The following is a 576,716-nucleotide window of genomic DNA, read 5'->3' on the forward strand; positions in this document are numbered from 1 at the left end:
AAAAAAACCCCAAAACCCTTTTGAGAACCCAGAAAGGTGCATTTTGGAATTCCTTCCTGTGGGGGGTACCCTTGAGCCCTTTCACGCCCCTCCCCTTCCGGGGACCGGGAAAGACTTGAGAAAGAAAATCAGCTGTTGCCACCAGCTAATTAAATAACATATGCACAAACCTCTTAGGGACACAAAAATCCAATCCTGTTTTTAAAAAAGGTAATTTTTATTAAAAATAAAAAGAAAGAAAATACAGCTGGAACTTAGGCTTTTTGCTAGATCTTAAAAGAAAAAAAATTACAAAAATTAAGCATCAAGGTAGCTCTCCTGAGGTTCAGCTTAAAGGTTACAAGCAAACAAAAGCATCTGGGGTTAGCACAGAGGAGTTCACAAGCCAATAAGAAATAACCCTAATCATGTCTTCCTAGACATTCCCTGATTTACTTACGTATCTGTGGTTTCAGATGAGTAGGGGAGAAGTATGATTTGATGCTTTCTCATACCTGGTTTTAATGCTTTTTACAGCATAGCTCCAGCCCTGTCCTTCTCTGTCCCCTCTCTCCGTAGAACAACAGGCACAAAGGGGAAGTTTTTTCCCAATTTTAAAAAGTTCTAGCTTTCCCATTGGCTCTTTTGGTCAAGTACCCACTCTCTTCCTTTACCTGTGAACTTTTTTTAACCCTTTAGAGGTAAAGCAAGTAGTGGACGGCTACTAAGAGAAATTTTATAGCTAACTGGCTAGCTGGATGTCCATAAAAGGGAACTACTCCTCCCCCTTCATTTATCACAACTTATCTAGTTCTTTTTTGAACCCTGTTATAGTCTTGGCCTTCACAACATCCTCTGGCAAAGAGTTCCACAGGTTGACTGCGCGTTGTGTGAAAAAATACTTCCTTTTGTTTGTTTTAAAGCTGCTGCCTATTAATTTCATTTGATAACCCCTAGTTCCTGTGTTATGAGGAGGAGTAAATAACACTTTCTGATTTACCTTCTTCACACCAGTTATGATTTTATAGACCTCTATCATATCCCCCCTCAGTCGTTTCTTTTTCAAGCTGGAAAGTCCCAGTCTTATTAATCTCTCCTCATACAGAAGCCATTCCATACCCCTAATCATTTTTGTTGCCCTTTTCTGAAACTTTTCCAATTCAAATATATCTTTTTTGAGATAGAGCAACCACATCTGCACGCAGTATTCAAGATGCGGGCGTACCATGGATTTATATAGAGGCAATTTAATATGTTCTGTCTTATTCTCTATCCCTTTCTCAGTGATTCCCAACATCCTGTTAGTTTTTTTGATGAGTGGTGCTGACAGGAGAACTACCAGGCTGGAGCGTGACGATGAGCAGCTCGGTCTCTGTACTGACAAGGCCTCCCAGCTTTGTGTCCTCAGCACATTTCATTAGCGCCCTCCACCCATGTGATGTGGCCCTGAAAAAGGCAAATGTGACCCAAGGATGTATCAGGCAAGGCATTTCTAATAGAGACAGACAAGCTTTGATACTGTAGTACCAGGCACCGGTGAGACCTCATCTGGAACAGCGTGTGCACTTCTGGGCATCCATGGTCCGGAAAGGCAAACTCAAGCTGGAGCAGGTGCAGTGAAGGGCTGCTCGGATGATCCGAGGGATGGAAAACCTGCCTTTTGAGAGGAGACTCAGAAATCTTGGCATGGGCAGCCTAGCAAAATGAAGGCTGAGGGGGGCCTGATCGCTCTCTGTCAGTGTACGAGGGGGGAAAACACCAGGGAGAGAGAAGAACTATTGAAGCTAAAGAGCAATGTTAGCACAAGAACAAATGGGGATAAACTGGTCCTGAGCAATGTCAGGTTGGAAATTAGAAGAAGGTTTCTAACCATCAAAGAAGTGAGGGTCTGGAGCAGCCCCCCAATAGGAGCAGTGGGGCAAACAGCCAAACTAGAGTTAAGCTGGACATTGATCAGTTTATGAACGGGTTTACATGACGGGATTACCTGTGATAGCAGGGGACTGAATCTGACAAGGTACCTTCCAGTCCTATGTTCCTCTGCAGCTCCAGAACCTCAGTCTTAGGACTCTCTGCATTGCTTACCTGTGGTGCCTTCCAAAAAACTGAGTGTACTTTTATGGGTTCTGAAGGAGAATCGTCCAGTCTTCCTTGGGGGAGGTAGGATGGTGCCTCCTATAATTCAGAGGGTTGGGTGTGGGGAGGGGGGAGGTCCTAAGAACTCTATCAGAAATGCAGCTAATCCCTCAGGGACGACTACCCTGTGGGGAACGGACTTGGAGTGGGTTTATACTAGATACTCATAAGTACTTGTGACTCTTGGCCGTCAATTCCTAATGCAGTCCAGCTGTGTGCGGGACCCAGTAGCTACCACCTGCAGCTTTGACCAGGTTCTGCCCCCAGCTACACCAATGCTGCCACATTCAAATGAATGGGTAGCACCAGTATAACTGCTTAAATCTCTCCTTTTTATGTTTAATTGTGGGCATGTTTAGACCCATGTTCTTACTCTTTGGGCGGGGTGGTCTAGAGCTCAGAGTAACTGATTGCTCAGTCTTTTGCCTGTTGTAATAGGACAGACTAAGACAGCAGGCCTGAAAGAGGAAATTTAGCCAAGGAAACACTTCTCTGCAGTTATATATGACAGCAAAAGTCATGGGGAAATGGCCACTTTTCACAACATGCAGCCAAGACAATTTCATCTCAGTTTAGATCAAGTCCTTATTAATGCAGAGGAGCTGCCAGAACAGATCAATTGTCTTGAGCTACAGCAACAAAATGATCAAAGCAGCAGGTATTCGGCAGCTCCGGACCAGAGCAGCACCTATGTTCCTGCATCACAGTTCCCGCATGTAACCCACCGCCACCAAAGAGTAAGAACCTGGATCTAAATGCGTACCCAAGTAAACACAAACGCATAAAACCGCCAAGAACACACCTGATTGTGCAACAAGCCGAGTGTTTTTAAACCTCTGTGGCCTAAATACCCACCTGATAAAGTATCTCAATGAGCAGTCTCCCCTGCCGTGCTGTTAGTGAGATCTGAGTTCTTGGCATGAATCCCAGGCTGGTGGGCATCTATTGGGATCTGGGAGCAGCAATTTTCTTATCACCTGGTTTTATCCTTTTCCAGCTGTTCTGTGGCCCCCTCATTGCAGGGGAAACATCCTGGGATCCAGGTTCCTTACCTCAATTATTGAAATTTGGTGTTGGCTGCTGAATGTGGGGCCAAGGCTGCAATTTCAGGGAGAAGGTGTGAAGCCCCTCAACAGCCGCTGGAGGGTGATGCCTGCCACAATAATCTCACCCCACACTCAGTACCATGCAGTGGCCCCCATCCTAGGAGGACCAGCCGGGGAGAGAAATGGAAGGGAGGTGAACACAGGAGAGAGACGGGCAGGTGGACGGGGTAATGGGGAGAGACAGAGGGCGCTGTGTGTGCTAATGTAACTGTTATTGTCTAATCAATGGCCCTGTACCAGGCACCTGATAGAGCCAAGGCCCTGCCCTCCAAACAGCAGTGACACTACCACACCCTTCACAAACCAGCCTCCACCCTGTCCCACCCCGCCGGAGCGGGCGCTCTAGGCAGCTGAGAAGTGGCCCTAGCCATCAAAGAGCCATGGCAGGTGTAGGAAGGAAACAGCCCTGTGCTCTGCCATGCAACCTCCTGCTCAGAGCCCTCTGAAAACACACCCACGATGCAACTAAGCATTGAAGGGCTCCACCTGGCGGCCGAGTGTCAGTATTACAGTCACTAAGACAACGGCAGCTTGTGGACCAGTGTGGGTCCCTCACATTCCCTTCATTCTGCCCTGGGGCAGGGGGGGCTGAGCCTGGCAGCCGGCACAGAGCGAGGCCCAGGAATCTGGTCTGCAGGCGCAGCTCCGGGTGGTCCCGCGAAGGAGGGAGCGCATTGTGCAGAGGGCTGTTCTGATGCCCCTTGATTCAGATCTGCCGGGAAGCTGGAATAGGGTGTTCTGCAAAGGGCAGCGGGGGAGCTCATGCACAGACACTCTGGGCTCCAAGGGCTGCTTCCCTTCCACCAGCACTAAATTCATACCAGGGAGGCCATCCCGAGGGGACTTTGTCGTGGCCTGGTTTGGCCCTGACGCTGCCCTTCCTCATACCCTTGTGCGGCAAGATTAACAAGCCAAAGAAAGTCAGAAAAGAGCCACCACTACAGGGCGGTTCTGGTCCCCCCGCAGGTAGCCACTCACCTGCCTGACCTTGGCGCTCCCAGCTCCTCACTGGGCTGCTGCTGGGCTGGAGGTGGCAGCGTGTCTGGAGAGGCAGAGGCCAGTGCATACGGGGGCCAGCGTAAGTGGGGGCTCTGCCATGACTTGGGCAGAGAGCCACTGTGGTGCCTGCAGGGAGAGAGGCCGCTCTGCTGGGTTTTTCTGATCTTGAGCTGCTACGGGCCCCTGCACCAGGGCCAGCGTAACCCCCCCCACTGCCCAGCACCCCAACACTCTCAGCCTGCCTCCACCCCCCCCACATACTCCCCATTCCCAGCATCCCAACATACACAGCCTGCCTCCACCCCCCCACATACCCCCAATTCCCACCACCCCAACACACACAGACTGCCTCCACCCCCCCACATACTCCCCATTCCCAGCACGCCAACACTCACAGCCTGCCTCCATCCCAACAGCCCCCCCACTGCCCACCACCCCAACACACACAGACTGCCTCCACCCCCACTGCCCAGCACCCCAACACTCACAGCCTGCCTCTACTCCCCCACATACCCCCCCGTTCCCAGCACCCCAACACTCACAGCCTGCCTCCACCCCTCCACATACCCCCCATTGCCCAGCACCCCAACACACACACAGTGCCTCCATCCCAACAGCCCCCCACCCCAACACTCACAGCCTGCCTGCACCCCCCCACATACTCCCCATTCCCAGCACCCCAACACACACACAGCCTGCCTCCACCCCCCCACATACCCCCCATTCCCAGCACCCCAACATTCACAGCCTGCCTCCATCCCAACATCCCCCAACACTCACAGCCTATCTCCATCCCAACAGCCACCCCACTTCCCAGGACTCTCAGCCTGCCTCCACCCCCCTCCCACATACCCTCCACTGCCCAGCACCCCAAATCGCACAGACTGCCTCCACCCCCACTGCCCCCCCAAACACACACAGCCTGCCTCCACCTCCCACATACCCCCCACTTCCCAGCACCCCAACACACAGACTGCCTCCACCTCCACAGCCCAGCACCCCAACACTCACAGACTGTCTCCATCCCCTCACTTCCCAGCACCCTAAAACACACAATCTGCCCCAACCACTGCCCAGCACCCACCCACAGACCCTCTCAGAGACCCACCTCACCCTTCCCACACACCCCCCGCATCCGCACTCACCAGCCTGCTGGGAGGTGACCGTGTCTGCCAGGCTGAGCTGGCAGCAAGGCTGGGGCCATTCCCGGGGCAGGGATTTGCACTGGCTACTCGGGAACGGCCTGATCAGCCAGGCCAGAGATGAGCGGGACCTGCCCAGGCCGAGCTCCCTCAGGACCCACTTGCCTGGCAGGGCCCAGCCAAGCCCCCTGCACTGTCCCCCACCCCCACTGGCCAAGACCGGCCTCTGCGCTGGTCCCAGGCGGCTTGGCCCCAGGGGAGGCGAGCAGGATTGGGGTCCCACATGTGGTGGGCAGCAGAAACTGCTCAGAGCTGGAGCTGCATTGGGGTGCAGGGAAGACCCTGGGACACGAGCCCCCGAGAACCCACAGGCCTCACAGCCAGCAGCAGCCCTGCCCAGCCTCCATGGCAGAGCCTGGCTGCTAGGCAGCGAGCACCCTACAGGTGAGTGGGACCTGCTGGCTGGCAGCCGCTCACAAAGCAAGGCCTGGATGTGGGACTGCCCCACGCAAGGTGCCAGGTGTGGCTGTGTTGGATGGGTCTGTAATGGGCCCGGTGCCATTGTAAACCTGGTACTGACTGGCACAAATCCTACCCTGCTGGCTTAGCCATAAGACCGGCCTGATGTGATGGCACAGATGCCACCCCATGCAGCTCCCTCCGTGCCTGTGAGCTGGCTCCTCAGTAATGAGCTGAGCAGCCAGGCAGGACACGGACAGCAAGGAGTGGCCAAAGACAGCAGGCGCTGGGGAGAGGTCTCATGGCAGCCAAATATCAGAGGGGTAGCCGTGTTAGTCAGGATCTGTAAAAGCAGCAAAGAATCCTGTGGCATCTTATAGACTAACAGACGTTTTGGAGCATGAGCTTTCGTGGGTGAATACCCACATCTGACGAAGTGGGTATTCACCCACGAAAGCTCATGCTCCAAAACGTCTGTTAGTCTATAAGGTGCCACAGGACTCTTTGCTGCTATGGCAGCCAAAGTCTGTGTCCCTTACCAGCTCAGGCCCTGCTGAATGGAAAGGTGGCATGTGGCGGTTGAGGGGAGGCTTATTGTGCATTATGGCCTGACAAGCTGTTTGCCAGTGCGGGGTTCTAATACCGTCCTCTGCAGCACTGGTGCCAGCCGGACACGGGGTTGGCTGGACCATGGGAGCTGATCCAAGCTGACAACCCTTTTGTATGTAGTGAGACCAATCTATAGTCACACTCAGCCCTTGTCTTGCGCTGTGTGAGTCTTGCTATTGGCTGGGGAATCTCACCTTGAATGTTCGTTCAACGCCCCCCGCCGCCAATCATGCTAAGGGGCTATCAGGCCGGAGATGATGCTGGTGTCGCTCCAATGACTTTAACTGGATTACAACAGGCATCAGTTTGGCCCCCTGTGTTGGCGGAGTAGCTCTGGGAAAGTACCACTCCCCCCCTCCTCACCCCAGAAGGACAGGCTGGTAGGTAGGGCGTGGCCTGGGACACAGCACAGAAGCTCTGGGTTCCAGTCCCTGCTCTGCCACAGATTCCCTGGGTGACCTTGGGCAAATCACCGAGTTGCTCCAAGTAAACCAGGGGTGAGAACACAGCCCTGCCAGGCAGGGAAGTGGTCAGGGTGAAGCTGTGAAGCACTCTACTGGGGCGGGAGAGGAGCATAGCAGTACTGTCCTACGTAGGGCCCCTTGGCAAAGCCAGCCTGCCCCCCAAAAGACCCTTCCATTGGATTGGCCACGAGTCCATCTCTGAGGGGGCCTGGCTACCCAGCGTCCCTTAGCTTTCCCCACTGCCACGGTTACACTCCCAGAGAGGGCTGGCAGGCCACCTCCTGCCTCCAGATGCTGCTCTCTGTGCGACTGGCAATCTCTGCAGCGATGCCCTGGGCAGGATGCACGGGCTGCCCTGCTCTGACCCTGCCCCTGCCCCCGCCAGGGTTGAGGTGCAGCATAAGGGTTGCGGCCCATGCTGTACCCAGAACTAACTGCGGGGGGGGGGGGGGGGAGTTGCTTCAGGACACACAGTCTCAGGCACCTTTCACCCCCCCCTTGGTTTTCATTACGCAGCAAACCCAGCTCTGCTCTGGGGTGGCTCTAGGAGCACATGGCAGCCCGGGAGTTATGGCCCAAGCTGTCTTTGGGGCCTGCAGCCTCCTCCGTTCCAAGGTGAGCCTCACATTTCATGGTGTATGTAATGCTGCCAGCTGGGGCATGATTAGTTCCCAACGTGCTGCCTCTGCAGATGGCCTAGAGGGCGATGACCAGAGCCTCAGTGGGGCGGCCGGGGTGGGGGTGTCGAATGTTCAGGAGCCTATATAGTTTTGTGGCGCTGGTGTCAGGCTAGACATGCTGCTGCAGGACACCATGCTCACACCCCCAGCCCCAAGTGGTCAAAAATCAGGCATCACTCGCCTGCCCCAAATCCTGAGGGTGGCTTAAAAAAAAAAAAGAGTGTTATAAAGCCTGATACATTTTTTTTGTGTCTTTTTCATTGCTGTCAATGGGTCGCACCATCCGGAAGTACGCGGGGGCAGGTGGTTTTAAGTGTGTCCCTGTCCCCACAAGGGCTAGTAACTGATACGTTAGCAAATGACAGTTGAGTGTCGCACATAGTCACATAACGCGGGGGCTTTAAGAAAAACCCCACCAACTAACATGAGCTGTGGGAGCAAAGCGCCAGCATTGACAATGCTGGGAGCTGGAGTCACTGGTGACAGGAGGGGATGGAGGGGAAGCTGTAACTGACAGTGCCTTGCGCCCTGGCATTAATGTTCAGGGGCAGATTGCCAGCAATGAGGAATTCACCGGCTTGGCTGCACTGGTGCAGTGTCTGTGCTGTGACACCCCTCCCTCCCCCCAGTCAGCCGCCTTCCTGCAGGCCTTTCCCTGCAGAACAATGCGGCGCTGATGCCATCGAGTGGCCACAGCAGTGTGCTGCAGGGGAGGGCTTGGTAACAATGCAGCAAGCTGCTTTCCTGCAGGGCCTGTGCTGGCCCCACACCCTTCCAGAGCAAAGCACTTGCCCTGTAAAACACAGAGCAGGCAACTGTACAGCCCCTTCCCCAAAGCATCCGCCAATGGGCCTCACCCTCACATGGCTGAGCCCAGCTGTGTCCACTCACGCCCCTCAACTCCCCAGCAAGACACCCACCTTGGTGCTGCCTGCAAGAGCTCTATAGCATCTCAGACAGCGTGTGCTTTTGGCCCCAGGCCGCAGAGGCGCTGGGTCTGCCCAGGCAGCATGTGCTATGTATAGCTGTGAATTTTTTTTTTGCAGGCCTCACAGCAAAGGAGACTTTGAAGGGGTGATTGAAGTGGCTTTGCAGTTATTTACAGGGCTCTGCTCCAAAACATGAGGGGCAGCATGGGCAAAAACAGGAAAGCAAGGGTTTGAAAACGGAACAAGGGGGCTATGGAAGCTGAAATCGTGGGCTGATGAGCGCTGCGAGCTCCACAGCAAACAAGAGTAGGGCAGGGTGTGATTGTGAAGGGTCCTGAAACTGAAGCCAAGCAGCTTATGTTTGACATGATCATGCAGGGGGAGGTGACATCGTCAAAGGGCCTGGGTAGGAGACTGATCTTTGCAGCAGCTTTCTGCACAGCTACGAACGAGCACGGCACGATTGTGTGCGGCGAGGACGTTGCCGAATTGAGAGGTGAGCTGATGAGAGTCTGGCTGAGAGTTTTAGCCCTGTAGTGGGCTAGGAAAGGCCGTGCTTAGGAGAGGTTAGGCAGGAAGACGCTGCAAGACTTAGACAGAGCCCGGAGGTGAGGCCCTAGAGAGAGATCTGAGTCAAAGATGATGCCCTGAGTGGCAAGCCGCATAGTGGCGCTGTGACCGAGGAGGTTTGGGGTGGGGATGGGGTTGAGGACACAAAGAGTCTGTGGCAGAGCTAGGAATTGAACCAGGCTCCTCTGTCCCAGGCTAGGCCCCAAACCACTGGCCCATCCTTCCCCTTTCCAGCCTCCCCTGCAGCCCGTCCTCAGCTGTGGACCCGCTCTGCCTGGCCAGTGTCCCACATGCAGCAGCCCTCCCTGCCCTTGGGGGTCTTGCCAGCAGGCTGACCTGGTGGCTGGACAGAGAGTGGATGGACCAGAGCCCCTCCCGCACTGACCCCCAGCAGCCTAGCACACCCCCAGCACAGGCAGCTTCTCCCCTGCCCCCGCCCCCACCCGCCAGCGTATGGGTGCAGGAGCTCAGCTGGGGCTGGTCTGCAATGATGGGAGCCACTCCAGCCCTGCCTGGGGGGTACTCCTGCTGATTGGCTGCCTTCCCTACTCACCCCGCCTGCTGGGGTGGAGCAGCCAATCAGGGATGCAGACACAAATAGCCAGAGCTCCACCCACTTCTCCCCAAGAGCTGGAGGCCTGGGGCCAGGGAGGGGGAGTGGAGCAGCCGCCACCTGTCCCACAGGCCAGGGGAGGGAGACGGTACAGAAAGAGCCTGTGAGCAATGAGTCAGTCTGCTCCTTGCTGCCCCCCCTGGAGCTGCCCCCCTCCCCAAGCCTGGGGATAGGGTGTCAAGTGCCCCTGGAGCTGCAGAAGCAGCTTTGAATGTCGGGGGGGGCGCAGAACTGGCCGTGCCACAGCCCAGGAGTGTGCCAGGTGGGGATCAGCCCCCTGCCGCCCCTCAGCTCTCGCTGGGCAGGGTGTAAGAGGCAGACGGACAATGGAGCATGAATCCATGGGGCAGGAGCACCTGAGTTCGGGGAGGGCAGAGGGGCACCGTGGGCTGGAGGAGTGAGCTGAGGGGTTGGGCGTGGGGGAGGAGTGAGGTGAGAGGAGGGGAGTGGGGGAGGTGGAGTAAACAGGAGGGCCGTATCTCTGCGACCCTCTCCCTCAAACCTCCTGACAAGGCCTGAGCCCCTCTCCCCAGTCTATACACCCTCCCCTGGGGGGTGTGGGGGCTGGGCTGGCCTCTCAATCCATCTTTCCCGTGGCTGCAGCCTGCGCTGGAGCTGTGGGTGACACTGGCAGGCATGAGCCCCAGGCTTACCTGTTGGACCACGCAGCAGGGAGCTGGTGCTGTAGCTAGGGAGGAACATAGCCGAGCCCCAAGGGCAGCCCCAGGCTCTTCCCTGCGCTCCCACGAGGCCTGGGCAAGAACTGTCCCAAAACTGCATGGAGGCGGCCAGGCCAAGCTGCTGCTGGCTGCGGCAATGCAGGGCTTTCAGGAGCACAGTGCTGCTGAAAATAAGCCACCTGCCCTAACACACACAGCCCTTTAATGTCCCAGATCCATAGGCGGCAGGTTTGTATAATTTTTGGTGGTGCCCAAAATGGTGGTGCCCGCCCCATTCCCACCCTGTAAGCCGATATAAAATGAAGCTACAACACGTCAGCACCACAAGATTACAAAGGTCAATTAAAAGTGGAAAGTCAGAAGCAGCACTTGCCTGCTTTAATATAGGGTATTTTATTTTGTTGCACCTGTTGTAACAAAGTGGGAACGTTCTTAATGTTTTCTCTGAATACTGTGTGGGTGCCTCAGTTTCCCCTGCAAGATGCCAACTGAAGGTGTTGGGGACAAAGATCAGGTGGCCTCCTTGTCCAGAAGAGACACAAAGGCCGGAGGAGGGAGTGTCAGTTTGGAGCTGGCTGGGGAAATGGGGAGAGGCCCAGAACTTGGGTCTGGGCTCCCACCCCCAAGATGGACCTGACTGAGGGGTCCTGTTTTCTGTACCTACAAGCTCTGTTTTACACTGTGTTCCTGTTGTCTAATAAACCTTCTGTTTTACCGGCTGGCTAAGAGTCACGTCTGACTGTAGAGTTGGGGTGCAGGGATCTCTAGTTGCCCCAGGACCTGCCTGGGCAGACTTGCTGCAGAAAGCACAGTGTGGAAGGGCATGCTGAATGCTCCAAGGTCAGACCCAGGAAGGAGACCAGGCCCTGGAGACAGTATGCTCAGAGAGAGGAGGCTCCCCCGGAGTCCTGACTGGATTTGTATGGAGTAGTTCCAAAGCATCCCAGCATCCCCTTCCACACCATGCGCTTCCCGGGCACTGACACTCCCTCCTCTGGCCTTTGTCTCTTTTCCAGGCATTAGGAGGCCACCTGATCTCTTTGTTCTCCAACACCTTCAGTTTGCACCTTGCAGGAGAGTGGCCCAGGCCATCAGTTGCTTGGAGACAGGGTTTCGGCCATTCTCTGTGCAGACGGCATCACACTGGCCCTCTACGGCTCTACAACAATCACACCCCCTTATCCCACCATCTAGATCCTTGAGAAATGCATAGGGGAAACTGAGGCACCCACACAGTATTCAGAGAAAACACTACCACTTTGTAACACCTGTATACGACTAGTTCTATACTTTAAAGGGTGTAAAACAATCAAGTATTGTGCTAAACACAATGATACTCCAAACTGACCATCAAATTTAAGTTGCACATTTTTCCCCTCAAGTGAGGGCTCTGGGGTGGGGATGGGGATGAGGGGTTCACAGTACAGGAGGATGCTCAGGGTTGGGGTGCTGGGGGCACAGGTTCTGGGGTGGGGCATGGCTGGGGATAAGGAACTTGGGGTGCAGACAGGCTGCCCCAGGGCTAGGACCAAAGAGGACTCCCCCCCAGCAGCAGCAAGCTCCAGGGGAGGGACCCGTGCAGCACACTCACTCTGCACCACAGTCACTGCACATGCTCCTAGGACCTCTCTCAGGTCCAGAAAGCCCAATCGCCTCCCCTATGGTGGGTACCAGGGGAAGGGGGTTGCCATCACGTGTGGCCTCCCCTGCTGCTGCCCCCCGCCATAGCCTCACTGGGGATGGGGGATGGGGCTGCCCCTTGCCCAGCATGGGGCAGGAGTGGGGACTGCAGGATGGTGGCTGGCATGGGGGGGTAGGGTGTCACAAAATTCACCCAAGCCCCAGCTGCTCAGGTCTAGGAAACCCCCCTCCTCCATCTCCCCTGTGGTGGGTGGGTGGGTGCTGGGGGGGGGCGGGACTGCCATCATATGTGGCTTCCTTCCTCCTCTGCTGCAGCCTGCTGCCCCTCACCCTAGCCTCACTGGGGATGGGGCTGCCCCTTGCCCAGCATTGGGCAGGAGTGGTGGCTGCGGGGAGAGGGGGTGGATCACAGGGTCAAATCTCACCGAAGCCCCAGCAGCTGCTCAGGTGAATGAGGTCCACTCCAGATGTCCATCTCCTGGCCGGAAGTCCCCTTGGCGTCTCCTCCAGGTGGATGCTGGGGGAAGGGAGAGAGGGCTCCCAAGCACATGCGTGCCTCCTTCCCCCGCCTCTCTCCCTCCTGAGGTGCTCCAACAGTCTGCCGGCCCCTGCTCTCTATAGCCTTAGGCAAAAGCAGCAGCAGGCAGGGGTAGCACAAGCAAGTGAGAGAGGCACCATATTCCTGGTGCTCGGGCCCCACGAGCCCATATAACCTGCCACCCCTGCCCAGCTCCAATGCAGTCAGCAGGCAGTTGGTCCCCCTCCTCGGCTATTCCTCTGCGTGCTGCCAGGCTCTGAACTCACACGGCTGGGCCAGGCTGCGGGGAGGCAGAGCCAGGCACTGCTGGGTTGGACTCACTGAGCATCAGGCAATGCTGAACTTGCCAGCTGTCATGGAGGAGCCCAGTCTAGTGGCTAAAGCACAGGCCCCCTAGGAGGTCTGGGGCCTGAGCCCAGCTCTGCTACTGACTTGCTGTATGAACCAGGGAAAGTCACTTAGCCTTTCTGTGCCTTGCTTTTTGTAGGCTGCAGGTTTTTCCCAGTCAGTGCATGCTCCAAGATGCAGCATTAGCATCCGCGTACCACAGTGGCTGGTCTCGATGGCCAGACAAACTGAAAATGGATACAGCAAGGCCATCTCATGCAGGACTGCTGTTACCCTGGCTTCATGAGCATTAGCCCCTCCCTAGCTCCAGGGAATCTGGGTTGCTCTGTTCAGAGGCATTGCTTTCCTGGAGTGCTGACTTTTCCTGCATACAACTTAGTGCTGGGAGCATGCTTCTGCCAGTGCTGACAGCTGGGGAGCCCTCCAGGCCTCTAAATTATGCACCTTCATGAAAACCCAAAGCAGGCAGCAGGCCTCTGGGGGAGCTGAGGAGGCTGAGACACTGATCTAATCGCTAGGCATACTTGCAGTATGTGTGTGTACAGTACCCAGCACATTGGCATCCCACTAACAGCTGGCGCCTCCGGGCCCTGCACAGCCACAGCAAGACACCCAAAGACTTTATGCCCAGGACCTCAAAAGGTATTTAGGCATCTAACACTTATTGAAATAAATGGGAAATAGCTGCTGTGACTGGGTCTTGGGGGAGCCAGAGGTCACTCAGTTAGGGTGACCTGCAAAGAATGGGGCAGACAATCCCCAAAGCTGGTGGCTATTCCAATACTTATCTTTACCAAGCCGGCCTAAACGGCTTCTGTTACACCTCTCTGGTTACTCAGAAGTCCAAAACACTGTTCCCTTAAAGTAACCCAGCCTCAGGCTTCCACCTAGAGACCCAAGACAGATATGATGATTAATGAAAATCTTTTTACCATATAAAAGAAAAGGTTCTACCACTCCCAAAGGATCTGACACATTAACCTCCCATTACCTTATCTGAATATTCCAGCTCTTACCCAAATACACACTTACAGCCAATTCTTATTAAACTAAACTACAATTTATTAGAAAAGACAAGCAAGAGTAGGGTTAAAAGAGCAATATCCATATAGATACGAGTCAGTCCTGAGATTCAGATTCAGCACACAGGTGGTAAGCTTTGTAGTTGCAAAGAGTTAGTTTAGAATTTAGTCCATAGATTATAGTCCAATGTTTATCTTCAGGGCGGTCTAGTCAGAACTGGGATCTCAGTCCTGATGGTTGAGATGACAGGATCAGGACCCAAGGATCTTTTTTATACAATTTCAAGCTGTCTTTGACAGGTCGGATTCCCTTGGCTCACAACAGGTAGTCAGGGCGACTTTGAAGTAGGTCCATCACCAGTACTTAGCTACAAGGATTAACATAAGGCAATTGCCTGTTTTTTCACCATTTGCAGATGACCTGCTATACTTTTCAAAGAGAGGAATACTGCAATAGCCCATGTTTACAGTTCATTTAAATACTAGCATCTCTGAATCAATTAAATGCCAGTGATCTCTGAATTAACAGAATGCAGCATAGACAGGGACAGTTAATTACATTGTTGACCAATACCCATATACACCTCTACCTCTAATGCTGTCCTCAGGAGCCAAAAAATCTTACCGCATTATAGGTGGAAATGCATTATATCGAACTTGCTTTGATCCGCCAGAGTGCACAGCCTTGCCCCCCCAGAGCGCTGCTTTACCGTGTTATATCCAAATTCGTGTTTTATCGGGTCACGTTATATTGAGGTAGAGGTGTATATGTAAATACACAAAACCACAAACATCTCTCCATATGTCTTTAAGGATTGAATTTGAGTCATTTATCCTGCAGGATGCTTAACCCTTTCTGGCCATGCATCACAGGTGCCTAAGAGCCTGGTCTTACAGCTTAAATAAAAAGCGACATGAAGGGACTTGCCCAGAAGGGCAGGGAAGAGCCAGGGTAAAAAAAAAAAAAAAAAAAAACCTAAAAGTTTCTTTTGCTTCTGGTTCTGCCCCCCTGTAAGCATAAATCATTTATCTGGCCTGAGGCTCAAATAATTACCAAAGCTAGCACTCAAGTGTGACATCATTAGACTTCAGAATTAACATTCAATTGCAATGACTGTGGGCGGTTCACACCTCCCAGCACTGTCCTTTCAGTACATGTGATTAGTGACCCAGGCAGCCAGTGCTGCATTACTCCTATGTTGGAAGCTTTTCTCTGCAACCAACATAGAAAAAAATTGTGAGGGGAGCAAACACAGAAACTCGCAAATGGCATTTGGGGCTGGGGGGAGCTAACAGGCCAGGCAGGCTGCTCTGTCTCCTACAAGGCCAGACAGTCACTCATGCTTTGCTAAGTCTAGCTTTAGATCTCCTAGTGGAGCCAGAAATAACATACAGCTACAATGAGGCGTCAGCTGCTGGCTAAATCAGAACTAACAAGAGAGAACTATTTACTGTGGCTCAGATTGCATTACTAAGCATCTGTGGTTTGGCTCATGTATTAAATCTGATATTCCTCGCTGGAAACTGTTATTACAGAAAGATAAATGGTGATTGTCCATGACTAAAACAAATCATTTTCTAGTTCCTAAATGTAAAGACTATTTATATTTGAGTCTCTCTCTGTCGCTCTTAGTCATTATATATATATAAATAGCTGAGACTATGAGAGAGAGAGCATGTCATACCATTATGTGTGCGCATATATAATAAATATGCACTGTCCATTAAGGCAACTCGGAGGCTGCCAGTATATACTCAGTGTGTGGGTGGTTTGAACTAAACATGCTTGTGTTTTATTCTTTTCCCTCCCCGCCCTCCCCCGCTTTACACTTCTCCCTTTATCTGCGCAGGCTGGCTGCTTGGCCTCCCACACTGCTGTGCCTGATTGCATTTCCAGGTCATGTTTTAACCTACTTTTTCACACGGTGTCGAGCCTCTCTAAGGCAAGAGTGCTTGCTGCATTCCTCATCCCTACCCCACCTGCTAACCCAAGGAGAACAAAGAGGGCTGCATGCTCCACTGCCAGTCACAAGCACTCCAGTCTTTTTACCAATGAGGCACTGGGCTGCTGCTGCTGCCAGACCCCCTGTTGCATTGCTGACATTGATGCTCTCTGCTAGGATCACACCTTCCTTCAAGGCAAGGGACAAGTCTTGAGAGAAAGGCAGGGTTTTCCCCCCTTGCACAGACAGGTCAACTGAGTTTGGCAGAGCCAGGCCTCAGTTCTAAATAAGCCACAGTCTGAACTCTAGCTCAGGTGTATGAAGGGCTCCATTTGCTCCCTCCATCCATAGCCCTGGGCCAGTGCATGATTGGGCCTTAGTCTTTCCCCTGGGGGCTTTGTCCAGTCTGATTAGGCACTGGTGTCTGGCTCTGGATGACCCAGGCAGAGCGACAAGAACGATGGGCTTGGGCTGGTGTTTTAAACTCTTCTGTGTATCTGAGGATGTAGGTGGGGGCAGAGCTGTTAGAGAAGGAGACTGGCCGGGTGTTCTATTCTCACTCTGGCCTTGCCAATGCCCCTTGAGCACATCACGTACGCTGCCTCTCTGCCTCAGTTTCCCTATCATGAAGCTAGGGATGATATTTAGTACAGGCCCAGGGAGGCCACAAGGCTTAATGTACTAACACTTGGGAGCTTTACTCTCAAGGATTGCCAGCAGCCACCAGAGCTGGGCCCAGAACCGGTCACAGGCAGCTGCTGTGGTGGTTCCATGCAGGATGGAAAAATGTCCCTTCGCTGCTAGTGAATGTCATTAGCTTCCTTGTGAAGCTTTACAATCCTCGTATCCCCACTCAGAAGGAATAAACATGCCCCCCAGCTGCGTTAGGAATGAATGACTCTGGGCCTACTGCACCACTGACAGGTTAGCCATCCAGCACTAGCCCCTTGGCTACCGCTGGGAATTTGCTCAGTGCCAGCCTCTGGACTAGAGAATAGGCCCAGGGCAGCCCCAAGGCAAGCTGTGATTTTTGACCATAGTACACAAGCCCCTAAGACAGAGGTGGGCAAATTTTTGGCCTGGGGGCCACATCTGGATATGGAAATTGTATGGGGGGGCCAGAAATGCTCATGAAATTGGGGTTGGGGTGCAGAAGGCTGTGAGCTCCAGCTAGGGGGTGCTGGCTCTGGGTGGGGCTGAGGTGTTTGGAGTGCAAGGTGCTCTGGGCTCAGGTTGAGGGGTTTGAAGAGCAGAAGGGGAATCATGGCTGGGGCAGGGGGTTGGGGCACAGGAGGTGGTCAGGGGTACAGGCTTTGGGCAATGCTTACCTCAAGCAGCTCCCAGAAGCAGCGGCATGTCCCCCCTCTACCTCCTACGCAGAGGTGCGACCCCAGCCAGGCAGCTCTGCATGCTACCTTGCCTGCAGGCGTCACCCCTGTAGCTCCTATTGGCCACAGTTCCTGGCCAATGGAAGCTGCAGAGCTGGTGCTTGGGGCAGGGGCAGCATGCAGAGCCCCCTGGCTGCCCCTACACATAGGAGCTGGAGGGGAGGGATGTGCTGCTGCTCCTGAGAGCTGCACGGAGGCATGACCCATGTGGAGTAGGGCAAGTCCCTGACCCCGCACACCAGCAGGAGCTTGAGGGACAGGTCTGATGGGCCAGATGCAGCCTGTGGTTTTGTCACCCTTGAGCTAAGGTATTTATCTTCCCACCTGCCTGTGAGCAGAGCAATACTATTAGTCCCATTGTACAGCTGGGCAACTGAGGCAGAAGATCTGACCCTCAAAGGGTCTCTGGTGCACAGTGCAATTCTCAGGCCTGAGCTAGGCCCCCAGGCTCCCTGTACAATGCCTGGGGAGAGCGAGATGCTGGAGCCGTTTCAGAAGTGAGCAAACACCCACCAGGAGTGAAATACCAAGGAAAGCAGGAGGGCTTAGGCCCAGATCTTCAGTTAGTTATGGTTCTCAGCTGGGAACCTCTTCTGGAGAAGGTGCCTCAGCCACATCTGCTTCTTCTTAATCAGGCAGCACAAGGACCAGAGCCCAGGTCTCCCACAATTTAGGGGATTGCCCTAGTGACCTAGGCACACATGCATACACCAACTCACCTGTAGCTGCCTTTTGTAAGTCTCTCAGCATGCCTGGTGAGATGGGTGTGGACTCATCTCCTGTGGGAATCCTGAGGCTTGAGCGACAGCTCCAAGCAGCTCATTAGCTGGAGGGCAGTGTTAGACCTTGAGGTAGCTTTGCACATACCAACCAGTGCAAACGTAGGCACCTCCATGGTTAAGTGGCAGTACATGATGGCTTTGAGAAGGTCAGTGGCATCCGCCCATTGGACTTAAGCACCTACATCCCTTTCTAAGTGACTTGCTGAAGGTCACAGAGGAAGTTTGTGGCAGAGCAGGGACTTGAACATAGGCCTCCCAAGTCCTAAGCTGGTGCCCTAGCCACCAGTCCATCCTTCCTCTCAATGCAAGCAAACGGTGCGGTGCAGGCCTCTGGTGTGGTAGCAGAGCCCATGAGTTCCACCCACCTCCCCAAAGACAGGCTGAGAAGAAAGAGGCTCAACCAACAAACAAACCCCCCAACACCTCACCTTCAGTTGACATTGGGTTTATTTAGTTATTGACTTACACAAATAAACCAGGAGGCTGAAAATAAATCATGGCTTTTAAAAAAACAAAACAAAACAAACACACACATCGTCTTGAATAAATAAAAGGCACGGGCCAAGCCGGGGACGCCACCAGCTGTTGGGGAGGGCTGTACAAACACGGTTAAAAAGCAGATCCCCGCACCGCCCTCATAAATAACAGAGCATATGATGTACAAAACAGAACAATGGACGACACAACTGAGTGACTGACAATACATAGTAGAATTAACCCTACTGTAAACAATGGGATACCACCCCAGAAAGTCTGGGGTGAGGGATGCCAGCCCAGGAGCCACATGCTGGGCTAGGACAGAGATGCTGGCCCCAGATCTTGCACCATGTCTAGCACATGATGGGAGCGCTGCAACATGCATACCGAAGCTTCCCCCCACCCAAGAGGAGGTGGCTCATGGGCCTAGGTTACCTGATCTATTATCACTGAAAAGCCAGAAGGGCTCCCCCTGCCTTGTTTCTGAAGTTCTCAGTCCTGGAGTTTCTGACCTACTGAGAATTATGGGATGGTCTTGTTAATGCAACACTGCAATACGCTAGAGTGATGGGCCAATGTGCCGCACGCCTGGCAGTGATGCTGCAATGTTATCAGGGCCAGGACTAGAAGATGCTGTTGGAGTTTGTGGTCCCGGGGCGGGTTTGCTGGGTAAGCGCCCCCAAGCATTAGTCACTGCTCACAGGATGGGCCCTGCAATAATGCCTGGTCATAGAGGAGAGCTCTGAACGGGAGCTAAGTGAACTGGAGTGAAATGGCAGCAGCCCCCTGGCAGATCCTGCATGATACCATCTCTGACCTGGGGAGCCATTGCCATGTGAGAACAGGCCAAATAGGGTCAGCCCCAAGGTTCTCTGGCCAGGAGGCCCCATGGGCCAGGAGCCCTGAAGATAGTCAAAAGGCTTCACAGGTGCTAAAGCTGACAGGCTCATTAATCTGACCACCAGGCCATCAGAACAAGTGGATGAAATCCTCATCCAGTGGGAAAGGATGGACGGCACTAAAGAGCTGGCTGGGAAAACTCACCCATCTCTTTTTCTAAAGGGGGTGGTGGATTGCCCTAGGGTGGCGTAGGCAGAATGGCCAACACTTTCATGGACGCCAGGGGGTAGCCCGAAAGTCCCGCTCCCTCTCAGTCACCATTAACAGTTTTTGTTTTTCTTTTTTAAATCCGGGAAGTCGTTCTTAACAGCAACCATTTCCCTTCTTTAGAGGGGTTACTGCCCCCAGCAGAACATTGTCTTCAACTGACAGAGCCGCTGCTCTCCCCTGCCGCAGACCAGGCAAACTGGAAAGTAACCCTGAGCTGAGAGTTTGAAGGGGAAGGGGAGGAATTCCTCACACCCTCATGTACAGTGTTAGCATCCAGAGCAGAGACCTGGCTGGAGCCTGAATCAGCTTCCACCACTGCAGTAAACACAAAGTCAGCCACTGACTCGAGTAAGCTGGGGCAGTCCCTTAGCGTTGGGTAGCAGGCAGAACCCAGTCCCAGACACGGACCATCCTGTCACAACCCAGCCGCAGAGCTCTTTCTGCTAATGCCAAAGATCTAAAATTAAACAGCAAAGGAGAGAATCCCTGAGCTTCTGAACCAGTAAATGCAGATTGCTGCTTGAAAAGATGACCCCACAAAAACCAAAAAAAGACTGTCTGAGGCAGGGTTAGGCACCACTCAGCTCATTGGAGCATGGTCCCTGCTTCCCTCGTGGGCAGGAACAATGGAGGAAATATGCTTTGTTTGGATTCCTCCCCTGCAACTTTTGTGCGTCTCTTTAAAGCGCTGTTAGCTACTACAACTCCATGAGCCCTCTTAGGGGGGAGATGGGAGCACCATGGCCAAGTACACATTCAAAAATCACAAGAGTGGCTTAAAAATTATGATTTGGGGGGGTGGAAAATTTGGGTTCATTTCATTTAATTTCTGAGCCATTGGGGTCACATTTTCAAACTTCTCTCTGCAACCATGCGAGCTAGAAATTTAGGGCGAGGCGAGCAAGGGGGGTTGATGAAAGCTGAGAGTGTCCTCTAATCACATGGACCCAGGAGCTGGGGCTTTAAGAAAAAAATACACCAGATGTGGCAAGACATGATAACAATCACACTGCGAGAGCTGTGCCGTTACTGTGCTAGTGCAATCACCACTGGGACGTGAAAGTAGACAGAGCTTTGGTAACATTAGGCTGGGCTGTCTACAGCCAGAGAGTTTCACTGCAAGTCACCCTGGGTTTCTCTTTGTTCATGATGGGGGAAAGAGAGAAAGCCAAACTAGCCCCCAACCCCAGCCTGGTATGTGGAAATGCTACGTTCCTACCCATGGGAGGTAGGAACATGCTCCAAGCCAACAACAAGCTGCCTCTCTATCTACCCCAGCCCCTAGTTTAATAAAACGCTGCCCTCTGCTCTGCTGGAGCAACAGCCCCCATGATCTGAAGAAAGTAGCATGGTTTTTCCAGTTGGGCAGCTAAGAATCCCCCATCCCTCCCATAGGTGCTGGAACTAGGGGTGCTGCCGCACCTGCTGGCTTGAAGCAAGGTTTACAGTTTGGTTCAATGGTTCTCACCCCCCCACTGTATGAATTGTTCCAGCACCCCTGAGCCCTCCGCGTCCCCTTCCCCTCCCCACAAGTCCTTCCCTAAAAGAAAAATGCGTTGAGATGCTGGGCGTGTCCTTCAGCTCCTCCCTGCCGGCCCGGGCCTGCGCCCTGCAGTTCTCCGGGGTGGTGGTGCTCTCCCGAGGGGAAAATTGAGTGTTGCTCTTCGCCTTCAGCATCGCCCAGGGTGTGCGTGTCTTGGGTGGACTGTTCAACCAGAAGCCTCCAAGTGAGTCGCTTCTCAGGTCTCCTGGTGCACAAGGGAGTCAGATGATCACCTGTAGTGGGAGGCAAGAGAAGAGACGTGTTACCAACACGCAGCCTCTGGGGCGGCAGCCAGCACAGAGGACAAGGGTGAGCTTGGCAAAACTGACAGAGCTGGGGCCTTGGAACCCCCGCTCCTCCGCTCATGCAATGGGATTATTGATAACACAGCCCCTCTTGGGGGTGCCTGTCGTGACAAGGGACCGGCCCTGGCCTGAAGAACTTTCAGTCTGAAGCTGTTCTGTTCTCAAAGACATCAGGGTGAATGGAGGTTCAGATAATCAAGGGAACATCTGAGACCACGACCTGCCCTGCTGCTTTAATGGGTTCGGGTTTTTAGGGAAAATGGCTCAAATGGCCTGGTTTGCCTGAGGGTTTCACTTTGGGTCACGGACCAGGCAGGGTCTTCTTTCCCAACACCTGGTTTTCTGCTGCCATAGTTAGGAAGGGTGATTATTTGTGGTAGGGTAGGACCTAGGAATCAAAGAGACCCCAAGTCTACGTAATGCTGAAGGGCAGAGTTGACCAAGTAGGATTTGAACCTCTGATTTCAGGGTAAGACGCCTCAGCTTTTGCCTCTCGCAGCCTGCTGAGTCAGAATGTTTCGCTGTTAGACGGGAGGGTGATGGATGACTTAATGCTCCAAGCCGTCCCCACCCCAAAGAGCTACGCAAGCCCCACAGCTGTGCTCACCACCCACATGAAGAGAAATCCTGGCATCTCATGTGGAAAGATCATCCAATATCAGGGGCAAGGGATTCTTCCTAAAAGTGGGAGGGCCACTTCCCCCGTCATGGCCCTACCCCCTTCATGGTCATCATCCTGCCTCCTTCTTCCTCACCCCCCGGGGCAGGGCCTCGGGGTGGGGAGAAGAGGAGGGGCAGGGGACCAAGGCCATGGTGAGAAGTGGACCAGCCAGGCCCATCCACTTCCAGAAAGCGGGAGGGCCATGGCCCCTTGGCCCCACCGTTCCGGTGCCCCTAATAAGAACCCAGGTTCACAGAGGCCAGTGGGGTTAGGCCCAGAACAGCCACCCAGGGCCAAGTCAGCAGATGCCATCCCCGTGAGAGCACAGACCCTACACGCTCCGCAGCTGTGCTGTGGTGCTATGAGGCGCTGTCTGCACCGTGCCGTTCATCAGGCCGGGCACTATGCTCTAGCGTGGATTGGTCTGGTCTGATGTAGATAAAGAGACACTAGAAATCCCTCTCCAGACTTTCTGCATCACAGAGTAGCCAGACAGGCACAGGGTCTCCTTGCCTCGCCATGGCTGTGCCGGACAAGGGTCACACCCGCCCCTGCATGCCTGGCCATACAGGAGACTTCACAGCCCCATGGAGGAGGACCACTGCAGTCTGAGGGAGGAGACTCAGCGCTCCTGTTTACCCCTCCCTTTGGGCTCTGAGGCAGTGGGATAATTAGTTTGTTGTGTCTGTCGACAGAGGCCTGGCTCCTGCGCTCGGTTCTCAGGGCTAGAGTGGGCAAGCGGCTCAAGGGAGGAACAGAAAGGCAGCCCAGCTCTGCCTTTGGGGGAACAATTTCACTGGCTCCCCTGCTGGAACACAAGCTCTGCCCCATCCTGGGCAGGGGGACTGGCCTTGTTTCCCAGCCCGATGCTGATGCGATAACCAGCTTTGGACTGAGCTATTTGTGCTACTTGTCTGAAATCAATCACAACAAAAAAAAAACAACCAGGCCAAGCCAATTCCCCTCTGCTTGGAAAGAGGGATCCTTAACTGCAGCACATGAATCATAGAATATCAGGGTTGGAAGGGACCTCAGGAGGTCATCTAGTCCAACCCCCTGCTCAAAGCAGGACCAATCCCCAACTAAATCATCCCAGCCAGGGCTTCGTCAAGCCGGGCCTTAAAAACCTCTAAGGATGGAGATTCCACCACCTCCCTAAGCCAACCAAAACCTTCCCCACTGCAACTTGAGACCATTACTCCTTGTTCTGTCATCTGGTACCACTGAGAACAGTCTAGATCCATCCCCTATGGAACCCCCTTTCAGGTAGCTGAAAGCAGCTATCAAATCCCCCCATATTCTTCTCTTCTGTAGACTAAACAATCCCAGTTCCCTCAGCCTCTCCTCGTAAGTCATGTGTTCCAGCCCCCTAATCATTTCTGTTGCCCTCCACTGGACTCTTTCCAATTTTTCCACATCCTTCTTGCAGTGTGGGGCCCAAAACTGGACACAGTACTCTGAGGCCTCACCAATGTTGAACAGAGGGGAATGATCATGTCCCTTGATCTGCTGGCATTGCCCCCACTTATACAGCCCCAAATGCTGTTAGCCTTCTTGGCAACAAGGGCACACTGTGGACTCCTATCCAGCTTCTCATCCAGTGTAACCCCTAAGTCCTTTTCTGCAGAACTGCTGCCTAACCAGTCAGTCCCTAATCTGCAACAGTGCATGGGATTCTTCCATCCTAAGTGCAGGACTCTGCACTTGTCCTTGTTGAACCTCATTAGATTTCTTTTGGCCCAATCCTCTAATTTGTCTAGGTCCCTCTGTATCCTATCTACCACTACTCCCAGTTTAGTGCCATCTGCAAACTTGCTGAGGGTGCAGTCCATGTCATCCTCCAGATCATTAATGAAGATATTGAACAAAACCGGCCCCAGGACCCACCCTTGGGGCACTCTGCTTGATACAGGCTGGCAGCTAGACATGGAGCCATTGATCACTACCCATTGAGCCTGACAATCTAGCCAGCTTTCTATCCACCTTACAGTCCATTCATCCATCCCGTACTTCTCCCACAGTATTCTTGCTGGAAGATTAGCAAAGCTTTTGATACAAAGTCAAGGAATAACACATCCACTGCTTTCCCCTCATCCACAGAGCCAGTTATCTCATCATAGAAGGTGATTAGGTTAGTCAGGCATGACTTGCCCTTGGTGAATCCATGCTGACTGTTCCTGATCACTTTCCTCTCCTCTAAGTGCTTCAGAATTGATTCCTTGAGGACTTGCTCCATGATTTTTCCAGGGACTGAGGTGAGGCTGACTGGCCTGTAGGTCCCCGGATCCTCTTCCTTCCCTTTTTTAAAGATGGGCACTACATTAGCTTTTTTCCAGTCATCCGGGACCTCCCCCAATTGCCATGAGTTTTCAAAGATAATGGCCAATGGCTCTGCAATCATATCCGCCAACTCCTTTAGCACCCTCAGATGCAGCACATCTGGCCCCATGGACTTGTGCTCATCCAGCTTTTCTAAATATTCCTGAATCACTTCTTTCTCCACAGAGGGCTGGTCACCTCCTCCCCATGCTGTGCTGCCCAGTGCAGCACTCTGGGAGCTGACCTTGTTTGTGAAGACAGAGGCAAAAAAACCATTGAGTACATTAGCTTTTTCCACATCCTCTGACACTAGGTTGCCTTCCTCATTCAGTAAGGGGCCCACACTTTCCTTGACTTTCTTCTTGTTGCTAACATACCTGAAGAAACCCTTCTTGTTACTCTTAACATCTCTTGCTAGCTGCAACTCCAAGTGTGATTTGGCCTTCCTGATTTCACTCCTGCATGCCTTGTGCAGTTGTGTAATTCAGCGACTGGCCAGCAGGGAGAACCAGAGACCCAGGCACCTATGTCGCACAAACCAGGCCTGTTCCAACTCGCGCTGTCTCCGTTAAGGGACAAGTTCCAGCAAACGCCCCTGACTTGGCAGCCCATCATGTGCCAGTGGCAGCCCGTCTGCCCCCCAGGAGGCTGTTTCTGCATGTTCAAGCTCCCTAGCTCCTGGGCCACCTCAAGGCAGGCTCCAGGCTGGGGGACTTGGTGGTATGTGGCTGCAAGAATGCCAGCAGCCTGCCATGGCACGGCCACCCTGCTCCCCTCCCCGAGAGCAGCAGGGTCGTGGCCAGGCTGGAGAAGTGGGGCAATGGGGTGGTTTCTCTGGGAGCAGCTGCAGAGGAGCTTACCTGCTCATCTCTGAAGCGTCACCCCGCACTCCACAGCCCTGCGTTAACTTTACATCTCCCGACCCACCTACACGGCTGCCTGCAGTGACCTCGCCTGCCGCCCAGCCCCGTTCTCCAGGGCCCAGAGGAGTATCCCAATGCTGAGGGCGCTTGCTGAACTCCGAATACTTCAGGCTTGCCCCTAGGTGGGCCTATGGGCTCCCAGCCCTCCCTGGGACACAGCCCTGCTCTACTGCTCACCTGGATCCCAGTCACAAACTCCCTAATGCTGTAGGGCTGGGGATAGAATCTGTGCACATATGCAGTCGCCCAGCCCCGCCTCCCCCTAGCCACTGCCTACCACCTGGGGAGAAACATGTGCAGCGAGAGCTTCCACGAGACCACAGCCCCACTGTCAACGGCGCAGCCATTATGAAGGGCAGGAAACACAACATCCTGTAAACAAAACCCGGTCACCCAGCCGCAGGCCCAAGAGACTCCCAGGTACCATCCCTGTGTGGCTTGGGCGTCAGAGCCGGAGCTGATCCCAGCTGTGCACTGCCATAACACCGCAGATCACATCACTGTGCGTCAGGGCACCCCCTGCCTTAGCCAGCGGCTGTTTTGATAACGTAGGAAGCACCACAATAGAAATGTTCCATGAGGCTCCCATACAGACTGGGTGTGATACGCTGTGGTTGCTGATGGTCTATGCTGGAGTAGGGGGCAGGGGAAGGTCTGTTGATTTTCAGATCCTGAATTCAGTGTTCTCAAAATATTCCAACGTGTAGCAGCTGAGAGGCCAGAGGACCTGCTGCAGGCTGGGAAAAGGGGAGTTCATTGATTTGAGATACACTCAGAATCTACCCACAGCTGCTGGATGTTTCTGTGAGGATGATGCAGCAGAGGGATAGTTAGAGGTCAGCATCACAGGCACCGACTTTCTTCTGACCAGGTGGATGCTCTGCCCTGAGGTCCTGCCCCCACTCAGCTCCTTCCCCCAAAGTCCCCCCCCATCCTGCCCCCTCCTCTGTCCCTCACCCTACCTCTTGTTGCCCCTGCTTCCCCGCCCTCCAAAGCGCCTCCTGCCTGCTGCCAAACAGCTGATCAGCTGGTGGCTGGTGAGCACCCGCTAGTTTTTCCTTCTGTGGAGCGCCCACCGTGTCGGCCCCTATAGCGAGCATTAGGCCTCAGGGTTAGCACCCCATTAAGGTGGCTGCAGGCAGTTCCTGGTGCAGAGGTTTCGGACACTGCAGGCTCACTAAAACCGCGCTGCTGTGCTTCACGTTGGGCACGACACCTTTGCAGTCACAGCTAGAAGCTTATGGCCTGGTGCTCAGAGGTATTGAGCACCTGCAGCTCCTATTGACTTGGGTAGGAGCTGGGGGGGAGGGGGGGCAGCACTGTCCAGGGGAGCTGTTGTTTGTACGTACAATGTAGGCGTGAAGTCTGCAGAGAGCGGTGGCTCTCCTAGAGAACGGGCAGCATATGGCAGCCCCATCCAAACCCTCACCGACTGGCTCGGGGGCACGCTGCTGCCTGACAGCTGCTTTACGTGCAGTGAGCCTGGGGACTCATTCCAGGGCCTAGAGGACAGGTGTCCACAGCCCCAAAACACTCTCCTCCACCTTGCATCGTCAGCAGGCTACAGGCTGAGCAGGCCAGAGAGGCAGAAGAGCCGTCTTGCTCCTCCTGACTCAGCAGCATTCTGACCAGGAGGACATGGTTTGGGTCCTCGGGCCTCTGGCTACTGCCCAGCTGGCTTATGCTGGGGATTTAAACAGGATTGTGCAGCGTGTGCGTATAATCCCAGGAGAAGCCTATACATGCACAGCTCTGTAATTCAGCAGCTTGTCCAGGCCATGCTGGGAGACAGATTTCCTTATGTCCGATCCCCAGCCAGCTGGCTGACAATGCATAGCTCCCTGAGACGGGGGCGGAAGGCTAGCTGTGCCTCAGAGCCACCCAGGTGATCACAGAGAGCCCGGCCTGATCACCTCTGGGCAGGGGCAGAGTTCATACATGCCGGGGCATAGTTCCCTCCCTGCCACCGAAACCCAGGTCCAGGTTTTAGCTCATTTCCAGCCTTGCTTTCCAAGCCAAAGCTCTGGGAAGCCTCTGGAGACATGACTGATTCTAGAGGGAAGTAGAGAGGGGAGCCCTCAGCGTGCAGAAGCTGGAACCTCTGTCGTTCAGGATCGCCTCTTTGGCCCACCCCATACATGCTCACCTCTTGTTGGCTATCAGCCGTTTTCAGCCATTTCGACCTGGCTCCATTGCCCACCAGCGATTTCTGCTCAGCAGGGAGGCTGCTGCGGGGGGAGTCGGCCGGCTCAGCCCCACTGCACTCCAAGATGGTTTTCACTTCTGGAGGGCTGGGCTTCTGCTCGGGGATGCAAGCCACTCGGAACCTGCAGACACAGCAGCACATGGCTCAGAGACACTATGGCGGGGCACGGGGACGACCAGCCACCCTGGGGGAGATGAGCAGCCCAGCCAGTGTTACCCCGATATGTGGAACAGTGGGCAGGGCCTGACTTAACACTCAGGACAGATGCAGTTGTCTCTGCATAGTGTATCTCCCTGCCTGGCCTTACAAAGGCCGGTGTATGCTTCATTACACAGATGGGGAAACTGAGGCACACAGAGACTAAGCAGCCTGCTCAAAGTCACACAGCGATGGGTAAGGCTAAGATTTTGTTGTCTATAGTAAAAGTCATGGATAGGTTGCAGCCAAAGAAAAATTCACAGAAGCTGTGACCTGTCCCTGACTTTTACTAAAAATATCCACAACAAAATGTGAAGCCTAGGCAGCTGCTGGCCAGCTGGGAGCTCCGGGGTCCCCACCCCACTGCCCACAGAACCCCCGTCTTCTGGGGCAGCAGGGGTACGCCACAGCTTCCTGCCTCCACAGGTGGCAGGAGACCCTGCAGCTCCCAGCCGGCGCTGGCTGAAATCATAGAGGTCTTTGGAAGTCACGAATTCCGTGACCTCAGTGACTAAATCGCAGTCTTAGTGACAAGCGGCAGAGCTGGAGGCCTGGCTCCTAGCCCAGTCTCTAGTCAGATGATCACACTGCATCATCTGAGTTTAATACAAAGTGTTTGTGCATCTCCGCTAGCCCTCCACATCCAGCCCATGTTAAAGTCCAGCCAGTGGTACATCCCGGAGACGGCTGAACAAGTGACCCCACCTTGGCACCCTGCTGCCTAGGATATTCTCCCTGTGCACCAAGAGGGGGCAGCGTGCCATGCCCAGTCTACGCCTCTGCTTGGGGAGGCCTGTTCTGTATGCAACACTCAAACTCTGAGGCGGTCCAGCCACCAGAGGGGGATGGAGAGCCCCACCAGGTAAGCCCCTGCCCAGCCGTACGGTGAGACCCAGCTATGCGAGAAGCCCTCTTTCCTCCTCGCCATTGGAGCAGAGCCATTCCAGGCCTGGTGGCATCGTGGGCGTGGGCAGGGGCCGCTGCCTCTGGGACTGGCTCTCTGCAGCAGGCTGGGGATCATTAGGGGAAGGCTCCGTTTAACGGGGCCTGCCAGACAGCGGGGTTGAGATGCACAATGGGCTGCACCAAGTGACCCATCCCCTTGCAGTGTCCCCCTGCGCGCTCCTAGAGATGGGCCCGAGCTGTGACGTGGGGCTGCAGGCCCAGGGGCAGGTCCAGCTCCACCTCCGACGGCTCTGCGTCTAGCAGGGAACTACCTCCACCCCCCAGAATCTGCTCCTTCCAGGGCGGGGTCTGGTCCTGCTCACCTGCCCACGGAGAGGATGGTGATCTCCCCCGGCCGGCTGGCCTTGCTGCCCGGCTTTGCCGGCTTGGAGGCAGTGCTGGCAGGACTAGGAATGGTGGCGGCCATGGCAGTGGCGGCAGCTTCCGGAGAGAGCAGCACTTCCGGCCACTTCTTCTGGCAGCAGCGGGTGCAGCTGGGGCCCGAGCAAGTGGCCAGGCCCTGCACTGTGTGCAGGTGGTGCTGGTGCCGGCAGATGTGGGGGAGGTGTGGTAGAAAATGCAGCCTGCTGGGGAGAGAGACAGTCAGTAGGGAAGAAGGGATGAGTGACGCCCTCGTTAAAAAGTCTCCCTGTGAGGGGGGCAGGCCATTACCCGTCACAGGGGAGATACAGGTCATGCACATCACAGCCCCGATTAGCTAGCACCCCCTGGCACTCCCACCACCAGAGCGGCCTGGGACACTGACTAGTCTGTATCCCACCTCCCTGCTGGCGAGCACCAACACCCAGCCGCTCATCAGCAGATTGCCCCAGGGCTGTAGGGTTTAACCGGAGCACAGCTAAGCTGGGTCGGTGGGCAGAGTGACCCGCCTGTATCCTTTCCCCGGCAGCCAGTTCCTGGATGTTTTCTAGAGCTGCCCACCTTGTGCAGCGACCAACGGGTCAGCCCAGCTCACTCCCCCACGCAGCCAGTGCAGTGGCTCCTTTGGGTCACACGGTGGCAGTGCTGGTTTCCCAAGGGTTACGGCACATTTGCATCTCGCGGGACCGATGGGATCAAGTCCCACTGAGTCCTACAGGGATTTGCCTTGGACCAGGGATCAGAGAGTTGGGTTTGGTCTGGGCTGCAAGACGGAGCCATATCGGGGCGTGTACGTTTCCTTGTTGTCCTGGGGTCTTCTTACAGGGAGACCCTTTGGGAAAAGGAGCCGGGCCTGGCCTGGCCCGGCCCTCTGATTCCAGCAGCAGCCCTGGATTTTCCGCGCCCTGAATAGACTCCCAGCCTTCCCCTGCTCAGGCAGGCCCGTCTCCACTGAACAGCCGCAAACAAAGCCAGTATAAGCACAGGGCTGCAGGCCCACAGCCCTTACCTGGTGGCAGGCTTGTGGCTGGTCTGCACCACCTGTTTGCTGTGGTACTCCTTCAGCAGCTCCTCCAGGGCCGCAGCGTTCTCTGTGGGCCACAAACAAGCAAAAAGGGAATTTGCTCATGAAGACAGATGCAAAGGGAGACAAGACCAGCTGTTCAGCCATGGCTCAGCTCGGGGACAGAGTTAGACCGTCACAGGCCTGGCCCTACTTGTTCAAAGGTTGAGCTATGCAGGTTCACCTCTATGGCCTAGTTAGCTGACTGAACGACCTGCACCCTTTGGCGTGCTAGCTGAGGAAACGGGACAACTCTCAGACGCTGGAGTTATACAGAGGAGCCTCTCTAGAAATCAAAGACACTGTCCAGCAATGCTACCAATGAAGAAAACATGTTCATCTCTCCCCTGAGTGTAACATGCAGCCCCAGCTCTCAGTCCAAGGGCAACCATATGGGTCAGAGATCCCCGCCTCCCTTGGTACTGTACTGACCTTTCTTTTCCGTGATCAGCTGCACAAGGACCCCAATGGTATCTTGGTTGGCATCTTCTATTCTGTAGGCTGAGTTATTACCTGGAGGGGGACAGCTGGGTATTAAAAACCTGCTGCTATTCCCCAGGCACAGTATTGCAGTGACTCAGCACCTCACCCACGTCAGCTGATCAAGCCTAGCGATGATACAGACAGGCAAGTGGTGCGCCCATTTTACAGATGGGGAAATGGAAACAAAAGGACTCCCTCAAACTCAGTCAGTGGCCAGAACCCAGGCACCTTGGCTCTCAGTTAAATGCCCTGAGCACTCTTCCCCTGCAGAGCTGTGAAAAAAAAGTTACAATTTTCCCTAATGTGACATTTAGAGCCCTTTCCCCCAAATCAGAGAGTATTTTTAAAGGCTTCTCTGCCATACAAGTCAGCTGGTGTCCGGAATCAGCTGGGAGCCTTCCAGCCCTTTTATTACATAGTAGTTCTATCACAATATGGCCTAGATAATACATAGCTCTGCCATGAGTGCAGGGGACTGGACTACGTGACCTTGCGAGGTCCCTAGATGCCCCAGAGTCGGCTCTTTTACGCTAGGTGCTGTACATACACTCACAGACACCAGCCCGAAGAGCTCACAATCTAAGCAGACAAGACAAAGGGTGCATTGTGGCTGTTTTACAGATGGAAAACTGAAGCACAGAGGAAATAAGGGACTTGGCGAAGATCAATTCCCAGGTTTGTCTGCTTGAACTCGGATCGTCTGCATCCTAGAGCCGGAGCCACGAGCTCAGCTTCCTTTTGGCCGAGGCCAGCCAGCCAAGCTGGCCCATGCCATTGTTCTCCAGCTCGTACTGCTTTAGAGCTGGTGGCCTTTTCGGTACATTTAATGGGTCACTGGGGCAAATGGCCTGACCCAAAATCCCAGATCCAGGCAGGATTCTGAGCCCCAACCTGGCAGCATGAGCTTGGCTCGGATCCGTAGGGCCATACGTTCTGCCTGCTTCGCCCCACTCCTGAGGTGGGCGAGGCACTGCCAAACTCTTTGCTCGCAGGCCCTGTCTATTCTAGAAAGAGACATTCCTCTGAGCAGCCCACTCCTTCCCCACTGCTCATTCTGGCCTTTGCCCAGGACCCTGAGATATTTTGAATACCAAATACCACTCCACCCACCGGCCAGGAGATGGCACTGCTGTGCCAGCATAGTCCATGCACTCTGGGTCTTGCAGCAACAGCAGCACTTTCATTCCCCCTTAGCACAGGGAGCTGAGGTTACAGGCGACTGCTGGCGAATGCAGCTGCAGCCACAGCTCACAAAGCATCGCCTTGGGCCAGCGTCTGATCTCACACCAGAGAGGTGGCAAATCCCAGCGAGGCTTCCCAAAGCCAGTGGCGAGGTCTTAGGAGGGTGACGTCTTGGGCTTCGAGCTGGCGCAGTACATCCTTGTATGGGGCAAAGCAAATAGCGCTGTCTGTCAATACCCCGGATTGGCAACTGCTGGCTCCAGCGACAAACCACCTGTGGTTAGTTACCAGGTTCGTTGCAGACATCCCTGGGAGCAATTCTCTGGCCTGCGTTATGCCAGAGGACAGCCTAGATCAGTGGTCCCCAATCTTTTTCGTCTGGCAGGCACCAGATGATGAGCCACGGAGGACCGTGGCAGTGGACAAGCATCTGTCAAAATGCCACCGACAAGCGGCAACATCAATAGGCGTCACCGCTAAAAAAAAAAAAATCGGTGGTATTTCGGCAGCGACGCCTCTGAATGACACAGCTTATTGGCAGCATTTCGGCGCCTATGCAGGTACTCCCTGGTAACTTGACTGTAGCTAACGCTGATCCAGAAACTAGGTCAGCCTCAGTCCCCTTATCACGCCCGGCTTTTCTGTACAGCAACCACCGGCACTGCAGACACTAGGGACCGTGAGCCCCCGTAGTCATGGCGATGGCAGCTGGGGCTGGGCGCTTCAGGGTTATTTGACTTCCATTCGTCTCAGAAAACAAAACAGGAGAGGCGTGCTGCGGGGCAATCACTGAGAGCTGCAGTGGGCAAGCCAACAGCACGCCAGGCTGCCCTGCAGGGCTCACGCTCGGAGACAGCAGGTGGAGCGCACTGGACAGATGTTAGTTGTCACCATGGTTCTAGAGGGACTTTGTGTTGCCTGGGAGTTTGAGTGAGGAATCAGGGTTTAGAAATGAGTCTTTCTGAGGGATCTGGAGAGGGTGGAACCCAGGTTGGGGTGGGCATGACACACAGCTGAAGGCACAGAAACGAATAGGAGAAGGCAAGCGAAGAGGGTGGTTCTTGCGGTCTGTCAGTGTGTGATGTGTGTGGGGAGGTGGAATGGATGCTGTTGCGCGGTTACTTTGTTCATAAAGTAAGGGAGATGTAGCAGTCGTACAGAAAATCACTCGCGGTGCCCACTCTCACCATGTTAAGCACAAGTCTCACAATATTTGCTGTTTTCTTCTTAAAGCTCCAGCCCCCGGAGTCATGTGATTACAACTGAATCTCAGTTCACATACAGAGTTCATAGGCCTCACTGCTGCAGAACAGAGCTCAAAAACATGACCACATAATGGCTCAAAATCTAGAAACCCAAACAGCCCCCCAGGTATGTTTAAGTCTCATTATAATTTAGCCATCTTCTTGGTTTTTTGGAGCCTGACTCAGGAATTATGAATGCATGGGGGCAGCAGGCTCAGTTTTAATCAACCCCAAGCTTCCCTTGCACCAGTTATGAGCCCCAAACATCTGCATCAGGCAGTTTTATCTGGAGATTCCCCTGCACCTCTGCAGTGCAATTTAAGAGAGATAAACGCAGCCCCTCCCCCCCCATCCTGGGCTCTATACAGAGGGTGGGGACAACGCATGGAACAGGTCAAGAGTCCATTGCCACAAGCTCCACATACACAGTACTGTAGAAATGCAGCCACCCCTGGGATGGAAGGTACCAGCCAACTTGCACACAGCGAAGCATGCCAAAGCAGGGTGGGGCAGGGCAGTATTTTGCCCTGTTGTGTCTTGCCCATGAATGCTGTTATCAAAAGCATCATGGCATTTCTATTGATTGCACCGAAAAAATGTCCTGTTTTAAGGTGTCACTGGAGAATTTCCCACATAGCAAACCTCAGGCACCCGGGAGAGATAAAACACCCACTCATACTTGCAGAGATCTGAACTGTGGACTCCGGGGGTGCCAAATCAGAAGATTAGGGATCTAAGCCATCCCCAGGAGCTACTGACCACACTCCAATTGGGCCTATTGTTTTCAGAGAGCAATGTATCTCAAGGCTCTTCATCTACCCTGGACTTCGTTTCTATTGTCTCCAATGATGAGCGAGGCACCGGGGACAGGCGTCACTAGGTGATGGAAAAGTAACAGCTGGTCCAGGCATCAATGCTGAAGAGATGCAATCCTATTGGCTGAAGTGCCAAGCGCATCTAAGGCAACTGCAAGCCAGTCTAGTCAGCCAAGTGCTATTGGTTAGGAATAGGCTGGCTTCTGGCTGAACTCCTACAAACAGAGAGAGTCTTCTGGGATATTTACAGATAGCCCTCTTCCTACCCAAATTGGCCCCCTCCCATGCCACCACAAACAGAGGTATTAGAGTCTTAGTTACCCCTAGCATTATGGCCTGTATTGAAGATAACAGATAGATCTCAATGTGCTGTACAAAGGGGGACAGTATTTTTATCTCCATTTGACAGATGGGGAAACTGAGGCACGGGGTGAGAAGCAGCTTGCCCAAGGTCATACAGCAGGCCAGTGGCAGAACTAGGAGCTGAACCCAGGTCTCCTGAGTCCTAGTCCAGTGCCTTATCTACAAAGAGGACCAGGCCATCTCTAGCAGAGTTTGGCTAATACCTCAGAAACCACCTAAGCATCCAAGACAATTAGAGAGGAAACTGAGGCTAGAATAGCCCCAGATTCCAGCCATCAGGCATTGGGGACAGAACGTTCCCAGCAAAGGGAACACTCATTCTCATATGCACCCAGAGGGGAACCAGACGAGAGCCTGGCTCCTTAGCTCCAAACACTCGAGACTTCTACCACTTGATCTAAGAGCTCCCTAAGCTACCAGGAGATCCCCTCTCCGGGCTAGTCACTAGAAGGCAACATCTCTCTCACGCACACAGTCCTTAACCAACCCTTGTCCTCACTGAGAAATTTCAGAAGTGCCTCCCACCATTGATCTAGCACCGGTGAAAAGCCTTGTGCGTCCGGGGAGCAGGAGGTTTTATTACTGCGTAACCTGGACCCACAGATAACATCTCTCTAGTGACAGATTTCAGAGTAGCAGCCATGTTAATTTGTATCTGCAAAACGACCAGAAGTACTTGTGGCACCTTAGAGACTAACAGCCCACTTCATCAGATGCACAGAATGGAACATATAACGAGGAGATATATATCTATCTCGCTAGTGTAAACCCAGCTACAGGTTATCTCCCTGCTGGAGGGGAGACTCTGCACAGCTGCAGCCTGCAGGAAAGGAACTGGATTGACTTCAGAGGAAGTGAACTGGCTACTGGCACTGAAATCAAGAGGGGAAAAAAAAAAAGAGCGAGTAGAGAAGAGAAACTGAATTCCATCCACCTCTAGCCTCCGGCCAGCGAGGCAAAGGGTCTGGAAGGAGGGCACAGGAAGGGAGTTAGATTCCTCTCTGGGATCCAGCACTGCACTGGGGTTGAATCAGATGCCAAAAGGATCCAGCAGCTCTCGCTGTAACACTAGAGGACGGGCCCAGGATGGAGTGGAGGAACTAGACATCAGCCTGCATGGCTTCCTGGGCAAACCACACTGCTAGCAGGATCCTTGCCAATGCCTTCCCCACTCAGATCCTCTCACTCACTTCCCTTCCCACTAGCCAAAATCTGACAGTCAGCAGGAAGCTGCCTCATTGCTGTGACTTCCATGCCAAGTCTGACTGCAGGTCCCCCAGGGCAGGATGACCCAGGCACTGGGGCAGAGGCCCCTCTCTCCTGGTGTCACCTCTGGGAGTAGTTAATGCTGCCAGCTGTAGGGAGGCAGCGGTCTACACGGGAGGAGCAGCCACATGCCCCAAGCCTGCAGGATCTCATGAACAATGACAATTTTGCCTGCCTGCACTTGGGCCACTAGAGGCTGCTATGCTACACACTGCAGCCAGCAGCTGCCAGTGATACTGGGTGCAGTGAGCTGCCCCACACTCTGCCCACCCTGAGCTGAGCAGCAGGGGCCTCCACCCTGGTGCAGGAAGTTAATGGAGGAGGCAGCTCAAGGCAGCCCCTCCCTGGTTGTGGCAGGGGCAGCTGCTGGAGCCTGCACAGGGCAGCAGGATGGAGCTGGGCCATTGTCCAGGGACCCCAGGCCTGCATTGGCATGTGCTGGAGGCTGCATTTGCAACCTGTAAATCATCCCACCCCACGTGCACACAGAGGGGGAGAGCAGGGAGAGTTCAAATGACAGACAACTCCTCCCCCCATCAAACATAAGGATTTAGTTTAAACCTCCTGGCGTTTAAGCCAACCTCCCATTTCCGGAGGAGACAGAAGCTCATGAGTCCATCTCACGCTGACCATCGTGGCCCACCCCTCTCCCAAGGATGGCGAGCCCTTGGGCAGCGCTCCTCGCCCGTGTAACTGCAGAGACATCGGGCGGCCTCTCCTGCAGCAGCTCCTGCCCTTGAAATAACCTGCTGAACAGAGCTTTGTTCCCTGCGGCAGCTGAGCAGCTCGCAGGCACCGACGAGGGAGGTCAGGAACTCACAGGCTGGGGGTGACCCCTCTGCTGGGTCCTCCACGTCAGCCCATCCCTCCCCTGCTGCAGTCAGGGGCTCTTCTCAGAGGGAGGGGATCTGCCATCAGTGCTGGGACTGAGGCACCCTTTGGGGGGAACCCCAGACTCCAGGACACATGGGGCATGGAAGGGGTTAGTTGAGGACTGAGAGCGCTGAGGGGTGGTATAGTCAGGGCAAGGCCTACTCCAGAGGTACTGAATTGCTAGAGAGCAGATCCTGCTGGACCACCCAGGAGACGTGCCACCAGGGAGGCAGCATGGACGGGTGGTCAGAGCAGGGGGCAGCGGGTCAGGCAAGCCCGCCGCTGCCACCACTCATACTGCACCGCGCCTCAGCTGTAAGTCGGGGGATAATATCAGCTGCCTGGGAGATGTGAGAATTCACAGCTGTACAACGCTTTGAGATCCTTTGGCGAGAGACACTATGGGCCAGACCCTGGCTGGGATAAACAGGGCTTGGCTCATTGATTGGATTGGTGCTCTCCTGATTCACACCTGCGAGGGCTCTGGCCCATAAAGTGCAGAGCGTTAGCTGCTAGACATGAGGCGATGTAGTCACTCAGCCACTGCCAAGGAGAAGGGCACCCTCGCTAGCCTGCGTCCACAGCGCTCTCCACTGCCCCAGCTTGAGAGAGCTCAGTTGGTGCAACACGGCCAATCCCCCTCCCTCCCATGCACCATCCTGGCTCCATGGCAAGGGAGAGCGCATGCAGACAGAGTAGTTAGATGTCTCTACAGGAGGGGCAAACTGATCAGTCCTATTATGGGCAGGGTGGGACTGACAGGGTGAGCTCCCTTCCCCTCTAGCTACAGGAGAGGGAGTTTGTTTAGAGAGTGAAGAGCCAAAAGCAGACAAACAAACAAATCTGGAGCCCCTACAAGAGGAAGGAGCTGGTGACCAAGATGTGTATCACACAAAATCTTTAAAAAAACTCGACAACTCACTCTGCCCCTCCCCTCTTTGCACCCGGGTGGGCAGGAGCTCCTGGGTCTGAGTGTCTTAGATGCTTGCAGCCTGCCTAGAGACTAGAGCAGGGGTCAGCAACCTTTCAGAAGTGGTGTGCCAAGACTTCATTTATTCACTCTAATTTAAGGTTTCACGTGCCAGTCATACACTTTAACATTTTTAGAAGGTCTCTTTCTATAAGTCTACAACATATAACTAAACTATTGTTGTATGTAAAGTAAATAAGGCTTTAAAATTAAATTAAAATGCAGAGCCCCCCGGATCAGTGGCCAGGACCCGGGCAGTGAGTGCGCCACTGAAAATCAGCTCGTGTGCTGACTTTGGCACACGGGCCATAGGTTGCCTACCCCTGGACTAGAGCAAATGCACTGGTGCAGTCAATGCACCTGGGCTGCCAGGCTTCCGAGGACACATCCAGAGTGCCCACGCTGCCCTCACTCTGCCCGTGGGCTGGAGGACTCTGAGGCCAATCTCTCCCCTCTGCCAGGCTGGGACTGGTCTAATTCTTCCACATCATCACCATCTCAGGTATTTCCAGTGTGCCTGTCATGCCACCCAAAAGGCAGGCACCGAGATGGATGCCACACTCAGATCAGCCAGGGTGAGATGCTAGAGAGACAGTGGAGGTCTGGCATCTGGAGCTGCAGTGCAGCAAGGCAACACAATGCCCTCCTACCGCTGGGATGTCCCCTGCTGCCTCTAGTCAGTGCTAGGCATGAGTGCTCAGATAGGGATGCAGGGAGAGCGTGCAAAGCCCACCCTGGGGCCCTTACCGCCTCTCTCCGCCTTCGCCACCTCCTCGTCGCTCTCCTTGTGTGCCGTGCAGTGGTAGCCCTTCTTCTTCAGGAGGTTGCAGAAGAGGATGCCCAGCAGCCCCATGACACAGAAGACAGGCACGATGGCCAGCACGGCATACTGTGTGGCGCGTTCCTCCCGCTTCCCATCCCGCGTGCCATTGGACGCCGCCCTCTCGTCCCGTCTGTGCAGGGCCTCGACATTCCTCACCAGCCGGGTCAGCCACGGCGTCACACCTGGAGGGAAGAGGGTTAAAAGCACCTGTACTGAAGGTGGCCTAGTGGCTTGCACAGTGGACTGGGCACCAGGAGACCTGGGTTCTAGTCCTGGCTCTGCTGGGTGACCTTGTGGCTCCATCTGTGAAATAGGGATAATGCTACTTGCCTCCTTTGCATAGAGCTAGGTATGTTGGGAGGGAGGGAACACTCCTTTGACATGCAGTTACTGTAGACCCCACTGCCTGATTGTCAGTAAAACATTCATTTTTTGGTTCACATTTCCTGAGTTTCGGTTGAGATTTCTGGAAACATTGTCAGGTATTTGGGGAGTTGGTTTCAGTTTTTTCTTGAAAACTAGAACAAACAACAACCCAATCGGGGGTAACTGAGGGGTCGTTCTGTGAGGGGCCTGTGATGCAGTTTGCACTCTGTGCCGAGCCCCCTGGTGCTGGAGAGCTGTCGCCCTGCAGCAGGGTGCTGAAGTGGCTGGGATTTGGGGAGCCAGGCCCATGCAGTTCAAGCTAAAATGCTGGTTGGCAGCAGGAAGTTGCTCCGGCTTTCAGCTCCTGCCACCACCACCCCCAGGAAAGAGAATCACTGATGGCTCAGAACAGGCTGCAAGGGGCTTGGAGGCACTGAAATAGCAGTCCCCCCTCCAGCCCCCAAAGCACCGGGTTCCCATCCTCTCCTTCACTGCCCCCCCCTTTGCCCCCTCCCACCGGTCTCGCCCCCTGTCCTCCAACCAGACTAGAAGCTGGAGCCTGGCCCAGGCAAGAGCAGCCCAGGCAGCTAGGGGGAGCTGCAGACCTACCACCTGCCTGGGGTGGGGGGTCCTGAGAGCAGCCCCCAGCCCATGTCCCCACCCTGGGCACATGGAGGGTCTGCAGCTCCCCACAGCTGCCTGCATGGCTCTTACCCTAGCTCTGGCTCCAGCTTCCGGCATGGCCTGCGGGCAGTGCCACAGGGGCTGAAGAGCCGCAGCCAGGTCATGGTAAGAGCTCTCCCGCAGACACAGAGTGTGTATTTTCCCACAAAGTGCTAGTATAGTCATAGCCTCACTCAGCTCCTGGGTGATACTGATCCCCAGCCAGGGATTCGATTTCTGATACACCCACAGCTGGAACGAGCTGATGGGGTCACTAGCGGAGGGATGGGAAAGCAGCTCCTGTTAGCTCCATAACAGGACAACGGAGAAGAGATCCCAAACCTCAGGAAGACGTGGGCGGGTTCTCCTCCGAAATGCACACATTCTCCCTCCTGCCTCCCACTTGGAGTGAGCAGAAGGGGGATCCGTTCATGGCTGGGGAACTATTCAGAGACACCTCCACTCCTGTCCTTGGTGTGATCGTTCCAGAGGGACACCAGGATCAGACTGCACAGCTGAACCGGCTGGGCTCTGGCAGGTAGGACGAGGAATCCCCACCAGGCCATCCCCTGACTCTTGCCATCCAGTTCCCTTAGCCAGGGCCTCTCCAAAGCACACACTTGGCAACAGGCTCCCACCCTCAGCCCTCCTATGCATACAACAGCAGTGCCCCAGCTTCACCATCCTCCACGCGCAGGTGGGTGGATACCCTGTAGGGATGAGAAACGTTCAACTAGGTTCTAGACATTGTGGGCAAGGACAAGGGGCCAAGCGCACTATTCTTGTGCCCTGGGACCTTCTGCGGCTGTTCAGGATCTAGGTTGTTACAGACCTAACCCACGACAGGGCTCCTGCTGGGATGCAAACGGGTGCCTCCAGGAGTTTCAGGCTAGCCTGGCCCAGATGAGTCCACACGGGAATCACACTTTACAGACGGGGTTAATTTCCTTCCAGCGAGCCCCACATGACCCCCTGCAATGAACCCTGCATGCCCCCAGACCTGAACTTGGCAGGCTCATCACGGGTGGGGAGGGTCTGCCTCTAAGAGAGGAGCTTGCACTGTAGCAATATCCCCACACCGAGCTAGCTAGCTCACCAACAAGCACCTGGAAGGTGTGGCTCTGGTGTACGTGGGTGACACTCACATGCCTGGGATGCAACTGGGCAGATGTGGCACATGCCAACCTGTCCCTGATTGTACCACCCAAGCTCACGCTGTGTGCACAAACAGGCAATCCATGTAAACAGGCACATGTGGTGTCTGCAGTTATGAGTTTTTACCTTTATTATAGTTACCAGCCCCATTAACTAAATCCCCATCTACATAAATTCCCCGTGCAGGTTCTGTCAGGCATGGTGTTCTCCCCTTTCCGGTCCCCAGCAGTGGCGTTGCTGTGCACCGTGACAATAGCTGAGGTGCTGCACCCTAGAAGTGGCTGCAGTGTAGGGATCTCCTGCTTTAACATGTTGTTTGTATTACAACAGCGCCTAGAGGCCAGGGCTTCACTGACTTAGGCCCTGTGCAACCTCCAAACATGAGAGAATGCCGAGCTTAAGGAGAGCTTTCTCTGTAACTCCAGAGGCGTCGGCAGCGACTCTGCAGGTAGAGATCAGCACATAAAGCGGGACTCCAATCCCGCCCCTTCACGTGTCAATCAGGACAACCTGGCACAAGAGCTCTGCAGAAGAACAATTGGATTTGAGGCCGTTTCTCCTTTAGTGAATTCTGCACTGCACTCGAAGTGCTTTAATGAAGCGTTGGCACAAAGAGTGCTTTATAAATACATTACTGGGGAGGCATAAATCGCCGTGGGACTGAAACAGCTCAAAGAATGTGCAAGTCAAACTGAGCGACCGAGAGCACGCTGGAGCCCTTGCCATCCCCAGCTGCCAGGCACTTCTCAGAGCCAAGGGGTTGGCCTTTTTCTACCGGAGTTGCCAAGAGACAAGCGGCTGGCCATGGCCAGCAGACCACATCCAGGATCGGTGGGGAACTGCACTTGCACTGCTCTGGCTCTTATGGGGGAGGGATAGCTCAGTGGTTTGAGCATTGGCCCACTAAACCCAGGGTTGTGAGCTCAATCCTTGAAGGGGGCCATTTAGGGAACTGGGGTAAAAATCTGTCTGGGGATTGGTCCTGCAAGGGGTGGGACTAGATGACCTCCTGAGTTCCCTTCCAACCCTGTGATTCTATGATCCTATCTCAGTGGTAGTTTAGGTTTCATACGCTCTTTAAAACTCCTCAGCGCTTCCCTTTTCACTGATCATGTGGGGTCACTTTCCTTGTTTTCCAGAGCAGGAGTGGGTGAAATAGCTCCTTAGTCTGTCCGTGTGGCTCTTCTCCCCACCCAAGAATTGTCCCTTCTGCCTGAGAGGGCGGGGAACATGGTCATCTGCCCCTGAGAGAGGCTCCCCACTTCTCTGGGAGATCATGGGCATTTTCCTTTCTTGGCAGCACACCCGGTCTCTGCTAGAGAGGCAGAGAAAGGTATTACAGTCCAGAGAGTACTGATCCCATTTGGATGGGTGCCCCCTTCTCCGACTCCCCTATCTCCAGCTGCGCCTGCTGGCCAACGTTCCCCATGGTAAAGCCGAGCATGACGGCTGTGGTGTCTGTTACCCTCTCACTGTTTACACTAACCTGGGCAGCCCAGCATGCCTTTGGGAGCAGAGGAGCATGGCAGGCATTCGGCTTTTGGGTCCATCTCTCCTTCAGGGATGTAAAATCTGCCAAGAGCAAGAGAGGTTAGCAAAGAACCGAACACAGATTGAGGCCACAGCTGGCAGTTAAACAGCACACAGGCGTTCTTTGGGGGTGGCGGCAACTGCTACAAATTCCAGCTCTGACAAAGCCTGACTACAGTGGAAGCAGGTTACATTCCCTGCATGCCATAAGCCATTCGTTTTCCTTCCTACTCTGCACTGCTAAGCATCTGCCACGTTCCACCCCATAAGCAGCTGCATTTTAGTGGTGGGGCAAAGCCATCTCTAGCTACTTTATACAGTGCTTGGAGAGCATTTTCAGAGCAAAGTGCAAGACAGTTTCCCCCCAACAGGGAAAGGAAGGTGTATGCTCATCACTCATTCTCCAAATCTCTTTGACTCACTGGATTTGCACTGGCCAGACTCACCCGCTCTGGAGCTAGTCAGTAGCCCACAGCAAGAGAGGTGACTAGACTAGTGAGTTTCTCTCCTCCCTCTTGCCTGAAGGATACCAGCTTGGAGGAGTTGAGCCAAGTGCCTTCTAGTGACTCACGTGAACACTCACAGGCAACAACCTTCCTGCTCAGCAGCTTGGGTCTTTGCTCTCCATGGTGCACTGAGGTTGCTGGGCAGCCAGAACCGTTCCCACACGACAGGGCTACACCAGCCCTACTAGCCGGTCTTCGATCTAGTAATACCCTGCAGAAGGGTCCTCAATAATCACCCTTAATGCCCAACAGCTCAGAGCCAGATCCACAAGAGCTGTGGGATTTGGGCCCTGTCCAATGTAGCGTTCTGAAGTCCTTACACACATGGTTACCCCCGGGAGGCTGGCAAGAATCAGCACCCTCAGTTTGCAGATACCACCCAGCTCTGTGCACGGGCCTGACTCCCATCCCCAGGAGAGCCCCAGCTGCCACTGCACTGTCCACATGAGGACAAGCAACAAAGCAAATTTACCCTGGCATGCAGCCTCCACACCGGCTGTCTGCTGCAGCTGTCCCAGGGCTGGCGTGGATCCTCTTTCTGGCCTCACAGGTGGTCTGAGGTAAGCAGGGCGTCGTGCCGTGGCTGGCCGAGAAGGTGCCCGGAGAGCAGGCCTGACAGGTTACGCCTAGGCCTTGCCCAGAGCCGCAATTCTACAGGAGAGCAAATGGAGAGGATCTGGCACCGTCAGCCACCCCTATGGCACGCCAAGCTCCTCTCTGTGCCAATGGGCCTCCTCTCTGAACTGCAGGGAGAGATTAGTCCCCATGGCCCATTCCACCCACAGCCTCTCTGCTTAGGCTGCCAACCAGCATTAGCTGGGACTGAGTTGCTCCAGCAGCCCACCGCAGATGCCACCCATTGCCAAACCCTGGTTTGTACTGGGCTGGGTCTGAATCCGTGAAAGGGCTTTAATCTCCACCCCACCCTCACAGAGGGATCTGCGGAGCCATGCGCTTCCTGACTGCATCAAGGGCTGGGGAGGACAGCCACCCCCATCCCATCCCCAGGCAATATTTCTGCTCAAGCTGCTGCCAGGCAGCCCCTTGCTAAGTAGCAGGTAGGATGGCTTACCCTATCGGGCTCCTCTCCGGGGGGACACTCCACACAGGGGGCACAGTCCCCCTTCACAGTCCAGTATTCCTGCTCCCCACATGCCAGCGCCCATGCCCAGTGCTGGCTCAATAGCTGAAAAGAGACAAGGCAGTGATGGGAATCCGGGAGCGCCGCTGCTTCCCAACGCTTCCCCCCCCCCCCCCCGCTTCTCCCTGGGCTCATGGTCCGTGGGAACCAGCCTCTCACTGGGAGGAGGCACCATCCCCATGGTCCTCTGCTGCTGCTGGACAGCCCCAAAGCCCTCATCCAGACAGTCTCCAAGAGCATTTTCTGCCTGCTAGCAGGAGCTGGCAGCAGCTGGAGAGGGAAGAGTCCAAGCAAGTCATTGCTAGTCCCTTTCCCACCTCCAGACTGGGCAGGGCTTCTCCCTACATGACACCCATGCTTATCGGAAGGGTCTCCAGAGAGGAGGCTCCCACTGCTTCCCTTTGGGAGTGGTTTACATCTCCAGGGCAGCCTGATGCCCATCAGGTACAGATGTGGGCCCCAGGCTGCTTCATCAGAGTCGCTTGCAGAGCGTCTCACTCGCCACAAATAATTTCTGGAGGGGGAGGACAGTTAGCTGGATGACACGGACCCAGGCAGGATCGGTCCCCCTCCAGCCTGTGACCTCCACAGAGCACGTGACTAGATTTGCCTTCAGGGCAGGCAGGTGAGCACAGCACATTGGGAGGGGCTGATGGACCTGTCCCCATGCTGCAGGAGGGCCAGCTTGCCCAGGCCCATCACTCTGGTATCTGAGCACCTCCAGCCTGCCAGCTCAGCCCTCAGCCTCCCGTCTCTCCCTTAAAAAAACAAACAAACCACCAAACAACCACCCCCCAGGAAGTGGGGGGGGGGAAGAAAAGGAGTGTCAGTGGCACTGTCCTGCAGCAAGCCTGCAACAGCAACGCAAGCAGTGCCCCAGATACACAGCCAGCAACCCCTTCCCAGAAGCACAACTGAGAGACAAGAGCCAGCCTGGCACCACTTGCTTCCTTAGCTAAGTGGGGAAATGGTCCCGCTACTGTGTGGCACTTTCCCGGCTTCTGCACTACCCCGGTGGAATTGGCCAGTGAAAGGATCCAAGTCCTCGCTCCCACTTCCTTTACCCAGAGGCCTCCCTGAGCTCCAGGGCTCCTTTTCCTCCCTCCCATGCGTCAGAGTCCTCATAACCCAGACAAGGCTAGGCCCACGATTCCTGGGATGCTTGACCCCCAATCTAGGGCAGGGGCTTGGGTGTCCCCACTCCAGGGCATTCTCCACGCTAGCTACTTCCCTGACCCACTGATCACTACATTAAGCTCAAACCAATTACAATTTATTAAACAGCAACTATAAGCAAGATCGGGGAAAAGGTCAAAGGAACAGGGGCCGTGCCTTGTGGGCACAGGGATCACCACAACCAGCTGTCTCCAGGACTTACAGGAAGTTCACAGCCTGTTCCTCACACGCCTCAAGCAGGGGTCAGCACCACCATGCTGTGCAACGGACACTTGACAAAAATACCGGACGTAGTGACTTAACTCTGCCCTACCCTACTCAGCTCCAGCTCACACAGAGGATGGGCCCTGGGCTCCGGCACTGGCCTGCCTGCCTTGTCAATCGGGCTGACCTGGAGTGTTGGCCTCTCCCCATTGGCCCTGGGGACTGCCAGTCTCAGGATCCCAATTTTCCTTCATCCTTTCCCTTTGCTTTTTGTATTGGGAAAGGGTCAGCCAAAAACCGCAACAGCCCCCTTACACTAAACCACCGCCACACTGCCTCCACAGGGGTGCTCAGGCAGTTTGGCAGCGATAGGACCATGCAACACCCAGAGAGACAAGGCAGGGAGGTGGCATCTTTTATTGGACCAACTTCTGCTGGTGAGAGAGACGAGCTTGCGAGCCACACAGAGCTGATCCCCAGGCTGTACAACAGGACAACAGAAGCTGGTCCAATAAAAGATATAACCGCGCCCACCGTGTCTCTCTAACATTACTCCTGGGGGGATTCTGCATGACTGCGCACCCGCAGAAAACAGCCCCACCCCACAGAATTCCTGTGCTTCCCTGCGGAAAACGGCAGGGAAGCAAAGGGAAGCCACACAAAGGGTGGGGGGAAAATGACCATGGGTGAAGTTTTTAGGGAGCCATTGTCTCCCCCAGAGGTGAGGCATGGCGGGGCACACGGGGTTACATGCTGCTCCCCCCTCCCCCTGCCTAATTTCTGCAAGCGCAGAGCTGCCCAGCTGAATGATGCTGTGTTTCCCTCCTGCTGACTCTGCAGCTGGACAGTGCCTCCTGGGTCCTAGGGGCAGTCGTGTTCCCTTTCTGTGTACTGGGAGCCTTCCTGTTTTCTGTGCAGCAGAGAGTGCCTGTGGTGGGGGATGTGGGAGTGAGGGGAGGGGGGGGATGTGGGAATCAAGCTGGGGGAAGCAGGAGCCTGGCATGCGGCGTCCACTTGCCAGCAGCTAAGACTCCCCTGTTAAGTAGGCTCATTGAACCCTCACCTTGACAAGCCTGACCCCACTACACCCAGACCCCTCTGATGAGCCCCCCTACACCCAGACCCCCCGCTGAGCCCCATTGCCCCTGCGCATCCAGATCTCCCACTGAGCCGCCTGCACCCAGAAACATCACCCCCCACACCTGGATTCCCCCCCTCCCCTCCCCACACACACTAAGCCCCTCCACACTTGGATCCTGCTGGGCTGAGCCTGCCCAACCACACCTGGTGCACCTGGCACAGAGGGGCAGGACTCCAGAGTTTTCTTGGGGCAGGTGCAGCCTCACAGCCGAGTCCCTGTACTGGGGGTGGTGGGGGCTTCAGGGTGATCTCCCACCTCAATGCAGCTAGTGGCCTGTGCTCTCCACTGCCATGCTGGAGCCACATTTATTTATTGACAAATAAAGTTTGGCAGAATTTTAAAATATTGTGCGCATCATTTTTAGGGGCAGAAGTCCCTCAGGAGCAGAACATCCTGGGAATGACATAGCTTCAACTTCACTGCACACCGCCTACATGACACAGCGCTGGGATTGGCTCTTTGCTCCCCTCTGCCCCCAGAGCTGGGCTTGACTCTGCTGGATAGCGGCTGGCGTCATAAGGTTCCAGGAGGAACTTACTAACCCTGGCAGCCACCCACCACCAGCCCCTGGAGCTGAACAGGGAGGGCCTAGCTGCACTGATAGCTCCGATTCTGACTTGGATCCGAGCCCAAGGGCCAAAGCAAGCAGCTCATTAGACCCAAGTGTGTTGGGTTAGGTAGGGTATAAGCAGCCTGTGTCACCCTCTGAGTAAGGAGCCAATCAAGTCAGGGTGAGGGTTACGTGCCTCCCACAGGCTAATCCCTAGGCAAGCTCCTGTCCCACTCCCTGCAGGTGGGATGTGGTAGCTACAGTGCCTCTGGGGAAGCAGAGAGAAGAACTGCAGACAGTTGGCGTTCTACAGCCCTGGGGCAAGGCAGGAACAATCCCTCCACCTGCCAGCTCCCCCTCCCAGCCACCCTACCAGATAAAAGCGCTGCCAGGCAACCCCTGCACACCGTCTGAACAAGCAAACAAAGCACCAGGAGAGCTTTAGGCTACTTATCGGCACAAAAGCGGGGGCAGCAGCTCTTGCCGAGACCGAGCGCGGTGCTGGTCACTTCAGAAACCAACACTCAGCCCTGGACAGAAATAGATCGGAAGGTGGGAGCCGTGTGACACAGCACTCACCTAGCCTGTTCTAGCGGGCCGTTTGCTTGGCCCTGTGTTTCTCCAAGAGGCAGCACTAGTCACCTGCTCCTTTCATGTTCTCCCCCACTAACGCAGATCCAGCCCCCTGAATGCCAGTATTGCTATGCCAAGCTGCAGCACTACAGCTAGGAGCAGGAAACATGAGGCTGGATGGCCCAGTGGCCTGATCTGGGATGGCATAGCCTACAGAAAGGAGACGTCATCCACAAGGGGTGGTCCCCAGTTTAGGCTAGAGCCCCCCCCCAATGTCACTAAACGGAGAGGCACAATGCAGGCTGGTAAGTTTCAGGAATCCCCAGTAAGGGACGTGCAACACTTTCTAGCACAACAGCTAGTGCAGGAGAACAAGGAAGTGAAACTGGATGGGCTAGTGTCACACGCCAAGCTCAGAGAAACACAAAAAGAGTTACATGCAGCATCAGTGGCCAGCCTGAAGAGGTCCTTGCAGTTCTGATCATGGCTGCATGCTTCTGTAGAGAACTCCTGTCCGGTAGGTAAATAGCTCTCTGACAGATGGGTAAGTCGAGGCTCAGAGCACCAGATCCTCAGCTGCTATCAATTCTCAGAGCTTAGGCCTTTGCTCCACTGGCGCTTTACAGCACTGCAACTTTCTCCCTCAAGGGTGTGAAAAAAAACACACCTCTGAGCACAGCAAGTTACAGCGCTGCAAAGCGCCAGTGTAAACGGTGCCCCAGCACTGGGAGCGCGGCTCCCAGCGCTGTAAGCTAATACCTATGGGGAGGTGGAGTACCTGTAGCGCTGGGAGAGCTCTCTCCCAGCACTGGTGCTGCGACCACACTCGCACTTCAAAGCACTGCCACGGGAGCGCTCCCGCGGTACCGCTTTGGAGTTTTGAGTGTTGCCAAGCCCTTAGTCAGCTTACGTCGACTGAGAATCTGCCCCAGAGAATTCCAGCGGCTTGCCCAGTGCTGGGCCAGAAGGAGAATTAGTAGCAGTCCCAGGTTTTGCCTCTCCTGGGACTGTTGGCAGAAGTAGCGAGGCTGGATTCGGTCACAGCCATTCTCCTCCCAGCTATTCAGCACTCCCCTGCCCATCAATGGAGAGTGGGGAGCCCCGGGTGGGTCACATGAATTTTCAGTTGTTTCATTCCCCTCTTTAAGAGGGCCTAAGAGATTCATGAGGAAGCACAGGTTGGGTCCCAGCAGAGTCCAGAGCCCACTGGTGTAGGCGTTGTCCCTGGGCAAATAGCTCACGGTAGGGAGGTGCCCTGGCTCCCCGCCGTGCCTGAGAGGGACGAGCCAGAACAGGTGCCTCTGTGGGCGGAGCCACTGCTGCCTGTCCCCGCCCCCCAGAAGTCAAGGGGCGGGACAGGAAGTATAAAAGCCCAGCCCCAGTGCTCAGTTGGCTGCAGACTGCTGGAGAGGATAGATGCTGGTGCCGGAGCTCCCAGCTTGCCCTGTGCCTGGAGGAGTGCTGGCCTGAGCTTCCCTGTGCCCAGTACCCGGAGGAGCTGCCTGAGCTTCCCTACGCCCGGTACCCGGGGGAACCCATAGTCTGGGACCCGCCGGACGATGCCGGCGAAGGACAGGCACCTAGAAAGGGGGAGGTTGGAAGTGGCCCGGGGAAAGCCGACCCCAGTCAGGCTCCAGGGGACCCTGAACCAATGTCAGTGTGTTGCGGCCAGGATCCCCACTGACTGCAGCGGATCCTTGTCGCTGCTAGGGCCCCGGGCTGGGATGCAGTGGAGTGGGAGGGCCTGTGTCCCCCCCTGCCACCCTTCCAAGGGTGGCAGACTCCCCCTCCCCCTGGCCTGAGGAGGCCTCTTGTGCTGTTTAACTCACAGTTCAGTTCCTGCTTGAGGGTCTGACCCTTACCTGGGTTTGGTGCCCTGCCCTGAGCCAGGGCTTGGGCTTTGCAAACTGCTACTGTTGACTTGTTGCTCAGCCCCTGCTGAAAGGCCTGAGTTTGAACTGCCTGCTGCCTCGCCCTGCCCAAGGGCCTGGGCTATAGACTTCGTATTCGCTCAGCCCTGAGCTGTGAGCTGCTTACTGCCCTTTCCCACCCAAGGGCCGGGCTTATGTACTGTGTTGCTCAGCCCTGCTGAAAGGTCTGAGCCCGAACTGCTTATAGACTCTGTACTTGCTCAGCCCTTGCTGAAGGGCCCTGAGCCTGAACTGCTTGTTGCCCCACCCCTGCTCCAGGGCCGGGCTCATAGACCCTGTGTCAGCTTAGCCCCTGCTGAAGGACTAGGACTCTGAATTGCTTAGACTATTCGGTTGCTCAGCCCCTGCTGACAGGTCTGGGCCCTGCATGGACGGCTGCCTGTAGGGAGGCGCCCGGGCTCCCCGCTGTGCCAGAGAGGGACGAGCACCAGCACCGGACCCTTACACTCACAAGTTGGCAACTCTGCCTTCTCTGGACAGCAGCAGCTTCAGCAGGGGCGCAGGGCACCAAGACAGGCACCGTTCATTAGCATGTTCACTCACTGCATTCGCCAATAGCAGGCTTGATGGGGACAGCTACAAGGGACAGCAAACAGCAGCCCTCCCAGATTGCCATCACCCCACATCGCAAACACACTCAAGTGGCGACCATTTCCCAGGAAATATGTAGAACAAAATGGATTCCCTCCCTCCCTCCCTCTTCCCCAGAAGTTTTGAGTTTTTTTGACCACACAAAAATTGATTCACAGATTTGTTTCAGTTCATTTCTTTGGCTTTCCTTTACCCCTTTTTTCCTTCCCTCACTCCTGTTCCACATTCCCTTTCTTCCACTGAAAAAAGTGAGGGAGGGAAGAAAAGGGAGGAAATCCCCAAACGGAAGTGAAATAAATCTAAGTTAAAAGGGAAAATTTTGTTTGGGGGGCGGGGGAGAAAAGGTGTCAAAGGATCACAGGGAAGTGTTTGCGAAAAACAATGAAAATCTCAAAGTTTTGGTTTTCTTCCAAAAAAGTTGTTTGTCATTTGGAGGGGAGGGGGGAGAAAAAAAAATGGATGAAAAGATTGAGGAACTCCACTCTCTTTGAAGGCTGAATGTTCCACCTGTGATCTATCCACACACTAACAAGTTAGGAACCAGGTTCTAACTGTGATCTCAGAGTGGGGCCTCCGTGCACAGCAGAGCTGAAACGACAAAGCCTGTATGAACTGGGAGAGGCTAAATGAAGTTGAGTTATGGGTGTAATACAAAATGAGCCCAGTCCCATGAAGAGTTGAAAATAGCAACTGGGAGTGTATAAATAAAGTGTCATAAGACTTTACAGTAAAAAGACCGAGGAATGCACATGTTGCGTCATACACAGACTAATTCATGAACTACTAATCTGCCAAAGAAGTGGCATGGCTTTTACAGAGAGGCAGTGTGGTCCAGTGAATACAGCACAGGTCTGGGGCTCAGGCGATCTGGATTTTATTTCTGGCTCTACTACTGGATGACTTTGGGCAAGTCACTCTGCTGCTGTGCCTCAGTTTCCCCATCTGTAAAATGGGTGATGATACTGATGTCCTCTGTAAAGTGTTTTGAGATCTGCTGAGGGGAAAGCATTACATGTGAGCTAGGTATTAAGTATTCAGTTTATACAGTATTACCTTCAGTGTCCAGAAGCTATGATGGGTACTTTACATCAGAAATTAAATTAATGAAAAATACATAATTGACCATTCACAAGGTACTGTCCTACCTGCCTGTAAAATTATCTATTAAGCCTTTCAATAGTGTTATTCAAATGTCCCTTCACCTAAACTTTCCTCGTACCCAAATATCTCTGAAAAGGCTCTCTGGAGAGTTAAAGGTAATACAAAACAGAACAAAATTGGCCCTGAAGCCCTTTTATGGCTTCTTTACAACCTTTGAAGGTGGCCCGAAAGGATTTTCATTCAGTTTCTTTGCCTGTGTTTCTTTGCTTAAAACAAAACCCAAAACCAGGAAATTCGGGTCTTCTCTACCCTAGAAAACTATGGCAAGTGAAAACAATTAAGTTCTAACATCTCATGAGACTGAAAGGGAAGGGAGTTTTAGGGCTTGTCTACATCACAAAGTTGCAGCGCTGGTGAGGGGGTTACAGCGCTGCAACTTAGGAGGTGTACACATCTGCAGGGCATCACCAGCGCTGCAACTCCCTGTTTGCAGCACTGGCCGTACTCCCGTTTTGTCTCGGGTGTAGAGGATCCAGCGCTGGTGATCCAGCGCTGGTAATCAAGTGTAGACACTTACCAGCGCTTTTCTTGACCTCCGTGGAATAAGCAGGTATCCCAGCATACCTGAGGAAGCCTCTCTGGTAATCAAGCAGGTCTCCTTCCCCGGTTTGCTCTCGCGTTCCCCAAACCCCCGAGCAAGCAGGTCTCCTTCCCTGCGGTTTGCTCTCGCGTTCCCCGAACCCCCAAGCAAGCAGGTCTCCTTCCCTGCGGTTTGCAGGGGGGTTCGGGGAACGCGAGAGCAAACCGCGGCGAAGCTGGTCTCCTTCCCCGGTTTGCTCTCGCGTTCCCCGAACCCCCCTTGAAGCCGCCCAACAGCGCTGCAGTGTGGCCACATCTAACACCACTTGCAGCGCTGGTTGCTGTAAGTGTGGCCACTCTGCAGCACTGGCCCTATACAGCTGTACTAATACAGCTGTAACAACCAGTGCTGCAAAATTGTAGATGTAGACATACCCTTAGTTGTGACTGCAGTAAACATGCTGGTGGTTACACCTATCTAATGCCAAATGACTAGTGGAATCTCTGGAGAAAAGAAATTTGTTAAAAATGCACCTCAATTAAAAAGGAGGGTGGTCTAAGCGCTCAGACATTCCAAAAACCTCCAAAAGATCTTCCAACCAAATTAGATATGGTGTTTTTGGTTAAAAATGTATTAACAAGTAAGGGGAAAAAAATTAAGAAAACTAAATACATTAAGGGATAAAAAAAAAGGCCTGACAAAAGCCAAAAAGGATGTAAAGCCATTTTAAAAAATATATACATTAGTGCCCTTTTAAATGAGAGCTCTGGAACACCGAAGATTAGGAGTGAATTTCAGAACTAAGGCGGCTGCAAGGAGCATGGCCCTGCCAGCAACTCCCTTATATAGGTGCTCCAGCTTGAGCATACCATACTGATCACAGCTGCACTGGGAAGAGAAATGGTCTCTTGAATCTTGGGTACTAAGATATAAAAAAGGTCAAAACCGCAGCCTCTGCCTCCACCCAGCAGCTCACGAAGCAGCCAGGGAGTCACCAGTTATTAACTAATTTTGTCAATTTGCAAAGTGCTTGGAGAGCCTCACTAGGAATGCATTGCAGAGAGCCAGGTCAATTTAACGAAGGGCAGCAAGAATGGGGTAAGCTCAGATCCTCTCATCTGGACCCCTGTTCTTGGGTCAGTTCCAAAGCTGGATGGGCCCTACTGGCCTGGTCTGAGCAGAGGTCAGCTGATTTTATAGAATGGCTACTATCTGGGCTGAGTAAATCACACAGCTGACACCAAAATCCCAGCCCTGATCCCTGTTTTAACCTTTCAGAAACTGCCTTCTCCCGCAGCGTAACGGAGGATGGGAATAGCACATTGCAGCAGTGACACAGGGAACCACATCTGTTTTCAAGTGGAGCACCCTGGGCTCTGCTGTCTGCAACACTTCCCAGCGCTGGAGGACAAAGACAGCAAGCCAAGGAGCCACAAAACCATCCGCACCAGCAGGGCAGATTTGGGGAACCTATTCTCTTACCACAGCAGTCAGGACCAGCTACTTATCAGCCAGCGCAGCTCAGCTCTGACTTAACACTTTGCATTTGCCCAGGGCCATCAGTTCCTAGCCAAGGGTAATCAGGGATAGGCAAGGGGCACAGGGCAGTCAGGAATTCCCTTCAGCACTTCAACTTCATCCACAGGATGCACCTTGGGGCAGCAGACCAGCCATAACCACGGTAATAGCCGCCCCCTCCCATCTGTCCCTCAGCAGCGCCTCAGGGCAGATGAGTTTGAGTGGAGAGACAGGCCAATGGGACCCTGCGTCCACAGCTTTTAAAGGGATCGAGCCAGAGCTACCACACTGATTTATAGATATTGCAGCAAACCCAATGCCCAGCTCTGCCACCGTGTCTCTAATGGATGGGGAGAGGAGGTCGGGGATAAGGACCCTTGGGCCAGGACATGGGACCCTTCTGGTGCCCAGCATGGCAGCTCCCTGCTTTTCCAGGCCTCCCCTGCTGTGTATTTCAAGCAGCAAGGCGGGGGAAGAGTGTGTGGGGGGGGGGGGGGAAGGGGATTAACCCTTTGACTTTTGAAGTAAAATGCGTTATTTCCCTCTCAACTAAACACACACCCTTTTCCCACATCACAGCCGCCCTCCTTCTGGCCCATCAGCCTGGGCACAGCACCCACCCACAGCACGGCTCCTGCAGCACCCAGATGGGCTGCGATAGCCAAACAAGGAGCCCCCCCCGCACCAGCGGCTGCCGCACACATCTGCCTCGACCTGGCCTCCTCTCCTGCCCAGCAATGTATTATCGCCTAGGCCAACAAGGCCTAGGCCAGCAAATTTCCAGGGGTGCTCGTGACTCCTCCCCAACTCCGCCCCTTCCCCAAATCCCTGGTCTGCCTCCTCCCCCAGGGGCACCGTGCTTCCCTTTCCCCCCTCCCTCCTAGGCTTGCCGCATGAAAGTGCTGGGAGGGAGGGAAGGAGAAGTGAGTAGTGGTGCAATCGGAGGAGACAGAGCAAAGGTGAGCTGGGGCCGGCAACCGCTCCCTGCCCCAGCTCCCCTCCACTCTGCTGCCATCCCCAGAGCACGCCACAACTCCCCTTCTCCCCCCCGCCCCAGCTTACTGCAGGGGAGCAGAGGTGAGCTGGTGGGTGGGGGGAGGGCAATTCTTTGAAGGCCTAGGGGCGCCAAATTTGTTAATCCACCACTGCTCCTGCCCATGTGGCTAGGTTGCCTAGAGGGAGCCCAGAGGCTGGAAGGTAGCGAAGAGGAGAACTCTGGGTAGGATCAGACTAGTAAGGAGAAGAGCTCCCTGCCCTGAGACTGTACAGTCAGAAGCCCAGAGCCCGCTTTCAGATCGGTACAGCCCAGCTGACTTCAGCAGGACTCTGTGTGGTGGCAGGGTGTAGCTTCAGGCTGGGAAAGCAGACAGCAGAGCATGTGGCGCTGAGGCATGCTGCAGCTTGGTTTTACTGTCACTCTCCCTCTGTTGCCTGCATTTAGTCCCCTCCATTAGCTTATCCCAAGCTCTCTCCTGGCGTTCCCCCCCCCCCCCACACACACACACACATCCTCTAACACCAGCTTCCTCTCTGCCTCTTCATCCAGTCTCACCATAGTCAACACAAGAGCTTTCTCCCTTGCAGCCTGCCTGCCTCTCAGCTACAAAATGACTCCCCCCTCACCCCTGCTCTCCACAGCTTGGGGGGATACATGAGCATTCACAGCCACCACTTTACATCACTGCCCCATGCTTGTGCTCGATGGGGTGCAGCCGGCCTGGGCCTTGCTGACCAGAACAAGTGCAGGATTATACTGTACTCACTGCGAGGAAGACGACGAGCAACCAGCAGACCAGGTTCCTCTTCATCCTGAGGGCCGATGACTGCAACAAGCCACAGAACGAACCTGCTGGACAAGGAACAGGAGGGTCACTGGTGAGTCAGCCTTCCTCCATGGCTAGCTCAGTATCCAGCAGGACGGATGCACCTCAGCACCCTCATTACAAACCCGGATTTACCTTCAGCCAACACACAGGCCTGCTGTCCTGCTTATCCCTGAAAATTACAGGGAGCCGACAAGAAGCCTTAGAAACCTGGGGTTAGTTAAAGGAAAGAAACCCACAATCAGACAAGCTTCCTCCAACAGCACATGCCCCCTCGCCTTTGGATCCGTGCCACGCAGCAGAGCCTGGAAGGGTTGCCAGTGATGTACAGCAGCCCTGGAACCTAAGTGGGAAACTCACCAGTGGCCATAACTAGCAGCAGCACTAGATTTACAGATTGGGCCTATATTTAAAACCTGCCTCTCTTTTCCAACATATCTGGGTAGTTACAGACCCCCATTCTTATCAGGCCTTGTATAACAGAAAACCTCCATCAAAATGGGCAGAGAAGAGAGACAGACAAGGGGGAAAGTTGTTCCATTGGACAGGCATATGCCTGGTTTGCCTTGCCAGTCCAGAAATTTCTCCTACAAAGTCTCCAGCCTCTCCCTGCAGAGCTGCAGCTTTAGAAAGCCATGTAACAGCCTCACATCTAGTTTCCAAAGCCGCAAGCAAGGACTTCCATGCTGACTGATGTGTAAGAAGCTTGATGCAGTTACAGCGAGCCTGGCCTTAGAACGATTTTAAAGAATGATGCATTAGACATTAATTGTGTCTACAGAGCCCGCAATTAAATGCCCAGAGACCTGCACTCGTTTAATGATTGATTCGGTTGTCAGTGAATCCATCTGTCAAACGTTACAGTACAAGGCATTATTTCATTACTAGCAGTGCATCCTGGGAGTGCGTGTTGCTTTAGACAGTTCTCTGGAGCGCCACGGAGATTTTAGGATTGGAGCCAGTGGCAAAGCAGGCACAAGCAGGGGACAGAAGCCAGTTGGCATCATTGCAAGCAGACATAGGCTATAACTACAGGGTGAAATCCTGGTCCTGCTTAAAGTTAGTGGGAGTTTTGCCATTGACTTCAACGGGGCCAAGATTTCACTGCATCTTGACGAGGTTTGCTTCAGAATGCTGAGCGCAGCTGAAGCTTTGTGATTGGCCGCTAGCGAGGTCGCACACTTCCAGTACTTTGTAAAGGATGCCTAAGATGAGCCATTTCCCTTATTTCACCTCTAAATTTCAACCCAGGGAAGTGATTGTGCTGCCTCTCAGTCCCATCTCAGAGCTATAACTGCACTTTCCTGGATGGTTAGAGTCACATGGTGTTCAACCTCTTGCTTTAGAGACTTAGCTCAGCATCTGCTAGTGGCCCCAGAAATTCTACTCACCAGGTATTTACACCTCAATCTTTCTGAATTTGCAGGCAGGCTTGGCAGAGGCTACAGACTCAAAGACAAGAGGGGCCTGGTGGCACAGAAAGGTAGGTGGCACCAGCTAAGGCAAGGACACCCTTCAGCTCTTAGAGGCAAGGTATCCAGGTTGGCTTAGGCTGCATGTGACCAATTCTGATAGTCTCTCGTAAGCCCACCTCACAGAAGGTGGATCTGACTGGCATTTAGCTGTTCCAGGAGTCTGGAGCTCAGTTGTTCGCTCTGACAAAAACTAAGCAAGGGAAACAGAGGTCGGGCAAGGAGCACAGATGGAAAGGTTGATGTGTGTCATTTATAGAAACCCAGGAGTCAGGCAGCACTATCAACAGGGATCTCCGACCCTGGGCAAATGGTCTGCCCTCAGATTTGAGCTTTATTACTGTCACGGCAGTGCCAATAGCAATCATGGCCCTATTGTGTTGTACAGACAATTCATAACTGCAATTGGTGAGTTGCCTGTACTTAGCTGGTGGAAGAATTTGGCTCCTGGGGGTTGTTTCTAGTCATCCCCGTCCCCCACCCAAGACAAGTATTTTCAGCCTCAGCAATTGATTTTAGCTTAGAGGAAAGGTAGGAGTACTAGGACGTCCTTGTGGAAGAGACTTGTTCAAAAGGAAGCACTTGCTAGACAGGCTCAGTGGTCTGACTACCTTAGATGCAGCATACAGAGGGCAGTCTCACATGCACTGCTGTATATGCCACAGCTAGGCACAACCAGGTGAACTACAAATACTGGTCAAATCCATCCCTGGTGTAACACTGGCTCCAATGGAGATTATACCCCCAGGGAGGGATTTTATCTAGTCCAGAATCATAGGACTGGAAGGGATCTCTAGAGGTCATCTAGTCCAGTTCCATGGCAGGACTAAGTATTATCTAGACCATCCCTTACAGATTTGTCTAACCTGCTCTTAAAAATTTGCAGTGACAGATATTCCACAGCCTCCCTAGGCAATTTATTCCACCGTTTAACCATCCTCACAGTTAGGAACTTTTTCCTAATGTCCAACCTAAGCTGCCGTTGCTGCAATTTATGCCTATTGCATCTTGTCCTATCCTCAGAAGTTAAGAACAAATTTCTCCCTCCTCCTTGTAACAACCTTTTATGTACTTGAAAACTTATGTCCCTCCTCAGTCTTCTCTTCTCCACACTAAATAGACCCAGTTTTTTCAATCTTCCCTCATTAATCATGTTTTCTAGATCCCTGATCACTTTTGTTGCTCTTCTCTGGACTTTCATGAATTTGTCCCCATCTTTCCTGAAATGTGGTGCCCAGAACTGGACACAATACTCCAGCTGAGGCCTAATCAACGCAGAGTAGAACAGAAGAATTACTTCTCGTGTCTTGCTTATAACACTCCAGCTAATACATCCCAGAATGTTTTTTTTTATTTTATTATTTTTTGGACTTTAGCTGGTGATCCACTATGACCCCCAGATCCCTTTCTGCAGTACTCTTTCCTAGGCAGTCATTTTCCATTCTGTATGCATGCAACAGATTACTCCACTTAGGAAAGAACCCTTTGCATTTGTCCTTATTGAATTGCATCAGATTTACTTCAGACCATTTCTCTGGATCATTTTGATTTATAATCCTACCCTCCATAGCGCTTGCAACCCCTCCTAGCTTGGTATCATCCACAGACTTTATACATGTATTCTGCATGCCATTATCTGAATCATTGGTGAAGATATTGAACAGAACCGATCCCTGTGGGTCCCCACTCAATATGCGCTTTTAGTATGACTGAAGCACTGACTACTACTCTGAGAACAGTTTTCCTAACCAGTTATGCACTCACCTATAGTAGCTCCATTTAGATTGCATTTCCTTCGCTTGTTTATGGGCCGGTCCCGCAAGACAGTATCGGAAGCTTTACTAAAGTCAAGATTACCATGTCTACCGCTCCCCCCCTATCCACAAGGCTTGTTACCCGGTCAAAGAAAGCTATCAGGTTGATCTGACATGATTTGTTCTTGACAGATCCATGCTGACTGTTACAAACACCTAGAAGATGACAAGGTGATAAGTAAATTGATTGCTTAACTATCTTTCCGTATACTGAAGTTAAGTTCACTGGTCTGTAATAACCCAGGTTGCCCTTAGTTCCCTTTCTATAGAGGAGCACTCTACTTCCCCTTTTCTAGTCCTCTGGTATGTCTCCCATCTTCCATGACTTTTCAAAGATAATCGCTAATGGCTCATCTCTCTTCAGCTAGCTCCTTGAGTATTGTAGGATGTATTTTGTCAGGCCCTGGTCACTTGAAGACATCTAAGTAATTTTTAGACTTGCTCGTGCCCTATTTTAGCCTCTGATCCTACCTCATTTTCACTGAGTTAAGTATCAGAGGGGTAGCCATGTTAGTCTGGATCTGTAAAAGCAGCAAAGAGATGCATCTGACGAAGTGGGTATTCACCCACAAAAGCTCATGCTCCAATACGTCTGTTAGCCTATAAGGTGCCACAGGACTCGTTGCTGCTTTCACTGAGTTAGACCTCCAAGCGCTAACAAAAGAAGTTATTTAACATTTCTGCCACTGTTCTCGTTTTTCCCCCCTCCCTGAGTAATGGGCCCACCCTGTCCTTGGTCTTCCTTTCGAACATATTTATAGAATGTTGTCTTGTTACCCTGTACGTCTCTAGCTAGTTTAATCCCATTTGTACCTTGGCCGTTCTAATTTTGTCCCTACATACTCGTGTTTGTTTGTATTCATCCTTGGAAACTAGGTCAAATTACAATTTTTTGTAGGACTCTTTTGGAGTTTCAGATCATTGAAAAATCACCTGGTTAAGCCAGGGTGGTCTCTTGCTATACTGCCCATCTTTTGTATACAGTGGGATAGTTTGCTCTTGTGCCCTTAACAAGGTCTCTGAAAAACTGCCAACTGTCTTGAATTGTTTTTCCTCTTAGACTTGCTTCCTGTGGGATCTTTCCTACCAATTCCCTGAGTTTGCTGAAGTTTGTATTCTTGAAATCCATTGTCTTTATTGTGCTGTTTTCCCTCCTACCATTCCTTAGGCTCATGAATGCAACCTAGGAGTCAGGCCTAGATTTAAAGTGTCCTGCTTTTGTGACTTTAAATGAAGCCAGGAGCGTTTCTTGGATCCCTGCTTCCTAAGACTGAACAGCATGAGGTTATGGCAAATCTAGCTAAATAGAAAGCTGACTTTATCTGCCACCTAAGCAGTAGTGTAGTCCAAGGTAAACAGTTTCCCCATTTCTCATTGGGGGAATATGGAGTTCAGCTTAGGTTTTTTTTTTTTTTTTTTTTTTTTTTTTTAAAAAACACCGCTATACAGCATGACTCAGGGATTGGCACTCGAAGCAGAATGAAAGCACTTTACTGTACATGATCAGATCACATCAATATTGCAATAGATTTCTTTGCTTTTCCTCATCAGTCCCTTTGGGAAGGGGAAAGGGAGCGAAGGCAGGAGAGTCAGACCCGCACAATACGAGTTGGCCTCAATGGACACATAGCAGGAGTAGCCAAACTTACTGACCCTCTGAACCACCTAAAATAATCTTCGAAAGTTTGAGAGCTGCATAGCACGCACAACTTACCCTGCGGGGCGGTGCCTTCTGTCCCCAATGCCCCTCCCCTCTCTGCTGGGCTAAAGCCCCTAGTCCCACCACCACCTTGCCACAGGGCAGAAGCCCCAAGCCCCCCATTCAGTCTTGTAGGTCGAGAATGGAGAGGGGTGTGGAGGGGGCTCCAGGAGCTGTACTTTTAATTGCAAGAGTTGCATGTGGCTCGCAAGCCACACTTCGGCCACAGTCGCATTATAGGTTGTTCTCAAAGCTCTCAGTTACTTATTGTCACCCTATTTGTTCTTTTTCCTTTAAAGGCAATATAATCCCAGAGAACTGTCCTGACCTACTGTGACAAAGTGGGAATGTTCTTAATGTTTTCTCTGAATACTGTGTGCCTCAGTTTCCCCTCTGTATTACTCAAGCATCTAGGTGGTGGGACAAGGGTGTGTGATTGTTGCAGGGACCCCTAGAGGGCAGGTGTGACTGCTGATTGGCTGCCTGGGGCCAGAGAATGGCAGACACTCTCTAACCTGGTGACTGATGGCCAGGCCCCCTCCTCTGCAAGAAGCAGCCAGAAGAGTTGGAGAACAAAGTGAAAGGTGCAGACCAGGTGATCTGTTTGCCTGGGAAAGAGACAAAAGACAGCGGAGAGGACAACAGGGGGGTGACTGAGGCCAGGCAGTTGGAAGAGTCAGTCTGTTGGTTTGGGACTTGGGGTTAGGGGGCCCAAGGCCCTGAGCTCTGGATTCCCTCTCTCCTTGAAGATGGGCTTTGCTAAGAAATTCCTAATTTCTGTGCTAACAAGATCTGTTCTACACTGGGTTCCTGTTGACTAATAAAAACCTTCTGTTTTACAAAGCTGGCTGAGTCACTGCCACCTGTGAAGTTGGGAGTGCATGGCTCTTTGGGTATGTGCAAGGCTTCCCCAGGTGTCCCATCCAGATGGAGGCACTGTGGGGCACCCACAGTGTGAACAGGGGTGCTGCATGCTCTGGAGGTCAGACCCAGGAAATGCCAAAGCTAAGCAGGCTTCTTGATTGAGTAACCATGTGCCTGGAGGGGGAAAAAAACTGCACCAGAGTCCTGGCAGAGCTTCATTCAGAGCAATTCCAGAGCACCAGACTGACACACCTCATGTCCACAGCAGAATTGTGAAAGGATTGAACAGGAAGAGATTAGGGTTTTTTTGATTGTGAAAGAAAACCCACAAACAAGTTTCACCTCAATCTAGTGATGAGTAAGTTTAGCGAGAGAGCGCTTGAGATGTCTAGAGCATTTTGAGGTATCCATTCACAACTTAACCAGCACAGTTAAGCACAAAAGGCTCGTTTTATTTATGGAAGTGTATCGAGCAGGCACAGCAAGGGCCTGCGAGTAGAAATGCCAGGTTCTATTCCCAGAACTGCCACGGGCTCAGATTAGCTGGTTAAAAAAAACCCTAAACACAAAAACTAAAATTTTCCACAGGAAAATGTTAATGTTTTTCAAAAGTGCTCACAATATGTCTATTCAACTAAAACCAAAACCAGAACCAGATGCGGAAAAATTCAGGTTTTCAAGAACTGTTCATGAAAAAGATTGTATGTTTGAACACAATCTTTTAAAACTGAAAATGAGACTCAACACAAAAAACTTTTTCCACTGATAATGGGGAGGGGGGGGGAGGGAAGGGAAGAGTTTTTCCTCCCAATAAATATTTTTTAAAAAACCCTAAAATGAAAAAGAATTACTAAAATATTTTTCATTAAGTCTGTAAAGCTATTTTTCCATCTACAAAAAGCTATTTCCAAGAAATTTCAACCACCTCTCGAAATCCTACCTCCATATTGTCAGTGTCATTCCTCAAAGTCTGCAAGATGAGGACACCCCACTGGGATTGCAGAATTGGGCCTCTGAAAAAACTTTGTTACGCTCCAATGACAGACACAGAATGCAAGAGCCAAAGAGTAATGAAGAGAAGTGACCAATGATCGGTCTCACAGAACCGGAGTCAGCTAAAGCCTCTGAGTTAAACGCATGCAACAGCTGCTAAAGTGCAGGCATTTGGCCGAAGGCAGAATTTAAACTTTAAGTGCGTCATCAGGCTTCGTGCTTCACCAGGAGTTGCTCATGTGTGGGGTATGGGAAGCAGGTGGGGAGAAGAGGCAGAGGAATGAGTCCATTCCTGCAAAGAACTATGCATCAGCCACTGCCAGCAGCAAGACACTCAATCCAGCTATCCCATTCAGCACACCCCAAAACGGCTTAAAGCAGTTTTACTCATAGGGAAGAGACTAAAGCTCAGACATCTTTGGATTCCAGCTACTCCAGTTCAAACGTGCCCTGTTTGCAAGTAGATTCCTAGACTCCCCAGCCCCCAAAAAAAGGCCTTGTGATCTAGTCTGACCTCCTCTGTAACACAGGCCACAGAACTCATCGCCCCCCCCCCCCATACATTTTTTCTTCTTTCTGATAGCACCACAAACTCAACCTGGGACCTAAGAGCCGGGTTCTGTCCTTTTTCTGCATCAGCACCTGTACCAGAGGCTGAAGGCCTTCTTCAGAAACAGCTGGGCAGCCAGGATTTCATCCAGGGATTGTGCTGTGTCTTTATGAGATTGCTTCAAACGAGTGGCTGCGGGAGAGATCACACACACACACACCCCTCCCATATTTCTTCTATAAATTCCATGCCAGGAAAGCAACCCTGCTACCTCAGTCCTGTCAGGGCAATAATTGCCCTTTGATTTCTTGCTGTAAAGCTCAGCATCTGCTACTATTCCTGAAAATCTGCCTGCCAGATTTGGGGCTTAGTCACTTCCTATATTTGCATGCAAGCTTGCTCAGGCTATAGCTACTCCTGTGTAGTTCTGGTGACCTTACAGGTCTATTGCCTCTATAGAAACAGTGGGGCAGCCCTCTTGCCTTCAGACTTCCCTGCGGGTCCCCACAGTGTTGCCAACTCTTGTGATTTATGGTGAGTCTCACAATACAGTATTTGGGGCTTTCCTTCAAGCCTCGGCTTCTGGAGTTGGATGTTTAAAGTTACAGCTTTCCTTTTAAAAAATAAAAACCAACAAACCCCACACACAGCCAGGAGGCAAAGAAAAACCCAGAGTTTGGGGTTTTGTTTTTTTTTTTTTTAAATATCATTTATTTAACAAACCTGTCTTGGTATTGTCATTCAAAAATCACACCACCACCTATGGAAGCCCCACCTGGAACCTCACAGCACAGCTAGGGATGTACAGGTGGAAACAGCCTCCAGCTGGCTCGGCAGGATTAACAAATATTTTTCTCTTTGAGCTCAGCAAATCTGGCTCTGAAGCAGGAAGCAGATCTGCTGAGTGAACAGGTGCCACTGTTCCATAGTGTCTTATCAAAGCATCCAAGCTCCCCAGATTCTCAATCTGTGCTACCTGGCAGCAGCAGTGGGTTAGGGTTTTTTTTAAGGGTGTATGTGCACAAGGAGCATGGCACTGTATCAGTCATTTCTCTCTGGGGCTGCAGAGTTTCATGGATAGCACTAAGGGGAATGCAATCCCAGGAACAGCACATTTTCCAGTGTATCTCCCCTAAAAATGTGTATGAACAATTCACATTCCGTGGCTGAGCAGCGGACACATTGGGAATAAGGTGGTCTGGGCTTGCTAGCAAACAGCTGGATGTACGAATGCTATTTTTAAATGCAGCATTAATAACCTTCACACCCGCAGAGTGTCCTTTCCCCCCAGAGAACCAAAGCCCTTGGATCATTAAACTTCACAAACTCTACTGCAAGTAATGGATCATCCCACAAAGAAACAGAGGCACACCCACGTTAACTATACCGCCCCGAAGGATGGAGAGCTAAAGTTAGTTGTCTTGTGTAAACATGTATGGCTACATCTTCACTGCCCCAAAAGATGTTTGGGTAACTAGCTAGAACAGGGTAGCTTTCTGTAGGTCTTACTCCTGGTCTACACTTCAAAGTTAGCTACAGCGCTAAACCATAACACTGGGGGTGAGGTTGGCAATGTCAACGAAGACCACTTCCTTTGACGTAGCTATTGTCAGTCGGGGGTGGTGTTACTACAGTGACAGAAAACCCCTTTGTTGCTGCATCTACACGAGGGGGCTATGCTGGTATAGCCACAGCCACCTAGCTAGGCCAGGATAATCTCTGTCCTGTAGACGTAACCCTAGTGGTGACAAGTACATTAGTTTTTGTTGTATATTTGGTTGTCACGGTTTTTGTTCCTATGGCAACTGAGTTAGATTATTAGGGGATAGCCCAGCCAGCTTCGGCCAGTTAGGCGAGCTCTGTGTCTGTAAATAAATGGTAGTTTTGTTAACTGTCTGGCCTCAAGTGATTTCTTCCTAAACCAGCTGCCCCCAAGGATACAACAAGTGGCGACGATGGATGGGATTCCGGTGCTGCTCCAGTAACAGAAGGAAGTAGAAGTCAAGGTAAAGAACAAAACTAACAAAACTGCTTGTTTGCACTGACTGTGAAAGTGAAACTAAAAACCATGGCTACTCTGACCGGGCCACTGGAACCTTTTGATGAGAATATAGTGCAGTGGCCTGTGTATACTGAGCGTTTTGAGCTTTGTTATTGCAAATGACATTACAGAAGTGAAGGAGGTGCCAATATTCTTAAGTGTTGTGGGGGCTAAAACCCTACTCCCTGCTATGCAGCTTACTACATCCTGTTAAGCCCGAGACTAAATCTTGCAGTGACATCGTGGAAATCCTGGGGCCCCATTTTTCCCCCAAAACCACTGGTAATTGCTGAACGATATCGGTTCCACAAAAGAGACCAAAAAGATGATGAAACAGTTGTACAATTTGTAGCAATTTTAAAAAAGCTAGCAGAGCACTGAATTTAAAGAGATGTTAAATGATGCCCTGCGTGACAGGTTAGTGTGTGGCCTCTACCGTGAAGCTATACGGAAGCGCCTACTGACAGAGGCTCAGCATACCTTACAGAAGGCTGTTGATATTGCTGTCTGCATGGAACTGGCTACAAGGGAGGCACAACACATCGGTGCATCCCCTAGGGTGCAAAAAAAGTGTCACAAGAACCCACCCACAAAACTCTGCAGTCAAGAATGTTACCACTGTGGTAAGCCAGGTCACCAGGCATCAGAATGCTGGTGTAAGGACCTGGTGGCAAAAAGGGATACATTGAGTGTGTCTATAAAGAAAAGAAAAAGAGGCCTGTGATCTGGCTGACAAAAAGAGGAACCCTGCATACCCTAGAGCAGACCCAAGATGATCAAGGTGACACCTCATCGCAAGAGGAAGTGCCACTGCATGTTTTGTCTTTGGCAGTGGGCTCACATGAATACTGGGTAACCCCGTTGTTGGATGGCAAACCGATACGCATGGAACTGGACACTGGTGCAGCCATCTCACTGGTCTCAGAGACTGTGTATAAAGAAAAGCTACAGCATCTTCCGCTTAAGGCAACAAAAATGGTTCTGAAGACGTATACGGGAGAAGCTGTTCCCATGTTGGGCACTGTTGATGTTAAGGTGGAGCTCAATGGACAGGCTGCTAAATTGCCACTGTTTGTGGTGAGAGGTAACGACCCAGCCTTAATGGGTAGGTCTTGGCTTGCGAAGATTCAGCTGAACTGGGCAGAAGTGCACCGGATGACTAGAGAAGAAACCAGTCTAAACCCTATACTAAGGGAACATGCTGTTGTTTTTGGAGATGATTTGGGAAGTATGAAGGGAATCACTGTGACATTGAACATTAAACCTGACAGACCACCAAAATATCTGAAAGCCTGAACTGTGCCATATGCCATCAGGCCAAAAGTTGAAGCAGACCTGGAGCGCCTGGACACCAATGGAGTCCTAATACCAGTTACCCATAGCTCATGGGCCACTCCTATTGTTCCAATAGTGAAGAAAGATGGCTCTCTCCGGATTTGCGGTGATTTTAAAGTCACTGTCAACCCAGTGTTGTGTGCAGAGCAATACCCGCTTCCCCGCATCGATGACCTCTTCGCAGGCCTGGCTGGGGGACAAAAAGTTCACTAAGATTGATCTGAGTCAAGCATATTTACAGATGCACGTTGATGAAGTGTCCCAAGAGCTGTCGCCTACCCTTCGGAATAACGTCTGCTCCTGCCCTGTTCCAGAGGGCTATGGACCAGATCTTGTGTGGCTTGTCAGGAGTTCAGTGCTATCTGGATATCCTGGTCACTGGAAGGAATGAAGAGGATCACTTAAAGAATTTAGAGGCTACCCTACAAAGGCTGGAAGAGTATGGCCTACGAGTTCGCAAAGACAAGTGTGAATCCTTCAAGCCCTCTGAATATTTGGGACACTTCATTGATTTTGCAGGTCTTCATAAGGCCCCTGCAAAAGTTAAAGTTATTGTGGAGGCTCCCCCACCTCGAAATGTAAACCATCTGTGCTCGTTTCTAGGACTACTGAACTATTATGGAAAGTTCATCTCACAGTTAGCCACACTGCTAAAACCACTTCACGAGCTCCTTGGGCAGAACAAGGCCTGGAAGTGGACTGAAGCCTGTGATGTTGCATTTAACAAAGCTAAGGATGTACTGCTAAATTCTGAAGTTCTAACGCACTTTGATCCATCCTTACCCCTACAATTGGCCTGTGATGCCTCCCCTTATGGAGTGGGAGCAGTCGTGTCACACATTATGCCTTCGGGAGGAGAGAGACCTATTGCTTGCGCTTCATGCACTCTAAGCAAAGCAGAAACTAACTACGCCCAAACCGAATGTGAGGCATTAGGAATTATTTTTGGAATTCGGAAGTTTCATCAGTACCTGTTTGGGCGGAAGTTTACTCTTCTCACAGACCATCGACCTCTGATGTCAATTTTTGGACCCTACACAGGCATTCCCCCATTAGCTGCTAGTCGTATGCGGTGTTGGGCATTGTTACTTTCAGCACACACATATGAAATCAAATATCGGAAATCCACTCTGCGTGGCAATGCAGATGGCCTCTCAAGGTTGCCTTTGCCAGTCAAACATCAAGATAGTGCCCAAAAGGAAATCTTCTACTTTGAACAGGTAGAGAATACACCCATCACTGCTACTCAGATAAAGAAGGCAACTCGCGTTGACCCAGTATTGTCCCAAGTTATGGACCTGGTGATGCATGGAAAATCTCGACAAACCTTTCCAGTCTCACCCGACCTTGTTACCTGCATGTCCAGGAGGACGGAGTTATTGGTCCAATCCGGTTGTTTGTTGTGGGGGAGACGTGTCATTATTCCACCACCACTGAGATCACAGATGTTAGAACAGCTACATTCCGGTCACTGTGGAATAGTGCGCATGAAGGAAATTGCACGAAGCTATTTTAGGTGGCCTGGATAGGACAGTGCTATTGAAGAGAAGGCAAAAGCTTGTATGTCATGTCAGGGTGTGAGGAATGCACCCCAGTGGGCACTCCTACACCCATGGGACTGGCCTGAAAACCCATGGCAACATATTCACGTTGACTTCGCTGGCCCCCTTGAAGGAAGCATGTTCTTGGTGGCAGTAGATGCCCATTCTAAATGGCCAGAAGTCTCTATAATGCAGTCCACTACTGCAGAGAGTACTATCCAAAAACTACGGGGACTCTTTAGTCGTTTCGGTCTGCCAGAACAACTTGTTAGCGACAGACCGCAGTTAGTCTCTCAGGAGTTTCAAAATTTTATAAAGGCAAACGGGATACACCACATCACGTCAGCACCATATCATCCATCCACCAGTGGATTAGCTGAAAGATTTGTGCAGACAATGAAACAGGCTTTGAAATCAGCAAGAGGACAACACTCCATTCAAAAGCATCTGGATACCTTCTTACTTTCCTACAGAAACACACCTCATTTTACGAGCAAGGCATCCCCGGTCTTTCTAATGATAGGAAAGACAGCTGCGCACTTGCTTTGATCTGCTTAAACCTTCTGAACCCTGACAAATTGTGCAATGTCTGCAGCAATATCAAGTCAGACGGGCACCCAGAGCAAAAGACTGAACCTTTAGCCCAGGACAGGCAGTTTTGGCTCGGAATTATACTTCTGGAGCTAAACGGGTCCCTGCCACGATAAGCACTCAAACAGGACCTGATTCCTACACAGTCCGGACTGCAGAGAATCTTACCTAGCGGCGACATGTAGATCAGCTGTTGCCAGGCCATGCCAGTCCTCAGGACACATCTGCAGTTGAGTGGTCTGACTTCACCTCTTCTGGTGAGGCATCAAATCACGAATCACCTGTTCCTGACTGTTCTCCTCCATTACTGCCGGCGGCTGAGATACCCCTTTGCCCAGCACGAGCTGATACCACCTCCTCACCTGTTCGTGCTGCGGACTCTGAGCCCATGGTACTTTCTGGTGCAACAACACCAGAAGTTCACCGTAATCCACCTAGAGACAGAAGGCCTCCTCATCAGCTGGATCTTTAGCTAGGGCGAACCCACAGTTATGGGGCAAAATAATCCTCAAGGTTTAGCTGGGAATGGAGGCAGTCTACCATCCTTCTCTAGTCTAGAGTGTGTTTTATTTAGGGGATGTTCTTATTAGGGGGGAGGAATATGTTGTGTATTTGGTTGTCATGGTTTTTGTTCCAATGGCAACTGAGTTAGATTAGGGGATAGCCCAGCCAGCTTCGGCCGGTTAGGTGAGCTCTGTGTCTGTAAATGGTAGTTTTGTTAGCTGTCTGCCCTCAAGTGATTTCTTCCTAAACCGGCTGCCCCCAAGGATAACAGTTTTTAACTGTGATGCAGCCAGGTGACTCAACCACAGGTGCAGGAGATAGCACTGACCTCACTTGGCTACATCGTGGTAAAGACTCCTGTGTCTTGTCTCCCCTAGGATTTTACAGCAAGCTAACTAGCCCATGTGCTTTTATAGTGAGATCATCAATGTCTCCTGGCAGTGAAGACAGAGCCTAAGAAAAGGTGGTTTTCCTTTTAATAAGTGTTAGCAAACACTGCTTAGGGCCCATCGTAGATAGGGTTTAGCACCTTGGGTCAACCACAACCAGCTACCCGCCTTTGAAAGCATTAAGTCCTGAGTGCGAAGGACTCATTTGCTAACTTCAGCAAAAAGCCAGCACTTTTCCCTAGTCTAGGCAAGGGACGAGAGCCAGGATTCCTGGGTTCTATTCCTGGCTGTAATGCCCACAGAATGCTGCCTCCAGGGTTACGTGCTGCTTGTGTGGGGTGGTGGTGGTGGTCTTCTCACCTTTCATGGGAGCAGCAGCAGTTTTCCACTCTGCCTATCCTGTCCCAGTGAACGCTGCCCTTTTGAGAGATGTGTGCCAGTAGGAGCAACCCCGCCCCCCCGAGCCAGCCTGTCATAGCTACTCTATGGAGCCCACTGTGCTGTCCCACTAACATACACTTCCTGGGGTGGGTGCATGCAAATCACCAGGCTCCCTTGCCCTCACCTACTGGAGAATAAGAGCCAATTCCACTGTCTTACAAGAGGATGGCAGTAAAGACAGTCAATATACAGTTGCCTCCACTCTTGCCATAGAAGCCAAGCAAGCCACAAATGATCAAAGGCCCCGCACTACTGGTTCACCTCATCTTGTGCCTGCAGGGGTTAAGCACCAGACAGCCTGGCCTCACTGCAGGATGAAAGCTCTGAACCACCCCACAAATCTATTTTTGGCCCTGCAGCTCTCTCTGGCAGAGGCTTCCCTGAGGCAGCCTTTCCTAAATTAGACACCACAGCAGCTATAATTAGGCACCATTCAGCAATCTTTCCACTGAAGTCTCCTTAGAAAAATGGCAAGCATGGGCAGCCCTGGCTTTAGGGGAGAGATTTAGCTTTGCTGAGGCTGCAGCTTCTTCTGCAGAAGGGCAGGAATACACAGGACTGTTGGAGGTGATTTAAGGAAGACCAGGCAATTCCCAGATAGTGTCAGGACTCCTGGGTTCTACCACCAGCATGAGGTGCAATCTTGGACAAATCAGCTCACTGCCTTGTGCCTCAGTTCCTCCACCTGTAAAATGGTGATAGTGATACTTCCCCTGCCTCATAGGGGTGATGGGAGGACCAAGGTTTACAGAGTGCTAGGCGATGCTCTGATAGAAGATGCTGTGCACCAGTAGGCAAGGAGGCTTAATCCCGCTACACACTTGTGCCAATTTAATTCCAGCAGTGCAAATTCCTGTGAGGACATGGACAGCCCAAGGCTGTTTCTAGCACAAGGAAGCCCGACTTAAGCCAATATAAGACCATGTGCACAGTCTTTTGTGCCAGTTCACTCCTGCAGTAAAGCCCGTGCACGTGTCTTGTGTAGAAAAGCCCTGAAGTGGGCAGCAATTGACACGAAGATTTCCATGAAAAGGTTTGGCAGACTCAGTTTCCAGATCTACAGCAGGGGGTTTTCAATCTTTTTTTCATTTGCAGACCCTTAAATTTCAAATGGAGATGCAGATCCCTTTGGAAATCTTAGGCAGACAGTCTGCAGACCTCAGGGGTCCGAGACCATAGGCTGAAAACCATGGATCTGCAGATACCACTTTCCTTTTAATGATAAATCTGCCTATAGGTTTTAAATTAATCCAGCACTTGTTTGAAAGCTTCATCTACTCCCCCACCTTCTCTGGAGCAATCACACTTCATTTGTGATGCAGTCATGTGTCACTCATCCCATTCCCACTCCTCTAATTAAATGTAACTAACTACACACTATTAAAGCCTGACTGAAACGGGAATTTTCCCAGCAGCCAGGCTGTACAACTTTAAAAAGCAACGAAGAGTCCTGTGGCACCTTAAAGACTAACAGATGTATTGGAGCATAAGCTTTCATGGGTGAATACCCACTTTCATACAGCACTTACTTTCCATCCAATGGTATCTCAAAGCACTTTACATATTGGGAGACCAAATTCACCCCTAGAGTGAACATAACTCCACTGACTTCAATGCTTTATGCTAGCTGCAAAATTAAGCCCCACAGCTCATAGGGAAATTAATCCACCACTGAAATGCAGCCAGCTCTGGAGTGAGGTGTGGCAGTCATGATGCACAACATTCCACAGTCCTGAACAGCTTATCCGACAGGACCTAAAGGGAGGATTTATCAACGGTATAGATATTTGTGTCTCCCAAAAATTGAGTGCTTTATGTCAGCCTTTCAAATTTAAAATCAGTGAAACAAGATTGGAAAGAAATGTGTCGGTACATTCTTACTACAATGCAGCAGAACATAAAACAGTCCTGCTAAGGGAACAGAAAAGTCTGTTTTTTTGTAGTAGCAGAAGAAATTCCCCATTGCCTGGCTAGGATTGTAATCAAGATAGTCATTTGCACCTTGTGGGCGGTGTCAGGACTCCTGGGTTCTTACTCTAGTCAATCAAGGTCATGCAGTGAGCTGATGGCAGTCTGGGTGTCAGGAGGCTTAGTTAGCACTTTTAATCATTAAAAAGTATTAATAGTGACAACAGTTCTCTTCTGTAGGGGATTTCACTCTACATTCCCATAGACCCTAAAGAGCCTCCCATGGAGGCTGCAAACTCAGCAGGAGACAATATTTGCTTCGAAGAGTCAGCATTCTAACTGGACAAGACAAACTGTAGCAGGAGAGGCAGAGGCAAAGAGGTGCCCAAGGTCACCCAGAGAATCAGTGGTGCAGCTGGCATAGAATCCAGGCCTCCCAGTCACATCAGGAAGAAGGAAACAGGCCAAGATGTTCTACCCCTTGGCTAATCGAAATCTCACAAGCCTCCTCATTACTTCAGGGGAGGGGGGGCAAAGGAAACGCCCACTAATTTACAGAGTTAATATCCTCCCATGTGGTTTGACTTGCCATACTACAAACTGTACATGACTCCAGAGAACAGTGACGTCTTCAATCTCCCTTTCACAAATGGGAACTTTCAAGTTTTCCCCATTTTGATTTCTCAGAAACGTCTTCCTTGTAGCTGATATTGAACCAGATGTCCTCCTTCCTGCTGAATTGACTAGACTCATTCTTTAGAGGAAGTTCTCATATCTTAATGATCTAATACAAGGCATTAGGCAAGGCGCTGGAGAGACCTCATCTGGAATGCGGTGTGCAATTCTAGTCTCCCATGTATAAGGAAGATGAATCCAAACTGGAACATGCACAGAGAAGGGCTACTAGGATAATCCAAGCAACAGGGAACCTACTTTACAAGAGGAGACTTAGGAGCTTGGCTGGTTTAGCTAATCAAACAGAGGGAAGATATGATCGTTCTCTACAAAATGTACAGGGAGAAGGAGAATAAACACACCAGGGAGGGAGAAGAGTTAAAGTTAAGTGCCAATGTAAACAAGGACAAACAGATACAAACTGGCCATCCATAAGTTTAGCCTTGATTAGAAACCATCTAATTATAAAGGAGTGAAGTTCTGGAACAGCCTTCCATGGAGAATAGTAGGGGTAAAAACCCTCATTTGTTTAAAGACAGAGCGTGTAAGTTTATGGAGAAGATGGTAAAATGAGATGGGCCACAATGTATGTGGCCCCTCCGTGACTGCTATTAGCAAGTATCTTCAACAGAGAGATGGAAGCCTAGCTGGGGAGGGCTCAGTTACTACAGAGAATTCCTTCCTATGTGTCTCTTGTGCATATGCTCTGGATCTAACTGACTGCAATATTTGAAAATGAATTTTGCCCCAGGTCAGATTGGCAAAGACCCGGGGGGGGGGGTTTGCCTTACTCTGCAGCATGGGGTCACCTGGTTTGAACTGGTGTAAATGGTGGATTCTCTGTAACTTGAAGTCTTTAGACCATGACCTGAGAACTTCAGTGACTCAGCCAGCAGTTATGGGCCTATTACAGGAGTGGGTGGATGAGGTTCTGTGGCCTGTGATGTGCAAGAGGTCAGACTAGATGATCATGATGGTCCCTTCTGGGGCTAGAGTCTACAATAAAGATGAAATCTCCAAGCTGTACTCTTACCTAGTACATGCAGCCTTGTGTTGTGGTTATTGTCACCCATATCTCCCCCACCACATAATACCCACCTGTAACGTGTCCCTCTTTGAGGCAGGGGCAGTCTTAGCTTATATGTTAGTACAGCACCCAGTACATAGGGCCCCTGATCTGGACTGGGGCCTCTGATGAGTTTAGGCTGCAGTCTGAAATTCAGGTGTGGGTGTCCAGAGTCAGACAACTAACGCTAGATTTAAGGATCCAAATTAAAAATGGCTGTTTCCCAAGGGGCTGAGAACCCCTGGGGAGAGGCCATAAAACCCAGTTTTCGTTTAGGTGCCTAATTCCCTCCCCTACATTTGAGAAGTTCGGTCTGTCTCCAGCCCAGCCTAAAAGGCCCATGGAATTGGTGCTGCATGATGGCTCTGGCGCATAGTGGGTGGTCCTGCAAGCTCCTACTTCCCCAACACAGCTTTACTGTGAAACCCTCCAGTGCTTTCCCCCCAAAATGGCACCTAAGGAGGCAGCGGAAGACAACTTAGTATGACCACAGGAAGGCAGAAATCTTGTGCTGTACAACTGTGTCTGCATATAGGGGTCATGTTCTACTAAAAGGCAGCCTTACCTTCAGAGACAGCAAAGGGCCAGAAGCACGACTCCAAAGCTCAGGTTTCGCTAGTTTAGGAACATAAAAGGAATTGACTTAAGTGCAGTAAGAGTTACAAAGCAGTGAGATTTCCAGGGATAAAAGCCAAAGGACGAAGAGGTTTGCATCCTGGGGGAAGATTATGATCTCTCTGGGAACTCAAAACTCAATATATGCAAAACTTCACATGCAAATAAGTCAGAAGAAGCATCAGATGCAACCTCAGGGCATGTGCCAACAGGTTGCTTCTGACAGGAGCTATTCTGAATGAAATCCTGGCCCTGTTGAAGTCACTGGGTGTTTTGCCATGGATTTCAATAGGACTCTGAATTCACCCTGGCTCTGTGACCCATGTTTACATACAGTGCAGGATGGGAGAGGGCTCTGGGTCTGGCATTCCTGCTGCCTCCAGAGCAGAGGCAAAAGTGGTCTCTGTTGCTGGAGGAGGCAATTTGAGAGAGACTGGGGAGGATTCCCACCCCCAGCAGCCCTACAAGTGGCCCCTTTGTTGTGCTGGCCTGGCAGTGGGCCCTGTATGGTCATTGAAAGCCCTTTCATTGACCAGCTGGCTGAAAACCAGCATGTTATGCTGGAGCTGCTGGCCTCTGTGTGGCTGGTGGTGCTACATGAGTGGCAGACAGACCAGAGAAAACAGCAGCTGGCCAAGATTTGAAATAGTGGGTTTGACCCCCCAAAAAAAAAACCCTTATGGAAAACCCTAGAGAATTTAACAGGGAAGGATAAACCTTCCTGTAGGGTTGTTTTCGCAACACACTATAGAATTAATTGAGAATTATATCCCTGCTTTGGGACGGTTCAGAAAAGCCACAGAAAGAAGAATGGGGTATTAAATTCTATCAGGTATTAGGAATAATTGCTATAATAATCTGCTGGCTTCCTGCCTCTTACAGTCCATAGGCCCTTTCATAGAGGACAGTCCCTTATAGCATCAAGGACTTCCAGACTTTCTGGCCTGTGCAGTGAACTGGACTGACACCACTCAGAAGGGTGCAGCGTTCGAGCTAGCACCGATGTGAATCAGGTGGAACGTGCGTGTGTACTGGTTGAAAAAATGGACACGTGCCTCTCCTCGTGTGTTGGGGACAGCAGCATAGGTGCTGCAAGTCAGCGCCGGCTGCCCAGAGTCCCATGGTGCAGCTGGAAGTTTGAGACCAAGCTCCCCAGTGGGGGCTTCTTGGAGCGCTACAGTTTGGTGCATTGTTTTGCAAAGAACAGCAGCCCCAGACAGCACGCGGTCCTCTCCGAACACGAGAGGCAAACAATCCCCAGGGTGTGGGTTAAAATGTTGCTGTGCCCTTTACTGGGGGAATTAATTGCATTTCATGGCTTTGTGTAAAGTGTCACAGGGCTTCAGCTGTCAGACAAAGAGAGAAACAGTTTCCCAGGATGCATCAGGGGAATACCTGCCAGGCATTCACTGTGCCTTTTGCAGCAGAGGACAATTGCCATGGAGAGAAACAATGTCTGAAATTCAGCAGAACAGAGACAGACCGACTGTGCCATGCATTCATAGCTCCTGCCACAGCTCCACCCACCTTGTGTGGGTGTCAGGTGAGCAGCATAAGTGGAAGCAATGTACAGATTTGCTATTAAGAAAAAAATATTTGAGTGGGTCTCACAAGAGTGGCCTCAGAGACATATGCTGGACTGAGAGATGCTGCAAAGCACTGAATCACTGAGACCCCAGGCCTGCCTCGGAGAAAACAGGGCAGTTCCTGCTTATTGTGCAGGGACTGCTCCCCTAGGTTAAATAAAATCTCCTGCTGGTTCACAAGCCATCTCCTGCTAACTGCAGCGTCTGATTTAAACAAACATGTCATTTCAGTAGGTAACCTAGATTCAGTTGGAGCAGGAGCCTGGCCCATTTCTTTTGTCATTTTCATGTCCTGTATTAGCAACAAACAGCACATAGAACACAACATAATGGAACATTCAGTAAGAAACATGCTGCTAAAAATACCTTGCAATGGCAGATGGTGGCTAGTAGAAAGTCATTGTCTCAACCTGGAAATATTTGAAATTTGTTGAAGATCTTGTACATTAACCACTGTTGAACACTGCCAGAGATGGCTGGCGATGGGGCAGCAATTCTGGAGAAGCTGTAGGTTTGCATGGGGTTATGAATAAACAGCAATAATTAAATTGTCTGTTTGGGGGCGGAGGGAGGAGTGGAAGCTACAGAAAGGGACATATTATGTACTGAGAAGTAGATTTATCAGTTGATTTGACAGTCCTACTGGCACAGGTTTAGCAAAAACCAAACAAACAACTGATGAATTTTCTATTCCCTTGCCACCTCTGAAGGAGTGCTTTATTAATAGGGCTGGTAAGAGCATTCCACTGCCAGAGGGCAAGGGGTTCACTGGTATCAGGTAGCGAGTTTCACTTGGCCAATTCATGTGTCATAATCTGTATCACAGGAAAAACCAATTCTACATTGATCGTTAGTATTCCCACATGCTGTGTAAATGGCCAAAAAAGACTGTACAAATATAAAGGAAATATGGGACTAAAGTGGGTTTGAACCAGATAAGCCTGGGGGAGTGGGTAAACAGGTTCTCTCCCTGCCCCCTCCCCCCAAAAGGAGACATGGCACCTCCTTACAGGTGCAATCACAGACAATTGGCAATCACAGTCAAGTGGCCATTCACCGGCATTTCTGAGGCTGCAGGGACAGATCAATGTGAGGAGCAGAAAGCACCAGCGGGAAAGAAATCAGCATGGAACCTTCCCCAGACTCCCTGACCCCTTTCCTCACAGCACCTTTAAAGCAGATTAGACTATAAAAGAGGGGCAGAGAACCCCAGAGATCTTTCACTGAAGATGACAAAGGAACCAAGCCCCTTTGGACTTGGTAGGAGCTCCTGACCACAGGGGTGGCAGGTCGACTGGTAAGGAAACTACCTTGAACAAAGCCTGTAGAGTTCAGTGTTAGTCACTAGAAAGCATTCTGCTCTTTTGTTTCTGACTTTATCCCTTTCAAGTTCCACATGGACTCACTGAAAGCCTCTTTTTGATTAAATAAAAAAAAAAAAAGTGTTTTACTTTGTCTAAGTCAGCCCAGTGCAGGGTTTCACCTTAAAGGGTTGGTAACTCCAGCTGAAGCAACCAGCTGTTGTGCTTGTGTCTCTTTAAAGGACAGACAGACTTTCGTAATCCTCTGAATGGTCCAGGGGCGGGCAGCCATTTCAGGGCACAGTCGTGGGAGATTTGGAACCGTTGGTGCATTGGGGTCATTTGGCTAAGAGTAACCAAGGGAGGAGGGATGGCTTAGTGGTTTGAGCATTGGCCTGCTAAACCCAGGGTTGTGAGTTCAATCCTTGATGGGGCCACTTAGGGATCTGAGTAAAATCAGTACTTGGTCCTGTTAGTGAAGGCAGGAGACTGGATTTAATAACCTTCAAGGTCCCTTCCAGCTCTAAGAGATAGGTAGATCTCCAACCAAGGCTGGAGGGGGCTGGAGTCAGAGCTGCTAAACTAGGGCAGCTCAACAGAGAGACACTCAATGCAATGTTCGTATCCTGGCTGGGAGCATCCAGACAGGGAGCTGCAGCAGAGTGTTTTAAGGCACTCAGGGTTACAGGGGACATGGTGACAAGCTGTCACGGATCTGGGTTGAACCTCACACCATGACAGCTATGTGCCTCACTCTTGCTAGTCAGCTATGGTTGATCAAATCATGCAGCCCCATCCTCAGCAGGAGTCTAGGCAGCAGGTGGATTCACTGTTCTAGATCCCCATGATCCCTGACAGCTGCCCCAAACCATAATAGTGGCCCATGCTGGCTACACAAGGTGTCAGCTGTTGCCCCATACAACACTACAGACTTGCATTTGCTAGCACCAACCTCTCCCCTTCTCTCTGGCAGCCATGCATATCCCAGAACATTTGTCTTGCCTGCTGCCTCCCTGCTCTCCTGCTGGGGCTTGGACAGAGAGGGTGTGTGTATGGCACAGGCTGGAGTTTCCTGGTATAATGGAGGATCACAGCAGATCTGGCTCTACTCAGGGGTCTCAGTCTGCCTCAGCTTCCAGTGCCCAGAAACCCTCCCTCCCATCAGCACCCACAGCATAGCTGACACCCTCACTCAAACTCTGGGAGGTTAGCCAGAGTCCCAAGCCTTAATCTACCCCTGAAAACAGCTTCTCCAGCCAGCTTCCCCTGACAACGTCCATTCACTGCCCCATCAGCACACACACAGTCAGCAGTATAGAATTAGCATAATCCCTCACCAACCCACTGCAGCCAGCCACTTCCCTGCACCCCCACCCCGGTACAGTTCCCTGGTGGGGCGATTTACAGATGCTTCCTGGTAACAATTACTATGGCTACACTCAGCTTCCAACAGCAAGTTACTTATTGTAATGGAATCGGAGCAACCAAGAGGACATGGGCAAAAACTTCCTGGTTCAAACTGGTTTTCTTGCTGCCTGGGAAAGGACGACACTTCAATCTTCCTAACACCCCTGGGAGGTCATTACTACAGGCAGTCCCCACTGGGGAAACTGAGGCAGAGAGGTTAAGCAATTTGCTCAAGGTCATGGGGGAGGGGCAGAGCTTGGATTAGACTGTGGGAATTCCTGGCTCCCAGCTGTGTGTTTCATCCCCAGAAAGAGGCTCTGGTTATTTCAATGCTCCTCCCCTGTGGAGTGCTAGTGGCAGTAAATTATCCCAGATTAATTGCACTGAACAGGTTCATGTGCAGACACCCACAGAGAAGGAGGGGGGAAGGGGAGGAAGGAGGGTGGTTGCAGATTTGCCACTAGCCAATGCAAACACCCATTCTGGCTCATGGGCGAGAGGAAGTTCAGATACCAAGCTGCCCTGCTGGAACACTGCTGGGGCAGGAAAGGCACAAGCGAAATCTGGGCTCAGCTGCCAGCATCTCTATAATCGGACAAATGCATCAGCAGCTTCCTAAGATGTTGGTCATGTGTATTAATGCCTGGCAACTTGGTGCCCTGGCCCTGCCCCCTGTTCCCCAAATACACACAACTCAAACCAAGCTACCAATAAGTGTCCTCTTGCTGCTGGACCAGTGCAACCTAGGGAAATGGATTCACAGCTACAAGCCGTATCATCCAGCCAGACTCCAGCTCTGCATGCTGTCAGGGTGAGTGGCTGCATTCCAGAAAAATCTTCTCCAATGTAGCACACCCTCCTCCACCTCAATACAACAATGAGCCTCATTAGCCAGGAGAGTGCAAGCAGGGAAGCGGTAATCAGTGGTTTGTCTGAGGGGCTAGATCAAGACAGAGGAGTGTTTAGACTTGGAGGGCACCTGGCAGCCCAGCAGCTCTGCTCCAGCCTGCCACGTGACAAGCTTCAATCTAGGATGAAACCCTGCAGCTGCAGAGTGCCAGGTATAGCCATCCATCACCTCCACACTGTTCCCAAGGCTCCCGCTAGGTCAGGCGCTGCTGTCACTATCACCAGGGACATACCAGTGTAGACTGATGAGAGATCAGAATCAGCTCTCTCTCTCCCCCTTATGTGCTGGTATTTATTAACCTTCTAACTCCTCTGTCAACCTTTTCCCCAGATCTGGACCTTAGCATCCAAAATATGGGTGTTAGCATGAAAACCTCCAAGCTTAGTTTACCAGGTCCAAGCTGGTAAAGCTGTCACCAGCCAGGAATCTATACAGTGCCTGGTGCACTGTGGTCTCCCCAAAACCTTCCCTGGGGAACCCCCAGACTCAGATTCCTTGAGTCTCACAACAAACGGGAGTAAACCATTTCCCTCTCCCCCCCCCCCCCGCGTGTTCCCTCCCTGGGTTCCTGGAGAGATATACAGAAGCAAGCTCTGTGAATCTAAACAGAGGGACTCCACCCTCCCTATTTCCAGTCCTGGAAAACACAAGTACCAAGAGAGAGCTAATCTCTCCTCTTCCTCCCTCACCCCGAGGGTATGCAAAGTCAGGCTAGTAAATCTAACAAAGATTTTCCCCCCTGACTTCTTCCTCCCACCAATTCCCTGGTGAGCTGCAGACTCAATTCCCTGGAGTCCCCACTAAAGAAAAAAAACTCCAACAAGTCTTAAAAAGAAAGCTTTATATAAAAAAAGAAAGAAAAGGACATAAAAATGGTCTCTCTGTATTAAGGTGACAAATACAGGGTCAATTGCTTAAAAAAAATGAACAAACAGCCTTATTCAAAAAGAATACAATTCAAAACATTCCAGCAACTACACACATGTAAATACAAAAGAAAATATAAACCTTATTGTCTTACTATTTTTGTACTTACAACTTGGAAACAGAAGATTAGAAAGCTGGAGATACAAAAATCACTCTCAGAGCCGAGAGGGTCAGACCCAAGACAGAACAAAGAAATCGCACACAAACTTCCCTCCACCCAGATTTGAAAGAGTCTTGTTTCCTGATTGGTCCTCTGGTCAGGTGTTTCAGGTTACTGGTGTCACCCCTTTACAGGTAAAAGAACAACATTAACCCTTGGCTATCTGTTTATGACATCCTCACATTTATTTCTATTAGAGGGGGACCTAGAGTCCACAACAGAGATCAGAGCCCCTTTGTGCTAGGCAGTCCCAGAGAGCTGGCAGTCTAAACGAGCAGGACAAAGGGTAAGACAAGAAAGACTAAGAGGCACAGAATGAAGGGACTTGCCCAAAGGCAGTAGCAGAACTGGGTACAGAAGGCAGGTCTCCTGACTCCCAGCCCAGTGCTCTAGCCCGTGAAGCAGGGGACCCCTCTGATGCACCATGGACAACTATGGCACTGTATCCAGAGCAGCACCTGCTGCTGTGCTCCCAGGATCACTCACCCAGCCCACCTCGCTGCTGATTAGAACCCTGCTGGGGATGTGAAGAGAACAATTCTCTGGACTCAGCCTGCACCATCCCACTCTGCGTCTGCTCGCTGAGCCGCCCTGAGCGAGAGCTGCTCATTTCACAGACAGGCTCCTTCCCACCCTGCAGGGCCAAGGCAGCAACGCACAAGCGAGCCGCGTTCCATTCCGCCTCGTGCATCGGCAGCTAGGTTATCAGTCGGGCTCAGGCTGCAGATCCCTCTCACTGGTGAGGATTTGAGAGGCTGAGCGAGCAGAGCAGAGCAGATTGCGGGCACCCAGGTGAAGCGTGAGCCGCTGCAGCTGCCAGGGGAAGGCGAGTGGGTCTAGGCTGACTACACAGAACAAGAACTGTTGCCGACAGACAGACCCAGAGTGCGAGGCCCATGATCAGAGCCAGTTTGGCTCTAGCGAGGCTTAGCATGGAGCAGCATTAGTGTCAATCCTCTGCTACTGGCTTCACAAGGCTCAGATCTTTAGAGCAGATATGATGGCAGAGGCTAATTAGGTTCCCTTTGCTTTGAGCCATATCAAAAATGGACTATAATCTCTGAGACATGGGAAGCTTCAAAGAGATCCTGGGAGAGGGAGCTGCAGCACAAGCACTTTAACGCCACTGATTCCAGGTCAGGCTCCTTTTCTGGGGCTACGGCTCCATCACCCTAACATGGCTGCTCTGATGGAGCACATGGCATCTGCCATGGGGCGAGCTCTCCTAGGAGAGGAAGGCCAGCCTAGTGGCTAAAGCACTGGACTGGGATTTCAGAGCGTGGCATTTGAGTCCCAGCTCTGGCAGCCTGGGTACAGTGTTAGGCAGACTGCTTGATCTTTCTGTGCCTCGGTTTGCAACTCCCATCTGTAAAATGGGGAGAGCAGCATTGTCCTGCCTCACGGGGGCTTTGCGAGGATAATTTCATTAGTAGCTAGGAGGTGCTCAGATGACAGGGGCTATATGGCATGTAGCCAGAGACATCACTTTGACAGGCCAGCCCTGGACACATTCCATGCAGAGATATTGCACAAATTGCTCACTCCAAGACTAGTTTTTGAAAGTAGTTTTTGTTTGATAGAGAGCCTACCAAGGAGCTAGGTTACAATAATCTTGGCCATCTCCATTTACTACAGCAGGGGCTGGCAACCTTTCAGAAATGGTATGCCAAGTCTTCATTTATTCACTCTAATTTAAGGTTTCATGTGCCAGTAATACATTAATTTTTTAGAAGGTCTCTTTCTATAAGATTATAATATAGAACTAGACTATTGTTGTATGTAAAGTTTTTTTAATGATTAAGAAGCGTCAATTAAATTAAAATGTAGAGCCCTTTGAACTGGTGGCCAGGACCCAGGCAGTGTGAGTGCCACTGAAAATCAGCTCACGTGCCGCTTTCGGCACCCGTGCCATAGGTTGCCTACCCCTGTACTACAGTAACAGGCAGCCTGGTTAGTGTACAGGCCTGAATTCCCATCACGCGATGCAGTCTTGGGTAAGTCACACTTCCTCCGCTTCTGTTTCACCATCTGTCAGGCACAGGTGTTGTGAGTATTAGTGTATTCTCCACAAGGCACTTTGAGATGCTCTGATGGAAGGTGCTACAGTATTAGCCAAGTCCAGCTAAAAGGCAGCAATACTATTCCAGAGTGTCTCTGATGAAGAGAGATGCAGCATTGATGCTCAGCTTTGGAGTCTTTATTGGCTGTTTGGCATTTGAGGCTTATGGGGTCATGCTTTTAAGTTCTCTGCAACCATGAGTACTAGAAACTTGCCTTTAAAAATAATAATGGAAGCAGAGAGTGTCACAAATTCACCTGACTCCAGGAGCTGGGGCTATCAGGAAAACACCAGCCACTGTCCCAGCTTACCCATGCATTTCACAGTGATTTGTCCAGGGCCATTCAGTGAGTCAGACCTAGGGATTTCCAACTCCTATACCAAGCAGAGGGCAACTTCAATTCCCTGCCCTGTGGGTAGGGGGGGGGGGGTGCTCAAACTGAGCTAAGATGACCCTCCACTATAACAGCTCACATTGATGAAGACATGTCTTCGGTTTTGCTATGTGCAGAGGAATTAACTTGTCAAGTTATTCGATTCCTTCATTGCCTGCTCTTCATCACCCACCTGCTGCCAGACTGTCTGGGGCCAATCAAGCATCCAATGATATGCATCACATTTGCCTAGATGTGCATTGCACACCACTGACAGTGTGTGTGGAATGAGTAGCTACATGCCACAGTGAAAAGCGGGCTGTGTGCCGACTGCAGTGTGGGGCTATACGTGCCCATAAAGGACTCCAGCAGCAGGATTAACAATAGCAATGTAGACAGGAGAGGCACTGCTTGGGTGTGTAGGGTACACACCTTAATGGTTCAGGTGTGTTCATCAGTGCTGACTTTCTAATGTGCCAGGTGCTCTCGCAGCTCTGCCCCCACTCCACCTTTCCCCCAAGTCCACACCCCTATCTCCTGCTCTGCCCCCACTCCTTGCCTCTCCCCAAGGCCTCCTGCACACTGCAGAACAGCTGACCCACGGTAGATGCTGATGGTGGGTGCTCAGCACCCACTGGTAGCCACCCTGTTTTTCTTCTGCGAGTGCTCCAGCCTTGAAGCACCCACACAGAGTCTGTGCCTATGGGTACTCACTTAAGGAGTGTCTCACCATCCACATCACTACTGATGCTGGGGGGCAGGTAGGGTATGTACTCCACACACCATGGTAAGAAGCGTGCAGTGTAAACAGACCCTTGGTAGTTTATGTGGCTGGTGTCATGGAAAACATGGTCCATAAAGTCATAAGAACAATTTAAAGAAGGGACATGCCGAGAGTTTCCATGACGTTTTTATGGAGAGCGACAGCCCTGCTCTCAGGGGGCAGAAGCATCACTCAGCTATGAAGGAAGAGGAAGCTGCTGCAAAGGGGAACATCTGCTGTTCACCACTCCCAGCCCTTTCATGAAGCTCCTAGCACTGTAAGCACCAAGGGAGAGAATATTCCCCAGGCATCAAGGTTAGGGATGGCCACAAAACCACAATTTGATTGTGAAAAAACAAGAGGGGAGGGGTGTGCATGTGCATCATACCCACCAAAATATCCTAGGGGAGTGCCCAGGCTGTAGGAGAACTAGGTTCACGTCCTTGCCAGGCCTGAGTGGCTGGATTAGTTTATCCTGGATGAGCAATCACAGTGCAGAAGCCCTACCTGAGTTACTGTGTCCTCCTGGGTGCTGAGAGTCACTAGGACTTCTGGAGGCTTATCCCATGGCACGCTGGGCTGCCCTAAGCAGAGTCGCTTTTGGGTTCTTTCCCAATGAATCAGCAGAACTGGGCCATCTGGATGCACAGGGAGAATTGTGGGAAGGCACTGGAGGACCATCAGCACTCCAGTGATTATGCCTGTGCCTTCACTGCAAAGTTGGCAGGTTACCAGCCCCAGTGAAAGCAGCACCTGGGCTCTAACACCCTCGCCCCCAGCTAGCTGGGGTCAAAAGCACTGCCAAACTCAGGTGAGAGTGAGTGTGTGTGAGAGTGAGTCAGTCAGGGACAACACCCAGGTAAGAGCCTGGCCCAACTCTGCAGTGAAGACAAAGCCTGATGTTATACCCAGAGTTGCTTTCAGATCTGATCTGCAGGCAGAGGCTTCCAAAGAGGTGGCTAGACCGATGCTAGCAAGACAAGCAGGAGACATTGGGAGCCTGAGACAGCAGCTCATTCCTCAGAGTCAGGTGATGCCCCTGGTCATCAGAAGAGGCAGCTGGAGAAGGAGCCTCTGGAGAAAAAGGTGGAAGTGGCCAGAGCTGCTCTGTGCCAGTCACAATCCATTGGTTTTGCTAGGGTGACTTCAGCTGGCAAACAGGCCAACTCTCTGGGGTGTGTGGCCTGAACCTCACCCCCTCTCAGCACTGGCCTGTTCAGCAGGACATGAGGAGTGCAAGGCCCCATGTAGATGGTGCTCAGATCAACAACCTCACTTCATCGAACCCAGGTGGTGCCATTTCTTTGCTTTCTTGGTGCCTGCCTGAGGTTTGGGCCAGATGAGAGTGACCCAGAAAGAACAGAATGGAGTGGGGGCAGAAGCTGGAAATGGACAGTGGGGACTGTGCCTGTTTTCCAGGGCTGTACTGCTATCCTTTGCCAGTGGATTCACATCATCTCAACTGCTTCTACTGTTAGCAGATGTAAACCTGCCTATGGGCACAGCAAGAGATTCAAGGAGCTGTGGGCCCTTTACCCACAAGCCATGGCAATTCAAAAGTCAAGTCAGCCACATGCTGGGCCTGATTCTTCTTGCAAAGCAGCTTTGCACAGGTGTAACTCCATTGATTTCTCTACAGCAACTCTTGATTTATACCAGCACGAGGGAGGGGGAAATCTCGCCCACAGCCTTGCTGGTGACCAGGAAACTACAACTTCTCTTTCCAGACACAGACCTCTCTTTTCTCACACAGATCTCCTTCCCTTTCACCTCGGGCTGTAATATGGTCTAACAATTCATCACTGCACCAATTTTATATCAGTAAAAAAAGCACTGGGATGGATGCAATTAGCTTGAAAAAAAGCTATTTCACCTTCTACCACTATGCATCACCTGGGATAGGTGGAAATGGCTAGGGAAAAAAAATCTTAAGTGCCTGGGACTCAGTTTCATTAAAAACCCAGTGAAAGTAGGAGCTGCACCAGTTCACCCCAGCTGGGGATCAAAATCTCTCTTTTTCCCTCACTCCCCCTCTGTAGCTTAGGAGTAGCAATTACAACTCATAGGTCACCTGTAGCTCTTGACACACTATTGATTGTTCTTGGCCTGATGAGGGACACAGCTGGTAGTAGCATTTGCTGCATTATGATTGAGGCCAGGGTTAGGCAGCAGCACCTGCAGCAGATCTTTTCTAGACCACATGTTCCTTGAGACTTATTTTCAAAGCTGGTGGCACATGGTTAGGATTTTGATGCTTTTCTTCTCACTTCTACCACCATTATGGGGGATAGGGAGTCCTGGAGCATGCATGGGCTGACCTCATGGAAATCAAATTCCGCCCAGCTCTTAAGAATTTGGCCCACAGACTAAAGGATCCCAGCTACACCTATTGTGTCCCTTATAATTGGTCATCCTGAATACAGTTAGTTTCCTAGGGCTTTCAGGCCACTAGCAGCCTGTGCTGGGAGGAGAAGGATGCCTGAGTCATGGGGGCTTTGATGAGAAGTTGAACTTTGGGAGTTTAATTCAGTGAAAAACAGAGCTGCCAAAAAGTGACAGAACACAGTCAGGGGTCTGGACTGGGAGCTGGGGTCTGTGTGTTCCAATCCTGGCTTCTTCCATAGTCTTCAGCAAGACTCTTAGCTTATCTGCCTCAGTTTCCCCATGCGTCAGTTAGGGATAATGGTTACATACCATACTGTCAGGGTTAGTGTTCATATCACACAGCATTTATATAAAGATTGCCACCATTCAATAAAGCATTAAATACCATTGAGTTCTTACTCACAGCACTTTTCATCCATAGATCTCAAAGCTCTTCACAAAGGAGGTTAGTGTCATCTTCATATGGGGGAAACTGAGGCACAGATACATGTCTTGCCTAAGGTCACCCAGCAACACAGTAGTAGAACAGGGAACAGAACCCAGGTCTCCCAAGTCCTAGTACAATGCCCTGTCTGCTAAGCTACACTGTCTCCACCTGCTGCTCCTCCTCACCCCTTACAGCAGAAGACACAGAACAGGGCTGAGCTTTTACCAGCAGAAAACTCTGCTCTGTCCAGATCTCACTGGGCAGATCACAGAACCTTAAAATAAAAATGTAACCACCACCTGGCAGTGAATGACGGCAGCAGCCGGAGGAAGAGGAGATTTGCTGAGCTTCACATAAAGGGCGGATCTGAAATCAGACTCAGCAGGAAGCAAGGACAGGGGAAGATGGAAGGGAAGCCATTGCACTCAATGCTCTGAGCATCAAGCAGAGATCCCAGAGAGTCTATTGCCTGGTGTTAGCTGGGCAGGCCAGTACAAGGCCTGGAGGACAAACATTCAGGGATGCTGAAGCAGAACCAGGAACAAGTAGCATAAGAACAGTCACACTGGGTCATACCCAAAGGTCCATCTAGCCCAGTATCCTGTCTTCTGACAGTAGCCAGGTGCCCCAGATGGAATGAACAGAACAGGTAATCATCAAATGGTCCATCACCTGTCTCCCATTCCCAGCTTCTAGCAAACAGGCTAGGAACACTTCAGAGATGGTTTTGCATCGCTGCCCATCCTGGCTAGTAGCCATTGATGGACCTGTCCTCTGTGATATTATCTAGTTCTCTTTTTAACTGTTCTAGTCTTGACCTTTACAACATCTCTTGGCAATGAGTTCCACAGGTTGACTGTGTGCTGTGAAGAAGTACTTCCTTTTGTTTGTTTTAAACTCACTGCCTATTCATTTCATTTCGTGATCCCTAGTTCTAGTGTTATGAGAAGGAAGTGTTATTACTTTCTCCACACCAGTCATGGTTTTATAGACCTCTATCATGTCCTCCCTTTTCCAAGCTGAATAGACCCAGTCTTGTTAAGTATCTCCTCACATTCAGTCCAGCCATGTGTATAGGCCCCTATTGCTATGAGCACCCCATTGTGCTAGGTGCGGTACAAACACAGTAGCAGACAGTCCCTGCCCCAGAGAGCTTACAGTCTGGGAGACAAGACAAAGCATTAGTGTAAAAACAGAGGGGAAAGGATTTACCAAAGGTCACCCAGCAGGGCAGTAACAGAACTAGAACCCAGCTCTCCCAAGCCCTGATCCTAGGCACTGGAACACACAGATTCTCTAGGAGACAATTTCTCAGCCTACTCCATCCTTCCCAACTCAAACGATGCCCTGCGTTTTTCACTCCTGGTCAGAGCCGCGAGCTTACAGGAGACGCCAAGACGTCTCTGGCTTCAGGAAGAGCTGCCTGACTGCCAGTTTGAGGGAGTTCTCCTAGCCCTAGTTTCAGGGGTCTGGGTGGCTCATGGGACAAACAGGGAACCCTTAACCCACACGGCACCAATTCAAGGCTGGTCCGAGTTAGTGGCAGTGTGAAGCCACTACACGGCTGCTGGTGGGGGTCTCAGTCCATGTCCAAAGGGGCAGGTATCAGCCATCATGTGTGGTGGTCACTGCACAGAGGCCAGAGACTGAGGAGGCTAGAGACTGAACCAGACCTTTCACCCACAGCCATGTCTCAGCCCGATTCAGATTGATGCACAGTGAGAAGCTTGTGCTGCTGCTGGCGCCTTGTCTCAGAGAGCGGAGGGCCAGGCCCTGCAGGACTGCCTGTCCCATGCAAACTCCCCCCCATTACTGAAATGGCAAGTCCCAGCGTAACAGGGCCTGGATAGTTCTCCCGACACACACATACAGGGCAGTGTGCGTGCTGGGGGGTAGCGCATTGTTTGCGCCATTTTGAGGTCAAACAAGCAGGACTTCTTAAATTCTCTGCTCACTTCCATGTTTGTTTTCTACCTCTTCTATCAACAAACTAGCTTCAAAGTGTGGGCTTTATGCAGCGATCCAGCAGTCATCACAGCTGAGTTCTCACTCACGTGCAAGACAAACCAAGAATGCACGGCTGCCATCTCTTGGCTCTTTGCCACAGTGAGTTTTTATTTGTCTGTTGCTGCTGCAGGCCCCTTGATTGTTTGCAGCCCTGTTTTTCTGAACCATCTTTGTTACAACTGCACAGAGAGGAGCAGCTGATCTGTAAACAAATGCACACAGACCAGTCTCTCCAGCACATTGGTGGCGTTTTAGGCACCACATTTCAGTTGTGTTGTGGAGGAAGAAAACCAGAGAGTTAATTATTTGTATCACTGTAGCATCTAGGAGCCCTAGGCATGGACCAGGGCCCCATTGTGCCAGATGCTGTACAAACGCAGAACAAAACTCCAACCAAAAATAAAATAAACCAGAGAACCAGGTTTTATACACCCCCTCTCCTGAGTAATTGTGTCACCTTGCGAGGGCACAAAAATCTACCCAGGGCAAAACCAACAAGTCTGGTATCACTCTCGAAGCTGAGCAACATCTAGAGTCACAAGGCCTCATCTGAAAGTTAGGTTTTAATGCCCAGGGTTCTGGGTAAAATGCTGGGGCAGATTTTCTTCAGTAGGGTTTTCACAGCATTCCTTTGAAGGTAAGCCCCACTTTCTCCAGCCTTTTACATGCTAGAGAAAGCCTAAAAGTTCTGTTGGAACAGTAGGGTTGTGGTTTTTTTGGCTGCCTTAGTAACCTCAATAATATTAAACCTCAAATCTAGTTTTCCCTGGCAGACTCGAATGGGAGCTCCCAGCACTCCGCTGGAAGGGAAAAAGATGTTACGTTGCCTAGAGAAGAGAGTGTATATAAGGCATATGAAGAGAGCCACGGAGAAGGGAGGGTTGCTCCTGTTTAATTCACTCTTTGTGCCACAATCCAGCTTGTCCGAAGAGTCTGTACGGGAAGTGGGACAAGCTGGAATGTCTAAGGTAAAAACAAGCAGAGAAGTTGCACACAAAGCTTTTCAGATCCTCTTTGTGCACAGTGAATCAGCAAAAAAAAGATACACAACCCCCTTTTCCCCCCACCAAAAAAGGCATTGCCTCATTTACACACACACACACACACAGCAAATCCCCTTTAAATGAAAGGGAACTCTCAGCAAGCGACAGCCTCCTTTTGGGGCTCTCTGGCAACCAGCCAGTACAAAGAGCTGGAGAAGACAACCTCTGTGGCTTGTTGCCACACAAAAGAAGCTAAGCCCCCTGGAAATCAAATGGGGACCTGGGCTCAGTGCCCTGGTGGGTTGCCAGGCCCTGCAGAATGAAGAGGGTTATTATAGAAATACACGGGAGGCAGAAATAGAATGCAGCATTAACAATGAAGCAACCACGAGGCTTGTCCCTTGAGAATGAGCTGCAAGGCAGCCTCCCCCTCCCAGACGAAACATTAGGGCAACGCAAGTCATCCACTGTGATACTGTGACACTGTCACAAGATGCTATGCTGGGGGAGGCAGCTGGGGACTGACAAGAGAGTTACTCAGAGACAGTGGGGGAGGGGAGGAGATGGAGATGAAAAGAAATTAAAGGGATACACAAAACCAGACCCATTTCTCACCCTAGTGACACCCTCAATGGGATTAGAGCTACCAACTGTATCCAGCATCATCTAGTTTACTTTTTACAGCTCACTCTGCCTGGATGGTGATCTACACACGTCCATGCACTAGTACAAGGTGCGGACACACGTGTGTAAGTGCTCTACCAACAGAGACAGGACTGACTCCTACTGACAGCTCAAGCGGTCCTCCTTTAGCTCACGAGATAGAGGGGCTTTGTTTTTGGAACTGATGGGCCAGGGCTGCAGCTCTAGGTCCCCAAGCGTGGGACAACACGGGACATACATCAGGTGTCTTGTCTGCAACATGCAAATCCCCCATCACGAAGGCTGTTGGATTTGGGTTTCTGATCCACAAGGAGAAAGGTTCCAAATTCAAAAGACAACTTGTCTGACTCCAAGACTGCATTGCTTCCTGAGACGCAGGCTGTCTGGTCATAGGTCTGGACAGTGTGTAGCACAATGGGAACCTGCTCCATGAGTGGGATTCCTAGGTGCTACCATAATACAAAACCACCCCCTATTTTCGTGGAGATTCAAGAAGAGGCACAGTCTGAGCAAAGAACCAGCAGCTCTTTAGCCAACTCCCTCACTCGCTTCATGGCCTGGGAGGCGACACAAGACATCTGACCAGCTCGCACTTCAGCAGAGGGAGGCCACTAACAATGGCGAGATTGTTTGGAGGAAGGAGGGGGCAGCCATGAGTAATGCTCAGCAGGTACTTTGAAGATTAGCAGCTGTGCATATTTTATTCTCTGAGCCGCCTCCTGATGAGGAGAGAGAAAAACCAAACTAAGCCTTGGGCCTACACTCCTTAAGAAAGATGCAGCTAATATGCTTGCAAATTCATTCCAGTAAAGGGCCCTACGAGCTGTGAGTAGGCTGACCAGATCACAAGAGTAAAATATCAGGACACATTGGGCAAGTGTGGCATGAGTGTGTGAGAGATGGGACAGACACAAATGCACAGCCCCGACCAGAGCCAGAGACACAGTGGTCTGCCTGGCCCTGTGCTACTAGCATGCCCCTTCCTGTTAAGGGTGGGCCCATGCTGCACCATGCAGCTCCCCTGCCCAGCACCCCCTGGATCCACTATGCCCACAGCCCCCCCCCCACAACTCCTCCACCACAAATGCACAGTGCTGTGCACACACACCCTGCCCAGCACCCCCCTCTCAGCCCCACCACAGCTGCCTAGCATCCCACACAACCCCCCCACTCGCTAGTTTCCCAGTACACACAGATTTTCCCTCCCTCCCAGTGCCCTTCCCCACAGCCCCCACCACCACACAATGCCCCACACAGACCCACACTGCCCAATGCCTTGACACACACAGATCTCCCCCACTGCCCAGTACCCCCAACATGCCCCCCACTGTCCAGCACCCCCAAAGCACACAAACCTCCCCTACTGCCTAGTGCCCTCACAGCTCAGCACCCTCCACACACCTCCCAGAGACACTCACTCCATCACACCCTGCCCCCCTTCCCTGCCTGGAGGTCTCTGGCTCCTAGAGTGAGAGCGGAGAAGGGAGTCTCCAGACTCTCCACATGCTGCGCCTGCCACAAGCATGAGCTCCATGGCCCCCGTTGGCTGGGAAAAGCACCAATGGGAGCTGCCAGAGCCGCAAAGCGGGGCTTGCGGGCACCGGCAGCACGCAGATCCCCCCCACCTTAACAGCCAGAGGGACCTGCCCCAGGGCGAGGTGTGGAGTCCCAGCGGTGCTGACCTGGGGCAGCTCCTGTTGTGGGAAGCATCTGGCAGGCTGGTCCCTCTGGCTCCTAGGATCTTGGGTTGGGTGGAGGGCTCTCTGCCTGCTCCTGGCACCTGCAAGCCCTGCCCCTGCGGCATGTGGTGCTCCTGCTGGCGGGTGCAGGTGCCAGGAGCTGCCCCAGGAAGCGGTGAGCAGCAGAACCATGGTTGCAGTGCTGTGGCCGGATGGTTCCCAATATTGGGATAAAGGGCGTCCTGACCGATGCAAGGTTGGGACACAGGACAAGTCCCCTACAATTGTCCTAATATCAGGACCTCTGGGCTGCTCACAGCAGGGTGACAAGGGTCCCAGTCCTGCAAGGAGTTCAGCATGGTGCACCTGTGCGTGAAGCCAGAGGACTCCACACTTGTGGATCCTACTTGCTGCCTAGGTCAGCTTCCAAACAGCTGCTGGGAGTAATTCTAGGACATGTCTCCCCACCTCTGACAGGGCAGCATTCCCTGGAACATACACACCCTCAGTGTTAGATCTTTCTCCATTTCCTTAGCACCTTTGGGTAGCCCACTAGGGATGGTTCCATCAAGTCTTCCCAAGCCCATGCTGACCCAGTGCAACTCCATTGACTTCAGCGGAGCTACCCCTAGCAGATAGTGCAGAGAGCATCTGAGAGCAGGCTGAAAACTTGACATGGCGCCCCTGGCTGGTGTGATTAGAAAAGGAACTGACAGACTGTGTGTCCAGAACACTGGCAGCAAGACCCCCATTTCCAGCCATCTCTTGTTCATGGCAGGATGAGGTGAGGGAGGGGTTTAAAAAGTCACAGGATGACTAGAAGCCAGTGTCCCTCTCTAAGTGACCTGTGATTGGGCAGAAGAGCATTAAAAGGACAATCTGTGCACTGCCGGGAGCACCTCCCACACCCTCCCCATGGGGAGACAAGCAGAGGGCGATTGCTGTGCCACACCTTAGCATCAGCCTACTGCTCTTCCTTCTGGGGGACCTGCTGCCTACACATGCCAGGGATGGCCCCAAACGCAACGTGGACTTGGCAAAGCTGGTATCCAGCCACACATGCTTTCCATCCTCAGTCTTGTTTGCCTAACTTTGCAGCTAGAACCCAAAGGCCCCATGGCCCAGCTGCATGTAAGGGATCCTCCATTCCTACTGGTGTTTTGCCCAAAGAGCCTCATTCGACAGCACTGCATGAGTGACGGGGTCACTTTCAGGTTCAGGCACCATGAGTGGTCACAACTGATTAGAGTCACAGGGTCTGTTCCCTCAGCTGGCGTTAAGGGTGTAATGCTGACGACAGCAATAGAACTACACTGATTTACAGCAGCTGAGAATCTGGGCCAGTTTCTACAGGAAGTTGTGCGTATGAATGGAGACGGTGGGGCGAGGGGGGAGAAGTAAAATCACGGATGGACTTTGTTTTCTAGAGGTCCTACCCGGGGCAAGGCATGGAAGAAAGGTGATAATGTGAAACCAGATTCATCTTGATTTGCAGCAGATTCTACAAGAAAATAGCACTTAAAAATCTATCAATCCCTGCTCTCTTCTTGGTAATCCTATGTATAGACACCTAGGTTTTTCAATCACAGCACCAGGAGAGCTCAACAAATTATGAGGGCTCACAACACAAAGGAAGGTGAGCGCCGCCATTCTTCCTGTTGGGATGTTAAAACTGGAGGCAAATGGCTTGTTTACAGAGGTGCTGAACATTTGCCCTTCTCATTGACCTCAAGTGCTCAGCACCTTGGATAATCCAGCCATAAGCAACTGGTACAGAGCCACAAAATGAGTCGGGGCAGATCCAGTAATTGAACTGCAGAGTCCCAGCTCACCTCCTGCACACTAATCATTAGACCTCATTACCACCAAAGGAAGAAAAAAATGCCAAACAAGATTGCAGGTGCCAAAACTAAAGAGACAGACCAAACAAACCCACATGCATAATTTGGACAGATTACAATTTCCATGTCTAAGTTAACAGCAAACCAGTATGTAATTGGAGCAGCATGAGCTTGTCAGATGGAAAGAACATGTTTCTGAAATGCAGTGATTCATCTTCAACCCCTTGGGGCGGGGAAGAACATGGTGGGGGGTCCTCCCATCTAAACATGGCCAATTCCCCTTTCTGGCACATATGCCAGAGATTAGATAGACATTCTCCCACTGAAGAAAAGGTTGATTAGCCCTGGCTGCTTGGTGGATTTTCCTGCAAGGGTCTGCCTGGGGGTCATGAGACCATCCCCCACACAACCTGGGAGGGGAGCAAAGTGAAGATTCAGCCATGAAAGCTTCTTTAGAGGCTACCCAACACTTGCAAAGCCAGCCAGGTTTCTCAGGCCACAGCTTGCTAGCAGGGCTGGGAGGGATGTCTGATTCCATTTAAAGCAGTATTTTACAGCACAGGGCTTGCGACCCACAAAAGCAATACTGCAGCACCCAGAGGCGGGGAGCGCAGAATAGGCAGTGGTTTTGTACAGGCTCTTTTGCTAGTTTTCAGAGGACTAAGCCCAACCGTGGGACAGAAGTGAGAAACTGGACAGCATCATTACCATCTTTCACACTGGGCCCCTCCCATCATGATAGACATCAAACCACAGTCAGTTTCTCCATCATGCAGCATCTAAAGCTGCAAACAGGCCCCAGTCTTGTCTCCCCAAGGCTCTGAACCTTGACCCCTCCCACCACACTCAACCTGGCATTTATACAGCAAACCAACACAGTCCAGTCACTGATTGGCCAAGGTCAAGTAGAGTAGCGCAGGCTGCCTATGACAGAGGTACTCCTTGCCAGTCATTCCTTGATTAGTTTTAAAGGAAGAGCCAAGCAGCCCCTGTGCTTAGTTTCCCTTATTTGATTCAGAAACGCCCTGACCTCCAAGCTCTTCCCTTGGGAGGTTGGTTTCCTGAGAAACCAGGGGTGTCTGCCTGAGCCTACCTAGGCACCCAGACCAAGGAAACTCAGGGGTCTTTAGTACTCCACCTCACAGCTTTCTTGGTGGTCACAGGCCGGCAGGAACACTAGCACAGTCATACTAAACGTCCTGAATTAAACATAGGAGGATTAAGGAAAGATAGTGAAAAGCACATTACTGACACGGCTGCTTTGGAAGCCGGCAGCTGACAGCTGTTACTGCAATGCAGATCCCCACGCAGAACCTGGAGGAGATTGCTGTAATCCCATGAGGGGTGAGGAGTTAGGAAGTTCTGTTAAAAGACAACTACCTGCAAAGCTATTCCAAGGCTGGGGAGTACAGTTATTGCTCCAGAGTCAACAGTATACCAAGCTGCTGATCTCTCCAGTCATGCATCTCCAGGCAGAGAGAGTCATTGCACCTTTGATTTGGATCATCATAGCATTTAGGAGCCCTAATTGTGAGCATTGCTCCCCACTTTGCACCCCCTTGTGCTAGCAGCTGTACAAACAAGACAATGACCCCTGCCTAAGGAGCTTACAAGTCTACGTATAACACACGTGTCAGCTAAATGCTGCACTTCAATTTGAAGATGCTGTTATTTCAGAAGGACCATCAGTCCTCCTCCCTCAAATCCTTACTTGAAGGTGTGTGCAAGCCAGGAGGTGACTGTAGAGTTTAATACTGTAGTGAATGGGGTAGTGTTTGTGTGCTGCATTGCCCTTTACTGGACAGACTCAGAACTGCTCTGTGTCATAGGCCCTGTACTGCCACCAGAGATTCTCCTTTTAGTTCAGGCAAGAGGCTATGGCATCCAGCTCTCCTTTATTTCACACCCAAAATTACTAATCCTCACAAATTTGTTGATCACTCTGCCCCTTCCCTTTTATTTTTGACAATTTACATCAGAAATAAAGTTCATAAGAACAGCCGTACTGGGTCAGACCAAAGATCCATCCAGCCCAGTATCCTGTCTTCTGACAGTGGCCAATGCCAGGTGCTTCAGAGGGAATGAACAGAACAGGTAATCATCATCAAGTGATCCATCCCCAGCTTCTGGCAAACAGAGGCTAGGGACATCATTCCTGCCCTACTCAGTTATTAGTCAAGAATCCTGACTGAGGCTGTAGAAAGTTATTTACACCAAAGGAAGGAATCCCACCATGTTTTAAATTCCTGCAAGAGAACAACCGTGTGTCACATGTTGCATCCCATATTTCGGGCTTTGGCAGGTTGAGAGGGATGTAACAGACCAGACTTGTGCTTTTTGGAGGGAGGGGGAGGGACCCAACACCTGGCTCCACTGCCCTGGTGAAATTCCAGGTGTCTGTGGCAAAGTGGCAGCCCTGGAGTCCTGAGTGGCCAAGAATTACTTGCAGTGTATTCACCCCATGATGTGAATCCATGTACACACAGGGTAGGGGGTGGGAAGGGACACAACAAGTGCCCAGTCTACTCCATGTGTAGATGGTGATGGGGTACAGGCAGTTAGAATGGATTGAGACAGACCAGACCAATGATCCGTCTGTTGGATGCAGTGGTCTCCATTTCACAAAAACAGAAAGAAAGAAAGTGCATACCTAGTAACATCAGGTTTGGTCGTGTCCATGCTCAGGGCCGGCTTTAGGCCGACTCGACCGATTCCGGGGAATGGGCCCCACGCCTAAGGCACCTTTTTAATTTTTTATTTTTTTTAAACTTACCCCGGTCCCCGGCTGCGGTCTGCTCCGGGGTCTTTCATGGTCCCGCTCCTTTGAGCGAAGAGCTGGCGGGAGCGTGGCGCAGCCCTGCTCTCCCAGCTAGAGCTCCAGCCGGGGCGGTGGGGCTTGCCGCGCTCCGGCTGGGAGAGTGAGGCCGCGGGACTGCCACGCTCCAGCCGGAGTGCACCAAGCCTGGCGGCTCCGGCCAGAGCGCGGCAAGCCCCACTACCCCGGCTGGAGCTCCGGCCAGAGCACGGCAAGCCCCACGACCCCGGCTGGAGCTCCGGGCCCTTTAAATAGCCCCCAGAGCCCTGGGGCAGTGAGGGGCTCTGGGGGCTATTTAAAGGGCCCAGGGCTCCAGCTACCTTTGCCACCCTGGTCCTTTAAATAGCTGCCAGAACCCAGCCTCCCCCAGTGCTCCCGCAGCTATTTAAAAGGTCCGGGGCGGAGTAGAAGGGGGTTTGGGGGATACTTAAAGGGCTGGGGTTCCAGCTGCCTCTGCTGTACCCCCTGACCTGCCCACACCAGTCCAGCCCCCCTGCCTGCAGCCAGCTCTGCACCTCGTGCCCATAGCCAGCCCCTGCCAAACCCCCTGTCCTGTCTCCAGCTAATCCCTGCCACACACCCCTGTAGCCCTGCCCAAAGCCAGCAAGCCCCACACATACTGCTGCCCACACCAGCCCTGCACACCCTGCCCAGCCTGCACCCTCTGCCCTGTCTCCAGTCAACCCCTGCTGCACCTCACTGCCTGAAGCCAGCCAGTTCCACACTCCGCTGTCTCCAGACCTGCAAACCCCTGCTGCACCCCCCTACGGCCCTGCCTCCAGCCAGCCCCTGCCCTGCCTCCAGCCAGCCCCATGTCCACTGCTGCCCTGCAGTTTCCAGGGCAGTAACCCTGCACACCTGCTTCAATGAGGGGAGCAGGGAGCAGCTGGGACCAACACACGTGCACACCCCCAGGGAGTGGTGGGGACCCACACATGTGAAATGGCGGTCATTAATAGCCAATCAACAGCATATATGATCCAATGTATAATATATAAATTTTTTCATTCATAGTTATGGAAAGTAAATACGTGAAAGAAATGAAAGGCTTTTTTTTCCACTTTTTTTTTTTTTAAGTCATCCCTGCCAGGGCCCCGCCGAAAATGTTCAAATTGGGCCCCGCACTTCCTAAAGCCAGCCCTGTCCATGCTAGTGTGCCCACACGGAAGGGACTTCAATTATACCCACAGGCTAGTTACACTGCTGGGCTTCCTAGCAGCTCTGATTCATCCCCTCTGACGAGAGTGTTACCTGAGAGGATACTTTCTTGTCTGAACCCTGCACAGATTGGCCTTTATTAGTTCCTGTGGGAGATAATGCCACAGCCTAATACAGCGAGCAAGCGAGCTCCCTAGAGCTTTATTTCCCTTAAGCAGCAAAACAGCTTGGTGGTGGCAGAGAACATGTAGTTCCAGGCAGTGCATTGGTTTTCAGCAGCACCAGTGAGCTGCACTGATCACATTTTCCTTTCTGCCCCCATGGGGACACACACACATTTCCAACAGGATCCATGTACAGAGGCCTGTAAGCTACAGCAGAGTGTCCAGTAACAGGCAGCCAAACCACACTTCAGTGGTGCTGGGAAACACAAGGCCATAGAGCCCCTGCACCTCCCATGTGCTTTCTGCCATCTGAGGAAAGAATTCCCAAAACCCCTGGGCTCCACTCCCATCTCTGCCACTGACTCCCTCACTGGCCTTTGGCAAATCACAATGCTGCCTTGATTACCCCATCTGTAAAACTGCAAGGTTAATAATTATCTATGCCACAGGGTTGTTGTGAGTAATTAGCAATTAGGAAGTGCTTTGCTGAGGGGACTACATAAATTCCAAGTATAGTCAGCCTAGTGAGGAAGTGTGACCTAGGGAATTGAGTACTGGACAGGGGCTCAGGAGACCTGGGCTCTATTACTGGCCCATTGGGTGATCCTGGGTCACACTGTGCCTCTCCCCATTTGTAAAGTGGGAATGTTGAGCAGGTAGGATCTGAGTCTGGGATCATAACGATCCCCTCTTCTGGCCTAGTCTATGTTCTGATTATTCTTGTTTCTGCATCAATAAGGAAAAAATCATGTGTGCACATGCACAGAACAGAAAGTTGCTGCAACTTACATAAGCTGGGGGCTCTCCTGCCAGAAGTCAGGCCAAGGTAGGAGTGGTGTTACATCACTTTTCAAAGAGGGGAACAGTTAGGACATCCCAAAGGCTCACAGACTTTGAACAGTCAGATTCAGTTCAGGCCTGGGGAAGGAGGGGCAAACACCCACTTACACCAAGACCGAGGCCTCAGCCTTCGCAGCCCCATTACATTCCAATGCTTCAGCTGCACATAATTAAAGTATCACAGATCCTTTCTAGCATGTCCCACAAGAATCCATGAAGTGATAAGAGCGCAGATCAGCAGAGCAGGATTCAAGCAGCACAACTAAGGGGAGGAGAAATCCCTGCATTTAAAAAGCTATTTTTCCTGCAACAATCCAGCTTTTAGACAGATCCATTATCTTGATGCATACAGTGACAGAGGAGTAAGCTTTAGGGATTTGGGTCTCTCCCGATTGCTGAAGTTAGAGATTTTATTCCCAATAGGGGCACCTTCATGTTATACATTGTTCTCTCCTCACTGGAAATCTCTGTATGAACAGGATTACTTAGTACAACAGAAATATTAAAAAAAGGTGGGACCAAAATGGCTCTTCACTTGCTAATGTGATGGCTGCCATTTTGGCCAACACCAGGGCACTCTAGAGCTAAAATACAAATCCCTGGCTGGGTTTATAACCCAAGATGTAAAGAGCCTGGCTCTTAACACACTTGCATCCTCTGTGGATTGGGTACAGAGGTGGGGACACAATCCAAATTGACCAGTGGATTGCACAGACAGGTTTTGCCAAACCTCCTAGTCCTTGCTAAAGGCAACTATGGGGTTGTCCCAGTCTTGGGTATGAGGGCTACAGGATCCTATGCATCCGAAGAAGTGAGCTGTAAATTTGTTAGTCTCTAAGGTGCCACAAGTACACCTGTTCTTTCTGAGGGTCTTTTTAGTTACCCATGGAACAGGTTTGCCTAACCTCTCTCCATATGGAGAAGGTGCAAAAGACCTAGCCCCTCATCCTGACATGGTTTGAGACACATGATCACTTATTTAAAAAAAAAAAAATAATAGACAGTTCTTGTTAAAAGGATGCTAACCAACATTGAAAATACAGATGAGAGCTAATGAAAATACACAAGCAATCAGTTACCTCTCCTCCTCTTCTCTCTATTCTCCCTGCTGAGCCTCAGCCCACCTTGTGATTTACAAGCTCACAGACTTTGCAGCTGAGTCAAGCTAAACACTTTCCAGAACCGCTGCAAGCAAACTGTGCCCACCAATATCCCTTTTAACAGGGCCTTTTAACCAAAGGACCTCTTTGGTTTAAACACACACAAGCACTTCCCCCCCCACAGAGATCAGGCAGCAGTTCGAAGCGAGGAAAGAAAGCCGGAGGACAGTCGGTAGCAGGCGCTGGGGTTGTTGCTGATCCGAGCAACCTGCAGGAGATACATCTCTGACTTGCAGCCTGTGACAAACAAAGCAGCACTGCACAGCACACTTTGCTGCAGCTGCTTTTTCACAGCGTTACCCAAGCCCTGACTGATCTGCAAGAGAAGCCTTTCCCAGAACGGGATAACGTAAGTTAGGGGCCGGCACTGCAGAACACATTCAAGTTAGTACCTGGAACCAACAGTTCTTTCCTTCCTACAAGATCGGTTTCCTTAACCATTGTTTCAACCCTTGCCTGGTGGGACCTCCCTCGCACCACGCCAAAGGAAACGAGCAATACAGAAGTGCCTGTACTTAGCTGCCGCTCAGGAAAGTGCAAGATCTCAGGGACCACGCAGTTGCTGATAAAACATACCGCATGGGAGGATACAGACTCACAAAGAATCGGAGGGAATTATCCCGCTCATATTCTGCGCATCTCTAGCTACAGCATTTCTGCATCCGATCTTCTAGGTGTCCTCCAGAACCCAGCTGATTAAACTAAACGCGTTCAGGGTATTTTGCTCAGTCACACACCATTGTGAGTCTAGAGTAACAGTCTTTCCCAGGGGGCTTTGCTATGCCACGGTGATCGTTCAAAGCAGAGCTCCCGCACACAAACAAAGGGGGCTGCTGCAGCGGATGTTTGCAAACTCTGCCTGGGGCTCACTTTTCCAGCCCGGCTTCCCACAAAAAACTGGGACTAACCTCAGCGACCGGGATAAAACGACCAGGGGGTTGGTAAACAAGGATCACGACACAGACAGGTCTCCTAAACCAAACAGACTCATCAGCCGCCTGTTTCACGCCAGTCATGAGCAACTCCCCCTCCAAAAGAAGAGCGGACTCTAAACTAGTTCATACTCAACAGATCAACGGGACATAACGCCAGCCCCAGCAACTCCTTCAGGGCGTGTTTAACATCAGAGTTACCCAGCCACGAGATGCCAATGGGGTGAAACGGGGTTATGATTCTTCCTGCATGTAGTTTTCTATCTCGCCATCGCTCAGCTAATGCCAGAGACCGGCAGCGGGAGAGAGTAAATGAAGGGAACCACAATAGATTTTCCTCAACTTGCTTTTCTTACCTTCTGTCCACTCAGTGACCAGAGCAGACCCAGCTCGGGGCTACAAGACGGAGTGTGCCAGGGACTCCCGCTGGCAAAACAGCCCGGGTCGGATCAGATGATAACTGCCCGGAACACACAATCCTTCCCTGGTAGGGGCATGAGCCTTAGGAGAGCGGCGGGCTGAGGACGGGGGCTCACAGCATTAATCACCCTAACGCCAGCACTCTGAACAACGAGCCCCGCGAGTCAGGACCAGCCCCCTAAGCGGACGGAGACAGCGATCCCAGCCCACCCAGCTCCTTACCTGAAGGGTGTTCCCAGGTGTAGCCCGGAGCGGAGCCGCCCTTGCAACAGTCTAGAGACGCGTACAAAAAACCAAGAAATTGAGCCTAACCCGGCGCTGCTGGGCTCTTTTGTGAATGAAAGGCGCCGGCGGGCTGCAAAGTAGCAATTCTGCCGGGAAGCCCCGCCCCTCTTTATTGCGTCACAACCGAACGGGCCACACCCCCAGCTCCCGTGTCTGAGCGTTCCAAGTCTCCCCCGGCAGAAAGCTGCTTCCTCCGCAGCGACGCCTTCTGGCGGACGTGGGGCGGGACGGGGTATTCGAGAGAAAGCGAGTCCGGAGGGTGAAAGCTGGAGTTCTGCCCCTCGCCCATAGGCGGCAGGTTTGTATAATTTTTGGTGGTGCCCCCCAAACCCGGTCTCGCCCTGTAAGCTGATATAAAGTGAAGCTACAATGCATCAGCACCACAAGATTACAAGGGTCAATTAAAAGTGGAAAGTCAGAAGCAGCACTTGCCTGCTTCAATATAGGGTATTATATTTTGTTGCACCTGTTGTGACAAAGTGGGAACGTTCTTAATGTTTTCTCTGAATACTGTATGGGTGCCTCAGTTTCCCCTGCAAGATGCCAACTGAAGGTGTTGGGGACAAAGATCAGGTGGCCTCCTTGTCCAGAAGAGACACAAAGGCAGGAGGGGGGAGTGTCAGTTTGGAGCTGGCTGGGGAAATGGGGAGAGGCCCAGAACTTGGGTCTGGGCTCCCCACCTCCCAAGATGGACCTGGCTGAGGGGTCCTGTTTTCTGAACCTACAAGCTCTGTTTCAGACTGTGTTCCTATCGTCAAATAAACCTTCTGTTTTACCAGCTGGCTGAGAGTCACGTGTGACTGCAGAGTTGGGGTGCAGGGACCTCTGGTTGCCCCAGGACCTGCCTGGGCAGACTCGATGCGGAAAGCACACAGTGTGTCTGAGGTCAGACCCAGGAAGGTGTAAGCTTCTTGCTCTGGAGACAGCTCAGAAAGAGGAGGCTCCCCCAGAGTCCTGACTGGCTTTGAATGGAGTAGTTCCAAAGCATCCCAGCATCCCCTTCCACACCATACGCTTCCCGGAAGTCCGCATAGGCACTGACACTCCCTCCTCTGGCCTTTGTCTCTTTTCCAGGCATTAGGAGGCCACCTGATCTCTTTGTTCTCCAACACCTTCAGTTTGCACCTTGCAGGAGAGTGGCCCAGGCTATCAGTTGCCTGGAGACAGGGTTTCAGCCATTCTCTGTGCAGATGGCATCACACTGGCTCTCTAGGGCTCTACAACAATCACGCCCCCTTATCCCACCATCTAGATCCTTGAGAAATGCATAGGGGAAACTGAGGCACCCACACAGTATTCAGAGAAAACATTAAGAACATTCCCACTTCGTAACACCTGTATACGACTACTTCTAACTTTAAAGGGTGTAAAATAATCAAGTATTGTGCTAAACACAATGATACTCCAAACTGACCATCAAATTTAAGTTGCACATTTTTCCCCTCAGGTGAGGGCTCTGGGGTGGGGCTGGGGATGAGGGGTTCACAGTGCAGGAGTGTGCTCAGGGTTGGAGTGCTGGGGGCGCAGGTTCTGGGGTGGGGCATGGCTGGGGATAAGGAACTTGGGGTGCAGACAGGCTGCCCCAGGGCTAGGGCCAGAAAGGATTGCCCCACCCCCCATTGGCAGCAGCAAGCTCCAGGAGAGAGACCCCTCCTCTTCCCCCCCCCCCGCCCACAGCACACTCACTCTGCACCACGGTCACTGCACATGCTCCTAGGTCTCTCTCAGGTCCAGAAAGCCCACTCGCCTCCCCTATGGTGGATACCAGGGGGAGGGGGTTGCCATCACGTGTGGCCTCCCCTGCTGCTGCCCCCCGCCATAGCCTCACTGGGGATGGGGCTGCCCCTTGCCCAGCATGGGGCAGGAGTGGGGACTGCAGGGTGGTGACTGGGGGGGGGGGAGGGTGTCACAAAATTAATCCAAGCCTCATCTGCTCAGGTCTAGGAAGCCCCCCTCCTCCATCTCCCCTGTGGTGGGTGCTGGAGGGGGGGACTGCCATCACAGTCCCCCCCTCCAGCACCTTCCTCCCCTGCTGCCGCCGGCTGCCCCTCACCCTAGTCTCACTGGGGATGGGGCTGCCCCTTGCCCAGCATTGGGCAGGAGTGGGGGCTGTGGGGGGAGGGGGTGGATCACAGGGTGAAACCTCACCGAAGCCCCAGCAGCTGCTCAGGTGAATGAGGTCCACTCCAGATGTCCATCTCTTGGCCGGAAGTCCCCTTGGCGTCTCCTCCAGGTGGGTGCCGGGGGATGGGAGAGAGGGCTCCCTAGCACATGCGTGCCTCCTCCCCCCTTCTCTCTCCCCCTACCCTCCTCAGGTGCTCCAACAGTCTGCCGGCCCCTGCTCTCTGAGTCGGGGGGAGGTGGAGGGGGAGGGGACAGATGCTCCGGGGCGTGGCGAGGGAGGAGCACTCCATGCAGGGCAAGGGAGAAACCCAGCTCCAAATATTGGTGGAGCTCGGGCACCTCGAGCTGATATAACCTGCTGCCCCTGCAACTTGTCAGGGGATCAGGAATGGCCACTGCTGCCCAATGGACACAGGATCCAACCCCATCACACCAGGGCCAGCTCCAGAGGTTTTGCCGCCCCAAGCAGCCAAAAAAAATTATTAAAAAAAAGCCACGTTTGCGATCTGTGGCAAATCCTTCGCTCCAAGCAGGATTGAGGGACCCTCCACCGAATTGCTGCCAAATAGCTGGACCTGCCGCCCCTCTCCGAAGTGGCTGCCCCAAGCACCTGCTTGCTAAGCTGGTGCCTGGAGCCGGCCCTGCATCCCACACCCAACCCTTTTCTTCCACAGGCCTCTGACAGACACCTGAGGGGTCAGTCTCTGTTTGAGCACTTCAGCAACACTTGGATAGCTGGTCACATCAATGGAGTCTCATTGAACTGAATTGGCTGCACAAGGCACTCGAGGTCAGGGCCTGATTCTCTTCTCACCCACACCTGTTTAAGTAATTCCATGGACTTTGTCTATGTCAGTGGCACCGAGACCAGTTAAAGAGTGAGATAAAAGGAGTCTGCGCTGCTTTTAGCTCATGCGGGAGAGGCTCCTGCACCAAGGTCCCAGGTTCGATCCCGCCCGCCAGACGAGTGGGGTCTGTCAGTGTTACACAAGCAGATGTGCTATTCCTGTGTGGATGCTCTTACTCCAGAACAAAAGCTTCCAGACCTGCAGTTAATTGGGAATAACTCCCCTTGTAGACAAGCCCTAAGTCAGGCAGATGGGCCAGGAGACTCGGCGCCTCCATTTGCTAGCAGGCGGCGAGAATGTCACTTCAGTGCTTGCTGCTCAGACGGAGAGCAGCCAGCATGGGTGGGCCAGGCAGGTACACGTGGCTGCAAAATGTGTCTGGGACCAGTGGACAGCTGACTGAGAAAACGTGAGTGGGACAGAAAAACAGGAGTGCAAGAGGGCCTTGTCCTCCTGAGGGTGAGCTTGCCGGAGGAGCCTGCTTCGTGAGGATAAAAGCCCAGCCCCGCACCCATCCAGCAGAGTAGGATCCTTCACACCCACGGGTATTTGGACGAGTCCTGGTGGTGCACAGGCATGCAGCACTGACGGTAGAAGTCAGGACTGGGTGAGCTAAGGGGAAAGTGCCCCCTAGTGGTAGGGGCTGTCTGTGTTCCAGGGTAGAAGGTAGCGTTACGCAGATACACTAGGGACACACACACACACACTTGGAGCCAGCTGCTTTAGGGACACACACACACACACACACACACACACACACACACTTGGAGCCAGCTGCTTTAGCATCGATTGTGTCTGGTCGCGGGTTTGGGGAACAACATGTGGTGCAGCCAGGGAGCTCATTGTCCAGATTCACCTGGCCATAGAAGCAGATCTATTCTGCTGACCTTGACTAGCCAGGCTGGGGCTCGGTATACTCACTCCCTTGCCTCTCTAGTGTCAGGACTTGGGCTTGCTGCTATGCCTCACCCAGCACTGGGGAATGGAGATCACAGAGCAGAGACACTGGAGGGAGAGAGAAAAAAGCAGCACCGGCTTCTCAGGGACGCACTGGCTATCAACCGGAGGGCTAGCGCCGTCGGGAAAGGCTCCCCGGCTCTCCAAGCCATGCTGTGAGCCATGACACACTCCCCTACCTTCCCTCCACAGGCTAGGCTGCTTGCCAGGGTGCTGCTGCCTCTGGGTAGTGACTCCCTGGCTAGGTGCCCGATGTCAGGGCTGCCTTCTGCTTGCTTGGCTCCGACTTTGCCTGCTGGTCTCCTTGGGCTGGCTGCCGTTCTGCCTGCTGTGCTCTCCCTGGGCCTCGGCTGCTCGCCTCTGCCACGTGGCCCCTCCCTGCAGCGCTGGCCCTAGGTGTATCCAAGGGAAGGGGATTCATTCAATCCCCTCTCTCACCAACTCCCCCTTCCAGGATGCTCCAGCTGCTCTCAAGTCATTGCTGCTGGCAAGGGGATGCCATGTGCCAAGAGGCAGCGTATGGGCTCATGCTATTCAAGTGCCCTTAGTGCCCTCTGCGCTCCCCATCCTTGCCTGCAGCAACAGTCCTTCTCAGGACTTTCAGACGGTGCCCCCTAAATTCTGTTCCCTCCCCACACCAGGCTTATTCCACCACTGCTGGTGGGAAGAACCCATACAGCGATTGCTGGCTTCGGGCAAGGGCTACTCCCGAGTCCTACACCTAGCGCTTGCCTTTTATTGGTCCAGCTGAATAGCTTGGCTTCCAGGGCCCAGCCCACCCCAGCCGGATTATTACTCAGCCATGCAGCCAGGTGTAATCAGTTTTAAAGCAGCGGGCACCCAGGTGGTCCCAGCGTTCCTAGCAGACCGCACCAATGGGAGGGAAAGGCAGCCTGGGTGTGATCTATTTGCAGTGTGGAGCACTTGGAGGCCCCAGCTGAGATCAGGAGCCCCGAGGGGCTGCTCTGTCCAGACCCCGCATGAGGCACAGGCTCTGCTCTGAAGAGCTGTTACTGTAAAATAGACATGCAATGGGGCAAGTGAAATAGAGGCACCGGGGCCAGCCAAAGTGGATCATTTTGACACCCCTGTATTTGCCAAATATGTAAGCAGAGAGGCACAACTTATTTCCATAAACACACCCGAGTCTCTCCCCGTCCTGGCTAGCTGCCAGGGAAGCATTCCTTCAGCCCCTGCTTACAGAGGGAGTGCTCCCCACTGGTGGGACCCGCTTCCTGGCCCATTTGCTTCCCTCTGAGCAACTCACAAGAGTCTCCTTGGCTGTTTGTAGCCAGATCTGGATGGCAGCAGGATGCGAGTGAATGGCTCCAGTCCACTCCGGCCAGCATGCGGACTTTGCAGCTTGTAAAGCCCACATGCACTAAGAGCTAGCGAGAGAGTCCTGGATTTGATGCACAATAGGGGCTGAGCTTAGCAACGGGCAGGACCCACCCTTTCACCTAGCCAGGCTGCTAAGAGAGGCTGCAGCAGATGTTAAGGGAATACTCCATGCCATCATTAATAACACCCCTGCCTCCATCTGAGCAGCTCAGCTTGCTGTAGGACCATGGGAAAGTTCAGCCTTATAATGCACCTGGCCATAGGTTGGTATGAATGTCCTCATCCGCTGGGGGTGGCTTACCTGGTCTGCTGTCAGGTGCAGTTGCTGCCTCAGTTTCCCCACCTCCAGTCAGGTGGGTTCCCTCTCAGAGGCAGATAACTCAGCTCTCCAGCCACAAGGTTGAACACCACACAAGACAGCCCAGCCCTTTGCCTTCCCCAGATCACAGCTTCTTCACTAGGGGCCCCGGCCCATCTCCCCTTAGAAGCAGCCGGTCCCAGGAGTCCTCCGTCCCCTTTTGGCTCCAGGGGTCTGAACTAAACAGCACCCAGCCAGCACGTCCACAGCTCAGCACCAGCCTCCCTGCCAGGACTGGGCCCCATCCCCCCAGCTGACGTGGGACTAGGGGGACTCCTGCCCTCAGTTTTCTGGAAGCCATGACCCAGGCTCCCTAAAAGGAGCAGCTGCTCAGACTAGGATTCCTGTCCGCTCAGCCAAGATCACCCCCACCTGGAGCCTGCTGCCCAGTGCTTAGGCTGGTCCCACCCAAACCACTGACACACACCCACCCGGGTTCCCTGGGAAGCTCCTGCCTTTTCCCAGTCTCCCCGCATGGAGAGGCCCAGAGCCTGATCCTGCCTCACATTCTCAGTGGGGTTGCTAACTTTCTAATCGCACAAAACCGAACACCTCTGCCCTGCCCCTTCTCAGAGACCCTGCCCCCTGCTTGCTCCATCCCACCTCCCTCCATCGCTCACTCTTCCCCACCCTCACTCACCTTCACCGGGTTGGGGCAGGGGGTTGGGGTGTTGGAGGGGGGTGAGGGCTCTGTGGTGGGGCTGAGGGGTTTGGGGTGTGGGAGGGGACTCAGAGCTGGGGCACAGGGTTGTGGGGGGTGTGGGCTCCAGGAGCGAGTTTGATTGTGGGTGCTAGGGCAGGGGGTTGGGCTACAGGAGGGGTTTCAGGATGCGGGGTCCCGTCGGCGGTTACTGCAGCTTCCAGGAAGCGGCCGCCAGGTGCCTGCAGCCCCTAGGCACATGGGAGGCCAGGGATGCTCCACACGCTGTCCTCGCACCCACAGGCACTGCCCCCACAGCTCCCATTGGTCGCAATTCCTTCCTGCCTTAGCGCCAGGTCCCTCCTGCGCAGTCCAACGCACTTTTAACAGCCTTGTCGTCAGTGCTGACCGGAGCCACCAGGGTCCTTTTCACCCGGGTGTTCCAGTAAAAAACCAGACACTTGGCAACCCTAATCCTCAGCCAGAGACCCCCCAACCAGCCCTGCTCCCAGCTCTTTTATTTCCCTGCTTGAGGAGCTGAATGGCCTGTTCAGTGGGGCTGAACATTTTCTATCCACACGGTTTTTGACAAAAAATTGGGTTTTCAACTTTCATAGAAAGTGTCAGCTTTCCATGGACAATTCGGATTTCGGACACAACAGAATGCCTGAAAACAGAAACATTTGAGTCTGAAATGCCACCTCTCCCATTCTCCCCCGTGAACCAGGTTCCCCAGCTGTACTACAACTCCCATGATGCAGCATAGCCATGCAACCGCCAGGATGCCTGCCCTCCTCTCACTAAGAGGGGAGACTATGGTGTATCATGGGAGATGTGCTAGGGCAGGGAGTTGGGCTACAGGAAGGGTTTGAGGGTGCGGGGTCCCAGCGGTCCAATCAGGGAACACAGCCTATAAAGGAAAATGGGGGCAAGAGGCTTCTGAACTACAATTCCCATGAGGCACTACGCTGACATTTCAAAATCCAAATATTTCAATGAAAACTCAACATTTATGACAGAAGGATGCCCCATTTCCTATTGTTCACTGCTTAGATGCGGCAGTGCTGGATACCCTAAGATAGCTGCAACCCACACTAGGAGAGTGGAGGTCTTTGTCCCCCACTACTGACTGCTCTAAAAAGCAGACTTATGAGCCTGCTGCAGATAGTGGCTTGCCAGGTTAGACCTTTAGGGGTGTCGATGTAAGATACGCAACTTCAGCTACGGGAATAGCGTAGCTGAAGTCGATGTATCTTATTTCGACTTACCTCCCGTCCTCAGGGCGCGGGATCAACGGCCGCGGCTCCTCCCCGTCAACTCCACTACCGCTGCTCACCCTGGTCCAGTTCCGGCGTCGATGGGAGCACATTCGGGGATCAATATATCACGTCTAGATGAGACCCAATATATCGATCCCCAATAAATCAGTCGTTACCCGCTGATCCGTTGGGTAGTCTGGACGTACCCTTAGTTTGAGCAATAGTGTTTCCTGCTTTTAGAGCTGAAGGACATTGATTCAAACCCTGCTATCAGTTACAAACTGCCACAACAGGGCGAAGGAAAAGAACACACACAGATTTGGGCTCTGACATCAGTGACCTTTAATGACAAAGCACCCACAGTGACAAAAGAAAAAACAAACAAACCCAGGAATAATGTGATCGTCGTAACACCTCATGGGACTGGTAATACTTCAGGAGTAAAAGCTTTCTGTTTTGTTCTGGTCTTTAATGCACTGTAGTAGTTATAACTTAAGTGTGGTTGGCACCCCTTGCTGTGCCTGTGAAACTTAAACAAGTATATAAAAATATGCCATTAAATTCATATCAACAATAAAAGACTTGAGAACACTATGTACAGAGGAGGCAATATATACCAATATTTACAGTACGTCTCAGTGGGATCTCTCACCAAACAGAGAAATAAAGCCAAGAGAACAGAGTCAAACAGGAAGGGGAGGGAGCATGGGAAATCACGCCTGTCCTGTCCTTTGGTGCTGGAAATGCCAGTCCCTTAGTTCTCTATGGAGTAGCAGCAGCACCCACCTCAAAAAAAAGACACAGGTCTTGGCTGGAGGAGCCAACCTCACCTGCCTGGCATGTGGGTGGTAGCGGCAGTGATGTTGGAACCATTTTTATAGTGGGGACGCTGAGAGCCAATGAACAAAACCGCAAACCCTGAATATGATGGAAACCACTTCAAGTGGGGGGGAGGGGTGACGCCCCCCCTGTTCCAGCACCCCTAGGTAGCAGGGATTGGACCTTTGATGTGTCACATGCAACTCGGCCACCATTGCATCTCTAGACTGTGCAGGGAGCCGGCACGGTCTAGGAGCCTGGCCTTATTCTCTGACGTTGATGGAGTTGCTTTGTGCATCCCTTCTACCTCTCTGGTAGCCGGGAATGGCAGTGGTCTGCCCCAATGTGTCCAAATGGCGCCGCCTAGTGTTTACAAACGGGATGGACTTTGCTTTAAGGGTGAAATGCAAAGAAAATATTTATGGCATCTTCAACAGGATAATGTGATCTGAGTTGCAGATCGGTATTGACATGGCCCACATCACCTTGGGAAAGCCTCACGGTCACTCATGGATTTTACACTCTTTGAGGCAGGTCTCTGGGCCTGCAACTGAACTGGGGGGAGGGGAGGGGAAGTGAGTTTTGGACAGATCTAAGGAACAGCATCCTCTTAGTAGCGGGAAGGGAGCCCCGCTGCACCGCGTGACATTGCCACTCCGGCCTGCCAAAGACCGTGCCAAGGTCCTCCAGCAAAGGGAGGGATGGGAGGAGCTGAGATGTCAAATGGAAAAGAACCAGGAGAAACGTCTCCCTGCATCTTTTTCCAATACAGTTCAGGATGCTGTCGTTGGTCACCAAGGAGCAGGCCGGAGTGAGCTAACATGCCTTTGGTTTTGCTTGTCAGTTCACCTCTAGCTGGCAGAATGAATCCTGCAGTTAGGATCATTAGACACTTTTCTAGGCTTAGCTGAAGCTGAAGGTGGGCTGCAAAACATGTACGGCATATACATTCCTTTAACTGTTTGAGATCCGATAGGAGCGGACGGACACTAGACTGAGAGAGCAAACAATTCCTACAGTGTTTCACACTGGGGGCCAATTGTGTGCTGTGCAGGACGCAGACTCTGACCCCCATGGACCCCTTTGGCCTTGAAATCTAAGAATTTATCTGAAGACAGAGCTGGCTGAAAAGAGGAGGGACATTGCCCTAAATGTCCCAATCCCTCCGACCCCCACCCCCCCGGAAAACATTTCAATCAGCTCATTTCAACTGGCCCTGCCCTTGGCTCACGTGCTGTATCCCAGGCTCAACCTTCTGTACTTCTCTGCAGACATCAATCTCACCACAAATATCTTATCCAGAGGGAGGGATGGCAGTACCTGGCATGTGACCTGGCAGCAACCCCGTCCTGGGGGAAACCTGGAACGCTGAACTTGGGGCCTGATCCTGAACAGGGCCTATTTATTTCCATGGGGGCGAAGGGTACTCAGCTCCTCCCAGGAGACTGAGCCAAAGTCCATTGATGTCAATGGACAGAGTCTAAAGACCCTCTATACACAGCTGAAGAGGGAGGGATTTTCATGCTGATTTTAAGACTGTACTGAGTCTCAGCAGCTGATCTAACAGGCCCATTGGCTATTAAACCTCTGCAGCTCACCCCTAAGAGGGGTTCAGCAAAACCCATTCATCGCTGAGGACCTAGTTGTCTTTAAGGGGAGCATCCAGGTCACTGCATCTCAAGGCCAAGCCCACCTCACCTTCTGTGAAACACCCAACAGGGATTTTGCATGGGTCAAGCGAGCAGGATTCACCCCTCACTGCTGGAAGAGTCTGCTCGGAACATCTGAGAGATTGCGAAGGCTTCAACGAGGTGACCAGGAGATTGTTCCCTCTTTCATCTCCCAGTCAAGTTTGTTGCGTCCAAGCCCTACTGAGCATCCAAACTCCTGCCATGCCAACCAATTCCCTTCCAACCGAATCCTCACCGTGTCTGAGATCCCGGTCTGTTTTCTTCTAATGTTCAGTTGAAATGTGACTAATGTGGCCTAGCAGTTCAAGATCATGATGACCCCACCAGAGAGAAAACAGACAGACCGATGCATGATCTCTTGCAGCCTGCCAGTCACATGGACTGAGATGGTGGTGACGGGGCTTTCAAAAGGAGAAGTCATTGTGTTAGAGTTATTAAAGGGGGCGCATTGCTCCTAAGTGGTGAACACCGAATAGGGATGTGGAATCTGGGGCCAGGTTGGTGGCAAGATGCTGCAGCCAAAGTGACTCTGATTTCTTCCAAAGCACAGACAGAAGGCACGGAATATTCAAGAGTGTTCACCGTACATATGAGCTAGTATGAAATACCAGAGGACAAAGCAAGGTCCCTTTGAGCACGGTGGGGATGACAGGAATGATCATCCTTCCATGGCCAAGGAGCAGTTATGATCCCACACTGGATTTCCTGTGGAAGTTCGTTCCTTGGAGACCTCCAGGATTGGGTGTGACCAAGAAACAAAGGATATGAATAAATGGTCAGTTTTCACAGTGGAGTGAGATAAATAGCAGGGTCCCTGTAGGATCTGTATTGGGACCAATGCTGTTCAACATAGTCATAAATAACATGGAAAAAGGGGTGAACAGTGAGGTGGCAAAATTTGCAGATGATACAAAACTACTCAAGATAGTTAAGTCTCAGGCAGACTACGAAGAGCTACAAAGTGATCTTACAAAACTGGGCGACTGGGCAACAAAATGGCAGATGAAATTCAGTGTTGACAAAAGCAAAGTAATGGACACTGGAAAACATAATCCCAACTATACATATAAAATGATGGGGTCCAAATCTGTTACCACTCAAGGAAGACCTTGGAGTCATTGTGGATAGTTCTTGAAAACATCCATGTGCAGCGGCCGTCAAAACAGCAAACAGCATGATAGGAATCATTAGCAAAGGGATAGATAAGAGGAAATATCATAATGCCACTATATAAATCCATGGTACGCCCACACCTTGAATACTGCTGCAGTTCTTGTAGCTCCATCACAAAAAAGATACATTAGAACTGGAAAAAAGACAGAGAAGAACAACAAAAATGACTAGGGGTATGGAACAGCTTCCGTAGGAGGAGAGATTAAAAAGACTGGGACTGTTCATCTTGGAAAAGAGACGACTAAGGGGGGATATACTAGAGGTCTATAAAATCATGACGGGTGTGGAGAAAGTGAATAGGGAAGTGTTATTTACTCCTTCATATAACACAAGAACTAGGGGTCACCCAAGTAAATTAATAGGCAGCAGGTTTTAAACAAACCCACGGCAGTACTTCTTCACAGAAAGCACAGTCAACCTGTGGAACTCATTGCCAACAGATGCTGTGAAGAGCAAAAGTATAACTGGATTCAAAATAGAATTAAATCAGTTCACGGAGGATAGGTCCATCAGTGGCCATTAGCCAGGATGGTCAGGGACACAACCCTCTGCTCTGGGTGTCCCTAGCCTCTGATTGTTAGACGCTGGGAGTGGATGCCAGGGGATGGATCACTCAATAATTGCCCTGTTCTGTTCACCTGGCATTGGCCACTGTCGGAAGATAGGATACTGGGCTAGTTCCATGCGGGTTTGGCACATGGCAGCTAGTGCTCAGAGTGGGACTCGTGTTGCTGCAGGCTACCCTGTCCTGGGTTGATCAGGGCACTGATTCAGCAAAGCACATAAGCATCTGGCTAGGCCCCACGGACTCCACAGCATGTCCCTAAGTGCTCTGCAGCCTCAGGGTTTAGCTACTTCTAACACAGTGCTAAGTGGAAGAGCTCCATGTAGGGCTTTGCCATATCGGTATTTTCTGACAGGTAAGGACAAGGTGCAGGACAATTTCTCCATTATGCAGGCTGAGGAACTGTCTCTCTATCCCACCTGCGCAAGAAATTCTGCATCTCACCAACCCTCCACCCTCAAAATCAGCACCTTATGCCCCTTTCAGATAGAGACACACCCAGCTGTCAATCAAGAGCCATGCTGACCCTGCCACCTGTTCTCCGGGAGCAGGATCCACTGCCTACCAAAGCCGACTAGAATCTTTAAATTGGATTTGATGTAGGTTGGTTTGCGGCCTAGGAGATCACCCCGTGAGGAAGAGAATGGCCCCAGGGGGAAGCTGCTGTATCTTAACCCACACGTTGCTCAGACACACTTGGCCAATTCCATCCTGACCCCCGCCCTGGGTAAACAGAGATACAGGCAGTTACTGACGTCGGCAGGTGAAGACCCTGCAATTGGTGAACGAACCTCTTGGAAAAACCACTTTGAGCAACACACTGTGCATCCACAAGGAAACCTGCCTCTCTTAAAGGAAGGTCAGCCTCAAGCAGCATCCCCGGTGGTTTGCTAGGCCAGTCCTCGATGCAGTGCTGACACAGAGTAACCAACGGTCCCTGCCCCAAAGAGCTTCACATCTAAATAAGCAAGACAAACAAAGGCTGGGACGGGAAGCAGAAGCACAGAGAGGAAAGTGACTTGCTCAAGGTCACTCAGTCGCAGAGATGGGGATGGAACCCAGGTGTCCTGACCGCCAGCCCAGTGCCCTAGCAACATGACCATGCTTCTGTACAAAATCCCAAACTACTTGATGGAGCTAATCAGCTGAAAGGGGAAAGGGAGGACGGAGAAATTATACGTTTTTAGATGAAACAGGAAAACAGATAGTATGCAGATGAGGGAGAGATATGAAAGAAAGCTGCCCTGGACAACAGGAATTGCAGAGGAGAAGGCTCTTGCATGAAGACTTAAAATATACTTGTATATATTGTTCAGGTCACTGGGGACATAAAATGTTGTTTAAGTTTTTTGTTGAAGTATTTAAAATGCTATAGAATAAAGTATTTTCAAATACCTCAACCGGGCTAGAACTACAGCTACGGTAAGCAGGCTTACCCACGCCGGTTGCAATGGAGCGACATCCATTGACACTAGCTAGGTGTGTGACCCGGAGCTTTTAAGCACATTGTTCGGGCACTCAGCTATTGCACCAGAGCTGCTGTATAACTGGGAGAACCCAATCAAGGTGGTCTTTAAACCTATTGACGTCTGCAGACAGGCCAAGATTTTTAAAAAGCAGGTGCTTAAAGTTAAGTGCCTAAACCCGTATTTAGGCAGCTAAATGAGTGGCTTGATTTTCAGACGCGACGAGGCCCCCAACACGTGGGGAGACGTCTCATCAGGAAGTCATGGGCACGGCTGAACATGCTCAACCCCTTATAAAACATTCAGGCCACACGTTTAGGTGTCTAAATCTTGTTTGTAATTATTTGTATTGTGGAAGGGCCCACTCACGGACCAGGACCCCATGTGGTAGGTGCTATACAGTGCAGAACAGAATGATAGTCCCTGCCCCACACAGCGGACAACCTAAGTAAACATGGGTTGAGAAGTTGGCATCCAGGTCTACTTTTTCAAAATGACGGGCGATTCTGGGCCCATTTCAATGGCCCTCCATTTTTGAAGTCCAACGTGAGACACGTTAAAGATGGTTTTCAGAAAGCATGAGCAGCCAGGAGCAGATTTTCAAAAGAGCCAGGGTTCTGGAGTATCGCCAGTCCAGAGTTCAAAACCCCCCAGACTGTGTTCAAAATCATGAGAGTGTTTAAAAAATCCTTCATCTGGGGTTCATTTTGATTTACCTTACTGAGCGTTCGGGGTGCACTCAGGCCCTGGTTCCCAACTTTTTCTTTGCAACCATGAGGGCTAGAAATTTAATAAAAAAAAAAAAAAAAGCTGAGATTCTCATGAAATAACATGACTCCAGAGGCTGGAGCTTTAACATAAGCACTAAATATCATGAGATCTGTAAGAGCTGGCAACACTGGCGACTTAGCAGCACAAACCCCACTGAGAATCCATAGCACATGAATTCTTGTCATGTCAGGTGCCTTTGAAATTCCCAGTACTGCCCTCTGAAAAAACGGTCCTTAAGGTGTCTCTGGTTGGGCACCCAACCCTCATCACTCACCTTGAGGCCCCATTTTGGCCACATGAACTCTCACAGGCAGCCCTGGGGGCGAGCCTGCCTGTAAAACACTTTCCTTTGGGGATATTTTTGGTGCAAGCTGGCTGACAGTGGATTCATACTCTTTCACTAGGTGAATAAACCCCCATGATTCTCTTTGCTCCCTACCCCCACTCATGATTCGGGATCTGGAAGCTAAGTATATAAATTAAGTGCTGGGGACAAAAAGGTAACAAGTTAAAAAACAACCATAAATACTGTACAATGCAAGACACGTCACCGTTGGACAATGCTCCTCCTGGTTCTGCCCCGGCTATAGGCCACAATAACCAACTTGCTTTGCTCTTAAAGCCAAAGGAGGTTCTCAGAGTGCCCCCTTGTGGCGCTGCATGTTTGCAGGGATCCAGCTAAATATTGCACATTTTTTATTTCCTCCAGCGGCGCCCCTCTTTGCTGGCTGAAAGGAGATCAGCTCTGTGCCATCTCTGCAATCAGAGCTGTTGACTCTCAGCCAAGACGCTCCCACCTCTCCTCTCCCCTCCAGACACTCAGGTAACCCTCTGAGATCAGCGCTCGTGGGTGAATGTGATACTGCTGCCATTGTATGACACTTGCTATATACAGCTCAGCATTGGCTGGGACTGACGGCAGGCTGAGGTGTTGGCACCCTGCCTGCAATTCCCTGGGCACGACACTGCCTCCGCTTCCATGCAAGCTCCATGTCAAATGTCCCCTCCGCCCACAGAAAATAAATAAGGATATTGTATATATATGCAAAACAAACACCAGCACCACAAGCGTTCTTTGGGTGACAACGATGAGTAAGCGGGTTAGCTAGAGACCTGGAGACACTGGAGCAGCTGCGGTGAACGGGGATGCTGGAGCGGCTGCCGCTGACGGGAGGAGCAGGGAGCACGGTGTGCGGGGATCCCAGTGAAGGTGGCGGTGAAGTGAATGTGACGGTTTGCTGATTCTGGCTGGGTGGACAAGAGACAGAGCAAGAGAGCGGGCAGCGCTTGCTTAGACATGGACCTTCTGCTCCCAAGCGCCTGGATTTGGAACCCCAGGCACGTCGAAGCACAAGACACGAAAGAAAGGTCCCTTGCCGACCTCACAAACAATGGATTCTCTCCTCTACTAAGCCCTCCTCTTTCGCCTGGATGCTTCCAAGTAGTGCCACATAAATCTGTCCATCCAGGTGCCCCTGTCCTCACACCCGCACTCGCAGATGGCGTAAGCGCAGGCTGCGCCATAGGATCTGTTTGGCGAGTGTGTTCCTCTCACCACGCTGCAGACGCTGTGTTTGGGAGGAGCTTGTCCCCAGGCACACGCAAATCATCCGGGATGGGAGACGAGACGGGCTCGGGGGCAGTTGGTAACAAGAGGAGGCAGGGGTGGGGCTGGTGCTCCCCCACAGTGGGGTCCCGTGCTGCCACGGATCAGACCCTCCACAGGAGGAGATGGTTTGTGCTGTCATCTCGTCCCACTGTCTCGCTGCTGTTGGTGAGTCTGAAATCCTCATAGCCATCCCCTCCGCTGATCACAAGCATCTTAGACTTGGAGAGGACCATGTTGGAGGACCTGTGTCTTGCCAAATCTCTCTTTTCTGCATCGCTCAGCTTCTCGGTACCTGGGAAATGGAACAAGCCCAGAGAGATCACAGCGGCTGCCTGACGGAACGTGGCGAAAGGGTTCTGAAACCTGGCAGTCTATGTCCCTCCCCAGACATGAGCCGTAACAGCCCCAGGAGCCTTGCCACGCATGGGTCCACCCCATTCTCCTCCTGAGCACCAAAGGCCAGGAGTTTTAAAGGTGATTTTGCAGGCTTATCCTGAGGACCTGATTTTCAGACAGTTTGGAGAACCCAAGCTGCTGAAAATCAGAACCCTTAAGGAGTTTCACACCAGGCATCCCAAATCTCATGCCCCCTTCCTCAATCGCTTTGGAAAGCCTTGGTCAAAAGGAATGGGCTTCTCACCCTTGAAGTCCCCAGCCCACCTTTCCCAAGAGCAGCATGAATTCTGCTCTGTGCTAGCCTCGCCTCCAGGGAGACTGAGGGAAGGGGCAGCTTATTCATAGATTCCAAGGCCAGAAGAGACTATTTTGACCATCTAGTCTGACCTCCTCCGTAACACAGGCCGGAGAACTTCCCCCAAAAAAGTCCAGGTACACTATGCCCACTGGATCATGCTTGTCCACACATTTGTTGACCCCCTCAAAGGATTCTAACAGATTGGTGAGGCATGATTTTCCTTTACAAAAGCCATGTTGACGCTTCCCCAACAAATTGTGTTCATCTATGTGTCTGATAATTCTGTTCTTTACTATAGTTTTAAGCAGTTTGCCTGGTACTGAAGTTAGGCTTACTGGCCTGTAATTGCCAAGATCATCTCTGGAGCCTTTTTAAAAAATCAATGTCATATTAGCTATCCTCCAGTCATCTGGTATAGAGGCTGATTTAAGTAACAAGTAACATAAGACACTTAGTAATTTTGCAATTTCACATCTGAGTTCCTTCAGAACTCTTGGGTGAATTCCATCTGGTCCTGGCGACTGATTACTCTTTAATTTATGGCTTTATTCCAAAACCTCTTCTAATGACACCTCTGTCTGGGACAATTCCTCAGATCTGTCACCTAAAAAGAATGGCTCAAGTGTGGGAATTTCTCTCACATCCTCAGCAGTGAAGACCGATGCAAAGAATTCATTTAGCTTCTCTGCAACAGCCTTGGCTTCCAGTGGCCCACTGACTGTTTGGGAGGCTTCCCACTTCTGATGTACTTAATTGTTTAATTATTTGTTTATTTTGCTGTTAGCTTTTGTGTCTTTTGCTAGCTGCTCTTCAAATTCTTTTTTGGCCTGCCTAATTATACTTTTACAATTGACTTGCCAGAGTTTATGCTCCTTTCTGTTTTCTTCAGGAGGACTTCACTTCCAGTTTTTAAAGGATGCCTTTTTGCCTGTAATCACCTCTTTCACTCTGTTGTTTAGCCATGGTGATATTTTTTTGGTTCTTTTAATGTGTTTTTCATTTGGGGTATACATTTAATTTGAGCCTCTATTATGGTGTTTTTTAAAAGTTTCCATGCAGCTTGCAGGCATTTCACTTTTGTGACTATTCCTTTGAATTTCCATTTAATTAGCCTCCTCATTTTTGTGTATTTCCTCTTTTAGAAGTTAAAGGCTATGGTGGTGGGCTTCTTTGGTATTCCCCCTCCAAACAGAGATGTTAAACTGAGGCTGGGTGTCTGCAGTACCATGCCATGCCATAAGGGGGCACACTCAGCACCTGCACCCTGCTGCACCCAGAGATGTCTCCCAAAAGTAGCAGTGAAGCTGCGTCTCTTGGATGATTGAAAAATAGGCTGGACAAAGAACCAGGGAATGAGAGCGCAGCAGTAGCTCTGCTATAGTGAGGGTTGAGACTCGCTTACTGTTTAAAAGATGATTTTCCCAAATGCGCTAAAATCCACGTGCCAACTCAGACTGTCTTGAAAATTGCTGTGCCTTATGGATGTCTGGGGTAGGGTTAGTGGTCAAAATTTGGAGTTATTTGAGCAAGGGGTTCCTGAGATACAGACCCACTAAAAATCACACGGGACATTTTAATGGTTCTATAACATTATTTTTGTCCACATCTGGTATTAGAGGGGAACAATCCTGCTTGGGCCCCACAGGGGATAGACTAAGTGGGATTTGATATCCTGGATATATGCCCCGTCCCCAACTTTTTACCCCTCCAGTAGGCCCATCCAAAGGGACGACCCTAAGAGTAAGAAACAACTGAACGTGGGAAAATTGGCCCTGGGATTCCATGGTTGGGGGGGCAGCTGTTGGGTGGAAATTTCAGCCCCTGATGATCTCTGGGTTCTGAGTGTGGGTACAAACCCGCCTGCTGGACCCACCTGGATCCCTCGGCAGTGGAAAGATGATATCAAAGCTGTCGGGCAGTTCGATGGAGGTGAGGAAGCGCACGTGCCCAGTGTGCCCCTGGGACAAACCCACCGGCGTCAGGGGCATCTTCAAGGAGGTGGCGTTTGCCGTTATTGAGAGCGTCAGCACCACCCCGGCGCTGGTACCAATCCAGAGCAAGTCCTTGCAAACCAGGAGTGCTGTGATCCGCAAACAGGCAGCCTTGTGCTGGCGGATAATGGCATCCGAACCTGCCAGCGGGACAAGGAGAGGACGAGGAGTTAAAACACAGGTAAGCTGAAGTACTAAAAGGTCCCTTGAACATGTGACCAAAGGAGGTTATTGGTCAAGCTCTCTGCAGCATCTATCTCCCATGGGCAATGCACCTTTCTGCAGGGCATCGAGTAGGGATCATCTGGGCCAGGTGGGCATGCCCCACATGAACTCTGTCACAAGATAGCATAGGATGGGCAGCGCCAGATCTTGGGTCTTCCTAGCTTTTTGAGTCAGGTGTTTTGGGCAGGGGTGAAGTGGGGGGGCCATGAGGACCCATCCCCTCCATGAACCTGCTTCTGCCTTTCCTCTTCCCCCTGAGGCCCTGCCCCCCGGCCAACTTAGAAGCCACAGCCACACCAGGGAGGCTCCCTGGGCAGCTCTCACCTGGGCTGGGTTCCAGCTTCCAGCCTGGCCAGGAGACAGGGCCTCAGGAGAAAGAGGAGGGGAAGGGGGCCAGCCCGTGGTGAAAAGTGGGAGGGCCATGGACCCTAGGCTCCCTCTGTTCCGACAGCCCTGGTTTGCGGGTGCAGTGATTACACGTCGGCCTGTCCTCACTGGGAAATCAACACGTGAGTTCTTCTATGGTCCAAAGGGAAGAGAAACAGGATGGTCCCGTGGTCTTTGATCCCCACGGCTCGCCCCTCAGAACATCGTGCAGTCTCTGCTTGAGACAGGCCTGGCCGGGCCCGGGACAGCATGCGCTGTCGCTCAGGGGGAAGGAGCATGGCTGCTGGCTGAGGCAGCTGGTCCAGTGACTGCCCTTGTTAAGCCTGACTCTAGCCAGCGGAAGCAAATGCCAGCTCCCTGGGTGGCCTGAGGAGGGATGACTGATCAGATCCCAAACACATCCTGCTGGCATCTGCAGACCCCAAAGTAAGCCTTGTTCAGATGCCTCCCCTTGGGCTGCCACTGAACTCTGAACCCCACAACCCGGTCTCTATGGCTCCGACCCAGCAGCTGTGCAGAGGCAGGTCTCCCTTGGTTTCATAGCTCAGTGCCGCAGAAAAACCGTTCGAAGGCAATGCTGGTACCTGCTAACATTTTGTGGACCAGGGGCGTGATATCGACTTCCGCCAGCTGCTCGTAGCTTGTGGCGTGATACAGCCTCACCTGGGCACTGCTCTGGAGTGCGATCCAGATACCTGGGCTGCAGCTCACCATGCAGGTCACGCTGCGGTTGCTGTCCTGCCCAATATGGAACGTGTGCTGGGGATGGAGAGGAGAAGTGCGTCCATCGTACTGCTGCCAAAGGATGGGACCCTCCGCACTGGCAGCAGAGCCAACGGGCCACTCTGGTTCTGTGCCGTGCAGCCCTGTGCTTTAGGGATCCAGACTTGCTGGTGAGGAAGTGACTTCTCCTTGTGGAATGTTCCCCTGGCACTTCTCCCTTATTATTATTTGCAGTGTGGTAGCACCCAGAGGGCCCCACTGAGATCAAGGCCCCATTGGGCAAGGTGCTGTACAGACACGGAGCAAGGAGCTTTCACTCTGCAATCTAAATAGATGAGGCCAAAGGGGAAACCGAGGCACAGGGAGAGGGAGTGATTTGTAGCAGAGCTGGGATTAGCACCCAGGTCTCCTGACGCCCAGGCCAGTCTCCCGGCCATGGGACCATGCTGCCTTTCACGTCTCTCAGTAAGACACTCGAGCCATTCCATCAGCACAACACCACCCGAGCCATTCCATCAGCAACCCCCCTACCCCGGGCTAAGCTAAATATAAGAGGGCCATTGTCCAGGATGCATGAAGAGGAATATACGAATACATTGCATTTCTGTAGCCTTTTCCATACAAGATGGCAGGCGCTTCACAAACTCCTCAGGGAGGGAGGTAAGCAGCTTTTTCCCAGCTGAGGGAGAGAGGGTCAGGACCGCACTGTGAAAATTAGACTCCGTTTTTGAATGCCTTTATTTTGGGTGCCTGCCCGGAGACACTTTGGGGATGGTTTTCAGAGGTGCCAAGCGCCCTCTTGTGGAAGCCAATAAGTGCTGGCCCCTCAGATATTCGGGTTCTAGGTGTCTCACAGTGGGCACTCAAAGGCAGAAGAAATTCAAAAACCTGGAGGGTTGTGACGTGATCCAGAGATGGTGCCAAGAACAGAACCCAGCTCCCATGCCACCTGCTTTAACCACAAGGCCACCCTTTCTTGTCTGCTTCCTCCACCTCTAATCTCTTCTACACAGCATCCATCTCAGTGATGGCTGGTAGGAGGCTGCTGCCCCTGTGCATTCCTACAGCATCTCCCCCATGGTCACCTATACACGGAGCTCTGCTGCTCACAGGGTGACCCTGATCCTACACAAGCTCCAGCATGTCTGAGGCTGCCACGCTTTACAGACGGAAAGCATGACGCAGACCCAGTGGGATCAGTCACTGCTAGGGGCTCAAAGACAATGGGGCTTGGCCATGGACTGTCCCAGGGCAGAATACGACCTTTTGGAAAGTGATGTAGGAACGAACCGAGGGGGGACCCTGGTGGCTAAACACATCTCACTGCGAGGGGCTGGAGTATTTACCTCAGGACAAAGGTGGCTCTCCTGATCAGAGATCCCGGCTCTGTGCTGTGTGCGCCCTGACTGAGGGGCCGATCCAAAGCTCACGGAAATCAAGAGGAGTCTTTCCACAGACTCCCTTAGGCCTCAGGTTGCGCCCCAAAGCTCATGACCAGCCTCCTGATCCCCCCCCATGCCCGCATGTTTGTTTGAGCCCTCCCAGGGGCAAGGAAAGTGAGCGGGTACCTCCTGCAGCAGTGTGGCCGTGTTGAGGATAACGACTCGGTTCTGACACCCACACCACAGCTTGCCAGCCACCGACACCATCTTAGAGACAGGGCTGCCCGGGGAGCCAAGGGACAGGGACTTGGAGTTCTGAGGGTCCCAGAAATGTCCTGTACAGAGAAAGAAGAAATCAACAGTTGGGTTCTCCTTAGCCGCCCCCCATGGGTCTCCACAGCACAGCAGCCACATGGGCCGGTGGACACACATTCTGTTAAACCAGGCATGACATGTGGGTGATGCTTTGAATGCCCTCTAGCTGCCTACTGCCCAGCTGAGACACCTGTATGGCCTCCATGACCACAGCATCTGAGCTCCTCACAGCACCCCTGGGAGGCAGGGCTGTGCTGTTATCGCCATCGTACAGGTGAGAAACCGAGGCGCGGAGAGTTTTGGTGATTTGCCCAATACCCCACAAAAGTCTGTGGCAGAGCAAGAACTTGGGCCCAGGTCTTCCAAGGTCTAGGTTAGTGCACTACCCGCTGGGCTAGAGCGTGTGCAATGTTCTGGGCCATGCAAACCGCCACCAGCTGGCAGAGATGGGATTAAGGATGGTGATGACAGTAACAGTGCACATCTCTGTGCTGGCTTCCAGAGGAAGAGCTCAGAGCCCTGATGAGGCTTTGGAGCTGCGCTGTGAAGCAGGTCCATGCTATTTACTCCATTGCATGGAGGAACGGCGGCAGAGAGGTTAAGTGACTTGCCCCAGGTCACATAGGAAGCCTGTGGCAGAGCCAAGGAAAGGCCCTTCAGACTAAGGCTAGCCGGGCTAACAGCCACAGCCACTCTGCTGCCAAGTTAGCTGGCCAGGCACTTTTAGTGCCCACCGAGTTCAGAACTCCCACCTCCCCCTGGCTGCATCTCAGCCTTCCAGCGACTCCTCACTACAGTGCAAGAGACACAAGGAATCAAGGCCAGGAGCCTGTGGCCATAAACCTGCTCTGCAACCTCAAGGATGTTTCCTTCTCCTCCCACCATCCCCAGGCATTCCTCTGAGATGTGGATTCTACAGGCTATGAATCCTGCCTTCAGTTACAGCAGTGTCATTCCGGAGCGACTCCCCTACAGGCAGCCCGGTCACTCCCGATTCGCGCCAGTACCGCTGGGAGCAGCATCTGACCCTTGGTGTCCAAACCGCGTTAGCTCTGACCCCAGCTCTACAATGGGGGTCCGGGTTATGGTCGACGTGGGCACCGAGTTTACGTGAGGGCAGAGTTTGGCCAGGAATCTCCAATTCCATGAGCCCTAAGCATTGTGAAAAATATACCAAGGCTTCTGTCCCTGCCAAGGCCACACTAAATGGCGAAATGATCACACAAGGCTGGGTTCTTCTCTTCCTTACACCAGTCTAACTGCACGAGCGTCTGTGGAGTTACTCCTGATTTACACCAGGCTAAGAAAGAGGAGAATCGGACCCAGATCAGTTAGTGAAAGGGCAGCCTGGCACTTTAAACATGAAAGGCCAACATTTTCAGAAGTGCCTGCTAACTCTGAGTGCCCAGAGAGAGCCCATTACCTCTGGGTGCCCCAAATTAGCGGATGCTTCTGAAAAAATTGGCTCAAATTGAAGAGCTAATCTAAAGCCACAGAGGACATGATGGCAGCGGTTGGAGAGGGGGATGGGGAATCAGGACTCCTGGGTTCTATGCACCGCTTTGCCACTGCCCTCAGCTCAGTAACCTCTCTTGTTCCGCTCCCCATGGATGGTCTTAATGCTACCTTGTCGCTCAAGGGAGTTGAGAGGCTCAGCCAGCTGCTTGGGAAGCGCTGTGGGACGGCGGCGTGGAAGGCCCTACGTCAGGGCGCAGCGCTGTTGGCATCAGACTCACCTGCCTCTCTCTGGTAGACGATGAGTTCTCCGTTCGCCAGGGACACAAAGACCTGGTTATCCAGGTACCTGCCGAGGCGAGACGCCGGCGCAGTTAGCTTGCAACAGACGTCACCGCAACAGCGCAGCAGCAGCTTCCCTCCCAGCAGGCTGCTCCCAGGGAATCAAGTCTCTCCTGCAAAAGGCTGTTCCCTTGGGGCACTTTAGTCTCTCCTTCCCTCCCCATAGTGCCCCATATCAAGGGCTCTTAACTACCCCCAATCCCAACCTCTAGTTCTTCTTTCAAACATAGCATCCTGCACAGCCCCCGCTCCTCCGCAGCCATCTGCAGCTCCATCTCCCACCCTCCCCACACATCGGCTTCAACTCAGATCCAGGCCTTGATGTACCAGGGACTACACAAGAAAAGGTTCCTGCCCCAAAGGCCATACAATCTGAACAGACAAGCCAACAAAGGAAGGCGTGCTAACCGTGCCGGACAGCTGAGGAAACCGAGGCAAAGAGCAAGGCCGTGACTGTCCGTGGCAGAACCAGGCACTGAAGCCAGGTCCCCTTAAGCACCTTTACCACGAGGCCATCTACGCTCTGTATTAGTTACTATCGAGTAACTACCTAAGACATACCAATTAGACACCTGTGGCTGGCCCATGCCAGCTGATTCGGGCTAAGGGGCTGTTTAGTCGTGGTGTAGATGTTCGGGCTTGGGCTGGAGCCTGGGCCCTAGGACCTTGCAAAGTGGCAGATTCCCAGAGCTTGGGCTGCAGCCCAAGTGTGAATGTCTACACTGCAGTTAAATAGCCCCTTAGCCCAAGTCAGCTGGCACGGGCCAGCTGCAGGTATCTAACTGCATGTAGATGTACCCCTAGAGGTCTAGGCAGGGCCCTGGCAGCAGCCGATGCCACGTGCCGTGTACCACTTACAGGATGCACATGACGGAGGCCGAGTGCTGCATCTTCATGCTGTTCTTCCTGTTGCGGATGTTGTCCGAGGACTGGTACACATGGATGCTAGAAGACAAAAGGGAGGCAGCTGAGATTCCTCTGCCTTGGCTGATGGAACCGATTCTCTGACCTGGCACAGGCAGAGGGAAACCCGAAGCAGCTCCGGTCACATCAAATCCCAATGCTGGGAAACACACTTTGTATGTTTGCTCAGCCTCAGTTTCCCTTCCCTTCTCCACTGGCACCAGTACCAGGGCAGCAAAGCTCACCCACAGGGCAGCTGGGAATGATGTCATTCACAAGCCTCCCTAGCACTGGCTCGCAGCTCTCTGGAGCGTGCAGCACGGGTGACACTGGTATGCCCTGGCTGGTGTGTGAGTTCCACCCGTTATAAGGCTTGCTCACAGGGTTAGAACATTAGAACGGCCATACTGGGTTGGACCAATGGCCCATCTAGCCCAGTATCCTGTATTCCAACAGCAGCCAGTGTCAGATGCCACAGAGGGAATGAACAGAACAGGGTAATTATCAAGTGATCCATCCCCTGTTGACCGGTCCCACCATCACACAGCCAAAGGCTACGGACACCCAGAGCGTGGAGTTGAGCCCCTGACCATCTTGACTGGACTGATCCTCCATGAACTTATCTAGTTCTTTTTTGAACCCAGTTATAGTTTTGGCCTTCACAGCATCCTCTGTCAATGAGCTCCACAGGTTGACTGTGGTGTGTAAAAAGCGACAGAGTGTCCTGTGGCACCTCATAAACTAACAGAAGTAATGGAGCATAAGCTTTTGTGGGTGAATACCCACTTCATCAGATGCGCCTGATGAAGTGGGTATTCACCCACGAAAGCTCATGCTCCAATACTTCTGTTAGTCTATAAGATGCCACAGGACTCTGTTGCTTTTTACAGATCTAGACTAACACGGCTACACCTCTGATGTGTGGTGTGTGTGCTGTACTTAGGTGGCCCTCTAGTGGCCTCCACATCAAGGACCAGCTTTTGGGGCTGGAGGAGCTGGGGTGGGTGGGCAGTGCAGTGTCTATGTACGAACATATGAGGGGCGTGTGCAGGCAGAAGTGTTTGTGTTTATGGGCCAGGACAATGAGCAATGCAGCCTCCAGCTGGCTGGGGAAGACCTTCAGAAAACCAACTCTTGTGTGATCTCAGCTCCTCAGGGCCTACATATGGCCCAGGAAAAGTGTCAGCACAAATCCCTGAGCCACTGACATTAACACAAAAGTGTGAGCCAGCCCCCAGCCCTGGGGTGCGGGGCCATGCTTTGGTGAGAGGGTTTTCAGACATTTCCATTCTTCTTCTTCAGTCTTGTGCGTGCATGGATTGTGTGCACACAAATGTGTGGGGGGTGAGGGTGGGGGAGGACGCTGTGCATGGAGGGGTGGACACACAGTCACAGAGTTTAAAGCCAAAAGAAGCCACCCTACCAGATCCTGTGTGCCTCTGTGTGGGGATGCCGGGCATGTGGGCATGATGCCTTGTCTATGTGTGCGTCCAGAGGCACTTACACGTGCATGCCTATGTGTGCCGTGTGTGGGGTAGGTGGACATTTAACGAGGTGGATTTAAGAGATTCTGCCTCCCTGTTCAGTGCAGAATATGGCTCACCAGGATTTGATGAGATCCTTCCGGTGCCAATGGGTACAATGCCAATTAAATCAATGCAGTTGCACCTGCTTACACCAGGCCGGTGTTTGGCCCAGCGTTTCCACCAGCACTGAGCTCCACCTCCCTCCGTTCTCGGGGTTTACCCCAGACAGTACCTGAATCCCCTCCTTCGTCACACCATCCCCCCATTCCCAGCATGCTAAGTGTCCCCCTGCCAACAACACCCATATTGGCAGCTTCACTCCAGCACAGCCGTCCATTACAGAGGCTACCAAAGGAAGTCGGCTCTGCAGTGTTTGCATGCAGGCCACCAGGATCAGGTGACATCCGCCAAGAAGCCCCCACCCCTTTTCCAATACTCTGCCTGCTCCTAGCTGACCTACCAGCCATCCTCTGTGCCCAGCCACATTGAGCTCTGATAAGCCTCAGGATCTATGCTCAGCAGGTCCTCCAAGCTGCCCCTTGTGAAGGACCCTCGGCTTGACCTCCTCATCGCCCGCCCATCCATGGGGCTCTCGCTATTCCTGTTCTGGCTGAAGGTGCTGGAGATGGGAAGGAAGCCTGGGTCCTGCTCCTCTTCCGAGCTGGTGGTTTCAGCTGCCACATCTTTGGAGCTGGGGATCTCTTCGTCTGGACAAGAAGAGGTGACAAGAACAAACCAGGATGTTTTAGGATCAGATTCTGATCAGTGTGACTCTGGATTAACTCACTCATTTCCACCGAACCCAATCTAGTCGACTCCAGTTTAACCCCATCTATTTTCTTGTACCCACTACCACGGTGTCTAGGCACCAGATGGAGATACTGTGGGCATTACCTAGTGTTGCTGAGGGCAGAGTTTGACCTGGGATATTTCATACTGTAGCTGAATAGCACAGTGGTTAAGTGCTCTCTGATGGGAGCCCAGGCCAAGTTATATAACAAAAGACATTGAGACTTTCAGCTTTTTCTAGTATCTGACATTTCCATGGCACTTTTCATCCTGTAGGAGCAATCCCCAAACCTTCTGCAGAGGGAGACAGATTCTGTTCTCAGATGCACCGACCCAAATTGATCAAAGATCAATTGCCAAATTATCAGCAGGTAAGTATGCCCAGTGGTCTGGGATGGGATGTTAGCTGGGGTGGGATCTGAGTTACTACAGAGAATTCTTTCCTGGGTGCTGGCTGGTGAGTCTTGCTGTGACGTTATTGATATAAACTGGGATCATATAGAACATGGTTTGCAACCAAGGTCCTGTAGTGGCACCAAATCCTATATAAAGGGGGTCATATAAGGTGTCTAAGACCAAGTTATGAGTTACTGGTTATGATTATGCTGTCTATATGTCTGTATCATTTTGTAGTTGAAGTTATAAGTATTGGCTCTATACTGTCTATATTTCAAACTTAGGCTATGTTGCTGGGAAAGATCCCAGACAAGTGGGTGTTAGCTCTGCTTAGCCTGCTTGATGGCCCATTAAGGACCATCAGCTACACAATTAACCCATTGAGAGGAGGCAGATACACCTTGTGACTCAGCAGGGTGTGCAGAAACTGGCCCATGTGACTGCAAACTCCATTTTGCTGTAATTTTCCACAGTAAGAACAAAGAAGTGTTCTTACATCTGGAAGTGTCTATATAAGGCTGATGCCTCATCTCCATCTTGTCTTCAATCCTGCTTCTTACCTCTGGAGGGACTTTGCTACAAACTGAAGCTCTGAACAAAGGACTGAATGACCCATCCCAGCTGGGGATGTACTCCAGAGACTTGATTTGAACCTGCAGTTTACTCCATCACTGATACAAGCCTGAACTAAGAACTTTGCCATTACTGTGTGTAATTGATTCCATTTAACCAATTCTAGGGCTCATCTCTATCTTTTTCCCTTTATGAATAAACCTTTAGATTTTAGATTCTAAAGGATTGGCAACAGTGTGATTTGTGGGTAAGATCTGATGTGTATATTGACTTGGGTCTGGGGCTTGGTCCTTTGGGATCGAGAGAACCTTTTTCTTTTACTGGGGTGTTGGTTTTCATAACCATTCATCCCCAGGACGGGTGGCACTGGTGGTGATACTGGGAGGCTGGAGTGTCTAAGGAAATTGCTTGTGTGACTTGTGGTCACCCAGTGGGGTGAAACCAAAGTCATTTTTGTCTGGCTGGTTTGGTTTGCCTTAGAGGTGGAAAAAACCCAGCCTTGGGCTGTGACTGCCCTGTTTGAGCAATTGGTCCTGAATTGGCACTCTCAGTTGGGTCCCGCCAGAACCGCATCGTCACACTTGCCCACATGCTTGCCCACATGCTTAACTGATCGCCATATTTGGGGTTGGAAAGGAATTTTCCTCCAGGGCAGAGGTCCTGGAGGTTTTTCGCCTTCCTCTGCAGCATGGGGCATGGGTCACTTGCTGGAGGATTCTCTGCAGCTTGAGATCTTCAAACCACAATCTGAGGACTTCAAAAACTCAGACATAGGTTAGGGGTTTGTTATTGAAGTGGATGGGTGAGATTCTGTGGCCTGCATTGTGCAGGAGGTCAGACTAGATGATCATAATGGTCCCTTCTGACCTTAAAGTCTATGTGTCTATGAGTCTAAATCCAGAGTAAATCCATTTACTTAGTGAAGTTACTCTGGATTTATACTGGAAATCAGAATCCAAATCCTGGTCTTACTGCAGTCAGGACACCAAGATTAGTGATATATTAAATATACATGTAAAATATGTCCAATATCTGTATGAGAGACCAGGTGGGTGAGGTAATACCTTTTATTGGGCCAAATTCTGTGGGTGGGAGGGACAAGCTTTCGAGCTCGAGAGAGCTCTTCCTCAGGTCTGGACAAGACATTCTGGTTCTGTATAGCTCAAAAGCCCCTTCCAGGATCAGAAGCTGGTTCAATCAAATATATGACCTCACCTTGTCTCTCTCATATTCTGGAGCCAACATGGCTACAACAGCACTGAAGACATGGATATTTATTACGTATTAAAAACAACATACAAAGAACATTGTTTAGGTTGCAAAGTCAAGCACTTAAAAGTTAGGAAAATGCCAGATACACAGTTGCCAGTGCAGCCTCATTCTGCCCCTGTGCATCCATCCTGTGCACTGAATAAAGCAGGGATTCTATGGAAAAAAATAGTACTTGATCATCTAATTAAAGACTGCTGTGGCACCTTATAGGCTAACAGACGTTTTGGAGCATGAGCTTTCGTGGGTGAATGCCCACTTCGTCAGATGCATGTAGTGAAAATTTCCAGGGGCAGATATATATATGCAGGCAAGCTAGAGATAATGAGGTAGTTCAATCAGGGAGAATGAGGCCCTGTTCTAGCAGTTGAGGTGTGAAAACCAAGGGAGGAGAAACTGGTTTTGTAATTGGCAAGCCATTCACAGTCTTTGTTTAATCCTGAGCTGATGGTGTCAAATTTGCAGATGAACTGAAGCTCAGCAGTTTCTCTTTGAAGCTGGTCCTGAAGTTTTTTTGCTGCAGGATGGCCACCTTAAGGTCTGCTATAGTGTGGCCAGGGAGGTTGAAGTGTTCTCCTACAGGTTTTTGTATATTGCCATTCCTAATATCTGATTTGTGTCCGTTTATCCTTTTCCATAGCGACTGTCCAGTTTGGCTGATGTACATAGCAGAGGGGCATTCCTGGCATATAATGGCATATATTACACTGGTGGACGTGCAGGTGAATGAACTGGTGATGGTATGGCTGATCTGGTTAGGTCCTGTGATGGTGTCGCTGGTGCATTCGATGCCAACTCTGCCCATATATCTACACCAGCGACACCATCACAGGACCTAACCAGATGAGCCATACCATCACCGGTTCATTCACTGCACGTCCACCAGTGTAATATATGTCATTATATGCCAGCAATGCCCCTCTGCTATGTATATCGGCCAAACTGGACAGTCGCTACGGAAAAGGATAAACGGACACAAATCAGATATTAGGAATGGCAATATACAAAAACCTGTAGGAGAACACTTCAACCTCCCTGGCCACACTATAGCAGACCTTAAGGTGGCCATCCTGCAGCAAAAAAACTTCAGGACCAGACTTCAAAGAGAAACTGCTGAGCTTCAGTTCATCTGCAAATTTGACACCATCAGCTCAGGATTAAACAAAGACTGTGAATGGCTTACCAACTACAAAGCCAGTTTCTCCTCCCTTGGTTTTCACACCTCAACTGCTAGAACAGGGCCTCATTCTCCCTGATTGAACTAACCTCATTATCTCTAGCTTGCCTGCATATATATACCTGCCCCTGGAAATTTCCACTACATGCATCTGACAAAGTGGGTATTCACCCACGAAAGCTCATGCTCCAAAACGTCTGTTAGTCTATAAGGTGCCACAGGACTCTTTGCTGCTTTTACAGATCCATACTAACACGGCTACTCCTCTGATACTTAATTAAAGACTGTATCCTAATGCATACACACAAAGTGGCTGAATAATTCTAACATTTCTGAACTAGCCAGTGCTTGATTTTGCAACCTTAATAACAACCTTTGAACATCATTTTCTTGTATGTCATTTCCTAGAGTTTGTTTTTAAAAGAAAAAAGTGAAAACAAATTCTATTATTTGTGACTGCAACAAGATTTCCCTGAGAAACGCAAGCCAGCGAAAGGAAAAGGCGATTTGATGGTTTATATCTCAACCAAAGCTGAATGGATTTTCCTGGGACAAAGAAAAGGCATCCCTCTAGTCTGAGGGCTTTTCCCTTGCTGAATATCAAAGGCCTGATGCAATTAATGATGGTGCGAGAGCTTCTCAAAGAAAAGGTGTCAAGAATCCTTTATAATGGAAAGTGTTAGCGTCACTACCAGCTCCCCCATAATAGCAGGGCTCAGTCATTACTGGCCTAAGAGTTGATGACTCACTTCCAAAGCTGGAGGAGATGGTGGAGTGGCTGGCCTGGCTCTGGAGTGTGCCTGACGGGCTTGGAGAGGACTCATCGTCTGTATCGTCGCTGTCAAAAGGCATCAGCTCCCTATTGGCGCTGTCCATGGGCTCGGAAAGCTCTATCGAGGAGCCGGAGATGGAGATATGTAGGCACTGCTGCGGCCCGGAGTCATCCAGCGCCGAAGGAGCCGGCTCGGAGGTTGGACTCAACAGGGACTCGGGACGCTCCCTGTTATTAGAGTGACACACGGATTTAAAACCAGGAGCACATTCATGTGGGAAAACCCCGCGCCATACAGGATGGGGCATGGCTATAGGAAGGGACCAAACCTGGGGTGACTACATTGCTCACAAGTGGCTAAGCTACCGATGACATATGTAAATGAATGGCTAGTAGTATCAGACCCTGCAGGCCTGGGTTGTAGTCCTAGCTCTGCTACTGACTCATCCTGTGCATTGGGAAAGCCACAGTGCCTCAGTTTACCCACCTTTAAAATGGGTATAAGAAGGCTCACCTGCCTAAGAGGGGGTGCTGTAAGGATTAAATCCCAAATGCTTCTATTATATGCCACATATTGCAGAAAATCTACATTGGCGCTTCAATAACAACCGACGTCTGTGATTCCCCTCTGCCGAGAAAGCAAGATGCCTTATTGCCTTGGGCAGGAGACAACCAGGACTCCCAAAATGTTTCAGATCGCCACAAAAGCTCCCAAGTGGCATGTTCGTAAAGCACAGTGCTGTAGGTTGAAAGGCAAGTCTTGCCAGCCCCTGGGACAGATCTTATGGACCTCTACACCCACGGCCCACCCGGGCTGGCTGACCTGGGCTCGTGGGGCTGCAGGGCTGTAAAGCTGCAGTGGAGATGTTTGGGCTCTGGGACCCTTGAACTATCTGAACCCCTCACAACTGGGATGCATTTATCTTGTGAAGTAGAGCAGTGCGAGTATCACTGGACAGCTGGGGATCCAGGGTGTGGACAGACTAAGGCCCAGGTTTTAACAGACATTCAAATCCCTTTAAAACAAGAAGTCTGAGGCACAGAAGAGCCTGAAAGCTGCTCTTTCGAGTCTCAAGCTAGCACCTGACCACTGGGTCAGCCTGTCTCTCCTCACAGCTATCCTAGGAACCTGCTCTTTGTTTTTGATGCCTCATACACTAACAGGCCTCAGTGGTGTCTCTGACCATTGCCTGGCCTGGACCCCTTCCCCTCCTGGGCAGATACCCAGTGCTCAGCCTGCTCCTGCGGTGCTGGGGCCCTGCGTCCATCCCGCATCAGTCCCTGTTTCCTTCCAGCCCCGGATGCACTGACATCTCGTACCTGAAGCTTCTCTTGAGGCCCGGCACGGCGGCGATGCAGAGGATCCTGGCCGAGCACACAGCTATGCAGGCCTCCACCGTGGGCTCCTGCTTGATGCTGAGGAGGCAGACCTGCCCCACGTAGCCGTCGCTGTTACACACCCACACCTCGTAGGTGTTCTCGGGGCTGCTGTGACTGGGAGAAGCACAAGAGAACTGGAAGGGGGCAAAAGACAAGGAATTTTCAGGTCATTTTTATATTGTACTGAAAGGCCTTCACAACGAATGTCTCAAAGCAGCCAGGCCGGGGGTGGGGGGAAGGGCACAGGACAGAGGAGGCGCTCTGTCTCTTGGTTTGAATAAAACCAGTTTCCTTTTCAATAGTACCGGTCATCCCAAATGATACACAGGTGTCACCGCTGGCATGCAGCCACCTCTGGGGTGGAACATGCCAGCTGTTAGACAGGAGGTGAAGAAGACAGTCCCGAGCCCTGCAGACAGGCATCCACAACACAAAGCAACACAAAACAAATGCAGTTACAGCTGGCACCGCAGAGCAGGACCAGGGGTTTTAAAACAGCTGGCAGGGTAGCGAGGGCAGGCGTGGCCTGCCATCCGCTGTCCTGCATCTGCCCTGTGCAGACAGGGCTGTCGGACCAGCACTAGGGTCCCATGAAGAAAGAACAGTCCCTGCTGCTCTGCACCTGCAGCCAGCGACGCACCCCACCCACCAAGGCAGGGGTGACCTGTGTTACTGAATGGGTGTGGGTTTCTGGCTGAGTAAGAGACATAAGGGCCTGTTCCCGTCTACCTGGAGGAACTGCATGAAGCTGGGGCCTGATGTGACCTTTGAGTTCCCACAGGAACATGCCACTGCAGATCAAGGCCAGTGGGTGGTGGCTTTTGTCTCTGGAAACAACACAGAGCACTAGGGGCTGCACTGGTCCCCACAACAAGCGGCATCTTGCTCTTGGGCATCAGGTGGAGACGGGATGGTGGGGGAAATAGGGATCAGGTATAGTAGAGACTAAGGGTACATCTATGCTACCCGCTGGATCGGCGGGTAGAGATCGATCTATTGGGGATCAATTTGTCGCGTGTAGTTTAGACATGATAAATGGATCCCCGATTGCTCTCCTGTTGACTGCTGAACTCCAGCTCGGCGAGAGGTGGAAGTGGAGTCGACGGGCGAGTGGCGGCAGTTGACCCCGTGCCGTGAGGACACAAGCTAAGTCGAACTCAGATACGTCAAGTTCAGCTATGCTATTCTCATAGCTGAAGTTGCGTATCTTAGGTCGATCCCCTACCCCATCCCAGTATAGACCAGGTCTAACCCGGACCAGGGCTCAGAGCAGTTTGGGATCTGAATCCAGTTTTACAGTTAGCCCTTATGGGCCCAATCTAAAGCTCACTGAAGTCAACTGGAGTCTTTCCATTCACTCCAAGGACCTATGCCCATAACGGGCCACACCAATACACCTGCTCTAAAGAGTCTCAGACTCTGGGGTTTGAAATCCCAATCTGGATTCAGATCCTGGACACCCCAAAGTTCAGATGTGGGGCGTGGTTCAGGCTCATCTCTAATACATGTGTCAATGCTACACCAGAGGTGTTGGAAGGAGCTCGGGGACAAGGGGAAGGGAACTGAGCTAACTCTGTGGGTCTCATTATAAAAGGCCAACATACTTGCATCCCGCTGCGTGTCTTCATAATCGGGATCGCCTTCAGGAATTCCGGGTCCAGGCAGTTCTTGTGAGAAGCTGGAGACAAGAAAAGAAAGACAAGAAAAGCTAGGTTGGTGAGTCTGTGGCTATAGCAGTCAACAGTAGTAACCTCAAACAGCAGCGAATGCCCCAGGCCAGAAGGCTTTGCACATCACAGAGACAGGGACCACGGCACCCACCACTGAAATGCAGCCACCTGCGGGGTGGAACGCCACAGTTACTTAACAGCACACAACACCACTGGGCAATGTGTTAGTGCTGGACGTGGAAAATACTGTGTTCAACTGAAACCGCAGATGGGCCGGACAGCATGTCCGTGATCAAACTGGAATTTGGCTAAATCCTGCATCTTGGCAAGGGGTTAGACTAGATGACACTCGCGATCTCGTCTTACTCTATGGTTCTATGATTCTAAGGCACAAAGGATAACACCCGCTCTCTGGGCAAAACATGTCTTGGGATCTTTCAATGACCGGTCAATTTCATTTAGCACCTCCCCACACCGCAGCAGGGCTTTGATTTCATAGACACAGAAGGGAGGGTGCTACCTGATAGATTATCAGTGGAACTTTCTGCCGCAGCTGGGGTTTTCCTTGGCTGTCTCCCAGCCCAGAAGTGAACCAGCCAGCCCCTCCTAGCCAAGGAAGGACTGATTCTCAGGGATAATACCCTGTCTGGAGCCCTGAGAACAACTCCCGCTGGTATCAATGGGAATCTTCCCTTGGCATTTAGTGGGGATCACATCAGGACCCCGTTTGCAGAGCTAGTTACCCAGTTTCTTCTTGGCATCCTCAAAGGCCTGCTCAAAGCTGTGCCGCGCGTCCGGATTGGGGAACTCAAAGATGAAGGACTCGGTGCCATCAGCTTTGGTGGTGGTAAGCTCCATTTTGTTGGGTGGGAAGGACATGGTGAAGGAGAGGGACTGCTTCTCCGTCAGCTCTCGGTGTATGGCGGCCATCAGGTCTTTGATGACGTCATCCAGGCTCTGGGGACGCACACAGAAACAGGAAGAACATTTTTAATCCGGAGGGGAAGTGTGCTTCAGGGAGGAAGGATGGTCTTGTGGTTAAGGTGGTGGATGGGGATCTGGAAGATGAGGGTTTAACTCCCAGCTCTGCCACAGATTCCCTGTGGGATCTTGAGCACGTCACTTAGCCTTTCTGTGCCTGAAGTCCCCATGTGTAAATGAGGATGACAGAGCTTCTTTCCTGACCCTATAGGTGTCGCTTTTTGGGCAGGGACCGCCACTCACTGCTCATCCACAGCTGATAGGGAGGTTGGGGGCCGATTGTGAAGGGTCTTGGAAGTGAAGACAAGGTGCTTGTGTTCGATGTGACAGAGAAAGGGTAGCCTGTGGAGGGGGCAAAGCGATGGGCAAAGGAAATGCAGCAGCAGCATTCTGAGGGGCTATGAGGGGATGGGAACACATTCCTCCAGCCCAGAGAGAAGGATGCTGTGGTAATCGAGGCGCCAAATTCAGTGTCAGAACCTGGGGACTGCCACACTGCCACTAGCAACACCAGCCCTCCCCAGGAACCAGAGTCTGATTGGCTCTAACGAGGGTGAATATAAAAGGGGGCTAATGTGCTGCAGTGGCTGGCATTCAAGGGGCAGTCACTTGTCATCAGAGTGGTGACGAAGAAGCTGCCTCTGAACAGCTGGAGTGTGGAGCAAAGTTTACAAAAATAAGCAGCTCTAAATGGGCAGAGGATGGCAGATTTGAGTACAATTTGGTTAGGGGGGGCGGGAGTTTAGGTTCCAGGGTCTCAACCAGGGCCAGGAGCAGGTTCTGATCTGATGGGGCAACAATCTCATGAGCTCGTCTCACCAGACTGTGGCCCCAAATGGCAGAAATCACACAGACACAGACACACACACACCCCTTGTTCTTGTGGGATAGGAGCAGTCGCTGGTGGTAGAGATAATATAGCCCTGATCTGGACTGGGATCTCTATGCACGGCTACCGTGATACAGATCATGGACATAGGACTGGAAGGGATCTGAAATTGAGTCCCCTGTTATGGCAGACAACCCCATTGTAATTCTAATCATCATATTCATCCTTAATGGTGACCGAGGAAAAATAAACGGGGCTTGTGGCCTTTATTTGCTTCTCTCTGATGGATAAAGAAAGGGGCTCAAAAGATTTAGGTTTTAATCCGAAAGGGTTTTTTTTTTTTTTTTTCTTGTTTCTTACATTGATGATAGCACCCACCTCAAGTCTTGTCTTTCCCATTTTTGCTGCAAGTCTCCTTGGAGAACCAAGAGAATGGGAGCAGGAATTTTCTAAACCACTAACAGAGGGATGGGGCAGGAGGCGTGTGGTTGGATCATTAAGAACGAGGGCTTTTCTCCCCACTGTTTGTCAGGTGTTCAGGTTAAATGGAGGATAAGCAACCAACAAGCCACAAAAAGGGCCAGATCCCTTGCTGGTGTAAATCAGCGTCGCTCCATCAAAATCAAGGGCACTGCGCTGATTTCTTCCCGCCTCAGCTGCTGAGGTTTCACGTCAGACACTGCTCATTCCCCAGGCAGACAAAGGGAGAATAGAGTAGACAAGACCTTAGTTACTAATCTCATAAAACGAACAAGGGAAAAATATCTATCAGAGAGATTATAAACCCCAATCCCCTGCGGGCCACCGGACTGTCTTAAACAGACCCTCGCAATTAAAGCCATCTAGGCAGCTCTATACAGGCTGGTGTCTAGTTTCTTTCATGGGAGGGTCAGTCTGCTAACACCGTTCAATGAGTTGCTTGTGAGTTGTGTATGTGCCCAGGCACCATAAGCTACAGCCTTTGATCCTCGCTTATGCTGATTTCCCATGCTTTATGAGTATTCCTAATACAATCAAAGGGAACACCCAGGCAGTATGGGTAGAGATCAGACGGGATGATCACAATGGTCCTTGCTGGCTTTTAAATCTATCCTGCAGCAATCCCCCCTCCCCCTGGCATATCAGAATCCCACCTGGCCCCTTTCCTGCACAGCCCATTAACCTTGTCCCTCCTTGGCCTGGGATAGCCCCTGGGCTGCAGGTGCTGGCAGGGTAGAGGGGGTGAGGGACTCTACTCAGATCCCCTTTAACCACAAGTGCTGCCTGCCGAGTGCAGCCGAGGAAGGAGGCTGCAGCACTTGGCAAAGCAGCTGCTGGGAAGGTTTATAGAAATATACGGTGGGATGGGAGCTCAGCACTGCATGGCATGAAGCTGGGGGAGATGGAGAGAGCCCTTGTAGGGGGATCATGTCTGGCTCTTCGCTGAGGACCTCTTTGAAAAATGCTGGGTGCGATCTTGTCCAAGGAGCAGTATTTCCAGGGTGCCCAAGGATGGGTCGTCTCAGGCCCAGCTGGCTCTGCAGTGGCCGGACAGGGCTGCTTCCATCTGAGCTTGAGAGATGATTTAAACCGGAGCCCCCAGCCCCCGGCTGCCCCCACGAGGAGCCCACCCTCACCTGGTGGGGGAAGCTGAGGGTCTCGGAGAGCTTGCTGACTTGACCCAGCGTGCTCAGGTCCTCGTCCAGGCGGCAGATCGTCTTCTGGATGCTCTCACGGTTGGTGGACTGGGAAGCCCCTGTGTGTCAAACAGAGTGACAGGGTGCATCAGGCAGCAGCTGGGCTGAGACAATACTTCCCCCATTTAACATTTCATTTAATATCTTCCCCCCTGGATTCTCTACTGCCAAATACAAACTGAGCCTCACCTGAGTCTTACTCCAGCTCCCCTCCTGTTCTCCAGCTGCTGATACAGTAAGGGTCATATGAGACCCCCTCCCCCACTGACTGCTAGGCTACCAAGAACTTCTGTACAGCTGATCTTGGACCCAGCCTTGTCTGGCCTCAGGGTACAACCCCCTTTCTCTAGTTCCCCTGTTCTCCTGCTGCATCTCTGCCCTCAACCCCATTCTAGGGATCTTCAGGGCTGTCCTGCTCTGCGGGGGCTGGGACTGGGACATGCTCTTCCAGCCCCTCAGAGGTGCCTGCTGTGCTAAGCTGCTGAAATTCATCCCAGTATAAAGGCCCACTTAGACTGTTGGCTTATCCAAGAGCTGGGGGACAGCATGTCTGCATCACGAATAGCAGCTGGAAATGAAGGCCCCAGGGGCTTGTTCAGCCTGTCAGCTGATGGTGCACAAACCCTGTGCTGGCCTGCACATGGGTGAATTTAAGCCAAAGAGGCTAGGTCATTACTGCTCACGGAACTCCTGTGACAGGGCACTCCAGGGTGGTGAAGCCACCCCGGAAGGGCTGCTGTGATGGGCATCAGGCAGCTCGACTCCTCCCCCACGTTCTCCCCCACGCTCAGCGTCCGCAGAACATTGCTGCACACAGCAGCCAGCTGGCTCTGCTCAGTGTGAGGGCTGGGTTCTCACGCATGGAGTGATTCCCACGCGGCAGAGCCCTGACTAGAGTCCTCAGGGCTCGGTGAGTCATCCCCGAGTGAGGCAGCCTCCTCCCAGCTGTCCTGGGCCCTCTTGCAGCACTGGTTCCCAGATGCTGGAGCTTCGGGGCTTCCTGAGGGAAACTGATGCGGGAGCCGATGCCCCCTCTGACGCCAAGGGATTAATGTGTTTGCACCATCGGGAGCCCTGGCCAAGGGAGGGCCGGCCACTCCCCTAATCCTTCCACCCAACCACTCAGGGGAGGAGACAGTCACTAGGGCTGCAGCAGCCACTAAGCAATTACACAGGGGGAAGGCCTGGGGAGCAACTCCGCTCCTACCCCGTGGCCTGGGTTGGGGAGGACTGTCCCCCAACAGCCAGCTGAGTTACTCAGGCTGGGTGCTGACGAGAGGCCTGGGGCTTTGAGGTACAAATAACTGTGATTGTTTTCATGAGGCTCGAAGGGGGATATAGGGCCAGATTCTCGGACACCTCCCCCTGTCTCCCCAGGGCCATGGCAAGGATGGGAGGGGCTGGAGTGCTGTGTGCTCTGGCTATTTGGGGTTGGTGGATAGCTGAGCGTTAGAGCAGCCTCCAGGGTCTGCATAAGCTCCCGGAACGGCTCAGAATGTGGCTGGTGCACAAGTGTCCCCTTCGGCCTCCCGCTGCATGGCCTGGGCCTTCTGGGAGACCCTGGCCCACAGCCTGTTATACAGGCTGGAACACAGTGGTCACTCTGCACCTGCCTGTGCTGGGTTGGAGGACAGAAGCCCTGACACATGCATGAATCGCAGAAATAACCAATGGAAAAGACTTGTTAGGCCACCTGCTCTGTCCTCTGCTGACATTTCTGATACCTAGAGATGCTATAATAGACATTCCCAATAGCATATTTTCTACTGCTTTCTGCAGTTCAATATGAAATGTGCTGAATGGTTCAGTTATTTTGTATGCATCTATTACTAAGGAACAGATATAGTCACATGCCCTGCGTTGCTAGGCTGCAAACCACAGCTACTGGGAGCTTCACAGCAATAGAATTCTGATCATCCTGCCTTGAAAGCACAGGAATTTGGCACTTGAGCTAAAGAAGAATCTCCACTAGCTGCTGGCAGTAGAGGGCTTATGACACACAGTCAAGAAGTTCCGAGTCTAAACAGCCGAGGGCAGTGGTGCACATAGGCATTTAACTCAATAACTGAGTGAGTCATTGTCTGCAAATCCCTATAAGAATACTGAAGTGTGGTACAACTAAGAGCCAAACACTCAAGTAGAAGTAGCATCTCTGGAGCTATATGGGGCTTGGTCCCTATAGTATTGGGGGAGATAAGAGGGCTTGTTTCTCACGTATTTAAATGCTCATGTTATTGAAGATTACTGGAAAACAGCTGAGCGCAGCAGGTGCAAACAAATCTGTCCCTGTAACAATTTTGTTAAACACAGCACTAATACAGCACTGTACATTGGAGAGCTGCTCGCCAGATCTTCACTCAGCATGGACAGAATAGATGGGCAATCCTTTGCTGCTAAGCCAGGATGACAGGCAGCCAAGGTTCCTGAAGGTGTCTTTTCTTCCGTCTGCGCAACACTAAGCATACCAGGGCTTTGATCTTGACTGGGGCTTCTGGGCGCTACTGTAATACAAACGATGGCTAATAATGTCAGTACAGACCTTTCACAATGTCGACATCCTCCAGGGGCAGTTTCCAGAGCAGTTTGTACTTGCTGGCTATGTCTATAACACTGGCGGCCGTGTAACTGGAAAAGAAAATTGACATGCATCAATTCTCAGACTGCAGTCCTGAATGCGACCACTAGGTGGTGAGGGTGGCAAGTTGAAGAGAGCCAGGCTTAACACAGGAACTGATCATGGGCCTAAAACCAGCTCCAGCAGCTGGGCTGTCTTGGCAGGATGAGCCCAGAGCGCGTCACACCAATTTCTTTTCTCATGCTCAGCACTTGGGGAAGTTTGGGTCACATCCCTGCCTGCTCACGGGCGCACAGCGCACAGGCCTGGCATGCTGCTGTGGATAGGCAGGTGTTCGGAGTCTGGTTCCTGGGGTTTATTACCAGGATGGGGAACAAGGCTGGCTTTGGCTTTAGCATTCGGGAGGGGGGGTCCCAGCCGAGTTATTCCTCAGCCCCTATCCCATACCTCCCACAAGTCCCGTCGACCTGTTCCGCCTCAGCGTGATGGGCAGAGCACCCAGGGAGCCAAAACGCCCCCCTTTCTATTGCGGGATGGGCACAGATCCCCATTGAGGCCATGGGGAAGGCTGGGGAATGAAAGGGGGAAGAGAATGGAAGCCAGAGGGAAATAGCGAGGAGGAAGGGAAACTGACATCCCTGTCTGGGCTGCTAGGGACCAGTCCTGCGTGGTACTGAGTGTTCTCAACGCACAATGAAGTCTGTGGGTCTGATCCCCCACCTACAGATGTGTGTATGTGGGTGGGTTGTTGCAACAGCCCTTGGCACCCACAAAGGGGGATTCTCTCTTGGGCTCTGCTGGGGAACTCCAGAGGAATCCCCCGCCCCTAGGGCAGGCTAACCAGAATGCCTGGGTCCCACCCCCTCTCCAGCCACCTGGGCCCACTTTCTGGCCTATGTCAGCCAGATCCAGCCCCTTCAGCACAGTGGTGACTCTCAAAGGCTGGCCCACTGTACCTCTGCCCTGGGCAAGCTTGCCCTCACTGAAGGCCGGGGCGTTGTGATGGAGCTCAGCCCTTTGCAGGATTGGGCCTGTCCAGTATGTTTAAAGACGTTCTGTGCTGGGGAAGGGCACGTGTGCAGTTGACCTGCTCTGCTCCAAATAAATCAGTGGGTGGGGGCTGGAGTGGGCAAGTGGCTCAGATGACTTTGGACAGTACGTGGGGACCAGTTCTTCCCTGCTGCTCCACTGGAGCCAATGGCCAGGCCTGGGTACCCACAGAACACGGCCCCTAGGGCAGTTCTCCATTGGGGTCCTTCAGCCTGGACAGTGTTTTGAGTCTTATAAAGAGACAATCCAAGCTGGATCAGAACCAGCCCAGGGGCTGGCAGAGGAAACACCAGGCACCACAGGTGCTGGTCCCAAACTGCCTGCCACTGAGGGGAGGGTCCTGGGGCTCCCTCGGGGAGGTGCCTGTCTTTTGTATGAGAGGATCGGCAGGATTCCCAAGCTGCGAGAGGGAGGAGAGCAGGGAGATGGAGGTGGTGGTGGTGGGACAGGTTAGTTCCTTTCACCCCATAGCCCTCGTCTCATCTGGTTCTGAGGGTCGTTCGCTTTTGATCACTGACAGTTGGATTCAGAGCCATGTGAAACGGGGCCGTCTGGGTCAGCAGAGGAGTAGCCAGAACCTCCCTGTGTTTGGGCCATGCCCCCGCACTCCTTGGGCTTGGGTCTGGATCGATCCCCCAGAATTCAAAGCAGAAGCTCAAACTGCTCAGGGATGGTTGGGCTGCTGTGAAAGCAGCTGTCTGTGAGTGTGTGCACGTGGCCCCCATCACCGCGGCGGCAAGCAGCGGCACTGGGTGAGCCCTGACCCTCTCTCCAGGCTGACAGCTGTTTTACTCACAGGCTCATGGAGCTGCGGCGCAGAGACCCCGACTTGCGCTTCAGGGTGGTGCAAACCAGCAGGTCCGTGAAGAGGAAGAGCGAGCGGTCCTTCTTCCCACCCACTGCCTTCTGCATGGCAACAAGGGGGGAATTAACCTTTCACTCCCAAAACCCAGGAGATGGCAATACAAAGAAAAAAACAGCAGCACATTTAAAGGTAAAACAGGTTCTGGCTAACAGAGCATAACAGTGAAGGATCTGGAGATGAGAGGACAATTCTAACCCCCCTTACTTGCCCAATGGACACCGGACTGCAGGGATAAAGGCTAGAGACATTTTTTAATGGCTTGTCCATGAACGAGCCAAGCTCAGATTTGTTTGCCCGACAAGACAAGATGGTTGCCCCGATATTGCTTTTTGCGGCCAGGATGACATTTAAAGTTCATTTATTATGGGACGAATCTCAAGCTCACTTTCTGCTCAGCCCTTATTTTAGGCTCAGCCCCCAGTGATGGCAGTGGGAAGTTAGCTGGAGTAAACCTCTGGATCTGGCAAGCCCTAATTAATAAAGGGCCACCTTTTGTAAGCACTGGACTGACGCTGCCAGGCTTGTGTCCTGTGTATATTACATATTCTGAGGGCCAGGATAAGCTGGTGGGCTGATCTGAGTATAAAAGTCCCAGGTGTACTGACTGTTCAGCACATCCTGCCTGAAGCTAAAACCGAATGAGCTGCCTGCCTCAGTTTCCTCACACTTGCTGCTCTCTAGAAGTTGCAACCCACGTGCCACTTTCAGAATCAGCCAGGACAGGGCCCAAATAGTCAGCCTCAGTCTGACCACAGCAGAGTAGCTGGCTAGGCTGGCAAACTGTCCATTTGCAAAGGAACTGGGGCTGGAAGAGGCCAACTTATTTATGCACTTCAGGTCAGACACGCTGCTCTGTTAATCCAGAAATCCTGGCTCTCAGCAATAGCCACTGCACCTTGGTGCCTTACTAGCCTTGCGTGGAAGCCAGCAATACAGGCTCAGAGAATTGAATCAAGGCTGGAAAGACGCCATCACAATACAGTAGCGTGTGATCAGCACATCAGCAGGGCTGTACAGCACAGTCTGCAGGGTTTGCCGAGTGCAGCCTCACAGAGCGGAGGAGAGTGGAGAGGGACAGCCTAATCTAGCATGAAGGACAGGTGGAAGCAAGGACCACTGGTCAGAAGATGGGCAGACCCTGTCTGAATGAGCAGCCTTGCTCGTCATGACCCGAAGCACGTTCGTGGTGCCTTGGAGCCGAGCTGGGTGACAGGACATCACTGCAGGCCCATGACAGATGGGATCCACAGGGCAGCACATGCTGTGTTACTGAGTAAGCGTATGGCTGCAGCTCCTGATCCTTAGGCTGCACATGGCAAGTGCTGCTGACCTGTGGAGAACAGTCTTCTACACCACGCGCCCTAACCACTGCAATAACCTACTGTAAGATGCATCTAAAGTCTGAGGCCATTACTCTCATTGTAAGCTCTTGGGCAGAGGCTGTGTCTTCCCTGTGTTTCTACAGCACCTAGCACAACAGGGCTCCGATCCGAATAGGGGCTCTGAGTGATCCGGAGTAACACAAAGAAATAACCACAGTAGGACCACAGAGTCATCCTAGAGATGGGTGATGGGAAGGACCAATTACTGTAAGTCAGCTAGCCCATCCCACCTCCAATGCATGTTCGTCCTACGGCCTCTTGTTCAGAACTAGTCAAGTGATCAGACACCACTGCAAATTGCATTCAGTTTGCTGGCATCTGTGGGGTCATCGTGAGTCTTTGGATGGTTGCCAGGCATTGCTGAAAACCTTGGCAAATCCTGACAGTTCCTCTGATCGCAGCACAAATTAGTATTGTTGGAAGATTTCACTGAGATATGTGACTTGTTGTTCGACTGCTTAAAAAATGCCAGTTGTTCTGTTGGGGGCAACGCAGATATAATATCATGTGACTTAAACAACTAATAAGACTCTACCAATGGCAGCAACGTATGAAATTAATGGTTCACGTACAACTGAATGGCCAAAATTGGTTTGCAAAATCTACTTGGCATCTGTGATAACAAGAAGCGGAACTGACCTGGGAGCAACTCGTGAAGGGTAAAACGGGGCTGAATCAACGGCTAATATTGTTTGCACTGAGTGATTTGAACTCCCCTCTTGACCATTCTCTCTCTGCTTTTGACCAGTTTCTTATCCCACTTACCCAAGGCAATAAGCCTTTTTCATTATTTTGAATAACCTGTGTCATTCTTGCTTGCCCCACCTATAGTTCCTGCCTGATTTCTGGGGCTGAGCTCCCAGGATGGGGTCTGAGAACCGCGTCGGTATGAACCCCTGTGCTCTCTCTCCTAGGCAAATCCAAGTGACCTTTGGTCCGAGCTGGGCTAGTGTTTCTGGTGAAAATGGGCCTATGTATGTTGATCAGCACTGGCAGGCTGGTGCTGGGTTGCCATGGAAACAGCCCAGGGACTATTTGACTGAGAAATGCAGAAGCAGGCTTGCTTTTCTCTTGTTTGAAACCCCTGGGTTTCATTGCATAAGGGCGAGGAGGAGGCAGCGAACATGCTTGTTCTGAAAGTGGCCGTGTGCGCTAGATGAATGAAGGTTTCTCTCTGTGGGTTTGTAGCACTTTAAACAGACCACACTCCCCCACCACAACTGGAGTCAGAGAATGACAGGAATTGGGGGACAAAACTTCTCTCTAGCTCTTCCAGCCCATCCCTAGGCGCCAACTCCGTTGCTGTGCTGGGGCTGGAGCACTCAAAGGGAAAAATAGGTGGGTGCTCAGCACCCACCAGCAGCTCCCACCCGCCCCCCACACCCAGCTCACCTCCGCCCCGCCTCCTCCCCTGAGTCGCATGCTTTCCCCCTTAGCTCCCAGCACTTGTGCTGCGAAACAGCTGTTTCGCGCAGCTGGGAGGGAGGGGGGAGGAGGGGGAATGCAGCACGCTTGGGGCCGGGATTTGGGGAAGGGGTTGGAATTGGGGCAGGGCAGGGAAAGGGTGGAGTCAGGGCAGGGGTTGGGAGGCGCGAGCACCCACCAGTGCCCGGGAAAGTTGGCGCCTATGAGCCCATCCCCACCTGCGCGGGTCTTTATGGTATAATTTATAGATCCAAAGAGGGTAACGCCAGAAGGGATCGTCAGATCATCTACGTCCAACCTCCTGTATATCACAGGCCGTTACATGTCACCCAGTTTCTCCTACGTTGTCCAATGATTTGTGTTTGGCTGACGCATCTCTTCCAGAATGGTAGCCATTCCTTCAAGTGCCTTGTCCGATTGAACTCCAAGTATCTTAAGTGGTGCAACTTTAACCACTTGCCTTGGGACACCAGTCCATAGTCATAGTGTTCTGGATTATCTTGGAGGGGTTTAAATTAAGACAGAGTGCCCCATGGGGAACTAATCCACAAAAAATCTCTTAAAATTCCATTTATAAGTGGTCTATAAAGGGTTAATAAATGATCAATCAGGGTGCTAAGCATGTGACAGACACCAGTGGTATGCATTATGAATGGCTAGAAGGGGCTATAGATGGCCATGAGCCATGGTTACAAGAACCAAATGACCTATTGATTCATGGATTTGAAAGCCAGAAGAGATCATCTAATCTGACATAACGCCGGCCAGAGAAAGTCACACACTAATTTCTACATCATGCCCACAGCTTCTGTTTAAGCTACAGTAAAAGAGACATCCAGTCTGGATTTAAAGACTTTCCACCCTTCCAAGGGTTAATCATCCAGACTGCTAAAAATCTGCACCAGGTTGGACCCAATAATAATCTAAAACAACTGATTAACCATTTATTAACATGTCTATTAATCCTCTATAAACAGAACTCCCATATAAAGTATGATTTTTTTTGCATGGATGATGTGGTTTTACTTGCTGAGAAGGATGCTGTTAGAAAAATCAGTGCACAATCGAACCCCCATTAAAATCAATGGGAATCTCTTCTCTGACTTGCATGGAATTAGGTCCAGATCCCCAGTGTTCTGCCTTCTAGAAGCTTAGAATGCTTGAATCTTCTTTTCAGATTTCATTCCACCTGCCTGTCCCGTTTCTCACGCTGGGCACTGGCACCTACCTGCCTGAACACCACCCATCGCACAATAAACTGGCACCTGTAAACAGTGCTGCCAGCACCACTTGACAGCAGAGAGGCAGGATGGTGCAGGAGTTAGGGCATTCACCTAGGCCTTGAGAAAGACCTGGGTCCAATTCCCTGCTCTGCCACAGGCTTCCAGGGTGACCTTGGGCAAGTCTCTGCGTCACAGGTGGCTATCTGTAAAATGGGGCCAATTGCACAGCCCTACCTCACAGGGGTCTCCTGATGCTAAATAGATTGTGAGGTGCTTAGCTACTGTGGTGATGGGGCCACAGCTGCACCTTTGATAGATTCAGTCCTCTCCTCTGACCAAAGCAGATTTCCCCTTCCAGAAAGTCACAGGAAAGGCAGCCCCGGGGAGCTGCGCTGCTATTGCCTTTGCTGTACCTGTCCGGCAGCTAAACAGGGTCTCTGCTCTTGTGGAGACTGTCACTACATTCATAGAATCATAGAATATCAGGATTGGAAGGGACCTCAGGAGGTCATCTAGTCCAACCCCCTGCTCAAAGCAGGACCGATCCCCAACTAAATTGCTGAAGGGAATACCCTACATGGCAGAAACAACCTCAGCTACAGTCAAAGCTCAGCAACAGTGGTAGAGCTCCCTCCCCAAACTTCCGGCCTTGCAATTATTATTCACTGTCTGTATAACGTGCCAAGATGCACGTGACTCCAGGGTCTGGTGATTCAGGGGAGATCTATCCTCTGGGAGTCTTGTGTACTGCACTTGGCTCTCCACTCTGCATACATCACTACAAGCACTTAGGGGGAGGAATAGCTCAGTGGTTTGAGCATTGGCCTATTAAACCCAGGGGTGTGAGCTCAATCCTTAAGGGGACCACTTAGGGATCTGGGGCAAAATCAGTACTTGGTCCTGCTAGTGAAGGCAGGGGGCTGGACTTGATGACCTTTTAGGGTCCCTTCCAGTTCCATGAGATAGGTATATCTCCATATATTTTTTTTTTAAGTGCTCAGCAGGCCTGGAAGGTGACCCCATCACCTCTGAGAAGTAACGTCTCTGAGTCACGAGGCCACACGCGCACGGAAGGGGCGGATGAGGATGATGGGCAGTGATGGTAGACAGGGAGGGTAGGAGAGTTAGACAGAGAGGGTGACTCTTACCACTTCCACCACCATCTCTTGGCGCAGGAACCTCCGGAGCGGGGCTTGGAGCTGCAAGGACGGAAAGAAAAAGAGTTGTTGGAGGCGTCACGTGTTCCGTTGGTCTCAGTACTAATATGGGCGTGGGCATGATAATGTGGACAAGGCCCTTGCTGTTAATATGGTAGGCATTCAATCAGGATGTCACAGCAGCAGCAGGGTTTTAAGTACTCCCCTGTGCTCCTGGACCATCTTCCAACAGAGGGGCTCACCTTTATGAACATCAGTGAATTGCTCCTCAAAGCCTCCCTGTAGGCTAGGTGCATGAAGGCCTAGCCACACAGAGGAGAAACCAGGCTAGACTGAGAGAAGCAGTGGTGGGCCAGAGCAAACAGACAGGATCTGTCCTAGGAGAAACCAGACTGGAGAAACAGAGGGGCCAGCTTGGAAGATACCTCTGGGTAAAACCACTGTTGTCAATTACCCCTTCCCCAAAGCTAGTGGTTAGTTGTGAAATTCAGACTCAGAATCAAACTCTAGCAGGGTTCAAAAAAGTTCAGATTTGTGGTTTCGTTTTAGCCCATTGCAGAGTTAGGGAAGTTCTAGTCCAGATCCACAACATCCCAAAGTCTGGGCGTGTTCGGACTGGGGTGCAGTCTGGGCCCCATCTCACGGCAGGGCGAATTAGGGGCTGAAACAATCAGTGCAGGATTGGGAGAAAGAAACTAGATTTGAAGGTGCTTGTGTCCCCTGAAGCAGCGCTAGGCCTGAACTCTCTGCTACCACAGCTCAGCCACTCACCCAACCAAGGCCTAGGACTCTGAGCCAGGCTACATCTTTAACCAGCCTCTAGCTCACGCCCCTGAGAATGCTACCCAGGGCCATTACCCTCTCTGTACAAAGGATGCGGGTAGCCAGTGGTTTGCATGGAGCATTGCATACATACATCCTCCATCCCTTCGATGTGGGACTCAATCTCCTGTACTATCCTGGCATTCCTCTCCACCTCCTCAGCACTCTTCATCCCTTTGTTTATCTTCTCGGCCACTTGCTTGATGTTCCTCTGGGCGTCTATTAGGAAGGGGTGGTCGGGGTGGTCCACGGGCGTGTGCTTCAGAAGGTCCTAGGGGAAGAAATATAGAAAAAAGTTAAGGTACCCAAAATAGTGCACTGAGCAACAAAAATGATTAAAGGTCTAGAAAACATGAGCTAGGAGGGAAGATTGCAAACATGGGTTTTGTTTAGTCTGGAGATGAGAAGACTGAGAGGGGACATGATAACAGTTTTCAAGTACATAAAAAGTTGTTACAAGGAGGAGGGAGGTAAATTGTTCTCAATAACCTCTGAAGATAGGACAAGAAGCAATGGGCTTAAATCGCAGCAAGGGAGGTTTAGGTTAGACATGAGGAAAAACTTCCTGTCAAGGTAGTTAAGCACTGAATAAATTGCCTAAGGAGGTTGTAGAATCTCCATCATTGGAGATTTTTAAGAGCAGGTTAGACAAACACCCCAGGCATGGTCTAGATAATACTCAGTCCTGCCTTGAGTGCAGGGGATGGGACTAGAACACCTCTTGAGGTCCAGTCCTACAATTCTATGATCATTGCCTCCATTTAATAGATGGGGAAACTGAGGCATGGAGTGGTGAGGTGACTTACCTACTTCAACAGAACCCAGGTCTCCTGAAGCCCAGTTCAGTGCTCTATAGCCATCCCACTGTAAAATCCTAGTAGAGACAAGGCTCTGTAGTTTTACCAGGTGGTAAATTAGGGGAAGTCATTAGGGTAGGGGTATAGAGTTGATCTTACATAGCTACAAAAACTAGAATGAGCTTGTCTCTACTAGGATTTTGCAGCAAGATAGCTATGGTGTGTTAGTTAACCCCCACTTTTTTAACAGTGGAGACAAAACCTCAGTGTAGAAGGACTGATTGCCACCCTGCATTTTAAACATCACACTGATTAGATATGCTCTGTGCAGGATTAGATGATATAGCACTTAAAACACTGGAGTGAGCAGTAGGATCCCTCTGGTGTCAGAGATGGGATCCCCTCTGGACTAGGGCTCCCAATGATGCTAACGGCTCAGCCAGTGTTAGCTATGGTGGGAAAGCTTTCAGAACATCCCTAGGGGATTTCAGGCTACTGATGAACCTGGCTGGCTGTGATGGGCCCTTCTGAACCCATGCTGGCAATGATTTATCTGCCAGTGTAGCTAAGGCAGATATTCTAGCACCACTATAGACATGCTGGCACCAAGTCTCAGTCATGCTTCATGTAATGGTACTGAAGATAGTTTTGTGCCATCAGGACAAGTGGGCAAACGATTTCCAATACCAAGTCCAGCAACAGTCAGTGGCAGGCCAGCAGACAGGGCCTCTGAGTGAGCAAACCCACAGTTGCAGCTGGCAGGGTATCACAGGGAATGAGATCAGTTGCCTTTGTGAAAGCCTGTTGCCTTTACACTGCATGGGAACCAAGCAACAAGCTCTCGGAGGAGCATGGGCTGAGGCCCTTCCAAAGGGGACATCCAGTAGCGAGAAAAATTCAAAGGATGATTACAGAGAGGGTTTTGCCAGTCATTTCCTTCAGCCCTTCTCGCAGTTGTGGACAGGTCTGTTCTCCCTCAAAGTCCAGCCCTCCAGCCTCTTGATGCTCACACAATGCCATTATGCTGCATGTACTGCTCCCTACTTTCTGAATATCTTCATCAGTAGCAGACAGAAATATCTCCATGATGATTACATACTTTTAAAAAAGGTACCAGCTTTCCCTTTCTGATGTTCCAGTGGGGAGCTGAAGGCTCCACGGGAAAAAAAAAATCTATTACACATCTCATAAGCCAATCAGGAAGCAAAGATTTGCATATGTTGTATGACTGGATCATCACAGGGCAATTACATTTTCACAGATCTCAGCTGGAATCAATCGCAATACACTCATTTGCAGTTACCTGCTTGCCACCTGGGGTGTTGCATGGGTCAGTTGATGGCAGAACATATAAAGTAATGTTAAATACCACCAGAGTAGATTCACTGCTCTAGACAATCTTCTCAGAAGATAAACAACTTGAAGACTTATTTCGTGACTACTCCTAGCCAGTCATGGGACAGGTGTTTCCGTTCATACGTAACTAACCAATCTGCTTCATTACTAAAGTCAAATGTCCAGCAGCGGACACAGTAGTTAAAATATGATCAACCACTAATTTACAGGGTATGGAACAGGTAATCACCAAGTGATCCATTCCCTATTGCCCATTCCCAGCTTCTGGCAAACAGAGGCTACGGACATTATCCCTGCCCATCCTGGCTAATAGCCATTGATGGACCTATCCTCCATGAATTTATCTAGTTCTTTTTTGAACCCTGTTATAGTTTTGGCCTTCACAACATCCTTTGGCAAAGAGTTTCACAGGTGGACTGTGCGTTGTGTGAATAAATACTTCCTTTTATTTGTTTTAAACCGGCTGCCTATTAATTTCATTTGGTGGCCCCTAGTTCTTATGTTATGAGTAGTAGTAAATAACACTTCCTTATTTACTTTCTCCACATCTGTCATGATTTTACAGATCTCTATCATATCCCCCCACAGCCATCTCACTGAAGCCCTCCTGGAGCCTGAGCCCCGAGAGGAGCTGCTCTCACTCAAACAGGAGATAACACCAACTGGGCGACCATGGCAGTGCCTTGCCCAGCAAGGCTGGCCCAGACCTGCTCTGACATATTTGCCATGGACCAGCCCCACCTTGATTTGTGCCACCTGAGGAACTGCCTGGGGAAAGCTGCTGCAGAATAAAGCAGGTGCTCGCTGAGTGCAGGGTGGAGGAGAAGTGTGATGCTGAGCAGAAGGGGCAACTGGTTTCATTGCTCTGCCAGCTGTCAAGACGTTAGTCATTTAAAGCAAACAAAACCCGCTGGTTAATTGGCCGGATATGAATGAAAACGCTCGGGTAGATGAGTACTTGGAGTTAATTTAGTGCCACCCACAGGCGTCCATCAGGGCAGATGACAGTGGTGGGGATGGCAGCAAGCCTGGCCACTCCTTGGGGATGTGCGCTCTGTAGGGGCGGGAGGCACGCTCCCCCAGGCTGGAGAGAGGCTGTCTGGACAGAGATTGATCTGGCTGCAGTGTGTGCATGTTTTCTGTCGCCGTTCTGCTTCCCCTCTGGCTCCGTCAGCATCTCGGCAGGTTCCCTAACATCCCAGCTTGTGCATCGGGCTCCCAGCCAGGAGCTGCTCTGCCTTTTATCAATGGCTGGCGCTGCTTCCTCCATGCAGCTCTTCCCGCGAACCAGCCATCGAACTGAATGATGCTTCTACCTACTTTAGCTTCCGTCTCCCCCCGCTAACAGGTTTCCAAGGAGCACCAGAGTCTCCAGCGATCAACTGACCCGCCAGACGCTTGGCAAGGAGCAGTAAGGGCTGGCCTGGGCCAATGCGATGCCCGGCACTGGGCTTTCAGAGGGAGTGCGAACCCCTCTAGATGCGGAATTGCTATGGGGGATGTGCCCACCTGGCTTTCAGGCCTCTGCTCTCCTCTGGCTGCTGACCACATCGAAGCAGAATGTACAGATGTATGGACCCGCTCCTAGCTGGTGGCAAGACCCCAGGCACCTTTTACACAGTTAACTTTGCATGGCCCTGTTATAACCTTAGTCCCAGATTTGGACCTTAGCGTCCAAAATATGGGGGTTAGCATGAAAACCTCCAAGCTTAGTTACCAGCTTGGACCTGGTACTTGCTGCCACCACCCAAAAAATTAGAGTGTTTTGGGGCACTCTGGTCCCCCTGAAAAAAACCTTCCCTGGGGACCCCAAGACCCAAATCCCTTGAGTCTCACAACAAAGGGAAATAATCCTTTTTCCCTTCCCCCCTCCAGATGCTCCTGGAGAGATACACAGACACAAGCTCTGTGAATCCAAACAGAGTAACTTGCCCTCTCCGTTTCCAATCCTGGAAACAAAAAGTACTTCCCTATTTCCCCAGAGGGAATGCAAAATCAGGCTAGCCAATACAACCCACACACAGCTCTACCCCCTGATTTCTTCCTCCCACCAATTCCCTGGTGAGTACAGACTTAATTTCCCTGAAGTAAAGAAAACTCCAACAGGTCTTAAAAGAAAGCTTTATATAAAAAGAAAGAAAAATACATACAAATGTTCTCTCTGTATAAGATGATACAACACAGGGCTAATTGCTTAAAAGAATATTGAATAAACAGCCTTATTCAAAAAGAATACAAATCAAAGCACTCCAGCACTTATATTCATGCAAATACCAAAGAAAAGAAACCATATAACTTACTATCTGATCTCTTTGTCCTTACACTTAGAAACAGAAGATTAGAAAACAGAACTACTTCTCCAAAGCTCAGAGACAGCAGGCAGACAGACAAAAGACTCAGACACACAATTCCCTCCACCCAAAGTTGAAAAAATCCGGTTTCCTGATTGGTTCTCTGGTCAGGTGTTTCAGGTGAAAGAGACATTAACCCTTAGCTATCTGTTTATGACAGGCCCTTTAAAGCGGGGATGGCTAGTGGAGGAGATCGGGCCCGATCCTGTCAGGTGCTGAGCGCCCCTGGGGAGGGGCTGCATGCTGTGGATCTATTCTGAGGTCGGTGGGAGTGGAGGGTACTCAGCAATCTGGAAGATCAGCCCCTAAGGGACGAAGGGGAGATTATAAAACCTGACTCTCTTCTTACTTGTTCAGTTTTACACGCGGGTCATTCCAGTGACCAGGAGAGCTATTCCTGGCAGATCAAGCCCTCCAAAGGAGCCCATGAACAGAGCACATATTAAAACAAACCTAGTTCAGGCTGGCTGTTTTACTGGGCTCCCTCGTGCAATGGAAGGGAAGAACAGGGTAAGCTTTATCAATGCCCCTTTAAGAGGAGGGGTGGGGCCAAGGCAGAGTGAATTAAAATTCAGAGGCAAAACCCCGCGGGAGGGCGCTAAGCAAATGAAAACTGGCTGGCTGGGAAGCACAGTTGCAGCATGTAAACAAAATTAAGGAGGGGTTTGGAAGTGGATGGAGAGAGAGAACAGCGAATCCAGAAGCTGGCAGGCAGCTTCACAGTGCGTTTGGGCTCCAGAACAGGCAAACTCCATAGGAAGGGGAAGAAAAGGTAGGTGAACTTCCTGGGAGAAAAGCAGATGGAAACTTTGATTCAGGCCTCCCACAGAAGTGCCCCAAATGGTCCCCTTATTCTCTTAATAGCTCGTGGCAAACAACCCACCAAGCACTTCAGCCGGGAGCGAGCCGGAGGAGTGGAGTGCCAGATCTAGCATGAGAGGCGGAGCCTTGGGTGGCTGACCTGGGGTACGAAGGAGACCCCACGGCCGAGGATGAGAAAAGAGATGGGGAATAAAGTGGGGAATGGTGGGCGCCATTGCAGACACGCTTTGAGAGGGGCTGTGAGGACTGGCACCAGTGAGTGCTCAGAGACAGGTTTAAATGGAGAGGCTAGGCCGGGGGACCAAGCAGAACTGGTGTTCTGAACTAACACACACTGCTCAGACTCGGCTTGCCAACTGACCAACCCCTCCTTTCAAATCCCTAGGCTGGGCTCTCGGGCCTGCAACAGGTATAGATGCAGCTGTGAAGGGGACAGATGTCCCATATAAAGGGGCTGGGAGATTGCAGAGAGGAGCTGCAGGAAAAGAGACTCTCCTGAAGGGAGGAGCCAGGTGGGAAGCCCTGGGAGTTGTGACTGGGTAGAAAGCCCCAGCTGGAAGTTTTGTGAGTTGGCTGGTTGTTTGGACAATATACATGTGTGACTCTGAGCCAGCTAGTGTTAAGCAACCAACAGGCTGTGTCCTAAAATCAACCTTTAAAGGACATATTAGAAAAGTATAGAAGTGATAAACAGGGTCATTTCTTGTAGATCGTTTTCAATGCCATGTTAAATCGACAAGGTATCATAACCTTATTCCCAGATTTGGACCTTAGCGTCCAAAATATGGGGGTTAGCATGAAAACCTCCAAGCTTAGTTACCAGCTTGGACCTGGTACTTGCTGCCACCACCCAAAAAATTAGAGTGTTTTGGGGCACTCTGGTCCCCCTGAAAAACCTTCCCTGGGGACCCCAAGACCCAAATCCCTTGAGTCTCACAACAAAGGGAAATAATCCTTTTTCCCTTCCCCCCTCCAGGTGCTCCTGGAGAGATACACAGACACAAGCTCTGTGAATCCAAACAGAGTGACTCCCCCTCTCCGTTTCCGGTCCTGGAAACAAAAAGGACTTTCCTATTCCCCCAGAGGGAATGCAAAATCAGGCTAGCCAATTCAACACACACCGATCTCCCCTGATTTCTTCCTCCCACCAATTCCCTGGTGAGTACAGACTCAATTTCCCTGAAGTAAAGAAAAACTCCAACAGGTCTTAAAAGAAAGCTTTATATAAAAAAGAAAGAAAAATTACATACAAATGTTCTCTCTGTATTAAGGTGACACAACACAGGGTCGATTGCTTAAAAGAATATTGAATAAACAGCCTTATTCAAAAAGAATACAAATCAAAGCACTCCAGCACTTATATTCATGCAAATACCAAAGAAAAGAAACCATATAACTTACTATCTGATCTCTTTGTCCTTACACTTAGAAACAGAAGATTAGAAAACAGAACTACTTCTCCAAAGCTCAGAGAAAGCAGGCAGCCAGAAAACAAAGACCTCAGACACAAAATTCCCTCCACCCAAAGTTGAAAAAATCGGTTTCCTGATTGGTCCTCTGGTCAGGTGCTTCAGGTGAAAGAGACATTAACCCTTAGCTATCTGTTTATGACACAAGGGTTCTGTAATAGAGAATTAGAAGTGATTACCTACATCTTGTTAGCCGTTAACAGTGTGATCTAATCAGCTGGGAGATGCTAAACTTCTGTTGCTGTCTGTTACCATATTCTATTGATTCAGAGATCAAAAAGGAATATTAACATTTAATAACATCAACGTCTATATTTCTCTTTGAAGTTTGTAGTAAACTGTCTATGAGCGGCTTGGAAGGGTAATTAACTTATGCTAATCAATGCAATTAATTACCTGTGTATACATAGGAAATAGGATGTTTACTTCAAAGCAACAATATATGTTACCTGTTCTTTGTCCAAGGAATGCCTGCTGTGTTATCGGCTGTCAAGAAGCTATCGTAGCCTCACAGAGTTCTATAAAGGAACTCTAGGACCTGATCTTGTCATCTCAGATCTGCTTGAACTGTATCAGGGGAAGTTTAAGTCACATGACTGAGGTCTTCTGGATTACCCTGAAAATTCTCATGGAATATAAGAATGGCCATACTGGGTCAGACCAGAGGTCCATCAAGCCCAGTGTCCTGTCTTCCAACAGTGGCCAATGCCAGGTGCCCCAGAGGGAATGAACAGAACAGGTAATCATCAAGTGATCCATCACTTGATGACTACCTGTTTTGAACAAGAATTTGAATAAACTCTATACATGGACAATAACTTACGAAATTGATTCTGGAAGAACTTTTACAAGTCAGCAGCTCACCATCTCTGCTATGCAACTGACCTAAGAACTGTATTCTTATCTGCAGGTATAATGATCTTTTAGGCACAAGAACTTTTTCTTTTTAATATATCTTAGATTAATGAATAAGAATTGGCTGCAAACATAAATTTGGGTGAGATCTTAAATATTCATTGACCTGGTGGGTATGTGTCCGATTTCTTGGGATTGGTAGAACTTTATATACAGTGAATAAGATGTTAAGTAATCCTCACTAGATTTGACTTGGCTGTCTAGATGGGAGCCTAGGGCTGGACTGTTTTAGTGGAGCTGTATTTTTGGCTTCTGGTAACCTGTAAGGTATTGCAGAAGCTGTTTTGTTGCTGGCTTGTTGAATCTAATTATTAGAATAAACCACCAGTCTTGGGGGTAATCTGCCCCTTCGTTACAGTTTGCCCTGACTGAGCATTCTCATTGTGGCCCCATCCAGCAACCACGGTCACACCATGGAGCCCAGAAATAGGGCTAAAGACTGATTTGGGTGTGGCTGAGAAGTCCCTGTCTGATGAAGAACGTTTCCAGCTACACTGAGTCACTGAGCGACTTGACTATTGCGACCTTTATCCTCCTGCCCCCCTCTTGTCTAGGCCCCTCACTTGTTGTGACAATCTGAATGCAGTGAGTACAATGCTCGGGGAAAGGAGTGCGTCCTGTCTTATGTGTTTTGTGGAGGCATTTCTGGGCACTCAAATAATCAGCAGCAACCCTTTGAACAGCCCCATCAGGGGACTGTGCACCTAAACCAACACTCCTGGAGTGGTTGGAGAGTATGCATAACCCCAGCCTTTAGAAAAGAGAGCAGCAGAAGGGAGTTAAAAAACTAATAGTTGCAAGGCTGGAAAAGAATCCTGTTTCCCACTCAGGTTTCAGACTACCAGAAGCCACCCTTCCCATTATTTTCGCAGAGCACTGACTGAGGGCCTGACTGTTTTGGGATAACAGGGAAGATTTCATAGGCATGTTCATTTGGTCTGGTTATTAATATTCAGAGCTGCAGTCTCTGATTTTTTTGGATATAGTCTGAGATGGTTCAATCAACAGCAGTGACCGAGAGCATATTCTCTGGAAATGGTAACACTTGTGGTTTAGATGTATTAATCTCGTGAAAAACAAAAGCAGCAAACACTTCCCCAATTCATAGACGTTCAGGCTATTATGGTAATCTGTCTATCCAGGGTGTTTACATGCCACCCCCTCATGACTGTAGTATCTCAGTACCTCACAGTTATCTAGTCTGACCTCTTGCATCACCAGGGCCAGAGAATTCCTGTGGCTGGGCTAAGGCGCATTTTTAAGAAAGTCTATCCTGATTTTAAGATATCAGGTGATGGAGAATCTACCACATCCCTAGGTGAATTGTTCCAATGGCTAATTACCCTCACTTTAAAAAGGGGCACTTTATTTCTAGTTTGAAATGATCTGGCTTCAGCTTCCACCATTGGATCTTATTATGCTTTTTGCTTGTGAGATTTAAAAGCCTTTTTCTAGCTGAAATCTTCTCCCCAGGTAGGATGCTATAAACGATGCTCAAGTCCTCCTCCCACCACCCCCAAATAACCTTCGCTTTGCCACGCTAAATAGACCAAGCAACCTAAACTTGTTGCAAACAATCGCTTTACTCTCTAACAACAGCTTGTTTTATTTACAGAACTGAAATACTGAGAATTCAGAGCTCCTGAAATAAAAGCCATTTGTGGTAGCAAGCCCTGTCAACTGCTTTATGTTTTTGCTCAAGTAAATAGAATCTTGTTTCCTAATAGGTAACATTTGATCCTTTCAGTAGAGTTATTTTTAAAACCCCAAAAGGCACTAATCCAGAGCTCAGGATAAAAAATTTGAGGGAGGTCTTTAGCTTTCATGGTCAGGTGGCTAGTGATAAATCCGATTTCACAGCTGGCCTCTAAGAACTTTAAGGATGCTCTAGAAGATTACCTGGTGCTTGACCTGACAACCAATTTAACCACCTGTAGGCACTGGTTAAACATTCTTCCTATTTTGCCTAGAACGCCGTCCCCTCCTGGGTGAATTACACTTCTTCCCTAGTCTGCACAGTGTCTGTGCTCTGACAGCTTTGGCAATGCCCCTTGGCTTAATTCACTGTGGAAACCTCAGATGTCTGGGTCTGTATGCGGCACAAAAGCAGTATTTACTTATTCAGGGACCAGTGAGATCATTCCATTTGCCTGCAAATATTACTGAAACAAAGACAAGGCACGGGAAACTGACTGGCTTGGATCCCTTATTTTCATTAGCAGCCAGCCAGTTAAAACACATCCATAATTAGGTTAGGGTGACCGCAAAACTACTGGCATTGAAGGCTTGAGGATGATACATTATGGGTATGCAAATCATCAAGAAGGGCACTGGCAGACAAACCGAGGGCAGCAGAAACAGGTAATTACTAAGGGTCAAAACAAGTGGCCTACATGTTGCAAGTTAACAAAAATGAGGCTGTGATCTTGTCTAAAAAACCTTACAGACTCAGCAAGGTCAGACTCACCGCAAGTCCCAGGATAGGAGACCAGCAACGGAAACCACAGCTGCTGTAGGAAGTGGCATTGTTACTGCACATGCCAGGGAGATGGCATTGACTCAATGTCGCACGAGGTACATTGTGTCCCTAGCCAGTGTCTTTCAGATGCGCCATACAACAAGAGGCCTTAACTAATTGCAGCCATTTGAGATCCTGCAGCCCTTCTCACATGAGTAGCAGCATTAACCCCGGTGTCCGGCCAAATTCAAGCTCTGCCAGTTACATCAGAACATAAGAATGGCCACATTGGGTCAGACTAAAGGTCCATCTAGCCCAGTATCCTGTCCTCAGACAGTGGCCAATGGCAGGTGCCCCAAACAGAATGAACAGACAGGTTATCATCAAGTGATCCGTGCCCTGCCACCCAATCCCAGCTTCTGACAAACAGAGGCTAGGGACATCACTCCTGCCCATCCTGGCTAATAGCCATCGATGGACCTATCCTCCATGAATCTATCTAGCTCCCTTTTCAACCCTGTTATAGTCTTGGCCTTCACAACACCCTCTGGCAAGAGTTCCAGAGGTTGACAGTGCGTTGCATGAAAAAATACTTCCTTGTGTTTGTTTTAAACCTTCTACTTATTAATTTCATTTGGTGGCCCCTTGTTCTTGTATTATGAGAAGGAGTAACTAACACTTCCTTATTTATTTTCTCTATATCACTCATGATTTTATAGACCTCTATCATATTCCCCCTTAGTCGCCTCTTTTCCAGGCTGAAAAATCCCAGTCTTAATAATCTCTCCTCGTACGGAAGCCATTCTATACACCTAATAATTTTTATTGCAATTTTCTGAACTTTTTCCAATTCCAATATATCTTTTTTGAGATGGGGCGACTGCATCTGCACGTAGTATTCTTTGTTTTTCTTCTTTAAAGCTTCTGCAGTTTTAGCTGGGTACAATGGTTTTCTCCCTACTTCCCATTCTAAACTGTTGCTATATTTTACCCCAGAGGTGGCAGCATTTCAAATTGCGGCTTAAGTGATCTCTGTAATATTGGGATCCTTTTTATACAGTGTGATTGTTTTATGTGTCATTCCAGAAATCCCAGCTCAAACGACGACTATTCCCATGAGGCGTGTGTTTAAAGAGGAGCTATACTGTGTGTGTGGGGTTGGCATCCAGCCGGCTGCAACGCAAAAAGAAAAAAGTTAGCTTCAACTTTCTGAAGCTGAACCTTGGACTCCTGCAGCTGCTCCCCTTATCCAGAGCTTTCTAGAGAAGACTGGAAAAAACAAGATGCAAGTTTCATACCACTGGGAGAGTGACTGGAACAGCAGAGGTGCTGGCAACACCAATATTGCTGTGTGGTGCCCATGGACAATGGGGTCATCAGGAGCGACTGGATGGAATCGGGAGTGATGGCAGGGCTGTGTGAAGAAACTTGAACGCTGAGGGCATGTCTACACTTACCGGCAGACTTACGGGCAGCAAGTGTCAATTTAGCAGGTCTGGTGAAGACACGCTAAATCGATGGGAGAGTACGGTCCCATTGATTTGGGTACTCCACCTCCCCGAGAAGCATAAGAGAAGTTAACGGGAGACACTCTTCCCTCACCACAATGCAGTGTAGCCACCGCGGTAAGTGGATCTGACTATGTCGACCTCAGTTACGTTATTCAGATAACTGAAGTTGTGTAAGTTAGATCGATTTCCTGCAATAGTGTAGACCAGGCCTGACAGCCAGCTCTGAGAGTGGCTACTGGTGGATACACTTTTCTGAGAGCCAGCGTGAAATCTCTCCTGCACAGCCAGTGAGGGAATAAATGATTGTCCCTGAGGAATGAAAGGCCAGTGGACAAATCAGGGGGAAGAAGGATGGAGGGAGTCCTGGTCACGGACAAGGCTTTCAGCTCAACATGGCATCTAAAGCCCTGATACACACAGCTGTGGGGCTGGCAATGCTTTGAATCAGCAGTCACTGAACTGGACGGCTGGTCTGCTGTGAAAAGGGCAGGCTGGAGGACGCAGCTGAAAGGAGTACTGCTGCCTGCCCGCCTGTGGATCTCGTTAGCTGCCTCCGCAGCTGCTTGGGGGGCAACGGCGAGGAATAGGGTACTGCGTGCTTCTCGACAGCTGAACAGCACTTGGGAAAGGCCAGAGAATCCACGGTGGTGGTGGGAAGGCAGCCCTTGCACAAGGCCAGCCTAGTGTCTGGATTTCACTACAAAGGTGAAGCTCAAGGAGGACCTTGCTGACAGGCGGGAGGCTCCTTTGTAGTGAATCCAGGCCCTGTTTTAAACGATCCAGTTTTACATCTTAATCATGTGATGCTAGCAGCTCGGCATGGCTTCAAAATGAAACCAGGTGAACCCCCTTGGTTTGGACCCGGTTTCACACTGAGATCTGGGGTCACTGGAACCAGCAACTCAGAGCCAAGCACAGGGGACATGGATCCTGTGCAAATAAAACCAGAAGGAACTGGTGGTAAAGATCTCTGCAATAAGAAACTGCTGCGAGTCTGTTCATCCGCTAGGGTAGTGAGCACGATATACGGACCTAGACAGGCAGAACTTTACCCAGCTCTATCCAGAAGGAGCTGCTTGGATAACAGTCTCACTGGAAATCCCTTTAATTGCAAAGTCTGCAGATGTTTGATCCAGGGACCTCTATATATCTCCATAAATTCAGGGATTTGGTCTGGCCCCATCTCTGTATTGAGGCATCTGTGTATTTATGCTTGTGGAAGATGCTCATCTCAATTCTATCAGAGTGCTCGTCTCATTAGCATCGTGTCTAGGACCCACGGTCACAGCCCTGGGCTAGGTACTGAGGCTGTACAATCGCAGAAAAAGAGATGGTCCCTGACTCTGTGAGCTTACAATCTACATACCTACCTTTAACCTTTACTCCCTGGCTTCACCCCTTTACACTTCTATACCAGTGTATGGTACCAACTTCATGGCCACATCGACCATCACATCCCACCAGCACCAATCACAAGTTCACAAAGACAGCCAGGAGAGAACTCAGATCCTCCCGCTCCAAACGCACAATCCCCTGATATAAGAAGACTCTCCACTGGCTGTTGGAAGTACAGGGCTTCTGACATACAGTTCAGCCATCCTGACTCCATCCAGCAGAAGGCAGTGGTCGCACAGACACACTAGCCAGTACCTTACAACATGAAGCCCTGGAGGCAGACTGTTCTGCAGCTGCAGTTCTAAGAGCTGCTTTCTCTCCTCCAGCCCTCAGCCAACAAGAGCAGAGATTCAAATTCATAGTCTCTGGATCACCGTTGACATTGAACATGCAGAAAATACCCTGAGTGTGACTGGTTTTAACCGCGCTGCACACACCTGCAGGGCCAAAACGCCACTTGGATCCCAGCTCCTTCAAACCCCATGAGGAGAAACACTTTTACAAATCTCCATTTACTGCACTAAGACCAAAGCTCTATTAAACACCATGGGAAATTGTCAGCCTTGGGAAGCCTGTTCTAGGTACATATTGCTTCCCATTGTAGTGCTGTAATGCTATAGCCACCTGGGGCTCACTGCCCACTTCCTCCCACCTTTCTGCAATGCAAACGCAGCTTTGTGTGCCAGTGGCAATTAGCTCCACAACACCAGAGTCTGCCACCAGCCGGCTAAGCAGGGCTGCAGCACGGTTACCACAGCAATCCATCCGTGTGAGCCCTCCCAGCAGCGGGACAGCAGAGTGTTCTAATATCACTACTTTAAATCCTGGTTACTGACAGCTGTCTCATAGACTCAAAGACTTTAAAGTCAGAAGGGAACATTATGATCTTCTAGTCTGATCTCCTGCACAATGCAGGCCACAGAATCTCACCCACCCACTCCTGTAACAAACCCCTAACCTATGTTTGAGTTATTGAAGTCCTCAAATCGTGGTTTAAAGACCTCAAGGTGCAGAGAATCCTCCAGCAAGTGACCTGTGCCCCACACTGCAGAGCCAAGTAAAAAACCCCAGGACCTCTGCCAATCTGCCCTGGAGGAAAATTCCTTTCCGACCCCAAATATGGATCCCACCCTCTCTAGTGTCCTATCACAGGCCATTGGGCATATTTACCGCTAATAATCAAAGATCAATTAATTGCCTTCTTTTGGTTAGGCTATCTGGCGGCTACTAAAGGGGGCCGATAGGAGAGAATTTGGATGGGTCTCACCGCTGTTCCCAAGGGATAACTGTCCACAGCCCAAAACCACAGTCGGTTGGTGCTAAGAGGCAAGTCTCAAGAGACCCCCTTGTGACGAACTGGGAAAGTTCTTAATGTTTTCTCTGAGTACTGTGTTGGTGCCTCAGTGTCCCCATGGCAGTTCTTAAGTATCTGGCAGAGCAAAGGGCCAGTGCACCTAAATGCCTGATACTCTGACAGCAACTGATGGCCTGGGCCCCTCCCCTGCAAAGGTGCCAGCTGAAGGTGTTGGAGACAAAGGGATCAGGTGACCTCCTGGCCCGGGAAAGGGGCTGAGGAGAAAGGAGGGGCTGGGAGGCGTTGTTAGTCTGGAGCTGGCTGGGGTAAAGGGTGGAGGGCAGACCTGGGGGTCTGGCTCACTGCCCCCCAGAATGGACCCAGCCGAGGGGTCCGATTCGCTGTATCTACAAGCTCTGTTTTAGACCCTGTTCCTGTCATCGAATAAACCTCTGTTTTACTGGCTGGCTAAGAGTCACGTCTGACTGCAAAGTGGGGGTGCAGGACCCGGTGGCTTCCTCAGGGCCCCGCTGGGGTGGACTCGCTGTGGGAAGCACACGGAGGGGCAGAGGATGCTGACTGCTCCAAGGAGAGACCCAGGAGGTGAAGCCGTGTGAGCTTCTTGCCCTGAACAAGTCTGCTCCAAGGGAGAGGAGGCTCCCCAAAGTCCTGCCTGGCTTGGTGGGGAGGAGTTCCAGAGCATCGCCCGGTGACTCCGTGACACCCCTGGACTGGATGGGCCATGTAGACTGACCTGCCCTTTCATGCCCCAAGGTGGCCTTTCCGGGCCAGGGGAGCTGCCCATTGGCGGAGCACTATAGGGGACACTTGCAGAGCTCTGCCCTGTGCTGCACCAGTTCTGCAAATTCTGCTGGGAATTTTGTCTTCCAGACCTGACAGTCCAGCACCCCTCTTTGTATTCTGTACAGTTCTGGGGCTGTGGTTCTTCCCTTCACTGAGGGGGTGGGGCCTTTTGTTACCCACCCTATTCAGGATATAAATAGACCAGCCGCTCCCATCATTGCTGGAAGCTGCTCCTTACAAACAGCTCTCGCTCTAAGGTCTAGATAGATATAATCCTTTCCCAGACCCGTAGGCTCTTCCCAGCTTCCCCCCAGCTTAGCGACTGGCTCGTCTGATCGGCTGCTCGCAGCAATGCCTGAGCTATTAGCACCCAATCTCTTGGTGGGATGCGGGAACAGTGCAGTCAGGGATTTCTCGGCTAACCTTGCCCCTCTTTCCTCTGCAAAAGGACCTTTACCCTGCAAAGATTTACTGAGCCATCCTGGTTTGGTTCCCCTCGGCAGCGCTGGCCCACCCAGGTACCTGTCACACTGCCAGGAGCCCTGTGCTTGCTACTGTTGGATGCCCTGATGATCGTCTGTGGCCCAGCAAGGCACAGGGAGCACGGCAAGGGTGCTCAGCATTCCCAAGAGGCTCCGGGGAGTCTCCTCTTGCACGGACTTCGAGACACGCAGAAAAGCAAAGAGCCCTGTTATGGACGAGTGCAGTGAACTCATCCGTAAACCCTTCCAGCTCAGGGCCCCTGAGCCATCCTACAGACAGAAACGGGCCAGGTCCTGAAGCCCTTGGTTCAGGGTTTATTCATTTGTACTCAAGCAGACTCCCCTTTGGAGATGGGGTAGAGATCTGGGAAGGCCCTCGTGATCCGGCCCCATAACACACGCAGCAACCATGCGAAAAAGAGGCGCAGACAGTTTGTCTACATGGGGAGAAAGAACCTTTCTTCAATGGGTTGATCCCAGTCAGCCGAACGGGACCAGACTCCCTTCTTAACAGCAGTGTAGACATAGTTCAACACCTTCCGAGTCAGGTCAGCTGGCTAGGCTGAGGCCCAAGCTCCCACCCCAGCTAGTACAACTGGAAAGGCATTAAAACACATCTACACAGGCATACAATGGACGGCTCAGCCCTGCTCAGCTGACTCAACTGGAAAAGGCACCTTTTCGCCTGTGTAGACAGGCCAGGGAGGTCAAAGGTCACTTCTCAGCTGGGTGAAGCACCTGTGAGTCCTACTGACATCAATGGACTGTCGAGGATGCGACATTCTTCCAAACCAGCTCGCAAATGCCTGACCCGAAAGCAATGAAAGTGGGACTCGAACTCAGCTCCCTGACTTCACACCAGTGAACCACACCTCCCTCAGCAAGCCCGCACCAAGCCGACTCAGGTACCGTCTACAGAGAGGGAAAAGGCCTATTGGCCTAGTTCAATAAAGAACTAGATACGTTCATGGAGGATAGGTCCGTCAATGGCTATTAGCCAGGATGGGCAGAGATGGTGTCCCTAGCCTGTTTGCCAGAAGCTAGGAATGGGTGACAGGGGATGGATCACTTGACGATTACCTGTTCTGTTCATTCCCTCTTGGGCACCTGGCATTGGCCACTGTCGGATGACAGGATACCGGGTAAGATGGGCCTTTGGTCTGACCCAGTATGGCTGCTCTTATGATCATCCAGCCCTTTTCCCACTAATGCAGGATAGCTCCCTTCGGAGTGTCCCTGGGGGCTCTGTCCAAGCCAAATGTGATCAACCCTACAAACAGAAATTCCATCAGCTCCCCCAGAGTTCACGGGGTGACCGACCTCACGGCATCCAACTTACACCTCTTCCCGACTGCCCAGCCTATCTGCATTGCCTCACAGACGGCGTCACGGCATTCCTCTCAGAGCCTGCAGGCCAGTGGGGACAGTGAGTGCATGGACTGCCCCAGCAGGCTGCTCTGTCGCTCTGGAAATGCGGCCGTGCCGGCCCCGCCACTCCTCACCTTGACAAGCAGCTCGTAGCGCGGGATCCTCTGCACAGGCTTGATCATCAGGTCGGACAGCGCCTGCTTCTCTTTGTTCTCCCGCATGCTTTGCTGCAGAACAGTGGGGAAGGGGAGGAAGAGGGGGTTCTTGTCAGAAATGAGACTAAGCGGCCGCGTGATTTACTCCATGGCTCACGGGGACAGAACACCACATGGGTCATGGCTGAGAACGTAACTTTATTCAGTAAGGCATTCACACAGACATCAAGAGCACCCAGCGTTATCATCACTAGCAGCAACAGTTTTGGAAGGGATATTAAACCTCGTTCTCAGGGCTTCGCCAGCCTTGAGCTAGTATAGACTAGAATGAGAGCTAACACGCGGGGCAGAGGGGGAGATTACCCCATGACTCCCCACTGCAGGGGTCTTATGCTTTCCCCTGAGCATCTGGTTCTGGTCACTGTCACTGGACTGGATGGACCTCAGATCTGATCCCGTTCCTATGGTCTAAGGCTCAGAACGAGCCACAATTAGCCCCAGACCATGCACAAAACCACGCAGACAGCATCAAGATCCAGTACCTTGGGAATTCCCAGGCTAGAAACTCATGCTCATCTCCACCACTGAAGGCTGAACCAAGGAGGCATGGCTAAATGGCTTGGGGGCATGGCCAGCCCCTCTCCCGCACTCCGAGCCTGCTAGCATCCCTGAGCCTGGCCCACAGAAGCATGGTGCCTCAGAGCGGATCTGCTACATGTCCACAAGCCTTGTCTGCAGAGAACAGCAAGGGTATAATCTGGCTCACATGGGGATCTCAGTGAGAATGAGCCTGGTCACTCCCGTGGTGTCAGACTAGTGCCAGCAGCACAGGAGTGGGGCGCTGGAGCAGGAGAAGCCGGACGGGAAGGAAGAAAGTTCTTATTCAGACACAAGAGGCAAGATGCTCAGCTGGTGTTAAAGTGTGTAGTGCCAATTAAGTCAATGGAGTGATACTGATTCACATCAGCTGAGGATCTGGAGTGACACCGATTCACACCAGCTGATGATGTGGAGTGACACCGATTCACACCAGCTGATGATGTGAAGTGACACTGATTCACACCAGCTGAGGAGCTGGCCCAAATATCTGCAATAAAAGAATCAGGAACATGGAAAAATCCTGGCCAGATAAATGCAAATTTGTTCCCTCCAATGTTTTCTTTCCCACTCCCCTCGCCCCTACCAGAGTGCTCCAGCATGATGCCCCTTGAGCCCCAGTCAATGGAGGGACGAGTCTGGATGATCATCTCTAGACATGCGTAAACTGTACCTACTGAGCTGCAGAACCAAATCAGCTGCTCAGCTGCCGCCGGGATAGCAACCTACCTCCAGGAATTTCATAAAGGCTGGCCTGGCTTCCTTGGCTACTCTCACGGCATCCTTGGCGTTGAGGAAGTTATCGATGTATGCAGAATAAATGCTCACCAGGATGTCCTTGGAAAACTGGGGGAGTAAACAGAGAAACCAATGAGGTGGGGGGGGGGCCTTCCAGGACGAGAGAGAGGCTTTCTGTAAGCTCGTCATACAGAGAAAACCAGGGAACAAAACCACATGAGTAACTCTGGGGTTGGGAGGAGGGTCTGGAAAGGGCTGTAGAAGCAGCAGAGTCCCCATCTTTGACCCTGTGCTCTGCTTCACCCAGGCTTCCCATTAATCTGGTGATCTTGTCCTCAGAGTTTGCTTTTGTGCTACAGACAATATGAACGTAAAGCTTAACAGTAAAGCCAAGTATTCACTGCAGCTGTGATCTGGGGGAGTTTCTGCGGGGCTGAGCGAGAGCAGCGGTTCTGAACCAGGGCTCCTTGGGGGGGCTGCAAGCAGGTTTCAGGGGGTCCTCCAAGCAGGGCCAGCGTTAGACTCACTGGGGCCCAGGGCAGAAAGCCAAAGCCACACTGCATGCACCTGAAGCCCAGGGCTCTGAGCCCTGCCACCTGGGACTGAAGCCAAAGACTAAGCAACTTAGCATTGCGGGGGATCCTGTGGCATAGGGCCCCCCAAGCAATTGCCGCTACCCCCTAATGCCGGCCCTGGCTTTTATATGCAGAAAACCAGTTGTGGCACAGGTAGGCTGTGGAGTTTTTATATCATGTTGGCAGGGCCTCAGAAAGTAAAAGGTTGAGAACCCCTGAGCTAAAGCATGTCCTCCGAAGGCCTGGTTTGTTTGTTGTGCGCGCATAGATGCCGACTTCCCCTCTGCCCGGTGGGTGCTCAACCCCCCACGGCCTCTGGCCTCGCCGCTTCCCATCCCCGCACCTCCCTTGCTCCACCCCCATTCCACCCCTTTCCCAAATTCCCCACCCCGACCCTACCTCCTCCCCTGAGCACGCTGCATCCCTGCTCCACTTCCCTCCCAGAAAGTCCTAAGCACTGCCAAACAGCTGTTAGGCAGTGGGGGTGGTGCTGGGAGGGAGGGGGAGGAGCGGGGACACAGCGTGTTCAGTGGGGGGAGAAGGAGGTGAGGGGAGCTTGGCTGCCGGTGCGGAACACCCGCTAATTTTTCCCTGTGGGCACTCCAGCACCCACGGAGTTGGCACCTGTGTGTGTGTGTATGTGTGTGTGTGTCTAGAAACACATTATGGACTAAATCTGGGCAGCCTGTGAGACGGGCTGATCACCTCATCTAACCTCCAGCATTAGTCTTATTGACCTAGGAGCTTCCTGCTGCATTTGCCTGGGCTCGCCTTCAGTGAAGCATGAATGTCAGTTTAAAGACTGCTTGGAAGAAGGGATGAATCGATTCCTAACCGGGGGCGACGGAAGCTCCCTAAAAGCGGGGGGGCCACCGGTGCCCGAAACGTGGCCCTGACCCACACCCATGCCGTTTCTTCCCCAAGGTCCCGCCCCATGTCGCCTCTTCCCCGAGGCCCTGCCCCATGCCGCTTCTTCCCGATGCCCTGCCTCTACGCCGCCTCTTCCCCCGAGACCCCGCCCCTATGCTGCCTCTTCCCTTGAGGCCCTGCCCCCACGCCGCCTCTCTCCTCAGACCCCGCTCCCACGCCGCCTCTCCGCCAGGCCCCACCCCCACCCCAGCTCTTCCCCCTATGCTCCGCCCCCACACTGGTTCTTCCCCTGCTCCCACACCACCTCTTCCCCCCCAGGCCCTGCTCCCACACCACCTCTTCCCCAAGGTCCCGCCCCATGTCGCCTCTTCCCCGAGGCCCCGCCCCATGCCGCTTCTTCCCAATGCCCTGCCTCTACGCCGCCTCTTCCCCCGAGACCCCACTCCTACACCGCCTCTTCCCTTGAGGCCCTGCCCCCACGCCACCTCTCTCCTCAGACCCCGCTCCCACGCCGCCTCTCCCCCCAAGCCCCACCCCCACCCCAGCTCTTCCCCCTATGCTCCGCCCCCAGACTGGCTCTTCCCTCGCTCCCACACCACCTCTTCCCCCCCAGGCCCTGCTCCCACACCACCTCTTCCCCCCAGGCCCTGCTCCCACACCACCTCTTCCCCCCCAGGCCGTGCTCCCACACCATCTCTTCCTCCCAGGACACCCCCCCCCACTCACTCCTCTTTGCTCCCCCTCACTTGCCCGTATGACTGGTATAAAGTGGTGGGGCCATGGCTCCTGGGTCCAACCAACTGTCAGCTGTTTCCAACCTGGCATCTCTTTGTCTTTCAAAACCTCATCGCTTCTATTGCCTAAGCTGGCATGTGTAATCTCAGAATCAACTGTGCTTTAGAAGTTCTGTTTGTACAGAGCCTGGCACAACGGGGTCCTGGTCCGTGAGCGGGGCTGGTAGGCACTGTGATAATATAGATAATTAATAATAATATGGGGTCTGCAGCCCCTGGTCCAGCAGGAAAGGGGGTGGCAGGGCTAGCGGAAGCATTTGGGTTTCTGGCCCAGAAACCTGGGTATCTAGCCGTCCCCAGGAAGGAGGGTCTCATGGTTACGGTGGAGGAATTGGACTCAGAAGACCTGGTTCCTATTTCTGGCTCTGCCATCGGCTTCCTGCGTGACTTGGGTGAGTCACTTAAGACCAACTGCTGCAACCCACAGAAGAAACACAAAGCAGTGGATCAGGCAGCATCATCTCTAGGGCTTTTTCCTCCCTCTTCTTTACTCTGACCCTCCAGCAGGAACAATGGATGACTAGAGGGCTATCGTCCAATAACAGTCTCCTTTCCCACAGGATACAGTGATGAATGTCAGGTAATTCTATGTGGATCAGATGAACACTGAGCATCAGACGCCGCTGCCAATCCCTGAACCAGTGAGCGACAGCTGCCGGTACTCAGCAGTGATGCTAGAGGGGAGCCATTGCCAGAGCTGTGTAGAACTGGACTGGCACAGGGCACTGTGGGTCAGGACTGATGTACATTAGCAGAGCTCTGTGGGAGCTGAGGACTGGAAGATGGACTCAGGAATTAAAGTGATGGGGCCATAACTAGACAGAACAGCAGGTTGCATGTCAAGTTTGAGGTACATTGACAGAGCTGGGGGTGCAAGATGGCACAGGGTAGGATTGGGGTGCAGTGGCAGAGCTGGGGGCAGGGTGGCACAGGGTAGGATTGGGGTGCAGTGGCAGAGCTGGGGGCAGGATGGCACAGGGTAGGATTGGGGTGCAGTGGCAGAGTTGGGGGGCAGGGTGGCACAGGGTAAGATTGGGGTGCAGTGGCAGAGTTGGGGGGCAGGATGACACAGGGTAGGATTGAGGTGCACTGGCAGAGTTGGGGGCCAGGGTGGCACAAGGTAGGATTGAAGTATGGTGGCAGAATTGGGGGGTGGGGTGGCACCGGGTAGGATTGGGGCGCAGCAGCCGAGTTGGGTGTTTTCCAGCCCCTCCACGCTGAAGATGCTGCATCTGTTAGGTACATTTCCAAGGAAATTGCATGCGGGGGAACAGCTGCCTCTTGGAGTTGGCTCCTTCACAAGGGATGGGAATGCAGCTATTCCACAAGCCCAGCACTCCGGATGCAGGGTTCTGGATCAAACCCAGACTGCTTGGTCCTCTAGAACCGAAGAGGAAATCCCACCAACCGCTCAGTTCCCCATTCCATTGCCGCATTGTGATACAACAGAGGGTGTGAGTCAGAGATATTAAGGTCAGAAGGGACCACTCAAACATCTAATCTGAGCTCCTGCATAATACAGGCCACAGGATTTCCCTGAACTGATTCATGCATCATGTCCAATACTGGTAGCTGAACATACATTTTAAGAAACATTCAACTTTGATTTGAAGATTTTCAGTGACGGAGAAGCCACCATGACCCTTGATAAATTGTACCAGGAGTTAATTACCCTCAGTGTTCAAAATTAGCATTTGATTTCCAGTCTGAATTTAGCTAGATTCAAAGGCCAGCCAATGAATTGTGTTTGTCTCCTAGATTGAAAAGGCCAGTATAAACCTGGAAGGCAGAACATCAACGCATACACTCTGTCTAGATTGCCTCTAGAAGAGGAATCAGAAGAGGGCAAAGATCTGGAAAAAGACTTCCTGGTCACTCCTGCAGATGTTGTGTGGACCTGTTTGTGATTCGAGAATCCAAAGCCCAAGGACAAAGTGATGGTAAAGGTTGCAGTACAAAACCTGGTAAAAGGGCACAGCGTGGGAGGAGATTCCAACTCTGCAACAAGAAGGTGATGTTGGGCCTGTCTAAGTGGCAGTCATGAGCCGAACGAGGCCAAACTGGACTTTTGGGGCCAGATACCCCCAGACTAAGAAGCTGTCCAGAGAGTGAGAAGGACTGTGATTACACCGCGGAGAGCTGTCTAGGTAACATATCATCCTTGAGATGGCAAAAAAGTGTGGCAGTTAGTGGTGCCCGTGTCACAACACTGGCAAGTTTATGAAGCCAGGCATGATCACAGGTGGCATTCTGGAGGAAGGAGCACTCTGGAGGTGATGAGGTGAAACTGTTACTGGCCCATGATGGGTAACAATGTGCAATCGTAGATCCATCAGTGCAAATGGTATGCCCTAACCAAGGATGTGTTTCCACTCACCCAAGCCCTTTTGACCTGTACTAATGTAACTGCTCCAATGGAGATCCTAGCGATGGACTACACACGGCTAGGGAGATCTTCAGAGGGGTATGAGAGCGTACTGATTCTCACAGACGTTTACCCAATTCACCGTCGCTGTTCCAATTAGAAACCAGACAGCATGGACAATGGCCAAAGCCCTCATAAAAAACTGGTTCATGTACTATGGTTGACTGGTATGGTTACACTCAGATCAGGGGAGGAATTTTGAGTCAGAGGCGATATCTAAATTGTGCAAACTGTACGGCGTAGCCAAAAGCTGAACAACACCCTGTTACCTGCAAGGAAGCGCTCCATGTGAGAGGTTTAACCGGACAATGCATGACATGCTAAGAACACTCCCAGGTGAAATGAAGTGTGCCTGGCTGGAACATCTCCCTGAGTTGGTGTTGGCTTATAACAGCCATGTCCATTCATCGACAGGTTACGCTCCTTTTATCTCCTGTTTGGGAGAGATCCCAGGTTGCCATTAGATATTCTGGACAGAGAGCGCCCTGAGGAGGATGAGGTGACTAATTCTGATGACTGGATAAAAGGTCACCATGACAGGCTGAAGACAGCCTGTGAAGTTGCTCTCTGTACAACTAAAGACACAGCCCAACGTAGGAAAAGGACTTATGATCGCAAGTCCAGTGAGGCTCTCATCAGGCCTGGTGACCGTGTACTAGTTCATAACGATAGACACAGAGGGTGCAATAAAGTACAGAACAAGTGGGAATTGAATCCCCACATTACAGTCACTCACAACAACCCCAAGCTGCCAGTTTACACCATCCAGCCTGAATGAGGTGCTCCTGAGAGAGTAGTACACAGGGACTAGCTAAAACATTGCACTCTTAGCACGGCCGGCCCACAACATTTTGACACCTGAGGCAGGGAGCTCAAATGATGCCCCCATGCCTCCTTGCTTGGGCCAAAACTTTGAAAGGTCTCAATTCTGCCTTCTTCCTGTTCTACTCCTCTCATGGTACTGCTCTGCTACCTACCCCAATAAAGGAGAACCAACAATTTTAAATGCCTTGTTCAAAAATTTTAAGTAATGGTTAACTTTCAAATGCCTGAACAGCAAATGTAACTTTTCTTGTCTGCTTAGTAAACACTGGCATTTTTATCTGTTTGAATAATGAAAGTGGTGCTTTCTGTGCCTTCTTGGTTGCAAAGATTTGAATTGTTTTCTGCTGTAGGTCCACAGTCTGGGCCAGCTCATGCTCTATTGAGATGGTTGCAAGGCCGACCAGCCTCTCTTGTGTCATTGTGGAGCGTACATGTGTTTTTATTAACTTCAGCTTGGAGAAGCTGCGTTCTCCATGGCAACTGTTATAGGAAGCGTTAGAAGTATGCGCAGAGCAACAAAAGGGTTTGAAAAGAGGGTGGTCATCTTATTTGTGTTGATCCTGCTGAAATGTATCTTGAGAGGGCTTTCAGTTCATCACCTAAATCACTCGCATCAATATCGTGCATGTCATCATGTGTCAACACTGTCTCTATGCCCTGCATTGCTGGTGTAGGTCTTCTTCAGGTATAGTGAGGAGTTTTGGAATATCATACAACATCCCAAATATACTGCTGGGATCCTTCAGCTGCATGAAACGTTCTTCAACTGACTGTATTGCACAATCTAGCGCCTGGTTAAAAAATTGAACTTTGAATTGTTGTTTGGGGTCTCTTATGGGATTATCCTGTGCCTCGTAATCAAAATGTCATCTTCTTCAGTGACTCTTGTATTCTTGACTGGGCGGGAAAATACCTTCAGTGTGAAGTTCCTTTGCTAACTTCTGTGCACTCTTCAGAATGTTCTGAAATCCCTCATCTGACCAGTAAGACTGTAGATATGATTTTGCTTAGTCCAGTTGTTCCATTGATCCAGGTGTATCAAGGTCAACACCTTGAAGTCTCTTGCTTACAACATTTATTTCAAACAGTATGTCATGCCACAACACTAAGGCACACAGAAAATTTGAAATTATCTATGTTTCTGGTGATTCCATTTCCCTCTGCCACTGTTCTTCCATGAACAGTTCCTGTCATACCATAATCCTTCATCATGGCAAGTATGGTATCATCTATCTTCCATTCAGGCACTGCAGATGTTTGATAGGTTTTATTGTCCGCACTTGACTTTCCCATCATGTGGCACTCAATGGTTTCAGTGTCAGGGAGGATGTTCCCAGATGTTGCTTCAAAATTTGCCGTTGATGAGTTGATGCAGAGAAAAATACATAGATGCTTTGAATTACATTAAAAAATTCAGCAGCCTCACTAGAAGCTGATGCTGCATCACTGACCACCAAGTTCAATGAATGAGAACTGCATGGGACAAAAAAAGCTCGAGGGTTTAACTCTCAGATCTGTGTCTGCACTCCTCTGTTCTTTCCTCTCATGCTGGCACCATTATCGTAGCCCTGACCTCTCATGTCAGCTATTGCAATTCCCGTATCTTTCTTGCTGACTTCAGATCTGCCACAATCTTCTGTTTGACTTTTGTTGCCAGTAACTGTATGATCTCATTTTGAGTTGTTTTTCCAAGGTAGTGATGTGCGTACATTTCTTGAGTGGTGACTCTTCTTAGATGCTTCTGGAGTACAGCATCAAACTCAGCCATGAGCTCCACAATTTTAAGGAAGTTTCCATTGTTTGGCACATACAGCTGATCTGAAGTACCACGCAGTGCTAGGTTTTGGGTAGCAAGCATTCTCACAATGGCAATGAGCCTTTTCAGAACATTCTGCCAATAAAGAGACTCTGATGCAATCTATGGTGGCCTTTAACTTTAGTCTCATCTCAAGCTCTTTCCACCTATGGAATGCTCTCTGGTGATTTGCTGCCTTCTCATGGCATGCCAGATTTCTAGCCAGATTTTTCCAGCCCTCTGTTCCTGTAGAACGCAATGTGGCTGGATCATTAGACTGGAAGAGTTTGCAACAAAAACAGTATGCAGCATTCTGGGTTTTTGAGGACATAAGTCATGGCCTCTCCACTTTGTCACCATTGGGGATTTCACGCCAGTAATGTGCTGGATGGAAACTTCTATTTTCATTGTCTTGGGGAACATGAAGTTTTTTACTTGCTGTGGCCCATGCAGTACAAGGAAGTCCCTCAGGCTACTGCTCAAGTGAGTCCACAGTCCTGGATCATCTAGACTTAAGGAACTAAACTCAGCAGCAGCTGTTTCTTGCGCCTCCTCCACACTCTTCTCTGATCTACACTTTTCTTCAGGAATGTGCATGGCTACATCCATTTGAGATGGAGATATGGATGCTGCAGTAGCCGCCAGGTCACCTGCACTCTGACTAATGGGAAGATCAGACATCTCCTCACCATTCTCATCCTCACTGGGGCCGGAAGGCTCACCGTGAATATTTGAGTCTATGTATCTCAGGAGAGCTCCTTCCTGCTTGGATAGAAAAGCCTCCTTTGCTTTCTTTCTTTTTCTAAATGCTGCCCAGAGGGGCGTTTTCTTCTTTCACTCATGACTGCTGTTCTGTGCCAGCTATAGTGGCTCTCAACACTCAGTTGAAGGGGACAAATAAGCAGGCTGGTAGAAGGGCCTGAGTGAGGGAAGATATCAGCGTCTTAAGGGCCTAACTGGCTCCTACTACTTCAGCTGACTGCCTGGTCTCCTCACGTGGGTTCAGGGAAGCAGCAGGAAACACCTGAGAAGCAGGTGTTAATCAGTCCAGGCTCCTGAGGGTGCTAGCGAGGTACATAAGAGGCTCCTCCTCCTCTCTCTCCCTGCAGCGCCTGCTGCTTTCTGTTATTCCCTCTCACCTTTTCTCCTGCCTGCCTGTTATGTCTCTTGTCTCCTCCTTACTCCAGCACAGCACTCCACCATCTCTGTGCATCTAGAGCAGAGAGAATACAGATGCACCAGCAGCAGACACAATTTTCTACACTCTGGGTCCTAGTGGCCCCTCTGGCACCTGAGGCGCCCACCTCAGTTTGCCTCACGGTAAGGCCAGCCCTGACTCTTAGTCCGATCAGGGACTGTAGGGGGCACAGATCAGCATATTTTGAGGAGACTGAAACCAATGCGGGGGATGGGTTCTAGTCCCACAAACCAAAAATGGAGGGGACCAAAGTGGGGGAATGGCCAGATCCCTCAAACTGACCCAGTGTTACCCGAGGGCAGGAGAATAGAAAATATAAGTGATGAACCACCAGTCTGAAGAAGGTCCCGGAGGGCTCGTAAGGGTGTACCGCCTGTCAAACTTAGAGGTGCTCGTTACCGGTTCTATGTAGTGTTTTAATGAATATTAGCATGTATCGTATAAAGAAGTGGATATCGAACGTTAAATGTGTTCAATGTTCTTTCGTTAATTGTTAATGTTTTTTATATAACATGATGCTGGTGACTATTGTTGCTATGGGACCTGGATGTACTGGTGTGAACATTCTGGTTGTGACAGAATTTTAGCAAGGGGGAATGTAAGGGGACTGTTGGTCCCTTGGTGAAACTTTGTGGGTTTTTCTGGTTAGCTAGCTCCCAGTACCAAAAGAAAGGGGAAGGGCCAATGAGAAATCAAGACCCTGAGACTGATAGTGCCCAGGGCCAATGGGGAGAGGCCAATGCACCAGGTCAGCCTGATTGACAGAGCAGACAGGCCAGTGAGGGAGTCAAGAGCACGGGGTCCCTCCCTCTGTGTGAGCTGGGCAGAGCTAAGGAGACAGCAGGAGCCAGAGCCAGAAGGGCCAGAGGAGCAGCAGCAGCAGCAGCAGCGCTGAGGCAGAATGGAGCTGGAGCTGAGGCAGAGTGGTGGAGCTGGAGCTGGGGCTGGAGCAGTCCGAAGCCGAGTGCTGTGAGCAGCTGGGGAGAGCGAGGTGGGACCCTGGGCAACAGGCTCAGTGCAGGGAGATGCTCCCAGCCAAGCGGTATGGCAGGCTGGACTCGAAGGGGGATTGTAACCTGACGGGGCGGGGCTGATGCTGGAAAGAAGGGTCCTGCCACCTAGAGCCTGAGGGCATGTGGCCACTGCCAGAGCAAGTGTCCGACCCGCGGTGTCCCTGCAGCACAGCCAAGCCTGGGCAGGAGGCCTGGAACGTGTGAGGAACAGACTGTGAACTGTCCTTACAGAGACGCTGGTTATGATGTGCCCACGCCACAGAGCAAGGTGACGTGTTTTCCTTTAACCTTTCCCATTTTTTAAAATTGGTTGTTGTTTAATAAATTGTATTTGCTTTGAACTATATGCAATGATCAGTGGGGTCAGGGAAGCATCTGGTGCGGAGAGAGCACCATGGAGTGGGGACACCCTAGCCCCTGTCCTAGTGACCACGACAAGGTTGGGTGTTGAGCCCCTCAGGAATCCTGGGCCCAGCCTTGTTGGGGTTATGAAGACTCTGACACACAGGAGAGCGCAAGGAAAGTCCTCGAGGTCAGGCAGACCTCTGCATAAAGGGAGAGGGAGTGAGGACTCAGATCCTTTTGCTAGCCAGGAAAAGTTCCTCACAATAGCAGGATCCACATCTCCTAGACCTGACCCTTAATCACAAGTTCATCCTTCCCTGCCCTGCAGTATCATTCCCATCTGAAAAAGCAACACTACAAATGTGTGATCTCCTTTAAATACCCCAGCTCTTTGCCTCTGGACCTGCTTACCCTGGGCAACGACCCTGCACTCTGATAACACAAAATACGGTGGTAGTAGCTCCAGTAAATTACACACACATACATCTTGGGCTCTGGAGTACTACAGCCGAGTGGGAACATCTGTCGCGCAGCTGGCCTGCTTCTGCTTCCGCTCCCTGGAGCAAGAGCTACCTCCTGGCAAGAAGCCGTGCAGTGTTTCTCTCCTCCCTGGCTCAGATGCAGCTTGATTTTAAACAGCATCAGAGCAGGTGGCCAGGAGATGTTCCGAAGTCTAGCATTAGCCCGAACGAGGCAACCCTTAACACTGTGTGGATTCCATCTGGCCCAAGCAGCGTGGCGTTAAACAGCCCACAGCGGCCACAAGCTCAATTGGCTCCTGGCTCCAGCATGGTCCTGCCCCTGCCAAAATCAAGGAAAAGGCTGAAAAAGGGATTGAGTTTGGGATGAAGCATTAGGCCTGGCTTGCCTCTTGTGTGTGCCATCCCATTACCGCTCCTCCCCAGCACTGGCATCGCTTCCTCGAGGCAGGGCTTGGAGCAAGAGCCTTTATACAGCTCCCTTCATCCAAACACACACCCGCCTCCCCTGGCACTTTGCTTCTTCATTTCAACTGCAGGGGGAATTCAGAGAACGTCTTCAGTAAAAGCTGGATCTTGGCCAGGATACCTGGGTTAATATCCCCACAAAGCATCAGGAGCTGGGGTTCTAGGTCTTATTGCAAATACCAGCCCCCGTTTTGTCCCATGTCATCAGTCACACCTGATCAGAGTGAGTATAGAACAGTACCAGACCATAGCGACAGGACCAGAACCTCAGCCCAGCTCCACGGCCTTCAATTCAATGATCCTGTTATGGGTCAAATCTTCAGTCGGAAGTCGAGCCAGTGCCACTGGCTTCAGTTCAGCTGTAGCAAGGGACACTGGCTGCAGAATGGGACATGGAGTGTTTTGCACCCATTCTGCACAGATGTAAGTGGCAGTACAGGGTGCAGGGCGGTGGAAAAAGCAGCCCAGCTCATGCAGTAACACAGCTCCCTGGACGCTGGTTTACTATTAACATTCTGCAGCACTTGGCTTTCCGCTTAAAGGTTCCCCACCCTAGCCCTTGAACAGAGCCTGCTTAGCTTAGGAAAGATGGGAAGAGAAACCAAAGTCCCATGTGGACTGTGACAGCAGGTAAGCATAGACAAACCTGAATGCTCCCTTGTGTGTACACACACTGGCAGCTGCTTCATGCCCTGGGCTCCCTCTAACCCAGAGAACAGCTCATCAGCCCCCTCCCAATGATACTCCAGCCTGACAGATTGTACACCACCATCACTGTGATTCATGCCGTCGCTGAGATCGAGAAGGGAATGAGCCATAAATCCACGCGGTATCTTCGCTCCCTTTCTAGTGATGCTGTGATCACCTATTCAGGCCTTGCGGATGCTTCCTAGATGCTTTCTCCAACGCCTGCTCGAAAACAGTTTTGGGGACTTTGTAACATTCCTGCCCGAGGCTGGTGCTGAGCAGCAGCCAGACCGCTCCAAGGCCATAGATTGATATCTGCTGTTGGTTTTAGCTTGTGCAAAATGAAAGATCAGGAACCGAGAATCCTTCAAAATAGAGACGAGGCACAAAGCAGAGTCTGATGGCACCAATGCCTTAGTGGCAAGGGCACCAGGGCCAGGAACTATGTTTCTAAAGCTGCTGGTCTTTGCTTTATGAGCAGCCTCTCACTTTTTCTGGGCTGGGAGGTAATCAATATGCTTAAGGGGCTGGTTATTATGATGAAAGACCTTGTTTGACGTCGGCATTAAAATATGTATTTAAAAGACAATTCCCCTTTCAGAATCACAATCCCCACAAGAATCCTTAGCACACTTTAAAATGCTGTACAAACACCAACTAATTAATCCGAACAAATATGGGATGGAGGCATTCAGCACCCCAGCGCCCACACACGCGCACCTCCAAAATGCCAACACTACACACACACATCCCAGGGCAGATTCTCAGCTGGAGTGAAGCGGGACAGCTCCACTGTCTACAATGGCATTATGCCTGTTGACACCAGTTGAGGTTGCAGATTAAAGCCACCAACCCACCAAACCCTGATATGTACCTAGGAACACAGTCTCATTCACATAAGCAACCACAAGGTTTCAGGTCAGAAGGGACCACCAGATCATTCGTCTGTTCTCCTAACCCAGGCCACTAAACACCACCCAACAGACACACACCAAGCCCTGCAACCGAATTAGACCAAAGTATTACAGCCCTCAGGAGACTGAAGTATTGTATGCCACAGGCAGTGAACAGGAGGGACCAAGCTGCATCAATGCCTGAGGCCCCTTTGTGACAGGGTGCCCCCATTTTAGGCTCCGTTGTCTTGGTGCACTGTCCTTTTGGAAGAGAAGACCAATCCATTTGGACCTCCATGGGTTGCCTTGAGAGATCTTCTAGGATCTGCTGGTGGAACCAGCGAGACTTGGTCCTCCAGCAGCTAGAAAAGCCGGGACCAGGCGGAGGCCAGTCAAATGCATGCCCTGCCTCAGGTGTGTCTGGGACATTTTCCAACACACCTGTGAATGCACATCCACTGCTGCTTAGAACGTCTGCAGTGCTAACACTGTCATGCCTCCAAGTCACTACTGTCTGGCCCTGTGGTGAACTGAGCCTCCTGCTCTTAGGCTAAACTCCCCACTCCCACCTGTCTGTTTCATCCACCTCTTGTGTGCTGTCTGATGTCTTCTTCTTTCCACTGTTTATACAGCACCTAGCACAAGTGGAGCCTGATCCTTCCTTAGAGCTCGTAGGCACTGTGGGGATATAAATACTAGCAAAGAAAAGGCTCCACACTTGTGGAGTAGACACACACCACACTCCAACTTGTTCACATCTTCGCATAAGCACTACCATGTGCATGCCAACAGCTCTGAACACACACGGCACTGCCCTTGAACACACACCTACACGCAAAACACAACTCTTCTGCTACACAAACACGAGCAAAATCAGACTCCCCCCAAACACCCACTGGCACATATGCCTCACCTAATCTGGAACACCTGCGCAGCACCACAACTCACAGGGCAGAATTATAAGCAGTGAAGGTCACCTTGGACTTCCCACCTCAACTGTGCTACATTCACTGCAGCGACTAGCCATGTGCTGGGAGGAGATGGTGAAAAATGAACACCCCAAGCCTTCCTGTTATGATTGCCATTAGCGTTCCTGTCTTGAGAGCCACAGGCAATCTCACCAGCCACTGCATCACCTGTATCACACTAATCAAGGCATCCATCATCCCGGCCATGTTTATTACGGAGGTGACACCGCCACAGGGCCCCAGCAGGGCCGCCCAGAGGGGGGAGCAAGTGAGGCAATTTGCCTCAGGGCCGGGGCCCTGCAGGGGCCCCCATGAGAGTTTTCAGGGGCCCCCATGAGAGTTTTCAGCGGGTCTTCGGCGGCAGATCCTTCACTGCCATCGAACACACCTGGATCGAGTGAAGGACCCGCTGCCGAAGACCCGGGGCTTCTTCTGCTCCGGGTCTTCGGCAGTAATTTGGCAGCGGGGTCTCCTTCCACTCTAGGGTCTTTGGTGGCAATTCGGCGGCGGGTCCTTCACTTGCTCCGAGACCTGTCACCGAAGTGCCCTGAAGACCTGGAGCAGAAGGAGCCCCACCGCTGAAGACCCCAGGCCCCCTGAATCCTCTGGGTGACCCTGCCCCAGCTGAGCCAGCTTGTTCTGCCTTGAACTTGTCTCGTTCTCCTTTATTACTGAGTGGTGTCTCTCCCGTCCTGTGCTGCACAATCCTCCACCATCATCTCCAGCTAAACAGCAGAGCTCTGTGAAAGCCCCGTGGCATCGTGCAGTTCATTAGGTGAGAGGCTAGGATGCCAGCATCAGCCTGGTTTCCATTTTAATTGCCAGGGCCAGAGTGTGCATTAAACCCAGCTTGATTGAATCATTAGATTCTGCTTGTCCCTGCTCATTTATCAGAGAGGCAGCTGCTGTGGGAGTCAGGCAGGGGCTGCACAGGTCCCTGTGCACCAGCCGTGGGGCTAGTGGGAAGGGAACGCCGCGTGAAGAGTCTGACTTGGAAATTTTCGGGATGGTACAGGGCTGTGTGTAACCCATGCTGGGATTGTGCAGAGACCCCCCCCGTCCCCTTGTCCAGCCTGCTGCTTCATTCTTGCTCCGTGCTGGGCTCCCTTTGGAAGAACAGCGCTCATGAACTCCAGTCACAGCTGCTCGGTTCACAGCATCCCTTCCCGAAACAATGGTAACTCTCTGGTGCAGAGGTTTTGCGTTCTCCCTTCCAGACTTAAGGCTCGCCGAGTTACCGGTATTTGTTATCTGTACTGCGGCAGCGCTGAAAGGGCCCACATGGAGATCAGGGCCCACTGTGCTAGGAGCTGTACATCCACATCACGAGAAGAGAGACAGACCCTGCCCCAAAGACCTTGCAGTCTAGCCAGACAGGTCGCCCACTCGTAGTGAGGCGTGCCAGCAGGGTCTGTCACTGCCAAATCCTTATGGGAGGCCGCACCGCTGCTCCAGCAGCACTACCTTTGGGGTGAGGCACTAGTGCCCAGCCTACCCAGATGGCACCAGGATTGGCAATAAGCCCCTGGTGGCCTGCACACTTCTCTGCTGCCAGGCAGCAGTTGCCATGCAAAGAGGCTTCTGTGGGAATGATCCGTCTCACCAGCCTGCATGTGGAAGCAGCAGTGCAGTGTGCTGCACTCAGGAAGATCAGGATTCAGGACCAGGGCTCGGTACCGTCCTCCTCAGGTTGGCACAGAGTCACAGATTCCAAGGCAGAAGGGAACCCTGCAATCTTTTGGTCTGACCTCCGGCAGAACACAGGCCACAGAACTCTAGAAGCCATGGAAGCCCTGTGGTGGAGAGCGCCTCCTGCTGATTTGTAGCAAGCCCTGCAGGGTGACCCTTATTGGGACTCTGGAGCAGTGGTTCTCAAACTTATTTTACTCCGCCCCTCCTTCTTTATGTCTGCAGCTGTTTACGCCCCTGCAGTACATATACCGCTGCTCAGCTGTGAAGGCAGACTTCCGTCAGCAGGGAGTCTATCACCAGGAGGCAGGGCGAGTACCTCAGGCCTGCCTGGACTAGAGTTCATTGGCAAAGAATGTCCCACCGCTGGTGACCCTGATGCAGCGTGACCGGTGCTAGCAGTAGCAGGAGTCCTGTCTACACAAGGGCTTGCATTGTTTCCTCCCCTGGAGGAGCTTGTCTGGGTTAGCCAGGGTGGGGAAGTTTTGCCACTAAATACAAGTGTAGATTACGGTGACCAGATAGCAAGTGTGAAAAACTGGGACGAGGATAGAAATTGGGATGGGAGTGGGGGTTAATAGGCACCTATATAAGACAAAGCCTTGAAGATTGGGACTGTCCCTATAAAACTGGGACATCTGAAGCTCTCAGGACTCTCCTGGAGAAACCACTAAACCTTGCGCGCATTGCATCCGTGATCTCAGATGCTGTCCCTTTTATTTCTAACGAGGCTTGGCATTTCTGGGGCGCTGCACAATGCACATCACAAAAACTAAGTAAGCCTGACCACCCTCTGAGAACTGGGAGTTATCCTCCCCAGCTTACAGAGGAGACACCAGGAAGGTAAGTAGCTTTCTCACGGCCAAATGGCTGGCCAGTGGCAGAGCTGGGATTAGAACTGGGAGTCCTAACTTCCCCTGCCCCATGTCGTTTTCTGAGACTAGAGAAGAAGCAGGAGCAAGACTTTCTAGAAAAGGCACCTTCAAACTCATTGGACCTGCTCTCGGGGGCATGGATGTGTGTGTGTCCTTGAGACCTGCCTGCTCATGGCCAAGACAAACTGGATTCTGTTCTGCCTAGCACCTTGCCAACCACACTGTCAGCTAACTTCTGATGGGGGCTCTTCATTCCAGGGGGTGAGATCAGAGGTAGCCTGGCTGGATTTTTCATATCTAAAGTGGGCTGGTAGGGCTCAGAAAAAACATTTTTGGTTTTTGGCCCGGGGAACGGAGGCATCTTGATCTGGAGTCAGCGGGCCAGATCTTGATCTCAGTTCAACCAGTGTAAGCCTGGAGCCGCGGCAGGGAAGGCTAGCAGGATCTGGCCCATTAAAAGAGAATGCAAAGTTTCAGCCTCCTAATGTCAATTCTAAAGAGGTGCCAGATTGTGCAACTGTTACTCGTGATGGGTAGCATTTACCCAGCCAGGCAGCAATGAAGTCCGGACAGGGACAGCTCACCACCATGAGCAAAAGCGACGCAATCTGCACTTGGCACTCTTGCCTGGGCTTCCTGCTCTTATTAAGAGCTTTACTGCTCCATGGTTCCGTCCATTTATAGGCACGGTGGTTAGTTTATGTTACCCATGCCCAGATCATTAAATAATGACTCACTTCCATATCTGGCACAGGACTGACCGTCCTCGTGTCCTGTGGATTAAAGTTAAGCTGAACAAGTTAATATGGATTCTTGTCATTGGCACACAGGTCCCCATCCTTCGGCTGAAGTCAATGTGAACCTTGCCCAGCGAGGGCCCCAGGCGCCATAACGCAGGGTATGTGTGGGGGGAGGTTTGCTGCACTTACAGATTGTACCATGACGTCTCCCACTTTCTGCTTCTCATGCCAGTTCTGCACACAGTTGTGGACCTGCTCCAGGAATTGTTCGTGGTGCTCCAGCAACTCGGGGATCTGGTCGAATATCTCGTCCACCAAGGACGGGTCGCAGAGGATCGAGTTTTCTGGCTGCTTCAAGGGCTTCATATAACCCTACAAAAATAATAATAAAAAAAAAATCAAAACATCCCATGGGCGGAGTCAGGGACAGGATGGAGTCTAAGGGCACCTACCCTCCTCAAGCTACTCTGTGGGGTTCATCAAACTAGTGTGGATTAAAGACATCACTGCCCTGCTGTAATTAAAACCCATTCCTGCCCCCCAAGACTGAGTTATAGCAAAGGGAAGCACCTGTGCCTCAGTTTCCCCACCTGTAAATGAGATGATAAATACTCATCTGTGCAGAGTATTCTGCGATCCTTACTGGAAAGGTTATAAGGTGGTTTTTAACAGTGGTGTGTTTCAGCTGCTTTGCAACCCCAGCTGTTTACAAGTTTAATCTATCAAGTGAGAGCTACCTTCCCGTAAAAATCTCCCCTCGCCATTCCATGACTGTAACCTAGCCAGAACTTCCAACACAACCCAGTGATGGTGCTTGCTTACAAGAGACTCCATGTAAACTACCCACAGAGACAAAGTACAAAGGAAATGTGCTCAGAGTCTATGGGCTTTGCAGTCACTCGCAGTCCAAGGGATGCTCATGAAACAAGTCAACTGTGCCGCGGAACAAATGACATGCTCTTGTGGCTTAGCCTACCACTCCTGCCCCACCTCTCTCCTTTCCCACCCCAAGTGGGCAGGTCCACCCCCAGCACCTCTCCATAGCGCCGAGGGTCCGGGGAAGCGATGGAATCAATGGGGTGCTGTTTACAACAGTCCAACTGGGGAGAGTTTGGGATGGTTGCATGGCACGCTGCTCTTGCCTGGTTCACTGGAGGTGCCGCAGTCCAGCATCCATGGCCTAATCTGATGGCTGCTTGGTGTTGCACATGAAGGGCCTGATCCTGAGATATCACTGGGGGCTGAGGGCACGCTGCACCTTACAGGATCAGGCCCTCACACGGCACTTGACAGACTGAGGCCCTGCCCCTGCTGAAGTCCATGGAAGTCTTGCTGTTGACGTCAATGGTAGCAGGATGCCGGTGTTCAGGAAAGCCTTGTAGTCAATGGGAGATGCAGCCTGGAGTGCCGCAGCTCTCAGGATCTGCTCTACAGGGTAAAGGCACTTATCCCATCCACACAGCCTCAGGGTATGTCTACACTGCAATGTAAGCCTCAGCTTAGTGGAACCTGAGTCAGTGGACCCTGGGTTAGAGAACCCAGGAACTGAGCATCTACACTGACTCTCAACCCAAGGTCAAGAATTTTCTAACCTGGACCCGAAACCCAGGCTCCGGCATCCACACTGCAAAAGGCAGGCTTGAGGTCAACCAGCCATCTCCCAGACTTCCTAGTGCTCTCCTGAAGTGTGGCCTTTCTAGCCCTTGGTTCATGGTGCAGCCTAGGAAAACCTGACTGTCCACCAAATTGGACTGTCCAGAGGACAAAGAACTTTGGCCTGTGTGATACTTTTGGTGGAGTCCCAGAGCATGAGTCTGCTGGGGCTGTGACTGCACTGCAAAGCAACAGGGCTTAAACCCTGGGTCCTGGCTTAACTCAGGCTCAGACCCTCACCTCCATGGGGCCTAGGACCCTGGGTTAGTGTGATTTGTGTGTAGATGGAAAGGGGATCAGGCCTGAGCTTGAGTCCGAACCCTGGGCTTACACGGCAGTGTAGATATCCCCTTATGGACTAAAGCCTGGATCACAGCCCACTGACATCTGTGGGAATCTTTCCACTGACTGGTGTGGGCTGTGGATCAGGCCCTAAGTCGGACAGGACAATGGATGGAGCAGCAGGTGAGCAATCTACTGGCGTGAGGAGGACAGGGCAGGAAGGAGAGGGGGTAGATGCCTGGCTCAGGGGTCAGCAGGGCAGAAGTTCAAAGCTGGCAGTGGGAGGGCAGTCAGATGAGAGGATTGTGGAGGCGGGGCTGAGAGCAAAGATGGAGGCGGGGAGCTGATGGTGAAGAGCTTGTTGGATCTTGTCGCGGCCCCTCACCTTGGGAGCCAGGCGGGGGACACTGACTGTGCTGTACAGCACCGAGCACATTATCCATGCTCACCAAATAAACCACCTCCTCAAAAATCTGAACTCCCTTATACACTTTGTGGGGGAGATGGACTGGAACCTGAATCCCAGTTTCAGGATGACAGCCTCTCCTACCTCCTTGACGAGTCAAACCAGAACTCCAGATCGACACACCCTCAAACCTAGTGGTGGGTTTGAAATCCAGACTCTAACCCAGACCCAGGTTTTGCAGCTTGGCTCGAACCTCTAGTTCAGAGAGGTGGCCAGTCTGTCAGCTGACACCAGCAGGACTTCTCATGTATACCATTGTAAATCACCAATAACACCCTTGAAGTCCATGGAGGTATACATGGTCAGAGCAAGTACCCAGGGAGCTGGGGTGGGATGGTGAGAGGGAACTGTACTTGGGGTGACTGGCCCAGCCTGCCACCTGTGCTGCTATGGCTACACTTCTGGTTTTAGCCCATTTGCTCGACCCAAGGGAGTGCACATCCCTGAGCTGGAAATCACACCTCCAGCTCTGGTACAGGCAGACTCAAGAACGAGTGTAACTGCAAGGAGTGGCAGGCCCGTGTTATTCAGTTCCCCACCCCCTGAGCGCCACCAAGAAGTCACAATGGAATTACAGCCAAATGTGCAATGTAAGGATGGCAAGTCCTATTTGTCGAGGTCCCAGCTGAGATCAGTGCCCCAATGTGCTAAGTGCTGTACATACACAGAGTGAGGGACAGGCCCTGCTCTAAGAGCTTACAGGACGGACAAGTGGTGAGAGGGGAAACTGAGGCACAGAGCGGTCGAGTGACCTGCCGATGGTCACACACCAGGTGAGTGGGACAATCAGGAATAGAAGCCAGGTGTCCTGAGTACCTGGCTAGTGCCCTACCTCTCTTGATGGCTAGCTGGACAGACAGCCATACCCTGCAAACCCCAAAGACACAAAAAGCTGGAGGACTCCTCAGCTGCTCCCACTCCCACCACCTCAAAAGAGCCATCTGCAGCGCTGGAACAGAAGATGTTTTAATTCACTTTGTGGGAATAGAAGTGCAGGGTGGTGGAAGGGGACAGCTTGCTCCTTCGTTACATGTTCCATTTCCTGCACCAGTCATGCTGGGGGCGGTGTGCTTTGCCGGGCGGCATACATGAATAAGACAAGCACATTTCCAGGAACTTTGCCATGTGAATTCAAGGACTCTAAATGCTTATTAGTCACCTCATCCTTCAAGCCAACCAAGTGACTGCTCCCTTAGCTTCTGTCATTCTCCATGGTAGATTGCCCCCAGATGCTGCTGAGATGGAAACTTGCTTCATTACACAGCACCAAAGGGATAGGCGGTCCAGTGTGTGAGCTCCAGGATGCAGGCAGGGCACCCCGAGGGGAAACTCAAACGGCACAAAGTCACGGCTGCACCGTGGAAATCAGTTTGTGCTGCATTGGCCCTAGCCAACAGCCCACTGACTGCGCAGTTTCAGAGGTGTTTAGCCCTAATCCCAGAGATCATCCCTCTGTCCTCTAGCTGCAAGAAGGTGGGGGATTCGCAGTGGTTTCCTGATCCCAAGAGCAGTTTTGCACCAGCTCCAGAGGGTTCAGAGAGGCTCCGAGACTTTTCCAGCTGCTCTCAGCTCCCAGGGAGCCATCAGGATGCTGGGCATAGCCAAAGGAAAGCAGGCTATACAGTGTTCCCTCTGATTTTTCCCACCCATGTGAGGAATGAATTTGGTTATGTGCACCGGTGTTTGGAGGTTGTGAGTGACACATCACCTTCATATTGGTGCACATAACAAAATTCATGTGGTGGGGATGGGGCCAAGGGGTTCGAGTGTGGGAGGGGGCTCAGAGCTGGGGCAGAGGGTTGGGGTGCAGAGGTGTGAGGGCTCCAGCTGGGAGTGCGGGCTCTGGAGTGGGGCCGGGGAGGAGGGGCTCAGGGCTGGGGCAGAGGAGTGAGGTGCAGGGGTGTGAAGGCTCCGGCTGGGGGTGCGGGCTCTGGGGTGGGAGAGGGGATGAGAGGTGTGGGGTGCAGGAGGGCGTTTCGGGGCTGTAGTGGGGAAAGAGGGCTCCCCCCAGAGCTCTCTCCCCACCACAGGAGCTCTGAGGCTGGAGGATAGGTGCCCCTCCCCCTGCCCCAGCAGGTCCGAGTCGGGGGAGGGTTGCTATGGGGTCGGGTCGTTGCTGGGTCTGGGCCGCTCCGGGGTGGTGGCGGGCCTCACTGCCCTGGCTGCAGCTGGGTCTGGGCTGCTCTGGGGCTAGTCCGGCCACGCTGCCCTGGCCACACCTGGGGCTGGCCTGGGCTGTGGCTGAGCCAGATCTGGCTGCCCTGCCCCGGCCACGACAGGTCTGGGCCACGGGCTGAGTTGGGACTGGGGCGGGGCGCCCCTCCCATGGCAGGTTGGGGGCTGGGGAAGGGGTGCCTGTTCCCTCCCTCCGGCAGGTCCCCGCTCCAGGCCGGTTCATTGATCACCTGCGCGGTGCTAAATAGGCGGTTGGGCGGTCATGCAGCTTACTGGGAACTTGGACTACAGCAATGCCTCCTCCTCATCCCCTGCCAGAGGTGCTGTGGGAGGGTGGCTAGAAGCCAGCCAGGCCAGTTCTGTCCTCACTGCACTGCTGGCATGGTGCACAGCGAGTAGAGCAGGGGGCCAAGATTTTGGCCAGTGGGTTAAAATCATTATTTACTACGGCAGGCACAAAAATAACATGGGAGCAGTGGTGCCACTTAATCACCACCTACTTGCTCACAGACTGGGTCCTGGGCGTCTTTTTGCATTATAAGAGTGCAAGTGACAAGCAGGAGGCTGGGCTGAGGGGCCTTTCACAATCAGGATCCCTGGAGCGGATTCTGCCCCCTCTGTCATGATATTCTATTTTGGTTCTTTCCCACCACTGCAGCCCCTGAGCACTCTCAGATGGGTGTGGGTAATGCTCACTGACGTCAGAGGAAGTTGAGCTTGTGTATCTGGGGACAGAGCTGGGCCCTTATTGCTCAAGCGACCAAGCTGCAAAATCCACATCCTGCATCAGCCCCAGCGAAAGGATTCAGGAGTTACGCTTCTCATGGAAACACAATGCTGCAAACATTCACTACCAGACATAATGCTGACTACCACCCTGCTGAACCAGATGGTCCTGCGTTAGGACACTGGAGCAGGACTCAAAAGACGTGGGCCTGCTCCAGACTTGCTATATGATTCTGGGCAAATCTCTTATCTGAGACCTCGGAAAACAGGTATTTCCTCACTTATTCCAGGCCATTTGCCTCAGTGTTGATCCCCACGTTGGAATATTTCAGCCCCAAAGAGCAAAGTCTTTGAAAAGTTATGAGTGACTGAAAGCTGGGGGCTTGCAATGAGAGGCCCGGGGTGACCTGAGCTGTGCTGCTCGCTGCCAAGCTGAGGCCAGGATTTTATTTAGGGAGGCCAGTTCCGGCAGAACATTCCAAATGGCCTGGTGGAATGAGGACGACCTTGGGTGCTTCTGCTCACTCAACGGCCAGCTGGCCTCAGACATAGTGACATTTCCCCTTTGTATACATGCCTAGATGACATGCAGTTCACACGGCTCAGATTACTGGCACAGTTCTCCACTTCAGAGGGAGATGGGACCGGTGTAGGGTTCATTTAAAAGGTTAGACTGCAGTGGGGCTTCTAATGCTGCACCAGGGACAGGAAACATGAGAAATCCCCCCCTTTATTTGGGAGTTTAGAATAAAGCTGTTTTCAGTCATTCTGGGATGAGCTTCAGGATACAAGGCCTTAGCCAGAGAACACACTTTTCATTTGGATTTAGGATCTTGCACATAAATAAGTTCCACTGACTTTAAATCCAAATGGTCTCAGACTAACATCTCTCATTTGCCATAATCACTGGAGTTGAGTTAAGATGTAGCGTGTTTAGGGGTTGGAGCAGGAGGCTGGCAGCCAGAACTCTTGGGTTTCATTCCCGGCTGTGACACTGCTTTACCTTTTGCTAAATCACTTAACCTCTTATTCCCCCATTTATACAATGAGGATTTTTTTTATCCCTATCCCATAGGGCTAGAAGGGACCCTGAAAGGTCATTGAGTCCAGCCCTGCCTTCATTAGCAGGACCAAGTACTGATTTTGCCCCAGATCCCTAAGTGGCCCCCCTCAAGGACTGAACTCATGACCCTGGGCTTAGCAGGCTTATGCTCAAACCATGGAGCTATCTCTCACCCTCCATCATAGTGTCCACGATCTCAGAGAGCTTCTCAAACATTCATTAACTGAGCCTTCCAGGATCTTTGCAAGGAAGGTTAAGGGGTGAAAACTGCTTCCTCCTCTCCTGGTGAGGGATAGACATTGGGCATCCATGCTTAGACTGTGGGAGCTATCAGCTGCCTTCACGAGGTGTTGGCTCCCTTGAGCTGCAATGGGAGCAGATGGGGTTCCCCCCAGCAGGTTTATTCTTACTGCACAAATCTGGGAGCGATTGCTCTTGTGCATGGAGCTTTCTTCCAGGCACCTCCCTTGTTCAGTGAGTCTAGGGGGTTGTTGGGAGAAGGAGGCATGAACTCTACTTCATCCGACCCTGCCAGTGCCGTCAATGACCTTCTCCAATGCTTGAGGTGTGGCTGTCAGCTAGCTCGCTGAAGGCCTATTGGATAAAAGCAAGATGGGGCTGGGAGGCTGGGGGAACCAACCAGAAGTCATCATGAAGGTGACATCAGCACGTTTGGTTGAAGGGGCGTGTGCATCATTTGGCATGAGATTTCACGGCACGGGGAGGCACACTGCCAGCTGATGTCGCATGATCACATGGCAGCTGCATCTTGCCTGAAACTTGCAGTCTGGTTCTTTTGCACGGAGCCCTTGCCAGCGTGGTCGGTAGCTTTGCCAGCTGCTGCCAGGCTCTCTAGGCAGGGCTGCCCCTGCCGAGAGCTTGTTAGGTGGTGAAATGACACCAGTGCTCGGTCTGGAGCAGCCTGAATCTGGTGACCTTTCGAGCACGTTGCAAGGCCCATCAATTTGCCCGGGCATTTGAGCAGGAAGGGGCGCGATGGGACAGGATATGGCGTGACTGCAGGCTGGGTAGGAGATGGTTGATTCGATCTCTGTGGCCAGTCATGTAATGATGGTTCAGATGACGGTGACACCTAGAGGTCCCAATCAAGGATCAGAACCACGTTGTGCTAGGTGCTTACTACAGCGTTAATGAGTGACAATATGCAAATACAATGAATAGCCGGGGCCAGGGGAGGGGTGGGGGAAGGGAGATCACAATGAGACTATATGCGGAGCTGATGTTATTTTAGTGCATTTTTTGAACATTCTGTCAAAGGGGCTGAGAGCTTGGGAGAGGCACTTTCTCCTTGTTGCAAGGAGAAATCCTGGCTCCATTGCAATCAATAGCAAAATGTTCACTGACTTCAGTGGGGCCAGGATCTCACCCTATAAATCTAAAGGGGGAACACAACTGTTTCGTGAGCGCACATCTGGTTTCAAGCTAAGTGCCCATATCCAGCCTGGCAGTCCCAGCAGAAAAAGAGAAAGATATGCTCCTACTGAATGTAACTGCCTGGCCTCAGCCACGTGGCTCTAAGCAGCATGGCCCCACAGAAAGCACCTTGTCACAGCCTGATGGGCTGAAGCAGCTGTGATGAGAACATTCCTAGGCCTGTTAATCATCCCCACAAAGCCAGTGCCTCTCTGAACTCCAAGCCTCCCCTCCCTGGAGTGAGCTCCCTGGGCATCACGGGATATCCCAGGGGAAGCGTTTGTGCATCGTCCGGAGAGCTTATGTTCTGCATCATGTGGTTCTCTCCTAAGCCTCAGGGCTATTTTTTCCCTAGCTCCTGTGCACCGTGGCTCTAAAGCCATTCCCTGAAAAGCAGAGACTTTCTGGCTTGGGTTAGACCAAAGGGTTTTCTTTTACAAAGAAATATATCAAAGCTGTAGCTGAACAAACAGCAGAAAAACCATCCTGCAAGGAGCAGCCTTTCATGCCTGCCAGTCGCTCTATTCTTGGTGTTGCTGCATCCGAGACAAATCTATCTGCTTCCTTTTTCTCTGGGAGCTGAAGGACTTTTGCTGGTCTCCCACTAAGGAGCCAGGACCGCAGGGGAGAGAATCCGCCCATCTATTCACTGAGAGAGGACGTAGGGGATGGAAGATGCAAAGCCGCTGGCACTGTGTTAACACACGTTGTTCGTGTAGTATCCCTCGTCTTGGCTATCTATTTATATGGCCCTCATCACCGTGGTATAGGAGCTCCTCCCAGTCTTTAACATTGATTCTCACCCCACCCCTCTGAGGTAGGCCAGTGCTGTTCTCCTCACTGTACAGACGGGGAACTGAGAGGCGGGAGTCTTGTCTACACTAGCACTTTTGTCAGTCAAACTTTTGTCGGTCAGGGGTATGTAAAAGCACACCTCTGACCGACATAAGTTTCATGGACAAAAGCGCTGGTGTGACAGTGCTATGTCGGTTATAGCTACTGCCACTTGTTTTGAGTGGTCTAATTATGCTGGCAGGAAAGCGCTCCCCCATCGGCAAAGAGCGGCTACACAGGAGACCTTACGGTGGTGCAGCTGCAGCGGTACAGCTGTGCCACTATAAGGTCTGCAGTGTAGACAGAGCCTAAGTGACTTGCCCAAGGTCATGTAGAATGCCTGTGGCAGGACAGGAGGTTGAACCTGGGACAGCCAAGTTCCAGGCAAGCACCCCAACATCTGGACCATCCTCTCCTGCCTCTGCTAGGCCAGCCGCTGCCCCTTAGCTTAGATTAGATTGAGCTCTTCGGGGCAGGAATTGTCCTGCTCTGTATTTGTACCTAGCACAATGTGACCCTAATCCTCTACATGCTACTCTGTTAGAAACAAAGATTAAAAATAATGCTCTGTATCCAAAACCCCCATCCTTTGGGGCCGTTTTCATGCCTCACAATGACTAAAAAGGACACATGCCCCATTTCTGCTCCCTGCGCGGGTTCAGTAGCCAGCTGAGCTTCTTGAGCAGCTCACTTCTAGACCAACACAATCTGGACACAAACATCTAATCCATCTCCATGCTGCTGCAAGATTGTCCCTGCTCTGGGGATGTCTCTTCCATGGGCTCCTTGATTAACTTTGTCATTAATATTGCATGGCAGCCTGGGGAGAATCCAGAGGTGGTTTATCCTTGTAATCTCCATAGGTCCCCTCCTCTGTATCAGAGACAAGGGCAACCACAGGCTACATGTGAGATTTCTCCAAGGCCATATGTGAATTCTGTGGGATCTCTACCTTGGCCACCTCTGTATCCTGGCTGCAGCTGGCTGGCTATAGCAGAGACCGAGTGACTTTTTAAAGCCATTGCATTCCCCAGGTCTGTGGGTACACGTCATGGCTTAGCAGCAGTTTATGAATATGAAGCTGGATATCAGCTGCTGCACACCCTACCAGGTCACCCACAGGTGCAGGTAGCTGTTCAAAGTCCTTTCCCTACAGAGTTCATTCAAAGGTCCCTGAGGGCAGCTAGGCCTGGATATACACATTTTGTTCCAAGTGGATAATGAAGATCAGTGTTACAAAGTGTCATGTAACACTGTCCAGAGTTATTCCAGTGCGGACCCTGCAAAGTTAAACACCTGCCTGTCTGGTGAAATCTGTCTGCATGTAAAGACATCTAACATCAAACACTGCACGCCCATCCCAAGGGACAGGAGTTCAGAGCCCCTCTGGAGAGCAGAACATCAGCTACTGTCTTGGGAGGCAGGGCCTCCTCTGAGTCAGGCTGCCGGCCGCGGCAGCACTCGCTGCTGTGATGGACTGCCTCCTCTGGTCCCTAGGCAAGGGAGCTACAGCCACACTCGTCCCACTGGACTTCTCTGCAGCGTGTGACACTGCTGGTCCCCAAGTACCATCCCGCCTCCATGAGCCCGTGGTAGGGAACGGCTCAGGTTGTTACGCCCAGACCAAACTTAGAGGGCCATTCTGGGCCCCTCTTGCTCCAATCCCAGAGCTGTCACCTATGGAGTCCGGCAAAGTTCATGCCTCTTTCCCAGGGTATCCAACATCTAGGCAGAGCGGCTGGCGGCGCAGCGAGGTGTTAGCAGCATGCAGACCGCTCCCAGCTCTGCGCCTCCTTTACACCCACTGGACGCAGCACCACACCCCTGCTTTCTCAGGGCCTGCATGAAGGTTGAGTGTCTAAAGCTAACCCCAGACAAGAGAGAGAGGATGCTGGCACAGGTCGTCATGAGCAAAGCACCCCAGTGCTCTGCTCTCCCCATAGGCTCCCACCGAACACAGAGGCCAGTTCAGGGTCTCTGCCTTGACAGTCAAAGTCCTCCATGGAACTGGTCCTTGCTACCTAAGACATCACCGCTCCCACGATGGCTATGGGCCACATTCCAACCCTGCAGCCCCAATGACATCCTCAGATGTACAGGAAGGCAGGATTTGGCCCTGTGCTCGCTACTGCAGCACAATGATTCAGACACTGACAATCCTAGTCTAGCAAGAGGCCTGTCCAGCTTCTTTTGAGGTAGGGGAGACAGGAGGATCATTTGCAAAGGGAAAGAGACCAGATAGTATCATACTCACTACCCTGCTTTCGGAGCCATAGCTATGCGCAGCACTGCCCTCTAGTGGATGAATACCTGCACATGATAAAAGCCCCACTATTACTGATAGCTAAAGGACTCTGTTTTTTGGAATGGGTCTTGTGTACCAGCCCTGATGCCCCATGTGGGACACAGGTTCCAATCTCTGCATGCAGTCCATGGGTTGGTGTGATTGATCCCCCATTCCCCTCCCCGGGGCAGTCTGCACGGACTCGGCAGCACAATACCTGCATCAGGGTGCGGAGGGACTCCACGTAGGACTGTTCTGTATCCAGGAGCGTCATGGTGACATGTTTCCGCATGTCCTGCAGGGAAGGAAAGAGACATGGTGAGAACCCTGGTGATGGCAAGCAATGTGGAACTTGGAGGGCCATGGCTGAACCAGCCCCCGGGAGCCTCTGTTGCAGGTGTCTGCCAAGGAGTACTCCCTCCATGTTATTCTTTTTCAGTACCAGGCCCGGCGGTCAGAGACAGCGAGAGAGAAAAGGCCTGACTGTCAGCATGCTGGGGGCACACAAAGGCCCCTGAACCCAAAGAAGGCCAGGCCTTCTGGCACATCACATGCACCCAGGACGTTTGGTTTATGGGAAAGAGGACGGCATCAAAACCCACCATTTTGGGATTCATCTGGGCAGTGCAGCGTAGACCACTGAACACAGACTGTCTGGCTCAGATCTTGCCAACAAAAATATGGCGTCAGCACAAAGACCCAGCTGCCTCAAACCCCAGTGCGACACCCAGAGAAACCCGGTGATGGCAAATGTCCCTCCTCTTCAAGCAGTTTTTTCCACAACCACCTAGTCACCATGGAAGCTCTCCCTTTACCCAGGAACCTCCCTGTGCAGGCTTGTCTCATCACTGGTCCTTTAAATGCAGAAGAGAAGCATCTGCAGCCCCTTCCTCCCTACCAGCTAGTGACTATGCCCATTGGGCCTGATCAGGAGCACAGGACCTGCCAGACTGGATCAGACTCGGGGTCCCTCTAGCCAGGGGCCCATCTCTGACCGTGACTAGCACCAGCTTCAGTGGAAGAAGCCCTGTCTCAGGCAATGATGGGGTACCCTGCCCCATGGAAAGCTTCCTCCAAGCACGGGGGGTTGATATTCCTTCCACAACTCTTGTTTGTTGTATTGTTTTCTCCACTGCCTGACGCCTTGTGCAGCCACGTGCACTGGGGCCATTTCAGTGAGAAATGCTGCCATTGGCCTACATGAGGAAACAAGGTACAAAGCTGAGGACAATCACTCATTCTGCCTTCCCTTTCTCTAATCAACGTAGGGGGAGACACAGCCTTACAGTCAGGACAGCTCACCCTACCCAGGATCAGCTGGACAGAGAAGAAGGTGAGGGCGGACCCGAGGCCTTGTCCACATACACACTTGCAGTGCTTTAGCTGAGCCAGTGTAAAACCTTGTAGAGATCATCTGATTTTGGTTTAAGAGGGGCTGCTTTCAGTTTATCTGAAACTTCTTCCTAATTGACTTAAGCTACAGCAAAATAAGCCTGGTCTAAACAAAAATAATAAGCGTTAGCGCTTCACTTCTACAGCACCCCTCCACCTGGGATCTCAAAGCATTTCATGCTGGTTAATTAATTAATACTCAGGCTTTGGCTACACACAGACTTGCACTGGTTTAATTAAACGAGGGGGATGGCTACACTTGCAGCTGTACAGCGCTGGGAGTTAAACCTGTCTTCGTACAGCTGAGTAAGGAAAGCGCTGCAGTCTGGCCACGCTGACAGCTACCAGCGCACTGTCGTGGCTACATTTGCAGCATCTGCAGCGGCATTGGGAGCGGTGCATTATGGGCAGCTATCTCAGCGTTCAAGTGGCTGCAACATGCTTTTCAAAAGGGGGGGGTGGAGTGTGACAGGGAGTGTGGGGGAGAGAGAGAGAGTGGATTTTTGGAGCCAACACTCTGTCAGCAGCTGCAAATTCCGACCCTCTCTCCCACCCCTCTCTCACTCACTGAAAGCAAATAGCAGCCGTTTGTTTTCTTCTCACAGACCAGATAAGGAGCCGCTCCGAAATGGACACCCCCTCCCGCCCGCCGGGCTGCTTCTCTCCTCAAGCAAACACTAGCTGTGGGCGTTCCAAAGGGAGCCTCTGCCTCTGCTCATTCACAGCAAACAGGAGCTGTGTATGTTTTTCTGATAAGCAGCTCCGGGAGCCCGGAGTTCACACCAAAACAAACGGAGGCATCACAACAAAACAAAGAGTTATCTTTACTTAAAAGCATTATAGGAAGGTTCCGGAGGTCAGTTACAGCGTAGTAAGATTATTCCCTGTTTACACTGGCACCCCAGCGCTGCAACAGCAGCGCTATTCTCTTTATTCCTCTCGTGGAGGTGGAGTACAAGCAGCGCTGTAGCCAGGGAGATACAGCGCTGTATGTGCCTTGCCAGTGTGGACGGGGAGTGTGTTACAGCGCTGTAAAGCCACCACTAGTGCTGTAACTCTCAGGTGTAGCCAAGGCTGGGGTTAGTTGAATCAGTGCAACCCTCCGTGTGAATGCTCTGATTTCAGTTTAAGAGGGGCTACTGGTTTAGTTCAAACCTGTTCCTAATCGGCTTAAACTAAACTGATGTAAAAATGTCTACATGGGTTTGCACCGGTTTAAATTCACACCTTTTGTTAAATAAACCAGAGCAATTCCCCATGTAGACAATCCCTCCCATGTTCCCAGGAGGTAGGTACGTTTACCATGTTAAAGTGACAGAGGGGTAGCCGTGTTAGTCTGGATCTGTAAAAGCAGCAAAGAATCCTGTGGCACCTTATAGACTAACAGACGTTTTGGAGCATGAGCTTTCGTGGGTGAATACCCACTTCCTCAGATGCATGTAGTGGAAATTTCCAGGGGCAGGTATATATATGCTAGCAAGCAAGCTAGAGATAACGAGGTCAGTTCAATCAGGGAGGATGAGGCCCTGTTCTAGCAGTTGAGGTGTGAAAACCAAGAGAGGAGAAACTGGTTCTGTAGTTGGCAAGCCATTCACAGTCTCTGTTCAATCCTGAGCTGATGGCGTCAAATTTGCAGATGAACTGAAGCTCAGCAGTTTCTCTTTGAAGTCTGGTCCTGAAGTTTTTTTGCTGCAGGATGGCCACCTTAAGGTCTGTTATATCACAACCATGTGCTGCAATGAGTTACGGAAGAGAAAAGAGAACTAAGAAATCCCAACAGATGTCAGACGTACTAAAGAATAAACCTCCGAGAAATCACACCACATCTCTTTAAGCACCGCCTGCTTGCTACTCTAGTGGACAGATCAAGAGCCCAAAAGCCATTTCTTTTGTGATGCGCCCTCACTCCCACCCCATGCACACACACAGACACACTAACCCACGCTGCATGTGTTATGCACCTTAGCAATGAAGTACAGGGGAGAAGAGCGAGACCAGGAAACCCAAATGACAGTCCCTACGCTTCCCCTCTTACAAGATCATCTTATCTTACCCGGTTTTATCTCTTAGGACCCAAACCTCAAAACACTTATTCAAGGTAGGAGTGGTTATAACTTTGTTATTATCACTTTTTTAACCTGTTATTACTGTACTGTACTAAGTGCAACCCTAGGTGCTACACATTTAGGGCCCATAGTTTCTAAGCAATTCTGTTTATACTTGGGTCCCATTTAGCGCAGAACATATTGTTGACAGATAACAGCTAATGATTAAAAATATCAATTACAATAAAGACAAAATATAATAAATACAAATGAAGGGCAGTTCCAAAGAGGATGGAGCTCGGCTGTTCTCAGTGGTGGCAGCAATGGTCTCAAGTTGCAGTGGGGGAAGTCTAAGTTGGATATTAGGAAAATCTTTTTCACTAGGAGGGTGGTGAAGCACTAGAATGGGTTACCTAGGGAGGTGGTGGAATGTCCTTTCTTAGAGGTTTTTAAGGTCAGGCTTGACAAAGCCCTGGCTGGGATGATTTAGTTGGGGTTGGTCCTGCTTTGACCAGGGGGTTGGACGAGCTGACCTCCTGAGGTCTCTTCCAAACCTAATCTTCTACGAGTCTATGAATCGTAATGATTATATTTGCTGATTTCAAGACCAGAAGGGACCACTGCGATCATCTAGTCCATGGGTCGGCAACCTTTCAGAAGTGGTGTGACAAGTCTTCATTTATTCACCCTAATTTAAGGTTTCGCGTGCCACTAATACATGTTAACATTTTTAGAAGGTCTCTTTCTATAAGTCTATAATATACAACTAAGCTATTGTTGTATGTAAAGTAAATAAGGTTTTTAAAATGTTTAAGAAGCTTCATTTAAAATTAAATTAAAATGCAGAGCCCCCCCCCCCGGACGGGTGGCCAGGACCCAGGCAGTGTGAGTGCCACTGAAAATCAGCTTGCGTGCTGCCTGTGGCACGTGTGCCATAGGTTGCCTACCCCTGATATAGTCTGACCTCCTGTGTAACATAGGCCATGAAACTGCCCCAAAATAATTCCTAGAGCAGAGTTTTTAGAAAAACCTCCAGTCTGCATTTAAATACTGTCAATGATGGAAAATCTACCATGACCCTTGATAACTGCTCAATGGTTAATTACTCTCACTTTCAAAAATGTACCCTTATTTCCAGCCTGAATTGGTCTAACTTCAACTTCCAGCCATTGGATCGTGTTATACCTCTCTCTGCTAGATGGACAAACCCACCTAGATACTTACAGACTGTGATCAAGTCACCCCTGGACCTTCTGTTTGTTAAGGTAAACAGATAGACTCCAGGAGCTCGATCACTATACGGCAGGTTTTTTAACCCTTTAATCATTCCCATGGCTTTTCTCTGAACCCTCTCCCATTTATCAACATCCATCTTGCATTGTGGACACCAGAACTGGACGCAGGATTCCAGCAGTGGTCACACCAGTGTCAAACACAGAGGTAAAATAATCTTTGACTCAAGATTCCTGTTTATGCATCTTAGGATCACATTAGCTCTTTTGGCCACAGCGTCAGATTGGATCTCAGGTTTAGTTAATTATTCTCCACGGCCGCCATAAATCTTTCTCAGGTCACTGCTTCCCAGTGCAGAGTCTCCCATCCTGTATACACTTAGCTGTATTAAAACACATTTTTTTCCTTGGGCCCAGTTTACCATGCAATCCAGATCGCTCTGAAGCAGTGACTCATTCTCTTCATTATTTACCACTCTCCCATTTTAAAAAATGTTAAATTGCAACAGAGCCAAGAACCAATCCCTGTGGGACTCCACTGGAAATATACCAGCTTGATGATGATTCCCTATTTATAATTATATTTTGAGACCTATCAGTTAGCCAATTTTTAATCCATTTAATGTGTGCACCATGTTAACTTTATATCATTGTGGGTTTTTTAACTGAAATGTCATGTGGTACTAAGTCAAATGCCTCACAGAAGTCTAAGTATATTATGTCAACACTATTGCCTTTATCAATCAAGTTTATCATCTCATCAAAAAAAAAAAATTAAGTGTGACAGGATCTGCTTTCCATAAACCCTTGTTGACTAGCATTAATGACATTACCCTCCTTTAATTCTTTATTAATTGAGTCCTGATCAGCTACCGCGTTATCTTTCTGGGGACTTATGGCCAATAATTACCCGAGTCATCCCATTTATCTTTTTAAAAAATTGGCACAACTTTAGCTTTCTTCAAGTGTTATGGAATTTCCTTAGTGCTCCAAGATTCACTGAAAATCAACATTAATGGTCCAGTGAGGGCCTCCCCAGCTCTTTTAAAACTCTTGGATGCAAATTCTCTGGACTTGCTGATTTAAAAATGACCTGTGTTAGTAGTGTCTGTTTAATATCCTCCAGATACTAATGGAACGGAAAGAGTGTTATCATCACCCTGTGATGAGTCTATATCATTATCTGTTTTTTTCCCCAGACACAGAACAGAAATATTTATTAAACACTGTTGCCTTTTCTGCATTATTACTGATAATTCTAGCATTTCCATCTAGCAATGGACCAACAGCATTGTCAGGATTCTTTTTGTTCCTATTATATTTTTAAAACTCCTTCTTATTGTCCTTAACTCGACTGGCCTTAGATTTCTCCTTGTGCTCCTTGGCTTCCCTTATCAATTTTCCACAATTCCTAACTTCTGATTTATATTCATGGCTATCAACTTCATCTTTCTTCTATTTGTTATATATTATTCTTTCACTTTTTACTATATGGAAGCATGACATTCTCCTCCCTGCTCTAATGGTGGCTAAGTCTTTTGACCCTTTAGGGCATGGTATAAAGCTGCTCTGCTGTATTTAGGTTCTTATGTGGCGCTCATCCCCATGGGATCTGAGTCCTGATTTTCTCAGCCTTTTCTAGGAAGGGAGGTGATTTCAGGGTATGTATATAGACCAAGTGAGAAGTTAGGTTTTTTGACATTACCCATTAAGACTTGATCCAGAGATCAATGGGTAGACACCCAATAGTAAGTCACAGGCTTGCATGGGCCAAAGAAATGTCTCATGAAGTGAGTGCGCCCTGATTTCACAGCTGTAAACTGATACTTAAATCAAAATTCTAAACACAAAACAGCCCTTTGCTGGCTTAACCAAAAGGTGCAGTCAGAGATAGGCACAGGCCAGGCTTCTTGGGTTAAGATCCTTTCTCCCCAGTTCCAGCTTCACCCAGAATTGGCCTCTGGAAGAAGCAGCCAGACCTTTTTATCTTGCCTGATGAGCCCTGATTGGCTCCTGCCTGAGAACCAATCCTCACTGCTGCTGCTCTTGGGCAGTCCCTCTGGGCAGCCCTTGGAGGACTGAACTGAGTGCTCTTCTTTCCCAGACGGTCACCTTCCGCTGGCAGGGTGTGCCAAGTCGTGGGGATGGGGGATGTCACAGGGCTTCCTTGGGCTTTGGAAGTGACCCTCGATCTGTGTATTGTTCTCTGGGCCCCACCTGTTGCATTCATTGAGTACTCAGCACGAGAAGGAAATGGTCTAGCAGTGCTCTGTGATGGGGGCAGACACCCAAAGAGACAGCTCGGTGCCATCGTGTAGTGTCACTGCCAAGCCCCTGTCGACCTTGCTCGTTAAAGATACAGCACAATAATAGCCACGTTAGTGGGCTCGATCCTGCTCTTGTTATTAATGACAGAAATTCTCCTGTTGATTTCAACTGGAGTAGGTTTGGTTATTTATGCAGGCCCTACAACGATTTGTGCCCTGCTATTTATTGCAAGGCCAATGAGTCAGCAGGAGCACAAGTTAACTATCCATCCTTATTCCCTTATATGAGGGGACGGGGGTAATTGGTTTGCCTCCCCTGAGCATGGAGGTTTAGCTGCCAAAGTCAAATGGATCTGGGGGGCTCCAGTGGTGATCAGGATTACGGCCCTATGATGATGGCAGGGCTCCCCTGGCTAGCAACTGCCCCTGGAACACCCCCAGCATGAGGCAGAAAAGTCAGTACAACCCCAGGCTATACAAACTTTAAAGCAGATGCTCCACCCATTTATAGGGATGATGGATTCACAGCTATTTCCCCAGCTCCTTTCCTATTCCCTCCTGCCCGTCCCTTCACTCTCACCTCTCTTGATACCAAACCATAAGGGGGCCAGGAGGCTGATGCCGCAGAGCTGGTTGGTCGCTGTCAGAAACCAGCTTGGCTTGCATCTCAAATTCTGGCAACTTAGACCCAAGACAAAAATCTTGGCAAGGCCTCTTTAATTCCCCCACTGGATCTGGCTCGCTCCTTGTATGATGCAGAAGAATTTTGGAATCTTAAATCAGAGGCTGGAACAGATGGCGGCGGATTGGCTTACAGATGTGTGCATTAAAATATTAAAATATTCTGCAGTGCCCAGGGACCATTCCCTAGGCAGGGAGTTTTGCACCACTGATACGTGTTGGAGCAAGAGCCAGGAGGCCAAGAAACATACTCCCCAATGAGGGGAATTCTCTGTGACATGACTCCACTGTGACTGGGATCCATCTGTAGGAACCCCCCTCCCCCGCCCCCCGTTCATCTTAATGCTCTGGGTAAAGAGACCTCTCCATCGAATAAAAGTGAGGGAGGTCAGCAAGCCTCCAAACCCCCACGGACGCACAAGCTCTATCAGACATTCCTCCAGCAGGACCATCCTGCCAGAAGAGACACTGATTTAAGCTAGTATAAAAGTAAATGCAATGGAACATCCTAGATTTTACTACAGTCTGAGCAGATGAGGGGTCAAAAGTGTATCTTTATCAAGAGTGGAGTCTTCTAGTGTCCAGAGGGAGCATGTGCGTGTGTGTGAGTAGGTTTCTGGACATCCAGGATATACGTGTCCAGGATACCTCAGAATGAAAAGCAGCAATAACAATATCAACCCTCTGTACTGCTCTAGTGCCTCTCATCTGTACAAATTAGCTCAGTAATTTACTAAACCTCACTCCAACCCTCTGTGCGAGGAAGTTATTATTATACCCACTTCACAGATTGGAATGTTAATGCACCAAGCACCCAGTCACTCTGATTCAAGTCTGTGACGCCGACTTCAGTGTGAACAGGGTTGGCTCCTATGAGGGCTGCTCAAGTTGACACATTAGGTTAGTGGCAGAATGGGGAACAGAACCCAGGAGTCTTGATTTCCACCTGCCCTGGCTGCCAGATGCCAGTCACTCCGTGGTAAGAGTTCAGGCTACCACTAATGAAACATTTAGCACAGGGTTTTTGAGAAGGCAGGCCTAACCACGCTCAATGGCCAGACTGCAAGCCTCTGTGATGCAGTTGTGGGGTGTTACCCATAAGCCTGTAAGGACAGTTTTGGATTCCCTGCAAGCACAGGTGGGGCATACGAAACAATATGTTAAGTCTCTGAGTGACTAGGGCTCCTCCCCTCTTCAGAACCATGCCGGGCTCTAAGGACAGTCAGAGCGAAGTAGCCCGATCTACAGAAGCAGTGGTGCAGGCGCACAGAGCATAGTGCTGGAGCCATGCCGGAGCCATGTCCTGTATTTCAGGCACTGGAGTGATGCTCTGGACTGCTCTGGCAGCACTCCACCCCGCTCCAGGAATGCTGAGAACCCTCAATCCCAGCTTTGTGTCTGTCCTTCTCCCCCCACACGCAGGTTCTCACAGAATCCTGCTGCCTCTTCCCCTGTGGAGATGCCCCTCAAGCGGTGCTCTGGGGCACCCGTCCTGGTGTTCTGCACAACGAAACAGATGGACAGCCAAGCACCGGGGGACGAAGGGGTCATACAGGGAAGAGGACTATTCCCTTTGAAAGCTGGACAGCCACCGCTCCATAAATCTCACTTAATGTAACATAGAGCTTGATAAGTGTACGACTGGGATTATATGATGGGGATGCCTGTGAGAGCAGGGGACTGAACCCAGGAGTTCCCTTCCAGTCCTACATTCCTGTGCTCCAACCCATACTCTCCTTTGGGGTCCCCCTTGTCTCTCCCTCTCTCCAGCGCCTCAGGACTTTGTCATGCTATTCTTTACACTCAGGAAACATCTAGAGGCTCTTACACGGGAGGCAGCATGTCCTAGTGGACAAAACACTAGCCTGGGACTCCTGGAGACCTGGCTTCTATTCCCCAATCTGCTGGATGACCTTGGGCCAGTCATGGTACTTTTTTGTGCCTCAGTTTCCCTATGTGTAAAAAAAAAACCAATGATTTTGACCTTTTTTGTGAAGGCTGCCCACAGTGATCCCTTCTCAGACACTGCCTGCCTCCACCCTTCTGCCTGATCTCTTCTCAGCTGCACCAAATTTGTCAGAGCAAGGCTGTCAAGTCAGTGCTGCACACACCTTAGCTTAGGCTAATGAATGGTGCTAGCAGCAAACAAAGCCAGCCACAGGTGGCAGAGAAGGCACCACCTGATAATGGCTGCAGAAAGGAAGCAGCAGCAACATAGCCATTATTCACTTAAAATCACTGCATAGGAAGTATGAGTTTGAGGAAATGGCCCCTCCACACTTTCAACCTATTTCTTCTTTTGGCTCCTGATTGCCCTGCTATTTGCACATTAAAAAAGCCACCAGGAACTTCTAACTAGCCTGGCTCAACACAGAAGTGCTCTTTCTAGTCATCCTTTTGCAGCAAGAAATTGAGACACCAATGCTCATTTCACGCCACTTTCACATCAGTGCAACTCCCCTGACTTCCTGGAAGGATGCCAAGTTTACACTGGCGTGAGATCAAAATTAAATCAGCCGGTGTAAATGGTCATAGCTCCATTTGAGCAATGGGGCAGTCGCTGCTTCCCTTGAGAGCCTAGTCCACCTGTCCCTACTTCACCCAAGATTCACTCCCAAATTCTCGTTCATTTCATTTCACCTCCTTCCTCCAACTTCTACCCATTTTCGCCCATCTTGAGTCATTGCCCCTCCAGTGTTCCCAGCGTCCCGTACCACAGGCTGTGACCAGCCCAGATCTGCACACAAAGCACTCAAATATCAGCACTTCAGCCCTTGTGACAGTGCTGGCGCGGAACGAGGGGTTTGCTGATCAGATGGCAGAGGCCCATGTGAGGGCATTAGAGCAGCAGCACCTTGCTCCCTTACATGCTGGCGTTGGCTGTGTGGGGATTTAGCGACAGTGCAAATAAATGGGGAAGTGAAATTGCTCCTGCCAAAGAAAGCTCAGAGGAGCTTTGATGTGTCCAGCAGGCACTTGGAGCCACACCAGCAGGCGGGAGGCCTGCAAAGAGCCCACTGCACTGATTAAATGCCTCTGAAAGAAGTAGGCAATGAGTAACAGCCAGTGTCCGCCCCCCCCCCCCCGCCTCACAGATTTGCAACAAGCCCCTTTTCATAGACTGGAGTCACCTAAGCTTTGCCTAAAGCCGGGCAGCACGGCCTGCCTGGCACGAGCCAACAGGTCATCCTGATTCGAATGCCACCCAGCACGCTGCAGCAGCCTTGATATTCCATACGGCAACGGGGCTGGCGGAGATTAGAGACGCCACCACGGGAGAGTCCATCTGGATCCGGGTCAAGATGGGGAATCCAACGTGAGGGGAATCACACGTCAAGCTTGGAACTGCGGCCTTGACCTCTGTTCTAAAGATAAAGGCAGAGCAAGGCAGGCGGCAGAACGCTCCAGGCTGGGCTCAGCCCTGGGCCGTACTTTGGCAATGAGTTACGGGCAGGATTACATCTCTCCCTTTTGCCGAGACACTTCCCAGCCATTTGTTACTCAACCCAGGGCCTTGCTGGATCCCCACCTGCTGTAAGACAATCACACACCAGCCGTGACTGGATTTTCCCACCTTGTTCTGGCCACATAGACCTTGCTACCATCCATGCCTTTGCCTTTGCCATCCATGCCTTTGCCTTTGCCCCTTCCACATTAAGCTGCTGCAATGCGCTCTCCATGGGGATGCACTGGAAATCGACTGGGGACCTGCAGCTATTTGGGCAAATGGGGTTTTTCATTAGGAGCATGTGACCCTAGTACTCCCTTCTTGGCACTGGCTGCCTGCAGGTTCCCAGTGGAGTCCAAGATGTGGTTGGTGACCTAGGGAGCCCTAAATGGCCTTAGATCCCCCTCTTTGTGACACCTACTCCTCTCTGCTATGTCATACATACTGCCCCAGCAGCATCTGCAGAGCCAGCAGAGTTGCATCTCCCTTGATTTAACAGAGGGAGCTTCTGGCAGGGTGTTTTCCCAGAGGGATCTGAGAATTTGGAATTCATTGCATCCAGAATCTAAAATACCCCAGATCTGTTGATCTTCAGGGCATGCAGCTCTTTTCTTAGGCTTGGCCCACCACTTTAAAGCAGCCACCTCTGGGGAGGAATGCAGCAGCTGTTTATGGCCCCGACTCAGCAAAGCACTTAGCCAGAAGCTTAATTTTAAGCATATGCTTGAGTGCTGTATTCATCCGGGCCTGAGAATGTTGCGTCCATTTCACTAACAGGGGAAGTATAGAGACTAATTGACAGACTGTAAATATCCAAACTGAAAGGTGGCTGAGACACAAAGAACTCAGACCTCGGCTCTTGCCCAAAAGGTTCAGGGGTCTTTAATAATCAAACATGGCCCCATGGTCTGTATTCATCAGAGAAAACAACACCTCCTGCAGCACAGTGACCCTTGACGCCCCACCGGGCAGGAGTCAGTCCTCACGCAAAGGGAAAAGTCCTACCTGATGAGTCATTTATTCCAATCCAATTCTCCCTACCTTGCTGGAAAGTTGCAGCCCCGCAGCAGGGTACACTCCAGAACATCAGCAATGGAAAGCCTCCCGCAGGGCCGGCAAACCCCCATTGAGAGCACTCCAGCGGGAGAGCATAGCTCCAACTCCTGCCCGGTGCCTGTTCATGGGCCTCGCTCCTTAATTATCAATTAAAAGCTTCTAAACACACCACTGGGCTAATCTGATGTAATTATTGGATTAATTACATGCCGAGGACTAATCCAAGTGTTCGGTTTAAGAGGTGCTGCTGCTGCTGCTCCAGGCCAGCCATGTGAGTCAGCCCCGTGGCTGTTCTCCAACCCATGCAAACAGTCCGAGCTGCAGCAGCAAGAGGCCTCGCGGGTCTCTGGCAGAGCAGTGAGGATCTCGGCCACCGCGGGCTGCTTGCCTACGACCTGTGCTTGTGTCTGGACTGCCTCTCCCCCACACTCCCAGGGAGCCGGGCCTGGGTGAGGGCCCAGTGAGGCGCTCGGGATTGGGCCAAGCGCTGTGATGGGCTGCATGCTCACACAGGGGAGGAAGAATCTCCCCCCCCCGACACTCCTGTATGGGGTACCCCAACCTGGGATCAATGATAAGAGCTGCACACCCGCTACTCCCTTGGGAGCAGGTGGGAAGGGAACTTCTGCAGGCTCGGGGAGGAGGGGACAAGCTAGCAGCAAATCGCTATTCCCCTGGAGCACCAGGGAAGCCAGGCAGGGACTGTGCCTCCAAGGAGCGTCTGAGACAGCCTGCCTCCCAGCGGCTATTCCTGCAGCCCCCGCGTTGCCCCCGCACCCCGCTCAGGGTTGGGCCCCATGTTATTCAGTTCAGATCACCCACTGGTCCTAGATCTCTGCTCTGGACATGCATGGCCATCAGTGCTTGCCTGGCCTGGAGGGTCTCTCGCTGCCACTGGGTGCCACAGGCACAGAAGACATATGCCGGCCTCCTCGAAGGCCTTGCCCAGCCACCTAGCCATCAAGGGATCTTGGTCCAGCGCCTCGGTCTCCTTCAGAGTCAAACACTAGAGAAGGGAAAACCAGAGGCAACCAGCCTCACAAGGCTGCAGCCAATGCACCGAGGGTGCCCGGGACTGCCATGAAGCACTCAGGTAGGGAGAGATGTCATGGCAGGGGGTGGACAAAGGAACCAACGCCCCCCAGGAGATCTGGAGAGCCCTAGGAGATTGGCAGCAGCACAAAGGGGAAACTGCAGATTCCAGGAAGGCAGCTCCTGGAAAAGGCATTGTGGGGACAGGATTATTCTGAACGTCTGTTCACCCACCCACCAAGCCTGTCTATTCAGCTACCTGCATTTCTAATGCCCCCTTCTCCAGTGCCCAGTAACCTGACCACACGTAAAAGCCACATGGCATTTAGCAGGCACAAAACTCTCTGCTACTTGCCCCATTAGAACCCCTGTTCCGCAAGGGGTGGTGGAGACCTCAGTGCTTGTCTTCCGGAGAACGTCATTGGCTTCCGGTGCTCACAGGGGTGGGGGCTCAGAGCAGCCCAGGTGATGCTGCAGATACTCAGATCAGGGATCCAGAGCAGGGGGAAGGGCAAGAAGGAAAAGGTCTGACAGGTAACAGTGATCAACGTTGCAGATTCCTGCTACTGCTGCCAGTATTTCAAGTACACAGGAGAAAGTGACGGCAAACTGACTGCCCCTCTCCCCTCCATTATAACGGAGATCTCAGGTGGGCACTCTCCCGGGATGTCTCAGACGGGAACATAAGAACGGCCATACTGGGTCAGACCAAAGGTGCATCTCGCCCAGTATCCTATCTTCCACCAGAGGCCAATGCCAGGTGCTCCAGAGGGAATGAACAGAACAGGTAATCACCAAGTGATCCATTCTCTGTTGCCCATTCCCAGCTTCTGGCAAACAGAGGGTAGGAACAGCATCCCTGCCCATCCTGGCTAATAGCCATTGATGGACCTATTCTCCATGAATTTATCTAGTTCTTTTTTGAACCCTGTTATAGTCTTGGCCTTCACAACATCCTCTGGCAAAGAGTTCCACAGGTTGACTCTGCGTTGTGTGAAGAAATACTTCCTTTGGTTTGTTGTAAACCTGCTGCCTATTCATTTCATTTGGTAACCCCTGGTTCTTGTGTTATGAGGAGTAAACAACACTTTCTCATTTACTTTCTTCACACCAGTTATGATTTTATAGACCTCTATCATATCCCCCCTTAGTCGTCTCTTTTCCAAGCTGAAAAATCCCAGTCTTATTAAACTCTCCTCATATGGAAGCTGTTCCATACCCCTAATCATTTTGGTTGCCCTTTTCTGAACTTTTTCAAATTTCAGTATATCTTTTTTGACATAGAGTGACCAAATCTGCATGCAGTATTCAAGATGTGGGTGTACCATGGATTTATATAGAGGCAATATGATATGTTCTGTCTTATTATCTATCCCTTTTCTGATGATTTACAACTTTTTGTTAGTTTTTTTGACTGCCGCTGCACATTGAATGGATGTTTTCAGAGAACTATCCACGATAACTCCAAGATCAGTTTCTTGAGTGGTAACAGCTAATTTAGACTCCATCATTTTCTATTATGACAAAGTTCCTCCTCTACCTTGGTGGGTCCTGCACTTATTGGCGGATTTGCTTGCCTCGCAGACTCACCCTGTGGGTCGGAAAACAGCCCAGAGACCTTCCCCTCTGGTAGAAGCCACAGTCCAGGTCCATTCCTCCTGTGTTTGATCAGGAGTTGGCAGGTTTGGGGGGAACCCGGGCCCGCCCTCTACTCCAGGTTCCAGCCCAGGGCCCTGTGGATTGTAGCTGTCTATAGTGCCTCTTGTAACAGCTGCATGACAGCTACAATTCCCTGGGCTACTTCCCCATGGCCTCCTCCAAACACCTTCTTTATCCTCACCACAGGACCTTCCTCCTGATGGCTGATAACGCCTGTACTTCTCAGTCCTCCAGCAGTATGCCTACTCACTCTCAGCTTCTTGCATGCCTCTTGCTCCCAGCTCCTTGCACACACGCACGCACACACTTCCTCTCCTCTGGCTCCCTGGCTCCCTCTGGCCTGACTGGAGTGAGACCTTTTATAGAATCAGAGAGGCCTTAATTAGGCCTCGTCCAGACTAGGGGAGGAAAATCGATCTTAGATACGTAACTTCAGCTGAAGTCGAATATCTAAGATCGAATTACTCACCCGTCCAGATGGCGCGGGATCGATGTCCGCGGCTCTCCGTGTCGATTCCGGAACTCCGTTCGGGTTGATGGAGTTCCGGAATCGATGTAAGCGCACTCGGGGATCGATATATCGCGTCTAGACTAGATGCGATATATCGATCCCCAAGCAATCGATTTTAACCCGCCGATACGGCGGGGTAGTCTGGACGTGGGCTTAGAGTCAGGTGCTTAACAGCCTCACCTGACTCTTAGCAGGTTAATTGGAGTCAGGCAGGAGCGTTGCTAGCTTTTTTGCCACCTTAGGTGGCAGAAGGTCCCGCCCTCGAAATGCCGTCCCCAACAGAGGCGGTGGAAGGTCCTGCTGCCACGGTCGTCGCCCCCCAAATGTTAGTGTCCTAGGCGACCGCCTAGGTTGCCTAATGGGTTGCGCTGACTCTGGAGTCAGGTGTTCTCATTAGCCTGGAGCAGCCCCTGCTCTGGTCATTCAGGGAACAGAAAACTGTTTATCCAGCGGCCAGTATATCTTCCTTCTACTACTCTGCTGTTCCCAACTGGCCAGGGTCTATCACACTATGTATAGATGGGATTATGTTTTTCAGTGTGCATTATTTTGCATTTATCAAAACTGATAAATTAGGGGAAGAAGCAAAGGCAATTCTGCATGGGATGTCAAGACGTGCTGACACGAGTAGCCCATGCAGGCTTGGACTCGACCCTGCAAACGCCTAGGCCTTTAAATCAACCTAGCTACACCGCTCAGGGCTGTGAAAAATTTCGGGCTCCGAGCGCCATGGGTAGGTTGACTTCTCCCGCACTGCAGATGCAGCCAGGTCTGTTGATCTAGCTACCACCTCCCAGAGAGGTGGATTAACTATACCGAGGGAAAAACCCCTTCCATTGACACAGGCTGTGTCTACACTAGGGCTCTGCAGTGGTGAAGCCGCAGCGCTGCAGCTGTGCCACTGTACCAGCTGTCGTGTAGACATGGCCTTGCACATGGCTGGCCTTGTTATCGTGAGTGCGGAGATCAGTGGGGGCGAGGTGAGCAGGTGTGTGTGTATCTGTGGCACTGGGGGCTTGGACAGCTACTGCATGTGCAGAACCAGCCAGCAGACTCTCTCCCCGGATCAGGTCCCACTGGAGGAAGGGAGAGGTTCAGGGTAAAGCAACCAACTTTAACTTCCGGAGTTTAACAGATCCTCAGCTGGTGTCAATCAGCATCGTTCCACTGACTTCAACACGGCTCCACCAGCATGGGATTTGGCCCGCTTCAGCATTGATAAGAATCCTAGGAAACCTGCACACACGTCTTATCCCATTTGCCTGGAGATGACCAACGCCTTCCGGGAGCCTTTTCTGCTATTGCCCCCGCACGCAGCGGGGACGCTGCTGAGACTTCAAACACGCTCTCTGGAGGAGAGCAGCCGGCGACTCTGACCAAACGCATGCTGGAAGGGGCTAATGGGAAAGCCAACCCAACAGGGACGAGCTGCCGAGGACAGGAGGGGAAATCATCCTGAGAGGAAGAATAGAAAGGCAACCAGCTGAGCCCTGAAGGAAGCAGGGGGGCGTGCGAGGCAGGTGGATGCACAGAGCAAGTACAAGAGTTGGGATCCCTGAACCAGGAAGGACCTTTCTCCAGCCTGGCCCATGAGGGGCCACAGAAGTCAGCAAGAAGGAGCAGCCCAATCCCAGTGGCCTTGTTAAGGCAGAAGGGGCAATAACATGAATCCCTTGCACCTATATTGTCCTAGGCTGCATCTTAGTGCAAACACACAGTGACTGCCCACTCCTAGCGCGGGGGATGGATGTCCTTGTGGCTAAGGCACTGGGCTCTCGGGAGACCTGGAGCGCAGCCCGACTTCTGCCACAACCTTCTGCACATCCTCCGTGTCTCAGTTCCCTCCCTGTATAAATGAGGACGACGACCAACCTCACAGGCTCAATTCACGCGCGTGAGGGCGGCACTTGGCGGCTGCTGTAGAATGGTTCAGTGTTGCTTTACATCCTACAAGGGGGCAAAGTCGACTGGTCCTCCCTTCCCACTGCCTGTATCCTAGCCATGGTGAGTGCTGTATGTTCATGACTAGGGCGAGCAAACACAGACCCTGGGATCGGTGTGGCTGTTGGAAGCACGGCTAGCAGGACATTCGGAGACTGATTCCCAGTACCGGTGGGTGCCTTAGCACAGACACAAGGACATCTGCAAGGGCCGTTTCCCAGTGGCCTGTGGCTAGGTGCATGCCCTGTGTGTGCTAAACAGGGAATCTGTGCAGGCAGGTTTGCAAAAGAGGGAGAGTTACCCCTGATGTCGGGCTTCTCATCCAGAGAGCTCAGAGCACTCTCTCCTCAAGAGCCCTGTTTTCCAAGATGGGGGAAATTGAGATGGAGAGGGACAGGCAGGCTGGATCAGCTCTGAGATCGATCTTGTCCAGTATCTTGTCTCCAGCACCAGAGGCTTCAGATGAAAGTGCAAAACACCTGCAAGTAGAGGTGAATCGACCTGCCCAGTGTCAGGCAGCAAGGCCAGGACAGAAGAGAACTCAGGCCTCCTGACTCACAGCCATTCACTCTATCCATTGGCCCACACTGCCTTTTGGTCCCTGTCTGGGTAAAGGCCACCAAGCCCTTCACACTCCCCACCCCGAGGGTGTAATGCCAGCGAGACATTTCTACCTCCATTCGGCCCCGCGCAGAGCCCCGACAGAAGCTCCTCTGCATCTCATTAACAGACCGAGTTTCCAGAAAGGCTCCAGAGTGGAAGAGAAGCAACATGTGTCTGCAGAAACTCGGGCACGTCTGTGCTGGAACCTGACAGGGATCAGCTGATGATGCCCTGCTGTTGCAGTGATCAGCGATGGGAAATCGTCCTAAGAGGAGGCACTTCCTTCCTGAGCGCTGCAGAATAACATGCTGATCGTAGGAACACAGAAATGACAGGCTGGAGAGGTCATCTAGTCTGGCCCCCTGCACTGAGGCAGGACCAAGCAAACCTAGATGATCCCTGACCGATGTTTGTCCAGCCTGTTCTTTAAAAACCTCCAGTGATGGGGATTCCACAATCTCCCTTGGCTGCCAATTTCAGAGCTTAAACTATCCCTAGAGTTGGAAAGTTTTTCCTACTATCTAACCTAAGTCTCCCAGGTTGCAGATTAAATTTATTACTTCCTGTCCTACCTTCAGTGGACAAGGAGAACAACTGATCCCGAGCCTCTTTTTAAAAGCTCCTAACAGATTTGAAGACTGTTATCAGGTCCCCGCCTCAGTCTACTTTTCTCAAGACTAAACTTGCCCAATGTTTTAAAACTTTACCTCGGAGACCAGGTTTTGTAAACCTTTGATCATTTTTGTTGCTCTCCTCTTGACTTTCTCCAATTTATTCATCTTTTTCCTAAAGCATGACACCCAGAACTGGACACTGTATGCCAGCTGAGGCCAGGGGTGGAAGTGGGGAGGGGGGGGAGTACGGGCTGGTACAGCGTACCAGTAAGAAGCTGGTACGGGCCTGTACCCAGCGATGGCGGGGGAGGGGCAACGACATTAAAGCTCTGCTGTGGCAAAGACCCTCCTTAAAGCGCAGCCGTGGCAGCAGTGGGAGCCCTGGGCCCTTTAAATCGCCACCAGAGCCCCGGGCGGTGCAAGCCAGGCAGCGTGGATGAGCTGGCTGGGGGATGCTGACCCGCAGCCCCGCCCCTTTTGCCTGAGACCCTGCCCCTTCCAGGGGCCTGGAGCCAGGCCCCCGACCGGTAAGAATTGAATATTGCTTTCACTCCCGGCTGAGGCCTCACCAGCCCCGAGTAGAGTGGGACAATTACCTTCCACCTCTGACATACGACACTCCTGTTAATCCACCCCAGAATGAGATTAGCCTTTTTCACAACAGCATCACCCTGTTGACTCATGTCCAATCTGTGAGGCGCTATAACCCCGTCCCCCGTTTCTCTTCAGCAGGACATTGCTGCCTAGCCAGCTGTCCCCCATTTTGTAGTTATGCATTTGATTTTTCCTTCCTAAGTGAACTATGTTGCACTTGTCTGTACTGAATTTCATGCTTGCTGCAGCCAGTTCACCAATGAGCACAGAGACTGTCTCTGCCAGACCACAACAGACCCATAGTCCATCCAGTCCAGTATCCTGCCGCTGACAACAGCCGGTACCAGATGTTCAGAGGAAGCAGATACAAGATAAGCTGCCTCCACACGGCTCTCAGGCTGATCTCTCCAGAGGGGTCCGAGAGACAGCCTGATAACCCAGCTGTGCCGGCAGCTCCTTGGCAAGTTACATATCTAGCAAACAGAGGCTTCCTAACAGCAGCGCTGCAACGAAACTGGTGGAGACGTCAGGGGTGCTAGCAGGAGTGTCCCCTCCCCCCACAACACCCAGCAATCTTTCTGTTTTCTAAGCAGCCTGCCCATCCTCATGTGGACCCTGTGTGTGTCCCAGGCAGCCTGGTGAGCCCTCAGCGGACCAGTTCAGCTGCAGCTCGAGTTCTGCAGCCCCAGGCCCAAGCCACAAAGTGCCTCACAGCACAGCAAATAATAGGCCCGAGCCTGCTATGGGATGTCAGTCACTCCTACTGCCCTCACTAGGAGCAGAGGCAGCTCAGCACCTCCCGTTGGGTGTTCTATGCACCTAGGGTTCTATTCCATTCCACCAGAGGTGAATAGGAACTGCGCATCCACTTCCCCCACCTCCCAAATGCAGCCACTTCTGGGGAGGAATAGTGCCAACCACAACAGCGGTAGCTACTCTTCACAACAGTTCAGTTTCACACCGGAGATGACACCTCAGCAGGATGGGCCACCCTGCACAATGCTGAAGCTCTGAGGTCAGCAATGACCCAGAGGGAAGATGGCTACTTATGAAGGGCCTGAAGCTAATGGAAAGAGTCTCCCATCGCTTCAATGGGAGCTGAATCAAGCGCGATATGACCAGTGCCACTTTCTGCAGCACCCTGGATGCTTCCTCGGAACTCCTTCCCTGCAGACACTGACTGACCAGAGCCTGCTTAGCAGATGTGCACTCCTCTGCCACATCTCCATCACATTACATCATCCACAGGGAACCACGATGCTATCTGACACCCGACGACTCCCAAACTTCCATCCAACACAGGATCCAAAGGGTTAAAAAACAACAACCACCTACCCACACTTCTACCCTGCTTTTCAAAAGGAACCCCTCTCTCTGCCCACTGAGCCATCCACACGCTATCCCATGACAGCTGCCAATCCTGAAAGCAGCCTGGGGTAAATAATTCTTAGAGAAGCCAGCACGCAGGCTGGGAATGCATGAAACAATAATGATAATGTATATTTTAATCACATTTGCTTCACTTCGCTAGATGCTTTCATATGGCACACACCACCCAAGAGCAAAATGCTAGAGACAGACCCACTAGTAATAGGGTTACCAGATAGCACCTGAGAAAAAATGGAACAGTGGGTGGGCAGGGGGCAGGGGGGGTAATAGGCACCTATATAAGAAAAAGTCCCCCAAAACAGGATTGTCCCTTTAAAAACAGGACAGATGGTCAGGGCCGTCCTTAGGCATAGGCAACATAGGCAGCTGCGTAGGGCACCTGAAAATTTGGGGCACCACTGGGTCTTAGTGTCCACCCTCTTGTTTTCCTATCCCTGTTCTGACCCTTCCTGCAGGCTCCCACAGATGGCTGCTCTTGCCTGGTGAGTCTTCCTTGGGGGGGAATCTAGTAGTTAAAAGTGAAAAAACCTCCCGCCTGCCAGACCTATTAGCACAACATTGAAACTGTTAAAGAGACATTCAAGGGGTAATAAAGCCATTTAACAGGCATTTGCCAACCCCAAGGTATATACTGACAGGTTTCTGGCTACATTCGGAATTTCAAAGCGCTGCCGCGGCAGCGCTTTGAAGCGTGAGTGTAGTCAGAGCGGCAGCGCGGGGAGAGAGCTCTCCCAGCGCTGCATGTAAACCACATCCCTTACGGGTGTAGCGTGCAGCGCTGGGAACCGCGCTCCCAGCGCTGCTGCCCTGATTACACTGACGCTTTACAGCGCTGTATCTTGCAGCGCTCAGGGGGGTGTTTTTTCACACCCCAGTTGCAGCGCTGTAAAGTGTGGCCATGTCTACATCTAAAATTTTGCAGCGCTGGTTGTTACAGCTGTATTAGTACAGCTGTATAGGGCCAGCGCTGCAGAGTGGCCACACTTACAGCAACCAGCGCTGCAAGTGGTGTTAGATGTGGCCAGACTGCAGCGCTGTTGGGCGGATTCAAGGGGGGTTCGGGGAAGGCGAGAGCAAACCGCGGAGAAGCAGGTCTCCTTCCCCAGGTTGCTCCAGTGTTCCCCGAACCCCCGTGCAAGCAGGTCTCCTTCCCCGCGGTTTGCTCTCGCGTTCCCCAACCCCCCCTGCAAACCGTGGGGAAGGAGACCTGCTTGCACGGGGGTTCGGGGAACGCGAGAGCACACCGCAGGGAAGGAGACCTGCTTGCATGGGGGTTCGGGAAACGCGAGAGCACACCACGGGGAAGGAGACCTGCTTCCCCGCGGTTTGCTCTCGCGTTCCCCGGACCCCCCTGCAAACCGCGGGGAAGGAGACTCGCTTGGGGGGGGATTCGGAGAACACCGGAGCAAACCGCGGGGAAGGAGACCTGCTTGATTACCAGAGAGGTATCCTCAGGTATGCTGGGATACCTGCTTATTCCACGGAGGTCAAGAAAAGCGCTGGTAAGTGTCTACACTTGATTACCAGCGCTGGATCCTCTACACCCGAGACAAAAAACGGGAGTACGGCCAGCGCTGCAAACAGGGAGTTGCAGCGCTGGTGATGCCCTGCAGATGTGTACACCTCCTAAGTTGCAGCGCTGTAACCCCCTCACCAGCGCTGCAACTTTGTGATGTAGACAAGCCCTAACAAATTATTTGGGCATAAGCTTTTGTGGACTAGAACCCATTTCATCAGATGTCCACGAAAGCTTATGCCCAAATAAATTTTTATACTGTCAGTTTCTGACTTTACTGACAAAAACAGTTGTGCATTAATGTAATATTTACACAGAACATGTCAGTCTACAGGACCTTAGTTTAAAATTTCCTTTAAAAATATTTCATTAGTGAGCTGGTGAAGATTATAAAATCACATTTCTAAAAAATGCTTGCATAGAGTTTTAGATGCACAATCATCTTTAGCCTTAAATGTGTGGATCTTCACACATAGTTTTTTAAATAAATCCTTCAAAAGACCTCCCTTATCTAAAATACACATTTTAATTACTATAGTTAAAAAAAAAGTGCTTCCAAGTCTTCCTGTCCTTTCTGTCCATCCCTTCACCACTTCTCCCCCCACTCCCCACTGAAGAAAGCCCTTAAAGGGACAACAGTCCTTCCCTTCCAGATAGCTGGACAAAGAGTTCCCTTTCTTTACTTCTGACTATACGACAAACTAGTTTTAAAAGAACCCTCCAGCAAAATCAGTACCCTAGTAAGACAAAATCCTTGTTATACCTAAAATATTTGGAAACATATTTTTTTAAAGTTGGTGAAATTTCATAACCATGTCTCTTGTTATGGAGATCACACAAAGTAAATTACTGTTCCCTTTTTCTAAAAGCAATGAACATTGTTATGAACACACTAAACCTCTCTGATTAATTTAAAAGAATGTCTTTGTTTCAGTGAGTTAAATATGTAGTAATCTGGAATGCTGGCTTAAGATTTGAGTACATTTAAAATATAAATTCAACTTAGAAATACTGATGAAGAAAATGTAAAACAGAGAAGAGCTGCATCATGTATTCCATTATATGTAATGTTGTATTCAGCAGGACAGCTGACTCACCCTTACTATGAAATTTTTGCAAATAAATCTGACAAACTTCAGGGCATATCAAAAAACCTGTGACTGACATTTTTTATTCCCAAATTTTAGTGCTTTTAATTAGGTACTTTCTTCATGTCCATTCTGCATGAGGGAGAGTGCATGGAAGTCTCTGCGGGGAACTGTGACTCTCCGCCACCATGAGGCAGGCTGGGCATCTCATTATCCTTTGCTGTCAAGTCCCTCCTCCCCCTCCCCCACCAGGCTGTGAGCTTGGGCTGCCATCCAGCATAGGGGCACCAATTTAATAATACTGCGTAGGGCCCCATAAATCCTAAGGATGGCCCTGCAGATGGTCACCCTAAGGAATAAGGAGAAGGAAAGCTCATGGAATTGGTAAGCAACAGGCTACTGATCAATCTGTCACTTCTAGGTGACCAGTTCAAACACAGCCCTGCTGGGTAATGATCAAAACTCACTACCCCTGAGGGCTCCTTGGGAGCTTAGGCCCTGTGTTAAGCTTGCCTGATGGGCGAGGGGAGGGACCAGAGAGGAGGTAGTCTGTGTGAAAACAAGACAAGCAACCAACTCCTACCACAGCCACTGGTTACTGCTTCAGAGAGAAATCAGCATCAATCTGCAAGAGATCGCATGAGCTATAGGTGCCAGCGTCCTCACGCTAGGGAATTCCAAGGTGTTGGGGACTCACCCCCAAAAGGCAATTTTGCAATCATGAAAACTGGTGCATAAATAGCAATACAAAGGTGTTAATGTGTGTGTGACCATTGCCGCTGCACACGTGCCTAAGCCGCCCATCCCTGCGACATGAGGGCGAACCAGACGTGCTTTGCATTGGGAGAGACTGATGTTATCCAAGCGCAGGGCCAAATGTTCATGCAAAGTCTGAGGTTTTTCCCAAGTAAATACCAAGGAGGGATTTCAGGATTCGGCCCACGGGGAGAAATAGACAGCATGATCCTACCCCATACAGCACCTAAACTTTAAAAGGGGGAAAACCTAGCAGGGGGAATGCCACTGTGCCAAGGAGTTGAGACCCCACAATACTTGCACCCAATTCCCCTCTCAACTACTCCACAGCAGCCCCACTGTCAGCAGCGGGGGTCCAGCAGCGTAGCCCACAAGAGGGTTTGACCCTGTGGGTAGGTTTGAATGAATGGGGATGGGCCTAGGACTCCACAGATGCCATTACATGGCACACAATGGCCACTAAGCACTTCCCAGAGCCTGATATTCCACTGTCTCATTTGGTTTCATTTACTATCCGCTCAGCGCAGGTCTCGCTGACCTACACAAGGACAACCAGCTCCCAGAGAACAGCAGGAACAAACCCCAGATCCGCCCGCTCTGTAAGCAACTCGAGCTCTTGAACGAAAGGCGACTCTGTTAGCTGTACAGGGCTTACAACACACAGTTGAGCCGTTCTGATTCTGTCCAGTAGATGGCAGCACTGCACTCATACCAGGTTAACACAGCGGGCACGGGTGTACATGTACAGGAGTGAGTTTATAATGGCTCTGGAGTCTGAATTTAAGCCGAGCTGGTTGGGAGGCACAGCACGAACTCCCTTAACCAACACCTATACTTGCGCTAACCCCCAGGCATTAAGCCCCATGGCCCTGGCTTCTGAACATACAAACAGGAAGCCCTCAGCAAAAAAACCAGCCAGGCTGCAAGCAGTGCATAGAAACACGCAGCTGCAAATGCACTGGGGACTGGAAGAAAGTCTGGGGATGGGGGAGGGACGTGGGAGTGGCAGAGTCAATATGGAGGGGGTTGCTTTCCTACTGATTGCAATGGGTATGCCTAAGGGGCTGACAGGGATCCACTAGTCCTTCCCCTCGCTCCACCCCTCCTGTTCCTCAGTTACATTACTCAAAGCAGACAGATTTACTGAACCTATAAAGGAAACAAGCTGATTGGCCAAGACCAGCCAGTGGCATCTTTCCACCCATGTCTGTAGCAGGCTATAAATAAGTCATTCTTGTCTTGCAGAGTATTATTCCATGGAAAAGTACTAACTAGGGGGCTGATCCTGCTCCCACAGAAGTCCACAGGAGTTCCACCACGGACTCCAGTAAGAGCAGGTTCTGGCCCTGCCTTACTGATGGGCTACGTATACAAGAGATTGATGGAGGAGAGCAGTGGCTCTTCATCAATTCATGCAGCAATCTCAATTCTGAACAGTCCTACACTGCTGTATAGAAGGTCAGAACATTGTCCAGTTTCAGGGGGAATGGAGGATGCTCCATTGCTCAACTCGTTTAAAATGAAACAGGATGAAGCGCTAGGAATCACACCAGACGGAACAATCCTGCAGCGGCCCCAGAGACACAGACCAGCTGATTGAGGGTTCTAACCTCTGCGATTCAGTCACTGGCACGGAGCAGCTGTTGCATTCTCGGAAGACAGCTGCTCTCTGCAGAAAGAGTGCGCTCCGGTTAGGCTCAGCCCTGCTTTCGCACTGTCAGAGGATGCCAGCGTTCATGGGAGGAGCGGATTTGGTCTCTGCAGCTCAGTTTGTCTACACTGCACTCAGAGGCATGACTGTAGTGGCTGTAAACCTAAGCTAGCTTTCATTTTAGCTAGCTCAGGTCCCAGTGAAAATTCCACCCCCCCTGAACAACATAGTTAGTGCTGTCCACACAGAGGGTTAAGATCGGTATATGTCGAAGGCACAGGTACCGCCTCGCGGGGCACCCCGTTGGCATAGGAGCATCTCCACTTAAGCGCGACACTGCCGCAGCTGCAGCAATGCAGTGTTTTAAGTGCAGACCTGCCCTTAGGAAGGAAAAATCAAATGTACAAGAACAAAAAGGGGACTAACTGGCTAGGCGGTTGTCCTGCTGGGGGTTATAGTGGATCACAGATTGAGTCACCACGGTGATGCAGTTGTGAAAAAGGCTAATCTCATTCTGCGGGGTATTAACAGGACTGCCGTATATCAAACAAGGCTGGGAACTTTCTCGCTCTATTTGGCGCTGGTGTGGCCTCAGCTGGATACTGTGTCCAGTTCTGAGCACGGCCCTTTAGACAGCTGCAAATGCACCGGAGACATGCCACCCTGGCAGCCTTGCCTCTTCCCCCGCTGAAGTTAGGAGGACCAAAGTGGCTCCCTCCCTCCCTGACTCCATCTGCAAACATATAGGGCCTGATTCTGAGCTGTGAGGCTCCATGAGTGCAGGGTAAATTGGAGAGAGTCCAGAGGAAAGCAACAAAGGGGATCAAAGATTTTGAAAATGTGACCTATGAGGAAAGCTTAAAAAACTGGGCAAATTTAGTCTTGAGCAAAGAAGACTGATAATAATCTTTGATTCCGTTAAGGGCTGTTATAAAGAGGATGGCGATCAATTGTTCTCCATGACCCCTGAAGATAGGACAAGAAATAATGGGCTAAATCTGCAGCAGGGGAGACTTGGGTTAGTTATTAGGAAAAAATTCCTAACTCTCACGGTAGTTAAAGTCTGGACGTCCAAGGGAGGCTGTGGAATCTATGATTTTAAGTCCTGGCTCCGAACCACATGCTGATCCCCAGCTCTCTCGTCCCATTGATTAGATGGGCCATCTGCAGGAGAGGGAAAGGCACCCACAGCTCAAACAGAGCTAGGGTTTGCCAAACTAGACCACAGCAAGGTCCAGGCAGGTCAGTATCTTGTCTCCAGTAATGGCCAATTCTGATGCTACAGAGGAAATTCCCACAATGCACATCTCTGTGCATTACTATAACCACAGGGGCAGTGTTTCTAGTGGCCACATCTAGTGAGCAGCTCCTGGCCGTGTCCCTAGGGGGACCAGTGCAGAGATGTTCCTAGAAACACAATGCTTTTTAACCCCTCACATGACTACTAACTGCAATCACATCCCGGGACCCCAGCTGCGAGTTCCTGTGTTTCGGATTAATTAAGTGCTGCATCAGAATGGATCTCGTCTAAGGTTGCCCTGTTCCTGCAAACCACAATGCACTGTTCCCCTCAGCTGGACGTGGAGGAGTGCACAGCCCCTGCCATGCATGGGCACTGCTTGCCCAGCCCTCTGCCAGTCCAAACAGTAAATTCAGCCAGGCTGAAGCTCCGTAACAGGGATCTTCATCCCCACCCGACATCACAGGCCTGCCAAGGGCACTGGGCTCACAGCCTTGCCCTAATGATGCCCCAGTTTGCACAGGGTTGACCATCTCTACTCTGCCCTCCTTCTCCTTGGGTTGCTCCTGAGGCTGTGGGCCAGACATGCCACCCTGGCAGCCTTGCTCTGACTCTGCTGAAGTTAGGGGGACCGAAGTGGCCTCCTACCTCCCTGACTCCATCTGCAAACATACAGGGCCTGATTTTGAGCCGTGAGTGCGGCCCAGGAGTATGTCAGGGCTTCCTGCCCCTGAGCATCTCCCGACTTCTGCGCTGGGGGGGCTGGCGGCTCTAACCCGGGGCAGGTTCCCACAATCACCTCTGGAGTCTGTCCTACTCTGCTCGGCTTCTTACTCCCTCCCCATCACCATGGCATCTGACTGCCTTGTATACAGCAGCTTCATTCTCTTTGATTTATGGCCACTGTCCTTGACCAAACCCAGACAGCTGGTTCTGAAGGAACGATTAGCCTCTCTGTGCCTCAGTTCTCCCTCTGTACACAGGGGACGATAGCACTGCCCTGCTCCCAGGGGTGCTGTGAGAATAAATACATTCAAGATTGTGCGGTGCTATGAGATACTATGGGTAACAGACCACACAATACCATGGATAGATGCCCTATCTCTGGCCTCCCTGGCACCCACACTGCCTGACACCACCTTCCTACCCCACTGCTCTGACCACGGCACTCTGCTTCTCCATTGTGTCCCTCTGAAGGGGTCCACGCTCCATATGGGCGCCTCCTAGTGGCTGGGTCTGGGAATTAGCTCTCCCCCCAGCTGGCACCCCCTTCCCTCGGCCCCCCCACAATGACTCAGGGTGCTCTCACCTGGCCAGAGGGCCAAGCCACAAAGTCCTCTGCTTCTGGGTTAACCAAGTCCCTCTGGACACCGGTCTCATCTCCAGGTCCTGTGCCCCTGGTAGGGTAGCCTGTGCCCACCTACTACTCTGGGTTTTAGACCAGGAATCCTGTGACTAGTTGTCCAGGTTTGTTTAGTCTCAGACTCTGTTGCTGTTTCCCTGGGCTCCTTCGTACTTCACCTCTCCATCACCTTGCCTATCTCTGGGTTTAACCAGCAGAGATTCCTCTTCTCCCTGTGGCTACTTCATCTTTCTCGGCCTCTTGCCAGACTCCCCAGTTCAGAGCAGGACTCCAGGCCTCACTCTTCCCCTTTGATCTCCTCCTTGTCCCCAGTCAACTCCCTTTCCCTCTCGGGAGTGATTGTGCTCACTCTCTGGCCTGTACTCCTAGCCCAGCTCCAACCCTGGCAGGCTTCATCTGCCCCGAGACGTTATCAACCCCTGGCTGCTCTCCAGGTGCAGCATCAAAGGTTAACTGGCCCCCTCTGGCCCAGCTCAGGGCTCAGGCGGGGTGGACACCCAGCCACAATCATAGTCAAGCTTTTCGTCCTCCCCTTCAAGATCCTTCACTGCTCTCCCCTCCCCACCTACTGCCCTTGGGCCCCTTGGATACTCCTGCATTGGGCACCTCTCCAGCTGGCGTAAGGGCTTCTCGCTGGCCTGCTCTCAGCCTCCCATGGCCAGTGCGTGTGGAGCTGTGGCTAGCCTCGGTTTGCAAGGGCCCAGAGGAGGCTGCTCTAACTCCCGTGGGGTGGAACAGGGCCCTGCACAGCCCCACAACATGGAGTGTGCAACAGTGGCTTACGGCAATGTTTGCTCCCAACCTCTGTCCCTTTCCAAGCCCCAGGAACAGAGCAACTGAGAATCTGGGTCCTGGCTCTTTTCACATCACGGGCTCTCTCTGTGTTTCCTCCACCCTGCTCCGAGGCATGCATGGCCTTTCTGAGGTGACACACCAGGCCACGCCCCTCTCATCACTGGGATCCCTGCTCAAGACCCCCTGCCCCAACACCTACAGGAAATTAGCCAGCTCACCCTCTCCAGGCAGAGATTACACTTACACTGGAAACTGTTTGGGGCAGGGACCAAAGAGTTCTGGGACTGTACAGCACCTGGCGCGATGGGGCCCTGACTCCTGACTGGGGTTCCTCGGTGCCACCACAGGACAGGAGTTGGGGATAGCTGAGACACACACAACAACCAAGACAAAACGTGCAGCCTCCAGGGAGCCAATCTTTGCTCTGACCCCAGTATGGGGCTTGGCCCCCACTTCTGGTTTGCTTATTATCTCTCAGACTATGAACTCTCCAGAGCAGAGCTGTGGGACAGACCGTCTGCTGGCATTGGTCCATTCTCAGATCAACGGAGCTAGGCTGAATTACTGGCCGTTTGTCTCCCGATCGGTTTGGACAGCACCTAGTGCACTAGGGAGACCATATCAACAATAGCAGCTTGAGGGACAAAGCTGCAGAACAGCTGACAGCTGTAGGAGTCAAGGGACGCGTGAGGAGCGGGGCCAGACACGCTGCTTTGGGATCGCACCCTGCCACCTCCTCCCCAAGGCCAGTCTCCAGATCATCTGCAGGGTAAACATTGTGACAGATTCATAGACTCCAAGGCCAGAAGGCACCTGACCTCCTGTCTCACACAGGCCGTAGTGCTTCCCCGAAACAATTCCTGTTTGAGCTAGAGCATCTGACACACCAGCAGCACAGCGTCCACAGAGCACAGTGCCCTGCATGCCAAACACACAAACCAATGCCAGGCTCTGAATGGACCCCACCACACACATCACATATGCCTCTCACTTCGTCCCTCTTCCGCATCTCAGGGTCCTTGCAGGGCAGACCCATTAGACTAACAGTGGCGGAGTGCCGACGGAATGTGGGCGACAATCTATGGGTGTACTAAGCCTTTGTAACAGACACAGCACCCCCTAAGAGCAAGGGGGGCTGCGGAATTGCACTGATGTACGAAGAAATAGCCCCTAAGTGCAGCTCTCCACCTTGTCTCCTCATCACATTTATTTATAGACATTTCTTTCTGGGAAAAGAACCCAGACCTCTTAACAGTCATGTATCTCTCACGCCCCCACACTCCTGTAAATCGCCACACACATACACCCCCCCACACCCTTGTAAATCGCTACCCCCCGTAAATCGCTAGACACTCCCCTGCAAATCACTACACCCCCCGCAAATCACTACACCCACTCTGTATATTGCTACACATCCTCCCCGTAAATCACTACATCCCCTGTAAATTGCTACACACACCTGTAAATTGCTATACACACTCACACCGCACACACATCCCTAAATCGCTAGCCCCCATAAATCACTATACCCCCATATATCGCTACAGCCCCCCCAAATCGCCACACACATACGTGTAAATTGCTATCCCCCCCTACACCCCTGTAAACCACCACACAAACACATCCCTGTAAATCGCTACTCCCCCATAAATCGCTACACACAGACACACACACTGTAAATCACTACACCCCCCCATAAAATCACTACACCCGCCCCGTATATTGCTACACACACACCCCCTTTAAATCACTACATCCCCTGTAAATCGCTACACACACCTGTAAATTGCTACACACACACACACCGCACCCCCCCCGTAAATCGCTACCCCCCGTATAGCGCTACAGCCCCCTTGTAAATCGCCACACACAGACCTGTAAATCGCTACCTCCCCACACCCTTGTAAATCACACACACACACACACACACACACACACACACACACACACACACACACACACACACACACACACACACACCTCTCTGTAAATTGCTACAGGCCATTTGTTGGTACAGTCAAACCGCGCCATAACATGCCCCGCCATATGCGAAATCACATAGAACACGATCGCAGGTTGGTTCCCCTTTAAGGTACAGTATGACACTGTACCAGTGGTCCCCAACACCATGGCAGGGGAGAGAAGCTGCAGCCCAGCACCTGCTGAGGACAGAGAATTCCGAGGCTGCTGGCGCCAGTGCTCTCTGTCCCCAGCAGGTGCAGGGCCCCAGCTTCCCCCCGGCTTCTCCGGGGCTGCAGGCACCGGTGCTCTCTGTCCCCGGCAGGCGGGGAGCCGTGGCTCCTCTTGAAGCCGGAGGGAAGCCGCGGCCCCGCACCTGCCAGGGACAGAGAGCACCGGTGCCCGCAACCCCGGAGTTCTCTGTCCCCAGCAGGCAGGGAGCCACAGTTCCTGTCCCCTGCTGGCCACTAGGCACCAGGGGCACTAGGTGGTGCACCTCAATGCACTGCTTTGGGGACTACCTGACTGATTTGAAACCCCGCTATACCGCGACCCTGCATTTAGCGCGATGGGATTTTTTGGACCCCAAAGGTCACATTATAGTGGGGTTTCACTGTATTTCCTAACCTAGGGGCAGGCTCAAGATCTATTCAAGACATCAGAAAGCCTTGAGTTGGTGATGGATTTCAGTGGGCTTTGGCTCCTGCCCCTACCGTGCTGCTGCAAGAGTGGAAAATAATTAAAGCAAGAAACTTGAGTGTGCTAGGGCCCCGCTACGCTGCAGCATCGGTAGCTAAAAGCAGTGATTGGAGTTGCCCTCTAAGACCCTCTGATCGGCAAAGCCCCAGCCTGATCAGTGACACATCTGAAAATTCTAATAACATCCCACGTGCTCGGCTGGCTTGTTGGGGGTTCACATTCCTCACCGGCACGGCTTACTAGGTATTTGTCGGCCTTGCCCAGACCTATATGTTCTGACACTCCCCATACACAGCAGCAGGATCTCCCTAATGTCCCACTGGTGATACAGGTGACTGTAACATGTGCAAACAGAGCAAACACCAGGCTGGCCAACATCTCGGCATCCCTGATGGCTCTGAGAGTCAGAGGTTTGAAGCCCACTTGTGGATAAACAACCTGGGAGGCAGCGAGAACTCGAGGGAAGCTCACTCAAAGTCTGCTCTATCCCCCGGCTGTGCCAGCCAAGTGACGAGATTGCCAGCAGTACACAGGGCTGAAGGGTTTGTGTGTGTGTGTGTGCGTGGACGGGGTGGCGAGAGAGTCAAGAGAACTGTATTCTATTTCCAACACTCCCACAGACCTTGTGGGTGATCCCTGGGCAAGTGGAACAGGAACATGCTCAGCTGGTGTAAATCAGCATCAATTCCATTTACGTCACTAGAACCATGCTAATTTACGCCAGCTGAGAACCTGGCCCTGATTCCTTAGGGTCCCACACTGCAGCATCTCAGCTCATGGAGTTTCCTAGGGATGAGGAGTTGGGCCACAGAATCACAGAAATATCGAGAGTTCACTTAGTCCGGTCCCTGTACTGAGGCAGGACTAAGTATGATCTAGACCTGGCAGGTGTTTGTCTAACCTGTTCTTTAATACCTCCACTGACCAAATTTGTTCCAGTGTTTAACCACCCTGACAGTGGGGAAGTTTTTCCTGATGTCCAACCTAAACCGCCCTTCCTGTAATTTATCCCATTGCTTCTTGTCCTGTCCTCAGCGGTTAAGGAGAACAATTATTCTCCCTTCTCCTTGTAACAACCTTTTATGTACTTGAAAACTGTTATCATGTCCTCTCAGTCTTCTCTTCTCCAGACTAAAGAAACCTTAATGTTTCAATCTTCCCTCATAGGTCACGTTTTCTAGACCTTTAATCATTTTTGTTGCTCTTCTCTGGACTTACTTCAGGAATGAGGTGAATAAATTGGAGAGTGGTGCCCAGAACTGGTCGCTGTCCTACACCTGACGCTGAGCAGAGCGGAAGAATTACTTTTTGTGTCTTGCTTACAACACTCCTGATGAAACATCCCAGAATGTTGTTTGCTTTTTTTTTGCCACAGTGTTACACTGTTGACTCTTATTTAGTTTGTGATCCGCTCTACCCACTAGATGGTCTTCTGCAATCTCTCCTTCCTAGGCAGTCATTTCCCAGGTTGTATTTGTGCAACTGATTATTCCTTCCTAAGCAGAGTACTTTGGATTTGTCCGTATTGAATTTCATCCTGTTTTTATTTCAGACCATTTCTCAGATTTGGTAAGATCATTTTGAACTCTAACCCTAGCGTTTGCAAACTTTACATGTTTGCAGACAAAACGGGTTTGCACCTTCCCCCACCCCGCAAAGGATGCCAGCAGTACCACCCCACGACCTGTGTGGATCCTGCACTGGCTTTTGGGGTCACCTGCACTTCTCCACTGGTTCCTTGGAGCAGCAAAGCTCTGGTACAGCTACATTGACAGACTTCTCTGCCTGCTGCTGCCCCTAGAGGCAATCCACAGCACAGCATGGCCATCGACTTGGTACGCTATTATCTCCTGCTGCCTTCCCCTGTTAGTTTGGAGGGAGAATCCCAAGGAGCCCAACCAGTGCCCCCTCCACCTCTACGGGGTTGGAGACCCATGTGGGTGGAGGGGAGCATACTGCAGAGGTGGCTATTCCTCTGTGCACATCTCAGGCCTGGACCTATGGGCTCTGTTCTATTCTGGACGAGGAGGGCAGGGGCCCTCAGCCCATCTACCTCTGAACATCTCCATCTCCCAAGCAGGGATAATTCACCGCTTCCACCTTGCAGGACATCAGAAGACTAACTGAATTGACACTCGCATGGCTCACCGAGCTCCCCGTCTGGCAGCCCCAGGGCAGCACAGAGCGTCGCTCTGCAGGGACAGGAACAGGTTGGCGTGACATCTCGCCCCTTGGCGAGGGCCGCGCTGGCAGTAAGGCAGGCCGAGGAGGCAGCAGGTCAGCGCGGCTGCTCAGTAGGATGATTTCCGTGTGGCCTCTGTCATTAAATGCAGCGATATACAGGACGTACACACGTCCCGCAGTGCACAGGGATGGAAGCTTTCAGCACAGCGTCCAAGCCATGCTGCTACCATCTAGTCAACGTCCTATGGGCCATGCGTTGTGGGGTTATCAGTCTCACCACATTCCCAAACAGACAACCCCAGCAGTAGACCCAGGGCTAGCTGGGCCTGGTGACTGATCTAACCTCTCACCGTAGAGGGGTCCAGGCTGGTGCACGTTGGCAGGGCAGTGTGGGATGCTGGAAAAGTAGCCCTAGTCTCAAGGCCTGTCTCACCAGCACCTCTCATGCAAAACCCACCCTGGTTAGAAAAGGCTTCTGCTGTGGAAAGCCACCTCCCCTGGCTACGTTTCAGGCTGGAGTGGAACCCCTCAGAGGGGCACCAGTGGCTGTGAGCAGCAAGCACTACCTCCTGGTGTCAGGCTGACAGACCACACAACCAACACACGTCCACAGGAAATAACCCCCACAGCCCTGGCACCGCTAGCGATCCCTCCCTCCCGCGAGCCCCCGGGAAGAATGCCTCTGCCGAGCCTAGAGCGGGATGCGGGGTGGGAAGAGACGCTGAGCTTTATGCTGATGGCACAATGACGCCTATAGCCTCCAGGGCTGACAACAGCCTGGAGCAACCTCATAACCCCCCGGGTTGGCAGCTCCCTACCACTGCTCTCCAGCACGGACACGTGTACAGATGCGCGGTACGCAGATTTCCAGAGCAGACCCAAATACGCCCAGACCAACATTCACACCCACTGGATTAGCCTCGGCCGCCTCGGCATGCTTCGGATGCCCATATACTGGCTCGAGCGCCACAGCTAACGAGCCCACAGTGACTTATCAAAGCCTGGTTCTGCACATCCACAGCTCCTTCCATCTCCCACCTCCCTGCAAGACCCCCTCCTCTCTCCTCATCACCTCGGTGATGCCATTGTTTGTGGGACTGCTCTGGCTGCTGCTGCTTTTCTCCTGCATCTCCTCGGCGGCTCCCCCGACTCCGGCGTCGGTGCTCAAGGTGGCGTTGGCGCCGTCCCCGATCTCTCGCATGTCTTCCAATGCGATCGTGAACTGGGCCAGCGTCCTCACCATCTGCAGCATGCGGTTCCCGGGGTTTGTCCGTTTGACAACGGCAAGATTCCAGTGACAATTAGCAGCAGGAGGGGAAGGGTGTGTGTGTGAAAGAATATACAAAAATAAAGGAGGAAGGGGTGTGAGTGGTCTCTCCTCCTCCTCCGTCTCTCTCTGAATCCCCCTCTCTTTCCAAACCTAGGACCGCTCTCTCTTTTCCCTAGCAGGTGTGCTGCTTGCATGTAGCTCTGCTGCTGTTATTCGGAGACACTCTGCAGACGAGAACAATCACCACCAGAGCGAGATGGAATGATTGGCAAGAACCGGGCCAGGGACTATGAATCGACACTGACATTGCACGTGCCCCCACCCCCACCCCCATCTGATTTTGAAAAGTAAATGCGGTCTGTGCTAACGTGGGAGAGGGAAATCTTTTCACTTCAGCACATTTCCTGGGCATATGGGAACAATTCCCCCCACAGATTCGAACCTCCATGAGATCTGGTTCTGGATCTTAGTTTTACATGCCAAGCACATCTCTAGCTCCCATCATGAGTGGGGTAAAAAAATTATCACTCTAATATCCCGCTGCACAGTAACTGCACAGGGAGCAGGCGGGTGACTCTATTGATAGCACCAGAAAGACTTCGTAAAGGATCATTAATGGCACAACTTAAATCCTCAGAAAAGAAGAGTTAATTTTGCCTTTAACCCAAGCCCTTGCAATGGACAAAAATCAGAGCTCAAGAATGCAGCACATGCTGCAGGGCCTGTGGTGGGGAGATGCACATCATGCATTCGCCTTTCAGCCAGGTGAGTGGGTAGGCATAACTGTGTGTTTGCAAAGTCTCATCTGCACAAGCACATCAGGCGGTGGGACACACTATTCTGTGCAAGCCCTTTGGCCCACAATATCTGTTGTCTACTAGATACAAAACTGCCAGTATCTGCTACCTGTAGGTGTGACAATCAACCCCCTGGATGGGCTGTCTACAGCGACCGAACCTGGGCCTTCAGGATATAAACCATGAACTCCTGCTGCACAAGCTAAAGGGCTAAGGGCCAGATCCTCAGAGATATTTAGGCACCTAAGGGGAGTTAGTCACCTAAACACCTTTGAGGATCTGGGTCTAAGTAAGTCCATTAACCCGCAGGCCGAAGCGGACTCAAACCTCTTATGTGGTCCGATCACTAGAGGGGGCCAGAGAGCCACAGTCAGTGGCTCCAGCTTATGGAAGCACCCCCGACTGCCCACCGCACGAAATCCCCCCTTGGCCAGTGAAATACAAAACACACACCGAGGGCAGCTGGGATGGGGCAGAGAGCCAGCTGACATGTCAGCAGGCAAGGGGTTCACTCGGGGGTTGTCCCTGCCCCAGGGGGTGGAATGGAGCAGGAGCAGCAGCTGAAGGGCGAGTCGAACAGGCAGAGGATGGGCAGAGCACGCTCCAGAAAGAGCTGGCTGGTTCGCAGAGGGGAGAAGACAAGAGTGGTCTCAGGTAGCCCAGTGATGCGGCCAGTTGCTAGGGGGTTACCACCTGTGCTGGGTTTCCCTTTAAGCACACTACGGGAAGGGCACAAATCTCGCTTGCTGAAAGGCTCCCCGCCCATTGCTGGCCCAGCACATTCCCGCCACCAGCTTACACAGACCCTGAGGGTTAACCCACAACTTTACCCACAGGAGCCACTGCAAAATGATCCACGGGGCCCAAGTGCTGCTGGGCAGGCAGAGAGCAGGGCTCGAGGCTTTGAGCTGCCTCTGGGTGCTTTGCTTCCCTTCCCCCTCGCAGCAGCCCCCATGTGAAGGCACGCTGCAAAAGCTGCCTGCCCAGGGCAGTGCCAAAGGGGACAGATCTGCCCGGTGGGCTGATCTCACAGCCGCTGAGTTCAGCAGACTGATCGATGAAGCCAATCGTAAGCCCGGGAAGCTCCTGGCTGTTGCATAGAGGGCTTGTAGTTTTTCCTTTCTTTCAAGGTGTGGGTTTCTGTGGCGACGACTCTCTCTACCAGCCCTCAGCACCGTTATTGCACCAGGCAGCCCAGCATCTCCAACTGCTTCGCACTCCCCACCCCTGCAAAGGCCCCACTGTTAAGGGAGTTTGACAGGAAGGAGGGGAAGGTGTGGAGATGTTAATATAACGTGCGCCATCTCCTGGCAGAGAGGAACATTGCTCCTCAATCTGGAGGCCCAATAAAATGGTTGTCGAAGGGCCACATCTGCTAACCCCTTGGAGTGTGCTTTAACCACACCCTCCTTCCTCGGGGCCCAATCCTGCGCAATGCCAAGCCCCTCTATTCATATGGTGCCCTGCGGGAGTTGGCACAGACCAGGAAGTGCTCTGCGCCTTTCAGGATCAGGCCCCAAGCAAAAAGAGTGGCTTAGTTCCCCTTTCACCTCACTGAATAAATAACAGTTAGCAGCTGGCTCCAGTCTCGCCCTGCTAAAGCAGTTCACTTCTTCAAAGCAGCTGCCGAACAATCAAGAAACGAGGTCTGATCAGCTAAGGCTGTCTGTGACGTGTGGTGCCGTGCCGGTGCTCTAGAAATCCACCATTCAGTTAGGCTGACGTGAAGATTAGATGGGATTTACAGAGGAGAGGCCTCCCACGAGCAGAGGGCGAGATCATTTAGCTTTACACTTGAATTGGCTGGTTATTCCGCGAGAAAGCGCCAAGCACGCGGCAGGCTGTCAGGCAATGTCGTTTCCTCTGATCCGACTAAGTCCCTCCATATACGGTAGAGCTGCTTGGGGGGCGGGGGGAACTTGACTGGCTCTCACCGGGGGTCACCTGCATTGCTCACTCGTGGCTGTACAGTCTTGCCACCCCAAGCATTCAAAGTCCACGAGATCATCTTAAAAATCAGAGACGTAAATGTTAACGGGTTTGTAACCTTTTGGTTTCACTTAGCTAGAAACTTTCCATTTAAAAAAGAAAAAGTTGAGATTTTCAAGTACTCACATGGTGCCAGGTAACAACTGGGGACCCTGGCTTCATCACGCATGAGCAATGCATCCATCCCAACTGCATTCTACCACTGGTACATCCCATAGTGCCCTCAGTGATGGTTGGGACATGGTCTCTATTGTACAGTGGGGAACTGAAGTACAGAGAGAGTGAGGGGCTGAGCCAAAGACCACTAAGAAGACTCCCAGTGACTCTGTCTCAAGCTCTTGGTGATGTGCCTAAGCTCATAGAGGGCACTCGGGTGTGCCAGAGCCAAGAATTAAACCCGGCTCTCCTGAGACCCAGTCAGGCACCTCACCCAGTGACACACGCTTCCTCAGACTGGAAGAAAGGCGTAAATGTTTAATAGTGGAAGTAATTAACCGTTGGAACAATTTACCCAGGGTTGCACAGGGTTGTCCATCACTGGCAATTTGTATCAGGGATATTCTGTGGCCTGTGTTATACAGGAGATCAGACTAGATGATCACAATGGTCCCGTGTGGCCTTGGAAACAATGAATATGCTGCCTCTTCCTATGCAAAAGACGCCACATGTAAAACTTCGGTTCTATTAAAAACAGCCAAACGTCTTGGCTGCCAAAGTTCAGATCTGCATCGGGGAGAGGGAGATGAGTGACGATTGAATATAGCCACATTTAAATAACAAGGAATTAGGTGGAGACAGTAAGGAGGGAAGGAAACAAACAGGCTTCAGATGGAATAGTCAGTGATCAGTCGGGAGAAGTGCGAGCAGAACAGCAGGCTCCAGCGGCAGCAGGCCCTTCCCCTCCATAAACGTTGGTAGTGAAACGTACATCCATCCGCAGAGCTGGGCTGAGTTCCCAGCCCTCCTAGGAGCCTCTCCACATGGCAGAGGCTCAGTGGGTGTGGAGCTGGCCCTGGGGGTGGAGCTAGCCCTAGGGATGGGAGGAGCTAGGGATTCTCTCAGCCAGCTATCCTGGGAGTCCTAGCAGATCAGAAATCTGCCTGGGGATTTGGCACAAGCAGCAGTAACTCCCCTTCCCCTCCGAGTGGGTTTACATTGCAGGTGGTGGAACATTTTAGAGAGAATGCCTATGGGGTGCTTCTGGGGTCAAGTTCATCCCTGGGACAACTCTGCTGAGGTCAGTGGTTTCCATGGGGGCCAGGTGGCACGTGACTCAGCAATTGCCATTCCACAGACAGTGGGCAAGGAGGCAGGTGCATGACCCATCTGATGGCTGCGGGTTACTTGACCACAGAATGAGAACCTCTAGGCTAACAATAACTTCTTCCTTTATCTGATTGTATCACTACAAAGAAAGTTGGGGCTAATAGGGGGGCGTGCAGTGAATCCAAGGCTGTAATTCACTCAGGAGGGTTGGCTGAGGTCACCAATGGTTGAGAGGTTTGCAAAGAGCAGTAGAGCCAGAGAGAGTGAATTTCAGGCCCTGCATCTGTGATGCCAATGTTCAGGGTTAACACACACCTTAGCAATACGAGCTATAGATTGCTAGAAAGGGGAGTTGCCTGGAGGAATTCCAAGTATAAATAACAGCAATATCTAGCTATTACACAGCACTTTTCCTCTGTGGGTGTCAAAGTGCTTCACAAAAGGACATCAGTGTCATCATCCCCATTTTAGAGATGGGGAAACTGAGGCACGGGAACTTGCCAAGGTCTCACAGTAGGCCAATGGTGTAGCTTGGAACAGAACCCAAATTTCCTGCGCTCTAGTCTGCTGCCCTAATCGCTAGGCCACACTGCCTCCTAGAGTGCATTGCTGACATAGAACCTTGTGCCACCCTGGGAGACAAGGAAGAGCTACCACCCCCATTTTACAGCTGGGGAAACAGGCACAGAGAGCCAAGGTGAGATGGGTCTAGACACCTGGGCTAGCCTAGAGCATCAGGGGGAGCTGGCTCTGGGCATCTTGCCTGATTAACGACTCTTGGATTTGACCCACTGTGTACTCCAGCTTGAGCTCTGGAGGGGTCAGGGACTTTCTGCACACTTTGGCCGTATTGCTTCAGAGCAGCACGACTTTAAAGGGGCCCTGACATGATTCAGATCTGAGACGTCTCACTATTTCCTTACCAGCACTTTAAAGAACACCTCAAGTGATCACTGCTCATATGACAACCCCATCAAAGCAGTGTGGTTCCTCGTCCTGCTTGGGCAGCGAAATTAACCTGGATGGTTGTGCCTGTGGAAGCAGAGATAAACTGTGCTCCTTGAACTGCAGCAACGCCAGCTGCGTTTGAGCTCCAGTCTAACGGCCTCTTGCTGGGATTTGGATTCAAAGCCTTAGGAGACGGGACAAATATGAATGTAGCACAGTGTATCTATCCAGTGTTCTAAAGCCAGTGCTGCCAACCTGCTCGTTACCACCTTATAGTCCCCAAGGAGCTATTTTCTATTTTCTCCCCCGCTTTAGTAAGCCTGGGGCTGGTAAAAGGGATAGTAATTTCCACAGGTTGGCCAAGGGACCCAAAGCCTCCTGCGCAAAGCAGGGAGCATGCCCCTCGCCCAATGAGCCGCTTGATGAGCCGGTGCAAAGCGGCGGAGTGGAAGCCCCAGCCACTGACGCCCTCTGCTTTGCCCCAGAACAGGTTCAGCCCGGGCAATGGCAGTGCAAGCTTCTCCCATTGCTCCCTGTCAGTGGAACCCTGTCTACACCAGAGCTCCCATCGCTGGTGCCATTGGTGCAGCTGTAACGGTGGGAGCAACAGTGGGGAGCATTTGGCACACAAAGCCGGGGCCCATGGGGATGAGTGCTGTCCAGCCTCCGATATCGATTTCCAGGGCACCAAAAACACACGAGAAGCAGCTAACGGGGCTGTTTCACCGGGGCCTGCTTCAGCCAGCGCTAGTTCTGCTCCTGAACACCAACCCCGGATTCATTAATTAAATCTAATTGGATATTTGTCAGTTTCTATAGCAACTGCAGCAGCAGCAGCAGTTCTTTTGTCAGGTTACATCCACAGCCAGTAAATTTCCTCTCCCTGCAGCTCTAAGGGAAAGGCAGCCGTCAGGCCAAGCACAGCCTCCAGAGCGCCGCAGCTGCAGATCATTGCTACCCATTTCTTCAGTAACGTTCCACATCCAGAACCAGCTGCAACTTCAGGGTAATATGGAACGTCACAGCAGAAGTGGGGATAGACCCCAGATCCTCCTGTTCTGGAAACTCAGGCCTCCAGCATTTGAGCTCAATGAACATCTCCATGAGTGCTTAGCACTGTGGGGACTATGACACATAGCTGAGCAATTCTCACTCTAATCAATAGAGGGCAGTGGTGAATACAGGCATAACAGACAATTATGCTTAATTTAATTGTAGGCATTTCTATACTGCTTGGATGTGTGCCTATGTGGAGGAATGGCCTGGGGAGGCTACAGCTCCTAGCATGCAGTGAATCATAGAATATCAGGGTTGGAAGGGACCTCAGGAGGTATCTAGTCCAACCTCCTGCTCAAAGCAGGACCAATCCCCACTAAATCATCCCAGCCAGGGCTTTGTCAAGCCAGGCCTTAAAAACCTCTAAGGATGGAGATTCCACCACCTTCCTAGGTAACCCATTGCAGCGCTTCACCACCCTCCTAGTGAAAAAGTTTTTCCTAATATCCAACCTAAACCTCCCCCACTGCAACTTGAGACCATTACTCCTTGTTCTGTCATCTGCTACCACTGAGTGCACCATCTCGCTACAAACTGGGCCGCCTTGGCTCAATATGCTGGGGCCATGAGCCTGAATCTCAGTATTACTGCTAAGCTGAGTTGCAACAGTCTCATTTCTATGAGATTTATGCCATGGGCTACTGGCAAGGTGCTAATACAGCTCTGTGTTGGCCAAGGTTTGGCAACCTTTACCTGGAGGCAGCCTACGTGCCCTTTGACTGATTTCTGAAGGAGAGGGGTATTCATATCCCATGAGTGGAGGATACATTGTTTCCAATCCACATTCCATTAGGGTGAGGAACAAGGGTCACTGTTTTCACTGCACAGGCACAAGGAGTCATATCACAGCTCAGCCTGAATGGGGCTTAGAAAGACTCCAGGATTGTGGGGAGGAGGGAGAGTTGCTTTCCGCTGCTGCCTGCCTGCCACACCAGCTATGTAAGATGAGATCCAGGAATGGCAACAGGAAACCAGCTGAAACCTAGAAAGAAAGAATGGTGGGTCCAAGGCAGGTATCTTAGGGTGAGACCAGCAAACCAGTCACTCAGCACAAGAAAGGCCATTTTGGGTCAGACCAATGGTTCATCTAGCCCAATATCCTGTCTTCCGACAGTGACCAGTGACAGATGCTTCAGAGGGAATGAAGAGACCAGGGCAATTTATTGAATGATCCATTGCCTGTTGTCCAGTCCCAGCTTCTGGCAGTCACAGGTTTCAAGACACCCAGAGCAAGAAGCTGTAGCACCCTCGCTGCAGGGAGGAAGAACACAATCGGAACCTGCTTTTGCTGCAAGTGTGAGTCACACTCCGACTGCACAGCTGATTAGGAAAACAAGTGCAAGCAGCAGCCACAGAGATGCAGGCCTGGTGCTTTGTAACAAGGGCCATCAAAACAGCGCATGGAAACCAGAGAACAGTAAGTATCACCATCGGCAAAACCTACCTGTCTAATCTAACTATCCACCTGCAATATCCCACCCCCTCTAATGACAGTCTAGTCGACCGCATCTGGGCCCAGATGCTGTGCATGTCCCTAGCACGTCACGTGTGACTCTGTTCCGCTCACTGGGGGGAGAATTGTGTGTAGATTGAAACATTTGAGGTCAGTGTTTTGCTCATGGTAATTTCAGCCCAACCTGCTCTGGGAGTGGCTAACCCTGCCAAGCAGCTACAGCCTGACCTGGGGTGAATTCTGATGTGGTAGCTGTGGGCACTCACTCTGCCCAGGCAGCAGGGCCCACACACGGGGCAGGCGCCAGGGCATCAGGGCCCATGTCTGACCCCAGCTAGTTTGAATTGAGTCGCTCTCTGGATTATTACAGGGATGAGCTGAGACTCCTCAGCCCTATCTCTTACCAAGCAAAACAGGCGGGTTTCTGACAACACAGGCGCAATCTGACAGAGCACCCTCAGCCTGAGCTTGGGGACTAAGAGGCAAGCAACATTTAAAAGCACTGAGCAAACAAAACTGGAACGGGCGGGCCAGACTCTGCTCTTAGGGCCTGGGCCAAAGCCCACTGGAGTCATTGCTGTTGGATCAGGCTGTTCCCTGCAGTGGTGTGAACTGGGAGTAGCAGCACCCACGTCAGTGCAGTAACTCCACATTTCCCTGCGATAACGCTGGGCAGACTCTGTCCCCATGTGTCATCATTTCACCTCCGTTTGAGAACCCGGCGATTCTATCCTCTCCCTCCAGCCCTCCCCGCAGTGCGAACAGTCACACTGAGCTCATGCTGCCAGGGTGGGCAGGACTTCAAGCCACCTTATACGGCTCACAGAGGGGATTATAATACAGGACGGTTGTTTTTAATTAAGGAAAATGGATGTTTCAGAACTCTTATCCTTAATAAATAGATAAAGCGAAAAATCAAAATCAACACTATCAGCTCAGCCTTCCAGGCAACCCTACAGTAATAAACCAGCGTACGTGTATCCAGCCCCTCCGTTGCACCCCCCCAATACCAAACCAGTGTGCATGCTACCCAGCCCCTCATGGGCAGCCCTACAATTACAAACCAGCAAACACGCTGTCCGGCACCTCGTGAGCAACCCTATAATAACAAACCAGCATGAACGGTAGCCAACAGTCACCGGCAACTACAGTAGCGAACATATCGTGGGTGGAAGCACAGGTGGAGTAGGAAAAAGGTTTCAGTGTCTAGGTTTTGCAGGGTTAGTATGCACAGGGAGCCAGATCCTTAGCAGGGGTAAGCCACTGAACACCAGCACTGGATCCAGCTGAAGTTAGTGGAGCTATGTCAGGTCTGGCATTGGCCCACCATTTATACAAGTCCCCCTCTGCAGGGGGGCTCCATTCACATCAGCGGTGCAACGCTGAGGATCCAGCCCAGGGTGTAGAGAGGGTGCGGGGCAGGTCCTCCCACTACAGCATAAGGGAACAGACACTGCCAGTTGTGTCCAGTGGCAGCTGCAGCCTCACTGCTTCCATCCTCCCTGCCAGCCCAGAGGCCAGTTCCAGCAAACCCACCAGAAATCTCACATCTGCTGACAGACAGTGAGGTCGTCCCCCAGAAGGCTGTTGGCAGCAGACAAAATGCTGTCAGTTGCCCGCAGGACTAGCCCTCCCCAGGGTGAGGACAGGGCTGTGTCTCACTCCCTGCTGACAGGTCAATCATGTGTTAACAAGCTCTGGGAGCCCCAAGCTTTCTTATGGCTTCCTAAAGGGTTGAAGCAGATAGGCAGCTGGTCTGAACGCTGCCAGTCTCTGGGCTAGAAAGCCTGTTCGGTGGCTACACAGGATGCTTGCACGGCCCCTGATCCTAGGGATCCAGACCCCTCTGAGCTCTGCTCTCCAGACCAGAGAGCACGGCACCAGGTTGGTCTCATTTGGGTGCCCATCTGTATCTGGGAGTGGGAGGGCAGCTAGGAGAGATCAAACCGCATCTGCCCACCTGTCACCCAGCCAGCTGACGAGGAGGCCGGCTCTCAAACTATGGACTCTTCAACTCTTGAGACTGAAAAGCAGTAGCTGCCATAAATCACCCAGGATTTCTCCATCCTGGGAACTGCAGAGATAATGGTGTTTGCCGCTGGACCAGGTTAGCCACTGTAATTAGGGTGTCTGGTGAAGACATAACACTTATTAGCCAGCCAAAGCAGGCCCTATGTAAAGGGAGACAGAGGGGGTCCCCTGCAGTGGCAGGGCCAGGGTGTTTCCCTCGGTGCTGAGGCAAACAACGGCCCCAGGATGCTGGGTGGGGGCGCGGCAGAGGACATCCTTCCACTGAATGCAGTGTGCGCTCCCACGGTCCTGCCCCAAGAGCTGATGCTTGAAATCTGCATCCGAAGTTCGTGGCTGCACCATTTCTCTCTAACAGGCTGAGCCAGAAACCTGGATCTGAAACTCTCCAAAATTCAGACCCAGATTTCAGGCTTCCGTCTGAAAATTCAACCAGGAATCAGGGAAAACGCAGTCAAGTCAGTTGACTAAAACCTCAGTCGCAACCACAGGGAGGGCAACTTGCATGAACCAGAATCATTAAAAACAAAGTCACTGACGCTCTGGCAACCAAGGACCAAGAACTGCTCTGTGCTACCCTTGGTGTAAATGCAGAGTGACTCCAGTGCACTGAACAGGCCTGATTCTGAGCTCAGTTAATCCTCTTTGATACTGGTGTAATTCCATTGACTTCATGGGAGAGTATCAGATCAATGGCTCATACAGCCCAATATCCCATTTCTCACAGTGATCATGACCAGCTGCTTCAACGGACAGTGCAAGACACCCCCTAGTGGACAGTTATAGAATCATCTGTCCCTCAGGGAAATTTCTTCCTCACGCTGGTCTGTTGGTGGTTGGTTTATGACCTGAAGTACGAGATTTTATATCTTACCGAGTGTAAATGGCGATTATCCTCATTATCCATGTAAATGGGGAATCCTTTTTGGAATCCCATTACGTTCTTGGCTGCAGTGATACCCTTTGGCAGAGAGTCCCACAGGTTAAAACGTGTCCCATGTGAAAAGTATTTCTATCAATTTTAAATGCATTAGCCTGAAATTTCATTGTCTGGTCCCTTGTTGCTGAGGAAGGGAGCCCTGGATAGACCATTCATTAATGTGTTCCCAACTACCACGTCTCCCTTTATTCAACAGGCTCTTCTGATGTATGAGATGGCAGAACAAAGCCCAGAGACTTCAAACTCTGAATGGCCTCTGGATTTGCACCAGCGTAACAGAATTTGGCCCGCTGTCTACAGAACCTCCATGACACCAAAATACGCTGACTGCTCCCAGTCGAACTCCTTAAATGTCAGGAATGACATTCTGCTGCTGGCGTTGGCAGACTGGTCATCCTGTGATGGCTGTGGCTGCAGATACCTATACAGATTCCTAAGTGTTCGCTTGGCTGGCAGACTAGAGTGTGCTGCTGTGCCAATGAGAGCAAAGGCACCTTTTGCCTGGTCTGCTGCTGGCAGGAGTGGTGCCAATGAGCTCAAAGACGCGGATTTGGGTTGCATCCTCACAGAAGACGCTAAAATCATGTCATGCTAAACACTAGTTGGCTTCCCCAGGAGTCTGCTACGCAAGGTAATAATGGCTTCTTGGTGTCTGATTCAAAGATTCCCACTGACCTCAAAAGACTTTGAGTCAGACTCTAAGTTAGCTGCGACGACACAAGGGCACGTTAAAGGTTGCAACCTTCCTGCCCCCAGCAGATGGCAGCATTCACACCCTTTGAACAGATAGCATTGCTTCTGCTCTCCAAGCGTACCTAAAATCCAGCCGCCTTCTCCGAGGACTCTCAGGAGCTCAGATGCGGCTCTCTTGCCTTGGTACTGTATGAATAAAGCAGAAATTCTGGAAACCCTGGATTATCCCCTGAGGCATCTGAAAGGCCCATGATTTGGATTTACATAGCACTTTGATTCAAGGATGGCAACGCGCCATAGTGCTCAGCAAAGATGGAAAGCGGCCTAGATAGGGCTGTTATTTTTGAACAGGTCCTACATAAACATTAGCCGTACAGACACAATTTGGTGTAAAATGCTATGGAGCCTGAATGGTGACATTTTACAGCCCATCGGCGCAGGGTAAGTGATGCCACAAGAACAAAGAGAGTGGAGAACCTGATCTGAAAACAGAGATACTAATGCCACAAGGGTTCAAAACTGGCCACCAATTGTGGGTGCCTTAGTTTCTGGGGGACCAGTTGATGCTGAGGAGTCTCAGCCTCTCTGAAAATTAGACCCCAGGTGCTTCTGGTTGGGCACCCTAAAAATGAGGCACCTCAAACCACCAAGAATTTTGGCCTGGGTGATTTACTTGAGATTAAAGGACAAGGAAGAGGTGGGATTAGAACTCAGGAATCATGAGAACCATAGTCCAGCACTCAGATCACTACATCATAGCATCTGCCCTATCAACATTGCTATCACCCCTGAAGGGTCTCTTCCTAACCCACCCTCAATTCGATCCCCAAGAGCCCTTCAGGTGCACACCCCACACTGGCCTCCTCTGTCTGCTCAATAGCCCAGAAACATGAACCCCATGGTTGTGTTTGCTGTAATTATTTATATGGTGCCAAGAGCCTCATCTTGGGCCCCGCTGCGCTGGGAGCTGTATGGACACAGTGGAAGACAGCCTCTACCCTGTAGAACGAACAGCCTAAAGAGACAAAACATAAACAGACCTAGATCTCCAGGGTTCCAGGTCAGTTCCTCAAGCACATGGCCTCTTGCTGTAGGTCACTTCCCAGGGTCCTCTAGGAGCAGTGCAGGGACTCCTCCATACATGATATTACCCCAGCGCTTTATACATGCTGAAGGAAATGGATCTTCTGTGACATCCCTCAAGAGACTGTTCTTCTCCTTCATTATTACCACACGCACTTCCCATCACCTGCAATCACTGTGGGGTCTGAGGGTTCCTTACCTCAATTTCCCAGGTGCAAGGAATGCCCACAAAAGGACAAGGCTCTCCCACCCCTCTGCTCCACACGCCTCACCCTTCCTGGGAGGCCTGGGCTGGGCTGATTCCGCCAGTTCCCATGAAATGACAAGTCTTGTACTGGGCCCCTGAAGGCAGCTCAACCTCATGTCCAGTGCAAGCGGGTCCTATACCCTTGGTCTCCTCCACCTCTGTCCTCAGCCAGTGCCTTACAGGGATAACTGCCTCATTCAGAAGCACCACCCTGATTGAAGCAGTACAGACACCTGGACAGACAGACGGATTCTGTGCGCAGACAGTTCACAAAGTGAGATGGAAGGAACACTCTGGCTTCCGACTGAGGACTTTACGACAGCCTGGGCTTTCAGTTACAACCCCCCCTGTGTGCAGTGCCCATGAAACTACCCCCACTGGGTCTGATCAAAGGTTAAATGGCCTACATTTAGGTTCTATCCCAGCACAGAGCCCCTGTTCAGAGCTACAACCCTCTGAACCCTTTTATCCAAGGATTTAACAGACCTTTACAAACATTCACTAAGTTTCCCCACCCCCAGGAGACAGCTGTTATTACACCCCTTCTACAGGGACAAAGACAGCCAGATCCTGCCCTTGCACCCAGCGTGATCTCTTTGGCTTCAGTGAGGTCACAAGTAAGCGCAGCATTTGGCCCAGATCGATTCAGTGACATTCACGAGACTTGTGGTGGATGTGAGCAGAGGTTATAATCACTGAGACCATCCTAGAAAAGAACAATGTGTCCAACCAATCCCTGCCTCGACGCCACTGGTTGAGAACAGGGATGGAACTGGCCCAGTCAATAGACTTCTCCCCTCAACCCCCCGTGTGAACTTGGAGCAACTTCTAACAAAAGGAGAACACAGGCAGAGGAAGACATCAGAACCATCCGTGGGAGTAGCTGCCTTGTCAAGGTGTAGGGGAGCGAGAGACAGCCAGGTCCTACAACCCGATTCTTTCCCAATCTAAGGAGCCAAGAGGGTATTTGTAATCAACTTGCAGGGAACAGCATGTCCTCAGGATTTCCCTAAAAATAGAGCCGCTGCAGACCAAGAGGTTTCACAATGTGTCAAAAGCACTCCCAAGATTTTTGTGCCGAGCCAAGTTTATTTTAGATGAAGATGCTGCATTCGGGGGAGCTGTTCTGGGGGGAGTTTTGGAGTTGGCACATTTACTGTCCCAGGTGCAGAACTGGAGAGCCAGCATCACAGCCCAGCACAGGGAAAGTAATCACTGAACAATCCCCCAGGCAGCTTCCCTGCCCCCAGAGATTCTGGCCCTGGAGAACCAAGGTCAAACATCAAAAGTTGCATCATGGCACTGTGTCTCCCATGCGCCAGAGACTGAACTGAGAGCAGGGCATTAACTCACCTTAGCTCTAAACCGGTCACGCAGCAGGAATAAAACCCAGGTCTCCAAAGTCCCAGTTCAGAAGCCTCAGCAACTAACAGAAACCACTGTCAACTAGCCTCACTCTAATCGTTGCAGATGGTTCTTTACATTCATAGATTTCAAGGCCAGAAGGGATCATTGTGATCATCTGGTCTCACCTCCTGTGTAAGGCAGGCCACAGAACTGCAGCGAAACAAGTCCTCAAGCATTACTGTCTCACTGTTTGTTTGCACTCCTCCACCTGCCAGTATCCACTTCTCCCTCCTCTTAGACTTAGATTGTAAGCTCTATGGAGCAGGCACTTCTTTTTGTTCCATGTTTGTACAGACCCTGGCACAGTGGGGTTCTGGTCTGGGAGAAAAGCTTCAAGCCATTACTGCAATACAAATAAACAACAATGGTAACAATATCACAGACTCAGGCCATGTCTACATCTAAAATTTTGCAGTGCTGGTTGTTACAGCTGTATTAGTACAGCTGTATAGGGCCAGCGCTGCAGAGTGGCCACACTTACAGCAACCAGCGCTGCAAGTGGTGTTAGATGTGGCCACACTGCAGCGCTGTTGGGCGGCTTCAAGGGGGGTTCCGGGACCGAGAGAGCAAACCGGGAAAGGAAACCAGCTTCGCCGCGGTTTGCTCTCTCGGTCCCGGAGCCAGCCAGCAAACCGCAGGGAAGGAGACCTGCTTGCTCGGGGTTCCGGGACCGAGAGAGCAAACCGGGAACGCCGCGGTTTGCTCTCTCGGTCCCGGAGCCAGCCAGCAAACCGCGGGGAAGGAGACCTGCTTGCTCGGGGTTCCGGGACCGAGAGAGCAAACCGGGAACGCCGCGGTTTGCTCTCTCGGTCCCGGAGCCAGCCAGCAAACCGCGGGGAAGGAGACCTGCTTGCTCGGGGTTCCGGGACCGAGAGAGCAAACCGGGAACGCCGCGGTTTGCTCTCTCGGTCCCGGAGCCAGCCAGCAAACCGCAGGGAAGGAGACCTGCTTGCTCGGGGTTCCGGGACCGAGAGAGCAAACCGGGAACGCCGCGGTTTGCTCTCTCGGTCCCGGAGCCAGCCAGCAAACCGCGGGGAAGGAGACCTGCTTGCTCGGGGTTCCGGGACCGAGAGAGCAAACCGGGAACGCCGCGGTTTGCTCTCTCGGTCCCGGAGCCAGCCAGCAAACCGCGGGGAAGGAGACCTGCTTGCTCGGGGTTCCGGGACCGAGAGAGCAAACCGCGGCGAAGCTGGTTTCCTTTCCCGGTTTGCTCTCTCGGTCCCGGAACCCCGAGCAAGCAGGTCTCCTTCCTCGCGGTTTGCTGGCTGGCTCCGGGAACGCGAGAGCAAACCGGGAAAGGAAACCAGCTTCGCCACGGTTTGCTCTCTCGGTCCCGGAGCCAGCCAGCAAACCGCAGGGAAGGAGACCTGCTTGCTCGGGGTTCCGGGACCGAGAGAGCAAACCGGGAACGCCGCGGTTTGCTCTCTCGGTCCCGGAGCCAGCCAGCAAACCGCGGGGAAGGAGACCTGCTTGCTCGGGGTTCCGGGACCGAGAGAGCAAACCGCGGCGAAGCTGGTTTCCTTTCCCGGTTTGCTCTCTCGGTCCCGGAACCCCGAGCAAGCAGGTCTCCTTCCCCGCGGTTTGCTGGCTGGCTCCGGGACCGAGAGAGCAAACCGTGGCGTTCCCGGTTTGCTCTCTCGGTCCCGGAACCCCGAGCAAGCAGGTCTCCTTCCCCGCGGTTTGCTGGCTGGCTCCGGGACCGAGAGAGCAAACCGCGGCGTTCCCGGTTTGCTCTCTCGGTCCCGGAACCCCGAGCAAGCAGGTCTCCTTCCCTGCGGTTTGCTGGCTGGCTCCGGGACCGAGAGGGCAAACCGGGAAAGGAAACCAGCTTGATTACCAGAGGCTTCCTCCTTCCACGGAGGTCAAGAAAAGCGCTGGTGAGTGTCTACATTGCATTACCAGCGCTGGATCACCAGCGCTGGATCCTCTACACCCGAGACAAAACGGGAGTACGGCCAGCGCTGCAAAGAGGGAGTTGCAGCGCTGGTGATGCCCTGCAGATGTGGACACTCTCAAAGTTGCAGCGCTGTAACTCCCTCACCAGCGCTGCAACTTTCTGATGTAGACAAGCCCTCAGAATATTAGGGTTGGAAGGGACCTCAGGAGGTCATCTAGTCCAATCCCCGGCTCAAAGCAGGACCAATCCCCAACTAAATCATCCCAGCCATCCTGTTTGGAACCCCTCTTCAGGTAGCTGAAGGTTGCTATCAAATCCCCCCTCACTCTTCTCTTCTGCAGACTAAATAAGCCCAGTTCCCTCAGCCTCTCCTCATAAGTCATGTGCTCCAGCCCCCTAAACATTTTTGTTGCCCTCCACTGGACTCTCTCCAATTTGCCCACATCCTTTCTGTAGTGGGGGGGGGGGGCGAAACTGGGCACAGTACTCCAGACGTGGCCTCACCAGTGCCGAATAGAGGGGAATAATCACTTCCCTTGATCTGCTGGCAATGCTCCTACTAATACAGACCAATATGCCATTAGCCTTCTTGGCAACAAGGGCACACTGTTGACTCATATCCAACTTCTCATCCACTGTAATCCCCATGTCCTTTTCTGCAGAACTGCTGCTTAGCCAGTTGGTTCCCAGCCCGTAGCGGTGCATGTTATTCTTCCTTCCTAAGTGCAGGACTCTGCACTTGTCCTTGTTGAACCTCATCTGATTTCTTTTAGCCCAACCCTCCAATTTGTCTAGGTCACTTTGGAACCTATCCCTACCCTCCAGCGTATTTATCTCTTCCCCCTACCTTGGTGTCATCCGCAAACTTGCAATCAACCCATCATCCAGATCATTAATGAAGATGTTGAACAAAACCAGCCCCAGGACCGAACCCTGGGGCACTCTGCTTGATAACGCTGCCAATTAGACATGGAGCCGTTGATCACTACCTGTTGAGCCCAACAGTCTAGCCAGCTTTCTATCCACCATATAGTCCATTCATCCAGCCCATACTTCTTTAACTTGCTGGCAAGAATACTGTGGGAGACCATATCAAAAGCTTTGCTAAAGTTAAGATACATCACGTCCACCACTTTCCCCATATTCACAAAGCCAGTTATCTCGTCATAGAAGGCAATCAGGTTGGTCAGGCATGATTGGAAGCTGCCAGTCGGTCTCCACACACTCGTCCCTGCACATGTACTCTGCGGGCAGCCCTTGCGCTCTGGTCTGACACAGACACACAAGGAACGTGCTAGGAACAGTGCTGGGAGGGGAAAGGAAAATGTACAATGAAAGAGTTCAATTGGTGAGCACTGCTGCCGTCAGTGAAGCCAGCGTTCAGGAAGGCAGCTAACCAATTCCAGGAGTGCAGGGCATCCCATCTCCGACCTCCCAACAAGGCCTGCAAAGCCTGGCAGGTGGGGTCATGTTTTTATTTCAATTGCTTTGGTTTAGTTCTTTAAAAAGAAAAAAAAAAAGCCTTCAGCTTTGTAATGGCTTCCCAAAACAGTCCAGGAGCACCAGACGGGTTTGGCTTTGTTAAAATCACTTTTGTGTGATTGCAGATGAAAGGAGGTGGACCAACGGCTCTCAGAACAGAGCCCTGTATTAGCCACATAGCAGTAGCCCCCATGAGCCCTAGTCATGAATCAGGACTGTATTGTGCTAGGTGTTGTACAAACATGGCCCTAGCCACTGGACAGATATTGCCTGAGCAGTGGCAGCACAAGCCTATTATTGCTCCTGTTTGTATACCAGTAATGCCTAGAGGTCCTGGCTGAGATTGGGCCCCAGTGTGTTAGGGATTGTCCCTAAATAGATGTGTCAGCCAATGGGGGAGAGGAAGGACTATCATCCCCATTTTACAGACGGGGAACAGAGACAGAGAGAGAGAGAAATTAAGTGTCCAAGGTCAGAGAGGGAGTCTGGGGCCACATCTGAACCCAAAGCCCCCGAGTCCCAGTCCAGCATTTCACACACCGGCCCCTTCTTCTGTTAAGATCCCGTTATACCAACAGAACTCAGCCTTGCCCTGGAGAAGACACCACTAGCCATAAATAAGGCAGTTCATCCCCCCGGCCTCCTCCATGAGATAAGTGACACCCTTGATGGCTAGGGTTGTGGTCCCTTCCCACCATCCCTGCAGGGCAGCACTATCATCCCCACTGTACCCATGAGGAACTGAGGAATAAGTGACATCTTCAAGGTCATGTTATAAAGTCTGTGGCAGAGCCAGGGACAGATCCCAGATCTAGGCTCTAGGCAAGGGCTCCACACATAAGACCTCCCTTCCCAACGAGTGTTTGGAAAGGCCAACAAACGGGAACAATGTTTGGGTTACGACTGTGCAGGCTCTGAATCAGTGACTTACCCCGGACCATACCAACTCCTGGAGCCACCCACTCCTCCAACAGTTCTCCAGCTGGCTGTAAATCAGAGAGCCCATCTGAAGCAATCCAGGAAAGAGTTGCACTCTAAGCAATGGAAACACATTTCCAGGCTTGATCCTCTTACTGGGGGCGAAAGCGGGCCAGGGACAGGCCCTCCCTCGCTCCCTCTGCTATTCCCATCTCAAGCTAGCATGGGGAACTTCACCAGAGACAGCCTTTGGTTTGAAATTGGCCATGTTCTCTGGCATATGGAATGGACTTTGCAAGTTGGATCCCTCCCACCCAGTCTCCGTCACTGAGCCGTCATAGCAAGGATGGCTCTGCTCTTGTGGAGAATGCAGGCAGGGTCTACGTAGTGCTTTAAGGACAGAGGTAATCCTTCCAGGCTGAAAACCGCCCTTACCAGGGCAGCCCCACCCAAAATAAATGATCTAGGGTTTTATTCAGCAATGTCTCCACAGCGTGGCCCTTGGGACCATTGACAACAGGGGAAGGAATGATTTGTCCTGAGAGCTGAGCCCCAGGAACCTGCCTTTGCAGAGTGAATATCGATTTGTGGACACTCACAACAGGGCGCTCTGATATTTGGAAGACAAAACCAGGCCCGATGTCACAGTGGGCAGGAGTGGGGGAATGAGTGCAGGGAGGTTCTGATTATAGGACAGAGGGAAAAAGATGGTCTCTACCCCCCCACTTCTCATCCTCCCCAGCTTTTTAGCCTCCCCTCATCTGTATAAGATTCTGTCTATGGCCTCCACCACTGAAGTGTCTGAACACCTCACTATCTCTAGTGTATTTATGGTCACAACACTCCTGGGAGGCTGGACAGTGCTGGTAGCCCCCTTGCACAGATGGGAATGGGGGCACACAGAGGCTAAGTGACTTACCCCAGGTCACATAGGACGTCCGTAGCAGAAACAGGATTTGAACCCCAGCTCTCCCAAGTCTCACACTAGTGCTGTGACCAGCAGGCCGTCGCTCCAGAAGCAGCCTGCCTCAGCACACCTCCCCTCTCCCAGCCTGCCCTTTTCCCCAAGTCAGTTTGTTTGGGGGATAAGCAACCTCATTTTCAGATGCACTGAGACCCCAGATTTCATGGAAGCCCGTCCCAGGGAGCGAAATTCTGGCCCCACTGAAACCAGCAGGAGTTTTGCCCCGACTTCAATGTGGCCACGCTGTCACCCCAGGTATCCTTAACGAGACAAGCACAAACTAAGGTACCCAGAGGAGGAGCCGCTTTTGATCTTGGTGGCTTTGCCGCTCGGCATTTTCGGCTCCCCTCCAATGGAGAGGTAATACGTGGCACCCGTGAGGAGGTGGTGGGAGCCTTATCTCTTGGGAGAACGCAACACCATGACACACCCATCTGTGAGGCGATCCCTCCTGCTGACAGCCCGCTCACTGCTGAAGAGGCCAGGGGTCAGGAGCATGAGACCAACGTCTACACTGGGCACTGGAGCTGTTCCTGACACTGCTGCAATTCTGAAGCTGCGGCCTGTGCACTGCACCGGGGTCGTCCATGTGGGAGCACAAGCAGCTGCTGCCGAACCACTAAGGTCTCCAGCTCCAGCTCCCCTGAAACTCCCTTGACCAGCGTGGCAAGGCACCTCCTGCACCTCGCCAAGCACAGTACCTCCCCCTCTGGCGCTGGGGTGGCCTGGTGGAAACCAGCCCCGTTCCAGACATGGGCGGTTTCTTTGTCAGTATTTTGTGAGTAGGCTGGGGGCAAGCCCAAGACTTTCCCTACCCCCTCTCTGGGGCCAGGGCCTTGTTATGGGCCCCCAAGTACCAGTCCATCCCCTTACCAGGAAGGCAGTTTTGCCTGCAGGGAGCAGACCAGCCTCCCACCCTGGAGAAGCCTTTCTCCCTACAGAAGCTTGTCTCTCCTCCTCCTCCGCTCCCACCAGAGGAAGGGTTTTTAAAGGTCTCAGGCAGCCCTCAATTGGATTCAGGTGTCCCTAGTTGACCTGAGGTAGCCCTTTCTCAGCTGATAGGGAAAAGGGCCTTTATCATTTTAGAGCTAAGATACCTGCCTTCCTCCACTCTCTTCCAGCTGTCCAGCCTGACTTTGTCACATCATCCACTCCTGCCTGTTTCTTGCTGTGTCTCTCCTCAGAGCCCGTGCCAGGTAACAACAGCACCTGTAACCTGCAGCCGTCCCCCCTGCACCTTCTTCCAAGTACCATGGACCCGGCCCCATCACCAGCCCCTCCGGGAAGCTGGTGGGAGGATTCTGGGTACATCTGGTCAAGGGAGCCTGCACACAGGTCTCCGGGTTGGAACAAGGCCAAGCCCCCCTGCTTTAGTGGAACGCATACTAATTCCCTGAGGTGGCTGCATTCCTTTGTACGCTTCGCAGATGTTAGCTCTTATCCACCTGGCATTAGGAGAAGGAGCTGCTTTGCCAACTGTATTTCACGGCTGGAATGCAACAACTAGAATGGGTATTCAACACTTGTTCTATGGGAGATTTCCAGACAGCTGCCCTGGAATTGGTGCCAGCTTCTTGACCTGTCCTGTATCCATGCCAGACAAAATGGGGACACGGGGGGATTCTCAGCCTCTCTGGAGGGTAAACCTTGGTGACAGGCAGGGCATGACCTGGTCCTGATGGAATGAGCTGAACTGCCTTGTATGAGCCTCACTCCTAGTCTGGAAATCCTTCTGGCCACATAGTGATGGCTGCTCCCATAACAGTTAAAGAAACCTGAAGAGGGTTCCAAAGAAAGGCTTGAAGGACCAGTCTCAGGCTCTGTCAAGGGCATCTCCTCAACCGAGACAGGCCTGGAAGGAAGGAGACTGTTCTGAAGAACTGCAGAATGCTGAGGCTATTATGAACTAATGGAGCAGTCTCACAATGTGCATGTTGCTGAGGGACATCTGAGCAACACCTGTCAGGGACGGTCAAGGTATACATAATCCTGACCAAGTGTTGGGGCGTCGGACTAGATGACCTCTTGAGGTTCCTTCCTGCCCACGTTTCTATGATTTGCCTGGGTTGTCTGAGTGTTTATTCCCTCCGAGCTATCAAAGATAGAGATTACACTGGATAAAATGCCTCTGCACTGCTGCTCCATATAGCAGGTGTGTCCCCTTAAAACCCATCTCTGTGATCCTCAACAACAACCATCAGTCAAGCTGTTGTGTTAGGGGGCCTGGGCGAGTGAGGTCTGGGCATAGGTGTGTGTGTGTGTGTAAGACAGGGAGAGGTCCCACTCCTGTCTTCTGATCTGTCTTACACAGACTGTTCAGAGACCACCAGTTGTTAAACACCACCAAGTAGTTTGTGTACATTGTTCTTACCACTACCTTTACTGATCCATCCACCGCAGCATTTACAACACCTGTTCCCCTTCCGTAAAGGGAAGGGAAGGAAAGGGATCTCTCCACACAGAGATGCTTCTTGGGTCTGGCTTTGCTGGCCCACCTCTCTCCCCAGTACTTCCTGTGCCTTCGTTTACCCTGTGTGCTAATGGTCTAATTAGCTCTTTAGTCCTCCACAGCCCATTCTAATCTACTAATTAGGCACAGTCAGGTCCACTCTGGAGGAATTAATTGGTGATTAGAATGCTGGTTTAGCTACTGGTTCCTAGCACTCTGTCACAGTGCGGGAGCCAGGAACTCCCGAGTTCCACGTCTCAGAGACTCGGTCTGTGATCGTGGGTCAAGATAGTCTGATGAAAAAATATCAGTACTATATGAAATCACTACAGCACATATTACATGGATTCAAACCCGGCTGACCGATAGACCTCAAAAGATAATTGTAAATTGGGAAATCACCAGCAAAAGGGATGTTTCTAGCATGGTCCTGCAGGGATCTGTTTGCAGCCCAATGCTTTTCAATATATTTATCAATGATCTGGGAAAAAAATATAAAATCATTGGTGGCAAAGTTTGAAGACGATACACCAATTGGCAGAGGGGTAAATAATAAGGAAGACCGGAGGGTTATACAGAGCCATCTGGATGCCTTGCTAAGCTGAGCCCATTGAACGATGTGGTTTAATGCAGCCAAGTGCCAGGGCATACATTTAGGAATGAAGAATGTAGGTCACACTTCCAGTATGAGGGATTGTGTCCTGGAAAGATGTGATTTTGAAAAAGACTTAATAACCATGGTGGATCATAGAATATCAGGGTTAGAACAGACCTCAGGAGGTCATTGAGTCCAACCTGCTGCTCAAGGCAAGACCAATCTACAGACTGATTTTTACCCCAGTTCCCTAAATGGCCCCCTCAAGGATTGAACTCACAACCCTGGGTTTAGCAGGCTAATGCTCAAACCACTAAGCCACCACTTCTGAGGTTCCAGGGCAACATTGCGGCTAAGAGAGCTAATGTGATCCTTGGATAGATCAACAGCAGTCTGAATGGATAGACCCCTCTGTATAATGTGTTGGGGAGACCTTTATAGAAACAATGTGCCTACACGTCAAAGAGGATGTCAATGGATTAAAAAGGGCTTAGTAAAGACCTACAAAAAGGTTTCACGCTCTGGAAAAAATGTCTTCCAGTGGCCAGCTTAGGAAAGTCCATCTCTTTAGCTTTAGCTCTTTAGAAAGGTAAGGTGTGACTTGATCAAAGTATCTGCACAGGGAGAAGATTTCTGATAGCAGACTGCTCTTTCATCTAGCAGACGAAGGCATCACACAATGCAATGGCTAGAAGCTGAAGCTAGATTCAGGCTTAAACATAAAGCACACATTTTCATCAGTGAAAACAATCAATCACTTGAACTAATTGTCCTGAGGGAGGTGGTGGATTCTCCATCACTTGAAGCCTTTAAAGCAAGGCTGGATGTTGTCCTACAAAACATGCACCTGCTCCAAAGTTATGGGTTTGATGCAGGAACGTCTTCATGACCAATGTGGTGCCACAGCTATGGCACCATTTACATGACTTGTCCTCACGCATAAAACTTACAGGACAAACAGGCCAGGTTAGCAGTGGAACCCGTCCTGAGACAGGAAATCTATGGCATCCACTTCAGCTTTATCTCTCTGCTGGAGAAGGAGATTGCTGCTTTCCTGTTGGCCCCTCATTCCTAGGGATCATTTCACCTTGCAGCCTGATCCCAAGGCCACTGAGTTCTAAAGAAATACCCGTTAGCATCAGTGCACTTAGGATGGGGGTCCTTACTCCTCGGCCAAAGAATTGCTGAGGCAGACTCCATCACCATGAACTTACAGCATGTCTGCTGACATCATCGGCCCTGATAGCCCATCTCCCCCTTTTATATCCCAAGTTTGCAGAGGTATACAGGTCAGTTTTAGGAAGCTGTAGGCCAGATCCTCAGCTGGTGTAAACAGGAGGCACTCTACTTCAACACTGTATTGGAGACTGTGTGGCCTACTAGACAAAACCCGGGAGTGGAGCACAGTAGCCTGGGTTGCATTGCTTGCTCTGCCATTGGCCTTCTGGGTGACCTTGGGCAAGTCACTTCCCTCCCTGTGCCTCAGTTTCATCATCTGTAAAATGGGGTAAAATCCAGATAAGCATGGCTCAGGATAACTGCGGGAGAACAATCCCGCCCAAGCTAGGTACTCGGGCTGCTATCCTGAATCGCGTCACTACAGCTATGCTGCTGTTTTAAGGCACTAACTCAACCAGATCTGGCACATGTATCTCTACTTATGCGGTGGAAGCACCCCTCCCAGCTGCTGTGTAGACGTGCCCTTGGTCTCTGTGCCTTCATTCCCCCATCTGTGAAATGGGGATAATCGTGCTGCCCTGCCCAGGCTGGAAGGCAAGGCTCCACGAATGCCTGTGAGGGCCTCAAATCCTGTCCTATACGTAGACAGATGGGAATGACCAACAGGAGCTCACAGGCCAAATGTGACTTCTCCCATGTCAGCAGGGGCTGCTCTTCTCTCTGAAATAGGGTGGCTGTTCTCAGCACTGATCTAGATACTGCTGGGATGGTGCTGTAAGTCTCTGTGAGAGAGATGGAGTAGGCAGTGTGGTCTGCTGCCACTGCAGATCCCAGGATGCCATGCTCCCTTTGGATTTAAACACTGCATGCTGGGAGATGAAGCTGAACAGGAGGGCAGCTGGTATCTCTCCCATTGTATGCAAATTAGATACAGCCCTGGGACTCTCAGAACTAGCTTGTTTCTCTCTACTTGCACACTCACAGATGCTATGCAGAGGTACCCTAAGTAACTAACCTCAGTCTCTCTTGTTCTCTGATAATCGTTTAGTCCAATGGGCCCAACAGAAGGGTGTGTGGGTGAATTTCAGTGGGCAGTGATATACAGGAGCACAAACCAGATGATCTAACGGTCCCCTCTGGCCTTAAACTCTGTGAAAATTGCCCAAGATCACCGAGGAAGTCCAGAGCTGAGCTAGGAATCGAACCCACCTCTGTGACGTTCTAGCCTGACAACGGACAACAACTGGACCATCCTTCCTACGTCCTGCATTAGGTGTAGTATTTAGTGACATTAGCTTCAGATATTCCACAGCGATGAAGCGCTTCCCCAACAATGAACAAATGGTCCAGTCAGGGAGACGATGAGAACAATACGTTGGGATACAGACCGCACCGGCTACTGACGGCTACAGGGAAGAGGGGCAAAGTGGGGACCAGCAGCCAAACAAAGTCGCAGTTCTTTGACTTGGCATTCACCAGAAACAAACCCACAGAAAATAACCCCCAATAGATTATTCCTTTCCCAGGTGACGGGCCAGAAACACATCCCCCCGCCCACGTTCCCTTTATAGGCAGTGCTCAGAGACTCACTTCTCAACATCCATCTAGCCAAGCCAACAAAGGCAGTGTTCGCTGGCAGCCCCTCCTCTACTCCAATGTCTAGAGGACTTCAGCCAAGCAGCTGCTGTCTGGTAAGCTCCTCAGCAGGATGCTGTCACTGGGGCGGGCCCATACTGAAATCCACCTCTTTGAGACGGTGGGCATGATGGTTTTCTAAGTTCGGGGGATCCTTCTCCCTGCCCTGTCGCTAATGAGGAGGCGTGGTGCTGGGGTGTCATGGGGTGAGGGGCATTTGCCAGGTGATGATGTGGGGGAAAGGAAGGCCTAGTGTGAAAGCCAACTTGTGCTTCTTAACAAAAAGAAACAGCAGCCAGACCCTCCATTGGAGCCAGATGGTCTAGTGCAGCAGCTGTCAATAGCACCAGGTTTGCCAACGTGCCCAGCACTCAACAGCTCCCATTGGGGCACTTTCCGACTGACTTTCCAAAGAGCCCACTGCCCAACAGACTAAGCTCTCGAAAGTATGCCACCTTCATCTGGGTGCCTCCCAGGGAGTGAGGCTGTTTCAGAAAGTTGGCTTGGAGAGCGAGTGCTGAGCTCTTTTTGAGACCCTGGCCTTTACTGGTCCTGCCTAGAGCAGGAAAGCACATTTACAGTCAGGGTTAACCCTTGCTCCCCAAGGGATCTGCCCACAGCTCGCACACATCTTTTCAAACACCTCAATGAACCCCACGACCAGAGGTGAAAGTAAGCCGGTACTGTGTACCAACAAAAGCCAGTACGCCGTGCCGGACCGCACCGGCTTGCGCGGTGGAGACCTAAACGGCTCTGGGCTCCCCACTGCAGCGGGCAGCCCAGAGTCCTTTGAATCCTGCCCGCAGCTTGGGCGGCTGGGCTGGGGCCGGATTTAAAGGTCAGCCCAGAGCCCTTTAACCCCCCCCACACCCCCACCGCCGCAGCTCCGGCGGCCGGAGCTGTGGTGGAGATTTAAAGTGTCCGGAGCTCTGTGGCGGACAGAGTCCCGGGCTCTTTAATTTGCCCCTGAGCCCCTGGGGCTCCCAGCCACCTCTGCAGCTGGGGGCCCCAGGCTGATTTAAAGGCCCTGGGGCTCCCAGCCACAGCCGGTGCCCCAGGGCCTTTAAATCTTGAGAGGCCCCACCTCTTCTGGATGAGGCCACGCCTTTTCCAGTTGAGGCCACGCCCCTCTCAGGACTCCGACAGTACCGGTAAGTCCTGTAAATTACTTTCACTCCAGCCCACGATTTCTCTCCACCACGCAGCAGCAATGCAAGTTTCCCCAGAGCACCGGGGATAAGAACAGCTGTTGATAGGTGGGACACTGCGCCCTTCCCCTGCCCACCTCACTGACTGTGGAAGTACCAAACACTCAGCACAAGGTAACAGCTTTCAGATGCCCATCACCGAGCCATCCAACCCCCTCTGCTCTTTCAATCAAAGGTCAGGTTCAGCCTGTTAGCTGCGGGGCGATCTCTCCACGAGGAGTGACAGCCCCAGTGCAGGGACTGTCTAGGCCAGAGGTGGCCAAACTGTGGCGTGCAGAGCTCCCCACATCCCCCTCCATTCTCCACCTACCAGACTGAGGCTGGTGGGGAGCTCAGGACCTCAGCTGGGGTAGAGGTTTCCACCCAGTGGGGAGGGGGGTCTCGGGGCTCTCACCTGCTGAGGCTTGGGGCTTCAGCAGAAGTGGGGCTGAAGCCCTGAACCTCAGCAGGCGCTTCCTGTGGGACTGAAGCCCTAAGTCCCGTCAGGCGCGCCCCGGCTCTTGAACTTCTGAAGATTGCAGCTCCGAGAATCAGTAAGTTTGGCCACCCCTGATCTAAGTCCAGGCAGCAGTCTGAATCTTGCATCTCCTTCATCCCCTCCTGCTCCTTTCCCTTTGCCTCAGCACAACTCCTATCCCCTCCCTTTGGACCAAGCCCTGGTCCTGTTGGACCCACAGGACATTCTGCCATTGACTCTGAGAGGCCAAAGTTCCAGCTCTTCGTCTACATGGCACATTCCCGACAGTCTCTCCTGATGAGGCAGCTTCTAATGTCTGGAGCTAAGCAGGAGGTGTCCCCGAGTATAGAACGGCTGCTTCGTTTGCCCAATCTCTGTGCGACTAGCCTGTTACTTTGCAGCATGAGGCCTCTGTTACCGCTGCCAGATTGCACTGAGTTAGACAGGGCCAGAGGGTTTGCCCTTAAGGAGAGCCTCTCTCCCTGCCATTAGCTACCACAACACAATGTGCAGCGGCAGTCACAAAAGCAAACAGGATGTTAGGAATCATCAACATTCACACTGGCAAGTGGGCTGGTTTGATTGGGAAGGGGCTAGTGGTTCTGTCCACATTTACTGACCTCCAGAACCCCCTTCTATTTCCTTTGGCTTCTCTTGATGGGGAGGATGGGCTGGAGTACAAGATGGCCCAAGAGGTGAATGGCTATCCATCCATTCATCTTTCACAGAAGGTTTTTATAAACAACATACAAGGGCCCAGAACTTGAGAATGGCAATTGAAAGGAAAAATGGAGTAGGCAAGTTAGCCAATTCCTGGTTACACTAGCAACAGTAATGCAGAGCCACTCTGCAGGGCCTACTTAACTTACTGAAGGAGGCAGGAGAGCAAAGGAGATAAAAGCTCACAAATATTCCCTTTCAAACTGCAGCTGGCTGGCGAAGTAAAGGAGGCTGGAGCAGGCAGGGCCAGACCCTGCTCTTGGCACGGTTGTAAAATCAGAAGTGAGTGCCCTGAATTCGATAGTGGCACTGTGAGATTAGAGTCAGACGCCCTGGAATTACTCCAGAACCAAAGTGGTGGAAATGAGAGCAGCATATGGGGAAGGAACCAAGGGCCCAGATATTAAATCATCATCAAGCCTCAAGAAGAGAAAGAAAGAAAGAAAAGTCTCCTGCTGAACGCAGCTCGCAGGAAATTCTTGGAATGTTTTGCCACTTTAAGAGCCTGGCCTGTTTTTAGGGAAGTCTAAAATATGACAATGTTATTTTTAGAATCATTCTTTGCATGTACCTTTTAATACTTCTTTTAAGATTTTTTTTTTTGGGGGGATTAATGGGAAGCTGCATTCCCGTCTGCTCAGTCTTTTATCTCTCCTCTTCTACATTCTTTCACTCCAGAATGTGTTACGGAGCTGCCTGCTTCCCAGAAAGGTCAAAATCCTCCCGAAGAAACGGAATTAGTTCTTTAAAATGAAGTTTAATAGATTTTCATGGCTACCGTGGGGAGGAAGGGGGTGGGATTTGATTCCATTCATCTGATCCTGCCAAGAGATTGTGAAACTGAATTGCAAAAGCCATTAATGTGCAGGCACACAACTGGTACTTCAAAAACATCCTCGGGCAGGAGGAGGGCAGGAAGAGGTCTGAAGTTGTACTATATTGTCAGTGGAAACCCCAGTATAGATAAGGCCCCAGCACCCATCTGAAGTCTGCCTGTAGATAACTCAGTGGGTTCACTCCAGTGTTTGCCTACATTAGGGCTCTGGCTGCTGCAGTCACAAGAGTGGAAGCCGGGGTAGCACCAGTGGGAGATTTTGTCAGTACTGGCCTAGTGCAGACAGGCCTTCTGCCTGGCAGTTCTGTGCTGGTCCCAGTGTTTTGCTAGCAGCCCTCCTGGTGTGGGAATGGAGATACTGGGAGAGCAGCAGGGCTGGTGCTGTGAAAGATGGTTCTAGCTCCTTCCTCTCCTCGGTCACGCAACTGCTCCCTTGTGGTGGTTAGATGTTGCTTGTGATTATTAGAACTGGGAGCACTGGCTGTTGGGAGTCTGAAAGGACAGGAAACAGGAGGGAGTGGGGAGGAGTTGAGGAGACAGAGTGAGAGTTACAGAGGGTGCAGCAGCAGCTTGGTAAAGAGGTTTCCACTTTAAAAATGAAGTCCTGTTGAAGTTTGTTAGTACCTTGCCTGGTTGATAGAACACCCCTTTCCCCCCCCCAAGCACACACCAGTTACCTCCTTCTGTGGGCTGCAGGAGGGAGGGTCATGCCGACACAGCGAAAGCCATTCAATGTGACTAATTCTGGTAGATGCTTCTGTGACCAGGATCTGGACATGAATACAGACAACAGCCCTCGATAGCTCATCTCCTGTGCCACATTGACAGAGGGCCTGTCACCGCCACCCCGCTCCTCTCTTAACACTGATCAAAAGCTAACCATGCCGCAGATCCTTTCCAGTGATTTCCCTGGGCTTTGGGGTGGGCCAGCAGGCTTCACAGGCCTGGGAACATAAGACAGGAGCCTTTTGTTGTGCTTAGTGGAACAACACAGAACGGAGGCTGTCATAACCTAGTCCCAGATTTGGAGCTTAGCGTCCAAAATATGGGGGTTAGCATGAAAACCTCCAAGCTTAGTTACCAGCTTGGACCTGGTAAAGCTGCCACCACCCAAAAAATTAGAGTGTTTTGGGGCACTCTGGTCCCCCCAAACCTTCCCTGGGAACCCCAAGACCCAAATCCCTTGAGTCTCACACCAAAGGGAAATAAACCTTTTCCCTTCCCCCCTCCAGGTGTTCCTGGAGAGACACACAGAAGCAAGCTCCATGAATCTAAACAGAGGGATTCCACCCTCCCCGTTTCCAGCCTTGGAAAACAAAAGTACCGAGAGCTAATCTCTCTTCCCCCCTCACCCAGAGGGAATGCAAAGTCAGGCTAGTAAATCTAACACACACAGATTTCCCCCTGACTTCTTCCTCCCACCAATTCCCTGGTGAGCACAGACTCAATTCCCTGGAGGTCCCCACTAAAGAAAACTCCAACATGTCTTAAAAAGAAAGCTTTATGTAAAAAGAAAGAAAAATACATAAAAATGGTCTCTCTGTATCAAGGTGACAAATACAGGGTCAATTGCTTAAAAGAAATATGAATAAACAGCCTTATTCAAAAAGAATACAGTTCAAAACACTCCAGCAACTATACCCATGTAAATACAAAAGAAAACAATAGAAACCTTACTGCCTTACTATATTTGTACTTACAACTTGGAAACAGAAGATTAGAAAGCAAGAGACAGAAATCCTCCCATAGCCGACAGAGAGTCAGGCAGAAGACAAAGAACTCAGACACAAACTTCCCTCCACCCAGACCTGAAAAAGTCTGGTTTCCTGATTGGTCCTCTGGTCAGGTGCTTCAGGTTACCTCTTTTCAGGTGTAAGAGACATTAACCCTTAGCTATCTGTTTATGACAGAGGCCCATTAGCAAAGGCCCAGTGCTTTGGTGGAAGGCGCTGACCCCACATATCGCACTTCACTGTGCATTACAAAACAACGGGAGAGATTTCTTCCTGACCCCAACTGATGGGGCACTTACGCCCTGAAGCGCTGGCCTTGTTAGCCTTTGTCACACTGCTGTCAGCTGATGTCTAATCCCGTTCTGAACTTTACTACACTGTGTGCTGGGATCCCGAAGAGAGAAGACGGCCCCAAATGCCGGCACCCTGCCTCAATGGCCGCAGGAAGCAGAGCTGGGCCCAGAGCTGCAGCGTCTGAAACTGAGAAACTGACTGAGACCCCCTTTACCCTGGGGCAGACCCAGGTTAAACAAGACCAGTTTGAACCTGCTTTCCCAGCAATTCAGCAGGGAGGGTTTGGACACAGTCTGCCAGGGTGAGTGAGCCAGGAGCATTTAAAAACAGTGTCTGAAAGCCATGCTGGACATGAGAGAGGGGCCTTCTGTAGCAGCACCTAAAGGAGGGCACTCCACATTATCCAGGACCTGGTCATTGCTAGACTAGTGACTCTGAAAACTAAGTAGGGACCCAAGCGGTTTGAAGGTCAATGGTGACCTAGGTAGCATGGGACCCAGCGGGCTCTAGACCCAAACACTCCCAGTGCAGACCCCAGTAGTCTAGGCTCTCTCAGTTAGGGAGCAACCCCACAGCCCCATGTGTAGCAGGCTAGGTAGAGATCAAGCTTTTCACTGGATTATTCATGTCCATGTCCCTCAGATAAACGGTGTTTAACTTGCCTGACCTGCTGGTGCTCACACAGAGCGCAGACAGGCCCAGGCAGCACACCGGGGATCTGGGCAAAGCCGTGTCTGTTATGCCCCTAATAGCTTGATCCCTCGGTCTCAAAGCCAAGCTCTCAACTTGCATATGCTCTTGTGCATTCTCTGGCTTGAGGGTAACCAGAAGGACTCAGGCTCCAGCTCTCCTTTCACTCCACCCTGAATGAGCTTCACCACAAATTGCTCCTTAGGAAAGCAGGGAAAGAAGGAAATAAACCCTTCAAATGAAAAAAAAAAAACCTGCCAGAGCAGCAGCCGTATTACCAGAGTCCTTCAACATAATTCCCCTTACCCCAAATGACCTATTGGGCACGAAGCACCAGCCAAGCATGCTGAGTGCTCTGGGAGAGGAGGCGCAGGCAGAGTTCAGCGCGCTGACAAGGGAGGGACAAACACAGCAGTCGAATGCCCCCGCCACCCACCCTACAAACATTTACATTTAAAGCCACGCCGCTCTCGGGGGGAAGCAAAGCAGCAGATATCATGACACATTTCCATGGGGACTCAGGGCAGTTTTAAGCAGCAGTTTCTCTGACCCCTAGTTTGGCCGGCGTTCAAGCATTTCAGAGCTACGGTTGCCATCTCCTTGAACGGTCACTTCAATTCAGAGTTTGGCATCAGAGAGGGCTTTGCAGAAGGTCACATTACCAGAGGATTGGGGTTAATACCTGCATCTGATTTACTGCTGGCAGGAACAAAGCCCCTTTGAGACACTGCCCAGAGCATTATCAGTGGGTAGCCCTGCCCACACACACAGAGCAGGGTGTTGTTTATTGCGATCCATCAGCTGGTGGCTAGAAAACACTAGGCTATGGCTTGGAACTCCTAGTCCAAGCAGCTGAAACGGTGCCTTGTCTTCAATGGGATAAGGGACTGGGCCAAATTCTGCTCTCAGCTGTGCACACTCAAACTCCACTGAATCACAGGGGTGGCGGACACTTCCATCTGTGTGCCAGCACACCTCTTAATAATCTGCCACTAGGGAATATCCTGGGGATGGTTTATACCCCTATAAAGGACATGGCATTCCCCCTCCTCTACAGCTTCAAAGTCTGGCATGACTGATCAGTCCTTCAGGGAAAGGCAAGTCCCAGTTTCATGAAGATTCCTGCATCGGTGCCTTTCAGATGAAGCTGTTACAAGCCCAGGTCCAATCTACTCTAGATGAAGCACCTGGCTCTGAGGAATGGGGGCCAGCAGCCTTCCCCTCACTCACAGCCCCTGCACAGGGGCAGGCTACAATTTCAGTCTCTGCACTGGCTGTTTCTAAAACCCCATAAGCCAGCCCTAGAGCAAGGGCTTCTGGGAAGAGTCGATGCTACCTCCAGTGTCCTCAGCCTGTATTTGCCCTCTGAACTGTTGTACAGCGAGACAGATGCCGGCTGTACAGATGTCACCTCCAGAGGCAGCTGCAGTTTAGAGGCAAGGCAATTTCTGTTTGGTACATATTGTGGGATCCTTCAGGTAGGGTTTGGATAGCACTACAAAATACTACGGTGTTGCAATGGATGGGTCAAGACTTGGTTGGGGACAGGTGGCCTAACTTGGTGACATTACTCGCTAAGTGGAACAGAACTACCTGATACTTAATGTACAGCCAGGTAGGGAGACGGTATTTATGTGGTCCACCACTGTAGCATCTAAGCACTTCAAACGCCAATTAGCTTGTCCAACTGCTTTCTCCTGATAACATCCTGCCTGTTTGTTTATGCTTGTGGTCCCTGCTCAAAAGACACAAGGGAAAAATCTAGCTGAGTATTGGGTTTTTCTCTTTTCTTTGACATCCTGCTGGGGAGACCCACATCCTCTCCCTTCTTCAAAAAAAATACAAAAAAACAAGCCAACCACCCAGCCCTTACAAATGCCAAAGTGAAGACAATAAATTGGCAACGTGCTATAACCACTCAGATCCATCCAACATTCCCCAACACCAGATTTTCAACTCCAAACCCACAATCAGCTCCGTGACCGCAGAGATGTCTTCTTCCATCTGAATCGGACTGTTTGGTATTAATGGTGGGGACTAGCAGTATTTTAATCACAGCATGTGGTTAATGCAGAAAGAGAGAAAGACCATAGAGCAAGGTTATTAGATGAAAATGAGATGGAAGTGAGTCCGATCTCGGATTCTATTCCCACCTCTAGCCGAGATTCATTGTTCGACCCTTAGTCTCTCCGTGCCTCTGGAAAATGGGGATAATTACTAAGACCACAGTTTTTTCATGGAGGTTGCGAAAGTCATGGAATACATGACTTTCGGCGACCCCTGTGACTTCAGCCTATGGTGGCTAGAAGCTGCAGGATCCCCCTCACCGTCTGGGAGCTGTTGGTACCCCCGCCCCCAGTGGGAGTACCCACAGCTCCCAGCCACTGCAGGTGGCAGGGGGGACCCTGGAGCTCCCAGCTGCCATGAACCCCCGGACCTCCCAGCCGCCACAGGCTATGGGGGGACCCTGGAGCTCCCAGCCGCCACAGGCAGTGGGGGGGACCCGGAGCTCCCAGCTGCCACAGGCAGTGGGGGGACCCGGAGCTCCCAGCCGCCACAGGCTATGGGGGGACCCTTGAGCTCCCAGCCGCCACGGGCAGTGGGGGGACCTGGAGCTCCCAGCCACCACAGGCAGTGGGGGGACCCGGAGTTCCCAGCCGCCACAGGCAGTGGGGGGACCCTGGAGCTCCCAGCCACCACAGGCAATGGTGGGACCCGGAGCTCCAAGTAGGCCCTCCACAGCTGCCTAGTTGCTGCAAGAACTGTGCCGACCTCCCAGCTGAGGTTCCCGTTTTGTCATAGATATTTTTAGTAAAAGTCACAGACAGGTCACAGCCTTCTGTGAATTTTTCTTTATTGCCTGTGACCTGTCTGTGACTTCTACTAAAAATATCTATGCCAAAATCTTAGCCTTAATAATTACACCTCCCCACTGAGGTGTTGAGAGGAGCGACTCAAAGGAGGAGTGATGTGATTGCAGCGACAGCGGAGAGAGACATTTTGGAGGGGTCACTAACATTTTGGGTCACTAACATTCTCTCCAGAGGGGAGAATGTTAGTGACCCAGGACGAGAAAAGAGAAGACGGCAGTAGTAGAGATGGGAAATGGTTAGGACATGGGCAAGCAGTCGGGCTTTCAGGACAGAAAGAAGGGTCTGGACTAGGAGTGGTGTGGATGGAAAAGACAAAGGGCGTGGTCACAACCAGGAGAGAGGATGAGAAGAGGAGAGAACTTGCAGGCGATGGATAAGAGAGAAGAGCAGGGTTGTCCACGCTAACGGATTAGAGGTAGTTTGGGAGGAAAGTGGAGCTCAGTTTTGGCTGCACTGAGTTGGAGAGACAGCCTGATAGCACATCACACTGTGAACCAGGAGATCTAGGCTCTAATCCCTGCCACCGACTGGCTGTGTGACATTGGGTGACTCGCTTTCCTGCTCTGTGCCTCGGTTTCCCCTCTCACCCTTAGTCTGTTTAAAGTGCGAGCTCTTCAGCTTACTCTGTGTTGACAGAGTGCAATGGAGCCCACAGTGACCCAGGACTTGACCAAGGTCACACAGGGAGTCTGTGGCAGAGCAAGGAAGTAACTGCAGGTTTCCCTAGAGCCTTAACTTTCCTCAGGACCAGGCCTCCCTTAAAGAGTTTGAGCTGCTGAGCACCCTCCACGTCCACTGTATCCCATAGAAGCAAAGGGCAGTCAGCCTCCCCAGGCAGTCTCCCCTCAACGGCTGATTCATTCAAGCAGCATACGGAAAGCCTCTCTAACAGGGCAACTGCTGTTGTGCAGAGTGCAACTGAAGACGCCAAAGCTGGCAGCAGAAATTGCCTTTTTATACTAGTAAGGGGAGATGAGAACATTGTTTCCGGAGGTCCTAACAATAAAAAAAAAAACAGTGCCATTGGTTTTGCTCAGCTTCCTAGCTGTACATTTAAGCAAAACCCAGAAGGCTGATTCTCCAGTCTGCTGCCACACTGCTATGATGACAGTAGAACTCCACTGAAGGCAATGATCCCGGTGTAATTCCAACGTGCCAAAACCCAATAATTCACGCTGGGTCCCCGCTTTGCACGGACTGAAGGACACTTCCACCTCAGTGGCAAACCAGAAGGTAAATACAGCAGTGATGCATCAGAATGGGTGAATATGGGGACATTGCAAACAGAACCATATGAGATATGCTGCCATGCACATGTAACTTACAAAGATGTGCAGCCACATTTGCCCGTTTCTCCACAAACCGTGCTCTCTTCCCCCATGTTATTGGCTTCCCACTGACTTTAGGATTCAGTTCAAATCTTCCTCCTTGTTTTTAGAACCCTCCAATCTCTCTTACAGTGTCAGTGTGGTTCAGTGACTAGGGCACCAGACCGGGACTCTTCAAACCCAGAATCTATTCCCAGTTCTGCCACTGACCCGCTGTGTGACCTTGGGAAAGTTATTTAGGACCAAAATTTTCCAAAAAAAGGTGGCTGGTTTCTGAGTCGCTGATGTTGGCCAACAAAGACCACTGGCCCCTCCTGAAAACATTAGCCTTTGTCCTCTGTGATCCTCACCTGCAAAATGGGGGTGATTATATTAACCCAGCTTGGGAGAGTGCCTTGAAATTGACAGCTGAAAGCTGCTAATCGAGGGTTAAGTATTACCAAAATTGTCACATGGGCCTTTTCTCTTTCCTCACCTCTCAGTTCTCCAGGCCTTCATCTGTTCCTTCGCACAACCTCACCACGGTCAATGCTGGATGAAGAATGGAGGTTTTTCTGAGGGATGCTCTGGTTCAAACAGGAACTAAGTCAGCGAAGTTCCATAGCAGGAGGTCAGATTACTTAGATGATCCTGATGGTCCCTTCTGACTTCAGAATCTATGAAGCTATGATTGCAAGAGCTTTCTCTTCTGCAGTTCTTAACACCTTGCCCAGTCTTCATAAATCTCTGCTCCTCGGTGCCTCTCCCCCATCTGTTTGCAAACCTCATCTGAAAACATCTCTCCCTCTCTAGCCTGCACTCTTCCATCTCTCTCCCCTGGCTGCTAATAAGCACTGTCAGGTGTTTCGGTCCATGATTTGTAGGCGAGATGCTGCATGAAATAACAATGCCGTTCGACTAAACTAGTTCGGCCCCAGGGACCTGTTGAAAACAGGCATTTTCGAGCATCAATAATACAACTCAACTACAGAAGTAGGAAGGAGAGTGCCTTGGAGACTACAGTCAAAACAGCTACAACTCTGGAGGGGGGCAGTTAGCTGTTCAAATTCCTAATGAGGGTTGTTCTTGGGTCAGAGTAATCTAGGAAAGTCACCCAGGTAAAATCAAAGAGCAAAATTCACCCTCCGTTGATGCCCACTGATATATGCTTTTTCTGTTAAGCAGAGCAATGAAACATATTCACAACCCAAGCCAGGAGGAAAACTCAGCTCCTTTGGGGTTTTGTACCAAACCTCGGCTGCAGAATGCCCTTTTCCACAGAATAACTTACCCAACAGATCATTTTTTCTGGTCTCTGCCCAGCTCTACTGAACACAGTCCACCAAGTCATCGCAAATCTGGGTTGGAGAGAATTTTTTGTTTTAAACACAACACAAGGTGAATGTTCAACATTTTGCCTGGATTTCTGAGAATGGCCACACTGTCTCAGACCAATAGTTCCTCTGACCAGTATCCAGTCTTTTGACAGTGCACAGTGCCAGATGCTTCAGAGGAAATGAACAGAACAGGGCAATTATCAAATGATCCAACCCCTGTTGTCCAGTCCCAGAGGATGGGGCTGCAACCCTGACCATCTTGGCTAATAGCCACTGATGGACATATCCTTCATGAACTTATCTCATTCTTTTGGCCTTCACAACATGCCATTTATTCTTTTGGCCTTCACAACATCCCCTGACAACGAGTTCCACAGGTTGACCGTGCATTGTGTGAAGTACTTCCTTATGTTTGTTTTTAACCCGCTGCCTGTTAATTTCATTGGGTGACGCCTGGTGCTTGTGTTACATTTCCTTATACACTTTCTCCACATCCATTCATGACTTCACAGACTCTGTCATATCCCCCCTTAGTCGTCTTTTTTCTATCCCCTTCCTAATGATTCCTAACATCCTGTTTGCTTTCTCGACTACCACTGCACATTGAGCAGCTGCCTTCATAGAACTATCCCCAATGACCCCAAGATCTCTTTCTTGAGTGGTAACAGTGAATCTAGACCCCCTTATTTTGTATGTATAGTTGGGATTATGTTTTCCCATGTGCATTACTATGCATTTATCAACGCCGAATTTCATCTGCCATTTTGTTGCCCAGTCACCCAGTTTTGTGAGATCCCTTTGTAACTCTTCGTAGTCTCCTTTGAACTTAACTATCCTGAGTAATTTATTATCTTTTGCAAACTTTGCCAACTCACTGTTGACTGCTTTTTCCACATAATTTATGAATATGTTGAATAGCATGGGCCCCAGTACAGATCTTTGAGGGATCCCACAATATACCTCTCCCCACTGTGAAGACTGACCCTTTATTCCTATCATTTGTTTACTGTTTTTAAAACAGTTATCGCTTGCTTTGCTTACGAGCCTTTGGAGAGGGACTTCGTCAAAGGCTTTCTGAAAATCCACATATGCTATATCCACTGGATCACCCTTGTCCACATGCTTGTTGACCCTCTCAAAGAATTCTAATAGATTGGTGAGGCATGATTTCCCTTTAAAAAAACTGTATTGACTCTACCTCTACATATAGTGTTCATCTAGGTGTCTGATAATTTTGTTCTTTACTATAATTTCAACCAGTTTGTCTGGTCCTGAAGTTAGGCTCACAGGCCTATAACTGCCAGGATTGTCCTGGAGCCTTTTTAAAAAGTCAGTGTCATATCCCCCTTAGTATCCACCAGTCGTATAGTACACTACAGAAGCTGATTTAAGTGATAGGTTACACACCACTGTTAGTAGTTCTGCACTTTCATATCTGAGTTCCTTCAGAACTCTTGGGTGAATACCATCTGGTCCTGGTGATTTGTTACTCTTTAATTGATCAGTTTGTTCCAAAACCTCCTCTATGCACACCTCAATCTGGGACAGACCTAAAAAGAACAGCTCCAGTGTGTAAATCTCCCTGACATCTGCTGTACTGCAGACCACTGCAAAGAATACATTTAGCTTCTGCGCAATGGCCTTGTCTTCCTTGAGTGCTCCTTTAGCACCTTGATCACCCATTAGCCCCACTGATTGTTTGGCAGGCTTCCTGCTCCTGATGCATTTCAAATTTCTTCTGTCAAATTTCTTCTGTTACCACTCAAGAAAGAGATCTTGGAGTCACTGGGGATAGTTCTCTGATAGCAACTGCTAGTTACTCTTCAGATTCTTTTTTGGCCTGCCTACTTATACGTTTACACTTCACTTGCCAGAGTTTATGCTCCTTTCTATTTTCCTCCACAGGATTTGAGTGCGTTTTTAAAGCGTGTCTTTCTGTCTCTAACCACTTCTTTTACTCTGTTGTTTAGCCACGGTGGCATTTTTATGGTCCTCTTACTGTTTCTTTTTTATTTGGGTTATTCACTTAGTTTGCGCCTCTATTACGGTGTTTTTAAAAAGTTTCCATGCAGCTTGCAGGCATTTCATACTTGGACTGTTCCTATTAATTTCTGTTTAACTAGCCTCCTCATTTTGGTGTAGTTCTTTTTGAAGTTAAATGCTGGTATGGTGGGTTTCTTTGTGATTTCTCCCTCCTATAAGGGTGTTAAATTTAATTATATTATAGATTCATAGACTCTAGGACTGGAAGGGACCTCGAGAGGTCATTGAGTCCAGTCCCCTGCCCTCATGGCAGGACCAAATACTGTCTAGACCATCCCTGATAGACATTTATCTAACCTACTCTTAAATATCTCCAGAGATGGAGATTCCACAACCTCCCTAGGCAATTTATTCCAGTCTTTAACTACCCTGACAGTTAGGAACTTTTTCCTAATGTCCAACCTAAATCTCCCTTGCTGCAGTTTAAGCCCATTGCTTCTTGTTCTATCATTGGAGGCTAAGGTGAACAAGTTTTCTCCCTCCTCCTGATGACACCCTTTTAGATACCTGAAAACTGCTATCATGTCCCCTCTCAGTCTTCTCTTTTCCAAACTAAATAAACCCTATTCCTTCAGCCTTCCTTCATAGGTCATCTTCTCAAGACCTTTAATCATTCTTGTCGCTCTTCTCTGGACCCTCTCCAATTTCTCCACATCTTTCTTGAAATGCAGTGCCCAGAACTGGACACAATACTCCAGCTGAGGCCTAACCAGTGCAGGGTAGAGCGGAAGAATGACTTCTCGTGTCCTGTTTACAACACACCTGTTAATGCATTACTGTTGCTATTACTGAGCGGTTCTGCTATATGCACCTCTTGGATCCAATCCGGTGCACTACTTAGGACTAAAGTAAAAATTGCTTCGACACTTGTGGATTCCAAAACTAGCTGCCCCAAGAAGCATGCATTAATGGTGTCTAGAAATTTGAGCTGTGCATCCCTGAGCATTTCACAATCACAGTCACCATCCTGGTCAGGGAGTTGCTAGTATATTCCTACTACTATATTCTTATTATTCAAGCATGGAATTTCTATCCAGACAGAGTCTATGGTACTGTTTGATGCATTCAGGATTTTTATATACAACTCTACCCCGATATAACGCCGTCCTTGGAGCCAAAAAATCTTACCACGTTATAGGTGAAACTGCATTATATCGAACTTGCTTTGATCCACCGGAGTGCACAGCCCCGCCCCCCCGGAGTGCTGCTTTACCGCGTTATATCCGAATTTGTGTTATATTGGGTTGCGTTATATCGGGGTAGAGGTGTATTGGCTCTCCGCTTTCTTTCACATATAGTGCCACTCCCCCACCAGTACAACCTACTCTGTCTTCCTATATATTTTGTACTCTGGTATTAAAGAGTCCCATTGTTTATCATCATTCCATCAAGTTTCTGTGATGCCTGTTACATCAATTGTGATGGGGTAGGGCCTGTCTGTGTGGGGAATGGGAGAGCAGGGGAGGACTTTAGGGGATGGACCACACCGGAGCCTGTAACCTGAGCTAGGTAAGGGAGGGGAAAGGTCAACACCTTTGCCCGGGAAGGGAGAACAAAGGAAGGGAGTGGCAGGAGGGAAGCAGTTTGGGTTTGGGGCTGTGTGGGCGGAATTCAGGGTATCCTAGCTAGGATCCAAGCACCCTGAAAGCCCAGAAGGACTCGATGGAGGGGTCCTGACTGTGCCTGCAAGCTCTGCTGTAACCTGTGTTCCTGTTGTCCAATAAACCTTCTGTTTTACTGGCTGGCCGAGAGTCACTGTGGGTCCTAGGAAGAGGGGTGCAGGGCCGGACTCCCCCACACTCTGTGACAACTGGTGGCAGCGGTGGGAGATACTGCACCCCGTGGACGGCGCTTCCTGTAGTAAGTGACTGGGGAGCAGTAAAACGAAGGGGTGATTAACCCCTGGGAGTGTGTGCCCAGTGAGAAGGACTTTGCAGTAACAGGGTCCCCCGGGGGATTGCAGCAAGCGGTCCCAGGGGCGGAGGAGTCTACAGCTCGACCCTGGCAGAGAGGTGGTGACCTCAAGAAGGGCTGGTGCACTAGGGGTCCCCCTGGAAACCGTGGGGAGCGGCGAGCACCACGGCCTGTGAGTGGCCAGCAGGAAGATGTATGCCAAGCGGCGCAAGTGCGACCTGCTGGAGCTGTGCAAGCAGAGGGGGCTGCGCCCAGGGAGGCTCAGCAAGGACCAGCTGATTGCCCAGCTGGAGGAGGGAGACCGCATGAATGAACGGAGTCCTGTCTCTGAGGGAAGCAGCCGAGCAGATGCAGCGCAGGCACCAGTGTCTGTCCCCGCTGGGAGTGGTCAGCCGGCGGATGAGGGCTTCCCGAGACCCCCCCCTTCCTAGGCGTAGGGGAAGGGCGAGGAGGAGCCCAGTGAATACCGAGGGCACCGTGACCCCCCCGGCCAGCAGGGGATCCTCCCGGCAAAGCTCACCCCCCAGCAGGGAATCCTCCCGGCGACGTTCAGCATCCGTGGAGCGGATGCAGCTGGAATATGAAAGGGAGCTGAAACGGGAGGAGCTCGAGTTAAAGAGGTGAGAGCTGGAGGAGAAGGTGAAGCAGTGTAAACACGAGGAGAACCAGCGCCAGCGTGAGCGGGAGGAGAAGGAGAACCAGCGTAAACATGAGGAGAACCAGCGTAAACATGAGCGGGAGGAGAAGGAGAAACAGCGTAAACATGAGGAGAACCAGCGTAAACATGAGCGGGAGGAGAAGGAGAAACAGCGTAAACATGAGCTGGACCTGGTCCAGCTGAGGAGCAGTGAGGCCCCGGCTGCGGTGAGTGAGGGGGACCCAAGCCTACAAAGGGCTTTGATAAGCACTTGCTGCCCCGGCGTAAGGAGGGGGAGGACATAGATACCTTCCTGACGGCCTTTTAGAATGCCTGCGAGCTGCACAGGGTTGACCCTGCAGACAGGATCGCAGTTCTCACCCCCTTACTGGACTCCACAGCCGTGGAGGTGTACAGCCGACTGAAAGGGGCGGAGGCAGGGGACTACGAACTGTTCAAACAGGCCCTGCTCCGCGAGTTTGGGCTGACTCTTGAGATGTACCGGAAAAAGTTCCGGAGCCAGCGTAAAACCTGTGAGGTCACATACCTACAACTGGTCAACCGGGCGCAGGGGTATGCCCGCAAGTGGACAGCTGGGGCCCAAACTAAAGAGGACCTGCTTGACCTATTCGTACTGGAGCACCTGTACAAGCAGTGCCCGTCCGACTTGAGGCTGTGGTTGATGGACCAGAAGCCGGAGAACCCACAGCACGCAGGCCAGCTGGCCGACCAATTTGTGGACAGTCGGGCAGGGGATGGCAGGGAAGAGTCTCGAAGGAGCAGGCCTGCCTCAACGCAGAGAGAGAGTCATCATGGGACCTCCCAAAGGGGGCCTATGGAGATCCCCCCCAAAAGGGGAACATCCAGCGTCAGGTCCCTCCGACCCACTCAAGGGGACCCACGAGACATGGGCTGCTATTGCTGTGGCCAACGAGGCCACATACGGGCCCAGTGCCCCAAGCTCAGGGATAGACCAAGCAGACCCATCCCGCAGACGGTGGACTGGGTAAAAACCCAATCGGAGGAGGGGCTACATTCCCAGGAAAGGGGGGCTGGCAGCATACCACCTGTGGATGCTCCAGGCTCCGGGTTTTTGGTTTACCGGGCGGGCGTGGGGCTGCCCCTCCGGAAAGAGTGCATTGTTTCCCTGGAGGTGGATGGGAGGAAGGTCACTGGGTACTGGGACACGGGCGCAGAGGTGACGCTGGCCCGGCCCGAGGTGGTGGCCTCAGATTGGATGGTGCCCGACACCTACCTGACCCTGATGGGCGTGGGCGGGACCCCATCACCGTCGGGTGTACCATGTGAACATGATGAAACCATACTATGACAGGGGGAATGCGGTGTTGGCCGTGTGTGGACACTGGGAGGGGCAGGGAGATGACCCCTTAGTAGATCTATTCCCTGGGACAAAAGCTGGTTCCCCCCTGGAGGCAATTCTCCTCTCTGATCAGCTGACCCCGGGCCAGCACGCTGAGATCAGAGGGGTGCTGCATCTATACCGACAGTTGTTTTCCAACCAGCCTGGACGCACTAATTTGACTGTCCACCGGGTGGAGACCTGGTCACATCCCCCTATAAGATGCTCCCCTTTTCGGGTCACTGGTAAAACTGCCCAGGATCTTGAAAGAGAGGTCAGGGACATGCTGGCTTTGGGGGTGATCCAGCCGTCTTCCAGCCCTTGGGCCTCGCCAGTGGTGCTGGTCCCCAAGAAGGATGGGTCAATCCGGTTCTGTGTGGACTATCGAAAGCTCAATGCCATCACCGTATCTGATGCCTACCCTATGCCCAGGCCTGACGAGCTCCTAGACAAGCTGGGAGGTGCTCGGTACCTCACCACTATGGATCTTACAAAGGGCTACTGGTAAGTGCTGCTGGACGCAGATGCCAGGCTGAAATCGGCCTTTATCACCCCTCTGGGGCTCTACGAGTTTCTGACCCTGCCCTTCGGCCTCAAGGGAGCACCAGCCACCTTCCAGCGCCTGGTAGATCAGCTACTGAGGGGGATGGAGAATTTTGCCGTGGCGTATATTGACGACATCTCCGTCTTCAGCCAGACCTGGGAGGACCACATATCCCAGGTTAAACAAGTCCTGGACCGACTCCGAAAGGCTGGGTTAACCTGGCTGAGAAGTGCAAGGTGGGGATGGCTGAAGTATCTTACCTGGGCCATCGGGTGGGGAGCGGCTGCTTGAAGCTGGAATCAGCCAAGGTGGAGGTGATCAGAGACTGGCCTGCTCCCCAAACCAAAAAGCAGGTCCAAGCCTTTATTGGGATGGTGGGGTACTATCGAAGGTTCGTTCCCCGCTTTAGTGCCATAGCCGGCCCCATCACCGAACTGTGCAAAAAGGGGAAGCCAGACAAGGTGATCTGGACTGAGCAGTGCCAGGAGGCTTTCCGGGCACTGAAGGAGGCTCTGGTTAGTGGCCCAGTTCTGGCAAACCCAGATTTTGACAAACCCTTTATGGTGTTTACTGACGCCTCAGACACGGGACTAGGGGCGGTGTTAATGCAAGAGGATGAAAAGGGGGAGAGACACCCCATCGTGTACCTGAGTAAGAAGCTGCTGCCCCGGGAGCAAAACCACACGGCCATCGAGAAGGAATGCCTGGCCATGGTGTGGGCCCTTAAGAAGCTAGAGCCATATCTCTTTGGGCGACACTTCACCGTGTACACCGACCACTCTCCCCTGACCTGGCTGCACCAGATGAAAGGAGCCAACGCCAAGCTCCTGAAGTGGAGCCTGCTCCTGCAGGACTATGACATGGACGTGGTCCATGTGAAGGGAAGTGCCAACCTGATTGCGGACGCGTTGTCCCGGAAAGGGGGCCCTGAATTTCCCCAGGTCACTGGGCAGAGTGACCCCGCTCAGTTCAGTCTCGAAGGGGGGAGAGATGTGATGGGGTAGGGCCTGTCTGTGTGGGGAATGGGAGAGCAGGGGAGGACTTTAGGGGATGGACCACACCGGAGCCTGTAACCTGAGCTAGGTAAGGGAGGGGAAAGGTCAACACCTTTGCCCGGGAAGGGGGAACAAAGGAAGGGAGTGGCAGGAGGGAAGCAGTTTGAGTTTGGGCTTGGGGCTGGGTGGTTGGAATTCAGGGTATCCTAGCTAGGATCCAAGCACCCTGAAAGCCCAGAAGGACTCGATGGAGGGGTCATGACTTGTGCCTGCAAGCTCTGCTGTAACCTGTGTTCCTGTTGTCCAATAAACCTTCTGTTTTACTGGCTGGCCGAGAGTCACTGTGGGTCCTAGGAAGAGGGGTGCAGGACTGGACTCCCCACACTCCGTGACATCAATATCCTCATTTAATACCAGGCACTCAAGTTCACCCATCTTAGCATTTAGACTTCTGGCATTTGTGTCCAAGCACTTATACGATTTGTCAACATTTAGTTATCTGCCTTCATGTGATGTAATTGAACGAGACTCTTTTTTGTTTGACTGTTTCCCTGCAGCTCCTCTCTGTACTTTATCCACTCCTCTTTACTAGGCTATCGAGCATCCTCCCCTATGCCATGTGTCTGCCCGAACTGTGTGCTCCTCTGCACCTATCAGCTTTCCCTCTGCCCGGAGTTTACAAACTCCTCTACGACCTTTTTCATTTTACATGGAAGGTTTGTCAAAACCCAAAGGGCTGCAGCACCCAAATCCATGGGGCGTTTCATATGAGCCCAAGATCTAAGACCACTGAGTTTTGAACAGACTTACTTGTAAGTCCCTTCTACCTGATCTTGTATTTGCCTTAGTGTCACCATTTAACCCTCGGCAGCTCTGTGACAGTCCTTCATTATTCGGAGTATGGTTGTGCTTCGAGGCCCCAACCAAAATCAGGGCCTCATTATGCCAGGCGCTGCACAGAGCGTAATGGAAAGCCCCTGCCTCAGAGAGCTTCCAATCTAAACAAAGGGTGGGAGAAAGGAGAGATGATTATCCCCATTGTACAGATGGGGAAATGAAGCACAGAGAGACAAAGTGACTTGCCCAAGTCACACAAGAAGCCGCTGGCAATGCTGTGGACTGGACCCAGAGCCATAAGAACAGCCACACTGGGTCAGACCAAAGGGCCATCTAGCCCAGTATCCTGCCTTCTGACAGTGGCCAATGCCAGGTGCTTCAGAGAGAATGAACAGAACAAGGCGATCATCAAGTAATCCAATAGCGAGTCACTATATCCCCTTACAAGCCCACCCTTCCTCTCTGGGCCTTTGCCATGATTTCATCACGGTCACTTTGCCTAGACGCTGCATAAGAGCTGTTCCATAACGACAGTGGGAGCTGTGTGCTCCAGGATTAAAGACGTGTTGAACTGATGGGTGGGGGGGCAGGTAGTTCACGTGTGGCTGCTCTAACATGGGGATTGCAGGCCCTAGATTTGTACTGGGTGAAGCTCAGCAAATTCTGGCTGCGGAGTCAGACCGACAGAGCGCAGCCCCGTCTGCAGAAGGCAAACAACCATGCGCGCTAAGCACATTTTAATTGTTTTAAACACTAAGCACATTAAGCCGGTTTTCAACTCAATTGTGGCTAAACCCGATTATAACACCCATACGATGGTGCCAAACAAAAAATGGCTCTCAGGCCAACATATCCAGACCTGCTGGGGGATGGGGTTGGGATCCCCTGAGTCTCCACCGAACCCCGATTTGAGCTGTTTACAATGTCCTCCCCGTTTGTAGCACGAGGGGTTCTCCAAACAAGACACACAAGCAAAGAAAGGGTCCTTCTCTCTCTCTCTGCCTTGAGAGGGGAATCCGAGGAAAAGGCAAAGGTGGCCTGTCTCTTAGGCAGTCTTTTGGGATGCCCCTTCGGGGCTTGGTCTATCAGCTGGTATAGTGTCTTTAATCAGGATCTGGGTCTGTCTCCAGCCCCTCTTCTTGGCCCACCCTGCTTTGTACCTGGTCCATGCAGCCTCAGGGGTTTGCAACCATCTCCCTCTTTGCTGATTTGTCTCAACGGTCAGCAGTCTTCTCCCTAGTCAGCACGCCAGGCTGTGGCAGACTTCCTTCGCCAGCCCTAGCAAGTCCTACAGGTACGTCGGGTGAGTGCTGGCTGAGGCCATAGGAGTTTGTTAGTGTCCTCTCTGCTAGAGTGAGGGGGTTCCCCTTCACACCTGAAGCCTGGCCCCTACTGTGAATAAGTGGTGCTCATACAGGCACAGGTCCCATTCTTCACCAGAAGCTGTGGGTGGGACTGACCTGGACTGGGTCACAGCTATTCAGGAGGCAGGTACATTCCCCAGGTGGGCGCATCTAAGCTTTTACTTTACAGACATCTGCAGCTCTCATGTAGTTGTGAGCAAAACCTCCAGCATGTGAACTGAATGTAACCGAGGCTGCAAGATTTGACTGAGGCTGCAGACAGCCTAAAAGAATAGATAGCCCTGAAAGAGGTGGGAACGGCCCCTATGTCAAAGAGTGGTAACTCTGAAGCCTGGCAATGACAATGTAAATAGCACCATTGCTAACTTGCTGCTGCTGAACGCGTGCAGGAGAGGAAAACAATGAGATCCCACTCCTGCCACTAGTTTTAGGGTCAAAGAGAATATTAATTGTGTGTCTTATTACAGCACCTAGAAGCCCTACTCATGGACCAGGGCCGGACTGTGCTAGCTGCTGTACAAACAAAACAAAACAATAGTCCTAACTGTGGCGGGGGTTTTATGTTCCTGCTCCAGTATGTGCACAATTAGTGCTGCCAACTCCCCCAATGTATAGCGTTCAGTGAGTCAGGCCCCCCTGCAGGAGCTCTCGCTGCTGCATGATGGGGCTGAATCTCCAGCGTCTCCCCGAACCCCAACATTTCAGTTCATTAATTCTGTGTCCCTCCAGCCCCACATCTACACCCTCCCCAGCCCAGCAGTTAACTCTGACCCCTAACCCCTACATTCATTCTGCCCCCACAACCCTCTCCCTACCCCCACCCTCCCCAGACTGGGCAGGTAGTTCCATCCTGCTTGCCCCCCATCCCACGCCTGGTGGTGCAGGGAGTGACAGAGACCAGACTGACTCACTGCTCACAAAAGGGGAGGGTGGATGAAGGATCAAGGTCGCCCTGAGCTGCTGAGCTCTTTCTGCTCTTCCAGCCCCTATCCAAAATCTCCTCTTGGCTCCTGACTGGGGAAGAGCTCTGCCAGCCTCCCCTAGCTGCACTGATTGGCTGCTCTTCCCCAGGAGGTGGGAAAGTGGGGAAGGCAGCCAATCAGAGGGGACTCCCCTCATCTTACCCCCAGGCATAGATAGAATTCAGAAGAGGGCTGGAGCTTCTCCAGTCATGGCCAGATTGACCCCAGCCCAGGCCAAGATCGCCAGGAAAGGGTTAAGAGTTGGCAGTACTGATTTTATGAAGATCTGCACAATATACTGCGAGCAGCATCTCGTCTGTGCAACATTCGTGGGTGGAGCTTGGGTTGTGGGTGGAGCTTGGAAGAATATTATGACTCTCCTGCCCCCTCGGCTGCTCCTCCTTTTAGCTGTCTAAAAAGCCAGATGCAGTCGTATCAGACTGAACGGATGGAACCATGGGGAGTATGGATCCAATCCCAGGACATTCTCTGGTAACACATTTGGCTTTAACTGCAGCTTTCCTATGGGCTTAAGGGGTGCCTACATCTCCTGCAGAGGGGTGAATTTCACCCTAATTCTGACCTCTGTCTCATGCCCTGATGGATGACTAAACCCAAGCCTCTGGAACGTCTTTCCTGCATGAAGCCATCCCGGGTCCTCATTTACATGCAGCTGGAGGATTACACTGTTTGGGAGGAGGGAAATCCAACAGCCTGCAAAGGGGTTTGAGGTTCAATCTGAAACAGACTGGGAACATATCTAGATATTTATGGTGGGTTTTGGTTTGCAGATCTGTGATAGGTCCCTGCAATGGTCTCCGGGGCTCTGCTTCTTGCCTTCCTGTGCAAATGATGAGAGTATGTTCACATAAATAATGGATTTTTAGGGATACAGTCATCTGAAATCTAGCTGTTTTCAAAGAAAGGAGTTAAAGATCTCCTATGGGATTACACCTGCCCCTGAGTCCCCTCTTGTGGTTTCACAATCACGGTTTTTTACTTTTACCAAGTGTTTTTTCCTCTCTCTTCTATTGCTGTGGGAAAATCTCACACAATCCATGGGGGGAACTGACGACCCAGGGGAAAGCACATCAGTGGAAAAACTCAGATCCAGTTCTAAACTTTGCAGTTCTGGCAAATGCCTAATTATTCTGTATTATTCAGCACTGCCAACCCCAATTGTTCAAAAATCATGAGTCAGGCGTCCCAAAATCTTAAAAATCAAGAGATGTAAAACAAACCAAACCAATATATTTTTGGTTGTTGGGGTTTACCACTTTCTGGCTTCTTAACTTTTGGGACTTCACATCTTCAAGCTTTTCTAGGGCTAGAAACTTGTTTTTCTTTAACAGAAAGCTGAGATTCTCAGGTGATTTCTAGATTCCAAAAGCTGGGGCTTCAAGACAGGGCTGCCCAGAGGATTCAAGGGGCCTGGGGCAAAGCGGGAAAGCTGCAGCACTTGTACTCACCCGGCGGTCCGGGTCGTCGGTGGCATTTTGGCGGCGGGGGGGCCGTCAGTCGCTCCGTGTCTTTGGCAGCACTGAAGCCCCCCCCGCCGCCGAAGACCTGGACCACCGCCAGGCGAGGGCTTGTGAGGCCCCTGCGGGGCCTGGGGCAAATTGCCCCACTTGCCCCCTCCCCTTCTGGGCGGCCCTGCTTTAAGAAAAAACATCAACTATCAGGAGACCTGTGATCAGTTTGGTGTTATTTGTATTATACTGACACCCAAAGGGCCCCAAACAAGACCAGGGCGCCATTGTATGAGGCGCAGTACATACACAGAGTAAGAGACACCCTTTGCCTCTGTTCTCTGCTAACAGCATCACTGCTGTGAGAGTGTGTTCGCAGGAGACAACCATGTAGCTCTCTCCTTAGCCCCGTCTTCAGCAGCTTACAAAAGGCTGCTGTTAACTGCTCCATTCCCTGCCCATATCCCTTTCTCAACAGTGCTAGAAGAAACTGGAAAATACTAAAATTCATGGATTCCACGGCCAGAAGGGACCAGTGTGATCATCTAGTCTGGCCTGATGTGTAACAGAGGCCAAAATTATTCCAAAAGAAGATCTTTTTGAAAATCTCCAATCTTGACTTTAAAATTGCCAGTGATGGAGAATGCACCACGACAACTCTTGGTAAATTGTTCCAGCGGATAATAACCTTTCCTGTAAAAAATGTACTGCTTATTTCCAGTCTGAATTTGTCTAGCTCCCAGCCATTGGACCGTGTTACACCTTTCTCTGCCAGACAGAAGAGCCCATCGTCAAATATTTGTTCCCCTATAGTTACAGGCTGTGATCAAGTCACCCTCTAATCTTTGTTTATCTACACAGACTCAAAGAGCTCAATATATCACTGGAAGGCACGGTTTTTAATCGCTCCCGTGGTTCTTCTCTGAACCCTCTCCCATTTATCAGCAGCCTTCCTGAATTGTGGACACCAGAACTGAACACAGTATTCCACCAGCGGTTGCACCAGTGGCAAATACTGAGGTAAAATAATCTCTGTACTCCTACATGACAGTGCCCGGTTTATGCACCTAAAATCTCCATTGCATTCCACCACGCAGAATAGAATTCTATTAATTCCTGACATTTTGTTGGTGCCAGGATCTCAAAGTGCACCACAGACATCAGTGAGTTAAGGCCTCAGCCCTGGCTTTGCATCACTATGAAGGGAGAAAAGGGACGTAAAGGTGCCCTTCTGTAGAGGAATCTCTTGACGATGGCCAACTTCTGAGTATGCCGCCTGCTCCAGCCTACATATAGCTGGCGTTGGGCAGTCCAGGGGCATGTATAGGCATGGCCAGAGTGCACATTAGGTTGGTGATTCTTGGCTAGCAGAAGGCTCCCAAGGGAATTGCTCCAGATAGCTGCAAGTTAGAGCCGCCCTGAGACTGCTGTAATTTCATCTGTCAGGAAGGCATTCCAGCCCTTGGCTGGCCACAGGGCCGAGCCAGATGGGAATGGAGCTTAGAGCTACCTTCGACTCCACCACCAGCTCAGCTGCTCTGAGCAGATGGAATGAAGCTGGGCCCAGCAGAGAATGGAGACCACAGAGAGACTAAGAGACCTGTCCAAGGCCACACAGCAGGTCAGGGACTGCTGCTAATGCCACTCAGCCATGCATCCAACCCTTCCTACTACATAGGCATCAGGGGTCGGACCTGAACGGCATGTTACACCAATAGGGACAAAACCCCAATGGAAACCTAGCATTAGGGTGACCAGAGGTCCCAATTTTATAGGGACAGTCCTGATTTTTGGGTCTTTTTCTTATATAGGCTCCTATTACCCTCCGACCTGATTTTTCACATTTGCTGTCTGGTCACTCAACCCAGCATTTGCAGCTCTGCAAATACTCTGCGCCCAGAGGAACTCAGCTTTGGTGACTGCAGAGATGAAACCGGCCCATTCCCCCTTCTACACTAACCACACTAACCTCCTGCTCTCTCAGCCAGAGCAAACACCCCCCACCCCTTCAAACTGTTACAAAGTCAAACACCGAGTCCAAATCAAACCATTCTCCACTCCTGTGTCGCTTCACTCCCTGGGCTCCACGACACCACCCTCCCCACCCATGGGAGCAAACAACCCCCCATTAACACTTGCTGCTTATCCCCACTCTGTGCGCCTAAAGGAGTGACGATGAGGAAGCTGGTATAAATAAAATAGAGGGATCATTACATCTACCCACCATGGTAATGTAGCCACCTCTGGGGTGCACTGCAGCAGCTGCTTTAATAGAGCATAACAACTGGATGAGAGCAGAAATTGAATAAATATAATTAGTCCACTCTACAGCGTTAGGCTGACATTACCTAAACTGACAAAAACTGCCTGAGGCTCACAAAAAGTCCATGGGAATCTTAAGTGGCCACACGGGAGGCGCACTTTTACAGATCATCTGAAAAACCAAGCACTTAATGCTAAAACCATGCATTTAAAAAGCTAGCAGGAAGAATTCGGTCACCTGGACCATGCGCTGAATAAAGTAATTAATCCCCTGATATTTAAGTTTGCATGTGACAGATGGCAGCCTTCACTTTAATACATTTTTGTGCTGTGTGGCTGAGTTCAAAGGAAAACAAATCCACAGACTTATAGGGGGAAATCCCTGGCCTACTCCTGATGCAAGAGTTTGCTGGTTATTTTTATGGAATGGAGAGCCAGCTCAATTGCTTGATAAAGACTGACTTAGTTTTGTGAATGAAGGTAGTTACTCTCCCAAGCACATGGCTAATATCTGTTCTACTGCTAGACTTTAAGGCCAGAAGGGACCATCGTGCTCATCTAGTCCAGGAGTGGGCAAACTACCGTCTGCTGGCAGCATCCGACTCGTTAGACCTTTTAATCCGGCCCTCAAGCTCCCACCGGGAAGCGGGGTTGGGGGGGCTTGCCCTCCCACACCCTGAACCCCATATCCCTGGCCCCACCTTGGAACCCGCTCCCACAGCCCAGAGTCCGTACCCCCTCCCCACACTGACCCTCTGCCTCAGCCCAGATCCCCCTGCCATACTTTGAACCACTCTGCTTCACCCCCAGGCCACAGCCCCCTCCTACACCTCAAACCCCTCATCCCTGGCCCCACCCCAGAGCCCGCACCCCCAGCCGGAGCCCTCACCCCCTCCCGTACCCCAACCCCCAATTTCGTGAGCATTCCTGGTCCGCCATACAATTTCCATATCCAGATGTGGCCCTCAGGCCAAAAAGTTTGCCCACCCCACATCTAGTCTGACCTCCTGCACATTGCAGGCCACAGAACCTCACCCACTCACTCCTGCAATAGGCCCATAACCTCTGGCTAAGTCACTGAAGTCCTCAAATCATGATTTAAGGACTCCAAGTTACAGTAATTCCACCAGTTATTTTAGTTCAGGGGTTCCTAAACTCTTTACTGGCATGACCCCATTTTAATTAAATATTTCCTGCCAGGACCCCAGTTGGCATGGAGGAGGCCATTTTGAAAAGCAATATGGCATCCCCCACACAGCGTGACCTCGCGCACACCATAGAGGACACCATTTTGCTCTGCAAAACAGCATCCTTCCCACGGTGTGACCTCACACGTACCGTACATGTGAGGTCAGGCTGTGTAGAGAAAAATGCCACCCTCCGCACTGCAGGGACTGCTGCGACTCCCTCTGCTGATGGTGCGACCCCATTTAGAGGCGCAACTCGCAATCTGGGAACTGCTGGTCTACTTCAAATCAGCAAATTGCCTGGGCTCCATGCTGCAGAGGAAGGCAAAAAAAACAAAAACAAAAAAAAAAACTCCAGGGTCTCTGCCAATCTAACCTGGGGGAAATTCCTTCCCAACCGCAACTATGGCAATCAGCTAGACACTGAGCATGTGGGTGAGACCCACCAGCCAGACACCCGGGGAAAAATTCTCTGTAGTAAAACCAGACGTAGCTAGCGTGGGTAGGTGCTGAGGAAGTATTATGCGGATACTCCACAACCCACAGCTCTCTCTGCTACTCAAGACCTGACCCCACTGACAGCCCTGTCAATGCAACCTCACTTCTGACCAGCAGCACGCTAATCCCATCCTGCCAAGATGTCTCAGTCCTGACTGACAATATGTCCCCACTGTTTCAGCACCGGGTCTCCGGTACGTCTTTCAAAATGCAGCCAGCCAGTCATGCCTTCAATTAACTACAGTGACTTTAACTGGATTTGAACAAGAAGAAAACAGAGCCCCTCCAATGGGGAATCCAGTTAGCCCAGCGAGAAAGAGGAGAGCCCTTGTTTGCGAGCTCCATCCTGCTCCGCTTCACTCTCAGGTTCTGTCTCGGAGCAGCTCCAGCTGTTGTTACTTCCAAGGCACAAGGACCACACAATTAACCGTGTTCCTCAAGATCCCTATTCTAAATCGTGCCAAACTGTGAGTCAGGCTGGGGCTCCAGAATTCATTTTCAGTCTTAACTCAGGCAGGATGTCAGTCTTTCCTGAGGCTATATTTACCAAGGATGATGTCAACCCGCAACTAGTAGGCTTACCCCCCGGGGCCTGAGCCCGCATTCCTTGCATACCCATACCTAGAACTCCCACTGAGGAACACAAGAATTGGGGTGAGGAAGGACAGCTTTGATGTATGGGTGTAGCTGCCCTGCACTAGTGTATCATGTGAGGAATCAGTGTATAACCAGATTGTATTTAGTAAATCAACTTTACACACTTAACCAGGAAGCAATCCCAGGCATGTTCCCGGCTAAGTGTGTGAGAGGTCAGAGCAGTCAGGGATTGCTGGCATGTAGGAACGTTCACAATCCTTTTACCTACTCATGAATCTGACACCAGGTGGTGGCATAAGAGCCACTATGGGAGTCCTATGGCACCCAAGAATCCCCCTATCCCGGGAAAATCCTCAGTGTGCTGGACCTGGATTAGGGCTACTTTGTGCTAATAAAACAAAGTTGCATTGATGTACCAGATTAGGGGGCGTGTGTGTGTGCGGGGGGGTTTCCACTTAGTTTTTTTTTATTTACCACACTCTATAAACACAACTTAGAGGGGAAGGATGGCCCAGTGACTAGGATCCTAACCAGACACCTGGGTTCAATTCCCTGTTCCACCACAGAATTCCTGAGTGATCTTGGGAGAGTCATGTAGCCTGGCTTTGCCTCGGTTGTCCATCTGTACAATGGGGATAATACAACTGCCCTGCCTCCGGGGTGTTGTGAGAATAAATATACTCAAAATTGGGAGGCACTCAGATTTTAGGATAACGGGGCCACAAATGTATCTAAAACAGAATTAATTTTCAAACCACTCCTAGAAGATAAAATATTGTGACGGCCATTTAGCAAAGGTAAACCAAGGCACAGAGAGGTTAAATGATTTGCCCAAGTGCACATCAATAGAAAGCAGTAGACCTGGGAGTTGAACGCAGGAAATGGACTCTACAACCTGTATTCTAGCTGATAACCTGCACTCAATCTCCACACACACGTTCAAATTAGAATGTGTCCTTCCATGCCTACACTCCTACAACTTACAGCTGCCAAGCACGCTTGCTGGAAAACATGTATTTACAGAAATAAACAAAAACGCAGCGTGAGTCACTCCTTGGATAGCAAGTGATTGTGGAACGTCTCAATTCTGTGATCTGTTACTCATTTGTGTTTGCATTCTATTGTCGGGCCGTCTGAATGGCCCTGGTGTAAACACGGGCTGTTTCATTTAAAATGCAATTAAAAGTTAATTATAAAGACAAAAATCAAATAAAGAATTTGCTCTCAGGCTCTGTCCTTGTTCGCTAAGGTTCATCTCACAGCTATTGTGTTTTGTTTTTTTCCAGGAGTGTTAAATAAATCTCTGGAGAAAACTGCAGATGTGGGTTTGCCTTTCTGTGTCCACAGAGAACAACACAGTGAGGGACTTTAAAAATGAAAAAAAAATGAGCAATACGACTGCTAAGTAAGGCCTGAGGAATCCACTCCCCCCAGGCAAGGAGGACTCTTCCCCAGGAGAGGGATATCAACAGTTGCCTTTAAAAAAAAAAGAAAAAAAAAGGCTTCTAGCCTTATGGTGTGAAGAAACCCTCCCAGATAGGCCCAGAGTGTAAAGCAATGGAGCACCGTCTTCTTCAACTCCAGTGCCTCTGCTGCTGCTCAGGGCTTTTCCCAAGCTGCAGCAAAATGAAAACTGACCACAACCACATTAACTTCACTCTGCTGTTCCTGCTGCTTGGGAAAACCACAGTGTGAGCAACAGCTGAGGTCATGCATTGGAGGAGGAAACAATGAGTCTACAGGATGAATACAGAAGAGAAGACACCTTGTCACCACCCTAGTGTCAGCAAACAGGAATCTCTGTGGACGGGGAACACAGAGAAAATGGTAGGATGTAGGGATAAGATGCTAGTAGGCATCCCGGTAACCTCTCTTTAGCCAGAATCTAAGGACAGAGGAGGAGGAGGTTAGGACTGTTGGTTTCTCACCTAGCCTTTGCTTCTGGACAAGGAGGGGCTACCACTTCTTTCCTATTAGCCGGTGGGGATTAGGGTTAGTCCTATGACTATTTGGAATCTGGTAAAAGTTTCTAAGCTGTCTCTGGGTAAGGGCTGTGCATGGTAGAGAGACTGATGGGATATGTTAAAAAAGGGAAGTACTGGGGGAGAGAGAGAATTTTAAAGTGTGTGGAGTGGGGGGAATAGGAGCGATGGAAAATACCCAGAAGTGAGTAAAGAACACAGCATGGTGAAAGGAGAAAGAAAGAGGGAAAGATGAGGGAAATGGAGGGAGAGCAAAGGAAAAGAGACACTGAAGACATCAGACAAAGAACAGAGTGGTGTGTATATCATTGGCCTGTTAAACGCAGGGTTGTGAGTTCAATCCTTGAGGTGGCCATTTGGGGATTTAGTTGGAGATTGGTCCTACTTTGAGCAGGGGATTGGACTCGATGACCTCCTTAAGTCCCTTCCAACCCTGATATTCTGTGATTCTATACAAGAAAGAACCAATAGACATGAGAAGTGACTGATTGAACAAGCGTATCCCTTGGTTAAAGGAATCCCATGTTCATATATAACTCGGAGGGGAGCTCTGTCCTGTCACTAGTTCAAGTCTCCTCTGCAACTTTGCAGTGTCCTCCACCTCCCTGGGGTAAGGAATGGAAGGATCTGTGAAATGACATCTTGCTCTTATATAGCCCTTTTCATCCATAAATCCCAATGGGGAGGAGTTCAGAGGAGGGCAGTATCATTACCTTCTTTTCACGGATGGGGAAACCGCGGCATAGAAGGGGAAGTGATTTGCCCATGGTCACTCAGCAGGCTAGTGGCAGAGCCAGGACTCCTGACTTCCAGCCCAACGGACGATCCACTATTCCACACTGCCTCTCTGTAGCAACCAACCCCCTGCTAAGGATGTCTGATCTTGCCCTCATACAGGGAAACCTCAGCAACTCTGCTATATTGGGGGCCTCCCCATGCCCTAAAGATGTCGGGTGTGGTATGTGAGGAAGACGAAGTGGGATCTGAGCCCTGGTCTGCAGAACTGGCCTTTCTCCTGTGCCATCCCCACTAGTATCTCAGAGCCTGCTTTCCATGTTAGCAGCCCACCACACTCAGCCCAGAGGCCGCCAGGAAAGCAGAAACCAAAAGAATGTCACTCAATTCCTTGTGAAATGGCCCGTTCAGACCCTGCAATCCACCAGAGCTTCTCTGAACAGGCAACCCCCCTGCAAAGCAAAATATTTACTCGCCTGCTCTCCCTAAAATGCCACGGGCATCGCACATGTGATGAGGGGGCACAGGGGGAGGGAGATTAAGGAAAGTCCAAAGGGATGGGCACAGCCACCTGATTAATAAACAGGACAATTAAATTCCCAGCCATGGGGGCTGCTAGGCTCAGAGGGGCATGGCTAATCTGTCTAATAGGTGCTCCCTGGCTCAGCAGAGCCCACCAGCCAGGGCGAAGGTTTGAGGCCTTAAAAATCTCTCTCCCTGTCGGTTTTCTCCTCCTCTGAGTAGCGTCCTACATTCCTGCCTTCCAGCTCAGAGCTCAGCCTCCCCAGGCAGCTCACCCGCTGGAGGAGGTTGCTACGGGACACAGGGTTGCCAAGGAAACATCGAAATTCGATCAGGCCGGAGGCCAAAAAGAATGAATAAATGGGGTGGGGCGGGGTTGGAGGGGGTGTGTGCTGAGCCAGCACCGAGTCTGTAAGGCGCTAAAAGGGTGCCAGAGGGGCAGCATTTGCAATTGGATTGGCCCAAAGGGAAAAGACGGTCAAGGAAGCCTGCTCTTGTCCCCTAAAATAAGCTCTCAACATCCTGCCCCTAGGATATTTCTGGCCAATTAGTGTTTGTTCTGCTGATATAATGCTCCCAGTTGGCCTTTCATGGGCTGACTGGGCTGCCACTCCACATCCACTCACTGCTTTTCCCCTCCCACCTGCCCTCATCCCCCTGACTGGGCCATAAGGGACTTGCCTGCAGCACCGGGGCTGGGAGCTGCAGCTGCCAGATGCAGGTCGGTGGCGGCCCTGGCTGAGTAGGGGCTGGCGGAGTGATGACTCAGCGCTTCTAAGCCTCCCCTGCCAGCAGTAACCAGACGCTGGGTGTCCGGTCAGAAGATCTGACTGGACACTGTCAGGTCCCCTTTTCGACCGGACTTTCCAGTTCAAAATCGGGTACCTGGCCACCCTCGCTCCATCCCTGCCTTCCACGCTCAAGGGTAGAGCAGCAGCAAGAGGGGCACTCTCTAAGCCGGCTGAAGCACGGCAAAAGCAGACAAAAGGATCTCTGCAGCACGTCAGCCCAGAAGGACACCCAAACCCTGCACAAGGCTCCACTCCAGCTTTGTGGAAACTCGAGCTGCCTCGCTGAAAGGTTTATTAGGAACATCGCAACGGGAGGACATCCTGCTGGAAAGCACACTGTTATTCCTCTGGGATGGACTCACTGTCCTGGGCAGGCAATCTGTGTCACTACAGAATGAACCAAGCTACAGCTGTCGGAAAGACTGGAAAAGAGGGGAGTGAAGCCCTCAGAATGAGCCCTGTTAGCCACAGGCTGGGCAGATGTTCACCAAGAAGTGTCTGAGTTAAGGGCTAGTAACCATTCGCACCAGGGCAACTGTTACTCATTTAGGTAACTATCACCCCACTACCTGCTAGTCAGCAAGGCCGCGAACATGTGCCAAGCCAGCAGCAGCCCCAGATGCTCAACATTCTGGGGGGAGGGGGAAATCAGGCCAAAGCTATCGAAACAAGAGCTGCCTGATTTGCAGGGGCTGTCCCTGGTATTCACTAGTAATTACACTGACAATTTTGCAACCTGCTGATTGTGAGCAATGAAATAGAGGCAGGATTGGGAACTCCTAGAAGATGCAGCCTTGATTGTTCATATAGAGCAAACTTGGTTTTTCCAGGTCTTCTGCCCACTCAATAAATTACCCGGTAATCATAGAATCATAGAATATCAGGGTTGGAAGGGACCTCAGGAGCCCAAAGCAGGGCCAATCCCCAACTAAATCATCCCATCCAGGGCTTTGTCAAGTCTGACTGTAAAAACCTCTAAAGAAGGAGATTCCACCACCTCCCAGTGCATTTGCATCAGGAGAAGATAAGGTTAAGCCAAGCTCAGCTTGGACATTAACTCCCAGGGGTGGACTACCTGACAGACAGACCCTAAGCCCCTTAGGATCCTGCAGGTTTGTACACAACAGATCTCCTGTAAACTCTCTCCTCACCTCAGCCGAGAGAAGACAACAAGCCCGAAGAGTTAAGTGTGCATGTAGTTAAAGTGAAAGCACATGACTTGGCACGAGGTCCCGGCACAGCAATGCTATTCATCTCATAGGGAACGGATCCTTGAACAGCCCGGCCCACGTAATTTTCTGTTCCTCTAACTGAAAATACACGGCAGGTCTCCCAGCTGGGCAGCATCAGGTACAAAGGCTGGAGACAGCGGACGCTCAGCCTGGTTTCCTCCACGCCAAGGCAGGGTTTTCCTCCCCTCCATTCTCCCCCATATCAATGGTAAGTTACACACCAGGCTCCTGAGGATTCGGTGGACAGGGATGCTGCCTTTGGGGGATGCTGGATTTTCCAGAGAGGCACCAAAAGAGGATTCAAACCACATTAAATCTCCACCTCCAACTCATGCACACTCAAGTACTACGGGCATGGACTGACAGGGTGTGGACAGCACAATGCTGCTGGGAGCTGTCAAAGGAGGATCCGGGTTACAAAAGGCCTAGCACAACAGGTGTAGGGCCGGATGCAAGGGGCTGTGTACCGACTGCAACAAGCTCACCGGATACAGCTCCCACCCCACTGCCATTCCCACAGCCACGCATGACCTGACTCTAATGGCTACCACGGCAGTTGGGACACTCAGCAGGTTGCAGGATCGGAATCTAAGCAACCAATTGATTGCTGATCTGACTTGGGCCAGACAAACTGGTCTAAAGCAGAACATTGTTCATGATTTGCCTCAGGATTGGGGTCTGGGGTGCTAGGTGCTGCACATTTCTGAAGACACCACAATCAGAGAAACATGGGCCTGGAAGGAACCCGGAGAGGTCATCTAGTCCAGCCCCTGGCTCCTTCCCTGAATTGTTTACAAGCTAAGCAGATGAGCAATGGATGAAAGGGTGGGAGGAAGATACAATCTAATGGATAATGGGGTTTATAGATACACATGTTTGCCCATTCATGTCTGTATTTATAAAGAGATATGAACGACGGCCAGCTAGCCCGCTCTGCCCCTTGAACTGTCAGTAATTGGCTGATCTCTCACTGGCTTCACAGCCAACTCCCAGCTGTTTGGGGGCCTGCAGCAAAGGGGTCTCAGCCCAGCTGCTAGAGAAAGAAGAGGTGTGTTCACACCACAGTGGACACCTAGGCCTCAGTCTCAGCAGAGAGGCTACGCCAAGCTTCCCTCGCTCCTGGAAGGGATCATTCTAGGCCACCTCAATGGCTGGTCCTGATTTTTGTCCCTGCTGTACCTGTTCTGTGGCTAAACAAGGCCTTTACTCGCCAGGGCTGCTAAACAGGCACCAAACAGAGCTAGACAGGTTTCAGAGTAGCAGCTGTGTTAGTCTGTATCTGCAAAAAGAACACGAGTACTTGTGGCACCTTAGAGACTAACAAATTTATTTGAGCATAAGTTTTCGTGGGCTAGAACTCTGTTCTTAGAGCTAAGACAGTTGAAGAAACAAGCTCATCAAGAGTACAGACGCAGCAATGGAGCGCGCTTCATTCACAGTCCCTTCCCAGCCTAAGGAGAAGGGTCTGTAAATAGCGGCATCAGGAAATGGCTGTAAATTGCAGGGGAAAGGTGCATGCTGGACTGTTTTAAAAACAGCTTTGCATTTCTGCCAGTAAAAATGACCCTGTTTGCAAAGCTGGTCACATCAAGTGCCTAGGAATATGCTAAACTGGGGAGGAGTGTGGAACCAGGCATTCCCTTCCCAGTTACTGACTCTCTGGTTACCATGAAATCTCACTAGTTTACACGCTTCCCACCGTGTTTGCATCACTGACACCACAGGACCCAAATCGTCGCATTGTCGCCTTTTGCTCCCCCAGCTGCGTGTCGTACCTCCCTGCTCCCCCTCCCAGACATGGATCATAAGCCCTTTGGGGTAGAGGATGACACTTCTGCTGTGTTCTATATCTATAGGACCTAGCATAACAGAGCCTTAATTTGTGACTGGGGCCGCTAGGCATTACAGTAGTACAGGTGTTCACAGTCGCAAAGTGCAATCACCACCACAGCACAGTCTCAGATGGTTCCGCCTTTGTGAAGCAGGTTGGGGGCGAGGAGGCAAGCGGTGGTCACAGGCAGCCCCTGATCAGAACCTTCCCCTCCCCCTCACCCAGCACCTGCCATGGATCAGCTGTTTTGTGGCATCAAGAGGCGCGGGGGGGGGGGAGGGGAGAGGAGCGAGGGCACAGCGTGCTTGGTGGGGGGGAACTGGGTGGGGAAGAGGCAGGGCGGGGCAGGAAGAAGGGCGGGGGTGGGGTGTTTGCTGCTTGTCACTAGCAAAGCATTGTGAGAGACAGCCCAGGCTGGAGAGTTAAGGGGGCACAGTGGTATCCCCATTCCAGGTTGTACCCTGGGGATCCCGTCACAAGGGGCCTGCCTCAAGGAGATTCAGTGCAATAAGCCCTGCCTCCCACCTTGGTTTTATGAAGGCCTTCCCCCTTCCACCAGTGTCTGAGTCAGTCCTGCCCAGCAGTGGGGAAGAGACAGTGACCAGGAACGGCTTGTGGTCTGGGCAGGACAAATGGCTGCCTGCCAGCCCAGCTCCCAGCCTCCGAGGGCTTTGTCAGGCCATCAAGGGGCACTCTGAACCTTCTCCAGTCAGTCCAACAGAGGGGTCATTCATGCCAGTCAATATTCACACTCTGGCGCCTCTGCAGCAGGGCCTGGGAAAACATTCCTGCTCTCAGACGAAACAATGGAAGAGAGAAGCTCAGTGGGTTTACAGGCTTCAGGTACAAGTGTGGCACTATGCTACCATTCGAAGTGGTGGGACTGGCTGACTAAGCACCCCAGTGATGGCATCAGGGGCTTTTCCATCAGGTCAGGCGGCTGGTTCGCACCCAGCACAGGTGCTCACTCCACTTTTAATTGTGAGCCAGAGTATTAACATAGGACTTTTTATTTACCTCCATGCACTGGTGTTAATGTGAGCTTTGCCCTAAGATCAAGGGGAGAATCTGGTCTGTATACAGTAACGAGACTGCTAGTGCGTGTTATTAATACTGTCACATTCAGTGTCCCACAGTGGTTAATACTGACCACTCCTATTTCTCCCCTTTGTCTCTTCCACACCCTCCCTTGTCTAATTCTCTCCTTCCTGTAGGTGTGTCTCTTCTCCTCCTTTTTTCCATCTGCATTTCTCTCCCCGCAGCAACTCCTCATGCCACTGCTAAAATGATCAGCACTGACCTAGTTCAAATTGAGATTAAAGCATTTGCATTTTGGCTGGCAAACCCATGAGATTAACCACGGACAGGAAGGTTCACACTTCTCCAAGCCATAGTTCCAGGTTCTCTGCAGTCAGGAAAGAAACGCTGTCTTGGTGTTCCCTTGATTCACAGCTGAAAGGTTTCTTTGCAACCACAAGGACTACACACTTTCTTTAAAAAAAAAAAAAAATACTCCAAGATTCTGCAGAACCTGAATATGGCCAGCAGGGGCTGGACTCCATGACCCAAGGCATCCCTTCCATTCTATGTTCTGAGCTGACAGTCTCCAGAGAGAACCCAATGCCTGGAGGGACCATCGTCCCTAGAGGTGCTTGCAGCCTGTGCGTGCGAAGGCAGCACTGCTGCTGCATGTGCCGTGCCCATTCCAGATTAAATGAGGATACAGCAAGGCTCACAGCTTTTGAGAGGGTCGAGCGACATACAGAAGCTAACTTCCAGCATGTGCACTATTCCGGTCCACCCCCAGCAGAGAGAATCAGGGCTGGCTTCAGTGTGAGCTGTACACGTCCGCCTGGGTACTTACTCAGTTAGTTATCCTGTGCTGAAACCTGTGATGCTGCGGTGGGCACCTGAACCAGCTAGAGTAAAGCGAGCTCGAGTATGTCTACAACCACCCCCCGACTGCGGTCTAGACGTACCCAGGATGAAAATGTATTAACAGCACTGGGGCTAGACTTTATTTACCCCAGAACAGGTACAGGATGGGCAGCAGCAGCGCAAACGGCTCCTGCTATGTCCTGATAAGTGTCTCTCTGTTTCTGCCTCAAGGGAGCAGGGGGGAAGGAAGCCCATCTGTCCCCAGCCTTAGATCTCTCCATCTGTCCACGTACACAGGCTGTGCCCAAGTCGACAGGCAACAGAACTGCTCTAAGGGAGTTGACTATAAGCTGCCATGTCAAGGTCTGTACCTGGACAGAGTTCAGGGAGCGTGTCTGCCTTCACAGACTGAGCAATCCCGAGGCCAGAAGGGACCTCTGTGACCTCCTGTCTAACACAAGCCAGGGAACTGCCCCACAATCATTTCGACAGCAGATCCTGATTTAAAAAATTGCAGTGATGGCAAATCCAACATGGCCCTTGGGAAATCGTTCCCATGGTTAATTACTCTCACTGCTAAAAACTGACACCATATTTCCGTTCCCCAAGGCTGGCTGGCTGGCTCCAGCAGCAGGATAAGGGAAAACTCAGTTTGCTTCCCAGGTGCCTGAAATGCAGCCCCGAGTTCCAAAGCTTGGCCCATGAGTCTGACTGTCCTCACCTTTCACCTACACAAGAGGCCCATTGAGACTTCAATTCCCAGCATGCATCTTGATCTGACCCATACCATAGAGGGGCATCACCAAAGAAGCAGGATGCCTCAGGCATTTCCCCTCTCCACCCTACAAGTAGTATCTTCTGACATTCACACAGAGAGAGAGGTGCAGCCTGGTACCCCCTCTGCAGAGGGACTGTGCCAAGACGGAATCAGTGGGATGGAGCAGAGGGTAACATGGTTCTGGGGAGCATCGGCAGACTGGTCCTCTTGGCTTCCTGCATGTTGAAACACTAAAGCAGGAAGCAGTGCTCACAGAGAAGTCACTTAAGAAAGCATCTGTGAGCCGGGTGCAGTTCTCTTACACGCTGTACTGCCAAAGGCCAGTCTGGGTGAGCGATGGCAGCCCACGTATGCTACAGCGCATGGTGCCCACAGAAACAGTCACTTGCTAATTCCCAGCCTTGGGAGCCCCCATCCTTCCTTAGAGACCCATTACTTAGAATTACTGTTTAAAGCCTGTTGGCTGGGTTCAGAGCAGACGTGTTAGCTGGTATAAGCTGCATCTCAATAACTGAGGCCCTGTCTACACAAAGGACATTTTCACACTAAAATTACATGGCTGCAGTTACACAGGGACACACCTCTAATGCAGATCCAGGGCAAGGCAGGGCTCTGCTGTGGCTTAATCTAGTAACCCATCAATGTAAACTGCACCTGTGCAAGCCCCTCCGTGGAGGGGCAACGCATCTGCTTTAGGGGCTTGCAGAGAGACAAGCTGGGGGAGGGGATATCTATTATTGGACCAATTTCTGTTGGTAAAACCAACAAGCTTTCGAGCCACACAGAGCTCTGCTTCAGGTCTGGGAAAGGTACCCAGAGTGTCACAGCTAAATACAAGGTGGAACAGACTGTTTAGCATAAGCAGTTAACCCATATTTCAAGGGACCATTCAAGGTCTTGTTAACACCCCTGCAGTCACATAGGGAGAGGAAGGGAGGGGGAAAAAATCATCCATGTAGTTACACTGGTGCAAATAGCCTTCATTTAGGGCATGTCTACATGCCCAGTGCTGCAGAGGGACTGCTGTAGCACGTCTGATGTATACGCTCTATGCCAATGTCTTCCCACCGACATAGACCTGTTCACACCAGCACTTACGTCAGTGTAACTTGTGTCGCTCAGGAGTAGGGGGGTTTATTCACATCCCTGAGCGACCTAAGTTAGAATAATAGAGTCATAGGACTGGAAGGCACCTTGAGAGGTCATCTAATCCAGTCTCCTGCACACGTGGCAGGCCTAAGTATTATCCTTGACAGGTGTTTGCCTAACCTGTTCTTAAAAATCTCCAGTGATGGAGATTCCCAATTATACTGATATAAGCTGTAGTGTAAACACAGCCTCAGACAAGGCCTGAATCTGAATGTAAGAAGTTATAAATTCAAGAGTAGAGGATGGGGGGAGGGTGGGTGCGCAAAGAGGCATAGCTGAGAGGATTTCCTTTTTCATTTTTTGATGGGCTAGGGGAAAAAGCCCTTTCACCACTTCTAGAGGTGTTCAGTCTAACAAAGACAGCCTCTCCCCCAAGTGTCAATTAGGCAATGAAGCTAAATAGGGGTTAAAGGAAACACAGAGGTAGGGAGTGACTTCATACCAGCTTAGAAAGTGCCCCTTGTATGGTTCATCGTATGCTTTTGCCGTGGACTATAAGCAGGTGTCACCAACTGGGCCACCGCTGCACCCCGGCTCCAAACATGTGCTGCCACGCCCTGTCCCAGGTAAGGAGATTTATTCTTTTACCATAAAGTTTAAGCCAGTGATCCACAAACTTTTTCGGTTACGCCCCCTGCCCCTGGGCTGAGAGCAGGGCGGGAGCCAGGGCCGGGAGCCAGTGGCCATAGCCATGGCTGGAGCTGCAGCCAGGGCAGAGCTAGGGGCAGAGAGGGGCTGGGGGGCAACCCCTCCCTGCCCGCTGGGTTGTGTGTGTGGTGGCCTGGGTTCCGCCATGCCCCCTCAAATGTTCCTCCGTGCCCACTTCGCAGGTCTGCCCCACAGTTTGGGGACCACTGGTTTAAACAAATAACCAGAGCACTGTCTTAAGTCAGTAGCTGGCCCCCAGGCTGCAGGGCCACCCCTCCCAGGCGCCTCTAACACTCCAGCTCCTGGTAGCTTCCTAGCCTCAGCCAGCTCTGCTCCCAGTCCACCTTGGAGCAGCAGCCATAGGCTTGCTTCCCCTACTCCCGCCTCCAGGGACTCACCGCAGGAGTCAACGCCACTCCTGTGTGGTTTTTGCTACCTAGGGTTGCCGGATGTCCGGTTTTTGACTGGAACGCTAAAAGGCCAGTCGGCAGCGCAGTGGGGCCCCGGGGCTGAGACAGGCGCCCTGCCTGCCCTAGTGCCGTGCGACTCCTGGAAGCTGCCATTGGGTTCCTGCAGCTCCTTGGCACATGGGCAGCCAGGGAGGCTCCATGCTCTGCCCCCGCCCCAGTGCCAGCTTCGCAGCTCCCATTGGCTGGGAACTGCGACCAATGGGAGCTGCAGGGGTGGTGCCTGCAAGCGCAAGGAGCCTCCCTGGCCACCCATGCGTCTAGGGGCTGCAGGGACCTGGTGGCTGCTTCCTGGGAGCTGTGGTAAGTGCTGCTGGGACCTCATATCCATCCTGCACCCTAATTCCCTGCATCAGCCTGGAGTCCCCTCCTGCACCTCAAACCCCTCATCCCCGGCCTCACCCCAGAGCCTGCACCTCTTGCTAGAGTCCTCCACCTCTCCCACAGACCAACCCCTTGCTCCAGCCCAGAGCCCCCTCCTGCACCCTGAACCCCTCATTTCTGGCTGCAGGCGGAGCCTGCCTCCCCAGCCCAGAGCTCATACCCCCCCCACCCCAACCCCCTGCCCTAGCCTGAAGCCCTCTCCTGCACCTGATGGGGAACCAGTCAGGCAAAGCATCACCCAAATCTGTCCATCAAGCCCCAGGACCAACATGGTGTGCTGTGCTCTGAGCCTCTCTCCACAGAAGGCAAATGAAAGGTTAGCACTATACAGTGAATGAAAGCAAAGGGATACGTGACAACATACACAGCCAACCTCCTCCAGGTCAAGGGTTCAAATCCAGACCTGTTCAATGGCTGTTGCCTGCAGTTCTTCAATGGCCTCCTGGTGGCTGCCGCTCCCAGTCAATAGGTGGCTGCCTCATGAAAATGGATAATAAATGGTATCTGTTTTGGAAGCAGGGAGGCTTAGTTACTCCTTACTCCTTTCAAAGGAGGCTGGTAGGCAACCCAGCTGCTTCCTGTGCGGCGGATAAACAGGACTCGGGTCTCTAGCACTGCCACTCAGCCACCTTCCATTAGCATGAACTCACCACAAACAAAGCTCACTTTAACCACATCCTCTTTGCTGATGGTTAATCGTAACAAGGACGAGGGGAACGCTGGTGCTAAGTATTAGCTGTAGCCCCAGCCAGAGAACAATGAGAATTGCCTGGAATTACAAAAATTGCACAGCATCGCAGGGGGGAAGGGTCCACTCCCGCTGCCCTGACCACTGGACAACACTGCTTAGCCTGTGGGTCATATGCCACCCCTTTCACTGGATGACAGGCAGTTACTTCCAGCTCTCTGTCATGGCATTCGCCTCCGACAGCTACGCTTCAGACTGGGAGGTTCCAGTGATTTTTAAAGGAGGAATCTTGAGGCTGGCTTTGACTTAGCCACTTTAGGGATGGTGAGCACCATTTGCCTAGCTGCAGGTCCGTTGGTCTGTGGCACCTGGGTTCTAGATCCAACCCTCCTTAAGAACATAAGAATGGCCATACTAGGTCAGACCAATGGTCCCTCTAGCCCCATATCCCTGTTTCTGACAGGGGACATGGCCAGAAGCTTCTGGCAATCAGAGGTTTAGAGACACCCAGAGCATGGGGTTAAGTCCCTGACCATCTTGGCTAATATCCATTGATGGACCTGTCCTCCATGAATTTACCTCCTTCTTTTGTGAACCCTGTTCCACTTTTCGCCTTCACAACACCCCTGGCAACAAATTCTACAGGTTGACTGCACACTGTACTTCCTTGTGTTTGTTTTAAACCTGCTGCCTATGAATTTAATTGGGTGACCCTGGTTCTTGTGTTATGAGGAGTAAATAACAACACTTCCCTATTCACTTTCTCCATACTAGTCATCACTTCACTGGCTTCTGTCATCATATCCCCCCTTAGCCATCTATTTTCTAAGCTGAACAGTCCCCATCTTTTCCTCTCCTCATATGGAAGCTGTTCCATACCCCTAATCAGGGCCGGCTCCAGGTCCCAGTGCACCAAGCGCGTGCTTGGGGTGGCATGCCGAGGGTGGCGCTCTGCTGGTTGCCAGGAGGGCGGCAGGCAGCTCCGGTGGACCTTCCGCAGGCGTGCCTGTGAAGGGTCCGCTGTCCCGTGGCTCCGGTGGAGCATCCACAGGCACGCCTGCGGGAGGTCCACCAGAGCTGCGGGACCAGCAAGTGGCAGAGCGCCCCCCGCGGTGTGCCGCCATACTTGGGGCGGCGAAATGGCTAGAGCCGGCCCTGCCCCTAATCATTTTTGTTGCTCTTCTCTGCAATATTTCCAATTAGAATGTATCTTTTTTGAGATGGGGCAACCAGAACTGCATGCTGTATTCAAGGTGTAGGCATACTATGGATTTATATAGTGACATTATGATATGTTCTATTATTGATCAATTTCCTAATGATTCCTAACATTCTGTTAGCTATTTTGATGTTGCTGCACATTGAATAGATGTTATCAGAGAATTATCCATAATGACTCCAAGATCTCTTTCTTGAGTGGAAACAGCTAATCTAGACCCCTTCATTTTGTGTGTATAGTTGGGATTATTTTTCCAAACCTTAGAGCTCAATGGCCAGATTCCCAAAGGTCATCAATATGTTAGATGCTGAGCTCCCCTGGAAACCGGTCCCCAGTTAAGGTGCCATGGAATGTCACTTTATGTATTTCTCCTCTTGGGTACCAGAATAGCTCGTAGAGAGTGTTGGCCCAGATTCTGCCATCAGTTGCACTTGTGTAAAACTGGAGCAATTCCATCAACTCCTGCTTTGTGCGGGCTGCTCTATTTCAACATGATTTTCATGCATTTTTAGGCTCTGACTTCAGCCTCCAGCTTGGGAGGAGAAGGGTTGTGCTCTGCTAATTGGAAATCCTCTGGGGTGCCTGGGAATCCAAATAAGGAAGGATATTCTGACAGCCATGGCTGGGCTTATCATTCACTTCCGCAGGCCTCTCGGAAGAAAGGAAAGCACGTTCTGAATTAACTCCTTTAGGAGCTCAGCCTGTCAGAGTGGAACGGGTCTTCTTGGAATGTCTCTCCCTGGCTGAGGGATTCTCTGGGCTCGTTCTCTGCCACTTCAATCTGCTATTCGCAACAGGCCAAGCTCTGCCTTCAGTGACAGGCACTGAATTCAGTGGGGTGAGCACAGAGGTAAGCGACGCAGGATTGGGTTGATTATTTGCACTGACGTTTTCATTGCCTCAGTCCCGCACCATCCAGCACTGCTTCCTGGAGCCACATTCTCCTCTGGTATTACCCCTCCTCTGCATTTTAGGGAGCGAAGAGCATCACTGGCCCCTTGGCTACCAGTGTGAATTCAGCACTGGCTGGGGGGACTTTCAAAGCAAATCCCTCCATTTGTCCAGAGCACGGGCCTGTCGCAGGCAGGGACAGAAGAAGCTAAGCCCTCTGCCTCACAGTGTGCCACCTCTGCCCCACAGGGCCCACCTCGCCTAGGGGAGAGACCCCTGCCAATCCGTTCTCCACCTCACTGCTGAGACTCCCAGGATGTGCCCAGGAGCACCCAGGGGCCTCATCTGAGATCAGGGGCCTGTTGTGCTAAGTGCTGTATGGAACTCATACTCTAAATAGATAAGGGATGAGGACACAGACACAGGGAAAGAAAGCGATTTGCCGACAGAACAGAACTCGGGTCTGACTCCCAGCCTAGGGCTCCATCCTCTAGACCAGGGGTTCCCAAACTGTGACACAGTCCTGGGTGGTCTGCCATGGCCGGAGTTTGGGGGGGACATGGAGGGCATTGCCACCCCAGACTGTATATGTTAGTGGAGGAGCCCAATGCCTCCAGTGGGCTGCAGAGAGCGAAGCGGAGCCGCCAGCAGTGGGTGGAGGGTGAGGAGAAGGGGCTGGCCCTGAGAAACGGGGGTGCCTTCCAGGGTGGCTGGAGGAGGATAGAGGGTTCACAGCCATTCCCACTCTGAGCCACCGCACCCCATGATTCATAGCTGTTGGGCCCCCTGGAATATCTGCCCGGTGCCCCTCACCAAGGACCAGGGCTTGGCAAGCTGCTTTTTCTGCCTCAACAATGCCATGATTGGGACTATCATAGGTAACGGTCAGGCCAGCCCAAGCACCTGCCTGTGCCCAGCACTATCAGACTTGGGCCCTTCCCTCATTCCTGAGCAGGGCGTACCTGTACGATGCGTCAGGGTAATGGGTGGGTGACCAGACAGGGCTGCCAGGCGACAAGCTCAAGGCACTCAGATGGCTGTTGAGCCGGAGCATGTTGGCAGGGGCTGGCTGTGGCCCTCTCTTGCAGGTTCTGGTCCTTGCTGAGGAGAGGTGCCCTGCATGCCATGCAGTGCCCCTCTCCCTGACAGACATGGGTTAATAGTGGGCTTTAGTGCATACTGCAGCTGCACACATGGGCACAAAGCACTTATCCTGTCTGCTTGCGCCAAAGTGTGAGTAATGAGAACTGAGACGGTCAACCTCTCACACGCACCCTGAGAGCCTTCAACACGTTTAGCAGGTGGATGGGGGTCGGGGGGGTGAAGAGAATGGATGCTCAATAAATTACAATGCTCTGAAACTCAACTGTGGGGAACTATGAGGGGCGTAAAAACTTTTCCTTGGCTGGGATATCTCCCCAGGAGCAGGAGAGAAATGGGGAGTAGTGGGCTATGCGGAAGCAGCGAGTGTTAACACACGCATGCAAGCAGGAATTATTTCAGGGAAGTTCTGTGGCCCGTGTAGCACAGGAGGTCAGACTAGATGATCACAGTGGTCCTTCTGGCCTTGGAATCTAGGAATCTATGCACAAGGACATTGTCAATGTCCTGCTGCATGATGTTGTCTGGAGGTGCAGAGCTGCTTTGCTGACTCACCCTAGCACCAGGACCAGAGTTTCTCTGGGAGGAGAGAGCTAGAGGGGTAGCGGGGAACAGATCTTATCAGCCAGCCAAGGCGAAGGCTGATCCAGAGATAAGACTGATATTTTAAGTACAGTCTTGCTTTAAAACGTTAGCATTTTAAAAAAGAATAAATTGAACTGATTTTGGACAATATCCATCGTGAGTGTAATACACTGGTCACGTAAGTCTACATTTGCATCATCCCTGTCCCTCCCACCAACACAGAGGCTGAACCATGTAACATTTACAATTCACTGCTGCCTTCCAGCTTATGCTCCTGGGCAGGGATTCTCTCCTCCACTGCAGCCTGCCTTAGTCCTGCTGGAGGTAGCAGGGCTGCAGCATGCCTTGCTACAGCGATTCTGGCTTGTGCCGCAAGGTTTAGGCGGCTGTAGGGAGGCTGCCCTAAGTCAGAGCAGCCCTGGGTGCTGCTGTAAGTTACACCAGCAGCTGTCTGGAGCAGCCCAGAATTGTGTGTGTCATGTTGGAACCCATGCATGGGAAGGGGAGAGGCGCCCCCTAGCTGCAGGACAGGAGACCACACTCTGCATTCTGCTCCTGCCACACCTCCACCATTGTCCCTATCACCCCCCCAGTGTCCTCACCATGCACTGCCAATCCCTCTATTCCCCCACAGATCCTCTTTCCCCCATCACATCCCACTCACTCTCCACGTGCTTGCTAACCTCCGGCTCCCCCGGAGGTTAACTCAAAGGTTTCTGGCAATGGAGCATTCAGGCAGTTTCTTGTTTCACTCAGCTGGATTCCTCCCACTGTAGCAAAGAGTGCTGTGACCCAACTTTCGGCTCCTGCATCTCTGACTGGCCCCATGGCAATGGCCATATGCCCCTCCCCAGCACACCTCATGCAACAGCCTTACGCAGGAAAGGCCCCGCCGTGGTTGTTGGTGTGTATATGGAAGGCATGGTGCCAGACTCCTGGATTTCCCCCGGCCCCTACTCTGGGGAACTGCTCTTTTCAGTGCCACTTTGTGGGCCTGACACATTCAGCCTGTCGCCAGTACAGCCACCCCTCTCCTGACACAGCCGGGGCTGTCAGGTATCAAGTCACAGTCTCTCTAGTGTGCAGCTGGCTCACGTCTAAACTTCCTCTTGGGCTGTAAAGGAATATTACGTCCTGTCAGTGCAGTCAGAGCCAGGGACAAGTTTCTGGCTAAGGAAGAGCAGATGGAGGCTCTGTTTCACTTTTGACCACACACACACACACACACCTGGTGCCAAGGTTGGCGAAGGGCACAGACCTAAACGGGGCCTGGATTTGAACTTGTGTCTCCAGTAGAAAACCTGCAAGAATCTAGCATAACAAATCCCTTTCCAGTTAGCTACGGGGCTTAGCTTTCCCCTAGTAGTACCATAGTATCTGAGCATCTCGCCGTCTTTAATATATTTATCCTCACAACAGCCCTGGAAGGTAGGAAAGTTCAGACTTTACAAATGGGGAACTAAAGCACAGAGAGAGTAAATGACCTGCCCAAGGTCACACAGGAAGTCTGTGACACAGGAAGTCTGTGGCACAGCATGCAATCAAACCCGCGTCTCCCAAGTCTTACGCTACCACCCCAACCATCGGACAATCTCACCCTCACTCTATGTTTTGCTTTCATTGAGACCTAGCTTGAAAGACACTTCCTTCTGTAGCAGGCTCAACATCAGCCCCAGATACAGATGAATATCCAGATACCGCAGAAAGCACGGGGAGGAACCTTGCTAAGATCAGTCCACACTGGGACCCAAGTCTCTGTGCGTCACATGGATTCGCCAGCCCGGAGTCAGAAAAGCTTTGTGACCAAACCCAGTTTTTCCCTGGTTGCATCCCATCACACACCTCTAGGCAAGGCAGAGATTCAGTGGGAGACATGACCAGCATTTCAGGTCTGGAAATGAAGCAACCATGACATTTGCCTCATATGATTTCTTTTCCCTGTAAAATTTGAAATTGGCCGTAGAGCAGTGGCCTCGGGTGATTTGCACCTGGACATAACAAGAAGCACCAGGGCTAATGCACAGAGCTCTGTGGCCTCACACAACTGACAGCACGGATCACAAGCAGAGCACCTGGAAAGAAAGATTTTTTCATAAGCAGCAGTAGCCCCAGTATCACCCGTTCCCTGATGCGGTCTCTCTTCTTTGTGCACGGTGGGGAAAATTCCCTAACTCTTTGAGACCTTTCTCCAAAACACACTACCTCCTGGTTTGAATTCACTCTGCATTTGCCATCCCGCTGTGGTTCACTCCGGTTGCTCGAGCATCCACGAACTCTTCGTCAGAGCTGCCTACAAGCCCTTCGCAGGAGAAAGCACGCACCAGCCTGATGACACATGCTGTTTGTGCCTGTGTCATATTGCCCCCTAGTGGCTGGCTCACAAACGGGGTAAGGGAGCTATTGGTGCTAACCTGCTGGGGGCCTCCGGTTTCAGAGGTAAAGAACCAGAGCTCTGGCCCGAGCTGTGCAAGAGTGGATGTGATTTATTTAGTAATCGGTCTGTTTGGATGCAGCGCAAGGATTTGTTAGAGCCACCCTAGGGGATTGAAAAAGATAAGCGTAAAATGATCTCATCTGCGTCAATGTTCCTAAAATCCAAGAGACTGGAGGCAAATTTCACCATAATTCCTTCACGCTCCTGCAGGCCAGTTGCAGTGCCCACCAATTCTCTTTTTCGGAGGCCCATCTTTAGATACTTGCTTTGACTTCTAGAAGTGCTGAGTGCCCTCAGCTCCCAGGGACTATCCCTACTCAGCCCTGGCAACATTCAGACTCCCTTCTGACTGTTTGGGGCATCAGAACTTCAATAGAGATCAGTGATTTCCATGCAGAGCAGCCTTGTGAGATAGAAATGAAAGACACACAGGGCTTGTCTTCCCTGAAGAGTTCACTCAGGCTCTTGGCCCAGCCCTCCTCCCATCCACACACAAAACCCTCTCAGCTGAATGTGGTGGCGTTTTACGCCCAGCGAGTCTCACACCCAGGCCCGTAGAGTTTGCAAGTAGAGTTCTCACACTGCCACCCAGCTGCAGCTGTAATTAACTCGTACTCCCCTACCCAGGACCAGTGCTGCACACTCTGACCACAGGAAGTCCCACCTCAAGGGGTTTAACAGACAGTAGCCTAATGGCACCTGATTGGCTCCCCACCCTATATAAACCCAAGGGGTGTGCAACAGCATGGGCTGCTAGCTAGACCTTGGCTCTGCCTTGAGACTTGACTCCCGCTCAAACCCTGGAATTCCCACACGGACCCTGACACCCAATATTGACCCTGAGTCTGATCCCTGACCTGTCTCCAGCCCTCCCCTTCAGCCTGAACCTCCGCCTGATGCTAACTCTGAACGCTAGCGGTTGTTCTGCTTACCAAACTCCAGCCACTAGTTCTGCCTACCTTCACTCAGGACCCTGACACTGATTAGCTGGCACGCCCAGCGGCATAAGCAAAAGCCCAAATGGTGCTTATACTTGGGCTGGGAAAACTGCCTGCTTTGCAGTGAGGACACAGGCTAAACCACTCAAGCACACTGATAGTCCTCCAATGCCTTTCCACAATTCCCCTGTGCGTCCAGAAGGATGGACAAGCTCTCCCACAATTCACTGGGAAAGAATCATAGAGCAGCTCAAATTACTGCAGTGCTAGGAATCATTGATTAGGCCAACTAGAGTGGTGATCACCTGGATTCACTCTGCAATGAAGATGTACCACAGCCTAGTCACCCACCATTTACCATATTGACTGACAGTAAAAAAAAAAGAAAACTACTGAGATTTTACTTGCTCACCAACCCCCCCGAAAAGAGCTATTAACCCCAAGCAAGAATTTTCTATGTCTGGTGGAAAAAGGAAATTCTGGATAGTTTAGGGCCCAACTGCTAAATAAAGAGTGGGTGGTTACTAAACTCTTCTATGTTATTGGTTTAGGTAGCAATTAACCTTTTTTAAGTGTAAACATTTCCCAGCAGTCTTGGAACTGAGAAACTGACTAGAAAACAGAGGAGCTGATTTTCCCCACTGTGTGGTCATTTACACCGGGGCAAAGTGGATACAAAACAGCTGTAAAATGCTACCAAGTCAGAAGGCTTGGGTCAGCTCCTCCTCTGGTGTAAGCTCCAGGAACATCAACGTAGCTGTGTTGATTTACATCAGTTGAATACCTGGCCCAGAGTGAGTAAAACCAATCGGTGCTCTTTTTGCTCAGGTGTCAATGACTACACAATGTGCTGAGCATGGCCAAAAACTCAGGCCCAGAGAGTAAAGCTGACTTGTCTAGTTTCACTGCCCAAACAGAGTGAAACGCAACATAACAAACAAGCAAACTAAACAGTGACAACTCGCTATTTCTAAGCTCTAACAATCAAGGGGCTGTAAATGGTGCAGCGAGGTGCCTTCTGCGCTAATGTTCTTATAACTTAAGTTCAGTCCTTTAAATTCAAACAAAAAGGGGAAAAAAACCCACCAGTGTACTAGATGTGGAATCAATCTGTAAGAGGCAACAGCAGACTCCAGAAGGGCCTGCTTAAAGCAGCCGCAGAGAAGCCAAGGCAGCAGAGTCCCCAGCCTGGAAAAGGCAAACTGTCGTACTCAGTACAATGAAGGATGAAGACAGCAGATGAGAAATCCTGGACGTAAGCCAAAGTCATCAGTGAATGACAAGAGAATCCAGGAAAATATCCATCTCTGGGCAGAAATCAGGCCACTGCCGCTACACTCCAATGCTGGACACAGAGGCAGCTAATTCGATGCCAAATGAAATATTAGGAAAGGGTGAGGATGGGTAGAGGGGCATGGAACGAGACCTAGTTGTTAGTTTGTCCATTGGTAAAAGGGATGGAGCACTCCAGCCCAAGGGGGAACAAAGCCGGGACACAGAGGCAACATTGGTTCTTTTCTCCGAAAGACGTTGTGCCCAATTTGACGGCATGAAACTTCCCCCTCCCATCAACCGAGTCTCAATTCAGATGGCTCCATTCTTCTCCAAGCAGCTCTGGCGTATGTCAGTAGTGCTGCACCAGAGCCTTTATTCCGGCGGAGTCACCAAGGGCTAAATCCTGCAAGGTGCTGAGCATTATGACCTTGACCCAGCCAAAGCACTTAAGCACCTGCTTTGGGGCCAAGGTACCTTGCAGGGTCACGTCCCAAGTGCTGCTCCCTATAGTATCTCAAGTCTATTTGGGATTCACTGACTGCTGCTCTCTCGGGTCCTATAGCCTGAGATGCAGGAATCGTGCTTAGCACGTGGCTGGGGCCAGGGCCCAGGGCTAGTTACTCACCATTCACAGAAGGCAGCATAGGGCATTCAGTCCAGTTGTTGCTCCTGCTACTTCATACACAGCAAGTGACTCATGGCAAAGCTGGTCTGGTCTCCCCTACACTGCGGTTCAGTGCCTCAGTCCCACACAGCTATGTGCACTGGAGACTCAAGGGCCCAGCCAGGTCCTGGGTAGGAGAGACCATGTTCCCAACAGATGAGGCATTCACATCTGGGTCTGATACTCTTCAGCAGTGGGCTCCTTGTCCCAAAAGGAAGGTGGGGTTACAAGATGCCTCCCATAAGGGGCGGAGTCCAGCTCCTTCATTAAAGCCCCATCCTGATATTTTAAACCACCTCTTTGATCACCAAACGTCCCCTAATGTTTCCACTAGTCAGGAGCAGGCTGACCTCCAGACATACTGCAGATGCTGCAGCTCTGTGCAGCCCTTATTAGCACCAGCTCATGTTCAGCCCCTCCGGGGACCCCACGTGAGTCCAGATGGACGACGTGATCCAATATTATTACAGCCCAATGGATTGATTGCAGCCGTTATCAATGAACCAAAGCTCCCGCACTTGTACTTGGGAAGGAGAGAGTCACAGCACGGGTTGTGTTTCAGACATTCATCTCTCATCTCCTGATTTATGATGGTTACAGGGTGTTGGGTTAAGAGCCCTCTGAACGCTGTGCCAGACCCTATTTACTTTTGTGGAGTGCAGTGTCTGGCAAACTGGTCATCATACAGCCAGTCTGGGGCAGCTGAACTCTTAGAACATAAGCAAAAAATCAGAGCATATCTTAAATCAATTAACACCAAAGCCAGGGACATTGGGGGAGCGGGGGAATCGGCAATAAATACAGTAAAGGGAAAAACCAAACTCAATCCCAGAGTAGTTAATCTTCTGGAGGCAAGAGTCAGATTTTCCCAGACGCAATAAAATGCAGCAAAAATAGAGGTGCAAAGTGTCAGGACAGTGGGAGATTTCCCTCCTTATTTAGAGCTCTCTGAGGTTTAGTAAGGAAGCCTGTTTGCTCATTGCTCCTTCCAGTGTCCTGGGATATTTCAAATGCAAACAAATTCCACCCTCTGCATCTTCTAAATAAGTAGCAAGGGTCCAATGTATCCTTGGTGTAGTGCCAGTGACTTCAGCAAATTACACCAGGCATGAATCTGCCCCCCCCCCCAGGTGCACAATAAATAATCTTACATTTATAGAGGGCTTTTAATCCAGAAAAATCCCAAAGGGTTTTGTTCTCCTACCTGAGAATTGCTTCCCATACTGGTAAATTTCAGCTACTTCTAGGGTGGAATGTGGCAGACGTTTAACAACATGCCGCTACATTACCTAAGAGTTTAAGTCAGGAAATGAGGAATGCCCCTTTCCTTATGAGTTCTTTCAGTGGCTCCTAGCTCTCCACCACTTCAAATACAAGCTTCTTGTCCTCACCTTAAATCTTTTGCAGCTAAGTCCCTCTCCACCTTCCCCATTGTATATTAAAGGCCCTCCCTTGTTCCTTCCCCGAGACCCACTTCTGCAGTGATGCCAAAGAGGGACCTCTGAGGGCGGCTAGGTAGATGACTGGTGGGTTTTATTTATATTTGATTCAAAATTACCTCTTATTAATATGATGGTAGCGCCTAGACACCAGCTGAGCTCAGGGCCCCACTGTGTTCACATAGAATGAGACAGTCCCTGTCCCAAAGAGCTGACCACCTACATGGCCAAGAAAGACAGAAGCTGGGAGGAGGTGGGGAAAGGGACAGAATATACTGGTGGAATGATCCACATGGTGATCTGTGGGTTTGGGTTTTTTGTTTTTGGGTGGGGGTGGTTGTTAGAGCGGGATGAGATAAAAAAGGAAGGGAGAGGAGCAAATGAAGTGGGGGAGGAAGGAAGAAAAAAGCAGATGGGAGAAATGAAGCCGAGGGGAAGTGACTGTGGAGTAAACATCCAATCGGCACAGGGGAAAATATCTCCTAGCACGCTCCTAACCAGCCTCTCTTATCGGTCATTCTCTCCGCTCCTTCTGACTGTTCGTTGCACCCACTGTTTGCATCCGGTCTTAACTAGGGGTGTAATATCTTCCAGGCAGGGTCTGTCTCCCTATTCTGGTCTCGTGCAGCACTCGGTCCTGATCCTTTTCACAGCTACTGGAATACATGCAATAAATACTAATAACCACCCAGCTGAAAATGGGACTGGAAAGAGACAAGGTGGTTGCGGTAATATCTTTTATTAGACCAACTCCTGCTGGTAAGAGCGACCAACCTTGTCTCACCCCTCACTCACTTCATCTCTCTCTTCTCCTGGGACCCACATAGCCTATAGGGAGCAGTATGGCCTGGCCTACAGGCTAAGGCAGCGACCTAGGAACTCCAAGAGCTGGGTTCTGATTCTGTCTTGTAATATATATCCCTTCCCACCCAAAGCCTCTTTAAGCTCTTCAGGGCATGGATTGTCTCATGCTATTTCTGCACGATCGTAGTTGAGGCCACTAAGGGCTACAGTCTCAATAATTATCCTGGGTTTTTGACTATGACACTTGAATTCACACTCTTGTAAAAGCATCATGGAACCTTTGATGTGAAATTAGAGCAAGTCTCTGCCTGCCTCCCTGCCTGGCAACAATCCCACCCAGCACTGGCACTGGTTTCCCCTCAGATCCTAGTATCGTTTAGTCAAACATCCCAGGGGGAACCAACAGCATTCATCCTCCACCCTGCCAAAGCTCAGGTGCAGAACTGGCACCTGAGGGTAGAACGGGGACCACGGCAAGAGTGAGCGCCCCCTGCTGGCACCTCGTGCAGTGGTACCAATGAGATGTAATGGCAGCATGGGAGGACATTGTGAACTATACCCCCATTTCAAGAGGATGTGGACTGGGGAGGTGATGTTAGCATGTCCCCTTGTAACATGAGAGAGAGAAGGGATAGAAGGGCCCAGTGTACCTTCTCCAGACCACTCATTATTTTGTCTAGCTTGGTGATGAACAATGCATGGTCTATAGAGAAGGTAAAACTTCTGCTTTGAAGTGAACAGTCCCAAAGGCCTGGCCACGACCAGGAAATCAACACAGCTGCCAGAAAGTGTCTCATTTTTCTCTGCCTAGTCTGGCTTTAAGTAGGCTGTTGATGGGACCTCTCTGTCTTTGGCATTAACCACCCTCATCAGCCAAGCTTACATGGCTTGGCTCCCGCCTGAAGTTCCTGCACACTTGACATCAGGCTGATGGGATCGCATGCTTACTCCGAGTAAGCATCACGGAGTAACAGGAGTCTTTTAATAAGCCAGCAAAAAGATTACGACCAGGCAGAATACCAGCACTGAGCAGACCTTTCTGAGTGAAGGTGGAATGATATTAAAAAAACATTCCAGCAAGGGAGTGAAGTGACCACTGACCCTATCACAAGAGATATCAGAGGAGAGGAAGACCAATTAGGTCACCCTTTCTGGTCTATCCCCTTGTCTGCTAAAGTATCCACAAAATCACGTACACGGGAGAGAGCACAGAAAAGACTTGCTGGTTCATTTAATCTTTGTCACTCAGTGCTGTGGAATCTCGGTGTAGTCTGCCACTTGCATTATTTGCACATATACACTGGTCCTGAAATGAAACAGGCAGAGAGCAGGCAGGGCAATCCCCTTCTTCCAGGAATCTCAGCCCAAGACCAGAGTTGGCCCTCAGGGAGCAACTCTGCCTCGAGAATGAGCTCTAATCAGAGCCAACGGCAGAGCACAAACTCTGCTGCTACTCACACAGCTCCTCAAATTGCCTCTACAGGAAAACCTCACCTAGCGCAAATCTAACACCACAGCATGTCTCCCCAAGTATTAAAACTCACCCACACAGCAAGGAAAAGAATTTAGAAGGCTATGTGTAACAGTGCCTCCTGGTGACACCTACCAAAGAGGCCCCAATCAGGGACCAGGGTCCCACTGTGCTAAGAACTTTAGACACATAAAATGAAGACAGATCCTGCCTCAAAGGTCTTGCAGTCTAAATGCTTGACAATGCAGGATTGTTCCCTACAGGGAAGTTTAAATACGGAATCTACATAATTTAGGAAGTAACCAAATTATATCTATTATAAGCCTGATTTTCACCCCTATCTAGCTTTCTCAACAAAAAGCTGCTTTCTGTCTGGTACTTTTCATGGTAACTTTAAGGCCAGAGGAGATTTTTTTGTTTTTGTTTTTTGGAGGAAAGCTTGAGGTTAATCAAATGAGCTGTTTTTAGGGTTTACAGGGCTGGTGGTTAGTAACGATGTGGCTTATGCTAACCTAAATAGCTTGGATGATGATTCTACATCCAGTTCCATATTTTCTCAATAGTTTGGTTTCTGGGCGGAGATTAGCTTGGATAAATTACCTTATCTCCTCTTGAGGCATTTTTAAATATAGAGTTTGATTAGGTTTAATATAGCTGTTAAGAAGAACCAATACAGGGCTTAAGTATTGGCTTGGCCCTCTGCCCAGCAGTCAATTTCACCACAGAGAGGAGCATGATATGAAGAGGTGGTCAGACTGTGTGGTAATATTCTGCTTCCATGTCATGTTAGCATATATTATACCATATTATTATTCTCACTGGCTACTTCCAGTTGGTTTAAGGCCACTTTGTGCTGCATGCCTTTAGTGAAGAATCCAGCCACTGAATTTCTCAGAGCTCTCAATGATTCAAGGAGATGACAAATCTGCAGGCAGCAATTTAACCCAAGCACAAGGCAGTGTGACTTAGTGGCTAGCACACTGGGTTGGGACTTGCATTCTATTCCTGATTCTGTCACTGGCCTTCTGTATAATGTTGGACCAGTTACTGTCCTGCTCTGTGCCTCAGTTTCCCCTTCTGCAAAATGGGAACAATTATACTATCCTCCTTTGTAAAGCACTTTGAGATGTGTGGATGAAAAGAGGTGGGTATTATTTGTGTCATTCACTAACTACTTGTTAAAAAAAAAACCTAAGGAAATTCCTAGATAAAACACTTTGATAAAATAAAGTCCAAGAGCTTAAAAAACACCCAGAAATGCAAACCAATGTTATTAGAAGACCCTTGTTATAAAATCTCAAACATCTGCAAGTGACAAAGTTGGTACTAAGGACCCACTAACAGTCTTAGTTCTGCTTCTGTATCTCTTCCCACCACGTCGGGTGTGAGTAACTTTGGAGACACACACCAGCATTCTAATGGAAGATCACATACTCCCTCACCCCTCACCCACACGACTTCCTGTCTAGCACTTTGTACCTAACATTTATGCCTGCAACCGTCCTCTCTTGTATGAGAAAGGATGGCTCAGTGATTAGGGAACCAGTAAGGAATTTAAGAAATTTAGGTGCAATTGCCTGTTCTGCATCACAGGGGTGCTGTGAAGATAAATACATGACAGACTGACAGGTGCTGCGGTACCAGGGGCCGGTCTGTAATAACTAATGATTGCTCTATATGCCATATGATTGTCTGATTGCTCTAAGAGATGTTTCCTCTCCATCCATATGTAGTTAAGCCCAAAGCAGGAAATAAAACAGAGGTGGGCAAACTATGCCCGCGGGACCATCCTGCCCGGCCCTTGAGCTCCTGGCTGGGGAGGCTAGCCGCTGGCCCCTCCCCTGAAGCCTCAGCTTGCTGCACCGCCAGCTCTCTGGCCCATTGCTCCTGCCGGGAAGCATGGCAACATGGCTGGCTCTGAAATGGTAAGGGGGCAGGGAGCAGGGGGGTTGGATAAGGGGCAGAGGGTCCCGGAAGGGAGTCAGGGGAAAGGGAGCAGGGGAGTTTGGATAGGGGTTGGGGCAGTCAGGGAACAGGGAGTGGGGGGGGGTTGGATAGGTGTGGGACCTGTCAGGGGGCAGGGGGTAGGGGTGTGGGGTGTGGATAGGGGTCAGGGCAGTCAGGGGACAGGGAGTGAGGGGGTTGGATGGGTCTGGGGTTCTGAAAGGGTTAGGAAGTGGGTGGATAGAGGGTGTGGGAGGCAGGCTGTTTGGGGAGGCTCAGCCTTCCCTATCTGGCCCTCCAAACATTTTCACAACCCCGATGTGGGCCTCGGGCCAAAAAGTCTGCCCAACCCTGAAATAAAACAATGACGACAGCTTGGACACCTCTGGGTCAAACACTACAGGCTGGTTAAGAGAACAGTAACGACTGGGTATCAATTCGAAGGACCTACCTGCCATGGCGCCAGCAAAGATAAAAGACTTTTTTGCCAAGGCCAGGAGCCTAAGATCGATAGAACCAAACAGTTAAAAAAAAAATCACTCTCTAGACTAGAGGGGGAGTCGGCTGTTGGGAGCTATTTCGGGGAAACAGGCTGCCACAGACAGAGGCGTTGGGGAGGAAGACAGAAGTTGGACTACCTGGATAACGCCCGGGGATGGTGAGATCTGGGGAGACGAGCCTGCAAGCAGCCTGGTTTACTAGTGTTCTTCTAGGCTAGGTGGGGTTAAAAATGAACAATACATTGTTTTGAAAGGACTGCCGGGCCCCTCTGCGTGCACCGCTGGCCACAGCTCTCCATAGGCAGAGATATAGGGACTCAACCTACGGCCTGCTGAAGTAATCATGGTTAGCACACTGGGGTCTCTACCCCAGCTCCTGCTCTAAGAGTGAGTGAATCGTGTGATTCCACGCCGAGAGGTGACCACACCTGCAGTGAAAGCCCCCAAGAGGGAACCGCATTGCAGCTAGCCATGACAGGGGCCAGATAAGTACCTAAGATAGGTACTTCTATGAGTGAGTCCATGATGCTGTCTTGTCTAGTGGTTAGAGCAAGGGAGAAGAGGTATGTCAGATTTCTCATTTTGCCACTATGTGACCCTGGTAGATTATTTAACCTCTCTTTCCCTCAGTCCACTCATCTATAAAACAGGGGTAGTAGTCTCCTGCCTTGCAAGGGAGGTGAGCGTCTTAAAGCGCTAGCTGTACAGTGCTTTCATATTATTTCATTTCTCTCTACAGTCAAAGCACAGCAGAAATATCAATTACTTAGCCCTCGCTCACCTCGGTGAGGTGAGGTAGGTGGGACAATATCGTCATTATCACTGTTCTACAGAGGGGAAAACAAAGATACAGGCACGCACCCAAGGCCCCACACCAAGTAACTGGCAGAGGAAGGATGAGAACTCATGATCTGCTGATTAGCAGTAGGAGGGGCAGCAGAGGGGCACATTTCCAAAGCCCATCCTTTCCTCATCTGAAAAGTGCTCCAGAAGGGCCAACCATTGCTAGGGAGGGCTACAGCTTGTCCGTAACAGACACCTGCTGTGCAATATCCCACACAGCTACAGAGATGTTAGCTCGGTCATTGCTTAAGCAGGCGTTGCGCCAGTTCCTTTGAAAAGCAGAGCAAAGGTCACAGTGCCTGGGCAGCCTTTTGCTGGGTTGATGATGCAGGAGCCTCGTTAAACCCTCCTGTCCTCTGCACCGAGATGCATGAGCTCAGGATCCAGGCTGCTGTTCTCCCACGGGTAAGAAGAGCCCATGTCACTCTGCAAGGCGTAACCTCTTTAGAGAAAATCAGAGCATAAATCAGCTGCTCTGTGATTCAGCTTGGCTTGGTTACTAATAATACTCCTGTGTTTATCCGCAGCCCTCCGGCAGTATATGTTTGCTTTTGACTTGTCCGTGGTTTTTCCCAGGCTCCCAGGCTGCACAAGAGCTTTGTTTTTGCGTACAGAAACCTCCATTTATAAAAGTGGCTTTCCAGCAGCCCCGGGCACAGCTGCCTTCCAGGCTCAACCTGGGAAAGGAAGAAAGCGCAGCTTCACCCTCTGCCACCAGGGAATACAAAGTGCCTCAGACTCCACAGCAGCTCAGCGCTCAGGGAGGCAGATAGAGGATTCCTGAGATTCCCTGGCCAGACTCTGCCCCCTCCAGCCAGCAAAGACCAAGCGCTACTGTTAAAAAAAAAATTGGCTTCAAATAAGTGGCAGGGTCTGCTGCATCAATCCAACAAGGACCTGTAGTGCTCAGATACTAGTGCACTGCCCGCCCTTCTCCCACTGAGCCTGGGCCCCGTGGACGACTTGATTGCTGTGGTCTTACGGTTAAGCCACTAAACCTGAGGTCCCCAATCTTTGGGGCATGCCCCCCTATGGGGGTGCAGAGGACAATTCATGGGGTGCAGCTGGGGCCCAGGCCAGCCTCCACAGGGAGCGGGAAAGGAGCATCACCCAGCTCCACTCCTGGCCCCAGCCCCGGCTGCCAGCCCTGTGTCCACTCCCAACTGTGGCCCTGCCCTCAGCCCCCTTATCCCTGTCTGCGTCCCCGCTCCCAGAGCCACTAATGTAACCATGCTCTGGGCTGGACCCTCAGCTGGCGTGAACTGGCCCAACGCTACTGACTTCCATGGAGCTATTCTGATTGACAGCAGCCGAAAATCTGACTTTCATGAAAGTTCTGTTAAATAAAAACAGAGTAAAGACTTCAAATCCTAATAGTCAACTGGGGCTCCATGTATTTAACAGTGGAGGGAAAAAGTATTGGTCACCTATCAGCAAAAGATGCCACAGACCCTGGCTATAGCACAGGATCCTAGAACAGCTATTGAAGGGAACAAGTTTGCATTAACGAGAGGGGAACGAGTGAGTAGGGCATGGGAGTAGATGGCCTACTTGGTCTTTTCCATCTCTAGTTAATTGGTCTTGCTCCAGCGTGGGGGGCTGGACTAGATGACCTCTCGAGGTCTATTCCAGCCCTACATTTCTATGACTACAGGAAAACACAGAGACAGGGTCACTACTCAAACATCAACCATTATCAAGTAGAACCCTGCTTATGGCTACACTTGAGTATGAACAATTGACTGTATACTCATGTGGCTCTCGTGAATTAATGATTTGCAGGCTGGTTAAGAATAAGCAATTGCCCTGATTTGAGAAGTTCAAGTTAAGAGTTGACCTGAAAAGAACCCAGTGTTAAAATTAGTAAGCGAGCGCTCCCGGGACTCAACCATTGTCAAAAATCCACTGATGTGGGCGTGGTCGGCCCTATAACAGTGTAAGTATGTCAATATTCTCTCTCTCTAGTCATGTATACTGCACTCATCATTGTTGCACTTGAGTGACTATAAATATATTCTATCAAAAAAATTACAGAGAATCGTAGACACATATTTTCTCCCATTCGTGTACATGTACGCTATTTTCATTGTCATACTAGCCCAGTATATCTCTTTACTAACTTAGACTTGTTATAGAGATTTGGTCAGCAGCCATATATGCTCTTTTCAAACAGCAACAGGCCTTTTGTAGCTGCAGTTCAGCAGATGAGGTAGTTTATGAAGAAGTGCACTTAGCTGCAAGAATTTAGGGCCTAATCCTGCCAGCTACTTTGCAGGGAAGTGATTGGCAGGATCAAGACCTTAGTAACAATTCCTAGATCTTATACAGCACTTTCCAGCAGTAGATTACAAAACATTTTATAAAGGGAAGTCAGTATCTTTATCCCCATTTTACAGATGGGGAAACTGAGGCACATAAAGGTGAAAAAAAACTTGGCTATGGTTACCCAGTAAGCCAATGGTAAAGCCAGAAACAGAACCCAGGATTCCCGAGTCCCAGCTCTAGCTATTAAGCCACATTGCCTCTCATTTAGGTGACCTACAGGTGAGCACGAATGTGCCCAGTGCCGAGCAGTTCTAATTCCCTCTGAAGTCAATGGGAGTTAAGGGCACTCAGCCTAAGGCTATGGCTACACTGGTGCTTGACAGCACTGCAACTTTCTCGCTCAGGGGTGTGAAAAAAACAGCCCCCTGAGCACAGCAGTTTACAGCGCCGCAAAGCGCTAGTGTAAACAGTGCCCCAGCGCTGGGAGCCGAGCCGTAAACTAATCCCCTTGTGGAGGTGGAGTACCTGCAGCGCTGGCACTGTGACCACACTCGCACTTCAAAGCGCTGCTGCGGGAGCGCTCCCGCGGCAGCGCTTTGAAGTTGTGAGTGTAGCCATGGCCTAAGCCAGCAAGTTTTCATTATATCTGGTAGGCTTGACCAGTATGTCGCGTAAGCACAGTTTGCTGTGTAATTAGCATAGAAATGGCTGGTTCTCTGGCAAGCACACAGCAGCATACAACATTACAAGAAGCCATGTACTGCAGGCTGTAAGATACTGCATGTTATAATGGATTATATTGTGTTTCAGATATAGCATGTGATCGTGTTATTACACATGGCAGTTGGCTACTGACTCCCAATGAGACGTAGGGGCTTAAGTATCCAACTTTCTTTTTGACAATGGTACTTAGGAAACTAAGTCACTTGGGTGTTTTTGAAAGTTTTGCCAACTATCCCAAAGCACCCAAGATAGCAACTTGCCAAAGACTATGCAGGGCTACAATTCAGCTCTCCTGCCTCCCAGCCCGGCGCTATTAGCCACAAGACTATCTTTGCTATCACAAAGCACCTTTCTCCTGCTCCCAAACAGCCAAAAACTTTACATTACAAACTGTGGCCCCGATGCTGACAGCTATGACACACAGAGAGACCCTGTGCCTGCGCTGAGCCGCACTGACATCAGTGCGCTTCCAGGCAGCCTTGGGGCTCCCCCTGCGCAGAGCAATTTGCAAGCTCAGGGCATGCACACATGCAGGGACGCTTCCAGCCATTTCAGAGGGGGGAGCAGGCAAAGAGCGGGAGCTGGGGGAGGAGATGAATTTTGGCCAAGAACACTGGGATCAACTCATGTGCCAAAGGAGGTTTAATGTGCATGCAGAGTAAACAGCAGCTTCTTCTTCTTTTTTTAAAGTCAGATCCTAGCAACGATCTGGTAAAACAAAGTTTATGGGCTTCAGCAGCCCTGATTCTCCCCTCACTGACACCCGTTTTCCCATTGACTCTTGATCAGAATCAAACCTGGGCTCGTCCACCACGGACAGGCAAAGAGCAAGGCTGACCCTGGCAGGATTCACATTCGTGCTCAGAGTCACAGGGTACACGTCTACACTGCAATAAAAGACCTGCTGCAGTAAGTCTCAAAGCCTGGGCCTGCTAACTTGGGCTTGCAGGGCTTGCACTATGGGGCTAAAGCAGCAGTGTAGACATTCCCACTTGGGCTCTGAAACCTAGTGAGCAGAGGGAGGGGGGGTCCTTACAGCCAGGGCTCCAGCCTGCGCCCACACATCTAGGCTGCTATTTTCACCCCCTAGTGTGAACCCCAGGAGCTCAAGTCAATTGACCCAGGCTCTGAGACTTGCTGCCGTGGGTTTTTTATTGCACTGTAGACATACCCATAGAGTTTAAGCCCAAAAGGGAGCAGCAGATCATCTAGTCTGGCCTCCTGTGTAGCACAGGCCGCCAGCACCACCCAGCACCTGCATACTCAACCCAACTAAAACGAGACCCAAGTATTCCAGCCCACAGGAGACTAAACTATGATGTGCCACAGGCAGAGACTCAAGGGACTGAGGTGCACCAGAGCCCAAGGCAGCGAAGTGATTAAGTGAGATATACCCAGATGATCCTGGCAAGGGACCCGCATTCCATGCTGCAGAGGAAGCTGAAAACCTCCTAATGTCACTGCCAGTCTGACCTGGGGAAAAATTCCTTCCCCACCCCTGCTGTGATGGGTCCCACCTGAGAGGAATCAGGTGATTCTTGTATAACAGGAGACTGCAGCTGTGTCTACAGAGACTGCAGGCTCCTGAGTTATCATGGGAAAGGAGACTGCAGGGAACGGAGTGAGGAGAGCTCTGTGGGCAAGAGCCAGCCAGGAAAACACCTGAGAGACAAGACAGCATGCTTGGTGCCACCTCAGAGCCCCGGCCCACACTGTTCGGTGTCCCAGGGAACCTAGGGACTTTAAATCAGACACACCACTCAACCATCCCCAGGCCTGAGCTGGCAAACACCTGCCCCTGATGCAGGCAAAGCTGCCACTTCCAGTGAATCTTGATCAGCAGCATCAGACTAAACAGGCCCATGTCTTCCTGTGTATCGACAAGCCCACAGCTGGGAGGAGTCGCTCTCTCCAGCACTTGCTCCCAGCTGTTCCATTTTACCTCCCCGGCGCTAGCAGGGGGTGGGTCAAGAGAGATCCAGCACTAAAACGGTTAATGCGGCCTCCAGTACATGTGCTCCCAGAGAGTTAAAGGAGTGTTTGGGGAGGGAAGGAGGGGAAGTGAGCCAGCCAGTAAGTTCTGAATCAGGCCCTAGCCGAGTCCCGAGAATGGCTTTCACCAAATATGGAAGGTTTTTGCCTCAGTTTTAGTCATGCAGGCCCCGGCCCAAGAGAGCTGCTTTCCAGAGGATTAGGTCACACAGAAACAGCCGGGCTGCTCTCCCCTCCCTCCCCTCCTGTAAACACTGGCCAAGAAGAGCCTGCAGGCTCCCTTCGAGCCTGAGCAGAGTGGGGGTGAGGCAGGCCAGTGACCACCCCTCAGAAATGGGAAGAATTCCTCTGCTCCACCCCCATCCCCAGCAAAGACCAGGCCCCTTCACTCCCCCCAACCTTCTAAGTGAACTTTGCCTTCCTAAAAACTCAGGGACTCCTGCTGGGAAGCCTGGCAAACAAAGAGCTTCAGCGCCTGGGGAAGAAAAGGTTGAGATTGCACCCTGAGATCAAGGCAACAACTTGTCTTGAGTTTCAGTCGCAGTATTTGTAACACCTTTTGTCTATCACCCTTAGGTCTTTATATGACTCCCCTCACCGTAGCCACTGGGCACTGTCAGTCAGTGGGAGCAAAGCTCCTAGCGGACTAAATGGAATCTGTGGCACTTTCCTCTCCCCATTTACACAGGACCTTTGATCTGTCTAGTTCTAGGTCCGTCTATGGTCCTTCCCCACCATATCTGATCTGAACATCCCGAAGTGTTTGCCTATAGGATTGATGGCAGAGGCCCACCCTGTGTTCTGGGAGCGTTTAGAAATGTATGATCTCATCAACTTCCTATGCCATCAACCGCATAGCCTGCCCTTAACGGCTATCAGCCCTGGCCTGCCAATGCTCCCAATCAATAGATTAACACTCCCCCTCCCTCACAAAGCCCCACATGCCAGAGAGAAGCCTCATGCAGCATACCCAGGAGAGAAACAGATCCATGCTCTGCCAAGGTTGTAGGGGGGGGAAGGCTGGTCCAGGGAGAATGCCCTGTCAGAAGCCCCCTTCCACTCAGGGCCCAGTTCCCACCAAGGTCAATAGGGGTATCCTTGTTGGGTCTGAGGAGTGTTGGATTGGGCCCTTGGGAGCTGATCTCAGTCAGCTATGGCACCATGGCAAGGCAAGAGAGGACATCTCAGGGGTGTATGTCCCACTCCAATGAGGGATTCATAGATTCTTGAAGTCCACCCTGAAACTGGTGGGGTACACTGCTGTCTAGGAGCTTGCTGGGGGCCCCGCACATTTGGGGGAGCATGGGTGGCAGGCACCAGGCTGTTCAGGCTCTGGCCCTCAGTGAATTTCTGGGAACACTCAAAAGCTGAGTAACAAGATTGCTTCAGTAGCTTGTGCACCTGGGGAGGATGGCTTCACCTTACAAACAAGAGATGATAAACTCAGGGTGCACCAGGTCCCAGTCAACCCCCTGGCACGACAGTGGGGTTCCTTAGGCCTAGTGCCAGGCATAATGATAGTTACTGTATTCCCAGCTCTTCTCTTCTCACCCCAGGCCACTACTCTTCCATAGTCAATTGCACCCTGGCCAGCAGATCCCTCAGCCAGATCCAGTCTCTTCACACCTCGGGTCCCATTCGGGCCTATCCATCTGCCACAGCCACCACTAGCCTCCCTCCAGCCAGCTTCCAGACTGCAGCCTCTGGCTCCCTCCTGAGCATTATCACCCTTTCCTGTGCTGGAGGGGATCATGGAGTCCTTGGCTGGCAGGTGGCAATGGTGTTCAGTAACGAGCTAGCTGCTTCATTACCACAGTTCAGACTGTAGGGCTATGTGGGTCCTGGGCCTCCCCACAGAAAGTGCCCATGCGTGCCAACAATGGACACCTCTGTCCCAGGGACATTTTTAATGAATTGGTAAACTCAGGGGTTGTACCGTACGACTGGAGAATTGCTAACGTAGTTCCTATCTTTAAGAAAGGGAGAAAGAGTGATCCGAGTAACTATAGGCCTGTTAGTTTGACATATGTAGTATGTAAGGTCTTGGAAAAAATTTTGAAGGAGAAAGTAGTTAAGGACATTGAGGTCAATGGTAACTGGGACAAAGCACAACATGGTTTTACTAAAGGTAGATAGATTCTGCCAAACCAACCTGATCTCCTTCTTTGAGAAGGTGACAGACTATTTAGACAAAGGAAATGCGGTAGACCTAATTTACCTAGATTTCAGTAAGGCATTTGACACGGTTCCACATGCGGAATTATTAGTTAAATTGGAAAAGATGGGGATCAATATGAGAACTGAAAGGTGGATAAGGAACTGGTTAAAGGGGAGACTACAACGGGTCATACTGAAGGGTGAACTGTCAGGCTGGAAGGAGGTTACTAGTGGAGTTCCTCAAGGATCGGTTCTGGGACCAATCTTATTTAAGCTTTTTATTACCGACCTTGGCACAAAAAGCGGGAATGTGCTAATAAAGTTCGCGGATGACATGAAGCTGGGGGGGTATTGTTAACACGGAGAAGGACCGGGATATCATACAGGAAGATCTGGACGACCTTGTAAACTGGAGTAATAGTAATAGGATGAAATTTAATAGTGAAAAGTGCAAGGTCATGCACTTAGGGATTAATAATAAGAACTTTAGATATAGATTGGGGACGCATCAGTTGGAAGCAACAGAGGAGGAGAAGGACTTTGGGGTATTGGTAGATCACAGGATGACTATGAACCGCCAATGTGATATGGCCGTTAAAAAAGCTAACGTGGTTTTAGGATGCATTAGGCAAGGTATTTCCAGCAAAGATAAGGAGGTGTTAGTACCGTTATATAAGGCGCTGGTGAGACCCCACCTGGAATACTGTGTGCAGTTCTGGTCTCCCATGTTTAAGAAGGATGAATTCAAACTGGAACAGGTTCAGAGATGGGCTACTAGGATGATCCGAGGAATGGAAAACCTGTCATATGAAAGGAGACTCAAAGAACTTGGCTTGTTTAGTCTAGCCAAAAGAAGGCTGAGGGGGGATATGCTTGCTCTTTATAAATATATCAGAGGGATTAATATTAGGGAGGGAGAGGAATTATTTAAGCTTAGTACCAATGTAGATACAAGAACGAATGGGTATAAACTGGACACTAGGAAGTTTAGACTTGAAATTAGACGAAGGTTTCTAACCATTAGAGGAGTGAAGTTCTGGAACAGCCTTCCAAGGGGAGAAGTGGGGGCAAAAGACATATCTGGCTTTAAGATTAAGCTTGATAAGTTTATGGAAGGGATGGTATGATGGGAGAGCCTAATTTTGGCAACTGATCTTTGATTATCGCCAGATAAGTATGCCCAGTGGTTGGTGATGGGATGTTGGATGGGATGGGATGTGAGTTACTGCAGAGAATTCTTTCCTGAGTGCTGGCTGGTGACTCTTGCCCACATGCTCAGGGTTTAGCTGATCGCCATATTTGGGGTCGGGAGGGAATTTTCCTCCAGGGCAGATTGGCAGAGGCCCTGGACGTTTTTCGCCTTCCCCTGCAGTGTGGGGCATGGGTCACTTGCTGGTGGATTCTCTGCAGCTTGAGGTCTTCAGACCACAATTTGAAGACTTCAATAACTCAGGCATAGGTTAGGGGTTTGTTATAGAAGTGGATGGGTAGGGTTCTGTGGCCTGCTTTGTGCAGGGGGTCGGACTAGATGATCACATTGGTCCCTTCTGACCCTAGAATCTATGAATCTATGACTGGTCTGAGAGCCAACAACTTACTTCAGGAGACCATCACCCCCAGTGCTAACAGACCGGGGCCAGGTTTGAACCAGCGTCTTCATTTTATTTGTCCTAATAGACAGGCAGAACAGAACTCTACATGCTCACATCAGTAACTGGAGAGCGAACCTCAGAGACTCCGATTTCTCCATAGGGACGTGGGAGACCTGGCTTCAATTCCCTACTCTGCCACAGATTCTCTGTGTGACTTTAGAAACATCTATTAGCCTCTGTGTGCCTCAGTTTCCTATCTGTAAAACAGGATATTGGTAAGGATTGTGAGGGGCTTGCTATTATAGTTACGCAGGTAATATAAGTACTTAGAGTTTAGGAGCTCTCTGTGACATATACTTAGAGGCTATGGTAATACAAATAAAAAAGGTTTCCACTAAACACTGAGAATCCTTAATTCTCCATGAATATTACAATGGACTTGGGCCAGTCATTTAGCTTTTCTGTGTCTCTGTTTCTCCATCTGACAAAATGGGGTCCATATTTCTCTGTTACAGGATTGTTATGAGGCCTGATCAATTGACAGGAATAACAAGCAGCGATTTGTAAAGTGCTGTGAGCACCTCAAAAAGTTAGCTCCTGCTAGTAGCAGCCCAAATGTGTCCCCGATATGAGCTCAGATCGTTGAGCTTCCTTTTTGTTCTGGACAACTTCGTATGGGCTTCTGTTTTGCAAGTGCCTGGAGAAGAGAGTAAGGGCTCTTTTGACCAATGAAAACTCCAAGACAACAATTAAAACACTCACATTCTTTCAGAGCAATCATAGATCTCAGGGCAGGAATATTGCGGCAGATACACTTTTCGGTTTCAGACGTACAGGTCCCTCTCTAGAAATAAAGGCAGACATTGGAGATGGAAAAAGCCTGTTAATTCATCTAATCCAGGGTTTCTCCACCAGCACCGGTCACTGAGAAACACCCATTCTAATCTATTCCCACAGGGGGCTCCTGTAGACCTGTTCCCTACAGTTTTGTAACAGGGCGGCTTGCCCTGTGGGCTGGAGAGCCTGGGGCTAAGCCAGCCTTGAAAACATGATGGGTCCCACCTGAGAGGAATCAGGTGATTCCTGTATAACAGGAGACTTCAGCTGTGTCTATAGAGACTGCAGGGTCCAGAGTTATCAGGGGAAAGGAGACTGCAGGGAACAGAGTGAGGAGAGACCCTGACTGTCCAGGGAAGTGACTGGGAGACCCAGAGAGGAGTTTGTGGAGAGAGGTAGGATGCAGCCTAGGGAAAGCTGCAGCAAAAGGTAAAGGTGCAGACCTAGTTGTCCGGTCCAGGACCCTGGAGTCTAGGGTGGTACTGGGTTCCCCCACCAGCCCCAAAGAAGGGTGCCTATGGAAAGGACTGTTAAGCCCAGCAAAGGGACTGCAGGCTAAGCTGAACAAACAGCTAAGGAAGAGCCTCAGAGAGGGTAAAAGAACTGCTTTCTGTTAAAGGCCTTTTTAGGATTCTAGTTTGGGACAAGTAGGACCCTAGAAGGGGTGGAGCAAAGATGGTGACCCTCCTGGAGGGCCAAGTTACCTGGTGGGGAAACCACCACTGCGGTGGAGTGATTATGAGCAGGAGGCGCTAGCCCAGTGAGGGAGCTGTGATGCCATGCCTGGCCATGACGGAACACGCAGTGGAGAGTGGACCCTGTTACATGTCTGTGCTCCGTGGCTTTCCCACTCAGTTATAAATGATTCAAGCAAAAGCACTTCAGTGCCTCCTGGTTCCATACACTTCCACACCAGGCACCACATCCTCAGCTGGTGTATGTGAGTGTCGTTCATCACTCTGATTAACACCAGCGGAGAGCCTGGTCCCTTGTTCTCCGCATTGGCCCAGAAAGAAAGGTGCAGCCACTGAAGATCTCGCCTGTGGAAGGGGCTTTGGATCACCATGTGAACATTTCTGCTGTTCGGTTGGGTTTGGCCAAGGCCAGAGCAGGAATCTTGACAGATGTGACAGCTAGAAAGCAGAATAGATTTAACACTCTGTGCTGAGGAGCAAAACTAGCCCGCATTGAAAGCGACAAGAAAAATGCTGAACAATGCCGGTGTTGAGGGCTTTTAATCTGAAGTCACTTTGATGCCTACAAAACCCAGGAAGGGTGACACTGCCCCCAGCACAGGCAGCCTGCAAAAGGCTCTCTGTGGTAGGTAAGCCCCACTTATTCCCTAAAGCTGGCATTAAGGAAACCTCTTCCTCTCCCTAGGCAGGAAATCAGGCTGCTAAAAGGGCCAGAGAGTGAAGGGGATGAAGTACAGAAGCAGCAAGAGCTTTTCCCATTTCCTCTCGCTGTGCCATTAATGGCCCTCAGTCCTGGCCTTGCAGAGCTGAGAGGCAAATCTTCACCCCCATGCAGCGCATGGTCCCTGTGCTGAGGTTGCCGGCAAGAACCAGTGTCTGCACTAGCAATGGTACAGTGAGAACTGGACTGACCTGCACCAACTCATTTCACATAAGCCACTGGAAAGCCAAAAGGTAGTGATATCTTTCAGTCTCTACGGAGCTCAGATGTGAAGAGCCCCACCTCCTCCTACTGATACCCTGAGCCACCTAAATCCCCTCTCACCAGAGCATTTAAAAATAAGAGAGCAAACAGAAACCATATTTCCCACCTAGAACTCAAGGGGACTGAATACAAAACCAACCCATCCTGCTCTTTAGAGGCCCTCTGGATAGTAATAAGACTTCTGCAAAGGGTTTAGGATCAAGCCCTAAAAACCCAAAGCAAGGCAGGTTTTGGAGAGTCCAGTTAGCCTCCTACCCACCCCTGCTTTAAAAAAAAAAGGGGCGTGTGTGTGGAGGAAACCTTATCCAAGTCTTGTAGATACCAGTCTTTTCATCAAACAGCTCCCTTCGTGTTTTCTTTGGCAAGTACCAAAGGGCCAGAGAACATGTGTTGCACAAATAGAAACTCTTTTGCCTGGCCGGGGAAATCTTAACCAGTAACCCAGCTGATCTTGAGAAAGACAAGTTGAACACAGAGGGAAGGACAGTTATTTGGGATTAAAATAGTTATTTGGGCTGAGATTTCCAAAGGTCCCAAGGGTTTATAGAGTCGTAGCTTTTTTCTTTTTTTAAAGGCCAATAGGGACCATTATATCAATTAGTCTGACATAAATAACCCAGGCCATAAAAACTCAGCCAGTTATCCCTGTATTGAGACAAGAACTTGTGTCTAGGTGCCCAATTAACTTAATCTGGAGGCCCAGATAATAAAACTGGGCACCTAATTCTAACGGGAATTGGGTGTCGAGGTGTCCTAAGTTGTTTTGAAAAACTCAGCCTCAGCACTCATCTAGCACTAGAGAAGGGATAAGTATCAGGAGAGAGGCCAGCCCACATCAAACAATTGCCCTCTGCATGCCAACATTCAGACTAAGGGGACAAGAGGAAATTATATAAACATTCTGGGTTGTATTCGCCAGTCCCCCAACTTCACCTTGTGTTAAGTGTAAAGCGACTCTAATGTGGAGAGAGACCTGAGCTGGGAATTTCAACTGCGTGGGGGACTCTCTGCCTCCTTAGATGGAAGCCTGGCATAACTGAAGGGGGCCGAGGGAGTATCTCTGGAGCTGGGAGGTGGCACAGTTAATTAGCACTCAGCTATGGCTGATTCTCTATTGGCAAGGGACTTAAATTGGTGGCTTAAACCAAAGCTGCCTCCTTGCAGCTGAAAATCAGGGAACCAGTCCTCTCCCTTTCCCCCACCCCCCATGAGCAGAGTTCAGATGCAGTGAAGAATCAAGCTATCTAAGTTATCCTCTTCCTTTGAGTCTCCAAGCGCATCTTGGTCTTTTCTATGTCCAGCCTTTGGGATGGGACAGGCCTGAACTTTTTCAGAGGTGCTGAGCAAATGCAGCTCTTGGGTTAAATCCCTATGAAAACCAGTTCCTAAACAATTTGGAACACACTTTATTTCTGTTCTGTACAGTGCTGACAATGTAGATGGGCTTAACTAATCATCATAACAGGACAGAAGGACACAAAGACTGAAATAGATTGTCCTGGGGGACTTTGTGTGATTAGTGGAGTTAATATTTAGCCTGTGGAACTCATTGCCATGGGAGATCGTTGAAGCCAAGAGCTTAGCTGCCTTAAGAAAAGGATAAGCTATTTCTATGGATAACAAATATCCACAGTTATAATGATGAGGATTAAACAAGAAACAAACAAGAAGTTTGGAAGGGGCTATATAAGTCCTCATGCTCCAGGGAGACAGGATATTGAGATAGATGGAGCGCTGGTCTGATCTAATGTGGCAGTTCCTATGCGTCTTTAAAAAAAACTATTTTGGCCAAGCGGCTTTATTTATCTCCTGGCGACCCCTGCATTCATCTGTGCAATGGAGCAATTCCAGGCCCTACCCCTTCTAGCAATGACAGGCCACAGTCTGAAAGAAGTGTAAGTTACAGAACCAGATAGCAATTTTCCCTCTCTCTTTCATTGGCCAGGCCACAATTCCCAAAGACCAAAAAGTAAACACTCTATAAATAGAGACAGGCTCATTTACTCTAGCCCTTCCCGTTGAAATTCCTCACTCATCTTTTGCCATGGTAACCAAAAGAGTCCAAGAAACAGCCCCTCTGGGAGCAAACCTCCGGGCTTGTCTACACTGGAAACGCTACAGTGGCAGCACTGCTGCTATAGCCTTTCGGCATAGACACGAGTGATGCCAGCAGGAGGGGTTCTCCCGTCAGCGCAGCTAATCCACCTCCCCGAGCAGCAGGAGCTAGCTTTGCGGAAGAATTCTTCCATTGACCTAGCACTGTCTACACCAGGATTAGGTCGTGGATTTTTCACACCCCTGAGCACCACAGCTGGGTTGACCTAACTTTTTTGTGTAGACCAGGCCTCAGAGTTTTATCAGAGTGGGAGTGGAGGAGAGATTGCAGGGGAGGGGTGATTGGCTGATTTTCTGTTTGGACAGATCCATTCATGCATGCTGATTGGCCGGAAAGCATCACAGTTGAAATCACAAGGTAACAGGAGCCCTTTCTAGGCAAGGTATCGACTTGACATTCTCATGATCAAATGTCAAGGCCTCAGAACTTAGGCCCTGCATGGTCAGGCCTCATTACAGGAAACAACAGAGACAGAGCTGAACCCCCTCCTCTCCTTTTCCCTTCCCTCCAGGGTCCTGAATGTGAAGGGTTTTGTCGTCTTAGATTTCAGTGATGGAAATAAAGAGGCTTTCAGCAAAGACTGCAAGTCATAGAATCATAGGGTTGGAAGGGACCTCAAGAGGTCATCTAGTCCAACCCCCTGCTCAAAGCAGGACCAATCCCTAGATTTTTACCCTGGTTCCCCAAATAGCCCCCTCAAGGTTTGAACTCACAACCTGGTGCTTAGCAGACCAATGCTCAAACCACTGAGCTATCCCTCCCCCCCTACAGGCTGTCCCCGCAGGACAGAAAAGGTGGTGGTGAACTTTTAAGCAAGAGTCACAGAGTGTTTCCTCACTGAGAACAGTGTGGGAAAGCAGAGGAGGTGGGAAGCAGAGTCAAGGGTCTTACTCCCTAAGGACTAAATCAGTGACCATTCATCATCAAAGCCTTGTCTATGTGATGGCTGACATCTTGGCCAATTATGGAGATAGACACAAGGGCCTTCAGACCTACAAGCATCAGCCTCTAAAGCTTGAGCTAAAGAGCTAGGCTCTGCAGCTAGGAGCTGTAATGTGTCATCTGTGGATCAGGCACAGAGGGGCATGCACACATGCAGAGACCTATGGGTTACATCTACATCAGTGCAATTTCCCTGTGGGAGCTCTAGTGCTGAGAAATCTGTGGTGGCTTTCAGCATTTTTTTAACTATTGCTGAATTATTATTATTTATTTATTTATACTATGGTAGCACCTACAGGCCCAAACAGATCATGCCTCCATTGTGCTAGATGCTTTACAAACGCATGGTAAGAGACAGTCCCTACCCCAAAGAACTTACAGCCTAAAAAGACAAGATAGCCAAAGGACAAGAGGGAAAACAGAGGTCCAGACACTTGTTCAGGGTCACACAGCAAGTCAGTGGCAGAGCCAGAAATAGAAGCTAAGTCCCCAGTCCACGCTCAGGTGTTGTTAGGTCAGCTGAGGTACCAACTACATCTGCTGCAGAGCCAGACCTGCCTTGGACGTGCTCAATGATGCCTCATACCAGGTACCACTATAATACAAATAATCAACCGTCATCTATGATGTGCTGCACAGGAAGGAAGGGAAAAGCCAGAGTCGAGTGGCTTATCCCCCAAACACCCTGTATAAAATCTGGCCCAGGCCCAGGCCCAGCCAAATGTCAGCCTCATTGCCCCAGAAACGTCAACTTTTTAGGTTTTATTCAAGTTTGGAAAAATGTTCTGGTTCCAAAGGTTCTTCAGCAGGGACACAGCTGCAACGCCTGAAGACGGCCAGCAGGCTCTTCAAGCCAGGAGGAGCGTGTGGATCTCTGAGTTGGCAACTGACAGCTCTGAGTTCTGCCCCCAAAGCTACACTGTAGGATTTGTGGCTGGGACGGCGCTGAAGGAATATCTGTTTCCAAATGCCATGATCCCATCTGTGTTTGAAGGATGAGTCAGGCATCAAGGTAGGGAAAGTTTGCCTTCAGGGGCAATCTATGCTGATCTAAACCCCTGCACGTCCCCTATAATACCTCTCAGCACACGGGGCCTGCTGGAAATTAAGAACATATCTACATTTTCTTCCTAACTGTTGTAAACGCACAAGAAAGGAGGGCAGGGGAGAACTGGCCGGGTGGGTGGCATTTGGGCACAGTTCTGTGCACAAAGTGGGCAGTTTTCTGTTCATGCACGAACAGCAGAAGTTAGACCAAACTTTCCCAGGTTATCTCCTGATCTGTAAGTGCTTGTCTTCCTCTGTCACAAATGCTTCAGGATTCGGTCCCAATGCCAGGAGAAGTCTCATGGGGCTGTGCTGAGCTGACCGCTTCCCATCAATTGTCTGTGGACTCAACACAGGCAGACTGTCCACCAGTTGCCCTCTGCGTAAAAATGAATGTTTATAAATGGAGCCGCTCCCAGGGCTTCTTCAGGTGCCAAAAGAGGCTTAAACAAGAAAGAGACTCATTCAAGAACGTTCACAGACAAAGAACACCACATACGAATACGCACATGCACAGACACACAGCAGTACACACCTGCACAGTGTGTGCACAGCCCACAGGAGTGTGCGCACAACCCACAGGAGGCAACCCACACACCACCCAGCATGCACACGAATGGGATGGTCTAGGTATACTTGATTCTGCCTCATGGCAGAGGGACGACTAGATGACCTTTGGAAATGGTGCAGAAAAGGGCAATAAAAAATGATGAGGGATCTGGAACAGCTTCCATGAGAGGAGAGATGAATAAGGCTGGGACTTTTCAGCTTGGAAAACAGACAACTAAGGCGGGATATGATAGAGGTCTATAAAATCATGACTGATGTAGAGAAAGTAGATAAGGAAGTGTTATTAACTCTTCCTCATAACACAAGAACTAGGGGTCACCAAGTGAAATGAATAGGCACCAGGTTTAGAACAAACAAAAGGAAGTATTTCTTCACATAGTGCACAGTTAACCCGTGGAACTCCTTGCCAAAGGATGTTGTGAAGGACAAGAATACAACAGGGATCAAAAAAAGAACTAGATAAGTTCATGGAGAATAGGTCCATCACTGGCTATTAGCCAGGATGGGCAGGGATGTGTCCCTAATCTCTGTTTGCCAGAAGCTGGGAATGGGTGACAGGGGATGGATCACTTGATGATTGCCTGTTCTGTTCCCCTGGTGTTGGCCACTATTGGAAGACAGGATACTGGGCTAGATGGACCTTTGGTCTGACCCAGTATGGCCATTCTTATGTGGTCTCTTCCAACCCTACATTTCCAGGAACACACGTGTATGCACTCACAAACACACAGCAATATCCACACCCAGACACAGCCCAGCATGTGTACGCGCGCACACAAACCCACAGCAGTGTAACCACATGCACAGGAGACCACACAGACCCACACACAGCCATGCCCAGTAGATACTTGCCTAAGGGCGTGCACACTTTCAGAGGTGTGTGCATACACACACGTGCATGTCCACACACACAGTTGTGCATGTTCATACACTTTGCCCAGCATCACTCTCATACACACACACCCAACCCCCCACACAGAGGGACATGCACATCCGCACAGAGAGGTGCATGAGCACACATGGACCTCCCTGCACACACATACGCTTGGGAAGCAAAGTCCACTTCCCCCTGTGTCTTCTCATAGAAGGAAATCTCCAAAACGCTGCAGGGAGAACAAGAGTTCGGCCTGTCCTTCCCACTGTCCTGACAAAAGTAAAGCATGGGAGTCTTCGCATGCAGCATTTGGCCAACAGCCTGCTCTTCCAGGCTTCCTCTGCTCCCTGCCAAGCCCTGCCTTTCTAGGGGAGAAAGCAGAGAACGGCTATAAGCCCTCTAGCTCCAGGGCCCCTCTGGAGTCGTAAAGGGGCCCAGAAAGGAGGGTTAGTTTATAAATATAATCCCTTCCCCCAGCAATATTCTCCCTGCAGGATTGTGTGTGTTTAACAGATCTCAGAGCAAATAAACCCCGGCTAGCACGCTCCCCCATATCTGCACTGATGGAGCCGCTGGGGGAGAGTCAGCTTTGGGGTAAGAAGGTGCAACTCCACTGACTTCCAATCAGTTAACAGGCTGATTAAGACAGGGTCGAATTGGAGCCAGTGTCACTGCCCCATGCCGCCGTGGGGCCATGTGTCCGAAAGGAACATGCCTGATTCTCCTCTTGCTCATGCCGGTGTAAATCAGGAGTAGCCCCAAAGAAAGCTGATGGGTTGACACTGACAGTGCAACGAGTGTAGGGATGAGGCTGAACAGTGTCAGCTGCTCCATACGCAGCTTTGGGATCAGATTCTGATGTAAGTCCAGTTTTCTCCCTTTGTAAACTTCACTGGCTTCCCAGTGAGCAGAGACAAGCAGCACCTCCTATGAGTAGGTTAGTGGGGACCCAAGACAGCGAAAACAGAGATGGCAAATGACTGCAAGGCCTAACAAAGGCCGGGAAGGAAGGACTGTTGGGTTTTGTTCCTGTCACTGCCACTAAATTGCTGTGGGACTTCAGATGTGTCGTGAACCCTCTGTTTGTGCAGCTGGGAAAGGAGCATAACAGAATCCCTACCTCTCGAGGGTCCATCTGATTAGTTAGTGCCATCAGATGGGTTGAGAGCACTACAAAAACCTTTGCGGCTCTGTTTGCTTTCAGTCACTTGTGCCGTGTGTTATAAGTGGCTCTGTTTGTGCATTTTGGGCCCAGAGAGTGGATTAGACACAAGCTGGTATCCATCTGCAGCTGGATGACTTCAGATCCGTTCTCTCTGTCCCCCTCCCTTAGCTGCACAGGCGTCACCAGGGATAGACCGCGGGAAGACTGCTCCAGAAACACAAGCCCGTGCCACGTGAGCTAAGGGAGACTGTGTGTGTGGCCAGTCCCAACAGCAGGACTTATTTCCTCAGTCACGAAACAGGGCCATACTTACAAACAATCGAACAAGTCTAGATAATGATTAGCAATGGCACAGCCCAAATAGGCCATGTAGCCAATCTGACATTCCAGACACAAGAAACCAAACATACAGAACACGACAGACTTCACTTGCAGCTAACCACGTGCCTTCTCCATTAGCCCCCTCCCTCCAAATACAGACTGGCTGTGAGTACGCTGGAAACATCACCGCCCAATGGGCTAGCTCTTCACGATGCTCGTGAATCACTGCACAGGTATTTCAGTGCAAGCCCAGAGGGCAGCAGGAAGGCTGCCAGGAAGGCAGGTTCTCAAGCGCCCGCACAGACAGCAGGATAATGATGAACTCCAAGGAGTTGTTATGCCTCCCTGCAGGTTTATATTCCATCCACCCAGGAAAGCCACACTTCGAGATCCTTCGGGAAAGGCATTAGATACCCTAATAGCATTATTACAGGAAGCCTGCAAGACAAAGGCCAATGTGGGTTCTGCTCCCAGATCTGCCAGGGACTGGAGGCACACAGCTGTACCTGTCTTTCTCCATGTGTAAAAGGAGACTGATTTTTACCCTCTTGGTGAAGTGCATTGGGTGACGAGGGCTAGATCCTGTCACATCAAAAGCTCCCTGCAGGTCTGCCCCTTTAAAAAAAACAAAATATATAAATACAGCAACAAAGAAATAAAGCAGGATAAACACAGCAGCAGAGCCAGAGTCGTAAAAACAGCCTGCAGGCCCGCCAGTGTTATCCGCCGCTTTCCATTCCAGCACAGCGTACAAACACCAGACCACACAGCTGGAAGCGCAAAGCTGAGGGCTACTGAACACGGACAAATGTTCTTGGTCTATCTCACCAATGAAACAACAGCCACCTGCACTCAGCCACTGCGTGCGGGCACGCTGGGAATGCTCCCAGCACGCACTCACCCTTCAGAATATCCTCTGCCTGGACACCCATCTTCCAGCATCGGCAACTGCTGACCTTGGATACCCCACCAATCTGGGCGAAGTCCATTGATGTCAATGGAGTCCCTCCAGGTTCAGAGTGCTGCAAGTGAGAGCAAATGCGGCTATGTCTGTTTCGGAGCAAGATGGAACCTTTGAGAGACACTAGCTATGACCAAGCTAATTTCCTTCCTATGGGGTCTTCGTTACAGGATATTCCTTGCAAGACAAGAACCCATCTGCTGCTACTAACACCAATTATCACTGAACACAATGGAACTACCCTGATTTACACCAGCTCAGGATATGGTCCCTGGGCCTCTCCCTGTCCTACTTATATGGCCACTGTTACTGGAGTACCATTCTTTAAGGCATTTATCCTCATAACACCCCTACGAGGCAGGGCAGTGCGATCATCCCCTTCTTCAGATGAAGAAATGAGGCCAAGAGAGACTAAGTAACTCGATCATGGTCACACAGGAAGTCTGTGGCAGGAATTGAAAACATGCCTCAAGCTAGTATCCTAACGCTGGGTCACCGTTCCTCTCAATACTTCAGATCTACAGGGTATAGGATCTAGTTCTCCTCTTACTTACACTAGTTCTGCACCATTTACACCAGTGTAACCCAGTGACTTCAGCTGAGTTACTCCTGATTTGCACCAATGGGAGTAAGAGGAGAACTAGAGCCTACGCCTTCTCGGTCTGCTCTGAGCAAGGGGAGAGGACGCTGGTTAAGACCCTGGGAGCTTTTGCAGTCATCTTCCCCATTGGACCCAGACTGGTAACAGATGAAAGTAAGAGTCTAGTGTAGACAGAAACATTGAGTCAGCTCCACTCCTGCTAAATATGAGACCGCGGCGGCTCCAGGCACCAGCACTCCAAGTGCGTGCCTGGGGCGGCAAGCTGCGGAGGGCGCCCTGCAGGTTCCTGCGAGGGCGGCAGTCAGTCAGCCTTTGGTGGCATACCTGTGGGAGATCTGCCGGTCCCACAGATTCGGCAGCAATTCGGCGGCGGGTGCCGAATCCGCAGGACCGGTGGACCTCCAGCAAGCAAGCCAAGGCAGCCTGCCTGCCGTGCTTGGGGAGGCAGAAAAGCTAGAGCCCCCCCTGATGTGAGAGACCGGCAGACAGATAGAACCCATCCAAGGCCTAATTCAGTAAGGAACCTTAGCCAACAAAACATAAAAGAAGAAACCGAATAAGCAAAGCACCTCCTCCCCACTTCGTGGCCGGTGACCGGGGCAGCAGAAAGAGTTCTGCTGCCCCCTGCACTGCCCGCCCGCTCAGCTCTGCAGAATCAAAGCAGAGCTGGGATTAGCTGCATGCAGAGCAGCCATTTGAACTGAACGTGATTCCTGCACAGATAAGAGCTCTTCAAACTGCAAACCAGGGGAGAGTGTTTCCAATTAAGAGACAGAGTTATCAAAAAAACCTGCACTGTAGGGTGGCTGATAACTATCCAGCACCTCGCTTCGGAGTTTGCTACCTGATTAAATATAGGCCTCTAATAAAGGCAAGTTCTTACCGAAGCTGCTGGGGGGACATGTTTGCACAGATCTTTTGGCTAGGGAGTCTTATGAATTGTATTACAGTAGTTCCTGGAGGCCTCCACTGAAATCAGGGCTTGGCCCTGTGCGTACATAGTAAGAGACAATCCCTGCCCCAAAGAACAAATTCAAACTGGAAAAAAAAAGCACCACTTTTTAAGCATGAGGGTGATTAACTGCTGGATCAAACTACAGAGGGAAAGGGCGGATTCTCCATCTCCTAGGGTACATCCACACTGCAAAAAAAAACAACCCATCCAGGGCAGTGAGTCTCAGCGACCAGGTCAACTGACTCAGGCTCGCAGGGCTCATGCTGTGGGGCTAAAAATAGCAGCCAAGCTGTTCTCTGAGACCTGCCGAGGGCGATGGGTCTCAGTGCTCAAGCTCCAGACCGAGCAAGAACTTGTATGCTGCTATTCTTAGCTCCGGGGGCATGAGCCATGCAAGCCCGAGTCAGTTGACCTGGGCTCAGACTCAGTGGTACAGGGTTACTGTTTGCAGTGTAGACGTACACCTGATGTCTTCAGATCAAGACTGGATGCCTTTCTGGATGTATGCTTTAAACAGGCACAAGTTAGCGGGCTCAGTACAGGGGTAACTGGGTGACATGTTGGGGCCTGTGATATACAAGAGGTCAGATTAGATCAGTGGTCCCCAATGCGGTGCCCGGGGGTGCCATGGCGCCTGCTGGGGCATTTGTGTGTGCCCGCCTAGTGCCCAGCAGGGGAGAGAAGCTGGGGTCTCACGCCTGCTCAGGACAGAGTACTCCAGGGCTGTAGGCGCCAGCTTTCTCTGTCCCTGGCAGGCACGGGGCTGCGACTTCTCTCCGGCTTCTCTGGGCCTGCAGGCGCTGGTGTTCTCGGTCCCCGGCAGGTGCCAAGCCCTTCTCTCCGGCTTCGAAGCCGGAGAGAAAACGCGGCCCCACCTCTGCTGGGGACAGAGAACTCCGAGGCTGCAGGCACCAGTGTTCTCAGTCCCTGGCAGGCGCGGGGCTGTGGCTTAAGCCAGAGAGAAGCAGTAGCCCCGTGCCTGCTGGGGACAGAGAACTCCGGGGCTGCAGGCTTCATTCTATGTTAAAGTAAGAATAATAAATATATTTGGACCGGCAGTTCAACAATGTTTTACTTTTTTAAAATAAATAAGATGAAAACTGTTTATGATATTTATTTTGTGAAAACGCCTTAATTTTTCTTACAGGTAGATAAAAAAGAGCAAATTCACATGGTAAGGTGAAAGAGTAATTGATGAATAATTTAATTTAATACCTTTTACATGTAAAATTACCCTTTTTACCTTAGCGATTCATATATTATGTAATATTAAATATGATGTTTTTCATATTATTTAATGTACAAATACAAAATAAGCCTTGAAAAATTGCTGGCGCCCGCCACACTCTTCTGAAAACATGAATGTGCTACCGGCCACAAAAAGGTTGGGGACCACTGGATTAGATGATCTAATAATAGTCTCTTCTGACCTTAAACTCTATGAATCTTACAGTCTAAATAGAAGAGACTGATAAAGGGTGACAGGGGAAACAAAGCCCAAGGTCATGTAGAGTTGGGAATAGAACCAGATCCTCCGACTTGCTAACCAACGCCTTATCCACTAGACTGCACAGCCCTCAATGCCATGCTAAGCCTCGCTATCTTATTTCAGTGACTCCCTGTTCCTGTCTCATCCCTTTCAAACATCTGCCTGGCTACCATGCACCAAAACAAGAAGCAAACACAGTGGAGAGGCGGCGAGAGCAAGTGTTTATTTACGTTCATACACCAGCCCCCAAAGTGCACCACGCTCCTCCACAGGGCCGATGCTGTTCTCTTTGATCCAGCCTGTTAGCTGTTTTATGGTCCCAGGAAAAACAAAAGGACCCCGCTTCTTTGGGGTTTGTTTCCACTCCAGTCACTGACAATCTCTTGGCAGAAAGGAGGAGCTGCGGCGCTGTTTTCAGCTGCTTGGAGCGAAAACCACAGAGGGAACAAAATATATAGTGCTTTCTGTTCCACCCATGCAACCACAGAACAATGAGAATGTTGGTCTACATGGTAAAAATAGTCCTCTGGGCAGGACAGCTGTGATCTGTCTGAGGTCCTGTGTAGGGCAGGGTGTGCAGTTTCTTGCAACAGGAGTGACTCAGGGTTGGAGAGGAGGTAGGTTCCTCCTCTATTTCCACTGGTCACATTGAAATTAACAAGGAAGATGCATGGGGTGAGCAGGGAATCTGGGCTTGAATAGAACAATAGGTGCATTAGAGACAGCAAGATTCTACTCCTGAGTCCATCACTGACAACCTGTGTGTCCTTGAAGAAGCCACTTAACTGGTCAGACTTGGTGGCCTAAAGTTAGAAACCTACATCTATAATTAGGCACCTAAATAAACAGCCTGATTTCCAACCCGAGCTCTCATCCAAGTCAACAGATGCTGCTCGTGCTCAACAGATCTGAAAATGAGGTCACTTATTGAAGTACCTATCAGTGGTTTTAGGAGCCCAGGTTTGAAAGGGTTGACCTTAACCCATTTGCCGCAGTTTACCCATCAGTAAAATGGTTACAGTATTGCCCCACTACTTCCTAGGGACGCTGTGAGGCTTAATTAAGAATTGAAGGTGGAAACGACACACAGACTATGAATATAATTCATGCCTCTACTGAGTGGCTGGAATAAAGGAGCTATCCAGTCCCAGAAAAGGATGTTTTAATTCACAGCAAATCAGCAGGGGTCTGTGCTAGATTTCCAACACATGAGACTGATCTTTTTCTGTAATCAAAAAGACAGACCGTGCAGTTTGTAGCCAGCAACCCACCAGGGTTTGTTTTCTACCCCCCCAAACAGAGATACACCCAACTTCCAGTTGGATCCTGGATGATCAAGTCCAACAGGTATTTCCTGGCATTAATGTTAAATATCTAGTTCTTATTCAGTGTTTTTCATCACCAGATGTAAAGCTTTAGAAAGGTGGTCAGTAGCATGATCCCAATTTTACACATGGGGAAACTGAGGCACAGAACGGTAAAGTGATTTGCTCAAGGTCACCCAGGAGGCCAACTGGCAAAGCTGGGAATAGAAACCAGGTATTTTGAGTCCCAGCTCAGTGAATTACCACCAGAGGACATTCAAAACTTTAAGGCCAACATTTTTCAGAAGCGGCCACTAATTTTGTGTGCTTCCATATTTGAGCATCCAGTTTGAGATACCTGGGGCCTGATTTGCAGAAGTACTGAGCATCCTAAGTCCATCTGAAATGGGTGGGATCTGAAAGTCTCCCAAAACCAGGATCACTTCTTGAAATGTTGGTCAATGTGCTCATATTACTACATGCCAGGATCTCTGAAATTGCACAGAGGACACTCTGGGCTGATTTCGCACAACCACAAGAGCCTGGTAAGGATAAATTCATGAATATTTGTAAAGAGCTTTGAGTACACCGGATAAGTGCACGTCAAAACTCTGAAAAACTTTGTTAGCCCCATCCTTTAGGTCTGATTTTAAGGAAGATGCCAGTAGGAGAGTGAAACCATCAAGGAGTCTTTCAAACGAATTTGTTGATGGTTTTTGTGGATAGGTGGAGTGGAAGCACCTTCAAAGGTGGCTTGGCTTTTAAACCACACACGATGTGCAATAATCGCGTGGGTGCAATTAAAGTTGGGTGCTTTCCAGCCTCATCAACAAAGGCTCTTCTGTCACCAATGCAAACCATGCAATCAGAATCCATTGTAGTCAATGGAGTTATGCCAGCTGAGGATTTGGCCTGAAAATTTTTCTAACAAGTCTGCCGCTAGGCAGGGAGAAGGAAGGCACCAAAGCCCTGTTTGGATGCTAGGTCACCTCTTCTGTACCCAAGTTTGCACATAGTTCAAGGGGAACAATATTCTCCAGTCTTCTGCCCTATCAAGGAGGCAGTTTTGTCTAGTGGATAGATTGACTTGGCAAAATTCAATTTTTTAAAAGTAATTTTGACATAATATAGATGTTTATTTTCAAGCTTTTTTTTTAGACGTTTATTGTTTTATCGTTTTCACGGTTGCACAAACTTACGGGTTTTTCCAGATTTTTTATCAACATAAATGTTCAGAGTTAAGGAAAGTTATGGGGGTGGGAGATCAGACAATGGGAGTGTGAGACAATGAATATGTAATGACAGTAGATACTGAGATTCAACAAGTTTTGTAAGTGTTAAAATGCAAATTGTCAACATCCCATGTCACTATATATACAAAATAAATAGCTTCAAGGCAAACTCTAATAAATTCTCCAGCACCAATTTTCTTACTTGGCCTATACAGAAAGTTTGATTATTACTGATGGAAATATTTTCTCACCAGTTTGTGTGCAAATAGCACGTGGTTATCGACACAGACAAAGAAAAATCTGATCTTTCCAAGCCTGTGGATAGGGCACCATGGGCCTAGCTCTACCACTGACTTGTTGTTTGACCATCACCTCTCTGGTCCTCTGTCTCCCCTCCTTCTCATCTACCTAGACTGTAAATTCTTCAGGGTCCGAACTCTCTCTCTAGTGTGTTTCATACATCACCTAGCACAACACAACCACAATATTGGCCTCTAGGTGCTACAGTCATCATGAGTGATTTGCAGTGTCGTTGGAAACACAAGGGGGCTGCACTCTGCCCTCCGTTTGCACCTGTGCACCCACACAGACATCAGTGGATTTGCAAGAGAGAACTGCAAACCAGTCTGTTCCCCAGGGTCCAATCCTGAGAAGCCCCCTTGGAGGGAACTGACTTTGAGGCCAATGGGGGGGAGGAGGGGCTCCCTCCATATCTGGTGGGCTTGCAGACCCATGTCACTGTCAGGACTCTAACGGCTGCTGAGTCGCAGCAGCGTGACCCTGGAGCAAGCAGTAATTCAGGGACTATTTTAGACTGCACTTATCACCGTGGTATCTAAAAAACCACAGCTGTTGTAGTCACAGGGTCTGGTCACTAGAGGGAGACATGCTCTCACGCACTAAGCCAGTTAAACTCACTGGGAGTGGGCCCAGTGGATCTTGCTGAGATAGCAGCAGAATTGATTTTCTACAGGAAGAGGGAGGTACAGAACTGCCCCATATGCTCCTTCCCTCTTCACGCTCCCGTATACCTGCTACCATCATTTCCAAAGGGGGACAACCACTAGCCTTTCTTCTTCCACCACTCACTGACCGACAGACTTTTACGCTCAGCATGTGCATTAAGCCGACCCAAGAATGGATAATTTTTCATCCCCCTAAAGGGAGAGGGACAATCCTGGAGAAAAAAGGGCTCTGTGACTTTCGAAACAAGCTGCCCAGCCAGCACTCCTGAGTAGAGCCTAATGATTCAGCTCACAAGTCCCCAGCACCCCTCTGGGCTCAGGGACATCCTCTGTTCACGTCAGAGGACATTGTGAAGGCCAAGACTATAACAGGGTTCAAAAAAAGAATCAGATAAGTTCATGGAGGATAGGCCCATCAATAGAACATGTCCCTGTTCCAAAGCAAAGGCAGCAGGAGTGTAGCACACCATGGGAGGTGGGGCAGACTTAAGGGGAGTTTGGCGGCAGGACATGAGATTCTGCCACATTGCTTTGCTTACCCTCAGTATCCATTCTGAACCCCCTCTGGCTTGGCACTGGGGCTTGAACTGGGGCCATCTTGCTAACATTCTGGCATTGAAGGAATTCTGGCTGGTGGCCCTCATCATGCCGAGGCTGGTGGAGAATCACTGAGCCGCTGGCAGCCTGTTTCTGTGCTCTGAGTGACCATAACCAGATGGGCTCTGATTTGTGCTGGCTCAAAGTGCTAGTCCTCCGCCTAGGTGAGCGAGAAGGGGAAGGCGGATGTGGGGCGGCAGTAGGCCTGGAGGTAGGTTCTTCCTGCAAACCAACCCCCTCCTGGTACACTCAGTCCCTCGCAATCACGCTGCATTCCCACTGATCTATTTCTGCAGTCTGCTGAGGTTTCCATGGCCCGAGGCCAGCCGTGCCATGAGAACGGCTGAGCCCTGCAAGAGCTCGCGCGCCCGTTCCTTTCTCCTTCATGTGGGGATAGCTGTTTGAAGGAGGGAAGCTAGCGGGAGCGCACTCCAGAGGCCCTCTCCTCCCCCTACCACCCATTTCCAGGAAGGTAACACAGCCTCTGACTGGGTTAAGGCTGGCAGGAATCTGTAGGCTGTAGCCAGGTGCATGTTATAAAGGAGGTGTTTACAGTGGGCTTACCCAGGAATGGGAGCTGAGATAAAGCCGCCTTTTAGCTTCAGCTTTGGAGGATTTGTTGTGATACCTCTGAAGAATATCTGTAGCTGCCAAAGGTCACGCCAGAGGAGCTGTGAAAAGTGAGGCCCCTTTGTTGATCTACAGGCAGCAGGGACTTTGCAGCTAGGCCAGGGTTTGCTGTACCACCCTTAAACAACCTCTACAGAACAGCCAAGGAAAGGGCAGGCCAGTGGTTAAGGTACTAGCCAGAGCCCTGGGTTTGATTCCCAGCTCTGCCACTGACTTCCGATGTGGCCCTCGGCAAGTCACTTAGGGCTGGTCTACATGGGGAGTTATTCTGGTACGCCTAGTTCTGATTAGCTCCATGTCTGGATGCACTTATCTCACTTTTACTCTGGAATAAGTTAGCTAGGAATAGTTAGCCCACTTTAAACCATGTCCTATTCGTTCAGATTTATTTTCATTTGTAGACAAGCCCTTAAACTTGCTGTGCCTCAGTTTCCCATCTGTACAACGGGACTAACAGCACTGCCCTACTTTACAGAGCTGCTGTAAGGATACATTCGTTAAGGATTCTGAGGTGCTCAGGGTCATAGGGGCCATAGAACGGCTTTGATACAGGAATGCTGCTCCATCCGCTCTAACTCGTTTCCAACAGTTACCTCTATGTAACATTTCCTAGTGCAAATGAACACCACCCACCCACAATGCATCTGGCCAGACTACTCGATTGGATATGAGGCTCTCTAGGTTCTATTCTCCTCTCAGGGTGTGGCTTGTGTATGGGAGACGACAGCCTGCACTGAGATTAACATGGAAGTGGTGTCATTTGTCCGCTGCTGGCCCTCAGGGGCTGAGCGCGCTCACACAATGCACTAAAATCAAGTGGTTTGAGCCCGCTGGGGAGGTTTGACGCATGAAGAAAAAGCTGCTCTATAAATCACACCACTTGAGTCTCCTCTGCCCCACGGGGGTCAGCACTGGATAATAACCTCTACAGCAGAGCAAAGAGCAGCAGGGTCTGGCTGGATCACTCCTAGGCTGGGAGACCTCCAGCAATCACGACTTCAGTAGAGGCATGGGGCCTTGCTGGAGGAGGGGAAGCCTTGCAGGAGAGATGCAGAGCAGACATCCTGATCACTTGTGGGCACGGAGCTGGCGAGATGAGTGAGAGCCAGGAGAGGGCTTCGGTTCAGATCCAGGCTGCAGAGGACTTGGGGGAAGTCACATGTCCTCTGTGTGTCTCAATCCATCCAGCAGAAAACTTGCTGTAGAAGCGTCACCATAAGCCAGTAATCCAGGTGGTAGAAAAGGGGAGGAGGGACGAGAGCAAAGCATCCCTACTGGATAATGGATACGGCTGTGGGTACCATTCTTAAGCCTTAAGGAATATGAACTGCCAAGTACACTGTCCCTGAGCCTAGCTTTATTTCTCATTGAACCTCTTTCTTACAGCCTTAATTAGTGGAAGGCAGCAAATATCGCAGCCTGTGTGTGTGGACCCCTGAATCTTCTGCTGTCCCTTTACATGGATGCAGTACTTTTCATCTCAAAGCACTTAACAGGCTTTATAGATCAAGAAATGACTTCACCCACTGCTGCAATGCAGCCGCCTCTGAGGGGGAGCATGGCAGCTGTTCAACATCACACCAGAGTTGAAGAGAGAAGTTAAGAATTTAATATCCCATTAAAACTGCGGAGGTGATTTTAGGCAGAGCAAGAAGTTGAGTGCCCACCTTGAGAGTTCTTAGAGAGGCCGGTTTACAGAACGTGGGAGCACCTGCCCTCACAAGCTGGGAACCCAAAACCAGAAGCCCCCAAACTCTTAGCAGTACAGTGCCGTTGCCCACAGTGAACGTGCCCAGCCCTTCAGGTGCGGTTGGTCTGTTTGGACCTTGACTTTATGGCCCACTCAAGAGATGGCATCCAAGGCTGGCTTTAGGAAGTGCGGGGCCCAATTTGAACACTTTCGGCGGGGCCCTGGCAGGGATGACTTAAAAAGAAAAAAATGTTTAAAAAAGCCTTCCATTTCTTCCATGTATTATTTACTTTCCATAACTATATAAATAATAAAATTGTATATTATGTACATTGCATCATATATGCTGTTGATTGGTTATTAATGACTGCCATTTCACATGTGTGGGTCCTCACCACTCCCTGGGGGTGTGCACATGTGTGGGTCCCCGCTGCTTCCTGCCCCCCTCATTGAAGCAGGTGTGCAGGTTACTGGCCTGGGAACTGCAGGGCAGCAGTGGACGTGGGGCTGGTTCGAGGTAGGGTCTGGCTGCAGGTAGGGCAAGGGGTGTGGGGCTGGCTGGAGACAGATGAGTGTGGGGCGGGCTGGCTTCAGGCAGGGGGGTGCAGCACGGGTTGGCTGGAGACAGGGCAGGGTGGGCAGTGCGGGGGCGGCGGGGCTCCGGCGGCTATTTAAAGGACCGGGGTGGCAGAGGCAGCTGGAGCCCCGGCCCTTTAAATAGCCCCCAGAGCCCCCTGCTACCCCAGGAATCTGGGGGCTATTTAAAGGGCCCGGAGCTCCAGCCAGGGGCACGGGGCTTGCCACGCTCCGGCCAGAGCTCCAGCCGGGGCCACGGGACTTACCACGCTCCGGCCAGAGCTCCAGCCGGGGCCACGGGACTTACCACGCTCCGGCCAGAGCTCCAGCCGGGGTCGCGGGCCTTGCGGCGCTCTGGTCAGAGCTCCAGCTGAGAGAGTGGGGCTGGGGGCAGCCGCGCTCCCGCCGGCGCTTTGGTCAGGGGAGCGGGGCCATGGAAGACCCCGGAGCAGACCGCAGCCCGGGTAAGTAAAAAAATTTAAAAGGCGCCTACAGCGCGGGGCCCTCTTAGGCGCGGGGCCCGATTCCCAGGAATCGGATAAATCAGCCTAAAGCCGGCCCTGGTGGCATCTCTATCAGCACAGTATCCCCCATAACACCATGCAAGGTCACTAGGTCAGTACCAGCGCCAAGACACCTCCTGAATTGCCAGCGTCAATTCCTGCACCACCCTGGCTTTTCCCTGGAGGTCTCTCATTCAATTCCTGCCAGACAGCAACACAGCCTAGCCAGCCTGAACTCCCTTTGTTCAGTCCCCATCTGTCCTGGGGCACTAGGTCTGCTGTTGTGGGGTTACGGGACGTTCAGAACCAATCTAAGCACCCACCTGTGCGATCCCCTCCTGCCTCCCACTTCACCTTTCCAACAGGACGCCTTCCACTGCAAGCCCCCTGGGAAACTACGACTGCTCCCACTCTGCCCTCACACCTGGGCCCATTCCATCCCTGCACCAGACCGGGAAGACACACTTACATACTGAGCCATTTATCCAGCTGCCAGGAGAGCAGCCACAGCCCTGAGTGCCCAGCTTCAGAGAGCAAGGGCTATAAATTGTCATCCGGTAACTTGTGACTCTCCCTTCTCTTCTCCTGAACTGAGCCATGGGCTCAGCTGTATCTCAGCCTTCTCCTCATAGCTTATAACTGAATGAGATCGTCCTTGCGGTGCCGGCTCCTGGAGTTCATGCTGCTGGCTTCGCTTCCTGTGCCATGGCCGGCGGTTCAGCCCACGCTAAGAGGGCTGGTAACTCGGTCCCCCAGATTGCAGCACTGGATAACCTCCAGTGCGCTCTGCATGGCTTTTGTAGCACATCTCCTGAGCCTACCCACAAACCCACCACTCCCCCAAATGAGCCAAGCACCCATAATGCCTTAACAACCCAGCCACGGGATGAAGCAGCTGGTCCAGGTGTCCCCTGACTCCCTCGGCTCTTTGAAACGTGGGGCCCAGTTTAGAGGTGATGGACGGGAAGTGGAACTTTTCTGACTTCAGCGGAGTTGTTCCAGCTTCACCCCAGTGTAACTGAAAGCAGAGTCAGGCCATTTCCTGCACTCATTTACACCCAGCACAATCCCACTGGCTCTGGTAGCATCATACAGAGTATAAGTCAATGCACAATTTTGGCCCTGAGGGCTCTAGCAGGAAAAGCATCCAGCAGGAGGGGTCAGTTATAATTGCAGCTGCTTCACCGGGGGCTGTCCTGTCTGATGCCAGCACGATTTGCAGCATACGGGTCCCGTGGGTGGAAAATCTGCCGGGGAGGCAGTCCATTGGCAGCCAGTGCTGCCCCAGCAGCGCAGAGCACCGGCTGGGGAAGAGCGGGCAGCTGGGATTGCACTGAATCATTACACACTTCTAGCTCTTTATTCCCTGTGTTCCTGCGGCGCTGACATCACAATCACGCTGCTACTCCACAATCGAGGCACATGCTACAATCGGAACGTGTCAAACAGCAGCACCAAGTGACTCGGCGCCATTCAATACCCCAAGGAACTATCGAAGTTTGTCCTGCTCCAAACTGCTCTGTGCCCAGTCACTTGTTTTTTGGCAGCCTTTGTTCCTGAGATGGTCTAACCCAGGAGCAAGTTCCTGCACAGCGAATCCCTCAAACTTGCCCTTGGTTCAGAGCAGACGGAGAGGGGATTGGTTTGTCCCAGTCGGTGCTCTCTGGACCTGGTCATTTGTTTCTGAGCTATGCCAAAGAGGCACTGAACTGCAAAGTCTGGCCCAAAAATGTAGATCTGGCAAAACTGACCTTTTATAAAGTCTAGAAAATGGCTGTTTTCCCAGGATTTTGAAAAATTCCAATGGAAATTGACTTTTTAAAAGAGCCCTTTTAGTGTTTTCAATTCCAAATGTTTCAGCATCGTGTCTGCCTTCCAAGGAATTTCTAGTGTGTCCATCACTTAGACCGTAAGCTCCTTGGGGCACAGACTGTTGTTTGGCCCTGTGATTGTACAGCACCTGGCACAGTGGGGTCCAGATGTTCACTGGCTGCACAGCTGCATGGTGTTTTCAACTGATCTCATAGGGCTAAGTGATTGCCTTCGCTCTTGACAACCCCAGATGTCCCTTTGCCTCACCATTTTTTTCAACCCACTAATAACATTGATGGCAACAAAGAACAGTTCTGTGCTAGCCCCCGATCCCCAAAGGCCCCACCAATCAACACAGCGAGGAAGTGTAGCCTTGTGGTTAGAGCGCGGGACTGGGACTGACAAGTTCTCCATCTCTGACCCGGGCATACCACCTTCTGGGTGTCAGTGCCCCATCTGTAAAATGGGGGTGATTATACCTCCTTCGTCCCCCCTTTGGCATGTCTTGTCTATTTTGACTGCAAGCTTTGGGGGCAGGGACAGTCTTTCACTACATGTCTGTACAGCACCTAGCACAGGGGGGCCCTGATCTCAGATGGGACCTCTAGCCACTTCTGCAAGACAATTAATAATAATATACCTGTTCTGTGCATAGTACCTAGGCTAATGCATGCTTTTCTAACCTGTTTTAACTCTGCCTACCCAGGCAACCCTCGGCCATGTTAGAATATGTGTTGGCCACAACCAGGTTTAAACACGGTTATGTTTAATGTCATAAAAGAGCCTGTGCTAAGGGGAAAGTTCTCCTAATGGATCTTGTGTCTCTTTTACAACTCTTCCAGCTTGTTTAACGCTGGATGCCACTCTGTCCCTCTGTAAAATCATGCCACCGGTGGCATCAGAACCTCTCCCCTGCAGCTCCAGCTAGCCAGAGTCCCAAGCTCTGTGTTAACACTAATTCATGCTGTTGGGTTTGGGGCCATTACACTAGAGTACTGTTGTGATTTTTTTTTAAACCAGAGCAGAAATCCATTCTCTGTAGCTCTCTGCATCACCGACTCTCTCTTGCTTTTTAGATCTTGCTGGGAAACAGCCTTTTCCTTCATTTCTTTCTCTGCTGTAATTTCCCTCTGCAAAGCACCTAGGGCGGGGGAATCACAGCTCGTAACAATGAAGCTCTGCAAAGCAAGGTCAGACTATACTGTACTATCCAACACAGCATAGATAGAAATGGTGCAATCACTCATGTCAGCACAGAGCTGCAGCACAAGCTTGATTACCCCAACGTCACAGAGAACAATGAACATGGTAGGGTCACTAAAGGACTTTAGAGAAGAAGAATGATCTTGTGCCGAAGGACTGAGAATCAGGAAATCTGGGGTTGGTTCCTGGCTCTGCCACAGACTCCATGTGTTACCATGGGCAAGTCACTTAATCTCCCTGTGTTTCAGCTCCCCGTGTGTGAAATGGGGATCATGATCCTTCCTATGGGGAAGGGACTGTCTCAGTGTGTCTGTACAGCACCTAGCACAATGGGATCTCTAAGCGCTATGGTAATACTATGTGTGTAATAGTTTTCAATGGCCAGAAGTTTCTCCGCAACTACAAGCATCCAAGTGCAAGCTCTCAGTGTCCACGGGGAAGTGGAGGGAAAACAGCCTTCACCCCACTTTGCCACCTTTTGCATCCTGCATAAGCCCCTCTGCTGGGGCGCTGCCCACAAGGGACTCCGTGGGGGTTGGGATTCAGGGAGCGGGGGATTGGAGCAGGGAGGCAGCCCAGGGATATCCTAGCAGAAGTGAGCACTGCTGGCTCCTCCACGGGGCCTTCTGCAGCTACTGATGAACACCTGCTCGGAGGGTCCACCCACAAGAGCGGCCTGGAGCCAGACAGAATCCTGAAGCCTTGTGCCCGGTTAATTCAACAGGCCTCCAAACCTCTCTCCTGGAGAAGATGCTCCTCAGTCCCCTACCCCTTCCATGGGTCCTCCTGGCCCGATCTGAGAGAGATGGGTGAGACCAGGCCCTAGTTCTGGCCGACAAGGTTTCAGACTATCGAGGCTGCTCTGATGGGTCCACCCTTTCTTACAGCACAGGCTTGTTTGTGGCCGAGGCTTAGGAGCAACGTCGCTACACTCTAACCTCAGTGGGAATCCATGCCACACCAGGGCAAAGTATGCCGGGTCATCGGCAGGGCCATCGCAGCTGTAAAGAAAACCCAGGAAAGGATAGATTTATATTTCCTCTTCCCCTCCCCCCTGCTGGGGCAGCTGCGCCATGACAGACATTTAGTTATAGATTGTAGATTATGCTGAAAATGGGACCAGCTGGGTCCTGGAACCTGGCATCCGTGAAGAGGTCACAGGGAAGGGACGGAAAGAAGGGAGATGGGAGACCGAGTTCCCGGATGCTTACGTCAATACATTAATGATCAAATCACAATCCTGCAAGGAGCGATGTAGCTTCAAGTCGAACATACATTGATTTCAATGGGGCCAGGATTTCACCCTTAAATGGTGCTCAGATGTTACACTGACAGGAGCCAGCTATGCAGATGAGAGGATAAGCAACTGGGGAAGAAGTGTGGCCTGCCCTGTGCCTCAGTTTCCCCACCTGTAAATTGAGGATCTTGACATTTACCTACCTACCTGCAGAGATGTGTGAGGGGTAATGCTTGCAAAGCACCATGGGGGGAGATATAAAGTGTTCCACAAGTATCAGAGATGCACAAAATATGGCGAGATTCATTTCTATATAGTAAATGACCTTTCTGGCCCCTGAGCTCCATAGTTCTGTGTTGCTGCTGCAGGCGGTTCATGGTCGGCGGTGGTCAGAGAGAGGTTCGGAGCAGGGTTAAGCTCCATGTCAGGTTCAAAGGTGAATCTGGATAAGGGGAGAGAATCCACAAGGCCCAAACTTCCCCAGTTCTCTGTTCGCATGAGATGTGGGCTGAAAGCCATGACAAACCCCACAAGGTTACCTGAGCTGGCAAGATTGCAGCTGCATCCAAACCAAACCCAGAAAACAGCCTGGAAGAGAAACCATGAGGGGGCGGGATCGGATCTAGGCTGTGAATCCAAACCTGCCCTTTTTGGGCCCCCAATTCCAAGGGGTTCCGATTTGGGCTTCTGGTTTTGCTAATCTCATACGTGTGAGGTAAGACATTTACAGGAATGCAAGAGGAAGGAGGGGGTGGGGACCCGATCCATGTGGAACTGAGGTAAATATAAGGAGAGGCGCCCTTCAGCATGGCTCAGGTGAGAGGTTCAGTGGCGAGAGTCTGCTGAGGCCACGATTTGATCCTTCGTCAATTACACCACAGAGAGAGTCTTGCTAACAAGCTGGAGCCCTCAGAAAGGAGGGAATTTTCCCTTGGCTCTTTCATCCAACAAAGGATGAGGGTCCCCCCCGGGAGGAATGCAATTCTGCCTGGCGTCCATAAACACAGGGAAAGGACACAAACGAAAGTTTGCAAATGGCCAGTTATTTGGAGGGGGGCCTCCCCGTTTGGCTAGACTCCAACAGATGGCAAGGGGTGTGGCAGGTGCTCAGACTTCAAAGCCTCAAGTTGCCGCCATGCCCCCCCATACAAGAAAACTGAAATTTAAAAAATGCAAAACTTGTTTTAAATTTTTCCTCCTTTCTTTTAACTTGCCCTATGATTATCTAGTCCAACCTCCTGTGAGCCCAGAGCAGAGACCTTGTCCCAGAACAGCTCCACCCCGGAGCAGCGAAACAGGCCATAGAACTAAGCAGGGAACTGGATAACAACCACGGTCGGGTGGGAGCTCAAGGAAGTTTGGAGCTGGATTCTTGAGACTAGCTAATGTATCCCAACTATGCACACAGACCTATGAGAGACTGGATAAAATGAGGCCTTGGATCTCAATCCCTAGCCGATTCTGATTCTGCAAAATCAAACCCAAAATGTGTGTCTATTTCTAGATGGGTTTGGCCCTCTAGTAAGAAACATGAAGAATTTAACACTTATATAAAACTCCCAGCATCTTTGATCTGCATGTGAAAAACAGACCTGTACTTCTGGGTGGATCACAACTAGTGAACTAAGGATGACTTGGAGAATGCACTGAGATGGCCCAAGCTAAAATCCCAGATCCAAACTCCACCAAACTCTGAGGAAAGTTCTGAGCCAGACTTTGTTTCTTGCTCTTGTCTCTACAATGGACAAAACCAAAACCCTGGAGCTCCACACCTCCAAAATGTGGATCCTGCTCCAGACCCAAAACACATTACTTGGATCCATCTCTAGCAATGTGGGATATTCTGGTTTTTGAATGACCATTTGTCAGTGTGATCACAATTTGCATATCTGGACAAGTGAACCCAGATGTTTTCCTGGTGTCAGAGTAGCCAGGATTTACACCCATGACAGCAGAGTACAGTAACTCCTCACTTAAAGTCGTCCGGGTTAATGTTTTGTTGTTACATTGCTGATCAATTAGAGAACATGCTCGTTTAAAGTTGCAGCTAGCTGGTGGGGGCTTGGAACCAGGGTAGATCACCAGCACCTGTATCAGCTCCCCGCTCCCCTAAGTTCCCTGTGCTGCTAGCAATTGCAGCTGTCCCTCCCGCCACTGCCATGTGCTGCTCCTGCCCTCTGCCTTGGAGCTGCTCCCTGAGACTCCTGCTTGCTTTGAGGGGAGGAGGGAAGGAAGAGGGGGGCTAATGTCAGGATGTCCCCCTTCCCCCCTGCACCGCGCTTATCCCATCTTCCATAGAGCAGGGGGGGACACACCAGGGCTCAGGACGGAGGGAGCTTGCAGTAGCTGCGGTCTCAGCAAGCTGATCTAACTAACAAGGCAGTGTACTTAAATGGGAGATGTGCATATCTCCCTCCATTCCTGCTGCCTTGCAAAGTGAGAGAGTTAACCCTTGAGGGCTCAGCCAATTGCTAGTTCATCATTTCACAGTAAGGGAAATATCCTACCCTCTCACTCCTCCATCTCAGCCAAGCTTCACAATCATCCTCACTGTGTACCAGTATTAAATTGTTTGTTTAAAACTTAGAGAGAGAGAGAGAGAGAGTGCGTGTGCGTGTGTGTGAGCGTGCGTGCGTGCGCGCGCCCTCTTTTGTCTGGTGAAAAAAATTTCCTGGAACCTAATCCCCTCCACATTCATTCTTATGGGGAAATTGGATTCGCTTAACATTGTTTCGCTTAAAGTCGCATTTTTCAGGAACATAACTACAGCGTTAAGTAAGGAGTTACTGTATTGGTGTGTCCAGGGAGGCCAGACTTTTAACCTCTGGTGACAAAAACTGACAGTAGCAGACAATAAACCTTTTAAAGCTAAAACTGCTGGTTCAAATTAACCAAGGAACATGGCTACGATGGTGCCTATACAACTTTAAAGGCTGCTGTGTCCCAGTTTCCCGTTTGAATGAAATCCATACATCCTCCCTTGCTAAAATCTAATGGTGGAACTTTCAGTCCTGCTCAGCTTTGTGCTGACTCTGCTCCCACTGAATTCAACCCAGTGCCCTCTGGAAAACGCTAGCTATCCTCGCTCGCTGTGAACTTGACGTGGAGCAAAGGGAAGGGCTCGTGGTGGTTGGGGAAGTGTCCAGGATTGGTTCTCCATTGTGCCAGGCCCAGTTCAGAGGCCTTATAGTGGCACACAAAGGGGAGAGACAGACACGCTTTTATAAACCTATCGACATGTTTTCCACCCTGGAGAGCCTTTAAAACTGGACATCTCCGTAAATGCCACAGCTGTGGATCAGGGCTCCAGAGGAACCAGAAAAAACCCCAGTGACACCCTATTGATGTCTATGGGTCCAACCATACAAGTGACTGACTTCTATAGAAGTTGAGGGCGCTCAGCAGATTCGTTTATACTCACTGCAGGTCAGAATATTGCCTTATGTTATTTCTATCATCCAGGAACTGGACAGCCATGAGGAAACCAGGTCTCCTGTTGCCTTGGCTCTGTAAGAGTCTTGGGACCATTAACAAAGCCAGTGAAACACAAACACCTCTCCTGTGAACTAGGAATAAACCCTGGAACCCACAGATACCTTGAGAAACAGCCACCCTGCAGTGCTTACTCAGGTGAGACCATGGAGCTGCTCTCTGTGAGTGAGCAAAGACTGCAAGATCAGACCCAAGCCAGTCCACCCATTAGGGCCAAATCCTAGTCCCCTTTCAGGCAATGGATCAAACTCCTCCTGACTTTGAGAACAGCAGGATACAGCCCCAGGTATGCACACTTCCAAGGATCAAAGTGCTCAGATGCACTGTGTAACCAGCCAAGCTATTCACAAGCTGCAATCAAAGGAACGGGAACACACAGTGATGAGAGAACAAAAGGCCCAGCGTGAAAAGGCCCAGCCAGGGCGCAAAGGCTGTGACAGCACATTCCCCTAACTGTGCCAGGACAGAATACAGTTCCGGGATCAGCTGAGAGTCACTCTGCAGGGGTCACCCGCTTCCCTTTTCAATTGCGAGAGAACCCACCAGGAGGAAGGGATGGCAGGGCAACCTACCAGCCATGCTCAGCTACAGAGAGTTCTTAAAAGGCTACCTGCTATCTCAGTTACACTGATGAAAGTCCTCTGAAGTCACTGGTGTAACACAGAACAAAAACTGTATAAACTGGATTAAAAAACCCAATAAATTCTAGTTACTTCTTAACAGATTCAGACACCCCCACCCATAGGCATGGGAAGTAGCGGTGCAGGGGGTGCTGCAGCACCCCCAGGTTTTGCACCTCGGGTCCCAGCTGCTGGCCCCATGTCCCTGCCGCCCAGGGTCCCAGCCACCGGCCCCACTACTGCCTGGAGGCTCCACTGTCGGCCCCGGGTCCTGCTCGGCCGTCGGTCCCACTCAGCTGCTGGCCCGGGATCCCTCTGAACCACGGCATCCCAGCCGCTGGCTCTGCACGTGGGGTCCCAGCCGCCTTACCCTGTCCACGTACCCCCCTCCCAGAGCCAGAGCCCTGCTCCCGGCCCCAACTGTAGGGGGCAATGAGGGGTGCAGACAGGGGTAAGAGATGTGCAGCTCAGCACCCCACTCCAAAAGGTGTTCCAGCCCCACTGCCCCACCCCCAGCTGTGTCTGCCTCAATGGTTTTCTTTGTACGGCTCCGAATAAGAATGGCAAGTAAATGCAGAACTAGAAGGCTTTACGCAGGGTGAATGTCTTGCCTTCCTCATGCACAGAGCCAGCACGAGGCATATCACCACTCAGTGCTTGTCTTCACGCGAATTAACACGTTTGTGATGACTAGCATGGACACTCCACGCAGGTCTGCTTCAGGCTACACACATCTGTAGTTTACTCTAGAGATCACCCTGTGTACACACTAAGATGTATCTACATTAGGGTTTGAGGGCATGCATACACTGGGAATTAAGGTGTGATTATGGAATAGGTGTTCCCATACTGGCTTTGGTCCAGCTACCATAGATAAGAGTAGGAAGTGTAGACATGGCAACATGGGCTTCAATACAGGCTAGCAACCAAACTACAAGCCTACCAGGATCCTGGGTACATACTCAGGGTCCTACCCTGAGATGAGGTCCTTGACATCATGTCTACACTGCTAATGTTCCTCTGTTAGCTAGATTATAGCTAGCACAGGTACATCTACCCACATCACAATCACCCTTCACTGCAGTGTAGACATACCCAAAAGGCATGATGTTAGCATATGTTAGCTAACAAGTGTTAAAGCCCTAGTGTAGACAAGGCAATTTCTAGCTTTAACATGTGTTAGCCGGTCAAGATAAACTCTAGGCTCCATGCTTGTCTTGACCCCTACCAGCTAACACACAGAATCAGAATCGTAGGACTTGAAGGGACCTTGAGATGTTATCTAGTCCAGTCCCCTGCACTCATGGCAGGGCTAATTATTATCTACACCATCCCTCGCAAGTGTTTGTCTAACCTGCTCTTAAAAATCTCCAGTGATGGAGATTCCACAACCTCCCTGGGCAATTTATTCCGGTGCTTAACCACCCTGACAGAGAGTTTTTCCTAATGTCCAACCTAAACTACCCTTGCTGCAATTTAAGCCCATTGCTTCTTGTCCTATCCTCAGAGGTTAAGGAGAACATTTTTTCTCCCTCCTCCTCGTAACAACCTTTTTATGAACTTGAAAACTGTTACCATGTCCCCCCTCAGTCTTTTCTTCATGCTAAAATACATGTTAAAACACAAACTGCCCTGTCTACACTTGGGTTTTAATAACGTTTTTCCTAGTCAGACAATGATGTTATTTGCAATCTATTTCAGAGAAATTCTCTGGTCTGTGTATGCAGGAGGTCAAACTAGATCTTCACGTGGGCCCTTCTGCCTTGGAATCTATGAAATCAATGAACTCAAGATTAAAAAAAAAAAGGGCTAGTGAAGACCACCCCTCCGAGATAGCGATAATACTACCAGACTGTTTTACAGAGGGAGGGCACTGAAGGTATTAAACAGCTTGCCCAAGGATACAGAGACTCATTGTCAGAGCTTGGTTGATAACAATTGATGGGTTAATCATAGAATCATAGAATATCAGGGTTGGAAGGGACCTCAGGAGGTATCTAGTCCAACCCACTGCTCAAAGCAGGACCAATACCCAACTAAATCATTCCAGCCAGGGCTTTGTCAAGCCTGACCTTAAAAACCTCTAAGGAAGGAGATTCCATCACCTCCCTAGGTAACCCATTCCAGTGCTTCACCACTCTCTGAGTGAAAAAGTTTTTCCTAATATCCAACCTAAACCTCCCTCACTGCAACTTGAGACCATTACTCCTTGTTCTGTCATCAGGTACCACTGAGGACAGTCTAGATCCATCCTCTTTGGAACCCCCTTTCAGGTAGTTGAAAGCAGCTATCAAATCCCCCCCTCATTCTTCTCTTCTGCAGACTAAACAATCCCAGTTCCCTCAGCCTCTCCTCATAAGTCATGTGCTCCAGACCCCTAATCATTTTTGTTGCCCTCCGCTGGACTCTTTCTGATTTTTCCACATCCCTCTTGTAGTGTGGGGCCCAAAACTGGACACAGTACTCCAGATGAGGCCTCACCAATGTTGAATAGAGGGGAATGATCACATCCCTTGATCTGCTAGCAATGCTCCTACTTATACAGCCCAAAATGCCGTTAGCTTTCTTGGCAACAAGGGCACACTGTTTACTCATATCCAGCTTCTCGTCCACTGTAACTCCTAGGTCCTTCTGCAGAACTGCTTCCCCCGTTCACCATGAGTTTTCATCATCCGGGACTTTCCCCGTTCGCCATGAGTTTTCCTCCACCACTCTGCCCACGGGCGATGAGTATTACAATCTGAAGCACAAAGAGATTAAATGACTTACCCAAAGCCACATGGTGAGTCACTGAAAGAGGAACTCAGGTCTCCTGACACAGCCCAGTCGGTGCTTTAACCACAAGACCATCCTTCCTCACATGAGGGTAAGAACACAGGGGTAGGTGGTTTCTGCTCCTCTACCTCTTTTGAAGCCAGATTACCCCAGAATGGTGCTCGAGGGAGAAAGGTTTTGGTGCAAGCGGAAAACGCTATAAAATGGGGAATGGGGAAAAAAGCCAAAAGAGGAACTGGCGAAAATGCCAGACAGTGGCATACAGCTCTGCAGTGCAGTCAGATGGCTACATGAGACATCATGCCTGACTTACTGAGTCTGTGCCACTGCTGCAGGGAGTGTGCGCCGCACGCCTTTTACGCAACTGTTATGTTCCTGGAAATCTGACCCCAGAGATTTTCCTTCGAGGTTCCCCCATGAAAATGAGACGCCAAAGAAAAAGACAAGGGAGAGAGGAATGTCCGTGACAGGCCAAATCCAAACTCAGATGTTTATAAGGAAAGGCAGGAATCCAGGATGTCTAAAACACAAATGCATGGGAGTCAAAGTGTGAGTGTGACTCATTCCACCCTGCCCTGCCCAGTAACGAGTCCAGGCTGCTTTGACCACTAGGAACAACTGCATTGCTAGATTGGATCAGACCCAATATCCCTCCAGTGCAGTATCCTATCCCTAACAGTGGCCAGTGCCAGATGCTTTGAGGAAGGTATTAGAGTCCCACAGTAGCAAATGGGGTAGAATCCGATCACCACCACCACCTCCCATATCTGGTCTCATCCTGGTCTCTAATAACTAGGGATTGACAAAGCCCTGAAGCATGAAGTTTAATATCCCTTCCAAAACTTTGTTAGTGTTAGCTATTATGGCCCTGGATAGTCTTGGTAGCCATAACAATGTCCAAACCCTTTTTGATGCTGGTTAATTTCTTGGATGCAACATCATGTGGCAATGAGTTCCACAGTCTAATTATACACTGTGTGAAAAAGTGTTTGCCATAGTTTTGAGTTTGGATATTTATGAATGTCCTCTTGTTAGGCAGGGAGACCAGAAGCTCCCAAACTCCCTTCTCTCAGCCATTCAGTATTTTCATAGACTTTTATCACATCTCCTCCTATTCATTTCCTTTCTAAGGTAACCGTCCCAGTGTTATAGGCGAGTTCTTCCAGGCCCTTGATCATTTTTGTCACCCTTCTCTGAGCCACAGCTCGTCCTGGAATAGACTAGGTGACCTGAGCACAGAGTGGGAGGATAGTGCTGTGCCTACATTCCCATGACTGGCCTGTTCCTGACAGGTACTATTTGAGTCAGTATTTTCCCATTTAATACAACTCCTGCTTAAGTCAACACACAGAGCATGTCAATGAACATGCCTAATTTTCCACCCAGCAGTAGTTTATGGCCGAGAGCTGCATTCTGGCTCAGCCACATTTCCTATATGGCCACAGATGAGTCAGTTTAATCTCTCTGTGTCTCAGTTGCCCTGCTGTAACATTAAGGCAATCATCTGTCCCCTGCCTGTTTCAACTGCAAGCTCTTCAGAGCAAGGACTGTCTCTGACTATATGTATGTCTAGCATCTAGCACAATGCGGATCAGATCTCAGTACGTCCAGCCCTTCCTGTAACCAACGGCCCCCATTGGCTTTACTTATATGCAGAGCCTGGATTGTGCCTGAGCTCTGTAATGTTATTCTGCACCCTGGCTATTGTGTGCGTTTGTTTTCTAATGTTCCAGACAGCCAGTGGGTTCTGATGGAATCAGCAAACGGTTTCTCTCCCTCCGCTCCTGTTTTTGTTTTTGTCTTTGAAAGCGTTATTTCATCTCACGGCCTACATTGTGCATGCCTGAGCAAAAGCCTGGTCCAATAGGATAAACAACATTTGCCTTCTGAATTAACTGCTCTCCTGCAAATACAATCCTGATGCGCATTTTTAAACAAGTGGAAGAGGAGCTTTTCTGATTCAGGAATTCTTTAGAAGTCTGGTCTTTTTTCTGGAAAAAACAACAACAACAACAACAAAAACCCCTCCAAAAACAACAGGCCAAAGTATTGGAACATGCCCAAGAAAACTAAGTACGCTGCAGAATGAGACCGTTACATGTTGTCAGTCATCATTTACAGTTTCCCCTACAGATATATGGGACATTAAATAATGGGTTTTTTTGTTTTTTTAAAGAGGGGACAGTTTTTGCCCCTAGGGTAGGAGACCCTGGCACAACGTTAGCAGAATGAGCCACTCCTGGTTACTCACAGACAATAGCACTATAATCAATGAAGTTACACTGGGGTAACTGAGAGGGGAAATTGGCAATGTTAGAGCCACAGTATTACGGTGGAATAATGTCTGATTAATAATTATCTAAACAAAATAGTGCAGTGCTGGAAAAATTTAGGGTCTGATGCTCCACTTTCTTATGCCAGTTTTACAAGGGCATAACTGCACTAATTGCAGTGGAGTTACACCAACAAAACACTTGTGCCACCCAGTGCAGAACTGGCCATGTACTGCTCCCCAACTTGTTCCTCAAGGTGTAAACGATCCACGGACCTGCTTGGCAGTGGGCAGTACGAAACTTCCTCTGGGAAGTGGTGGGGTCTCAGCCATCAATTTCTACCAAATAAACATCCATGGACACACACACACACAAAAAGTTTCTAACCCTTAAGGGTTACAAAGAAACCTGTCTGAAAGAGATCCAGTGCCGTGCTGTCCTCCTGAGTCTGCAGACAGAGAATGCAGTGCCACAGAGGCTGCTCGGAGCACTCCCAGGCAGTAGCAGTGTGGCTTTAACTAGACTATTGGCTAGTTTTGTTGCTGCTCTCACGGCCCCTTTAGTTTAATCCTGCTGCTACTTGGGAAAGCTCTGAGGAACAGACGGGCACGGAAGCTACTGACAAGAAGGACCCAGAACTAACAGCGTCCAGGAGAGGATTGAAGTACAGACAGGCCTTCCTGGCAGTCAGCAGACGAGTGGAAGGGACGGGATAGGAAGGGACTTCTACCAACCAGAGGGATCAGGTCAGCCACTAGCCAGAGGTTGAGATGAAAGAGATCCCAAGAGCAGAGCCCAGGGATTGCAGCTGGCTAGGAATATGAATATAAGAATGGCCACATTGGGTCAGACCAACGGCCCCGCCAGCCCAGTATCCTGTCTTCCGACAGTGGCCAATGCCAGCTGCTTCAGAGGGAATGAGCGAAACAGGCAAAATCCCCTTTCCCAACATCCTTGCCTTTCCCAGTCTGAAGAAGAGGGAAGGATTCTCCCCACACTATATTAGTTCTGCTGTACAATGTGGAATTCCAATGTGTTGTCACACGTGCTGACCATGGCCCCGATGCTGTCACATGACAAGTCTCTCCAGCAAGACGCTGTGCATCCGGGACTCCCAGAACCGCGTCGGGCCGTCCTACCCGGGCACTCCCACGCCGAGAGCAGGGCCGGCTTTAGGAAGTGCGGGGCCCAATTCGAACATTTTCTGGAGGGGCCCTGGCAGGGATGACTTAAAAAAAGAAAGTGGAAAAAAAAGCCTTTCATTTCTTTCATGTATTATTTACTTTCCATAACTATATAAATAAAATTATATATTATGTACATTGCATCATATATGCTGTTGATTGGTTATTAATGACTGCCGTTTCACACGTGTGGGTCCCAGCTGCTCCCTGCCCCCCTCATTGAAGCAGGTGTGCAGGGTTACTGCCCTGGGAACTGCAGGGCACAAGTGGACATGGGGCTCGCTGGAAGCAGGGCAGGGGCTGACTGGAGGTAGGGTCTGGCTGCAGGCAGGGCAAGGGGTGTGGGGCTGGTTGGAGATAGAGTGTGTGTGGGGCGGGCTGGCTTCAGGCAGGGCCGCAGGGGGATGCAGTAGGGGTTGGCAGGGCTGGAGACAGAGGAGTGAGACTGGCTGGCTTCAGGCAGAGGGGTGCAGCAGGGGTTGGCTGGAGACAGGGCAGGGTGTGCAGGGCTGGTGTGGGCTGCAGTGTACGTGGGGCTGGCTGGCTTTGGGCAGGGCCTCAGGGGTGTGTGGCAGGGGTTGACTGGAGACATGGCAGGGGGTTTGACAGGGACTGGCTGTGGGCAGGGGGTCCAGAGCTGGCTGCAGGCAGGGGGAGCGGGGATGGTGTGGGCAGGGCAGGGGGTGCAGCAGAGGCAGCTGGAGCCCCAGCCCTTTAAATAGCCCCCAAGCTCCCTGCTATCCCAGGGCTTTGGGGGCTATTTAAAGGGCCCCAGGCTCCCCTGCTTCTACCCCGCCCCGGACCTTCTAAATAGCCGCGGGAGCCCTGGGGAATGCATGGGGGTGGTGGGGCTCTAGCGGCTATTTAAAGGACCAGGGTGGCACAGGCAGCTGGAGTCCTGGCCCTTTAAATAGCCCCCAGAGTCCCTCACTACCCCAGGGCTCTGGAGGCTATTTAAAGGCCCGGAACTCCAGCCAGGAGAGCGGGGCCGCGGGGCTTGCCACACTCCGGCCGGAGCTCCAGCCAGGAGAGCAGGCCTTGCAGCGCTCCGGCCGGAGCTCCAGCCAGGAGAGCGGGGCCTCGGGGCTTGCAGCGCTCCGGCCAGAGCTCCAGCTGGGAGAGCGGGACTTGCCGCGCTCCAGCCGGGGCCGCGGGGCTTGCAGCGCTCCGGCCAGAGCTCCAGCTGGGAGAGCGGGACTTGCCGCGCTCCAGCCGGGGCCGCGGGGCTTGCAGCGCTCCGGCCAGAGCTCCAGCTGGGAGAGCGGGACTTGCCGCGCTCCAGCCGGGGCCGCGGGGCTTGCCGCGCTCCGGCCAGAGCTCCAGCTGGAAGAGCGGGACTTGCCGCGCTCCAGCCGGGGCCTCGGGGCTTGCAGCGCTCCGGCCAGAGCTCCAGCTGGGAGAGCGGGACTTGCCGCGCTCCAGCCGGGGCCGCGGGGCTTGCCGCGCTCCCGCCTGCGCTTTGCTCAAGGGAGCGGGACCACGGAAGACCCCTGAGCAGATCGCAGCCAGGGACCCAGGGTAAGTTTTAAAAAAATAAAAAATGTCTAAGGCGCAGGGCCCTCTTAGGCGCGGGGCCCGATTCCTGGGAATCGGGCGAATCGGCCTAAAGCTGGCCCTGGCCGAGAGGGTGAGTGTCCGTGATTTGGGGAGGAAATGCACTGTGAGCGGCGAGAAGCCAGCGCCAGGTACAGAAGCAGCGGCAGCTTGATCAGCACAAGCAGGCCTAGGGCTCTGTGCGCAGTGCAGGAAATGTTCTTCTTCCTGAATTGGTCTATGGAGCCGTGCGAAGATTCATTAGTTCAAATCGTGATGGCTCCTGTCCTTCTGGAAATCAGGGTGACTAGTATTATCCCCTCCCGTGAGATGCTGAGCATCTATGACTCCTGGAACCGCAGCGGATCGGCCCCCGGGGACCCACCCGCCCACAGATGCACGCACCTGCATTGCATGTTTCTCTGGAGGTCTCACTGAGGACACACCTGCTTTTATATCACCATGGAAACATGTCCAGCCCACGCCTGCCCACGCACGTGGAGCACCAGTTCTACACCACGGTACGGACAGCACAGCAGCACGAGTTATCCCAGCAGCACCACGGCTGCACCCTGCCCATGTGGATAGCAGTGGAGCAAGACCAGATGCTTAAGAGCATGAATGTGTATTTCAAGTATAAAGACACTCGGTGACTCAAATATGGAGTAAAGACAATATTCCCAGGCTTTGCACACACCCACGCACAAGCACACACCCACACCAAGCCAGGCTTTACACACACACACACACACACACAGGCTTTATATACACAAACGTGTGAGCACACACACCCACACACCCCGCTGGGCTTTACACACAGACAGACACATCCAGAGCCAGGCATTACAGACACACACTCACACATACACACTCACACATACACACGTACACACGCACCCAGGCTTTAACACACCCACACCCACCCACACACACACACACAGAGCCAGGCTTTGCACACACACAGAGAGCCAGGCTTTGCATGCATACACATACACACACACACAGAGCCAGGCTTTACACCCACATGCGCACACACAGCCAGGTTTTACACACACACACACACACAACCAGGCTTTACACCCACATGCACACCCACACACAGCCAGGCTTTACATATACACACACAGTCAGGCTTTTTACACACACACACGCACGCACACACACAGAGCCAGGCTTTACACCCACATGCACACCCACACAGCCAGGCTTTACACACACACACACACACACAGCCAGGCTTTATACCCACATGCACACTCACACACAGCCAGGCTTTATACCCCCCCCACACACACACACACAGCCAGGCTTTACATATACACACAGAGTCAGGCTTTTTACACACACACACACACACACACACACACACACACACACACACACACACACAGAGCCAGGCTTTACACCCACATGCACACCCACACAGCCAGGCTTTACACACACACACACACACACACACACACACACACACACACACACACACACACACACACACAGAGCCAGGCTTTATATCTGCATGCACACCCACACACAGCCAGGCTTTACACACACACACACACACACAGCCAGGCTTTATATCTGCATGCACACCCACACACAGCCAGGCTTTACACACACACACACACACAGCCAGGCTTTAAACACACACGCGCGCGCACATGGCAGCTGCCGAGCTCTGGTACAGATCCGTCCCTTACACAGATGGCTAAACAAGAGCTGAGCTTTTTACAGTCTGACCCCAAAGGCTGGTACTGAGCACTGAGGCCACGATCTAACGCTCAGGGAAGTCAATGGCTCCCGCTGACTTTGCCGCTCTTTGCCATAAGCCCCTAACACATACAGCCCTGAGTCCTTTAGAAGATCTGGGGCCAGACCCTCAGCCAGCACTACCTTGTCATTGCTCCATGGACCACACTGAAGTGAGGTCAATTTACACTAGCTCAGGATCTGTCCCCTCGGTGTAAAACAGGGGTGATCAGAGGGACAAGCGCATCTAGACAGCGTTACAAAGATTTATTTTTCATACACTTTTCACTCCTGGCCTGAGTTCTCATCAACCAAAATTTCAACCCAGGGGAACTCAGTCTTGGTTGAAAAAACACCTGACACTGGAGTTTACTGGCGGAAAATGTCCAGCCCTGCTCTCCCAGGCTCCTGCTGCCAGGTCTAACCGACCAATTAACAAATTAATGTGCTTCAAACCCTTCACCCAAGTCACTTTGAATTTGAGGCGACTCTGTACAGAACAGCCCTGGCCCTTCCTACTGAGACAAAAAAAAAGGATAATTTCTTATCCGCAAGTCATGGAGCATGTAAATTTCCCCTTGAACCCAAAATGATAATGCCAAGTTATATTGGGTCCCGGGCACTTTGTCCTGTAATTAAAGCAACTCCATTCCAGAGCTCCCCTCCACTCCACTCAGTTCACGTCTGGTGCCATCTGAAGTAAAACATCTCAGCGTCCTGCTCCCATATATAATAAATCAAAGAGAAATAAAATACTGTTTTAAGTTATGTTATGACTGCGGCACAAAGAGACCAAAAGGCAGGAGAGAGATTCAAAGATCCAGCTGAAATTTTGCCCTTAAAAGGAAAAATTTGCACCCACTTTGCTTAGTCCGGCAGCCTGAAAGTTCACCCAAGGTAAGGAGCACTCCGACGATCCCTGCCCTGGTTACCCCCATCCCTGGCAGGAAGTTAGAGTTTCTGCTCCGTGCTTTTCAGAGAGACCCAGAGCCAAATTCTGCTGTCAGTTCCAACCACACAACCCCCGCTGAAGTCAACAGCGTTACATGGCTGCAGCAGAGGTTCACCCTCTAGTGTAAACCACTGAAGTCAATATGGCAACCCACTGTACACCTTGGGCCTTAACTGCACCACTACACCCTCAGCTGCACCAGGGAGACAACCTGCATCCTAGCGAATACACAGGGCCCAAAGCTCAGCTGGTGTAAATCAGTGGACCTATAATGATTTGCATTTGCTGATGATCTGGCCCATACACTCTAGTTCTTTCCTCCTTGGTGTCCTGCCCACACCCTGTCTTGCTTAGATTGTACAATGCTTGGGCAGGGACTGCCTTTGCCACGCACAAGCTCGTCCCTTGACTATACTAACGATGCTGTACAAGCAGCTTTAACCTCAATGAAGAGCACTGGGGTGGTAGCAGTGAGATTCAGGAGATGAGTTTGGCAACCTGAACAATGACAGAGGCTATCAGCGTCTATAGTAAAGCTCAGAAAGTTAATCTGTATCCACTGGTTTTTATTAAAGGTGACAAAAAGGGAGTGGTGGCCTTTCTGGCTTTTTTATGGCAGATACAGGAGCCCTGGAAGGTCAAAAATTAAAAGAAAAGATGAAAAAAGGAAAAGGGAGGGTTCTGCCAAATATTTACCTTAGAAAACATAGGACTGTTACGTCTGCTGTTTCCCTGGTTTTGCTGCAAGACCACTGGGAGGTCTCTGTGATGTCTGCTCTGAGCATCTGCATTTTAACTGAAGCAAGATGTTGACTCTTAACAAAGGTCTCTTTTTGACAAACAACTCATTAGTCATTGGAGATTAATAGGAGGTAACAGAAACAAAGAGTTTCGTGCAGTGACTAAAAACCCCTTCCCCAGAATCAATCGGAAAGACTTTGGCTAAGCAGAGCACTAATAGTTGTTAAAAGGCTGATACTACAGACATGGAAATCCAAAAAGCAACCAACAACTGAAGATTGAGCATAGACATCACCAGTTTGGCCATCATGGAAAGAACTGTATAAAATACCAGAAATACCCAAGGAAAATTCTCAGAGATAAGGGATGCTCTTGTGGAACTATCTGAATGATCCTATTAAATGCCTGGCATCTATCACCTCCCCGGCTTCTTCGCTCACTTCCTTCCCTATCTCTATTCCACTTCTCTGAATTTTCCTTCTATTCCTTATCTTATTTCTATATTTTTTCTTGAACTAGGTGGCTTTTTATAAGCAAATTTTCTTTGTTTGTAAATTGTGTCATGCAAATAATTATATTTTCCCCATTCATATTACATACAATTAAATGTTTACAGTATAACTAAGGTTAGGTAGCAAACGGTTAATATACTATGAGACATTTATGTATTATGAAAAGTTTATGTATATTTTGTTATATTTCTCTCTCTCTGTATATATTTTTTAATTAATATAAAAAGCCCTTTCATTTATTCAGCTTGATTTGTGTGTGTCATGAATTCACTAAGTTTAAAGGAGACATAAGCTAAATTTTGTTTCTTTTGCAAATCACCTTTAATTACGTTACAGCAACAGGCCCAGAAACCTGTACAGACTTGTTGGAAACTTACCAGATACATAGTTTCCGTTATCATCAACTGAATCATGTTAATTGAGATTTCATTGTCAACATGTGTTAAGGAGAAAATCTCTCTGTATGGGAAAAAGCCACAACAACATATTTAACCAATAACAATTTGATGAAGCAGCACCATCAAAGGCAATTGTCTTCCTCTGGCAGCTTCCCTTCCCACGAGGAAGTCAAGGAAAATGTCAACTTCTTAGGAGTCCACTTCCGCTACTAATAAAGAACCACTGTGCCAGAGACTAGAAGTGATTTAAGGACATTATTCTCCTAAAGGTTTCTTCACAGCAGGGACTAATCCATACAGCTAGCCTGGCTTGTGCTGGGAAACAGCCAATACTCCCAAGCTAAACAGGACTAGGCCCAGACAGTTCTTGGATGGGAGACTTCCAACAAAACCCCAGCCAGGGATCAACAAACATACAACAAGAAGCGAAAAAAATTGCACCAAAGTCAGAGGAAGGACTGATGTAAGCAGAAAGGATTCACCTATATCGGAATTTGGCCAGAAGGCTGGGGCCAGAAGTCCACTGTAGGATTTTTAATGGCTGGGCTCTCCATTTTACGTTCTGTCTGAAGGCCAACACGTCCATCAGCACAGAGCCCTCGGCCAAGTGGGATTCAGTGCTGCCACCCACATCACTGCCTACAGCTTACACCTCACCAAATAATTTCTCTGTGCAAGTGTGGGTCCTTTATTTAGAGAAGAACCTTGAATGACTCTTTGAACAGAATACTGGAAATACTTGCACGATGTTTCTGAGCCTACATACTGTGCGTGTTACTAATAACAGGCTGTGCTGACAAAGGAGAATACTTTGCACTTAAATAGCACTTTTCACCAGCCACTTACAAACAATCAATCCCCTGCAAGGCCAATTTTATTATCCCCACTTTACATGTGAGGAAGCTGATGCATGGAGAGGAGATAAACGCTTTGCTCCAAATCACCCAGCAGCAGAACTAGGATGGAAGACGGGAGCCCTGATTCTCAGGGACAAGTTCTGCCTGCTGGACTGTACCACCTCCCAGATGACTCATGCAGCCGGTCATCATACCCGCCAACTCAAACGTGGTTTCTCAAATCAATATCTTCTGGGGATGCCAGAATCCAACAGCAGAGTGCTTTTCCAGTGCTCACCCTTGAGAATGGTGTTAGCATGTGAGCATTTGGGGAAAGCAGCCAGATTTGAATGTACCGGAGTGTGCATGGAGCTACTTCCTAACTACCCCCGATTTTCAATTAGGATTCAAGGTTAAAGTCCCTCTTATGGTTCTGAAAATCTCCATCTCTAGCATTAGGATCTCAGACTTCCTCAGCTGCAGTCTATCAAGCAATGCAGCATACAGTTGTCTAGTGATGAGCAGGAAAGGATTGTCACTAAGGCCTCCTGGGTCCTATTCCCAACTCTAGCACTGACTTGCTGTGCAACCTTGCCCTAATCATTTGGTCTCTCGGTGCCCCTGTTTCTGTGTCTGAAAAATGAGGCCAGCAACTAACAGGAAGCTTAATTAATATTTATGAAGCACTCAACTTCTCAGATGAAAAACATTGTTATCAGTAATATTTCCAGCAACTCAAACCACATTCATTTGCAAAGAAAACTAGTCAATAACTTCAGGGAATTGCACTACACACAGCAGGCTCGTAATGAAATGAAACGACTCCCAGGAAGACTGTACAATCGCACTCAGGCAAACCCACAGTAGCTGCAATTTTCCCTTCCAGTTTCTCTTCCGCCCAAACAGTTCTGGAGGCGTCTCTACTGAATCAGCATTTGGACTTGCAACGATCACATAGCATTCTTCACATTATTTTTCACAAATAATAAAAAAAAAAGTCAAAATGGGAGGGGAGACGCAAACCCGCGGAGTAATCCCACTCCAGAGAGGGCTTCATTCTGATGGTTTGCTGACTAGGTTGCTAGGTGTTCACAATTGTGCTGTACAGAACATCTGGTGTGGGATTTTCTATTTATCTAGTCTGAGGCATGAAGAGAAACATAGTATGGTATCCCTTCAAAAAACATCACTTCATCGGTGTTTAGAAAAACAACATTTTTTTCTTGCTGACTTTACAGTGAACCAATTTTCCTGCAAAAATGAAAAAGCTCCTCGGCCATCACAGGCACACTCTTCTATGGCTTCCTTTGACCTGCTCCCAGCACACCACGACAGCTGACCCTCCCCAGGCCAAATCCCTGTCCCATTTCACACACTCCCCACTGTCTGACTCCTTCCACTACTGTAGCTATTCACGGCCCGATCCCTTAGGTAGGTCTAGGAAGCACTTGGTGGACAAGTGGACAAACACTCAGCTGAGTTTGCTCAGACATCCAGAAATACCTGAGTCACATCAGTCATGCACATCAGCCATCACCACTGTCTGAACAGAAGACCTTCAAGGGCCACAACACATATCCCCTCCCACTTGAACTAAAGGAATAACTCCATAAGTTAGCTGTAGTAGGCCATTATCTTCTATATGGACTACCCACTAGATGGACTGGCTGCATAATTGCTCTCATTCTAGTGACATGGGCCCAGAGCCCTTCAGTGGGAGTTAGGCACCTAAATAACTTTGAGGATCTGGATCATTGTACATATCTTCCCAACTGGGGGATCCCCAAGGAAAACATTTGAGGGGAGTTTTTGGTCAGTTGTGCAGAACGCTCCTCTTAACCTTAGCCAGGGCATTTCGCTCTCATTGCTCAAGTAGTGTAAACACCCACTCTTTATCTAAGTTTGCAGTTCCCCTTTAGCTCCTCACTCCAAGCGGCACCTGAATAATGAATTGCTTCCCATCTACACCAGGAAAACTTCCAAACCTCTGGATCTGCGAGTGTTCAGGACTGATAGCTCCCTCCCTGATCTGACAGCTGCCATCTAGCCCCTTGAGCATGTCAGGGTGCATACGCATCCTGCAGGCAGCAATCATGGGACTGGCAAGCCGCAGCGTTAGAAGTGGTGCAACAGGCAATTCAGGAAATCCGTCTATTGAAACACTTCAGGGAGTCATGGGAAAACTTCATTCAAAAAAACCACCAAATAAGCCTGCACTGTACCAAGCCCTGCGAGATCGTACGAAAAGCAGGGCTTGTCTGCCGTAGGGGATTTTGCATCAGGGCAGCTACCGTGCAAACCCCACAGAGGTTAATTTGCACCACAGCTTCTCAAGGCGTAAGCTCCCAAACCTTCAATAACTCCTAAGCTTCCACCCCGTAAGAGTCTGAGCTGGGACATGTCTTTCCAGACTGTCACCCTGACTTCCAGTGGATCCAGACAGCTGCCTGCTCTGCAAACTCGTCGGGGTTCTTTCCATCATACGGATCCTTACCGGTTGTCGAGGCTCCGTGACTCTCCTGCTGCCCCACTTCAAAAGGGCTGGGGGGCTGGCACTTAGCAAACCGTTCTGCTGAAGGGGCCCAAGGAAGTCAAGAATCCAGGGGTCAATCCAGGATTTCACCCCAGCTCACTCTCTCCTAGCAGTGCTGAGAGGAGGAAAAAACCACAATACAAATGTGGTGTGTGTGTCACTAATGTCAGCAGGTTATAGTGGAGTAAACTGGGGTCTGGATTACACAGTTGCTTTGCTGAGGGTCTGCCTGCTTCTCCCTTCATAGGGTTGCCAACCTTCCAGGATTGTCCCGGAGTCTCCAGGAATTAAAGATTAACGTTCAGTTAAATACTATGTCGTGTGAGGACAGGAAAATGTCCAACCGGAATTGGCAACCCTATCGCTCAGGTGTGACAGCACACAGAGATTTCTAAAGCCAGAAGTGACTGTTAGATCATCTGGTCTGACCTCCTGTAAATGTCCCAGGTTGTAGGTATCCCAGGCCGTAGAATTCTCCCCAGTCACCTCAGAGCTCACTAACTTGTGTTTGACAAAAGCAAACCTTCCAGAAAGCCAGCCCCTCTCAAGCTGAAGACATCACAAGATGGCAAACCCACCACTTCCCTTGGTGGTTTGTTCTAGTGGTAAACTGTTCTAACTGTTCAGAAATTTGCACTTTATTTCTGCCCTGAATGTGTCTGGTTTCAGCTTCTACCCATTGGTTCTTGATCTGCTTTTCTCCACTAGCCTGAAGAGCCCTTTGCTAGCTGGTACTTTCTCCCCATGAAGGTGCTCAGACACTAATCAAGTCACCTCTCCATCTTCTTTTTAAGATTTTTATGTCTCTCACTGCGAGGCATTTTTTGCAGCCTTGGCATCACTCCCGTGGTTCTTCGCAGCACACTTTCCACATTTCCCAACATCCTTTTTATGATGTGCACCCCAGAACCGTCCACAGTACTCCAGTATCGGTCTCACCGACATCACAGACACTGGCCTCCCAAGGCCACAGCTTCCTACCCTGGCTTGTGGGGTTTTCCGCCTCCTATTGGTGGCACAATAGGGGGAGCCAAGCTCGTGCTCTACCCCAATCTCTGGCCCAAGGACCCTACACCAGAAATCCCAACTCTGCTTCACTTTTCTCCAGGCCATGTTCTGACTTTGGCCTGACTCCTGGACCCCTTTCACTGAGCCCCTCGCATGGCCCATTCCTAGCTCCCTCTTGGTTCACTGACCCCAGAATGCCGCTCGGATACCAAATCTCCCGCCTGCTAGGAAAAAGGACCTGCCTTTTATTTCTAGGCCCAGGTCAGAGCGGGGACCTGATCCCCTTAAAGGCCCAGCTCACCCGTTCACCTCCTCTTCTCATGTCCGGCATCACTACAGAGAACACCAAGTTCCCCCACACCACTGTCCCACAAAAGATTTGAGAGGGAGTATGGAGAGCCCTTAAAGAAGCCCCTGGCTGTTTCATGTAGCCATAAAGCAGCCCGTTGGCTCCAACCTACTTCCCTCCTGGCCGCACCCACTTCGCCAAAAATGCACAGCGCCTGCCTGAGTGTAACACTGAGTTCGGGGCAAGAGACGCTGCAGATCCTCTCATTGCCGGAGTGCTTTGACCCTGGCGTAGCACACAAGCAATCGGGCAACAGGGCCCAGGAGAGGTGAAAATAAAAGCAACAATTGCTGGAAAAGCACCACCCCTGGTTGGGGAAGTGGAGACAGAAGATGAGATTCCATTGGCTGCAGCACAGACCTGGGCCCTAGGAACCCTTGCACTCTCAATTGGGTTCTGGCATTGGACTGCCTCTACGGCCTTGAACAAATCTCAGTTTTCCCATCTGTAAAATGGGGATAATAAAACTCTGCTTGCCAGCCTCACAGTGATGTTGTGAGGCTTAATTAGTCTGAGGGCCTAATCCTGCATACTGAGGTCAGCAGCAGGCCTGGGGACCCAGGGAACAATGGACTGGACTCGAAGTCTGTCCAGTGCTTAGAAAATAAGTGCTATTATTATTAGCCACTCTAAAGGTTGGAGACTATGGCCCAGATCCACAAAGGTATTTAGGCTCCAAGTTAGGAGCCTAAATACCTTGTGGACCTTGGCCCAAATTCACTCCTTGTGGCTCCTTTACTCGTTCCTAAAGTCACTACGGCTCCTTATAAAGACACCCCGTAAATGACCCATCTTAAAATTCATTCTAAGCAGCTGGGTTAGGAACAGTCGCCTAACATCCAGCACAAACATCCGGAATGGGGCTTTGGTCCTGATCTCTGGATAATATTACGAAAAAAGAGGATTTCAATGTTGGGCATGGTGCCCTGAACTCCCAGTGACTTCACCAGGCCGTAGGTGCTCAGCACCTCACAGGATCCAGCTGGTGGTAATGATGTATGGATACTGGTAAATGTGCCCTGGCCAGAAGAGAGTGAAGGAACCTTTTTCTATTCAAGCTCAACCTCGAAGTTCAATCCCAAAACAAACCTCTCCAATCTGAAATCCCCACACAGTACTTGGAGATAAGATCATTTGTCTCAGATGGTTGTTTGTAGCTGACTGGGCTACTCCCCCTTGCAAGTCCTTTATAATAAACAATCTTCAGGAATGAGACCAACATATATATAATTTGGAATGAGTCCTGACAAAGGAAAGCGGCAGGAGTTTAATCCTGGAGAACACAGGGGGTAGAGGATAACATGGTTGGGCGGGTCGGGGGATGGAGGATGGAGAGTTCCTTCTGATTCAGCTCAAGGCAAAACAAAACTCAAATGACTGAACATAGCTGCTGAGCTTTTGGTAAAACTCAGAGGAAGGCCCAAGCTACAAAGATCAGGGCTGTTTTGGTCCAGACGCCAGGTGCAAATCTGGATCTTTATCAAGATCCAAACTTTCTTAAATCACAAGGGTGTTTGGAGCCGGGGGGATTTGGTTTGACCTGTTATTGCAAGGTGAGTCACAGAAAAAGTCCAGCTGTGGGTCTGGATTTGCCTGAAGTTGAGGCTGTTTGGTTCTGGGGTTTTGATCTGAGCCCAACTCAAGTAAAAATTAATATCCAGTAAGAATCCTCTGTAGCCACCCATCCACCCATCTCTCTTTTAGCGCAGGCGCACGCACACACTTCATTCAATGAGACACTAACCAACGGAGTGCCAGCTCCCCCCAGTCTCTTTCAGCAAAACAGACTGCTCCAATTAATGCAGATATCAGCCCTGCTCCCTTCCAGCCATTGCCAAAGAAACAGAACAAACTACGCAGCACTTGCCAAGATCAAACAAAACTGAAACATCTGACGAGACTTAAGACTCCTTGGCTCTTCCCAGTCAGGTGACTCGGACAGAAAGAAGTGTCAGCTCCTCACTCGATCAAGAAACAACTCAGTCCCTGGCAATGACCTTTCAGGGTTACGGACAACTACTTGCCCCAGCCCAGCAGCTTGGCTGCCGGTCACTTCTTGCTTGGCTGCTGCTAATTTTTCAAGGTGGGACTGAGCAATCTACCAGCATCCATAAATCACACATCAGAACAGTGGTAAACTCTTCTCCTCTAAAAGCTTTTCAATGTGACAAGACTGTTCCCTTCCTCACCATGCTCCTCTGTTATGAACATCTCGATAGGGCTGGATTCACTCCCATTTCCACCAGCTACAGAGCCAAGCCCACAGTTACCAATGAGGAGCTGCTCAACCACTGACAGCATGGGTGAATGAACTGCCCACTAGACACAGGAGATGGGATTTCCAGCCTGCCCATTGTTTCAGACTGAGACAGTCATCACAAGGCCGGACTGTGCCCTTCCACAGGACTATTATTTAGGGTGGCCCCAATCAAGGGATCACAGACGGAGTCTCTGCCCCACAGGGCTTACAACCGACGCATATGATGAGAGACAACAGGTAGTGAAAAGCAAATAAATGTGGAGATTGGTAGTGGGAAGAAGCCAAAGCTAAAAGTGAAAGCATTACATCAGTAGTGGTCACTCCACACTGATGAGTAACAATCCCATAAATCAGTAAGGCGTGGTCAGGTGCTCACAATTCTAGTAGCACATTACACAAATAAAACTCAAACGCCTTTGCAAGAAAACCACTGAAAGAAAAGTTCAAAAAATAACAACAACACATGACTAGGGGCAAATACAACGGAGCAAGAGAACAGCTGTTGCCAAATTAGTAGATAGTTTATGCTCTGGTGAACACGGCATTCAGCTCTCGTAAACAAACCATGTAAAAGTACACATACATCCTCCTCCCCCAAAGAAGAGATTTTACTAGGTAAAAAATGACACGAGCAGACCGCAACAGCAGCCACAATGATCGTTTCTGATTATAGGAGTGAAAGAAGAAACAAAACTCGCCTATGCACTTTCAAGGGAACTTTAGATCAAGTCAACTGCAAATCTCGCCCACAATGCGGATTCTGTTTTAATAATATTGAACTTTTGTTTTTCAAAGCACCTTACAGAAGACACTGCTGTTGAGATTTCTCAGCCCCTTGCTCCCATCGGAAAGTCACATGATTCAAGCTAGATTGGCGGTCTTCTCCAAATTCTCCTGTGCCAACTGGAAAAATCTTTCTGAATCCAATTTAATCCTCCAGCACATCAGAGACATCTTAATCTACTCAATATTTAAATCAAACAGATCAGAGCAACGGGTATTTCACAGAACATTCCACCCTGACAGAGATTTCAACCAGGGAGGGAACAAACATACCAGAACATAGGGATGTGGGTTATAGCTAGAAATCAACTTCCCTGAATACCAATTTGCAGTCTGGTAGTAACATTTGGCTCTGATTCTACTTCCACTAATGCCAAAGGCAAAATCCTAATGAATTACTATGGGAACAGGATGCTAACTTTGGTTATCATTAATATGCCACAAACTTTTTTGTTGTTTTTTTCAGTTTTCCCTGATTTTGATACTTTAAAAAAGAGGGTCTGTTTTATTTCTGAAGCCCTTAGCAATGTCACAAACTATTAACAAGCCTGAATAAAATTAAAGTGCCAAAAAGAATCTCAGCTGTAGGTGGGGAAAGAGCTGCATTTATTCCTGTTAAACAGATTCCCACAGGTAGGAATTTCAAGATTATATACATATTTAAAACAAGTGATGTGTTCTTGAGCTACAGTATGATGGGCAGAATATTAGGGATAATAATGAAAGGAAAAGGCTATGCAAGTTCCCTATAGACTAGGAAAAAGCAACTTTTGTTCAACATTCAAGGCAAACAAATAAAAACAAAACATCAACCACCGCCAGCCAAGAGAACAACAGTTTACGGAGACCTTATGTAGCATCCCAGAAAGACAAAACAGCAGGACTGAATTTGAAAGCAAGAAAACAGTCATCCACTAAAATGGGTCCAGAACCTGTGTCTTATACCCCATATTACTGAGTACGAATTCAGACATTCACATCGATGGGAGTTTGCCCCATGTAAGGGCTTGGATGGCAGTGAATTAAGTTAAGGGCCGGATTCTGATCTCATTTGTCTGGAGTAACTTAACTGAAGTCAATGGAGTTCCTCCAGATTTACAATTGTGTTAATGAAAGGAGAATTTGCCCTCCCCCCCGCCCCCAAAAGACAGATCCAAAGTTCACTGAAGACAAAGAAAAAACTTCCATTGTCTTCACTGGGTTTAGGATCAGGTCCTAAGCTAGAGCATCTTAAATCCAGGGGCACTTACCACTTGAGGTTTGCTCTTGGTGCTGCTCAGGCTGTGTTCCTCCTGCTGCTTTGGACATCTCAGCAGCTTGGGCTCTGAAGTAGTCGGTGTAGCAGGCGAAGACCTGGGCATATCCACAGTGCCACCAGAAGACAAGTCCCCTGAGTTAAGAGTTAACATGTATTGCTTGGTGACATCCTCCAAGGATGGAGCTTGGAGTACAGGGTAGGATTTGATGGGGAGAGGTGAAGATTCTGGCACAGTTACATGGACGTTTTGCCTGAGCAACCCAAGAGGCACAGGTGCTGAGATGGGGAGGAAAGCGGCAGGCTCGCTGGTGTGCCGGACATGCTTGGATGCAGGCCTGGACCTACTCAGGGTAGTAGCAGGAGTTGTGGCAGAGGATGCAGTCTCATGGTTCTCCTGGTGAGTCACCCGGTTGGTGCGCTTCTTGGAACTGCGCCTGACAATCCTGGGGGACAGGACTTCCGCCAGCTTGGGGTCAAAGCTATAGCTTTGAGTGGTCTCTCCTGCATTGCTGCCTCCTGCCTTTGCAGGTAGGACCTGCTCAGACTGAGAGCGCAGCTTCTCAATCTCCTGGCCTAGCTCCTCCAGCTCCTCCACCTCGTCCCTTTGCTCGGAGAGGATGGGTTCGCTGCTGGAAGGCGGGATGGTCTGGTCCATCTCACTGATTGGCTCGCTGGGGCCCTCAAAGCCTGCACTGGCCAACTCACTGCGACGGCTGGGGTCGCTGAATGATTTCTTCTTGACTGTCTTACCGTTTCCCCGCTCGTCGATCACTTTGTCCATGGCGCCGGGCTGGCTAACAATGTTCTGGATCACGGTGCTGTAATCCTTGACTCCATCACTACACACAGACAGGTCACTGGCAGCGCTGCCGGTGCACTCAGACAGAGCCATGGCCAAAGACTCTGGGACACTGGCCTTGGAATTCAGGGACCCTAGGAGATTACTGTCCACTGAGAAGTTCTCGGTCTCTTCTGTGATCAAGCACCTCCTGTGGGGCATGGGGTCGCTTAAGGATCTGTAGGCTTCACCACTGGATTCCCCGTTGCTGGAATCGGACCAGTTGTTGCCAACAGAGGGAAACTTCCTTCGACGTCGCAGGGTGCTTGGGGTGGAAGGTGCCTCTAGGGACCCTTGGGCCATGGCTTTACCAGGAAGGTCATCAACAGCAGCACCCTCATGGTTCATTCTAGCTGCGAGCCCAGGGAGAGGAATCTCTTTACTGTTCATTCGATCAGTGTCGCTCTCCCCTAGGTCGGCGTTGGCCGGGGTCCACGCTGTGACAGCCTGATGGAGATCCCTGTAAGCAGCATTGGTGGGACCCATCTCAGGCTCTGTCACGATGCCTTCATCGGTCATACTAGACTCATGACCTGAGAGCTCCTCCATGGACTTCCCACAAGAGAGGTTTTCTTCAGACTCTGCTTTCTTCAGACACTGCTTGTGCTCTTTGCTCCCCAGAAGGGCCTCATCGGCTTCCTTCTGGTTCTCTGTAAACTCCCCGACACTTTTAACACCTGCGCTGTCCTTCTGATCTGACACAAAGCCGTAGTCGTGCTGGGAGCCAATCCGACTTATCTTCTCAAAGACTTGCCGTGCTTCCTGAATATACTGATCCTGGATAACGACCGGGAGCCCGTCAACGTCCTCTCTCTGGACAGCATCACCGTCCGAAACCACGCTGTCATGGTCGCTGCTGCTTGCCAGGAGAAGCTCCGAGGAGCTTTGTTTCATGGAGCTCTGGAGGAAGAGCTTGCGTGGCGCCGGTTTGTCAGAATAGGTGAATGACTTGGCCCGGCGTAAGGTTGCGGTGAGGTCTTTGAGAGTTGGGCGGACGCCTAATGCCCACCGGTTCGAGGTTTGTGCCACACTTCGGCCTCTGCCTCCCAGCTGGTGCCCAGCTGGGCTCTGGTAGTTCTCACTCCTGCCACTGCTTAAGGCCCCTTCCTCTTGGTCACTGACCCCGCCACCTTTCTTCCTCACCTTCAGCTCAGAGAGATCCGATTTCAGGAAGCTGAGGAGAGTCAGTGTCTCAGTGGCTATGTCAGGATTGGACATGGACTTCCTGTGCTTGGCTTGTTCAGCCTCGGGTCCACGGTGGAGCAGAATCTCACTGGAAGGGTCCTGTTTCACTTTGCTGACGCCCATGGGCAGCTTAGGACGCACCCGGACCTGCTGCTGAAGCCTGGCGAGGCTGTCGCTTTGGCCGAAGCTGGGGGATCTGTACATGCCGATGCCCCCCTGGAAGCTCCGGCTTTGGCTGGGCCAGCAGGGCCCAAAGTGGTCCTCTTCCTTCAGCGTCTCAGTGCTTGAGTACCTGCTGCTGCTTCTCGACCCGCAAGGGCTCGGCCCGAAAGGCGGGATGTTCACTTTGGAGACGCGGGAGACCAGGGGTACAGGTGGCGCTGCGGCCAGCGGGAAGTGAGCAGCGGATACGCCTTCCGACATGCCCCTCATGTACTGTCGGTGCCCTTCGGCGCTGCCCACGGCCTTGGCTTCATCTAGCAGGGCGGCAAAGGTGTTCCCATTGTTGCAATCTGCTGCTACCAGACTCTTTGTCACCGAGGGAGGCTTGGCTCCATTGTTCGCAGGAAGAGGCAGGTGTGCCAGGACCTCATGAGTCCGGGGGGGCCGCCCTGGCACAGCCTCCATTTCCGCTAGCCCGTCGCTGTCGGACTCATGGTCCCAAAGGCCCAGGTCTTTCTTTTTCTTCCGGACGGAGCGTTTCCTGGGGGTCACTAGCTGGTTCCCCTCCTCCTCACTCCCCGAGGACCTCTCCAGGGACCTGGATCTGTCCCCGCAGGGGCCATGCTTGCTGTTGGCGCTGCCAGGGAAGGGGAAGCTGTGAGCAGGCAGCAGTTCCTGGTGGCTGGAGCTCTCTTCTCGGAGGAGGTTGCAGCCAGCAGAGGAGGTGGTGGAGGGCGGGGGGGCAGCTTGTGGTTTGGCAGAGCTATGCCAGGAATGTAAACTATCCCAAGGCGCCTGGTGCGGGTGCGGGTGCTGCCGCCTGGCCTCCCCGCCGGCCGGGGCGCAGGGCAGCGGGTGCGCTCGCAGCAGGCCGGGGTAGGGAATGCAGCTGCGGGGCGGCGGGGGAGGGGGGGGGCTGCTTGGGGCCGGCGCGGAGCCGCTCCTCCTCCCTCCTGGCCGGAGCGGGGGCGCTGCTGGGAAGCGGGGGGCTGTCCAGGCCCGGCCGGGGCGCCCCGAGCCCCGCCGGGGGAGTCCCCGCGGCGGCCGAGCTGCCGGCTCCGTGCAGGGAGCGGGCCCCACCTTCCTCCTCCGGCGCCCGGCCGGGGGGCTGCCGCCGAAAGCTCTCCCCGAAGAGTTTGCGCATCTCGGTGACGCTGGGCCAGAGCCCCCCCGGCTCCAGCCCGGCCTCCCCCGCCTTGGGGGGCTCGCTCAGCCCCTGGCCGCGCTGCTGCCCCCCGCCCTCCTCATCGGGCGGCGGCCGAGCCTCCCTCTTCCCCGGCTGGGGCGGGCAGCAGGTGGCCCCGTCCTCGTCCGGCTCCTCCTCGCTCTGGGAGCCGCGGGGGGCTGGCGGGGGAGCGGCCCCGGCGGCGGCGTCGAAGCGCTGGGAGAGCTGGCGGACGGAGGGGGACAGGCTCCGCAGGGCTCTGCCCCGGAGCTCCGGGGAGGGGCAGGCGGCGGCCGAGAGCTTGGAAACTTTCCTGGAGAGGCCGCTGGAGGCGGCTCTGGAGGGCGATCGCCGGCGGCGCTGCGGCGAGTCCCGCTCCTGCTGCTGCTGCTGCTGCGCCCTGGCGCCGGGGGGCTGGCACTGGCACGCCGGCTGCTGCGCCCTTGCGCCCGGGCAGGGCGGCTGCCGGGCTCCTTCCCCCTCCGCCGCTGCCTCCAGCCACCGCTCCAGCCGCTTGAAGGAGACGCTCCGGCAGAGGGGAGCTGTCCCCTCGGCCTCCCCCTCCGCCATTGTATATACACACCGCGCTCAGCCCACCCACCCCCTTCTCTCTGCCTCCCCCCCTTCCTCTCCTCCCCTGTGCTCCAGCCCTAAGCCCGCTCCGGCGAGCACTCCGGCCCCTGCACGCCGCCCTCCGCCATCCAGGGTCCCCGCGGCGCTGCCAAGTTGGAGGCAACTTCCACTTCCCACGGCAAATCGGGGGGGGGGGGGATTGCAAACGCGCCCTCTCCCAAAGCCCCGGATCGCGGCTTGATCCCTTTCCCCCTTTGCTCTGGTTCCGAGGCGATTCCCAGGCAGCCCGAAGGGCTCTTTTGCGGGGAGGGGGAGAAGCAGGCGGCAAACTTCAGTCAGTGGCACATTCCCCGCTGCAGTGGCCGATCCGTCTCGGTGAAAGGAAGTGGCCCCCTTTCCAATCCGAATTCATCCCCTGCGCCCAGCCGCCGCACCGACATCTCCCCGCCGCACGAAATCCGAAGGCATCTCCTGGTCAGACGCCAGAGCGGCCCACTTGCCTTGCCACATGGAGACAAGCCCTCGTCCCTTCTTTTTTCAATTATTATTTTTTGGCTTAAATTTCTTCCTCCCTTTGCAGGCAAATAAACTTTCCCTCAGAGGCGTGGTTTCTTGAAATGAGGGGGTGGTCTCGGAAGGAAAGTCTGGGAACAGGGCTTTACCAGAAAAAGAACATGAGGCGAGAGGAAATACGGTAACGCTGAGTTCCTATGAGTGCCCGATATGCCTTTATTTTCCAGTGTATTGACAAGTTAAATCTTTGGGCTCTGCTTTGGCTATAGATCTAATACTTTTTAAATATCTACTAAATGTGGTTAGACTGGAGATCAGCCTCCCCCTCCCCTTTTTTGTTACTTCTCTCTGAGCCTTTCAGGAAGACAGGACAAGAATTTAAATATTTTCAGGTCTTTTGCTTGTTTTGACGGGGGTGGATTTCCCCTAAACATAAAAACAATCACAAGGCAGGAAGTCTTGGGTTCCTTCTTCGATCCATTCCAGTACCTGGAGAGGCAGCGGAGAAAGCGGCCACTTTTCAGATTTGGAAATGCTGATAACATTTTTCTGCCAAGTTTTCAAATGCAGGGAAGAACCGGGGACACTGACAGTTTCATAATGTCCCCCTCCCCCTTTTTAATCAACAATGAACTCTGCCTGTGCCTTTTTCAAAGGCTTTTTTTATCCATACACAGTCAGCTTTTCAGGGCCTGGACTAGCTTTTGCTATATAATTGTACACTCCCCGCCCCCGGTCTGGAATGCTGCTGCTGGGTATTACCACAATGCAAATGAATATTAATAGTACTAATAGCTCAGTAATTGACTCAGATTGTGAGTTCTTTGGGGATGGGGGAATGTCTTTTTGTTTTGTGGTTGTACAGCACCTGGCACAGTGGGTTGGCTGGCACTCAGAGATGTCACTACAAGACAGATAATAACAGTGTCTCTAGCTAAGAGACAGCAAAATCATGGCCAAGATTTTGAAAAAAAGGTGCCTGCAGTTGGGCTCCTAATTCCATACATAGGCACCTAACACAGAGGCCTTCAGCAGCGCCCATTGACTACAATAATTAAGATTTGGTCTGTACAGTTTATTTTATTCCTTTTTTGGTTGATTGGTTGGTACGCAAGTTCCCTCTGGGCTTGGACTTCCCCTCGAAGTGAACAGGGAAATTCTCATGGTCGCCCTGGCTGAAATGCTGTGAGCTGAGGCTGGAAAATGGGTAGCATCAGTGAATCGGTGGGGGCAGAGGAAGTTTTGTCCAGATGGGGAAAGATACAAAGAAAGAGGGTCTTGCATGCATGGCTAAAGGACCTATTGGAGGCCAGGATAGATGACTAGAAGAGGGACAGGGAAGCAGAAGGAGAAGCTCCTGGTTCCATCCCCTCCTACAACCTCCCCATTCTGGTGACATAAAAAGCCTGATAATGTTATGGAATTCTCACTGGGGAATCCTTTGCATAATCCGTCCCCCCTGTTCCCAGGATCCGGTGAAGGGTTCCCTTCAAGGTCATGATCTGCAGAGCAGGAAGGTGATGGAGCAGGGGTGGGCCACAGGATCCCACAAACTGAGCCCAATTTGCAGCTGTCTTATTTGTTCAGCCGAGCACCACTCCTGAGAGCCGAATGGAAATTGCTCGGTGCTTCCGTTCCCGCAGCCTGCGAGCTAGCAGATTGTATGATTAGTTGTGTTACAGTTGTGCCAAGGGGCCACAGCATAGATCAGGGCCCCATTCTGCTAGGCTCTGGTCAGACTCATGGTAAGAGACCAGCCCTGCTCCAAAATGCTTACAGGGTACATAAATCAAAACTCTGTCCTCACTGGTCTGTTTTAGGAAGAGGTCAGCCCCAGTGCTGTGCTTAAGCTGCTAACCCAGTGGGCCGTGCTGTGGCCCGCACAACATTGTGTGGAGAAGTGGTGAGAGAGGCAGAATTCACACCCCTCATTCCTGGAGCCCTGACATGCTGCAGGTTAGGCTGCTGGATGGAGATGGACCAGAAGGAAAACAGGAAATGGCCAAGAGGCCTGAGTAACCTGCTAGAGGGACACAAACTAATTACGTCTTCATTCTGTGCAGGGCTTTGGTTTCACTATTAAAGTTATAGTTCTCAGCACTATAGATTTTAGCAGGACTCTTTCCAAACCTGACAGTGTTGCGCCCCCTACTGGACATAGGGAAAGGTGACTGCTTCTAACTAGAACCCACTTCATAAGATGCAGTGGGTTCTACCCCTTGAAAGCTTATGCCCAAATACATTTGTTAGTCTCTAAGGTGCCACAAGGACTCCTTGTTGTTTTTGCTGATACAGACTAACATGGCTACCACTCTGAAACCTGCTTCTAGACTGGCAGTGTCAAATCTTGGGTAGTGTTTCTTTTGCTTAGAAAGTATGTGGGAAAATGAGTTAGCTTTTCACTGTCAGGGTCCCCCCCACCTTTGTTGTTGTTCTCAGTGTTTTAGATAATTTTGCTTAATCTTTTCTCCAAACCCATGAATCTTTGGAGTGGCTCAAACCTTCTCCCATTAAAGTAAATGGTAATTGTGGTGCTGACTACAACACAAGTAGAGGGAGTGTGGTCTGGGGGTGGCAGGACTCCTGGGCTCCCTAGTCCTGGCTCTGTCACTAACCCAGGGCCTGGTCCTGGACCCCTTATTTGGAAGTGTCGTCTGGATTCCTGGGAACAGTCCTATAGATATCAATTACTCTGTTAGATGCAAGTATTTGCATGCCCCTAATCTCAGCGCTTTGCCACAACAAAGTGGATGCTCCTGTTCACGGGACAACACAAGTGCAATGTAATCAGAGTGCACCTCTGTGTTTGGCACCTCTCACATTTGCTCCTTCCAGCTCATGACAGGCAAATTAAACCTTTTCAGAGAGGTTTCCTGTGAAGATTGCGCCTTTAAAAAAATCTGCTGTGTGAGCTGTGCTTTAGTTATATTTTAACCAGCAAAAGCCAGCAGGATAGAAAACCCATCAGAAAGCATGGGGAAGGTGGCTACAACCCTGGTCCATTCTCATCCAGCCTTTAATCAGTAACTCATTGAGTGTTTGTGCCATGCACCACTAGGAATTAGTTATAATGGATAATTGGGTCCCTTTGTGCTTATTCAATTCCCTGGCACTTTCTGAAAAAGGTTTGCTGGAGATTCATGTGGCGCCAGTTGGTGATGAGTTGGGCCAAGGGGTTACTGAACAGAAACCTAAGGTACCTGTGGCTCCAGTACTGCAGCTCTCCTGCTCTGTATTCCTAACCCACTCACTAACATGGCAGTACCAGGTATGGGAGCTGGACAGATTTCCGGAAGAGTTCAAAAGCACCGTGTGTGTTTTAGACAGCAGTGTAGTCATGCAACACTGCCCAACTCGCTGCTGCTGCTGGTGGTGCATAGAAAATCATGAGCAGCAATCCAAATTTGTTCTTGTGTAATAGTATTAAGGATTATACCCTTTTGTAGGCGGCCACTGCTAGGGGGTGACGTTCACTTCCATCCCGAGCAGGCCTGACGTTCTGTCTGGAAGAGGACAGAGGCCAGACATTGTGGGAGAAGACGGGCAGATTCTCATACTGAGATGTGTAGGGTTAGATGATTCCCTGCTTGCTGTTAGTCACCGAGGAGCTTCTGATATACACATCCCCTCCACAGTAATGACCCCCCTGTTTTAAGCACTCTGCTGTTATATCACAGGTTCTTCTTTCCCCGGTATGCCTCAACAAATAAGGTTCTCTACAATGTTTCCTCCAGCCCCTGTTTGAGTGTAAGTCTGCTCCAAATGTTGCATTCCTTCTGGGCAAATAGTTGGGTCCAGAGGGATCCGTGGTGGGAAGTGGAGCCTTTCACCTCCAAGCCCAGGGTGCAGATTGTGCCCAAGGAGGAGGAGTTATTTCTATATTCCTGGCTGTTTCCACCACCCACAGAGAGACTGACCTGGTGGCTGCCCCCAGGAGCTTACACTCTCACAACAGGACCACCCAGAGGGCAATGGTTGGGCAGGAGACGTGTGGGAGAACCCACTGGCGAAGTGACTGACCCGGAGGGGATCCATGAAAGAAGCGGGTTTGACAACGATTAGAGAAGGTGCTTAGCGAACAGGGATGGGTCCCAGGCCAGAAGTCCATAGCTGCAGGTTCTGGAGAGAGGCCCAGGAATGCACAAGTAGCGGAGACTGAGCCTAGCTCCTTCCACCTGGGCTGATGCATATGGCAGGGCTGTGGGCTGGGGGGAGCTCTCTGGTCCGTGGGAAAAACAGAGCTCTCACTCCCATCAGACTGAAATCTATTTAGTCAGACCTTCAAAATCACCTGCCCTTCTCTGAAGCCTGGGCTACACGTCAAAGCTTCAGCAGCATAGCTGTGGCAGTTAGGAAAGCGGGGGAAAATCACCTCTGACCATCAGAGCTGGGCCAGCACAAGTCCCCGTGTAGATGAAATTTTATTGGCAAAGAAGGCCTGTTGCCATGGAGCAGCTTTCGCTCAGGGAATTGGTATAAGCTATATCTGCAGCAGAACTCTTGCCAGTCCAAGCAGCATCTCCAGGAGGGGGATTTGCTACTGAATCAGAACAGATAGTGAGGACCAGGCCTTAGCTGTTGTCCTGTATGGACAAACCCAGCTCTTACACTTGTTCTTCTAAAGCAATCAAAAATGAAACCAACTAGGCTTTCAGCATTAAACTCTCCCTGGGCAGCCATCAACCCAGCTTCCAAGGTGCACAAAGACATTCCTCTCCCAGACCCCATGGAAGATGTTCAGCACAAAAAGGACCCCACTGGCCAGTTTCAGCTATTTTGTCAATATTGATATAAGTCCGTGGCTTCCTAGGACCTTCATAGTCAGCTCTGTGTTCTGTGTCATGGCCATTCAGAACGTCACAGCAGCAGAGGGCATTGAATTCAAAAGCACAGGCCTCCTACCACAGGAGCTGAAGGGGAAGCACCATTCGCTACAGCAGTGTAAGGCTTATGACATGCAGTTAAATGGTTCTAATTCTGTCCAGCAGAGGCCCCTGGCACACAGACACTGAAATATCTTAATGTGCGTCTCTACTCTGAAGGGGTAACAAAGGCTTTGAGAGGTTCCATGCTTCTGGCCTGTCTCGGAGACTCCAGATCAAATGGGCTAAGATCATAACTACAGATTGTTGTTTTTTTTCTCTAAAGGCCAGTGCCACAAACTCATACTGGGACCTGAGAGCCAAGCTGATCCTCTGCCACGCCCACCTTCTTCTGAATGATAATTTAGAATACAGATTCTGGCCTCACTGACCCCGGAGAGGGGGGAAGCCTGCTCAAACTCCCTTAGACTCCAGTGACAGAACACTTGGGACCACAGGTTCTTTAAAAGCTTCGGTTCTGCGTGGAGATCACAGAAACTGGAGATCTTTTTGTGTGTGTACAAGAGAAGCAGGTCTGCCCTAACATCTTTGCCTCAAATCCCCCCTCCAGCCCCACTATTATGGACCATGCTGTTAATCTGTGCTGTCTACTGTCTCTGTGCTAGAAGTTGCTGCATTTCAGTGATGTACAGTATGTGAAATATCTCCATTCCGCTTTATCAGTCCCTTAGAGGGGGCCTGGAAGCCTCTTTGATGCTATCAGAAATGAAAACACTTTCAACTGTTCTTCAGCTAGATTGCTGAGTCTTGGCACCATCTCTGCCATCCATGGCCCCTTTCCTTGGAGAACATCAGAGAGCACCAACAGAACCACACTGACACTGACGTACAATAACCTCCATTTTATTTCCATTAGTCATTCTGAAAGGACAAGACAATAATTTACCTTCATCTCAATGCTACAAAATTATGTCTGAGAGGGAGGTGGTAAAACAGGGCCCTGCCAGCGGCATGGTGCCAACAGCGCCACCAAGCACAACCCAGTCACCGGACGGCTGATACATGCATGGCACGTGCACTGGACAGCGCACCATCAACACAAGGGATGAACCGATCAAAGACGCATGATCAAAACCACACCCCACTAGCTGCAAGTTCTTCCCAAGATAGGGAAGCACCTGACAGCACAGAACGCAGCGAGCGACCCACGTCTGTCCGTCTCAGGCTGTGATGCCATTATCACAAGCAGCAGTGCCATCGGGCATGCACCTACAGTTGCTGGGGGAACGGCTGGGACCACCACCTTGCAGAAGCAGAGATGAGCCCAAATGGACAGGATTCAAAGTGGGCGGCTTGGGCCCATCTCCAACAGGGACAGACCCATCTAAGCTGGTACACTGTCTCCGACCAGATACTTCAGAGGAAGGCTACAATCCCCATAATGCATCTCATTGTTCCATATGGGCATGATCCAAAGCCCATTACATTCAGTGTAAAGATTCCCAAACGGTTGTGGATCAGGTGCTGTACTTCGCGGTGGGGAATTTCTTCTTACAATCCAAATCAGAACTTCATGGCTCAGGCCTTAACTCTAGTCTGGGTCTACCTGAAGCTCTCCTGATCTTTCTGGCTCATCATCAGGCAGGAGCAGATATTACTAGCAGAAAGTAAAATCCTGACACTGGTTTTTATTTAAAAAAAAAGGGAAGTTCCTAGCAGCTGGGAAAAAACAACAGAGAGAAAACTATCCCAGAGGACGGGACTGTGGAAGCAGGGTCTGCGTCCGATTCAGGATTTGTTGTTCTTTTCTGTCTGGGGAACGGAACAATGCAAAGCAGAGCATGGAAAATAAATCCACCCGTATACAACTGGGGCAGGGGAACCCTACAGGGATCTGTTTAAAATGTTAAAAGCCTGTTCATTCTTCCTCCTTCTCGCACAGTTGCTCACCCACATTTCTCCCTCCTCTTCCCCCACTCCACCCCGACTTCCTCCTCACAGCGACAAGCACGTTTTTTCTCCTCTATAAACCCTGGTCATTGTTTGGTGCCCTGTCCTGGGAGGACAGAGGAACATAGAGTTTGTACAGCTTCCGTCATGGCATGTTATATTGCTCAGATCTGGATACCTTGTGTTTAATCTGCCCCTTCTGAAAGGAGGGGGTTTCGTTATGGTCAAATAGCGAAAGCAGGCAGGGGTGAGAATTGGATTTCCTGTCCTCGGCTCAGGGCAGGGGGGGCGGGTGTTACATTGCAGGGTGCTGCATGCCAGACTGGCACAATATGATATATTTACATAGCATAACTCATCATAAGGTTTACTTAAGCCCATTAGGAATTGTGGCCACTCTTAACACTACATGGCTAGAACCTTTTAAAACAGACAAGCCAAGCCTAAGTTACATGAGACCTGATCCAGATCTCCCATACACCAATTTTATACTCTACCCACTTCAGTGGGGTGACTCCTGATTTACATCCGTGACAAGGAGAGTGAATTTGGCCCAGAACGTCTGGGTTCAGAAAAGTCCAGTTAGTATTTGCTGCACTGACTATGAAGCAGCTAAAGGAACTGGGGCAAGTCAGGGATCCAAGCAACAGAGTGAGTCCTCAGCCCAGACCTAGTTTCTAGTAACAAATGCAGCCCACTAGTTGTTCCATCCCTAGAGTTAATTTAAGGCAGTGGGTTTCAAACTGCGGTCCACAGACCCGTGAGGACCCGCCAACTATGTCAGCGTTTGCCAAAGGAGTCCGCACCTCCAGTTGAAAATTTTTAGGGGTCTGCAAATGAAAAAAGATTGAAACCCCTGAATTAGTGGAGTAAAAGCCAGCAAGCCAGCCCACAAATTCAATTGAAACCTTGTCCCAGGGCAGTGCAATGAGCCATTTACTGCTATTTACGGGCTCACTGGGACCATAAGAGTTCAGAGGACATTTGTAAATAAAGCAAGAAATGGACAAAGGGAAATCCTGTCTGTAAATTCTAAACTGACACTCCACTATGTGTCTATGATCCTTCTTTACAGGCATCTCTGCTGGGCCTTCTCCTCAAAGCCCAAAACCCAGGCCTAGACTAGTCAGGGACAACTAGTTGCTAGAGAAGAAGATTGCAGGGCTCTCAGTCTGTCTGGGTGTCCCTTGAAGTGCGGAATCCCTGCTGAGTGAGTCAGTGATGGGAACAGCACCAGCCCGGCTGAGAGCTCTCTGTTTTTAGACTAGAAGCAGGTCCAATCAGCATGAGGATTCGCAGTCTGTTACCTTCCAGTTTTTAAGCCCTCCGCTCTTTTCAGCTTTTTGATACACATGAATTTCCGAATTACCCGTGTGAAAGCACGGGCCTTCAGCTCGTTATCGTCCTTGGTCCGAAGGCCGTGTTTAGGAGCCTTAGTCCAGATCAGGGCCCCATTGTGCGAGGCGCTTTACAAAGGCAATAGTGAGATTCGCTCCCTGCCCCAAGGCACTTACAGTCTAAACAGAGAAGCCGGCCAAAGGGTGGGAGAGGAAACAGAGAGATGATGTGACTGGATCAAGGTCATGCAGCTGGTCAGTGGCAGAGCCGGGACTGGAGGCCAGCTCTCCTGAGTCCCAGTGCAGAGTCCTATCTACGATGCTCAGACTGAGGCTGGGGAGCCACAAATGGCTCTTTACTGCATTTCCTGCAGCTCTTTGCAGAGCACGATACTAAAACCCTGGGTGATTTCATTATTAGCCAATCTAAGTTATTAACCAATCAGGAAGCTTTTACTATGTTATTAACCAATTGTAGACTACTTGGTCAGCCATTTTGCTGTGAGAATACTTATATAGATATAAAAATAGTCAATGAAACAATGAATTCACACTCCTGGGGCTACTGTTGATGGCTGATTTGGCTCCTGGACCACTGAAGTCTGAGAATCACTGAACCTAGAGCCACTGAAGCATCTGGGAGTTTTGCCGGCTGACGGACTACGGTGGAAATGATCCTATTTACTCCAAGCCTGGATTTGGCCCAAACAGAGGGCGCTGCTCTCAAGCAAATGTCACTCAGACCCGGTGAGCTCCACCAAGGAGAAGGAGGCCTGACAACCAGTCATTCAGCTCCAGAGACAGGGCCACTCTGGGGAGATGCCAGGCTGGGGCAGGTCCCTCCAGGCCAAAGAGCTGCATTAGAACTCTCTCTAGGAGCTTTTCAAATTCCAGAATCAACCAGTAGAAATGCCCCAATCCAAAGCCCATTCAGTCAATGGGAGTTTTTCCTACTGACGTCACTGGGCTTTGGGTCAGCCCTAAAGGCACAGGCACCGATCCCATGGGTGCTCTGGGGCCCAAGGGGCGCCGCCGATCAGCTGTTCGGCAGCCGGGGGAGGCACTAGCGGGAGGGCAGAGAGCAGTGAGCAGGCGTTGGCTTTGGAGGAGGGGTTGGAATGGGGACTGGAAGAGGTGGAGCGAGGGTGGGACCTCGGGGGAAGGAGCGGAGTGGGGGTGGAGCACCCCTGGGGAAAATTACAAGTCAGCGCCTATGCTGAGTGTAGAGTTACACCTGGGGCCGGGCTGGTAACGCTATGGTTACTCCACACAAAGTCCCTCTACAGCTTCTCAAAACACATGCACCAGATGGTGGCGGTTTAGCCTCTCAGTTCCCCCTAGGCAAGGCCTGATGCGTGTTCAGGGGGAGCTTTAAGTGGGCAAGAACTGGTGGTTCAGATCTAGCGTTTGCAGCTGTGGTGTCCAGTGAATGGCTAAGAGTTACAGTGACGGACACTCTGTGGGACTTGTGTGTGTGGATGTGGTGACATGCCACCTGTTGGCTCAGTGGGTGTTTTGCTTTTGACCTTACAGCGTCCATAGTACAACTGCTAGTAGCGTCTATAGCCAGGCAGTGGCCTGCTTGGCTTGCCTCCACCACTAACACCTGGTTAGCAACCATGGCAGCAGTTCCACCCCTGCCTGAACCCCAGATGCTTTCCTAGAACTGCTTTGGCACAATGTTTCCTTTGCAGTGTCCATGGTACCCCCACACCAGGCCTGCATCACTGGCTCGGCCAAGCCTGCTCCCTCCCAGCTGTGTGGATGGTAGGACATCCCAGAAGGCATTGCTACACATGCTGCTAGTTCTAGTCTGGGCATGCTATCGCCTGCTAAGGCACTATGGGATAGTTTTCCCAGAATGCACTGGTACAGAGCGGTAGGGATGGATTCACACTATACTATTTATTTGGATTTCGGAAGTCCCTCAAAGTCTCATTCAGGGCCCCACTTTGCGAGGCGTTGCACAAACACAGAAGGCAACCCAGCCTTTGCCACAAAGGACTACAGTGAAGAGCATTATGCAAATGAGTTCTGCGCAGAGCTTCATGGGAAAGAAGCTCCTGTCGGGGAAGTGGGATTATTCTTCAGTGCAAATGACTAGAGTGCAGCTCATGGCGATGATTGTAGAAGCTCCATCACGGGAAGGCTTTAAGAGGCAGGTTAGACAAACACCTTTCAGGAATGGTCAAGTTATTACTTAGTCCCGCCTTGGTGCAGGGGACACCTGAGGTCTCTTCCAGTCCTACACTTCTGGGATTCTATGGTTAGCGAGAGAGAGGGAGCTGCCAAGGAGATGAGATTGGGAGAGGTGCGAGGACTGGAAAGGAGTGGCCACAGGTGGCATATTCATTCCTGTTTGGGGAGGATAGCCCCCTGCCCTGCCTCTTGTGCCCAAGGCCCTGCCCCGTTCGCCTGATGCCCCTGTTGCCCCTCTGCTCTCACTGGCTGGCCCGCTGGCACAGCCCCGAGCTCTGGCCAGCCCCTCGGAGCAGCCCCGAGCCTCAGACAGCCTGCTGGCGCCTGGAGCAGTCCGGAGGAGTCCTTAGCCCCAGCTGGCTGGCCGGGACTGAGTCCTTAGCCTGGGTTGCTCAGAGGAGCTCTGAGCCCTTCCGTGGCCCACCCCAGGGCTGCGGCGGGGAGCATTAACAGAGGTTTGGGTCCCCTAGTCTCCATTACCTCCCAGCCATGGGAGTGGCAGGCTGGAGAAGAGGATCTGCAGTGACAGAAGCTGTTACAGCTATGCACTAGAGGAGCTAGGTTCCTAGCTCACACTGTAAGTGCTTATGCTTTTAGCTCTGGGATCCCTGGTTCAACACCTGGTCCATCGGCCAAGAGGACAGTCATCCCATAAACAGCTCAGAGGACAATGGCACAAGTGGCTGTGACGTGATTGTGCTGGTAGATAGATGGCACCTTACTGCTCAGAGTAGTGCCTAGGAGAGGTCTGGCTACTTGTCTCAACACTGATTTCAAATGCGCCCAGCACAGGAAGATATAGCACCTACACTTTCCCACTGCGTCAAATTCACCCCCGCTGTCAGCAGATGCAACTCCACAAACTTCAAAGTGATTTCATCTGAGTTGTGCTCCATTACCCCAGGGCTGGATTTGGCCCAGTAGGTTGACTCCACCTTTGTTCACTTAAATTCTTCAACTCTTATTTCATACCCTGCACATACTCACTGGCTAGTTTCTGCTGCTAATCAAGAACCATCTCAGGAGTAAGCACTGACAGTCATTCCCATCATTTCTTGCACTCCCACACCCAAATGAAATGTTAGTCAGTGATGGGTCACAACAGAACTGACTTGCTTAAAAAGCCCAGCGCAGCCTGTCAGGAGATGTGGCCGCGCATACGCCAACTCCAGTGGGGGCTGAACCTGTCATCTTCAAAAACACAGGTCTATTGCATGAGCTAAATTAAGTAGCAGACTTGTATCTGGGATCTGCCACTAGAGGGAAACATGCTTATACACACTAAACCAGCGTTATCATAAAAACACTGCAGCTAGCTTGGCAATTCTTTAAAAATACTCTGGTTTCCAGTTCCTTTTTTAAAACCCCCACAAGATTAAAATTTCCCATGAACTAGATCTTAGCTCAAAATGCTGGAGAGGATGTGAGAATTCTTTTCTAACGAGGGTGCACAAAAATACAATAAAATAAAAACACACCAGAGCCTTATTAGAGCCAGTCAGGCAACTGGTGAATCTTTAAAACAGTAGAAACCAGGAAGATTGCACTGTAAGATACTCAGGTATTACGGTGATGAGAGTTGTAAGACGACCTAGATAGAATTGAATCGGACTGTAGCAGTCAGGTTAGCTTAATGACTGTGTCCTCATCGTTAACAGCCAATAATACTGTAGATGTACTCGCTAGATTTCAATTTTTCTGTCCTCCCATATGGATCAATCCTTTTGTAGACTCATGTGGTCCCAGGACACCTACTGTCTTCTCTAAATTCCCAGTGTAGGTTTTCCTTGCATTAGTAAAGCAGCTTTCTGCTTGGGAAACTCAGCTGAATTACTGTGGCAAAGCAGTGATAAAACACTGGCTGGTGGATAAGCTGGCCAGATCCCAGTAATTCGTGCATTGGCAAGCAGCAGCTGATTCCCCCATTCCCGAACTGCTGGTTCTCAGAGGTGATCTCTTCTGTAGGGGACTGACGTGGGGAGAGATTTTTGTCCACAAAATCTAGGTAGTTGTAAAGCAGAGGAAGCACTGAACTACTTGCTAATAACTGATCCCCCAAATCCACTGGAAACTTCATTCTCAATGAAACGCGTTGGGACCAACCCATCCGTGCTGCAACTCCATTGGCATGGACTGTGGCCCATTGTAATCAGTGTGAGTAGCACAAGTCACTGCAAAGCCCCACGCGTGGTTGCTAGGGCTTTGCCAGTCAGAGATCTGTGGCAACGACCACCAGTTCCTCAGCAGTTCTGCTGAAATCCACAGAGAGAGCAGCAGTTAATAGTGAGCAGCCGATCTACAAAAAGTCCTGCTCCTCCTCACAGGCGACAGCTGCGGTGCACCACAGTAACCGCACTAATACTGCATCGGACACCACCTAGCCCAGCCCCAAAGCCTGTGCCCAATTATTTTCACTTCCCTCTTTCCAACTGTACTGTAACCTTTCCCAGCTCAGGCCATTTGCTGGAATTTTATGGATAAACTGTTCTTAGCCTGGTCCATCCTCAGAGCACTTTCCGGGCCCTGACCAAGGTGTGAGGCAGGTCAGCATCACTTTACCTATTATTTACAGAGTATTGTTCTCCATTCTGCAGATGGGGAAACTGAGGCACAGAGAGACCAAGTGACCCACCCATGGCCAGAACTGGGAGTAGAACTAAGAAGCTCCTGGCTCCCAGCGCTATGCTCAGGACCATCAGCCCTTGCCTCCTGCTCTCTCTCTCCCTGTTGCTGGGTAAAGCAGAGCTGGCTGCAATAAAGCTACAGCCATTCAGTCCTCTGCCTCCGCCCAGCAGAACATCCCCCCTCATTCTCCTTTCCCCAGAGCCTACGATTTGTAGGTGCGGCATGCGTCGTGCCTCCACTTGGAGCTCACTTTGTCCAGCAGGTGGCGCGTGCTGTCCCGGAACTTGCGCTGGGTGAAGTAGAAGAGGATGGGGTCCAGGACGCTGTTCATGCTAGCAAAGGGCCTGGTGCACTTGTAGGCGATGGCGAAGGTTTGCAAGACCAGGCAGGGCACGCCCGCCGAGGAGCGGATGATCAGGTAGATGGTCTTGGTCAGGTGGAAGGGGAAGAAGCTGATGGCGAAGACGATGACCACAATGATGATCATACGGATGGCCTTGTCCTTCTTTTTGCGCACGGCCAGGCCTATCATCTCATCCTTCTGGCAGAGCAGCTTGGTCATGCTGCAGTAGCACACCAGGATGAAGACAAAGGGGATGAGGAACCCCGTGACTGTCAGCGTCATGCCATAGGGGAAGTAGCTGGCGGAGCGGTCCGGGGGACTGAGGTCGTAGCACACGGTTCTGTTTCTCTGGATGCCCGTGGAGGCAAAGACGAAGGTGGGCAGGCACTGGGCGATGACAATGACCCACACCCCACCACACACCATCCAGGTAAACCTCTTGCCCCTCTTCTTGTGCCAGGACGACAGAGGGTGGCAGATGCCCAGGTAGCGTTGGACGCTGATGCAGGTGAGGAACAGGATGCTGCCATGCAGGTTGCTGTAGAACTGGAAGCGGACGAACTTGCAGGTGAAGTCCCCGAAGGGCCAGTAGTCCTTCTGCGTGTAGTTGTAGATGAGCAGCGGCAGGGAGCACACGTACAGCAGGTCGGCCGTGGCCAGGTTCAGCATGTAGATGGCAGTGCGGGTCAGCACTTTCCTGGAGAGCCAGATCTGCACAATGACGATGAAGTTCAGGGGGAGCCCCACCACAAACACCACGGAGTAGACCAGGGGCAGCAGGATCTGCTTGAACTCTTCATGGAAGGTGCAGGAGTTTGTCACCGCAGCCACGGTGTTGTTCTCCATCTCCACGCCGGACTTGGCCCAGACCCAGCAGGCTTTCCAGGCCAGAAGAACCTGCAAGCAAAACAGAACAAGACAGTCAGGAACTCATTCCATACCAGGAACCATGCGTCACATCGATATACCGGCACGCACGATAGCCAAGCTGACATCAAACTCACCCTGGACCAAGGAGCACAAACACATCACACCCATCCCTCAAATGACCCCACTGGCCCTTCATTCAGCTCAAGGTCCAGCTCGTAGATCTGAGTGCCACCAATATGATCATCTAAGGCTCCTGCATAGCCCAGGCCAGAGGATTTCACCCAGTGACTCCTGCGTTGACCTCAGAACTACTCGCGGAGCCAGATCATAGCATCTCCTCCCATCTTGATTTAGTGCAGTGGCTCTCCTGTTCTCCTCCGACCCCTCTCCATTACCACCCAGCCCCAGACTGCGCAGAATTGCTTCTCTCACTTCAATCTCCTTCATGGACCTTGTCTCTTCCCATTCTGTTCCCCATTCCCCTAGCACCAGCCTCCTCCCCTCCCCTCATGATGTACTAATACCACTCTGGGCCCAGAGACCCCACGCGAGATCAGAGCCCCGTTGTGCTAGGTGCTGTACACATGCACAGCAAGTCCCTGCACTGAGGTGCAGCCAATGAAAACATACGAGAGACAAAAAGTGGGATCAAGGAAGGGTTAGCCCCCGCAGGGCTTTGAGACAGACAGAGATTAAATTATTTGCCCAAGGTCACACAGTGAGTCTGTGTCAGAGCCACAAAACGAACCTAGCTATCCTGGATCCCAATCCAGTGCTTCAACCGCACGACAATCCTTCCCCTTCCCACTGCCACGCTGTCAGTGCAAGTGCCTTCTCCCTTGCAGCTGCTGCCATCTTGCCATGTCTCTGAAAACATGGCTCCGTCTCTTTCCCTCCACTGTGAGTATTATCTCACTCTCCAAGCAAATTCATCAAGTGGATAAAGCCCTTAGGGAGAGCTAGATTTTAGACTCTTTGGGAACAGGGACTGTGTTCACACAGGGCCCGGTACAGTGGGTGGCTGATCCAGACCCGGGCCTCTGGGGCGGGCGCTAGTGTAATATAAACACTCACCTGGCGTATATCAGTAGCAGCATCTCTCCACTGAAGTCAACTGAGCTACAGTCAAGTGAGAACATGGTCCCCAATATGCAATGGTAAACAGAGCACGTGTGGAAGATGCTACCTAGTGTAAAATGGCCCAGAACTGGCGGTGGCTCACTGTGATTGCCTTGTGACAACACTTATCCAATGCATTAACAGCACTGGCACACTAGGCCAGGTACCATCCAGGGAAGATCTCTGTGCCCTGTCTACACTGTGGCTTTGCTGCCATTGCAGCTGTAGGAGGTTCCCGTGTAAACCCTTAGTCCAGAAGAGGCCTTAATGCAACCAAATGCTGTGGATACAGAAAGTGCCACAAGAACTATTTGATGCTGCATGTTTCCCCAGCACCGCTCTGAACTCTGCAGCCAGGCATTCAGATATCACAGAATATGCCCCACGAAAGTCCAGGATACACACGTTAACACACTTCAAACTGCCTTCCCCACACAAGGACTCTCTACCAGAGAAGTAGATCGCATCATGGAACGAGCTACCCACATACCCAGAGAGACCTTGCTTTAATACAGAGGGGAAAAAACCCACTGACTGAACACTCCTATCTGTCACCTGCTACCCCACACTGGAACCCCGATGGGGTATCATCGGTGGGGACCACATCCTAAAAGAAAACTTTCCTGAACCCTTCTCTTTTGGCCATCAAACAACCCCCCAGTCTCATCAGGAGCCAGCTCCATACAGACCGGGACCCACCAACACAAAGTGGCACCAGTCCCTGCCATAACAACAGATGCAAAACCTACGAACATTTCTCAGCTGCTGTTCCATACCCCACCCCCAACACACCTTTCAAGCTCCACGAGTCCTAAAAAAGTCCATCACGACATGTGATGTATCTCACCCAGTGCTCGAAACATCTCAATAACAACTGTGTGGGGGACACCAGACCATCACTCCACTTTCGAATGACCTCACACAGGAAAATGATAAAAGACAAAAACACCCTCTTACCCATGGGCGAACACTTCTCACAAAGTGATCACTCAACATCTGACTTCTCAGTCCTCGTCCTCCAAGGAAAGCTGCACAAAGCCTTCAAAAGATGAGCCTGGAAGCTTAAATCCATAGCTCTGCTGGACACCAAACAATGATGGACTTAATGAGCCATAAAGCCAGTGTCTCTATTACAAAATGTTGAGACCCACTAACTTCTCCGTTGTCCTTTGACTGTACGAGTGCTACATGCCCACTTCAATTTTAATGGTCTCTTGCAACATGTGTTAACTCTTTAGCTGCTCCACCCTTTAGCTGTGATGCTCTGAGTTCTTTTCCCAGACCTGAAGCAGAGCTCTGCATAGCTCGGAAGCTCGTCTCTCTCACCAACACAAGTTGGTCCAATAACAGCTATCACCTCGCCCACCTTATCTCTCTAGTATCCTGGGACCAACACTGCAAACAACAACAGGAGCAAATAGTCCAATGGTAATGGGTTAGTATGATGTGAACTGGAAATTATTAGATCCCTTAACAATAAAACACCCCCAGGTCCTCCTAACATGGACAGACAGCTTCCTTTCTTCCTTCCTGGAACAGGTCATGGATACAAACGCCCCAAGAGTGTATAACGGGATGACAGGCAGCATAACCTTGGCAGAGAGTAACTAGATCCCCACAGAAAGGCCTGATCCAGTTGCCACTTACCTCCATGGCAGCCTGTTGACTGCAGTGGGAGTTGAATCCTGGCATAGGCACCAACTCCGTGGGTGCTCTGGGGCTGGAGCACCCATGGAAAAAAATTGGTGGGTGCAGCAGCTTTCCGCCCTCCCCTGCTCCAGCTCACCTCCGCTCTGCCTCCACCTCCTCCATGAGTGCGCCGCTGTGTCCTGCTTCTCCCCGCCCCTACCAGTGCTTGCACCACAAAACAGCTGTTTCGCGGGGCAGGCAGGTAGGAGGGAGGAGGGGGAATGTGGTGTGCCGAGGGAAGAGGGGGGGCCAGGGTGGAGATTTGGGGAAGGGATCCAATAGGGGTGGGGAGGGGGCAGAGTTGGGGCAGGGTCTTTGGGGAAGGGGTTTGAATGGGGATGGGGCCAGAGGTGGGGAAAGGGTGGAGCAGGGGTGGAAGCACCCATTGGTGCTGGAGAAAGTTGGCGCCTATGGGCCCTGGCTCGTTATCTATCAAGTGCCCCGGGACTGGAGCGTGTGTTAAGTGCCTGCCCTCCTTGGCAGGGGGTCCGTGCTCTGTGACACAGGGGCACCCCAAGCGCTTGCCAGGAGCTGCACTGAACATACGCAGCACCAATAGTGAGGCCTGACTCAGGCTGGCCTCCCAGCGAGTGTGACAGGAGCAGGGGAGGGAGGGGTGAGGAGCTGTCTTGCCAGGCCAGGTACAGGAACCAGCAATGGGAGCAGAATGGCAGCAAAGGATCGGCCTTTAGCAGGGGAACGACGGGGAGTGGGAAGAGCTCAATCCCTTTGTCCCACGAGGTTTGCTGGCTGCTGCTTCCCACAGGCGAGCCGTGCCCCTGTAGCGCGTCAGGCCGGGACACGCCGCTGTGCTAACGATAACTGTTTATCTACTGAATCATAAAAGACACCGGGTCGAGGCGGAAAGTCCTCTGGTGAGTTACGACTCCAGTGTCTGAGAATTGTCGTCAGTGGCGCAAGAGAGCAAGCGGGGCCAGACGCTCTGCGTCAAATCCATTCCTGCTGGAGCCGCAGTGACTTGGGTCCAGCCCACAGCTACGTGGTCTGCCTTGTGGTCACACTGTGACCAGCCATGCTGGCACGGGGCTGTGTGGTTAGTGGGCAGGATAATATCACTGCCAAGATAGGCTCTGTGAACCCCGATCCTGAGCATCTGGGGGCGGGGTGTAGCAGAGTGGTCACCCCGCTCCTGCCCTGAGGGGCTTAAAGCAGCCTTGGGAGAGGGCTGTGGCAGGGGAAAAGCTGGGCTCATTGGGAAAGCAGCCACAGCTGCAGCCAGTGCAATCAGGGCCCAGCTGGCCCTTATAAGAGGGCAGTGGACCAGATGAAGAGACTCTCCCTCTAGCCTCTGGAGAGAGCAGGACCTGGGTGCCTGGGAGCTGGGAAGGTACCTAGGCTGGAGCAGTGCGGGGAAGGGCAGAGGGAGCTGGGGGGCTCTAGCCTAGCTAAGCCCCAGGCTGCAGGCCGGGTTAAGGGCCCACAAAAAGGGTACAATGGCTGCAGAGGAGCAGCCCAGGAACAGGCAGAGGCAGCTGGTCCAACCCCCCTTGCCGACGAAGAGTGGTTTATAGACTGCAGTGAGCGGGGGCTAGATGGTGACTGGAAATAGCCACTGAGGCAAGGTGGGGATAGAGGGTTGTGGAGAGACCCAGATTGTGGGTTACTGCTGGGGCAGAACTCCTGGACAGAAGGCACCGGGGTCTGGGAGGGACACGGGGTCCAGCGGCAGGTGAGATATCAGCCAGCAGGCAGTGCTCTGGATCTGCAAAAGAGCTAGTTCCCTGGACAACCAGCAGGAGGCGCTGCACTGGTGAGTCGTCGCCCTGTCACAGGGGGGCTCAACATCTCGCGGGCTGGGAGAGCTCCCAGGATCGGGGCCCACACTAGAGAGGCTCCAGAGCCACTTGGAAGTCACCAGACTGACTGCCTCGTGCCTTGGGCGAGCCTGGCTAGAACAAGACTCAAAAAGCACAAATGTGAGAGCGAACTAGCCACTGAAATCTGAGCTTTGCTGGGAACGTTCAGGACAAAGCCACCGGCATGAGACAGGGAGGTTTGCAGCCAACCCGAAGGAACCTTTTAGCCCAGTATGGCTGAGACCGGGGGAGGCGAGTGGCGCATTGTGAGACCTGACTTTTATTCCCAGCCCTGCCACTAACTCACAGTGTAATCCTGGGCAAGTCACTTCACCTCTGTTTTTCCCTCCTGTGGTCTGTCTGCCTTGTCTTATCTAGACCACCTTTGGGGCCGGGTTCATCTCGCTCTGTTCTCGTGCAGTGTCTGACACAAGGGGGTGCTGCTCTTGGCTGGGGCCAGTAGATGCTATGGTTGGTCAGACTCATTATCTAGGCCAGGGGTAGGCAACCTATGGCACGCGTGCCAAAGGTGGCACACAAGCTGATTTTCAGTGGCACTCACATTGCCCTGTTCCTGGCCACTAGTCCGGGGGACTCTGCATTTTAACTTAATTTTAAACGAAGCTTCTTAAACATTTTGAAACCTTATTTACTTTACGTACAGCAATAATTTAGTTATATATTATAGACTTATAGAAAGACCTTCTAAAAAGGTTAATGTATGACCGGCACGCGAAACCATAAATTAGAGTGAATAAATGAAGACTCGGCACAGCACTTCTGAAAGGTAGCCAACCCCTGATCTAGGAATTAGGGCCGTCGAGCGATTAAAACCATTAATCGTAATTAACTGCGGTGTTAACAGCACTAAGCAATAATTGAATACTTTTCAAAAAATATTTTTGGCAAGTTTCTATATTTTCAAACATACTGATTTCAATGACAACACAGAACACAAAGTCCATAAGGCTCACTTTACACTATTCATTCTGATTATAGATATTTGCACTGTAAGAAAGAACCAGAAAAAACAGCATTTCAATTCACCTCATATACGTATTGCAGAGTAATCTTTATCATGAAAGGTGAAGTTGTAAATGAATCATGATGATGTTTGCATAACTCCCTTCAGCCAAGCAAGCCCTTGTTTGCAAGGGAGGGTGGATTTTACCTCAGGGACTTTGCAGCGGCCAGTGAGGAGAGGCTGTGGCAGGGAGGCTGAGCTCGCCAGGCCCCTATTCCCTATGGCAGCGGTTATCAAGCTTTTTGGGCTGGTGACCCCTTTTGGAATTAAAAAAAGTGTGCCCCCCCATCTTCAGCCCCAGGGGGATCAGGGTGTGGGGCTCTGGGCTCCAGCCTCCCCCCAGCTGCCTGCAGAGCTGTGGGCTGTGGCTTCAGCACCTTCTTCCCACCCTCTCCCGCCCCAGAACTCTGGGCTGGGGCTTTAGCCCCATGCTCCCCCCACCCCCATGTCTCCCTCCCCACCCAGAGGTATGCGATTAATTGACAAAAAAGTTAATGCCTGCAATTAATTGAAAACAAAATTAACTGTGCTTAACTGACAGCCCTAGGAGGACTATATCACAGGTAGAAAATGAAGGACTAGGAGAACCACTGGAAGGGAGATGTATTTACAGAAAGCAATATAACCCACATGACGCCAAGAGCGCTGTTATTAGTTAAACTGAGAGTAAGAAGCTGTCATAGAAAGGAAGATTTATGGACAATTAGCCAAGGAGAAGCTAGGTTGAATATCAGCAGGAACTTCCTAACGGTGAGCTGTAATGGGCCGTGGAACGGAGTCCCAAGGACAAGGGAAAGACACTCCATTGCGGGAAACATTTAAAACTAGAGCAGTCGGAGTATGAGCAGCACAGGTAACAATGCTGCCCTGGCCCGTGGAGATGGACGAGAGCAGGGGTGTCAAATGCACTGAGGGGAGAGGGTGGAATTCTAGGGTAACTGTGGTGCCTGGGGCTGGAGCATCATTTTAGGTGTATATATTCCCCCAGCGCACCCTGCACACCCACTGGTGTCTGACGTGGTTTGCACAGAAATTGAGGGGACAGTACAGGCTGTTTGTAGTAACTGAACATTTATTTACTGTTAGCACAGGTGTTACTGCTGCAGTGATCATCAGGGGGAAAAGTCCGTTCCCCTTGTCACCACTGTTGTTCCAGCCCTTTGTTTCTCTCCTTTCTGTTTCTCTCCTTCTCCCTGCTCTCTCAGTCTCCTCTGTCCTGTCCTCTGCATCCCTCCCCCACCCCCACAGCAGTTCCCACCCTACCCACTAGAATGATCAGTGATTAATGAGCTCAAGTTGACACTGATTCTCAGAGACTTTAAGGCCAGAAGGGACCATTGTGGTCATCTTCTAGACTGACCACAGAACCTCACCCACCCACTGCTGCAATAGACCCATAACCTCTGGCTGAGTCACTGAAGTCCTCAAATCATGATAAAAAGACTTCAAGTTACAGAGAATCCACCATTTATCCTAGTTTAAACCTGCAAGTGACTTTGGCCCCATGCTGCAGGGGAAGGTGAAAAAAATCCCAGGGTCTCTGCCAATCTGAACTAGGGGAAGATTCCTTCCCGACCCCAAATATGGTGATCAGTTAGACCCTGAGCATATGGGCAAGACCCACCAGCAAGACATCTGGGGAAGGTTTCCCTGTAGTAACTCAGAGCCCTCCCCATCTCTAGCTGTTTGGAGATATTTTCTACTAGCAGTTGCACATCAGCTATATGCCAGTGTAGGCAGTCTCATCACACCATCCCCTCCAAACTTATCAAGCTCAGTCTTGAAGCCAGCTAGGTTTTTTTTGCCCCCATTGCTCCACTTGGGATGCTGCTCCAGCCTAAACTTGTTGATGGCCAGTTTATATCCATTTGTTCTTGTGTCCACATTGGTGCTTAATTTAAAGAACTCCTCTCCCTCCCTGGTATTTATTCCTCTGATATATTTATAGAGAGCAATCATACTTCCCCTCAGCCTTAGTTTGGTTAGGCTAAACAAGCCGAGCTCTTTGAGTCTCCTTTCATAAGGCAGGTTTTCCATTCCTCGGATCATCCTAATAGCCCTTCTCTGCACCTGTTCCAGCTTGAATTAATCTTTCTTAAACATGGGAGCCCAGAACTGCACACTTAATGTTGATGTGTCACTTAAAGTCGATACACCAATCTCAGTAATAGGAGCCAGGGGAGTTCACCCCTCTGAGCCATTGTCTCAGGCTATCTGCAGACGCAGGCAAGCGTCACTGCATCCATTACTTTTGATTCACATTGGGAAGGGTCTCTCAGCAGCCAAGAGGGCTAGAAACTTACTTTTTGTTTAACATTAAAGCTAAGATAGCATATCTGACTGTGCCATGCAAGCTACATGACTGCACAACAGAGGACAGCTCCGGTCTACAGGCCGTGCGTTGGACTCCCATCTAAAAGCGCTGACCTCTCTCCCTTCCATGATTTCCTTGTACAGTTCCTTTACAAGTTCCGTGTGGTGCCACTTTGTATAACATCAGGTAAAAGTGAAATTAACCAGGCAGATACAGTTTTATTCTCACGACTATACGGCTGATATTCTGAGATACATATATGTACTGTACCTATTGGGTTCCGTTTCTGCTTAAGGATCCCCCTCCCCCCAGCCTAAAGGGAGGATCTACAGGACCTCAAAACCCAACTGAGTTCGGGGGTCAACTAATAAAAGAACAGGGACAGGAGTGCGGTCAGAGGGTCAAAAGGAGGGCGCCTGACGGGGACACCGAGCAGAGAACCCCGGACAGCGCCCACTGCTCCTCGAAGGCATCAAGGGAGCCAGTGGACGCCGCCCAGAGGAACTCCGCCCGGATACCTGAACAGACTAAGGATCGGAAGCAAGCCCCACAGTCACAGGAGTCTCCATCGGCCAACCTCCTCTCCCTGGTTGCATAGATGACCATTTTAGCCAGGGTGAAGAGGAGGTTACCAGGAGGTCCCGTGACTTTGTGGGGCCACGGATAGGGAGTGCATAAAGAAGGAGGTGAGGGGAAAAGTGCACCCAGAAACATAACAGTATATTGGTGAGGAGCCGGTATAGGGGCTGCAACCTGGCGCACTCTAAGTAAACGTGCGCCAGGGTCTCCCTCACGCCGCAGAAGGGGCAGGTGTCTGGAACAGGGGTAAACCATGCCAAATACACGCCCGTGCTCACGGCCCCGTGAAGGAGCCGCCAACTGATATCCCCAGCAGGCATTGGGACCAGGGTAGAGTATAGGCTGACCCACCGGGGCTCCTCACCCTTGAGAGGTGGCAGGAGGTCCTGCCACTTTGTGTTGGGGCAGGACACAAGGGTGAGGAAGTGAAGGGTGTGGAGCACGTGTGTGTAGAGATGTTTCCTTGGTGCGGTTTGGAAGCGGACCGGCTGCAGATCGTGCAGCCGGTTTGCGGAGAAGGGGCAAGGGGGCCGGTCGGGTCCACGGGGCAGAGGCATGATGAGAAGGTCCAGAGGGCCCGGGCTGGAGGGTGGGTGGGGCGTGCCCTCTCGCAGGACCCGGTCGAGGTAGGCCCAAGCAGTGGGCGGCAAAGCGGCCTTCACCTCCTGTAGCACGTGCCATGGAGTACAAGGTCTGGAGAGCCCCATACGCTGAGCGAACATCAGGGGATCCAGCCACTCTCCCCGATCGTAATCCAAGAGGTCTCCGAGCCTGCTAGCTTCTGCCAGGACTAACCTCCAGCGCACCGCGGGGGACTCCGCCACATGCACACAGAGCTGGGGGTTGTGTAGCAGGGGCTCCGCGAGGAGATCTGTCCCTTCTGTGACCGCCACACACCTGGTCGCCGAGAACAGTTTCCAGGTCCGGAGAAGGTCCTAGTAGAAGACCGGCAGCTCGGAGAGGTCTCGTGGAAGACCTCTCAGATCAAGCACATATGTACTGTAGTGGGGCAGTCACACTATTCCCTGGCTAAGAGCAGGGCCAGATTAACTTTTTGTGGGCCCAGCTCCAAACATATTTGTGGGCACCCCTGGGAAATGATTGTAAAAGGGGCCGGGGCAAAAGCACAGTGGGGCAGGAGCTAGGGTTGGGGCGAGGGGTAAACTGCAAGCAGAGCAGGTCTGGGGATGGTGGTAAACAGGATCCTCCCCTGCCCGCATAGAGTGGGTACCTACCTTCTCTCTGGTTCTAGCCCATTCTCTTTATCCCTCTCTGCACTGATCTGCCCCTCCTCCAGTGTGACAAAGTGGGAATGTTGTTAATGTTTTCTGTGAATAGTGTGTGGGTGCCTCAGTTTCCCCTATGCATTTCTTAAATATCTAGGAGGTGGGATAAGGGAGTGTGATTGTTCCAGAGCCCAAGAGGGCAGATGCGATGCTGTCTGCACAGAGAATGACTGACACACTGTCTCCTGGCAACTGATGGCCTGGGCCCCTCTTCTGCAAGATGTTGGAGAACAAAGAGATCAGGTGGCGTCCTGGCCCAGGGAAAGAGACAAAGGACAGAGGAGGGGCTAGGGGTTAGTGTTGCAGTTTGGAGTTGGCTGGGGAAACAGAGGGACGCCCAGGACTGGTGTCTGGGTTCCCTACCCCACAAGACGGACCTGACTGAGGGGTTCTGTTCTCCATACCTACAAGCTCTGCTTTGACTGTGTTCCTGTCGTCTAATAAACCTTCTGTTTTACTGGCTGGCTGAGAGTCACAGTGAATCACAGGAAGTGGGGGGTGCAGGACCCTGACTCCCCCACACTCCGTGACATCCAGCAGCAGCAGCAGGACAGGTTCTCTTCCAGCCCTCGGGGGTGGGTGTTGGGAGTGGGAGGAGCAGAGGGTAATGTGGTTTACTCCTATAACCGGACTCTTAGTTTCCAATCAGTACTGCTAACCGGACACCCAGGTCTCGTTTTCTACTGGATTTTCCAGTCTAAAACTGGATACCTGGCAACAGAGGTGCCAGAAAAGCCTGATGGGAGGAGAGGGGCAAGCAATCATTTTTAGAAGTGAGACGGCTAAGCCTTAGGCAGTGGGAAGCAAGGGGTGGGTGGGCTAGGGAGTAGAGAGGAACTAATCGGCAGGGCCATGTCTGCTGTACTGCCCAGGTAGGTTGGAGACTGTGGGGATCAGCTGATACAGTATCCCCAGCCCAGGTGACGTGACAGTCAGTGGTGGGTCTAGAGTTAGTGGAACCCCCCCAGGCCCCGTGCTCAGCTTCATTTTTGGGGCCCCTCCTTGGGACCCAGCCAAGAAAAAGAACATTCTCTCATCTCCCTCCACCTCCGTTTTTTTCCCTTCATCCTCCTCCTATAAGTAACAGCAAGTAAATGAAAATAAAGTGAGGTACCTTGATTGTTCTTGTAGTCTAACTTATTTTTCCACAGACCACTTGAAAATCGCGGAGGGTCTTGATGGACCACTTAATGATCTTTCCAAATATTGTAAAACATGTTGGGGTGCAGGGTCTGGCCAGGAGCTAGGGTGAGGGAGGGGGCTCAGGGTTGTGGCAGGAGGTTGGTTTGTGGTGCGCTTACCTGAGGCAGGTCCTATTTGGTGTGAGAGGTGCAGGTGGGAATGCGGGGGTGGTGGTGCAGGAGCTCATGTTTGGTGCTCAGGATGGGCGTAGGGATGTGGGAGGTTCAGAAGTCAGGGCATGGGGTGTGGAGGGGCTAGCTGTATGTGGAGGGTGGAGTCAGGGCAGGGGGCTGGGTGTGTGTGATGGGGGTGCAGGGATCAGGGCATGGGGTTGGGTGTGTGTGACAGGGGTAGGGGCTGGAGGCTGAAGGTGTGTGAGAGGGGTTCAGGGTCTGAGTGGGCAGAGGGCTGTGAGTATGGGCTGGGGTCATGGGGGTGCTCACATCAGGGGGTTGGAGGGGGTATGCCCCAGTTCGAGCCCCTTCCCCTTCTCCTCCTCCCCCGAGCAGTGAGGGTGCCGAGGCTCCGCTCCTTCTCCCTCAAGCAGCTGATCCAGCTGATCAGCAGCAGGGGGAATGTAGCACACTGGGGAAAGAGATGAGGAAGAAGCTTGGCTGTCGGTAGCACTAACCTTCTGCCCCCAGCGGGGGTGAGAAGGGCATGGGTAGAGAAGAGCAGGCCGGGGCCATGGGCCCAGCACCATAGTAAATCCAGTACTGGCTAAGAGGGGTTAAACTCAGCCCTGGAGAGGGCTGCAGCTGAGAACAAGGCTAGACTAATTGGGGAAGCAGCAACAGCTGGGGCAATGCCCCAATCAGGCCGAAGCTGGCCCTATAAAAGGGCTGTGAGCCCACTGAAGAGTCTCTCATGCTGGAGAGAGAAGAACTGGGCTGCCTGGGAGCTGTGAAGGTACCTTGAGTGATGCAGAGCTGGAAGAAGGCCAGAGGAGCTCTAGTCCAAGAAACCCCCAAGCTGCAGGCCTTGCTGAAGGCCCAGAGCAGGTACTGGGGTTGCAGAGGTGCAGCCCAGAATTAGGCAAAGGCAGCAGGTCCAAAACCCCCTTGCTGATGATGAGTGGACACGACAGACTGCAGCTTGCCCCAGTGAGTGGGGGCTAGATGATGACTGGCAGTAGCTACTGAGGCAAGGTGAGATTGAGGGTTCCCCCTGGGAGGGGAGACCCAGAGACTGCAGGGGCACTGCAGTGTGTAGAGCCCTTATGAAAGGGGCACCAGGGTCTGGGAGGGACATGGGGGGGGGCAATGACATGCAAGTCACTGGCCAGCAGAGGGTGCTCTGGAGCTGGAGAGCTAATTCCCAGGATGACCAGCAGGAGGTGCTGTGCCAGTGAGTTGTTGCCTTGCTACAGTACATATGGTTTTATACCATGTAGTACAACATAATGTTAACACAGAACTCCACCAGTGCAGGTGGTCTGATACCTGAATTTCTGAGCTGCAGTGCACTCCTCATGAAGGCTCTGCTTGCCTCTGGAAAATTAGGCCTCTGTTGTTTAGGCACCACAACTTAGACCATTTTGCCTAAGTGTATATCCATGTAATTTTCTACACAGCGGACTAAATTCTGATCTCAATGATGCTGGTGTAAATCCAGAGTAATAACTAGTAGAGCTACTCTGGGGTTCCTATAGGCTATCACTGCAGAATCTGGCCCCCTGCATATGCCCCAACTATTCCTGTTGCACCCATCAGCAGAGATTTGTGAACGAGTGGGTGCCATGGGATCTGCACAGCCTTGGAGATTCCTGATGGCAGATACAGCCTTGGGAACATACACAGTCCTTCTTAGTCAGGTTGGGCTGTCCCATTACCATGGGAGCTCATTAACTGGTCCAAAGCATGTCTTAGGCCTTGTCTATACTGAGGATTTTCACTGTTAGTGACCAGCCACTGGCACAGGCAAAGCCACTACACTGCATGATTTGCGCTGGGGGAGTTTGCCTGAAGCTAGAGGAAGGTGCACAGCCATAGGAAGAGTTTGACTTCTATATTTTTGGGGGGTGCTCCAGCCAGGCCAATGGGGCTGCATGTGTGTGCCTGGGGCAAATTCCATGCCTGCCCACCGGGGCACCAGTTCAGATTTTTTTGGGGGGAGGGGGCAACTTTAACCATTATTCCAGGGACTACACAGGCAACTGAAAACTCTAGGAGTTTTTTGGCAGATAACTTAAAAATCATCTGACTGTATCTAATTCCTAAATCAAGAAAAAAAATTAATTAGACCCACTCAGCTCTAATACTAACATGTTCTGTCATGTGGTAAGTCTCTTAAGGGATACTGGCTAGGTTTAAAATTGTAATGTATATTCTTACTCAGATACACTTATTGATGTCACCATCATGACCATCTCGTCTGACCTCCTGCACCTTGCAGGCCACAGAACCTCATCCACCCGCTCATCTAATAGATCCACAACCTCTGGCTGAGTTACTGAAGTCCTCAAATCACGGTTTAAAGACTTCAAGTTACACTAGTTACACTATTTTAAAACTGCAGTTGACCCATGCCCCACACTGCAGAAGAAGACTGGCACCCTGGTGGTGGTCTATCTGACCTGGGGGAAAATTCCTTCCCAACCCCAAATATGGCAAGCGGTTAGACCCTGAACATGTGGACAAGACCCACCAGGAAGATAACTGGTTATCCTTTAGTACTGCAGAGAATTCTTTCCCAACTGGGGATTTTTGCTGCTAGTAGTCATAGACTGGCTATATGCCACTATAGGCAGTCCCATCATACCATCCCCTCAATAAATGTATCAAGCTTAGACTTGAAGCCAGTTGGGTTTCTTGCCCTCACTGCTCCCCTGGGAAGGCTGTTCCAGAACTTCACTCCTCTGATGGTTAGAAACCTTCATCTAATTTCAAGTCTAAACATCCTGATGGTCAGTTTATATCTATTTGTTCTGGAATCCACATTGGTGCTTAACTTAAATAACTCCTCTCCTGCCCTGGTATTTAACCCTCTGATGTATTTACAGAAAGAAATCATATCTCCCCTCAGCCTTCTTTTGGTTGGGCTAAATAAGCCAAGTTCTTTGAGTCCCCTCTCATAAGGCAGGTTTTTCATTCCTCGGATCATCCTAATAACCCTTCTCTGCACCTGTTCCAGTTTGAATTCATCCTTCTTAAACATGGAGACCAGAACTGCACGTGATATTCCAAATGAGGTCTCAACAGTGCCTTGTATAATGATACTAACACTTCCCGGTCTTGCCTGTTGCACCCCAGGACTGTGTTAGCCTTTTTCACAGCCACATCACATTGCTGGCTCATAGTCATCCTGGAATCAACCAATACACCCAGGTCTTTCTCCTCCTCTGTCACTTCCATCTGGTAAGTCCCCAGTTTATAGCAAAAATTCCTGTTGTTAGTCCCTAAATGCATGACTTTGCACTATTAAATTTCACCCCATTTCTATTACTCCAGTTTACAAGGTCCTCCAGATCTTCTTGTATGATATTCCGGTTCCCCTCCATATTGGCAATACCTCCCAACTTTGCGTCATCTGCACATTTTATTAGCGCACACTCACTTTTTCTACCAAGATCATTAATAAAAATGCTGAATAAGATTGGTCCCAAGACTGATCCCTGAGGAACTCCTCTAGTAACTTCCCTCTAGCCAAGGGATGGGCAAACTACAGCCCACGGGCTGGATCTGGCCTGTCAGGGCTTTGGATCTGGCCCACAGGACAGCCACCCCTGTGGCATCAGGGGCCCCATGCCACTCCCGGAAGTGGCCAGCACCATGTCTATGTGGTCCTCTGCATGCTGCCCTTGTCTGCAGGCACCGCCTCCCACAGCTCCCATTGGCTGGGAACAGAGAACCGCGGCCAATGGGAGCTTCAGGGGAGGGACCTACAGGCAAGGGCAGCATATGGAGCCCCCTAACCCTCCCAGAGGCCACAGGGATGTGGTGCAGGCCGCTTCTGGGAGTGGCGCAGCGTGGGGTCAGGGCAGGCAGGGAGCTGGCCTTAGCCCTGCTGTGTGCCGCTGCCACGCTGGAGTCTGCACCTTGAATCCCTCCTGTATCCCAACCCCTTGCCCTGACCCCCTTTCTGCACCCCACACCTTCCTGCACCCAACCCTCTGCCCTGAGCCCCCTTGTACATGCCGCTCTCCCTCCCGCACCCCACACCTCTGCCCCAGCCCTACATTCATGGCCCTGCATGCAATTTCCTCACCCAGATGTGGCCCTCAGGCCAAAAAGTTTGCCCACCCCACTCTAGCCTGACAGTTCACTTTTCAGTACAACCTGTTGCAGTCTCCCCTTTAACCAGTTCTTTATCCACCTTTCAGTTCTCATATTAATTCTCATCTTCTCCAGTTTAACAATTTCCCATGTGGAACTGTATCAAATGCCTCCCTGACGCACAGGTAGATTAGATCTACTGCATTTCTTTTGTCTTAAAAATCAGTTATCTTCTCAAAGAAAGATATTAGTGACTTTGTTACTACATCTTGAATCTACAACTAATTTCTATCATTTGGGCTACTTTCTGCAGTTCACCAAGCTTGGAACGGATCATTTAACTTTAGGAAACATGCTAACAGCCCTTTCTTATCTTAATCACCCGTTAATCCCTGTGTGCCCTCAGGGGTGCAAGCTGGGAGCAGTCTCCTGCCTCCTCTGTAGAACCTCTTATATTGCACACTAAGGGTATGTCTACATCTACAATTTTGCAGCGCTGGTTGTTACAGCTGTATTAGTACAGCTGTATAGGGCCAGCGCTGCAGAGTGGCCACACTTACAGCAACCAGCGCTGCAAGTGGTGTTAGATGTGGCCACACTGCAGCGCTGTTGGGCGGCTTCAAGGGGGGTTCGGGGAACGCGAGAGCAAACCGGGGAAGGAGACCAGCTTCGCCGCGGTTTGCTCTTGCGTTCCCCGAACCCCCCTGCAAACCGCAGGGAAGGAGACCTGCTTGATTACCAGACGCTTCCTCAGGTATGCTGGGATACCTGCTTATTCCACGGAGGTCAAGAAAAGCGCTGGTAAGTGTCTACATTTGATCACCAGCGCTGGATCCTCTACACCCGAGAGAAAACGGGAGTACGGCCAGCGCTGCAAACAGGGAGTTGCAGCGCTGGTGATGCCCTGCAGATGTGTACACCTTCTAAGTTGCAGCGCTGTAACCCCCTCACCAGCGCTGCAACTTTGTGATGTAGACAAGCCCTAAGGCTGCCTCCCTGAGGCTTGCCGTTTGGGGGAGGCAATGCCCCCCTGAAAAATCCAGCCATGTGCGCAGCCGTTTTGTCAATCTACACTAGGGGTTTGAACCAATGCTGCTGTAAATGGCTGCAACTGTGAAAAATTCTCACTACTGCTAAGGCCTAAAAGCCCTTCCTGCCATTTCAGCACAGCCAGGGGATAGCAGGGGAAGGAGGATTACAAGGAGGGAGCGGTGAGCTGCATATAGGGCAGGAAGTACTTTGCACATACCTGCCAGCCACCAGCCAGAACCCGTGTGTTAAAGCCCACAGCGATCCTATGCGCCCAAGAGGGGTTTTAGGCAGTGCCCTGGGAGGGAAGGCAGACACCCTAGGCCTGGTCTACACTATGCATTTATACCGAATTTAGCAGCGTTAAACCGAATTAACCCTGCACTCGTCCACACAACGAAGCCCTTTATATCGATATAAAGGGCTCTTTAAACCGATTTCTGTACTCCTTCCTGACAAGGGGAGTAGCGCTGCAATCGGTATTCCCATGTCGGATTAGGGTTAGTGTGGCCACAATTCGATGGTATTGGCCTTCGGGCGTTATCCCATAGTGCACCATTGTGACTGCTCTGGAAAGCGCTGGCCAGGTAGACAGGAAAAGCCCCACAAACTTTTGAATTTCATTTCCTGTTTGCCCAGCATGGAGCTCTGATCAGCACGGGTGGCGATGCAGTCCCAAATCCAAAAAGAGCTCCAGCATGGACCGTACAAGAGATACTGGATCTGATCACTGTATGGGGAGGCAAATCTGTTCTATCAAAGCTCTGTTATAGAAGACGAAATGCCAAAGCATTTGAAAAAATCTCCAGGCTATGATAGACAGAGGCCACAGCAGGGACTCAGCACAGTGCGGCGTGACAAGCGTAACGGAAAGCCAAAGAATAAAATGGATGCTCATGGAGGGAGGGGGAAACTGAGGACTCCAGCTATCCCACAGTCCCCGCAGTCTCCGAAAAGCATTTGCACTCTTGGCTGAGCTCCCAATGCCTGATGGGTCAAAAACATTGCCCCGGGTGGTTCAGGGTGTATGTTGTCAATTTACCCCCTTCCCCACCCCCCGAAAGAAAAGGGAAAAAAATCGTTTCTTGCCTTTTTCAGTGTCACCCTATGTCTACTGCATGCTGCTGGTAGATAGGGTGCTGCAGCGCTGAACAGCAGCATCCTTTCCCCTTCCTTTCCTGATGGCAGATGGTACAAAAGGGTTGAAAACCGTCCTCATCATCCCGTGAGTGCTCCTGGCTGGCCTTGGTGAGGTCGGCTGGGGGCGCCTGGGCAAAAATCGGAATGACTCCCGGTCATTCCCAGCAGATGGTGCAAAAGGCTTGGTAACCGTCCTCATCATAGCACTGGAGGCTGAGCTCCATCAGCCCACCCCCCTTTCACGTCTAATGAAGATTCTGTACTGCTTGGACTATCATAGCAGCGGGAGGCTGCCTCCCCCTCATTTTATCTCACTAAAAAGTCAGTGTTTCTTATTCCTGCATTCTTTATTATTTCATCACACAAATGGGGGGACACTGCCACGGTAGCCCAGGAGGGTTGGGGGAGGAGGGAAGCAACAGATGGGATTGTTGTAGGGGCACCCCCTAGGATGGCATGCAGCCCATCATTTCTGTGGGATGTCTGGGGCTCTAACTCGGAACGGCTGTGCTCTCTGGTTCTCTAGTACACCTGCCCCATAATCCAGGCAGGAGTGACTCTGTTTTTAGACAAAACATAAAGAAGGAAATGACCCGGGGAGTCATTCCTATTTTTGTCCATGCACCCCTGGCCGACCTCAGCGAGACCAGCCAGGAGCACCCATGACAGCAGCAGATGGTACAAAAGGACTGGTAACCGTCATTGCCAATTTCCAAATGCAGACAGTGCAAAATGACTGATAAATGTCATCGCCAATTTCAAATTGCAGATGGTACAAAAAGGACTGATAACCGTCATCTCATTGCCAATTTCCAATTGCAGACAGTGCTATAGCTGGTAACTGTCTCTACTACCTTGCAAAGGCAAATGAATGCTGCTGTGCTGCACTGCAGTACCGCCTCTGTCAGCAGCATCCAGTACACATACAGTGACAAAAGGCTAAACGGGCTCCATGGTTACCATGCTATGGCATCTGCCAGGGCAATCCAGGGAAAAAGGGCGCGAAATGATTGTCTGCCGTTGCTTTCACGGAGGAAGGAATGAGTGACGACATTTACCCAGAATCACCTGTGACGCTGTTTTGCATTGGGATCTCAACCCAGAATTCCAATGGGCGGGAGAGACTGTGGGAACTATGGGATAGCTACCCACAGTGCAACGCTCCAGAAATTGACGCTAGCCTAGGTACATAGACACACACCACCGAATTAATGTGCTTAGTGTGGCTGCGTGCACTCGACTTTATACAATCTGTTTTAAAGAACGGTTTCTGTAAAATCGGAATAATCCCATAGTGTAGACACACCCCTAGTCCCAGCTCTGAAGGTACTTACCTAGCCCTCATCCTCAGAGCATCTGAGTGCCTCACACTCTTTAATATCTTAGTCTCACAACACCCCTGTGAGCCACGGCAGGCTATCCCTATTGTACAGATGGGAATGAGGACCGCGTGACTTGCCCAGGGTCACACAGGGAGTCTGGGGCAGAGCTGGGAATTGAACCTTAAATCCTAGTGCCTTAAATCCTAACTCCTGTCCTGCAGGAAGGATGCCCAGCAAGAGCTCAGTGTCACCCCAGACTCTACGCTGCCTTGCTCCTTCTTGGCTGTGGCAGGAGGGGGGAGTGCATTGGATTTCCCCATTCAGGCCCCCTCTTTGGAACCCACTGGAGACTTTCCCCACTCCAGGTTGCTGGTGGACGGTTTCCATTGCCCTTCCCGCCCCACATTATGCTGCTGGGAGGGGAGCCCTGCTGGCAGCTGGGAAGAGGAGCTGCATTGTCCATCCCCATCCTCCTGATGCAGAAAGGAACTTCATTTCTCCTCCCCCACTCTTCCAGCTCAAGGGGGGTGGGCAGGGCAGGGGACTGCCCCACCATCCCGCTGCAGAGAGGTCCTCCTCTTGGAGCTGCTCCCCCTGGTGGGGGATTCTATGTGGCAGGGGTATCCAATGCTGGGGGGAGGAAGGGGGAACAGATGAGGGGTTGGTGGGGTGCTTCCCCCCCGGGAGCCTGCACCCTGTGGAGAGGGGCAATGGGTGGTCTTGGAAGGGGCGACAGGCTGGCCCTGCATGTGGACAATGCAGGGGCTGGGTCCGCTGGCTGTGCAGACGTGGTGCAATGAGCTGAGCTATTGCAAGGCAGGCAGGCCTGGTGCCACCAGTTCCTCTTTCAATTCCAGCCTCTCTAGTGGCTTTCACATATTGGCTTCCACGTCCCCTCCCCAACAGCCCGGGGCTGTGACTCACCGGGGCCAAGAAGGAAGCAAAAACGAGAAGAAATCCAATGAGTGAAAGAGTTTGTGGCTGAGAGCATGCTTGGCATTTTGAGAACTGGCCGCTGCAGGCATTAGATCGGGGGAGAGATGGCTGGGACTCCTGGCGGTTCAGGCTGCCCCTCTAGCTCTTGAGCCTGGGTACTGCAGCAGCTGAGATTCTGAGCAGGGAAGTGTTTAAACCCCTAGCAGACCTTCTCTGAGAATGAGGCTAAGGATGGTTTTGTGGCCAGAGCCTGGGGATCTGGTTTCTCTTCCCAACTCTGCCAGTGCTGCACTCCTGTGGGTCCTTATGCAAATCGCTCCACCTCTCTGAGTCTCGTTCTGCCCCCCAGAACATGACTACTGCAGCTTACTTCTCCCAGGGGGTGTAGTGAGGCTACACACATTAGGATTTGCCCCACACTTTGACATCCTCCGGGGGAAGGCACTGTCTGTAAGTCAAAGCGTTATCATCACTATGGAGCTCCTTGGGGGGCAGAGATCGAGATGAGCAGTGGGGCAGCAGGCCAGCAACAAAGGGCATCTGGCAGTGCTGCACAGGGAGAGTTGGTCCAGGTCTGGGATTGAGTAGCTGCTGTTAATCCCTTGCTCTCACACGATCCATTCCATTCCCCTTATTGGAGGCTGCTCAATGCCCTGGAATAAGAGTTCTGTAGTGGAAGGGTACCTCTGCACTGCATTAAAAGCCCTGGAGTGTCGCCACTGCTGGCCCAGATTAGTGGACTTGGGCTTGGGAGGCTCTGGGCTGGGAGCTAAAAATCGCAGAGTAGCCTTCAGGCTCGGGCCATAAAGGGCAGGCTCCGAAACCCTGCGAGGCAGGTGAGTCTTGGAGCCTGGGCTCCCACCCCAGCTCAAAACATCTGCACTGCAATTTTGAGTCCGGCGAGATCGAGTCTATTGACCCAGTCTCAGACTCAGTGCCGCACGCAGGTATTTTATTGCAGTGCAGACATACCCGAAGAGGCTCCTGGGAGGCTCAGATGACTATCTGGCCATCAGGCTATGGGGAGATGGAGGTGATTTCCCTGCATCTGATGGGCTCATTCCCTATCACTCCCGTCAGAGAGGACGTATCCCTCCAGCTACTACAGAATACAGCAGCATGTCTCCTCAGCAACCCAGGCCACCATGAGCACATCATCCTGGTCCTCTGCTCCCGACACTGGCTTCCCAGAGAGTCAGATTCAAGGGTTTGGTCCTTCTCTTCACGGTGCTCACCAGCCTGAGTCCAGGGCGCCTAAGATGATCTAAAGCTCTAAGATGAAGACTATGGTCAACAACTGCCCCCTCTGGCACAGTGGAGCACTCTGCAGTAACGGTGAAGCTCCTGGGCGGGGGCTGATCCAAGCAGTGGAATGAACTCCAGGAATTAAGGGCCATCACAAACCTCTCCATCTTCTGCTCCTGGGGCGAGGGACAGTTCTCCGACCTGCCTTCTCTAACATAAATGTAGAGGAACATGGACATAAAAGCCCAAACCCTGCCCTCCACTGCACGCGCAATTCTCCCCCGGGGGAGCGATACAGAGAGAATGAACCACATGTGACAAATGTCAGTTACATCACAAGAACAGCCATCCTGGGGCAGACCATTGGTCCACCTAGTCCAGCATCCTGTCTTCCAACAGTGGCCAACGCCAGGTTCTTCAGAAGGAATGAACAGAACTGGGCAATTATCGAGTGAGCCATACCCTGTCATCCAGTCCTAGCATCTAGCAGTCAGAAGTTTAGGGACACCCAGAGCATGGGGGTGCATCCCTGGCCATGTTGGCTAATAGCCACTGATGGACCTATCCTGCCGGGACTCTCTAAGTCTTTTTTGAACCCAGTTATCTCTTTGTCTTCACAACATACCCCTGGCAATGAGTTCCACAGGTTGACTATGCGTTGTCACATGATACATGACTGGAGGCGCTCTGATACTGTGGTGATGAGGGCAGGATAAATACTTAAGGACAGGATAGGATAGACACTAGAAATACAAAGCCCGTTGTTTGCCCTTGGAAGGAGTGCAGCAAATAAATCCTCGGGAGCTTCTGAAATGACACTGCAGCCTACTGACATAAACTTGGTCCAGCAGTAGTTTGCCCTAGTACACAGAGCAGCGGATGAAGTAGCAAGAAATGTGGGGCTCTGTTCCCGACTCTGCCACTGACCACAGGCAAATCATGTCACCTCTCTGTGCTGCTCTTTCTCCTCTGAGTCTTTTGTCTGTTTAGACTGCTAGCTTTCAAGGGCAGGGACCAGCCCCTCCTATGTGTATGTACAGTATCCAGCATGCTGGGGCCCAATCTTGGAGGGAATGAAATGTTTCAGGAACAAAATCCAGGCCTTGCTAGCCAGTGCCTTTAGGAGAAGCTTGTCTGCCTAGTGCTTGGTTATGGAAAATTCCAAACCAGTTAAAGTTTTTTTGAGAAACAGAAGAGATGGGGTGGGGGTGGGGGGGGAATGTTTCCTATTTTTGCAGCAGTTCTTGGAGATCCCAGTCCCACTAGCATCCGCCCCAGCCTGCTCAGACACAGGGCAGCCCCTTGCCAGCGTGCTCCTTCCCCCATGCATCTCAAGAGGGCTGCAGGGCATCCTGGTTCCCACTTGCTTTGCTCAGGCTAAACCCCAATATCAAGGTGCTGGGAATGGTGACAGTGTCACTGAAGCAGGAGTTGGGTTACAGGAAGCCTACTTGTCACCATGTTAAAAAAGCCATGTCAAAAGAACAATGGAAAGAAAGGACTTTGTGGCTTGAGTTTACATCACCCAGGTACCACTGCAGCAGAATAAAGCACCAGTAATTAGCTTATATTTCCAGAGCACCTTACAGCCAGCAAGATACTCGAGCTCTTTACCTCAGCCACCACCACTATGGAGCCACCTCTTGAGTGGAACGTAGCAGCTGGTCAACACAGAGCAACGCTAACCAGTTTATGACCAAAAACTAATATATAGGATGTCATGTGGCCTGGTGGATTGGGCACAGGACTAGGAGTCAAGTGTGCTGGGTTCTACACCTCGCTCTACCACCGACTTACAGTGTGACCTCCGGCAAGTTATGTCATTGCTATGTGCCTCAGTTTCCCCATCTGTTACACAGGGAGAATGATCCTTCCCTTGTAAAGCACTTTCAGATCTACGCAGTGTGGGTGCAATTTTTAAAAGCTCCGAAGTGACTTAGGAGCCCAAGTCCCATGAAATTTCAATAATGGAGCCACATATTAGGTGTGACCATCCAGCTCCCAGCAAATTGATTTTCAGTGGGACTTAGAGTACATTTACACAGCAAAACTCCCCCTTCACCCCACAAAACCTGCTGTAGCAAGCCTCAGAACCGGGGTCAAGTGAATCTGGCTTGCACTGCAAGGCTAAAAATAGCAAGTTATGTCTACACTGCTATTTTAAGCCTCACAGTGTGAACCCTGTGTGCCCCGGTCCATTGACTTGGGCTCTGAACTCACTGCTGTGGGGTTTTTTTGTTTTGCTGTGCAGAAATACCCTTGGTCATTTCAGGTGCTTTTGCAAACGTTACCCTGTATCCCTAGTATTACCACCTACCTATATAGCACAGAAGCCACCTCACATACCTGTGGAATATCAAACATAAGAAGAGATAAAGAGATTGATAACTTACCAGTATTTTGCAAAAATTACCCATGAAGATTATTTTCCAGGAACAAAATATAAAAGCCACTCCAGTACCAGCTTCAGGCTGGTATTGCTAGCATAATTTCTAGGCATTTCTTTTCTAATCACTTGCTATGTAGTGCAGAGCTTATGAATCCAAGTTTGCCAAAGAAAAGCCCACCATTCAGCCCCTGAATACATGGCCTGCATCTGAGACTTTTGCTATGTGGATTTTTTTCTGCTCTGGCAAGACTTCCTTTTATCATTCAAGCAGCGTAACGAAACAGCACAGGAAAGGGAACAGAAAACGCTTGCCCATTCGGTAGAGAACACACTGCCTGCTGCTATAAAAGTTGCATCAGCATTTCTGAAATGCAGCACGAATATCAGCGGTTTTGTGATAAGGAGAATGAAATTTTCCTCTTCTCTTTTAGCATCCATGCATGAAACTCTAAGCACTTAAATAGTCTCAGCACTTGAATACACATTTCTTATGCACGTCAGTTACAGCTCTGAGATCAGGCGCAACAGACCCATTTCAAAGGTAGGGACACTGAGGTAGGTAACACCCACGTTTTCATAAGCGGCCTCTAATTTTGGGTGCCCAATTTGAGGTGCCCAGGGCCTGATTTTCAGGGGGTCCATAGCTCTAGCTGAGGTCAATAACAGCTGCAAGCAGCTAAGTAGTTCTGAAAAATCAGGTCCCAGGTGTACAAAATTGGGGCCCCGAAGTTAGAGGCCACTTCAGAAAATATAGGACTTCACATGAGGAGATGGCAGGGGAGCGGGGAATAGGACACAATCTCCTGACATATTTCTCTCTGCAGCCGGTTTTGCCCCTGGGGGTCAGGTTAGCAAGGTGAACTTTCAAAGGCTTCTACAATGCAGAGGGATTGGTCCCTTGCTGACCCAGCTAGGAGTGGATCAGGAGAAGACAGATGGTATAAAATGCAGACACAGCTCCTTGTGCAATGCCAGCGATAACCCATCCCACAGTGCCATTAGTGGAATTAAAAACTGTGTTAGCATCAAGTGTAACTAGCATTACAGAACACACCTGTAGTAAGGTTTGTCCCATGCTTCACAAACGCTGGGCCAGATCCTCAGCTGGTGTGAAGGGGAATAGCATCACTGACTTCACGGACCAGATTTTCATCAGGTATAAAATGGCATCGCTCCACTAACTTCAATGCCAGCATCTCAGCAGGTCTACTCATGCTGTTTTTAAACGTGAGCTCTTTAAGGTCCTGATCCTGCAGAGAGTTCCCCCCATCTCCAAGTGGGCCCACGTGAAGACCTGTTGAAGTCATGGGTGCCAGGGTCCACCCATACAGTTGCCCTTGCAGGATCAAGTACTAATACTGATTTTAACACAGACACACACACCCCTCCATGCGTCCACCAGCAGCCAAGAACTCCTGAACAAATGACAGTAACAAGCCACTGTGTGTGTGTGTGTGTGTGTGTGTGTGTGTGTGCGCGCGCGCGCACGTGTGTAAGATGGAAAAAAACACCAATCCAGCATGGAAGCACATGTCAGCTTCCAGAGTTATTTAAAAAAGGAATAGAATAGTAAAACGTATGGAAAATACCTTGCATGGGCCCCTTCCGAACCTTCCCTTAAAAAGAAAAAAACCATAGCATAGTTGTGACCGGGACTAAAGACTGGCTAATGTTTCACTAAAGGGAAGATTCTTCCCCCATGATATAACCTTGCATGTCACCGAATCCAAATATGCAACCCCCCAACTGTTCAAAACTCCCTTCTTCATCAATCACCAGCCTGTCCCCTTGGTGTACTGACTCCTGATTATACGAACGCCCCACGATCCAGTCACATCCGGTGTAACTCATGGGGTCCGGTACCTTCGACTGGATTCTGACCTATACTGTCGGACACAAAAGATTCACAGTGCCGCTATCGCTTGAAATGGGACTAATTAGCCCAGAATTTTCAAAGGGCTCCACACCTACAACTGGACCCAGATTTTCCAAGGAGCTCAATGAAGCAGCACCAAGCTCTTCTGAAATTCTGGTCTTCGGGGCTCACTGCTGCTCAAGTGACTTCATGCCTTGTGTGTGTGAGACCCTGGATTCTGATGCCTTCTCTGTGTCGTTTTCCAGATCTACCGCCTGAATCACATTTATTTGGTTGAGTCAGGATTTAATTCACATGCAGCAAACAACAGTTGGGCTTGGATACAAATAAAGAGCCTTACGAAGGTGCTATTTATTTGTCTGTTGTACAGGTCCATTGACGGCTATTAGCCAGGATGGGCAGGAATGGTGTCCCTAGCCTCTGTTTTCCAGAAGCTGGGAATGGGCGACGGGATGGATCACTTGATGATTACCTGTTCTGTTCATTCCCTCTGGGGCACCTGGCATTGGCCACTATCAGAAGACAGGATACTGGGCTAGATGGACCTTTGGTCTGACCCAACATGGCCATTCATATGTTCTGGGCTCCCACTGAAGTACTCAGGAAATCAAGCCAAGAACAATTAATTGCCATTAAATATCCCAAGCACTGAGCATCATATCTGTATCTAACCCGTCCATCAGCAACGATGGCCAAACAATCTGGCCACACAACTGGACTGAGCAACATGTATGCAAATTAAAAAAAAAAAAGGTTAAATAGACTCGCTTCCTCGAACAGCTCCAGATCTTCCGGATAATTTCCCCCTTCAGGGAATGGCCTGAATGAGCAGACGAGCTTTACACCTGGCCCTGGAAGTCAACTGACTTGTGCTCAGTCGAAGCTAGGTAGGGGAGAGGAATTGCAACGGCCCCCGAGCTGAGGCTGTCCTGTACAGGGGCAGTTAGATAAAGCTTCCCACCTGACATCAGTAGAACAGCTGTTCTGTTCTAGAACATCAGAACATAAGAATGGTCACACTGGGTCAGACCAAAGGTCCATCAAGCCCAGTATCCTGTCCACTGACAGTGGCTAATGGCAGGTGCCCCAAAGGGAATGAACAGACAGGTTATCATCAAGTGATCCATCCCCTGACACCCAATCCCAGCTTGGTAAACAGAGCTTGGGGATATCATCCCTGCCCATCCTGGCTAATAGCCACTGATGGACCTGTCCTCCATGAATCTATCTAGTTCCCTTTTGAAGCCTGTTATAGTATTGGCCTTCACAACACCCTCGGGCAATAGCAGGCTCGCCCGGGAGAGATGGTTCCGGAGGGGACCCAGGGACAAGAGACGTAAAGAGACGAAGGCCAAGCCCAGGCTGACTACACAGGGACTGATCTCGATTACCTGGCGGTCCCTTCCAGCCCCATGGTAAAAAGCACTCAAGTATCGGAGAACTTCACCCTGTGTGGGTATTTATACTGCAATTCAATTCCCTCTCATACTTCTCTTCAATATGCTAAAGCGGGGCAGTCTTTAAGTCTCTCACATTAAGGACCACAAATAATTTCTGTGGCTCTTCGCTGAACCCTCTCCAGTTTTGACGCTGGTTTTCAAGTGTGGATCGCAGAAGTGGATGCAATGGTCCCAGCAGTGCCATAGGCAGAGAAAATAGCAGCTCCCTGGCCCAGCTCGATATTCCCCCATTTATACATCCAGACGTTAGCCCTCTTCACTACAGCATCCAACTCGGAGCTCCTGTTCAGTTGGTTCTGGATTTAAAAACCCTCAGCCGAGGGAGTGGCACAGGAGGATGAACACAAAGCCAGTGCAGCCTCTACAGCACAAGCATTAGAGGCTCTCTGACAAAAGGTGGCAAGACACACACTGCGCCAGCTTAAACCCCACAGAACCATTGCAGGTGGGAGCTCAGAGAGCCATGCAAGCCAGGGGTGAGGGCCGTACTGAAAACACACATGGGCACTAGTCTAGTCGAACGTAGATGGGAACGATTTGTCTGGCTGCCTGGAGCTCTAGGAGCATTTGGGGACCCCAAAGCACCCCCAGTTTGTGAGCTTTCTTGGCAAAGGACGGGAAGAGGTATTGAGCAAGGAAAGGCACCAGCCCTGCTGTACCCTTTCCTGCAGGGCTACAGGAATTCAAGATGTGATACTATCACCTCCCCCGGCTGGGGGAACAATCTGCTTTGTCCTTGAGCCCATGCCACTGGTCTGCTCCTCCTCCTGGTTACGCTGGTGTAAATCTGGAACACCTCATTCAACAGAGTTACACTGCTGCAAGGAGAATCCAGCCCCATGACTGTGGATGCAGCATGCATGGTTGGGGATGCATTCCATGCAAGGGCCCACTAGATGGCGCAGCTTAGATGCCAATGAAAGCATGGCAGGGAACCTTGGATAAAGCCTTACACCAACAGCAGAGCTCTGGGAGCAACCTCTGGAGTCCTTTTTGTTTCCATTTTAATCATTCAAACTAAGGGACCAATTCACTCTCTGGTGTAAATCTACTGACCTCAATGGAGTTGCCCCCAGGCTGAATCTGGGCTTGGTCCTGGTATTTAGTCCTAATGCTCTTTAACTGGACTCCTTCCTCTAACGTCGGGATTGTCTCACTAACATTTGCAAAGGGTTCCGATGAGGAAAGTGCTGTGAAAAACAAGCCACGAGGCCGGGTCTAGTCCAGTGAGAGCTCCCAAGCAGCTGTGATCAGTCCATGGACTATGATTAGTCAGGTCACCACTGGGGGGAGGGATAGCTCAGTGGTTTGAGCATTGGCCTGCTAAACCCAGGGGTGTGAGCTCAATCCTTGAGGGATCTGCAGCAAAATCAGTACTTGGTCCTGCTAGTGAAGGCAGGGGGCTGGACTCAATGACATTTCAAGGTTCCTTCCAGTTATATCTCCATATTGAAAGGGACCAGGGAACAAACCCTGCTCCAGGGAGCTCACAAATTACAATTTAACCCCTCAGGGCTACTGTAATACAGATAATAGCAGAGACAGGAGTGCATGCATAAATCAGTCACAACATTGGTCTCAGTAGCCAACAGCCTAATCAACACCAATTTCTAATTGCATAACCTCAACCCACCAAACCATTCCCCAGGGAATAAAAGCTACGTCTAGAAGAGGAAGAGAATATATCAGCTAGCAAAGATCTGAAGTGTGTGTGTGTCTCTCTCTCACTCACACACACTTTAACAAACATCAGAGCAGGAGCCATGTTAGTCTGGATCTGTAAAAAGCAACAGAGTCCTGTAGCACCTTATAGACTAACAGATGTATTGGAGCATGAGCTTTCGTGGGTGAATACCCACTTTGTTAGACACGTTTGCCCACAAAAGCTCATGCTCCAATACGTCTGTTAGCCTATAAGGTGCCACAGGACTCTTCGTTGCTTTTAACAAACAGTGGCAGTAAAAAGCATCGGATGCTAGGGGTTCAGCTCCCATTGAAAGCAAGGGAAAGATTCCCACTGACTTCAGTTAGAATTGGATTGAACCCTTAATGATCGAAATTAAACTAGGCAAAGTCAGGGCTAGTTTGTTTCCCTGCCCCGCTTAGGCTTATAAAGCTCTCACACCCGAACAAGGTGCCTCAGACTGCTCACAGACAGAGCTCACAGTACCAATGCCTGCATGCCAAAGTGCAAGGCCTTCAGATTTTACGTAGTGGAGGAGTCATCAACCTTTCAGAAGTGGTGTGCCAAGTCTTCATTTATTCATTCTGATTTAAGGTTTCGCGTGCCAGTAATACATGTTAACATTTTTAGAAGGTCTCTTTCTATAAGTCTATAACAGAGGTAGGCAACCTACGGCACGTGTGCCAAAGGCAGCACACGAGCTGATTTTCAGTGGTACTCATACTGCCTGGGTCTTGGCCACCAGTCCGGGGGGCTCTGTATTTTAATTTAATTGTAAATGAAGCTTCTTCTACATTTAAAAAACCTTATTTACTTTACATGCAACAATAGTTTAGTTATATATTACAGACTTACAGAAAAAGACCTTCTAAAAATGTTAAAATATATTACTGGCACATGAAACCTTAAATTAGAGTGAATAAATGAAGACTCGGCACACCGCTTCTGAAAGGTCGCCAACCCCTGGTCTATAACATATAACTAAACTATTGTTGTATGTAAAGTAAATACGGTTTTAAAAATGTTTAAGAAGCTTTATTTAAAATTAAATTAAATTAAAATGCAGAGCCCCCCGGACCAGTGGCCAGGACCTGGGCAGTGTAAATGCCACTGAAAATCAGCTCGCGTGCCGCCTTTGGCACACGTGCCATAGGTTGCCTACCCCTGACGTAGTGCACACTTTGTATCAAGAGCGTTTAAATGCTTCTATTACATACAAGTCGCTAGAGATGACTAAGTGTGGAAAATACCGTGAGCCAGGCAGCCAGGAATAGAAGACACCAGCATTAGTACAATGCTTTTTGTCTTTTACGCATTTTACAAGCAGTTGTGAATTAATCTCCTGCTGCACCTACATACAAAACTTACATGGCTCCTACTGCCAACTACCACACACCTCACAGTCTTTCAGTGATTTACCTCCACGAGACCCCTGTGAGGTAGAGAAGCATGATCCTTATTTTATACCAGGAGAAACTGAGGCACAAAGAGACACTTCCCCATGGTCTCACAGGGAGGCTGTGGCAGTCGTGGGAAATGAAACCAACTTTCCTGAATTTTTTTTTTTATTTTTTTTTATAATTTTTTTTTTTACGTTTTTAAACACCCTCACCCCGGACCATCTGCTTAGACACTGATCTACTTAGATTAGACACTTTTATGCCCATTCCCCTTCATCACCTTATTTCCTAAGCAGGAGAGGAAGGGTCTGCAGACCAGCTGCCAGAAGCCCAGGGGACCCTCAGGCCGTGGTTGGGGAGGGAGGAGTAGAGCTGAGAAACCTACAGAGTCTGGTTCGTGATGGGGAGTCACAAGCTGAACCCAGAGTTCAGTTCATGACACAAAGAGGCTCCTGCAGGTTCAAGTTTGTGAACACACCTCCAAGGTGACCCTCCCACACCCTGCCTTGCTCCCAGCCTCCAGGGAGGTTCCTTTCCATCTCTGTGAGGTCACCCAGACCCCTACCTCCCAGGGCAGAGATCTTTGTTCAAGCCAATTTTAAAAGTGCCAAGCAATGGGACATTGGCTGCTGCCGCTGGGAGATTTTTCCCCCAGCCTCATGCCTCGAACACGCAGTCCATCACTTACCTCCGCTGTTCTCAGGGAGGTGGATGGGACAGGATGCTCAGCTGGCAGGGCAGAGAGGGTTTACCCAAAGTGGATACATCTTGCTCCCATGTTTGCAGAACACGGCATCCCTGCAGCTCAGCTCAAGGGGGCCGGTCTGAATATTGTACCTGCTCCGGTTGAGTGCTGGGATGGCGGGGGAACAGCAGTAGGCAGGCAGCCCGAGAAGATGGTTATATAGGCTGTGAAGGGCTGGAAATAAAAGAAGCAGAACCGGAAAGTCAACTGATTGACATCTCGGGTGCCAGAGTGAGGAACGAAGCACAAGAGTGATAGGATCAGCAAATCTGGCCTGTCAGGGGAGTCCAGCAACCACATCCTGGGTCCAGAGAAGAGGATCTAGGATAGCAGAGAAAGACTGGAGTGAAGAGCTTTGCAGCAATCAGATCTACCAGTGATAAGATTCGCTATGTAATCCTGGCTGCACTGTTGAAATCGGGGCTAGAGGGGCCAGCGGGGTGTGTGTGTGTGGGGGGGGGTTTGCCCATTGCATTTGTTTGTTTACAATTAAAATTGGATCCATACCTGAAGTGAACAGTGATGTGAGGTTAATGAGGCCAGACTCATCTATTAGAGTCTCAATGACACCTGCTTTTGGAAGGGACCTGGCTCCAGCAGAGGAGGATAGTTACTGTAGTCAAATGGACTAGGCTATACAAGTCACCCTATAGAGGATAAGAGCAATGGTTCCTGCTCTGCGGCCTGTCCATGGACACTTGCTCTCCTGGTAGCCCACGGACTGGCTGACGGCTTGTGTAGAGCTGGCAGATGCCGTGGTTCAATGGTATCATCTATTTAGGAAGGCTCGAGGGGACAAAGGAGAGGGGGAGTGGCACTCTATGTCAAACAGGCAATGCCTGTTTCTGAGTCACAGATAACTCAGTGGTGTCCAAACTTTTCCTCTCACGCCCCCCTTCCCCCAGTAATGGAATATGTCTGCCCCACTCCATCCCCGGGCTGGGAGTGGAGCTGCGGCCAGGACTGGGGCCAGAGCTGTGGCTGGAGCAGAGCTGGGGGCAGAACAGGGCTGGATGGCACCCCCCCACAGATGTTTCTCCATGCCCCTCTAGAGGGGCGTACCCCACAGCTTGGGGACCACAGATCTAGATCCTAGTTTGGCTCCCGTTGCTCTAGTATCAGAGCATCTTACAGTCATTACTGAATGTGTCAGTGCAACATCCCTGCGAAGTGGGGAAGGCGTAACCTTCCCATGTTACACTTGGGGAACCGAGACACAAGGAGCCTGAGTTTCTGTTGGCCTGTACAGTGTGGGTGTGAAGTGCCACCAGATCAGAACAGGTTCATTTCACACTCACTTTGCAGTGGTGTATATGGCTCTCCAAGGACAAAAGAGATGAACAAGGACAAGCCCAAGGCCGACAGAGAAAGAGCTGGGAACTGTAGTCAGATCTCCCTGCTGCGTCCCAGCACAGAGCCATAAGCAAGAGACCCTTTCTCTACTGCCTGTGAGCTGAAGACCGTTTCTGAGTTGCAAGCATGGAAATTTTCCCCATTGAAATGAAGCAACCGCAGTAGCACAAACACAGTGATATGGCGAAGACAATGCCAACACATGACTGATTGCAACCTGTGTTGAAAGAGTCCAGGTCCCACATCTCTTTACAGAGAGGATATTATACATGCTCCTGGAAAACCCAGCGCCGAATACATCAATAATTGCTTAATAGCAACACAGCAGCCAAGTGCCAGGAAGGAGCAGTGACACTGTCCTTAATGGAGTCTCTGGAGGCACGGAGCGCATGTCCAGCCTTTTTTGTGTATTGATATTTCACTGAACAAATAAACCTCGCTAGTGATTCAGCACTTTGGGAACGGGACTCCAGTTTGGACAGCAAACCGCAGGAGCTGACGCCCGGCCGAGGAGTTCGAGGAGAGTTTAAACAGACGACAATGGCTGTAGGGCCAAGCCCACAGATATTTGCAGGGCCTAGGTTGCCAAAGCCAAAAAACATCCAACATCTCCATTTCCCTTTCAGAGCAGCAAAAGAAAAAAAACCAGGGTTTTGAAAGGCTGGTATTCACTGTGGCAGGACAAGAGTGCTGCCTCAACAACTTCAAAGTTTCAATAAGTCACATGGGTCAGGTGAACTTTTCATAGCCACCCAGCAGTGTCAGTACACAGGGAGTCAGGGAAATGAGGAGGAGGTGCATTACGTTACACTTGCAAACGGGGCTAGCGTGGGAAGAATATTTGGAGATTCTTGAAAGGAAGGAGCTAGTGATGGAGCTCGGCAAGAGTGACTATGACTCGTGTTACTGCACGTCTGGCCCTAGGTAATGCCGTTGCTTACAGTAGACTTCTACCAGCCTCAGACTCGAGGAACACCAGAGAGTGCAGCAAGAGGAAAGATGGTCCAGCAGTTAAGGAACTTACCAGGAACATAGGAGAATTGGGTTCAATTCCCAGCTCCGATACAGACTTTCTGTGTGACCTTGGGCAAGTTACTTAGTCTCTCTGGGCCTCAGGTCCCCATCCATGCAACGGGGATAACAGCCTGGCCCTGGTTCCCGGGGGTGGGGTGATGATAAATACGTTAAAAGGGCGTGAGATGCTGAGACACTAGGGGAGGGAGGGCCAGATAAGTGCCTAATCTAGACAGTCACATCCAAAACGCCAGGTGGGCCAGTGACTACTCACCCTCTGGGGGCAGCCTGTGGAGGTAGATCTTGACACTCCTCCGGCCTCGGCACTTAGCAGGCCTCATTGGGGAGCCCCGGATGAGTCAGTATGGCAGGTTCAGGCCCAGACACGAGACAGGCAAAAGATCGCTTCACTCGCTGGCAAACTGCAGCAGTCGCAACGGGCAGAGAGAGGCCTCAAGAAAGGCCTGTCGGTGGTGTTTGCGTTCTAGTCGGATCATACCCTGTCCAGCTCACGTCCCCCTCCCTTGAGTACCCTGCCCCATTTCTGCACACAAGGGCCGGATTGTCCTGTTATTCCCCCGGACGTCCGGCGAGCTAGTGGCTCTGAATGTACAGCTGGGTAACTGAGCACAGACACATTTACTCTCAGGAAAGTGCCTCCTTTCAGTCCAACAAATAAACTGTAAACAAGTCAGGGTATTAGTTTCTCATATTATGTGTGGGTGGCGGGGGAGGGAGGAGGATGATTGGATGCAAGCCAGAGCGAACAGCAGAGCCCCTACACGGGGCACCCTCCGGCAGCTCATGGGGATGGCTCACACGTGGTATGGCTGGGACCTGCAGAAAGCTGTGCTCCAACAGCCGGCACTGCACTGTTCCTCCGCTGTGGGAGAAGCTGCTATCCTCTTCCTATGTCTATGGGCATTTCTGATGGGGGGAGATACAATGGGTCTCCTCTCCATGGGCCTGATCCCATCAGTGGGAGCCTGTTCATTGACTTCACTAAGTGGGAAAGGCCCGAGACAGAGCGGGCCAGGGTTCAGCTCTCTGGTACCCTGGCGTCAGCCTGGTCACTGCCCTTGGACAATGCAGTAACATCCCACTGGACCTCAGCGTCAGCAGGGTCTGGCTAGCCTGGGTGTCATTCCCCTTAGCCGGGTTTGATCGTTTCTCCAGCCTGCGCCCGCTTGCTTTCCTGTCCCCAGCGCCCCGAGGGAGGGACTGCACCATGAGCATGTTGGGGGGCGGTGCCTGCCAGAGAGATTTCAACGTTACCACTGGGGGTTCATTCTCACCACCCTGCCGAACTCACCCGCTTGTCCAAGTAGCCCGGAAGAAACATTTCAATCCAAGTGCCCACACTTAGGCACTGGTATCTACAGCTTGGCGTCTAACAAGGGCATCCTGCTCTTCGGAGCTGCCACTGAAATCAACATGGGGGCTCAGCTCCTGCATGGAAAAGCCAGTCCTTTTGTACCTGATTCTTGTGAGGGGCTGAGCCCCCTCCTCTGGACGTCAGCTGAAATGGCATGTGTTCAGCACCTCACAGGATCAGGCCCTTCCTGGTTTCCTTCCCCTAGGCTTCATCCTTGGATGGTGTAGAGGGGTGGTCACCTGCTCCTGCCTTAAAAGGCTTAAAACAGCCCGGGGAGAGGGCTGTGGCAGAGAAGGAAAAGCGGGGCTCATTGGGGAAAGCAGCCTCAGATGGGGCCATGACCCAATCAGGCCGAGGGCCCTTATAAGAGGGCAGTGGGCCAGGAGCAAAGACACTCTCTCTCTAGCCTTTGAGAGAGCAGGACCTGGCTGCCTGGGAGCTGAGAAGGGTACCTGAGTTGGAGCAGGGCTGGGGAAGGGCAGAGGGAGCTGGGGAGCTCCAGCAGAGAAAACCCCCAGGCTGCAGAGAGGCAGTCCAAGGGTAGGCAAAGGCAGCAGGTCCTAAAGCCCTCTTGCCAGTGATGAGTGGTGTTTACACTGCACTCTGCCCCTCTTAGCAGGGGCTAGATCGAGACTGGCAGTAGTCACAGTCTGAGGCGAGGTGGGGATAGAGGGTGGGGCTTCCCTGGGGAGGGGAGACCCAGATTTGCAGGGGTACTGCCAGCGGGCAGCACCCCGGCCTGAAAGGGGCACCGGGGTCCAGGAGGGACACAGGCCCAGCGACAAGCAGGACACTGGCCTGCAGAGGGTGCTCCGGAGCTGGAAACAGAGCTAATTTCTATGAACCAGCAGGAGGCGCCGCAGGGGTGAGTCCCGCCCCATGACAGATGGCTACACACTCTGTCAAGCGGTGTTACTGTTGGTGGCTGCTCTGCATTCACGTGTCAGCTAGTGACTCCAGGAGATGGGGTTTAGCTGCATATACAGCACAAAGGTCTTTGGGAATTCATATGGCCGGGATGTCAGCCAGCCTTGGGTCAGCACACGTGTGAGCTCTGACATGTGCTTTCTACCATCACCTTCCAAGACTGGAAAGCTTTGCCTGGCTTGGGCTGACAGGAAGCCATTCATTCCTGCCTTTCTTCAGGGACATCTAGGGTTCGGTCACTGTGCCGGATTTGGCAGGGTGCCTCCAAATCATGCTTTCTAGAGGTCACAGCTGCTCGAGCATCTCCAGGTTAACCTGCTTCTTCTTCTCCTCTTTCACAGCAAAGGATTTCTGCCCCGTCACTAAAACCAAAGAGAAGACGAAATTCTCCCTCTCATCCCACCCCACTGGGAAGAGCAGAGATTGGTGGAGGGTGAAAGAACAAGGCTGGTGTTGTTCAGACTGCCTGCCACCCTCACTCCAATGCTCTTCCCTCCTTTGCTATAGAACACTGGTTTCTGTTCACAGCTGTGCCACTGACCTCATTTCCTCCCTCTGTGCCTCAGTTTCCCCATCCACACTTAGTCTATTTGGCTGATAATCTCCTTCATTCAAAGACTCTCTCGCCTCATGTGTTTGTATAGCACCAAGCACAAAGGGGCCCTGATCTCAGTTGGAGCTGCTAAGTGCTACCACAGTACAAATCATTTTCTTTTTAACTGGCTGTTGTATCAGCATGATCACTAAATCCAGATCCGCCCAACTGCCTAATCCTACCGAGGCGTGCAAGTATCAATTGTGTTAAGAGGGACGGAATTCTGCTAGGCACATTTTCACTGCCTTCGGAGGTCACTCCCAGAAGTTGCAACACACCTAACCTGGGGCCCTGTGGTTCTCAAAAAGGGGCAAAACTTTTTCCTGCCCCAGAAAGAAAGCACGGACTGTCAAGCTGACCGTTAGAGTCAAGTATCCCACTGCTCAGCGACGGCAGAGACACGTCCGCACCGACTCAGAGTAGCTTTTGGAAAGGGGTTGTTGACCTGCAGTGATCACTACAGGTGATAGTCACCCTGTGCAGATGTCTGGGGAAGGAGTAGGCACCACTCAAATTCACCCGTGTGCAGAGGGCCCAGCATGAGGCTTGTGGGCATACACAGGCCTAATGTTGGGTCTCTCCTTTGGATATTTCACCCTGTAACCAGTGGCAACGAAAACCAAATCCCACTGTATTGCACCTAGATTTTTAGATACTTATATAGCCCCCATGACAGTAATATCTGAGCAACTCACAATCTCTAATGTATTTACCCTTATAACATCCCTGTGAGGCAGGGCAGGGCTATTGACCCCATTGCACAGATGGGGAATTGAGGCCAAGAAAGCTAAGTGACTTGCCCAATGTCACACAGAAGGTCTGTAGCAGAGCAGAGATTTGAACCCAAGTCCTCATCTAGTGCCCTAAGCCCCGGACCAGCCTTCCTCACCAAGCAACACGGCAAGAGCAGGGTCCAGCATGGTTCTTCAGCTCCCTGCTTGGACATGTGAGTCCTGGAGAGAGAAGCCGTTCTGTGGGCCTGTAGCCTTGTCAGACTGGTTCCGAGGGGAAATGGAGCCAGGACAGACGTTTTCAAGGAGCCAGAGCAATTGAGTTTCACGCTTTGGAAGTGTTTCTGTCACAAGCGATTTTCCCTTTGGAGGGGAACATGCCAAACAAATCAAGCAGCAAAAAAAGAGAACGAATTCTCCAAGGCAAACACACATTATGCAAAAAGACCATAACAGTAGAGATGGCCCAGGCATGTAAAATTCAGATCTGAACCAAATATACCCAGGGTGAGGAGGGGGGTTGGCTGTGGGGTGGGATGGATCAAGAACATCCCTGATAGAAAACAAAACAATTTTTCAGAGGCAGCTGCCCAGAGCACCCCGTTTCATCAGGCACCGTAAGCTGGGGTGTGTGCCAGGTACTTGACTGTGGCAAGAAAAAACCATAACTAGAAACTGGCTTATGCTCTTGAGTCCCCCTGCCCCAAAGTATAGACAGCAGCAGGCAGCCAGCTGGCTAGAAAAGTCCCTGAGTAGCTGGCTGGAAGACAAGATCCTCACCTGAACTGAGAGGGATGGACCAGAGAGATAGGAATGAAAGAAATTAACAGCATTCTGGAAAATAGGGGTGGATGCCCCAGGAAAGGCTCTTCTCCAATGCACCTAAAATCAGACTTGCCTCACTTGGTATTTCCAGCCCTGCTGGGTTTTTAACTCCATGATGTTTCATGGTGGGATCTGGCCAACATTTCCTGAGGTTCTCATCCGGGGACACTGGGAGTTATGAGGTTTTTGCCTGGGTAGCACTTAGAAGCCACGTTGCTCACCCAGCTCTACCAAAGAGCTAAAAAGGTAGCTGCTTTCGCTGCTGAGAACTGCCTCTTACAGAACGTGTGCTGTAGCCGTGTTGGTCCCAGGATATTGGAGACACAAGGTGGACCAGCTTCTGTCGGCAAAAGAGACAAGCTTTGCATAAGCTCGACACTTTGTTGCTTTCACCGACAGAAGTCGTCCAATAAAAGATATTACCTCACCCACCTTGCCTCTCTTACACAGCAAAACAGACAAGCCCCAGCTGGCTTCTTCTGTGCCATAGCTTTCAGAGAGGAGTCACTCAGCAGAGAAGCAGAAGGCACAGGGTCAAATATTGCCCTCTGTGAAGTGCATGCAATCGCACCGATTTCCTTGGCGGTGTTCGATGTGATTGAAAGCAGAATTTGGCCAATAGAGTTTTCCCCTTTCTAGTTGGACACGCTCCATGCTGAAGTCAGCAGAGAAGTTGCTTGCATTGATTCTGTCCAAGGCTGGCCTGGGGAGGAGAAGATGGGTTTGTACTGGGAAGGGAAAAAATGGCTGCAGAAGATGAAGGGGTGGGACAAGGTTGGACTAGCAAATATCAGACCTTGGGAAAAAGCAAGAACCCGGTTAGCCCACATCTTAGCCAGGATTCAGGTTCGGAGAGGGAGAGCCCAGACTCAGACACTGGGAAACCACTACATAAAATGCTACAGTGCTGTACTGGTTAATAATTAAAACCTGCCATATCAATACATTCAAGTGCCATGCCCGAGTTTGGAGATGAAAGTGCAGCAAATGAGCAGTCTAATAACATACCAGACGGGCCCTGGAACCAGAGAACAAATCCAGATTCTACCCAAAACATTTGGGGATTCGTGTGATGCACGTGCCAAGGGTAGAATCTACTGCATCTTGTTTCCTGCTCATCAGCAGAGGAATACAAGGCTTGTTAATTCCACAGTGTTCGATTACTGCCTGAGTGAGGCTGAGCAGAACAATGCAAGGTTTTGACTCAAATCCCAAATAACAACAACGTTGTCCTACAGTTCCCCTCAAAGCACTTAAAGCTGCTCTATAAATTATAAGCAGAGATCACCCTAGACACCACTGAACTACAGCAGCTGTTTGACAAGGACAGCTCAGTGGTTTGAGCATTTGTCTGCTAAACCCAGGGTTGTGAGTTCAATCCTTGAGGGGACCATTTGGGGATTGGTCCTGCTTTGAGCAGGGGGTTGGATTAGATGATCTTCTGAGGTCCCTTCCAACCCTAATAATCTATGATTCTATGACAGCAACAGTTTAGGGCCAGAAGCGAAGATGACCCTATCCAAGGGAAACAGCAGGGGATTGACTTAAATAGGCAGGACATAATTACCTCAGTCTAGATTTGACCAGGGACACCGTTTGACAAGGAGGATCCTTATGGACTGCAGCTAGTCAGGAGACCTCTGTTATACCTGCTCATCCACAAGACGGCGTGTCTCCCACAAGACAGCTGTCCCTTGCACCATGCTGGGATCCTGATAGGACAGTGAATCACCTCCTCTAGCACCTTGAGCCTTCCGTCGTCCCCCATTTAAGAACGGATCTGTCCCTCGCTTGCTTAGCTTGTAGGGATCTCAAGTAGTGCTGGTCAGGAATTTTTGGACATAAGGGTTTTTCAAGGGAAAAGGCCAATTCGTCATAACGTGGAAAGCTATTGGGCTTGACACAACACTCATTGGGAAGGATTATCAGAGCGAGAATGGAATTTCTGATCTAAATGAGAGAGAGAGAGACACACACACAGGCACACACACAGAGAAATACTCAACCTCCTCCCGCCCGCCAGTCCTCCCCCCAGAATAGCCATTAGTCCATGGTCACGGCACTCTCTCTCAATCAGGCAGAGCAGGGACTTGAATCTAGGCCTCCCACCTCCCAGCTGAGTGCCTTGACTACTGGGCTACTGGTTATTCTGGGGTTTCTCTCTCTGGGTTTTGGTTTTGTCCTCACCTGGAACACCTATTAGCAACCCAGGTCCCATGAACTGAAACAGGACACAGTTACAGCTCTCCGCGTTCATACAGCCGTGACACTGGGCTCTCGCAGTTCCCAAGACCGCAACCAAAATCAAAGTAGAACAGAGGCAGGGAAAGAGGGCAAGATAGTCTCAGACCAGTGCCCTTTGGCAATCCAATATTGCAGGGCCTGCCTGGGCTAGAAACACACACTACCTGCATTGGAAAGCTGAGATTCAGAGCTGGCGAAGGGTCCATGATGTTCATTTCCAGCCCCAAGCGTTTGCGAGAGACCAGACTTTAGAAACGCCACTGGCTTCTCATTCTCATGAAACTGATCCTGTATCGAAAGACAAAGCCTTGACCTTTAACTGAGTGACAATCAGCAGTCACACTGGTCATGAAGCTAGAGGGCAGGAGACAGAGGTGATGGTTCAGCTGCTTGGAGCTGAAGAAAGATCACAGGCTGGAACCTATGGCCACACGGGCTGCACCTGTGCATAACGGAGAAGAGCAATAGCAAGCTGTGTTCTGGAACGCTAGGTCATCTCTGCCAAACCTGATCTCACTGACTGGGAAAGTCATGAAGATGCGTCTAACGTTGATTTTATTGCTCTATAGGGGGTCTTTCTGCATGAGTCCCACCCTGCTGTGTTCCTTCACGTTTTACTGGGAGTCAAAGTAAACACCTAGCTCCGGCAATCAGCTTGCATCTTTCAATATTTGACATTCGCTGTGCAAACACGCAGCTAAAATTCCCTAAGACCTAAACATCAACATGTTGGCTTCCTCTTAGATCTGTTAACGTGACTGCCACTGCAACAAGGGGGAGGAAGAGCCTGCCTCGACATCAGTCCAAAGGTATGTTTCTGTGGAACACTCCCCAGTCAAATAATAGCCACCCCTCCACACAAAATGACCCCCACTCCCTCCCTCCCGCATTTGCTTCTCCTGTGGACAAACAGCATGTTCAGCAAAGAAGGGTAAAATGCCAAGACAGAACCTGAAATTAAAGGAAGAGCTTGGGTGAGTTTCCAGGCGGACTATCAGGTGGGATAGCACCGATAATAGACCTTACTGGGATGAAAGAATGTCCTCCACTACCTTTCAATTCCTGTTGGAAGGACACAGCACTATTGATTACATCTGCAGAGAAAAGGTCACTCCATGGGAGAGGCATACAGGCAGCACCTCATAAGACTGAGTCTTAGGTCTTGGTCCTCAGACCTCAGCGTGATGAAAAAGGTGATCTCCAGAACCCAACTGTAGTCCCCAGGCTTCAGTTCATTATCAACTGATATCTACAATTTCAGCACTGAACCCATTCATGCCTTCCACATCCTGTCTCCCAGCTAAGCAATGTTAAAGTCAGCATAAGCAGTTCCCTGTTGTAGAAATGTTACAGTCAATGAGAAAGCCAACAGACCAATTCACGAGGGGACACTCTGAACCTTCACGAATCTGGTAAGCATCAGAGTTATCACGTTAACCCCTTGGGATCTTATTTACTCTGACCACCACCTATGTTACTCTAACATTTTCCACTGCACACATCCAATGAAGTGGGGTTTAGCCACAAAAGCTTATGCCCAAATAAATCTGTTAGTCTCTAAGGTACCACAAGTTCTTTTTGCTCATACAGACTAACACATCTGCCACTCTGAAATCTAACATTCCTGGGGATTTAGCACTGGTTGATAGCTCAGGGGAACAAAGTCCTCTATCCCAGTTGGCGTGGGCAGTAGCAAAACCAACTTCCCCTACCCTGCCCCATCAGGGCACTTCATACCTGAACTGGGAGGAGACCATCTCTAGGGCTGGCTGCACATGTCAGTCTCCAGGACCCAGTCAAGACTTGGCCACTCCGATGAGAATGCCAAAAAGGGAGCCCAATTACAGCCAGTTTTGCTGGCAGTGTGATCACTTCTCCACCTGGGAATTCAAACACCCATGGCATCTAGATGCCAATTCATCTAGATGCAAATTCATCTAGATGCCAATTCACTCCCACAGTATCTGGATGCCAATTCACATGCCAGTAGTGAGCTGTCCCTCTCTACCACTCTTGAGCTAGATTTGAACCGCTGGCCCACGCCAGCAGGGAGAGACTCTGCATCCCATTGCCAAGCTCCAAAATCCTTCTCTGAAAGCTGCCCACTTCTTTCAGACCCAGGCTATGCTAACATGATTTAAAGGACGATGCTGGGAGCAGGGCATCCCATTAGATGTGCAGCACTGTTATTAGGTGACTATTCTGCTAAGTGGATTCATTCAAAGCACTGGTGGGAATCAAATCAGCCCCAGCCTACGCAGAGCAGGATATTAGTGCACTAAGCAGATGCCATAGCAAAGCCCAGAACCCCAATTACGAATGTCGACCGTAAGCAGGGCACCACGTGGCTACACTGCAGCACTTGTGGTCATTCAGACAGGGATGTTATGTGACTGTGAATGATTCATACATTGTAAAGGCCAGAAGGGACCACTGTGAGCATCTAGTCTGACCTCCAGCATAAGACAAGCCAGAGAATTCAGCCAGCACTTCCTGCAACAGGCCCCTAATAAATATGATAATACTCGGAAACCAGAAGAGCATGAGATTCATGCAGATGCATCTAATATTAATTGTATGGCTCTACAAGGGTCTTACAACTCTGATTATTAAACCGTCTCTTTCAAGCTGGATTCCATACTACGTTTGAGATCCCTGGAGTTCATGTGTCTGTAACATGGGGATGATACTTTCGCACCTCCTGGGGGGGGGTGGGTTGTGGGGATTAGTTTGCATGTGCTTGGAGCTCCCTGGATGGAAGGCATTATAAAAGTGTCGTGTTATTTTTGTACAAAAGGGTAGCTGATGAAGACTGCAGTCCTGCTATGTGAGTCACACTGGACGTCTAGGAAAGGAACATGGTTAAGCCCTAGTAACATGCTTTGACAAAAAGAAAAAAAGCAGGTCCTAGAGATATTGCTAGAACTGGAGCTCTCTGTCCTCTGGGCCTATCTTTTCTCCCTTATAGGACACTTAATCACAAGGGGACAAAAAGAATAAAAGAGACAGTCTCATTCATTACTGAAGATCAGGGTTGTTACTGACCCACCAAGACAGTGGCACTGGGCCATGATGTATCAAGTTAGTCACATGAGCTGAGAAATCCAGTAGGATCTCCTCTCGCAAGCGAGGCTGGGTCAGCCCTTGGACAGGTGACTCCTCCAGCAGCACGTTGGAGCTGCAGCAAGAGATGCAGGTGGGTTAGCTGGCTGAGCAAAGTGAGGGCTAGTATCTAATATGACATCATTTTCTGTTTGTCTGCAATGTGGTAACGCTGGCATGTTGCGCTGTTCAATTCCAAAATTCCAGGGAATGTTCTAGGCACCCGTTGGCACAATCCTATCCACTCTGGTGCAGATCAGAACACCGGAAACGCCTGATTCATGGCAAAATCAGGGCACCCAGACGGCCTGGTGCTGCAGGCAGAGGAATCTCTCTGCTGTCCCCTATTGCTGCCTACGTGTATCAGGTATCTTGAATGGTCCCTTAGAATTCGTGCTAACTATTTAGGCTAAACAACCTCTTCCATCTGTGACACTCTGAATGCCTTCCCCAGACCTGAAGCAGAGCTCTGTGTAAGCTTGAAAGCTCATCTCTCTTGCTAATAGAAGTTGGTCAAAGAAAAGGTCCCCACCTTGTCTCTTTATGTATCAGAGGCAGCAGTGTAACTTGCTGCATGGGGAGATTGTTTGTAGCCTGAACTCAATCAGAAATAAGACAGTCTCAGAGGGAGGGTTTGAAGGGGGGCAAGTGGGGGTCCAGAGGGTGGGGGGAAGCAGAGAGGGAAATGAGGTCACCTGCTGCTGCTGACCCTTGAAAATAAAGCTGCATAGGAGAGACATCACCAGCCTATGAGCTATCCCGGGCAGCTGCCCAACCAAGCCGGGCTCTCGTTTGGGAAATGTGTGTGTCTGAAAGCCAATAGGGAAAGCAAATGTATTTGCCTTTTAAATATTTCAGTAGTGAAGTCTCTTGTCAGTTTTGCAGAGTACCTTCGTACAATGGGTGTACTGTATTCATTTCATTTAGGAAGAGTTTGCTGGGTAATTCCAGGAAGGCAAATGAACTTTTCACTCTCGTTTTTTTTTTTTAAACTGAGTGGAAACCCCCCCACAAAACCAAACAAACACTATTCTGGGAAATAGGTGATGTGATACGTAGCCAGATGTATCTGTGGTGAAATCTATCACAGATTAATTCTCTTTGCAGGGTGTTTTGGAGACAAGACGCATTATGCAAGTGGCAAATGTTATCACTACCCTCTATTGGAATAGTACGAGCTTCTGATGGAGGTTTGTGAAAGCAAGATTTGAAACAAGTCAGTAAGACGGGATAATGGGATTTCGGTTGCTAACGCAATTTACTTAATGTCCTGCCTCCAAACTGCTGTTTGCTACAGAGATGAGTAAGTGCTCCTAATACATTGAACTTGTTATGCCAAGAACTAGGATCCATCAGACAGAGGCATAAAAGTCATAAACTGCAGGAAGAAACAGAAGCATTTACAAGACGGAATCCTTAAGCCAGATTTCCAAATGTAGCCAATGATTCTGCATATCCTATGTGAGAGTCCAGGCAACACTGCCTAGTAGATAGAGCACTGGACTGGGACTCAGCTCTGCTCTGCGACCGGCCTGCTGGATGATCATCACATTGCTCATCTGTGCCTCAGTTTCCCTCTCTGTTAAATGGGGATAAAGATAGTTTGTAAAGCACTTTGAGTGCTACAGATGATATTATTCCCATTTTACAGATGGGGAAATTGAGGCACAGGAGTGTGCAAGGCCTTGCCAGAAGGCTCAGCGACAAATAGAATCCAGGTCTCCTGAGTCACCAGTCTAGGGCCATAAGTAGGGATGAAACATACAGGTTTCTATACAAACATCTATCAAACGCTGTAAAAATCAGGGAATAATCAGATTCTTTTCAAAGCTTTGTCCAAGGGACAAAAGTATCTATCAATTCCATAGAAAAATAAAAAAAAGATAGAAAGGGGATCATTTTGCATTCAATTCTAAATGACTTTCCCATAAGGACATACATGCAGCAAAAAATTAAGATTCTCAGTCTGTAAAATGGGAATAACTTCTTTTCTCCCATCCTTTGTGTGACGTCCTGTCCTTTTAAATGTTTCAGCACTGGCTCCTCCCCAGTGCAAAGCCTCTTGTTTGTGTTAGCATCAGTTTTGCAGCTGGAACAATAAAGGGAGTACTGCAGACAGCTGTGTTTGTATCAGCTCCCTCCGTGTCTATCTCTGGCTCTCCTAGGTCCAGAGATAGAACACCAACTGTTTATTCAGACTGTGAGCTCTTTGGGGAAGGGACTATACAGCACCTAGCACAAGAGACAGACACAGAATGGGTTCCTGATATTGGTTGGGGCCTCTACTGGAATGCAAACAAGCAGTAATATTTTGTAAAGAGTGGAAAATTAAAAAGCAGACGTGAAGACAATGAAAAAGAGCAAGCAATGTCCATTCATGTAATAAGATTAGTTTGCTGTTATAGAAAGCTACGGATGATCTAAAACCATCCCACTATTCTGCAAGGCCGTGGAAGGCTTTGGGGCGATTACATTCTCCTTGCCAGAAGTCAAAGAAGTGGAAGCTTGTGCTCTCCTTTGTAGCAACAGAAAGCACACATTCCCCTCCCCCAGCCCCAATTGAAGATCTTTCTTAAGAGCAGGCATTCAAAGTGCTCCCTGCACCGTATTAAAATGCAGCTGGCATCTTCCAGGGTTTTGTTCTGAAAAGCACTAAACAGCTCAGCAAAAGACTTCATCTTTCCCACTGGTAAGTCACCCCTGACAGAGGGAGTCCATGTCTGACACCAGATGTTCAGAATTTTGGCCTTTCATGTTAATGAATGGCTCCAAAATGTCTTTACTTGAGAAACCTTTGAGCCTTGTTTCCCAGAAGTTGCTGGGTGGGGTGGTGGGGGGGAGAGAAACAACCCTGCAATACAGCCAGAGCATCTCCTTGCTGGAAGGAAAGCAGCATTTCTGTTAAAAACAAAATATGCGTATCTAGGATGGAAGATCTAGACGGCAAACTGTGTTCTGCATTGCCATGGAAGGGACTAGGGTGGGGTTGTTGGTCTGAGAGATCACACAGCACAACCATACTTTACTGGGGACTCCAGTAGTCGCTGCAGAATTTAAGCTGTCATTTTAAAACCAACCCACCAACTCTGCCTGGAACAGACTGAGAGCCCCAAGAGGTGCGATCTGCCTCCATTCAGCTTAATGGAGTATTAATTCTGAAATATAACACTGATGATACATCAAGGTCATTAACTATTTCATTGCTGTCCTTGTTAGCAGGTGCAGCCAGCCAGGAGTAGAGATTGCGTAGAGTACCACGACTCCTTTGTTCCCAATTACGAGTACTGGAATGGGTTCAGATTGCCACCCCCGGCCTTCCATTCTCTAGCAGCAGCGTAAGTGGGACTCAGCCAGGGAGTCCTGTGGGCGTTTTGATTAACTACAGGAAGCACTATCCATCCAGTACAGCTCAGCCAGAAAGCTGGTGACTGTGTTTGAATAATGACCCTCTTTTATAAATTAACACTTTACTAGCAGATGATCCTCAAAGCACCTTTCAGAATTAAACCGTGGGCCAGATACTGCTTCCATTTTAGTCAGTGGGTTCCATGGGTGTAACAGAGCACAATTTGATCCTATGTAAGAATAAAATAAACCCACCATAGATCCCAAGGCCAGAAGGGACCATAGTGATCATCTAGTCTGCTCTCCTATATAACACAGGCCATAGAACTTCCTCAAAATAACATCTAGAAACATAACCACCTCTAGGGTGAAATGCTGCAACAGTGCCCAGCAACCCCATTTAGGACAGGAATTGAGGAACGGGTGTATTGATGTGAAAGGCAGGGGCCATGGTGGGAAGGCAGAGTGTAATTGACCGATTCAGATTTGGCCAAGACACACCACGTTCTTGTGAAAAGTGCCAGAAGATCTTTAGCGATAACTGAGGCTATGTCTATCTACACTGTGCACCTTACAGCGATGCAGCTATGCCTCTACAGCAGAACCACTGTAAGATATGTGGTGTAGCCGCTCTTTGTTGGGTGGAGAGAGCTGTCTCGTTGACAAAATAAAACCACCCCCAACGCGGGGTGGTAGCTGTGTCTCTCCCGTCAACAATGCACTGTCCACATCAGTGCTTTTTGTCAGTAAAACTCCTGTCAGCCAGAGGTGGTTTTTTCCCCGCACTCTTGAACACCAAAAGTTTTACAAACAAAAGTGCAGTATAGACATAGCCTACATTTTATACCTCTCCCTCCAGATTACACCATCAGCTAGAGGTCTGCTTAGGCTGAATTTTGATATCCAACCCAAACCCAAGCAGACCAGAAGCAATCCCAACTTGGGTGAGCCCAAGAATGTGGAGCTGCTTCCAGCCTGACCCAAAACCTTGCACACATTAAGCGTCCCTGTGCACCCTGCTAACGTGCGCATTAAGTTTGTTAATGTGCTTTGATCTAGTCCACATCCAAGTGCATTAACAAACTGTTTGACTCTAACACTTTGATCAAAGTGCACACCTCACTGAGTCTAGATTATAAGATGACAAAAAACGGCCAGATTGGGTCAGACCGAAGGTCCATCTAGCCCAGTATCCTGTGTTCCGACAGTGGCTGTTGCCAGGTGCCCCAAAGGGAATGAACAGAACAGGGAATCATCAAGTGATCCATCCCGTTACCCATTCCCAGCGTCTGGGAAACAGAGGCTAGGGACACCATCCCTGCCCATCCCGGCTAATAGCCATTGATGGACCTATCCTCCATGAATTTAACTACTTCCTTTTTTAACCCTGTTATGATCTTGACCTTCAAAACATCCTCTGGCAAAGAGAACCACAGACTGTGCGTTGTGTGAAAAATATACTTCCTTTTGTTTGTTTTAAACCTGCTGCCTATTAATTTTATTGGGCAGCCCCTAGTTCTTGTGTTATGAGAAGGAGTAAATAACACTTCCTTATTTACTTTCTCCACACAAGTCATGATTTTATAGATCGCAATCACATCCCCACTTAGTCATCTCTTTTTCAAGTTGAAAAGTCCCAGTCTTATTAATCTCTCCTCATACAGCAGCCGTTCCATAACTTTAATCATTTTTGTTGGCCTTTTCTGAACCTTTTCCAATTCCAATATATCTTTTTGGAGATGAGATGACCACATCTGCACACAGTATTCAAGATGTGGGCGTACCATGGATTTTTATAGAGGCAACATCATATTTTCTGATCAAAGTGCATGAATAATCAGTTTGACTGTAACAACCTGTTTAATTGTAACAGTTTGATGATCAAAGTGCATACAATCATTATCAATCACGAAGGCATCTTCCTGTATAAAGTATTAACAATGGAAAGTATGAAAGAACAGCATTCACATTTTATGTAAGGAGCAAATAGCCCATTTTTCCAAACAGACAGCTAAAAGTTGATGCAGTTCTTGATGAAACATCAGCAGCAGCATTGATTTCAAGATCTTTAAGCAGCAAGTCATAGCTCTGACAGTCTATGCTCTCAAACAATTAACTACAAAAGAGTTAACCAGAATTACTAGTAGTGATATAAGCGTCTTCATTTTAATCAAATCATTCTTCCTACTTATTTCATCGTTAATTGACAGACCTGAGAAAAAGTGAGGAATTTCCAACTTCAACAGGAAAGGTTCAGTTATCAATTAACATCTTTCATGTTAATTGCACAGGAATACGAGACTTGAATTAAGTACAAGAAGTTCAGAGTTTCAGAAGCATAGTAATAAACCTCAAATGTACAAATTAAACGACATTTTTAATATACATTGCCGCAGATCATTCCCTAATGCCTGTGACAGCCGATCTGCTTTAGCACTCAGCACCAATCCGATGCACGTAATGGACTCTCATGACGTTATACCATAGTTCTAAAATTTCCCCCCGAGCTTTCGGTTGATTCAAACGCACTCCTGTTTGTCCCAGCTAATAAGAGTGCACGCACTGCAACTTGCTGATGTGCCCATTAACAGTTTCTTAATGCACTCTGATCTATATCAGTTCCAATCCCAACTGGATCCAGTACAGTGAATGCACGAGCCAGCAGGGTGCACATAGACACCCAAAGTTTATGCACAAGAAGATATCCAGGAAAATTAATTTGAATTAACTAAAGGTGTGAATTTGAACTGGATTAGTTAAACTGCACTAAACCCCTCTGTGGACACACTTCCAAAATTAATTAAACTAAACCAAGTTAAGGCCACACTAAGGGCACATCTATACTACCCTGCCATTTGGACTAAGGAGATGTGTACTCCGGAGTTAATTCAGGACCTTTAGATTCATGCCTGTGTGTCCACACAGGGGAATTACCGCACAGCACTTTGGTGCACACTGCTATTCACACCCAAAGTTCTTGTCTACACAGGGATACTCAGGAAAATTAAATCTGAATTAACTAAAGATGTGAATTTAAAAGTGGATTACTTAAAACACCTTAAACCCCAGCATAGACACTCTCAGAATTAAATTAGCCTTAGTTTAATTTAGTTTAATTTGCTTTCAAATTCCAAATGTCATTTTCCAAACTAAACCGAATTAAGGCCACTTTGATTCTGACTAAGAGCATCCACATAGGGATTGCAGTTTAAACTAATCTATTTTAAAAGTTCATTTGGATTAATTTTCCCAAGTATCCCAGTAGACAAGCCCCAATTCTCAATAACAGTGTCCATATGGGGTTTTAATGCCATTTAAGTAACCCATTTCAAATCCACCCCTTTAGTTAATTCAGATTAATTTTCTTGGCTGTCTCCATGTATACAAGCTCTCAGTCCATGGCAGACACATGTGTGTGCGCGCGCATGATTCACATCCCTGCTTGCCACAAAGTAACATTCATATTTACTAGTACAGAAGCCCTGAAAAAAGTTCTGAACAACCCCACTCTCTTCCCACTAGTACTGGAAAGTGCAACATACTTATGATACCTAGAATGATGTTATGATTACAGGTGGGAGGGGACACCCCAGTTTTGCTATCATTACCAGCATGGGGTTACTTACAATTGGACGATATTGTCCTCGAACCTCTTGACTTCAAAGTCCAAGACCCACCCACAAGGCACCTCTTAGCTTCAATAAGCAACATTAACATTGACCTGAACATGAAGATTCTAAAAACAATATGTTTTTCTTACTGTAAACCAGGAGTCATGCATGTCCATCCTCTTTCAATAATTAAGTAATCCTACAGGTCTGTACTGATCTGTGATAAATGTAATTTTAGTCTCAAGTTGGTCAACTTAGACTGGATAGGTAAAGCTATTAAACACTTAACAGTAAACATGTTAAAAGTTATTAAAAAAGCAGGTTTTTATTTTTTTTAAAAGTCATTTAAGAAAAGAATAGAGTTTGCTGCTGATGGCTTGTGGACAGTCTTCCACTGGCTAATGGGCCTTCCAGCCACATTGAAGATCCTTTTGCTGTTGCTGGCTGGAATACATAGCACACTTCTCGCTCCCACGGCCAATCTGGGATACACAGCGCTCTATTCGCCCACCAACTCAACACATACCATTCACTTTCTATGATGGCCATCTGTGCTATGTACGGACGCACTTCATCCTCTTGTAAGTCCTTCATTGTCGTGTAGATTCCCCCCGGCATCAAAACCAGGCAGTGCTTTTTTTGGGCAGCTAGTATCATAGAATGTCAGGGTTGGAAGGGACCTCAGGAGGTCATCTAGTCCAACTCCCTGCCCAAAGCAGGACCAATCCCCAGACCCCTAAATGGCCCCCTCAAGGATTGGACTTACAACCGAGTTTAGCAGGCCAATGCTCAAACCACTGAGCTATTGGTGGATCATCAATAACATTGCTTTGCTTTACGGGATCCGCTCCACCTGCTTTAACCTGGGCACTTGGGAGCAAACTTCACCATGTTTGTGGTTGGACAGCACACAAGGTCAGAGAAATGGCGCACTGCAGAATACACCAACAGGTCGCAGCAAGCAACTGCAGCAGGGTACAATCCCCAGCTTGCCACGAACAGAACGTTCCTGTTTGCAGACAAATCCTGAGCGATACCTGATCCAAGCCTGAAGCCTGGTCTTGCTGGGTTGCAGGGCTCCACCTTCAGAAACACAGCGCCCCCTATCTTACTGACAGAGAAGGAAGAGCTCCCCCTACCGATCACCTTTCCACCGCTAGGACAGTATTTGTGCAGCTGGTTGCCCAGTTCAGGATGTGTCCACACGGCAGCTTTCCTATCACCATGAGCAGGTTTTAAACTCACACCTAGCACCCTGACTGTGTTTTCAGCAGTGTATTCTGGGAAGCTATCCTACAATCCCTCAGATCAGCTTCCCACCCCAAGGACCATGGATACCGGTTAAAAGCTTCCCTCCTCTTCCCATGTAGGAGCAGGACATTTCTCACTCAATAGCCATAATCCCCTGCTTCTGGAGTCACATGTCCCTGCAGGTTGCTGCATCCTCTGGTGTCTGGATTCTGCTGCTGGATATGAGGGGGGATTTGATAGCTGCTTTCAATGACCTGAAAGGGGGTTCCAAAGAGGATGGATCTAGAGTGTTCTCAGTGGTAGCAGATGTTAGAACAAGGAGTAACAGTCTCAAGTTGCAATGGGGGAGGTTTAGGTTAGATATTAGGAAAAACTTTTTCACTCAGAGTGGTGAAGCGCTGGAATGGGTTACCTAGGGAGGTGGTGGAATCTCCTTCCTTAAAGGTTTTTAAGGTCAGGCTTGACAAAGCCGTGGCTGGGATGATTTAGTTGGGGATTGGTCCTGCTTTGAGCAGGGGGTTGGACTAGATGACCTCCTGAGGTCCCTTCCAAACCTGATATTCTATGATTGTATGATAGTCGGGTAGCACAGCGGGACAGACAGAGCACTGGGAAGCAGAGGCAAGTGAAGAATTGTGTGTCCCTTTCAACTGCCAGAGTGAGCTGTGAGGAGGGCAGACACTGGACCAGGCCAAGCTCCCCTCACCCGCGGGACGGTAATGGGTTGAAGGAAGCTGTGGAGGTTCCAGGCTGATTTTGTCCATGTGTGTGTGGAGCCAGCTGCTGTTTTACAAGGGGAAACCACCCATGAGAGCTGTTGTTCTCAAGGACTAGGGTGTTACCTGCCCATTTGCATCCGCTACTGCTCCCCAGCAGAGCTCACTGCCTCGGGGGAGCACACAGCAAGGGGCATGACATGGGAGCGGGTAGGGCAGTAAAGCAAGTGCAACTCATCTCAGTGTTTCAATGTCCTTGAAATACTGGAGGGCACTGGCCAAGGGTGCGGCTTCACAAGCTGTGCTGGGGTTAGCAATGGGACTCCCTGCCCAGCTCTTTCCTCCTCTCATGGGGCCACCCAGCTCTATGGCTGAGAGTCCTGCTGCCTGGTGGTCATGCAGTCAATGGTGGATCACAGCGGGTGCTCGCTGGGTGTAAACATGGCTAGCCTGGCAAAGCTTGTATGATATTAACCGTGGCCACAGAGTCCCTGGAGCTCCCTACCTCCCCCACCATACTCCCGACGAGAGCAAGTAGAAAATGCAGATTTGGCAATGTCAGACCTAAGAAGTAGTACACACCCGCTAGCTTGCAGGGACATGCTGTCCTCAGTCAAAGGAGAGCGCTCTCGCCTGGCCAGATTGGTTTATTTGAAGCATGAAGTGCTGCGTGAGTCCCTCGCCCGCCGTATCATGCCACAGGCTTGGTCGCAGACCCAGAGGCAGTGTGACCCTCCTTCTCCTCCAACGCCCGTTATACTGTGGCATCATGGTCACAGGCTCTGGCGCATTACAAATCCCCTCCACAGACCCAAACGTATCAGGAATCTCTGCCTTCTGTAGCACCCCTGGGGCAGAGAGCCACGATCAGTCGTCCGAAAACCATTTTCCTTTATGTCTCCCTTAAAGCTGCTGGCGCCACAAGGCATCAGAGAGGCCTCTCCAGGAGACTGTCCCTCACTCAGAGACCTACATCATCTCAAAACGCTTCTCTGTATGCTGGGTTAACATGTTATACTGGAGAAGCCATAGCTATAAAGTTGGTCCCTAATGCAGCCCTCCTATTATTATCTGCCTTAAAGTAACAGCGATCAGGGCTCCAATGTGCTAGGCACTGTACATACGCATCGTGAAAGAGACAGTCTCTGCCCCAAGGAGCTTACAAACTAAATAGTCAAGACAGAAGGGTGGGAGATAAGTATTATCATGATCCCCATTTTACAGATAGGGAAGTGAGTGGATTAAGTGACTTGCCCTAGCTCACAGGGGTGCTACAGAAGGCAGAGATTCCCAATATGTTTGGGTCTGTGGAGGGGATTTGTAATGCACCAGAGGATTTATGGTGAGACCAGGACTTGAACCCGGATCTTTAACTGCTCATCGAGTGCTCTACTCAGACAGGCCCCCTCCCTTCACGTGGTGCTTGACGTGTGGCACATGGACCCGCTGCAGCCGTGGGGATGAAGCAGAAGGGGGGTCGTTCACAGGGACACCTCTGAAGGCGATTGCATGTCTCACTCCAGCAGGGAAGGAATTCGCAATGGGTTTTGAGGAAGCTTTTAGAAGATCATTCTAAAAACAAAAATCGTCAAGGCTCTCACAGCTTGGCAGCCCCGCGCTTGCTGGACATTTACTTAATTGACCAAGACTCTCCACTGGCCAGAGGCCTCCGCAAGACGCATCTGCTCCATGAATCCCCAAAGTGTTGGTGTTACTTATATTACGGTTACACATAGGAACCCAGCACAGCTCCAGGCCGTTGGGCATTGTATAGACAACTCACAACAAAGCAGATGGCACCTGCTCCAGACAGCTGACAATGCAGGTGTCAGACGGGGGACAGAACACATTAAACTATAACGTGACTCCCTCTTCGGTACATAATTGGCTGATTGTAACATCTTCAGGGTGGGGACTGCCTTTCTTCTATCTCTGCCCAGTGCCTAGCACAATGAGGCCCTGATCCACCCACTCCCCTAATACAAGTAGGGACTGTCTGTACAGCACCTAGCGCAATGGGGTCCTGGCTCAAATAAAGATATTGCAGAACAACCCTCTAGTCTACCTAGGATTTGGAGACCTCATGTCAAAAAGGCACCAGGGGAGGTGCAAGGCCACATAAGCAATTGATCGGTTGCCCCCCACCTAGGCTGTCTCCATTCTCTTTGGGCCCTATGAAATTTTGGGGTGCAGACGGGTTGGCAAAAAAAGGATTCGATTGTGAGCTCTGCTCATCACAAAAAAAAATAAAACAGGACTTTGCTCAGGACAGATTTGTCAATATCTCTTGTTTTCACTAGCAAATATTTGCACTGGGAACATGAGGACCCTTCTCTCAACTGCGTCAATACCCCCCAGCCACAGCCCTATGAGCAGCAGAAATGCCACAGGAGCCCTGTATGGGGCTGGGTCAGCTCCAGGGGGCAGAGCTAGGGCCCAGCTGCCTGCAGCTGAAAGAGGCCCTTGGCAGAGGGAGACTGATTAGCCAAGAAAGAAGCCCGCATTGTGGGCCTAGAGAGGGTAGCCAGGAAGATATGGGGGAAAAAAAGCCCCAGTGGGGGGCAAAGGGGAGCCATAAGGCACAAGGGAGTGACATCCCCCCTCAAGAGAAGCTCTTCAATTAAACTGGCTGTTTGAGGGGCCCTCTGGGGAGTTTTAGGGGATTTTTTCAGCTCCCTTCTAGGGAGGGGCTCTAAAGGGATTGGACATTTCTATGGAGATCAAGACTCGCCAGAGTTAATGGATATAAATGGGATACTTTATGTGCCAGTGCTTAGCCAATCTCTGTTAGAGACCAGGATGAGAGCTAGGTAGGGGGCAGGTTATCCCACATCTCCCCACCAGTTGGATCCTGCACCTTCCCCTGAAGCATCTGGTGCTAGCCACTGTCAGAGACAGGGTGCTGGGCTTGATGATGGGTCTGATCCAGTCCAGCAGTGTCAATGTTACCGAAATGTAACAGCTGTGCACCCCGGCTGCTTGGCAGACATGTGGCAGGGTGGTTAGCGTGAATTCATTGAGGGGACGGGAAACTGCCTGTTAGTGGGAGAATTCTCCCTGTCACACGCTGGCAGCTATCCAGCCTTCCAGTATAGCCCTGCTGTTTCTAGGCAGTGCAGGAAATTGGGTATGTTTCACTCTTACTGTCTGTCTATCACACTTCCTCTTTTTGGACCCAAATTATCTCTGGCTCGACACAGGAATCTGATGTCCCCACTTTTACATTTCTGAAGAATTCGTTGTTCTGCAATAGAAACCACATTCTCCAAGCAGGCACCCATCACAAGTCAGGCCCCAAAAATCGCGAGGCTGGCTTTAAAAACAATGAGACAAACAGTAATTATTTGGGGGTCTTTTCATGCACCTTCATGGATTTGAGCCTTGAGGAATCCCATTTTCAATTTGCAACTACAAGGGCTAGAAACCTACTTCTTTTGAAATAAAAGCTGAGATTCTCCCACAAACCACATGGCCTCAGCAGCTGAGGCTTTATGAAAATTACCAATTATCACAAGCCTCATAAATAATAAAATCACAAGAGCTGGCAACAGTGCAGTAGAGAATGGTCTTGCTGATGTGGAGACGATGGTGATTAGTCATTTTTTAAGGCACCAGACAGAATTTTACACCTACTTATTGATGCAGATCAATGTGTTAGGGGACCTGTTTTCCATCAGCCTATAAAACAGAAGAAAAGCACAACTGAACGAAGATACAGAACATGCTGCTCAGAGGGGAAGGAGGGTACCGTCTCCAGCAGCGACCTGCATTGCCTGCTACTCAGGAAGACACAAGTGGCCACAGTGCCTCTAGTCAACTGCACAGTGCTGCCCCAAGTAGGGGAAGGGAATTTCCTTCCTGACCCCCACACTGATATCTTTGGGACTGATTCAAAGCCACTAGTGTCTTTCCATAGGTTTCAATACACTTGGGTTCCATTTCTTAATGCTGAAAAGCCCTGGCTCAGCAGCACACTTGAGCACATACTTAAATCCCATTGCTGCCAATGGCAGCTAAGCGCATGCTTTAAAGTTAACCACATACTTAAGTGCTTTGTTGAATCGGGGCCTAAACCACAAACCTCTGCAATGCATAGCCAAGAGACAGATGTCACAGAGAGCCAAAGAGCAGGTCTATGCTTCGAGCTCCGGGTGTGATTCCCAATTCACGGAGACTCACCTGTTCTAGATCAACCTGAGCTAGCAGTAAAGCGTAGCTGCAGCGGTGGGAGGTTAGTTCTCAGCACAGTTCAGTTGTGCCTCTGGTGCCACGACCCATGCAACTGGAAAAGATTGCTAATTATAAGGATTTGTTAAGTTCTGGAATAGGTTTCTGAGGGAGGCTGTGGAATCCCCATCACTGGAGGTTTTTAAGAACATGTTGGACAAACACCTGTCAGGGATGGTTTAGGTTTCCTTGGTGCTGCCTCAGCACAGGGACTAGATGACTTCTCAAGGTCCCTTGCAGCCTGACATTTCTACGACAATGTGTAAAATAACATCATCTTCACAGGAAACAGAATATAATTTTTCTTGCCCTTTCTTGGCAAGTTAGTTAAATTTACACGGTAAACATTTATGTCAGCAAATTTTTTTAACACAACCTCCAACTGACTTGTTCAAAGCAGATGTCCCTTTCAAGTCACATCAAAGCAATCACAAGTATGCTGCGGCTGTCTCTTGTCACTTAAAGAGATAGGCACTGCTTTTTTTCTTATTTGAGTAAATAAGTTTTAAAAAGCTTCTCTGTTCCCAAAAGTTCAACATCGGGGCATGCAGGAAATGAGTAAACTTTAAACTGGAAGTAAGAGGTATATTTTTGAGGATATTTTAGCATTGGAACAGATTACCAAAGGGATGCGGTCAATTCCTCCATCCCTTGGAGTCTTTAAATCCAGATGGGAGAGAGTCTCTAGTGCAATCACAAAGTGTTAGGCTTGAGTGAAATCTATGGCCTGTGTAATACAGGAGGTCAGTCTAGATGATCAGAAGCGTCTCTTTAGATTTGGAAGAGTCCGTTTACAAACGGATGGCTTGCAAACTGGGCACATGCTAGTTTGTTCAGTTCAACTGAGGATCAGCGCCAACATCTCAGAACTGAGGTATGTTTATAGTGAGTACAATCAAGTTTATTATCAAAGGTTAAGATTTAAGAGGTGGTGAATAAGGATAATAATGGAAACAGAAATGATTACATATAAAACAAAAGGTATAACATGGTTCCTAGAGTCTAAATTGAATTTTAACAGGGTAAAAACCCTTGTTTAAAGTAGTTTTGCCTCACCTAAAGCAACTTCCCAGCATCTCCAATCAATATGACTGGGATCCCTCTTTCATGAATGCAAAACGTGCTGTCCTTTTACCTTCATCTTATATCCCCGAAGTCCATTGTTTTGTCCCCAGAATCAGGATGACCTCCATGGTGGGCTGGCTCCATGTTGCCTTCACATCCTCATATTGATGTTGTATGTAAATAGGCTTATATTGGATTGGCTTACAATGCTTATTTTGCATGGGATCCAAGGCAGACAGGTGAATATATATCATTTGTCTGGTCAAAACCTGCTTGTCAATCCTATTTTGATTCAGACTTTAAAATATATTTTCCAATATCTATATGCAGCTCCTTAAAGATCATCTGTACATACATCTCACAGTGATTATGAAGGTCAGCATGACAACAGATTTTTTTAGATACCTCACTTGACCCTTGTTGGATAAATACCATGAAAGCAGTGCACTGGGTGTAGTGAGTTTGTTGGGCCTGTCAAGAGTTGTTGTTACAGAGCAATGAACACGTTGCCAGCTGGCACCGAGAGGTTCTTAGGGTCACAGCTGCATCACACTGGATCCTGCCATAGTACACCAGCCGTTCCCAGTGAATGCTGGGAGATTGTGAATGGTTATCTCAGTGGTCACGATCCTGCAGTATTTTATCAGCTCCAAAGAATTTAAACAAGGGCATCAAATCCCCATCCTGTGAGGTACTGAGTATCTCCTAGAAGATGCTGGGAGTCCTCAGCTCCCGCTGACTTTAATGGGAGTAGCTCAGCACACACTGCCATATTGCTCTTCTGACCTTCAGAACCTGCCCAATTTGGGGGCCTGATGGTTCAGGAGACTAGGAAGCATCTAGCCTGATCACTGAACAGAGTCAAGGTTAGGTGGGCAATGCCTCAAAGCCACTATATTTCTGATGGCTATTTGGTGACCTGTGTGAAGTGCGTGGTTGGTCTAGTGAACAAATATCCACCACTAGCACTTCCCAGCAGGGTAGGGGTGGGGAGACAGAATAACGGGTATAAGATAGGTACACTTAGGCTATAAATAAGATGCACATTTTTAACACTGAGGGTCATTAATCATTGGTACAAGCCACCGGGGGATGCTGTGGATTCTCTATCACTTGAAGTCTTTAAATCAAGACTGGCTGTCTACCCTCGCGTAATCACAAGCCATGGGCTATGGAAGGAATCAGTGGGTGAAATTCTCTAGCCTGGCCTACGCAGAAGTCAGCCTAGATGATCATAATGGAGCGCTATTAATAATTATGCATAAAATTCATCTTCAGAAGCCACACCTGGAAGTCACTTCACCCAGCAATGGGCTATTTCCCAGTAATCCTGATATCATGGCGACGGGCACAAGCAAAAGAACCTCAACAGAAAAGATTTTTACAGCGGTGGAAAAAACAAAGCGAGATAAAAGTCACAACGCTGCTGCCGCCATTGAAATCAACATCAACATCAAAGGATCCCAGCCCTGTAATCCGACTGCTAGATGACTGAATGGAAACTACGTTTCCTGCTCATTCCTAGAAATGGTCCCTCCAGAATGGAGCAGAGGCATCTTGGTACAGCGACATGGGAATCATGTTCATTTTGACACAACAGCCTTTTTAAATATATCAACAGATCAGGGATAGCTGCAGGATTTAAAAAAGGAGACGGCATCATTTTATTCATTAAAAACCAAACAAAATAAAAGACACCCTGTGGGCAAGAAACAGAACCTCCCCCACCCCTCACCACCAAGCCACAGCTTCTTGCTCTTATTCAGCTAAAGCCCCACTGCATCAGTGCACTGGTATGTCTGATCCAGAGATTGGCATGGTACCATACCAAGCATCTGCCTTTCCCCGGCAGAAGACACCAAGCTTGGGTATTTATCACAAGACTGTCTTTACTGCAAGACTGCCTATGAGCATATGGCCCTGTGCGCTACCATTACTCATTTGTTACCTACCACAGATAAGCTGCTTTTAGGGCTGGTGATGGCAAACGAGGAATGGCAAGGCTTGAAGGATTCATATCAAAATGCTTGCAAACGTACTCCTTGTAGCTGATGCAGCACACTGACTCCTCAACCTTTTGAGCCGTGCAAACCTCAGACCTGGGGCCCAATTCTAGCCTCTGATGCAGTCCCTTAGCTGCTCAGCCATCGCCTGGGGAATACCTCTGATCCTGGACAGTCCAGTGTAATGGCCCTGGGCTCATCCCATGCACAGACCCAGCACAGGGTCATGCTGGGGGAGTGGAAAGGGCATACGAACATAAGAACAGCCATACTGGGTCAGACCAAAGGTGCATCTAGCCCAGTATCCTGTCCTCTGATAGTGGTCAATGCCAGGTGCCCTAAAGGGAATGAACAGAACAGGGAATCATCAAGTGATCCATCCCCTATCACCCATTCCCAGCATCTGGTAAACAGAGGCTAGGGACACCATCCCTGCCCATCCCGGCTAACAGCCATTGATGGACCTATACTCCATGAACTTACCTAGCTCTTTTTTGAACCCTATTACTGTCTTGGCCTTCACAACATCCTCTGACTAAGAGTTGACTGTGCGTTGTGTGAAAAAAATACTTCCTTTTGTTTGTTTTAAACCTGCTGCCTATTGATTTCATTAGGTGATCTCTAATTCTTGTGTTATGAGAAGGAGTAAATAACACTTCCTTATTTACTTTCTCCACACCAGTCATGATTTTATAGACCTCTATCATATATATCCCCCCCAATCGTCTCTTTTCCAAGCTGAAAACTCCCAATTTTATTAATCTCTCCTCATACAGAAGCCATTCTATACCCCTAATCATTTTTGTTGCCCTTTTCTGAACCTTTTCCAATTCCAATATATATTTTTTGAGATGAGGCGACCACATCTGCACGCAGTATTCAAGATGTGGGCGTACCATGGATTTATATAGAAGCAATATGATATTTTCTGTAAGGATTCCCAACATTCTGTTTGCTTTTTTTGATGGCTGCTGCACATTGAGTGGATGTTTTCAGAGAACTATCCCCAATGACTCCAAGATCTCTTTCTTGAGTGGTAACAGCTAATTTAGACCCCATCAATGTATATGTATACTTGGGATTATGTTTTCCAATGTGCATTACTCTGCATTTATCAACATTGAGTTTCATCTGCCATTTTGTTGCCCAGTCACCCAGTTTTGAGAGATCCTTTTGTATCTCTTCACAGTCTGCTTGGGACTTAACTATCTTGAGTAGCTCAAGAGCAGATTTGGCTCTGCCTATTCAGAGCTGATGGAGTAGCCCAGGCATATCATTCACAGCAACCCCTGGCTGGGGCCACAATTTGAGAGGCCATCTTTGGCCCGCCCCAACCTCTTGGGCTGAGCTCCTGAGAGGGTTCAGGCCATGGATTCCAGAGCCATCCAAGAGTAGAGAATTCAAAAATAAACCTTGCAATCAGATTAATTCTTTAAAAAAAAAATTAAATCTGGAAAAAAGAAAAGTGTCCTACATTTTATAATGGCCTTTTAGCAGGGTGACCAATCGGCCAGTTCAGGAAGAGGAACATTATCTTTCGGGTTTTTGCGTGCACACACCATAATGAGCCACCAGAACACAGCCAAGGCCATGCACATTGGATGCCCGCCATGTTGGCTGACACGCCAGGGACCTCCAGAGTTAAAAGTATTGGCTCCAGCTGTAGCAGATTGAGCTAAAGACTCTGGCTCATTAGCTGGGGCTGTGCCAGCCTCATATCCTCGGCGGATTGGGCACAGAGAAGTCTCTGTAACACACAGCAGTGGGTCACGTCTATGCTATGTGTTAGGGGGCTTATTCCTTCACCCTCTCACTTCCCTGGTCCTTCTCGCATGAACAGAGAGCAACAATACCCAAAGCCCAAAGGCACAAACAATTCAATGTTTATTGGGGTAAACTTCCAGCAAGCATGATTCCAGTTTCCTTCCTTAGTGTCCCCCTTTCCAGCTCTGACACCACAGAGCCTTGCCTGTGTCCCTGTTTCTGTTCCCATCTCCCCCTTTAGCAAAACATGATCCCAATTCCCCCATCCCCAGTCCCTGCTCCCATTCCCCCGCCCACTTCCTGATTGACTGCAGACTATATAGTAAAACTTGAGTTCTGCTTAGCTATACCTTAACCAACCATTTTACTGACATGTAACTAACCAATCCTAACATACTGTAACATGATTATTTAACCAATTACATCCCACCACCTTAATTGGTTTACACCCAACAAAATTAATTATACAGCAGACAGAAACAATCACAGAACCAGACAGAGCTTATACAGAAAAACAATAGGGAAGTGGAGACTACAGTGATAGAACAATACAAAAATGAGGATTTCACGTCCCAGCTATTGATAAGTGAGTTCTTGCCAGACAGGATGCTATCAAACTAAGTTTCCCTTTACATCTTCTAGGCTTTTCCCTTTCTCTGGAGGTGATAGAAATACAATCCTGTCCTGATATTTCTAACAGCCCAAGAGCACCTTATTTCAATGTGACTAGTTTGGAATGTGAGGATGTGACCATACATTTCCCAGTTTATGGCTGGCCTCTGCTGCTTAGCTGAAGAACCAGGCCTCAGACTGTCACAGTAAGAGAAGCCCATTACATAGACAGACAGTGATTTTTGATTCTTTCCTTTATACCTTTATAACTAGCTAGGTGATAAGAATACACCTAAATTCTTAAAGTATAGGTCTTTGCAGACAGGCCTGAATATCTATATCCTAACACTATGGTTGTCAAGTATCAGAGGGGTAGCCCTGTTAGTCTGAATCTGTAAAAGCGGCAAAGAGTCCTGTGGCACCTTGTAGACGAACGCTTCTGCTATGGTTGAGAGCTTCAAAGCTGTCAAAGGGGTATGGACGCCTTATTCTCATTATGATTAATGGGCCCAGGGCAGGCGAGTCCACTAGGTAGCTTTGAAAAATCTCAGCTTTGAAGTACAACCAGTTTGTGACACTCTCCTGACTTGGTCTTTTTGTTCTGAGTCTGTACAGCGCCTAGCACGATGGGGTCCTGACCCAAAACTGGGGCTTATAGGCACTTCCACAATACACATAATAAAACAACAATAATAAATAATAATACTTTGTTCTGTTCATACATCCGTTTTTCCCTTCCCCATGACACAGGCATCGGTGAGCCATGTTTATATGTTCACACCTACCACACTGCCTGACTGCTTTTGTATGTGTGCATTCTGGGAAAATATGGTAGCTATCCCATGGTTCAGAGGTTAAGGCAATCTTTAAGGTTGCTGTGATGGGTTTCCAACCATTGTAAGAGAGTGTGATTAATTCTTCTTTAAAAATAAAACAAAACACACACACCAAACTTTCCCATTGACAAACAACAACTTTCACCCCCACCCCTTTCTATTAATATTAGGTTTTGTAGCCATCCCTTACACACACACACGCACGCATGCACGCACGCGCGCACTTTTGAACCTAATTTGGTCAATTGATAGTGTACCTTTTAGTGAGAAAAAAATTTACAAATAACGAGGTAAGAGCCCAATGCTGCAACAGGCTGAGCTCCCTCATCTACCAGCGACGTCAGCGCAAGCTTAGAGCAGTCTGGGATCAGTGTCCTGACTGCACTGAAAAAATTAATGAAATTACACCATCTAGGCTGGGAAGGAGGCCAAGGCACTGTATGTCTAATCACCAAGCTCCGGCAGGGTCCAGCAAATACAGCTCTGCTTTTCTCTCAGAGCAGCTCCTAAAATAAACAAACATCCCCAGCGGAAAGATTGCATTCAGCGGATCTGGAGATCTAACTACGGGGCCACACGAATAAGGAGAATAACTGCTCCTGAGAGAAGGAATTCATATAATACATGCCTCAGAGTCCACAGAACATCCTCATGGCCACAAGAAAGGGAAAACAAATGGGTCGGTTTAATTCATCTGCCTCCACATTCAAAACTCAGTCAGGCTGAAAAACGCCACAGGTTCTATCACCCTGAACTAAATCTGGTTCAATATTCAATTTCATGAGGCAGAGAGAAGCCCAGGGATTCGTCACTTAATACATTCTTCTCATACTGCTGTTTATTTTCATTCTGCTACCTGAAATCCCTCTGCAGTTTCAGATGAATGTGGTTATTCTTTACTTCCGGTTCTAAACTCTTGTGTAATGTTGCTGCCACTGGAACAGGTGCTGTGCTGCTCCCCAGAGGCAGCTCCACATCAGGGTGAGTAAGAGGATACACTGGAATCCTTCTGAGTGAATAGATCTTCTTATGCAGGTGCACGCCATGCCTCCAGAGATGAAGCTGAGTTTCATTTGGCACCAAAAACTGGGATTCAATCTCTTCGTTACGTATGAAAAATGCACTGTACCCTCCCCCGACTCGCAGCACTCACTCTTCGCATACAGAATGGTTTTTCAGAGCGTTTACAAGTAAATCTGTACCTGGTGCAGGTTGATGTAGCCCTGTTTGAAACGAGACTGCACCAAAGTGAAATAGGTACCTTCCAGTTCGTGCCAGCAGGGTCTACATGGGGCAGTTAAAGCATTCTACAATTCACACCCCCGGAATCCGGCCTGCGGTATCGTGTGGAGAAGCCGTAAGAGACAGTCTAGCCCTCTGAATACAGTCTGCTTCATGACAGTAGCATAGGCACCAACTTTCCCTGGCACCACTGGGTGTTCACGCCCCCCACCCCAGCTCTGATTCCACCTTTTCCCATCCCCTGCCCCACCTCCATTCCAATCCCTTCCCCAAAATGCCCACCTCAACTCCACCCCTTCCCTGCCCCTATTGGACCCCTTCCCCAAATCTCTGCCCTGGCCCCGCCTCTTCCCCGAGTGCACTGCGTTCCCCCGCCTCTCCCCTTCCTCCCAGCCATGCAAAACAACTGTTTCACGGCACAAGCATTGGGAGCTAGGGGGAAAAAGCAGGCATGCAGCGAGCTCCGGGAGGTGGCAGAGGTGAGCTGGGCAGAGGGTCGGGGAGATGCTGGTGGGTGCTGAGCACCCACTAATTTTTCCCTGAGGGTGCTCCAGCCCCAGATCACCCATGGAGTCAGCGCCTATGATATGAAGGAGAAACCCCAGCACAGAACATTGGCCGCCACGTCTCTAAGAATTCCCTCCCTCCAGCAGGTTACGCTAATTGCTGTGAACTAGAGGGCACAGCATATCATCTGCTACTGCCGAGCCAAAAGTAACCAGGGAACTGTCCAGCAAAATGAAACGTCCAGAGCAAAGCCAGGATAGCAGAGCTGAATGCCAGCCGCTGTGACGATTCTGCTGGTACTGAACCTGACTGCTGGACTACTAGCCCAACACCCGGTTGGCTCCATGCACGAAACTCCCACGGACTTCGCTGTGAGCTGCACCCTTGCAAACAAGGGCAATGTTAGCCACACACCACAGGCCTCTGCTGAGTCATCCATAGAGTGTGAGAACACGGAACGTCCACCTTAACCTGGGTGGAAGGTAGAGATGGCTGCCAAGTGTACCCTCAGCGATGACAGCGCTAGGCCTTGCTGTTGTAGGCCAGAGGCAGTCCAAAACAGAGGGGATGGAGACCTCAGTAGGAGTAAGATCAAGCGTTTCGCACCTGTAGGATAAACACTTCCACTCGGCCAGGTACGTTGACCAGGTGGAAGGCTTCCTGCTACCCTGGTTTAGTCACGCAGCAGCCACACCGTGAGGTGAAGAGACTGCAGGTGGCGAAGCCTGCCGTGGTCCTGAGTGATGAGGTCTGGGTGGAATGGCAGGGTAATTGGGTTGGCTATTGACAGGTCGAGCAACGTGGTGTATCAGTGCTGCCTGGACCATGGTGGAGTTATCATGATGATGTGCGCCCTGCCCCTGCAAAGTCTGAGCAGGACCCAATGAGCCAGGGTGAACGGTGGGAAGGCATAAAGGAGCTGGCCCTTCCACGGCATGAGGAAAGCGTCCGAGATTGATCCCAGGGAGAGACCTCGGAAGGAGCAGAACCTCGGACATTTCCTGTTCTTGCGGTAAGCGAACAGGTCTGTGGGGGGAAAAATCCCCACTCCTGGCAACAGAATGCATCACATCGGGGCAGAGCGACCACTCGTGAGACAGGAAAGACCTGCTGAGTTAAAGCGCTAAGGCGTTCCGAACGCCTGGGAGAAAGGACGCTACCAGATTTATCGAGTGGGCTATGCAAAAGTCCCAGAGATGGATGGCCTCCTGACAAAAGGAGGAGGACCATGTCCCTCCCTGGTTGTTTATGTAGCACATGGCCGTTGTGTTGGCTGTAAACACTGAGACACCACGGCCTCGCAGCTGCTGCTGGAACCCCTGGCACGCCAGGCAGACTGCTCTCATTTTTGGACATTGATGTGGAACGCCAGCTCCTGAGAAGACCAAAGGCCTTAAGCTCGAAGGTGACCAAGGTGAGCACCCGAGCCGAGAAATGACGCGTCCGTCGTCAGGGACAGTGAGGGCTGGGGCGGATGGAACGGCATCCCTGCCCATACCAGGGAGGGAGTTAGCCAGCATTCTAGGGAGCCTAGGGTGCTCGAGGGAATGGTGACTATCGTGACCATTGGGTCCCTGTCCGGGCGGTACACCGATTTGAGCCAAACTTGGAGAGGACAGAGGCAGAGCTTGGCGTGTTTGGTTACAAACTTGCAGGCAGCCATGGGACCCAGGAGACCGAGACAAGTGCGAGCCGAGGTCATTGGGAAAGTCTGCACACCTCGGATGATTGCTGCCATCGCCTGAAACCACGGCTGTGGTAAGCAGGCTCCAGCTAGGTTGGAGCCTAGGAAGTCTAACCTTGGCGTGGGAACCAGAGTGGATGTTTCTATAGTGATCATCAGGCCTAGACGTGTGAATAGGTCCTTGATGATGCCCACATGCTGAGTGACTTGTGTCTCGGAGTCTCCTCGGATAAGCCAATCGGGTCTAGATACGGAAAACACATATCCGACGTCAGCGGAGGTGGGTGGCGACTACAGCCATACACTTGATTAATACTCGTGGGGCTGTAGCTAGAAGCGGAGGTATCTCCTGTGCAGAGGGAAGATGGTGATGTGAAAGTACGCGTCCTTCATATCGAGGGCGGCATACCAGTCCCCATGACCCAAGGATGGGATAATGGTTCCCAGAGATATCATGCGGAACTTCAACCTTATCATAAACTGGTTGAGTCCTCGCAGGTCTAGGATAGGTCTGAGACCTCCATACGAGTTGGGGATTAGGGAATAATGGGAGTAAAACCCCTTGCCCCTTTCGTCCATCGGCATCTACACCTCTTGTAAGAGGAATTGCTCGAGAGGGGTCCCTGAAGAGGGACAGGGCTGGAACAAATTGATGGTGGTACCCATACTCCACCATGTGTAGGAGCCAGCGATCTGAAGTTAACTGGGACCATGCCAAGAGGAAGTAGGAGTGGGATCCCGCCTGTAACTGGTACGCCGCTCTCAGGCGCACCTTCGCAAGTTTGTCTTTGGTCCCAGTGGTGATTGCGAGGGACCTCGATGTTTGCCCTCTAGGGGTCCTGACGGTCATCTGCGACCACCTTGGCCATGCCGTCTGCCAAAGACCTGTCTGTGGCTAGGCACAGAGTACGGCGGTGTGGCTGGGGACGGAAAGGCCTGCGTTAGGTCATCGGTGTATGCACGCTGAGAGAGTGCATTAGGACCCTGTTGTCCTTCAGGCTTTGCAGCCTGGGGTTCTCTTCGCCGCGAAGAGGCCTTTACTACCAAATGGTAAATCGTGAATGGTACACTGCGGCTCCGGCTGGAGGTTTGAAACCTGAAGCCATGAGATGCTCCTCATGGTAACACCCGATGTCAGAGCCCTGACTGCTGAGTCTGCTGCATCCAACAAGGCCTGGAGGGAAACTCTGGCCACCTTTTTTTTTTTTCTTTCTTTCCTCCCAGAGGGCAGTGCACTCTTGGCGGGAGTCTAGAGGGAGAAGCTCCATAAACTTATCCACCATCACCCAGGTGTTATAATGACATGGGCTAAGCAAGGCTTGTTGATTTGCAACGCAGAGCTATAAGGCCCCTGCAGAGTACGCCTTGCATCTGAGTAGGGTCATTCGCCTAGCCTCCTTCGATTTCGGGGCTGGCGCCTGCTGGCCATGACATTCCCTTTCCTTAACAGACTGAACGACTAGTGAGCAGGGAGGAGGACAGACATACAAGTAGTAGTACCCCCCATAGAGTATCGGCATTCGCCTGGATGGTCCAAATAAATGGGTAGGGCCTCTCGAGCGGGGCAACCGCCGATAGAATGTCCACTACCGGGTCCCCTACCTCCGGGACCTCCTCCACCTGGAGGTCCATATAGAGTGTTACCCTCCTTAGGAGGTCCTGATGGGCTCTCAGGTTGTTGGTGGGCACATCAGAATCGCGGTCCTGAGCATAAGAGCAGTCCGCGTGGGATGACACTGATGCGTGTCCGGATGGCCATGGAGGTGCTGAAAAATCATGGTCAGAGTCTCTGACTCTACCGGACCTTGCCCAACTCCGCACCGGGGACCGGTACCAGGGGGCGTACCGGTACCTGGAACAAGTTCTGGACCTGCGACCAGAGTGGTGCCGGGAGGTCGACCGAGATCTTGAGGCTTGATGTCGGGAGCTCCTACGGGAGCCACGGTGCCTGTAGTGGTGCCGGGAGCTGGAACAGTGCCGAGAGTAGCGGGTCGGTGAACAGGACACCAACTGGTGCGGCGAGTGCAGCCAGTACCGAGGAGGAGAACAGCACCGGGACTGCAAGTGGCGTCAGGAGCGGGAGTGCCGACGGGACCTGGAGCATCTGCGGGACCGTGATCATGAATGGTGCCGCTCTGCTGTGCCAACAGAGGATGGTCGTATCAAGGGAGGCTTGCCAAGAGACTGTATTACCCGCACCGGCAGTGCTGGGGGTTCAGGCAGCATCTACTCTGTTATGGCAATGAGATCTCTCGCCGCTGGGAATGTCTCCAGCGTGGAGGGAATAGTAAGCTCAACCACAGCGCGTGCCGGGGAGCTGTCAGGCACCGGATTCGATGGTGCTCGTGGGACCGGGATCGACAGTGCCAACGTCGTCAGTGCCTCAGCAGGTGTCGGTGCCGGGCGATCCGATTTGGACGAGCTCTCTGGCTGTGGTGCAGTTGGCACGGAAGCAGCGGGAGCAGGAAGCTCAACCACGGCGCGCGCTGGGGAGCTGTCAGGCACTGGATTCGGTGGCCCCATGGGATTGGAATCAACAGTGCTGACATCATCGGTGCCTCTGCCGGTGTCAGGCGATCCGACTTAGACAAGCTCTCTGGCTGCGGTGCCGTTGGCACAGAAGCAGCAGGAGCAAGGAGCTCAACCACGGCGCGCGCCGGGGAGCTGTCAGGCACTGGATTCGACAGCCCCGTGGGACTGGAAATCGACGGTGCTGATGTCATCGGTGCCTCTGCCGGTGTCGGGCGATCTGACTTAGACAAGCTCTCTGGCTGCGGTGCCATTGGCACAGAAGCAGCAGGAGCAGGGAGCTCAACCATGGCACGTGTCGGGGAGCTGTCAGGCACTGGCAGGAGGAGTCGTGGGCTTTCTCGACCTCGGAGCGAGGGAGCAATGCAGAGTCGACTTCAGTGCCAGCGACGGCCGGTGCTGAGAGGCCTTGGCAGTGCCGGCGGGGTCCGGTGCTGGGGAGGCGCTTCTGCCCGCCGATTGACCAGCGCTCGGTGCCGAAGGTGGAGGGGTAAGTGAAAGTCCCGCTCCATTCTGTTCTCAGCTTAAAACCTTGCAAATGGGGCACTTAGCTGTGAAGTGCGATTCCCCGAGGCACCTTAAATAGGAGTCGTGCGGATCTCCTGTCGGCATCGGCTTGTGGCAGGCTGAGCACGGTTTAAAACCCGGTGAGCCAGGCATGGGCTCCGTAGGGAAGTGGAGGTCAGCTAAGCCGCGCTCCACTGTTCCAACGACCGACACGGGCGGTAAGAAGGAACTGAAGGGTGGCTGGGTCGGCAGGGGTATATATCCGGCGCCATAGCGGCGCCACTCCAGGGGGTGCCCAACCGACCCACCGAGTGTTGCTAGGGTAAAAATCTTCCGACGAACGTGCACGCAGCGCGCGCACGCCTAACTGGAATGGATATGAGCAAGTACTCGAAGAAGAAGGGCAGGATCAGCTTCACTGGCACTAGTGCTTGGTGGGTGCTAGGATCCTGCAGCAGCAGTTGATGCCGGGACTCGGCAGAGTGTAGCACAGCACAGAGCTGCTAGGGGCAGCCGCACACTGCCCAGGGCGCAGACATGGACGTTTGGGGGAGGCACGTGGGGGAGGTAGGTGAGAGACCCAGCCCGGAACATTAGTGGAGCCTGGCCCCTGTGCCCTGAATATTGCTGGAGCACAGGCACCAAGGGCCCGTACAACTCACCACCCCTGCCGGGCGGGGAGGGGAAAAGCAGCAAGCGACAGAAGGGAGGGTGAAGAGGAGTGGATGGGGCAGGACCTCAGGGGAAGAGGTGGGATGGGGCAGGGCCTCACGGAAAGAGGCGGGGCAGGGGCAGGGCCTCAGGGGAAGAGGTGGGATGGGGCGGGGCCTCACGGAAAGAGGCAGGGCAGGGGTGGGGCCTCAGGGGAAGAGGCAGGGCAGGGGAGGTTCTGGCACTCCTGGAGTGTCCGGTTTTCAAATATTACCAAGCTGGCAACCCTAACGAGCAGCAGAGCGAGGAGCCACATGTGGCCCAGCACAGAGACAGCTGCTGCCCCGGGGAACAGCCCCGCTCAGTGCTGGGATCACCTCCACCCTGTGCCCCAACATCACCCAGCCCTCCCGAGCACCAGCATGACACCCACCTGGAGCTAGTAAAGAAGGGAAGGAGGGGAATGCCCACCAGCACTGGAGAGGGCAGCTGGAAAGGGTCAGTGGACAAACGTGACCCTGTGCTAGAGGGGAGAGGTGACTGCTTGGGCCTGAGCCACGTTACCAGAGCATGGTGTGTCGCCTTGCAGAGCATGCACCTCATTCTCTGTGACAGAGGCCTGTGTGTCCAATTTATGGTCCAGCTGCAGTTGCAGCCAAAATCTGCAGGGAGATTAGCAAGCTCTGCTGAGCCTCTCACCCCAGCTCTTCTCTCTCACCAGAGAGACTAAACGCGTACTCCGACTACGCAACCCGCTCGCCCCAGCAGCTATGGGCCGCATTCTCCAGCCAGCTCAAATTCCTGCCCGGGCAAGACAATACTCCGGGTGAGCCACCAGCATTGGGGACCGAACCGGGACGTCTGGATCTAAAAGCCAGAGTTACCACTGGAGCTAAGAGAGCCAGCTCTGCTGTAGCCAGCTCGTCAACCGCTACATATGGCCCCCACTGCTCAAAGGGGCCAGCACGTCACCGAGTTGGGGGTGGTTCATAATTGCACCATGTTGTCATTTACACCTGTGCCCAGGCACGCACTGTAATTAAAATCCTGGACCGCAGGCTCCATAAGTGTCCAGACCACCTCGCTGCTGAGAGACACACCCAGTAACCCGAGGGGAACATGGGACCAGATGGGATGATGCACAAGGAGGGATCTCGGAGTTAGCCATTCAAGCAAAGGCGATCTCAAACAGCCCTGGGGACCAAACTCCAGAGGAACATGACAGCAGCATAAAGGATGGGCCCCTGGCCAAGGTGGGACTGAGAATAAGAGCCAGGGTCCCTGCCCCAAAGGGCTTGCACAACCCAAGCAGATACAGTAACTCCTCACTTAAAGTCATCCTGGTGAACGTTGTTTCATTGTTACATTGTTGATCAATTAGGGAACATGCTTGTTTAAAGTTGCACAATGCTCCCTTATAACGTCCTTTGGCAGCCATTTGCTTTGTCCACTGCTTGGAGGAAGAGCAGCCTATTGCAGCTAGCTGATGGGGGCTTGGAACCAGGGCAGCTCCCTAATCAACTCTCCTGAGTTCCCAGCCGCCCAGCAGGCTATCAATTGCAGGCAGTTCAGCTGCCCCTCCCCCCCACTGCCATGTGCTGCTCCTGCCCTCTGCCTTGGAGCTGCTCCCCGAGATTCCTGCTTGCTGTGTGGGGAGGAGGAGGGGGCCCAAGACAGGGGCTAATGTCAGGGTGTCCTCCTCCCGCCTGCCTCTGCACCCTGCTTACCCCATCTCCATGAGCAGGAGGGACATATGACAGGGCTCAGGATGGAGGGAGCTTCCTGGCAGCAGCTGCCCTCTCAGCTTGCTGATCTACTTAAAAAGGCAGTGTACTTAGAGTGGGGTCAGCATACTTATAAAGTGGCAACGCATATCTCTCTCTCACACACACATGGTGTGTGCGTCTGTCTCTGTCTGTCATGCTGCCTCCTCTCCTCCATTCATGCTGTCTTGTAGAGTGTGAGGCTATATTAACAACCAGTTAACCCCTGAGGACTCAGCCAATTGCTAGTTCACCATTTAGCAGTAAGGCATCCCCTGGGAAATATCCCACCCTCTGACTTCATTACCTCAACCAAGCTTCACGATCATCATCGCTGTGTACATAGTCTTTTGTCTGGTGAAAAAGACTTCCCTGGAACCTAACCCCCCCAATTTACATTAATTCTTATGGGGAAATTGGATTCGCTTAACATCGTTTCGCTGAAAGTCGCATCTTTCAGGAACATAACTACAGCATTAAGTGAGGAGTTACTGTAACAGACCAGACCTACAAAGGAGGTTGTGAAGGACGAGGATTTATCCCTTGATTATTCCACCCCATTTCCCAGTTTGTGAGCCCACCACCACCACCTTCCTCCCTCATTTTCACTCAATGTAACGACGACGTCTCAGGCTTCCTAGCCGTTCACCCCTTTCCTTGAACTGCCTGTAACCGTCATCAATTCCCTTCCCACCCCACCTCCAAATCCCCGCATTCCTGTAAAGTTTACTGCAAAGCCAGACACAAACCTGATTAGACAAGTCAACAGGATGCTGGTGGGCCGGCGGGGAGGGACTCTTCCCCTGCCTGGAAAGTTAGAGGATGGGGAAGGGAATTCTCTGCTACTGAGCAAAGGCAGATTGGGAAACAACCTCTCTTCTGCCTGGAAGTGTCTTCTCCTGGCCAGTCCCCAGGTGGAGGGGGCTCCTACTGACAGCAGGCTCTGGGGAAATGGCCTCTCCTTGCCCTGTGGATAGTTTCCTGACAGGCTGAGTTAACAAGTCAGGAGTACACGGGTCTGTTTAGATTGGGAGAGAGAAATGAGCACAGCAGGAAGGCAAAAAAAAAAAAAAAAGCAGCGCACAATGGGCCTGGCCCTCCTTTTGCTCACGGCGCTGTAAGCCTGGAGTCACTGCACTCAAGTCAGTGGCTTGATAACGATGGGAAGCCCAGGGGCAGGGGGAAGACGGGGATCAGGCCCTGTACATACCTCCCCGCCCACATCCCTCACATGCTCTCAAGTGACGGCTTAGTTCTGCAGAAGAGCAAAAATGGCAGAGATTTACAATTGCAGAACCTGTGGGTTTCCTCAGCTGGAGATTTTCATGTGCTGGGTCACGAGTGGAATGAGACAGTATCTCTGAGCTAGGCCCACGGACCCTTAACTTCCCGCAGAGATGGTTATCGGACGAGTAATGGCCATCGGACAATGAGCATTTGTTGCAGTGGCATGTGTGTTAGTGTTATTGTTTGTGTTGCAGTGGCATCTAGCAGTCCCACTCGTGGACCAGGGTCTCACTGAACCAGGCTCTGTACAAACATTGAACAAACACCAAAGTCCCTGCCCCAAAGACCTTATACCGCAGAGAACTCTGAGTCACTTAGCCGAGCACCTGTTTGACTCCCCTCGCTTCCCTAGGGACGGATAAAAGCTTTGTGGCTGCTACGTTGAATTTTCAATGAAAACAGAAAATACCACTTGTGTTTTCTTACTAAATTCAGTGGATACAAACCTCTCTTCCAGAGTAGCTTCTAATTCTCCAACCTCCTGGGACTATTATTTAGAAACGTAGTAATCACCGTTAACATGTAATAATAATGAATACTTCGCTCTCAACTTGAGATCCCAAAGAGCTCTGCAAATAGTCATTAGATGCAGCAAACCTCACTGTATGGTAGCTAAGCATCACCATCGCCACTTCGAAAATTGGGAAATGGAGGCACACAGACGTGGCTTGCCTGAGACCACACAGCAAGTCGGTATCACAGCCAGGAAGAGAACCCAGGGGTCCCCTGCTGTAAGCCCTGATCTCTGCTGCTGTCTCCGTTAAGCCTTTCCCAAACCCTTCGAAAGCCAGATCCTCTGCTGATATAAATCAAAGTAGTTTCATTCACTTCACTGGAGTGACACTGATTTACACCAGCGGAGGATGTGGCCCTGTGTATTGAAATGAAGAAACAAAACATGATCCCTGCCATGCAGAACTTCCACTGACTTCTGCAGGAGTCCCTGCTGCAGAGAGCTTTGCAAGCTGTCGGTAGGTTTGTCAAGTAAAGGTTTTGCAGTAAAAAAGTGCTTAACTTTTAACTGGATTAAGCTGCTTAACACAGTCTGCTACACGCCCTCGCTGGCACCGTCCCTCCACGGGGCCACAGCAGTGCCAGTTATTCACCTAGCTATGCAACCCTGTAAAAATGCCACCCTCTTTCGCTCCTCTCGGTATCCCGCCCTGCCCACTCGCTACTGGAATTGGGCACGGAGACCTTGCTGCTGTTTACTGCTGGACGCTGCCCAGTGCCATTCACACAGCAGATGCCCACTGTAATTTTTCCCAGCGAAGTTGTTCTTTCTTTCCAGTCTGAATAGCTCAGTGTGAGCGGCTGAGTGGAATCGTTGTGCCCAGCAAACAGGAGCTAAAATCTCATTGTGTTTGGGATCAGCATCAGACACAGTTTAAGGCCAGATTGGATCCCCAATGCTGTCTCTGTTTTCATCCCCACCGCCTCTGATCCACCCCCAATGTCCCCTATTTCTCCTGCCTCAGTGGGTGTGATTTTCAGAGGGACTGTACACCTGAAGCTCCATATGACTTCAGCAGGAATTCTCCTGAGTGCTCAACACTTCTGAAAATCAGGCCTAGTTTCTGTTCCCACAGTGACCCTGTCCCTGAAAAGCCCTCCTCCAAAGCTCTTGTAAGCTGAAATCCCTCCAAAACATTCAATAAGGACACGTCTCCCACCAGAGGTTAATAATAAATCTAACTTATCTGAACCATCACATGGTCCAGTCTTCCGAGGAAACCATGCAGGCCTGATCATTGTAACCCTTGTCCCATCCTGTGTTTGTTAATGACCCTCACTTATATCCAAACTGAGGCTGCAAGATGGCCAGGACACAGACCGTGTCCTTCTTCGTTTCCACTGAGATGCCTGCTTCACTTTTGGAAAGCCAGAAAAATCACTCCTGTAAATCATCTACATGGAACCTCGATATTCATGCCTAGCATCACAGTGTCCAGATTCTACATCTGAATAACACCGAGAGGTTTCAGCTCAGGCCGCAGATCCCAACACACCTCCCATCTTGGCTGTAGCAGGGGTGCACCCTAGTAGACATTATACGCGATGATGCCATCATACAAAGAGTATCCCCTCTTTAGAGGCCACTGAAAATAAGAGAATTCTGTTCCTGGCTCTGCCACAGGCCTCTGGAGGACTTTGGGCAAGTCACTTAATCTCTCTGGGCCAAAGTGCTCCATCTATAAAGTGGGCCTCATTGATGTGTGTATTAAGGAAGTGAACACAGGCCACACTCAGTGATCTGGGCCCTACTGTTGCTCTCCCTCTGGACTCTCAAAAGACAGACCCTACCCCAAAGAGTTTAAAATCCAACTATAATAAGATGAGACAACTGGTGGATACAGACAGGTGCAGTGAGCCCAAGGTAACAGCACGATGATTACGATACATCTATACCACCCTCATCATATCATTTCAATATTTCTTCAATGACTCGGATAAAGGAAAGGAGAACATGCTTATGAAATTTGCCACACAAGCAGAGAGACAGGTTGCAAGCACTCAGGAGGACAGGATTAGAATTCAAAATGACTTTGACAAATTAGACCGAAATCAGCAAGATGAAAGCCAATAAGGATAAATGCAAAGCACAGCCCTGAGGAAGGGAAAAAACCATCAAACGCACAACTACAAAATGGGGAATAACTGGCTAGGTGGTAGCACTGCAGAAAAGGATCGGGGGTTATAGTGGATCACAAATTGAATACGAGACAATGTGATGCAGTTGTGAATAAGGCTAACATCATTTTCAAGCATATTAACAGGAGTGTCATTTGTAAGACATGGCAGGAAATTATTCCCTCTCTACTCGGCACTGGTAAGGACTCGGCTGAAGTAATGTGTCCAATTCTGGGTGCCCCATTTTAGGAAAGATGAGGGTAAACTGGAGAAAGTCGAAAGAAAAGCAACAAAAATGATAAAAGGTTTAGAAAACCTGACCAATGAGGAGAGGTTAAAAAGAAAAACTGGGCATGTTTAGCCTTGAGAAAGTAGACTGAGGGGGACCTGAAAAGAGTCATCAAATCTGTTATGGGCTCTTAGAAAGAGGATGGGGTCAATTGTTCTCCATGTCCACTGACAGTAGGAGAAGTAGTAATGGGCTTAATCTGCAGCAAGGGGAATTTAAGTTAAATATTAGAAAAAACTTTATAACTATAAGGATAGTTAAGGTCTGGACTAGGCTTTCAAGGGAAGTTGTAGAATCCCCATCGCTGGAGGTTTTTAAGAACAGGTTGGAGAACATCTGTCTGGGATGCTCTATGTGTCCTGCCTCAGCATAGGGGCTGGACTTGGTGACCTTTCAAGGTCCCTTCCAGCCCTATGATTCTATGATCAGCATGATAAGCAGCAGTCACACCCTGCCAGCTCTGTAATCACTTTGGGCTGATCTGCAAGCACCACGGCACAGGCAAGTTTGGGGGGGGGAGATTTCGCTTTCCCAAGAGCTCCTCCTCTGTCACCCCTCCTGTTTTCTTTTCCCTTTGTCCCTAATTGCTTTACTGTTCACAGCTTGGCAGTTGAAGGAGAAATGGCATAACCACAAAAGATCAACTTTTCAACACCAAAGGGGAATGTTTATTTTATGCAGGGATCAGTTGCTCCTTTATGGCCATTAAGAAGCCCCTTTTATCTCCAAAGATCTTTACAAACCCCAGCGAGTAATCCAGCTTCACACCACCACATCTCAGGGAGGAGAGCATCACTACGCCCGTTTGACACATTGTAGAATGGACATTGGAAATCAATGAACTTCTCAAAGGTTCAGATTATCCACATCTCCCGTTAATGTCAGTGGGAACTGGGAGCAGTCAGCACCTCTGGAAAACCAGGCTACATGCGATTTGCCCAAAGCAACACATTTCACAAAGGGGATCAGAGGTCAATTGTGATGGAGGAGAAGGGAGAAAAACAAAAAACCCCACATTTTCATCAACATTTTTCAAGGGGGCAAACCCAGGATTTCCCAGCCAGCTCTACCCATTGGCCAAACTCCCCCACAGGTAGCAGCTACCTAAGGTACTTACAGTGTCTCCATTGTCATAGTATCTGAGCTCCTCACACTTGTCACTGTATTTATTCTCTCGACACTCCTGTGAGGTAGGGCAGCGCTATCGCCCCCAGAGTACAGATGGGGAACTGGGGTACAGAGGGACTTACACACCCACAGCTGGCCCATGGCAGCTGACTCGAGCTAAGGTGCTGTTGAACTGTGGTGTAGATGTTCAGAGAGACCCTCCCGCCTTGCAAGGTCCTAGAGCCTGGGCTCCAGCCCGATTCCAATGTCTACACGGCAGTTAAACAGCCCCTGAGCCCTTGCCACGTGAGCCTGAGTCAGCTGGCACAGGACAGCCACGGATGTCTAACTGCAGAGTAGACATACACTAAGTGACTTGCCCAACGTCACACAAGAAATCTGTGGCAGAGTAAGGGACTCAACTAAATTCTCCTCAATCCTATGCTGGTGCCTCAACCGCTGGACCGGCCTTCCTTTCTAGGGCCTACTGAGCCTGGAAGAGAGGCTTCTGTTTCTCCCAACCCCAAGCCACCCCACTTTGCTCTAGCCTGTTTGCACGGGCTGTGCGCAGGGGCTGACATTCGGCTGTATATGTGTAAGCTACACTGGCAAATAGTTCCAGGCCCCCAAATGGGGTGGGATTGTGGCAGAATCAGGAAACTGACACGGACAGAATGCAGAAGACATCTCCTTTGTGTAACTTTTCTAGTGGTGCAGAAATCGCTCCTCAAATATTACCGAGCAACTCTTCCCAGCAGTGCATTGCCTTGTGCTCACCACGGACATCGTTTTACCGCTATGTACTGAACAGTCAGACCCTGGAGAGACAAGGCGGGAGAGGGAATATCTTTGATGGGACCAATTTCTGTGGGTGAAAGAGACCCACTTTCACGCTACCTCGACCCACAGAAATCGGTCCCACGAAAGATATTACCTCATCCACACGGTCTCACTCAGAACACAGCTAGAACAACACTGTCTGACCGTGGGCAGTCTGTCTTCCTTTGCTGACAGAGAGATGCATGAATAGGGAATGCACGTTCTCTCACTGCAGCAGCTGCCTTCTTTGTGCATCTGACAGCACTTAAATCTGTGGTAAGCAAACCCTTTAATGCAGATGCATTCAATTGCCTTTTCCAGAAGCTCCCACCAGGTACTCAGGGGAAGGGGTCTGATTTCTGTGGTGTGTGGACACTTGTCCAAGAGAAACTGTTCCAAGATCTGTCTATTCAGCTCACATAGGACACAGAACAATTGTCAGATGGTAACTTCTTGCAGTCACTACCTTCCTGATCCTGCGGAAACATCTGCAAGCATGGACCCTCACTGCCAAGAACAGTCCCATTGGCTTTGCAAAACTGAGGGCTTGTCCTGGACTGAAGCTGTTGATTTAAATGGGGAGGAGAATCCTAACCTGCTGCCATTCCCCAGAGCAATCCCGTTGCTCAGCTTCTGCTGCCTTGATTACATGGGGACTGTGCCATTAAACCAGTCAAACTGGTTGAATGCCTATGTTACAGGAGAGGTGGGAAAATAACCCTGAAAGAGAGACTCACACAAAAGCACAAAGTACTGGAAATTCCCAATCCATTCTGAGAGGTGAGTTCAGGCTGGTTCTCAAAAAGTGGTTTCAATTTTACAGTTCTGCAGGGTGTGCTCTGTACTTATGCTGACACTTATGCAGAATCACACCAGAGGTGCGAGTTTACCTGGGCAAGTAAGTGACCCGCAAACTGGGATACGGTTCTTTGGAGTCCGAGGCCATTTTTTTTAGCTAGTTGTCTCCCCTCCTCTCAAAAAAAAAATCTGCTTGTGTTTTGTTTTGTTTTTAAATATTAGACGTTCAGGTTTTGTCTTCCTCGTTTTTTTCCTGGATAGTTCTATGGATGACTAGAGAACTAGGAGGTTTATGACAAGTTCTAAGGAAGTGAAACCTGAACATCTGAGAAGTGAAGGGATACTTTAGTCAGCCTGTTTCAATGCCTTTGTTACTTTGCTTAACCTCCATTTTTACTCCAACACTTGGCCCCATAAGGAGAGCACATCTCTGTTAAAAATTCAGCCACTAGCTTTGCTGCTACACCTAAGGCCCGAGAAAGTTCCACATAGATCTCCACTCTCCCAATCATAGGCCTGATCTACACTATGCGTTTATACCAAATTTACCAGAGTTAAACCGATTTAACTCTGCACTTGTCCACACAACGAAGCCCTTTACATAGATATAAAGGGCTCTTAAAATTTCTGTACTCCTCCCCGTCGAGGGGAGTAGCGCTGAAATTGGTATTGCCATGTCGGATTAGGGTTAATGTGGCCGCAATTCGACGGTATTGGCCTCCAGGTGGTATCCCACAGTGCACCATTGTGACCGCTCTGGAAAGCCATCTGAACTCGGATGCACTGGCCAGGTAGACAGGAAAAGCCCCGCGAACTTTTGAATTTCAGTTCCTGTTTGGCTAGCATGGAGAGCTCACCAGCACAGGTGACCATGCAGAGCTCATCAGCACGGGTAACAATGCAGTCTCCTGAGAATCAAAAAAGAGCTCCAGCATGGACCACACAGGAGGTACTGGATCTGATCGCTGTATGGGGAGAGGATTCCATGCTAACAGAACTCCGTTCCAAAAGACGAAATGAAAAAACATTCGAAAAAATTTCCAAGGCAATGATGCGGAGAGGCCACATCAGGGACTCAGTACAGTGCCATGTGAAAATTAAGGAGCTCAGACAAGCCTCCCAGAAAACCAAAGAAGCAAACGGAAGGTCCGGGGCAGGGCCGAAAACATGCCGCTTCTACGCTGAGCTGCATGCAATTTTAGGGGGGTCCGCCACCACTACTCCACCCCTGCCCATGGATTCCGAGGTGGGGGTGGTAATCTCAGCCATGCCTGAGGATTCTGCAGATGGGGAAGAGGAGGAGGAGGAAGAGGAGGAAAAGCTTGCAGAGAGCACACAGTACTCCGTTCTCCCCAACAGCCAGGAGCTTTTTCTCACCCTGACGGAATTACCCTCCCAGCCCTCCCAAGCCACTAGCCCAGATAATGAAATCATGGAAGGGACCTCTGGTGAGTGTACCTTTGTAAATACAAAACATGGTTTAAAAGCAAGCGTTTTTTAATGATTGATTTGCCCTGAGGACTTGGGATGCATTCGCGGCCAGTACAGTTATTGGAAAAGTCTGTTAACATGTCTGGGGATGGAGCGGAAATCCTCCAGGGACATCTCCATGAAGCGCTCCTGGAGGTACTCCAAACGCCTTTGCAGAAGGTTTCTGGGCAGGCAGCCTTATTCCATCCTCCGTGGTAGGACACTTGACCACGCCATGCATGTAGCAAGTAATCTGGTATCACTGCATGACAAAGCCTAGCTGCATATGGTCCCGGTGTTTGCTGACATTGAAGCAACATCCGTTCTTTATCTCACTGTGTTATCCTCAGGAGAGTGATATCGTTCATGGTAAGCTGGTTGAAATTTCAGAATTTAATTAAGGGGACAGAGATGGCCATTCCTACTGGGCTGTTTGCCTGTTGCTTAAAAGAAATCCTTCCTTGCAGGTAGCCAAGCAGGGGGAAGGGGGGCAGGTGATTGGCGCTGAGCTTTTTCGCATTTGGCTAACAGGGATCTTCCCTGCTACCAGCCACGCAGTTGGAGGGGGGAGGGAGTGGAGGTGTTTAGCAGTGATTTTCCATGATACCAGCCACCCGGTGGGAGGAGGGGTGAAGCGATCATCCCAGAGAATTGGATGTGGGGGGGTGGTTTCTGCTGCTGCATGTTAACAGGAAAGAAGCAGCACTGAACGGGCTTTGCTTGCTACTTGGTAAAGGAGGGCACTGTGTACATGAAGGCTGCAGAAGACAATGGCTTACCATGGCCGCATGCAAGCCGAATTCTGCTGCCCGGAAAAGCGTCTGTGAGATGTCTAACACCAGAGCTGCAGGCACTCAATATTAAGATGCAAAATGTGACCTTGTAGTGAAATCACATGTGCTATGTAAGGTGAATAGTGTTGTTCACCGTGAAAGAGTATAACCATTGTTCTGTAAAATGTATCTTTTTTAATACTTCTCTCCCTTTTTTACCTCCCTCATGCAGCTGCAAATTTTTCAAGCCTCCCTACTCCATCCCGAAGGCTATCTCAGATAAGGCGGAGGAAAAAGAAGACGTCAGAAGAAATATTCTCGGAAATCATGGAAGAGACCTGCAATGAAAAAGAGCTCATTTGAAAGAGTGGAAGGACGTGGTATCAAATTATAGGAAAGATGCCAGTGAACGTGAGGACAGAAGGGATGCTCGAGATGAGAGGTGGTGGCAGGAAGATCAGAGGTGTAGGCAGGAAGATCACCGTGGCAGGATGCAACTCTGGGGCTGCTGCGCGATCAAAGTGACATGCTCCGGCATCTGGTGGAGCTTCAGGAACAGCAGCAGGGTCACAGAGTGCCGCTGCAGCCCCTGTGTAACCACCCTCACCCCTCACCATGTTCCACATCCTCCTCACCCAGACGTGTAAGAACGCGTGGGGGGAGGCTCCGTGCACCCGCCCTCTCCAGTCCTGCGGACAGCCCAACCAAAAGGCTGTCATTACTTTGAAATTTTTTTAGTGGCCTTTTCCTTCCCTCCTATCCTCCTTCCAAACCACACCCAGGATACCTTGTCAGTTCTCTCCCTCTTTTTATAATGAATTAAAAAAGAATACATGATTTTTAAACGATAGTGACTTTATTTCCTTAAGCAAGCTGTAATCGAAGGGGGAGGGTGGGTTGTTTACAGGGAATGAGTCAATCAAGGGGGGGGTTCGTCAAGGGGAAACAAACAACAGTCACACCGTACCCTGGCCCGTGATGAAACTTATTTTCAAAGCTTCTCTGATGCACACAGCTTCCTGGTGTGCTCTTCTAATCGACCTGGTGTCTGGCTGCGCATAATCAGCGGCCAGGTGATTTGCCTCAGCCTCCCACCCCGCCATAAAGGTCTCCCCCTTACTCTCACAGAGATTGTGGAGCACACAGCAAGCAGCAATAACAATGGGGACATTGGTTTGGCTGAGGACTGATCGAGTCAGTAATGTGCGCCAGCGCGCCTTTAAACGGCCAAATGCACATTCTACCACCATTCTGCACTTGCTCAGCCTGTAGCTGAACAGCTCCTGACTACTGCGCAGGCTGCCTGTGTATGGCTTCATGAGCCATGGCATCAAGGGGTAGGCTGGGTCCCCCAGGATAACTACAGGCATTTCAACATCCCCAACTGTTATTTTCTGGTCTGGGAAGTAATTCCCTTGCTGCAGCCATTTAAACAGACTAGTTGTCATGGTATCTTTCCCCAGTCTGAACCTTAGAGTCCAAAAAATTGGAGTACCAGCATGAACTTCTCTAAGCTTAATTACCATCTTAGATCTGATAAGCTGCCACCAATCAGGACTTGGAGTGCCTGATAAACTCTGGTCTCCCCAAACCCTTCCCTGGGGACCCCAAGACACAAATTTCTTGAGTCTCACAACAAAGGGGAATAAACCATTTTCCTTCTCCCCTCCTTTCTTCCTCCCAGATCTTTCCCGCCCTGGGTACACCAGGAGATCACCGTGCTGCAAACTACTTGAATCACAACACAGAGAAATCAGGTTTCTCCTCCCCCTTCTCCCTGCCCTCCCAGGCTTTTTCCTCCCTGGGTTATCCTGGAGAGATAGACAGATTCAAGCTCCGTGAATCTAAAACACAGAGGAAATTCACCTTTCCTCCCTCGCTACTCCTTCTCCCTTCTCCCCACCAATTCCCCGGTGAGTACAGACTCAGTTCCTTTGCCTTAACAAGGGGAAAAAATTAATCAGGTCTCAAAGAGAAAAACGTTTAATAAAAAAAAAGAGAATAAAGAAAATCACTGTAAATTCAAGATGGAATATTACAGGGTCTTTCAGCTTATAGAAACTGGAGAAAAAGCCTCCTCCAGCAGAAATACAATTTAAAATACTTCCAGTCAAATACACATTAAAACTCTACCAGCCAGATACACATTTGCAAATAAAGAAAACCAATTAAAAAGACTAAACCGCCTTTCTACTTGAATAGAAAATTAGAGCCTGTAGTACATCCGGTCACTCAGATCCCAGAGAGAACACAGACAAAGAACAAAGAACACACACACAAGCTTCCCTCCACCCAGAGTTGAAAGTATCTTGTCTCCTGATTGGTCCTCTGGTCAGGTGTTGTTTGTTAATCCTTTACAGGTGAAAGAGACATTAACCCTTAGCTATCTGTTTATGACACTAGTGTTCCTGAAGATGTGAGCGTCATGAAGCCTTCCTGGCCATCCCACGTGGATGTTGGTGAAACGTCCCTTGTGATCCACCAGTGCTTGCAGCACCATTGAAAAATACCCTTTGCGGTTTACGTACTGGGTGCCCTGGTGCCAAGATAGGGATATGAGTTCCATCTATCGCCCCACCACAGTTAGGGAATCTCATTGCAGCAAAGCCATCCACTATGACCTGCACATTTCCCAGAGTCACTACCTTACGTAGCAGCAGCTTAATGATTGCTTTGGCTACTTGCATCACAGCAGCCCCCACAATAGATTTTCCCACTCCAAATTGATTCCCGACTGACCGGTAGCTGTCTGGCATTGCAAGCTTCCAGAGGGCTATTGCCACTCGCTTCTCAACTGTGAGGGCTGCTCTCATCTTGGTATTATGGCGTTTCAGGGCAGGGGAAAGCAAGTCACAAAGTTCCATGAAAGTGCCCTTACGCATGCAAAAGTTTCGCAGCCACTGGGAATCGTCCCAAACCTGCAAAACTTTGCAGTCCCACCAGTCTGTGCTTGTTTCCTGGGCCCAAAATCGGCGTTCAATGGCTAGAACCTGCCCCATTACCAGCAGGATCTCCAAAGCGCAGGGGCCCGCGGTTTGAGAGAATTCTGTGTCCACGTCCTCATCACTCTCGTCGCCGCGCTGCCGGAGCCGCCTCCTCCTCACCTGGTTTTGCAGTTCCTGGTTCAGCACAGACTGCACGATAATGCGCAAGGTGTTTACAACATCCATGATTGCTATCTTGAGCTCAGCACGGTCCATGCTTGTTTGCACAGTTCACCCAGGAAAAAAGATGCGAAACGGTTGTCTGCTGCTTTCACAGAGGGAGGGGGAGGATGTACCCAGAACCACCCGCGACAATGTTTTTTGCCCCATCAGGCACTGGGATATCAACCCAGAATTCCAAGGGCGGGGGAGACTGTGGGAACTATGGGATAGCGATGGGATAGCTACCCACAGTGCAACGCTCAGGAAATCGACACCAGCCTTGGTACATGGACGCGCACTGCTGAATTAATGTGCTTAGTGTGGCCACGTGCACTTGACTTTATACAATGTTTTTAAAAAACTGGTTTCTGTAAAATTGGTATAATCTCGTAATGTAGACATATCCATAGAATCACAGAATATCCGGGTTCAAAGGGACTTAGGAGGTCATTTAGTCCAACCCCCTGCTCAAAGCAGGACCAATCCCCAACTAAATCATCCCAATTAGGGCTTTGCCAAGCTTGACCTTAAAAACCTCTAAGGAAGGAGATTCCACCACCTCTCCCTGGTAACCCATTCCAGTGCTTCACCACCCTCCTACTGAAATAGTGTTTCCTAATATCCAACCTATAGCTCCCCCACTGCAACTTGAGACCATTACTCCTTGTTCTGTCATCAGGTACCACTGACAACAGTCTAGATCCATCCTCTTTGGAACCCCCTTTCAAGTAGTTGAAAGCAGATATCAAATCCCCCCTCATTCTTCTCTTCTGCAGACTAAACAATCCAAATTCCCTCAGCCTCTCCTCATAAATCATGAGCTCCAGCTCCCTAATCATTTCTGCTGCCCTCCGCTGGACTCTTCCCAATTTTTCCACACCCTTCTTGTAGTGTGGGGCCCCAAACTGGACACAGCACTCCAGATGAGGCCTCATCAATGTTGAATAGAGGGGAATGATCACATCCCTCGATCTCCTGGCAATGCTCCTACTTATACAGCCCAAAATGCCATTAGCCTTCTTGGCAACAAGGGTACACTGTTAACTCACATCCAGCTTCTTGTCCACTGTAACCCCTCGGTCCTTTTCTGCAGAATTGCTTCCTATACAGTTGGTCCCTAGTCTGTAACAGTGAATGGGATTCTTCCATCCTAAGTGCAGGACTCTGCACTTGTCCTTGTTGAACCTTGTCAGATTTCTTTTGGCCCAATCATCTAATTTATCTAGGTCCCTCTGTATCCTATCCCTACCTAGGGTGACCAGATGTCCCGATTTTATAGGAACAGTCCCAATTTTGGGGTCTTTTTCTTATATAGGCTCCTATTACCCCCCATCTGCTGTCCCAATTTTTCATATTTGCTGTCTGGTCACCCTATCCCTACCCTCCAGCATATCCACCACTCCTCCTAGTTTAGTGTCATCTGCAAACTTGCTGAGAGTGCAGTCCATGCCATCCTCCAGATTATTAGTGAAGATATTGAACAAAACCGGCCCCAGGGCTGACCGTTGGGGCACTCCACTTGATACTGGCTGCCAACTAGACTTGGAGCCATTGATCACTATCCGTTGAGCCCAACGATCTAGCCAGCTTTCTATCCACCTTATAGTCCATCCATCTAGCCCATACTTCAACTTGCTGACAAGAATACTGTTGCACTATATAGGATTTTATAAAAATATGCTAATGAGTGAATATAATGTAACTGGAATATGCTTCATGCAAAAAGGTCTCTTGTAATCTACTGTGTGATCATCCTATTTCTATAAATGTATCACTCTTGTATCTAAAACTAGAAATATGAAATATAACTCTGAGGGCCTACTGCAGTTATGCAAAGTGTGGGCAATTAATGGTGGCTTGGAATCTTGATGGCTCCCATCAAACAGGACAATTGACTGTGGATGGCTCTGTTTGCTGGCAAGCCTTCCCTGTGAGTCAGGCTGGGAGGAATGAAGGCTTGGGGTCTTACAGTGACATGTGATCATGTCACCTGAACAGGAATCCATCGTTAACCTGGTGCTTTTCCAGTGAGGAGGGGTGGGAACCCAGAGAGACAAAGGATTTCCACCTTATGCAAAAGATATATAAATGGGTGGAACAGAACAAAGGGGAGAGCTATCATGAGGAATCCCCTAGCAACCATCTGAGCTGGAACAAGGGCTGTACCAGGGGAAAGGACTGTGCCCAGACTAGGAAGGTGTCCAGTCTGTGAAAGAAACATATTAAGATCTCACCCTCAGAGATGTTTCATCTGTATTCAGTTTCTTACTGTATTAGACTTGCATGTTCTACTTTATTTTGCTTGGTAATTCACTTTGTTCTGTCTGTTACTACTTGAAACCACTTCAATCCTACTTTCTGTATTTAATAAAATCACTTTTTACTTATTAATTAACCCAGAGTATGTATTCATACTTGAGGTGGGAGCAAAGTGCATATCTCTCTATCAATCTTATAGAGGGTGAACAATTTATGAGTTTACTCTGTATAAGCTTTATACAGAGTAAAATGGATTTAGGTTTAGACCCCATTGGGAGTCAGGCATCTGAGTGCAAAAGACAAAAACACTTCTGTTAGCTGCTTTCAGTTAAGCCTACAGCTGTTAGGGGACGTGGTTCAGACCTGGGTCTGGGTTTGCAGCAGGCTAGCAGGTCTGGCTCAAACCAGGCAGGGCACTGGAGTCCCAAGCTGAAGGGGTAGGAAAGCAGAGGCAGAAGTAGTCTTGGCACATCAGGTGGCAGCTCCTAAGGGGGCTTCTGTGATTCAACCTTTCACAATCATATCAAAAGCTTTGTTAAAGTCAAAGAATAACATGTCCACTGCTTTCCCCTCATCCACAGACCCAGTTATTTCCTCAGAGAAGGCAATTAGGTTAGTCAGGAAAGACTTGCCCTTGGTGAATCCATGCTGACTGTTCCTGATCACTTTCCACTCCCTTAAGTGCTTCAAAATTGATTCCTTGAGGACCTGCTCCATGATTTTTCCAGGGACTGAGGTGAGGCTGACCGGCCTGTAGTTCCCCAGCTCCTCCTTCTTCCCTTCTTTCTAGATGGGAACTACATTAGCCATTTTCCAGTCATCTGGGATCTCCCCTGATCGCCATGAGTTTTCAAAGATAATGGCCAATGGCTCTACAATCACATCCGCCAACTCCTTCAGCAGTGCATCCGGCCCCATGGCCTTGTGCTCGTCTAGCTTTCTAAATAGTCCTGAATCACTTCTTTCTCCACAGAGGGCTAGTCACCAAGGAGACCTCCAGTGGATATCATAGAATATTAGGGCTGGAAGGGACCTCAGGAGGTCATCTAGTCCAACCTCCTGCTCAAAGCAGGACCAGTCCCCAGACAGATTTTTTCCCCAGATCCCTAAGTGGCCCCCTCAAGGATTGAACTCACAACCCTGGGTTTAGCAGGCCAATGCTTAAATTGAAGATAAAACTCAATATTCCTGATATTTATAAGGAAAATAAAATGATATAAAAAAACCAAGCAGAAAAGGAAGGATGGTCCAGCGGGTAGCGTACTAGGCTGGGACTGCAAGACCTTAGTTCAATTCCCTGCTCTACCATAGGCTTCCTATGTGACTCAGGCAAGTCACAATCTCTCTGGGCCACAAGTCCCCATCTGTATGGGGTTGCCAGGATAAACACATTAAGAGATTGTGAGGTGCTCCAACACTTCGGTAACGTAAAGTACCTTAGACAGAAAAATAAGCTTCTTCTATTAATAAAGTCAAGACTTCCTTATATAATCAAAAGAAGCAGAAAATGAGAACCCAATTTTATTTTCCTTTCCTGGTCACCTTTAAATGAAGGTTGACAAAACCCTACAATACTCAGGTTAATTGAAATTTACAACAAACTGCATCTAACTGTATTTGGACGGCATTGTAACCCAGGTGTTCGGGCCAGACCCACTGGGGTGAACTACACACAGTCTTGCACATTACTATTTTCTAGAACTCATCCACCACCTTAGACTTGGTATTAGATTTAAAAAATTAAGAATTATATTGCCCTCCCTCAGCCTCCACCCTCAACCCAGCTGTACAAATAGGATTTTACTGGAAAACAGATTCTGATGCACCTAAATTTGGCATTTCCAGTACGATACAGCCTCTAAAGTTTGTATTGTTCTTTGAACGTGGGAGAAGATACATTTCCTTGCTGGCTTAGTTGACAATAGCCAACCGCTATTTATAAATCTCCTCTAGCACTAAGGGCTCCTGAATCAAGTTTAGTATCTTTGTTTTGACTGTATTGGACGAACAACTGCATCAGGAGATAGTATTGCTCAGTGGACAGAGCACTCAAGCACCACTCAAGAGATCTGGGTTCTATTCCTGACTCTGCTACTGACCTGCTGGGTGAGCTTGGTTAAATCACTTGCTGAAGCTTCTTCATTGCAGGTTTTCAAAAGGCTGGACAGCTACTTGATTTACTTGGCTTAGACACAACAAATTCTGAATCTTGGCAGGGGGTTAGACTAGATGACCCTCGTGGTCTCTTCTAATCCTATGGTTCTATGAGTCTATTGCTCCATGCCTCAGTTTCCCCATTGATAAAACAATAATGACCTTCTTTTTAAAGAGCTTTGAGAGCTACCGATGCATCATGCTACGTAAGAGCTAGATATTGTTATTAGATAAACCTGCACTTGGACAATAGGAAGTTAATAAGAGGATCCCCCTTTTCCTTTTTTGTATTCTCCCTGTAGCCATTCTTTGTTGTCTGTGGCTCAAGCCATCCCATTTCCACCCCTCCCCAGTAAGTAATTCCAGGAAATAATGCATGTAAAATTGTAGTGAGTTCCTGGGAGAACAGAGGTCAAGGGCTCACCAATGAAGTAGATACTCTGCCGTCAGAATGCATCTCTGTGAAATGTCAAGCTGCCGGAAGTGGCTCACACTCTGCCGTGATGCTAGTGCTTCTGTTAAGACGCAGGGCACAAACCCCAAACTAGCTGTGAATTCTAAACTTAGATTTCACCAGCCAAGTATCAAGTGTGAACTCCTCAAACACTACAACAGCCTGAACATGGAGTCACAGACAGTCCCCTTGGGTACTCCAGTACATCTTAGAGACTAACAAATGTATTTGGGCATAAGCTTTGGTGGGCTAAAACCCACTTCATCAGATGCATGTAGTGAAAAATACAGTAAATAGTAGAAATTACAGCACATGAAAAGATGGGAGTTGCCTTACCAAGGTGGGGGTCAGTGCTAACAAGGTCAATTCAATTAAGGTGGAAGTGGCCTATTCTCAACAGTTGACAGGAGGTTGTGAGTATCAGCAGAAGGAAAATTACTTTTTGTGGTGACCCACCCACTCCCAGTCTTTATTCAGGCCTAATTTGATGGTGTCCAGTTTGCAAATTAATTCCAGTGCTGCAGTTTCTCGCTGAAATCTGTTATTGAAGGTTTTTTGTTGAAGAATTGCCACTTTTAAGTCTGTTATTGAGTGTTCAGGGAGACTGAAGTGTTCTCCTACTGGTTTCTGAATGTTACAATTCTTCATGTCTGATTTGTGTCCATTTATTATTTTGCGTAGAGACTGTCCGGTTTGGCCAATATACATGGCAGAGGGGCATTGCTGGCACATGTCATATATCACATTGGTAGATGTGCAGGTGAACGAGCCCGATGGTGTGGCTGAGGTGATCAGGCCCTATGATTGTGTCCCTCATTGTTTTTGCTGATACAGACTCACACGGCTACGACTCTGAAACCAGTACATCTTGCCACCCAGGTAAGCTTGCCTTTGTGATACCTGGTCCCTTACACCAAAAATCACAATAATATTCAGGTTACTTCCAGTCACTTTACCTCTGGTCACTTACACCTTAGATCCTACACCAAAGACAAGACTTGTAGCCAATCCAATTATAAGCTAACTAAAGATTAACTAAGAAAAAGAAATGAGTTATTTATAAGGTTAAAGCAGGTAAACAGACACACGCAAATGAGTTCAGTAATGGGTTCCAAAAGGTAGCTATATGTCCCCTAGGGCTAACCCAGGCTAAGCAGCTGGGGAGCTATTGCTTATGCTTAGAAATCTTGCTCTCTCAAAATCCAAGCAGCACAGAGATAGTTTTTTCTTGTCAGGGATTTTTATTCCCTTCCCCAGAGTTCAAGCCGATGGGACGAGTCCTCGTGCACATTTCCTCTTCATGGGGAGAGTAATTAACAAAATCTTTTGTCCTTTGTTTCACCACAGCTTGTTGAGTTTCAGTGGGCCTTCTTGGTGGGCAGGACCTCACACCATCTGTAGCAAGCCAGCATTTTACATTCATTAATGCTTCTTTCCTGTTTGAGTTACACAGTTACAGAGGTTTACAACGCAAACACTCAATACAACCTTACAATGCCAGGTACAGCTGTTATGACATTAATACATGGAGCAATTTACAAGCATTTTATAAAGTCTAAACACTAGACAGGTTCTCATGAACTTAACATCTGTTTTAACAACGCTAACAGAAGGTCTGATCCAGAGAGAGACCATCTCCCAGCTTGGCCCTGACCACTCCCAACAGGCCCCATGCAGCAGGGCAGTTCTCCAAAAGACTTGGGACTGACGGAGAATGGTGCTGTTTGTGTGGGGTGAGGGGAGTGGAAGAAGAGAAGGTCTGTCACCCCCCGGCTTCCCCAGCGCAAAGAAACAAGGAGGAAAATGACAGGACTCTATGACTTTACCTGGCTTATGCATTCACTTGTCTAGGTATCTCAGGGCTTGATCCTGCAAGATGCTGAGCAGCGACAACTCTTGTTAACTTTCAGGCCCAATCCTGAGCTCATGGAAGCCAATGGCAAACACCCATTGACTTCAATAATGCAACAGAAAGTGCTCTGGACTTTGCAGGATTAGGCCCTAAGCTACTGTCTAGCTGCAGGATTGCTGGATTTTTAAAGTCAATAGACAGTGTAAAAGCTTGTGTGCCCACAATCACTGGTCAGGTTGGGATTTGCATGTATCACTGGAGCACCCACGGGCCCATCATCAACCAGGTCAGGGGCCAATCGTGCTCAGCGCTGTACAGAATTTATCTTAAAGGGAGCAGGATTCAAGTCATCCTGGTGAAGCAGCCCCACTGCCCTACATCCACTGAACAGGAAAGACCCAAGACAAGTTTACTGGAGCCTGCAAGCTCCTGTGCATGGCCGACTTTTGCTCTTGCACAGAGTCACTGACTTCAGTGGGGCTCTGCAGGAATGCCAGCGTCTGCCCAGGCACATGAGCTTGCAGGATCAGGACCTCTGTCAGCGGTTTGGTTTTCAGGTTGATCTACCCCTTGGCACTCCACAATGCCAGGCCCTGGAAAACCAGCAGTGTTCATTTTGAAACAGGACCTTCCCATAAGCAAAGAGCACTGACTAGATTCCATTCATAAACTGTCTAGCAAACAGGGCACTGGACTAGGACAGAAGAGCCCTAGGTTCCATTTCTGCCTCTGCCACCAGCCTGCAGGCTGACCTAGGACAAGTCACTTCTTCCCGTGCCTCAGTTTCCCCATTTGTATAATGGAAATAATGATACTGAGCTCCTGTGTGAAGTGCCATAGAAGAGCTAGGTATTATTGCATTAATATTTCTAAATATGGGTCTAAACAGCAGAAAAAAATTATAAAATTGACAATCACCATCTGGATCTTACTGACTTCTACGAACATCACTGTTGTCTAGCTTGCAGACTCACCCTAGGTGGCTAACAACTGTAGCAGCTAATTCTTTCCATACATCTCTTTACATAATTATAGCTGGTTTCTTACAGTACCAGCACCCAATTCTGTATTTCTTGCTTAGATACAACTCAAAGCTTCTGTCTGTCTAAGGGGCACAGGATCCGGCCCTTAGCTTCCCTCTGCCTTTATCAATTAACAAGAAACAACAGTTGGCCAATGCACAGTGTTTTATCATTCAATCCCTAACTGTAAAGGTATCTAAGCAATGTAACAAATTATCTAGGGAGGTTGTGGAATCTCTGTTGTGGGAGGTTTTTAAGAACAGGTTAGACAAACCCCTATTATCTAACCCCTAGATAATACTTAGTCCTGCCACAGGCAGGGGACTGGACCAGATGACTTATTTTTGTGATGCATTCCCTGGGAAATGCAGTCACTTGAAGTACAATCCCATCATGGTTTACACTCAGAGGGGCAAATATGGTCCCCACCCCAGCATATACTGCGGCCATGGAGCACCCTGACCCAGTATGTTCCTAAAGACCATGTGCATAGCAGTCTTCTAAACACGTTGCCCTCCTCCCTGGCACCTCCTCACAGCGACCCTACAAATTGCCCCTCACCTCAGTTTCCCGTTTGAGGCACCAGTAATTGCATGGAAGCAAGTTCTCAAGTCCATCAACACGACTGTTAACCAAACAGTGCCGCTGTCCCACTGCATGGGCCATATCACCCCACTGCAAGTAGTCTCTGAAATCATGGCTTCAGTCTCTCCTCCTGGCATCTTCCGCCGTACCTGGATTTGTTATCAGTCCTCCTTCTAGCAGGAGCGGCAGAAGCACCCTAAACATGGGGGCGCCACAGGCGCCCAAAACTGTGACTCCTTCCCCCCAAGACTCCGCCCACCACTCACTCCTCTCTGCCCCCTCACTCTCTTGCCCTTACATCTGGTTAAAAAGTGGTGGGGCCATGGCCCCCTGGCCCGTCCTGCTCCAACGCCTCTGCTCTAGGACGTAATCCTACCCTTCCCAAGGGGACAGCTACCGCCTCTCTGCTGGGAGCATCCTCCCTTGTTCCTGAGGGTCCAGCTCTCCAGCAAGGAGACAGCAGCAGGTAACTCCCCACTCCTCATCCACTCTCCATCCCTCCAGTCCTCTCAGGCCCTTGGCTACAGCTCTCTAGCTCAGAGCCAGCTGGCATCTCCCTCTGCTTCTGGTGCGGCTGCTGCTGCCTTCAGCCCTCTCCAGCCCTGGATCTCTGGATTGGGGACAGGAGCCAGCAAACCCCTCTTGCTCCTCTCCTGCATTCCCCCAGTCTCTGTAGCGTAGCAGCGCAGCGCAGCTCCCTGCCTGAGCCATCACTAACACTCTAGGTCTTCTCATAGTTTCCTTATAGCCACCCAGGTTCTGCCCTGCCCGCTTAATTGGCGCAAACAGGGAGCACCTGGACCGAACAGGCGCTGAGCCCAGTTTCATGGAATAGGCCAGCCCCCTTGTTCCAGGGGTGCTGGAACGTTGTGCCTTGGCTCCAAACCCCCTACACGCCGCTCCACACCTCTCTCCAGCATGCAGGAGGAAAGCAGATGGATCCATGAGTGCTGGGCAGATTTTCAAAGGAGCTCAGCACTCAGCTGCTCCCACCTGCCTCATGCTATTCCAGGGGTTCTCAAACTGGGGGTTGGGACCCCTCAGGAGGCTACCAGGTTATTACATGGGGGGTCGCAAGCTGCCAGCCTCCACCCCAAACCCTGATTTGCCTCCAGCATTACATATATTAAAAAGTGTTTCTAATGTATAAGGGGGGGGTCGCACTCAGAGGCTTGCTGTGTGAAAGGGGCCACCAGTACAAAAGTCTGAGAACCCCTGCGCTGTTCAGTCCTGCCTACATCAGGGAAGGGCTATGCAGAAGACACTGTGGACTACTGCAGCTAAGATACCTGTGAGTACAGAGCGGGATTCCCCTCACCCCTATCCCAACAGAGGTCACAATGCACAGGCCAGTTACTCAATCTGAGCTCTGCATAGAGCCCTGAGCAAATTCAAAATTTGTATCTGCATCCAATCCGTGATCCGCAAACATGGTCCGCGGATTTGCAGGGCTCTTAGCTCTGCAGCTAGAACTGCAACCATTACATTTTATCCGCATTTGCAATAATGAAATTAAGGGCAATAACTTCATGTTTTCCAGCAGTTACAAGACACTGACTAGTCCGATCTTTCCCTAAGGACACAGATGCTTGTCAGGCCAACCTAACTTTTCTGGACAGGTCCCCAGCAGTGAATTGCTTGTAGCAGAGAAGCCCCCATCCTGATAGCAATGTAACACTGATCCAAACAACTTGAGTGCCTGCCAAAATCTGACCAGCCCTTCACACACACAAAGGGCGTCAACAAATTCACGATCGGTTTGAGAAAGCGAGAGAGTTAAATCACAGAAAGAGCCCATCAGTAAAATCCATTTCAAAAGGACTGTCAGTAAAAATAGTCTGATAGGAAAATGCTTCCAACTTAATAGATGGATTCCAGCAACATCTCATAATAATAACAACAGCAACATATGGAGATATACCTATTTCATAGAACTGGAAGAGACCTTAAAAGGTCATGGAGTCCAGTCCCCTGCCTTCACTAGAAGGACCAAGTACTGTCCCTGACAGTTTCCCCCTCCAATCCCTAACTGGCCCCCTCAGGGACTGAACTCACAACCCTGGCTTTAGCAGGCCAATACTCAAACCACAGAGATATCCCCCCCTGAAAATATGGAAAGCTTCACGAATTTGCATGTCATCCTTGCACAGGGGCCATGCTAATCTCTGTATTCTTCCAATTTTAGTATATGTGCTGCCGAAGCAAGCAATCTTAAGTGCAGATATTGAAAATAAACAGACAATTAATATTTTAAAAGCACTTTGAAAAGTGCTACGTAAGAGGCAAGCATTGTTAACAAACGCTCGTGTATGTGATCTTACGGTACGAAGCTGATCAGGATCCTGAAGACAGGTAGATTCTTGTAAATATTTGTTCCCATTCATTGAATGGGCCAGTCAGGGGGGTAAAACACAAGGGAGGGAGGAGAGCTACTTTAGCTAAAGGAATACGTTGGCACAAGAAACAATGGGTCTGAACCTGGCCATGAGCATATTTAGATGAGAAATTAGATAAGAAATTCTAACCGCCCGAGGAACGAGTACCTGCAACAGGCTCCCACTAGGAGCAGTGGGGCAAACAACCAAACTGATTTTAAGATGGAGTTTGATCAACTTATGAGCGAGATTACATGACGGGGCTGCCTGCGAGGGTCAGCACTGGACTTGTGACCCAGGAGGTCCCTTCCAGCCCTATGCTCTTATAAACAGCAACACTAAATAGCTACCCTCAGAAAAGCTCCTCCACTGGATGGGCAAGGAGGAAAGGAAACCCAGCCAATTGCATAAGAGAAAAAGCAGGGAAACCCGGTAACACACTGATGCGTATGACCCACAAATGAAGGTTAGCTGAATAAAACAGGACTTAGAAATTGTTCATTTTTCTCATTCTATTTGAATACGAGTAACACAGATCAACACAAAACACTCCTACTGCCACCAACTCCTTCAAGTTCAAGACAGAGGCAAATTGTATTAACAGTAGCCCCGAGCCTGCAAAAGCTTATGTGGTTATTACTTTGTGTTATTTGTATGACCATAACACCTAGGCCAGGTATCCACCAGGACCCCTCTGTGCCAGGTGCTGTCTTCTAAGCATATGCAACGGTGCAAACCCAGAACACAAAGACAGTTGCCCAAGCGTGCAATAACATTGAGCACGCGAGTGGCACGACTCAGCTGCTTAAAGTTAAACCCCACGCACCAATCTTTGCGGGATGCGAGTGAGGCTGGTGATTTAATGCTGCGATCGCCTGGAGCAGCCCAAAACCCCACGCTGGAGCCTGCCCGCCCGCGCGTGAACCCTCCCACCCCAGCAGGTCCCCCGGAAAGCCCAGCTCCCCGGGGAGCGGAGGAAGGAGGGGCTGGGGCACTCACCGGCTGCTCCGTGCTCTGGCTCGGGGGCCCCGCCTGCGGAGCGGGAGCCTGGGCAGGCGCTGGGGCGAGGGGCTGGGAAGGGCCGGGGACCCCGCACTGGCGCGGAGATCGCTCTGCCCGGCCGCTCCGCGCGGCGCCTGCCCGGCTCTCAGCGGCAGCCGCCTCCTCCGCTCGCCTGCCCCGGCCCCGCTGCCCCGACCCCACCCCCTTGGGGCGCTGCCAGGCGGCTCCTTCCCTCGCACACCCGCACCCACCTGGGCGGGGAGCGCGGGGCTCGCTCTCGTGGCAGCGGGTCTAGGAGGGGAGCCGCAAAGGAGAGGAAGTGGCGGTGCACCTGCAACGCAGCTGGGGTTTGGGGGGTAGTTGTGAGAATGCACCTGCAACGCAGCTGGGTTGGGAAGTGCAGGGGGTAGTTGTGACAATGCACCTGCAACGCAGCGGGGGTTTGGGGGGTGGTAGTTGTGACAATGTACCTGCAAAGCAGCGGGGGGGAGGGAGCAGGGGGTAGGTGTGACAATGCACCTGCAGAGCAGCTGGGTTGGGGGCTGCAGCGGGGTAGGTGTGACAATGCACCTGCAAAGCAGCTGGGTTGGGAAGTGCAGGGGGTAGGTGTGAAAATGCACCTGCAAAGCAGCTGGAGAGAGGGTGCAGGCGGTAGTTGTGACAATGCACCTGCAATGCAGCTGGATTTTGGGGGGTAGTTGTGACAATGCACCTGCAGAGCAGCTGCGGATGGTGGGGTGCAGGGGGTAGTTGTGACAATGAACCTGCAAAGCAGCTGGGTTGGGAGGTGCAGGGGGTAGGTGTGACAATGCACCTGCAAAGCAGCTGGGTTGGGGGGGGTGCAGGGGGTAGGTGTGAAAATGCACCTGCAAAGCAGCTGGGGAGACGGTGCAGGCGGTAGTTGTGACAATGCACCTGCAACGCAGCTGGATTTTGGGGGGTAGTTGTGACAATGCACTTGCAGAGCAGCTGCGGATGGTGGGGTGCAGGGGGTAGTTGTGATGATGCACCTGAAAAGCAGCTGAGTTGGGAGGTGCAGGGGGTAGTTGTGACAATGCACCTGCAAAGCAGCTGGGTTGGGAGGTGCAAGGGAGTAGGTGTGACAATGCACCTGCAACGCAGCTGGGTTGGGGGGTGCAGGGGGTCGGTGTGACAATCCATCTGGAAAACATCTGGATTTTACCAGTAAGGGGGGGGAGGGTGATGCATCTATGAAACAGCTGGAGTTTACTGGTAATTGGTGACAGGGAGCAGCGCTTCTATAAACCAACTGCATTGTACCAGGAAGGGGTGGGAAGAAGCAGTTCATTTGGAAAACAGCTGGATTTTACCAGGGGAAAGGGAGAGGAGGGGAGCGACCACTTCATTACAGATTTATTCAATGTTTGTGTTTTATCAAATGCACCGTTAAATCTGCAATAACTGAATGCCCCCTAAGGCACAATAATTAATAAAGGCACAAGGCAGTAAATGCACAATTAAATCATAGGATGAGAGCAATGGGAAAGAGCAATCTTTCCTGCTGGCTGGTCCCTAGAGTTGGGTTTTACACATCCCCAGGGATGGTGTTTCTAACCAGTTCCCTTGGGAAACTATTCGATACCTCCATCTGTCGGGATGTTCTTCCTGAGAGCCTGGCTTCCATCCCCCAAGAGGCTTCCGTGCAGCTCATCTCTCTCACACGGGGCTGGAGGATATACAGACTATGTACCCACTATTTATTTTCCAAGATGAGTGGACACTCAGCCTTTGGCAAGCCTGGGCACAGATTGTAATTGCCGGGAGGCTGACAGACTGGGAGCTGTCCTTTGTGACTCAGTTGTGCAATGCCTGGAGGGGGACACACACATACGTGCAAGCGGCGACGGGAGGTAAACAGGCTAGCGTGAGACAACATAGTCAACCAAGGATCATGCGAATGAATCACAGCTGGGAAGAGATGCATTACCGGGCTGCAATAACTGGGTGAAATGCTATGCCTGGCTGCAATAACTGGGTGAAGTGCTATGCAGAAGAATAGATTAGATGACCACAATAGTCTCTTCTGGGCCTTGATATCTGTGACTGTTAGCAGCCATATGTACAGGTGACATGGGCAGCATTAAACAGAGCTGAGACAAACTTCTAAGAGGAGGTAGGAATTCAGCTCCTCAAACGTTTGGAAGAATTTGCCCAGGGATGTGATGGATTCTCCATCACTTGAAGTCTCTACATCATGACTAGCTGTCTTTCTAAGAGATGCGAACTCGCACAGCCACAACTTCTGGGCTCAATTCAAGAATTAATGGTTGAAATCCCCTGGCCTGCATGTTCTGCAGGAGAGACAGGGTGGATGAGGTAATATCTTTTATTGAACCTATTTCTGTGCAGAAGCTGGTCCCATAAAAGATATTAACTCACCCACCTTGTCTCGCTAATATCCTGGGACCCACATGTCTACAGCAATGCTGCCACCAACAATGGATGTTATGCAGAAGGACAGACTAGCTGATGGATTTTGTTCTCACTTTATATGATCCTCCCTTCTTGGACCTAGGGAAGAGACCAGTCAGATATTAGGGAAATGTCCAGTTAGATATATTCTGTCAAACTGTGTGATACCCCAGGCGTCAATCTCGGAGTAAGGTAGCGTGAGAGAAATGGAGGTGGGTGGGGACTATGCAATGAGTCGGTAGCTGGGTCGATCGGCACTGGTTAGACACTGTGACTGATGACTGTGCAGAGACAGATTGACAAAGAGCTGGAAGACAATAAAAGCTGGGATTGAACCCAGACAGACTGTGCCCTCAAGGCAGTCTTTATGGATGAGGCAGAGAAGAAGCACAGCAGTGCACGCGCAGCATCGGTTCACCGTAATGACAGTGCTGGTTGTCACCTTATCTGTCAACGCTACGAGAGTGAATTGTACTCACCAGGCGTCAGGCTTTTTAAAACTTGCAGTAGCAAAGATGTGAACCGAATGCAGCCTCTGGCTTCAGGCTGCCCCTGTTAGCAGCCCAGGGCACCAGGGAAACTCCAAGACTGACCCTGATCACAAGCCTCCAATGGGGTGCAGCCAAATACACCATGCCGGGATGGGTTCATACCAGAAAACACGCCCTGGGTAACACAGCACAACGCTGATACTGAAACAGAGAGAAACGCCTTCTGGGGCAGGCACCTGAATGCAGTGCAAACCAGGAACAACTTCCCTGAGCTCTAGGAGGGTCGACCGGTGTAAACACAAAGTCAGTGAGAGAATCAGGGCCCAGGACCCCAGCTGTACACTGTTTAAGCCTGGAGTGTGTCCCTTTTCATTGAAAGTTTTGTGCAATGAAACACTAGAAACAGGAGCTTCATTTAAACCGCTTTCTCCAGTTGGTCTCTGTCGGGATCAATTTCTGTCTAGTCTGCAAGTTTATTGATTTCTGTGTATCTGATACTCCTCTTGTGAGACTCCAGGCATGTGGAAAATTCACTCTTTAAAAATGCATTATTACCCACCATTGTCAAGTGGTCACAAACTCAAAACTCACGCCGTCCAGGGCCCTCCCTGCTCAGCCCTGGAGCCCGTAGAGAGCTCAATGCCTCCAGACCTGCCAGCTGCCCACAATGAGCTGCAGAAAGTCATTCAGAGCCCGCAGGGCTTTGCCTCCGCTAGGCTGACACACCAAGGACTGAACCAGGGACCCCCAGAGCCTCGTAGCATAAGCTGTTACAACTTGGACTAGCGGCAGTAACAGACTCATATCTTCTGTGTCTCGGCAGAGGGGGGACCTGTAACACACCCTCCCCAGTGGTTTACATTAGCACCCATCCCCTCGCCTTCCAGCACTAAGGCAGCACCTAACCCTCCAGCCATTATGGCTCCTCACCTCTTTGGTGACCTTTCCCCTAAGGTGCTTGTTCACTGTGGAAATGCTGCGCCCTGCCATTCTGCTATGGGGCTAGCCACTCTATATTGTACACAGCCATGCCAGCATAGGCACCTCTCCTATTCAGTACTCAGCAAGGCACCACCTCATGGCAGGTGCACCATCTGGGGCCGTCAGCCAGCAGCAGCAGCCAGTAGCCTCGTGAGACAGGAATATGTCTGAGCATGGGGCTGCTGTCTGAAAAGATGACCCAGGGGAAGAAGGGAGGTGGGGAGAGAACTGGCTAGTGGCCAGATTCTCTTGGGTTCCACCAGCCCAGTCTGGAACGATGCGGCCCCTGATGGGAGAGGGTGCAGGGTGGAGTGTAACTGCAGCACAAACCCAGGCCATCCTTAGGCATATGCAGCTGCGTTTGGTGCCCCATATTTCATGGTGCCCTAGGCAGTTGTATGCTGCATATGCAGCAGCACCAGCCCCGGCGACCAGCCCTAACCCTTGGCCTTCCCCCCACGGGCTGCACCCACTGCAAGGGGCAGGACCATCCCTAGGGGGTGTGGGGCCCTGGACAACTCCCTCCACCCTGCCTCTTATCCTTCCCCCCTGTCCTGCCCCTGTTCCACCTCTTCCCCCAGTGACCCCTGCACTCACCAGTGGCGGGAAGCAGAGCGATGCGGCCCCAGCCCCAGCCATGTCGCTCGGGTTGAGGAAAGGACCGTCCCAGGCTCTCACCGGTGGGGGGAAGCGGAGCGCTGAGGCTGGGAGCTGATGGAGTAGAGCAGGCTAGGGTCAGGCTGCTCCGCTTCCCGCTGCTGCCAGTGAGTGTGTGTGGGAGATCTGTTCCCCCAAACCCCTTCCCCCGAGCAACATGGCTGGGGCCGGGGTGAGGGAAGTGGAGCGGGCTGCTCCCGGCCCCCTACTAATCCCCTGGGCCACTCTGGGCCTGTGGGCCCCCCCAAAAGTGGTCCACCACAGCTCCTGCCTCCCAGACCAGGGGAGGGAGAGGCCTGGGGCCCCACACAGCCTCCTCCCTCGCAGGGGGGCTGCATTGGGCACCCAAATGGCTAGGGATGGTCCTGCACAAGTCCCCTGCAATCCCTGCTCCGCTGGGGTGCCCAGAGCTGGCTGTGCAGCTGTGCGTGGGCCAGGAGGAGGACATGCTAATTCTGTGCCCCTCTCGCACATTTTCTGCCAGTGGATGGGACTTAAAGCTGCTTCCCAGTGGTAGAAGCCCTGGGAGATGTGTTGGTGGCTGTGCTGTGGCCAGCCCACCCCGGTGGCCGACTGTGTCCCGTGGTGCAGTAGGCCCCAGTGTGCAGAGGAAAGGACCGTGTGCTCCTTCTGTGGAAGTGAATCTGGCCCTTTAATACCATAGCTCAATCTGGCTTCCTAAGGCCTGATTGGGAACCTGAGTGAAAAGTAAATCTGTAAAGGAGACAGATGGGGAAGCAGCCAAAGCAGAATATCAGAGTCAGTCAATGCTGCAGGGAAAGAGGAGACCAGCCAAGATGCGGAGTGAAGTAATGCAGCTAAAGAGGTTAGCAAACGAAGCACGGGCAAAAGAAATCACAGCGAGGCAAAGGGCGATCCAGGAGGGGAGTGAGGAAATCACTGAGGCCTGTTAAATAGCTGAGATACTGAAATTATGTTTTCAAATCTGCCTTGCTTGGATTAAAGGAAATGGCCAGAGAAGTTTGGCAGTTAAGAAGTAACACACACCTTGTAAAACAGCTATTGATAAAGATCAAAGATGGGAAGCCTTGGAAATGTCAGTACAAATGTATCAGTAACTCTAACTGACATGCATCCGCAGGTGTTAAGGACATGGAAAGGGCCATACTGGCTCAGACCAATGTTCCATCTAACCCTGCAGCCTGTCTTCCAACAGTGGCCAATGCCAGGTGCCCCAGAGGGAATGAACAGAACAGGGAATCATCAAGTGATCCATCCTCTGTCACCCATTCCCAGCTTCTGGCAACCAGAGGCTAGGGACACCTAGAGCATGGGGTTGCATCCTTGACCATCTTGGCTAATAGCCCTTGATGGACCTCTCCTCCGTGAACTTACCTAGGTGTTTTTTTTTCAAAACCCTGTTAGAATTTTGGCCTTCACAACATCTGTGCAATGAGTTCCACAGGTTGAAGTACTTCCTTCTGTTTGTTTTAAATAGGGAGCCAGCCGACAAACTTACAATTAACTTCAAGCTTTAATAACAGACAGGAACAGAACAAATGGTAAGAGAAAAATCATTATGGCCCAGATATTTAGTCACTTACCTGCTATTAAAATCAATGGAAGTTAGGCACCTAAATACCTCTGAAGATTTGTGCCTAAGTATCTAGTAGACCGGGGTGGGGAACCTTTTTTCTATCGGGCCACTGACCCACAGAAAAAAACAGTCGCAGGCCACACACAGCCCCGTGGGAGCGAGTGGGGGCGGAGGCTTGTGGCTTCCCCCGCAGGGGGGCGAGCCAGCAGTCGTGGCTCCAGCCTTGCAGGGTGTGTGCGCGAAGGCTCAGGACTTTCCTTAAGCTCCAGGGTGGGGCAGAAATGAGGGATTCAGGGTGCTGGAGGGGGCTCTGGACTGGGGCAGAGGGTTGTGGTGCGGAAGGAGGTGAGGTTTTGGGGGTGTGGGCTCTGGTGTGGGGCTGGGGAGTGCAGGAGGGGGCTCCAGGCTGAGGCAGAGGGTTGGGGTGTGGGAGGAGGTTCAGGGTGTGGACTCCAGGTGGGAATTTGGATGTGGGAGGGGCTCCAAGCTGGGGCAGAGGGTTGGCGTGTGGGAGAAGGTTCAGGGTGTGGGCTCCAGGAGGGAGCTTGGGTGTGGGAGGGGCTCAGGGCTGGGGCAGGGAATAGGGGTGCAGGTGGCAGCTCCAGGAGGGAGTTAGGGTGTGGGAAGGGGTTCCGACCTGGGGCCGAGGGTTGGGGTCTGGGAGGGAGTTAGGGTGTGGGAGGGGATTCTGACCTGGGGCAGTGAGTGTGGGCTCAGGCTGGGTGGTGCTTACCTCAGGTGGCTCCCGGTCGGTGGTGCAGCAGGGCTAAGGCAGGCTTTCTGCCTGCCAGGGCTCTGCGCTGCTCCAAGAAGCTGCCACCATTTCTGGACCCTAGGCAGAGAGGCCAGGGAGCTCTGCGCGGTGTGTGCTGCCCGCGCCTGCAGGCACTGCCCCCGCAGCTCCCATTGGCCGTGAAGCCGGTACTGGGGGCAGGGGCAGCGCACAGAGCTTCCCTGATGCCCCTGCTCCTAGGGGCCACAAGGACATGCCAGGAGCTGCCAAGAGCTGGGCGGAAGCGACTGGACTTCTGGCACCCCGGCGAGCTGGTGCTCGTGGCTCGAGCCCCACTCGGGGAACTTGACAGATGCAGCAGAGTCAGATTCTCTCTCTCGAGTGGGGTCTCTTCAGCCATGTTTGCAGCTGCCACAAAACCAACTTGAGTAAATTCTTTACCTCTCAAGGGTTCATGCCCCGGTCTCTCAAGACTGAAGGATGCCTACTACTAAGCAGCAAGGTTGTATGGGTGCCTGATCCAATTCCCACTGATGTCTAAAGGAGTCTGTCTGTTGACTTCAGTGGCAGTTGCAGCAAGTCCTTTGGCTAGCGGCCTGCAGTGACTCAAAAGTGTGAGTACCAACCTCATGGCAGATTGAATCCGAACCAGAGAGACAAGGTGGGGGAGGCAATATCATTTATTGGATCAGCTTCTGCTGGTGAGAGAGAGGAGCTTTCAAGCTTACACAGAGCTCTTCTTCTGGTCTGGAAAAGGTACTCAGAGTGTCACAGCCAAATACAAGGTGGAACAGATTGTTTAGCAAAAGTAGTTAACGCATATTATATTTCAAGAGACCATTTAAGGTGAAGTGTCCTGTTAACACCCCTCCAGTCATAGGGGGAAAATAAGGGGAGGGGAAGGTAGCTGTGGGGAGGGTTGTTAGTGGATTATAATGATTGTTTATTGCTAAACAGTGTATCGCTGTTGCAAGAAAAGTGAACATCATTCTGGGATGTATTAACAGGAGTGTTGTAAGCAAGACACAAGAAGTAATTCTTCTGCTCTACTCAGCACTGATTAGGCCTCAACTGGAGTATTGTTCTGAGTGCCACATGTCAGGAAAGATGTGGACAAATTGGAGAAAGTCCGGAGAAGAGCAACACAAATGATTAAAGGTCTAGAAAACATGACCTATTTGGGAAGATTGAAAAAGCTGGGTTTGTTTAGTCTGGAAAAGAGAAGACTGAGGGGGGATAACAGTTTTCAAGTACATAAAAGGTTGTTACAAGGAGGAGGGAGAAAAATTGTTCTTAACCTCTGAGGGTAGGACAAGAAGCAATGGGCTTAAATTGGAATGCAAGGGAGGTTTAGGTTGAACAGTAGGAAAAACTTCCTAACTGTCAGGGTGGTTAAGCACTAGAATAAATTGCCTAGGGAGGAGGAGATTTTTAAGAGCAGGTTAGAGAAACACCTGTCAGGAATGGTCTAGATAATACTTAGTCCTGTCATGAGTGCAGGGACTGGACTAGATGACCTCTCGAGGTCCCTTCCCATCCTATGATTCTATGGGTATGTCTACACTACGGGATTATTCCGATTTTACAGACACTGGTTTTTTAAAACAGATTGTATAAAGTCGAGTGCACGCGGCCACAGTAAGCACATTAATTTGGTGTTTGTGCGTCCATGTACCGAGGCTAGCATCGATTTCCAGAGCGTTGCACTGTGGGTAGTTATCCCGTAGCTATCCCATAGTTACCACAGTCTCCCCCACCCACTGGAATTCTGGGTTGCAATCCCAATGCCTGATGGTGCAAAAACAGTGTCGCGGGTGATTCTGGGTAAATGTCGTCACTCAATCCTTCCTCTGTGGAAGCAACAGCAGACAATCATTTCGTGCCCTTTTCCCCCTGGATTGCCCTGGCAGATGCCATAGCATGGCAACCATGGAGCCTGTTTTGCCTTGTGTCACTGTCACCCTATGTGGAAGATGTGGAGAAATTGGAGAGGGTCCAGAGAAGAGCAACAAGAATGATTAAAGGTCTTGAGAACGTGACCTATGAAGGAAGGCTGAATGAAAATTGGGTTTGTTTAATTTGGAAAAGAGAAGACTGAGAGGGGACATGATAGCAGTTTTCAGGTATCTAAAAGGGTGTCATCAGGAGGAGGGAGAAAACTTGTTCACCTTAGCCTCCAATGATAGAACAAGAAGCAATGGGCTTAAACTGCAGCAAGGGAGATTTAGGTTGGACATTAGGAAAATGTTCCTAACTGTCAGGGTAGTTAAACACTGGAATAGATTGCCTAGGGAAGTTGTGGAATCTCCATCTCTGGAGATATTTAAGAGTAGGTTAGATAAATGTCTATTAGGGATGGTCTAGACAGTATTTGGTCCTGCCATGAGGGCAGGGGACTGGACTCGATGACCTCTCGAGGTCCCTTCCAGTCCTAGAGTCTATGAGTCTATGAGGCGATACTGCAGTGCTACACAGCAGCATTCATTTGCCTTTGCAAGGTAGAAGAAATGGTTACCATCCCTATTGCACCGTCTGCCATTGTAAATTGGAGATGAGATGATGGTTAGTCATTTTGCACCGTTTGCAATTGGAAAGTGGTGATGACGGTTATCAATCCTTTTGTACTGTCTGCTGCTGTCATGGGTGCTCCTGGCTGGCCTCGCTGAGGTTGGCTGGGGGCGCACAGACAAAAATGGGAATGACTCCCCAGGTCATTCCCTTCTTTATGTTTTGTCTAAAAATAGAGTTGGTCCCGCCTAGAATATGGGGCAAGTGTACTAGAGAACCAGAGAGCACAGCTGCTCCGTGTCAGAGCCCCAGAGATCCTTCAGAAATGATGAGCTGCATGCCATTCTAGGGGGTGCCCCTGTAATAACCCCACCCATTGCTTCCCTCCTCCCCCAACCCTCCTGGGCTACCGTGGCAGTGTCCCCCCATTTGTGTGATGAAGTAATAAAGAATGCAGGAATAAGAAACCCTGACTTTTTAGTGAGATAAAATGAGGGGGAGGCAGCCTCCAGCTGCTACGACAGTCCAGGCAGGACATTAAAGGGTGAGGGGGAGAGGAGCCCAGCATCCTGCTGCTATGATAGTCCAGGCAGTACAGAATCTTTTCTTTAGACATGAAAGGTGAGGGGGCTGATGGAGCTCAGCCTCCAGCTGCTATGATGAGGACGGTTACCAAGCCTTTTGCACTGTCTGCTGGGAATGACCAGGAGTCATTCCCATTTTTCACCCAGGCGCCCCCAGCCAACCTCACTGAGGCCAGCCAGGAGCACTCACAGGATGATGAGGACGGTTTTCCACCATTTTGCACCGTCTGCCATCATGAAAGGAAGGGGAGGGGATGCTGCTATTCAGTGCCGCAGCACCGCGTCTACCAGCAGCATGCTGTAGACATACAGTGACATTGAAAAAAGACAAGAAACAATATTTTTTCCCTTTTCTTTCATGGGGGGGAGGGGGAGTAAATTGACGAGCTATTCCCTGAACCACCACGGACAATGTTTTTGACCCTTCAGGCATTGGGAGCTCAGCCAAGAATACAAATGCTTTCCGGAGACTGCGAGGACTGTGGGATAGCTGGAGTCCTCAGTCCCCACTCCCTCCCTCCATGACCATCCATTTGATTCTTTAGCTTTCCGTTATGCTTGTCACACAGCACTGTGCTGAGTCCCTGCTGTGGCCTCTGTCTATCATAGTCTGGAGATTTTTTCAAATGCTTTGTCATTTCGTCTTCTGTAACGGAGCTCTGATAGAACAGATTTGTCTCCCCATGCAGCGATCAGATCCAGTATCTTCCGTACGGTCCATGCTGCAGCTCTTTTTGGATTTGGGACTGCATCGCCACCCGTGCTGATCAGAGCTCCATGCTGGGCAAACAGGAAATGAAATTCAAAAGTTCACAGGGCTTTTCCTGTCAACTAGGCCAGTGCAGCTGAGTTCAGATTGCTTTCCAGAGCTGTCACAGTGGTGCACTGTGGGATACCGCCTGGAGGCCAATACCATCGAATTGCGGCCACACTAACCCTAATCTGACATGGCAATACTGATTTCAGCGCTACTCCCCTTGTCAGGGAGGAGTACAGAAATTGATTTAAAGAGCCCTTTATATCAATATAAAGGGCTTCGTTGTGTGGACGGGTGCAGGGTTAGTTCGGTTTAATGCTGCTAAATTTGGTTTAAACGCGCAGTGTAGACCAGGCCCAAGAAACACTCTGTTCCAGCTTGTATTTAGCTGTGACACTCGGAGTACCTTTCCCAGACCCGAAGAAGAGCTCTGTGTGGCTCGAAAGCTTGTCTCTCTCACCATCAGAAGTTGGTCCAATAAACAATATTACCTCCCCACCTTCTCTCTCTGATATCCTGAGACTGACAAGGCTACGATACTGCATACAACAATGTTAAGAACCATGGCACAGAACCCAAATTGATGGTGAGTTCTATACTTAGATTTCCCCCACCAATTATCAAGTGTAAACTCCTCAGGCACTATAACATCCTTTACATGGAGGTACAGACAATCCCCTGGGATACACCAATCTGTCTCGCCACCCAGGCAAACAAACCTTTGTTATAGATGGTCCCTTACATCAAGAAGCACAGCAATATATGTCTGCTAGTCTATAAGGTGCCACAGGACTCTTTGTCACTTTTAGCAATATTCAGGTTACTCTGAGTCCTAAAGGTCCAGTCACTTATCCCAGGTCACTTGCACCTTAGATCTCGCACCAAAGACAGCGCTTGTAATCAATCCTATAATAAACTATATACAGATTCATTAATAAGAAAAGGAAATGAGAATTATTTACAAGGTTAAAGCAGGTAAACATAGATATTCAAATGAGTTACAATCTTAAGTTTCAACAGGTAATAGAAACTTCTATAATAAGCAAACTCCATATGTCCTTTAGGGTTAGCCCCGATGAAGCAGCTGCAAACTTCTGGCTTATGCCTAGAAAACCTTGCTCTCCAGAGTCCAAGCAGCACAGAAATACTCAGTTCCTTCTGTTTGGGGTTTTTACTCTCTCCTGCCATGTGCTCTGAGCAGCAAAACTCAGATGATAGGGGAAACCACTTGCATGACTCATCTTGATGGGGGAGCAGAGCAGAGCAACAAAGTCTTTTGTCCCCTTTAACATCTCATTATTGTCCTTCTGGTGTCGATATACCGTTTCTGTTGAGCAGACCGTAACACCTTCTATCGCAGATCGGCACTTCCCACTAATTGGCTCTCTCCTGTCTGGTGATTTACACGGTAACAGAGGCTCACAATACAACCACTCAAATATTACCTTACAATATGGGATAAAGAGGTTACAAGTGAGATTAATGCAGACAGCAACTCACACACATTCAATGAAGTTTAAACACATTCTTATCATTCTGATACCTGTTTTAATGCACAGAGCCAGACTGATTCCAGCTGCGTATTAGTCAATGTTCCACTGAGGCATGGGGATCACACCCTTAAGGAACAGATCTTGGCAGTCAAGCTCGGAGACCAATGATTGGCCCTGCACCTCAACCTTATGTGCTGCAAGGGGTAGAGAAAGAATTTGTCCAGAGCCGGAGCACAGGGCTGACATAAGCAACCCTACAGCATCTCCCCTTAGCAGCGCTGGTGCCGGTGGTGTGTCAGTGGCAGGGCTGCCCAGAGGGGGGGCAAGAGGGGCAATTTGCCCCAGGCCCCACAGGGGCCCCCATGAGAGTTTTTCGGGGCTCCTGGAGCAGGGTCCTTCACTTGCTCTGAGGGCCGTAGAAAACTCTCGTGGGGCCTGGGCCCCTGGAGCTTCTTCCGTTCCAGGTCATCATCGGCAATTCAGCAGCGGGGGGGTCCTTGTGCTCCGGGACCCACCTCCGAAGTGCCCCAAAGACCTGCAGTGGGGGATCCTTCCACCCCGGGACCCGCTGCCGAAGTGCCAGGTCTTCAGCAGCAATTTGGCGGCGAGGGGTCCCCGCCGCCAAAGGCCCCAGGCCCCCTGAATCCTTTGGGCCGCCCTGGTAGGTGGTGAAGGGGATTAGGGTTTTACCCGGACAGTTCGGTTTTTGGCTTCTGTGTCTAGGTTCCATTTAAGGTTGTCAGGTGCCTGTTTTTCAAATGTAAAGTCTGGTCGAAAAGGGCACCTGGCGGTGTCCGGTCTGATGTACAGACTGGACACCAAAAGACTGGTTATCATGGGGCAGGGGAAGGCACCGGGTCATTAACCCACACCAGCCCGTGCTCAGCCAGGGCTGCCTCCTATCTGCAGGCAGATGCCTAGTCAGGCTGTAGCAGCCCCTGCTCCAGCCCCAGAGCAGAGGTAGCCCAGCTAGGAGGTGGGCAGGAGGGAAGTGGAGATGATTCAGTGAATGACTGGGAGCGGGAGCGAGTGACGGGGTGGGACCTGGGGGTGGAGAGGTGAGGAAGGAGGCTGGGCCTCAGGGTCCAGTTACCAGCAGTTAGAAAAGCGACAACCCTAAAGGGATGCACCTCAGCATTATGGGTATTCTAGACTGCAGCAGGGTGGTGGTCATAAACTAGAGCAATTCTTGGGGCTGCTCTGATTTATGCCGGCTCTATGTGGCTTCTGCAGCAGCCCAGAACATGGGTGGCTTCAAGTCATCTTTCCTTCCCCTCCCCCAGGGCTTTGCCTTTCTGGCGTCAGCATAAAGTCTGCCCTCGATTTAAAACGAATGACACAGGAAATGGAGGTGAAGTTACATTTGGATTTCAGTAAAGCATTTGATAGTGTGTCCTCTCTTGCAAAATTAAATCAAATTGACCTGGATTGAAATTGGTTTCCTGGATTGAACACCTGCTGACGGAAAGCAGACAGGGAGAGTGGCGACGGAAAGCAGGTATCAAGTGAGAGAGGGGACTAAGGAGGAGCCCTCAAGCTAGTTCCAGTCCCTAGTTACATTTGATTGATCCTATGGGTTAGCAATGGAAAAGACCTATTGATAAGGCTGCAAGACTGTAAGAGGCATGAAACAGCTTCCATCTGAGGAGAGCTTAGTACGACTGGGACTTTTCAGCTTGGAAAAGAGACGACTAAGGGGGGATACGATTGAGGTCTATAAAATCATGACTAGTGTGGAGAAAGTAAATAAGGAAGTGTTATTTACCCCTTCTCTTAACACCAGAATTAGAGGCCACCAAATGAAGTTATTAGGCAGCAGGTTTAAAACAAACAATTGGAGATATGCCTAATCTCCTAGAACTGGAAGGGACCTTAAACGGTCATTGGATCCAGCCCCCTGCCTTAACCAGCAGGACCAAGTACTGATTTTTACCCCAGTTCCCTAAGTGGCCCCCTCAAGGATTGAGCTCACAACCCTGGGTTTAGGAGGCCAATGCTCAAACCACAGAACTATCCCTCTCCCCAGATGTATTTTCCCACACAACGTGTAGTCAGTCTCTGGAACTCTGTGCCAGAGGATGTTGTGAAGGCCAAGACAGTAACAGGGTTCAAAAAAGAACTAGATAAATTCATGGAGGATAGGTCCATCAATGGCTATTAGCCAGGATGGGCAGGGATGTGTCCCTAGACCAGGGGCGGCTCTAGGTATTTTGCCACCCCAAGCATTGCAGGCAGGCTGCCTTTGGCGGTTTGCCTGTGGGAGGTCCCCAGTCCTGCGGATTCGGCGGCATGCCTGTGGGAGGTCCACCGAAGCCGCGGGACCAGTGGACCATCCACAGGCAGGCCACCGAAGGCAGCCTGCCTGCCTCCCTCGCAGAGACTGGCAGAGTGCCCCCCATGGCTTGCCGCCCCAGGCATGTGCTTGGCCTGCTGGTGCCTGGAGCTGCCCCTTCCCTAGACTCTGTTTGCTAGAAGCTGGAAATGGATGACAGGGGATGGATCACTTGATGATTACCTGTTCTGTTCTTTCCCTCTGGGGCATCTGGCATTGGCCACTGTCGGAAGACAGGATACTGGGCTAGATGGACCTTTGGTCTGACCCAATATGGCCATTCTTAAGTTCTAAGACAGTTCTGATATATATATTTTTTAATTCAAAAGTTGTGGCCATCAATGGTTAAAGTTGCAGTTCCAGGCATGCAGCCTGCCTTCCAAAGCAGAGCAGCAGCACAGGGGAGACACAGTGTGTCTTGCTGGGCTTTCAAAGGCAGACAAATCGGAGTACGTCCTACCGGGTCGCAACCCTGCTCAAGTTTAGGGCGACTATAAAAAGTTGTGGTGTGTGTTAACAGTTCATAGATTCATAGAGTTTAAGGTCAGAAGGGATCATTATGATCACCTAATCTGACCTCCTGTGTAACACAAACCATAGAACTTCTGGTTCCTGCAACAAAATCAGGGCCCACCATTTTCTTATAGCCTTATCCATTGATCCATGGGTATTAGCTATCTGGAAGAATGCTAAAGCAGCATAATAATGAAGGAGTAGTTCTGATTTCAATGGGACTACTTAAGGAGTAAAGCACTACGCACAATGAATAAGGGTAGCAGAATCTGGCTGTCAGTGAGCTAATAGTGATAAGCTGGGGAGATGTTGATAACATCAGGAAGCACAAAGAAATAACAGATGAGAAATATGGGCACCAAATAGCAACATGAGGTCGAGCTTGGGAAAATGCAGCTATTCCATTTGTCGAAAAAGAATCTGAAATGCAGATATCCAATGGGAGGGAGAAACCTGGCTAAGGGTGATCGGAGAGCAAGTGAGATTTGAATTTAAAATGCAATATGGCAGCCAGAAAAGCCAATGTGACCGAGGGCTCTACTCACAGAAACATCTTGTCTTGCTGCCAGGAAGCTTTCAGATGTTGGTGACATAACAGCTAGAATAACATGTTGAGTCCCAGCTTCCTTATAAGCAGAAAGATGTGAAAAATTAGAGGGAGTTAAAACTTCAAAAATTATCCGGGGACTAAGGTCATTCATTTATTTATAGAAAGATGAAAAGAACAAAATATCTATTATTTATCTCAGGGTTTATCTGCCCAGGGAGTTATTCCAGAATAGCTGTTCCTGATAAACTTCCTGTGTTGATGCTCTTATTCTGGAATAAGAGTGCCTTATTCTGAATTAGAACATAAGACTGGCCATGCTGGGTCAGACCAAAGGTCCATCCAGCCCAGTATGCTGTCTACCAACAGAGACCAATGACAGGTGCCCCAGCTGGATTGAACCTAACAGATTCAAGTGGTCTCTCTCCTGCCATCCATCTGCACCCTCTGACAAACAGAGTCTAGGGACACCATTCCTTACCCATCCTGGCTAACAGCCATTGAATGACTTAACCTCCATGAATTTATCTAGTTCTCTTTTAAACCCTGTTACAGTCCTAGCCTTCCCAACCTCCTCAGGCAAGGAGTTCCACAGGTTGACTGTACGCTGTGTGCAGAAGAACTTCCTTTTATTTGTTTTAAACCTGCTGCCCATTAATTTCATTTGGTGGCCCCTAGTTCTTATATTATGGGAAGAACTTTTTCTTATTCACTTTCTCCACACCACTCACTATTTTATATACCTCTATCACATCCCCCCTTGTCTCCTCTTTTCCAAGATGAAAAGTCCTAGCCTCTTTAATTTCTCCTCAGATGAGACCCTTTCCAAACCCCTAATCATTTTAGTTGCCCTTCTCTGAACCTTTTCTAATACCAGTATATCTTTTTTGAGATAGGAGACCACATCTGTATGGAGTATTCAAGATGTGAGAGTACCATAGATTTATATAAGGGCAATAAGATATTCTCCATCTTATTCTCTTTCCCCTTTTTAATGATTTCTAACATCCTGTTTGCTTTTTTGACTGCCGCTGCACACTGCATGGACGTCTTCAGAGAACTATCCACAATGACGCCAAGATCTCTTTCCTGATCAGTTGTAGCTAAATTAGCCCCCACCATACTGTATGTATAGTTGGAGTTATTTTTTCCAATGTGCATTACTTTAGTTTGTTCCAGTGGATTAATCCAGGGATGAAGCTAATTCACAATAAAATACTCTTATTCCAGAATAAGAGCATCCACACAGGAAGTTAATCAGACATATGTATTCTGCTTTCAATTCATACCCTACTTTAATCTGAATTAATTTCTTTGCATAGGCAAAGAGATGGCCAAGAGGGGATAGATAGTTGAAAAATACAAATACCAAGGAGGAAAAGGAAATATTTAAGTGTTTAAAGGAAAAATGATTAAAGATAATTTAGAATATCAGGGAAAAATTGAGAACACAGGGATAATATCTTTTAGACTATGAATGAGTCTCCCAATAGAAGAACAGACTAATTACCTCTTTTGTGCTGAGTAAGAAATTCATACACTGATGTTTAGTAAATTACTGAACACTAATCACCTATTTGTAGTATTGATCATCAGCGTTCACAGTTACCCCTGTTGGAATGAGAAACATCACCTAGTTCGTTCAACACTCTGCAGGCTAAAGACTAAAAGTAAGATTAGCTAAACAGCTTTTTATAGGACCTCATTATCAGGTGCCTTTCCCATCTTCCAGAAATTTCTAAATTCCAGCAAACCAAGCCCCGCAAGAGCTCACCCTTCCATCTCGTCCACATGCAATGACAGTGGATTCTAACTACTAATCACTCCCCTTTTCCCAGTCACCGAATGACTCTACCCAGTCTCCCTCCCCAGGCTTTTATGCAGTTCTGTAAATTCCTTATTGTTCCCCAATAGGCCTGACAAGAACATTATTGTTGCCATCAGAATAATTAAAATTTTCATTCACAGATTGAATATTTCTAGTAGTATATGTAAAAGCAGCAAAGAATCCTGTGGCACCTTATAGACTAACAGATGTTTTGGAGCATGAGCTTTCATGGGTGAATACCCACTTCGTCAGATGCATGGAGTGGAAATTTCCAGGGGCAGGTATATATATGCAGGCAAGCTAGAGATAACGAGGTTAGTTCAATCAGGGAGGCTGAGGCCCTGTTCTAGCAGTTGAGATGTGAAAACCAAGGGAGATTTTTTGCTTCAGGATGGCCACCTTAAGCTCTGCTATAGTGTGGCCAGGGAGGTTGAAGTGTTCTCCTACAGGTTTTTGTATATTGCCATTCCTAATATCCGATTTGTGTCCATTTATCCTTTTCCATAGAGACTGTCCAGTTTGGCCGATGTACATAGCAGAAGGGCATTGCTGGCATATGATGGCATATATTACATTGGTGGACGTGCAGGAGAATGAACCGGTGATGGTGTGGCTGATCTGCTCTAACCCCTCAGACAGAGACCAACACTTACAAAATTTCCACCAAGCATTCTCAAAACTACAATACCCGCACAAGGAAATAAGGAAACAGATCAACAGAGCCAGATGTGTACCCAGAAGCCTCCTACTGCAAGACAAACCCAAGAAAGAAATCAACAGGACTCCACTGGCCATCACATACAGTCCCCAGCGAAAACCTCTCCAACGCATCATCAGGGACCTACAACTCATCCTGGACAATGATCCCACACTTTCACAGGCCTTGGGTGGCAGGCCAGTCCTCGCCCACAGACAACCTGAAACATATTCTCACCAGTAACTGCACACCGCACCATCTGAACTCCAGCTCAGGAACCAATCCATGCAACAAACCTTGATGCCAACTCTGCCCACGTATCTACACCAGCGACACCATTACAGGACCTAACCAGATCAGCCACACCATCACCGGTTCATTCACCTGCACGTCCACCAATGTAATATATGCCATCATATGCCAGCAATGCCCCTCTGCTGTGTGCACTTCAACCTCCCTGGCCACACTATAGCAGAGCTTAAGGTGGCCATCCTGAAGCAAAAAATCTTCAGGACCAGACTTCAAAGAGAAACTGCTGAGCTTCAGTTCGTCTGCAAATTTGACACCATCAGCTCAGGATTAAACAAAGACTGTGAATGGCTTGCCAGCTGCAAAACCAGTTTCTCCTCCCTTGGTTTTCACATCTCAACTGCTAGAACAGGGCCTCATCCTCCCTGATTGAACTAACCTCGTTGTCTCTAGCTTGCTTGCATATATATACCTGCCCCTGGAAATTTCCACTCCATGCATCTGACGAAGTGGGTATTCACCCACAAAAACTCACGCTCCAAAACGTCTGTTAGTCTATAAGGTACACAGGATTCTTTGCTGCTTTTACAGATCCAGATTAACATGGCTACCCCTCTGATAGTAGTGTATGTGTGTTTGTGTGTGTGTGTGTGTGTGTATATATATATATATATATATATAAGTAAAAGGGACATGTAAATGCTTCACAAAACTTCTAAATAATAACTTTAATAAAACCTGAAAATCCCAGTAAAATACCCAAAATACCACTAGCTTGGGTTTCTTGGTAGAAAAAACAAACCAACAAACTTTTTTTCACAGCCCTGACAAGAGTAGAATGGAAGATTGCTTAAAGTTGTTGGGACATTGATATTTTTAATCGACAATGATTGGCTAATGACAGAAATAAAGGGGGAGATTATCAAAAAGCTTCTAAGTAGCACAAGTGTCTTGGAGAGTCTGATGGCCTCAGTTCTTCAAATTCCCACACTTTTGAAAATCAAGTCCAAAGTTGTTAGCATTCAAATTAGATTATTTAACGGGACAGCAGTTACTACAGTATAAAGCTGGACCCAATGTCTTATCTTTGTATCCTTTGAAAAAATTCCAAAGCTTGGGGAATTTCTCCGTGTTTTCCTGCTTCCTTTGAAGAAGAAATCCAAGTCACAGACTGATTATTTAGGCTGAGTGTGGTAATCACAGTAAGTCCAGTAATGTTTGGAATTCAGTCAAATGAGGGCTTAATCCTTGATCCCAAGCGTTCTCCTTTTTATTATATTATAGTTTACGCAGGTCACTTGGCAGGCCAGGCAGCACTTTGGATAATCAAAAGAAATTTCTTCTTCCAGATTCCCTTTGTAATTACAGATGGGCACAGACCAGGACTTTGAACCCAGCCCAACCCCCTTCTAATTCCAAAACTGTTGTTTATTTGTTTGTTTCAAGAGTTAGAAATCCCCAGATCTGAACCACTTTGGTTCTGTGTAGGATCCAAAACTATACAGGGACCCATGGGTCTGGTTTGGATGAGGCCCAAATCTTTGAAAACAGCTTGAGCTACTTCAGTGTAGTTGCATCTAAACCCCCAAATTATGTTGTTATAGGTAAGGCACTGAGCTAGGACTCAGAAGGCTGGGGTTCAATTCCCAGCTCTACAGCAGATTCCCTGTATGATCTTGGACAAATCATTTAGTCTCTCTGTGCCTCAGTTCCCAATCTGTAAAACAGGGATAATGCTCCCTTCTTCTCACTATTTGTCTATCTAAATTGTAAGCTCTTCAGGGCAGGGATTGTCTCTCAGTATGTATATGTGCAGTGCCCAGTAGACTGGGACCCCAATATCAACTGGGGCTGCTAGCTGCTGTTGTATAGTAATAACATCACCCGTTAGGGTTTGGGGTTCAACCAGTGCTATCTGGATCTAAACTCTGCCTCCTTGACCCATCACTGATTGTAATGTGCATGTGGTGGCTTTGTTATTTTGCTGTCTAGATTGTGGTACCAAGGGCTGGACTTGACTGCAAATTTAACTCAAGTTATAACTGGAGTGCTGCCCCTAATTCAAGTCCCATCCACACACACAAACCCTTAGCACATGTGTGATGGTGCTTTTACCTCACATTGGCTGGCTAAAGCTCAAGTTAGCACAGCTTGTCATCAGCTAGCACGACTGCTCTGTAGTGCAGACGCACGTTGGCTCCACTCAAGTGCTGCTAGTCCTCCAATGCCTTCCCACAGTTCCCCAGAAGGACAGCAAAGTCCCCCCACAATTCACTGGGAAAGAATTCACAGAGCATCTCAGTTTACCGCACTGCGCGGAACCATGGGATGCGCCCCTGGAAGTCCCAGCAACTCACGCAAGTGAGCAAGTGCCCATGCGGACACAGCAGATGGAGTGTTATTTCGTAGCCTGGCTGCCGTCGCTTAAGCTAGGCTAACTCAAGTGGAGATGATTCAGTTAACTCTGCAGTGAAGACAGACCCTAACTGAGCCTAGAGAACGTGGGCCAGATTCTGATCTCAGCTACACAAGAGTGAATCTGGAGGCACTGCAGTGGCTCTGCACACCCTGCACACCCTTACTCACATGCAATCAGTCAGTGGGAATATTCAACTGCTAAAGGCTAGTTGTGTCGTGGAGAGTTTGAAGGCTCCATCGGTCCATTGCTTTAGAGTGGTTAAAATAGGTCACCTCAGTGACTCCTCCCTTTTGCAAGCAATGGGGCCAGAAAGAGTTATGAACAATACCTTGCTCTTCTCTAGTGCTTTGCATCAGTAGGTCTCAAAGTGCTTTACAAAGAAGGTCAGTATTATTGTCCCATTTCACGGATGGGGAAACTGAGGCACAGAGTGGCGAATGACCTTCTGGGCAGAGGTGGTTAGATAAAGTTAAAGACCAAAGCCCAGACTTTCAGAGGTATTTAGGTACCTAAATCCCACTGAAATCAATTGAGTTAGGTGCCTAACTCCCTTTGAGAATCCGAACCCAATATCTTAGGCCTTTGTCAACCAGGAGGCCTCTAATGAATTAAATTAATCCCTTGGGTGAGTACATTGACTGCAGTGGATGAATTTGGCCTTATGAGACTTTGGATCTGCTTTATTTTCTGTGCATTTGGTGCTATATTTTCTATAATTGTATTAGCAAGGATCATAGGCTATTTGGCCACTGTGAGCTAAGCCCTTCGTTTGCCGTAGGATTTGATATTGCATCCTGCTTCGCATGATACTTCCCTAGGCTCAGTTTGTACAGCTGTAGTTTGTTTCATAATGGATGGGGTCTGTTTTATTTTTTTTAATGTTGATGATATTGAGCGTGGCCACAATGGTCATTGTTTCATCACATCAGTGTTGGAAGATGGTTAATTAGTCATGGTGATGACACATGTGCGATTGCTCCTTTAATTCCGATACCGAGAATAGGTCTCGCAGTCCAGATTTATACCAGGCTAGCTCCAGTCACTGAGTTCAGCGCAGACACTCGAATATAGCGCCAGTGAAAACGGGAGGAGATTCACATCCACTCTGGTTCCCGGGTAGGTAACGTTTTAAAGAAGCTGCAGCTTCAGAACATGCACCACGCCTGGTCTATAAACTTGCCCGGGGGAGGTATCTGAAATAAATCCATTTTGCCACGCACAAGGTATGTGAGTTATGCCATTCGTCTCCTGTTCTGTTTCTAGTATATCTATCGTTGCCACGGGGTTCTTGTGTATTTCTGCAGTGTCCGAGTGGTAGTTACACTCTGTTTCTGGGATTTCTTTCTTGGGAGAGAGATCTTATTTTGCTATATGTCGATACACCTACTGGGCTCCCCATCCTCCTATTATTGTTGATTTGTATTACAGTAGCATCTGAAGGCCCTAACTGAGATCATGCTGCCGTTATGCTGGGCACTATATAAACACAGTGAGATACAGTTCCTGCCCTGAAGCACAGACGTTCTTAACTAGACAAAGACAGAAAGAATGAGAGAGGGGAAACTGAGACACAGAACAGCAACTTGCCCAAGGTCAGCCAGCAGACGGTGGCAGATCTGAGAACAGAACCCAGCTTTCCAGCACCCTAGTCCAGCGCCCTACCCAACAGACACTAGCATCCTACGAATCGTAAATCAAAGAGTAGACAAGCACAGGCTGTTGTCTTCAGTAGCCCTGGACGTGCTTACACACCATTCAGCCCCGTATCTCCGGATTGTTTTGATCGGAAAATGACAGAGGTTTGTTCTCATTTTAGATCACTAGTGAAATGTTCAGCCTGGGAAACTGAATTCTCAGAACACTTAAACACCTGCCACTGTCTCAGTATTTCCGTCAACTGGGTGGGATGCTGGCATCTGTCTCAACAGGAGCAAACCTGATGAGACAGGCTGTGGCAAAGGAAATTCGCAGCCCAGGCCAAACACAGGAGACATTCCAAGCAGAGGTAAGGTCACTTCTAGTCTATTGTTACAAACACATTTTAATTCCGTCCCCTAGGCACCACCAGTGGGGGCGGGGGAGGGAGGGAACGTGTGTTACTAGTTATCTAGATGAACATTTCCAAGCTTAGGTGCCTAAGGCTAGACATGTGACTTCCCGGGTTAGGCATCTGAATAAATGGTCGGCCTTTCAGGACACCTGCAGCTCCCACTGCCTGAGGAGAGATGGGTGTGCGGCTCCTTTGAAAACCAGGCCACTCTTATTTAGGTGCCCAACTTTATTATTACTTGTGTTACAGCAATGCCGAGAGGCCCCCCCCAGCAAGATCCGGGCCTCACTGGGGTAGGTGCTGTACAAACACCTAGTGAGAGACACTCCCAGCCCCATAGAGTTTACAGTCTAATTTGACAAGACAGATAAAGGGTAGGAAGGGAGACAGAGGCACAAAGAGGTGAGGTGAGTTGCCCAAGGTCATTTAGCAACTCAGTGGCAGAGCTAGGGACCAGTCTCCTCACTCCCAGTCCACTGCCCTGTCCACTAGACAGTGCTGCCAACCCCAGCTTTAGTCACCCATGGTTGAAAATTCTGCCCACAGGCGTGCTAGCCTCTCAAACCAACATTACCTTTAATCTAAGCAGGACTTTATCATCTCAGTAAAGCTCATTTCTCACATCCTCTTACTTGCAATGCCAGCCTGCCAAGATGACAGATTTGGGCCTGATGGTTCGTTATTCGTTTAGATTTTATTTAAGACCTTCCCTTTTTCTCTTAGCAAAATTCCTTTGGTGGTAGCTAGACGCAGCGCTGACTAGCTTGGATATTGCATTGCAGCCGTCTGCCCTAAACGTTCACCATTTTTCATTCTGATCTCACATGCGGGGGGCAATCGGACCCTGTGTACCAGGCAGGGGCCAGTCAATAGTCCAGCACTGTGAACGGCTGTCACCAGCGGAGGATAGGGCCTCCAAAACTCCACCCCTTCCCCAAACACAGACATGATTAATGCGCTTGTCTTTTCACAGGCTTCCTCTAGTCACACAGGCACATCCTGATCTGCTTTCTGGATGTGCAGAGCCATTTCCTTTGGTCAGATTTCACTGCTGTTTCCAGGATTTACTTCAGTCCAAAATTAAATCTTCGCAGCTCCGGGGGCCAGCTTGTGTGTGTCATTTCTATCTTTAGGCAATGGGGCCTCCTACGATCTGCCCAGCATGGGTCCACCTCTTCCCCTCCTATTTCTGGCCTCCAAAAGAGGGCCTGTCCCTGAGCCCAGTCAAGTCAATGGAAAGTCTTCCCCTGCCTTTGAATCTGGTCCCCTAATACTAGATTCTAGGAGAGCAGGGGGAGGGGGGTTTGAAGTTCTCCGCAGCCCCACCTTTGTCAGGGGCTCTGCTGAACGGGAGCCCGGCCCCAAAGTGCCTGGCATGGCCCTGTTAGGGTGGCGTTGGGCATGGACAGAGTTAGTACAGAGCCTCGGCAGGAGCCCCTGGCAGAAATTAATCCTACCCCAAGCCCCATTGGGAATCCCAGGAGCAGGAGGCAGGTTTGCTGCCTGCCTGTTTTGGGTGACATGTGCTGGGGCCCAGCAAGCCCAGCTGTGACAGGAGGGGTAACTCCACGTGCCAGCAGGAGCGAATCTGTCCCTAATAGGGAGGAAACGTGGTTCAGTGAATAGGGCACGGACCTGGAACTCTAGAGACATGGATACAGTTCCCTTCTCCGCCACAGGCTTCCTGTGTGATCTGGGCAAGTCACTTAGGCATAGCTCCTCAAAGATATTTAGGCACCTAACTAACTTAGAGCCATTCTTCGTGATGTCCTATTTCCAATCCCCCAGGGCCATTCATAGCATCATAGAATATCAGGATTGGAAGGGACCTCAGGAGCTCATCTAGTCCCACCCCCTGCTCAAAGCAGGACCAATCCCCAACTAAATCATTGTTCCATGTTAGTCAGCTTTAGCCTCTCCAGACTACAAGCCTCCTCCCTGTCCACACCAGGGCCGCCCAGAGGATTCCGGGGGCCTGGGGCCATCGGCGGCAGGCAGCTCCGGTGGACCTCCTGCAGGCATGGCTGCGGAGGGTCCGCTGATCCCGCGGCTCCTGTGGAGCATCTGCAGGCATGCCTGTGGGAGGTCCACTGGAGCCTCAGGACCACCGGACCCTCCCACAGGAATGCCTGCGGGAGGTCCACCGGAGCCGTGGGACCGGCAAGCGGCAGAGGGCCCCCCGCGCAGCGAAATGTCTAGAGCCAGCCCTGTTCGGTGGCGGGGGCCCTTCCATTCTGGGACCCGCCGCCGAAGTGCCCCGAAGACCCGCGGCGGGGGCCCCCTGCCAGCAAATTACCGCCGAAGCAGGACCTGCCACCAAAGTGCAGCCCGCTCTTCGGCGGTAATTCAGCGGTGGGGGGCCCCCACCGCGGGTCTTCAGGGCACTTCGGCGGCGGGTCCCTGAATGGAAGGGCCCCCCGCCGCCGAATTACCACCGAAGACCGGGTTGCACTTCGGTGGCAGGTCCCGCTTAGGCGGAAATTCGCTGGCGGGGGGGTGTCCTTCTGCCCCGGAGAGGAAGGACTCCCCCGCCAGCGAAGACTGGGAGCGGAAGAAGCTCCGGGGCCCGGCCCCGCAAGAGTTTTCTGGGGCCCCCGAGCAAGTGAAGCACCCCGCTCCAGGGGCCCCGAAAAACTCTCGTGGGGGCCCCTGCGGAGCCCGGGGCCTGGGGCAAATTGCCCCTCTTGTCCCCCCCCCCCAGGCAGCCCTGGTCCACACAATTTAATTTAGTTCTTTTAGGCCATGTGATAACAAAACTCCTACAGGATAAACTCCCCAGAGCAAGTGCACCCAAAGAATGGCCTGAAAAGTGACTCAAAGCACATTGAATAGGTCACCTGCTCCGAGTTGACATAATCCACTGAAACATTTGGCCAAGGTACAACTGGAGCGCTGCAGGTGCAAGGAATCCTAGCCCTCTCCAAGCATTGGGATAGCTGCAAGTTTGCTAGCAACGTGTGTTGTCCCATGTGTCACTTTGGACTCTGCAGCATCTTAGTTCCTGAGAATTCAGCCCCTGAGCTACGGAAGCCAGTGGTTGCCTGTGGGTATAAAAATATAAATACCTCATTCTTATCATCCATAGCTCTCAAAGTGCTTTACAAAGGAGGTCAATATCATTATCCCCATTTCACAGATGGATAAACTGAGGCACAGAGCAGTGAAGCGACTTGGCCAAGATCACCCAGCAGGGCTGCGACAGCACTGGCTAGAATCCAGCGCTTCTGGTCTATCATTCTATCCACATTGCCAGTAGAGGGGAATTTGCTGTGGGTCAACATAAGTGACTGAGCTAGCCTGTGAATCTGAACCTCCAGTGATTTATTACTCCAGTTCTGCTGAAAGCTGTGACTACATGGAAACGTAGTGGCCACATTCCCTGAACTGAGATTCAAAGACAGGAAGGGCCTGGTGACAGGAGGAGAATTGACTTCAGTGGAGTTGCAGCTGCATGTGCCAGATCTGAATTTGGCCTAGCAGGATTGAGTGGTTCGGAGGGGGAAAGAATTTCAGACAGCTGGGGCTGCAACAAAGAGCAACACCACCCAATACACACCTTCCCTCCCCCTGCAGCGTCTCAGGGTACGTCCACACTGCAGTCAGAGGTGCTTAGAAGTACCTGAGCTCGTTTTATCTAGCTAGCGTGAGTACCAATAGCATGAAGCTGCAGCAGCACTGGCTGTGCAAACCCATGCAGGAGCCTGGGCATGTACTTGGGCAGCTTGCTCATGCTGACGTCCAGACAGCTGCAACTTCCTGCTATCGGTACCTGAGCTAGCTAGAGCAAAGCTGGCTCGGATCTATCCACCTGGGCTCCGCTCACACCTCTGAGTGCAGTGTAGACATACCCTGGGTTGTCAGCTTCTCATCTCCCCTATCCAGACAGCCAAGAACCCTCCCAGCTCCACCCCCACGTGACGAGTACACGCTGATTGCTCTCCTCACCTGCTAGAACACTGATGCACTCCCATCCATTCCCAGCTGCCATGACCTCCCCCAGCACCATGTGGAACCTGGAAGCCTGCCTGGCACAGCCCTACAATGCAAATTACACACTCTCTCACACGTATCTGTTTCTGTAACATAAAATGGTGGATTCGTCCTCCCTCCCTGCTTAGATGAGGCTCCCCTGCCGCGTGTCACCCTCCCCAGGCACAGAGCTAGGTTCTCTGACCTTTCCCTCGCTCACCATCTTGTTTTCCCACACTGTTCATTCATACTGCCAGTCAGTGCATGAACCCTGGGCTCCTGTGAGCCCACACCCAGGAATATGCCAGGCACCATCCAGGCACAGTCCCTGCCCTCAAGAGTTTAGACTTTCACTAGGACAACTGGAGAATAATCCTGCCTTAGAGCACTTGACTTTTTCAGGAACTGGGGTGCAACAATGCAGCTTCCTGCAAGGCCTCCGGAGTCCGCAGAACTGGCCTAGGATGTGATGGGGCCACGGTGGCTGGGAGACATATGGATTTAGTATCTCCCTCTCCAACATCCCACACTTCTATAGATCTGGCCTCCCGGAGCAGAACCTCCAGCTCTGGCTGCTCCGGACCCAGCTCCGGGTGGCGTGTTATCAGTGGGGAGGTGTATCCAGAGGAAGCTAATGTGGACAGCATCAGCACGATCTCCTGCAGGACAGTCCCCATGGCTCTGAAGGCGTATGATGCCACACCTCTCCCCGGCCATACCCACAGCACACTGGGATCCCTAAACACAGAGGGAAGTTAAACGATGCCACTTCAGCTACTCACCCCCAACCAGTCTATTTTTCCAGCTCGTTTCCCAGCCTCCCTGGGGTTTAAAGTGGTCACGTTCTGCAGGTGCCTTCTATGTTGTTTTCTGTGTTTCCAGTCAAGGAAAGATTTAAAATAACTTCCAGGCCACTCATTACTATTTCCTCGATCATTTGTTATCTTTGGCTAAATCCCCAGAACTGTATCTCCAGTGGCCCAGATTTTTCCTATTGCATGGTAACTGCTCCCAGGTCACAGCCAGGAGGTAAGCACTGCCTGCTCCATCCTGGGGATGAAGGGTCACGGCGGCAATCAGAGGAATAACTTGATCTACTGGTTAGGAGGCCGGAGTTCTATGCTCAGCTTAGACCTCATGGTCCTGGGCTGGGGATCTGGTTCAATTCCTGCTGTTGGCACAGATGCCGAATGTGATTTTTGGTAGGTCACAGTCTCTGTGTGCCTCAGTTCCCCATCTATAAGTGGGATTAGTAGTCCTTCCTTCTCCCCTTTGTCCCTCTTGTCTACTTAGATTGGAAGCTATTCTGGGCAGAGCTGGTTTCTTAGTACGCATCCGTACAGCGCCTAGCACAGTGGGGCCAGGCGCCAAGGTGGGTTCTCTCGGTACTATGGAAACACAAATAATGAAAAGGTGCTAGAGAGGTGGAAAGTGTTACGGTTAAGATAGCATGAAATGAAACCGAGAGAAGGATGCACATGGTAGCACATCAGTATGGAGCCGAGAGAGCGAACAGGTTAGCCAGTGCCCTGTGCCTGTCGCTCAGCCCTCGGATGAGAGTGCATGCTTTACAGCCCCTAAGATATAGCGAGTGCTCTGGAGAGAGGACTTGCCTAACTCAGAAGAGTATGTAACAAAGAGGCTAAGCATTCTTCAGTAGCAGAGGCAGATGCTGGCACACTGCTAGAAAGCCATTCTCCTGAGATGGTGCGGGAGAGGTTGGTAGCTGGACACGGAGCCTTTTGCCACTAAATTCCTCAGCTCCAATCCTGCCTGCTTCAGCCATGGAGGCCCACAACCACTGCAACGGGCCCTCTCTGCTGCAGGTGCAAGGAGCGAATGGCCTTGGGGAGCGAGTGACTTTCTCACCCCTAAGTTGGGGTGAGGCACAAAGTGGGGTAATGTGGAGGAAGCTGAAGCTGCTATAATCCCTGCAGGGCTGGAAGCTTACCTATATGCCAAGGCAGCACCCTCAAGCCATCACCTGCAGCTGGAAGTGAGGAGAGTGTGTTATCTAGTCCAGGGCTGGCTTCAGGTACAGGCACTATACCACCGTGTCTAAAGCACCAGCTCTTGGAGTCACGTGATGAAATCAGAAGCGCAGCTCTTGTTATTTTCTTTAAAACCTTTGTTTCTAGCACTCATGGATGAAAAGAAAAGCTTGAAGGCGTGGCATGGGTGTAACTCAGACCTGCTTGAGTCTGCAAAGAGACTGACACAATAGCTCCAAGAGGTGTGAACTGCCCTATTCTTCTTAACTTTGACACTTGCTGCTACCTCAAGGAGGGGTAGGGGCACGGTGCAGTGGGGATGGGGCTGATATATGAGTTGTGGCTAGGACTCCAGATTGCCTTGAGCTGGTCTCTCTTGAAAGAGTGGAAATACAGACACGAGGGAATAAGGGGTGGGGACAATAGGGAAAGCAGGAAAGAAATAAAATAGATGAAAAAACAGATGAAAAAAACCAAAGGAGACAACATTTCCACAACCTTGGTCCTGGGAGCATCTGCATGAGGATCCTTCATTGCCTTTCCACATCCACCCGAGTCCATGGTGCTGGGAGCTGGAGCCATCCCAAACCCTTCATTCGGAGAAGAAGCTGAAGTGGATATTTCCACTGGAGTGGGCAGATGTAGCTTTGTGATTCATTTTCTCCATCTGTCAGGTGTGCTGCATCATGATTCTCACCCTCGCTGTTGTGACAGGAGGGTTAATTATCTGCTATATGTGCGGTTCTTTGAAAATATATAGGTGTAAGGAAGCACAGGAGGGCATAATAAGCCTTGGTTTGATCACAAGCTTGGCTGGAGCATATGGATCCATGCCACCTAAATTGGTTGATGAAGCATTAGCCCAGCCCTAGATATGGATCCAGAGCAATCTTTGAAGGTTTAATGAGGACCGGGGGCCTTCATTAGATTGAGAGCAGGTGAAGAGAAAGAAAAATCAATGGGCAGGTCAGAAAGACCTGGTCTTAGCAGCATTTTGAGAAATTAGGAGGGAGACTTTTAACCCTGCAGTTATCGTGGCTCGTGCGCTTTTCCTGAGCTCCCAGCAGAGCAAGGAACAGGTGCTAATAAGTTGTAATTCTTGAGGAAGGCGATGTCAGAAGGCAATTGTTGTGATGAACTGAGCACTGCTGGGCATTTTACAGGCAGGTATAAAGCAAAGGGTCCTGCTCTGGCCAGTCTACGATCCAGATCCATCAAAGCTTAGGGGCCCCAGCCGAAGAGTCTGTGCGCTTGAGAAGGCAGCTGTGGACACAACCCTCTCCAGCAGATAGACACTTTCCTATCACATCCCTGTTGTCAGGAGCGTTCAGGCCAGTTGATTATATAGACAAAGAGAAATAGGATTCAATCATAGACTCATAGACTTTAGGGTCAGAATGGACCAATATGATCATCTAGTCTGACCTCCTGCACAAAGCAGGCCACAGAACCCTACCCATCTACTTCTATAACAAACCCCTAACCTATGTCTGAGTTATTGAAGTCCTCAAATTGTGGTTTGAAGACCTCAAGCTGCAGAGAATCCACCAGCAAGTGACCCATGCCCCACGCTGCAGAGGAAGGTGAAAAACCTCCAGGGCCTCTGCCAATCTGCCCTGGAGGAAAATTCTTTCCTGACCCCAAATATGGCAATCAGCTAAACCCTGAGCATGTGGGCAAGACTCACCAGCCAGCACTCAGGAAAGAATTCTCTGTAGTAACTCAGATCCCATCCCATCTAACATCTCATCACAGACCACTAGGCATACTTACCTGCTGATGATCAAAGATCAATTGCCAAAATTAAGCTATCCCATCATACCATCCCTTCCAGAAACTTATCAAGCTTAGTCTTAAAGCCAGATATGTCTTTTGCCCCCACTATTCCCCTTGGAAGGCTGTTCCAGAACTTCACTCCTCTAATGGTTAGAAACCTTCGTCTAATTTCAAGTCTAAACTTCCTAGTGTCCAGTTTATACCCATTTGTTCTTGTGTCTACATTGGTACTAAGCTTAAATAATTCCTCTCCCTCCCTAATATTAATCCCCCTGATATATTTATAAAGAGCAAGCATATCCCCCCTCAGCCTTCTTTTGGTTAGGCTAAACAAGCCAAGCTCTTTGAGTCTCCTTTCATAAGACAGGTTTTCCATTCCTCGGATCATCCTAGTAGCCCATCTCTGAACCTGTTCCAGTTTGAATTCATCCTTCTTAAACATGGGAGACCAGAACTGCACACAGTATTCCAGATGAGGTCTCACCAGTGCTTTATATAACGGTACTAACACCTCCTTATCTTTGCTGGAAATACCTCGCCTGATATATCCTAAAACTGCATTAGCTTTTTTAACGGCCATGTCACATTGGTGGCTCATAGTCATCCTCTGATCAACCAATACTCCAAGATCCTTCTCCTACTCTGTTGCTTCCAACTGATGCGTCCCCAATGTATAACTAAAAATTCTTATTATTAATCCCTAAATGCATGACCTTGCACTTTTCACTATTAAATTTCATCCTATTACTATTACTCCAGTTTACAAGGTCATCCAGATCTTCCTGTATGATATCCCGGTCCTTCTCTGTGTTAGCAATACCCTCCAGCTTTGTGTCATCCGCAAACTTTATTAGCACATTCCCGCTTTTTGTGCCAAGGTCGGTAATAAAAAGGTTAAATAAGATTAGTCCCAGAACCGATCCTTGAGGAACTCCACTAGTAACCTCCTTCCAGCCTGACAGTTCACCCTTCAGTACAACCCGTTGGAGTCTCGCCTTTAACCAGTTCCTTATCCACCTTTCAATTTTCATATTGATCCCCATCTTTTCCAATTTAACTAATAATTCCCCATGTGGAACTGTGTCAAATGCCTTACTAAAATTGAGGTAAATTAGATCTACTGCATTTCCTTTGTTTAAATAATCTGTCACCTTCTCAAAGAAGGAGATCGGGTTGGTTTGGCACGATCTACCTTTAGTAAAACCATGTTGTATTTTGTCCCAATTACCATTGACCTCAATGTCCTTAATTACTTTCTCCTTCAAAATTTTTTCCAAGACCTTACATACTACAGATGTCAGACTAACAGGCCTATAGTTACTCGGATCACTTTTTTTCCGTTTCTTAAAGATAGGGACTATGTTAGCAATTCTCCAGTTGTACAGTACAACCCCTGAGTTTATCGATTCATTAAAAATTCTTGCTAATGGGCTTGCAATTTCATGTGCCAGTTTCTTTAATATTCTCAGATGAAGATTGTCCGGGCTCTCCGATATTGTCCCATTAAGCTGTTCAAGTTTGGCTTCTACCTCAGATGTGGTAATATCCACCTCCATATCCTCATTCCCGTTTGTCATCCTTCCCTAAGCTCCTCATTAGCCTTATTAAAGACTGAGGCAAAGTATTTATTTAGCTATTGGGCCATGCCTAGGTTATCCTTAACCTCCATTCCATCCTCAGTGTGTAGCGGTCCCACTTTTTCTCTCTTTGTTTTCTTCTTATTTATATGGCTATAGAACCGTTTACTATTGGTTTTAATTCTCTTTGCAAGGTGCAATCTACATGGCTTTTAGCCTTTCTCACTTTATCCCTACATGTTCTGACCTCAATAAGGTAGCTTTCCTTGCTAATCCCACCCATCTTCCACTCCTTGTAGGCTTTCTGCTTTTTCTTAATCACCTCTCTGAGATGTTTGCTCATCCAGCTTGGTCTACAACTCCTGCCTATGGTTTTTTCCCCCTTTCTTGGGATGCAGGCTTCTGATAGTTTCTGCAGCTGCGACTTAAAGTAATTCCAGGCCTCCTCCACATTTAGATCCACAAGTTCTTCAGTCCAGTCCACTTATACCAATTATACTAAACCAGTAAAAACCAGCAGGATCTTATTAAAGGGGATAAGACATTTGTCACATTTATTGTCAATACCATAATAAAATAAAAGATAACAGCAAACAATGTTGTTTGGCATATATATATCCATTCACACAATCATTCATACAGGTTCTATATAGATATTATAGTTACCAGCCTAAAGTTGCTTGTGACAGAATACTGGCCAGGTACCCTGTACACAAGAGTGGAGCCGAGTCCAGGTCAGGTGCACCTGATGCTCCTGGAGGCTGGCAGTAGAACCATAGACTCAAAGTCCTCAGTCTTCAGAGTCCAGTTTTATAGGGATTTTTCCCTATGTCATGGGAGTTGTTTCATTCTGCTGTTGCTAGATCAATCAGCAGGTAGCTGGCTCCATTCTGTCAGATGTTTGTTAGGTGCTTGGGGTGGATTCCAGTTCACCCTCCGGGGGTCATCTGGTTGATTCCACTTGACACCTTCTTCGGCCGACACTGAATTTTTCAGGCTGGTAACTCCCTAACCATTCATTCATCATTTAAACTAGGCACTCATTCATATACACTCTTGATCTTTAGATTAAAATGAATTTACAGAGGTGGGGGTCTCTATTTGTAGTAATTATACAGTTTTGCCTGAGGCATAGGGTGAGTCAATTAACCAATTTAGCAGCTTACAGAGTCAATTGACAGCTCTCGCGCTGAGTCAATTGACCAATTGAGCACTACAAAGTTTCACTTAGAGAACAGGCGCTTAGAGTCTATTGACATTTAAGAAGTTTTATACAAAGTATCTCTTTGGCTTCACACAGACACAGCTATTTCTAACAATAAATCATTACAAATTTACTTCTGACATAAACCTTAAGTTCTAAAGTATCACTTAACAATAAATCAATAAATCATTTCTCACATAAACCATGTTTAATATAAACCTTTAAATATCCCTACATAATCCCCCTTTTTATACTACGATATACACATACTTGTTAGTGTCACTGTCTGTGTAACCTGTTTAAAAATAGGTACTGTGAGGCAACATGGGTTTGTGATTCTAATCTTCTGGACATTCTTTTTATCCAAAAGCACATGCTAAACATTCCAATAATACAAACACAATTCAATACTAAGACAACTATCAAGGGATGTAGCATCACTGATAGGATGCCAGTTGTGGTTGGGGACCATCCAGAGAATATGTCATACCAATGATAAGTTGTTATTTGTTTCTCTGCAGTGGCAATCCTTAACATGTCCCCGTTGGCATGTATAATATGAATAGTCCAATTTCCTACTTGGTTATCTGTTTGTTCTAAAAATTTGGTCACTTCTTTACTTTTAATTAGGCTATTAGTAAGGTATTGCCATTTAATTCCAAGGTTAATTGAGAAGTCGGCCGGCTCAGCTGTTAGTGTTAGCTGAGACTTTTTTGGCCGAGACAAATAGTAAGTGTGATTTTTAGTAAAAACAGTGCTAACATTGCATTTACATTCATCTACTGGGGGGCTACTAACACTCCCATCCTCCCAAAATACTTCCTCCCATGAGTGGATACATACACATTGTCCATTGTACAACACTCTGGTGTCATTATCCAATTCATCCCACATGCATGATCCCAATGAGACATCTTTACTACAAGGCTCAGGGGCAACAGGTAAGGTGAGGCATACCCACTTTTGAGGAGTCCATTGTGTACAACCTCTAGTGTCCAATAGTTCTCCTTTTTCTCCAGCCCACTGGCTTGACGTCTGAGGCAGCCAGAATGATCCCAGGTGTAATATGGGGAGTGGGCTAACCTTCCACACCTTTGCCTCTAGAGACTGTTGATGTGCTATTTTTACAATTATTTCCCCAATTAACAAGTGTGGTTTTACAGTACTTGGAAACATACTGCATCCAATTATATTGGTAAGTATTGAACAGAGATCTTTTCCTTTGGTTTAACAAATGCATAAAAACCTTAATATTACCCGAAATTACCCGAAACATTTCATGTTCCAAAGTAGATAGGGCAAGTATCTGCATTTCAGTGCATCCCATAGCTATAGCCGTGTGGTTTCCAATTTGTAAATCTGTATTAGCGGGTACGGTTACTATACCGGCCATAATCTGCATTAGGGCCCACCGAGTGAGATAATTTTCAGGATCTTCGTTAGTGTCCTGAGTAGAAGCCACGGCTTGGGCAATAAAATTTCGCCTGCCTATCTGTTCTCCAAAGGTGGCCATTAGGGCCAGCTCACTATCACCAGCGCCGATTCTTATGCGGTCCAGGGCTGCTCGTATTTCTGGTGCCGCACATATGCCCATAAGGCGATAAATTTCCTGAGTGGTGAGTGCTTCTCTCCCTGCCAACAGGATGGCATTGGTACACCATCGGGAAAAGGTTTCTCTATTTAGTGTTCCCAAATGATCAGCCATTGCTTTTAAGTCAGAGGCTGATGCTGGAACGATAGTGACCTGTTCATTTCCCCCGCCGTTTACCGGGGTGGTCACAGTGCGCCGTTCTATGGCTGCTACCGGAGCCACAAGACCCTCTTGTGGGTCATGCCAGATATCTCTCTGGTCAATTTCCCGGGGGTCCCAAATATCTGTATCCCAATCCAATTGTATTTTACATTCGGTTGGGTTCCATTCTCCTGATGTGACAGCCGCTACTTGGCGGGTTGCAAACCTAATTTGTGTTTCAACTGTTTAATAATAGAATCGCAGTGGGTATGGTTTCCCAAGGCTTTGCCCTGTTCTAATGTTAATTTCTTAACCATGCCTTGTAGGATTTGGTTTTCTTTGATCAAAGCCTGATTTTCCTTTTCTAATTCTGTGAAGGCTGTCATTTGGTCCGTCAGGAATCGTTCTTTATTTTTACTTTCCTGTAACGCTTGTTTTATTATTTCCATTTGGTTGTGAGAATTTGTTGCCATCACTTTCCAATTTTCTACCCCTTTTTCTAACTGGGATATTTTTTCTGTTAAAAATATTTTTTCCTCTTTACAGGCTGTTAGTCGGAGGTAGCTGTTATTACAAGCCTCCCACAGCAGCCAGATTCCTGCGGCGTCTCTTTTTGCCGCAGTTAGGGGTTTGCATATGAGGATATATTGGGCCAATCTATCCTCTAGGTCCGAAATGGTGCAGGTATCTGCAAGGGCTTGTTCAGTCCAAGGACTGTGCCCATATCTTTGAAGGATTTGTTGAAAAGGCGTTATCTCTTTTATAAAAGATGAGATAGAAGCTACTTTTGACTTCATTTCTTCCTCTAGGACTGTTTTCCCTTGCCTTTTCTTAAACATTTTTAATTTTGTTCAGCAAGCAGCACTGTCTGGTCCCTGAGACACTCTTGTTGCCCCTGATTTGATTTTTTTTCTTTCTTTCTGCTACCTCTTCGGAGGCCAGCAGGTTTTGTTAACAAAATATGTTTTCTGTTACCTACGCGGAGGCCAGCAGGTTTTGTTAACAAAATATGTTTTCTGCTACCTACGCGGAGGCCAGCAGGTTTTGTTAACAAAATATGTTTTCTGTTACCTACGCGGAGGCCAGCAGGTTTTGTTAACAAAATATGTTTTCTGCTACCTACGCGGAGGCCAGCAGGTTTTGTTGACAATTTTAAGAGCTCTTTCTTTTCCTGCTACCCACACGGGGGCCAGCAGGTTTTGGTTAACCAAGAATAGAACCGTGCTCTGTACAGCCGGTTGTGTGCACACAGATTGGTTTACAATAAGTGAGGCAAAAATACCAATAATCCCCCTTTCGCTATTCTCCACCAAAATGTTATACCAATTATACTAGACCAGTAAAAACCAGCAGGATCTTATTAAAGGGGATAAGACATTTGTCACATTTATTGTCAATACCATAATAAAATAAAAGATAACAGCAAACAATGTTGTTTAGCTACTTATTCCTATGATTACTTATATATATCCATTCACACAATCATTCATACAGGTTCTATATAGATATTATAGTTACCAGCCTAAAGTTGCTTGTGACAGAATACTGGCCAGGTACCCTGTACACAAGAGTGGAGCCGAGTCCGGGTCAGGTGCACCTGATGCTCCTGGAGGCTGGCAGCAGAACCATAGACTCAAAGTCCTCAGTCTTCAGAGTCCAGTTTTATAGGGATTTTTCCCTATGTCATGGGAGTTGTTTCATTCTGCTGTTGCTAGATCAATCAGCAGGTAGCTGGCTCCATTCTGTCAGATGTTTGTTAGGTGCTTGGGGTGGATTCCAGTTCGCCCTCCGGGGGTCATCTGGTTGATTCCACTTGACACCTTCTTCGGCCGACACTGAATTTTTCAGGCTGGTAACTCCCTAACCATTCATTCATCATTTAAACTAGGCACTCATTCATATACACTCTTGATCTTTAGATTAAAATGAATTTACAGAGGTGGGGGTCTCTATTTGTAGTAATTATACAGTTTTGCCTGAGGCATAGGGTGAGTCAATTAACCAATTTAGCAGCTTACAGAGTCAATTGACAGCTCTCGCGCTGAGTCAATTGACCAATTGAGCACTACAAAGTTTCACTTAGAGAACAGGCGCTTAGAGTCTATTGACATTTAAGAAGTTTTATACAAAGTATCTCTTTGGCTTCACACAGACACAGCTATTTCTAACAATAAATCATTACAAATTTACTTCTAACATAAACCAAATCAGATCACTTAACAATAAATCAATAAATCATCCCAAATTTACTTCTGACATAAACCTTAAGTTCTAAAGTATTAATTAACAATAAATCAATAAATCATTTCTCACATAAACCATGTTTAATATAAACCTTTAAATATCCCTACACACTTCCCTAACTAATTTCCTTAATTCTTTAAAGTTAGCCCTTGAGAAGTCAAAAACCCTAGTCCCAGATCTATTTTTGTTTATCCTTCCATCTAGTTTGAACTGAATTAGCTCATGATCACTCGAACCAAGGTTGTCCCCTACAACCATTTCTTCTATGAGGTCCTCGCTACTCACCAAAACCAAATCTAAAATGGCATCCCCTCTTGTTGGTTCTTCAACTACTTGGTGAAGAAATCCATCTGCTATCACATCCAGAAAAATCTGAGCCCTATTATTCTTACTAGCACTTGTCCTCCAGTCTATCTCTGGGAAGTTAAAGTCTCCCATGATCACACAATTCCCATTAGTGTTTACTTCATTAAAAACATTAAAGAGATCTCTATCCATATCCAGATCAGATCCCGGCAGTCTGTAGCACACCCCAAGCACTATCTCAGGGGAGGCTCTAGTAGCTTTCTTTCCCAGTGTGATTTTTGCCCAGACAGACTCTGGGCTTGTCTACATCAGAAAGTTGCAGCGCTGGTGAGGGAGTTACAGCGCTGCAACTTTGAAGGTGTACACATCTGCAGGGCATCACCAGCGCTGCAACTCCCTGTTTGCAGCGCTGGCCGTACTCCCGTTTTGTCTCGGGTGTAGAGGATCCAGCGCTGGTGATCCAGCGCTGGTAATCCAATGTAGACACTTACCAGCGCTTTTCTTGACCTCCGTGGAAGGAGGAAGCCTCTGGTAATCAAGCTGGTCTCCTTCCCCGGCTTGCTCTCTCGTTCCCGGAACCCCGAGCAAGCAGGACTCCTTCCCTGCGGTTTGCAGGGTGGTTCGGGGAACGCGAGAGCAAACCGCGGCGAAGCTGGTCTCCTTTCCCGGTTTGCTCTCTCGTTCCCGGAACCCCGAGCAAGCAGGTCTCCTTCCCTGCGGTTTGCAGGGTGGTTCGGGGAACGTGAGAGCAAACCGCGGCGAAGCTGGTCTCCTTTCCCGGTTTGCTCTCGCGTTCCCGGAACCCCGAGCAAGCAGGTCTCCTTCCCTGCGGTTTGCAGGGTGGTTCGGGGAACGCGAGAGCAAACCACGGCGAAGCTGGTCTCCTTTCCCGGTTTGCTCTCGCGTTCCCGGAACCCCGAGCAAGCAGGTCTCCTTCCCTGCGGTTTGCAGGGTGGTTCGGGGAACGCGAGAGCAAACCGCGGCGAAGCTGGTCTCCTTTCCCGGTTTGCTCTCGCGTTCCCGGAACCCCCCTTGAAGCCGCCCAACAGCGCTGCAGTGTGGCCACATCTAACACCGCTTGCAGCGCTGGTTGCTGTAAGTGTGGCCACTCTGCAGCGCTGGCCCTATACAGCTGTACTAATACAGCTGTAACAACCAGCGCTGCAAAATTTTAGATGTAGACATGGCCTCAGTCTTATCCATTCCATCACTTCTTATTTCTTTACAGTTAACCTCATCACTGATATACAATGCTACTCCACCACCTTTGCCTTTATTTCTGTCTTTCCTAAACAGCGCATAGCCTTCAATACCTGTACTCCAGTCATGACTACTATTCCACCATGTTTCTGTTATCCCTATAATATCCGGTTTCATTTCCTGCACCAGTAGCTCTAGTTCCTCCATTTTGTTCCCTAGGCTCCTCGCATTAGCGTACAGACATCTTAATTTTTGCTGTTTGGCTTCACTAACATTCTACCACCAGCATCACCTGTTAATCTGGTATCTACACTACCTTTCCTCCTTATGTCAATTCTTCTATCCACGGCTGTATCCCCTCTGACTTTGTTTTCTTCACTCTCAAGGTTAAATTATGGCGTGGAGATCACCTGGACATCTCCCAACCATCTCCCCCAAATTCCTAGTTTAAAGCTCTCTTAATCAGTTGTGCCAGCCTCCATCCTAGAAGTCTATTTCCCTCCTTACTCAGGTGAAGTCCATCCCGAGAGAACAGTCTTCTGTCCATAAATGCTTCCCACTGGCCATACATCCCAAAGCCCTCCTTACAGCACCACTGCCTGAGCCATCTTTGATCGCCATAATCTTGTCACACCTTTGTTGCCCTTCTCTAGGAGCCGGCAGAATCCCACTGAAGATCACCTGAGCCTCGATTTCCTTAAGCGTCTTCCCTAGTCTGGCATAGTCTCCCTTGATACATTCCAGTGAGAATCTAGCCGTAACATTCGTTCGCACATGAAGGACAATCAGCGGATTCTTTCCCGCTCCCGTTAGGATCCTCTTCAGCCTCAGGTTCACATCTCGTATCTTAGCACCCGGCAGACAGCACACCCTTCTGTTCTCTGGATCAGCTCCAGTTACAGGCCTGTCTATTCTTCTCAGTAAGGAGTCTCCAATCACGTAGACCTGCCTTTTCCTGGTGACAGTGTGATTCTCCGGTCTATCCCCTGCACCCACTGGCTGCAAGTCTTCTCGATTCCTATTCACCCTTGCAATCCTTCTGGGGCTCATAGTTGGTGTTGCCTCCTTTGACTCCTCCCCTCTTCCTAGGACTATCAGCTCTTCTCTTTTTCCTTGCTCTCTTTCCTTCAGCGACCACCTGCTGTGCCCCTTCTTCATTTTCCAACTCTGCAAACCTGTTCCTGAGTTCTATTCCTCCTTCACTGGCCCGTCTTTTCCTCTGCCTGGTTCTCTTAGTCACATGCTTCCACCGTCCACTTTCCTCACCCAGCAGTCAGTTAACCAAGATATTTGCTGGGATAAAGGTGTGTTATTGAGTGCAGGAGACACAGAAGATAGTGCCTACACATTTAGAAAGCAGGGTAACATTGGGGAAAATCCATCTTGCCAGTAAGCGTGTGGTTTGGCCTAACGTATTGAAGTTGGCTGGTGTGTGAATACCACTGCCCTCTACTGGATGGAACCAGAACTGCTCTAGTGAGTGTCATAGGCCCTACGCTCCCTTCGTTCAAGTACCATTGAAGCAGGCGGATCTGAGCTTGGCAGTCACTGTAGAGATCCGAGTGGCTCTTGTAGACATTAGAGAAGGACGAGGCCTTGAGCCTGATCCAAAGCCTGCTGGAGTCAATAGAAAGGCTCCCCCTGGCATCAGCTGGCTTTGGTTCAGACCCCAAGGCAGGATTATTCCCTGCTGCAGAGATGTATCTCAAGCAATCAAGCTTCCAGTACTCCCCTGGGGAGTCTGTTCACCAGCCAATGGCTCTCACTGCTGGAAATGGTTTTTTCAGATTCGGCCCTTTGCTCACTTTCTTTCTGTCTATGGTTCTTATCACCATAGAATCTCAGCTTCTCAAATCTTTAATGTATTTATCCTCAGAACACGCCGGTGCAGAAGGCCAGGGCTACCATCCCGCTCTGACAGTTAGGAGCTGAGCATTGCCCGGTGTCACACAGGAAGCCTGGAGCAAAGCAGGGAATTGCATGCAGGTGTCAGAGAGCCGAGGGTAGCACCCTCACCACCGGGGTGTCCTTCCTATCCTCCTCTCTCTTACAGCCCATGGGCTGGAATAGTGGCTGATATACCTATGTGGAGATTTAGGGCCATCAGTGCGGATCCTGTGCCCATCCCCGAGCTGCTGCTTTGCACTCGCCTCTTTGGGAGCAGCGTGGAGACCCCTTTTCTATTGGCAGCAGCTGCTTTGCCCTCAGTATAAACCCCCTGCCTTGGCATAGCCCCACTGCTGGGCTTAAGTAATGCAGAGGGCTCCCCATAGAGAGCAGAGTTTAGTTTGGAGAACAGTGGGGGTTTTGTTATGCTGTGACCAAGCTAGTTATGTGACTGCTGGGAAGAGGTGGTGGAAGCTGTATCAGTTGGCAAAAGAGGCGAGGAGCTCATCACAAAGGGACTAGGGGTCTTTTAAATAGATGTTTTGTACAACTAAACGGAACAGCTGTAACTCTTTGATAGCAGCACGAAATGGATCACACTGATTCTTTTGCTGGGGTTTTCTAAAGCGGAGTTTTTCGCTTGAGCTGATAGGGTGGGATTTGGGTCAGAACTGGAACAGGAATTCTTGGGGATGCAGGAGAGAACATGCACTGCAGTTATCACCCAGGAAACATGAGTCATCCTGGCACCAGCTCACAAGGACAGCATAGTCATGGCTGTGGGTAGTCAGGGTTGTGAGTGGGTGTTTCTGAAGAGGGGAGAGTGTTTGAATATATGGATATTTCATCCATTACAATCATGGAGCAAGGGTGATCGTTACAAATACAGAGTACAAGGGGATGAGGACAATCACAATGAGATTTAGATGCACAGAATTATTAGTATCAGACACAGAATTACTGTTTGACATAGAGAATGTGTATATTTTATGTAAGTCAGATTTTGATACTGGGATGTGAGTTAGAGGTGGGAACCAGAATTAATATGATTGTAAGAATATAAGAGCAGCCATACTGGGTCAAACCAAAGGTCCATCTAGCCCCGTATCCTATCTTCTGACAGGGGCCACGTGCTTCACAGGGAATGAACAGAACAGGGAAATTTTGAGTGATCCTGTTGTCCAGTCCCAGCTTTTGGCAGTTGAAGGTTTAGGGGCACCTGGAGTGAGGTTGTATCCATGGCAATCTTGGCTAACAGCCTCCGTCCTCCACGAACTTTTCTCATTCTTTTGTGAACCCTCTCAGAGTGGTAAATATTGATTATCGGTATGATGGTAGTGCCCAGGGGCCTCAGTCAGGTATCAGGAGCCCTTTGCGCTAGGTGCTGTACAATTCAAAGGAGAGCCTGGCAAATGTGAAATGAACAGGGGCCACTGCTCTATCAAGTCATTCTCAAGGACCCTACTCTAATCCCACAAATGATGCTTATGTTGGTCAGGGTCACGCAGCACAGATCTCCCAGACTGCCTAGGAGTTAGAAGCAGAAACATTCCCGCCCTCTCTCTCCCACCATCTCCTCATTTTATGTCAGATTAGACTCAATTAAATTCCATCCCACGATGGAAGAGTAAAACCAATTACATGTCACCGTGAGATCCGTCCACTGGATTAAAGAAACGAGTAGGTTTTTCCACCTAGCCATGGGCAGAATATTTGCAAGGGGAACACAACACCACTATTCCACAAACCCCGAGATGCACCAGCTGGCCACTGGCAGGCAGCGTATCTGCACATTGTTTTTAATTGATCTAATAGGGCTCCATGATTTCCTTCTCTCTTGACCACCACGGACGTCCCTCTGCTTTGTATCAAGCTGCCAGGCACTCACAACGCAAATGATGACAAAGCAGAGTTCTGTGCTAGCCCCAGGGTACCAAAGGCCCCATCGATCAACACAGAGAGAAAGTGTAGCCTTGTGGTTAGAGCTCTGGACTAGGACTGACCATTTCTGGGCTCAGTTCTTCATGTCTGACCCGGGCATATCGCTCTCTGGGTGTCAGTGCCCCCTCTGTAAAATGGGGGTGATAATACCTCCTTCATCCCCCCCTTGGCATGTCTTGTCTATTTAGACTGTAAGCTTTGGGGGCAGGGACAGTCTTTCATTATATGTCTGTACAGCACCTAACACAGGGTGGGGGTAGGGGAGCGGCAATCTCAGATGAGACCTCCAGCCACTTCTGCAAGACAAATGATAATAACTGTTAATAAAAATGTATCTGTTCTGTGCATAGAGGAACCTCTGTATCCAGTGCCTTTCATGTGGACCCAGATTCATTAGGAATTAAAAACCTGACTTGTAGAACAAAAGGATTAATGTTACCTTCCAGGAATGCTTAGCCTCTTCTGACATTTCCTGGACCAGGTGTGTCATCATCAGGTAGATGCATCACACCCTGCAACACCAGCAAATATTGGAACTGTAACTTCCTTTATTCATGGCTAGGCCTTTCCTGTGCTGCCCAGGATTAGAAGATGGCAACAGATACCATTAGTTCATTGTCCCAGCTTTTTCATTGGAAACGTGTATGGGCTGGAATTAGTGCAGTAGTGCCCTCAGACCAGTGGTTCCCAACGCGGTGCCTGCGGGTGCCATGGCACCCGCTGGGGCATTTATGTGCGCCTGGCTAATGTCCAGCAAGGGAGAGAAGCCACAGCCCCGCGCTTGCTGGAGACAGAGAACTCCGGGGCTGCAGGCTGCGGGCACCGGCGTTCTCTGTCCCTGGCAGACACAGGACTGTGGCTTCTCTCCGGCTTCTCCAGGGCTGCAGGCTGCGGGCACTGGTGTTCTGTCCCCGGCAGGTGCCAGGCTACGGCTTCTCTCTGGCTTTGAAGCCGGACAGAAGCTGTGGCCCAGCCCTTGCTGTGGACAGAGAACTCTGGGGCCGCAGGCTGTAGGCGCCAGTTCTCGGTCCCTGGCGGGCGCAGGGCCGCAGCTTAAGCCAGAGAGAAACCACAGCCCTGCACCTGCAGGGGACAGAGAACTCCGGGGCTGCAGGCTTCGTTCTATATTAAAGTAAGAATAATAAATAAATTTGGACCAGGAGTTCAACAATGTTTAGCTTTTTAAAAATAAATAATGAAAACTGTTTATGATATTTATTTTGTAAAAACTTCTTAATTTTTCTTACAGGTAGATAAAAAAGAGCAAATTCACATGGTAAGGTGACAAAGTAACTGCCGAATAATTTAATTAATAGCTTTTACATGTAAAATTACCCTTTTTATCTTATGGATTCATATATTATGTATATTAAATACGATGTTTTTCGTATTATTTAATGTACAAATACAAAATAAGCCTTGAAAAATTGTTGGTGCCCACCACACTCTTCTGAAAACATGAACGTGCTACCGGCCACAAAAAGGGTTGGGGACCACTGCCATAGACTGTCTGCTTTGTTGTTTGAACCATTACTCCAGTCTATTTGCAGTGTTAGATGCACAAAACGCTATGTTAAAATAACATTATAGAGGTTGCAAAGTCAAGTACTCAGATGCTAGGAAATCTCAGAATCAAGGTTGCCTAGCAGCCTTAACGAGGCCCCCTGGTTCATATACATTATGATAAAGTCTTTTAAGTACGTGATCACATACTGTTTGTTTTTCTCTCCCCGTCTCCTCACTCAACCAGTCCCAATCTCTGCCTCTCAATTCCCAGTCCCGGTCCCCTCCAGCCCCAGTCTCCTCCCCGCTTCTCCCCAGGTCTGGATTCAAGTCAGGCAGCTTCCTCCTCCAAGCTGCCAGGGCTCAGCCAGGTGGGCAGGGGCATTGAGCGCACAGAAGAGACAGGCTTCCTGCTCTCAAGTTAGGTGCCTGGACCTGGTCCTCACCTAATACAGTCCAAAAATGTAATTACAGGGAAAGTCCTGTTCACTCCTGGGCTGGAGCATGCTCAGTGCAGACAGAATCTTGGTGGAATTACGCTCTAACGCTCTAGCAAGTCTCTACCAAGCATGTGCAAAATGCCATTTTTCAAAAGCTTATAATTTGGCCAAATTTGGGTGGATTTCTCCAGGGACAGCAAACTGCACTTCCCTGACACACAGGCCATCTCCTGCCCAAATGTCGAGTCCCTGCCCCAAAGCATAGGGGCACTAGTGCAGTGTTTTTCAAAGTTTGGGTCATGTAAGACACTGGGTCACCTTGCTCAGTGCCCAGGGACCCTAGTGGCTCTGGTCATACTGCCAACCAGGATGTTAAGTCCCGTCAGTGGTTCCGCCCAGCTAAGGCAGCGGGTCTGGCTTCTAGGCAGGGGGGCCATGGGGCTCCGCTTGCTGCCCCCACCCTGAGCACCAGCTCTGCACTCCCATTGACCGGGAACTGGCCAATAGGAGCTGGGGTGGGGGTGGTGCCTGCAAGTGAGAGCAGTGTGGAGCCACTTGTGCACCTCTGCCTAGGAGCAGAACCTGCTGCTGGCTGCTTCCGGGGCACAGCGTGGTCTGCAGTGCCAGGACAGGCGGGAAGCCTGTTAAGTATAATTCCCAAATCTGGACCTTAGCATCCAAAATATGGGTACTAGCATGAATTCCCCTAAGCTTAATTACCAGCTTAGATCTGATAGGAATTTTTAGGGCCTGATACCCTCTGGTCCCCCCCAAACCTTCCTGGAGGACCCCAAGACCCAGATTCCTTGAGTCTCAAAACAAAGGGAAATAAACCATTCCCTTCCCCCTCCCTTCTTCCTCCCAGCTCCTTCCTGCCCTGGGAACACTAGGAGACCACCTGATTCAACTTCTTGAATCACCACACCGAGAAGAGTGTTACCTTCCCCCTCACCCAGAGGCAATACAAGCTGCGTGAATATAACACAAAGAGAAAATTTATCCTTCCCTTCTCCCCACCAATTTCCTGGTGAGTACAGACACAATTCCCTTGAAGCTTAACTAGGAGAAAAAAAAAATCAAACAGGCCTTAAAAAGCAAAACTTTTAATAAAAAAGAAAGAAAAAAGTAAAAGGTTTATCCCTGCACTTTAGATGGTAAACAGTTACAGGGTCTTTCAACTTATAAACAATAGAAAGAAACTTTCTCCAGCAGAAACACAATTTAAGCTACTTCCAGCAAGTACACATATGTAAATGAAAAAAAAAAAATTAAAAGACTATGACCGCCTTTTCTTACTCACAGTTCTGAATAGATAAGAGTCTGTAGCAGGGAGACTGGCAGAAACCTGGTTGCACCTCTAGCCCCATCCAGGACCCAGAGAGAACAAAGCCAAACCCCAAACCCACAAACAGAGGCTTCCCTCCACGAGATTTGAAAGTATCTTGTCTCCTGATTGGTCCTCTGGTCAGGTGTTTGCAGGTCACTGTTTGTTAACCCTTTATAGGTGAAAGAGACATTAACCCTTAGCTATCTGTTTATGACAAAGCCTGCCTCTGCACCCCAGCTGCGCCACTGACCGGATTCCCTGCCCCCAAGCACAAATCACACAAGGGTCTCATCCAGAAGAAAAAAAGAAAACCCGCTTTTATGGGGCTTTTACATTTATTGTACAAGGAGAATAAACAAGCAACAAAAGTAGCTACCCTCTAAGGCAACACAAAGCATGCGTGGTAGCTAATGATCCACCAATATGGGCAGAAATGTTGCCCTGCTTTGTAAGCCCCTGCATTACAAATAAGCATCTACCTCCTTAGCTGAGTCAGGCACCTGTGGTTTCCATTCAAAAGTCTCAAAGCATTTTATAAACCTGAATGAATTAAACCACTCAAGAAACAGTTACCATTTCACAGCTAGGGTTTGTGCCCTGCAGCTAGCAAATAACAGAACTGGGAGTAGAACCCATGTATTCTAGTGCCTGATCTAGCAATGCAAGCTAACTAGATCCCACTTTCTAATTTAAGACTTAACTCCTCCCTAAAGCATTGTGTCATGTCTCCCCCACCCCCAACTCTGGGCCTGGTTGTCATGGGATGATGGCCACATAATGTTGCTTCTGTATTTCTGTTCTGCTTTTCAGAAGTACACTGGAAGAGGGGGAAAACGGAAGGCAGGTCAGGTCATTCAAGGAATTTGCCTTTTTCTTACTATGAGATTAGCTCCAAAAGTTCAGAACCACTGAAACATAGGACAGTCTTCTCTGCTACATCTTCTAGTGGTGAATAAAAAAGATTAATTTGCTGTTGTGTTCACTAGGCTTAAAAAATAATCTGAAGGGCAAAAATTTCCTTAGGGTTGGTACCCAGTCTCCAGGTTCCTAAGGGTGAGTTCTCATTAAGCAGTATTCAATATGATTATAACAATTTGCACGTCTTCCATTTGAGGTGCTTAAAGACCCCAACAAGCATCCATTTGCCCTCACAACCACCCTGGGAAGTGAGAAAGGAGTAATAAAATGATGCTCTTCCATGGTGCTTTTCATTTGAGGATGCCACAGTGCTTTGCAAACATTAACTAATTTGAGTTTGTTGCACCCCGGCAGTTTAGGCAAGGAGTGGGCAGGGATCACTTTCCTGCCACAGACACACCCACTGTCTAACACCACACAGCAAGGTTGTGCATTCACACAGGGCAGGACGGGAGGACGAAAACGAGATCTGGGGTAAGCTGCAGGGGGACAGCATGTACTTGCCAGATTTGGGGTTTGGAATTTGGCCAGGACAGGTAAATAATGACCCTGCTCTTATGAAAAGTGTCTCTTTGATGATCTCATGTGGTCAAAACCTCTTCTAACAACATACGGCCATGCTGGTATGTTGGTTCAGTACTGACTCAGGGGGAAGGGTGCTGTTGCTAAACCACCATTACCAATTCTTCCACTACCTAGATAGGAGATGCTCAAGGAATACCTAAGTTTGACCCAGGCCTCCCCAACATAGCTTGTAAGATGTGGCAGGAGCACACACTGGGGGAATCTTGGGCAAGTCCCTTGATCTGTTCACACCTCAATTCCCCACTATAAAATGGAGATAATACACCTTCCTTTCTCCCACCCTTTGTCTGCCTATTTAGTCTAAGATCTTCAGGCAGGCACCATCCAACTGTGAGTTTTTATAATGCCAAGCACAGTGGGGACTCAATCTTAGTTGCAGCCTTTAGGCGCTACACCTCCAAATAAGGGAGAAGAACCTGTCTACACTGCACACTAAGCTCAGGTTTGTGGAATTTAGGCTTGTGGATTCAGAGTATCCAACCCATGGGTTTACCATTGCTGAACCAGGGTCTCACAGCCATGCTAATGCATCCTTACTGCACTATGCAGACCTTCTGACTCAGGTCTCTGGCTTGACCAGTGTCCACACTGCAAAATGACAGGGCTTGGACCCAAGTCACAGTGGGACTCAAGCTGTGACCTACTCCCCTAGCAGGTCCTAGGACCTGGGTGCTTGCTTGCTCTCCCAAGTCAGACTGATGTGTGTGGACGGAAAGCAGGTGGGTGGACCCAAACCAGAGTCAGAGCCTGGGCTTAGTGTGCAGTGTAGACAAATCTTTAGACTCCATTAAGTCCACTAGGGACTTTGCTGCTGATTTACATGGAAGGCACCCAGATACTGCAGGAGATGGACAACAGTATAAAACCCCAAGAGAGACAGAAATAATAAATAGCAGCTAGCCTTTGGCCAGATCTGAGGACTAAGCCTGCAGGGTAATGGGCAGACATCCTTCCAGGATGGCGTCTCTATTTTTGCCACACGACTGGAACACACATTCATTGGCCAGGACATAACCCCAGTAACCTTGGCAGCATCTTGTAAACAAGTCTATAAATAGCGATGATGCCCAGATTTCTAGTTCTTAAATTGCAAAGATTTCAATAGTTCCACAAACAAAGAGCTGAAACCATAACAGGGGAGAGTCCGGTCCCCGTGGGTCACTGCTGTTGACTGGCTAGGTGCATTCAGGCAAGGCGCCTTTGTTCCACTCTCTATTCAGAAGCTTTGATCTTCAGTGATGTGCTAACAGGTGTTGGAACTGTGGCTTCAGTCAGATTCTTTGATTTTTCTTAAATGTCTCAGAGGTAAACATCAGCGTTGGTATTTTCTTTTCAAGCAGGGATCTAAACAACCTATGGTGCAGGCTGACTGCATGGCTCCTTTTCACAGCTCTAATGGCAACATGATGGTTCAGATTCTGCCCTGACATGCAGCCCAGGCAGCCAAACTCAGAGGGGAGCCGGAAGTACTCCAAGCTGGGGTGACTTACATCTTCTTTGGGTTTCCGCCTCATCTCACCCTGATAAAGGTTTTTTATACAGAGCTTTTCACCATGGCATCTTGGTGTGTTAATTACACAGTCACACACAACAGATCAAATTTCTGCTCCCACCAGTCTGTGGCAAAACTCTCCTAGATTTCAGTGGGACCAGGAATTGGCCCCATTAGACTTGATTCCACCGACTGTTGGAAAGTTGAGAGGGCGTGGAGGAGTCATGAGAATGACCCCCGGCTGGGCAAAAAGCCTTCCCGGGAGAGACTTCAGGAGCTCAATCTGCTTAGCTTATCAAAAAGAAAACTGAGAGGTGACCTGATTATGATGTATAAGTACCTTCAAAGGGAGAAAATACAGAGTAGTAAAGGGTTTCTTTTAATTTCGCAGAGAAAGTCAGAACAAGAACCAATGACTGCAAGCTGAAGCCAGAGAGATTCAAATTAGAAATAAGACACATTTTTTCCCCCAAACAGTGCTGGTGATTAACAAACTACCAAGGGAGGTGTGGATCCTCCATGCCTTGAAGTCTTCTGATCAGGACTGGAGGCCTTTCTAGAAGATACATTTTAGTTGAAGATAAATGATGGGCTCGGTAGATAAGTAACTGGGTGAGGTTGTCTAGCCTGTGTTATACAGGAGGTCAAACTCAACCTAGTGGTCCCTTCATCTAGATTTAAAATCTATGAATTTACCCATCAGATGCTATTCAACCCAAGGTATGTTGACAGGGTGGATAGATCCTGCTCATTGGTTGGTTGAAAGAGGGCTGAAGTTTGCTCCCCAAGCAACAGAGCTAAGCTGCTGTCTGCCTTTGTTGCTAGGGAACATGTGCCTGGGCGCAGATGAAATGAGATTGCAGACTGGGAGTCGTTCTCTGAGTCTGGACAAACCCAGACCAGCCTCCTCATGGAATCTGGGACAAACGCAGTCTGTGAGAGTCACACAGTTACTGTCTGGGCGGTCAGACTCCTGCATCTTGGCAGGGGGTTAGACTAGATGACTCTTGCAGTCCCTTCTAACCCTATAGTTCTCTGAGTCTAAAAGCCAAGGGACCTAACCAGGATGATCTGGCGTTTGTTGTCGGAGCCTTGTTACTGGGGGTCTGACTGTCTCCCAGGGACAGTTCTGCACTTGTATGTAAGGCACTGTAAGAATGATCTGGTTGTCCCAGAGCCCCAACAGGACAGTTTGCCCTTGTGTTTATGAAACAAATTCAGAACAATGTATGTGGGGGAGGGTCAAGATGAAAGTCCCAGGACAGAGCCAATTAGCACAAGAACATATGGCTTGATTTCTGCTCCCACTGAAGTAATGGGACTTCGGCCACTAACTACAGAGAGGGTAGAGTTAGGCCAACCCTTCATTGCAATGATGGGGCAGAGACAGGTTGGATCTTTAATAGCCAGCTTTTCTAAGTGCTCTAAAATACACCTTGAAATGTGCTGTACTTCATCAGGGCTCAGGATGGGGTCAGTGGTTTAACTTTGAGATCAACCCCCACCCCCAAAATAAAAAAATCACATGGCATCAAAGCCTCGTGGCCTTGTGGTTCTTGTCTCTTGTTTTGCAAGCACCTGAGGCTCAAAGCATTGCATTGATCCTCCTTAAAGTGGTACATCCCTCTCACCTTTCAACTCAGCTAGTGTCTGGCGCCCACTGTCTCTTTGGGGAAACTATTTCTAAAGTTACTTCTGGGGACAGGAGCCTCTTCAAGGTAGCTCGAATCAGTGATTTTTGCACATGCTGCAGGACAGCTGCTCAGTGATGGGCAACAGGCATATCCAATATCAGAGGCTCTCAGGACAATGTGCTGTAGCCGTCAAGCAGGAGCTATGCTCATTGATTCTGAGTTCGAGTCCTGCCTCTGGTGCATTGCTGACTGTGTCTGCTGTGCATGTTCTTAGTGTTTGCCTTCATTGTGCTCCTGTAGAGGGGAGCTGCAAAGGGGCTTTTGAAACTTTTGCCCCAATTGCAGAACTTTTCCAGTGAGAACCAATATTTGAAGGTGCTCTAAAATCCACACGTGTATTCAGATTACTTTGAAAACTGCTGTGTCTCATCAGAGCCAGGGGTACAGTTAGTGGTGCAGATAGAGTCCTAGAATTTAAGGCCAGAAGAGACCATTAGATTATCAAGCCTGACCTGTAGAGCACAGGCCATTAAATTTCATCTGGTGATTCCTATATGGAGCCCAACGACTTGTGTCTGGTTAAAGCAGATCTTCCAGAAAATTGTTGTTACAAGGAGGATGGAGACAAATTATTGTTCTTAACCTCTGAGGATAGGACAAGAAGCAATGGGCTTAAATTGCAGCAAGGGAGGTTTAGGTTGGACATTAGGAAAAACTTCCTAACTGTCAGGGTGGTTAGACACTGGAAGAAATTGCCTTGGGAGGTTGTGGAATCTCCATCATTGGAGATTTTTAAGAGCAGGTTAGACAAACACCTGTCAGGGATGGTCTAGATCAGGGGTAGGCAACCTATGGCACGGATGCCGAAGGCGGCATGTGAGCTGGTTTTCAGTGGCACTCACACTGCCCAGGTCCTGGCCACCAGTGCAGGGGACTCTGCATTTTAATTTAATTTTAAATGAAGCTTCTTAAACATTCTGAACCCTTATTTACTTAACATATAACAATAGTTTAGTTATACATTATAGACTTATAGAAAGAGACCTTCTAAAAAAGTTAAAATGTATGACCAGCACGCAAAACCTTAAATTAGAGTGAATAAATGAAGACTTGGCACAGCACTTCTGAAAGGTTGCCGACCCCGGTCTAGATAATACTTAGTTCTGCCATGAGTGCAGGGGACTGGACTAGATGGCCTCTCGAGGTCCCTTCCAGTCCTATGATTTTATGGTTCTGTGAAAGGCATCTGGTCTTGACCTGAAGACATCAAGAGATGGAGAATCCACGACTTCCCTGGGTAGTTTATTGCAATGGTTAACCACTCGCACTGTTAAACATTTGTGCCTTATTTTTAATTTGAATTTGCCATTTGTTCTTGTTCTGCCTGTCTCTGCTAGCTGGGAGCTCATTTGACCAAGTTGTTCCTCTGATACAGCCCCGCCAATAAATAACATTCAGACTGCTCTAAGTCCCACACGCAAAGAGAACCTGTCAAAGTAGTGTGCTACAGCAAGGCTGGTGTGGAGTTAGTGGTGCAAATATGGGGTTGTTTGATCAAAGGGTGGCGGACAGTCAATGCACGATGACTGCGAGAATACTGTTCTGTCGGACACAACCCAAAACATAAAATGGCACATTGATGTAATCCTTTCTCCTGGCTGCTTATTATGGGGTAGACTTGGTTGAAGCATATGTGCCGTATAACCCCTCACCAGCCCCAGAGGGCAGCGTTAAGGTTGTGGGGTTGGTGCGTATCTTAACTCTGTATTCCCTAGTCTGCAGAGTAGGGGTGCCGGAATGTGGGGGGATGGGACAGGGGGCCATGGCCCCATCACTTTTAAAAGTGGGAGGGCATAGCTTTTCAGCAGCCATAGGGGTGAGTGATGAGGGGGTGGAGAGGAATGAGGGGGAGGGGCTTTGGGGAAGAAGGGGTGTGGGGGAGGGGCCTCAGGGAGAAGGGGCGGTGCAGGGTCAAGGCCTCTGTGGGGAAGGAGCAGCATAGGGGGCGTGGCCACAGTTCAGGTGCCCATGGGTGGCTCTGTGTTTTTTGCCACCTCATGCACGGCAGTCAGGCAGCCCGTGGTCACGCAGATTCAGTGGCGTTTCTGCAGGTGATCCGCCGGTCTCGTGGCTTCAGCATACCCGCCGCCAAATTACTGTCGAAACTGTGGGACCGGCGGACCCCACGCAGCCACGCCACCAAAGGCAGCCTGACTGTTGCCCTCACGGCAAGCGGCAAGCTGCCCCCCATGGCTTGCCGCCCCAGGCACGCGCTTACTGCGCTGGTGCCTGGAGCCGCCCCAGCAGGCACTGGTGGCCCCCCCTTTAAAGGAGCTTCCATTGCTCCTGCTGCAGAGGTTTCAGTGCAGGTACCTCTGAGGTTCCAGAAGACTATGAGACGCTGCTGCTCAACCTGAACTTTGCATCAGTGACATTTTTGGGCAGTGAATTGTGATTAACTCATCGTTGAGTCATCGGGCAGCGGATCTGTGGCAGCCCCTTGTTAGCCTGGGCTTTCGACAGCAAGTGCGGAAAAGAGCAACAATGCCGGGCTTCTTTCTTTAATACAAATATTGCAGTAATTGAGCAAACAAGCTAGTTCATAATATGGAGAGCTCAGATCCTGTTGACAGATGACTGTTAACTGCCAGGTAGCTTAAAACCTGGTTGGCATGGCCTCAGTTTCCAGACCTAGCCAGTTTGTATCCAGTCACTGAGCTCCCAGGCCTTTGAACGGAAGAATCCTCCCAATGGTTGTCATCAGGAGTCAAACCCAGGATCTCCAATGTTAAGAGCAGAAACGTCTACAGTCTGAGGATGAATCCACCTAATAGATGGCTGTAGCAGATCTGTAGATCGTGCAGAGGCAGACACAGAACCCAGAATCCAGTCACGAGTTACACATATTTACACACGAGTAATATTACTCAGGCGAGATGTCCCAGTGGCTACAATGCTGGAACCCCAAACCGTGCCTAAATTAACTGATTATTATTATTTGTATTGTTGTAGGACCTCAGAGCTGCAGTCATGGACCAGGGCCCCACCATGCCCGGAGCTGTAAAAACACAGTGGAGAAGAACTTGCATTCAGCTAGCTGAGAAGGAACTTGGGGCCGTTATGACATGACCTGGTTTGCAGCCCACAAAATGTTCCCTGTCTGTACCACGCTGTATCCAACGGGACAAAACACGTCATGGGACTGAGAGAGCCCACATATGTTCGTGTGACGATGGATGTGGCTGAACCACCACCTGACTTTGTGAGTATTGCACTGTGGCTTACTGGATGTCATGACTGGGGGCTGGGGAGCAGCATTATGAACACAGCTGCCCTTTGGGTCTCATCAGGTTTCACCAATGTCACTGTGCATCGGCCAACGCTGTGCATCACTGATTACGATACAAACAAACATGCATCCACCATCCATGGTTTTATTTCTCCAGCTTTACTGATGTGATGGCTGCATCTTGGATGACAAACTAGGCATTGAACCAGAGACCCCAGAGCTAAAAGCGTAAGTTCCTATATGTTAATTAAAGAACCAAACCTCTGTAACTAGGGGCTGTAACAACTCCTGTCCTCTATGGATGGGCACAGAGGGGGACTTGACACATATGCTCACCAGTGTGTTACGTTGACAGAGCCATGTGGTAAGAGCAGGAGCGGATGACAAATCTAGGTAGGCATCTGGCTGCCATCACTATGGTAGCTGGGCACCTATCAATTCTTGTGGACTTCTCCTCCCAGCTCTGTGCTCGCCAGGTGCCCGACCCACTTTGAACCTGGCACAGCTCGCTTTTCTCATCAGCATTAAATGCCTCCTGGGAGACGAATGATCCGTCTGAGCCAGTATTCTGCCTCCAGCAGTGGCCAATGTTATGTGCAGCAAAGAATCCTGTGGCACCTTATAGACTAACAGACGTTTTGGAGCATGAGCTTTCGTGGGTGAATACCCACTTCCTCACATGCATCTGAGGAAGTGGGTATTCACCCACGAAAGCTCATGCTCCAAAACGTCTGTTAGTCTATAAGGTGCCACAGGATTCTTTGCTGCTTTTACAGATCCAGACTAACACGGCTACCCTCTGATACTTGACACAATGTTATGTGCGTCAGGCTTCAGTGTAAAATGCACTTTATGCACCTTGTTGCGTTATCAGGGAAATTTCTCCCTAACTGAAGCTGTCGATCAGGGTGTGCACCCTAGTGTGAGGTCTGGCCAAGGTGGCAGAGAGCGGCTGGAGAAACACAATCTGCATAAACAAAAGTAAGAAGCACGGGGCTGGCTGGAGAGAATCCATTGCGGCTGGCACCAGTGACTTACCTGTACTCGGAACGCAACTACTGCACCTTAGATTTGGCCGTTCTACTTCGTTTTAAGAATTTCAGCCCAACGATCATTATCCTCCAAACAGCCCCATTAGCACCATCACCCACCACTCTAGTGCCACCCAGCTAACTCATATCACAACTGTAGTCTTGTCAACAGTCTCAATGGAGACTGAGCTGGCATAGAGAGCGGAATAGTCTCTCTCCTGCAGAATGGGCAAGTTCTACTCCCAAAGGTACTTCCTGCTGGTCGGGTAAGGCCAGTATTAGGGGAAGCTTGTGCTGCTTTTGCTGTACTTCTTATCTGGCTGAAGAGACCTTGCACCAGCGCTATACCCGCTTAAATAGCTCCAATGATAAGGGCCAAGTTAACTTCCAAAGGAAAGTCAATAAAGAACAAACACCACTGAATGCTTCTTTCCTTAAACATAAAAAATTCCTCCAGGTGATTCCAGGCTACTGGAAAATATGAGCTTGGTAGGAAGTTTGGGGCCTGAGCAGCCCACGGTCCTGGTTCTAATCTTCCCTAGATTCCCAGGTGTGTTAAATACTTCAAAAAGAGGTTAGGATGGGATATAAGACCTCACTGCTAAGTACTAGGTGAGACTCCCCTGGGGACAGATTATCACACATCTGTCTACTGCTGGGTTTCTTGTAGTGTCCTTGGAGCATTGGACCTGGCCACTTTCGGGGACAGGGTAGTGGGCTGGACAGAGCATGAGCCCAGCAATTCCTCTGCATACAGACAGATCCACCGCACCTGCCCGTGACCAGAGCTAATCCAGCAGGAAGAGAAGAGTCTCTGGACTCCTTAGTGCACCTAACTGCGGGAAGTTCCAGGGCAAGTCTGGCTCTATTGGGCGTGTTTAAAAAGACCGGGACTGGTCAGCTTAGAGAAGGGATGACTGGGCTGGAGCACCCATGGGGGAAAAAAAATAGTGGGTGCTCAGCACCCACCAGCCACAGCTGTTCGGTGCTGCTGCTGTCATTGATCAGCTGTTTGGCAGTGCCCTGGCTGAGCTAATCGGGGAGGTGCCACCAAACAGCTGATCAGAGATCACCGCCAAACCGCTGTTTGGTGGCTTGTGGAGGGGCTAAGAGGAGGGCAAGAAGCAGAGCAAGTGCACGGCCTCAGAGGAGATAGCCGAGTGGGTGGAGGGCCTTGGAGCAGAGTGGGCTGGAGCACCCCTGGAGAAAGCTAGAAGTCAGTGCCTATGATGCATAGTCAACCTGTGGAACTCATTGCCAAGGGATGTTGTGAAGGGCAAAAGTATAACTGGGTTCAAAAAAGAACTAGATCAGTTCGTGGAGGATCAGCTATTAGCCAAGATGGTCAGGGGCACAACTCCATGCTCTGGGTGTCCCTAAGCCTCCCACTGCCAGAACCTGGAACTGAATGACAGGGGATGGATCACTTGAAATTGCCCTGCTCTGTTCACTCCCTCTGAAGCATCTGGCACCAGGATACTGCACTAGATGGGCCATTCGTCTGACCCAGTATGACCATTCTCATGTTCTTATGAGATGTTTGGTCTCTCTGCTAACATCTTTGAAATTTGCCTTGTCTAGGCTCAGGGCTGCCTCCTGACAGGCCTTGGCTTGGAGACAAGTGCTGCTCAGATAGTAAATACCCTTTTCCTGCATTCTTGTTTATTTAAAGCAAACAGCAGTTCATAAGGAACAGTTTGATGGCTTCTCTTGCGCTGTCATCCTCTCCCACACATTAAATATGAGGGTAGTTTGCTAAGGGATCCATCAATGGGCAGGAAAACTAATCTCCTCTGACAGCAGCTCCGGTGCTAAGCCATGGTTGTGAAATAATGGAGTTGCCAAAATTCTGCATCCACAAGCCCTTGCAACGTCTGGAATCTGTCTGTCTGCCAAACAGGACAAACTCTGCTGTCTGGTGTGACCTCCTCGCTTAGCAGTGTAAGGTGCGAAGCACTCTGGGCCATTGACATTAGTGTCACTACTTGTGTGAGTAGAGCTAAGCAGGTGCCTTGGTGGATTAGGGGCCGAGTGGTTGGCCCCATGTGGGACTGAGCCCTTGAAGAGGAGAACTCAGAGGCCCTGACTCACCTGCACCTTGTACAGTCATTCATACCAGTGCAGAGCTGGGTGTGAAATGCTACCTTTCTGCTCTTGGTAACGTGTCAGGGATGGCTCCAGGCCCCAGCACGTCAAGCACGTGCTTGGGGTGGCGTGCCGCAGGAGCGCTCTGCTGGTCGCTGGGAGGGTGGCAGGCAGCTCCGGTGAACCTCCCACAGGCATGCCTGCAGAGGGCCCACTGGTCCTGTGGCTCCGCTGGACCTCCCGTGGTCCTGTGAAGTGACTTGCCCAAGGTCACCCAGCAGACCAGTGGCAGAGCCAGTGACAGAAGCCAGTTCTTCCTTCCCTGGGCCTCTGTAAAATGGGGGTAGTGATGCTGACCTGCTTTGAGATCTCTGGATTAAAAGCACTGTGTAAAAGCTAGGGATTGATAATGGGCTATTGCCAATTACCACACCTGTCCCTCTGCTTCAGCATGGACTCGAATTATGGAGGGAAAGAAAGGAAAATGCCCTTGGTAGAGAGAGGAGGGTCAGACACAGGCAACCTTAAGCGGTCTGTAAAAGAGGGAAGCTGCCCAGCTTCCAAGCATGCGGCGGAGCTCTATTAATTAATGACTGTAAAGTTTGTAGAGCTCTTCCGATGGAAGGTGTTATAGAAGGAGGGCACAGCACTTTTCTGTCAGGGCTGCTTGCCAGGACCAGCCAGTTTCTAACCATTTGCACAGACAGAGTTTTCCTTATGTGCTCAGCGGCAGGCTTATGCTAGGCACTCCCTTTCCGGCAAGGGCACTCGCAGAAATAGTCACAAGTCTAAGGCCTGCTCTACATTTGAAAGGTAGGACAATGGCGCAATGGTGCTCAGGGGTGTGAAAAATGTAGGCGCCTCAGTTTCCCCTCAGGGAGGGTAGCCCCCTATCCGGCCTCTGGCCCCACCCCCACTCTACCTCCTCACCACTCAGAGCGGGCATCCCTCCTCTCCCTCCCCTTTCCGGTCATCTGTCTCTCCTTCCCTCTCATCTACTCGGCCCCCACCCTGCTCACCACATGCATCCCTCCCCTCTTTCCCCCCCTATTCCCTCCTGCCACCCCTCACTGTATGTGGTGCCTCCTTTTCTCCTCCCTCCCTACTCAGCCCCCTGCTGCCACTCACTGCATCCCTCCTCCCACTGGAGGGGGGGACTGGCAAGTGGCAGCGGGGGGCCCAAACGGGGAGGAGGGACCAGCGAGTGGTGGCAGTGGGGTGTCAGTGGGGAGGAGAGGAGGAACCGGTGCACGGTGGTGGTGATTTTGAGACAGAGTGACAAGACAAGAAGTATGAAAAATTGGGATGGGGGTGGGGGTGGGGGTAATAGGAGCCTATATAAGAAAAAGACCCCAAAATTATAACTGTCTCTATAAAATTGGGATATCTGGTCACCTGATCTCCAGAGAGGGGGGTGGAGAGTGCCGGTGAGGAGCAGCCAGGCAGAGAATGCCGAGCTTTTATCTCTGCCATGCAGGTTCCCGGGTGGCTGGGGAGGTGGTATCTGCGACTCAGCTTCCCGGGTTCACCAGTAATCTCCCTGGGGAGTCCAAGGGACCCGGGAAGCCGAATAGCAGATACCACCTCCTCAGCCACCCAGGAACCTACCTGGCACATAATAAATAAGCAAAAACTTCCCGCAGAAGTCCACTCCCAGCAGGAGGGGAAGATGTGGGGCCGCCCTGGCCCAGGTGTCTGGCAGCAGGGTCAACAGTGTCTGCACCAGGGAGGATTAGCCTCTCCTGGCCTGTTGTACCCGCCACCCCTGTGCCTCAGCTGATATGCAGGAGAGCCAGCATGATTCCCCACTGCATCCTCCCTGGCTGCAGGGAACTCAGCCGGCAGACAGTACAGAAGGACTTCCCAGCTGTGGGCCTCCACGAATCCCAGGATCATGAGGTCAAAGACCTAGATCCACAAAGTGCTCTAACCACTGGGCTGATGTGGGGCTAGTTCAATCCCACCTGTTGAAGCTGCTCCACTGTGTATAAATAACAGTGAAATAAGCCCTGGGCCAGGAGGACCATGAGAATCCCTATAGCCCACAGGTTAGGTCACTATCCTGGGAGGTGGGAGCCCCCATTCAAAGCCCCTCTCATTAAGCAGAGGGGGAACTGAAATGGGGTCTCCCACGTCCCAGTTGAGTACCCTCATGTGGCGGGGTGAGGACTCACTGGCCCAGCACCTCCTGCTGGTCATCTGGGGAATTAGCTCTTCCAGCCTGGCGCATCCTCTGCAGGCCAGTATCTCACCTGCCGCTGGCCCTCATGTCCCTCCCAGACCCCCGGTGCCCTTTACATCAGGGTTCTGCCCCCAGCAGTAACCCACAATCTGGGTCTCCCCACACAGGGGAACCCCCAACCCACTATCCCCACCTTGCCTCACTGGCTACTGCCAGTCACCATCTAGCCCGTGCTCCCTGGGGCCAACGGCAGCCTGTAAACCACTCATCATCGGCAAAGGGGTTATGACCTGCTGCCTTTGCCTATCTCTGGGCTGCCCCTCTGCAGCCCCAATACCTATTTATAGGCCTTTAACAAGGCTTGCAGCCTGGGTCTTAGCTAGGCTGGAGCTCCCCAACTCCCTCTGTCCTTCCTCAGCATTGCCTCACCCTAGGTACCTTCCCAGCTCCCAGGCAGCCAGGGTCTGTTCTCTCTAAAGCTAGAGAGAGTGTGTTCTGCTTGTGGCCCACAGCCCTCTTATAAGGGCCAGCTGGGCTCTGATTGGGGCATGGACCCAGCTGTGGCTGCTTTACCCAATCAGCCTAGCTCTCCCAGCCCTCTGCAGGGCTGCTTTTAACCCTTTCAGGGCCAGAGCGGGGTGACAGCTCCATTACACACCCTCCCCCTTCAGATACCCCACCAAGGGGGGGAGGGTTCTACCTGTCCAGTTTTTCCCCTGCCACAGCCCTCTCCCAGGGCTGTTTAAACCCCTTCAGGGCCGAAGCAGGGTGACCACCCCACTACACATAACCATTGGGCTCAAGGTTACCAGACAGTCACCCTCCTCCCCCGCACCCTGCCATTGTTGTGGAATTGAGTGTGCACAAAGCACACGTGTCGGATTGGGCCCCGCAGGCGTGATGATCTGTCTTCACCTGGTTTGAGGATCACGCTGGGGTTTAGGTGCAAGACAGGAAGCGGCGCACATGCTGAGAGGCCTTGGGGACTTCTACAGAGGAAATGGAGGCCCCTGTAGGATTATGTGGCAGCCGAGCAGGAGTTTTGTGGCTCACAGTGGTGTCTACAACTGGGACTTGAGCTCTGAAGTCCCTTTGTAGTTCTGGGCCAAAGCCCCACCCACCAGTTAGCTGGGAACTCTGCAGGGTCAAGCTCTGTGCCCTGCCCCTGGGCTTCTCGGCAGAGATGATCTGCCTTCAGATTGAGAGAGTGGAGTCCACATTTTTCAGCCCTGCAATATTTGCGAGGTAAGCTGGTTGGAACAAGTCTATCTTGTTTAAAATGGTTTGTAAAAAATATTTCTCTGCATGGGGATTTCCACTGCAAAACGAGACTGTCTTGTTCCCGGAAGATTGCAGAAACCAGCCCTGTTCCCGCAAGGCCTTCCCTGCATGCAATTCCAATTGACATCTGTGAATGAGCCACTACTCTAATCCCTCCCCCAGATGCACAGTGTATTATCAGTGTGTGACCAACCATAGGTCCTCATAACAAATTACAACCCACGTGACCTTTTATAAAGTGCGTCATTTGTCATTCTGCTTTTCTCCACAAGAAAGGTGCCCCTTAACAAAAAATGAACCCAAGAAAGGTTAGGCCCATCCATTAGGTTTTGTAAAGTAAATAAATCATTTTTACAAACTATTCATTAGATGGTTAGCTCTTTGGGATGGGGGGCTAATACTAGAATAACTAGGGACAAGTCTGATTTTTAATCATTCTCTTAGTTTTAGTAACTGGCATTGTTATTGCTAACACAAGGGAGAAAACACATTTAAAAAAAACAGATATAACTGTTAATCTGACAGCAGCCCTTAAGTAATGTAGATGAAGGCCTGGTCTACACTAGACAATTAAGTGGACTTAACTGTATCACTCAGCCCATACCCTGAGAGTTGTAGGTAAGCTAACCTAACCCTTGCTGTAGACAGCACTAGGTCGATGAATGAACTCTTCCGTCAAGCTCGCTTCTGCCACTTGGAGAAGTGGATGAGAACTCTTCCCATCAGCGTAGGTAGAGTTAACACTAAAGTGCTCTAGCCACACAGCTGTGCCACTGTAGCATTTCCAGCATAGACAAGTTGATACATTTCTATTTACGGTCCTTATATGTCTCCCATCACCGAAATATCTGGGTACCTCATAATCTTCCATGTGTTTATCCTCACAGCACCCCTGTGAGGTAGCTCAGGGCTATTATCACCGTTAGACAGATGGGGAAGTGAAGCAGAGAGAGACTGGGGGTATGGCTACGCTGCACACTAAGCCTGGGCTCTGGTTCAGATTTGAGCCCAAGCCCCACTTTTGTCCACACACAAATCAGTCTGACTCGGGTCAGCAAGGACTCAGGCCCTGCTAGGGGCGTGGGTGAGAGCCTGAGGCCTGCTCTGACTCAGGTCCAAGCCATGTCATTTTGCAGTGTGGATCAGTTTAAGTGGGTTGCCCAAGGTCACATAGGAAGTCTGTGGCAGAGCAGAGAAATGACTCATATCTGCCACTTTCCCAGTCAGCACCTTAACCACCAGGCCATCCTTCCTTCCTGGGCCTTATCCTAACAGCTGAACATTTGGGTTGAGTAAAGCAGCTTTGGAATAAATAGAAAGAACTTGTGGGTTATGTTTAATGTACCCATCGAGGAACCTAGGAATTGTTACTTCTTTCCTATTATTATTTTACATAATTCTCTATTCTTGGATCTTGGGATTTTTTGTTAATAGAGACTAAACAGTAACAAACAATTAAAATAAAAATAGAGAGAAAAAACTGGATGATATTCCTTATAAACACTGCTCCCAGCCAGGGAGGCCAGTATTAAATCTCCCATTTATCCATTAATGCGATACATTCTGAACCCTAATCTGTGTTTCATTTGGCCAGATTCAATGCTGGCATTGCCACTCCACTGAACAACCCAGTGGTGTTCCAGCTACTTACACCAAGGCTGAAGCTGACTTATTGTTTATTAGTTGTGTTATCTTAGGGTATGTCTGCCAGGCTCGTGGAGCTCGGCCTGTGGGCCTCTTGCATTGCTGAGTAGACTTTCAGGCTTATCTGGGGCCTGGGCTCCAGGACCCAGTGGTGGGAGGGTCCCAAACTCTACACAGCAAGGAAACAGACCTGCAAGCCAGAGTTGGCTGGCATGGACCAGCCGCTGGTGTCTAGTTGCTGTGTAGACGTACCCTTACTGCTTAGGAGCCTGGCTCATGGATCAGAATCCCACTGTGCCAGGTACTGTACACACAGAGAACAAAATGAAAGTCCCTACTCCAAAGAACTTACAACTGAAGTATAAGACGAGAGACAACTGATGGTGATAGGTAGGTGGGGAAGTACAATGAGACAACACATCAGCTGCTTAACCGCAGTCAAGTTTGTTGTGGGCTGGGCTGATGCGCCACAACATTACCCAGAATAACACAGGGGCGAATCAGGCCTATTGTTATGTAGTGTTCAGTTTTGCTCTGCTCTGTCCACTGCTCAGTGCCTTATAGTGCCGGTGGCAGGACAGGAGTGAAAGCCCTTGAATGCCCTGCTGAAATGCTGGCTAAGCCCTGCTTTTGGGCAGAGAGGCAGGGGCAGAGGTGCAAAGCAGCCAGCAGAGAGCCCTAACTAGGCCTGGCTCACTGCAATACACTGAGCTAAGCAGCAACAGCTGGGCTGAAGGCTGGGAGGGCTATAAAAGCCCTGAACAAAACTCAGGAGGCTAGCCTGGGAGGGGACAGGAGGCTACAGCTCTGGGTATGTCTACACTGCAGGATTATTCTGATTTTACATAAACCGGTTTTGTAAAACAGATTGTATAAAGTTGAGTGCATGCGGCCACACTAAGCACATTAATTCGGAGGTGTGCATCCATGTACCTAGGTTAGCGTCGATTTCTGGAGCTTTGCACTGTGGGTAGCTATCCCGTAGCTATCCCCATAGTTCCCGCAGTCTCCCCCGCCCATTGGAATTCTGGGTTGAGATCCCAATGCATGATGGTGCAAAAACAGTGTCGCGGGTGATTCTGGGTAAATGTCATTCAATCCTTCCTCCGTGAAAACAACAGCAGACAATCATTTCGCGCCCTTTTTCCCTGGATTGCCCTGGCAGACGCCATAGCATGGCAACCATGGAGCCTGTTTTGCCTTTTGTCACTGTCACCGTATGTGTACTGGATGCTGCTGACAGAGGCGGTACTGCAGCGCTACACAGCAGCATTCACTTGCCTTTGCAAGATAGCAGAGATGGTTACCAGTCATTCTGTACTGTCTGCTGTGCCATTGCAAATTGGCAATGAGATGATGGTTATCAGTCATTCTGTACCATCTGCTGCTGCTGTCATGGGTGCTCCTGGCTGACCTTTGCTGAGATCGGCTGCGGTCGCAAAGACAAAAATGGGAATGACCCCCCAGGTCATTCCCTCCTTTATGTTGTATCTAAAAATAGAGTCAGTCCTGCCTATAATATGGGGCGAGTGTACTAGAGAATCAGAGAGCACAGCCGTTCTGTGTCAGATCCCACAGAAATGATGAGCTGCATGCCATTTTAGGGGGTGTCCCTGCAACAACCCCACCCATTGCATCCCTCCTCCCCCAACCTTCCTGGGCTACCATGGCAGTGTCCCCCCCATTTGTGTGAAGAAGTAATAAAGAGTGCAGGAATAAGAAATACTGAGGCCTTGTCTACATCACAAAGTTGCAGCGCTGGTGAGGGGGTTACAGCGCTGCAACTTTTGAGGTGTACACATCTGCAGGGCATCACCAGCGCTGCAACTCCCTGTTTGCAGCGCTGGCTGTACACCCGGTTGAGCCTTCGGTGTAGAGGATCCAGCGCTGGTCATCAGGTGTAGACACTCACCAGCGTTTTTCTTGACCTCCGTGGAATAAGCAGGTATCCCAGCATACCTGAGGAAGCCTCTCTGGTAATCAAGCAGGTCTCCTTCCCCAGTTTGCTCTCGCGTTCTCCGAACCCCCCTGCAAGCAGGTCTTCTTCCCCGCGGTTTGCTCTCGCGTTCCCCGAACCCCCGAGCAAGCAGGTCTCCTTCCCTGTGGTTTGCTCTCGCGTTCCCCGAACCCCCCTGCAAACCGCGGGGAAGGAGACCTGCTTGCACGGGGGTTCGGGGAACACCGGAGCAAACCGCGGGGAAGGAGACCTGCTTGCATGGGGGTTCAGGGAACACTGGAGCAAACCGCGGGGCAGGAGACCTGCTTCCCCGCGGTTTGCTCTTGCGTTCCCCGAACCCCCCTTGAAGCCGCCCAACAGCGCTGCAGTGTGGCCACATCTAACACCACTTGCAGCGCTGGTTGCTGTAAGTGTGGCCACTATGCAGCGCTGGCCCTATACAGCTGTACTAATACAGCTGTAACAACCAGCGCTGCAAAATTGTAGATGTAGACATACCCTGAGTTTTTAGTGAGATAAAATGAGTGGGAGGCAGCCTCCAGCTGCTATGATAGTCCAGGCAGGAAATTAAACAGTGGGGGGGAGAGGAGCCCAGCATCCCGCTGCTATGACAGTCCAGGCAGTACAGAATCTTTTCTTTACACAGGAAAGGGAGGGGACTGATGGAGCTCAGCCCCCAGTTGCTATGATGAGGACGGTTACCAGCTGTTCTGTACCATCTACCGGGAATGACCGGGAGTCATTCCTATTTTTACCCAGGCACCCCCGGCCGACCTCACCTGAGGTCAGCCAGGAGCACTCACAGGATGATGAGGACAGCTATCAGTCCTTTTGTACGGTACCGTCTGCCACCGGGGAGGGAAGGGGAGAGGATGCTGCTATTCATTTCCGCAGCACCGTGTCTACCAGCAGCATGCAGTAGACACAGGATGACATATAAAAAAGTCAAGAAACGATTTTTTTCCCTTTTCTTTCACGGGGAGGGAGGCGAGGTAAATTGATGACATATACCCTGAAACACCCCGGACAATGTGTTTGACCCTACAGGCATTGGGAGCTCAGCCAAGAATGCAACTGCTTTTCGGAGACTGCTGTGGACTGTGGAATAACTGGAGTCCTCAGTATCCCCTCCCTCCCTCCATGAGCATCCATTTGATTCTTTAACTTTCCGTTACGCTTGTCACACAGCACTGTGCTATGGCCTCTGTCTATCATAGCCTGGAGATTTTTTCAAATGCTTTGTCATTTCGTGTTCTGTAACGGAGCTGTGATAGAACAGATTTGTCTCCCCATACAGCAATCAGATCCAGTATCTCCCGTACGGTCCATGCTGCAGCTCTTTTTGGATTTGGGACTGCATCGCCACCCGTGCTGATCAGAGCTCCACGCTGGGCAAACAGGAAATGAAATTCAAAAGTTCGCGGGGCTTTTCCTGTCTACCTGGCTAGTGCATCAGAGTTCGGATTGCTGTCCAGAGCGGTCACAATGGTGCACTGTGGGATACTGCCCGGAGGCCAATACCGTCGAATTGCGGCCACACTAACCCTAATCCGATATGGTAATACCAATTTCAGTGCTACTCCTCTTGTTGGGGAGGAGTACAGAAACCGGTTTAAAGAGCCCTTTATATCGATATAAAGGGCCTCGTTGTGTGGACAGGTGCAGTGTTAAATCGGTTTAACGCAGCTAAAATCGGTTTAAACGCGTAGTGTAGACCAGGCCTCTGTCTCCTCACCACAGGAAGGGAGCCTCAAGGGCCAAGAGACCCTGGAACTGGTTGGGAAGGGGATAACTGTTGGGAGATAGAGGGGACTGCACGGTGGCCCTGTAAAATAAAGCACAAGGGTGAAACACCAGAAGGAGGCGTGAGAACTCTTATTTTACCAGCCTCAGCACAGGGCGAGAAGGCGGAAACCTGTGCGGACCCTGTGACAGTGCCATATACTGCCATTCATTTCAATTACAAAGATCCATGCCCCCAGGGATGATGGAACCTTCCCCAAAGTAGGGGTCCAGGGGCTCTCATCCCCTCCATGGCCCTGCCCTGCCACTTCCCCCTAAGGCCCTGCCCCTGGCCAAGCCGGAAACAAGCTGGGAGCCATGGACCCTCCACCTGTTCATGATGCAGGGGCTGAGAGGAGCCCTCAGCCTGTGTCCCTGCCCTGCAGACCCCCTGCCCAGGGCAGGTGGAGGGTATGAGGTTCCCCACGGCTGCCTGCGTGGCTCTCCCCGAGACGGCTCTGGCTGGGAGACGGAGCCTTGGAGCAGCACCCAAGCCATGGTACGAGCCGTGCAGCTGTGGGGCCCCCACACCCTGCATGAGGAGGGTCAGCTGCGTGGTGCCCCACGCAGCCCGGGCTCCAGCTGCCAGTCTGGACAGGGGGGCGGGACCTTAGGGGGGAAGAGGAGGGGCGGGGAAGCCCGTGGTGAAAAGTGGAGCCATCCCATTAGAAACTAGGGATGTAAATATCGTTTAAAAAGTTAAGCTGTTAAATGATTAAAGGGAGAGGGGCTTAGAGTGACCAGAGAGCAAGTGTAAAAACTCGGAATGGGAGTGGGGGGTAATAGGCGCTTGTATAAGACAAAGTCCCAAAAATCAGGATGGTCCCTACGAAATCGGGATATCTGGTCACCGTAGAGGGGCTGGGATGCTCTGGCCAGCGGGCACGGAACTGGGACTGCTCCTGGGGTTGGCTGGCATGGCCCGGGGCTGCTACTCTGGTCGGTGGGGCCAGTGAGGCTACTGCTGCGGCCGGCGGGGCCCAGCGCTGCGGCTGGGATCAGCCATCTGTCCGGCGTGGCCCAGTGCTGTGGCTGGGATCAGCCATCCGTCCGGTGTGGCCTGGGGCTGCTGCTCCATCGGGCATGGCCCAGGGCTGTGGTTCGGGTCAGTCAGCCAGCCGGCACGGCCGCAGGGCTGCAGCTCTGTCTGGTGCGGCCCGCAGGGCTGCGGCTCCGGCTCCCTCCGGCACAGCCCCTGGGACTGGGGTCAGCCGGCTGATAGAGCTGGGGGTTAACGGTTAGGCTGGGTGAACTGGCAAGACTAATGTTCACCAGTTAATGGTTTAACCGTTTACTATTCTACATCCCTACTAGAAACACACCTGCTCAATGACAATTCCCCATTTTTAGGAACACAAACTAGGTACTTTTTTGTTCGTACCCAAGCATCTGTGTGGAGGAGTTACAGTTCACACCCCTGTAGTCCAAACAGCTGAGCCCTGTAGGCAAGTCCACAGAATATCACAGCAACATTTTGTTACCTTTTTCACTCAAATATGTAAGTTCATCAAAAAATATATCAAGTTAGTTTGACAGGATCTATCTTGCATAAACCTATGATGATTGCCATTAATTATTTTACCCTCCTATGATTCTTTATTAATCGAGTCCTGTATCAGCCGTTCCATTATCTTGACCGGGATTGATATCAGACTGACAGGCCTCTAATTACTTGGGTCATCCCATGATAACACACTTTCCATTCCAGTAGAAGATGTTAAATAGCAGCTACTAAAATTAGATATTAAATCAGCGGGTCCAGATAGCTGGCATTCAAGAGTGTTAAAAGAGCTGGCTGAGGAGCTCACTGGACCATTTATGTTGCTTTTCAATATAGCTTGGAACAGTGGGGAAGTTCCAAAAGATTTGTAGAAAGTTAATGTTGTGGCAATATTTAAAAAGGATAAATGAGATATGATATGACTGCACCATCTGGGTTTTCCCCAAATACACAACAGACATATTAGTGGATTAGAGCATCCTTTTTGTAGCAGGAGCTTGACAACTGGTGGAAAGATTATGTCTAAGAAGCTATGATGGAACCATCAAAGGCCATCAACTTTGAATGATGCTCCCCTGCCGAAGCAGTAGGTTTTCTACTGGTAGGGTCCCAGACTTTGAAGGACTCTTCTGCACAGAAGCAGATGTGTGGCTGGATCCCAGAACACCCCCAGCAGAAACATGTGGGCAAAAGGGGGACAGAGACGGCGAAAACAAAGGGCCATTCACCACCACATGCAAGAAGACCAGGCTAAGGAGGCAGGAATGGCTGCCTGGCCTAAGGACGCTGACCAAACTCAGCACTCATAGAAGGGGTGAGATCAGACCTGGTGGGCGACATTCAAGAGTATGTTGTTTTTCAAAGATCTGTCATCCTTCAGTGTGCATTGCGAAGAGTAAAGCCTGTGTGTATACGAAACTCCTTTGCTAATCCTGTGTTCCTTGCTTTCCTGTTGCATTTTCCATGAAGAGGTTAACTAGAAACCAAAACTTCCACAGCCAGGTGGACCTGGGGAAAAGTGTCTAAGCAAGTGAAGGCTCAGGAGAGCTGGCACAATGTTTTGGGATCTAAGATGGCTAAGACTGCAGGGGGGTGTCTGCACCTGAGACACCCAGAGCCAAGAACAGTGACCAGTCACTCCCAGACCCAGGAGGCTTAGAAGTGGATTCCAGCAGTTGGGCCCACTCACAACAGGCCAGCATCTGCCCAGAGAGGAGGACTGGACCAGGTTGTGACACCTGCTAATCATTAATAGGGATTCCCTCTTAGCTCAAAGTGCCTGGGGGCTATGCTTTTGGAGCAGTTCGAGCCCTGATGCTGCTGTGAGTTACTGAGCAGTCACTTTTTCAGGTACTATGTGCTCAGTAATAATATGACAGAACTCTATGCTTGTAAACTAAACTGGCTCATTATTAAGAGAACTATTTACAAAGGTGCAACAACTGCAGTGAGCACTCTAGCCATGTGCACACAGACTGACTGCTGGGTGCCTTCTTCAAGCTCTTCCTTCCTTCAACATGAGCTCTTCTCTCCAAGTTCCAGGCGTGTTGCTACAGTCACCATGTGTTGCCTCATGATGATCATGAAGTCCTAACTGGTCACAGATTTGTTGCATTATCAACCTGATTAAGAAACGTTGCAATGATCAAATCAGTGGTTTGTATGACAGTAGTAACTGTAAACTGGTCTTTACTCAGTTGATTTCATGTAATTGATATGGATTATAGGTTAACTTCCTTGTTTGAACTGCTGTAGAACAGGAATGAATAAGTTAAACATGCAGTAAACAGTTTTCGACTCCTTAGGAATGGCCCTACTCCAAAGCAAACACAAAATCTATTACCTCAGCCAAATTATGTGTATTTTTCCATGAAACCACCATAAACAAGATCCTACAATATGCAAAGATAGATTGAATGACTCTCTTGAAGCACCCAGATTGGCAGATTCTTTTAACTGCCCTCTCCCTTGTGGGGCATTTAGTCTGCCCCTCACCCCATCATATCTTTCAGAAAAACCTTAATAGAAGCTGCACACAGGCAAGAAATAGGGTCTAGCAATTAGAGCATTGGGCTGGGAATTGGGTCACTCCCTCTCTTTTATTTCTAAGTTTTCCATTTACCTGCCATGGAGTGGAGTTAGGCGGATCGGTACAACTTCAATGCTGGAAACTTCCTGTCTGCACTGGGGAGAAACCATTGTAGATTACCCTAGTTTAGCTGGACCTGAGCTAAAGACCTCGGTGCATGAGATGGAACACAATCATTACAATCCATGTCTGCAAAAGGCTGGCACAACTGTTGTGTGTAGCTGCAGGTCATTGTATGTGAATCATAAGGTGTTCTAGCCAATGGTTTGCTTCAATGTGTTCTTGCACAGTGTAGACAAGGCTTTGGGGAAACCAAACAATGCAGGGCTGGGAGTGGAGATGGCTCAACAAGAGAAACTCTTATGGAGTGGTCCTCAAAATGAACATGCAGGAGAATTATGGTTCTATCTACCACCGAGGATCATCACAGGGGACAGAATCCAGGACCATCTAGGCCCAGATTAGAGGCACCTACAGGAGATTGAAGTCTGCTGAAGCTAGAGCAAAACTAGTGGAGTTTGCAAAACGTTTGGATTGAAACTAGACACTTGGCTCAGGTTCAGACACCCCTGGAGTGACTTATGGCTTCTTGTGATTTTTCAGCCCCAAGGCAGGCATGGCTCAGCAGCTTTGGCTGACCTCCCCTCGGAGGTCAATGGATATTTTTTGGTTGCTGGGGTAGCAGAGTGCAATGTGGGTGGCACATCTGCCCCCTTACCCCTTTTTCACCTGAACCAGTTTCCTCTTTTGTGTATTTGAGTCTCTCCTGTAGCCACAGGAGAGAGAAGAGCCTAAAATGAACGATGGCAACACAGAACTGTTCAAGCCACAAAAACTTACCAGGGGAGGGTGCAGGATGTGAAAAGCCTTGAAACTTACTAACTGAAATGGATTGGCTTTCAGCGGGGCAATGGCTCCTAAACACAGTTCAAGTTGGCTATAGTATAAAGTGAAATCAGGTGGTCTTGAGGTTAAGACATTGGGCTAGAGGCCAGGGATATTGTCCCAGCCCTACCCCAGATTGCCTGAAGTCAGTGGCAGTTAGGAGCCTAAGACCTTGGTCTTAGTCTGTCTGTGCCTCAGTTCCCAAGCTGTAAAATGGAGATGTTTGTCCTTCTCCACCTCGCAGAGGAGCTGGGAGGATAAAATCCATTCACAAACCTGAAGTGCTCACATACTATGGTGAGGGAAGCCAAGAGCTGCACCTGAATCACACCATTCAGATTTGGGAGCTGGACTTTCTTAAAGTACCACAGGGAAGGTTAGAGGTGTGTGGTGGGGTGGACAGGAGTTGGTTCCCTCCATCTCTAACTTGCACTTTCTTTGCTACGTGCCACTTACCTGTCTCTGCCTGGAAGACTATTGCCCAATGATGTACTTTTCCAAGTTAAAAAAGTCTATTTCCATGCAAGATGAGTAACATTTGTTTGTTTCACTAGGTATTATTCAGAATGGCCTTTAAATAGTTTGCGGAAAGCCAGTAGTTTTGACTGTAATTCCATCATTGTTCCTGATTTAGGATGCCAGGCCAGCTGGATGATGACTTTTGTATAGTTAATAAGATTTGTTGTGCTGACAGATTTCTTTGGCAGCATTTCCTTTTGGCTTGTTATTTTCAGGTCTTCATTTCCACTGACTTTCTATTCTAAGACACAGGAGAACAAATTTTGCTTTTATTTACACCAGACCAGCATGGTTGGCTCCAGTGAAGTGTACTGGCGTAATTATTATCTCTAGTCCAATAACACCAAGAGGCAATTTGTGTTGTAACCATTATAAAGTTTTAACTTCTTGAATTTCAACATCCACTGTCATTGTCTGACCTCCTGACCCCAATTTCCTGTAACGGTGAAAAGTTAAATTGATGACAGTTAAAAAATGCTTAAAAATACATTGGTACTATGCATCAAAAGGATAAAAAAAATAACAATTGAATTTGGCCAAGGCTAAGTAAAAGGTGGTCCCTGCCCTGAAGGCTTACAGTGGACATAGACAACACAAACAAAGGGCAGGAGACAATCTGTGACAGAGCAGAACTGAACCAAGATCCCCTGTGTCCTAAGCCCATGCCATAATTTCACAGAATTTATGGCCAGAAGGGACCATCGATCATCTAGTCTGGTCTCCTGTCTAGCACCGGCCATTACATTTCGCCCCATTACCTGTACCGAGCTCACTAACTTAGGGTAGACTAAAGCAATTCTGGCCTCACGAGACAAAACTGTTGTGTGGCTCAGGCAGGGAACAGGATAATCCGAGGTGCTGTCAATGCCCCAGGCTCCTGCAATGTCAGGGAATTGATTAGTAGGATACGCCTAGATGATCCTAGCAGGTGACTAGTGCTCCATGCCACAAGGTGGAAACACATCAAGGTCCCCTGCCATTCTGACCCGGGCATATCTCCCAATATGTCAGGTGGCTAAAGTAGGCTGGGGAGAGGAGGGGAACTGGGAAGATCAGGCAGAGGGTGGTGAGAGGGAGCTGCAGAGCAAGCTCATCCCAAACTCATCCCTAGGAACGGCACCTGTCCCACAGGGCTGGCTGGGCTCGGTGTCAATAGTCTGAGCAGGGACCATGTGCCAGATTCAGGATGAGGAAAGGCTGGGAAAGGTCCCTGGTGGGGTACATCTGGGAACAAGGAGCGAATTGGAGAGCAGGGATGGGAAGGGGAGCGGGTCACAACACCCAGAAGAGGGATTTGAGCCCAGTCTGCCTTGGGGGGCCAGGAACTGCTTCAGCTGGGATGAGAGGTTTTGTCGGTCCAAGCAGGATAGGCCTGTGAAACCTGGGGGAAGGTCTGCCTGGGGGAAAATTCCTTCCTGACTCCTAATCTGGCAATCAGCTTCTCAGCCTGTGAGGATGACACACCAGCTGACACTGAAGTAAGACAATTCTCTGTACCACCTAAATCATTTTGTTGTCAGATATGTTGTCAGATGCTACCAGTGTGGTGCTCTGCTCTCTCCTTGTTGGTATCATTCGGCTGCGTGCGTGTGTTCCCTCTGTGTGCTGCCCCAGCTCTGCGCAGATAGCCGACACAGCAGACCCGAAGGGAACCCCCAGTGACCACAGAGTCTAGTAAGGTTCGAAGTCACGTCGGCTAGGTTTATTGCGATCTTGGACACAATGGCAGTTCCCCGTAGATTACTCAGTCTACCGGGCATACTACGAGAAAGTGCCTCTTGGCAATGGACCCCGCTCAGTCAGTGGTGGGACTTTCCACTGCCCCATCGGCCGGACCAAGACATCGCCCCAGGGATACATTCTTATACAAAGGTACAAACAAATTACTCATCATTCCTGACGTATTGAGGTGCAACCCCTTTACGCAGTAAGGTGCAACCCCTCTACATAGTAAGGTGCCGCCTCTCACCTTGTACATGTTGGTTCGATCACAACAACTCTATCCATCATTTTACCCTTTTGCCCCGTCATTGGGATGGGTCGGCCTGTTCTTTCTTATCTGTGGAATGTTTCAGTATAAGGTGTTCTGGTGCCGTGTTTATACTTCAATATGCTAGGTGACTATATGTTTATGCATCATCAGCCCTTTCCTAGCCAGCATCTGTGAACCGAGCTGGCTTCTAGCTCACAGCTTGACTTTGCTTTTTAGCTAAGTCTTGACCATTACATTAGTTCAGGCCTCAGGCCTCATACTGGGCCTTTATCAGGGCCTTCACTTACTACACATCTGTCCACCCCATTCAGTGTCCCTTCTCCAGCTGTGGTGAATACCTGATACTTCAGAGAAAGGCAGCTCCACCCCCAGAATAAATCTGGTAAATTGTGCATTGGGAGGGGAAAATCCTTCCTGACCCTTGCAGGCAACCAGTGGAAGCCCAGAAGCATGAGATTTGATTATAATGCAGAGCTGCAAGTGTTCTGAGCATGTTGAGGCTGAGGCAGAACTATAACTTCTCCCTATGGCCCATAAAGGAAGGGAATGGGCAGGGGAATTCATTGATTTGTGCACTCCAACGCCAAAAGGGACCACCACAACCCTCAAGCCTAATTCCCTCCGGCCCCCCACACATGGAGGCTGTACCACTTTTCCCAGAAGCTGGATTAAAGGTCAAAGCATATCTTTCAGAAAGCGATCTCATCTCATTTTAGACTCCAAGCAACAATGAGTCCATCACATCCCCTGGTAAACTGTTCTAGCAGTCAACTCCCCTCCCTGCTAGGAAATCGTGTCTTGTGGCAAGGTTGAATTTGTCTAGCTTCCACTTTAAGACACTGGAAGCCTCACATGGTAAGGTTTGTTTTCCAGCCCCTGGATCATGTTTGTGGCCCTCCTGTGAACTCTTTTCTGATGGGTTCGGTCACAGAGACCCCTTTGGGACTGTCACCTGATGTGCTGAGACTACCTCTGAGCCTGTTTTCTCTGCCAACTTGGGACTTCAGAACCCTGTCGTGTTGAGCCGGACACGCCAGCCAGCTGCAACACAGACCCAGGGTCTGGACCACGCCCCCAAAGCTGCTGACTTAACTGAAAACCACTCAGCAAGTGCTCCTGTCTCTAGCACCCAGACTCCCAGTTCCCAATAGGCTCCAAACCCCAAACAAATCCATTTTACTCTGTATAAAGCTTACACAGGGTAAACTCATAAATTCTCCGCCCTCTGTAATACTGATAGAGAGATATGCACGGCTGTTTGCTCCCCCAGGTATTAATCACTTACTCTGCCAGTGAGTTCATCTCTACTCAGGCCCTGTAATGGGGTTTACAAACCCCACACTGAGCACAGGCGGAAAAGAGAGGAGAGACTTCTCTTCTGGCAAGTAATCAGGGTGATCACACCCCTGAGCAGCTGCCTGAACTGTCAGTCATGGAGACATGCATCCCCCTCTCGCCAAGCAGTGACCAATAAAGAAACCATGGCCAGCTATAGAGCAGGGAGAACAGAGAGGAAAAGTAAGGCAGAAAGGCCTGGGACAGCAGATGGGAAACTCTGGGATTTACAAGGCGACAATAACTTAATTATGCAGGTTATTACACACCGCAGGAGGGAACAGCACTCATGCCCTTTGACTCCAAAGATGCAGGCATCCATCAAAGAGAATCACCACTATTTGTCACTAGTAGTATGGTTTTGATTTTCCTTGTAGTCCTCTAGATACCAGAGGGCAATATACTCTACTCCTGAAAACATTCTGTGCCAAAAAATTAAAAATTCTGCACAAAAATTTTTTAAAAATTCTGCACACAATATTTTAAAAATTCTGCACACAGTATTTTAAAATTTTGCAGTGTTTTGCAAGTTTTATTTGTCAATAAATAAATGCAGAGGCTGCAGCATGCAGTGGGCAGCACAGGTTGCTGGCTGCACGAAGGTGGAAGATCATTCTGCAGCCCACTCCACCCCCCACCCCTCGGACATGGACTCAGCAGTGAGGCTGCATCCGAGCCTGACACAGCACAAGGCCTGGGCCTGCCCCAGAAACACTTTGAGGCCCTGTCCCTCTACACCAGGTGTGGGGCAGGCAGGCTCAACCAGGCAGGATTCAAGTGTGGAGGGGCTCAGTGTTGGGGGATCCAGGTATGAGGCAATCTGGGTTCAGACAGCTCAGTGGAGGATCTAGGTGTGGAGGGATCTGGATGCGCAGAGGCTCATGGCGGGGTTACAGGTGAAGGGGTAATGGGACTCTGCAGGGACTTCCTGTTGAAAGTGGTTGGGGCTCAGTGGAGGGGTCTGCATGTGGGGGCTCAGCACAGGGGGTCTGGGTTCTGGGGGAGTGGTGCTTGATGGGATGGGTGTTTAGGTGCAGCTAGTTGGTGGTCAGTGGTGTGGGGGTCTGGATGTGGGGGCTTAAGGTGGTGCAGAGGGTGGGGCATCAGGTGAAGATTTGAACTCAGTGGGGGTCCGGAGGCAGGGGTTCTGGGTGCAGGGCAGCTCCTGATGCAGGGGTTGAGGTTCAGTGGGGTGAGATTCAGGTATGAAGGGCAAGGGGGGTTCTGGATGTACTGGATGAGGCTTGGCAGGGGTGTCTGAGTATGGAAGGTTCGGATGCATGGGGGTTGAGTGGATGGGGGAGCAGCTCCCCATACAGTGACCCCTCCCCACACAGCCGAGGAGCGATAGGGGAAGGAAGCAGGGGAGGATGCCGAGCTTCCTGCAGCTGGAGGAGGTTTCTGGGGGTGGGTCTGACACAGCCCCAGCCACTCCTTTCAGGGGAAGAGGAAGTCCCATCCTCTCCTGTCTCCAGCCGAGCCAGGACTAACATCTGATCCTGGCTCAGGGTAAGAGCCGTTGTCTGGGATGTCCCCAGACCCACAGTGATTTACCTCTCCATCGGCTGCTCCGGGTGAAACTGTTCTGAAACGATGTAGCTACACTGCTAGAGAGTCATTTTTCTGTGGGGAAGCAAAGAAATCTGCAGGGGACATGAATTCTGCGCATGTGCAGTGGCGCAGAATTCCCCCAGGATTAATACTCAATCACATTTGAGCAAGCAGGATTATATCCAGCAGAGGGCAATGGTTTGCATACAGGACTAGGGCTTTTGGAGACCATTCCAGACCCAGCCCTGAAATTACTACCAGAGCCGTCTGCCTGCGAAGTCTGCACACAGGGTTATACTGCTGGGTTTATCTTCATTGAACAATCTGTCAAGCATTGCACAATTTTCCCACTAATGTGTTGACTGTTTGTGCTGTGGATTAATGAGCATATCAGTCAGTGTTTAGACAGAGGGGTCATGCTACTCAGGCGGAAAAATGGGCTCTTAAAACTTCAGTAGATAAGGATTAAGTGATCAAGGCAGCAGGTAGAGTGGAGGCCCCTGTAATGTTTGTTGTTACTAGATCATACTTGAATGCAGTAATAGATGGCTTTAACCCACTGGAATGCAACGATGTGTGCTGAGATAGTGGAATTCATTTCTCATGCCTCTATTTAACAACATGCTAGAGAACTACCATTCATTCCTTGACTCCAGATCTTAGAGAACACCAGAATATTATACGTTTGTGTGTTTCTGTTCCTGTGTTAGATGGAATCCAAACAAACGACAGACTCCATTGTTGTGTCATAGACATTAAGCTCTCCGGGGCAGGGGTTGTTTTGTTTCTTGCCTGTACAGCATCGAGCACCATGGATCCTGAGCTCTGACTGACGTCCCTAGGAACGACCATAATAACAGTCCAAGGGTTCTCAAACATTTTCATAGACTGGACCACAGCTAAACAGAGGGAGATCAATAGACATTTCCCTTCCCAGTCTCAATCGGATAACGTCCCTGTGTTAGCTACAGCAATCACTGATGTGGAGAGATAAGGTACCGTTCAGTTAAGCCAAGATCGTTAGAAGCTGCCAGTGATGTTGGGTGACACGTCAAAGGGGCCTGATTTTCAAAGCCCTTTCTCAAAATCAGACCCTTTTAAGGCACCGAAACCATTAGTCGCTTCTGAAAAACTTGGCTCAAATGGATATTTAGGTACATTAGTGCAGTTTAGCAGCTAGAGATAAGGAGGATGGAGCTAGCAGCATGAACCCAGCACGCATCTCTGGCGTAATCCATATCTGGGCACTTCCTCTCATCTTGGAGAGAATCAGGCCTGTTGCTATAATAATTCTATGACCTCAAGAAGAACCTTGAAAAACCCTAATCAGTCATTCCTTCAGCCCAAACAAACCCAGTTCTCACCATTCCCTTGGCTCTGTCCTGGGCTCTCTTTCAACAACAGGTTTATTCCATAACTTCATGCATTTCAAAGCCACCTTTCACCCACTTGGGATAACACAAGATTGTAAACAAGGGAGAGGCTCAATTCAAGACAGCCCTGAGCCTTGCAATGTAGAGGATGCTGAGCGACCTCACACACACCACTGCAGAGGGTTTAAAGACAATCCTTCTCTAAATGTCTTAGAAGGCTGGAGAAATTCCCTTTCCCCACTAGCCAAGCTCTCCCCAAGACCCGCCCTCCCAGCTAGCAATCTGGGAACAGTAGGGTGGTCATGATGCCCCGCAACACATGGTCATGACCCTCCCCCCCATGGTCTGAAGCACCAAAGTCACACACAGTCAGCTATCTAGAATTATTGCTGCTCTGTGATGGTACGAGTCTCATCCAAGCAGAACTACAGGGTGAACTTGGCCTTGGGACTTATCTGTGGATTCCATCTGCCTTGGAGAGAGTCCAGCGGAGGGCAACAAAATGAGTAGGGGGCTGGGGCACATGACTTATGAGGAGATGCTGAGGGAACTGGGGTTATTTAGTCTGCAGAAGAGAAGAATGAGGGGGGATTTGATAGCAGCCTTCAACTACCTGATGGAGGGTTCCAAAGAGGCTGGATCTAGGCTGTTCTCAGTGGTGGCAGATGACAGAACAAGGAGTAATGGTCTCAAGTTGCAGTGGGGGAGGTTTAGGTTGGATATTAGGAAACACTATTTCACTAGGAGGGTGGTGAAGCACTGGAATGGGTTACCTAGGGAGGTGGTGGAATCTCCATCCTTAGAGGTATATAAGGCCCAGCTTGACAAAGCCTTAGCTGGGATGATTTAGTTGGAGTTGGTCCTGCTTTGAGCAGGGGGTTGGACTAGATGACCTCCTGAGGTTCCTTCTAACCCTGATATTCTATTATTCCTTTGAAGGAAGTGAAAATCAAGATGCCCTAGTTAACAGACCTTCAGGTGAACATATCAAAATTCAGCCAGTCACAGAACTCCTCTCCCCTACCCCCCAGAATCAACCTCTACCCAGGAATGCAAATTAATAAGCAAACGGGGGCTCTTTTTGTCCTGTTAGGGTTTTGTTAGATGTTTTAATATAAAGCAGCTAAAAGAACTAGGATTATGCACTCCAGCCATCCCCAGAGCACTATTTATAGGGGAGAGTTCTCAGCTTTCTTAGGTCCTTTGGAGAGGAGGGACAGGCCTGTGATTGGGGTACAGGACAAAAAGTCAAGAGATCAGAGTTCTATTCATGCCTCTGAGTGACTGTGTATTTCTGCTCCATCCCCTTCCCCACACATCTGCCAGCTTGACATAAAACAGGATGCCAAGAGGATACAGTCACAGATATTCTGAAGAGCTTTGAAATCCTTTTGATGGAAGGTGCTAATGCTGAACAAAGAATTACTGGCCACACTTTTTATCAGGGTACATTTATAGAGTTGACACACCGACTCATTAATATTAATGTTACGTGTCTGAAACATGTAGTATGTGTTGTAACGGGTTATAAGCCCAGTTTAGAAGGATTAAATTTTTATCGGTAAATGTCAATGTCATCATATATACACAAATCAACGAACAGTTACTTACATCCATAATAACAGAAATGTATCGATAGGCACAGTACGAAAAATGCTGTTTGAGAACTTACTAGAATCGAAATCCAGTGATTTCGACTTTCCAATTAGGCTTGTTACAAATGCACTAGTGAATATATAGTAAAGACAAGTATGGTTTGTTGATTTGAGGCTATTTACTTTGTATATTTTGACATGTAATGTTGACGATTCGTATTTGAATGGCTTATAAAGTTTTAACTTTTTGCATCTCAACATCTACTGTCGTCCAATAATTGTTTGACCCCCACATAATTTACCACAACTGTGAACATGTAAAATTGATCATCTCAAAAAATGCTTAAAAATATACATCAATATTATCTGTCAAAATGAGAAAAGATCAAATTTTACCAAGCCTAGTTGCAACAAACTATTTATTAACACGTCTAATGCTTATTTATTCACCCTTCAGAGCTTAACGTAGAATATGACTAAATTTATTATTATTATTATTATTGAAGGGTTTGGCTAAAACTTGCCATGTTTGGCTAATGCAGATCAGGGCAGTGCAGTGCATTAATCCCAATGCATCAGGCATCCTTTGGCTCTTCTTTTAAATCCCTCTGAAAAAAACTACTTTTTCCTGTCCTGTGTCAGTGTAACATCATGGCCATGTTATCCCTGTCCTCTGGGGATCTCCGTGCATTCTTGCCTGATATTTGTCCATCGACTGGATTGCTGGGGAGATTATTTTTTAGAGAAAGGATGGCCCAGTGTTTAGAGTATGTGCTTAGACCTCAGGAGCTAGAGGTTCAATTCCCTACTCTACCATGAGCATCCTGTGTGACCTTGCACAAGTCTTTTAGAACTGGTCTACAATGAACAGTTATGTGGGCGCAGCTACATCTTTCAGGGGTGTGGAAAATCCACAACCTTGAGACTCCTAGTTAAGCCGACCTCCAGTGTAGACAGTGTCGACCTAGCTGCTGTCTCCTGAGGAGGTGGATTAACTATATCGATGGGAGAATCCCTCCCATCGCTGTGGTGTCTACCCTGCAGCACTACCACTGTAGTATTCTCAGGGTAGGCTTAGCCAAAGGCCATATCTACACTAGGAAATTAGGTCAGTAGAACTGTGTCGCTCAGGGGTGTGAAAAATCCACCCCCTGAGTGACGCAGTTAAAGCAACCTAATCCCCAGTGTAGACAGCGTAAGTTGATGGGAGAATTCTCTTGTCGACAGAGCAACCCCGCCTCTCAGTGTGGTGGGAGCACTGCTCCTGTCGGTGTAGGTAACATCTTCGCTGAAGGGCCACAGCGGCGGCGCTGCTGCGTTTTAAGCGTAGACCTGCTCTCTGTCTCTCTGCGCCTCAGTGCATGACCTGTAAAATGGGGCTAATAGCACTGCCCAACCTCACTGCGGTGTTGTGAAGCCATTAAAGATGGTGAGGTGCTCACAGCAGTGGGGCAAGAGACAAAGCTGTATCTCATACAGTTCCAGTCACAGCAATTCAAGACAAACATTTTGTTCTTTTCATGCATCACTTTCAAAGCCCTTTCGAGGATGGCGAGGCTCATTACCCCAATTTTGCAGATCGGAAAACTGAGGCACTGAACAGTGAATGATTTTGCTCAAGTTCACACAGCTGATCATTAGTAGGACCAGTCCAAAGACCCACTGAACCACATTGCCTGTGGGCCATCTTGCTTCCATAGCAGCCCTAAAGACCTGGCAAGATTCTCATTCCCCCCCAGTTATTAGGAGCACGTTAGACAAACACCTGTCAGGGATGGTCTAGGGTTACTTGGTCCTACCTCAGCATAGGGGGCTGGATTAGGTGACCTCTCCTGGTCCTTTCCAGCCTGAAACTTTGACTATTCTATTATGACCAGGACTTTGGGACAACTGAAGTAGAGACCATCTGTCAAGACTCCAACCCAAGGACCTAAGGCAGGGGGTGGGCAAACTTTTTGGCCTGAGGGCCACATCTCAGTAAGGAAATTGTATGGAGGGCTGGCTGGGGCATGGGATTGGGGCACACAAGGGGGACGAGGGCTCCGGCTGAGGGTGCAGATTCTGGGGTGGGGCTGAGGGTGAGGTGCTTGGGGTGCAGGAGGGTGTTCTGAGCTAGGATGGAGGAGTTTGGAGGGTGGGAGGGGGCTCTCAGCTGGAGCAGGGGATAAGGGCACATGGGGGTTGAGGCTCCAGCTGGGGGTGCAGACTCTGGGGTGGGGCTGGGGATGAGGGTTTGGGGTGCAGAAGGGTGCACTGGGCTTGGATCAAAGGGTTGGAGGGCCATCAGGGTTGGGCGGGGCTCAGGGCTGCAGGATCAGGGTGGAAGTTACCTAAAGTGGCTCCTTGAAACAGCGGCCCATCCCTCCTCTGGCTCCCATGTGGAGTTGGGGGCCACGCTGCTCTGCATGTTTCCCCATCTGCAGGCACCGCCCCCGCAGCTCCCATTGGCCGCGGTTCCTGGCCAATGAGAGCTGCAGAACTAGCACTTGGGATGAGGGCAGAATGTGGAGCCCCCTGGCTGCCCTTGCTTCCAGGAGCTGTGCGCAGCTGCTCCACGTGCAGAGTGGAGCAAGGCTAGACCCCTACTTGGCTCTCCAGTTGGAGCACTGGAGCAGAGAAAGCTCCCAGCCCCTCTCCCTGGTGGGAGCTCGAGGGCTGGATTAAAAGGTCTGATGGGCCAGATGCAGCCCACGCTTTGGCCACCCCACAGGTTTTTTTTCTTTTCTTTTTGGTTCACTGCTCCGGCAGCCCTGTAGGGGATGGCAGCGCAGAGGAGGGGAGCGCACTGCTGGGAGTGGGCTGCGCCCTCCATCTGCCCCAACTGGTGCCAGGTCTGTAGCAAGCCTGGCAGGGTAGCCCACGTCCTTCCCTCCCCGCTGACCGGAGCGGCGCAGAGCCCTCCTGGCAGGTGGCACAATGGAAGTTCTGGCCTCCCCCCTTCTCTCTCCCTCCCTGCTCCCTCCCCATCCCTGCACCCACACTCCGACCGCCCTGCATGGTTTTGCTTGGGGTGGCAAAAAAGCCAGAGCCATCCCAGCAGCCCGCGGGCCATAGTATGTCCACCCCTGACCTAAGGCATGATGGGCAGAGATCTCTGAAAACTTAGCGAGTGTCATGCACTGACGCACCCAGACTGGATGAGTCCATGACCTTTTGTAAACCTCATGATGTCCCTCTTTGGGATAGAAACATTTTGGCATTTGTGGGACTTGCTGCCACACCACACAGACACAAAGCCCCCACCTGACCATCCTGACTCTTTTTGTTACAGTGACTTTTGGTATTTGCCAATGGGCTCCCACTGAAGCGGCAAAAAAGCTGGAGGCAGCCTTGCTCCCACTCACGCTGGATTAATAAACAAGGAGATCTACTAGAAGTCAGAGGAAATGGAAGTGAGTGGCTTACAGCAGGGAAGATTAGAGGAATAAAACAAGGAGACCCGAGAGAGCTGATTTTGATAGTTTAACTTTCTGGTTACGTTTATTTTCCTCTTGCTGGGAGCCAGCTTTTTTTTTGGTCGCAGACCAAGGCACTGACCAGACCTAGCTGGTAAAGCAGCAGCATTTGCAGTTTATAAACACATGGAATACATTGTTCCCTGGGAGATAAGGTACAAACTCAGAGACCCCCACAGCTGGAGCCACTCACTCCAGGAGGTTTATTCTTTCTTGGTAATACAAAAGCATGTCCTTAGAACATGTCCCATCTGGCTGAAGGATGAGGGAGTGTTATGAGGAGCCCCATGCTATGCACAGCAGACAGCACACAGAGAACTGGGGGTCAGCAACACTGAACAGCTTAGAGGTAGAAAATAAACACCCGTTGCAATTTGCGTAAGCTTTGGGGGTGCATAGAGCAGCACTACCAATCCCACATGTCAAAATGTCACGTGTCAGGCTCCAAAACTAATGGGATTATTTTAAAAACCATGAGATTATAAAAGCCATTTTGGATTCTTTTTATTTGCCTTCTGAGTGGTGGATTTTGCTTTGCATTTATAGTGGCCCATTTTATACGTTCAAGCTTCTTTCTGCAGCCCTGAGGACTAGAAACGTGCTTCGTGGTTTTTTAAATGAAAGTTGAGATTCTCCCATAATTCCAGGACTCTGAGTGCTGACGCTTTAAGCAAAAAACCACCAAATGCAGCAAGAGATGATAAAAATCACAAGAGCTGGCAACACTGACACACAAACATGCTGCCACCTTCCCCGGAAGAAGTACGACTCTACGCAAATGCTGGATCACTTGCTCTAAACCGGTGGTTTCCAACCTGTGGTCTGTGAACCCTTGGGGGTCCGCAGAGTGTGTCTAAGGGGGTCCGTGAAAGGTTGTTGTTACCATAGAGCAGTGGTTTTCAATATATAGACTATGGATCACTGGTGGTCTGCAGACTACGTCTAAGACTTCCAAAGGGGTCTGCACCTCCATTTGAAATTTTTTAGGTAGAAAACCCCTTCTCTAAACCAAAAAGTCTTAAATAGCTGTAGTAGTCCATTAGATCACTCAGTTTGCTTTCATAGCCAGCTGTGCTTTGGCTTGAAGAGCTGGATGCAGAGAGAAACAGATTAGCCCTAGTCCAGGGGTTCTCAGACTTCTGTACTGGTGACTCCTTTCATACAGCAAGCCTCTGAGTGTAACCCTCTTTATGCATTAAAACACTTTTTTATATATTTAACACCATTATAAATGCTGGAGGGAAAGCAGGGCTTGGGGTGGAAGGTGACAGCTTGCAATCCCCCATGTAATAACTTCATGACCCCTTGAGGGGTCCCAACCCTCAGTTTGAGAACCCCTGCCCCAGTCAATTTCCCTCTGTCTGAGATGCCAAGGCTGGGCTTCTCTTCCCTAACAAACAGCGAATACCAGGCAGCTGCCATCCAATCTGGATCTCACTAATCAAAATGTATAAGTAGTTGGCCATTAGGAAATGGTTAGAGAAACAGAGGCTATGAAGAGTGTTTGTACAGCACCTATCACAATAGGTTCCTGGTCCATGACTAGGGCTTTCACGCGCTACAGTAATACAAACACTAATAGCAATCATTTCCGCAGCTGCTTTGTGTGGATATGGCTGCTTGGGATGGAGCTCAGACTCTCATGGCTAGTGGGATTGGGTGGGTTTGAGAGCCTGAGCTGCAGTACGCACATGAGCACTAGCTCGACCCCTCTAATGTGAGTCTGTCTCCCTGGGCTGGGAGGCTTGCTCCCAGCTGCAGTGTAGACGTACTCAAAGAGGCTCTCCCTCAGAACAGGGCTGCCTGGCCCCAAGTCCCCTGGGCCTGAAAGGAGTAGACCACCCTATTACAAGCTTACTCCAGGCCAGGACTTAGGGAGATCCTGTGCTAGGTCTTGGTGCCCACGCTGGTGGTGGAAGGAGGTCATAAAGCTGCCTTGGGAGGGTAGCTATAGTGTATAAGTGTGATGGGTTGGACCACTAATGGTCACACTGAGCCTGCCCATTCCACCAGCCTGGGCTTCCTCACCCTTTCCTTGCTGTGTCGGGCCCTCAAGCCTTCTCTAGCACACACACAGGTAAGGCCTCACCCAGCTGCAGACACAGACTGAAATTGGCTCTGTGTGGGAGGATTCAGCTTGGGGATTTACCCATCACTCATGTGCACACCTCTTTTGGGGTGTAAACCCAAAAAAGTATTGTCTTGGCTGTAGAGAGAGATCTGTACAACACAAGCTCATAAAAATCGCCCCCTCCCTCAATGTGGAGGGAGATATGCACAGCTTCCCCCCCCACACACACATATGAATTGCACAAACTGGGGTGTGAAATACACAAAAAAGAAGTTTATTAACTACAAAAGGTAAATTTTAAGTGGTTATAAGGGATAGCAAACAGAACAAAGCAGATTACTGAGCAATAAAGCAAAACACACAAACTAAGCTTAATATACTCAAAAAACAGGTTACAAACAGTAAAATCTCACCCTAAATGTTGTTTTAGGCAGGATGCAGCATTTCTGCAACTCAGAGTTCCAGTTATTTCTCTTCACAGGCTAGAACCCTCTCTTTGCCTGGACTCAGCCCTTGCCTTTCCCCTGATTAGTTCCTTTGTTCCTTCAGATATTTTTAGACGTCTTCCTTCTTGGGCGGGAAGGCAATGGAGAAGAGCCCTGATTGACTCACTTCCCAGCCTTAAATAGAATTAACATAAGGTGGGAATCCTTTGCTTCCAATGGAAAAATACCAGCAGTGTCCCGGGTGGTACTCCGTACCAGGTGACATTATCACATGACTCTGCAGTGTCAAAGCAGGATCCCAGGAAGCTTCTCAGGAAGGTGGGAGATTAGTATCTTCAAAGTTCTATTGTCCTTCTTAACGGCCCAATCCAGGCTGATTTCCTACGGTCTGGTGGGCATCCCCCCTCAGATACACACATAGTTGTAATTGTTACATAGTCAGTATTCCTAACTTCAGATACAGAAATGATACATGCATACAAATTGGATAATCACATTCAGCAAATCATAACCTTTCCAATGATACCTCACATGATCCATCTTGCATAAAACATATCTTAGTTATGCCATAGTCATATCATAATAATATTCTTATGAAGCATATGGGTGCAGTGTCACAATAGGAACTGGGTACTATCCCTTTAAATATTTGGGAGCCCTCTAGTGGTGCTCACTGCTCTATGTTTTCGAAACTAGTTGCAGCAGCGGCGTGTATATATGGCTAGCTAGGTCTCTCGCATGTGTGCGTGTCATCAGTAAACATGGTTATTTGGACACCGCTGTGCCCATGTGGGGTTGCTTTGGTGTGTACGGTGCAGTATGGCCAACTCGAAAGGTTCAAAAATCAGATGTCTGACCCCCAAATCTCAAGATTGGCCCCCAAATCATGAGATTTTTCTAACAATTATATTGTGGTTTTTTTGGTTTGCCTTTTGATTTTTGAACTTCCCCCGCCCATCTCCAGTGGGCGCCTAGGACAATTAGTGTTGTCACCGCTCCCAAATTTATTAATGTGGCTTTGCTCCCCCCCACCCCCTCAGCCTCATCTCTGCCCCTCCTGTAGTTCCTCGGGCTCTTCCCTCCCCTCTCCAGATCTGCGGGCAGGGGGAGCAGCTGAGTTCCCTCTGTCCCTTCCCAGGCCAGGTGTTGTAAAGAAGGGGGGCTGAGGAGCTGTTCTGTCACTCACAGGAGGGAAGGCAAGAGGAGATCCCAGTGCTACCCTGAGATACTGGTCTCTTTCTGCTCCCTCTTCCCTTCCTGCAAGAATTTGAGTTGCTGGTAAGGGGCGAGAGATCTCTGCCTGCAGCAGCCCTGCTTTTCTCTGGGAGGCAGGGCAGTGGGGAGGGCAGCCAATCAGAGGAATTTTCCCCCCAGGCAAGGATGCAATTGGCTGGAGGTGTAAACTAGCCCCAGCTGAACTCTTGAGAGTTGGTGATGTTGAGCATGTACAGGACACAACAGCAGCTGAAGATTCCCTGACGTGGGGAAGCCCTGGGCTGGGGCAGAGATGGAATAAGAGGCCTTTTTGGGGTATGCAGGGATGGGGCCAGATTTTGCTACCCTCCAGCAATTCCCACCCACATGACAGCTCCTTGAGGACTGCTTGGACCAGCAGAGTTTAGAACACCACAAATAGCCCCCCCTTCCTCAGCTGCATTCTGATCTATAGACTAGAGAGCTGTGGAGAAGGGCTGGTTCGCCTAGGAATTATGGCTGAGTCCAGAGTGCTTCTTGACTTCCTGAACTCCTAGGGCTTGACTCTTCATCCCTTTGCATCATGTGTAGCCATTGATACAAGTGGCTATCAAATGCTACCAGTTCAGAATCCTCCACACCTACCTGTGGCAGTGTTTGGACCCCGCTTTGCTCAGATGTTCCTGATTGTCCAAGGTACAAAGCAATGGAGAACCAGGCCCAGGGGTGTCTACTGACTCACAGATGCAGAGATGACAAGTCTATTGTTTGCACCTGTCGGCTACTGCGTTTTGTCTCTTTCTGCAACTCTACTGGGAAACTTAAGGAATCCACTAGTTTTTCTAATGCCAGGCTCAAAGCTCAAGTGCCGGGTTGGGATATCACATGAGATTAAAGAGCAATGTGTTTGTGTGTTAGGAAATAGCCCCGATGCTATATAAGTTTCAAAGTTATCTTGTTTCCCGGATCTTTCTTATGATTTAGATGCTCCAGATTCAAATGACCTCTCACAAAATGTATTTCAAAGCAAATAGTTCTTTTTTTTTAAAAAATGTTCGCATTTCTCATTTCAAGTTTTAAATTTGATCTGCAAAATTCCAAAGGCGCCCTGGGAACTTTAGGGGTTGTTCCCTGAAGTTGGCTGGGAAACGTTTTGCATTGTTGCCGACTCTCATGCTATTTGGAGTTTTTCTTAAAGCCACCAGCTGCTGGAGTCATGAGATTATGGAGGACTCTCAGCCTTCATTAAAAAAAAGTTTCTAGTTCTCATGGCTGTGGAGGAAAGCTTGAAAACATGACCCAAAGGCTCAGAAACCAGGAGGCTAAATAAATAAATAAATAAACAAAATCCCAACATTAAAAAAAAACCAAACAAACATGGGTTTTGGGTCTGCCTGACCGTTTCTATGTGCATTTGGTTGGCAATACTGCTTCAGAAGATCCCTTGCTTTCCAGAATACACCTCCACTATTGAAAGCAGTGTGGCCTAGTGGGGCAAGCACTAGACTGGGACTCTGGAGACCAGCATTCACATTGCCAGCCTGGCTGCTACATGCCTTTGGGTGAGTCATTTCACCTCTGTGGGCTTGCTTCGCCATCTATAGAACAGGGATACTGATCCGTATCTCCTCTGTAAAGTACTCTGAGATCTACTGACGATAAGAGCTAGGGGTTGGTCTTATTAGTGAATAGTTTGAAATGGCTTGGACTTGATGTATTTCCTTATGACATTTTTTGGATTAATTAAGTGCTCGTTAAATGAGGGGAGGTGCCAGCAGCCTTGCCTGCACCTCATGATTTATTATTTGTATTACAGTAGCAATCGGAGGTTCTAGGGGATTTCAGGCCCTGTGGTGCTAAGCACTTTGGATACAAACAGCGAGAGACACTCCCTGCCTACAGTTCAAATAGCCAAGATGCACAAGCGGTGGAAGAAAGGAAGCGTTATTGCCCCTGTTTTACAGAGAGGGCCCTAAGGACAGAGGGATTAAGTGCCTTATCCAAGGTCACATGGGGAATCTGTGGCAGAGTAGGGAATTGACCACAGCTCTCCTGAATGATTTCCCACTGACCAGTAGCAATCCGACAGTGCAAGCTTCCATAGTGCGATCGCATTCTGTACAGCTCTCACTCTGGTGTCCCTGCGCTGGAGGGCTGGGGCGAGCTCAGCACACAGATTCAGGGATGTGGCCTTTTGTAGCCAAAAGTTCTGCAGCTGCTGCTTGTCATCCCAAACCTGCATTACAATGCCACCCACCCGTCAGTGCTCATTTCTCAGGCCCAGAAGTGGTGCTCCACCGTCTGCAGCTGCTCCGGGAACGCCATCAACAACCTTGAATTGGTTTTCACTGTGTCCTTCAGCAAACTGTTCTCCACAAGATCGTGTTCCCCCATTGCTGCAGTTCTTTGTGCAGCTCTGCAAATACCAGAGGATTGTTTGTCCTGTGTTTGCAGCATTCATGACAAGAATGCAGAGCTGTGCGGTCGGGTAGATGCTTGAAAATGCCAGATGGCATTATGGGATGGAGAAAACTGCATGATGGGAACTTAACCCCTTGCTCGCAGTCACCCTGCATGACTCATTTCTGCCCCACTAGGTGTTGCAAAGATTTCCCAAAAGACAGTGCGATGGATGGTGGCAGGCCGCACACTGGGATGCCTACTGTGCATCGACACTGTGAGTCCGTGTAGTGCTGATGCAATGTGCACGAGCAATGTACTAACCGCAGTGGCTATACACTGCGTAACTGGTGTCAACCAAAGTTAGTAATGTAGATGTTGCCTGAGTTCATTGCCTTAACCACAAAATCATTCCTCCTTTCACCTTGTCTCTGTGAGAGGTTCCCCCTACAGTCAGTTACGTCGAGGCACGAATGGTTAACCTGCAGAGAGCTGAAGGCTATGGTTAGACCAGGGCTCGCTCACAGTGTTGACTCTGACCCCTTCATCCAGTGTAGACAAAGCCAAAGAAAGCCGGGACAATATTGAAAACACAGCATGAAAGCACTTTCCCTAATGTATTGGACTGCTCTATAACCTATGGCACCTCACTGCAGGCTCAAGAGGTGACACGGCCGCATAACCCACCCGTAAAGCATACACCGGCATAGACGTACACAAAGGGACCGGAGAATTTCAGTGCACTAGCACTGCTTTGCGCATACACGATGACTAATGCCTGATTCACCTGTAAAACACACGGATGCAAATCAGGAGAAACTGCAAAGACATCCACAGAGCTACGTTAGAGTCAGACTGTTGTAAGGGAGGGGCGAAAAATCAAATCCTGATGTTTTTATGCCAGGTGAAACCGCCCCAGCAGCTACTATGGACCAGTTCCAAGTAATAACCAGATTTCAGAACCTGAAGATAAACATGCAAGAGCAGCATCCCTGCATAAAGCTGGGTCAGAGGCAGGACGGTTCCCTGTCTCATTCTAACACGCTCAGAGCTTTACCCACTGGGAATGAGTGATAAAATGGCCACCTTTCTTTTCCTGGCGGGTGTCACTTCATGTTCCCTCATCAATCATTGGCTGGAGGGAAAGAAGCTGGGAATATCTGAGCCTTTAATTCAAAGACAGAGTGTGTGAAGGACTGATCTGCTGCAGCCTTAGGCTCTCTAGAAATTAATAAAAAATAAATAAGTAGCCCCAACTTCCTGAGCAAATGCTGATAGGTGAAATAAACACCCCTTGCCATTCCTAATGGACATGGGATTCTTATTCACTTCCTGCCCTAATTGATTGTGCAGTCTTGTTGTGCACTATTAAACAGCTGCCATGTGCCTCCCCAGAGGTGGCTGCCTTGTAGCATTAGGTGAAGTGATTCCTATAGGCTTTGTAATGTTCTTTGAGATAAAAGTAATACTGATTCCTAGCAGCTATAAATGACCTATTATCTACAGAGATCAAAGAAAGACAAATATCTTTGCTCCCATTTTATGATGGGAGAAACTGAGGCATGGAGAGGTGAAGTGTCTTGCTCAAGGGCACATAGTGAATGTGTGGCAGCACTGGGAGACAGAGCTCAGCTCTCCTGACTCCCAGACCACTCTCCTGTCCCCTGCTACATAAAGCTATTCCTGGTAACAACTGTTATTTTTAAAGCACCTAACGCGATGCTCTGCTTGTGCGAAAGCAAGGCACAGCCTGTGACCTGTGGAGTTTATAATCTGAGTGGGCAGGTGAAGATCAGACCCTCCGTGATGGTGATGAGTGAGAGCCAGGCTCAGCTCGGCCTGGCAGCAGCAGAGGGATGGGCATGAAAACTGCTGCCCTGGATGTCTGCGCAAAGGCTGCCTGCAACAACAACCTTGAGGAGCACAAGCTGTGCTCACTCCTGCTCCTCACAATGGGTCAGGGAGGAGGGCCCCCAGCAGGGCCGGCTTTAGGCCTATTCCACCAATTCCCCTGAATCGGGCCCTGTGCCTAAGAGGGCCCCGCGCCCAGTGAGAATCCCTTCCCTGGCTAGAGGCGCCTTTTTAATTTTTACTCACCCAGCGGTGCTCCGGGTCTTCAGCGGCACTTTGGCGGCGGGTCCTTTGCTCACTCCAGGTCTTCGGCAGCGGGTCCTTCAGTGCCGTTGAAGACCTGGAGCAAGTGAAGGATCCACCGTTGAAGTGCCGCCGAAGATTCAGAGCACCGCCCGGTGAGCACAAGCCCCCGTGTTTTTTCATATGTTTTTTTATTTAAGTCATCTCTGCCAGGGCCCCACTGAAAACTGTTCAAATTGGGCCCCGCACTTCCTAAAGCCGGCCCTGGCCCCCAGCAAGCCCGTCTCTGGGCAACCTACCCAGCACAACTGGCCAGCAGCAGGCCAGGTCGCCTGATTGGCTGGAAGCATTTGCCCATGGCAGCCTTGCCTCACTCAGATAACCCAGTTCTGATGCTTGGCTCCAATTCTTTTCTGCTGACTCCTGCTCCAACCACTAGGCATGACTGCCCACATCCTGGTCATTAACACAATGTAAAGGGAACAGGAAGGCTGGGAAGCAGGGGGACACTTTCTCCCCCCCACATCCCCTTGCACCAGCCCCCAAAGTGGGTGCTCCAGTGCGGGGCTGATGCAGTGGGTAGCTCAACCTGCTTCCTGTGCTCATGGAACAGTGCCTGCCAGAGGCACAATCCCTGGGGCTCATCCCAGGACAGTGCAGTTCCACCCTGCCCCCCTCCCCAGGAAAGTAGCATATCTGTCTTGATCTAGTTTGCATGGAAGTTAGAGCGAGGAGCACAGGTTGCAGGAGGGAGGAGTTTGGAAGAGCCACTAGGAAGGCAGGCTCTATGTGCTGCACATGGCTAATGCTAGCTGCAGTTGCAACAACTCTGTAAATAGCTCTCTACATAACTAGCCAGTTTTCTTTTGGAAACATGTAGTCCTCTCCTGGTGTTACCCAGCACGCAGTAGCTTGTAGATGCATCTTACTGATACAGGTTTGAGTTCTTTGCAGAAGAGGTAAGCTTGGAAAAGGAATCTGAGTGACAATAGGGTGAGGTGACCAGACACTGGGCCAAACAGTGAATTCTAGACGTATTATTTTGATTAAATATAACAAGGAGATTATCCAAAATTCCCAGGGAAGAGCAACAAAAGCTGCCAAAATGCACAGTGTGGATCAGGAATAAATAGCACAACAAAGAAGGTTGTTTAAAAAGAAAGCTAGGTACATTTTTTATGCGCCTCTCCAATAACCGGGATCCAAGAATTAGGGAAAGCAGTGGTGCCAACTTACAGCAATTTTAATCTTGTGTTTTTCTTAAAGCCCCAGCTCCTTGCGTTGTCGGCTTGTATTTTAAATGAAGAAAAAAAAAAGTTTCTAACCCTGGTGGCTGCAGAGAAAAACTTGAAACCATGATCTGAGAGTGACCTAATGTCTCAGAAACCAGAAAGCAAAGAAAAAGAACCCAACATTCATTATTTTTTTAAACAAACAAAAATCCACTTATGATTTTTAAGCCAGTCTCATGATTCTGGGGGACGTGACTCATGATTTTTAAACAATTGGGTCTGGCAATGCTGCAAAGAGCTTCTTGAAGAGCATCATCTTCCCGTCATTCCAGACACCCCTTCTTGCAACATGGCTCAAGGACATCCCTGCGTGATGCGAGGAGACGAGGTCACCCTGCTATTGTCACTCTTCCCCTGTCATAAACATCCTGATATGTATTCATCACCTTGGAAGAAGAGGAAGCAACTTGTATTGTCCTGTGTGTCTCTTCTGTATCATCACAAGTCGACTGATTGCAAAGAGCAATGAAGCAATAACAGAGTGAATTACGGCCAGGATTTGGTGCTGATAATGAGATCATGGAACGTGGAGGGAAGATCACAGGTTGCAGGAGGGCAGAGTTTGGTTACAGTCGTCGGTGGCCCTCGGATATTTTCAAGACAGCTCAAAAAACAAATTGACTCTGGGAAATGCATCAACATTGCTGTTACTCGGTATAGCCTCTGCCTCACCGCTTTTGCTGTGATCATAACAGGCCTTGTCATCTGAGTAGGATGGGACCTCCTGGGCAGTATGTGGATATGCGACCTTTCCATAAACCTCAGTCCAGTGTCTTACCCACAACACCATCCTTCCTCTTATAATGGGGTGAGTTGCAATGCAGGTCAGACTCTCTCTCAGATATTTTGTG

General features: G+C 50.4%; 3 protein-coding genes, 2 long non-coding RNA genes and 1 other non-coding gene across 15 annotated transcripts; 2 read left to right on the plus strand and 4 right to left on the minus strand.

Moving 5' to 3' along the window:
- Positions 1 to 21,147: 21,147 nt before the first annotated feature.
- On the minus strand, positions 21,148 to 100,777 carry RELT (RELT TNF receptor). Of its 8 annotated transcripts, XM_030557259.1 has the most exons (13): positions 80,305 to 80,309; positions 71,561 to 71,566; positions 71,371 to 71,374; positions 54,668 to 54,753; positions 43,471 to 43,584; positions 42,871 to 43,049; positions 41,849 to 41,934; positions 38,103 to 38,360; positions 30,592 to 30,672; positions 30,106 to 30,187; positions 29,039 to 29,302; positions 27,513 to 27,693; positions 21,148 to 21,391 (listed from the first exon to the last, which is right to left on the minus strand). In XM_030557259.1, the coding sequence occupies exons 4-13, from the start codon at positions 54,710 to 54,712 to the stop codon at positions 21,380 to 21,382; spliced, it is 1,302 nt and encodes a 433-aa protein (XP_030413119.1). In that variant the 5' UTR covers positions 54,713 to 54,753; positions 71,371 to 71,374; positions 71,561 to 71,566; positions 80,305 to 80,309; the 3' UTR covers positions 21,148 to 21,379. The 8 variants fall into 8 exon arrangements, with proteins under 8 accessions (XP_030413119.1, XP_030413153.1, XP_030413110.1 ...); XM_030557293.1 differs by lacking the exons at positions 71,371 to 71,374; positions 71,561 to 71,566; positions 80,305 to 80,309 and adding exons at positions 75,178 to 75,221; positions 97,624 to 97,651; XM_030557250.1 differs by lacking the exons at positions 71,371 to 71,374; positions 71,561 to 71,566; positions 80,305 to 80,309 and adding an exon at positions 100,409 to 100,777 and having other exon boundaries at positions 54,668 to 54,750.
- Positions 100,778 to 112,181: 11,404 nt separating this feature from the next.
- On the minus strand, positions 112,182 to 373,748 carry ARHGEF17 (Rho guanine nucleotide exchange factor 17). Its single transcript, XM_030557307.1, has 21 exons — positions 370,723 to 373,748; positions 194,332 to 194,409; positions 183,387 to 183,569; positions 166,550 to 166,666; positions 165,203 to 165,295; positions 148,141 to 148,317; positions 147,216 to 147,266; positions 141,969 to 142,078; positions 140,087 to 140,172; positions 137,488 to 137,606; positions 134,805 to 135,018; positions 133,996 to 134,069; positions 132,332 to 132,525; positions 130,989 to 131,239; positions 126,496 to 126,742; positions 124,465 to 124,551; positions 123,546 to 123,613; positions 121,681 to 121,829; positions 119,974 to 120,148; positions 118,660 to 118,917; positions 112,182 to 116,384 (listed from the first exon to the last, which is right to left on the minus strand). Exons 1-21 carry the CDS (start codon positions 373,378 to 373,380, stop codon positions 116,194 to 116,196), a joined length of 5,580 nt encoding a protein of 1,859 aa, XP_030413167.1. The 5' UTR covers positions 373,381 to 373,748; the 3' UTR covers positions 112,182 to 116,193.
- Positions 373,746 to 383,770, plus strand: LOC115648949. Its single transcript, XR_003999695.1, has 3 exons — positions 373,746 to 373,791; positions 375,234 to 375,347; positions 380,315 to 383,770. It is a non-coding gene; the product is annotated as an uncharacterized LOC115648949 (long non-coding RNA).
- Positions 383,762 to 484,332, minus strand: P2RY6 (pyrimidinergic receptor P2Y6). 3 transcript variants are annotated; one of them, XM_030557340.1, is made up of 2 exons: positions 484,263 to 484,332; positions 383,762 to 389,340 (listed from the first exon to the last, which is right to left on the minus strand). In XM_030557340.1, the coding sequence occupies exon 2, from the start codon at positions 389,287 to 389,289 to the stop codon at positions 388,303 to 388,305; it is 987 nt and encodes a 328-aa protein (XP_030413200.1). In that variant the 5' UTR covers positions 389,290 to 389,340; positions 484,263 to 484,332; the 3' UTR covers positions 383,762 to 388,302. The 3 variants fall into 3 exon arrangements, with proteins under 3 accessions (XP_030413200.1, XP_030413191.1, XP_030413182.1); XM_030557331.1 differs by lacking the exon at positions 484,263 to 484,332 and adding an exon at positions 419,707 to 419,893; XM_030557322.1 differs by lacking the exon at positions 484,263 to 484,332 and adding an exon at positions 412,603 to 412,752.
- On the plus strand, positions 410,754 to 436,752 carry LOC115648956. The gene is made up of 3 exons (XR_003999698.1): positions 410,754 to 410,855; positions 413,663 to 413,666; positions 436,711 to 436,752. It is a non-coding gene; the product is annotated as an uncharacterized LOC115648956 (long non-coding RNA).
- LOC115644673 lies at positions 482,994 to 483,097 on the minus strand. The gene has a single exon (XR_003998588.1). It is a non-coding gene; the product is annotated as a U6 spliceosomal RNA (small nuclear RNA).
- Positions 484,333 to 576,716: the final 92,384 nt, after the last annotated feature.

The sequence above is a fragment of the Gopherus evgoodei genome, chromosome 1 (assembly GCF_007399415.2).
Source record: "Gopherus evgoodei ecotype Sinaloan lineage chromosome 1, rGopEvg1_v1.p, whole genome shotgun sequence".
Taxonomy (NCBI): Eukaryota; Metazoa; Chordata; order Testudines; family Testudinidae; genus Gopherus; species Gopherus evgoodei.

Coding starts and splice junctions, on each gene's coding strand:
- RELT (XM_030557230.1), bottom strand. Junction 43,585..54,667: donor TGCTCGTCGTCTTCCTCGCA/GTGAGTACAGTA, acceptor GTCTCTTTTCAG/CTATTGAGCCAGCACTGGGC. Junction 41,935..42,870: donor TGTGGAGGCTGCATGCCAGG/GTAAATTTGCTT, acceptor TGCTCTTGGCAG/ATTTTACATCCCTGAAGGAG.
- ARHGEF17 (XM_030557307.1), bottom strand. CDS start 373,380: ATGGAGGCTGTGCCAGGGCGGCCCCCCCGGACTCATGAGGTCCTGGCA. Junction 194,410..370,722: donor CCAAGAGCAAACCTCAAGTG/GTAAGTGCCCCT, acceptor CCTTCCCTGCAG/GACATGCGGAAACATGTCAC. Junction 131,240..132,331: donor GGCCTCAAGAGAAGCTTCAG/GTACGAGATGTC, acceptor CTCTAATAACAG/GGAGCGTCCCGAGTCCCTGT.
- P2RY6 (XM_030557322.1), bottom strand. CDS start 412,626: ATGGGTAATTTTTGCAAAATACTG. Junction 389,341..412,602: donor GTAATTTTTGCAAAATACTG/GTAAGTTATCAA, acceptor TTTTGCTTGCAG/GTTCTTCTGGCCTGGAAAGC.